General features: G+C 42.4%; 6 protein-coding genes and 1 long non-coding RNA gene across 19 annotated transcripts; 2 read left to right on the top strand and 5 right to left on the bottom strand.

The window, feature by feature from the left end:
• Positions 1 to 1,622: 1,622 nt before the first annotated feature.
• LOC141991930 (uncharacterized) lies at positions 1,623 to 30,262 on the bottom strand. Its single transcript, XR_012640496.1, has 5 exons — positions 29,834 to 30,262; positions 28,596 to 28,697; positions 9,133 to 9,215; positions 2,072 to 2,152; positions 1,623 to 1,911 (listed from the first exon to the last, which is right to left on the bottom strand). It is a non-coding gene; the product is annotated as an uncharacterized LOC141991930 (long non-coding RNA).
• On the top strand, positions 11,751 to 15,560 carry WNT8A (Wnt family member 8A). Its single transcript, XM_074960381.1, has 6 exons — positions 11,751 to 11,821; positions 11,914 to 11,947; positions 12,164 to 12,302; positions 13,316 to 13,441; positions 13,804 to 13,946; positions 15,000 to 15,560. Exons 1-6 carry the CDS (start codon positions 11,751 to 11,753, stop codon positions 15,558 to 15,560), a joined length of 1,074 nt encoding a protein of 357 aa, XP_074816482.1.
• Positions 30,263 to 38,258: 7,996 nt separating the features above from the next.
• Positions 38,259 to 60,863, bottom strand: NME5 (NME/NM23 family member 5). Of its 5 annotated transcripts, none has more exons than XM_074960385.1 (7): positions 60,699 to 60,862; positions 60,148 to 60,272; positions 57,523 to 57,689; positions 50,859 to 51,064; positions 50,505 to 50,605; positions 49,068 to 49,160; positions 38,259 to 38,308 (listed from the first exon to the last, which is right to left on the bottom strand). In XM_074960385.1, exons 3-7 carry the CDS (start codon positions 57,649 to 57,651, stop codon positions 38,274 to 38,276), a joined length of 564 nt encoding a protein of 187 aa, XP_074816486.1. In that variant the 5' UTR covers positions 57,652 to 57,689; positions 60,148 to 60,272; positions 60,699 to 60,862; the 3' UTR covers positions 38,259 to 38,273. The 5 variants fall into 5 exon arrangements, with proteins under 5 accessions (XP_074816486.1, XP_074816485.1, XP_074816484.1 ...); XM_074960383.1 differs by lacking the exon at positions 38,259 to 38,308 and adding an exon at positions 46,948 to 47,104 and having other exon boundaries at positions 49,042 to 49,160; positions 60,148 to 60,220; XM_074960382.1 differs by lacking the exon at positions 38,259 to 38,308 and adding an exon at positions 46,949 to 47,104 and having other exon boundaries at positions 49,042 to 49,160.
• A 16,026-nt stretch (positions 60,864 to 76,889) lies between these two features.
• Positions 76,890 to 83,287, top strand: HNRNPAB (heterogeneous nuclear ribonucleoprotein A/B). Of its 2 annotated transcripts, XM_074960379.1 has the most exons (8): positions 76,890 to 77,030; positions 77,136 to 77,366; positions 80,422 to 80,590; positions 80,682 to 80,840; positions 81,272 to 81,403; positions 82,244 to 82,346; positions 82,441 to 82,593; positions 82,671 to 83,287. In XM_074960379.1, exons 2-8 carry the CDS (start codon positions 77,170 to 77,172, stop codon positions 82,739 to 82,741), a joined length of 984 nt encoding a protein of 327 aa, XP_074816480.1. In that variant the 5' UTR covers positions 76,890 to 77,030; positions 77,136 to 77,169; the 3' UTR covers positions 82,742 to 83,287. The 2 variants fall into 2 exon arrangements, with proteins under 2 accessions (XP_074816480.1, XP_074816481.1); XM_074960380.1 differs by lacking the exon at positions 82,441 to 82,593 and having other exon boundaries at positions 82,671 to 83,284.
• PHYKPL (5-phosphohydroxy-L-lysine phospho-lyase) lies at positions 80,544 to 107,106 on the bottom strand. Its single transcript, XM_074960378.1, has 13 exons — positions 106,857 to 107,106; positions 101,415 to 101,533; positions 99,726 to 99,885; positions 94,719 to 94,793; positions 94,047 to 94,134; positions 93,828 to 93,944; positions 93,441 to 93,523; positions 92,862 to 93,087; positions 92,421 to 92,575; positions 91,728 to 91,817; positions 90,793 to 90,923; positions 90,194 to 90,267; positions 80,544 to 80,865 (listed from the first exon to the last, which is right to left on the bottom strand). The coding sequence occupies exons 1-12, from the start codon at positions 106,913 to 106,915 to the stop codon at positions 90,221 to 90,223; spliced, it is 1,350 nt and encodes a 449-aa protein (XP_074816479.1). The 5' UTR covers positions 106,916 to 107,106; the 3' UTR covers positions 80,544 to 80,865; positions 90,194 to 90,220.
• Positions 107,107 to 118,755: 11,649 nt separating this feature from the next.
• On the bottom strand, positions 118,756 to 459,548 carry COL23A1 (collagen type XXIII alpha 1 chain). Its single transcript, XM_074961985.1, has 27 exons — positions 459,261 to 459,548; positions 448,231 to 448,300; positions 208,311 to 208,355; positions 162,705 to 162,731; positions 159,059 to 159,084; positions 146,798 to 146,914; positions 145,803 to 145,838; positions 142,992 to 143,018; positions 142,522 to 142,548; positions 141,262 to 141,306; positions 140,268 to 140,330; positions 139,265 to 139,309; positions 138,614 to 138,691; positions 135,134 to 135,187; positions 134,056 to 134,100; positions 133,477 to 133,557; positions 131,730 to 131,792; positions 130,477 to 130,518; positions 129,400 to 129,426; positions 128,637 to 128,708; positions 128,469 to 128,522; positions 126,816 to 126,842; positions 126,247 to 126,300; positions 125,708 to 125,794; positions 123,617 to 123,694; positions 120,672 to 120,710; positions 118,756 to 118,776 (listed from the first exon to the last, which is right to left on the bottom strand). The coding sequence occupies exons 1-27, from the start codon at positions 459,546 to 459,548 to the stop codon at positions 118,774 to 118,776; spliced, it is 1,620 nt and encodes a 539-aa protein (XP_074818086.1). The 3' UTR covers positions 118,756 to 118,773.
• Positions 459,549 to 464,769: 5,221 nt separating this feature from the next.
• On the bottom strand, positions 464,770 to 491,187 carry CLK4 (CDC like kinase 4). Of its 8 annotated transcripts, XM_074960377.1 has the most exons (13): positions 491,065 to 491,151; positions 486,072 to 486,229; positions 484,724 to 484,949; positions 483,416 to 483,506; positions 482,959 to 483,025; positions 478,771 to 478,887; positions 478,502 to 478,668; positions 478,307 to 478,401; positions 475,285 to 475,414; positions 474,245 to 474,327; positions 468,108 to 468,187; positions 466,310 to 466,397; positions 464,770 to 466,190 (listed from the first exon to the last, which is right to left on the bottom strand). In XM_074960377.1, the coding sequence occupies exons 2-13, from the start codon at positions 486,227 to 486,229 to the stop codon at positions 466,050 to 466,052; spliced, it is 1,443 nt and encodes a 480-aa protein (XP_074816478.1). In that variant the 5' UTR covers positions 491,065 to 491,151; the 3' UTR covers positions 464,770 to 466,049. The 8 variants fall into 8 exon arrangements, with proteins under 8 accessions (XP_074816478.1, XP_074816473.1, XP_074816471.1 ...); XM_074960372.1 differs by lacking the exons at positions 464,770 to 466,190; positions 466,310 to 466,397; positions 468,108 to 468,187 and adding exons at positions 471,586 to 472,127; positions 472,713 to 473,115 and having other exon boundaries at positions 491,136 to 491,187; XM_074960370.1 differs by lacking the exons at positions 464,770 to 466,190; positions 466,310 to 466,397; positions 468,108 to 468,187 and adding exons at positions 471,586 to 472,127; positions 472,713 to 473,115.
• Between the last annotated feature and the right edge of the window lie 5,097 nt (positions 491,188 to 496,284).

Here is a 496,284-nt window from a genome sequence, read left to right as displayed (position 1 = left end):
TACAGTGTGATTATTAGCTCCATACTGTGCTGACCCAGCTTTAGTCATGTTATTTTACACCTGTATAGAAGGGGGAATACAGCCGTAACTTCCTCCAGTGCCTGGTTTGGTAAACTTAAGGTTTTAAAGCACTCAGCAAAGCAAGGCCCTGGAGGAAAGAAGTGTGTTTTAACCTCTAATAGCATGTTATACAATGCACTGATATCTATGAGATGGATCCTACATCCATATTAAAATACTAGTCCAGATTCTGATCTCCATAACATGAATGTAAATCCAGTGACTGATTACGGCGTGCAAGTGAGCTCAGAATCAACACACCAATCTTGATGTATATTGACGAGACAAGTTTTTACAAAAGAGAGCACTATACTAAATTCAAAGGAATGATTTCTTTCTTAGTTCAATAGGGACAGTATTAAAACAACTACTGCAGGTCTGCAAATCCAATGATACTCTCAGCCACATACAGCAGGAAAAACCCTGGCCCCATTGAAATCAATGGGAATTTTGCCACTGGTTTCCATGGGGCCAGGATGTCCCCCACTATCCTTGCTGTGCACCTGGAATTCCCACTGCCATCCATGCTGTTTCTGTGGCCTCTATGCTGTTTCTGTTTCTGTGGCCTCTATATAGTCTTTACCTTAAAGACATTCAGCTTGTATATGATAAATTGTTAGTACCCACAGAAGACTGAAATCTCGCTAACACAGTTAAGTGGCCCCATCATCATAATGCCTGGGCACCTTATTAGCGTCTCATGCCGTCAGCCTCCCCACAGGGCAGTGCTACTATCCTAATTGACCAGATGGAGTACTGAGGTACAGAGAGGCTAAGGGATTAACCCAAAGTCACACAGGAAGCACATGGCAGACCAGGGAATTGAACTGAGCACTCAGAGGTCCTAGACTACTGCCCTAACCATGGCCCAGCCCTCCTCTCTAAAGATTCATCTGCTGATTGAAGGGGAAAAGGGGTCTAGCATTTATAACACTGAACAGAGAGCAAGTACTCCTGGTTTTCCCAGTGACCCACTGTGTGACATAGGGCAAATCACTTGGGGCCTGATTTTCAGAGGTGCTAAACACCTAGAGCACCCATTGACTTCAGCTGGAATTGTGGGTGCTCAGTGCCTCTGAAAATCAGGCCCTTATCCTTTGTGCCTCAGTTTACCCATCTGTCAGATACATATAATACCACCAACCTCAAGGGGATGAGAGGCTTAGGGCCTGATCCTCCTTCTGCTGAAGTCAATGGCAAAACTTCCATTGGCTTCAGTGGTCCTGAGTCCAGCTTTAATAAATGGAAAAAGCACTGTAGGACCCTCGAAAGGTTTTATGCTACAGAACAGCCATGCATTCTCATGGCAGATATACCTTGGCCATTATTAGCTTTTGTTAAGGCACTTTAAAAACAAAAGGCAGAAATGTAAGCAACTTCTAAGTAGTTTGTATTCACTTATCTGTGAGGGGCAGTGTGGCCTACTAGCTAGCATACTGCCCTAGGAGTCCTGGCTTCTGTCCCCAACTTAGCCTGTTGGGTGACCTTAAGCACGTCAGTTTTCCCATATATAAAATTAGCATAATGATACTTCCTTTGTAAAGGGCTTTGAGATCTCCTGATGGAGAGTGCTACATAAGAGCTAGATATTATCATCACTGAACCCTGCTCTCAAAGAAGTTAATATCCAAACTCTTGTTAACTCCAGGGTGAACAAGCTCTGGTCCTTACTGATCACAATTCATATTAAACAAGCACATGAATCTGTCATCTGCTGGCCTCACAGAGTTTATATACAGACAAGCATAGTTTATCTTTAAAAGAAATCCTAAAATGCAGGTGCTTCTCCCTTCGAAGAATGCAGCCACGTCAACCATACAGCAACTGCATGTGCTTCACTGTTTAGGTAGCCTGAAAATATAGAGAGAGGAAAGTCAGAGAAACCAACAAGATAGCACACTTCAGAAAAGACTATGCAATCAGAGCAGAAGGATATTTTGGCAGGTTAGACCATAAAACAGCTTGTTTTATTTCTCCCTCTATTTTCAACTCCTGCAAAGTAACTCTGTACCTGGAATATTGTATTCTTCCTCTAGATGGTGCTTTGCTACCAAAAAAATATTACCAAGGAACCACATTCTCAAGTTCTTTCCTGGAACAGAGTAGGCAAATATATGAAGTCAATACAGTTCATCTTTGGGAGCAGAACATTGCCATTCGCTCTGATCAACAGCCAGCCTTATAATTAAAAAACAAAACAATCTAACTGGAAAGCATCTCTTTTCATAAAATCTCTGGGGGGTTCACAACATTTCTATCCTTTCTGAAAATTAACGCTCTTATAAAAAGTTGCATGCCGTGTTGGTGTAGTCGTGTTGGCACCAGGATATTAGAGAGACATATTAAATACAGACATCTAGAGATATTAGAGAGACTCACCCACCATATAAAAAGTTGTGATTTCACAGAACTATCAAGGGGAACAAGTAGCTCTTGCAGCTTCACGCAGAAGTGTCCCCTCCAAAACTGTTGCATTTTGGTCTCTAGAAGTTAAGGTTAACACTTGTGACCTCAGGGTCGGGAGTTGTTAACACAGGAAATTTACTTTAGAAGTCCCCCCTTGGAAGAAATCCAGCATGCAGGAAGTCCCAGGAATTTCCCGTTCAAAGAGGGTGCTGACAAGAGGTGAGCTGACATGCATCATCTAACCACAGTTTTCTTACCATTTTTAAAGCTAAAACACCAGATACAGAGAATTGGTCACCAGTGGCCATATCACCTGACTTCGAAGAGCTTACAAAAGGATCTCACAAAACTAGTGACTGGGCAACAAAATGGCAGATGAAATTCAATGTTGATAAATGCAAAATAACATACACTGGAAAACATAATCCCAACTATACATATAAAATCATGGGGTCTAAACTAGCTGTTACCACTGAAGAAAGAGATCTTGGTGTCATTGTGGATAGTTCTCTGAAAACATCCACTCAATGTGCAGCGGCAGTCAAAAAAGCGAACAAAATGTTGGGAATCATTAAGAAAGGGATGGATAATAAGACACAAAATATCATAATGCCTCTATATAAATCCGATTGAGGTCTATAAAATCATGACTGGGGTGGAGAAAGTAAATAAGGAAGTGTTATTTACTCCTTCTCATAACACAAGAACCAGGGGTCACCAAATGAAATTAATAGGCAGCAGGTTTAAAACAAACAAAAGGCAGTATTTCTTCACACAACACACAGTCAACCTGTGGAACTCGTAGCCAGAGGATGTTGTGAAGGCCAGGACTATCACGGGGTTCAAAAAAGACTTAATTAAATTAATGGAGGATAGGTCCATCAATGGCTATTAGCCAGGGATGGTTTCCCTAGCCTCTGTTTGCCAGAAGCTGGGAATGGGCAAGAGGGGATGGATCACTATTCTGTTCATTCCCTCTGGGGCACCTGGCATTGGCTACTGTCGGAAGACAGGATACTGGGCTAGATGGACTTTTGGTCTGACTCAGTATGGCCGTTCTTATGTTCTCAGATCTCACAGATATCACAGTCCTCAGAGTATTAAAGAGATACTGCACCAGGTTGATCCACAAACTGCTTAAATATATATTAAAGCGATCACACTTCATTGTTCCGGTTAGGAATGGAAACAGCATCAAACATCTGCAACTGAACAAAGGGCATAGGGAGGTAAGGAGGAGGAAGCTTTGTGATTATTGTTAGGGCAGGTGTCACCAAGTGCCATTGTTACACAAGTTCTTTTTCTTAGTGTGTGTGCAATGCCCAGTCCTTGGAGAATTGTGGTATTGTGGTTAGTTTTATGATGCACATTCTTTCACCGGGAGTTGAGTCCCTAACTGTCCTTTGTGCCTTTGAAAACCTCCTCCTATGTCTCCTGACCCATCTCTGCTTCTCTCTCCACTGGCCAGTTTGCCTCTACGCTACCATGAACTGTGCAATACAGTTACTGTCACTAAAACCCAACCACCTCTGGGGTGGGGAGCAAGACGCCTTTAAACAGCCAACAGCTACAACTTCACAAGCATTCTAGTCAGGGAGTGAGGAATTGCTCATTCCATTGACACTACCAGGGGAATTTTGGGAGGGAGAGTGTAATTACTCCCTCCCACCTCAGACAGGATGCTGGTGCCTCCGTGCTGCAGAACAACACACTAGAACTTTATCAAGGCATTTGAGGCTGCAAGCTAATCTGCTTATTGCTCCCTGGTCTGTTCCTCTGGGGAAGGGGCAGGGAACAAGGAGGGAGGGAAGCAGAAGCTTGGAAGAGGGGGTGGGGCAGGAACATCACCAGAGGAGAACTTCAGTTTTAAGAAGTGTCATGTATGGGGTTGGGGGGCGTCCTTTGTCTGGTCCCGTGTTCACATAGCCTTGGTCCTGCCATTAACAAGGTGCTGGCTAGGCTCCTGTGCGGCTGCCTCTCTGTCTAGGGCCTGTCGATAATGCCCATTAGAGGGTCTGGTATGATCAATGTTTAACGTAACTGAATTCTCACACTAGCTATATCTTATCACAGGCTGCAAATTCCTCCAGCTAGCATTTCCATAGAATGAGTTTTAGAAACATGTACCAGCCTGAGAGATAGCCAGAACAAACAGGGCCTGGCCCATATCATGGCCCGGCTAATCTCAGCATTTCACTGTACTGGAGGGCTAAAGAGGTGGCACTTAAAAAAAAAAATCTTTGGGAGAAAACGTACAGTTCATTGTGAATTGTTTCCCCCTGCCTTTGACTCTGACTGGAAACCAGTTCCCAGAGGTCCAGCAACCTGAGACTGGGGCTGGAAGGCTGGGAAACTGGGCTTTACTTCTGGCTCCACCAATGAGTTGCCATCAGTCTTGGGTAGTTGTAGAGAGACCATCACCTCAGCATCTAGGCTGTGTGACCTTGGGCCAGTCACTAAAGCTCAGCAAAGTGCTTGGCGACCTCTGGATTAAAAGCACTACCTGCCACAGGGCAGAGATGTGTATTTGTACAAGGCTCAGCGCAATGGGACTTGATCCTGATTGCAGCACTTGGATGTAAGACAAGGAGTAGCAATTATGGAGGGGCTGTCATGGGGGGCTGGGAACCTCTGTGCCTTCTGGGGACCTGCAGATGGCCTGCAAAAGCAATGAAGAATCACTCCTGATTAACACATAAGAATAGGGTTGCCAATCCTCGAGGATTGGCTTGGAATCTCCCCGAATTGGCATTGCTCTCCCGGTGACCACTGAAAGCAATCCAGGAGATTTTAATAGGCTATTTTAAGAAAATGACATTACATCATGTTGGGGAAAATAATCTCCTGGAATAGCTTCAGTAAGAGTTGGCAGCCCTACATAAGAAGCATCATAAGAACAGATCCTCAAAGGTATCTGGGTGCCTAGCTCCCTGCCTAAATACCTGAGGAGCTGGGCCATTGGGCCAAAGGCTGGTTTCCACTGCGTGGTACCAAGGGACTCAAATGTATTCTAATCACAATGTCAGTGAGGCGGGGCCAGCTGCAGAAGGGGTGGAGCCAGAGAGCAGCATGCTCCCTAGGGAAATCATGGATATTCACTTGGATTTTTCCTTGGACATTAACACTGTTCTCTGCAGCATTAACTTCCAGCCACAGCTTCTGCTCTCCCAGCTATGCTGCCTGGGGTAGAAGGAGTCTTAGGGCCTCATGAGAAGGGGCTAACGCTCTAAGCATATGTCCTGCAGGGGGCCATGGTGTTGGGGCTGGGATTCCTCAGGCTCACAGTTAGGAAAGTGCACTCTCTTCCCACTCAGGAGACAGTGCCTCAGGCTGTCAGCATGGTGAGCTGCGTGGACGTCTGGAAGGATCCCTCATGCCTCCAACGGGTTTGTGGCTCTGGAAGGGAATGATCTGGCTCACTAATTGGAACCAAAAGAATTCATGCCAAACAGTGAAACCCAGCTGCCTATTGTGGCCTGATTTTCAGAGGTGCTGAGCACCTGTAGCTCCCACTGACCTCAGAACCTCAGAACTTCAGGCCATTTCCAGGTAGGTGCCTAAATATGGAGTTAGGAGCCTCGGTCCAGGTAGATTTCAACACTGCAGCCTAAAAGTGCACATTTCAGTTCTGATGTGAATGTCCCAGTTCACCTTTAGTTAATTCACCCGTATTCCTTATCCAGGCAAAACTCCCACTGACTTCAAGCCCCGTAGCCTGCTCACCTGCCTGGGGAACGAGGCAATTTATGGGAAGCCAAGGCAATGGGAGATTTGGGACCTTTAGTTGGGAAGAGTAGAAAAATGCTCCTGTGTGAAACTGCATGTGCGGGAGGATTTCATCCGGGCCAGGGCTCTCAGCAAGGGACTGTTTTAAAACAACACAAAATGTGGCAGGGAAAGAGCCATCCATGCACCCTGCTTGGGAGAGTTTCTGTATACAAACAAGTATATGGCATTGCACGTAGGGACTCATGCTGGCTTCCCGTGGAGAACAAAGCAGGTGAACACAATAAAATGAAGCCTTCCAGGAAGGGAGGGAATCTTTCTAATCACCCAGGTGGATTTTTATTGTAACGGAGCCAGCAAGGCAGGATTTGACGCTGGGGGTCTGAATGTGTCACTTACTAAGAACAACACAGCCAATGCTGTTCTTATCGAGCTTTCCTACCACCCAGGTGCATGGGCTGGGTTGGTTTTTTGGATACATCGCTGGAAATGCTAGAGACCTGACCACACTAGTGCTTGTAGGCTGCACCCGTGCTGAAACAAAGATATTGGATTTTCTAGTCGGCCTGGAGACACAGCCAGCCAGATTGCTCTGAAGCCATGGTGGTGGTTCCAGGGCTGGCATTGCTTCTGCCACATGTTTCATGGGAGTTCCTCAGGGGCTAATGGCTCCAGTGATCTGGGTCTAGAGACCTGGATTCTACCCCCAGCTGTGTGACTTTCTCCCAGCCTATAGTTTGTCTTGTCTATTCAGTTTGTAAACTCTTCAGGGCAGGGACTGTGCGTCGTTAAGCAATTATCACAAAGGGACTCTTGTCTTGGCTGGGACCTCCACGTGCTACTGCAATATAAATATTAACAGAGCATTAGCCTTCTCCCAGTCTCTAGTGCTGGGTGAATTCTCCACACTGTCCACTATCTGACTAAAACACGTCCAGTTCACCCCACCCCAGAAATTACTGTGCCATCAGCCTCCAGTTAAAATACATGGTCAGCATAATTCAGGACCAACAAGTAGGCTTTTGGAAACATGAGTTAAAAATCCTAATATGAACAGAAACATCTTCATTAATATTTCAGAGAAACAGCCGTGTTAGTCTGTATTTGCAAAAAGAAAAGGAGTACTTGTGGCACCTTAGAGACTAACCAATTTATTTGAGCATAAGCTTTCGTGAGCTACAGCTCACTTCATCGGATGCATCCAATGTAGCTCACGAAAGCTTATGCTCAAATAAATTGGTTAGTATCTAAGGTGCCACAAGTACTCCTTTTCTTATTTCAGAGAAAAACACTATTGTTCCAGTCCATACAGCCCTTTCAGCTGAGCCTGAAGTTACGGTTATCTCCCTGCTAAGAATTATCCTCACTTAGAGATAGGTTCAAGTCACAGCATATGTAGATGGATCCAGATTTCCTACACACTAGAATCCAGAACAAGGCTGTTTTCTACAGCCCATTGTAAAGAGAGGAGCTATCTGCAAACGTCATTGGGATTCAGATTTTGAATACCTCTGATTGCAGGCGTGTTTGGGTCTTGATTTTGGTTCAGGCCCATCTCTTCAAAGACCTCCGCCACCTTCTCCTCCTCTCCCCCATCCCGCTGCACTCCCCTTCCACTCCCTCCATGCATTTTTCCACACTTAATATAGAGTTTGTAAAATTATTGCTCAAAGAGGAAACAAAATTGGGTTAATCTGACAGTTACACCATGCCAGATAATGGCTCCAATTCTCCTTTTTCTTGACTTAACCATAGGGCTCCAAATTCTGCTCTCACACATGTGAAAGCCCAAATGCTCAAGATGCTGATCCAGTACAAGATGCAGAGTTTACTTGCCAGCTGTGACTCAGCAGCTCTGAACCCAGATCCCAACCCAAACACCAGTGCGTCCTCAACAGAAGTGTGTCTATCTCAACGTGGGGACCTCATACAAACAACCCTTTCATGTTTGCACAGGATTCTGCCTATCAGATTTCTGAAATGTGGCCTTTAGTTTCCTGGTGAAAGACAAAAAATTGCAATGAAATGAAAGTTTACAAAATGCACCCATGAAGGAAGGCAGATCTGGGTGACAAAGCACACACTAAAGTCGATAGGGCACACAGGAGTAAGTACAGGCTGCATGTTTAATGAATGTCACAGCTGGAGGGAACGTGTCCATATACTTCATTACATTGATTACCTCCTGTGCCAAGGGCTGTGAAAAGCCCAGACCATGAGTGGATTAACAAACCAAAACAGTAAAAAAAAACCAGAAACACCATCTTAACATTTTATCAGTAACGTCAACAGAATTCAGCTGAAACTCGACAATATCTACCAAACCAGTGTTCTCTGGATCAATTGTTTCCAGTGATACCTGAAACCAACATGAAACTTACTTGGTTTCATTGCAAACTTGAAACTGAGACTCAAGACTGGTTCTCGGAGTCCTGCTGCCCAACATAATGGACGGACGTTTGCCAGTTTATCAACCCACAATCACCCAAACAACATTAGACACTGAACATTTGGCTGCACCCAATCGGTTGCTTGTTGCTGTATGCGCTGCTCAGACTGGGCATGTCAAAAGGTTCAGCCAACCTCTTCAAGTGAAAATGGGTTTTGATGTATAACAAGGGGAAAGTAACCGAGTTTTGCTTTGAGAGACAAAGTGGGTGAGGTAGTACCTTTTATTGGACCACCTTGTCTCTCTAATATCCTGGTACCAAGACAGCTACAACAATACTTCATTCGACTTTTGCTTTGAGATTTTAGGTTTATCTGAAGCGAAAACTCAAAGCAGATTTCTGGGTGATGCTAAAACCAGGCAGATCAAAATCCACGAAACAGTCCCTGCAAAGCAAAATGGTCAGTGTTCACACAGGTGTTAGTGAACTTCACCCATGCATGAGACCTTGGGATTTAGTGATTAGAGCACTAAGCTTAGTTTCAAAATACCTCTGTCCAGTGGAGCTATGCCACTGATTCATTGTGTGACCTTCTGCAAGTCATTCCACTGCTCCCTGCCTTGGTTTCCCCACCTGTAAAATGGAAATAATTCTAGTTACCCTCCTTTGCTTTAAGATCCATAGATGAAAAGCTTGAAAAGTGCAAAGTATTATTGTTACTATAAATATCTGGGGAAATCTCGCTTTACTTAACATGCCTGGCATGTGAATCGAGCTCTGTTCACTTTTACAATGGAGGTAGGGTGGGGGGAGAGTTCTACAAAAATGTGAATATTTCAGTTCTACCCATTTATGGCTTCATAGTCTTATTCTTGCCCTGAACGGCTTGTGATCACACACTGGGGCAGGTTCTGCTTTCAGCTATGCTGCTGTAAATGGAGAATAATTAATTGGCGCTGGCAGGCTTGTAAGAACATGTTCTCTTGTTTGTCAACAACCAGCACAGCTGATAAAAAGTTACAGGGAATTAAGATCCATGTGTTTTTAAGAGTAGATAGTATTATTAATATCCCAGGCAGGCAAGGAAATGTGTGGTTTGAATGCAGGATTTTTAACCTGACAAAGACCCTGCAAACAACACAATCTCCCCCAGAAGAGTGCCACACCCCTAAAAGCTATTTTTCTATCACATGGTTAGGAGGATCAAGTATGAACTGAGTTAACTGATGCTCCAAAATCTTTGAGTTGCACAATCTCTCAGATAATGAACACTAACATGCCTGCATAGATAGCTGCACTAAAACCAAGAAAAGGCAGCTGTATATAAAAATGCATCATATAATCCAAGCTATTATACCTGGGTTTAAATGACTGAGCTTCTCTAAATACACTGGCAACACTTTAGTCTTAATACATTGTCCTTTTGTAGCTCTGTACAAGGAAGATGTCATTTCAGAATGTTAATAGTTAAGATGCTGACTCAGGCCCAGTTTTGTCATCCCCACACACGTACACTAGGGCTGTGAACGCTCTGTGCTCATGAAGAGGTATTTTTATTTTGCATTCATTACGTTCTGACCAACCTACAGTTTTAATCCTCAAATTGCAAAATTGTTGTTTGCAGCTTTGCTACACTGGCTCCAGGTCTCCCTTACACATAATCTAGGGTGATAAGTTTCTTCTGTTGCTTGCTAATAAACCTGGCACCAAGCGGTAGAAATGAGCTTTTCCTTCTGCTTTCCAAAGGAGCAGAGAGCTGACCCATATGTGTATTTGTGGGTGCGTGACACTTACAGACACAGTGAGATGGAATTGGGTATATTTTTGCTAAGCGTTTCATAGATATAAGTCAGCCTAACTAATCCATTGCAATTCTATGGTACCTTTCTTTTGAAGACCACCAAGCACTTGGCACATATTTAGTTATTAACCCAACAAATGTCTGAGAGGTAGCTAATCATCATAATCTCCATTTTATACAGGAAGAGTGAGAGGCTAAATCACTTGCCCATAGATACACAGTAATTCAGTGACAGACCCAGGAATAGAACCCCAGAGTACCTATTAACATTATTATTAATAATATTGCCCATACCTATATCCAGGACCGGATCCTTGGGAGTGATTCTCCTCTCCCAAATATTGGTTGTATACTGGTGTAACTCCTTTAACGTCAGTGAATTACTCCCCACTTACACCCATGTATGTGAGAAGAAACTCACATGTGCTGATGGATACCTGTGAGGCTCACACATCTGAAGCCAGTACGTGATCATGCTTTTGCTGTGGTGAACCTTACTGTGCAGAACTTGCTTCCCCCTGAAAACTGTCCTCACTATTAAAAAGAAAAGTGTCTCGCATATGGGGATATAGGCAAGGAGCAAACCTCTTGCAGACTTTTTGCACAGGGCTCTCAGGCTACAGCAATGTAAATTAGTAAGATTTCCAAACATCCTGGAGGGATGAAATCCCATTTTTGCAGCATCTGGTTGCCCTTTGGAACACAAACTCTTTAATTGATGAAAGTGTGTGGAGGGTAGGGGGAGTCTGCCTTTAAATAAATCCCTTCAAATCCGGGAGATCCAGCCCCAACAGATCTTTATAAAACTGTCACTGAATACTTCAGGAAATTCTCATAACAAGGAGCACTAAGATAGTGGGGGAACTGTAGAAATGTGGCAGTTTGTTATTTGAGAGGAGACAGGGAAGTGAGCCTCTGTGCAGAGGCAAAGTATCATGAAGAAGGCAAGTGGACCTTAGCTAGAGAGAGACAGCGAGAAATGAATGCTGGTGTGCTTAATAGAATTAAAGGTTGCCCATTGTTAGGGAAGTTTACTCTCCTTGAGAATCATCACAGGCTCTGGGTGACAACTGCTCCTTGTCTTTTGAAGTGCAGCTTTAGGCGTTTCCTTTGCTATCTTGTCACCCATTGGATCAGAGGCTTCCTTACCACATAGGGTCATTGGGTAGCAAATGAATAGGGGGTATTGGCCATTCAGAACTTCACCTTATATATATCTGAGATTTGGATTCTTGTAACTTTCCTTGTCCTGAGTATCCCCCCTTTGGATGTGGAGAGAAGCAGAGCTGCCCTGCTCATTCAACCATCTCTGGTGTGGAGAGCTTTAGATCAGCTAGTGGAATAAAACTTCACCCTATCTGACAGCCATGAAGAGCCACACCTTTATCATCTTCACCAGCATTGGGATCTATTGTGCCACTTTCCACACGTCAGCATGGTAGGGTCTCAGCCCAGCTGAACGAGGACTTTTTGGTGATGCTTCTGAGTCTGTATTAAATTACCTCACTTATCCTGTTTTATTTGTTACAGGTCTGTGAACAACTTTCTGATGACGGGACCAAAGGTAATTTATACATGGATTATTATGAATTTAATTATAGATTTTTTCCTGTTAGCAAACCAAATGTTGCCTTTCTAAGGAACCACATTTACTGATCTGCATATGGGCACCAGCTCCCTCTGTGTAATGAGGGGAAACAGTTGAAACTCATTTGAATTTGCTTTCAAGTGGCCTTTTCAAAGGTTTGGGAGTTTAAGACCCATTCTTTTTCTATGCAAGGCGTATCTGACCTACTCCACCAGCGTGGCTGTGGGGGCCCACAGTGGGATTGAAGAATGTAAACATCAGTTCACCTGGGAGCGCTGGAACTGCCCAGAAAGTGCCCTGCAGCTCTCGACTCATAACAGACTGCGGAGTGGTAAGTGTGCATTTAGAGGCAGAGCGTGGATTTACCTAGAACGCCTTCTTTCCCTCCTGCCATCTCTGTGTACGGGATACAGCCAGTTTATATTTAGGTAGGGTCTAGACTATATAGATACATATATTAGAATGACGGCAAATTTTGGAGCGGGGCAGGAGGGAGACAGACAGGTAGACTGCAGACACAGCCTCACACTAAGGGCTTGCTTGTCTACATGAGAAAATTGCACCAGTTTAACCTCAGGAGCGACTTTAAACCCAAATGAGTTCAACCAATGAACACACACACTCACTCTTACTTCGGCTTAAGAGTGGCTTCTTGCAGTTTAGCTTATATGGTGGGAGCAGGTTTAAGCTGAAATAAAACCTCTTAAAGTGAAATTAAAAAGTGTGTCCAGAGAGGAGTTTGCATGAGTTTAAAAACTGATTTAAGTTAAACTGATGCAACTTTACTGTGTAGAGAAGACCAGGCTGGAGCCTGCCACCAAATCAGAAAATGACAGGGACAGAAAGCTGCTAGAGAGTAACCCTGATTGGGTATCAAGAGAAGTCAGTGATAATTGATCTTGGTGGGGTTAGGATCAGGCCTGTTATATTAAATCTCATTGTCCCCATGAAACTCTTTTCCGTACGTAGATACACACAAGGTGACACCTTGTCATGCCAGTAACTGTTGTTGAAACTGAAACAAAGCTGGCAGAAGACAGAATTCACAAGCACTTTGCCATGTTCTATGGAGGGTTTAATTCCTCTATCTTTTGTCCTAATTGCCTTATGCAAAGACTTCCTCCCCCCACCCCAGCCCATACACACACACTGAGCCATTGCTCTGTTGGAAGCTCCACGAGGGGGCCTTCTTACCAGTAAAATGGGACCCCCCCCACTAGCCCATACACACACACTCAGCGATTGCTCTGTTGGAAGCTCCACGAGGGGGCCTTCTTACCAGTAAAATGGGACTGAGGGTTTCTGTTCTTGAGGGTGACAGTGTCTTTTTTTGTCTCTTTCCAGCTACCAGAGAAACCTCTTTTGTTCATGCCATCAGCTCGGCTGGAGTAATGTACACGCTCACCAGAAACTGCAGCATGGGGGACTTCGACAACTGTGGCTGTGACGATTCCAGGAATGGCCGTGTAGGTGAGCTGTGATTTTACTGGTCTAGTACACTGGTCTGCTTTTGGGTCGATGGCATCACAATTTTCAGACTTGAAAACATGTAGGGCTACATTCAACTCTGTTCCAACTGTGCAGCCCCATTGACTTCCTTGTAACAGAGTGAGAAATTGGCTCAAAGGGCTGTTCCTGCATTTAACATTCATAAGAATTACACATTGAAATGATTCTGTGGTTCTTCTCATCCAGCTAACTCCCTGCCAATGCAGGATTGGCTCCTCCAACATGTTTCCTAGAGCTCTGGGTTTACACATTGTACTGAAATCGACCTACGCCCTGAGCTTCTGCACATAGTTATTATTTGTGAACGATGCGTCCTTTCCTAGGTGGCCGAGGATGGGTCTGGGGAGGCTGCAGTGATAATGTGGAATTTGGCGAGAGAATTTCCAAACTATTTGTGGATGCTTTGGAGACAGGACAAGATGCCAGAGCTTTAATGAATCTGCATAACAATGAAGCAGGGAGACTTGTAAGTAAAAAAAAAGAAAAAAAAAAAGGGGTTGTCTGTATCCAAAATATCTTCATAATCAGCACATCTACAAAGCTTTAAGGTCCCATTCTCCAACCCTGAGTTGTCCCATTGACTTCAGTAAGACTGCTTGCATGAATAAGTAATAGTGCACGTGCATACGGAGTAAGGCTTTTGGAATCAGGCCCCAAAACCTGGACATCAAAAAATGATTGCAATAGGCTTCACTTGCACTTTGGTTCAAAGCAAAGCAAACAGCCAGTATAGTAACATGCACCATTTCTCAAGAATTGCAAAACCTAGCCTTTGCAGTCCTGTAGCTAGTAACCACTTGATCAGACAGTAAAATAGAGCAAACCTTATTTTCATCTCCTGTAATATGCAGCTCAGGGCCTTCTTTAGGGGAGGAAATGTCTGTTGGTTAGAGCAGGGTAGCAGGAGCCAGGCGATTTAGATTCTAAAGTTGAGGATGGCAACATTTAGCATACCTATTTCACAGGATATATCAAAGCCTAACAATCTGACGTAGATACTACAGTGTTGGCCCCCTATAATTATCATAGAGAGGGATTGGTAGATGATATTGGTGACGTGCTTGGATTAAAGGTGCTGCATAAATACTTAGTATTGTCATTCTGTATCTAAGATTATTGCATATCGTCTGCGTGAACGGTGCTGGTTTAACAGCTCCGCACATGGAAGTTATCCACAGTCCTGGGACAGCCCAGGCAATAGCATTACCTTGCCAATGTGCTTCACAAGCAGCCTGGAGAGACTCCACCTGTGGGGGTAAAGTAGCTCATGCCCATCTCTGCCAGCTCCCAGTTAGCGATGGAACATATGTCCATCAGGAACTGAACTGAGAGCACCAGTTCATTTCACACGGGCCACTACACAGTAATGACTTTCAGCCCCAAACAGGGTGAGCTGGATTAGAACTGATGACTGAGAGATGAGCGAACCCTTATGCCACTATCTGAAGTTTTATTGCAACAGACCCTGTTTGTGCTGTGGTTTTCTGCTGCTCCTAACTGCTGTGCCTTTTCATCCCAGTCTGTGAAAGCAACAATGAAGAGGACGTGTAAGTGTCACGGGGTATCGGGCAGCTGCAGCATCCAGACCTGCTGGCTCCAGCTTGCTGAGTTTCGAGAAATTGGGAATTATCTGAAGATCAAATATGACCAGGCCCAGAAGCTGGAGATGGACAAGAGGAGGATGAGAGCTGGGAATAGTGCCGACAGCCGTGGGGCCACCGCAGAGACCTTCAGCACGGTGCTAGCCACAGAACTTGTCTTCCTGGAAGACTCTCCCGATTACTGTGTCAGGAATGCCAGCCTGGGCCTCCATGGCACCGAGGGGCGGGAATGCCTGCAGAGTGGCAAGAACTTGTCTCAGTGGGAGAGGAGGAGCTGCAGGAGGCTCTGCACGGAGTGCGGCCTGAAAGTGGAAGAGAAGAGGACTGAAGTTGTCACCAGCTGCAATTGTAAGTTCCACTGGTGCTGCGTGGTGAAATGCCAGCAGTGCAAGCAGGTGGTTACCAAGCATTACTGCTCCAGAAGAGACGGCTCTTCCCCCAGCACCCCCAGGCGCCGGAACCGGGGGCACAAGAGATAATCGGCAACTCGCTGCTGTTAAGAAGTGGACTCATGACAAAGAGTTGCCTTTCCAATTACCCGCGGTTGCCATCCTATCACCAAATTTGAGATTGGGAAGAAATTTCCCTTGGATCCTAAGGGACATGGTGCGGGGGGGGGGGGGGCTAATCTTCTTCTTGAAGCATTAAGTGGTGATTGTCCAGGCAGGGTCAGGTGGGTGTACTCCCCACAACCCATGTTGTGTGATTACATAGAGCAGGCCGTGGGCCCTGGTGGACCTAGGGCCTTCCTGCCTACTTTCCTGGTGTTTATATTTCCTTTTAACTCGCTTCTTCCTCATAGTCACTGTGTCTGTGTATCTGGGTGAAGAAGTAGTTTCATTTTTTGGTGATGTCAGATGATAGTCTGTGGGCCTGATTCAGATGTCATTTACACCACTGTCAATCTGGAGTAAATCCACTGAAGGACTAACTCCAGGCATCAGTGTAACAGAGATCAGAATCTGCTGTTCCAGGCTGAAATCTGGTCTCAGGTACCTAGGTGCTTCCCTGTTGATTTCAGTGATGCTGCACAAGCCTAAGAGCAGAATATGAACCAGTGGTGGTTGATGCACGTGTTGCTTGTAAATATTTTTAACGTAATACTTATGCACTTTCTGATGTAAAAAGGGTCTTCACAACATCATGGTTTATATTGGGACAACTGCAACGTTTTTCACCTCAAGTGCTTTCCTAGCTTTACAGACAATATGTACAGATTTCATGCTATCTATATATATATAAAAAAACCCAGACAGTTTTACATATCTGTATCGGATGAAATAACACAATTTATAGTGCACCAATTGAAAAAATAATCAGTAAAGAAGAATTTGGCATCTTCTCTGCATATTGATTATTAAGCAAGTTGTATTATTGCTTCGACTCAATTTGTTTGCTGTATATATTCTGATGGTATCCAAAAGGTTATGATGTTGGACTATATTTTGCAATAAACATTTGAATTAAATCAATGACTTTTTCCTCCTGGACTCATAAAAGTACAGTATGAATATATTTATAAAAGAGCCAACAAGTTTTAATTGCTAATCCAAAGCCTAGTGAAGTCAATGGGAGGCTTTTACACTTACTTCACTTTGCTTTAGCTTAGGCTCTAAATCTCTACAGAGGATTTTGTAGTACCTATCACTGTAGTATCTAACCCTCCCTGAGTACTAAGCATGCAAGCACTGGCTTGCTAAAGTAAATTTTGAAACTCCACATGTCTCTTTAATTTGTCTATGGCCTAATGTTCTACAAACAATGCAAACTCCATTGTACTTTGATGTGGTAAGTATCAGCACTTGTTGCAAAATTCTTTATTCTAAGGAACAAGATGAGCCCTTTGAACTAGCAGGCATGAGAGAAAACTTGGGGACAGTTGTGAATGTGTCTGCTAAGGTTCCCTGCTGATGCTGCTTATAAACAACCTGATGCCATGCATGCCTGGGAGAACAGGAGGAGACACTTGCTACTGCCGCTTATTTCTTAAGTGTGGATTCTGCCCTCCTCATTTGTGACACAGCCGTCATAATTTCGCCATTGCTCAACTTAATGGACTGATTCATCCTTCCACTGAGTCAACAGGCTTATGCTAGAGAAGCCTGAGCCACGTTTTCTAGGGTTTAATTTGCTACTAGTTTTGCCCAAGTCTGAGGTTGACATATGAGGTTTAATCAGGAAACAAAATATTTTATAAGTATTTATTTACCTGTTTTCAAATTGGCTGATTCCCTTGATATAAAATTAAAATAGCTAAGTTAATAAATACATTAATCAAGTGATCAACCAGTCCCCAGCAATAACCCCTTGCTCCTGGGGGAGCGACATTAAAATAAATACAGAGATATTGACCTTTAAAGATCAGGTCTGGGGTTTTTTTTAAATCACTGAACTGTGATAAGGTTTTTTAACAAAGGGCCAGAGCTGTCTGATGTGCCCTACACAGGAGCTATCCCTTAGAGGGCTTGTGTGGAAGCAGATTGACACAATAAACACTGGGGTCCCCAAAAAAGAGATGAGCCCAGGAAGCGCCTAGAGAAAGAAGTGCGCCATATGCACCCAATTGTGAGACTGAAGGCTTGTCTACACTACCACTTAAGTCGATGTACCTTACGGCGCTCAGGGGTGTGAAAAAAGCCACCCCGAGAGACGCAAGTTACATCGACCTAAATGCTGTCCACACCGTGCTATGTCGACAGGAGAGTCTCCAGCTGACATAGCTTCTCCCTCTCGCTGAGGTGGAATAATTATGCCAATGGGAGAACACTCTCCTTTCGACGTAGTGTGTCTTCGCCAGACACACCACAGCTGTGCATCGCGGTAGTGTAGACTTGCCCTAAGACCAAATGTTTTAACAGAAGCTTAGAGAAGGTTTTCTACCAGAAATCTCACAAAAGGGCTTTGTTTTTGCCAGGGAGAGGAGGGAGGATTTGAGGGTGTGTATGTGAGAGGATTGTTTTATGCAGACCACAAGACAGCTATTCACCAAGGCTAGGATTTTCAAAAGCATCTAAGGGAGCTAGGCTCTTCTGGGTTTGTAAATTCCTATAGACTTTGGCAACTTGCTCCCTTAGGCACCTTTGAAAATCCCAGTCTGTAAGATCTGAGCCCTTTTGCATGTTATTCTCCTTAGAGCAACTCTTTATTTAAGTCTAAGTTCCCACTCCTTGTTCCTCCAGAATCTATAGTCATGTTATTGGTCTAATTAGGGCCCTGATCCTGCAAACTCTTATGAAAGTGCTTATCTTCACACCCTGTAAATAGTCCCATTGACTTCAACAGGGCTACTTACAGATGGAGTTTTTCCCCCAGTCCTTTATTACAAGGGACATCCCTTATTTTTTCATCTCTGTACAACAAGATTGGGAGTTGCTGAGTGCTGCAAAAAGCAGCAAGAAATACCCCGGCGAATGTAGGTGAGTACTGCTTATTAATTATTAATTATTATTGTAGGTGATGATGGTAATATTGGGAGGATGGATGGGCAGGGGGTGCTAAGAAAACAGTCCTTTATTTTTGAAATACAATGTTGACAACCCTACTCACAGGCGAAAAGTAAAACTCATCTGTGTCTGCAGGAATAGGACCGTGGACTTTTAGCTGCTTGAGGCAGGGATCAATTGAAATTCCAGTCATTTGCACTGGTCCAGTTCCACCGATTTCAATGGGGTTTTACCTGAGGACACAATATGGCCCCATTATGTTTTCCTACTTATTTGTATAGAACCATGCAAACCAGTATTACTATATAAACAACGAATAAGCATGCACTGAATACTCATGCACTGAATAATCATGCACTTGCAATATGTTCCAACCAAAGGCATAAAGATACTTTAACTCTGGTGGAATTAATTATTATTTGAAGCAGTACAATTGATGTCTGTTTCTTAGTCATTAGGAAAGACCTTAGAACACAAATGATAAACACATTAAGTAAACCTACACCTTGAATAAAGCTCAGTGTAACAATCCTTCAGTATTCTTTCTCCATCCATCTTGTTGCTTAGATACAGTATTCAATCAATCCCTGCCAGATTTGGTAAGAAACAATAGAAATTTAAGATCATCTCAATCCATCAACGCACTGACAGAGAGCCATTACACCCCAGGGCACTGTTACTCACTTTCAACAATATTCACATTTGCAAATGTCATGTATACAAGTTGTCACATTCTAATAGTCCTTGAGGTTGCCCCTGAGACCCGGTCCAGCAGACAGATTTAATTCTTTGAAAGGCAATTTTACCTAAACCGCTGCCCCGTTCGCTACATTTTATCCAGCAAAATTTCATATAACATAGGACACCCAACCCCCCCCCTTTTTTTTCTTTTTTTAAGGTTACAATAAGGCCTGCAACTTCCTGTTCTCAAACCTTCCACCTCAGACGATGAAGTCACCACCTTTTTTAAAAGACATTATTACTGAAGTCAACTCAAACCTAGAGACCTGATTCTCAATGCCCCATAAGGTCATTTTATGTTCCTGGAGCAAAGGTGACAAAGTGACCTTAAAGCTGCCCTAAAGAGGCAGTTGAGTATTGCCATGGTGTAAGGAGTCCTTATAGGCAGCTTTACACTGCCTGCTTCCCCCACTCACCCCTGGGGAGCTTGTTGCAGCCAGAAGACACAGGAAAAGGATGTTCTTCTGAGATGGGAAGAACTTGAGGAGGCAGAATTGGAGCATGATATGTTTCACTGACCCTCACCCCGGGGATGATTCTTAGGGGAGTTGTTCTAGCCCAAGTAACTTAGAGCAGCCCTGGACATGGAGCCTTCAGAATCTGATAGTCTTTACAAGGAATTTTTTTCACGTGGAATACATTTGGTATGGGAAAAGTAATGTATTTTATAAGTGACTTCATGACTGGACTTTTGATTGGCCTAAAGCAGTGATTATATATCGCCAGCACGCACATATACACAGTGTTGTGGGTTTACTCCTCTTCAGTGTGCTGTCAGTGGCTTTTAGTGTGCAAAATCATTATTTTTTGTACTCCATATTTAGTGATAAACAGCAAGTTTTAAAAATAAACTGAGTAAAATTCATCAAGTCAGTGAGGTTGTACCAGGGATACATTTGGCCCACTACATTTAAGTCATACTGAACTATAGAATACATTGAAAAATCATTATTTGTTTTGTGACTGTCCACCATCAGGGCTGAAGGCCCCTTTGTCCTAGGTGCTGTACACAGGTATAATGATAAAAAGATCTCTGCCCCAAGAGTTGCCGTTTACATGGAGAGACAACGGGTGATGACAAAAGTAGGGTGGCATAAGCCATTGGCTGACGGTAGAGGAGATAAATGTCTGTGCATATGTTGGTTTCTTTTGTACAGTGAACAGGCTAAACCAAGAAGCTTTCTGGGTCTCTGGGCACTGCTAGTTTAAGGTCAAAACTCTCCTCTCAGCTCCGTGCAGTGGTTCATATTGGGCTCAATACGGTTTACACTGGTATGTGATCACAGTTGGGCCCACTGGGAATGAAAAATACCTCCACTGAAACAAAGAGTCACACCTGCATAAAACCATTGTAAGTGAGCTCAGTATCAGGCAGGTGGAATCAATAGGGGCTTTGCTACAAACTGCAAAGAGAATGGGATTGGGCCTGTTGCATATGACGGGTGCATGGGGGACATGAAGGGTGCGTCCTGAAACAGCTAGTGTGAAGTTTGCAAAGAAACTTGGAGGATGACTGCTCATTTGCACAGGAACACCATTCCCTCTGAATGCATATGAAGCCAGAAGCTAGGAGTGGACAACAGAGGATGGATCACCTGATAATTGCCCTGTTCATTCCCTCCGAAGCATCTGGCATTGGCCACTGCTGGAAGACAGGATACTGGGCTGGATGGACCTTTGGTCTGACCCAGTATGGCCATTCTTATGTTCAGTTTCTCTCCCACTATAATCCCAATACAGACAATTGCTGCCTTTATTAAGGCCAGCCCCACTTCAGTTGCTTGTGTCCTGCAGAGGACAGGCCTTGCTCTGTGTGCACTGTGTTGGCCTTTTGTCTGCTCTGCCAAGGCCCCGCTCTGGTTCTTTACTCTGTATTGGATGATTGTGCTGTATCCTCCCCTCTCATCATATTAAAGTGTCAGGAAAATATATTCTTTGGCCATCCATCTCCAGTGCTTCTGGCAATTGTATGACATGAATATTATGGCTCTCAGAGTAGAGAAACTCCATCACTCAAGCTGACAAGTGTAAGGATCTCCTCTCTTGAACATGGTGAGTGACCTTTTCATATGCAGCGAGACTCACTGGTCACGCTGCCTCTTGTTTAGTGAAACCAATGAGTCCCAGCAATTCCCTGAAGCCTTCAAACAAAAGTCATTGGCCCTTTTCGACTTGCAAAAACCTTCTTTAGCATGACAAAGTTAAAGGGTCTTAATCACCACTTGGATAGCCTCTGTCAGCTCCATACACATGAATGGGATGGAGGACAATGATGGTGTCTGCGAGATGCACTATGCAGGATTTGTTGGCTGGGATTTTTAAAGGATCTTACAGGAGTTAGGTACCAAAATCCTGTTGACATGCAAGAGAGTTAGGTGCCCATCTCCTATTAGATGCCTTTGAAAATCCCACCTGTAATTTTTAGCTAAAATTTTTACAAGTGTGTGTTTAAAAATTAGGCCCCTAAACCAAAGTGGCCTGATTTTCAAAGTTGTCAAGCATTTGCACTACCCAACAAATTTAACTCAGGAAGTGCAGTCTCCACACTTATTCCTGGGTTCTGGCAAGGTGGGGAGTGGGAGGTGCATGAGTGGCAATGATCCTTAGCCCTCTCCACTCTCCTGTTGTTTTTTTTCCTGTCTCTCTTTCTTTCCCTACATACACACCAGTGCTGCATTCAGGAACATTCTAGACTGAACGGCTCGAAGGAAGCTGAAATATATTGAAACTAGCCTGTAAGACTATCCATGTCAAAAACATCACTGAAAAAAACCCCTCTTTTTTAGCAACAAAGATTTGCTCAGACAATAAGATCTCATTAATGCAGATCTTTGGCTAAGCAAGTGTCTAGATTAACTGTGTCCATTTAGACAGTGGAACTACTTTTGTGTGAGTTTTGATATCCATTCACAATCAGCCTAATGTGTCATAGCCAGCACAATGCAGTGAAACCTTACAAAGTTCTTTTCAATTCAGTCTCATTAGAGTCCAGGTAATTAATGGTTTCAGCATTTACAAAATTGCTACCTTTTGCAAAACCCAAGAAAAGTGTTACAGGTATTGCCCAGATATTTTTTGAGAGGGGAGAGAATACCTGGTATTGAAGGTATTTAATTTGGACCTTGAATGACTGGAGAGGAAAGCTTCATAATTATTAAACATTTATATTCTAGTAGCATCCAGATGCCCTGTTCAGGATTGCACTAGAAGCTGTACAACCAGAGGTAGACACAGTCCCTGTCCTAAATAACATACCACCTAAGATGACGAGCAATATGATGAAAGGTAAAGGGAGCTAGCGACAACCAAATAGATATAACTTCCATATATATTTGCAATTTCCCCCCAGACCGCTAACGTGCCATCAGTAAACTCATTACTTCATGAATGAGTAAGGAGACAGTCCCCAGCTGCCTAAAACATCATTCTGAAACAGACAAGTCTGTTTAGACCCATGACAGGCCAGAAGACAGTTTTACATCGAGTGGGGACCCTCAGAAAGACCAGCACTGAAAGGCTTCATAGATGAAGAGCGCTTCCTGAAGAGATGGGCCTGATCTTTGGAGAAATTCAGATCTAGAGCCAGCTTTATGGCTTGGACCCATAACTATTTTTTTCCTCAAGAGGAAATTGAGAGGAAGGAGACTTGATGCCTGAGAAGTAGAAGGTAGCTCCCGAGAGTAGTGGGCAGTATAAGGACGACAAATGCAGCCAAGAGTGGGAGAAGACTTCCCAGAGAGCAGCTAGGAGGAAATGAGAGCAGATACGTAGTCAGGAGCAGAGTGGTGCAGAACCTAGGAGGTCAGGACAAGGAGCTGGAACCTGTTGTGGAAGGCGAGGAAGCCAATGAAGAGGTTCAGAGAAGAGGGTTACATGGTGGGAGGGAGGAATGAACTGAGCAATGGCCTTTTAGATTTCTTCTCATTTCTTTAAGAGTTCTTCCCTCTAGTCTCCTTTCAGTGCTTACTTGTGACTCCTGTTAACATTAATGGAAGCTATATATGGGCACATCCAGGAGAGAATAGTGCCATATGTGTGCAAAGCCTAGGCAGTATATGGCCCTTAATTTCCTCCTCAAATGGTTTCAGCAGCCCCTGGTATGCAATAAAAGATGACGATGATGATGGAATAAAGACTGTAAAAAACAGTGGGGAGAGAGACAAAGGGTTAATGCTTTAACCTTTCACCTCAGATTGGGCTCAAATACAGGCCATATGCAGCATAAGTTTGTTGGCTTCAGCCTCGTTTCTTTGGAGACAATTGGACTGCATCTCAAAACCTCTGCAAGAGTGGCTCTGCTGAGCAGGCTTTTCTCAACACAGAACTGGAGCATGCCTAGGACAGAAAAGAGGCGAGTTCTGAAATGCGGAGCAGCTCCCCTAGGACTTGGTCCTGTTGAAGTCAGTGGGACTCTTGGCATTGATTTCAATGGGTGTTTGCTCAGGCCTATAGTGCCTATCCACACCAGCTCTGGTTATCATTTGTGAGACCAACTTTTTCCCATGCATATTCTGAAGAGGGTATTTTTATGTGTTTTTGCTATCTATTAATGCAGAGCACCCCAAGCCGCACTACTCATTATTATTCACAATACCATTCAGCTGCATTGTTGAGGAGGCAAGGGGTTTCCCACCATCCCTACTCCACTCTGGACAGCAATAAAGCCCAGATATTCTAGTCAGACAGACTCAGGTGGTGGGTCTTGTTCCCCCAATTCCATAGTTCAGTCCAAATGCCAACACTGGTGGCATCTGCCCAAATCTCTCACAGGTGCCAGCACTGATCCTTCAGGAATACAACTCACAGCATAAAACATAGAATTGTAGGACTGAAAGGGACCTCGAGAGGTCATCTAGTCCAGTCCCCTGCACTCAGGACTAAGTATTATCTTCTAGACCAGTGGTTCTCAAAGCCGGACCACTGCTTGTTCCGGGAAAGCCCCTGGTGCGCCGGACCAGTTTGTTTACCTGCTGCATCCACAGGTTTGGCCGATCGCAGCTCCCACTGGCCGCGGTTCACCGCTCCAGGCCAATGGGGGCTGCAGGAAGCGCCGCAGGCCTGTTCTAGACCATCCCTGACAGGTGTTTGTCTAAACCTGCTCTTAAACATCTCCAATGATGGAGATTCCACAACCTCCCTAGGCAATTTATTCCACTGCTTAACCACCCTGACAGTTCTGAAGTTTTTCTTAATGTCCAAATTAAACTGCCCTTTGCTGCAATTTAAGTCCATTGCTTCTTGTCCTATCCTCAGAGATTAAGGAGAAGAATTTTTCTCCCTCCTCTTTGTAGCAACCTTTTATGTCCTTGACATGTACTTCACACAGACATGACAACTCCACTCTCAGCCCTCTCACACAATTCCTGAAGGTCACCCTGTTCTGGCCCAACTCCCCATTCCCACTTCAGCCCATCTCACGCCATCCTTCTTTTTCACCCTTGCCAATTTTCCGCAACAACTGTGTGGGCCTGGGATCACTTACAGGAAGTCCTGGTTTGACAGCATGGCAGGAAGCAGGAGGGGAACTGTCTGGCTCAACCCCATGAGATGCTGAGCACCTCTTGCAAAATTTGGAACAATCCCAGCCGTTGAAACAAGATGCAGCACTGCAGGCTGGGGACTGTGCTCTCTGCACACCAGGGGAGAAGTTAGTGGTGGCTCATGGGCACAACTGAGCCCACAGAAGCCCTGCAGCAGCAGCTCCTGTCCCACAGGGCTGGGCTCAGCTACCTACTTTGGCATTGTGACCTGGTGGCACCAACAACCCACAGCAGCTCCCTCCATCCCCCCTCATCACCCTCTACATTGGACCAGGATGAAAAGACCCCAGAGGGGGGCTGAAGAGCAAGCCCACCCCACACTCACCCAGCAGCAGCAGCTCCTGCCCTGCAGGGCTGGACCCAGCTCCCCGCTCTGGGCACTGAGACCCCATGTGCCATGCTGCAACACCACTCACTCAAATATGGCCCAAACCTGAATGATGCTATGACCCTGTGCACCAGATCACAATGACCAGAGCAGGGAGCCAAGCCCAGTTCTACCGGACAGGAGCTGCTGCTGCTGGGTGAGTGCGGGGCAGCCTCACTCTTCAGCTCCGTGCATCTGGGTCTGCTGCCTGCAGTGCCAGGGCAAAGGGTGCTTCTGTGGGTGGTCAATGCCCCTTCGGCAGGGCAAGGAGGCGACAGCAGCAGGGGAGGAGCACTCACACTGAATAGGGAGCTTACATCCGCCACTGCTGTGGATCATACCTCTGTGACAGAGTTCAAGTTTAGCCCGGGGGTTCTTAGCAAATGGCAAATGTAACCCTCCGTCAGGCACGTGAGGCAACAAACACCCTTTTCACAATACAGCATGACAGATGGAATTCCCATATGAAATGTTGGCGTGTCTGCAGAGACAGCAAGCATTATGCACGCTTCACTGGATCATGCATATCTAAAATTTCCATCTACTGCAGAAGGGCTCAGGCTGCAGGACTTGAAGCTAGATCTCAAACAGCCCACAGTTCGGGGTTGATCAGATTAGCTATGTTAGTTCAGGCCCATCTCTCAGATCTGCAACTATAAGGGTCTGAGACAACTCCTTTCCTGCATGATCAGGGGATAGGAAGAGTGCATGCATATATTGCAGCTTTATCTCATCAATCACCAGACGACTGTCACAAATCACAGTCCAATTCCTTTTAGGCAGTTGGAAGCACTAAATTGCTCCTCCAGTTTCCAGAGCTCCTCAAATACAGGCCAGGTACCTTCAGAGAGAGAACATAAAGGGGTGATGAAGATGGATGCTCAAGACTTCCTGTACTTTAACCCACAAAATGTCACATCAATAGGGAGCCTGCCTTAGGTCATCTCAAATTATTTCACTCTTTGAGGGATTGCCCTGAGTGAGGCATTTTCCACAGTTCAGGGCAATTTCCCTCTCTGTTACCTGTTGGGAGTGTCTCTCTCAAGCTTCACAAAAATACAACTGCTTATAACACAAAATGCTGTGATCATATTCAGCATGGATGTCATTCTAAAACAATATTTTATAGAGCATGGAATTTTGACAGAAAATATTGCTTTAAAGAGAACCAGTAATGGCAGAAGTTCCTACTGCTAGAAATTCCTGACTACTAGAAGTTTGGACTGGATGACAGAGGATGGATCACTCGATAAATTACCCTGTTCTGCTCACTCCATCTGAAGCATCTGGCACTGGCCACTATCGGAAGACAGGATACTGGGCTAGATGGACCATTGGTCTGACCCAATATGGCCATTCTTCTGTTCTTTTAAAGATGAACTCAGTTTTAAACTCTTTCATATCAGTGGGGCACTTCCATTTACTCTGTTCTAAAAAATGAGGGGGTGCTTTACAAAATCATAAAGGCAACACATTTAAAACAGATGACCAGAAAAGCCCAGTGTTATAGGATATTATTGGGGCAAATAGCTCACTAAATTCCTAAATAATTAAAGGTCAGGCATTGATAAGAATAGGAACAGCCTCTACACTACAATAGAATTACAGGGGTTATCAATCCTTATCACTTGGGACATGAACTGATCACCAGCTGGCACCAGGAAGAACCTTCCCCTCAAGATATGGTACTGCAAAGTTAGGTTCATTATAGGACTTTCTCACCTTTTGGTGAGACATCTGGCATTGTCCCCTATTGGAGGCAGGATGCTGGAAGATGGATCATGAGTCTGTTTCAAATCCCATAAATGTACAAGCTGTCACCATAACAGGGACTCTTGTCCTGCACCAGTTGAAATTGGAATGAATTTTGCTACAAAATCAAACCCTGTCCCTCCATTTTCCCCCCCAGGGCTTATCATTTGTATTTAGCCTGACAGTGATCTCTAAAATCTGCCTTAGTTACTTAGGTCAGAGAACTCATCTTGTGGATGTTTATAATTGCGAAATCATTTGTGTTGGCTTAAGTTCTGAAGCTAATTCTGCTCTTGATAAATCAGCAATGTTGATAATGGTGACAGCCAAGTTCTCCCTTACATGAGGCCAGCTCCCCCACAGGTGGATAATTGTGCATGGGCATCTGTAGGAAGAATGTCACCCAGAGGTGGGAGATTATAGAATCAGAAATGTAGGACTGGAAGTTAAAGGGACCTTAAGAGATGATCTAGTCCATCCCCCCAAAACTGAATTTTTCTTTCACTGGAATTCCCCATATGGTATGTCTCCATTCCACCAAGCACACAGATACTTTTGGTCTAAATGACTTATTAAGAGAATGACAAAACAAGAACAAGAGTAAAGTCGCCAAATAAGAGCACACAGCATATCTGGCTTCTGTAACAGTACTGACTTGAACACAAAATGGCTGCCAGCCCTCAGGTCTTACAGTGAGGTGATTCTGCACTCCTGCAACAACCCACAAGGCCCATCACATCAGGAAAACAATATAGGGCAAGCCTGAGGTTCTATGCCAGGCCCTCTTTAGCTCACCCCAGTGCTCCCCAAATAGGGAAGGCACCAGCCACTTCCCCTCTGGCATTGTACTAGCAAACCCCAGAGTCCTTAGAGATTTAAAGGTGTAGTACACAAAGCCACCATAATAAATACATAGATAAATAAGACACAACATATACTAATTTTTGTATGCAGAAGAAACCTGTTGACCCCATAACCTTTATGGATATATAAAGTCTTCTCTTAGGAGACATTCTGTAGTAGGTATTCACTCCGTATTGCCAGTAGTAAGGAGCTTTTAGTCATTTGTTTTGGTGCAGGGACAAAGTAACTGTTTTAGAAGATCTATTCTTTAATCGATATTTATTTAAGTGGGATCTGGTATATCATTAATCATAGTGCTAAGATATAAAATGCTAGTCTAGCCTGAAGAATTCTGCCTCATTCCTTTTTCCAGAGTAAGACATTTAGAAAGCTGCACTCTTATTTTTAAATGCACATCACTTCTTAATAAAGTAATGAAATGCCCCTCTTGCATGGTTAAATACGTACCACAGTGCTGTTTTAGCAGGGTTCTAGCACTGCATGGAAATGTACTGTACCGAATCATCTTGAAAGTAACCCATTTTCATGTCACTGTGATTACTACAGTATTTAATGTTTAGACGCTGTGCCTGATAATCAAGCTAACTGCTGACAAAAATCTTGATTTCTTTTCTTTGAAACTTGACTGCAAGCAGATGGTGGCTTCGCCCTTGGGGAATTATGTCCTCCCAGCTACTTTGTTATCTCCCTAGAGATCATATTTCCTAGCAATGGAAGTACAGTTATGTATCAGTAGGCTGCTAGGTATTGTTGGGCTACTAAAAGTACACATGAAAATACAACCATCCTTTCATCATAAGCACTTACTTGAGTTTAACTTGAAGGTTACAGTCCCGTTACATCATCCTGCAAATTTTGCCTCAGTTTCCTTGACAGGCCACTTCTGTATTAGAGATGGGATTCGAGCTCCTGAAAAGACATGAGCTACTTTAACATAGGATGTACTGACAACCATGGCAGAATTATCTTTCAGATATTATTCACTAGGACAAATGCCACCCTGGATTATGGTTTGAATTACTGCTTTTTAACCAGAGCAGCGTGCCCATTAGGAGCCCTTCTAGAATTGTCCAATACCTGTAAAACATTTCTCCAGTTATTTTTAAAGACAGCATCCCCACTGAGGAATCGTATTATTAACATTTGGCATCAGTTGAAAAGCCTTTCTTAGGAACTTATACAGCCCCCATTAACCTATTATTTGACAGCCCCGCAACCTTTAAAGTACTTTTATTCCTGTTTTACAGTTGGAGACACTGAAGTACAGAGATACTAAGATACTACAAACTTTTGCCAACACAAGTTACAACACAGTTAGTATATTGCTTGTGCATGTGTACGCTTGGCTTCTTGCATTGCCACTGCATATACTCCCCAGGAGTGAGTGTTTCAATGCACAGTGGGGTGCACCACGGTGTAAGGGACCGGGGTGTAGGCAGTTTTGCCTAGCAGTGACAGCTGGGCTGGTGTTCACACATGAAGGACAGCTACAAGACAGTAGTCATGGGTCAGAGGAATGGCCAGAGCCAGGTCAATAAGCAAGAGTCAGGCTAGGGTCAGATTTCAGAAGGCAAGGTACGATCAGGAGCCACAGCAGACCAAAAGCCTGTGCAGTTACCCAGACAACTTCCTGGGCCATCCTCCAGGATTAAATCATGAGTTTGGCCAATCACAGGGCCTCAGAGAACTGTCACTCTGGATCCTTTGGGTGGTACTTCCTGTGGCACCTAATCTCCAGCATGCTCCCTGGCTATAGCTCTGCATGCACTCCTAGTAGCAATGTGGGAATATGTGCTGGCCCAGGCACTGCAAGCCTGGGTTTTAGTCCATGGAGCCTTACACTTGGTATCCCAGTATGCAACTTGCCACCATCCAGCACACTGTCTTTTGGGAAGTTTTGGCTTTGCATGGTGGTGCAGAACCAAGTCACACAGAAGTGACTGGCACTTCAGGGTCAAGTTCCCATCATGCAACTTTTTCCACCTCCTAATGCCATCTCCTTTATCCCATAATTTTCTCACTTTATTTTGAAAAATGTCACAAACCTGCGTGGGACTTGTCACTGTCTGCCATCTCCGACAGAAGTATGGAGCCTGCCCAGCTCTCCACTATTGTCAGGAGTGTTGCAAGCACAGGACGCACAATCCGCCAGTATCTGTAGAGCCACAAGAAGAGTTGCAGGGAATATGATGATTTCCTGGAGATCAGACTGCTGTGGGACAGAGTGAGAACCAATTCAAGGTTGTTAGTGGCATTCACAGAGCAGCTGCAAACAGAAGGGCACCACTTCTGGGCCCAAGAAACAAGCACTGACTGGTGGGATCCCATCGTAATGCAGGTGTGGGATTATGAGCAGTGGTGGCTGCAGAATTTTTGGATCCATCAAGGCCCCATTGCTGGATCCATGTGCCAAGCTCACCCCAGCCTTCCAGCACAAGGACACCAGAATGAGAACAGCACAGACAGCGGAAAAGCAAGTGGCAATCGCACTGCGGAAACTTGCAATGCCAGATTGCTACCAGTCAGTGGGAAATCATTTTGGAGTTGGAAAATCCAATGTGGGGATTGCTGTCATGCAAGCGTGCCTGGCCACTAATCATGTCTTGCTACGTAGGACTGTGACTCTCAGCATTGTGCAAGACATACTGGATGGCTTTTCAGCAATGGGGTTCCCGAACTGCGGTGGAGTGACAGACGGCATGCTTATCCCTATTTTGGAACAAGACCACCTGGCCACAGAGTATATGAACAGAAAGGGCTATTTTAATACGGTTATGCAAGTGTTGGTGCATCACTGGGGGCACTTCACCAACATCAGTGTTGTCTGGTCAGGGAAGGTGCACGCTGCTTGCATCTTTAAGAACACAGCACTGTTCAGAAAGGTATGAGCAGGGAGTTTCTTTCCCAACCGGACAATTACCAGTGGCAATGTTAAAATGCCAATAGTGATCGTGGGGACCCACCCTACCCCTTATTCCCTTGGCGCATGAAGCCATACACCAATCACTATGACAGCATCAAGGAAAGTTCAACTACCAGCTCAGCAGGTGCTGAATGACAGCTGAATGTGCTTTTAGTAGACTGAAAGGGCCCTGGAGTTGTTTACTCACAAGACTGGATTTCAGTGAGAAAAATATGCCAATGGTTATAGCTGCCTGCTGTGTCCCGCATAATATCTGTGAGGCAAAGAAGAAAAATTTGCCACCAGGGTGGCGGTGGATTGGCTGTCTGGATAGATACAAGGGCTATCAAAAAAGCTCAGTGTGGAGCTATATGGCTCAAGGAGACTTTGAAAGAGCTCTTTAACAGTGGGCCACCGTAATGCGTTGTGGTGTACTGAGTTCTACTTGGCCCTGCAGTTTGGGGGCCTGTTATGAACTGCGTGGTGCTTGGTGCACATCTATGAATGTAATACTGACAATGCACCTACTAATTTTGTGGTACTTGCTGTACATTTATGATTATTCCTGTGTTTGTCAATGATCCTATGAGTTGTTTCAAGGTGTACAATGTCAAATAAGTGCTTGCCACCAGCCAGTCGGAAGTATATGTTGTCAACTAATAAAGATGAGTTATTTTCCAAGCAGAGTTTTACTGAGTAACAAAAACGCTTCCAAAAAATTTCAGCACAAGTTAAAAGCAAATCCATTAAAACCTTAACAAATTTATGGCACAGGGGAAGGAACATTAATGTCCATTTTAGCTATACAAACATCAACCATGGCTCTCATAGGTCAGTTTACATGAGGGTTGGTTGTCCTTAATGTCCCCCAGTATGGAGTGGGAAGGGTATGCCACATGGAATGTTGGGGGGGTGTTTGTAGGGAGGTGCTATAATGGAGTTCTCCATGGACTGCAAAGAGAGGGGAGTCTGGCATTGTTGAACCTGTAAGTCCACAAAAGTGTGCAGCATCTGTGTTTGCTGCCGGAGAAGCCCCATTATGTCTTGGTGCATCTCCCTCTCCTGCGCCTTTCTCCTGTCAAATCTTTTCTTCTCCATAGAGTCTGCAATATTCATGCTCCAAGCCCTCTGTTCATGGCTTGCAGGATCTCGCTGAACATGTCATCCTGAGTCCTCTTCTTTCTCCTCTTTATCTGGCTCAGGTGTTCTGTGGTGTGGAAGGGGAACCCCTCAAGGCCACAACAGCAGCAGCTACAACTAAAACACACAGAAGTACCATTGTTGGTATAGTCACAACAGAAACTTGCTCCCCTAAAGTTTTAAACAAGACTTGCTTATTGACACCTCTGTTTCAGAGTGCTTGTGCACAGCACCACTCACAGCTCCAGCCATGGTGCGTGTGGCCTGCCAGGTGGAGGAAAATGAGGAGGGAATTGCTTGGTTGCATGAAACTATGAATCCAAGGCAATAGCACTCAATACTGGCACCATTTTCCACAGGTGGTGTTGATTTTAGCTGATATCTCACTCTTGAGAGTAACAAAGGCACAGAGAGCACAGCAGCTGCTGGCATCCCGAAGCCACCCTGGCCTGTATGCTGCTAGCCTGTTTATGCAATGGTGCCAGCTGGCACCAGAGGTGCTGACCCTGTGTGTGCTCTGGGGCTGGAGAAAACATGGGGGAAAACGGGTGGGTGTTCTGCACCCACCAGCAGCCAGGCTCCTCATCCCGCCCCAGCTTACCTCCACCTCCTCCCCTGAGCATGCCGTCCCCGCTTCTCCTCCCAGCACTTGCTGTTTCGCGGTGTAACAATCTGTGGGAGGGAGGGGAGAGGAGCGGGATGCAGTGTGCTCAGGGAAGGAGGCGGGGAAGAGGCGGGACCAGGGAAGGGGATTTGGGGAAGGGGTTGGAATGGGGGCGGGGGAGGGGGAAGGAGGTGGGATGGGGCAGAGTCAGGGTGGGGCCAGGGCACCCACTGGCGCCAGGAGAAGTTGACGCCTATGACTGGAATGGGAAAGCGTCCTGCTGCAGAGAAATAAATAAGGCTGCCATCCCTAGAAACCTTTGGGAGAAGATTGCGGAGTATCTCCATGAAAGGTTTGTCAATATCTATCAGGAGAATTCAAGGGACATCCCTGTGTACATAAGCAAACTGCTCTGTGTGCCTCTTTCGCCCACCTGACTCTACAGGGGAATGAAAAGCAGATGCAAACAACTCCACCTCTCTTTGTTGTACCACTACCTCTTCTAGCACAAGTAAATTAATGAAAAGTCAATAGCTGTGTCCTGCTAAGTTGGCAGTACCATCACGATAATGGAAAATAAATTTACACATTTACCTGAGGTTCCTTTCCCCTGCATCGGGCTCCCCCACGCTCGACTGCCAGGACTGACTGGACTGTGGTGGAGTCTCAAACAGGTATTGGCTCGTGGCATGGCTGGTCCCCCCAGTCGCATGTCCCCCATCCTCCTTTTCTTCCACCTCCACGCTGTTCACACCAGAGGCCTGTGACATGGGCTCCTCTGAGGTATCCATGGTGGTCTGCAGAGCGTTGTGGGGTCTCCACCAAGTATGGCATGCAGCTCTTTGTGAAAGCGGCAGGTCTAGGGCTTGGCATTGGATCGACTCTTGGCCTCCGTGGCCTTCTGACAAGCCTGCTCCAGCCCCTTTGCGTTCACGTGCCATTGCTGCTGATCCCAGACATACCCTTTTCCCTGCATCCCCCATGGCAATCTGCTCGTAGCTTTCTACAACTGGTCCATAGCTATACTTGCACAGCCTTTTCTCATCACAGGCTCACGATATCCAATATCTCCTGTCTACTCCAAGCCAGAATATGTCTGGAGCGTGTATCCAGAGCAGTCAGCTGGGCCGTTGCGCACAATAATGGAGAGATGCTAGGTGTGCTCAGCAAGCTGGCCAATCAGGAAAAAGCATTTCAAAAATTCATGGGGCTCTAAGCAGGGAGGGGAGCGCACCTGTCGGTCTAAATCACCAGAGTGATCAGTGTTGGGCATGGTGGGACAGCTGCAGGAGGACTGTTAGGACCAACATAGGTAACGCAGTGCGTACATTCGTGCTGCATTGACCTCAACACATCAACCATAGCTCAGGGCCACTCAGGGAGGTGGTGTCACTATGTCAGCGTAATGGAGAGCTTACATACGCTGACATTACATTACCTTGGTGGGAGACAGGTTTCAGAGGGGTAGCCATGTTAGTCTGTATCAGCAAAAACAATGAGGAGTCCTTGTGGCACCTTAGAGATTAACAAATTTATTTGGGCATAAGCTTTCGTGGGCTAAATAAATTTGTTAGTCTCTAAGGTGCCTCAAGGACTCCTCGTTGTAACTGGTGGGAGACAAATTTAACTGTACATACATGCACAAGCAGGTCAATGCAAGGCAGCTTATGTTGACCTAACTTTGTAGTGTAGACCAGGTCTGAGTAACTTGCCGAAAGTCACACAGGAAATCCATGGAGGGGATTCAACCCAGGTCTCCCAATTCACAGGCTACTATCCTAGACAATGGACCATTCTTCCTCTCAGTCTGATGCTACCCCTTGCTGAGCACCTTCTGTAGGAACTCTAGCCAAGCACCTCCTACAACTAGATCACTGGCAGCCAAAGGTACCCAGCACCTTGCAGGATCAGACCTAGACAGTCTCTTCAACAAGGAGGATATAGAAGAGGGAAATTATTTCCCCAAATCTGAACCTTTCTGCGTTTCAAAACAGTTTGATTAACTTTTTAAAATTTGTTATTAATTTAGCACCGCACTGCACTTCTGGTTCAGAAAAGGCTGGAGGGGATGAAATGCTCCACTGAGATCCACTGCAGAATTTTCGGAAGAAATCACGATCACCAGATGATCTAGCAAATCACTGACCTTTGGTCCCCATCCCCCACCCCAAGATCATCAATTTCAGAGCACAGCAAACTTTCCCTGAATATCTTAATTCTCCTGATCCCTCTGCGATGTTTCCACTCATCTATAAACTTGCCGTTGTTAGTCTGCCACACCTATCGCCCTTTGATGTGTTCTTACGGAGCCCACAACTTGCTGGCCACCTCCTGAAGTGGTATTAAACATGATAAGCTAAGAATTACAAGGGCAACCTAATAGCATGAGTAAATATATCAGTGGTAATAGACAGAAGGGCAATAGATAGCACAGAATGACATTAATGGTGAAAAACTCACCTTCCCTTCTATTCCTGCTCAGTGCACCCTGCTCTTCCTCTAATGTGTGAGGGGTGATTTGGGGTGGACAAGAAGCCCAGATTCTATTGATTTGGCCTTGAGCTTCCATTAAGCAAAAATATCCCCAACACTGGTTTTGATATTATTTGACCATTTGCCTACTTCTCTGGAAGAGTGGACAACTTGTGTCCTTGACCCTGTCAGATTAGCTGGTGGCGAAAGTATAGGACAGAGTAATCTGTTTTCACAGTTGAATATGAATTTATCCGAGATTCCAGTTACCTTGTGGACTACAACCACAACATTTTTCTTCATAGTCACTGAATTTTTAAAATATATTGGCTTGGGCAGTCCCCTGCAGATGAATGGTACATTTCATAGCACCCACTGTGTTCTAATTATGTAAGAGTGACACACCCATACAATCCTATGCACTGGTATGTGCACTGTATAGTCATGTTCTAATAATGTTTTGTGTTTCAGGACCTTTTGGTGCTCACAATGGGCCATAATGTGAAGTCCTTACTCAGGTTCTAGTGAGTCCTTAATGAGACAAAACTGTCATTTAAGAAAAATTGAGGGAGGACCTCACGATATTGTCCAAATGTGCTTGCATGCCAGGGTTTGAAGAAAAAGTCCATCAAAGCCAGTTCTTGGTTGTCTTTGAAGCAGATCAAGATACGTCAACAGGGACATGTAAGAGAAGGATGTGTTCAGGGAAGGAGGGAATTTATGTCCCCTGCAGTGGAGATAGGCTTAGTGATTGGGTCTGAATGGATAACAGACAAAGGAAGAGCCTGGTCTTTAGCTTCCTGCAGGGCAGACCACTGGAACTAATAGGCCTAAGGCTGAAACACAACATATGGATGAGTGATGGCTCTATTTAACTTGTAAACCAAGTCTAACAATTTAACTATCTTGCCATCATATGTAAAGCCCCTACCTGTTCCTACCACTTAAATCAAAACTTGGCTTCTAGGTAGATTAGTGCATTGGAAAAGATATAGAAAAGAACCACCTCAAAAGCTGTTGGCAAGAGATTTTTTGCTGATCCTGTTCTTTATATTGGTCTTTCTACAAAATAATATTTCAATCTACTTCAGTCCAATTGTTCTCAGTAGGCCTCCAGCATATCACAGAACTTTTCAAAACTACTACCAGATTATTGGGTCCAATGCCATGAATAGTGGAACTGCATTAAGTATCCCTGTCCCCATTTTGCAGATAGGAAACCTGAGACACAGAGGAGTTAAATGATCTGCCCAAGGTCAAACAGGAAGTCTGTGGCTAAACTGGGGATGGAACCGAGAGTTCCCAATACCCAGACCTGAAATCAACTTTCTATGGGACGGCTGAGGCAAGAAATAAGAACATAATAAACTTTAAGGCAATTTTCATAGCTTTGCTCAGTGGGTTAAGCGTGTAAGTCTTGTAACTTCAGAACACACACCACTAACTGCACTGTACCCTGGTTATCCGGTTCATACAATATACCAGCTTTGTCCTTCAAAGAGTAGGACTGGATGTCCTTCCTGGAAGCTCTGCCTCAGTGCTTTCAGCAATTTTGTTACAGTGTCAGGTTTCCAAAACTGTAGGGCGACTGCAGAGGTGATTGCTTTCCAGAGGTGGGAATCCAAGAAAAGGCAACATGATGGCACTGTTAAGCAAGTAACAGATTACTCAGCCTATAGGCTTTGGAATACTCCAAATATCAAAGGTCTTTGAGTTTAATAAACCAGCTCAGCTTCTTTCTATCACGAGATTCTTCAGGAGTCTTTAGTCTTCCCTCAGCTCTGGGTCCCTTGCTAACTAATTTAGCTGAATGGGTTAATTCTTCCCTCTTTCCAAGAAGAGATGCAGAAAGTTATTGCATTCTCCCTATGAGTCTGCACCCCCTGCTGTGACCTGAACTTAAGACACCCGCAGAGTGGCAACATTAGTTGTATTGAACGTTTTAGTTTTTCCCTTGCAAAATAGAAGAAGTGTTAACATGTTTTGGTTACAGAAACCTGCTTCTGTAACCAATCTATGTATTTTATGAAAGACTGTCCATTTTATGTTGGAAATGAAATTGAAAACAATGAACCCCTGACTTAAGGTTTGCCTTACAAAATCACCAATGCCTAAAATATAAGCAAGTTTTTTTATAAGCCAGTTTTTATCCTTTTTCTTCAAAAACTGAAATTTCTCTTACCTTAAACAGACTTTCCTCTCTGGGCCAAGTGTTAAGATCCCAGCACACAATCTCTTGCATGTTGCATTTTTGGCACAAATGACAGATTTTACTTGTGCAAAACCCACTAGTCTTATTTCGCATGGACAAATGAGTTGCAGATGCAAATGATAGTGATTTTGATCTTTTTATGTTCAAACTTTGTTAGTTGTAACTAAGGAGCAGAGTCTGTAACAAAACAGCTAATTAATATAGTACAGAAATCTGAAAGGCAATTTCTCACTAGTAAGCTATATATTATGATGGATAAATATGGGCCCCGTTCTCTGCTGGTGTAAATTAATGCAGCTCCAGAAGCTTTACACCGCCAGGGAATTTGACTCTGTATCGAGACAGCTGGCCAGAAACCCAGCTGGTACAAATCAGTATAACTCCATTGACCTCAATGGAGCTAGACGAATTTACACAAGCTGAGGATCTAGCTCAATATTTTCTGTATGCATACAGTAAATCTATAAACTATAAAAGAGCACACCTCTGATATTATATTCTAAACATGGATTGCACAATACGCTTATCCCACACTGGTTCACCCATCCCTAGCGAATAGCCTTTCCATTCATGTCTCATGGTGAAGGAGGAGCTGTTTGTTTACTGTGTGTACCCAGACAACAGCAACTGGAGCACAATCAGCTGGGAAGTTCAGTTTCCCCCCAAGCCTGTTTGACATCTCCCAAGCTGCCCAGGTGAGAGCTGCGAACACTTAAACATGCAACTTTCGCAAGTATTCACACTGAGTTGGGCTAGTTGAATGTGGCTACTCAGGTACATAAGTGTTTTCAGGGTGGAGGCCTAGGTAAATGTTTGAGTTAAGTGGTTGGTGGGAACAGAGGAGGAGGCAGGCTAAAAGCCAAACTGAGGTGAAAGCAGAATATGGATATATTACTTACAGCCCATTTTGACCAGAATGGAAAAACATATTCCTTGATCTTCCCATTTTGCCTTCTCTCTACCTGTCCTTTTTACTTCATCACCCCATCAGAAGATCCACAGTGAAAGAGTCCCCAGCAGCAGGATTTGAATGGTTTTTGCTTATGTAGCTGTGGCAGGACACCTCTATTGGACTGAAGTGCGTTCTGAGCTTTTCAAGCGGAGAAAGAATCTGATAATTTCCAAGGGTTATTCATTTGTATTATGCTTTCACATTTAGATCCCTTCTTCTGAGTTCTTATTGGCTGCAACTAAAAGGAACAGAGAAAGGAAAACTAAGAGGTAGCTGGGGATGCAGCTAGTATATACAACATGTAGTTGATAGAATACAATGCAATGGCTGGAAGTTGAAGCTAGACAAATTGAGAGTGGAAATAAGGTGGACATTTTTAACTGTGAGAATAATTAACCATTGGAACAACTTATCACTGACAATTTTTAAATCAAGATTTGGATGTTTTTCTAAAAGTTCTACTCTAGGAATTATTTTGAGGAAGTCTGTGGCCTTTGTTATACAGGACATCAGACTAGATGGTCACAATGGCCCCTTCTGGCCTTGGAATCTATGAATCCTCAGCTGGTGTACATCAGCATTGCCCTACTGAACTCACTGGAGCTAGTTTATACCACTGACAAGTTGTTCTGTAAGCCTCATATTTTAACATGGACAGGAGACATCTGTAAGTGAGAAATACACTTAGCAGTATTTGTTTGCAGAAATGGAATCCCTGGTTGTGTATATCATGCTCACACACACACACTGGTACCATACAAATGCTTTTCTTATGACTTTTTTTACTTACTGTAGCAGTTTGTCACTCTCTGTCCACCTCAAAGATTAGATTTCTTCCTCTTTCAGTTGTTAAAGTAATGCATTGGGAAGAAGATAGTGATTGCAAAATAACATTCTATTCATTTACTTTCAGAACGGATTACAAAATCAAGCCAGATGTGCAATTTACTGACTCTATAAGCTTTCAGTTCCATAAACTTTACTGTTAAAAATAAGCCTTTGTTGGACTAAAGTAAACTGGCCAATATAACCTGGTTTTGTGGGCACTAATTTGGGATACCCAGCATGACTCACTAATACCTTTGTACTGGTGAGTAAAGAGTGATCCCAAGTTTACACTAAGAAAATCCTGATACCACTTCATATTCATGTATTCTCTATTTGGATGATGGCCATTATAGCAAAACATTTACAAACACCGATGACCAAATTATCAAGGCCTTGAGCAATTAGTAAACTATGCAAAATACAGGTGTGAAACTCAGCACTTCTGTACACAAGTAGGTACTTGCATGTGCAGATCAGGTTACTGCATATGCACTTCCCATTTCCCTCCACAATTACCCAAATTTCCACTCCAAAGTTTAGTACATGCAACAGGTGCCTGTGCATTAGACCCATCTCTTTGAAAACAGAACCATTTAGCCTTGCAATTCCATTGTTGCTTGGATGGGAAGTGGATAATTACTCATCTATGTTACAGATAGGGAAGTTGAGGCACTGGTCACACAGATTCAGTGGCAGAGGCAGAATTAAAATCTAGTAGCCTTGACATGCACTGTTCTGCTCTAGCAGTTAGGGATCAAATCCAGCTCAAAGAAAACAGAAAGATTCCCAATGAATTCAATAGAGGTTAAATTGGGCCAGGTCAAATATTTAGTGCTTATTGTCCTTTGATTACAAGCTGGTGCTTTTCACTGGAGGGATGTATTTTAAAAATACAATGTTTGCAAATAAGACGATTGATAGTTCAGAGGATCTGTTGTCATTTAAAAAAGATATTTTGCAGAAGTGAACTAGCAATTGAAACGGCAAAGAAGGGGATTCAGGTTGGCTTTGTAGTTCAGTGACATTCTTTGCTGTATGTAATGATGGGTTTGCAGCTTTTGTAGCACTCAGTTAACATTTATTCAATGCAGACGCACTCTGCTCAGGTGGGGCAATATGTTTTATTGCAGTTCATAAAAAAGCAATAAAAGACTTTAAAACCATCAGGCTGATCTTAAATGCATGAACCTAATAATCAGTATGATAAGCTATCATTTACATGAATAGGAAATTGAATGGGGATTTCATTTCCTAAGCCTTTGTTGCTCCTATTGAATTGAGTTGATGGTGCTATTCAGGCAAGCCAGCATGGTGTCTTGTTTACAAGAGAAGTTTGCAAAACAAAGAGAGTCATGGTCAAAACTCAATTCCATATATTTGCATGGGAGGCCCCTGGAGAAAAATGTATCCTGAAACGCCCTAATGGGATGGTTCACTTGGAAGTGATAAGTTGACAAAGAATGATTTCAGTGCTTACCAGACCTGTGGAGGGCAAGGAAAGAGGAAACTGGTCTTAAACTGAGTGGGCCTGATCAAACTTTCCTTGCAGGGGCAAAACTACCACTGACTGGGCTTAGTACTTCTATCAAAGTGCTGCTTGCCATAAGAAGGTGTTGTTGCACATTGGCCAAGATCAGCATTGGAGTAATCAGGCACAACTCGCATTGATTTCAGTGGGAATTGAAGGTTCTCTATACCTTCCCTACAGACAGACTATGCACTTCAGGTACACAATAAATCAGCTGAGCAGATCTCACAGCTGCACAGATTTTCATTTTTCCTTGTGAATGCAGACTATGGAGTCACTCTTCTGGATTTATACTAGTACAACTGAAAGCATAGTTGGGCTCAATGCTTTTAAAGCAGCCTTTGCCATGCCTAAGACTTTTCACAGCTCATTTGCTAAATTACAGATTATAAAAATAAGTAACTGCAATTGCGGGGCTGTGTTAATTTTAGAAGCTTAAACATCAGTCAGTAATGACTGCTTTCCATTGGCCTACGGCAAATGACTTTATGGTGCACGGAGGAGATTTATCCACATGCGTATGTTAAAAACTCCTGGGAATCTTCTCACATAGAAAGAAGAGAAGAGGCCTAACACAGAAACTAAATACATTCAAAACACTGCTGTCATTCATGCTGTAACAGAAATGCCACCCAGTAAGAAAAGGCTTTTACAACTCCTAAAGGAGATAAGAAACACCGGCCAGTATAGCAATAAGAAGCTGCTTTTGGAAGTGCAGAATTTCCCAACCTGACAATCAGTACAGGTTCTGGAAATGCCACAGAACATAACTGTCTCCTTACTAAGGAAATGACAGTTTAGGCATTGACTATAAATGTGATTGCAAAGAAGGATGGGTAGTTTGGAAAATCCTTTTCCAAAGTCAAAAGAATTTAAAGCTAAATTAGGCCTTAGCACACACAAATTCCACTTCAAGAGTTTGCCTCATGTGAGCAACTGCTCACCCATGAGAGTAAGGGGTTCACAATCTGAGCCCAAGTTTCCTCTGCAGAATGTTTATTTCTGATTATATGTAAGGAATTAAAAAAAAAATACAACTCCCACCTCAGGTTTCAAATGTGAGGTTGATTTTTGAAAAGAAGATAAACAGGAAAAAAACCCTTAAATCAAGCAAATCTGATATGGAGTCAGAGAGAGACAATAAAAGTCATACCCATTTTTACTGTCAGGTTTCAGAGTAGTGTCACACGGTAAGCTAAGGGTGAGCAAACCAGTTTTCTCCATCGCTAGCTATGGTTCGGGCACATTTTAAGATAATTTGAGGAGGGAAATAGAACACAGGACAAGACTATGTAAACATATCTTTCTAACAGGTCATGCAAACTATTTCATACAATAGCATCACCTCTCTTCATCTGTGAAACATGCCTGTGAAGTAAAACTGAAGAGAATTCTTGGTCCTTCAGTGTTATCATTAGAGTATCATTTGCCCATTTGTCTGTAACAATGCCTCACCTCTGGTTGGGAAGACCAACAAAAGGCTCTCCCCTGAGCTAAGAGCAGGAGGTAATAACACAAGAATTTGGCAGGCATCCTCTCTAGGAGACTCCGTATCAATCATGTTGCTGACACACCAAGCCCCCAGCGAAGGGATCTCAAGTTGAGAGCTTTCTGGGCTACCCGAGGCAATGGTGGGCCTTGCTGAAACAGAGAAGTGCACGAACCTTTACCTCGAATCAACTACCTATTTCCTGCTATGCTCCAGTCCTTACATATGACATTGCTACCTCAGTTTGAGAGCCAAGTGCATTTTATTAAAACACAACATAGCAAGTAATGGAAAATGGCATAGAAAGGAAAAATCTTTGTGGTTAATTTCCCCCTGCTCTGTATTGTCCTTGTCATTCAAGCCTTCACTTTAATAAGTTAGTAGACGAGATTGAGCTTCTGTTGCCAGAGTTGCCACTTACTGTGTAACCTTGGACATGTCACCTAAAAGTGAACTACAAAGGAAAAACAATAAAAATTGTTTGCTTCTGCTCTTAGGATGTGCCAAGAGTTTGTTTTTTTTCCCAAAAGAAAACATCCAACATGTTTTCTGCTCATGTTTTACAATAGAAAGCTCAGAGGAAGTGGAGATTCAAGGGCTTGGAATTTCCAGAGGACACTCGATTGCTGGGAATGGTCATGGAAAACTGCAGTTTATCCTCCAGAGTGAGATGACTTATCTTAACCTGACTGCTCTGGTTAAGCAAGTTCAATAAAGCCTCCTGTGTCTGCCTCTAGATAGGATCAGCTGTTCAAATGTAAGACGGAAAAGTAATTTGGTTTGCTTACTCTGCTCCTGTCATATCTGTCAGTTTAATCAGTTCATTAACAATGTGATGACCTGCTTAGGCCTCTAGTCCCTAGAGGGTATGCAAGATTAGTAGCTACTTTATTGGGGGGAAGAAGGTGCTACTAAATGGTCCTAAGAATTAAATTTCTCCTCTAGTCTTAGGTGAGAAATATGGGTTAGCAAATACCCATCTAATTCTCTCCTTTCCTCACAGATGCTGAAGTAAAGTCATAAGCTTTGAGTAATGACTCCATCTGTGGAACTTAGTTCACTCAGAAGGCTATGATCTCTGCCTCCTACACTGGTTGATATAAAAGCAAGTAGGGAAGAGGCTTTGCTTGAAGTTGTTGCCATCTTAGAGGGCATGTTCAAGGCTCACTGTAGTCTACATAGGCTATTCTTAAAGATAAGAAATCACTTATCAGCCAAGGTGGGCTGATGAGCAGCCATGCACTCCAATCTTGCTGGATCTGCAGTTCCAAGAATAGCCTTCATGCTATGTGGTAGGAAACAGATTGTATCATCCTCCTGCAAGAAATCCAGTTTAATTTTTGTTGAAAAATGTCTAAATGTAAGAGGTTAAACTCCTTGTTTTATAGATCTAGGCTTCCTGAGCTGTATTCCTGCATGTAGGTAGAGAAATAAATCTAAACAGGTAGTGTAACTATTTTGAGTTAATATAGAAAGATATATGTATCACCAGACTCTACATGGGGTATGTACGAGGATTAGTTCAGCTCTCCAATGTCAGGTTATAGTCATGCCTTAGCTTCCTCTCAACTTCGGGTAGCTGGGCTTCAGCGAGTTGGTGATTTGGTGCTTACCCCACCCACCAAACGAATAAGAATCTGGCGCAAATAAAAATCTAAGTCAAAATCCAAATGAAACTGCAAAGTCCTTCGAACCTTTCCCTTTTGCTGGGTCACAGTCCTCCTTTGAAGGTCTGTCCATCTTCTCACCTCTCCAAGGTGTAACAATATCTTACCTCCTAGGACTCCCAACTTCTTTTCCACATCCTGCCCCCTTGGTTGTAGAGATATTTGCACTACTAGGTGGCACTGTGGAGAGCTTTGGCCCTTCCATTACTCCAGGATCCAGCCTTGGAACTTGAAAACACTGGTCAGATGTCTGTCCTCAAACTCCAGACTGTACGGTTTCCCAGGGCCACATGCTAGGACACCTTGCTTTTAAGTCTCCTAGGCCTTCTCCCAGTCTTCTTCTTTGGGCCATCTTAGAGTTTGCCAGGTTCTCCCTACTCTTTCTGAGTTTCTCACTATTCTGAGCCAAAGGCAGCTTTTATATAGCTTGACATTTTCTCCAAGCCGGACTCGCTTCCAATCTGCAGTCACATGACCTTCCAAGGACTACAATTTCCAGAAAACCAGTCTTTAAGAGGCTGGTACTTGGAACCTGCATGTGCTAGACCCAGCCCTGCCCTTAAAGAGACAGCGCACAATGTGACAGTGAGCCATCCAGGAGTAGAAATTGGTAACTTCTGCTTTGTAGGTTACCATACATCTGAATTTTCCCAGACAAAGCCTCTATTTTGAGTTTCATTTCTGTTTGGGGAGGATTTTAAAAATAACAGGAAATGTCCTAGGTTTTTGTAGAGCATACAAGCTGCAGTTCAGAAAGAACCCTGATTGGTCCACTTCCTGATTGGTCGCTCCCCTACATCGGCAGCTGATTGGTTCATTCCCCTGCAAGCCACATCTCCTGGATCCCGCCCACCCAGGCTCCATCTCCCAGCCCTGGGGAGGGGGTTCCACAGGGAGTCGCTGACTTATGGCTGTCACTGCGTCCTGGGCTTGTGCCAGCTACCCTGCCACCGTGATGGGGAGCCACATTTCCCCCCCACCTCCATTGAGTACTCCCACTTCTGGTACCCCCTCCAGCACCCCAACTGGGCTCCCCCTCCTGCTTCTCTCCTCCCCGCCCCCAGCAGTGTTCTCTTTTTGGGAACCTGAAATATGGTAACCCTACCTTTCAGCAGCACTGAAGCAAGCTAAGAAAGAGCTGTTGCTCAGCAATGTCCAATCCAGTGAATAACCTATGGACTCTTGCCTCAGAACAAGTATCTAACCTCTATTGGTCTTTCCTTCCACAAACTCCCAAGGGATCAGTTATATCTTAGAAAAATGGGAGTGCATGCTAGTCATTACAGAAGGAGTTGGCACTAACATTTGCCATTATTGGACTGAAGAAGCATCTGAAAGCTCAGAAAAGAAAAACTGAAATGATATATCCATAATAAACAAATCCTTGAATGACTGAAGCATCTTATTTCTTGCTAGGGTTATAAAAAATTAGCACCATCAGCTGCTTCAAACCTTAAAGAGTAGGACTCCTATATAGAGCTGTGTGAATTACTGATTTTTCAGTTTCGTGGCTACACTAAGAAACCAGGGGGGAAAAAATCGACTTATTTATACTGGTATTGTTAACTCTCATGATATTTGGTTTTCTTCTTAAAGTCCCAGATCCTGGAGTCATAGGATTACGGGAGAAACTCAGCTTTCATTAAAAAAAAAAAAAAGTTAATTTCTAGATCCCCATGGTTGTAGAGAAAAGCTTGAAAATGTGACCCCCTAAAGACTCAAAAGACAAGTAAAAGGCACCCATTTTTAAAAAAATATTATCTATTTTTAAGCCCCTCTCATGATTTTTTGGGCCTGACTTGTGGTTTCTGAAAGCTTTTAGTTGGCATGACTGCAGTATTCTCCAGTGAAAGGTGGAGAGAAGAACAAGTGGCCTGTGTTAAATAGTCACACTGTTCTAGTATGTCCACAACATATCAAAGTTCAGATATTTGAAAATTAATCTTGCTACTCCAGTAGATAGAAGAAAATACCTAACAGGAGGGCATCTTATCTTGATGCAATATTCTGTGAACGTGGACAACTCATTTTTTATTCAAAAAAAGCCCCCTCCTGCCATGGGAGCACTAAAGCCGTATGTAACATTGCTCATCTGGCTGGTATGGATCAAGCATAGCAGAATTGCAAAAAAGTTTCAGAACTGTTATGTTCAATCCATGCCAGCCAGGCAAACTATGAACTGATGGAGTGCTTGTATAGAAAGCCTAAAGGAAAAGGTGCGACTACAATATTCTAAATCAGCTTCCTTCCTTGAGTAAAGGCAGTAGAGGAGGAGAATCGGCCTGTCACACTTTGAACTGTGTGGTTCATATCCCATTCTTGGTAAAACTCCCTAGCTGTAGAATAAATTAATTTTACTGTAAAAATATAGAGATAATATGGAAAAATCAGAACTCAAGGTATACCTTTAACATAACTAAGGTAAAGCAATTCAAGAACTTTCTCACTAAAGGTAAGATTAAATTTTAACGCTTCTTCCTACTAGAACATGCTGCAACAAAAACTGGAGATGGAATAAACTATGGATCTCTATCAGAAATACACCTACCTGTGGCTTTTAATTAGAAATCTTAGGATTTTCATTTGTAACGGCTGTGCCATTAGCTGCCAGTTACTGAAATCTGCCTTGAACTTCTTTCCTCCAAAGCATGATGACAGGTTTCAGAGTAGCAGCCGTGTTAGTCTGTATCCGCAAAAAGAAAAGGAGGACTTGTGGCACCTTAGAGACTAACAAATTTATTTGAGCACAAGCTTTCGTGAGCTACAGCTCACTTCATCCGATGAAATATGCTCAAATAAATTTGTTAGTCTCTAAGGTGCCACAAGTCCTCCTTTTCTTTTTCCTCCAAAGAGTATCTTGACTAGAAACCCAGACACAAATGAATCAGATTATTTCAAAATAATTTTGCCACTTGTCATTGCTGATCAAACCACTGTGCTGAAATTGCAGGCATGCATACATGGTTCTTGGAGTGCATCTAGTCACTTTACATTATGTTGAAGTATAAGCAGATGCTGTAAGCAAGACCTGATTTCACAAAGTACAGGTCAAAAGTGTCTTTTGGAAACAGCCACATAAGTAACTCATTAGAAACAACTGAATTACTTTGGATGTACAGCGGTGTAAATAAGAACTTGGTTCTCTATGGGTAGGTTAAACCAAGGCAGAGAGGGAAAATGTCACTAAAAGTATGATGTCATTTATCACCCAGCACAATAAGTTGCAGCATGTGATTCTATGTTTATTAATTTAATGGGAATAGATCCTAAAACAAATAATTACTAATAATTCAACTTATCCAATGATTACTAGTCAATTTGTAGTTGGTTATAACACTAACATTTATTTCACGTAATATTAATCACAAATACACTTAAAATGATACTAATAAGCATCTTAAGTTGATAGTGTTTAAAAAAATCTCCACTGGACTTTCATCCTTAAGGTTCTTCCACAGTCATCCACTGCTGTAGCCTAGGTTTATTGGGATTATGTTCTATCAACCAATCAGCAAACCAAATCTACAGGATGAAAAGAACATCTTCTATAACTATATAAAGAAAACATGAAAAACCATTTCACTCCCATAAAAACTAACCCTTTTTATTAAAGACACTATCTTGATACAGACACTACTAAAGACACCCTTTGTTTGAGACACTATTAAAGTATGCAAAACTGTACAGCCCTGTTTATAGTAAGCCATAAACTCTATTTACCAAGTTTGCCTTTTTAATCTATTCATACTACATATTGCTCTTCAGTCTTGAGCTGCTTAAAATGAATTTTAGACTTTTCATGTCAGGGACTTTCTCTATATAAGTGTTTGCACAGGGGCATTTTAGCCCTACCTCAGTACAAATAAAAAGTATGAGGATTCTATTTTGAAAATAGAATATGCACTCAAATGCTTACAGAAAAGTATTATTAAATTATGTCAGTTCTATCAACACTGCCAGCTACTTCAACACATTGAGCCCTTCATACAAAGTCAGTGTTACAACTTTCCACACCGCAATCATGTTTGAGTACCTTACAGTAACCCTTACAGGCAGGAAATGGACCCCTTGAGAAGTCAACAAATGTGATGTTCTGGTACTTTTTGAAAACCCAACACATTGTGTAAATTTTCTAGCAAACTGTAATGGTATCTAAGCACAGATGTGAAAGGCAGGAATGCCTGAGTTCTAATTCCATTTGCTAATGACTCACTCTGGCCTTAGGCAAATTACTTACCCTCTCTGCCTTGATTTCTCCATTTGTAAAATGGAGTTTATCACACATACTTGCATACTTCATAGGGCTGTTGAACACTAATTAGTGGATGTCAAGTGTTAAGTACTAGTAAACTGCTTACAGTACTGTGAAGGGAGAGGAGAACTGATAGAGTAGTAGAAGGGAAATGGAAGCAGGGATTAGTATCAGATATGAACACAATGCTTTGTCAAGGGTTACAGAGAGGTAGACTTTAAATAAAATAATCCTAGGAGGTTACAGGGAAGAATCTAAGGGACTAGGGCATTGAGCAGATCTGAACACTAAACACAAAACAGTTGAATTCATACACAGTGACAAAAAGTGGTGCAACTGGGAGGAAGAGGTTATAGGTTACTGCATTTTAGAGAAATGATTAAAACAATAAGAATATGTATTTCAGCAGAGAGTGAGTCAAGGCAAAGAGAACAGTGATAGCAAATGTACAGACAAGATGATGTAAGAGTAAAAAGTTAGCATAGTTAAGTGGCAAGGAAGACTTCTAAATTTTTCAGCTTCGGAGAAAATTAAAGTTTTTATGTCCTGCACCAACGTTCATACAGTCATATGGGAGTCTTTCTATTCACTTCAATGGGCTTTGGATAAGACGCTTATTTAAGGAGATTAATGATGACAGAAGGTCAAGAGGTTTAGTCAGTGACGTGGGCCTTTATACCGAATTCATTGCAGCAGTATAGATGACTGGAAAGGGGTCATAAGAAAACAGTTGGACACCTGTAGATGGTTTCACTGGAGAACTACTCAGGGGTCAAAGTTTATGTTAACTAGGGTGAACGTGATCACATGACCAAGAGAGTCCCAACCTAAGATAAGCAGTTAATTTGATATTACTAATCGTAGCACATATAGCAGAAGTTAAAATACAGAAATCTTTTTTGAGGGATCCTGCATGCATATATATATATATAATTTTTTTTTGTCTAAAAAGCTGCCAAAGCTTCACTGCATTAGCAAACTGTCACAAAGCATTTAATCTTACTCATGCCCACTGGTACCCAGTACTGGTTTCTCCCAGCTAAATTAGGTAGAGAGGCAGATATTTGACATCAGTGTACCTTAGCTGGCCCTTGATTTCTACAAAGGGAGGTAAAGCAGCTTTCCGTGAAATATTATCAGGAGCCATGAACATCACCATAAAGCAAACATAATACAAGGGAAGAATTTTGTACGACAGAGTACAAACCAATGGATCTGCTGGTTTCTGCTTACAAAGCTCGGTGAGCCCAGCTAGTAGTGTAGGATTGACATAGAGGTTCAGGTAATCCTTTGCAGCTTGTCCAACTGGAATTGGCTCAATAATCACTGGAAAGAATAGCCATGTGCGTTGAATTATTGCAAAGCAATTTGCTTATAATGTTAAAAAATTACTTTCCTTCAAATGTTTAATATACCGTGGTTATATTTTCCTTGTAACTGATAATACTTAACCCTTTGTATGGCTTCTCTGCAAGCCATACACCATGACACAGTGCTACTGAGGTGTGTTGCCCCCAAAGCAATTCTAAGATGGATGGAGCTCCTGGATATTGTATCTTGGTGATCATACACTGGCAGTGGTTGGTCCAGGGGAAAAAAAGCACCCTTATAGATGATTGGGGGAGAGGAAGAAATAAGACAAATTTAGGACCCACCCACTTCACTGGATATTTATTGGGCAAAGGAGAGCCCATTGGGGGCTACTTCTTCAGTGCCCCACTACCGCTGTGGAGCTGGCTTGTCACCCTGGAGGACCTATATCAGATATTGCATTTTTATTGTGGGGCAAGGGACAGAGATAGAATGGTTTACATGGGATTCTGAAGAGGGAAAATGCATGATCTCCAGGGGAAGAAAGACTAACATTCATACTAAAGAAAGACCTGCGACAGGATTTGAGACAGGTTTTCAAGTGGTTTGAATTCTGTTTAAACATAGTTCCAACTAAAATGGTTTTAAACTCAGGACCACATGCTACTCCTATTTGGTTTTCTGGTGTAGTGGATAGGAAACTCCATGAGTATCTAATCACAGATTTTGCTTAGAATCACTCCTTTGAGGATTGTATCATCCTTCCCCTTAACATATGGAACAAGCAAAGGGCTCTGTCCCACAGCTCACAGGTGCCTTTGTCCACGCCAATTGGAACTTGGCTCCTGAACTGTACTGCCATGTGACCCTCCACCAGTGGATGAGCATGAATCCCCTACCCCAGTCTCAGAAGAGGGAATTCAACCATTTCAGATCAACAGTAACTCCAGGGCAGATTTTCACTTGGAAAGCCGCTCTGCTCCCAGTGAAACATGCTGATATGAAGTAGCTCCACGGTTCCTCCCATTCCCTGAATTTGCCTGCCCCAATTCAAATGTCATAGAGGGGCATTTGCAGTATCTGTGGGGCAGAAGGGAAATTAATTCCCAACCACTGTGATTTGGGTAGCTCTTCAAATAGATTTTGCTATTTTCTGCTCCACATGGCATAGCAGCTCAGCCATAGTTTAGTTAGTCAATGAAAATGGGACCAAACTGTTCTAAAACATTTTTCAACCCTCCTTTACGAGCCTATGTTCTATACTGAATGTTTGGCTACAGACAGGTAGGAATAGGGCAGGAGCCATACACTCCTAAAGACGACTTGCAGTTTACAGGCAAATAAATGCTAACTCTGTACCTTCAGGAAACATGAACTGAATTTCTCTTTCTGCTGAGGAAAATCTGATACTGCCATGAACTGCATTCCTCAGATCATCTGTTCCATAGATTGCTCTTAAACTAAAAGCAACAGAGAAAAGTGTTCGGATGGCTTTCTCACTCAGATTGCAATAAATGAGGTCCAATTAACAAAATCTTTCCAGTTAACAAAATCTTTTGTTTCTTTTTTGTGCCATAATTTCAAAATGAAAAAGGTTGGCCCAAACCTTTATTAATTCTCTACAGTAAGGGTGAAATCCTCACCCTAGTGAAGTCAACCCTTCACTTCAACGAGGCTAGAATTTGACCCTAAATCTATTCTTCAGTAAGTTACCTGTCAGGGTGCGTTTCCTTAGCTCTTATGCTATTTGATGGTCCAATCAACTCTTTCCAGTATGCGATAGCATGATGTCTGGCAAGAACCATAGCAACTAAAGGCCCAGAACTCATATATGCTGTTAAGTTAGGAAAAAACATTTTGCCATATTGATCTGCATAAAAGTTGCTGCATTGCTCTGGGCTTAGTTGGAGCTTTCGCTTCTAAAAAACAAAGAAAAGGAAAAAGTAAGCTTCTATTTTAAGCATATATTGTATTATTCATGGATGAACACCACCAAGATTTACATAAAAATGCTATATTGCATAATTTATATTTTCCAGCACTTGTAATGAATTATAACTCTCCAATTTCCTACATTAAGCTATTTATCAGCAGCCATTATGTCTTCTTTAGAACGTGCTGAAATGAGACAAAATGGTATTGTGATCTCATGTTTGTGTCTTGGTAGCTTCCACATAAAATCTGAGCAACGTACAAGTAAAACATTTTTTCTGACCGCCAACCCTGCAAGCTCAACTGGGCTCTGAAAGACAAGTTATATTCTTTCTTTCTGTCTCAAGTAATAATAAATATTCCACAAATTGAAGTGTCAATTTCTGTTGATGATGTACAACTGGGAAAATAATCCAGCTCACTCTCCCACAGCTGTATTGGTTCTGCAGTGCTTACAGGAGTAAAGAGCAGTAAAAACTTAATTTACTGACAGAAAGTAAGCAGACACAAATCAGAATACACACAAGATGTCATTTTAGTCAATTTTCTAACCATAAACATGCTATAGCATTTTTTAAATTGATGTTTGACCTAATGCATTATTCTAATTAGACTGTATACAAGAAACTGAATGCATTATCAGTGGTCTGTGGTTTAGTTATTCAGCTCAGCAATACTATTTTGCACTTTTATGCAATCTTCTCTTCATCCTAGACCACTACCTATGGAACTGTTCGATCTTTCATTCAAAGTATATATATTTGTATATTCTCCAGAATAACTAACTAGCTTGCAAATAGCAAGGATTAAGGCAATTATCAGTGGCAGATTATTAGTGGGGACTGAGTAAGCATACAACATTCACTAAAGAAAGCAAGCAAAAGAAATTAAAGGAAAATTTGTGCTCTTTGAGCCCAACCCTCTGACACTGGAGCACCTTCAGTTACTATTGACTTTAATGTTGAGATCACTGGGTACCTCACAGGAAGCTCTAAGCACGCTATGTTACCAGGCCTCAGATTTTATCTTTGTGAATTTGATACATTACATGTAAAGCAAATAAAATGTTTTTTTGGGGGGGGAACTTTGCTGATGTACTAAAAATGATACAGAAAATTATGATTTTGAAAAAAAAATGAAGGTAAAGTTTTCTAGTCCTTACTCCATTAAAGCTTCATATACAATTCCATAGCAAATATACTATACTTGACACCTACTATTTTAGTAGCTGGAATTTAATGGGCTGAGAAGGAACATTTCAACTGAGATGAATACAAGGGTTTTACTTGTCTATCAAGCTGTTTCTGAGCAGCTCAACTTGCTCCACTTAGGTTTCTGAACTGCCACCTCTAAAAGACAAAATAATTCAACACAGCTGTACAATGGTGACATCTAGTGGCCAGTTCCTAAAATCCAATGAACAGTAATTACTTTAAGCCAGTGATACCCAACCTTTACAGCCTGAGAGCTGCACATATTAATTCAGAGGTCAAGGGACCACAAGCCATACTTTGGGGTACATCTTTGCTCCACTTTGCTTCTTCTGCAGTGAAAAAGGAGCAAATGCACCCTACAAGTCTGCTACTGTGAATTCCTGCTGGTATAGAAGTGGCACTGCCAACTCTTATAGCTCCCTCCCCACAGCTCCCGGAACATCCTTGCTAGACATTTCTCTAGGCTCAGCCACAGCCAGTTAATCTTCTTTCCAACTCCCACTGGGCCTCCAATGGCCTGGCAGGGAAGCAGGCAATGGAAGAGCCTGAGCTACTCTCTCCTCTCTCTCTTGAGGGGCCAGGTGTTTGGCAGCTGTGGCAGTAAAGAGATAAACACTGCTCAGAATGCTCCGGGTTCACATCAGAGCTGCTCCTGAGGCTGCAAGGGAAGGTGGTGCCTCCACTTCCATCTTGAAGTGACAGGGCTAATTCGCTTTTGTTCTATAATGAGAGAGAGTTTAAAAACTGCAGTGACTGGGAAACCAATTGCAAATCAATGACTTGCAATGAACTTAGCAAATGCACACAGCAGAAAAGACTTGGTGGGGTTCTGCTGTATTCTTAGAAAAGTGATTCAGTTTAAAATTTTAAATTGTTGCTTGACATTTGCATGTATCTGCTCCCTCTATGTTGTCAAAGTCCCGGGTACAGAGTTTATTGACAAAAATCAATGTTTTCCCTGCTGCCAGCAATGCAGAGTCAATGTTTCTATGGAAGCTGCATTCTGTTCCACCTCTTGCAGCAGCAGCAGAATTACCAGCTCATTTGTACGAATAGAATCTTTCCTTCTGGTGATGGTGGCTGTTGATATATAAAGTATCTGAAAATCAATTAGTATTCTATGTTTTATTTACAGTGCTGGCAGTTAGAAAAATCTTGTTCTGACTTGTAAACAGTGGTGCTGAAACTATGAGTGCTGGGGGTACTGCCGCACCCCTGGGCTTGAAGTAGTAATAAACACCAAATACATGGTTTCTATAGTTTTCATGATCAGCATAAAAATTGTTCCAGCATCCCCCCTTGTAAACTAAGCCATTTTATATGGAACTCCCAGATATAATAAATACGGAACCTCAGGATGCTATTGTCTATAGAACCCACTGAGACAATAACTATGGAACAGCAAGATGCTATTTTTGAAATCACTTTTCTTAGGCATGAGGCAATTCTCCAAAAAGGCCCATATTTTTTTAATTTAACGTACCCGCCCCTGCACATCATACCTCATTTGAAAGCTTATTTTATGTGTGTTTAGCTGAAGCATGATGTTGAGCTGTCAAGTGGTGTCATAAGCTTGTAGGAAAGCTTTCAGAGTAACAGCCGTGTTAGTCTGTATTCGCAAAAAGAAAAGGAGGACTTGTGGCACCTTAGAGACTAACCAATTTATTTGAGCATGAGCTTTCGTGCTCACGAAAGCTCATGCTCAAATAAATTGGTTAGTCTCTAAGGTGCCACAAGTCCTCCTTTTCTTTTTGTAGGAAAGCTGAAACTATAGTACTCAAAATGAGGAAGTGTCATTTTTTGCACAGTTCTAGAAATACAACAACATGACTATGACTATAGTTTTTACTGTTTCAGTTAATTTCAACACCTTAATGTGGTGTTTATAGGTCACAGCTACCAAATGACAATGCATTAAAAGATTTGTATTGGTTTTGCATGGGCAAATTTCCCCCCCAGAAATGATTAAGCTGTTTAGCATTTGGCAAAGACAGCGAATATCAACATTTTGCAATATATTAACATGAAATATTTTCACATTGCATATTCTTAATTGTCAAAGTGTCACAAGTGATTATAATAGTTTTCTATTTTTTCAGTTGAAATTGGCTGACCAGATCAGTCTAACACTGAAGGCTGTTCACCAGTAACACTAGATTACGTGCCCATAATTTGTGCTGCACAGTGAGTAGATATAAATATATGAATTCCTAAAGGGATGTTTCTTCATTTGTAAGCTTTTGTACATATAATATAGCATCTAGTCTGCCTCACAGAAAGTTTTAATTTATAATTGCCTATGCATGCAGTATTAGCCTTTGAAATATTCTAGAAACTAGCTTTTGAATTCAGTGACACTTATGCACAGATTAGTATTAGTGTTAGAGATGACAATACACAACTTATTATGAATATGCAAAAGCTAAGAGAGAAAGAAGTGGCCTAACAAGAAGTAGTGAAGACAAAGTCCACAAACAGTCCTTGCTTCTGTACTGAAGAGGGATGAGGAGCATGTGACAGATCTCACCAACCATGTCATCAACAATATGACAAAAACTCATTTGACCCTGAATCACATTCAGAGATGCTTATCAACATATCTACTAGATTGCATGTAACAGATGTACAAGATTCTCTACTGAAAATAGCAGATGTTGGTGGAGAACAAATGGAGAGATTTGCAAGAAGTGTACTTGAGACACATAGCCTCTTCAGCCCAGTCAAGAAATCTGGCGTCAAAACATTAGTTGAAATGCGTAGGTGCCGACTCCATGGGTGCTCCAGGACTGGAGCATCCACGGGGGAAAATTAGTGGGTGCCACTGGCAGCCAAGCTCCCCCCACCCCGTGCCCCATTCCTCCTCTGCCTCCTCCCCTGAGCGTGCCGTGTCGCCGATCCTCCACCTACCTCCCAGCGCTTGCTGCCTTGCCGCCGCCAAACAGCTGTTTGGCGGTGAACTTGGAGGGAGGGGGAGGAGCGGGAACATGGCACGCTCAGGGGAGGAGGCAGGAAAGAGGCAGGGCGGGGGATTTGGGGAAGGAGTTAGAATAGGGGCAGGGAGGGGGCAGAGTTGGGGCAGGGACTTTGGGGAAGGGGTTGGAATGGGGGCAGGGCAGGAGGGGGCAGGGCAGGGGTGGAGTCAGGGCAGGGTCGGAGTCAGGGCAGGGCCGGGGGCAGTGGGGAGATTGAACACCCACCGGCGGGAGCAGAAGTCAGCACCTATGCTGAAATGGCGTAGACCAAATGTAAGCCTGACAAGGGGGGGGGGGGGGGAGAGAGCGAGAGAATCACAGCAGCTATCAGTCCAGAATTTTTTTTCTGCACAGCCCTGTCCTTAGCAAGATGCAGAGATGATGTTTCAATGGCAAGTGTTCTTAGTATTCCAATAGGACCTAAGTCTATGTCCTTCTTCCATGCTCATGGAACTCTAAGAAGAACAGACTAAGCTTAATTAGGGCATCATCTGGAAACTCAAGCTGAAGAAATCCATGAGCTAAGAGCATGTAACAAAGAAATCAGTGTACATCAGAGATGACATGGTTTTCATACAAGGGATGGCTGGAGACAAATTCCACACATTCAGTGAATTGGCTGCTGAGTACCTGAGGCAGGTCCTAAAAGGATTTGACAAAGCTGATTCTGTAACTGAAGCCTTTGATATGGATATGACAACTGTAACTCTGCGAAAACTTCATAAAGAGAGAGCCAGGACAGGATCTAAGACTGGATGCAAGAAATACCAGGTGATTGGTGGATGGTGGAAAAAGTTTCAAAATGTGGCATACAAGCAATCACTTGTAAAATTCCTCTGTAAACATCTGGTTCAAAATGCACCTGAGAGTGTAGGAGCACCTCCAACTAAAACACTCCTTGCTGGAGGCTTTTCCAATGGCGAAGTAGCAAAGTCCGTGAAGAAGCTCAAGATTTGTACAGTACTGAAGAGAAAGTGGATACAAGGATGCTTCTGCATGATGTATGTACCAACATGGCTTTTGGATCTTTTGGCGTCAAAGAAACCATAGTAATTAGGTTACCTGATACAGATATTTTGGCCGTTGCTGGAACACAAAGATAACATGTAGATTGAAACAGGCACCATTACCAGCACACTGACAAGCACTGCTTCATACCTGTGCATGCAATTTGTGACGCACTCACTCCTGATTTCTGCAGCATCCTTCTTGCTGCACACACATTAGCAGGATATGACTCTGTCATCCCTATTTGGTATTGGCGAAAAAAATCTGTACCTAATACTGCCAAAACAAAGGGAGCTTACTGCTTCAGAGATCTTGTCAAACTGGCAGAAAGTGGTGGACAGCAAGGAAGCTGGTAGCACTGCTGTATGACCAGAGCAAGAAAGGAAAGGAGACCCCCAGAGACATGAGTTGTTTGTACCTCAATCTAGTCATCAAAAAGGACAAGTCACTGGCCAACTCCCACCAGGTGAGGACAGTTTTGAAGAACATGTCAAAAGAGCATCTTTGCAAACACAGATTTGGATGTCTTCACACATAGGTAAACCAGATATTGGATCACCATTGCAATATGGATGGAAATAGGTGGATGATGAACTGCTTCTTGCATTCTTCAAGGGCTCAATGGCATCTGAGCTTATACAAGATCTTATCTGTGCCAGTAAAAGAAGAGATCGCCGCATAATAATTGGCGTCTGTACTCAGAACAATCTTCCCTGCACAGAACGGTGTACTTGCTTATGTAACGAAGACTGTGATAATCCACGCCCTCTCGACAGAGATCACAATGATGAACAAGATGGATGATAATGATGTTGACTAGAAATGTCACCAGTGCTGTTACATTTCAATGATACCAGTACAAATGTATTAGATTTTGTTGAACCCTTTGGATTGTTGTCGTGATTCTTTGATGTCACAAAGAAATCCAATTTTAGGTCTTGAAATAATACATAGAGTCATTAGACTAACAGAAACGAATGCAAATATTTCATAGTGGCCATTTTAACAGGATGATGTTAATGTTATTGTTTATCCCCATTTCTATGGTAATGGTACCACGTGACAGCTCCACATCATACCTCATCTTAAAGTAGACATAAGCTTTCCAATGATATATGATGTGCATGTGTGTAGAAAGGGTACTTTAAGTCAACCAAATTGGTGGTGTTTGCATCTTGCTTATCAGTCATAAATAAACTTCAAATCAAAACCAACAGCGTGCAGAATCTTGTTTTATGTAAAGCATATTACCTGAACAATGGTGAATCCTGATCTGAGAATTATATCTTCTATTTCTTCTTCTTTGTCAATTACATCTGGTTTGATGAGGGCCAGAGTTCTTTCTACATAAATCTGAGGCTCAGGCATTAACGCTTGCATCTTTGCTTCAAGATTAAAATTTCAGTGCTTCTCCCTTACTGAAAACACAGTGTTTTATTATAATTACATTACTTTCTTGTTAGCTGAACATGCAATTGCATACCAGCATCTTTTGTTATATTACCTTTCTAAAATTTGACAGTTTACTCATATATAGGAGATAGAAAAGGAATCCCCCACACCCACAGAGGTTGCTCAGAAAGCAATACTATTACTGGGCCACCGCCTGCAAGACCTTTCTGCCAAAGAAGGCCTATGAGGAAGAGAGAAAGTCTGATACAGGTGTTATCTGATGCCCAAGTGTCTGCTCTGCATCTCTCAACAGTGGAAGCACTTGCTTGTTTGGCCCATGAAGTTGCTATAGATCAGTTGCTATATGGCTCTCAACTTCTTTATCATTGTGGGCTGCATATGTGGCCCACAATGTGTTACCTGGGCCGCAGAAGCTGGGTGGCAGGACAGCATCAGCCCTAGCCCTGACCCCGACCCAGGACCCTGTGTGGGGCCAGCTGGCTGCCCACCACGGTACCCCGTCATGCAAGGCTGGCCAGATGTTCTGGAGCCGAGCGGCAGCCCCAGACCCCAGAGCTTGCAGGGCTGCGTGGCTGCCCCGGACTCCTGACCCTGCAGGGCTGGGCAGCTGCCCCAGAGCTTGCAGGGCCGGGCAGCTGCCCCAAACCCTGAAGCTTGTGGGGCCACCGGGCAGCCCCAGACCCCTGACCCCAAGGGGCCGGGCAGCCCGGACCCCACTGCACCAGGCAGCCAGGAACCATGTGGGCTGGCCCTTCGGCACAGAGCTGAGCCGGGCCACAGCTAGTTGCTAATTGGGCTGCATGCAGCCTGCAGGTTGAGAATCGCTGCTATAGATCTTGTGGAGTGTGCCTTGATTCCTGCTGAGACTTCAGTAAGAGCATTCTTTGGTTCTTGCAGCTTGCAGAACCTAAGGTCAGGCTTGTTAATATGCTATCTGCATCAAGTTTTTCCCATTCCTCCCTGATCGATCCTCAAAAGAGAAATACAGGAGAATTGCTGCCTCGGGGGAAGATTTTGAGGAACAGTATTTGCTTTGAGGCTTATCCTTAGGATGGGTCTGGATTGTGATCACAACCTCTTTGCACATGGCCTCAAACTTCACAGGGGGAAAAAAAACCTTCCGGATTTTTTGTACTTTTTCTTTCCCTTTTTAGTTCTTTAGGGCTTTTCTCACTTTTTGGTCTACTTTAAGAGTATTACTGCCCGGCTGTAATCAGAGCACGATCTTTTGCAGCTTGCTTTGTGCACAGCCCAGAGCTCTCTAGAAACTTCTCCCTCTGAGTCCTTCCCTTCAGTGTCCCACTCCCCCAAGCTGCGGATGGGGTCTCATTGTCAAAGTTCCCTGGCTCTAATTGGGAGGGAAGGAGCTGGTTATGAGCCCTGCTTCTCTTCCTAAGGCGCTTAAGACCCATTTCAAGACTTGTGGAGGAGGACCAGTAGCCCTGCAAGGGTCTTAACTGTGTGACTCCAAGACTTACCTCCTCCTCTGGGTCATCTGGATAAAGTCCTCCTCCTCCTCCTCAGAGCCTCTCCCTGTTCTGCTCTGTGAGTTTTGCAGTGGAGTCATAGCTATTGGGGGGGGGGAAATAGGGGCCCCAACATGCCTGTCCAATTCAGAGTCCTGTGGGTTGGCTGGCTGGCAGCAAGCTGGACATAATATACCCTCTGCCAAGCCTGGAGAAGCTCCCTCACATACTGAGCACCTTTTGTGCTTTGCCCGGTACTTGCACAGCTGCTGTGCCATACATAAAAGAGGGCAGAGGACCTCAGCAGGGAAGTACTGCTGCAGAGGCTCCCCACAGCTGTGGCCTTGATGCTGCACAAACCCTAAACCACGCATAAGGTTTGGAACAAAGAAAAAAAGCTCGCTATTGCCTGAAAATGGTTAAAAAATAATAAAGACAAAAAAGATGAAGAGAAAACAAACTGCTCCTTGACTGCTGTGCCTCTGGTTAAGTGGGAGAAAAAGGAGTGGCCAGCAAACGCTATGCCGCAGCTTTGAACTGCCTTCGGAAACTGCAGCATGGAGGGGAGCACCCAGACGGAGCAGAATTGTGGGAGATGCAGGACTGCAGAAAGTGCTCAATCCTGCAACCCACAGCCACTCACATTGTCCCACTGAAGCCAAAGGCACTATTTACTTGAATGAGGGCTGGGACCCTTTTACTCTGATCTGGCCCAACTAAACTTCAACGTCTTTCTCACTTTGATTAGTAAATTATATTATCTTGAGCACTTAATTTAAACATAAGAGCATGGTACTGTACTATGTCAGGCCATTAATGAGCTCATAAGCTAAAAATATATGCAAGCACTTGTCCTAGGGTCCAATCCAGGACACCTGAAGTACTTGCCCTGGCTAACGTGTCATGGATGGGCACCACCAAACCACCAGAGAGAAATGAGAGGCTTATTCCCTGAAAATGGATTTTAACTGGTGAATACTTCATTCATGGGAGATACCTGAGCGGTATCCGTGTAGAAAAGAGCTGGTTCTCACTGTAAACCATTTCATTTCTTTAACGCCGGCATGTCACTGGAAGAGAAGTAAAACAAAAGGCCCGATCCTGCAGCTTCTAGCGCTCCACCTGCAGTCAGCAGGAATTGTGCGCGTGCAAGACACGCCGGATCGGACCCCCATCAGCATGGGAACCTACTGACACGGTGACATCCAGGCCTCAGGGCTGAGCTGGGGATCTGCCACGCGAGACCGACCCACGGACCCACCCCGCTCTCCTGCGGCTCTGAACCTGGGGGGAGGGGGACAGAATCTGCCCCGGGTGCCCCCAGGCAGTCGTGCAGCGCTGCCCACGGGCAAGGGCAGGGGATCGCTGGCTGGCCCCCGCAGCCAGCCCGCTCCCTAGGCTACCCCGGCCCTGCGAGCCCCTCTCCCCGCACGGAAGCCCGCAGACCCACGGTGGGTGAGCCCCCCCCCGCCATGGGGTCAGCGCCCCTGGGGAGCCCGGGGGTAGAGCGGGCCACGACCCCACACCCTGCCCTCGGCCCCCACACACCTTCCGCCCGGCCGCTCCTGCCCCGCCTACGGTTGCTAAGAGACCCGAGGCAGCCGCCGAAGGAGCCGCCCCCTACGGGGCCGGCCGAGGTCCGTGCCAAGCGCGCGTTCGGTGCCTCGGGGCCCGGCGCGCGGCGGGGGCCGACTGGGCGGAGAGCGTGGGCCGGCGTCTGGGGGACTGCGGCGCCCGCCGCTCCAGGCACGTCCTCGCTCGGGTTGTTCCCATAGCAACGCGTCAGGGCTGGTGGGGAGCGACTCCCTCCTTCCCCCCCCCCCCCTCCGCTTGCGCGTGGCTCTTCCTTCCTGCGCCTTTCTCTGGGTAAGAGCTCCCAGCCGCCCCGTGTGGACGTGCGGAATCCGGATTTGCCACAAACCCCTGCCGCCCTCTTACGAAAAGCACCGGGGGAGCTGCCGGAGTTCTGCTTAATTTATGCCAGGGCTGCGCCCCAGCACCTGCAGGCTTGGCTGTTTTCATAGCCCCGGCACCTCTTTCATTATAAATTAACCACCGCCTGGATGTCAAGCACTGACCAGCTGGCCATGTCCCCTGCTCAGTCAGACCCAGACACTCCGGAGGCTTTGTGGGTTTGAGGCGGTTTAGGTCTCTCTGTCTGGTGACAAAGGGTTTCGGTGTGTGTTTGTCATTGAGATTTAAGTTTTATGTCTCACTGTTTTGAAAGCTGGCTCATTTGAATTCTGCACTCGGGTCATACATACTATGAATTATTTATATACCACCTCTGAGCTGGAAGGATCCCCAAATGCTTTACTACTAACCATAAACCTGGTCCTGGAATTGCAGTTGAACGCAGACGGGCTAAAATCCATGAGAATTCCGCATGTGGAGCACTTCCTAGTTAATAACCTAAATATTTACAGCAGCTCTGCAATGCAGCCACCTCTGGGGAAAAGGATGGCAGTCAGGTGGCACACAACATAGAGGGTAGAGAAGGGAAATTTTGGCCAGTCTGAAGAATCCTATCCAGTGCACTTTTTGTAAGAGAAGAGGGCTTGCCACCCTTCTAACATCCTTTGCCATAATCTCCACCTTCCCTGGTACAGTCTGTGTACAATAAGATGGGTACAACCAGAAAAAAAATCATACACTGGCAGGGAGATAAGACTCGAAGACTGAAACTGTCTCTTCCATCTCTGATTTATAGGATATAGAAAACAACAAATGGTTCACTCCTGTTTAGTCTAAAAAACAGCAAATGAGAAGGTAAGCAGTGGAGTGAGCTAAAATATTAGTCTTCACTTTACAAAGAAGTTAATTCAATCTTGTTTTATCACAGGAAAATAAATTCAGTGGTTGTTCTTTTCTGGTCCTTTGTGCATATTTGTCCATATGATAAGGCACTAGTCAATATGGTGAGACATTCAGTATCCTCTAGAAATACCCGGAGACCGGATTATCAGGGGTGAAGCAGGACAGGACAAAACTGAGATAGTCACTATGCATACAGTTGAGCTTTATCTTTAGATACTGTAGCAGACAAAGAATGTAGTAAGCAGTTAGAAGAGGAAATGGGGGGATTGGTTCTAAGTGGCCACAAGATGTCACTATTGAGCCTCAGAAATCTGCCTCACTGTGTAGCGTGGAAAATATTCTAAAGTGGCAATTAAGGTGTCTGCAACATTTCCGCTAAAATGTAGAGTTCATCTCTACTACAATAATTTGTTTTTCGTTTTTGAGATGTTCTGCTTCACCCTTGATAATCCAGTCTCTGGGAATTTCTAGAAGATACTGAATGTCTCACCATACTAACTAGTGCCTTATCATGTGGACAAATGACTTTTCAGAACAGCAGTTTCTTGAAACTGGTCTCAGAAACCCATTCCACCACCCATTTCTAACACAAATATTATAAGATCCAGATTCTAATATCTTTGCTCCAGTTTAGCAGCACCTTACTCAATAAGACTACCTGTAGTGGGGTAAGGAGATTTACCAATGTGTATCAAAATCTAGCCCTTAAGGACAAGAAAGGCAAAGAAACCTTTCCACGGGCTTTGGTTTCTACCCTGAACTACTCACCAAAGAACAGTCATGTAAATACTCAACTTGTCTTATTTTTATAGAATGCATAATAAATTTTGCATTTCTGTACCTAGTTAACAACAAATACTATGGAGTTGGTGCACTTGCAGCATACAGTTCTGTGCTACACTGAATGTTTTGGGGCTGTATAAAATTGAGTTTAACATTAAAATAAGTACTGATTATAACATTCATCTTCATATGAAATTCAATATGATATCTTTTCAAAAAATTACTGGACTCCACTACAAAATTTCTAATCACCCTGCAATGGGTGGGGCTCACCACTATGGCACCTCCTGCTGACTGTCCGAGGGATTAGCTATGCTAGCCAGTGCACCCTCTGCAGGTGGTGTCTCACCGCTGTCACTTCTGCTCCAGGACCCACATCACTCCCAGGACCATGGCATCATTTTCATGACACAGCTCTCCAGCAGTGCCACACTCTGTGCTCTGCCCTTCCGGGGGTATGTACTGCAGTCCAATAGCCCAGCCATTTCCCCAGTGGTGAGGAGGAGACCCAGATCCACCCCACTACTCTGGGTACTGGGCCCAGGGACCCTGTAGATGGCAGCCATGTATTGCATCCCCTCCAACCACTCAGTTTCCCTGGGCCACTTCCCTACAGTCCTAGCACCTTCTTCATCCTTACTTCAGGGCCTCAGCATAGCAGTCTTAGCAGCCAACCAAGAACTTGCTCTCACTCCCCTATTCCTACCCAGCATTGCTCAGTCCAGGAGGCTAGCTTTCTTCCACCTGCAAGGCAGCCAGTCCTCTATCCTCAAACTCTAGGGAGAAACTGAACCAGCTCTGCCCTGAAGCTCTTCTTGTGTGGGCCTGACTGGCCCTCATTGGCTGCTCCTTGCAGCCCCTCTCCTACTGGCTGCTTTCTGCACAGCCTCTCTAGGGCTCCATTAACCCCTTACAAGCCAGTGTTGGGCAGATGCCCCATCACACTCCTGCACCAGAAGTAAGGGGGCTTTGCTTCAGAGTACTTATGAGTCCTGGCTCAAGAATCAGGGCCTTAGTTAAATATGTACACTACGTTTCTGTTCAAGATTTCTTTTAAAAGACTAAAAAGCTAAATATTTGAGACTCCCTGAGTTTCCACAGCAAGTAGCCACTTTCCCAAAGATATCCCACTACACAGAGGAAAGGCTGAATTTTGTATCTCCCAACTGTCTTCGAGCTCAGTTTAGTTATCTGCTTTCTCAGTTTTGGGGGAGGGAAAAACCAGGTATAAGTCAGAGCTGTACTCAACCTGTGACAATCTGTAATGTGATCTATATCTATAGCAGGCCAATATATGCATGACTGCACGCTTAAGGCCAGATTCTGCAGTCTTGTGAGCAGCTCTGTTAAAGTCAATGAGACATTTCACAGGAGTGCTTGTTTATCATTGTCAAGATTGTACAACTGGACCTCTATTTTGCATGTGTAATTACTATGATTGCATTGGGTTCTTATATGTACATGACAAGAATTGGCTATTTTCATATGCAAATGCACAAACTGTAAGTGCAATTGTATTTAAAAGTTAGGTATACATTTTGTCAATCGACAGCTTTCAAAAATCTGTCCCCATATCTACATCCTAGTATTAAATGGATTTCCATTTGAGAGGGTTCCAGTTCTGTTCTTCCCAATAATCTTTTTCTTGTTATGATCTGTGTACCCATGTTGGCATTTATGCTACTCCTCCTGCTGGCAGCTTCCAGAAGCACTTCTGGAAATGTGTATTTTTAGTTTCCAAGAGAATCCTGCATTGACAAATGAGATGGCAATTCCATCCAAAGGTTCAGCCAGTTATCTTGGGCTTTCTCATGCTGCACTTCACACGATGTCTTCGTAGCCTTGTCTTACTTACCAAAAGAAAGGAATAAATATTTCTCAGTTAACACGCAGGAAACTTTTTATAGTATTAGACTCTGACAGAATCCTGCTGCTTTAAAACTTCTGACCCTACAACTTACTGCATTAATATTATTAAATATCATCATGATGTTTGAAAAACCACCCAGGGTCTGATCCAACTCCCATTGATTTCAAAAGACTTTCGATCTGGCTCTTTGTTATGAATGAATAACAATAAACATGAGAGAGAAAGTGGGTGAGGTAATGTCTTTTATTGGACCAACTTCTGCTAGTGAGAGACAATCTTTTGAACTATACAGAGGTCTTCTCCAGGTCTTGGGACCAACACTGCTACAACAACACTGCAATAAACATTATGATTACAGCATAATGAATATCACTTACAGTTCTGAATATATCTCTGCACCTAGCTTTGCTGCTGTACTTTATCTGTTAAGAGGTTTAAGAAGCCTTAGTTGTCCTTACTTATTTTTAGCCAGCTTGAAATATAAAAAAACACTAAAGGGTTCTGGTTGCAGCTAAGTTTGCATTCTGGTAACAAAACACAAATATAACTTTTAACCCCCAATATTGTTTCAAAGCTTTGTATTCTCTGTACTGTCATAAAAATATGGAGAAATTAATTGGGTGTAGTTTGTTTTATAGAAGAGTATAACAGCAAATACTATTCTATATGCCAGAATAATAGGTTAAAGAAAGACTAAGGGAATGATGCTAGCTAGTACCATGAATAAAAAAATATCAGGCTATTTGTATTTGCACATAATCCAACATTACCTACTTTTTGATGTTATACACTGTAATAATTTCCATGTGTTAGTAATAATTCACTGGCTATATAGTGACCAAATGTAAAGCTTTCTGAGGAAAAATCTGAGGAACTGTCCCAGATTGACGTGTCATTAGAGGAGGTTTTGGAACAAATTGATAAACTAAACTGTAATAAGTCACCAGGACCAGATGACATTCACCTAAGAGTTCTGAAGGAACTCAAATGTGAAATTGCAGAACTACTAACTGTAGTCTGCAACCTATCATTTAAATCCACTTCTGTACCAAATGATTGGAGGATAGCTAATGTGATGCCAATTTTTAAAAAGGGCTTCAGAGGTGATCCCGGCAATTACAGGCTAGTAAGCTTGACTTCAGCACCGGGCAAACTGGTTAAAACTATAGTAAAGAACAAAACTGTCAGATACATAGATGAACATAATTTGTTGGGAAGAGTCAACATGGTTTTTGTAAAGGGAAATCATGCCTCATCAATCTACTAGCATTCTTTGACGGAGTCAACAAGCATGTGGACAAGGGGGATCCAGTGGATATAGTGTACTTCTATTTCAGAAAGCCTTTGACAAGGTCCCTCGCCAAAGGCTCTTAAGCAAAGTAAGCTGTCATGGGATAAGAGGAAAGGTCCTCTCATGGACTGGTAACTGGTTAAAAGATAGGAAACAAAGGGTAGGAATAAATGGTCAGTTTTCAAAATGGAGAGAGGTAAATAGTGGTGTCCCCCAGGGGTCTGTACTGGGCCCAGGCCTATTCAACATATTCATACACGATCTGGAAAAAAGGGTAAACAGTGAGGTAGCAAAATTTGCAGATGATACAAAACTACTTAAGAGAGTTCAGTCCCAGGCAGAATGCAAAGGGCTACAAAAGGATCTCTCAAAACTAGGTGACTGGGCAACAATATGGCAGATGAAATTCAATGCTGATAAATGCAAAGTAATGCACATTGAAAAACATAACCCAAATATACATTTAAAATGATGAGATCTAAATTAGCTGTTACCTCTTGGAGTCATTGTGGATAGTCCTCTGAAAACATCCACTCAATGTACAGCGGCAGTCAAAAAAGCAAACAGAATGTTGGGCATCATTAAGAAAGGGATAGATAATAAGACAGAAAAATATCATATTGCCTCTATATAAATCCATGGTACGCCCACATCTTGAATACTGCATGCAGATGTGGTCACCCCATCTCAAAAAAGATGTATTGAAATTGGAAAAGATTCACAAAAGGGCAACAAAAATTATTAGGGGTATGAACAGCTTCCGTATGAGGAGAGATTAATAAGACTGGGACTTTTCATCTTGGAAAAGAGACCACTAAGGGGGGATATGATTGAGGTCTATAAAATCATGACTGGGGTGGAGAAAGTAAATAAGGAAGTATTATTTACTCCTTTTCATAACACAAGAACTAGGGGTCACCAAATGAAATTAATAGGCGGCAGGTTTAAAACAAACAAAAGGCAGTATTTCTTCACATAACTCAGAGTCAACCTGTGGAACTCTTTGCCAGAGGATGTTGTGAAGGCCAAGCCTATAACAGGGTTCAAAAAAGAACTAGATAAATTCATGGAGGATAGGTCCACCATTGGCTATAAGCTAGGATGGGCAGGGATGGTGTCCCTAGCCTCTGTTTGACAGAAGCTGGGAATGAGCGACAGGGAATGGATCACTTGATGATACCTGTTCTGTTCATTCCCTCTGGGGCACCTGGCATTGGCCACTGTTGGAAGACAGGATATTGGCTAGATGGATCTTTGGTCTGACCCAGTATGGCTGTTTTTATGTTCTTATGTTTCTATATATGTATTTTACAAATTCTGAGCCATTACAGACCATCAGCTAAATATATAAGTAAAGAGTTTTCAAAAGTTCTGTTAAAGGGGCATATATAAATAAAAACTGAAATCAAAGACTTAAAAAAAAAACCTGTAAGGAAAATTAATATTTCAAGTTAAATGCACCACAACAAGATATTCAAAGTTAAGTGGCAGATTTTTAAAGGCATAATTTTATTATGTGCCCAACCATCTTTGAAAATTGCATGCATGGAAATTTGGTGTGGATCAATTTTTGCCTTTGGAAATCTATTCCTAAATATTTCTGGCATCACTCATACACTTTTTCAAATAAGAATAATCTTAGATAACATGGGAGGATTTCCAGGCTTTTGTAGAAGTCACATCCTCAGTTCTCCTTTACAACTGTTTTTTTTTTCCTGCAGCTGAAGACTGTGTATTGTATGAGGTGCAATTTTGCTACCCTTACTCACCTAGAGTAATACCATTGTCCACAAATACATAAAGTATTACTTATAAGAATGGCTGAATTGGGCCCAGAATCAAGAGGTCATACACATTGATTTCAATGATAAATCATCATCCTCATCAAAATCATCATTATTGCAGGATCAGGCACACTGTGTGTGAAAACAGGATGTTATTTTTCACAGCAAAAGGCATGTTATGTAAGGAGTAACACACAAGAGGGTGTGTGGTTATTGGGAAATAACCACACCCTTTAAATACGAGTGAAGCACAAGACCAGGAAGTCTAGTTACTCTAACACCCCGGAAGGATTGTCCAAAACAACTCCTAGATCCTTAGCTGTCACTGTGGAGCACTCTGTGAACAAGCAGTGCAGTGGGATACAAAATAGGTATACAAAAGGGATTTCTGCAGGCCCCATAATCCAAAAAGCCACTCTAATTTGCGTCAACTGCCAATGGTAGCCAGGGATTGCCAGGATACAGAGATACACCAGTCCCACGCTTTGCTGTTGGATTTGGGGAGTTTGGAGTATCAGAGGGAACAGTGCAGTTAGGAATGACATTTGGGACTGGCAGTTGAAATGGGGCAATTCGGAATGGCAGCTAGAAGTGGACAGTTGGGGGGTAGCCAGCTGGAATTGTCTAGATAGGCGCGAGAGTTGGAATTGGCCAGCTAGAAATGATGGCTGAAATTGGGCAGTTGGAGAAAGGAGACTTATAGCAACACTTTCCATTTGTAGAAGAGAAGGAAAGGGCATTCAAGTCAATGAGTCAATGTTAATCAGAAGCAGGATAATGCGTACGAGAAGAGCAATATGAGGGATGTGAAGGTGAGGCAAAGAAAAGAAAACTGATAGAGCAAAACAAAAAATCAAGAGAACTAGGGAAAAAGTGAGAGGAAAGAAAGGAAAGGAGAGGGAGAAATTCACCTGAAAAGAGAAGTGTGTAACTCCTGGTTAATAAGGGTGTGTGAAGCTAATGGCTTGTCTAAACGGGGACACTCAGCAAAATTAATCTGAATTAACTAATAATGTGAATTTAAAGTGGTTTAGTTAAACCACATTAAAATTATAGCAGACACTCTTATTCAGAATTAAAATGGTCTTAATTCAATTTAGTTTAATTCACTTCCTAAATGAATTAAAATGAATGGAATTAAACTCAGTTTAAATAAGAGCTTGGCTATATGGGGACACAGGAAAATTAATCTGAATTAACTAAAGGTGTGAACTGAAAGTGGATTAGTTAAGCTATATTAAACCTCTCTGTGAGGCTGTCATATAGAATTAAAGTGGCCTTACTTCAGTTTAATTTTAATTTACTCCTCGGGCTGGAAATTCATTTTGAGTGGTCACTGAATTTTAGATTGTTTTAATAATGTTGTGTTTGTAATCAATGAGAACGTGAAAATAAAAAGTAGGTTTACAAACACAAACAATATGGCTGAGAATTTAACCACACAAAAATGAAAAAAAAAATTGCTACAGTTTCACCAGCAGTTGTTAATCAAACATTGCACACATTCATGGGACTCAAAACAAAACTCCATCTTGGGCCTTTAAAATTCTGTTCATGACAAGTGCCATAGGCACCAAGACAACAGGGGCTGGGAAGTGGACTCAAAATGGTGAATTCTTCATTATGTTGAGAGGCACCAGATTTATCAAGTAAGCTCATAACTATGTAAGTTTGCTTATTTATTTAGAAATTCTCCATTAGGTCCTCACCCAATGACATCTTTTTACTGACTTCAAAAGGAACTGGATTAGGCCCTTACTCTAAAAATAGCATGTTATGGGATTGTGGTCATCCTGAGTACAACATTATTTTGCAATCATTCTTTGCTTGTTACAAAGACATGGAAAAAACCCACATTTCTCTGTTTTGATCTTAATTTGAAAATGGAGGAGGGGGGGCCTAAAAATGTTTTTAAATGATTTGTGTAAGGATGGCCTGGATCTTAGATTTGATTGTCAAGCAAGAAAATACACCATCACATTTTTATTTTTGTTCACCACAACCAGTCACCGGTGTTCCTCCTGAATTGCAGTAGAGCGTGCAATTACTTGAGTGGAGCCAGAAGAGAAATTTACCAGAGTAACAGAGTCAGTGGGCAGACAAGTAAATAATCATTTCTCTTTGCCAATTAGTAACATTTACAGAGAAATTTAGGTGGCAATTGTCACTTTCATCCTTAAATCAAATCAAGGCTTGAACAGGAAAAGTAAAAAAGGGTGGTACCCTCTGAAGTTCTGCCCAAAAGCCATGCTCCACTTTCATGAGATGCCAAAATGGGATACCAACAGACTGCAGATGTTGAAAAATATGACCACATGGGCTCTCCTGGACTTCTCAAGCTTGTTTTTTTGTCAGTGAGATTCAGCTGCACTCTTGGGATAGCCAGATTAAGGCATAGGCTCTAGCTCCCACGGTCACACGATAACATCAGAATCTAAGGTTCTGTTTAGAAAAAAAGTATCTAGCCCTCCTGATTGCAAAACCTGGAGGGCAAGAAACATAAATAATCGGGTTTAAACAGACATAAGACTATCCACACAGCATTTTTCACCAATTTAACTAAATCAATGCATGTAGACATACACTATAAAAGCCATGTCTACAATAAGAGTGCTTTACCAGTATAGGTACTATACTGGAAAAGCGCTCCTAGTGTGAACATAGCTTATATTGGCAAAACTACACTTTTACTGGTATAGTTAAAACCTCACAAGCAAAACCAGCTGTATCAATAAAAGCACAGTTTTGTGAGTATAACTGCATCTATATTAAGGACTTTTGCCAGCACAGTTATGTCAGCATTCACACACCTGACCTGCAAAGCTATGATGGGAGAAGTCTGAGATGTAGATATAACCTGAATCAATGGGACTACTCAGATATACTTACTTATGTAAATTGGTGCAAGGTTGGGCCTAAGTAATTAAAAGTCACTTGTCTCAAAGGGGTTTTGGTTGTACCAGGCTATATGGAATAACCCTTCCATAGTGGTATCATTTGTAGTATGTCAATGATGCTAATGAGCAATGAAAGATCATTACATTGTAATGTGAGATCACATTAACTACATTCAGGATTGTATGTCCTGCAAGCTGCAGCCATTGCAGAATGTGGGGCAGACTTTTGACTAGCCTGAAAAACTGAGGATGGATAACAACCCTAGCAGGTTTCATACAAGACCAAATGAGACTTTATAGTTTAAAATGCAGGCTGCTTGGGAACTATGAAATTTACAAATTAACACCTGCCCCCCCTGAAAAAAAAACCTAATTAACCTAATTTTCTTTCTAAAAATAAACAACATGCTGAAGACAATATATGTTTTCTTAAGTGATGGGACACTTTGAGGTATGTAGCAGTGTTATGAGATAATTACCGTTAGTTTTTTTGGCTCTGTTTTTCTTCAAAACTATAGAGAGGCATCTACGTTTATTTACACAGACAATATGAAGGCCTAGCTGACAGAGCACAGGACTGGGTTCTATTCCCAGCTCTGCCACCGGCCTGGGGTGAGGGGCAATCTTAGGCCTGGTCTACACTAGGAGTTGAGGTTGAATTTAGCAGCGTTATCTCGATTTAACCCTGCACCTGTCCACACGATGAAGCCCCTTTTTTTGACTTAAAGGGCTCTTAAAATCGATTTCTTTACTCCACCCCCGACGAGCAGATTAGCGCTGAAATCGGCCTTGCCGGGTCGAATTTGGGGTACTGTGGACGCAATTTGATGGTATTGGCCTCCGGGAGCTATCCCAGAGTGCTCAGTTGTGACCGCCTTGGACAGCACTCTCAACTCAGATGCACTGGCCAGGTATACAGGAAAAGGCCCGCGAACTTTTGAATTTCATTTCCTGTTTGGCCAGCGAGGCGAGCTCACCTGCACAGGTCACCATGCAGAGCTCATCATCACAGGAGACCATGCAGTCCCAGAGTCGCTGAAGAGCTCCAGCATGGACCGAACGGGAGGTACGGGATCTGATCGCTGTATGGGGAGAGGAATCCGAGCTGGCAGAACTCCGTTTGAAAAGATGAAATGCCAAAATATTTGAAAAAATCTCCAATGGCATGAAGGACAGAGGCTATAACAGGGATCCGCAGCAGTGCCGCGTGAAAATTAAGGAGCTCAGGCAAGCCTACCAAAAAAATAGAGAGGCAAATGGCCGCTCCGGTTCAGAGCCCCAGACATGCCGCTTCTATGATGAGCTGCATGCCATTCTAGGGGGTGCAGCCACCAGTACCCCAGCCCTGTGCTTTGACTCCGTCCAGGGAGTGGCAGGCAACACGGAAGTCCGTTTTGGAAGCGAGGAAGATGATGAGGAGGAGGAGGTTGTAGATAGCTCACAGCAAGGAAGTGGAGAAACCGGTTTCCCCAAACAGCCAGAATCTGTTTCTCACCTTGGCCCTGGAGCCAGTACCCCCCGAACCCACCCAAGGCGGGCTCGCGGATCTTGAAGGCGGAGAAGGGACCTCTGATGAGTGTACCTTTGTAAATATAATACATTGTTTAAAAGCAAACACGTTTAATGATTAATTTGCCCTGGCATTTGCGGGCAGTACAGCTATTGGAAAAGTCTGTTAACGTGTCTGGGGATGGAGCAGAAATCCTCCAGGGACAGCTCCATAAAGCTCTCCTGGAGGTACTCTCAAAGCCTTTGCAAGAGGTTTCTGGGGAGGACAGCCTTATTCCGTCCTCCATGGTAGGATACTTTACCATGCCAGGCCAGTAGCACGTAGTCGGGCATCATTGCAGAACAAAGCATTGCAGCATATGGTCCCGGTGTTTGCTGGCATTCAAACAACATCCATTCTTTATCTCTCTGTGTTACCCTCCGGAGAGTGATATCATTCATGGTCACCTGGTTGAAACAGGGTGGTTTTAGTAAGCGGACACCCAGAGGTGCCCGTTCCTGCTGGGCTGTTTGCCTGTGGCTGCACAGAAATCTTCCCTGGTGTTAGCCACGCGGTGGGGGAGGGGTGAAGCCATCATCCCAGAGAATTGGGTATGTGTGTGTGTGGGGGGTGGTTAGTTGGGTTTCTGCTGCACATGAACCCGGAAACCGCAGCCCCTCCTTTTAAACTGTCAGCCCATTTTTAATGGGCAACCAAACAGCTACTTCGTATGGGAAATGAGGGCGCTGCTGTTTGAAGCCATTCCCATATGTTATGAAGGTTAAAGAAGCCAAAAGACTGTGGCTTACCATGGCTGCCTGCAAGCCGAATTCTGCTGCCCGGCCCTGCGTGAGTGATCTCTCACACCAAACCGGCAAACCTTCAATAAGAGGCAAAATGCGACCTTGTAATGAAAACACATGTGCTATGTAATGTTAACAGCAAGGTTTACTGTGAAAGAGTGTACCCATTGTTCTATAAAATGTGTCTTTTTAACTACCACTCTCCCTTTTTTCCCCCTCCACCAGCTGGATATTTTCTCCTTCCCAGAGGCTAGCGAAGATATTAGAAGGCGAAAAAAAATGCATTCGTGATGAAATGTTCTCTGACCTCATGCTGTCCTCCCACACTGACAGAGCACAGCAAAATACGTGGAGGCAGACAATCTCAGCGTGCAGGAAAACACAATATGACTGCGAGGAGAGGTGGCAGGCTGAAGATGGTATGTGGCGTCAGCTTGCTGAAAGAAGGCAGGAGTCAATGCTCAGGCTGCTGGAGGATCAAACTCATATGCTCCAGCATATGGTTGAGTTGCAGGAAAGGCAGCAGGAGCACAGACCGCTGCTACAGCCCCTGTGTAACCAACCGCCCTCCTCCCCAAGTTCCATAGCCTCCTCATCCAGACGCCCAAGAACATGGTGGGGGGGCCTCTGGCCACCCAGCCACTCCATCACAGAGGATTGCCCAAGCAACAGAAGGCCGGCATTCAATCAGTTTTAAAGTGCTTGTCCTTCCTTCCTCCAGCACCCCACCCAGTGCTTCGCTCCTCCACCACCCCTCCTGGGCTACCTTGGCAGTTATCCCCCTATTTGTGTGATGAATAAATAAAGAATGCATGAATGTGAAGCAACGATGACTTTACTGCCTCTGCAAGTGGTGATCGAAGGAGGGAGGGGAGGGTGCTTAGCTTACAGGAGAGTAGAGTGAAACCAGGGGGCGGGGGTGTGTGCCATCAAGGAGAAACAAACTGAACTTTCACACTGTAGTCTGGCCATTCCTGAAACTGGTTTTCAAAGCTTCTCTGATGCGCACCGCGCCCTCCTGTACTCTTCTAACCGCCCTGGTGTCTGGCTGCGCGTAATCAGCAACCAGGCAATTTGCCTCAACCTCCCACCCCGCCATAAACATCTCCCCCTTACTCTCAAAGATATTGTGGAGCGCACAGAAAACAGTAATAGCAATGGGAATATTGGTTTCGCTGAGGTCTAACCGAGTCAGTAAACTGCGCCAGCGTGCTTTTAAATGCCCAAAAGCACATTCTACCACCATTCTGCACTTGCTCAGCTCCTGACTACTGTCCAGGGTGCCTGTGTATGGCTTCATGAGCCATGGCATTAAGCGGTAGGCTGGGTCCCCAAGGATAACTATAGGCATTTCAACATCCCCAACAGTAATTTTCTGGTCTGGAAAGTAAGTCCCTTGCTGCAGCTTTTGAAACAGACCAGAGTTCCTGAAGATGCGAGCGTCAAGTACCTTTCCCAGCCATCCCACGCTGATGTTGGTGAAACGTTCCTTGTGATCCACTAGTGTTTGCAGCACCATTGAAAAGTACCCGTTGCGGTTTATGTACTCGCTGCCTTGGTGCTCCGGTGCCAAGATAGGGATTTGGGTTCCATCTATTGCCCCACCACAGTTAGGGAATCCCACTAAAGCAAAGCCATCCACTATGACCTGCACATTTCCCAGAGTCACTACCATTGATATCAGCAGCTCAGTGATAGCATTGGCTACTTGCATCACAGCAGCCCCCACAGTAGATTTGCCCACTCCAAATTGATTCCCGACTTACCAGTAGCTATCTGGCGTTGCAAGCTTCCACAGGGCTATTGCCATTCGCGTCTCAACTGTGAGGGCTGCTCTCATTTTGGTATTCCTGCGCTTCAGGGCAGGGGAAAGCAAGTCACAAAGTTCCATGAAAGTGCCCTTACGCATGCGAAAGTTTCGCAGCCACTGGGAATCGTCCCAGACCTGCAACAGTATGTGGTCCCACCACTCTGTGCTTGTTTCCCGGGCCCAGAATTGGCGTTCGACGCCATGAACCTGCCCAATTGACACCATGATGCGCACAGTGTAGGGGCCCGTACTTTGTGAGAAGTCTATGTCCATGTCCTCATCACTCTCATCACCACGCTGCAGTTGCCTCCTCCTCGCCTGGTTTCGCTTTTCTTGCAGGTTATAGTCCTGCATATCCTGCTGGATAACGTGCGCGGTGTTTATAGTGCTCATAATTGCTGCGGTGATCTGAGTGGGCTCCATGTTCCCAGTGCTACGGCGTCTGCACTGAAAAAAAGATGCGAAACGATTGCCTGCCGTTGCTCTGATGGAGGGAGGGGTGACTGACAGGGATGGCTTACAGGGAATTAAAATCAACAAAGGGGATGGCTTTGCATCAAGGAGAAACAGAATGGCCCCCCTCAGGATAGAACTCAAAACCCTGGGTTTAGCAGGCCTTTGATTTCACGGAGGGAGGAAGGAGAAAATGAATCCAAAACAAATCTGGTCTATTTTTTGTTTTGATCCACTTCATCTATCTTTATACATCTTGCTGGCAGCAGACTGTGCAGTATGACGGCTGGCCATCGTCATCTCCTGGCTGCTCATTAAAAGATGGTGTAGTAGAACTTCCGGCAGGACTGAATTGCCACGAACGAAACTTAAAAGGATAATGACCTGGCTGAGTCACTCCCATGTTTGCCCAGGCACCCCTGACCTCACCGAGGTCGGTTAAAAGAGCATCCTGGAGTATGGCGACAATGGCTACTAGTCATACTGCACTATCTGCTGCCAAAAGGCAATAAACTGCTGGTGTGGAGCAATGCAGTACCGTGTCTGCCAGCACCCAGGAGACATACGGTGACGGTAAGTTGAGTGGGCTCCATGCTTGCCGTGGTAGGGCGTTTGCTCGGGTAACCCAGGAAAAAAGGCGCAAAATGATGGTCTGCCATTGCTTTCACGGAGGGAGGGAGGGAAGGGGGGCCTGACGATATGTACCCAGAACCACCTGCAACAATGTTTTTGCCCCATCAGGCACTGGGATTTCTACCCAGAATTCAAATGGGCAGCGGAGACTGCGGGAACTGTGGGATAGCCACCCACAGTGCAACGCTCCGGAAGTCGACGCTTGCCTCGGTACTGTGGATGCACTCCGCCGACTACATGCCGGATAAATGCACTAAGACCATTTGTGTGGGGGGGACACACAATCAATCGACGGTATAAAAAAGCGTTCTACAAAACCGACTTCTATAACTTCGACCTAATTTCATAGTGTAGACATAGCCTTAGATAAGTCACTTCACCTCTGTGCCTCAGGCTGGGTCTACACCTAAAATGTAGGCATAGCTACAGCCCTCAGGACTGTGAAAAATTTTGCACTCTGTGCAGAGTAGTTAGGTTGGCTTAACCCCTAGTGTAGACACAGCTAGCTACCACCTCTTGAGGAGGTGGATTATCTCCACATCGGTGGAAAAGCCCCTTCCACTGATGCAGGAAGCATCTACGCTACAGGGCGCGGCACCAGCTGTGCAGACAGGGCCTGTGCGTTTGATTGAGGGGGCGAAGCTTCAAACCAATTCTCACCGCCCCTCCCCCCCTTTAAATGGAGGCCAATGGGGGGATTAAGAAAACCCCCCCCGCCAAGAGATGGGCGGGCTGCTCAGGAACGGCCTCCCCCCTCAGCGCTCGGGCGGGGCGGACACACACTCCGGCTGGGGAAGCTTCATTCCACACCACCGCCCGGACACGAGGCCCAGGCCGGGGGAGGCAGCCCCGCTGCGCGCCCCCTCCCGTCCCTGCATCGCCGGCCGGCCTAACCCAAGCTCGACCCCGCGCTCCGCGCTGCTCGCTCCCAAACTCCCCAGGGCTGCCCGCCCCACTCTTGGTCTGCAGGGAGCCAATGAGAGAGGCAAACCCGCCTGAGTGACAAGCGACGACAGCCAATAAGCAGGCGCCTTGTTGCCGGGTGGCTCGAGCGCTCGCTCTATAAAGGCGGCCACGCGCGGAAGGCTGCGGTGCGGGCTGGAGAGTGCGTGTCTCTCGCGGGGGAGGGGGTGACGGCGGGGCCGGGCGACGAGCAGCAGCCGCCGAGCGAAGGGATCCCACGTCGAGCTCACGCGGGGATTTTAATCCGATTCCGGCCGGCCCGGATTTTATCGCGAGCGGGTTTTAAGGTGAGTCCGGGCGGGCCTGGACAGAGCCGGCGGGTTGGGCGGGCGGCGGCGGCGGCGGCGGCGGGACCGCGGCCTTTCTGACCGTGCGCTACGCTTGTGTCGCAGGCGGCTCTGTCTCCAGCCTCGGGAGAAGGGCAGGATGTCCGAAGTGGAGCAGCAGGTGGCGGATCCCGCCGACGCCACCCAGAACGGGCACGAAGCGACCGAAGGCGCCGGGGAGCAGCAGGCCGAGAGCGGCGGGGCGCCGGCAGCGGCGGCGGCGGCGGCAGCGCCTGCCAGCCAGAACGGAGCCGAGGGCGACCAGATCAACGCCAGCAAGAACGAGGAGGATGCGGGGTAGGTGTCACCCCTCTCCGCGGGCCCCTCTGGCGGGGGCGGAGGAGCGGGCCCCGCTCTTGGCCGCCATGTGCCGCGCTGTCGCGGATCAGTAGGCCGCGCGCGCGCTCCTGCCTGTCGCCGTAACGGAAATGGGGGGCGGAGAGGGTAGAAGGCCCGGCCGCTCAGACCGTCTCGGCCCCTTGGAGTAGGGCCGCCGAACGGCCCCGTCGCGGAGGGCAGGCTCGGCGCGGCGGCCAATGGGCAGGCCGGTCACTGCCGCGGCGGAGGCCTTTCCTTTGTTCTGGGGCTGCCTTTTGTTGGCGCCATGTGGAGGCTGGGGGGAGGGGCGGGGAATCGAGCCTGCTGGCTCCTCGCGCTCTGAAATGGCAGAGTTCGCCCCTCGCTCCGGCTGCGCCGCCCGGGGTTTCCGAGCAGGGAAGCTTGGCAGGGCCTTGCTTTTCCCGCTGTACGGGCTGGAGCGCTTCCCCTCTGCGCAGTGGGGGCCGGGTCCCCTCCACTGTTGATGCAAATCCCACTATCGGCCGGTTTTTGAATAAGGTCTCTGAAGATGCCTTCTCCCTGAAAATTGTTGAGGGGAATCTGGGGAAGAGATGGCAATCTAAGGGTAGAACGGGAGCACTTAACGTTACACGTCCTACACCACTTACTAGGGTCTATTTCTTGGTGTATTGTCAGCTAAGTGGGGGTTTGTCTACATTTGAAATGTTTCAGTGGCATAGTTGTAACGGCACCACTGTGGCACTTCAGTGTAGATGCAACTGCCTATGCTGCTAAGAGGTTTTGCCTGCTGGCATAGGTAAATTCACCTGCCTGAGAGGTGGAAATTTTTTTGTCAATCTAGTACTGTCCATGCTGGGGGTTAGGATGGTGTAATTATGCAGTTGAAGCGTGGATTTTTCACTCCTTGAGTGATGCAGTTAAGATGACTTAATTTTCATCTACATTGTACATTCTAGTGTACACAACACCTTGATCTCTTGTGACTTTGGGGGAGAGGGTGTAAGTTTTTCCAGTGCTGGCTCTCATCCAACTGTCTCTTGCAACTTACTATTACCACCCCCATATTGGTGCTTACTGGTGCACAATTATGCCTGGTTCCAAAATACAGCACATGTGTATCTTTCAGAGTTGTGGATTAAGCCACTCCTTTCTGTTCAAGCTTACCTTCTGTCCTTGGTTTGAAGCCTTCTGATTAAGGTCCAAATACTCACATGAGCCGCAGATCTTTGGATGCTTCACAATGGCATGGTTCTGCTCCTTATGACTGCCTGTCCAGCAGGCCTGAGGAGGAGTGTAGGAGCTAGGCCACTGGATAATTTACTGTGCAAATCGGATACTTCAAAAATTCTGCCCTATGCACTGAAGTGCAGTGCATGCCTATCGTTGCAGCAGAACGGGAGATGTGATAGTGCGACTCTACCCATTTCCTCACTGGGAGGGGGAGATTTTTGATCTGTTTTCCATGCAGGGTCCAGGATTTGGCCCAAAATCTAGGGCTGAAACTGTCTACAATGCTTATTGATTTGAAAGCATTACAGTATCCTGTAATACTAAACTGCATTGTATGGTGAGTTCTGGCAACTGTAAAGTGTACCTACAGAATTGTCTTGCCATTAAAGCAAAAGTGCTACTGTAGATTACTCAAACCTATTGTCAGTCAGTGCAGATTAAAGAAGCCTTGCAAAAATTCCATTTGCTCAGGGTGAGCAAGCATTTTGGTGAGGATAAAATCACAGATTTACATGATCTTCACACCTCATGGTAATGGGTGGGTGCCTGGTTTGGTAAATTCTCAACCCTTTTTGTAAAGGTGAGGTTAGTGTGACTGAGGATGAACTGGTCAAAAACACATTCTGACTTTCCAGTTGGACTAATGACATTGCAACGGCTTTAAAGAGTACACAACTAGAATCTTTCCACAAGGAAGTAGTAATCAGGAAATGGTCCTTTTACCTGATTACAGGTCTCTTTCTATTAAAATAGATGGCATAATATACATTTGTTAAGGCTTTATCCTTTTGTAGATAGCTGGGAACACTTAAATTATCAAATAGATTGAACTGGAAGCCAAAAAGTAATGTCCAATTATTCCAGTTACTTCAGTTCACTTAAAAGTAGCCAAACTGTGGAACTAAGCAGCTGGGCTGCCTTTAAGGTGTCAGGGCTCTGAATTCAGCCCTAGAGATGTGTGAAAGGCTAAGGTTAAATGTTACCTTGGAAATACCATGCTGTGAAGTATAGCCATCTTCCTGGGGTTTGCTGGAGTTCCTGTTGGATCTTGGATCTTTGTTTTCTGAGCTCTAATCTGGATAGATGAGCCCCTGGGGTAGCTGAATGTCCTTTAAGTTCTAAATGTCTTTATTTAAGTCTCTGGTGGCTCAGTTTTCACTTCCTACTCTTGATGTCAACTTTACAAATAATCCATTTTCTAAACTAGATGGTTTTGAATTTACAATGCAGGAGAAGGGAAACCTGGCTGCCTTTCATAAACTCTTAACTAAGCTTTCAGGGTTCTAGCTATGGAATTACAAGTTAGTTGTTCCCTGTGTTACAAAATGGTATAAATTTGTCATGTAAATGTGACACTAACCATGTAGGAACTGGGCCAAAATTCTTGAATACAAAAAAGCACATGCTTCAGCTTTATGGATGTTAACTCTTATCGCAAAAACTAAATTTTATTTTTTATGAGCTAGAAAGTTATAAGTGGCAGTGAAGTGCTGTTAACAGAATATTGAGGCTTAGAGGGAGAACCTCCGTTTCTAACAATAACTGTCTCTGTACTCGTATTCTTGCACCAAACTCTCAGGAAACACTGCATAAATTCTCTTAATTTGGATAAAGGTCTTTAAAATGAAATACAAAAGACTGCAGAGTCCCTTTAACAGCAATACCCTTGAAATGGCATATATTAACAGGCCATTGAATGCACTTCTTGCCTTTGGCCTTGTTCCTCACAATGCACAGGAGGCATATAGAAATTAATGTACAGCCTGCTGTCTGCTGCTGTAACAATTCCTAATGTAGTAATTTTACCCTTATGAAATTGCAGGAAAATGTTTGTTGGTGGCCTCAGCTGGGATACAAGCAAAAAAGACTTGAAAGACTACTTCACTAAATTTGGTGAAGTGGCTGATTGTACCATAAAGATGGACCCGAACACAGGAAGATCAAGAGGTTTTGGATTTATTTTGTTCAAAGAAGCTGGAAGTGTTGACAAGGTGAGTTTAAGATTATACCTCTGAGCTTTCTAAAGTCTAGTGAAAATCTCCTTTTGCATGAATTAATCTTGCCATACCAAATTATTTGCAGGTATTGGAACAGAAAGAACACAGGTTAGATGGGCGACTTATTGACCCCAAAAAGGCCATGGCGATGAAGAAAGATCCAGTGAAGAAAATTTTTGTTGGTGGACTTAACCCTGAAGCCACAGAAGAGAAAATCCGGGAATACTTTGGAGAGTTTGGGGAGGTATGTAACTTAATCCTGGTACGTGCTGAAACAGAACAGAATATGCTGTAATTACATTTTGTAAACTGAACATAGACTGGATCTTCAAGTTTACATCTGTTCCAAAATGCCTTGAACTATTAAACATTAAGCATTTTTATAGTAGTAATTTAAAATTAAGGGTTTGACTTCCAAAAAGTCATGTACATAAAAATGACCATCACTACAGCTCCATGCAGAAATTGCCAGATGTGCACTTGTTTGTCACCATATTTAAATCCTATTTTGCAAGGCTAGAGCTCTAAACTTGTGTGAATTGGCTTAAGGAAGTTAAAGCCGACAGAATAGCATAATCATGGTATTTGTATGTAACGTGTTCAGCATGAAATACAGAACAGTAACAATACAGTGAAAAGTAATTGGCCTGAAGTTGCAGTATTTCATGTTTTCAGATTGAAGCAATTGAACTTCCAATGGATCCAAAGACCAACAAACGGAGAGGCTTTGTGTTCATCACTTTCAAGGAAGAAGATCCAGTCAAGAAGATCTTGGAAAAAAAATTCCATAATGTTAGCGGAAGCAAGGTAGGAAATGATTCAAATTGAAGCAATTATTTCCCTGATTTTGGAAGTTGGTATCTAGTTTACAACACTATTTCAGAAAGTAGGAGATTCAGTTTAGTGACTATTTCTGGTCTTCAGGTACACAGATGCAATAAGGACCATTTCATTGGTTAAGTTGGACTATTATTTGAAGGGCTCTGGCATTACCGTTCTAGGATTTCTCAAAGAAACTTTTTTCTGCTGATACTGCAGCAAGTTGTGTAAAGGACTGTTAACCTCAGAAAAGGAGTTCAGCTGCTAGACTTGTACAAGTCCCCTTGCAGTTTTAAAATAACCCTAATATTTTAGGGTAGATAACTTCATTGTGAGACCTACACAAATTAGCTGAGGTGCTTGTTAATGCACAAATTTAAAACTGAGGACAAAATTTAAGCTTTAATTTAATAGCTTGTAGTGAATTTAACATGATTCTTTCAAACCTCTTTAGTTTGACTGTGCCCTTTTAATAGCACTCCCTGGTGACCTTGCAACAGTAAACAAGAGTGGAATATCCACAAGCACTGTTCATTTAAAACCTCAAATCTGCAAAAGAGTACCAACTTAAACTTTTGGTATTTGTGTTTGGATCCTCTTGACCAGTGGCACACTCAATGAGGAAATAAGCAATGTTTTGTAAGTAGTTTTTAGTGAGGTGAAACTTGAGGTACACAAGGCAAATTGGACTACTGAAAGGGGTACAGTAGTCTGGAAAGGTTGAGAGCCACTGTAGTAGACCAGTAAAATCACAGCTAACCTACTTTATTTTCCATTACAAAGGCAGAGTTGTACTTAAGCACATTGCTCTCCTTGCTTTTTTTTTAGTGTGAGATCAAGGTAGCACAGCCGAAGGAAGTATACCAGCAGCAACAATTCAGTAGTGGTGGAGGAAGAGGCAGCTATGGAGGAAGAGGCAGAGGTGGAAGAGGTAAGTGTTGCACACGCTACTTAAGTATGGACGCATTCAGAACTAAGATGCTTGTACTAAAATGGGATTTTGTGGATGGTTTTCCCTTCTGTAGCTCAAAGTCAAATTTGGAATCAAGGTTATGGCAATTACTGGACCCAGGGTTATGGGAATCAAGGATACGGCTATCAGCAAGGTTATGGTGGCTATGGAGGCTATGATTATTCAGGATGTGGGTATTATGAATATGGACCAGGCTATGATTACAGTAAGTAAAGAGAAATGTATTGGGTATAAGCGCACACAAGTAATAGCAGTTTAATGCATTTGATCTCTTGTTCATAGGTCAAGGCAGTGCAAATTATGGGAAAAGTCCAAGACGTGGTGGTCATCAGAATAATTACAAGCCATATTGATCAAATTTATTCAGGTATGCAGTGGCATGGTCTCTTTTAGAAAATGACTGCATAGGTTTTGTACTCAATGCTGTAGATGGATATTACAATTATGTACCAAATTTAACTTTACAATAAATTTCTATGGCCTGTTAAATGTGCATCTTACTCAAGAGCTCCCTGGAAATGTCTTACATGTTTAATATTTACAGATAACTAGTTGTCTAGACAGTGTGGTGTGTAAACTTCAGCCTTCCTGAAGATATTAATTAATGATTTTATTAATAGGTTAAACTGAAACTGATTTTGAGGGTCTGCTTAAAGCTGCAGCTCTGCAACTAGGGACTGCCTCTTGGAGTTTACTATGGACTCTGCATTACTCCAGTTGTACAGAATGAGATGTATCTTAGGGAACCAGTGTCACTTTCCACCTTTTTATTTTGTATTGTTTTTGTGTCATACATTTCCTGTAATGGAAGTGTTAATTTTACTGTACTTTTTGGTACCTTTTTGGAATCTAATGTATTGTAAGGTATTTTACATGTGTTCTGATTCACCATGACATGGATATTGAAGCTATCCTAGCTTTTGAAATAAAAAAGGTGTAATCTAGTGTCGTGTACCATTCTTCAGCTGTATCAGTACAACTCTAGTGTACTGCTTCCAGAACTGAAGTAAAATTAGTTGTTCATCACAATCTTGTCACAGTTTAAAGGTTGGACTCTAAAACTGGACTGTGTTGGTCAGTGGTGTGGTCACACTTGAAAATGAGCCATCAGCTCCCAACTCAAGTGTGATATTACAGAACAGAAAATTCAGTAGAAATCCCTCACTTAAATTGAGCTATCCAGGAGTGGTGGTGGCTTCTGAATATCTTGTCTTCCAGACAACCAACTCTCCTCTAAGCTTAATTGGGTACTAGTAGTTGGCTTTGCCTCTGGTTCCTAGAAAAGCCAAACTGTAAGCCAGTGGTTCTCAAGCTATTTACCATTTGTTTTATGTGGGCTGCATCCAATACTACCTGTATGGTCCTGAGGATGTCACAGACTGCAGCTCTGCTGAGTGGGCTGTAAATTGAGAATGTATATTGGTTGCAGGTGGTGTCATTGAAGGATCAGAACTGTGGGGTGAAGGGGAGACTAAGTTGGGAAGAATCCCTCTTTCCACCTGCTTTTAGCAGACATTGTTAAAAGGTGTCTTAAACAGTGACTAAAATCTGGCTCATTTGTGTGCAGGTCTCATTTCCTTGAACTTGTGACTAATCTTTTCCAGTTTTCCAGCCTTCCAGGAAAAGTGAGACAACTTTATATTTGACATTCAAGACAAGCTGAACTTTTCTGCCTTTATATAAATTAAAGCAGAAAGGAAACAACCTGTAAAGATAAAACTGGCATATTTTAAAATGCCAGTCCAAAATTGTGTGGGCTACACTTTCTCCAGGGCCACTAATATCAAAATTCCTCACTTTTTTTAATCTAACTATACTGCAGTGAGTAGAGGTTTACTGACTACTCCAAATACCAGGCCAGAGTACTCTCTTTAATGGCACCCACTGTTATGCTTTCTTGATGGAAGCTGAAGGAACCATTTCAAAGTCACATAGCTTTGATATTTCAGTGTAGCAGAGACAACTAAATTTGAAGCAGTTATGTAAACATAGTTTAAAAAAATTGAACTAAAATTTCAACCAACAGAGCAACTGTGAAGACTTCAAGATGACCCCTATCACACAATTAACTGACTCCTCCTCTTGATGGCTTATTCTGTTGTAACTTCTGTAGCATTTCCTTTCCCACTTTAATTACCTTCTGTACTATGGAATGCAAACTTAACTCTATTTGGAGTAAGTACCAAAAAGGCAATGGTGTTACTGGGGACTAATGCTCATGGACTTGGTGGAAACCATCTATTGTAGAAGTATTAGGTAAATTGTCAGGACTAGCAGCAGATGTAATTCTAGCACTCTTTACTACCTAAATATTTACAAATTAAGGCTCAAATTAAGGTTTTTTGGAAGTTCTTTTTTTCAGTAGAATGTATTTAGAGATGGGTTACTTTAAAGGGCATTGTGACCATGATTTAACAGGAAGCAGCTTTAGTATCTGAAACTTCTCATCTCCTTTTCTGGCTTTACAGCTGCAGCATTTCCCCAAATGCTTAATACAGCAGTTTCCAGAGGCAATTCAAAGCTGTAGCAAGGCCAGAGCTAATACATGTATGCACCCCCCACAAATCTGCTGCCTAGTCTCTGGCTGTGGTGGCAGCAGCAGTCAACTACCCCTTTGCTCCCACCTGTTCTTTAGCAGCTTAGCTTTTTTTTGCTGGCATAGAAAGCTACTCTTCTCCTGCATAATAAGCAGGGGATAGCCTTTGCCACCCTGAACCAGCAATTCAGTGCTTTGCTTCCAGACTCTAACATCCCCTCAGCCATGACAAAAGTTGTGGTGCTAACTCAGCTCTTAAAAGAGCTACTTTCTAAATCTCTGCCTGAGACAACAATAGTGCTGCAGCCATTTAAGGATGTGATCAAAGACAAACAGGCTATACCTTGATAAGGGTCACAGCATAAGCAGGCACAGCTATAGATATAAGTTGTAAGCCAAACAAAATGCTGTTATAAATTGATGCTGCAGTAATCATACTGAATCTCTCTCTCCTAAAGATCTACCTGCTAGAGGAGGTAAAAGGGACTCAAAGGCACAGTAGCTACCCTCAAAGTATCCTGTCCTTTGCAAGAGCCACAGTAGCTTTGTTATGAAGCCTTTGTAGCAGATCTCACTGGATACAATGAGACTTTGTGCAAGAGCCATGGCATTCACTTCAGCAACTACAGAGATCTACCCATGCCTAGACAAATTCCTCAAGATCCAGAACTTGATATGCATAGCATGGACCATAACTAAATATTGACACAGATGCTGGTCTTCCTGATTTCATGGACAAGGACCCATATACATTGCCTCTAGTACTTGCTCATAAAAGCATAGACCCATTCACAGGAATGCAGGCAGCATCAGGTGCTGGTTCTGAGGCCTGTGTTGAACACTCAACTAATGCATTATCCCACAGAACATTGACAAGAGTCTCCCTGTATGCATTCCAGACTCACAGGTACTTGTGCCTAGATGAAATGGGAAGTACATCTGGGGCACAGGACAGTGCCAGGCCTTCCTGGGGAAGGAGCATCAACCTGTGGAGCTCAAATGTGTAAACTAGTGTTAGGGAGATTCCAGAACTATATAGAGGGCTTCTGATTCAGTCAGACAAGACTCCCATTCAGGTGTATATTAACCTATAAGGAATGGGCAAAGAGGATTCTCCCTGCTAGAGGAGCAATATGTGTAAAAGGAGAGCTGAATCAGGAAGTCCATGCTGATTTTGCACAAGTTCAGCCTTCTGGTAGTCAACCTATTCACCAATCAAAAGAACAAACATTTGAAATACTCCATCAGATGAATCCCTAGGGACAGATGCTCTTTTGCACAGATAGCCCCAAGGCCTGCATATGCATTTCTACCCTTTCTACTTCCAGAAAAGATACAGAAGATAAGGAGAGAAGCAGCAAACCTGATAATGCTAGGTCTTCACTGGCCAAGGAGAGCATGGTTCTCCAATCTGATAGAACTGAACTTGGAGCCACTGTTGCAGCTACTTGTGAGATGAGACATCCTTTACCGTGGCCTATTCCTCTATCCACACCTAAATAATCTACAACTGATCACCTGGCTATTGAGATGGGAAGTATTAGCTGTGCTAGAGCTATCATCCTCTGTACTAGGTGAGCTTCAATACTAAAGGCCTGCTCCTCCATGTGGACTAGGTTTAGCTCATGGTGTTAACAGTACAACAAATATCAAGGATCCTGAACTTTATTCAGGAAGATGTAGACAAGAGACTTTTGCCCAGTACCATAATATACCATGTGTCTGCTTATAAGAAACATCCTATTTTCAGGATCCTCTGGTTCCTTGACATAGAACTGTCAGGTATTCAGACTTCTCAGAGCAGTCCAAGTGGTTCAGCCAATCTTTGCGGAAGCCTACCAAGGGCATTAAAAGCCCATGCCACACAACCTATTGAGCCACTGACCTGTATATCCATTCTGCCTATCCATGAAAAACAGTGTCTTCTACTTACTATATCTGCTCGGTGAGTTCCTGAAGTGTCACTTCTATACAATAATAGAACTCTATTATAACATGCTGCTAACAATCCCAGAATCAGCATTCCCTACCTCACAAGGAAATTATACTCCCTTCATTCTGTCCAAAGGCACAGCACCGAACAGATAACTGTAGCATACTTCAGATGTTTAAAGAGCACTAAAGATTATATCTGGTGCACTGAACTGACAAGAAAAACAGGCTTATTACTTGCTTTCAAATGAGGTGCTAAGGTGTCAGTGCTTCTGTTCCTGATAGCATCAAGGCTCACTCCACAAGATCTATGGTGACTTTGTGGTGGAAAGAGCTTGTGCTTTCATGATAGAGATATGCAAGGCAGCAACATGATCATTTATTTAAGACCTTTATTAGACTCTGTAAAAAGTGGGTTTTGTGTTCTCTGCAGCAGCTTCCATGGTCTAGTATAGTAGCACTGCCATTTTGTGCAGTTAACTTCTCTTTCATCCCTCCCTATTTCAGTTAACTCCTCACTACTTCTCATAAGCAATGGAAGTGTGAGAGATACTAAACTGCAGCACTGGAAACCTCTTACCTGACTATATCTTTCTGCTCTCCCTGGATGGCTTCCTAGCCAGGGAACAGTATTTAATTTCAGTAGTTCTGGATGTAGACCCTGGCCTACTGTTGGGAGTACACTTAACTAACCCTATTCTACAAATTTTTACACACATGTGGAATGAACTATCTGGCAGCAGGCTGGAAAAGGAGGCATAGCTAGCACAGGTGTATTACAGCTTTGAACTCCCTCTGGAATCTGCAATCAGGAGGGAAAGAGCTGCATGTCCCACTATTTGATAGGTAGAGGCTAGCAGAAAGTAAATAACCAGATACAAAATTTACCCCTCCATCTGACCTTATTCTTGGAAAGTACTTAAACCTCTAGACTGTATATAACTTCCTGTATCTTACTGTTGTACTATCCCACTGCCATTAGGAAACACCCTGTGAATCTGACTCTCTTGAAGTTGCTATAGAAGTGCTCTAGGTAGATCATGTGAGCTAAATGCTGTAGTTTGTTGCTGTTCTTCCCTCCCTGATCACTACCTTTTCATTTACCTCAAGATAGGGGAGCATGCAAAATAAAATGGAACACACGTAATCCTACATGCCATAATTTTTTTCTAAAATCAGTAAAGACACAGCTCAAAAATAATCAAGCTGAACTCTGAGAACTTAATTACATAACCATGGGGGTTTGGGGAGTGGGAAATAAGCAGATATTTTAACTAGTTCTAGAAACAGTTCAGCAGAGAAAACTCACACCATTATCCCTCATGAAGTGTACATTAGCCAGCAAGTGCATATAGAGCAGCTTGTGGGTTAAGGAGCAGGCTGTCACACTGAGACTTGTGGAGTTGGATCCTGGGTGCAGTGATTAGAGCCTGAAGCAAAAACTGAGGGTGCTTATACTCCAAAGCAGTTTACCATTCCTTTTTTGTTGTAGTTGAGATGTGTTCCATTGCTGTTGAAGAATACCTCAAGTTACCTTTGTACAAGCATGCTCTCACTGGGTATCTTCATTGCCCATACATACTCTGTCTGTCAAGGACACAGAATGCCATCTGTGGGCAGTTTAGATTGGACCTCCTCTTTCCTCACTAAACATGTCCTCGGAAGGCAATTCACAGGGAACTTAGGTACTGAGAGCCATCTGTTTGAAAACTATGGCTGAAAACCAGTCTAGCTGTTTAAACCTTATATTGGCACAAAATCAGGTGGTATAGCTGGTGAGACCCTGAAGTATGGCAAAATAAGGACCGATACATATGATTAGTGGGGTCTGCATGCTCTCTAGTTGGGTACTATGGGATGGTAGAATGTTTGGCCTAGCTGAGATGGTTATAGTCACTGGAATAGCTCAAACCAGAAAAATGAAATGCTGCAAAGTGTGGTACATAAGAGCTAGAATAGGAAAATAACTCCTAGGTACTCATTGTTTTCTGAAAGTGGCTGCTAATTAAGAGAATCCCACACCACCTTTGCTACAGCTGAAGCAAACAATTTTATGTCATAATGCCTATGTATTTTCTCTAAAGCTTTTCACTGCTAAAGAAGCGTTACTAAACATTGCAGCTTCAAACGTAATTGTTTAGCTTAAATGTGCACTAGTTATGGGGAAACATGATCGATTTAATGATCCTTTATAGTACATTGTCAAATTACTGTCTGGATGAAAGATAAGTATGTATCAGGTTTAATATTTTCTTTACATGGAGGAAATAAACTAAATCAGTACCTCTCCTCCTAAATTGTATTTAAAGCAAAGTTGCAGACTTTGCCATGTACTGTAGCAACTGTTTCTTGTATGATGTAGGAAATAAGCAACTAAAAAGGAGAACTGCCTTCATAAAGTTGTGTGATCAGTTACATTGTCAGCTTTCAGGTGTATGCATCCAGCCCCTACAGCAGTCAGTCTCTCTAATCTTAATGACAATTAAATTAGGCCCTAAGATTCCTCTGCCTGCTGTTTAATTTTACAAACCTAGACTAAATACTAGTTAAGGTATGCTGCTTATATGCTAGTGCAGAAGCAACTTTTTCATGCTTGAATAAAACAGGTAATGTTGGCATGACCTTTTGTAGCTGATAATACAGCATTTGCTTGAACTAAAGTTAACTTCCGATGCAATGCACAAGGATTTTAAGGTTTCTCTTTAGTTCACCACATTGTGTTTTTGCTTCTGGGCTTATTGCCACTCCCTTTACTGGCAAAATTCCAAATGGCATCAACTTAAATAGGGTAGGGCTCTGTCACATACTGTGCCTTATAGGAAGCAGAAAGAGTATTTGTTTTTTCTTCTTTGATTACTCAAGGAGAATAGAGTAGATTCCAGCATGGACCAAGTTGTGCTTGCCTTACTCAAGGGTTCAGTAGAACAGTCACATAAGCAGCAACCAACACAATGAAATACACTGAAAACCAAATACCCTCTCCATCACCATAAACAGACAGCACAGTAGGTGATATTCTTTTAATAGCAGCAGGTTCTAAAGGATCCAGCTACTATTGGAGTAGTCAAATTTTGAAGTGCTTTAAGGATAAAGATTTAATTATACCAAAAAACAGGCATTTGACTTGAGGGAGAATAGATCGTTGGGTGGGCTGAGAAGCCGAAGTGATCCTACATAAATCAAAATAGTGATTAGAATAGCAGAAGGGGTCATCTATTTTGCAAAAATACTACAGAAACATTTGATTGGTTAGTTCTTTACACCAAATGCACTGTCATTACTAGTTTAGTGATCTTAGCATTCTAATTAAACAAACTGCACAAGATAAAATGCTTACCTGGCCAGACAGAGCTGAGGCCTAAAGTTAATGGTGTTTTCCTACTGGCTCACATGTCTTTTCTCTTTCCATGTCTGAAATGCAAGCAAATTCATAATGTTCAGACAAGACATTAATGACCCTACTGAGCTAACTGTGCAAACGTAAAAAAAGTTAATAGTTTAGAGATACAAAGTATTATATAAATATTTGAACTAATTCTCAACATGTGCTTGGACAGTAGATAAATATAATGAATCTATGCAAGTGACCACCTTTACTAGGCATCTCTCTGTGCTAAGAGACTCATACAGTTATCCCCCATTAAGTACAATTGTGTTCACCTCTTAAATAGGTTCACTGGACAGGTTAAGGCCAAAATTTTCTAAAATGGCCTTTAATTTTGGGTGCTTTACTATAGGTAACAAAGGCCTAGCTTTCACAGGTGCAGAGCAGTTTTGAGAATTAGGCCCAACTGCCTCAAATTCGTCAAGTTAGAAACCATCTTGAAAAAGCTGCCCTAAATTGCTTCCCTTTAGTCGCACTATAGTAGTGACATAGCCAAGGTTCTTGCTCAGTTTGCTAACCAAAACTGCTGCAAATTAATCTGACAGTCTTACCTGTTAATATTTCATCCATTTTGTCCACAACTAATTTGGCATTGTCCATAGTAAAGCACAGTGGAGGCTTGAATTTAAGCACATTTCTTCCTGGACCATCTGTACTCAACAGAATATAGTCTCTCTTTAATCTAGAGATGGAAGAAGATTGGTCTAAAAATCTAAATACTTCTAATAATTTGACCTAAAATGTAATTTTTTTTTTTATTTTTAAAATATTAGTTACAGCAGTGTTGGCATGATGGAGACTTCAGAAAAATTCTCTGTCCTTTAAGTTTTGTGGTCCAGTCACCACAAATTGTGACAAGTTGTAGATCATCTAATATTCACGACATGTAAGAAGCTGAGATGAGGGGATTACTTTGTTTTAACAGAAATTCACATTAAGGACTGCATGCAACATACAATCCAAATTACATGCTTTGATGTTTTGACTGACATTTTATATACCAAGTGTCAGCACAGTGTAATTTGAAACTGTTGAAATCCTTAGTGCTTCTTTTTATAGTTTAAAGAAACACCAGCCCACTGGCATACACTAAAGCCAAGATTTCAAACACCAAAAACCCCAAACAAACCAGGCATTACTGGAGCCTCAGTACTTTTTGAAGAATTGGGTGTCTTTATTTAAAAGTTTGGTTACTACATAAGTCTTATTTTACCTATGAACTTCACACAAACTTCCCAATGATGTGAGTCTTTAAGGATTAGACATCACTTTGAGCTGTATGTGGAGATTGACAAGCTCAGGGTTAAAACCCATTTATCATCTTGGCATCAATATAATATTTTAGTCCCCAGTGGCTATGCACATAGTTATATATATGCTGTATAAATGTTGAACGATTAGTACTTGTCTCTCACAACATTAAGTTTCATTAAGTGCTACAATATTGTGAAATTACATGGATGTATGTACTTTTTAAAAAAAATACCTTGTTATTAAATACTCAGCTTCTTCAGTAGCTGGGATCCTTTTCTCTTGGTCTTTTATCAAATCCACTCCAATAAATAATCCAACACCCCTTTAAAAGAAAAACGGGTATTCAGTCTAAAATCAGCAAGAAGGAATTAGGAATAATTTACAAAGAAGTGGAGCAGCGACTGTCCTATGAGCATATACTGCTGTAATATTTTCATATTTCACTAATTCTATTACTAATGTGATTAGTTTGTTAAAGGGTACTACTTGTTGTCTTAACACAGAAGAGGTGCTGTCAATGTAATTAATACAGCAAAACAAGATTTTAATTTTTTCCTCCTGGTCACGCTAATTCCCTGATTGAGTTTATGTTGTGTGTGTGAATTTAGTGATGGCAGAATCAATGTATGTTTCCATTTCTGTGTTTTAATCTGGATCTGGCAGTGCATCATAAGGGTGTCAGTTTCTAGGCCAATTCAAGTCAGTCAATCTTTGTAATAGCTTGTATGGGGGCAGGGAGAGAGACCCAAAAAACATTTGTGATGCTGAATTAGTGAAGAACACAGGCTCACTGTAGTTCCACATTAGAATGTTAGCTGATGCTAGACATTGCCTGTTAACACAAGATTTAAAGACCTTGCCACCACCTGTGTTGCTCCAATTTGATAAATCAAACTATCTGAAAATGTGAATTGGTTGTTGATACCTGACATCACCAATGATAGGATGCTTGACCTTCTGCTGATTCAGTAATTCCATCAAGAAGTTGCCTACTTGTGTGGCATGGGCCTGAAGATGTTCCTTCTCAATCACATCTAAAACCGCTAAACCTATTGCACATGAAACAGGATTTCCTCCAAACTAAGCTCAAAGGAAAAAAAAAAAAAAAAAAAAAAAAAAAGTGTCAGGCACTTAGGGAGAAAGAAAAAAATATTAAAGGACAGTCTTTATGTATCAATAAATATTTCAACATTACAGCCAAAAACCTTCCTCCATTGTTTGTGGACTATAATCGCTCAATGTTGCTTTCAGTTAACATGTTACCTGTATCCTACAGTACTGTGACACTTAAACAGTGATGTCCTCTTTCACATTTAGTTGGTCATGTAACCAGAAAACAATGATTTGGTTAACTCTCTTTACTTACTGTATTAAAATACTCCACGCCAGTGTCTGCAAATGCTTCTGCAATTTCTTTTGTTGTTGCTACACAGGCGATGGGGTGCCCATTTCCCATTGGTTTGCCCATAGTGACAATATCAGGTACGAAATCCTCTCCCTGAAGCTGGAATGCCCAAAAACATTTGCCAACCCTGCCAAAGCCAACCTGAATTTCATCAGCAACAAAAACTCCTCCTGCCTTGTGTACGTGTCTGTAACATAATAGGGACACATTAGACTTTTGGCACTCAACTGCCATCTCTAAAATTTGTTGCAAAACTGTGATACTTAAACTGTGCTGTATAATTCAAGTATCAGCTGAACAGAATATCTAAACCAGGTAAATGAAAATCCAGTATGCTTGTTCTTCATTACATAATAATAATAATGTTGCTGCCCTGAAGAGTTTACAATTCAATAGGACTAGAGCATTTTATGGTTTTTATGTCAAAAAGCATATTAATCTAAGCTATTTGCATGTTGTGATAAAGACAGTGGTTTCATCTCAGTTTAGATAAATAAGAACACAAAACACGTATAAAGGGTTCTGAAAGCATCTACTTACTCTGCTATCATCTGGAAATAACCTTCTGGTGGAATGATCTGACCACCCACACTTGGCAAAGATTCAATGAAAAATGCAGCAATCTGGAAGAGTAACATGCAATATTTGAACTAAATAATAAAGGTTACTGAGGTAACATAGGCAAGTTGCAGACTCTACCTAGCTGGATGAATAGTTTTTAAACTATTACTTTGCTATATATAGTCAAATCTTCAGAAATTATATCTGATGGATGTAATATGAAAATATAATTGTCATTTATGCAATCTACATGCTTCTTAATTCCCTGACATGGATGGTCCTGAAATGTCTATTGCTGCTGATAAACTCTACTACTAATTCCCACTGCTAAAGAATCAGCAAATAGATTAGGAAAGATCTTTTCACCTTTCTGCCCCTTTTTTGTGCTTGCTCAATTATTTTTTTCACTTCATTGGCATAGGCTAGGACTGAATCTTTATGGTCTTCTCTGTATATTCCACGGTATGTGTCTGGGAGAGGAGCCTGAACAAGGGAACAATGCCTTATGATTAGTAATGCCACAGATGTGGTGGATAATAAATTAACTGAAATAGTCGAGGTATATAGGCTGCAATATGTACATACCACATGGACCCATTCCTTTTGTCCTTCTAGATTTCTGAATTTATATGGACTTATGTCAATCAAGGATGTCAGATGTCCATGGTAAGCACTTAAAACAAAAACAGTGTAGCAGCAGAACTAAACAGTAAGTTCCATAATATCACAGTTCTCTAGAATTAATCTAGTTTTGCACCCTTTGCTGTCAAACAATCCAGCAGACCAAGATCTGGTCACATGGCCCAAAATAGCTTTGCACAGGAATTTATCAACCAGGTCGACTGTATTTGGGATTTTGGCTCCTACTTTCCATCCTGTTTACTTGGTAGAAGAAATTGACATCAGTCCCCCACTTTGGCTTTTCAATGGCTTGTTTCTACCATCACAACTCTGTATCAGGAGAAGTATATTATCTGTTGGCCATGATCAGGAATCAAATTGGAATTAAGCCCCAAAACTCCAGATGCAGAATCTTTGCTGTTTCTTATGTCTGCTTTGCTAGCTACTGTGTTTTAACGGACTACTTTTTGTTATAGTCACTAGTACCATTGACACCTCTACAGGGCAAAAGTATGTCAAAGAAATTTGCAGATGGGGTAGTTGAATAAAATTGTGCCTTTTCTTTAGAAATGGAAATTAAAGTTATTAAACAAAAATAAAATACAGTAGATATTAAACATTATTTGATATACTTACTGGTCCAGAACAATAATATCCTCGTGTTTTGTATATTGTCGTGCCAATCTCAAGGCAAGATCATTGGCTTCTGATCTGCAATTGACAATTCAAAAGCTATTTCACTGCACACACATCAACACGATATGAAACCTTGGCCCTCCGTGCTGTGCTATTTTGCACCCACAAATTACATCAGTTGCACATGCAAATAATCACAGGTGCAAAACTGCAGCCCACGGGGCTGGATATGACTAGGATTATGATACTACAGTGCACTTGCTAGATACAGGCTTGGAAGGATTAGAGCAGTGGGTCTCAAACTTTTTTACTGGTAACCCCTTTCACATCGCAAGCCTCTGAGTGTGACCCCCCCAATAAATTAAACACACTTTTTAATATATTTAACACCATTATAAATGCTGGAGGCAAGCGGGGTTTGGGGTGGAGGTTGACAGCTTGCAACCCCCCATGTAATGACCTCGCGACCCCCTGAGGGGTCCCAACCCCCAGTTTGAGAACCCCTGGATTAGAGTGTTTAAATGTTCATTGTACACACAACCAAATGGAAAATATTTCCATCTACGATAATCAAAATAAGAAAAGTGATGCTTGAGAATGTAGAGTTTGAGTCAGGGATATTTACTTTGTATATTCTGATGTGATACTGACAATTTCCGCTTTAATGTTTTTCTTAATGTTTGTCATTAAATAATTGTCTTCTCCCCCCGTTTCACGTAACTGAAAATTTAAATGGATTAAAAGAAAATAAAAATTGAATTCTGCCAAACCTATTTATGGCACCTTTCAACAGAAGATCTGAAAACATTTTACAACAGTGGATAAGTACATAATATAAATTACCAGAGAAGCAGGCCAAAACAATCATAGCCCTGGTTAGTTTGAAAGAAAAATTATTATATCTGAAAACAGAAATGAATATCCTTATACAGAAATCTGACTACCTGAAAAGAACTATATTTTAGGGTAGGAATCCACAGAGAGGCTAACTAAGGATAACATTAGCTAGAATGCTTCTTTGACCATGGGATGCTCTTCCAGGAAGAAGATCTGCTGGTAAAAGATGGGGGTCCACCTGACCAAGAAAGGGGAGAGCATCTGCATGCAGTAACTTACCAACCTAGTGAGGAGAGCTTTAAACTAGGTTCAAAGAGAGTAGGTGACAAAAGTTAGCATAAAAAATGCAACTTGAACAGAGGACTAGGTGTTGGAGTAGACATGGAAAATTAAAATGTCATAGGAGCAACAAGAGGGAAATCAGTGGGAGAATCTGCTTAACAGCTTTGATGCCTATACACAAATGCAAGGCATATGAGAATAAATGGGAAGAACTGGAAGTATTAGTACATAAGCTAAAATAGGATTTGACTGACATCAGGGAGATTTGGTGGTATAGTGTTATGACTGGAATATAGGGGTATAGCTTGTTCAGGAAGGAGAAGCAGGATGAAAAGGGAGGAGGCGTTGCATTATATCACAAGAATATATACACTTGTTCTAAGTTTCAGAAGGTGGTGAGAGACAAACCAGTCGACGGTCTCTGATATGGGGGGGGAGGCGGGAGTGAGAAGAGGGATGATGTCATGGTATACTATATCAGGAAGAGGAGGTAGATGACACATTTTTAGAACAAACAGAAATGTCCAAGACCTGGTAGTCATGGGGGACTTGAACTACCCAGACAGCTGCTGGAAACAGAATATGACAAAAGATAAAATTTCCAGAAAGTTCTTGTAATGTATTTGGAGACAATTTTTTGTTTCAGAAAGTAGAAGTAACCAGGGCGATGGCCAACTTAGACTTGATTCTGACCAACAGTAATTAGGGTGAAAGTGATCATGTAATGATCCTTTTCTTAGAATCATGAAATCTAAGGAGAGAAAGAGAAAGAGAAGCAGCAGAATAAGGACAATGGACTTCCAAAAAGCAGACTTTAACAGACTCAGAGAACTGGTTGGTAAAGTCCCATAAGAAGAAAATCAAGGGAAAAAGGGGTTTAGGAGATCTGGCAGTTTCTCAAGGAGACAATATTAAAGGCAGAACTGCAAACTATCCCAGTATGGCTGCATCAAGAACTCTTCAATTATCTGAAAAATCAATAAGGAATCCTACAAAAAGTGGAAACATGGACAATTGCTAAGGAACAAGACAAAAGAACAGCACAAGCACATGGGGACAGAATCAGAAAGGCTAAGGCACAAAATGAGTTACACCTAACAGGAGACATAAAAGGAAGCAAGAAGAAGTTCTTTAAATGTATTAGGAGCAAGAGAAAGATGAAGTAAAGTGTAGATCCTCTAATTAGCAGGGAAGGAGAGCTAATAACTGATGACATCAAGAAGGTGGAGGTGTTTAATAGCTATTTGGCTTCAGTCTTCACTTAAAAAAAAAAAAAAAAAAAAAAAAGATGTGATCAGATACTCCCCACAATTAATATTAACAACCAGGGAGAAGGAGTGCAAACCAAATAGGTAAAGAAAGAATATTTAGATAAATTAGATATAGTCAGGTTGGCAGGGCCTGATAAAAATAACAATCCTAGAAGCAATCTTGGAACCCTCAGCAATTATCTTTCAGAACTCCTGGAGGACAGGGGGAGTCCCAGAGGACTGGAGAAGGGCAAACGTAGTAGCCATCTTTAAAAAGGGGAACAAAGAGGACCCAGGGAATTATAGTCTGGTTAGCTTAACTTCAACACATGGAAACATACTAGAATAAATTTGTATGCATCTAGAGGATAATAAGGAATAACCAGCATGGATTTGTCAAGAATAAATCATGTTAAACCAACCTAATTTCCTCCTTTGACAGGGTTACTGGCCTAGTGAATGAGGGGAGCAGTAAAAGTGATCTAGCTTGATTTTAGTAACGCTTTTGATACCATCTCACATGTCATTCTCATAAGCCAAACTAGGGAAATGTAGTCTATATGAAATTAATATAACGTAGGTGCACAACTGGTTGAAAGACCATACTCAAAGAGTAGTTATCAATGGTTAATTATCAAACTGGGAGGATGTACCTAGTGGGTGCCGCAAAGATCAGTCCTGGGTCTGATACTATTCAATATTTTCATTAATGACTTGAATAATGGAGTTGGAGAGAATGCTTATAAAAATCTGAGATGACATCAAGCTGGAAGGGAGTTGCAAGTACTTTTGAGGACAGGATTAAAATTCAAAGTGACCTTGACAATTTGAACAACGGGTCTGAATTCAACAAAATGAAATTCAATAAAGGCAATTGCAAAGTACTTCACTTAGGAAGGAAAAAATCAAATGCATAGCTACAAAATGGGGAATAACTAGCTAGGTGGTAGTAGTGTGGAAAAGGATTGGGGGTTATAGTGGATCACAAATTGATTATGAGTCAACAATGTGATACAGTTGTAAAAAAGGTGTATGTTGGGGTGTATTAATGGGATTGTCATATGTAAAACTGGGAGGTAGTTGTCCCACTTTACTCAGCACTGGGGCCTGGATTACTGTGTTCAGTTACAAGGGCCATACTTTAAAGAAGTGGACAAACTGGAGAGAGTCCCGAGGAGAGCAACAAACATTATAAAAAGATTTAGAAAACCTTACCTATGAGGAAAGGTTAAAAAAACGGGCCTTTTTGTCTTGAGAAAAGAAGACTGAGAGGGAAGATTGTCAAATATGTGAAGGGCTATTATAAAAAGAGGACAGGGATCAATTGTTCTCTGTATCCACTTAAGGTAGGAAAAGTAGTAATGGGCTTAAGATGCAGCAAGGAAGATTTTGGTTAGATATTAGGAAAAACTTCATAACTACCAGGATACTTAAGCTCAGGAATATGCTTCTAGAGATGCTGTGGAATCCCCATCACTGTACATTTTTAAGAACAGGTTGGACAAACACTTGTCAGGGATGGTCTAGATTTACTAGATTTTGACTCAGTGCTGGGGCTGAATTTGATGACCTCTCAAGGTCCTTTCCAGCCCTTCCTTTCTATAATTCTGTGATAAATCAGTTTAGATAAGAAGCTATAGAAGCTACTACTATGAAAATTAAATTTACGCTGACTGCTTTTATTGCAGTATAGATAGTACTGCCTTTAAAGACTGACAATTTTTTGAAAAAAAATTATTAACTGATAGAGCAGAGCCTTTGAAATAGAATAAAATGCTCTTCAAAACCAGAATACTCTTAATAGTTTTTTGTATCCAAAGTGTATTTTAGTTCATATCCTAATGTATAGTAGATTTTCTTGGCAAAAGTAGTCACCTGGAATTGTATGTGTTAGTTGACACAAACATTATGGAATTTAGTCTTGTTCTGTAATGCACTATTGAGATTATATAGTATACACTTCTGTTTGGTGCATGGGGAACATTAATAGAAACATTTAAATGCATAATTAAATGTAATAATAAAATTTCAAATGTCAGCATCCAGTACTTGAATATCCCCATACCTCAAAAATAATTTAAAACAATATTAGCAAGTGCACATAAGCCAGAGCAACCACAGACAGATCAAGAAAAGGAAAAAACCCTTAGTATGACAGAGTGAGAACACATCTAAATAATATGAACTGTTCATGTTTTCATAGAATCATAGAATATCAGGGTTGGAAGGGACCTTCAGGAGGTCATCTAGTCCAACCCCCTGCTCAAAGCAGGGCCAATCCCCAATTTTTGCCCCAGATCCCAAATGGCCCCCTCAAGGATTGAACTCACAACCCTAGGTTTAGCAGGTCAATGCTCAAACCACTGAGCTATCCCTTTTCTTCTATAAGCTAGCTGCTTTTTAAAAGCTTTTCAAAACCATTGTGTCTGTGTTTTCCTAATGATTTTGGTAATTTAAACCTTTAGCGCAGCAAAAGTTTAAAAAGGATAAACTCCAGCAGCTTTCTCAAAGTCTGAAATTATCTGAAAAACCAGACAATGCATGATCTACACCCATACTTACAAGATCCTGCAGCTAACTACTTATGATGCGGTGTATAGTCACTAAGAGTTTATCACTAGTAATACCTCATACTTACCCTGAATTCAAAAAATAGAATGTGCACAGCTTCTCAGGCAGTGTTTTAGAAAGTCTCTTTGCATAATCCACCAAATTATCATGGAGATAGCGAGAATTTGTATTTAGCAACTGATTCTGTTCATGTGCTGCTTTTACTACATCAGGATGGCAGTGCCCAACTGAAAAAAAAAAAAGGGGGAGTTTTAATGTTCTCTCCATTCATACAAGTTCTTTCTCTATGACATTTGTTGTTGACAAATAGATAAATATACACCAGTGGTTTCCAAACTGGGGTTCACAGAACATTACAGGGGGTTCACCAGAAAAATTTCACTAATAGCAGCCGGAGGACCCCGGGCATTGGAGGCAGCAGGTGGGACCCGGGTGCAGGGCAGACAGCCCGAGCCCCAGGGAGAGCGGGGCAGGGCAGCTGGGGCTGGCAGCCCGAGCCCTGCCCCCATCAGCGGCGGAGCCGGCTGCCCGAACCCCAGCACTCCGCGCGGGGCTGGCAGCCCGAGCCCCAGGAAGAGTGTGACCAGGCAGTTGGGGCTGGCAGCTCGAGCCCTGCCCCTGTCAATGGGGGGAGCCGGCAGCCCGAACCCCAGTGCTCCGTGTGGGGCTGGCAGCCCAAGCCCCAGGGAGAGCGGGGACGGGCAGTTGGGGCTCGCAGCCTGAGCCCCAACAGTCAGTGGGACCTGCAGCCTGAGCTCAGTTGACCGGAGTTGTCAATGGGGTTCAGCAGCAGGAGCCCCATGGAGTGCGGAGGAAATTTAAACTTAAATCCCTGGAAATATTCATTTTTAGGATGGAGGTTCATGAGATTCCACAATTTAGTGAAAGGGATTCATGGGCTGTTAAAGTTTGGGAACCACTGATATCCACTGACATGCTCACATATTTCTTAGGGTGCAGAAGTTGACATTGTTCCCTGTATTGCAGCAGTAGTGTATCAAAAGTATGGTCAGTGGGCAAAGACACAGTGCTGGTATGCTTGGAGAGTCTACTTTAGGGTGCATCATCTGGTTCACAAGTTCTGGTTGTATTTGTTAAAAAATTGCTTTAGTTCATATTCTTAACCAGATTTCCTGGATCCTGTGAATCAGGTTGCTAAATCTGGGGTAGTATCCAATTTTTAATCCACTGAACTGTGTGTGCACTCTGCCCTCTAAATCCTTCAAATGCATAGCTCTGCATAGGACTACAAGCCTTGACCACTTTGATAGATTCCAAATACATGCAAGAGGAAACATCTGGATTTTCCACTGAAGCAGCGGTCAAGGAGTAAGCAAAGAAACAGTCTTAGAGGAGAATATACACAAAAAAACCCACCTTACGGTAAAACGTACACAAATGGAACAGACTCTATAAAGTCACTCATTGCTTTCAGCTAAACAGTCGATCTACTTTTGGCTGCATAAGCAAGAGTCTTGTGAATTTCAGTTTACTGCATCTTTACAAAGATTGGGCAGAAAGCAAATGGGGAAAATTTCATGTATACACACCCAGAAATCAAGGTGTGTCAATAGTATTGCCCAAATTACAGACCCAAGAGATGTTTTCCAACCAAATGACATAAAATTTGGGCTTCTGCAATGCAACATAGTAGTGCCTTCTTCATTGTTTTTATTCTGTCTGGTTGAATTCTCCCAGAATACTGTTGCCTTCATTTAGAACAACCTGGTAATGAATAATAATATTTTAAGCTTACCATGAGACACATTGTTGATACAGTCAAGGTATTCTCTTCCATGTTCATCATATATATACTGGCCTTTTGCCCTAACAATCTTCACTGGATCTTCAGGAAAAAAGAGCTTGCAGGAAGAGCTGTACCAAACATCAAAACCACAAAACTTCTTGAACTATAAGATCCTGATAAAACATCTAAAAGTCACATAGTATTAACTATTGCCAATCTTTTTGTAATTTTAACCAAAGGCAAAAAGGAAGCAATATTTTCTCAAAATAAACTAAACATGAACTGCCTGCACTCTCCTTCAGTCCCCTCAAGCAAAGGTTGGAGAAGAGAGACAGGCATTGTACCATGCTCTTTAACAGTCAGCCAACTTTGGTGGACCAGCAGGGAAAACCAACTTCAAAATGAAGAGACCTTCACTGAGAATGTCTGACCACGAAACTCCAGTGTTTAAATATAGGGACTTCTATCTAGTGTCTTGTCTGATCTGAAATGCTGTGGTCCCCTCTTTATGTTGTTATTACATTAAAATTTCAGAGAGCTATGTCTCCACTCCCTTTGTCTCCTTCAAGAGGCACATACACTAAATTCTGTTAAGCTCTCCTCCCAAATCCGATCTTCTCAACTTTTCATAATTTTTTTTCACCTTCCTTGTATTCTCTATATGGTTCTGATCCTACAGATAGAACCACATGGATGGACCTGTGCCCACATGCAACCTTGATGACTTCTGTAAGTCTCTGCATGGTTGCTGCAGTCTGCCCACATGGTTTTCTTTGCAAGATTGGGGCCTAACTTGGGGGGGGCAAACTTTTTGGCCCGAGGGCCACATCGGGGTTCTGAAACTGTATGGAGGGCTGGGTAGGGAAGGCTCTGCCTCCCCAAACAACCTGGCCCCCGCCCCCTATCACTTCCCACCCCCTGACTGCCCCCCTCAGAACCTCTGACCCATCCAACCCCCCCCCCTTTGTCCCCTGACTGACCCCTCCTGGGAACCCCCCGGGACCCCACCCCCTATCCAACCCCCCTGCTCCCTGTCCCCTATCCACACCCCCACCCCCTGACAGGCCCCCTGGACTCCCATGCCTATCCAACCCCACACCTGTTCCCCATCCCCTGACTGCCCCCCTACCCCAGAACCTCCGTCCCATCCAACTGCCCCCTGCTTCCTGTCCCCTGATTGCCCCCCACGACCTCCTGCCCCCTTACCATGCTGCTCAGAGCAGCAGGACTGGCAGCTGCACCACCCGGCTGGAGCCAGTCCCATCGCCCAGAGTGCTGGTGGCACGGCGAGCTGAAGCTGCAGGGGAGAGGGGACAGCCTCCCGAGCTGGGAGCTCAAGGCCCGGGCAGGACAGTCCCGCGGGCCGTAGTTTGCCCACCTCTGGCCTAACTGATCAGTGTTCTTTTATAATGAGGTGCCCAAACAAGTAAAGCTCCTAAGTGCCTGCCCAAGGGAGCAGGAGAGAGAATTCCCACCTGATGAAAATATGTAGTTTCAAGTAGTTATTAAAGGAACACCATCAACTTGAAATTAGTCAGTGAAGGAGAATGTGTTATAGGAAAGCTAAGATTTTGTCATGGTTATTTTTAATAAAAGTCATGGACAGGTCATAGGCAATAAACAAAAATTCATGGAAGCCGTGACCTATCTGTGACTTTTGCTGCTGCAGCTCCATATAGTTTCTCCCACCACTGTGGTGGCTGGTAGCTCTGGGGTTCCCCCTCTGCTCATGGCAGCTGGGAGCTGCAGGGTGACCATATTTCCCAAAGAGAAAATGGGATACCCCAGCTTCTTGCCAGAGGCATCCCCCTCTGCCCACATGAGGCTGTCGCCCATCACTGGAACCCTGACGAGGGTCCCCTCAGGAGTCTGTCTGTGGGAACTCTAGCCAGGGCCCCATTGGCTGTCAGCTCCAGAGTCTTGCAGCCCCTGGGGCTGAAGCAGAGAATGTCACGGATGTCTCTGGAAGTCACGGATTCTGTGACTTCTATGACCTCTGTGACATAAACATAGCCTTAGTTATAGTACCTGTGCCAGTTTGTGTGGATTTAGAACCATATATTTCTATTGTCACAAAATCTATTTCTCGATTCTATTGCTGTCTGAAAGACCCACACAAACCACAGGGGACACTGACTGACCATGCACACAAAATGCTGTCAAATACACAAATAAAATGAAAAATAACTCAGAAAAATAACTAACTCAGTGACAGCAATCTTACTTGTAACAATAATATAACAACAGTAGGTAAAAAATACTCTGATTTTTAAGGTTTCAGAGTAGCAGCCGTGTTAGTCTGTATTCGCAAAAAGAACAGGAGTACTTGTGGCACCTTAGAGACTAACCAATTTATTTGAGCATAAATATTTTTGCTCAAATAAATTGGTTAGTCTCCAAGGTGCCACAAGTACTCTTTTTCTTTCTGATTTTTAAGTTTATAGTGTTCCTTTAGCAGATGAGAAGATAGCACTTATTAAGAAATCTGGCTTCCAATGTCGATGACTGTGGACACATCAATTAGGGGAAGATTACATTCTGAAAAGTTGTTCCTCAGGTTGTGTGTATGACTGAATCCATAACACATTTCTTTTAACACCAGAGCTCACTTTCAACCCATATCCTTCTTGTCATAAAACCTTTACAGATAAAGAAAAGCCAGTTGAGAGAAGTCTGTCCTTAGTCTTAATTTCAAAGGTCAACAGTCACATAAACAGATTCCTTGCTATTGTCTTTGTTGCATTCTACAGTTCTAGGAGCTTTTGTGGTCTTTTTGAAGTGCAAAGAAATTTCCAATAGTTCATTTTCTTCTGTTGCCAATTACTGAACTCTGCTGAGGAAATCTAGTACAATAAAGGTACTTCTGTTTGGTGTAATGTCTCAGCAACACTTCTGGTTTTGAGCTGTAGTATTAAAAAATGAAGCGGAATATGTGAAATTAAATATAAATGAGACATTTTGCAATATAAACAAACGTAGCCTAACAACATAAGAACAGCCATACTGGGTCAGACCAAAGGTCCATCTAGCCCAGTATCCTGCCTTCCAACAGTGGCCAATGCCAGGTGCCCCAGAGGGAATGAACAGAACAAGTAATCATCATCAAGTGATCCATCCCATCGCCCATTCCCAGCTTCTGGCATTAGGGCACTAGGGACACCATTGATGGACCTATCCTCTATGAATTTATCTAGTTCTTTTTGAACCCTGTTATAGTCTTGGCCTTCACAACTGTGACGTTACACTCCATATTCTTAGGTTGACTGCGCGGTGTGTGAAAAAATACTTCCTTTTGTTTGTTTTAAACCTGCTGCCTATTAATTTCATTTGGTGACCCCTAGTTCTTGTGTTATGAGAAGGAGTAAATAACACTTCCTTATTTACTTTCGCCACACCAGTCACCATTTTATAGACCTCTATCATATCCCCCCCTTAGTCGTCTCTTTTCCAAGCTGAAAAGACCCAGTCTTATTAATCTCTCCTCATATGGCAGCCGTTCCAAACCCCAAATAATTTTTGTTGCCCTTTTCTGAACCTTTTCCAATTCCAACATATCTTTTTTGAGATGGGGCGACCACATCTGCATGCAGTATTCAAGATGTGGGCGTAACATGGATTTATATAGAGGCAATATAATATTTTCTGTCTTATTATCTATCCCTTTCTTAATGGATTCCCAACATTCTGTTCACTTTGACTGCTGCTGCACAGTGAGTGGTTTTTTTTTTGTTTTGTTTTTTTAAAGAGAACTATCCACAATGACTCCAAGATTTCTTTCTTGAGTGGTAACAGCCAGTTTAGACCCCATCATTTTTTTATGTATAGTTGGGATTATGTTTTCCAATGTGCATTACTTTGCATTTATTAACATTGAATTTCATCTGCCATTTTGTTGCCTAGTCACCCAGTTTCAAGAGATCCTTTTGTACCTTTTCGCAGTCTGCCTGGGACTTAACTATCTTGAGCAATTTTGTGTCATCTGCAAATTTTGCCACTTCACTGTTTACCCCTTTTCCCAGATCATTTATGACTATATTGAATAGGACTGGTCCCAATACAGACCCCTGGGGGACACCACTATTTCTCTCTCTCCATTCTGAACACCATACATGTTTTTTTAAATATACTGAAAATATGAACTAAGCAAACAATGAAATATATTTATATTTTCAAAATATGGATGTATCTGTTTTCACTCCTTACAAAATACTAAGAGCCTGATCATCATCTCAACTCCACCAGCATAAATCCATATAAAGCACATTAACAGCGCTGGCATTACTCCTAAATTATTCTAGCGTTAATCCAAAATAACCATTCTGGATTTACAGTGGTGTAACTGAGGCTACCTCTTCACTTATGGAAGTGTGTAGACTACAGACACAGCACACTCAGCTAGCCCAGGTATGAGCAGCAGTATAGACTGTGAGACATGGCTTAGGCAGGGGTTCTGGAACAATTTATAGTGGGGGCTGATGATGATGGAAACCATGTATTTGGTGTTTGTTAATGCTATTTCAAGCCAGGGGGTGCATCAGCAACCCCGGTTCTAGCACCACCGGGCTTTGGTGAGTAGAGTGCCCCACGCACCTGAACCCACAAGTCATATACTCGACACACCCCTTTATATACCCAAGAAGTGCTGCTCTTGTTTAAACTGCTATTTTAGCAATGTAGTGTCTTCACTGCTTCCCTGCTGCCAGATCCTTTCCCCACTGCTGGAGCCTCTCCCTGCAGCGCTGTAGCTACACACCAGTGACAAGTGTGGATGCAGTCTGCCTTTCACTGCAGCGTGTAGTTACACATGTAATGGCTGTACTCCACACCCCGCCCTGAGCGTGGACACAGCCTGAGAGCATTATCAAGACAGTAGAAGTGATTAAACTACAGTACTTTAAAGAAGCGGATTCAAAATTATTTTCAGCTGTAACCTGTGTTAATCCAGAAATCCAAAGGAGGAGGGAACTCTGAAAACCCCCAAATCCTCAGATCAGTGAATTAGGGGAAAAAAAACTTAAATCTTTTGGGTGACAAAACAAAGACGATTTGGGCTGCGGGTTATTATTTCTATTCTGTGGAAAGCACCGCAACCGTAGACGTTAAAAGACAAGATCCCCCAAGAGCTCTGCTTACATTCTCCAGCTACCAGGCGGCGCAGCGGAGTTAACTTCGGCAGTTCCGTTTCAAACTAATGCAAACACTGAGAGAATTGCGCCAGGAAAGGGGCTGCCTGCCCTCGACCCGCGGACGCTGTTCAAGGGAGGGCCACGGGCACCTCGGCGGGTTCCTTAGGCTTGCAGCCCGCGGGCTCAGATGAGAACCCGGCGCCTTAAAGGCCCGAGCCGGACCCGAATGAACGAGGCGACCCGTTGATGCTCCAGCAGCGCCGCACCTGAGCCCACCCGGCCCCGCGGCGCTGCCTCGGGCGGCCGCTGCTCTCGCCGCACCTACCCGATGAGCCGCCTTCGCAGGGCTAGCGTCTCCCGCCGGGAACACGGCTGGGCCTGCATGGCTCTTCTCGCGGGCGGAGAGCGGTGGCCGGCACGGCAGCCCCACCCCGCCGAGCTGCCTTCTCTCCGGGCGGGCGGGCTCGGCTCCAACCTGCCAGCGCCGCGCTCCTGAGGGAAACTGCCAGCGTAGCAGGCCCGGGCCCGGGCCCGGCCTCGTTCGGGGAGCGCCAGGCCCAGTGCGCTTCCCGCCAAGTCACGCCCCCCCCCCGTCGGTCGCCCGCCCGCCCGCCCGCTGCTGAGGCCCAGCGCCGCAGCTGGGAGGCGAGAAGAGCAAGGGTAGGGTGGGGAGCGCTGGCTGGGAGGGGTGGGGTGGGGTTAGACTGGCACCCTCCGGAGTATTTCTGTCCCATGCCCGTCCCGCTGTCCTGAGCCTTATGGGCCCCCGCTGCCCCGAGCCTTATGGGCCCCCGCTGCCCCATGTCCGCCCTTCAGGGCTCTGCCAGCTGTGGTTGGCTGTATTCCTGGAAGTCTCTCCACCTGACAGTCTTTAATTAAAGAAAAGGAGGACTTGTGGCACCTTAGAGACTAACCAATTTATTTGAGCATGAGCTTTCGTGAGCTGCAGCTCACTTCATCGGATGCATACTGTGGAAATTGCAGAAGACATTATATACACAGAGACCATGAAACAATACCTCCTCCCACCCCACTCTCCTGCTGGTAATAGCTTATCTAAAGTGATCATCAAGTTGGGCCATTTCCAGCACAAATCCAGGTTTGTTGTGCAGGAAATGGCCCACCTTGATTATCATACACATTGTGAAGAGAGTGGTCACTTTGGATGGGCTATTACCAGCAGGAGAGTGAGTTTGTGTGTGGGGGGGCGGAGGGTGAGAAAACCTGGATTTCTGCTGGAAATGGCCCAACTTGATGATCACTTTAGATAAGCTGTTACCAGCAGGAGAGTGGGGTGGGAGGAGGTATTGTTTCACGGTCTCTGTGTGTATATAATGTCTTCTGCAGTTTCCACAGTATGCATCCGATGAAGTGAGCTGTAGCTCACGAAAGCTCATGCTCAAATAAATTGGTTAGTCTCTAAGGTGCCACAAGTACTCCTTTTCTTTTTGCGAATACAGACTAACACGGCTGTTACTCTGAAACCTTTAATTAAAGATTCATCTTTAGCTGCTGGAGACTGCAGGACAATCCTGGATGTTTGGCAACCCTTCACGGCCTCCCTGCTGCCAGCCTAGGCCCGCGACCTCACCCGACTTGTACCCACCCTACCTGCCTCACCCTACAGCCTCCCTATGCCTGCCACCCTGGCCCTGCTGCCTCCCCGCTGACCGGGGCCCACCTTGGCCCTGCAGCTTTCCCATGCCCTCCCCGCTGGCCTTGGCCCCACGCTCCCCCTAGACCAGTTCTCCTCCTGCCTCCCTCTCTTGATGCCGCAGAGAGGGGATGGGCACCCTGGAGTCTCCTAATTCTCAGGCCCAGCCCTGCTATTGCTTGTGCATGTAATAGCCAGTCTGTCTCGCTGTTATCCCAGGGTTGTCACTTCCAAGGGGCAGAAAACTCAGCCACGGGCCAGGCCCTCCACAAAGAAAAGGACCCTAGTGCTGACAGCAATAAAAACCAGCCAGATGGGAACCCTAGCAATTAAGCCAGGGATGGCCAACCTGAGTCTGAGAAGGAGCCAGACTTTACCAATGTATATTGCCAAAAAGCCACAGTAATGCATCAGCAGCCCCTCATCAGCTTCCTCCCCTGCTCCCAGGGCCTTCCACCCACTGGTAGCCTTGCTGATCAGTGCCTCCCCCTCCCTCCCCGCACCCCCAATCAGCTGTTTCCTGGCATGCAGGAGGCTCTGAGGGGAAGGAGCGAGGGCACGGCAGTCTCGGGAGGGGGCGGGAAGAGATGGAGTGGGGGCAGGGCCTGAGCAGTGAGCACCCCCCGGCCCATTGGAAAGTTGGTGCCTTTAGCTCCAGCCCCGAAGTCGGTGCCTGTACAAGGAGCCGCATATTAACCTCTGAAGAGCCACATGTGGCTCCGGAGCCATAGGTTGGCCACCCCTGAATTAAGCTGTGTCTACAGGAGCAAATTACACTGTTCCAGCCTACAGTATGAAGTGAAGCTCATGTTGTTAAAGAGGTGCAAAACCCCTTGGGAACACTTTAAGAGTGACTTATTCTGGTTTAGTTTAGGTCAGTTAGGAACAAGCGTAAGCTAACCCATAAGTCACTCAAACTGAAAGAAGTGTATCTACACAGTTTGCTCTAGTTTAACTATATTGGTTTAAAAATATGGTTATATTTATGTGACACTGATGCAGCTTTCTTGTGTAGACAAGGCCTTAGTAAAGTATAAAGTGCTTTGAACAGTGATAGATTAAATGCTGCAAATTATTAATTATTCAGAACTTTTGGCATTTAGCACAGACTATTCTAGTGATGGTATTATGTCAGCAGGAGCATCACTGCATTCATGTGCTTTCTGATCCCATTAAAAAACACCTTAACAAATACATAGTGTCTCCAATAGAAAAGAACTCACCAGAAAAGAGCAACAAAAATAATTAAAGGTCTAGAAAACATGACCTATGAGGGTAGAGTGAAAAAATTGGGTTTGTTTAGTTTGGAAAAGAGAAGAATGAGAGAGGACATGATAACAGTTTTCAAGTACATAAAAGGTTGTTACAAGGAGGAGGGAGAAGAATTGTTCTTCTTAACCTCTGAGGATAGGACAAGCAATGGGCTTAAATTGCAGAAAGGGAGGTTTAGGTTGGACATTAGGAAAGACTTCTTAACTGTCAGGGTGGTTAAGCACTGGAATAAATTGCCTAGGGAGGTTGTGGTATCTCCATCATTTGAGATTTTTAAGAGCAGGTTAGACAAACATCTGTCAGGGATGGTCTAGATCAGGGGTGGGCAAACTTTTTGGCTTGAGGGCCACATCGGGGATTTGAACTGTATGGAGGGCCAGGTACGGAAGGCTGTGCCTCTCCAAACAGCCTGGCCCCTACTCCCTATCCGCCCCTCTCACTTCCCACCCCCCACAGAACCCCTGACCCATCCAACCCCCCCTGCTCCTTGTCCCCTGACCACCCCGTCCCAGGACCCCCCCCCAATTGCCCCTCTGGGACCCCACCCCCCCTCAAACCTCCCCTGCTCCCTGTCCCCTGACTGCCCCAAGTCCTATCCACACCACCACTCCCTGAAAGGCCCCCCGGGACTCCCACGTGTATCCAACCACTCCCTGCTCCCTGACTGCCCCCTATCCAACCCCCCCGCTCTCTGCCCCCTTACCATGCTGCTCAGAGCACCAGGACTGGCAGCTGTAGGTAGTACACGGTAAGTAGCACATTCCTATGGGGAGCAATTTAATACACTAGACCAGCAGCTCTTGCAGCCGTGCTGCCCGGCAGAAGCTCGCAGCCCCGCCGCCCAGAGCGCTGGTGGCATGGCGAGCTGAGGCTGTGTGGGAGGGGCCAGGGGCTCAAGGGTCGGGCAGGACGGTCCTGTGGGCTGTAGTTTGCCCACCTCTGGTCTAGATAATACTTAGTCCTGCCATGAGTGCACGGGACTGGACTAGATGACCTCTCAAGGTCCCTTCCAGTCCTATGATTCTGTAATCACTTTGAGACTTCCTGTCTGGATTCTAATTTTCTGTGGAGATTATACCAGTGAAGTAGGTGACACTTTTTTAGAATTCACATGGGGTTAATAAAAATAATTTTATGTCACTGGCCTGGGCCCTTCCAAATCCTCATTATCTGTGTTGTACGGTTTTCTCTTTTGAATATTTGTATGTTAAGGTGGGTGTTTCTTTTTGTATCTAAAAATTAATTGCGGTGTGTGTTTTTGTGGGCTACCTTTCAGAACATTGTCTGATATCACAAACGTATTGGAAGCACGATATATACCCCATAGTCTTAAGCAAAGAAAAGTTTGTATTCCCACATTCCTGTGTTTGCTCAGTGAAAGAGCACCAGAGCTGACAATGCTGGAGAAAAATGGTTTACTCTCAGACTGGTAAAGAGGGTGCATGAATAACAGGGGAAATACTATCATTAGTTCAGATTGGTCACATTAACTTATTTGCACCAATTTGTTCACACCGAGGACAGTGGAAGAACTATTGAAAGCCTGAGGGGAATTCTCCCACCCATTGCTTAAAAAGTTTGCCCTGTTTTAAACATAAATGGTCTTACAAAACAATGCCTGCAACCACTAACGTTCTGGAGTAAGCAGTCTGCAGAGATTGCAGGCCTGAGCCCTTTGTGAGCTGTTTGAAACAGCCTGATAGATTTTGTTACTGATTAGAAAATAGGGTCATCTATAAATTGCATCTTTAGTTGCAGCTGTGGATAGATTTACTTGATAAATACAAGAGGAATTTAATTTCTGTGTAAATGTGGATGATTTGGAAACAATGATGTAACATGGACTCAAAACTATGTTGATTTTAAAGTCAAATTCATTTGTTTTATAACTAAACATACATTAAAGGGAACATTAATAAGGTTCAGAGGGGTAGCCATGTTAGTCTGGATCTGTAAAAGTGACAAAGAATTCTGTGGCACCTTATAGACTAACAGACATATTGGAGCATAAGCTTTCGTGGGTGAATGCCCACTTCGTCGGATGCAGCGGTATTTCGTCTGTATTCATCCACGAAAGCTTATGCTCCAATATGTCTGTTAGTCTTTAAGGTGCCACAGGACTCACCATTAATAAGGTTGTTAATCTTTATTTGAATTCTTGCCTCATTAAAAACATTTAGTAGTTATTTAAAATAACAAACATTTAGAATTTGGAAAGTTTATTCTTAGCTACAGATGCTGCAGTTTATGATATATATTCACACCATCATAAAAACAACTTGGAAAGGGAGGCAGTTTTATTTTTTTTAAAAGTCCAAATATTAATTTATTACAGATTAAAACACAATGAAGCAATGGTTTTGAAGGTTTCAAAATAATGCACTGTCCATTGCAGTTATAAAATAGAAATAAAATGATGGAGTACTAGTTAATACCATTTCAACATAATAAACAATGGATAAGAAACACTATTAATGCCTTTTTAAAAAACAAACAGTTGTTCCCCAAAAATATGACTAAGTAGAACACTGCTCTTGGCATGTACATTTTAACAGTTTATAAAAGGGTTTAAAAATAAAAGACTTGCTAAATACCTCCTTTGTATAAAGGTACCTATTTTTGTTTTAGAAAAGCAATACATTTTACTGAAACTTAGGAAAGCTTCGGATAAGATACTATGTAAATACATTCAAACAGAACTGTTCTTCACAAGAGGCCCAGCACGCAAACACTTACTCATGTGGGTAGATGAACAGACGCAACTGAAGTGAATGAGATTACCTACATGAATAAGGAATGCTTGCATAACAGTTTATAGGATCAGACCCCACTGACATAATGAAACCAGGTGAGCTAATACACTTATTTATATTCTTCTAAATACTGTATAAATAGGTCAGATTTTCATTTAGTGTAAAATACTAACAGTTGTAGCTTCTTCAACAGCAGATAATTGCACTTAGATTATAGAATGAGTTCAGTTTAAAAAGACTTGTATATCCACCCCAAATAATACTGTATGGGGCAACAGATAGCAGGTGGTTTTGTTTGCACTTTGATTATTTGGATTGTAAACTGTGATTGTAGCCTTAACTTCCTGCTCAGTGGCATTTCCAGCTGTATGTTTTATCATACTGAATATATCTTTTTTCCTGTGAAATGCAGAAAGTAAAACATCAAAGGTAAATGGAGAAAAAACAAACAGTGCAAGATAAAAATTATTGTATTCTGAGAATTTCTACAATATTGCACTCCACCACACTGAAGTTAGCAACCAGAATGCACCCAGTAAGAGGCTGATCCAGTTTTAATTTTAGCTAATGGGCCTGATCCTGAAACTCAGTGAGTAATGGGGTGCTAAGCACTTTGCAAAATCAGGTCCTAACTATATTTATGTTTAACTAAAGAAAACAAATCTGAAAATACAAACTCAATTTTACACTCACATAAAATAAACTGCAAAACCTAAGGTCTGTACATATCACTTTTTGATAGGTACAAATCAGTATTTATCATCAGAAAAAGCAGCAGGGTAGGTTTTAGTGAGTTACAGATTATGTATTTTAAATATATGCTTGAGATTACTCCATTTTTACTTCCCTCCTTTTAAGAACTCTCTGTTGTATAATGGAGCCTCATAAAAATAGTTAGCTGACTGTTCACATTACATGAAACTCAGCAACAATGAGGCAGCCTCTACCAGCCTGTAGTACACAGGGATTCATTGGTTTTACAGCAGATGAAAGGAGAACTGTAAACTGCCGATATACTGGTTCCCTACCTACAGTCAGTGGTTTTGATAACTGCCAGTTCTAATGCATTGAAAGCTGATGCCTCAATATCTTTTTCTGGCTCCCCCTAAACTCTCTAGAATACTGCATAGTCTCTGCCGTATATTCTCATGTGCCTTGTTCAGCTCAGTTTTAAATTATTGAAATGACAGGTTTTCACTGCTTACTGTGCTCATATTCCACAAAATAATGCTAGAATATTTTTGCTGATGATGATTAAATGGAATACAAATACACGCAAGAGTCACACAATTAAAACTATGTATTAAATCAAGAACCAACTATAAGCAAGGGAGACTGAGTGCAAATTAAGAAGAGTAATTGTACTCAGTGGTTTACTTTGATGTTCAGTAGACTACCAAAGGAAGTAGATGAAGCTACTAGTCACCAAAGTATTTAAAACTGGATTAGATTCATATCTGGGATTTATAACAATTTTGGGTACAGCTGCCAAAGACTGGTTGATCCTCTAATAAAATGCAGTGGGGATGGACTAAAGTGATCAGTTGTTCTTGCTTCCTAATTTTCTGCATTAGTAGAATAGTTATTCTTAGCATAACAGTGAAACAGTTCAAGAACAGTTCATCTCTGCATAAAGGTTGTCTTGTAAGGCTGCCAAGGTCAGTAACACCCAAGGCAATATGCCACATCTGTGCCAGCTGTGCAAATTAAAGTGACTTGGGCAGCTTGAAATCAGTGAAAATATTTCATTAAATACTTCAAAAACTTTATTGCTAACAGATAGGAAGCCCCATTTATTAAGTGCACCAGCAAATATTTACTTATAAATCTACTGTTTTTATCATTGTCAGGTAAAAAATGCTTATGAAGTAAAAACAATCACATGCATAAAATGAGGGAAAGCAACACCGAGGTTACAGTGCATCCTAATGGAAACAAGTACCATTAAAAAAAAAAAAAGACAGATGGCCAAATTCTACTCTTTGCTACATTTACTGGTGTAAATTCTGTTGAGCAGAATTGGGCCAAGAACATATAGTACTTGTCTAAGGATAATTTTTTTAAGAGCAGCTTTTATTGTTTACATTTTATAGTCAGATTTTTAATTTTCTTTATTTGTACATTTGGCTCATTGTTCAGATAAATCTGTTGACAATACGGAAAATATTTAAAAGTTTTCTCTCCTTTCAAAGAAGTTTGGCTGGCAATCTCAGGCAAATTTTTTTTGTCTATCTAAGAAGCACAGTGAATTAATTACTAGGACAACAATTGAATAAGAACAAATGAGAAGTTTATGGTGTTTCCCATTATGGTGACATGTCAGAAAATGTACAAACTGAAAAAAAAAATTGAAAATATGAAACTGTGTTTAAATAAATATTCTGTTGTTTTACAGAGATATTTCAACCATAAAAATACATAAAAGAGAGTTATCCATACTTCTCCCCCAAATGAACATCAGAAAAATCAGATTCCCTTCTCTCTGACATAAAGCTACTTATTTTGCTAGAAAACATATCCTCCAGGGGGCAGCATTAAACAACAGTTCAGTTGCCATGCAATCTACCAAAATCAACTATTTTGTACATCTAGTTTTGTTTATTGAATTTTCATACCAAAAGGATGCATAATTATATATTATGAAAGGTTATTTATGGCAGAGGCTGGCTGTTTGTCATGGCAATAAATCTGGAAGTGTCATGGCATAACAATACTTTAAGTTGTTTGCCATAGGAAGTGATGAGAATATTTAAATAAATACCATTTATTTTATAGTGAATTGCATAACACAATTTAGTGGTGTTTAGCTAATAGTTGAAAACTCAAACTCCACTACATGGTATGTAGAGAACACCAAAGTCCTGATCCTTAGTTGGATCTCTGTTGGTGGAAGGGTCTGCCTGCAGAGGTCTAACTGCAGGATTGGGGCCAAGATCCTTGCTCCATCGTGGACTGATGCCAGTTTTACACCATCTAAGAATTTGACCCTGTGACTAAATAAAACAAAAACACAAACAAACAACAACAAAAAAAGCAACCCTAAGAGCAGGGTTTCTGTCATGGAAGTCTTGGCCATAACAAACGTACAACCTTTTTATAGTAGATAACCATGGTAATATATCTGACAGGCTTAAAAATATGGAATATGCTTAATAGATATTTTTGACATGGGTAGATTCCATCCTTTTCAGTTTTAGCATTAACAGGAATGACCAGTTCAAAAAGCACATATCAATGATTTGTATAGTTAAAGACCATCAGACACCAAACATATGAAACTATAAAACTGAAAAACTGACTAAGAAACATTTTATCCTTTGGTTTTCTAGAAAACACATAAGAAATATTTCAGCTTTAGTATTAGGAGAAAACATTCATAGATAGAGATTTTAAATATACAGGAGAAATAAGTTCATCATCATTATATATACAGAAAATGTCAGCATCTATGAATGGATGAAAGAAAATAAAGTATTTGGCAACATCTTGATTTCTTGATCTAATTATCAAAAATAACTATCAAGGCTTGGAAAGAAATATTTTCAGTTTGGAGTCAGTTTGGGTTTTCTCCCAATCTCTTTCCTAACTAGGAGAAACATTCCTTGATTAACCTCCAAGTACATAATTGCATCAACTGCAAACTACAGTTCCCCCCACAAGGGCAGGCTTAATCATCAGGTTGTTTAAAATGCTGGCAGTGAGTCAACCTCAGGCTCCCAATGTCTATATGCTGGTGGCACTGAACTGGACCTTGCAATGATGGGAAATATTTGGAAAGTAGTCAAGGCCAGAGGGTATCTTCCCATTGGGAATTATAGCAAGATCTCCCACCACTACTATAGCACTGGTGCAATCACACTGTTGCTTGCACTGATTGTGCTACACGAATGCTAGACCAACAGCGGAAGATTTCCCTAAAATTCTGCCTAGACTAGGCCAGACAGGGCAACTGTACTGGAACTCTGTTAACAACAATTGGGCATTTAACATGACTGAAATGACAGGGTGCAGCATATGGCCAGGACTGTCCTGAACAACAGTGAATGAAATAAACCACTCTAGCTTTACGGCTTGTTTACATTGCCCTGGCAAAATGCATTAGAAGGGTGTGATTTGTAAAGCACTCTAGTGTGCTGTACTCTAAATGCCCCATGTAGATCCCGTTGGTGTACTCTAAAAGATATCTAAGTTCGTGTTAACATAATCAAGCAGGAGTATGTTAATGCGAACTAGGGAATTGGGTGCGTAACTGCCCTTTGTGCCTTTCAGAATCTCCCCTTAAAGTGATAGCTAACCTCATGAATTAGAAATAATTACAATGCATTTTTATTGCTGGTTAAATTATATAATTCCTGTTTCTTGACCTATTAGTTTATCTGAGTTTTAATCAATATAATTATAGAGAAAAGTAAAAAATACAACATACATCTTTATAGTCTTTAAACAAAAAAAGACGAGAAATACAAAACCAGAGTGGCTGACAAATATAAGAAATAAAGTTAACTGCATATTCCTGTGAATCTTTTATGTAGTCCACATCTATCATGATGAGCTGTATGTCCATTTCAAACATTAATCTGTGTACAGGAAATGCTCTCTGTTGTCTAGGAGGCTTTCCTAAACAAATCCAGTAAAAATAATGCACCAAGGCATTGATGATAATTCATAGGCATAATTCTGAACCTTTCTACTATCTGTTTGGAGACATTAATGGAGAGCAGCGTACAGTACCGAGCACATTATCCTTGTTCATTTTATTAGAGCTGGAATTAACTCTGCACTAGGTTAACTTGTACAGGCAAAGCTCATTAATTCTTGCCTTTATCCCAGTATCCTCACTTCATCACAAGCTTGCATGTGCCCAGTAGACTCAATGGAATAATGATCTAAACACAAGGTTTGTATCAACACAATAAGCACCATAGGCACAACGTTTTGAAGTTTCCTCTCTCTTTATTCTTTAGTTACATTATGCTACTAAAGAAGTGCATTGGGAGGAGCACAGAGATCAAAGGATTGCAATGCTTTGCCGTGCAACTTTTTCCTTTCAGAGCCAACTCTCCTCAGCCAGTTCTACAGCTCTGTCCAAGATGGGAACACCTTCCCCTCCCCCTGGGTGGCACGCTGCTACTCCACTCTGTACAGCTAGGCATGCAGCTGCAGCTCCTATCCAAGACGAGTGTACTTGATGGCTGTGCAATCACTCTAGGTTTCTCCAATCTGCCTGGTTACCTTACTACTCCTGTTCCCTCACCTACTAGTACATCAGCTACAAAATCAGCATGTCCTAAAAGCCTGGGTCTTGACCTTTTGATTAATTAGGCTTTACCTGATATAGGCTTTGATGACCTGTTTACCAGTACATCCAAGTTTTGTCTATCCACTTTTCAATGTCATTGGCATCTACTGCTAAGCCCTGTCCCCATCCAATAAAGAGAAACCATTAGGCTTTCTGGATGTTCTCATTTCTTCAAGAATGGAATGGAGCTGGTCAAGGTAACTTGCAGAATGGGATTACTGTGTCACAGATCACAGTTCACAGAGTATTTTTGAGTGGTTGTGTGGTATAGACTGAGCCTGAGTTCAAACTCATTTATAGCAAAGAGAGAGAAAGACAGGGAGAGGAAGGTGGAGGAAGAGTATGAGTATGCAGATCAAATTATACAGTGTTCACAAAACAAGCCCTACCAACCAAGGGAATTGAATACTGTATTTCATACTGTGACCTCTTCCAAGTTTTGGGATCCCCCCAGTGTAGCACTTTTAAGTGCTCTCTTGCTTTAGAAAAGACTTTAGCAGAGTTCTCACTATGCGCTGAGCCTAAGATAGCAATTTTTTAAAAAAGTGTGTTTGGCAGATGAGGTTTCCCAGGTTCTCTGGATTCTGCAGTAACAAAGACGGAATCCCCAGCAAGACTCTTGCAACTCTTCAGCCACACACCCCAGAAAGTTAAATGTAAATTTCTTCCCGAGATACAAGTTTTGTCATTAGTAGTTGAAGCATGCACAGATGGCCGAGTTCATCATACTGAGCCAAAACTTTACTATTTCCATCAGGGTGGGAGCATGTAGCAGCGAATGGGGTTGGCCTTGTTTTCTCTGCCCGCTGAAAGTCCTTTCACTCGGCCGGGTGACAAATGAGTTTCTTTCATTTCTAGGGCTGCATTCTTCTTTTCTTTTTTGCTTTCAGCCATGTTTTTTCACCCTTTTAGTGAGTGTGCAACAGAAATGCAGAGTTGAAAGCCAAATTTAGGAGAGGGATCTCTCTCCTCCATGCTCTAAGGCACACTAGGCAACAAACTGTCTCAGTACTGTTAGTCCACACAGTAGCATTAGCAGCAAATACGATTATTCCCATCCACTGCAGCTTGTTTGTACATAAACTCCCAATGTTGCCATGCATGTCCTATGGGCTTGGGAAACTTTATAACATTTTTAAAGTCCATAAATGACAGCATCCAGTATAAAAAAGTTCAATATATTACTGTTGATTTTTTCTTTACAAAAATTAAAAGATCAAAATATGTCACATTATTTACATACTTTATGCTTCATGATTAGAGATCACTGAAAAAAAACACACAGACAGACAATGTTTTAATCACAAAGACAGGAATGTTTCTTTACACTCATTTACCACAAAGTAGTTAATTATTGTTAATGCTGTAAGAATTGATCCCTTTTGGCTTTTTAATATTAAACAACTAAATGAATCAACATAGAATTAAATACTGTTCTTTTAAGGCCCTGCCTACATTCTTGAGTTTGTAACCAGCTAGTGATGTGGTCGGCTCTGAACTTGATTTATATCCCCATATCACATGGTTAAAATCTGATTGGTAGCTGAACACTTACTAATGTCCCAGCATTGCCAGAGTGTTAGTCTGCCACATGCTTCTCTGCCTGTAACTAGTTTACAGTACTGTCCTTTAGTGGTATGGAGAAAAGGCCCTAACCATACCCAGGCAATTGGTTTGGGCAGTCCTCCTTCCTAGCTGTCTGTGCACTAGGTATCCCAGGATGCACTGTTCTGTGTGCTGCTGCTCTTTTGTGTGCATGTCATTTAGGTGCTTTATCCCCACTACTGAGGCACTATGGAATAGCTGCCCAGATTTTCCTAGAATGCACTGGTACAAACACTTTCAGGCAATGTGGTAGGTGTGGACGCACTATCGTGATGGCAGAAAAACTCCTGTATCGGGGTGCTGGGGGTGCAGGAGCACCCCCTGCCTTGAAGTTGTAATAGCCAAATACAGGGTTTCTGTTTTCAGCACCACCCCTATAAAATTGTTCCAGCACCCGTCCTGTATGAAATCGAATGATTTGTAACTTAGTTAAAGAGACCAAAACTCTATCTGGTTTCTAAATCATGGCTAAAAGCTAGAGTATGGGGAGGGCTTAACAGAGCCCTCTGTAAAACTAGAATGAAAATTAAGTTAAACCCAGATTGCTGAGCCAACCACCTTCACTAATGAGGTGGCAGGGAACATTCAGCACAGGAACAAGCTTTTCACCTTTCCCGATTCATTAAAGCTATCCCTGACAGTAATTTCACAAGCACTATGGCATCCTTGAAAACCATGGCATCTGTGCTGTCATAAAATGATACACTCTTAAAAATTGCTATATTCTCAAATACTTTGTGGTTCGTTGATGGCATCAAGAGGATTTTACATTGGGAGAAAATAATTTTAATACATTTATTTGAAACTTATTGCTGAGGAAGCATTTGGCACAATCCCTATTCTGCATTGCCTGGTTAGAGTGGGGGACATTTATTTCAAAAATCTGGGCTTAACTTAGTTTTCATTTGTGCAGAACAACTTCAACATTTAAATTTTTTTTCATTTTATTATATTTCCTAAATGGACTATATATACATGCTGTACACATACCCCTACACTCTCTGGGGAAGATTAGCTGTTTGGCAGGTGCACATATTTGTCAGTGTAATTTAGGCAACTTGGATGCATAAACATCTAAGTGTGCCTACAAATCAGGTACAAAGAGCTCTAAGTGACCCAGGGCTCAAACCGACAAACGTTTGCACACTGAATAGCTTTCTTCACATGAATGATCCCATTCACCTAAATGTGAGCTACCCATATTAATCAGGTTACTAAACTGACTAACTATGCACATGACTGGGTCCCTAAACTGCAAGTGCAAAAATGGAGCCCTGGTAAAGCCAGGCCTGAAAAAAAACTGGCTCTTTATGGACCCGGTTTATGAGTAAGGTATTCAGCAATTGTCAGCTCTGGAGTTTCTTGCACTTCCTCTATAGCATCTGGTTCTACTATTGTAAGAGACAGGATACAGAAGTTCTGCTCTGATCTGGTATGGCAATTTCTAAGTAAGGTACGTTCTCCATTGCACAGTTTAAATGAAGCTCAGAAATACAAACAAAAACTCAAAATGCAATAAAATTCAAACCACTGACAAAGCAGGGAGTTTCACTCTACCTTGTGCCAACATCCTGGTACTGGCAGTCCATCTGGTCCCTGAAAAAATTAATTCACAGGTATCATTTCTATTGGAAGTTACCTGAGTTTCATGCTGAAAAAAAACTCAGGCCATTCATCATGATGATGTAAGATTCAGCAGAACAACCGACAAAGACTGACTCTAATTACCATGCAAAAACATATATTTGTATAAAAACAAAAATACATATGCAAGAGAAACAATTAGTTATCAGGAGCAATTAAAAAAACCTGGAATCACAGTGAATTCATTTCACAACCTGATTTAAAAGGCTGTGGGGTTTATGCGGTCAGAAGCATGTATGGAGGGAATTCTGCAGGAACACAGCTTTTGGTGGTTTTCTTGTTTTAGTTTTTTTTTTAAATGAAATCTCAGTTTCTCTTAGTCAGATCCTGCAACACTTAATCCCTTTGAGAAGTCCAGAGTCGTTCCACTGATTTCAATAAGATTTCACTTAGCTTGTAAACTCTCTGGGGCAGGGTCCATCCTTTTGTTGTGTTTTTGTACACCACCTCACACAGTGGAGTCTTGGTCCATGACCAGGTTGCCTAGGCATTACAGTAATACAAATAATAATGACTCATGGCGTAACAGACTACTCAGTGGGAGTATGGGTGTAAAGATTGGGCCTTTCATGCTTAGTTACTGACAGAGGTATCAGAGTCCTGTGAAGATCAGAATGGTGGTAAAGTTTGGCTATAGTGAGGGGAAAAAAATTAACCACGTGCATGTGACAAGCGAATTAATTAACCTATCCTTAGAAGGGAAAGGGGCTAGATGTGAATATGAACCAACTCTCCAGTTCAAAGCCACATTGGAAGAAATAGTAGATTAAGTCACCTATATATACTCTGGTTTTGGTGCTGGATTTTTAAAGAGCATGAGGTCCATCTCTGTGCATTTCTGCATATGTAATTACTGTGGGTGCGCATGTGAAAACTGGGTGTTCACACATAAGTCGGTAGAAAGGTAACTAATTAGCTATTGTGTGTGCAAATACCAGGTCTGTGTGCACAGTCATGGTAACTCTGGGTAAATATAAGTGAAAAATGCACATAGACTTTGGGCTGCTCCTTTTAAAAACCAGGCCGCTACTGCCCATCATTTCACAGCCTATTACTTATATTTTGCATTAACTTTCATAAGTTAAGATAACCTAACCTACATGAAGCCCAGTGTGACAGATGTGGCAGGGGAATGACACCCTCCCAACATTACGTATGTCATGGTACACAGGTCATGCTATAGTAACACATCTTTTATATCATTACAGAGTGATTATAACATGTTTGGTCTTTGTGCTGCTTCCACATAAAACTTTGAATTTCTGATGAAGTACCTTTGAAAGAGAGCACTTCGCCAAACCATTTGAACACTGTATTTGCTAGAGGTAAATTCCTGCCCTCTGCTGCAGGGGTTATAGTGGGATGGGAGGAGCTTGGAGGATTGGAGTAGGAATCCCGCTCTTACATTCAGACGTCCATCAGTCAAAGCCAACCCTGAGCCTACTCTGTCTTGTCCTGCACTTCCTGCTGGCAAGATGACTCAGCGTTCAAGTATGACCCATTCTCCTTCCTTGGCTTGTTAAGTACAGAAAAGTCAGCATCTTGCCCCAGACAGGAACTTTTCATTAAAAATATACAACCCGTATATTTATTTTGGCAATAATAAAATAATAATAATAATAATCACCTGCATTTATATTGCACCTTTCCCCCCAAAGGATCCCAAAGCACTTTACAGACATAAAAACTAGTTTGCAAACACTACACAGGGAGCATGCTATCTACTCCTGGACTGAAACCTGTTCAATAGCACACAGCAACATTATGCAGCAGGTCAGAAAGTGCAGGATGACAACTACTCAAACGAAGGGTCTTGAAACAATAAGGTATAAGTTAATCCACCAGTGCCGCCCAGAGGATTCAGGGGGCCTGGGGCAAAGCAATTTCAGGGGCCCCTTCCATAAAAAAAAGTTAGTTTTGCTGCCCCAAGCGACGAAGAGAAAAAAAAAAAGAGAAACTCAAGTCATGCTGCCGAAGAAAGAAGAGGACAGGAGGACCCGCCGCCAAATTGCTGCAGAAGACTGAAGCGGAGCAATTGAGCTGCCGCCGAAGTGCTGCCGATGAGGAAGAGAGGGACTGAAAGACCCGCCGCCGAATTGCCGCCACCCTGTCTGTGGGGCCTGGGGCAAATTGCTCCCCCCCTCTGGGCAGCCCTGTAATCCATATGCATAGTAGTTAGGAAATGGAAATACTGTATCAGCAAGTGTATATACTGTCTACGTGCAGAAGAAACCAGATTCCATCTATAGTGAATACCATTAAAATCTTGATATTTACCACACCTCGGTATTTACCTGTACTGAAGTATTCCCTGTAATTTGAATGGGAAATACTTTGGTAGATAAAACTACTCTGAGGGGCAAAGGTCAAAAGTTCACTGGGGTCCCCGTATATATTTGGTTTCCTTGATCCATGTAGGAACCTGTTTAACTTTGTGGAAGAATGCCTGTGTACAGCCCTTTGGTTGCTTGGAAGAAAAATATAGACCAGCTAAACATGCATATTTTTCTGTGTTTTTTACAGCAAACTCCTTCAGTTGGCCATGCAGAGTCACTTTCCACAGCACAGCCAAGCACACATATTTTCACATAATCTGCACTTTAATCTGTTGATTTGACAGCCAATATGTGCGGGCAACTGGATTCTGACACTGCAAATGCTCTTTCAATGCATGGCCTGTCAGTGTACTCCTATGACCACCATTCCATAGAAGTACAAACTGGCTCTGAATCTAATGTGTGTTTCCATCTCTCTTTAGGGGAAGGCACTCATATATCCATCATGAAAGGGCTTTGCAGCTGCAGAAACAATTAGACACAAGAGCCATGCAAGAAAGGAAAAGAGAGGAGATACTATACCAAAGGGCAGGGTATGCTCAACGCATTCAGGCCTGGTAAGCCTGGCTCCCCTTTATCGCCTTTAAGATTACGTTCTCCCTGTTTAAAAATGAACTGCTTGTTGAGATTGATGAAGGACACAGAAAAGTTACTTAAACAGACATAATTTAATCAGCAACAGAAAGAAAATGGGTTCAAATTACTGTAAATCTATTTTTGATGACAAGAATAGTAAATTCATCTAGACACTATCAACTCTGTCATCAGACAAGATTCTTATAACTTTGTAACAGCAAAGTTAAAACCATGGAAGTAAAATAATTTGACACACAAAGAAAGCTGATCTACAGAAGCCAAAATGAGTTACAAATGCTGGTATAGCTTATGCCAGTTTCCTGAACAAAGTAAGATATGCCGGCATATCTGCATCTACACCAGAGCTTTTGCCAGCACAGCTCTGTTGGTCAGAGATAGGGAGAAGGAAGAAAAAAAAAATCACATCTCTGACTGACAAGCTATGCTGGCAAAAGTTTTAAGCGTAGACCAGGCCTAACAAAGAATCATTTACTTTACCTTGTTTAAAGCAAGTACCTCACAGTAGATCACTATGGCTGGAGTAAATTATAACCACTGATTTGAACAATGTTCCTTTAATAAATAACAACAGTAACTTTCATCCATAATTCTCAAAGCATTTTACCAAGATGGATAAGCAACAACACACCCATTTTACAGGTACAAGGAAAACAGTAGTTTAGAGAAGGAGGACTATCTTGACCTGAAGAAGAGCTCTTTGTAGCTCGAGAGGTTGTCTCTTTCACCAACAGAAGTTGGTCCAATAAAAGATATTAACTCAATCACCTGTCTACCTTGACATAAAACAGAATCTAACTGTTCTATCTAGGCCAGTGGTGGGCAACCTGTGGCCCGTAGGCCACACGCGGCCAGTCAGGGCAATCCACTGACGGGCTGTGAGACAGTTTGTTTACACTGACCGTCCGCAGGCACAGCTGCCTGCAGCTCCCATTGGCCAGGGACGGCGAACCACAGCCACTGGGAGCTGTGAGCAGCTGTACCTGTGGACGCTCAGATAAAGAAAGCATCCTGTGGCCCGGCAGCGGATTACCCTCACGGGCCGCACCACTGATCTAGGCCCTATCAAATGAATGTGAAACTCTGGAAACATACACAGTAAGTTTGATTAATGTTGGTCTCGAAAAACCAGCTGTTTTGAGGAAGTGGAAGGAAGATTCTCTGATTCTCTCTCACTCTCAACTGGTCCCAATTGCTGTCTGAGGAGAGACAGCCCTTTGGTGCTAGTCGCTGTCCCACTCTGAGAAGCTGTCAGAGGGACCACTCAACAGCATGCCTTCTCGCCTGGACTCACTGACAGCTTGGGGAATTCACAATGAAAAGATGCCCCTTGTCCATGGTAGCACAATGTGCCAAGATTGCCAAACCAGCCCTAAAACATGGCCTTTGGACTAATGCATGAACTGTCCTTATTTCGCAGGAAAGGGTGTGTAATTTTAACCTGAGTTAATTTATAAATTGAGAAATTTGCACTGCAATCAACTATCAATTTCCGAAGGAAAAAACGGGCCAAATTTAACCCCAATGCAACCTCAAGTAATGTTTGGTGACTTGAGGAATGAATTTGACTCAATATCTAATCTTCTCACAGTACCACATTGTCCTCCAAATCCCCAAGATCTGAACAGAGATGTGCTGGGCTAAAATCACTCACCACTCTTTTAAAAGGGTGAACTATCTACTGCACATCTATCTTTGATTTTTAAATATAACGAGAAGGTCCTTAACACAAGATCCTTATCTCTATTACTGCAGCCAGTTCTTATCTGGCAAGTAAAGGATCATTACAGTGAGCCGATATGTCTTGAGCACTGATGCCTCAGCAGTGCAGATTGAAAGAAACACTGAAAAAAAAAAGTCAGAAAACAATAGCCGTCTGCTCTGATCTAGTGAAAATTAACTGAGCTGTCAAACAGAGCCCTCCAACAGACAGCAGAGTCAAGAGAAGAGTGTCATGGGTACTCTTGGTGACATGGAATGTAAGGAAAAGCTTTCACCCTGTGCAAAACAATGACATACCACTGGACAAGGCTGATCCAACCCAGGCGGGCCTGGTTCTCCTTTTTGCCCCTTGGCTCCTTTTCTGCCAGGTATTCCTCTTTCTCCCTGTTGACACAATAAAAAGGTTAAGCCACACTGGACACAGAAGGATGACAGTTCAATTTTAATGTGAGAAAGACTTCCAGGGTTACCATTTTCACGGAATGATTCACAATGGGGAATAGATACACTGAAGTAGTTACCCTGATACAAACCCCATAATTAGAACCAGTCGGAAATTTTCCAATGGGATGGGTTTCTGTTGGAAAATGCCGATTCATCAAAATCTAAATGTTCTGCTGGAATGTTGATTTTGATGAATTTCCATTGAAAAAGAGGCATATATGTATGTATGTACATATAGATACACACCAAAAAATGTATTTTCATGGATAAACTTTGGGCAAACAACTTCTTCTATTTACATTGTTTTAACCTTGTTGGCTTAAAAGGGTTGCCATGACTGTGTGGACAAAATCTGGCCCTTTGTGACCAGAAAAGATATAAAATATACTGACCTTCTCTCCCCTTTCACTTTTATCTCCTTTCTCACCTCGTAGTCCTGGGAAACCCTATCAAGAGAATTTTAAAAATGAGAAAGGTATTTGTAAGTTCAGTTCCAAACAACTCCATCAAATGCATGCTAGCTCACAAGGTCAATTAGAAAGAAATCACATATTTTACACACATCAGTGGCTGACTTCTTTGGGGGAAAGCTCATGGTTTAATATACCTTCATGGTATCATATCCCCTGGATGGGGATTTTAGTTATTCTGATACATTCTTAATGAAGTTGAAATTCCTCATCCAGCTATTAGGTAGCATTCAATCAAGCTGTGGCACAGTTACATTTGTGGGGCATGAAGTGGAGTGGTCTAATGGCTGTACTGCAATAAGTGTGTTACAGTAAGTCCACTTCTCATCCACCAGATCTCTCCTCTGGGCACAGCAGATTTAATTGAAAATGAGAGATAAAGTGCTGTATTTCCTATATGGAAAATAAGTATTTGTAAAATTAACACACCACCCATTTTAATGTTTGATGTTCCCAGATGCCACAATTAAAACAACATATCAAATACTTACATCTAATCCTGGTTCCCCTGGCTTGCCCTGGGGTTATAAAAAAAAATAAAGAAGAAAAGATGCCACGTTAAGTGTCTTTTATGTTGTATGTAAACTTAGAACTATTTGGCAAAATAACTATGTCAACTCTGTGTCTTGTAGTTTTGTTGGGACTCAATATAAATGTACATAACTAATATTTAAGCAAACGGCTGGAGAGAGTTAAAGGGAAAGTATTTTTTGCAGCTCTGATAGGCAAATGATTTTGTATTGTTGTTGATAATAATGCTCCTTAATGCAGGTGCATGTTACCTGGGAACATGGGGAATGTGGACAAGTTAAACAGGACCATTTAGAATCTTCTGTGTGTGACAAAAGTAGGTCAGAATTGTCCCTGGTGTAACTCTATTGACTTCCAATTGATAGGAAGTGATAGAGAAAGAAAGAGAGAGAGAATTATCGGGTGGCTTGGAACCGTGACCTAAAGCTAGCTAGATCCAGATAATAAGGGACAGCATCACAGAATGCAGTTGTACATGCGTATTAGATTTCTGGAAAGCAAATTTTGGGGAATTAAGAAATCTAGCGAGAAAGGTGTAATGGGAGAAAGCATTAATATCTATTCACATGGAAGGTGGTTGGAGAATTTTAAAGACACTAATTACAGCACAGCCGACTACAGACTCCTTTGAAAAAGAAGAAATCTAGTAAACTAACCTCTTTGGATTTATACCAGCGATGAATTTGGTTCAGTAAGTCTATGATTATCTTTATCTGTTTAAATACAGTAATGCCCTAGAGAACATAGCATCTGAGATTGTCATCATTTGTGTCATACACATCTACTAGGAGAATAACAAATGTGTGCACAAAAGGAAAACTGGAGGGAGGTAAAGGGCCTTATGCTGCATTCTGCTGCTCAAAACCACATTTGGCTTACCTTTCTGTCTTATGGATAAGCTCTGTAGATGGAGCCCTGCTCAGCCTATAAAGCTCTCTCATCAGATATCTATTCGCTAGTGATTTAAGTCCTCTCTGAATATATGTACTATGATATTTATTTAACAGGGCTAACAGGAACCCAGTGATTGCTGAGGACTCTATGGCTGACAGTCTACTTCTCAGCAAAAATTGGATTTTTTAATAATTAAAATGACAATATAGTCTATAATTAGGGTATATTTGGTTCAACTTGAGAGTTAGATCTTTAGGAATTCTCTTCACTCCATTAGCTAACTGGCTTAGGAGATGGATGCCAAAGCAGACTGCAGAGTAGATTTCAAATTAATTTAATATTTTTGTGTCAAAGTAAAAATGTCTCAAAGCAGGTGTATACCCCTTAAGGACTGATTTCATTTGATTATGAAGTACTCATAATCCAACAATTCCATGGGTACCTAGGACTTCCTTTGTGTCACCATGCTGTATGCTGTGGCCACTCTGAATGTCAAAGAAATAGCAGGAATAGAACTCAGATCCTGCTGCTCCCAAAACACAGGCCTCTGCTACTTGAGCTAAAGGAGCACCTGTTAGCGGTTAACAGTATAGTGCCTGTGACCCACAGTTTTGAAATTCTGATTATACCCAGTAGAGAGCAGGTTTGCATATACACTCTAGTCAGTTCATTATAATTACAATATATTTTCATCTTCCCTTTCCCTACTGAATTATTACCTTCTCCCCTTTGGTGCCTGGTAAGCCAATAAGTCCCGGGGGACCAGCAGGACCCTAAAAAGAAAAGTGATCTATCAGAAGGATTTGGAAAACTGATACTAAAAGTTTTTTTTGTAGCAAAAAGAATACAAGCTAGCAGATTTCCCACATACAAACCAAGCTACTCACAGGTGGCCCAGTGTCACCAGTTGCCCCTTTCTCACCATGGTCACCTTTTTCTCCCTTTACACCATCCAAGCCCTGCATGAAAAGATAGTGACAATTACCAAGGGGAGAGCATGTACATAATAGCATTGGACTGGGTAGGTTATAAATACCCTGGGCTCAATTCTTTTCTCATATGCTTTGGTGAAACTGCCATTGAAGGCCAGAGGAATTGTGCCAATGTGACTGAGGACAGGTCAGGACCAATGTAAAAGTGAACTGCATTATCTAGGATCAGGATTACAGTACTTGGACAAGGAAAAAGCCAGTTACTACATCAACTCCATTTCATGCAAAAGCAGTACAGTCGATACCTCTGATCTATCTGAAGTTTATCTCCCTGCCTCCCTGTAAACATATCATACTTTGCATTTATATATACAGTTGGACAGTAAGTTTTCTTGAATACATCACATGAGAAATATTTGGAACTAAAAGTTTAAATGTGTGGGTTAGGAAACAGTTTACATCACATGTTCTGCGCAAACAGAGTAACAAAGAGGATTCAAGTTCATAAGTCGATTTGGAGGAAATACTGTTGATACAATATGGGCCTAATTTTCAAAAATGTTGAGCACTCACAACTGCAACTGAAGGCAATGAATGCTTTTGGTGCTCAGCAATTCTAAAACCCAGCCCCTATGTTTGATCATAGCCCTTTTTGTTCTCAGTCATGCACCAGCAGCCTGGAAGTATTGTGTGACAAACACTTAATTTATTGACTCACCTTAGGACCTGGGATTCCTTGAGGACCCTGCAGGGAAGACAACGGTGTATTTGAAAAAACAGATTTTTAAGTCAATTAAATATAATCAAATGCAATTCCCCAATCATTTTGTGTGTTAGACCCACAGATCTGTCTTTGGCAGTGATATATTATAATTATTTAATCTCAAACATTTCTTCTCAAGGTGGATGGTAGTTTTTTGTCTCTCTCAGACCAACTCAATAGGAATGAAAAATCATTTCTTGCATAAACACACAAAATCCTTGGAAATTAACCTTGGATAAAGAAGGCTACAGAAGGCTTTCTGAAGAGGGAAAATTATAAAGCGTTCTGTTGCTTAACCTGTACCCCAACATTAATATCCTTTTGAATCCAAGTGAATTGGAAAAGACCTTCGGGATCCCTTCTCCTGAAGCTATAGGTGGTATCTTAATTAAACGGTCTTTCAGTGCCTCAGAATAGTTCCCAAGACATGCTGCCTCCTTCTCCCACCTACAAATGTGATCAGTACATTGACTAGTCTGTAATCTTCTGGCACATCTCAAGGCTCTGTTTTGTCCTATGTTTGCCACCTCCCAGACATCTTAGAGGTCTCTGTTGAAGAAGCTCAGGGGGTATCAATCCTATAATGGCAAAATTCCCTTGACTTCAGTAGGACCACAATCCACCCTAATTTGTACATGTGTATATGCTGATGACAGTTCTTGCCATTTCTATTCCTAAAATGCTGGGGCATGCGCTGATATCAACTGCAAATACAAGTCTTAAGCCCTATGATACTTAAGCATGTGCATTTGCATACAATTACACAAAAGTGCTGAAGTACATTCCTGAATCAGGGCCTGAAACACAGCATTCATACCTTTCTAGAGAAAAGTTTACAGAACACAAGAAATAGTGCTCAAGTTAGTTTGGGAACCACATTATGGCCCATTAGTCCCTAATTCTTCGGACTGCTCAATGAAGTCTAAAGTGCGTAGGATAGCAGACAATAAAGTGCTTCCTTTTTTAATAAATTTAATGTGTCAGTGAATTTTCAGACATTCTCTACTGTAGGTGCCGTTTGTCATAACTTACCATAGGGCCTGGCAATCCAGGGGGTCCTGGTTCCGGTATGATCTGAAAATAGGAATTTCATTATATATTAAAGTGGGTTGTTAGCATGTACTGTATTGTGCCATATTAACACATGAATAGTGTGGTCATTGATTATTGTTTAACTAGTTTTAGTTAACAACACCTGGATTCACAAAGGGGCTTGTCAAGGAGGAGAAGAATGACAATTGCTGGACCAATATGACAGCTGAACTACGGGATATTCTAAGATGGGTGCTTCTCAAATACTCCTATTGAAGTTCCACTTTAATTAAATATTGATTGGGCCAGAGAAAGCAAGAATGACTCTACAGGCTAGTGCATTCACTTGCAAGGTGGCATTTCTCTACTCTAACCTCTTCTCCTCATCAGGCAGAGGGGGAACTTGAACTAGTGGTCTACTACATCCCAGGTGAGTACCCTATCCACTGAGCTAAAGGAGATCAGGGATGTCCTCCCTCCCGCTCTCAGGATTTTGTGTAGTGCTAGCCTCTGAGCATACCTACCTGACGGGGCCCTACAGGCAAGTTAGGCGTAGAGTGCCTATCTTCCCCCTGTTCCTGGATCACGCTGGGGCCCAGAGGCAGGCACCAAGGGAACTTTTACTGTAAAAGTTTAGGTGCTGAGTGAGTTTAGGTGCTTACAAGGTGAGGCAGCAGCCAAGCTGGATCATAGTGGTGCCTAAAAACAGGACTTAGGCACCTAAGTACCTTTGTGGATCCGGCCCTAAACAACTGAAGAACCTATTCAAACTCAATCCATTTTCTAGTCACAAAATACAAGTGCCTGAAATGTGATTTCTCTAATTTTCTTAGGAATCTATCCCTTTTCATGCAGACCTGAGAAGAATGGCTTCCAATTTGACTAAAAGCAAATAATCTCAGTTCTGGTGTAATTAATAAAAAGCTTTAATTGAAACCAACTTTGCTCATTTTTAATTATTTTTTAAACAAAATATATGTGTATATACTGTAAAAGGCAATAAAGTCACAAGAATAGCACTTAATTACCACATCGCTGCTCAACACTTCAGTGATCAATGTACAATCCAAGGCTAAAAAGAACATTAACTTTGCATCTGTGACGAAGAATTGTGCATCAGTTCTAGTTGAAAATACAGTGTTTTGCTCATTACCATTACTGTACCTAAAGAACTAAAAATATAACTGCAGCCTATGCACACGCCGACTTCTTGTAATACTGAGAGTATCAACAACACTGTGCTAATGTCTTACATGATTGTTCTGCAAACACGGGGATCCGGTTTCTCCTCTCTCTCCTTTTGGCCCATCAGTTCCCTAAATGGTAAAAATATAATGCTGAGTTTACACATCCCAGGCTTCCAAAAAGGCTATATGAAGAGAGAAAAATATATTTTCTTCACCTTATCCTGAAGTCTTTACTCAAGCAAAATTCTCATTCACTACAGTGGGACTGTTACATGAGCGAAGGGCATTTTGCTGAAATAAGGTTTTTAACATGGCCTCCCTACTGGGAAAACTACTGTTTCCATTGTCTTGCTGAAGCTCAGGGATGACACAGACTTGTCAGGCTCTGATCCTGCATGTTGTGTTCTGCATGAGTAGACCCGATCCCCCCCGCCATCACCACAGAGCTGCATTGATTTTCACCCACATGGGGCAACTTGCACCATTGGATCCTTAATGTTTATGGCTCTGATTCAGCAAAGCAGTTAAGCACATACTTAACTCTAAGCCCTAAAAAGGCCTGGAAGGGACTTCAAGAAGTCATCAAGTCCAGGTCCCTGGGCTGAGGCAGGACCAAGTAAACGTAGACTATCCCTGACAGGTGTTTGTCTAACCTCTTCTTAAAATCCTCCAATGACAGGTATTTCACAAATTCCCTTGGAAGCTTCCAGAGTGTAACTACCTTTATAGCTAGAAAGTTTTTCCTAGTATCTAACCAAAATCTCACTTGCTGCAGATTAAGTCCATCACTTCTTGTCCTACCTTCAGTGGATACAGAGAACAATTGATCCCCATTTTCTTTACAACAGCCCTCAAAATATTTGAAGACTACCATGTCCCCCCTCAGACTTCTTTTCTCAAGACTCAACATGCCCAGTTTTTTTAACCTTTCCTCACAGGCCAGGTTTTTTAAACCTTTTATCATTTTTGTTGCTCTCTTCTGGACTCTCTCCAGTTTGTCCACATCTTTCCTAAAAAGTGTGGCACCCAGAACTATATCACTTAGGCACTGGCATGCCTAAGTCCCACTGACTTCAAATGGCAGTTAAGCACATAATTTTAAGTGCTTTGCATGGGTCTATGAGAACTATGTTCTTTGGGGAGCTGAAAATGAGTTTCTTCAACTTCCATCGAAAACCTCTTGAGACATCACACATTGCTCCTTATTAAATCAACACAATTCTGTCCCCTCAAGTGAGTTTGCTTCACATTTTCCAAGAGCTAGTGCATTTTTCAACTTACATTACAGTACTGATGGAAAACAGGTTGAAGAACAAGGTATCTTTCGTGGCTGCTACTCAAGATACAAAACACATAGATGGAGAAAGAAGAACATGGGGAGAATGCCTAGCATAAGTTTGTACAATAATAATCATATCTTACTGTACTGTACTGATTATAGTATTACTGCTGAAGAAACAACAGTGGTGGTGAATATGCAGCTCACTCCTTATGCCCCTCGCTAAAAATGTACCTCTTCTTATTCAGTTAATCACCTTTGTTTTCTGTCAGTGAATCATTTCATGTATTCTAAAAGTGATGTTAGCTAAGCAATGCCATTTGCAAATATTTCTTCAGCTCCTTGAGAGTTCTGACATATCACAGAATTAATATTACTATTAACAAGGAGAACTAAGCTTGTGAGTTAACAGCAATACTGGTTTGACAGGGATGTAATTTAAACTAACAAAGCATCTAGATATGTAACACATCTATGGAAGCAATATGCTGGAGGCAATAAGCCCAATGTATATATACCGACAGACAGACATACCGGTAGGCCAGACAAGCCCATTTCTCCGATCTCTCCTTTTTGTCCCATTATCCCAGGGGTTCCTGGGTCTCCTTTAGATCCCTGCAGGTCACAGAACAGAGCTTTATTAGGAGAAAGGTAGATCTATATCTATAGATACAGATCTATCTATCTAAATATAAAAGGGCAACAGATACCTCCCCCTTTCGCTCCCTCTTCTCCATATTACTACTTCTTCAGTACACATCAGTAAACATCCCTTAATATTAAACATTGTAAATACTGATTTTGCAGTGCAGTAGAATTTAATTTAGTGGCTGAAGAGAATGCTGAAATTTAAGATTTCCTAAAGAATTTGAGAGAGTGTCTCATGAGCTACACAAAACTAATTCAACTTGTGTGGGATCTGAACAGCATCCTGTAGACTGATAACTGACTGAAGGGGCCATAAGGAAAAGGCAATGAAGATTGCTGTCTTTGCATGCTCAGATTTAGTTTTGCAAACTGCACTTAGCATGGCTACGTAAGGAATTCTTTTAACTCAACTCCTACTGTCATACCACAACAGTCACAATTTTATAAACCACACACATCGAGTACCTTTTCCCCATCCACGCCAGGTGGACCAGGCAATCCAAGCTCCCCCTAAAGCAGTACAAACGGATAAAGGTATAACATCAAATGAAACCAGAAAATAATTTCACAAAAGAACTGGATGTAAAAGTAAATTCTCTTTTGTATGGAGTCTGACGGGCATCAGCTTATGAGCAGCGTGAGGTAGAAAATGGCAACTTTTTATTTCAAGTGAAGTACCAGGTTTCATTAGTCAAGTAGAATTTGGATTGAACTGATGGGCAGAGATGTACATTATTCTGAACCAATCTAAATATCATTTCCTAGTAAGATACTTTTGTGCATATTTGTTATAAGAAATTATAACTGATTGACTATTATTTCTTGCCTATTGATCTTGACCGTGAATGAGGGTGACCATTTCACAAAGAGTGGATGGTACTGGTGCTGGTACTGTAAGATACTAAATACGTGTATGCGAAACACTAAGACATGCTAGGTGTGAGAACATGGCTTCTGATAGGAGAAAACAAGATAAAACTTAGAACTTAGGATGATCAATAGCCAAGCACAGTGCATACTCACAAGCATTTTCTTTATCAATGGGCGTAATCCAGACTCCACTGAGTTCAATGGCAAAACTACCATTGACTTCAGTGAGGCCTGAATTTCACTCCAATATATACAGGAATGTGTATGGGCTCACTTCCAAATACAGTAAAACACATTCATTCAGACAAGGCCAGCAGAAGGGTGTTGGCTCAGCGATGCAGAGAAAAAAAACAAACAAATATACTTTTGCATCTAGGTAAAAGGCTTCTGTTGTTCAGAGAGGAGGAGAATTTAGAATGCTCTCTTTCCTGCAGACAGACTCATGAGTTAAAATACCCAGGTTCAGTCCTTTCCTGCCTTCCACCCTTTGTGATTTGAGAGACATTTCTCCAGTCTTGCTCTAAGATGTCATCACAAGGGGACACATCCCGCCATAGTTCCACATGGAGAACTCCCATTGATTTTGATAGGAGGTTTGCATGAGGATCGATGTCAGGATGTGGCGAGGGGGCACAGTATCTGCTGCATGCTGTATAACAGAGGTCAATCCAACCTTTGGTCCTGGAGCTCCTTGAGGCCCTGGTGGCCCCTGGGGACCTGGTGGGCCCTGAAAACACAGCAAAGAAAGATGGCATAAATATAACTGTCTAGAGTATCATTACTAATCCAGCACACGTTCACTTCACTCTGGGGATTAACCATGACCGCAGCTTCTCTTATAGGTTACGTCTACTCTTGGAGCCAGGGGTGTGATTCCCAGCTTGATCTCATCATGCTGGGATGCTGAAAATGGTAGCATACTTGAGGTAGCAGGGGCAGCAGCAAGCACTGGCACAGGCTAGTACCCAGAGTATACCACACAAGCTGGAAATCACCCCCCCACAACACTCCAAGTGTGGACGTAGCCATAGATTTATAGTAATTTTTGTCTAACTTATCATAGCACAAATGTCCATGACAAGATCAGCTAATATTAAACAGACAAGGCTGTTTCCCACATCACCGGAAATGTTAACTCAAAAAAGACTGTGTCCAATCTGGTGTAGAGGGCCATGCTAGCACTGAAATACACGTGCTTAAACGGCACACATTTCTAGATATAAGTAGATCTGGTCCAAAATCTGTCTTGTTGCCTGTGGGCAGGGCTGGCTCTACAGTTTTTGCCGCCCCAAGCAGTGAAAAAAACTGCCGCCGTGGCCGGCAAAAGGAAGAAGCTGCCGCCGATTTGCCGCTGCGGCCAGAGGAAGTGCCGCTCCTTTCTCAATGCCGCCCTAAGCACCCGCTTGGAAAGCTGGTGCCTGCAGCCGGCCCTGCCTGTGGGGATCTTACTTTTTCCATCCCCTCATTACTGGCCAATCCTATGCTGGAAACACATCCAAGAGGAATGGTGCCTACCAATTCAGATGGACAGTAGACTAGATGAGGGAATTTTGCCTATCTATGGCTCAACATGACCATGATGTTTGAAATCAACCAGCCAATTCAACTCAACTCTACTGGTAGTGAAACATGAGTTCCATTATGCCACATATGAAGTGATTAAAAAGTAGTGGAAACAGAAAAGTGTACATGAATAGTAAGAGCAGGAAAACCTTCTGCTAAAAGTTTGCAAGCTCATGTAAACTATTCTTCTTACTAGAGATCTTTGCAAAGCAGGAGTTTGAAAATCCTTTGATGGGGATGTATTTTGTCATTTATAAGGGATCCCTAAATGGCACCACATCAGACACCTACCCCTTCAGCTTGAAAACCAACCAGCAACGTGTTGCATTATTCTGAGCTCCTAGTCCCCATTGTTGTACTTCACAAGGTTATATTTAAACAAAACAGTTTTTAAGAGGCCTGTTCACTGAGAAGCAATGAATGGGTAAATAGGAGAAATGGCTGAGATCCCAGTGAATAAGCAGAAGAACGGTAAAGGCAAGGTCAGTGACATTTTAATAATATATCCCTGAGCATCTCAACATGCAGCACACATGAAACTCAACCGACTCAGAGACCATGGGTCATTTTGTTAGTAAACTGAAACTCCAAACTTTTGGTGGAAGCTTTCCAATGATCTCAGTCCACAAATTCCATTCACAAGGCCACATGCTGTGCTATTCTGTCCAAGCAACCCATGTAGACATCTGGCATACAGTAATTACCATCACTTTATGTTTCCCTGCAGCCTGTTATAAAACAATAAAATGGTTTTCAAATGTGTCTGTAATTAAATATTTATTCTACTCAGCTTCTTTAATCTTTGCTAAATGGCAGCATTAAACGTGGTCTCACTTCTTTTCTTGCATAGCAAATACAGGCTACACAACGGGGGCATCATTTTCCTTTACATGAACTTCAGGAAATTTTCCTTCTGGATACTTTGTCTTATTTTTTTCATTTTATATAACTGACAGAGACAAAGGGGCAAATGGTACCCTCCTTTACATGTACGATCTCACTATAGTCATGGGCACAGATCAGATTTGGCTCAAGTCACTTTTGTGTCATTTAGAGAACAAGTACTTCAGTCGTCTCTAGGGGGGTGCTATGCAAAATGTTTGCCGCAAATCCTGAGACTCACCTGATTCAAGGTTTTGTGGTGACTCTGAAACTTGATTTACATTTGCAGATTTTTCAGGGCTCCTGGGTCAAGTTTTGTCACTGCACTCAGTCCTTCCACTCCCAATCAGCACCAGGCTGACACAGTCCTGCTGGGGCCTGCAATCCCTCTGTACTCTTAGCTCCAGTATCTTCTGGGGCTGGATGACTACTACTCCTACAGTCTCTGCTTAGTTGGGAGTAAGAACACCTGATTGGCTTGCTTCCCTTAGTCCCCAAACAGGTCTTCTAGGGACAAACGTGTCAATTTCCCTCTGCATTTCCTCTCCACCCTGCAGCAGTTGAGCGGGAAAACCTCTTGTTCCTACTGTTGTGGCTGCTTTAGCCTGGAGCCTTAGCTAATACTTAGTCTAATTGGTCTAGATAATACTGAGTCCTGTCATGAGTGCAGGGGACTCTCGAGGTCCCTTCCAGTCCTACGATTTGATGATACCACAGGCTACACCTGCATGCTTAACAGGGAACAGAGTGGCATCTGACCTCAAACCCACTCACAGTGACTCAATATGTTCATGCACCTTAGCCCATACTGTAAACATTAGCAAATCAGGCTGAGGTAGTCTGTGCTGCTTCTATACATCCATCTAACCAAGCCCTCTCTAGTGCACACATCAGCGTGGTCTCCGAACACTGCAAACTCCTAGGAACGCACCTGATGCCCTCTGTCCTCTCACTCAGCCCTCCTGCCAGGCCACCCTTGTTCCTTAAATGGCCTCCTAGGTCAGGAGGAAGCATTGGCCTAATGGCTCCCCATTTCTTCCTAGAGACTGGGTGACCTTCACCATTTCCCCACATCTCTGGGGGCACTGTGTGGTAATTCCTACAAAGAAGTGCCTTGGGTGTGGCTATATGGTTTAGGCAACTATGTCCACTATGTCCCTGTTCCCCTCTTCTATCTTCTGCAGGGTGTGATGACTCCCCCACTCCCAGTAGAGCAAGGAAAACACTTCTGCTCCCACTACCAGACAGCACTATTCTGTTGGGACTCTAAGAAGCCTCAAAATCCTTAGCACAGGGATTCCCTAACAATACACACTAGCAGTTTTGGGGCATCTTGGCTTTTGGGTGTGTCTTTCCCAGCAGCCATGCTAATGATTATGGGGCTTCGCTCAGGCTCAGATCTACGGTGATCAGTGGGGAAGAAGTAGCTTGAGGAAAGAGAGGGTCCTGTGTGGACAATGTGAGGTTCAACCTTCCTAGCTATCTTGCAATTCTTGCTCATCAGTCTGCAAGGTCCTGATCACTGCATCAACCAAACTCTGCAGGGTAAACTAACTTCCCCAAGCTACTCTAGCATATGTCTCAAGATCAGTTCTCTCTCAGATTCACTGGATTTCAATTGGTGCAGTAATCTCAGCTGGTTAATTCAATTCCAGTTAAGAACAGGAGCACACAACAAATTATCATCATCATCTTATTGCAGAGGTACCTTGAGTGCATCCAGGATTCTGCCATCGTAGTCAATTATTACAGTATCTCCCTGTTCACCCTTCAGGCCAGGTGGACCCTGGAGACAAAGGCAAATTGCAAACTTTGTGGTAACAGCTGTGGTGTTACCCCCTGAAAAGTGGGCAGCATGAAAACAACAGCTAGAACAGGGTTAAGTACTATTTTGGCCCCTAGATACTTTGGTATTTGTCTCCATATAAATATTACACATGCAATCGATACCAAGAATGCAACTATACAGAGCAAAGTCTGAAAGGACCTGGAAGTATAAGTTGAGTGACAGACAGAATGTAATTACCTAAGCTGGAATTTGACTGGTACAGCCTCATTCTTATGAAAAAAAGTCATGGGATCTTTCAGTGACAGCAAGTGGTCAGCACCTCTCTGAGGTCAATAGTAAAACTGGATGCAACTTAATTGACTTCACAGGAGCTATCTGCATTAATTTGGCTCAATATCTGTATGGTGATTTATTTTAATATGCTCCATCTTCCATATTATTCTTATGCAGTACTGAACCCTTCAACTATATGGCAACAGATGACAGACAGAGTTGGATGAAGGAAACTGACCCATGTTAAGGAGAATACAAGAGTCTAAATTAGTGAGGCAAAAACAAACGATCATATACCTTTGGTCCAATGGGTCCATCTCCTCCTCTCTCACCAGGATCACCCTGAAAATGAACATCACATTTATTATTCAGAAATAATAAGGAAAGTCAGAAGTATTATGAAAAAAGTCATTTACTGCATGTCAAATACTTATTTTAGGTAAAAGTATAGTCTCAATAAGAAACTCCAATTGGTCAAGAACAAATGGATTTTAGATATTTAGAAGCATATGCCTTGCTAAAATAACCTTAAAATAATCTAGCTGGCAACAAAAGAACCCAGCCTGATCAGATATAAGACAGCAAAACCATTTATACAGATTTGACTTAATGTATTTCCGAGTCACAAAGTGATGCCATTTCAATAGCTAAGCATTTAAACCTGAAAGTAAGAGTTCCTAATAGAGTGATACCAGCTTGAAGCAGAAGTACCAGCAAGCACAAATCAGCACTGCTACTATGGATTTAGAAGTAGAATGGCTAAGGGTTGTCTCCAGCCCTTAGTTTTGAATAGTTTTATGCATGATGGGGAGTATGACTGCTCTGAGCAGAAACATACTTGGATGCAGATTCCATTAAAGCAAAAGCAGCTGTAGAGGAACAGCTGATCATGAAGGGCAGACATGTTATGTTGTCACTGCTCAATACAGCCTGGTCATGTTGGTGCATTTCTTTTCAGTTGTGAAGAAAAAGTAAAACTGTGAGACACACTAATGCTAACTATGTAAAATGGATATAGTATTAATCAAAACATGCAAAGCAGAGGACAGAATCTTCAGATTTCTTGCAAGACAATGCAGCCAAAAATGTCAGAAAGTGGTGATTTTGGAACTCTATTCTCTGTCTCAACCCACCATGAAAAGGTAAAATGTTAGTGAAAGTTTACAGGCAATGTTTTGGTTTTTGCCATTTTAATGCAATTTTTAGAAAACAAAAGTTTAAAACTCTTGTTAAACTGAAACCCACTGCCTCAATGCTGTTGTGACCAACTTCCAGCTTAATGAACATGTGTTTTATTTACCTTTGATCCTGGCAATCCATCTATTCCTTTCTCTCCTTTGGGACCTGTGCTTCCTTGCTCTCCCTGAAAATAAGATAATTCACACTGAACCTTACCAGATATGAACTTTGAAGCCAAAACATCTTAAGTCTAACTTGATAGGACAGAAAGCAATTTTCTTAAGGTTACAGTACTTTTGCCTTATCTTAAACTTCTACACAGATACTGGAATGATCAAAGCTTTGCTTTTATTCTAAAAGGTCTTCAAGTGCTGCCCATGCCCAAAAGGGAATTTGAAAAACTAAAATAAAGCTTTCAGACTTTCAAACGCAGTAGGGGAGGACACATTCACCAGCAAACCTAGTCCCTAGTAGGCAGCCACCACGAACATGTGAACAATGGGAAACTTCCACAGAACCGAGTCTGCTATACTCTTGAAGTGAAGTTATTATAAAGACCACATACATCCTGAATTCCCACGTCAAGGAAATTCCCACTGGCTTTGCTTGATTCAGTTCTGCAAGATCAGGTTCTAAATGACAACTTGTAGCGTATGTCTGCACCGCAATCACAACTGTGAATTCATTAATTTAATAATCTGAGTTATGACTTGCAGGGTTAGCCTGTGCTGAAGCTTGTGCTGCTGCAGCTTCACTGCTCAGGTACCCAAGCTAGCTAGATTAAAGTGCAGGCATGTCCCCAAAAGCTGCAAATATGCCCCCTTGATGGCAGTGTAGACAAACCCTGTGTTATCATTTAGTTAGTAACTGTCAGCACTTTCAAGTCAACAGATAACAAACGACAAGTGAAAATATTTTAATTGGCATTAATACGCTAGGTGTATAGATTACACGTCTATTGTTCCTTTTTTGTTCTTTTTAGTTTCAGATCAAAAGTGTCTGCTTATGACTCTCTGCTTTAGGAGCAATCTGCATTGACTGTGATATCTGGCCAGCAAGGGGTACCAGATGGTAAAAATAGCCACCAGGCAGACAGATACAGAGCTGAAATTTACCTTAGGCCCTTGAAGCCCTGGCTGTCCTGGGATCCCATCATCACCCTGGTGAAATAAAAATATACATAGTGTGTCTATTAAACCGTGAAAATACACAGGTGTCAATATGCCAGCCAATGTTACCACTGGGTAAGAGCTCAATTATACTTATCACCATAACTCTGATGCGCTCATGGGATAGAGCCAGATTTACAGGGTTTTTAGGTTTTTTGGGATTTTCATAAGAGCCTAAGCAGGTTAAGTGCCTAACTCTGATTGGAAGTCAACAGGCCTTTGCAAATCTGGCCCATAATATACGTGAAGATTCTACCTGCATTTTGGAAATTGAATGCATTATATTCACTAAAAATTCTAACTTGTCAAAAAGGAGATTCACAGGTTTAGCTAGTCACTTAGTCACTTGCTTTCATTGTTACGTTTAAATTAAAGATTGTTCATAACTAGAGAATGATAGAGTTTAACCCTTATATATTGAAGATTCGGAGGCAAATTCTGCCCAGAAACACACAAGTCCTTGATTGCCTTAAGGGAAGTAAGGAGGAAATAAGGCATGAGCCTTTTGGAGTTTTGGTTTCAATTCTCTGGGAGGCATTGATATAGAACAGCCTTGGGCACCAGTATAAAAACTGGATAGACAGGATTGCTCATGCAAGGCTCCCTGGTTTTCAGTGGGCTACTCAGAGCAACAGTTTGTCCTCCTCGATGAAAGGCCAGTATCCTGTAAAAGAGCAGACAGTGTGTGTGTAAGCTGCTCTCCTTCCTTGCCAGAGAGTATACTTTCTCCAAACACAGAGATTATGTCCAGTGGGCTCCGCTCCTCAGAGTACGGTGATGTCTTTGTTTGGTCAGTCCTACGAGAGATTCAGACTGACCAATGCTGGCCTGATGGAGAGAAGCATTCTCAAAAATTCACCCATTTTATTTTCAATTAATTCAGCAAAAGGGCTCACATCTACAACCTTGTGTGGCATTTTGGCTATTTTATTCTTTGTCGATGGGGCTAATGTAATTACTGCTTCTGGGCTGATCACCATAATGAAAAACTTGCTGATGGCACAACAATGTCTGTTTCAAGGTCACAGAATTGCTATTCTTTAATTGAACATGTGCTAGAAATCCTGAAGAATATAAAGTGTGAATCAGTGCAATCAACCATGACTAGGGCCTCGCTGAACCTTGTTTCTACAAATGGCTCACGAAGCATTTTGTGTGGTGGTGAACTTTTTTTTTTTAAAAAAGGAAGAAGAATCAATATCTTACCTTTCTCCCTGGAAAACCAGGCTCACCCTTCAAAAACGAAAAACAAAGGAAGGGAAATAAGAGAGAGATAACATGAAATAATCATATTCATTTTTAAAATTATCAGTTGAAGTGGAAATATTGTTCTGCTATTGATCTACATTATCTTCTCCTGAAATGCCAAAAAATCCAGTGTGCCTACAGTATGCTAAAATTAAAAAAGCAAATTCCCCCCTCCTCATTTGAAATTTCATTGTTTTACTTCTCTTAACAATCAGCATACTTTCTGTCCAGAAGATGCAATAAAAAATTAACTTTTCAGTTTCCAGGTTATGGCCAATTTGATTCCCTGGAATTCTTAGATGCAACTGATGAGGAGGAGATTACATCAAACTGAAAAAATGTGTGCAACCCTGCCCAGGCACATACAGGCATTTTGAAGATTCTTGCCTTGTTAAAATTAGAGGTATAATAAACTGTTTACCACCTACCTTTAGTCCTGAAGGTCCCCTTACACCCTGTTAAAAGTCAAATTTATCAGTATATTTATTTGGAAATAAAAGCATAACAGGATTTAAAAATATATGTCTACAAATGTTTACAGCTCTGTAGAAAATGGCGAGGATGCCTATGTCTGTTTTTGTTATTTATCAACATTACTACAGACAAACACTCTCAGTATCAATGCACTTTACACCACAAATAGTAAAGAAAATGCTCCCTAAAGATTTATATTTTATGTATGAAAAATGACCCATAAAGTGTTTTGGAACCTGACTCAGTACCATAACTCCATGCTAGACCTCTGCACAGAACAAATAATTGAAATGTTACAGGTGAACTTGTTGAGCTTGGTTATGTCGGCTATTTTATATTGCATAGTGGGACTCAAAAATATGGTCAACGGAGGATGTCCACATCATCAGTGCTTTCCAATAATCTGCTGGTGGGGAAGCAGGTGATTGGTCAGTAAAGCAGCATTAGAGTAGTTTGTAAATATAGCTGTTTATGAGATAATATAGATTAGATTCCAGGCGGTGGGACAAATTCATCCCTGACATAAACAGGCACAACTGCCATGATCTATTGTCACATTGTGAGTCAGCAACACTAGTTATTTAGAGTGGGTTTCAGGATCTTAACAGACAGGTTTCCAAGTGGCTATCCTATGCTAGGAAGGAGAAAACGGTCCAAAGGGCGTTACAACAACTGTACCTAGCTGGGAAGGAAATCCCTTCACTCCATGGTTTGAGGAGATGAATTTAGAGCTGTTTGAGTTGTTGTAACAGGTGGAAATGAACTACTGTTCAATTTAAAAGGTGATAGAGAGTAAACAGTCAGTTCATTACAGTGCTAGCGTCACCACAGAATCATAGAAATGTTGGGCTGGAAGGGACCTCAAGAGGTCATCAAGTCCAGCCCCCAGCTCTAAGGCAGGACCAAGTAAACCTAGATCATTCTTGACAGGTGTTTGTCTAACCTGTTCTTCAAAAACCCCAAAGATGGGGATTCCACAACGTCCCTTGGAAGCCTATTCCAGAGTTAAATTACCCCTACAGTTAGAAAGCTTTTCTGAATATCTAGACTAAATCTCCTTTGTTGCAGATTAAGCCAGTTACTTCTTGTCCTACCTTCAGTGGACATGGAGAACAATTGAGCCCCATCCTCTTTATAACAGCCCTTAACGTATTTGACAACTTATCAGGTCCCCCCTCAATATTCTTTTCTCAAGACTAAACATGCCCAATTTTGTTTTGTGTTTTAAGTTTCTTCAGGTTTTTTTTAAACCTTTTATTGATTTTGTTGTTCTCTGGACTATCTCCAATTTGACCACATCTTTCCCAAAGTGTGGTGCCCAGAATTGGACACAGTACTCCCACTGAGGTCTTACCAGTAGAGCAGGACAATTACTTCCCATGTCTTACATACAACACTCCTGTTAACACACTCCAGAATGATATCAGCCTTTTTCACAGCTGCATTCCATTTTTGACTCAATTTGTGATTCATAACTATAACCCCCCAGATCCTTTTCCACAGTACTACCACCTCACCAGTTATTCCCCATTTTGTGGTTGCACATGACCTTACCCACTCCACTGTGGGTGATACCTATGCTAAACCAAACACATCCAAGTAGATTCGGCAAAGTCCTTGCAGCACTTACTACCCCCTAGGGTGGTCCCCTGGGGCCGTTTTTTCCTGTATCTCCAGGGGGCCCTCTCTCTCTTCCAAACCTTCTTTTGTCTGTTGACAATAAATTCTTCACAGTCTTCGCTGTGATTTCTCTGCTTCTTCTTGCTTTTACTTGGGATATCCAGGATAATTTTTTTCTCTGGTTCTTTGACCAACTTTCAGATGCTGAGTGATCTTGCTTTTTGTTGCATATGACAAAGTAGGTAATACAGAGGTGTAAAAAACCCCCCAAGAACCAAAACCAAAACCTCATATTTTTTAATGCTGCAAAGGTGTAATACTTCATGGTCTTCTACACGGTTCAATGCTCAGAACTTTTTCTTCTCTCAACCTTCTTTTCTTGGTTTGAGGAAGGTGTAGGAAAACGAGTGAAAATAATTCACATTTACCAACAGTGTCCCTTAAGAATTAACCCTCCCCTGAAAAATATAAACTGTGTCCTAGGGGAAGTGGGTGGCACCAATGAATCATCATCATGTCAGCCAGATTCTGTTCCCAAATTTCACAATTAGATACTTGTGAAACTCATCTTGGCATTGTAGCTGTAGTGACGCTGGTAAGGAGCATTAACAACATTTTCACCAATTAAAAAAAAATCTCAGCGGAAATAAAAACTACCCCAAAATTCACAAAATGCAAAACTACTTCCTTGACTAATTAGAATCCAAATTTTGGAAGTGTACCTTTTCCTGTATCTCCAGGGGGGTCACAGAGGAGGCAGGGGTGGGGAAAGTGGGGGCAAAGGAGCTTTTTGGAAGAGCTAGAAGACAAGAGACTCACCTCTTTTCTTTATGGTGATGCAGGGTCTTATGGTGCATCTGAGAGGGCTGATGTATCAAGGCAGTATCTGACTGCTTCAGTTTCCTGTACAACTTTCTAAGCTCAACAATTGTCCATCTCTGGTAACGTGTAGCTTAGCATACTTTTTAATTAGCAAGCAATGGCACAAACAAAATAATTTGCTCTGTGTAGTTATGGAGGGGAGTAAATAGGACACCCAAGCCAAAAACTACATGCATGTCTGAGCTAGGCAAACATTCCACACTAATGAAGCATAATGAATCCATTTGTGCTGACACTAACATGGCAGGAATAATACTACTAACCATCACTCCAGCTTCCCCTGGCTCTCCTTTTAAGCCCTGGGGAAAGAGGTTAACCAAGTCAGTGAAACTAATTACGGATATTTGCACCAAAACCCTTCATCCTCCAAAAAGTTAAAAAATAATTACTGAGAAGTTCGTTGATTTTACATTCTGATTTTTTTTTTAAATGAATTACCAATGAGTTGGAGATTTGCAATGGGATGGGTGAAGGTTACTCATCAGGGAGGAAATAAACTTTGCTTTTTTATAGATTTAAAAAAATATTCTGACTTCTGATTTTCGGCTCAGAATACTACACAGCCTCCCTCCCCCCTCAGCTCCCATCTCTAGCCCACAACTTTTCCAGGATAATTAATTTCACCTATTGTGAAGCTACCATTTCTCTAATGACCAGACAGTTATAGAGAATTAAAGACACTTATTAGGTTACATCCAGAGGAATCATTAGAAGCAGCTCTGAGGCCACCTACGGTGACTATTCTCCTCCAGTTGTGATAGGGAAAGAGAAACTCAAACTTTGTGGGCTAAAAAAGCCTAGCAGTGGTGAGCACTGCTAGTAACCAGAGCCAGCATGCTGGCACCATGCAGGATGGGCCCTGTGGGCAGGCAGCCGTGCTGCAGGGTAGGGTACACACCTTTGCCCTCTTTAAAGGGAAGCACACATTCCCTGCTAGCAAGTTCTGGAGACCCTGGGGCCTGGTTAGACACCCCAGCTGCCAGACCTGGTCTCCTGGCAGCCATACTATATTCACCTATGTCATAGCTCCCTTTCCTAATGATCTCAAGTGCTAGGTGAGAATCCTAGCATATCCTGATGCAGCATCACAGGGCAGGAAAAGGCTCCTAATATCCCCTTCCCCTACTAGTACCTCCACATGGCCCAGAGAGGCATGGCCCTGTGCCAGGTGGCTCCCAGATGAAGTACATTGTGGGCATTCTTAGAGAGCACCCATTCTGTTTTACAATGTGAATACTCTGTATTTATCATTTCTTACAGGGAGGCCTTGTGGTCCCCTGGGGCCATCTTTTCCTGTATCTCCAGGGGGACCTCTTGCACCCGGTGGTCCTGGGGGACCCGGTGGGCCAGCAGCTCCATCTTGACCTTGATCACCCTGTAGGAAGTTCAGACAAACATTGTGATGTGAAAAAAAACCAACACAAATGCTAACGGCAAACTAACTACACTGAGTAGGAGAGAAACCAGCAGGGGGCATGGTAGGGGGACAGGTCCTTCTGATAGCACCGCCAGAATTGTTTGAATGGCTTGTCCCATAGTGATGGTTAAGATTTGAAGACAGCCAGTTATGGTGCATGTGCGTACATGTGGGTGAGGAGAGCTCTCCCACGTGGATCATGGATCACATCTCACCCTACCTTTAATGCATGGTGACAATAAGGCAAATTTGACTGGATGCTTTTTAAGGTGAATGCCTTGGATACAGCCTTATAGTAAAGGATTATAGCATCCTGGAAGAATGGCCCCAAACACTACATGGGGACACTGCATGGTTTGGGTGAAATTACTGTAGGCTACTGAAAGGTTTTGTTTGGTTAAATAAGAGACAGTAGAGAGAACCTGTGAAAAGACTCAGATTCCTCCAAAGTCTGCAAGAGCACCGTGGCATGCAGGGGTGTGTCTAATTAGAAGGCTACAACTGTAGGTCAAAATTCTCTGTTCAGATCTGCCAAGCAGATCTCATCTCTAATATATGCACAAAGCTGATGGTTTGTTCACATATCCAAGAGAAGTTTGCCCCTTAGAGTTTTATTGGCATGCAGGGAACCTGTTAGCTCTGTGGGTGATTTTCAAAGATTTTCAAAACTGGGTGTCTAAATTAGGCTCCACAGTCCATAGTTAGGCAATGCAATAACCTGATTTTCAGAAGCGTTGAGTACTCAGCACCTCCCTTTGATCTGACCCATATTTTTCCAAAGACTATCCCAACGGATTTTAACATTGAATGTCCCAACCACGCAATCCCTATTCAGACAAGACTCCCAATGGGCCATTAAGGTCTTTTTTTCAGTTTTTACTGATCCCTTATTCAGGATTTTGACCCACAGCTTCCAGCAGGAGTTTTGTCTGCGTAAGTTGTGCAGGACTGGGCCTCACAGCAAATACAAGCATAGAAAACACTTGTACTACCACCATTTAGTAGATAATAAAGGAATCAAAACATATTTAATGACATCCCTCTACTACAGTGGTTCTCAACCTGTTTACCATTGTGGGCCATATATGTGGCCTACAATGTGTTACGTGGGCTGCATCCATTACTACCTGTACGGCTCTGAGGATGTCACATGGGCTGCAGCTCTATGCTGAATGGGCCACAAGCGGCCACAGGTTGAGAACCACTGCTCTAATACAACTGAAATGTAATGATATTAAAATGCTCCACTTGCACCATACTTTGCCAGGAGATAAAGAAAAGATGAGCCTACGTCTCTACTTGAAATTTTAACACTAAAGAATTTAGTAGTATACACTTGTTTCAGTTAAACAGCCAGAAAAGCTTGTTCAGAAGCAGGAGCACTCCTGATCTCAGAATGAATTTCACTACTCAGATTACCAGCTACTGATCCCCTGGTGAACGCCAATAGCCCAGCCTTTAGGATCCGAGCTGATAGTTCTGACATGCGGAGTTAACAGTAGAAATCCCCATGAAAAGGTTAGATCATAACTCTTAACAACATCTGGACAGGATACCAATCTGAACAACACAGGAACAGAATTGTGTTTAATATGGTCCACCCACAAATCAGGGAGGGATTTTCAGAAGTGCCTATGTGAATTGGGAGCACAAATCCTATTGCCATTCAATGTGATTCATACTCCTAAATGACTCAGAGACTTGAAAATTCCACTGCAAATCCTGAAGACTCTACCCAATTTTGTCTCAGCCAGGAAATCTCCCATTGCATTTTGCCTAAGTAAAGAAATTCCAGTTAAGACTTGCGGATTTGGACTGATCTATTTTATTGTGTGATTACTACTATTATTCATATGGTGCAAGTATAGCATACAGAACTATCCTTAATCTCCCCTCTTCCCCACTCCCCCCCATGACTCACACAAAGAGCCAGACCCTCAAGGCCTTAGTTTTCACTCCTTCCTTACATAGGCAGAACTCTCACTATGTTCACATGGAATTTTGGTTGAGTTAAAAACTGAGCAGGCCTCTCAGGATTTGGCTCATTGTATTTATAACTTACAATGGCAATAAGGTGCTATTAGCTAATAAGGAAACATAATTCAGAAGGAAGCACAGCAAGCCAGAAGACGTAGATTCAACACATCTACCTTAAGGATTCGTCGGCTAAAGACATGCTGGTCATTAGAGAGAAATCCATGATTGAGGCGAGGAAAAACCATCTAGCCAGGTGAGTGAGACGTAGAGCGTGAAAGATCAAGAAGTCAAGTCAAAGGTTACAGCATGGGAGTGATTTTTAAAAGGTTCAGCTAATATTATCTTACAAAGTAACTTCGCCAAGGAATAAAGAAATGACACTGGAGGAAATAACCAAGAAAGAGAAATAGTGAGAGCTTTAAGGTCTTTGATTCAATTGGAGGCTTTGTAAGTAGCAAACACACACATGAGAGTGAAGTCTTTTCATTAGCTTAATGCAGAGGAGGGAATTCAGAGCTGGCAGGGTTCCCACATGTCAGAGTTTCACTATACAATAAATACATTATTCCAACAAGACACAATGGAAGATATAGCCCATTGGAAGATACCCCCCCGATCTCAAGATAGCAAATACATTATATTTCCTCAGTAGCCACAATGAATATTAATTGATTCCTCTGCCCCCAACCTACTAATAAATCTTACAAATTTACTGGATGAAAAACAATCTAATCAAGAAAATGTCACCATTCATTGCTGCTTTTTAAAAGCTGGATATGTATCTATCTATAGAGAAGTGCAAAAGACATTTAATTTCTGAAGAGACAAGGTGGGTGAGGTAATATCTTTTATTGGACTAACTTCTGTTGGTGAAAGAGGCAAGTTTTGATCTCCACAGAAGTTGGTCCAATAAAAGATATTACCTCACCCACCTTCTCTCTCATATCCTGGGCCAAACACAGCTAAAATAATGCTGCAAACACTTCATTTCTTAAGAGCTCTCTTCCCCCACCAGATTCATGTGCATGAAACTAAGTCAAAATATTGTGAGCTGAATGTAGCTGAATATGACAGATTTGTGTTCTAACTTTCTATCTGAAATTTGAGTTCGGTGAGTGCAGATCACCTAGTTTTCCTTTCTTGAGAGGATAGCAAGGGATACTTTTCCAACTTCCGTCTCAACTACAGACTCTGGGAACATTTTTGTCAGCTTAACCATGCAGCCTGTTGCTAGCCAGTGTCTGTTTCTATAATTTCCCAAGGTACCAGAGGGATATAACACACATTATCAATAACATCTTTCTTCCATGGGCACTGACAATGCTGAGGACAAGTGCTGAACACTTAACTGAAGGTGGAAGTGCTCGGATATTGGCAGCTGAGTGGGTATGAGACTGAGTTGCACAGTTCTTGACACCTTCATGACATGTCCAGATGATAACTCCTGTCTCCTAAACTGCTAAGCCAATATGACGTCAATTAAGCTATCATCAACCAGGCTGTTACCTTCAGATCGGGAAGTGGCTTCGTCATTTCTGGCAAAGCTTACAACTTTTCCTTTAACTTTGCCTTAACCTGACGTCCTCCAGTGACTCCCACTATAGTGTCTTTTGCCCTGCTGCTAAGAAGTCTACTACTTGGGCCAGTCAGTAACACATACACAAAAAGCATAACATTTTCTCCTTCCCAAGAACAAAGCATGTCACTGGCCACACGCAACAAATCTCTACTGGCCTAAACATTCCCAAGTCCATCACTCACTTGAGTGTAAGTCACTTGTCTACACATCTGTATTGTCAGAGAAAATGAGATCATATGATATGGGACAATCAATAAATCTAGAGTGGATAAAACAGGCGCTTGATTAGAGAGAATAACCATACCTTTGAGAAACAGAACTCCATATTTAAGTGGTGGGTAAAAAATTCCCTATGGTAATATCCTGTTCATCTCTCCCAGTATAATGCTGGGATCCAACATGAGATGAATATCTACTGTTCATCTCTCTCAGTAAATAAATGAAAGAAAAGGTCACAGCTAAAGTTATTGATCCTGAAAAGACTTATGCATATGAGTAGGCTACTAAGGATAGTTACTCACACGTGTAAGCGTTTGCACAATTGGCCACTCAGTTCTCAAAAATTAGCACATAGTACCTGTATAAGGTAACTATGTGAGCAAGAGTTACATCCATTTATGCAATTATCTGTTTTGGACACACATTTTACATAGGTGCAGGTTATAGAAAATTAAGCCCTAATAAAGTTTATTACACCCAAGGACAGAAATAGAGTGCATAGCAATGAATTTTAGTAGTTAATCTTTATTTGCATTGATCTCATTTTCATTGTTTTCTCGAGAATATTCATGACTATTTATTTTTTCTAGTCTTTCCATACTCAACATAGTGTGACAAAGTTCCTCCTCTGCCTTGGTGGGTCCTGTGCTTATTGGCGGATTTGCTCGCCTCAGACATTCACGGCAGCCCTCAGTTTGGCCACTTTCATGGCTCAAATCTGCCGTTCACTCAGTTAGCCTCATCACTGGCCAGCATGGGGAAAGGAAGAACAAACCCCGCAGTCTCTGTTGATCCACCTAGTGGATCGGGGAACAGGCCAGAGACCTTCCACTCTGGTGGAACCCACAGTCCAATTCAACTCCTCCGGTATCAAGTAGGGAGTTGGGGGGGATGGAGGGAACCCGGGCCCACCCTCTACTCCGGGTTCCAGCCCAGGGCCCTGTGGATTGCAGCTGTCTACAGTGGCTCCTGTAACAGCTATGTGACAGCTAAAACTTCCTGGGCTACTTCCCCATGGCCTCCTCCCAACACCTTCTTTATTCTCACCACAGAACCTTCCTCCTGATGTCTGATAATGCTTGTACTTCTCGGTCTTCCAGTAGTACGCCTTCTCACTCTCAGCTCCTCGCACGCACACCACAAACTGAAGTGAGCTCCTTTTTAAACTCAGGTGCCCTGATTAGCCTGCCTGTCTTAACTTATTCTGGCAGCTTCTTGATTGGCTGCAGGTGTTCTAATCAGCCTGTCTGTATTAATTGTTCCCAGAAAATTCCTGATTGTTCTGGAACCTTCCCTGTTACCTTACCCAGGGAAAAGGAACCTACTTAACCTGGGGCTAATATATCTGCCTTCTATCACTCTCCTGTAGCCATCTGGCCCAACCCTGTCACAATAGTGATACTATTTTTGTATTAAGCTTTGCATTAAATAGGCTCTTTTCCCCACCTGGCTATTTTACAGATCAGGTTCTTATTGGATACATTACCAGTTATTTATCCTTTTGGATTATTACCACCAATTATTTATTCTATCTGATTCTTTATTCTTTTTAATTATCATCACACAGAGTTGTGACACAGCTTCCTCTATCAGCTAGGAAACAACTTTAGGAAATAAAGCGACCACTGAGATGGTAGAGATAATACAGACTAAGTTATGGAAACAGAACTAGGCCAGATGGTATTGAAGGACACTATGTTTTAGGGACAGGAACAGAGATGCTGCGCAGTGAGTAAGTGCCTTAGAAACCCAGACACATCTGATTTATTTGTGAACCACAAATTTTTAGCTTCAGAATCTGATTGCTTAACTGTGCTGCCGAGGCCCCAGAGCCAGGGATTCCCCAGGGACACAACACATTGAGAAATTGGGGCACAAACATATTTCATAACATGGACACTTCTGAATGCACATGGTTTTTATGTAATTGAGAACATCTGTGAATTGCTTTCAGCCTAATTTTAGTTACATAAGACAACTGCTGCACAATCACTCAGGAGGTTTTGTATTTAACCCACCACCATGATACTCTAGAAAAAAGCAGAGCAGCTCATTGTAGAATCAGTCCTCGTCAATCATTAGACTTCCTTGTGTTTCTCTCTTGACAGACAGGATCTCATTTTTTGTTGTCTGTTTGTTTGTGTTTGGGCACTTTTTTAATCTAGCAGAAAAAAGGCATAATGAGATCCAATGATTAGAAGCTGAAGCTAGACAAATTCAGACTAGCCAGAAGGTGCAATTTTTAACACTGCAGGTGACTAACCACTGGAACAAGTTACCCAGGTTTGTAGTGGATTCTCCATCACTTGCAGACTTTAAGACAAGACTGGATATCTTTCTTCAATGTACACTATAGTGCAAAGAGAAGCTATGGGTTGGATGCCAACGTTACTAAGTAAGGTTCTCCAGCCTGTGTTCTATAGGTGGTCAGATAACGGTCATAGTAGTCCCTTCTGGCCTTAATAACAATCTCTTCTGTAGTTCACATAGGCCCTGATCTTGCATTGTGATCTATGCAGGCCATTATGGGTCTCTATTTGGACAGATTGGTGTTTCTGTTCAGAGCCACAAAGCGTTCTCAATCTGGAATCGGGGTCAAAGGGTAGAAACCACATCCAGCACAAGGCTCACACCCCTCTTAGATCATATTTTGAGGACTTGGATGGGAATTTAAATGGTGCCTAAGCCTGGTGCTGACCCTCTGCGCAGGGGATGGCAGGTTAAGCATTTCAAAAGGACCGAAGTAACCTAGGAGCCTAAATCTCCATTTAAAAGTCAATGAAACTTTGACTTGGGCACTTAGGATCCACTTTTGAAAAATAAGTCTTAACGTCCCAATTGCTTTAGGAGCCTGAATTGTCAGTTTACCTCAGTCACTGTGACACCAGGTATGTTTATAAAATGACATCCAACATTAGGAGCCTGATTCTGCTGAGCGCTGAGTGCCACAGCACCTTGTCAGAAGAAGCCCTAAATTTTTTAGCTCCAATTCAGAACTTTCAATAAACATTTAATAAGCAATTATCTCTGCATGATGTCACAAAGCATAATATTCCTCATGAGGATGAGAAAAAACACAAAGATCATTCCTACGTCTCTTTCCCATGAGACCAGTAAGTGAATTCCTGGTAACCTGGTCTCACCTTTGAGTTATACAGGAGGAGTTTATATAATTTTTAGGGCTGTCAAGCAATTAAAAATATTAATTGTGATTAACTGCACTGTTAAACAATAGTAGAATACCATTTATTTAAATATTTTTGGGTATTTTCTACATTTTCAAATATGTTGATTTCAATTACAACACAGAATACAAAGTGTACAATGCTCACTTTATATTTATTTTTGATTAGAAGTATTTGCACTGTAAAAACCAAAAGAAATAGTATTTTTCAATTCACCTAATACAAGTACTGTAGCGCAATCTCTTTATCATGAAAGTTGAATTTACCAATGTAGAATTATGTACCAAAAAACCTCCATTCAAAAATAAAACAAAGTCAAATTTGAGAGCCTGCAAGTCCACTCAGTCCTACTTCTCGTTCAGCCAACTGGTCAAACAAACAAATTTGTTTACATTTGCAGGAGATAATGCTGCATGCTTCTTGTTTATAATGTCACCTGAAAGTGAGAATAGGCATTCTCATGGCACTGTTGCAGCCGTGTTGCAAGATATTTACGTGCCAGATGCGTGAAAGATTCATATGTCCCTTTATGCTTCAACCACCATTCCAGGGGACATGCATCCATGCTAATGAAGGGTTCTGCTTGATAAGAATCCAAAGCAGTGAGGATCGACGCATATTCATTTTCATTATCTGAGTCAGATGTCACCAGCAGAAGGTTGATTTTCTTTTTTGATGGTTCGGGTTCTGTAGTTTCCGCATCAGGGTGTTGCTCTTTTAAGATATCTGAAACTGTGCTCCACACCTCATCCCTTTCAGATTTTGGAAGGCACTTCAGATTCTTAAACCTTGCTGTAGCTATCTTTAGAAATCTCACATTGATACCTTCTTTGCATTTTGTCAAATCTGCAGTGAAAATGTTCTTAAAATGAACATGTGCTGGGTCATCATCCAAGACTGCTGTAACATGAAATATATGGCAGAATGTGGGTAAAACAGAGCAGGAGACATATAATTCTCCCCCAAGGAGTTTAGTCACAAATTTAATTAACACATTATTTTTTTAATGAGTATCATCAGCATGGAAGCATGTCCTCTGGAATGGTGGCCGAAGCATGAAGGGGCATACAAATGTTTAGCATATCTGGCATGTAAATCCCTTGCAATGCCTGTTCTCACTTTCTGGTGACATTGTAAATAAGAAGAGGGTAGCATTATCTCCTGTAAATGTAATCAAACTTGTTTGTCTTAGCAATTGGCTAAACAAGAAATAGCATTGAGTTGTAGGCTCTGAAGTTTTACATTGTTTTGTTTTTGAGTGCAGTTATGTAAAAAAAAAAAAATCTATATTTGTAAATTGCACTTTCACAACAAAGGGATTGCCGTACAGTGTTTGTATGAGGTGAATTGAAAAATACTATTTCTTTTGTTTATCATTTTTACAGTGCAAATATTTGTAATAAAAAATAATATATACTGATTTCAGTTACAACACAGAATTTAATATATATGAAACTGTAGAAAAACAAAGAATCATAGAATATTAGGGTTGGAAGAGACCTCAGGAGGTCATCTAGTCCAATCCCTGGCTCAAAGCAGGACCAACACCAACTAAATCATTCCAGCCAGGGCTTCGTCAAGCCAGGACTTAAAAACCTCTAAGGATGGAGACCCAAAATATTTAATAAATTTTAAATTGGTATCCTATTTTTTAACAGTGTGATTAGAACTGTGATTAATCATGATTAATTTTTTTAATCACGATTAATTTTTCTGAGTTAATGGCGTGGGTTAAAGGTGATTGACAGCCTTAATAATTTTGTTTGTAAATAAAGAAAAAAGATAATTCTTCACCCCAAAGATGCTGAAAGACCCTATCACAAAATACCACAATCCACCACTGCGTGGTGACAAGACCCAACAAAGCTTTAAACCCTCTTCTTAAGGTGCACCCAGAATTAGACTTAATTCTAATAGTCTGCTGGCTCAGTTTAACAGGGGCTCTGTTCTCCCCGTCAGACACACACCCAAAACACTTCTCCTGCAGAACACAGTTCATTGCAGCAAGTTCCAAAGAATAAGCTTGTGAGGAAACAACAGGGAACTCTGCAGATCAACCATCAATTTCCCTAGAAACTGTTGTGCTAGACAGACAATGACAGCGTATCCTCACAATACACTTCCCACAGACAGTGCTGTGCAGTAACAGAGTAATTACCACACAAGTGTTCCTTTAATTGGGTAATATGGAAAAGCCACTTGGGCGGTATAAAGTTCCCTCCCCTTTTCAGGCTGAAGGTGTCCCAAGGGTCCCTTCACTTTATCCACTCTTCTCTCCTTCATGTCCCTGCATTGTGATTGCTGCTCGCTCCTCTGGGGGATGAAACCGCTCCCTCTGGATGCCTACTCCCAATACAGCACAGAGGTGTCGGTACAGACTCTACCCTTCCTGCTGAGCACACTGATCCCAGCAACTGCTAACCAAAGTTCACATCTGAATCTCAAAGGCCACCTAACACCATATGCTGCTGGGTATCTGGGCAGCCCTCGTTTTGTTGCAATTTTTTTCAAGGCCTGTGCATCTTTGATTGTGATCTGACGATTGGTGGGAATTTGTTTCCCGGCTCCCCATGCGCAGACTGTGACCAGCTCACATGCTGTCTAGCTAGCAGTAATTAATACTCTTCATTAAAATGACAATATTAACTATGTGGTACAATCAGAGCAGTGTGGGATATTCTGAGACTCCACAGATGGAGAGTCTGGAGGAAGCCTGGGGTCCTGGATCTTCTGAAAGTGACAGCACCGCTAACAACAACCTCTTCCAGCCTCAAAGGAAAGCCACCAGAATGTAAGAGACTCTCAGTCTGAACACAGCTGTGCAAAGGAGAACGTTGTATATTTAAGAATCAGGAAGGACCTATATGGGTTTCCTTCGCAAAGTGCCTACCCTGCATTTAAACACAAAAAGAAGATTCCAAGAAACCACACATCAAAGCAGCAGACGAGCCATCTTCCAACAGCCAACTCCTAGGTTACTCTCTCTGCGTCAGCCTCTAGGTTTAGAGATGTGCACGCTAATTTAACAACGTTGAGCATTCCCAGGCACCTCCAGCAGACATAAGAACTCCAGCTCATCCTGTGTTTTTACACTGCAGGCTAATTAAACCTTTACTCACCTGAGTAAAACATAGTACTGTGGAAAGCACGTGTCTGATGGCACCCACACCACATCATGTCTTATTTCTTGACATGTTGAGCCTTCACTTACCATACCTGTAACCAGCGGCTCTGTTCTAGCTAGAGGATTGATCCCATATTTTAAACGATTTACTTCACAGGTTAGAAACAATATGCGTTAGTGTCATTCCCACAACGGGTCATTAATTTCCATACATTATGGCAGAAACTGTTCTCTCTCCTCACTTGGGTTGGTTACCTTTATGCTCAATTAGAAGCAGCCCAGAGCAATTACGAGTGAGTGAGAATAGATCATGGAAAGAATACACAAGAATGGAAGAGACACTGAGAGGAGAGAAGATGAAACAAACTTATAACACCAATAACCCTACTGGTACCTCACACTCCCACATGTGTCTGTGGTATCTACTTGCTGTCTCTCATCATGTACTTGCATTGTAAAGTCTGTAGGGCAGGAACAGTGTGTCTTTTTCACTATTCATATGGGTACAGTGTCTAGCACAGAGCGGGCCCTGATCCCTGACTGACAACTCTAGGTATGACCACAATACAAAGAACAATAGTTGTCTCAAGTGAAACATGAAAGCTGCTGGTATTTCTTTGTTCTCCTTTCTCAAAGAAAAGAAGACCTAGTTTTGGGAAACCAATACAAAAGTGACCTGGGCTCATAGGACTGAAGGTTCTTAACTAAAGTTTTCACGTCTCCAGACCATAATTATCTGGGGAAGAAAAATGATGCCCAAGACTCAATAGTGATGGCAGAATATTTTCTAAACCTTCACTGCATTACAGTTTGCATTGACAAATATTACACATAGATTTGCTTTCCTTTACCATAGTGGGGTTTGGTTGTGTTTTAGAATCATAGAATATCAGGGTTGGAAGGGACCACAGGTGGTCATCTAGTCCAACCCCCTGCTCAAAGCAGGACCGATCCCCAATTAAATCATCCCAGCCAGGGCTTTGTCAAACCTGACCTTAAAAACTTCTAAGGAAGGAGATTCCACCAGCTCCCTAGGTAACGCATTCCAGTGCTTCACCACCCTCCTAGTGAAAAAGTTTTTCCTAATATCCAGCCTAGACCTCCCCCACTGCAACTTGAGACCATTACTCTTTGTTCTGTCATCTGCTACCACTGAGAACAGTCTAGAGCCATCCTCTTTGGAACCCCCTTTCAGGTAGTTGAAAGCAGCTATCAAATCCCCCCTCAAAAATAAATGAATGAGTGCTATTGGTACTTACCCTTGGGCCGATGTCCCCTTGTTCACCCTACATGTCACACAAAGCAGCAAGGTACAGCAATTAGAGCTCAAATCTCAGACATGCAAGACAGAGTGGGAGGCAGTAGACTGTGGAATCGTACCCCAGGGGAAATAGAAAGAGCCCCATAGCTTAATTCATTCAAAACCAGGTCGGATAAGGCCTTCAGACAATGTGACAGGGAACAATTCTGCATTGGCAGGAGATGAGCAGAAACTCCAGGTATTTTCCATTTCTAAGGCTCCCACAGCCACTGCCTGTAACCTACATGGAACAATGATGCCTGGGCTAAGATAGTTTATTGTAACAACTTTTCTAAATCTCAGTGGGAGAGATAGAGCATGACATAGAAATAGGAGAGCATAGCCACTAAGCTATCTGTGCTGCTGGAGAAAAGGATGGCACGTGGATGTCTCAAGTTATGTGGGGATCACCAGGAACCTTATCGCTTGGAAGAGTTAGCATCTGCTAATTCTTTCCCCCGCTGAAGAGAATGTGACACTATTTCTACCCTGTCATTTCAGAGCATTTCCTGCTTTAACTTTTTCCCTTCCATGGGAAGGTAAAGGGAGAATTTAGCCTTATGGCTCCATGCTCCACTATGAAACAATTAGAAGACAGGACTCTACCACATAAGGGTATTCTTAACTAAAAAAATCCCAGTGCCCAGGAAACAATAAGTATTTGCTAATGCAGTGTAGAGGGTTTTTAAAGATGCATTTTGATGAGTTTAGTCTTTACCTTTTCCCCTTTTGGTCCTGGAGGTCCCTGTAAATATAAGTGAGAGCAGAATAAAAAAGCTGCATATATAATCAGCACACACATCTTTGTTCCATGTCTTGACTAGAAAGAAGATTCTTTGTTTCACAATTTGATTCCCATTCAACTCTATTTCTCTTTCTTTTTTATTAAGCTACACGTTCTTTTACATAAAAGTTGTATGTCTAATGAAGCATCAATAAGATCACCCATTCTGTTTCCCTCTCATCAGCAGGAAACCCCCAGACTAAAAGAACAGAAAAAGCATTTTTAATCTGCATTTCAAGCACGCATGATATTGATATCTACTATAAACAAGACATTGCTTGAGCTATTAAATCATTTCTAGAAACACATGCTCAGTACGTCATTACAGGTGTGTTATTCCCAATTACACAACTGTTCGAAACATATAAGGAGGGCAGGCTGCTTTCTTTGGCCTATTTGCTGTTCCCTCAAAATAGCTCTGTCTGAGATAGACAGGAAGAGGGGGTTAGAGCCCCAAAGAGCCATGAAAAATGCTCTGATGTGTGTTTCACTCAAGGTTTAAGGCAAAAGAAGAATTTCATTTCCATTCAGCACAGTGAATGGCGTGAGCATTAGCTAAAGCAAGATCTCATGTGCCACAGGGTAGAGAGGAGACAGCAGGTCAAAAGGGAGGCGCAATGGCAGAAGCATTCGCCTACTTGCATTGCAGCCCATTCGCTGCAAGTCTGGCCTCAAGCAATAGTGTTGGCCCCTTACTTTCAAGGGCATTCCATGGACAAGCTCAGGAGCGGCCTGGTCTGAGTACAGCCATTTGATGTGCTAGGTTTGCTTTTTCTTTCAGTTTGGTTTTTGCCTCCCCAGAGGAGTCTCTTCCAGCCTTGGGGCTTGCATTGAACTTCCGACCATCAGCATCAACACACGCACAGAGAGGAGAATGGGCCCTGTAGTACATGTTGTATGTGTTTTTGGTTTCTGTTTCTTCTTTTAATTTATGGGTCTTCTTTTGCCTTAGGGTTTTGCTAATTTAAGGCCAGATCCCATTGGACAGTAGAATGCTCAGCATGTTGCACAACCCGGGCCCCCAGTTTCTTGGGTTTAGATTTTTTTTTTTTTAAACACCGCATTTGCCTTTTCTCTATTCCCATGTGTTCTCTGTAGGGATGGGCAAAAGCCAGAGGGGGTTGGCTTTGCAAAACTAATTCAAGCTATTCACATCCAGTAACCATTGTCACCCTTCTCACTGCCACCAAAGTGTGAGGTGGGTTTGGAGTATGTAAAATGATTCCAGTCTAAGTCTACTGCTGTGTTTTTTTGCGGGTTTTTATTTTTTACATTTTAAACATTTATTGAAATTAAAAGCATTAGTGATAGAGAAATTAACATGATTTGGAAAAAGAAAAATCAGATTCACTTGTTCTCCTTTCAGTCCAAGCAAACCCTGTAATTTTAATTTAATTTTTTAAAGAAAAAAATAAGCATCAAATGTTTCTCGTGGGGGAACAAACTGAGAACAACAAGTATGGGACATGAGCTCCAATTCTGCAGGAGAGTCCATGCTGATGGATGCAAAGAGCCACATTGCAGGGGATGTAGGGATCTGCCTCCGGAGCCTGTTGCAAGATTGGGGTTATAGCCTATATTTGCTCTACACATGGACATCCTGCTTACAGACATGCATAGATTTTAAGGCCAGAAGCAGCCATTACGATGATCTAGCCTGATATCCGGCCTCTCTATATGCCAGTGGATGTTTGCTATGTGGACCAAAGGAATTATTGGGCTGTACAAAAAGTAGATCACACTATAATACACGTGGGTTTCACACCCCTCTCCTCACTCAGAGTCCTATCCTGCAAACATTCAATTCCATGTGTATGCTGACAACAGAGGAGCCCAGGGAAATCTATTCAAAGTTCTTGGCTGAAATTTCCAAGGAGCCAAAGGAAGTTAGGCATTTAGGGCCAGATTTGTAAAGGTATTAAGGTGCCTAAATAGGTGCCGACTGGGATTTTCAAAAGCACCTAAATCCAATGGAAATCAATGGAAGTTAGGTGCCCAGATGCTTTTGACAATCCCACTAAGCACCTACCTGCAGCTTTTGGCACCTAACTACCTTTAAAATCTGGACCTTAGGTCTCTTCAGCCCCTTTGAAAATCCTATCCTTTGTGTCCTGAAAACAGGGCTGGAAAACACACGAGACCTGCCTCTTTCACGAAACTTCTACTCTTTTTTTTTCTTTCCAGGTAGGCCAAAAAATACTGAGAACAGCACAGAAAATGAATTTTGTGTGTCTATATATAAAAACATATACCAACTTTTTCAAACCTCAAAAAAAGTTCAGTTCCGGATTGGTTTGAATTGTGGACAAAGAGACTCTCGTACTGGTCTAATTGGTTGGTCCACCCCCAATTGTTTTCTACTAGTAGTCTTTTTGTTTTTTTTAAATGTAGCAACAGAAATAGAGCATATTTGCAGCTATAATGAAACATTCGCAAAGTGGCTAACAAAATATCTAGAACGACTTTGCATGAATGAAATTAGCCTCTACTAGCTTTCTCAATACAGTCACTTAATGATTTGTAGCCTAAAAAGATTTCAAATGCGGCCCTCTAGTGATAGTGGAAGGAAATGCAGTTTGAAAACAAAATACACATAAGTGACAGTTCTTAAATATCCTTTCTGAAAAAAATCATAACTGACCAACGTTCAATTAGCATGTTATCAAAAGGCTCTGATTTTGTAAAGACAATAAGGAGACATGTACCTGGATTTCCAATAGGCTTCCAAGCAAAAGAAAGAAGTCAAGAAAACATTGCGTAAAAATGGATTCCAGACTGTGTCCCATCCCAATAATTCACAACATGCTACTTCAATAATCATGCACCCTGAGACCAGCTCCAAACCACTCTGGAGAAATGTACACCCCTATTCAGCGGTGTGTGCATTCAGAGAGACTGCTCACTTTTGCAATTTAGATAATTTATTGGCATTTTTTACTCCCATTAGCACCCAGCTAAGAGAGTACACTTGATTTTGTTCCCTCTGATGCATCAGTGGAGTTGTTTTTTAAGTTCCTTACAATCTGTGCAAATGCATGGAAAACAATGGGGTTCATCAGATGTTACTGAGGGCATAATTTGTTTTACTAGAGGAAAGAATCCAACTTTGCTTCCCAACCAATCCCTAGTTGAGTTTATAGGGCTGGCACTTAGAAAGGTACATCTTTTTATTTGTAAACTCAGCACACTGTATATAAAAATTACAGAGAGTCAAAAACCACAGAACTCCAGAATGACAGCGTTACGTTACAGTCACCTTTCAGAGTAAAAGCTCACAGAGGCCCCGATTCTGTACAGACTTACAAAAGTGCTGAATTTTATACACTGTGATTGGTCCCACTGAAGTCACTGGGATTTCACCCAAGTGCTGCAATTTGCCCAGATGCAGGATCAGGGCCTAAACTGGTAAATCCTGAAGTCAGTCTGTGTTACAAAGCACAGAGTGACCTTGCTGTACTGCACCTTGTAATAATCATACCGCAGAGCGCCATTATTACAATATTTGGCTCTGTATGTGTGTGTCTCATGGAGTAACTAGAAATAAACAAATAGTACATTTGACACTTAACGCACTACTTACTGGCTTGCCATCCAAACCAAGGGGCCCCTGAAAAGGGAAGCAAAGATACCAGATTACAAAAGGAGATTAATTTGTGAATGCAGCTATTTCAATCATGCTCTAAAAGAGACTCTAGATTAGATCTAGTACATTGTTAAGGATATTAATAGATCTTATCACTTTTTCAAGATTCAATAATATTTCTCAAGAGAACAATAAAATAAGGGAGGTCAAGTAATATATAACAGAGAGTATGAAAGGGTGTGAAAAGAAACAAAGGCATGGTGGGAAGAATAAGATGATTCCCTTCAGGCATGGTGCTTAGATCTGTCAGGGATTTTTAAAGCACCTAGCAGAGCAGCACAGAATCCAGGATGGATCCCACATGTGATTCAACTTCAGAACTGGGCCTTTATTTTTCAAAACAGTAGGGACAAGAATTTATCATTTACCCAGATTCTATGGGCCACCTATTGCCCTGCATCATTTCCACTGACAGCAACAGGAGTTCCGCTGTGCACAGAGACAACATATAGCATGGTACTTTAGGCCCCGATACTGCACACACATACACAGATGCTCAGGTTCGTTCACCAGAGTAGTCGCATAAAGTCAGATGCATTAATAAGTGTTTGCAGGATTGGGGCCCTAGCAATCTTAACTATCCTTTAAATCTACCCTTCTAGGATTCCCAAAGGAAATGCACAGTAAGTAACCCGAGTAAAGGTTGATTTATAATTTACAATCACTTCATCCCTTACATGGCTTTTAAATGTCATTAAACATATTAGATCAAATTGTGTCTGTCCCTTGACTGAGTGTACATGAGAAGGGGAATCCTGAGCACCAGGATACCGCTGCGGTCTAGGAGAACCTGTGCAAAGACACTGACTTTAGTCCTACTACTCCTCAATCAGAGCAGTTGAATAGTTGCAGTAAATCTCTGGAAAGACAGTGCTGTTACCAGCTGGTCTCCTTGCCACCCAGATAACTTCATATCTTAGTCACCTACTAGAGGACAGGCCCAACAAAGAGAATAACAGAAAGCCACTAGCCGTCACCTTCAGCCCCCAATTAAAACCCCTCCAGCGCATCATCAAAGATCTACAACCTATCCTGAAAGATGATCCCTCACTCTCGCAGATCTTGGGAGACAGACCAGTCCTCGCTTACAGACAGCCCCCCAACCTGAAGCAAATACTCACCAGCAACCACACAACAAAAACACTAACCCAGGAACCTATCCTTGCAACAAAGCCCGATGCCAACTCTGTCCACATATTATTGCATCCAATGAAGTGAGCTGTAGCTCACGAAAGCTTATGCTCAAATAAATTGGTTAGTCTCTAAGGTGCCACAAGTCCTCCTTTTCTTTTTGCGGATACAGACTAACTAAGCTGCTACTCTGAAACATATCTATTCAAGTGACAGCATCATAGGACCTAATCACATTAGCCACACCATCAGGGGCTCGTTCACCTGCACATCTACCAATGTGATATATGCCATCATGTACCAGCAATGCCCCTCTGCCATGTACATTGGCCAAACCAGACAGTCTCTACGCAAAAGAATAAACGGACACAAATCTGACATTAGGAATCATAAAATTCAAAAACCAGTAGGAGAACACTTCAATCTCTCTAATCACTCAGCGACAGACTTAAAGGTGGCAATTTTGCAACAGAAAAGCTCCAAAAACAGACTCCAAGGAGAAGCTGCTGAACTTGAATTAATATGCAAACTAGATACCATTAACTTAGGTTTGAACAGAGACTGGAAATGGCTCAGTCATTACACTAATTGAATCTATTTCCCCATGTTAAGTATCCTCACACCTTGGTGTCAACTGACTGAAATGGGCCATCTTGATTATCACTTCCAAAGCTTTTTTTCCCCTGCTGATAATCGCTCCTCTTAATTAATTAGCCTCTTACAGTTGGTATGGGTACTTCCACCTTTTCATGTTCTCTGTTTGTATAAATATCTTCTTACTATCAGGTTTCAGAGTAGCAGCCGTGTTAGTCTGTATTCGCAAAAAGAAAAGGAGTACTTGTGGCACCTTAGAGACTAACCAATTTATTTGAGCATGCTCGGGGGTTGCATAACTAGTTCCATTCTATGCATCTGATGAAGTGGGCTGTAGCCCACGAAAGCTTATGCTCAAATAAATTTGTTAGTCTCTAAGGTGCCACAAGTACTCCTGTTCTTTTTGCTGATACAGACTAACACAGCTGCTACTCTGAAACTGTTCGTATCTTCTGTAATTTGATTTACAACAATCTCCTAAACAGATAAGGGACTGAGGTCCCGATTCACTTTGGCACCTGCTTAAGTCTCACAGACTTCAAAGGGGGTTAAATATAGGCCTACCTTTAAGCACATGCTTTAAGCACTTTGTTAGATAAGGATGGACTTAAGCATGTGTGACATACTTTGCTGAATCGGGGCCTTAATAGGTTAGTTTTAAACAACTGTGCTTTGGAGCACAGCGATTCTCCAGTGGCAAAGTCTAATCCAGCTCAGCAGCGTGGCTTGGAATTCTACAGTAATTTCAAATGCCATTTATGATTCAACTTCTGTTGGTATAATAAAAGATTAATATCACGCACCTGGTCTCTCTCATATCCCGGGACCAACATGGCTACAACAACACTGCAAACAACTTTATGGTTCAGCCTTTCCCTAGGCTGGTGAGCAACTGTCACTATGTCATGTGAGAAACCCAACTACAAGACTCCACACAAGAACCATGCGATCCACATACTCATACAGAAGCAAAGGAATTGCTCATTTGTGTCCCCAAACGTGCAATTTTGATTGCTATAACTGAATGTGATGTTGCTTTCATCACTTCATGGTAATATAAGGGCCATGGTCACTAAGTTATAGCTTGGAATCAGTACTCTCTTATATTTGCACATCACAGCTACAACTGTATGACATATGTCTGCCCCCCCCCCCCCCAAGCAACACCGGGCTGAATTCTGCTCTCACATGACAGGGATGTAAATTTGGAGTAACCCTTTTGAAGCAGAGTTTGGATCACTCCTGTACAACAATATATTGTCAAGAGTCTCCAGATTTCATAAAGCAAAAAATAGGGTAAAACAATTCAGTTCAGCTCAAAGTCTTGTGATACTATAGTTAATTTAAAAAAAAAAAAAGGACAAAAAATTGTGTAAGAGAATCCCAAGCAATACATTAAAAAAATCTCTCTCCGCCTACACACTTGTTAGTTTTGGAAGTAATCTTCAAAAAGTGTGATTCTGTTTTCCTTTATGTGCACACATTCTAAGGATTTTGTATGGTGTTTTAATCTTCTTAGAACAATGTTACCCAGTGAACTTTTTTCAGTTTTTTAACCAAATAAAAGGCAAACAGACATCAGAGAAGAATTCACATGGCATGCAGAACTGGTTACATTTTGGTAGAGCCTGATATAAAGTAGCTCTGGAACCTGGAGCAAATTCTAGTTTTCAGAAGCAAGTTATAAAAAAATAATCATCCAAGAATTTAAAGATGCAAACCATTTCATTTCAAATCCCAATCCAGTTGCTTTTAATTGCTATTTTGTACCAAACACACAAAACAGTATCCAAAAGGGATAGGAAGGGAGGTTCTCTTAAGGGAAAATATCCTGTTTGTGGGAAGGTGTTTAATGTGTGTTTGGTACAAAAGGCACACTAGACCAGATTTCCAAAGGGTCCTCACCCCAGCTATGACATCTGAGTGCTGCCAAACTGAAATTTGCATATGCATCTACTCCAAGCCTTGAATTTTCAAAAGCATCCTTTTACTGAGATCACTGGTCTACGCAATTTGAATTTTGGGCTATGTAATTTGAATTTGAGATGGAGTAGTCTTTCATTTAACTCATTTCTAATCTAAAAAGTAAAAACTATAGTTTCCTCTGTAAAATTCATCCCTATGCAGAAAATGACCTGGGGCCAAAGCACCATTTAAATTCAACTTAAGCCCTGTTTTAAGTACTTATACTAGCACTTTGTACAGGGGTGAATTTGACACCTCATCCACATAGTCTCCTCCACGTTTTATTTTAAGACACACTTCAGCTATCCTGGTCCACTCTAGCCATTGTTAAAAACTTAATAAAAATAGCTTTACTGTGTCTGGAATAAATGTAAAGCCCTGAGGCAAATTTCCATTTCTGATTGGTTCCAGAGAAATCCGATCCACCAACACTCTTCATGAGGGCATCCAGTGACAAGCAGGACATCATCAAAACACATTCCCATTGGCTGAACATGCTGTGAGGACAGGACGCTTTCCCCTGGTAATTGAACCCCATTCTGTGACTGGTACAGTACTGAACATTGCCTGTCTTGGGGCTCAGGCCAGTGTATCTTTGTGGGAAATAATCCACTTTTGGAGGGAAAGGAGGAACTATTTCTCAGTCAGTTTGATTTAAAAAACCCAACATCTGTTTGGAGCCACTCACAGGTTTCGAACATTAGAAGTGGTGTGGAAGGAGGGACTGTAGATGCAGACTGCAGGTGATGGGGTGATAGGTGCATGATAAGTGAATATATTCTCCTTGATTCTACGATCTAAATGGTACATATACACACATAAAGACTTCTTTCCAGACTAAAAATAAAACCCGGGGTCTATCTGTTTTGCCATGGAGTGTATGCAATGGTTTGTTTATAGTTTAATTTAAAACGTAGAAAGTAGTAAAATAAGATGTGGGGTTTGGGCTGGGCCATCACCATTTTCTCCATGTCAGCACTTGACATGCAGTGTTTCAACCTCAGAGTAAACCGGATTTATTCAGACACATTTTGAAACAAAAACAAATTGTGGCTGTTTTACAGTTCAAGCTGGGGAGGGGGAGAGTGGAATGCCGAAACGTCATTTCAGATTTATCTTTGAATTCTCAGTGGCTGAACTTCACGCCTGTGCAGAAAGCCAGCTCAAGGCCTGTGAAACATTTACACCTTTGGCCTGGTTTACTCCTAAGCTATGCTGCTCAAGTGTATGAAAAATCCACATACCCTGAGAGACATAGTTAAGCCAACCTAAGCCCTGGTGTAGAGACTGCTAGGGTGACAGAAGAATTCTTCCATCAACCTAGCTACTGCCTCTTTAGGAGGTGGATGTACTACACCAACAGAAAACTCCTTCTGTCACTGCAGCAAGTCTCTACACTACAGAGCCGTAGCTGCAGCACCACAGATGTGCCGCTGTAGTGCTTGTAGTGTAGACATACCCTTCAAAATCGGGCTTATGTGGGACTTGAAAGGTGCCTGAGTCTTCGATCTCTGGACAGGGATAATGTTACCGCCGGTGGGTGGGTGGACATGGATGTGTGGTCGCCAGTATAGCTATCCTGGCAAATCTCTTCTAGTGGAGATCTGGCCAATGAGCGGGCCTGCCACATGTGGGGGAAGCAGTGGGAGGAGTCAGCTTAGCAAAATGAGGCTGCTGCAGGCTGCTGAATGGAGGATTAGTTTGTGATTGCTGTTGGCAGTCACAGCCTTCTCGTCTGCTCAGTGTTTGCATGTGACTGAAGTGTGCTGGGAATAAGAGATGAATGGCCTTTCTTTTCTCCTCCCCACTTTTGCTTTATTCAATACTAAAATACCATTGACGGTACTGGGGAGGCGCTAACGGGGCTGTAGTTAATAGAACTTGCTCTCATCTCACTCTAGGTTATGTTTCATTGGTATGTGCGCATAACTGATAATCGCTTCAGTTCTGTACTTGAACTGTGGCGAGAATTTAATAAAACAAAGCACATAAGAAAAAGGGGAAGTTAAATTACTTTGCTCCTTTGAAATTTACAATGGGGGAGAAAAGGGGAAAGATCAGGAAATGAATGGCCAAATTTTAATAACCTAGGCAGCAGCGCTAGGCCGCTGGCACTAACTGAATAAGCCTAGTAACAGCAGACACAATTGTTGTCAAGTACCCTTTATAGTTTGACTAGCTCCAAGCCCTACACCAATACCAATTTACTTGGTACATCCTCCTCTAAAAGTTTATTGTGTCGTTTGGATTGACAGCCATTTTAAAAGCATGTTTCCTATTAGGTTTAACGTCACCATCCTGTAATAACTGTCAGTAATTTTAAATGGTAGCAGAAAGCATTCTCAGGCTTAAGAAGTGGGTTTTAGTTGCAAAATGAGTAAGATCTGGTCAGAAATGGGAAAAGGCCATGCCCACACTATGACTGAGACTTTGTTTAAATGTGATTATTGCTAGCACAGACTCCCCATCCGTTGCAGAGAGGGATTCCCCCCTCCGAGAATCCATATTATAAAATCATGCTGCTGATTGCTAGGGGGTTCAGCTGTAGCTTGATACTGGTCAAAAACATCCAAATCTTTATTGCTCAGGAAGAATCCTAAGACTTCTGCTTTTTTGGGGGAGGGGAGAATGAAAGAGGCTAATCTACTGTGCTTCCTGATTGTTACCAAACCGTTTTACTAGCCCTGGCAATTATATATACCATGGTGTGGTCCCATCTGCAGAGGTATAGTCAAACTCAGCTGTAAGCACAGCTGGGGTGCTACCTTTTAGAATCCAATCTCCCAACAACAAATTAGAATCCTGACATTGGTACAAAAGCAACAGTGTCAGCTGGCAGCTCCAAAGCCTGCACATCCCCACACTCCACCCCTGAGTGCCAGTCCTCATCCTATACTGCCCTGTTCTCATATGATGCTGTGGCAGGGGTTGGCAGACAGAGGGGTAGCACTTTCTCCCTGAATATAGTGAAGAACCTCAGCTGCTTACTTTAGGACTGTCCAGCAGGTATTGCTGGCCTGGCTGCAATGGAGTAGGCAGTTCCTCCAGCACATGCTGTAAGAGGGAGGTGTTCCAGGGAGTGCTACAATCCAGCTGCTGCGAGAAGCCAGAAAACTTGGGAGAAGCAAGAAAAAGCCCTTTGAGAGCCTCCAACCTTGGCAATACAAAGCCATCCTCTTTCTTTTACATTTAGAGACCCAGCGAAAGGAAGCCTGTTGAACACTTCAGGCCTGAGTCCCATCCCACTTACACTAACATAGCTCTGACTTCATTGTAGTTACTCTTCATTAACAGAAACATCAGCAGGGCCTGTCCCTTAGTTTACACACTTCACTGTGGGAATGTGATTTGTTTTGTTCTGCCCAGGCTTGGTGTTCATTAGTTAGCAAGACTGCAGACCCTGGGGATACTGGCTTGCCTGACCCATCATACATCCTCACTATACTAAGGAGAAAAGTCATGGCAGCTGCATATACAGTTATGAGCAGACTAATGCTGGTTTCTGCCACGTGAGCATGTTGCAAACTCCTGGCTGCGAGGGTGGAGCAAGGATGTTGCAAACATTCTGAGATGACTTTCACACCCATGGGTCAGCAATGAACAACTAAAGTAAAGTAGCAAGGTGATGTAACTTAAGTTTCATTTGATTTTGATGCAACTTCTGTGTATGTAAAAGGCTACATTAGTGTCTCCCACCATTATGAATTAAGTCTCTAAAATACTATGCGGCTCTGAAAATTTATAAGCAAGCTCTCCAACTGGAAAGGAATTTACCACATCTTCTCCACCCCCATTCCCCTGCTTTTGTAGAACTTATGATTAAACCCAAAAAGTTTGATATGCTATTTCTTAATGATTGTATAACTAAAAAAATACCTTCATTTACAAAAGAACCTGCATTTGTCATGTTTCATGTCAGTTTATTTGCATAAAAATACTTTTGCAAAGCAAATTATATTTTAAATGATTGAAACTAACCAGCGTGGCATTCCCAAAAGGAATACCTGTTCCCCTTCTTAATATTTTCTGTGTAATTCAATCAAATGTTTTTCTTGTTAAAATTACTACAAAGAGCATCATTCCAAAGCCAGTCTCGGCAAATTCCTTATTGCCAGATTTAACAGGCAAGCCATTTGAATTCTATGGGGTGCCTGATATGCATGCAGATGAAATTTAAATACATCACAGTTAAGCAAAGATAAATATTTACTCAACAGAGATGCCCCACAAGAAACACAACTGCCTTCTGAATAAAACTAAGCCACAGGATTTGCTTTATCATCATGATTACTGTAATGCTAGAGTGTGCAGGGCACTTTACAGACAGATAGAAGGCATGGGCTCTGGTCTTAAAGGCCCAATTCCACAACCTAGTCTCGCCCCGCACAGATACCAACTCCTACAATGGCGTCCCACTCAAGCCCATGGGACTTGGGATGTGGACCTTTTTTCCAAGATCAGGCTTAATGCAGAACCGAGCCGCCTAAGGGCTACTCTAACTTGTGCCAATTTATGCAAGAACCGAGCCGCCTAAGGGCTACTCTAACTTGTGCCAATTTGTAATAGCAGCCTAATGAACATTACAGCATTAAGGATCACTGGAGCACAGTGCATTCTGACGCTGCTTCTACCCCATCCAGTTTCCGAAATACCTGCTATACCATGGAGTGAGGGAGGACTTTGCACCAACTCAGGATTTCTCATATAAGGTCTCTTTGTGCCCCTTGAGCAATGCAAAATGACCATAGCATGGGCCAAAGAATTACCCGGCAGGACTTGCACAAAAAGTAGCAGCACAAAACTTACTTCATATAAAAAATGCACCCGTGTATGGCCGTCAGAGAAACAGCAGCGATACCATCAGAGTTATGTGAAGACCTTTGGCTCTTTAAGTAGGCAAGGGAGATATTTAGTTTGAAAAATAGCAGCAGGTGTGAGGGAAGAGAGAATTTTATCACAAAATGACAGAGGTTTTGAAGTTGGCTACAGTCCCAGCATAACATAAAACAAGACTCGGGTGGACAAATGGCCACACTCCAGCCAATGTACTGTTAGCATAATTCATTCCTCATTGCATGGACTCTCTGTCCTGATAGTAAATTAAGCAGAAAGATTTATGTCCCTAGAATTACTGAACCAGCGCTTAGAGAGAACAACACTTTGCATCTGCTGTACAGCTTTGAAAAGGCATTTAGTACTCTCTAACTGACGATTACAGGGAGGGATTAGGCCAAGGTGTTGTGTACACAGTATCAGCTTGGAGGTGTATGAATTTCTCCATTTGACAGGAAGGCAAGATATCATGGGAATAAGGGATAAGTAAGAAGTGGTTATTTATTTAAACAGCCACATTATTGGAACGAAAGCTACTTCATGTCTTTGTTCAGAGGTTGTCAGCCCCATCACCATGAAAACAGAAGGAGACAGTAATTACAATGAATAGAGACTGCTCTCTAGCATTTGGAAGTGATGCTTGATTTAAGGCCCCCATGGGAAGTATATGCATTTTACAGAGCCTGTGGCTTCTTAAGGAATTTGCACAGTATTCCACTTTACTTTATTCTTATGACAGCAACCTCCCTCCACACAGCCTAAAACAAGGAAGGGTGTTGAAAATGAGACATTTGCCTTCTATATGATCAGCAGGCCAACGTGTTATCCTAAATTCTGGGGACATTTCAGTGTTGCTTTTGTTTCGTGATTATACTTCTATTTTGAGCCACCCAGAATAAAGGAAATAGTTACCAGATGATTGATTGTTCTGACTAGGTGGCACAAATGTTTACTGATGAGTTGCTTTCTTGATAATCTTTCACCTCAAGCACATGGTCCTATTACGATCCCTTTTTGACACTGTTCCGGATAGAGTCACAGCCAGTCTCTCGCTGTTCAGTTGACATATTGTACATCATTTTAAAGTATAAGGGAATTATGGGTTCCATGAAATCCATCCCCCTGGAACTCTTGAAGTCCTGCACACAGTATCATATACGACCCCAAACAAACACTTTAAAAGCTTCATTTTTTGGTTCCAAAGGGATTATTTGAGCAATGTTGCAAAAGGAAGCCCTCCACACTAACAAGAGAATTTCTAAAGTATTCCCTGGGGACTGGGCTGCAACCACCATCTTGCATTTTCCCTGGGAAAGGCTAAATCCTTGTATGCCTTTTTAAAAAGACCACCTGCATTCACTCCACCCAGAGAAGACACTAAAGATGGCTTCTGCCAGATCTGGTTGGGACCCTGAAAGTCTCCAAATCCTCTCAAATTGCCTCATGGGATTACTACATTTTCCTGATGGTGCTGTGTTCCATACCAGAAGTAAGAAGCAACAAACTCTCTCCCCACAGAGGTATCAGATGACACGTAACAAAACAACCTCTGATAAGCCAGAGTTCTGCATTAAATGAAGGTTAAAATTCCTCACTCTGTTTCTAGGAAGATACGCATCCAGACTGCAGGACTCTGTGTATCAGGTCCTTGATGAAAAAAGAGCAGAAAGCAACAATAAGTTGCTAGCACCAATATCCATGATACAAAACAAACAGGAGAACTCTGCAACTAAACTCAGCCATTGCAGAGGTTATGTTATTTAATGGAGGGTGTATAATCAAATTGTTGTTAGAATCCAGTGTTGCAGCTTTTCATACTACTCTGGAGGAACCTTCACTCTGTTTTACCTAAGGAGCAGACACAACTGTCATAGAGCAGTGGTTTCAACTGCGGGTCGCGACACAGTACTGGGTCGTGGAATTTAAGGCACTGGGTTGCGGCGGCTCTGGTCAGCACCGCCGATTGGGCTGTTAAAAGTCCTGTCAGCGGTGCTGCCCAGCTAAGGCAAGCTAGTGCCTACCTGTTCTGACGCCACACTGTGCCCCGGAAGCGGCCAGTAGCAGGTCCAGCTCCTAGGTGGGGAGGGGCTATTGGGCTCCACGTGCTGTCCCCGCCCTGAGCACCGGCTCTGCAATTCTATGGGGGGGGGCGGTGCCTGTGGGCGAGAGCCGCACAGAACTGCTTGCGCACCTCCGACTAGGAGTCGGACCTGCTGCTGGCTGCTTCCGGGGTGCAGCGTAGTCTGCGGTGTCAGGACAGGCAGGAAGCCTGCCTTAGCATCCCAGCTGTGCTGCTGACCAGGAGCTGCCCGAGGTAAGCCCACACCCCAACCCCACGCCCCAATCCCCTACCCCAGCCCTGAGCCCCCCCAAACCTTCCTGCACCCCAAACCCCTCATCCCCAGCCCCAACCCAGAGCCTGCACCCCCAGCCTAGAACCCTGACCCCCTCCTGCACCCAACCCCCTGTTCCAGCCCAGAGCCCCCTCCCCCACCCTGAGCCCCTAATTCCCAGCTCCACCCTGCAGCCCTCACCCCTGCACCCCCAACCCTCTATCCCAGCCCTGAGCCCCTCCCACACCCCAAACTCCTCATCCCTAGCTCCGTTGGGTCGCGGGCATCAACAATTTTCAACTTGGTTGCCAGAAAGAAAAAAGTTTGAAAACCACTGTCATAGAGAACCAACAGACTTCACTAACACACTGAGGACATGATTCATATGTTCATTTTACTGAGAACATGTTCAGTCCTCTGGCCTATGACAACTCTTACCTGGATGCCCCAAGTCTACTCTCAGATGTCTGTCTTAATGAGATTGTGGAGGACATGATTGAGAGATTGGCACAGGACAATGATTTTTTGTTGTTGTTATTATTGCTTGGGTGGGTGTGCTCTCCAAAATATTAAGGAACACACCTGGAAGTGTAATGCTAAATATCAAAAAGGTAGTGACCTGAAAATGCAAAATTCTTGAAAGACAGAAGCTAAAAGGGGTTTCTGGGTTTGTGACTGAGACAGTGATCTTGAGTAGGCTTGGCACTAAGTTTTGATCTATCTCGGCAAAAAGAGTGAATAGTTCCAACAACAGAACGATTTATTTCTTCCACTCTGTCCAATGAAAATGGCAGAGTTTGAAGAGTAGTAGTAGCTTATAACTAGCCCACAAATCAAGTCACTGTAAGCTCTGAAAGGAGAGCCCCACCCCCCAACCCCACCAAGCTCTCAGACATGCCACATCTTCTTGGCTGCTGAGCTTCATTTCAAAAGCCACTGCTCACTCATCTGTGCATCACATTGCACCAATTTTCCTCCAGAACAACATAGTGCTTTTATGGGGGAACCAGTCCCAAGGCTCCCCTCAAATTTCTGAGATTTGAAATGACTTCCATATGTCCTGCAGGTTTTTTTTCAAGTGTTTAAACCTTGGTTGGAATTTCACCTAATGCTCAAACACAGGAGAGGACACAGATTCTGTGCGGTTTTAATGCAGGTAAGCCACCATTTTGGAGCAGTGTTTCATGTAGGCATTTTATCCAGGCACTTCATCTCTTGACTCCTTTATATATATATATTTTTTGTGCCAATCCTTCCCTGTTTTTCAATGCTGCTAGATTCCAGCTGGGTTTCCTCCACATTTGCTGCGTGGGAGTAAATCTTCAGCTTTTCTTGCGCAACAAGCAGAACCTCCAACACAATTTCCACGCACAAACACACTGGAAGCAGGAAAGCAGACAACAGTGTAGAAGAACTGGTTGGGTAGCAATGTTCCAATACATCAGCCATTCCTCACAAACACAAATAGGGAATATCCAAGACCGGTAGCATGAGCAGCTACCGGTCTTGGATAAGTACAATACTAGGTTGGAGGATACTAGGATAGAGGTAGACACCCAAAGCTTAGCTTGTGTATACATTTGTCTTTCGAGTATGTTGGATCCTGATGTAGTCAGTGCACTTTGTACTCGTGTGGAGGAGCAGGCTGGAGACAGGCTGTAAGTATCAGTGACCCCTGGCTGGAGACTATGGCAGTACCGTGGTCTAAAAAGGTAAAAGGAGAGATTTCATAGCAAGCTCAGATTTGAACACAAAATACCTCATTAGGAGTGGGGTTTATTTCAGAAGTTCTGGTTTAAGCAGGAAAACACACATTTGGCTGAGGACTCTGTATTCCTTCCATGCAGCATTACAGCAAGTAAACTCCAAAGCAAATGCACAAGCCAACAAAGAAAGCAGATCTAATGTTTCTCCAGAACTCCCTCCTTTGGTGTCTGGTCTGTAAAGCCACTTTATCCTCTTCCCATGGCCTGAAGCTAGCCACCCCCCCACGCTTTTAAGATGCTGAGCCGAACCAGGACCAGCTGCACCTAATTAGCTCCCAAGCTGAGAGCATCTCCGACTGTTTCCTCTGAGGGGCACCATCAAGATGGGGTGTGGGAGGGTTGAGGAGTCCCCCTGGAAGGATCACTTGAAGATGTGGGTATGATACCACAGGGGAAAGAGGGAACCAAGATTTGGCAGAGCACCACTGGCAAGCCTGAAGAGTGCCCAGCCAGACCACACTTAGCCTATGTTAGAACTTTGGACACATGGGCACCACATTTAGAAAGAGAATGGCAATTGATTGGGCCAAATTCATCCCTGGTGTAATTAAATGTACTTGAATGGAGTTACTCCTTTGGTCTGATGATATATGAAACATATACACCTTCAGAACCAGAGAAAGCGTTTATGCCTATGTCAAAACCCACCCCTGTCACCTGTACTGAACAGTGCTCATCACCATAGAACCCAAGTGCCTACTACAGTCATTGCTAAGACCCCCACTGCCTTGTTATGCCCACTGGAAAAAACCAGGGATCAGAAAGGCTAAATGAATGCAACTGCAATGTCCCGGTGGGGCGGGGGGCGGGGCGCTTTGTCTTCCCAATGGAAGAACCACCCCTAAATCCAAGCATAAACATCCTGCTTCCCCAGAGAACTGGTCTTACAAAATTAAAGTTGTCCCCACTTATATTATTGTTAAATGAATATGGCAGAGAAATTCACAAGTACGTTCGAGGGTAACTTTCTGCTTCAAGAGTTTTTCTAAAGTCACATGTTATTGGACCTGGTCACAAAGAAATAAAAGTTATACTAAAATTGTGGTGAAAGACAATAAAACTAATGGTATTCTATAGATTACCTCCATCCCCTTGTAAAAATGCATGTTTATGTCACTGTGTAGGTCAGGTTCTCATTGAGAAAGAGATCCTGAAAGCATGTGCATGGGTGACTTGACTCACAAAGGTAACCCCTCTGAAGTAAATGGAACTTGTGTGAGTAAAGTTACTCAAATGGGTGTTTACAGGAAAGGGCCCTAAATTACAGTGTTATAAACCATGGTGAAGCTACCTAGGAAAACTAAGTGTTTAACACAGCAGCCAAAGTCCTCATTTAAAGGATGGACACTGATTAAAGCACATAAAACACAAAGTATGTCTTAAAATACTGAAGAGTTAAACAGCTGCTTGGTATACTATATCTTGCACAGAACGGTCTGTGGTTATGCAGTAGCTGCAGCTCTGTTTCAGACAAACAGTTGCATCCTCGATATGCCTGGCTTAATACTCTAAGGGGATATCTTCAATTATTAGGACTAAGTGATTATCACACATGTTGACAATTCATCAAATTACCAGACTGTCAAGTTGTGAGTAATTTCTAATTTCTCCCTGTAAAAGCAGCCCTTTATGGCATGACTGCTGGCATTCAAGTATCCTTCTTTTCAAAAAGTCTAGCTAACCATGTGTCTTGGAGTGTGTGCTTTTCTGGTACACTACTAGAGTGCCCTTCATAAGGAATGGGGGTTTCTGAGGATTTATTCCTTGGCATATGTTATTCATTTCTTGTAGATCAGCCTGTCTACAGTCTTAACACATTTACTGGGTCTTACATAGGCTTTCCTGTGCTTAGTTATCTACACAAACTGAAATTCCTAATAGCTCAGGGGAAAAAAAAACTCGATTGGTTACGGCCAAGGTCTAAAGCTGCCCTCAGTTCCATTATTCTGCTGTTCTACAGAGCTTCTGCATTAGGAAACTTACAGGGATCAAGTTCCTTTTTTGCATTTACTCCTTTCCCTTCCAGACATAAGCTGCCCAACATTAGGCTTTAATTTTTGTCTTTAAAATTAAATTAAAAACTGAGTTTACCTCTCTTGCCTGTTGTGTTCCAGTTCTATTTCTACATACATATAACTGACTTCAGTGAGACAACCAGAGTTACAGCTGTGGCTCCCAAAGAAGATTTTAGCCCACTGTATGTATCTTTAAAAACTATTTCATTTATTTACTTATTTCTAAAAGAGTCTCAGCTGTTTAGTTACAGCACGTCATTACTGGGGCTGATCGTAACCTTACAAGTAATGTTCTTCCCAATGAAGAAGTACTTAGAAAATTCATCTCAAACAACTCATTCTTCATTGGGCAGCTGTTCAGAGAATGGAAGAAATGGCCCTATGGCACAGAAGCACTGCAGTGTAGTCTCTTTTGTTCTGTCTGTACAGCATCTAGCACAACGGCACCCTAGTCCACGACTAGAGCTCCTAGGTGCTACTGCAGTACAAATAATAAATACTAATCCACTTTCTCTCTTTTCTATTTTATTTTATTGAACAGTTTTGGGCAGGATCAACCATCAGCTGATTCTATTAGCACCAGTGGCCGTCGTAAGAAAAGGAAGTTGTTACTGCAGAGATTGAGGCTATTGTATTAGTTTGGGGAAGGTCTCCACATTTCACCCATGCCTGCCTTCGGATTCCTAGCATTTCTTAAAATTCAGCCAAAAGCAGCAAAAGTTCCAACTGGCCAGAGGTCAGAATTTAATTCCGGTTTTCCTTTTCCTGCTCTGGTCATTCCCCACGAGCTCTCATCACAGTAAGAAACAAGTTAGGTGCACATGCAGCACTCACGACAACTACAGTTTATAAAACTCTCTCATAATCAAAATTACAAACTGAAGGAGACAAATTAACAATTAACACCCCTCGTGTCACTAGCGCTGCAAGGAAAATTTAGAAAAATAGGAGACAACTCTTTATTACACGACACATTTTCTGTAATTTGCTCCCCCTGTGCTTTCTATTAATAAGGCCATTTGCAAAAAGACAGACTCTTGGTTCTTGAATTCATCTGATCCTGGTGCTTCTTTCCCAACTCTAAGACATAATCCTCTAATCTGCAACATCTCCATTTGTTCCTGTGAGATCATTATAATGTTACAGAAGGATCATGACATCAGGCGGTGAATAAGGAGCAGAGGTACATGAAACTCCTGCAGAAAAAAAGGCTTCAAAGGTCTCCTGAAATGAGAAAGGGAAGAAAAACGCAGTCCAGAAATATAAGATCTACTGTGTCAAGAGAATCATTCCTTAACAGTAGTGATGGGTCTGAATCAAACCTCGAGACCCAGACTTGACCATGAGCCTCTCTCTAACATGCGGAATGTGAACACATTGTACCTTCCTAAAGTTCACATCCAGATCTCAACCCCCTCTATTTGGATCCCACGTATTGGTTCCGTTCTTTATAGAAACGGGAAGTTCAGCTCTAGAACCAGGATTTTGGATCAAAGCCAAAAGCTATTCAGTAGAAACAGGCTTTTTGTTGTTGCTGTTGAAGTTTTCCACGTAGCATGAGTGAGTCTTTAGTAAACCAATCATCATCCTGGCTGCTGGCACCACAGTGCAACCACCTGCCTGGAATTGCCTGAAGCCAGGCCTCCTGCAGGACTGAGCCCTGAAGTTCAGACATGCTGTTAAAATGCCAGAGTGTGTTTCCAGAATGGTGATGGGGCTGAGTAGTGATGGTTCGAAGGTACCTTCTCTAGTAGCTGGAAGCATATTAACCTCCTCTACTATTGAGGCACTGTAGTGGGACTACAGGAGCCATGCTGCATAGCATGATGTTGGCAATTAGCTGATCTGTACGGAGACAGCAGCCTTGAAGATGGGAACCATTCACATGGCAACTTCTGTCTCTGGGAACTTAGGGATGCCTTCTTCCTTGTGAAGCCCCACTGCTTCTAAACACTCCCCCACAAATGTCTAGGGAATGATGCCCCAGAAATTCCACAAGATTCACCTGACTGAGCTGTCCTACCCCTCTTGCATATGCCTGTGGGTTTCTCAGCTGGAGGGCAAATGGGGTGGCCAAAGTTTGCACATTTTGCCCCGATCTGTTCCCAAGTCCCAGAGCACCGTGTAGTAAGGCACTAGTGTGAACAGCTAAAGGAATCAGGCCGCTTAGAAACGAGAGTGATGAGCATGCATAAGAACCTTTATAAAACAGAATAGTTCTTATTTCTTCCCTATGTGACTTGAATTCATTAATTGGCTCCATAATGAGAAGATCTCACTGCATTTAAGTGTTAGCGGGAAAGGTCTATGGTATTCTTCTTGCATCTGGTCTTCATTTTCTCTTTACTCCCTGAAAATTCAGCTGTCTACACTGCTAACATAAGCAGTAGAAGGCATCCCTTTCTTTGCTTCCTATAAAGCCAATCTGTATACTGCTGTTTTAGTTTATGAAGGTAAATGCCCACCAACAAGCCAACTGACAGCCTATCAAATAGACAGTAACTGTTCCAGCCCACATACGAGGACCTGTCTAAGCCATTAAATCAAGGATAAAGAGCTGAGCCGAGAGCTGGAAACATTCTAGGCCAGATTTTGCTACCCTTCATCCCATGCAGTAGTACCTTACTCCATGAATGGCGTCCTTGGTTTCAATGGGATTACTCGCAGAGCGAGGTCCTACTCAATGTGAATCTTTACAGAATCCAGCCTTGTGCCAACATTTTGGTGAATCATAGAATATCAGGGTTGGAAGGGACCTCAGGAGGTCATCTAGTCCAACCCCCTGCTCAAAGCAGGACCAATCCCCAATTTTTGCCCCAGATCCCAAATGGCCCCCTCAAGGATTGAACTCACAACCCTGGGTTTAGCAGGCCAATGCTCAAACCACTGAGCTATCCCTCCCCCCAATCCATTTTCTTTCCCTGTGTCCTTTTTGCATTGACTTTTCCCCGAGCCAAAAATGGACTTCAGGACTGAAGCTGAAAATCAGTTTTGTGACTCAGCGGAATTTGTTTCGGTGGAAGTGGAAGCAGCAGGTTTCCTAATTTTCCTGCCCTTGTCTGTCTCCTTCTGGTGGACCCACTGCTTCCTCAACTCTCAGTCACTGTGTACACAATGACTACCAGTTGCAGAATCCATATTTACCAGAACAATGCGTGAGGGAGACAAGCTTGTTGGAATGTTCCAAAGCCCCCTCACGATGAGGTTCTGTTCACATCTTCTCCCCCTAGGACCGTGCACTGACATATGCACCTCAGTTATGTGTCAGAAACTGTGGTGAATGGTGATGGAAAACTAGAAAGCTGTAACCGCAGAAAAATTTACTTTATTATATATGAAATGTCGTACGTTGCACACTTCCTAACAACACAGTGCCATGGGACCTGTGCTACTCCCCAGATCTCTGGCCAGAGCCCTGACGTGAAGGCTCCAGTGGGGAAGAGGGGAAGATATGGGGATCCAAACACACTTTTTGAAATAGGACTGTGCATGCACAGCCATGGTGCAATCCACAATGATCATTATCTGTACTGGAGTAGTGCCTAGGAGGCCCAGTCACAGACCAGGCCACCATTGTGCTAGGCGTTGAACAACTGCTCTGGATGGCTGGAGATGCCATAGCTGGGTGAAGTGTAACATCAAGCTCCCGACCACTCCTGGTTATTAAAATCCCGTGGGACTTTTTACAAGAATTGGCTCGTTATTTCCAATGAGAGGAGAATGGGGCGTTTACTGAATTCGGCCGGGAGAAAGTTTTTTCTTCACTTTCTGATCTGAATGGTTCGTTGGATAGCTTTGCTCTCAGCTGCTCCACGACAAAGCAGTTGCATTCCCATGGTGGATCAAACGACCCCTGGACGTGCAATTGGTAACTGTTTTGTAGAATGTGTTGGGATCTTTGGATAAGGCCCCATTATACTGTGACTATCAGTTATTAACAGATGTTGCATTTCCACACAGAGCAGCCATCCATTATCCCGATCTAGGCACGGTTAACTCAACAGGCAGCGCAAACACTGGATGAAAATATGTAAAGAAAAAATATTTACCACGTGTGCAAAGCTGGTCTTTGAATCTCTCGTTTTCTTTTGAGCTTAAGTCATTTTAGCTTTCTTACCAATGCACAATTCTCAAATACTGTTCAGTATTTACAGTGAATATATTACACCTGACAAAAAAAGGTGGCAAAAAACCCTTCTGAAGCAATAGAAGCCATGCAAGCATTCTGTGCTTTCTTCTCTCTCTAAACAACTCTGTTGTTCCTGTTTGCCTACAGTGCCAGCCCATCCTTCCTTTCCCTTAGGCACTTGCATGCTGGTGCCAGGAAGACTTAGCAGAACCAGCCATGTGGTGGTCAGCTATGAAGCCCCTTGATAGTTTTCCCAGTTGGTCCCTTGCCAATGATAATCATTTTTTCCAGTTCACTCAATGGTCTCTGTGACTTGTGTCCTCTCCATCTGCATTTCATCTTCTCTGTGGATTAACTGCTTAACATCCATTTGCCAGATCTTGTGCTCTCTGGACACATATTAGCACTGAGAATTTAGAAGTAGCTTAATCCACAGGGAATTGTTCACAGTGAGCACTGATCTGAGACAAGGAACACAGCAGAAACAGCTTGCTGTCACTCAGCGGTCTGCGAAGCACAAGAGGGCACTTTTAATCTTTAAAAAATGAAAACAACTAAAAGAAAGCAAAGCAAGTCAGTTTTGAGCCTCTTAGCAAGGCAGTTCTGCTCTTCCACACGCTTAAGTGTCACCCATTCCTGGAAAGATAAATGTGAAAAATAAAGACTCTAGTGATGACAACAGATTTTTTTCATATATAACTGTCATATTCCTCCAGTAAAGAGCAGAGGGTCATCATCTGCTTAAAAGAAAAACTCCAGTATTTTCCTAGGAACATAGTTTTGATTCAACCTCTATATTTTATCTTACTGCCAGAAGGGATTCAGAAGACGATAGTCGCATCCATGACGACTGGTATGACTCTGATCTGTCCCCCTTCCCTGCCTCTTCAACACCCCGCTCACAGATGAGACTACTCCCCCAGAGAGTACATGTGGGGTCTTATGCTGAAGGCAGGCAGGGCTAGATTGCAAGGTGGTTCTGAGAAGTGATGAGAACTCTGAGTAGTGGGCTGAAGAAACTGCGAAGTGGAATGGAAATTGGCACTAGCGTTTCTTATGTGGAAAAGGTACAACGTACTAATCATCATGTGAAATTCCTGAACAGCAGGAACACAAAGGAAGGACTGTAAGTTCAATCTAAACAAAACCACTGATACCCAAAAAGGTTTTTTTAAAAAAAGTTGGAAAAAAAAAAGCAAAATCAAGTTTAAAATTCAATGCTTTTTGCAATGATTTTAATGCAAAATTTGTCTCTTTTGCCTCAATCTCTCACTTTATCTCCCTTAGTAGGAACATGGCTGCTGTCTTTAATATAAAAGTAGAGGCAAAGGGGGACTTTTGCCATTGACATCAGTGGCAGCAGGATTAGTCCCCTAACGTACTCTGAAATATATATAAACATGAACTTACTGTATCTGCAGCTCAGCTCTGCAACTCTTTCTTCAATCCTGGAAGTCCAGGTGGTGCTGAAATATACACTGTGGCCAAACTTGTCCCCGAGAGATACATATGCTTAAGCACTTTGCTGAATCAGGGGGTTTAACTGTAAGCATGTAAGTATTCCAAAGTACCTAAACATGTATTTAAGCCCCAATGATGCTTATATTGACCCAAAATATGGACTGGTTGACTACAAGCTCTTTGTGGCTCAAGCACTTTTAGTTCTGTGTTTGTGGGTCCTGCTCTGTGATTAGGGTTCTGAGGTGCTACAACAGTACAAATAATCATAATATGGACAGTAGCTGATTTTCCAATATAGGGACAGATTTTAACACCCTTAGCTATGCTGAGTAGTATCTTACCACTTGAATTGTTCAGTTCAAATCAATCGGTCTACTTATAGAGTAAAGATATCAGAATCTGGCCCAAAAGGATTTCTTCGTCAAAAATATTTGTAAAAAAATGCAACGACTGGTTTGCCCCTTTCATGGTTCACTTAAAGAATTTCTGGTTTTTTTAAACAAAAGAAATAGTGCGAGCAACACAGTGCCACAAGGCATAAACTGCTGTACCTCAGCACTTGGTTATTTCCATACAGTCTAGCTAGCATATTTAATTTTTAACAGTGACCAGAAGGACACCATTTTTATACCAAGTTTCATCTCAGTGTAATGGCTCAAGTCTTTCCACTTGAAAATTGTAACTGCAGGAGGCTGATCCTGCATTTTCTAGTATATTCAATATTGACACTGAAGCCAATGGGAATTTAGGGACAGGCTCTATATTGTTAATATTGACCCAACTTGAATGGCAGCATATACAGCTCAGAAATTTGATTAGAACTAAGGACTCAGTCTATGTTAGGTATTTTATGGGCCATCACCATCGTATCTGAGTGCCTCATGGTCTTTATCCTCAACACCCTTGTGACGCAAGGAGAATTTTTTACTCCCATTTTACAGGTAGGGCACTGAGAGAATAAATGACTTGCCCAAGGTCACAAAGAAAGTCTGTCAAAGCAGGAAATTGAACCCAGGTCTCCCAGGTCCCAGAATATTGACCCAACCACTGGACAATCCTTTGTCTCTTCTAATCCTTCAAACACTCATTACAGAGCACAGTACTTACTACTTGAAAAAGTGCCATTGATGCACAGGTGCTGGAACTAGGGGAATTGAGGGTGCTTCCGCACCCCCTGGCTTGAAGTGGTTTCCACTATATACAAGGTTTACAGTTTGGTTCAATGGCTCTCAGCACCCCCACTATACACACTGCTCCAGCACCCCTCCACTAAGGCCAACAGGATCACTCATGGTTGTAAGCATTATTCATAGACTTTAAAACCAGAAGGGACTATTATGAGAGTCATAATTCCAGCCAGAGAATGTCACCCGGAGACTCCTGCATTCAGCTAATACACTGTGGTTGAACTAGAGTGAATCTTTTAGAAATGTTCAGTAGTGAGTGTCTGCAGGATCAGGCTTCAAACAAGGACTCTGGGCATGCTGTCAGTTTATGAGTGGAAAAGAGTATTTTCTCCATTCAGATGAAGCCTCTTATTATGGAGATGACTCTGTGCTGTAGTTTAATTGGGTAGGGAAGGAATGAGATAAGTTTTCATGACCTTGCTATTACATTTTCCAGGAAAGACATACGTTTTACAACTTGCTAATTCTAGCTAAAGGGCTCAATGGAAATTATTTAGGATTTAGATAGTGATGGGTTTGCTTCCTAGCCAGGGTTTAATCTCAATCTTGCTATATAGCTAAAGTGGCTGTTAATATATGAAACAACATATTAAATGTATACACAGTATATCATTTTCATTACACAGGCCTCGTCTACACAGTACACAAGTATAACTAGGTCCGTTGGAAATATGATTTTATTTTCCTTTCACTGAAATAGTTACACTATTTGTGTAGTGTGGACACAGTTATATCAGTATAAAGGGGTCTTACACCAGTATTGTTTATTCCCTTTCTTATAAGGGAATACTGTACATACACACACCATCTGCATACAAACAAGTGACAGACTGTCCAGGTGCAGGAACATAAGAACAGCAATACTGGGTCAGACCAAAGGTCCATCCAGCTCAGTATCCTGCCCTCTGACAGTGGCCAGTGCCAGATGCCCCAGAGGGAATGAACAGAACATGTATCACCAAGTGATCCATCCCCTGTCACCCATTCCCAGCTTCTGTCAAACAGAGGCGAGGGACACCATCCCTGCCCATTCTGGCTAATAGCCATTGATGGACCTATCCTCCATGAACTTATCTAGTTCCTTTTTGAACCCTATTATATTCTAGGCCTTCACAAAATCATCAGGCAAAGAGTTCCACAAGTTGACTGTGTATTGTGTGAAGAAATACTTCCTTTTGTTTGTTTTAAACCTGCTGCCTATTAATTTCATTTGGTGACCCCTAGTTCATGTGTTATGAGGAGTAAATAACACTTCCTTATTTACTTTCTCCACACCAGTCGCCATTTTATAGACCTCTATCATATCCCCCCTTAGTCGTCTCTTTTCCAAGCTGAAAAGATCCATTCTTATTAATCTCTCCTCATATGGCAGCCATTCCAAACCCCGAATAATTTTTGTTGCCCTTTTCTGAACCTTTTCCAATTCCAATATATCTTTTTTGAGATGGGGCGACCACATCTGCACGCAGTATTCAAGATGTGGGCGTAACATGGACTTATATAGAGGCAATAAGAGTTTCTGTCTTATTATCTATCCCTTTCTTAATGGATTCCCAACATTCTGTTCACTTTTTTGACTGCTGCTGCACAGTGAGTGGTTTTTTTTAAAAGAGAACTATCCACAATGACTCCAAGATCTCTTTCTTGAGTGGTAACAGCCAATTTAGACCCCATCATTTTTTTATGTATAGTTGGGATTATGTTTTCCAGTGTGCATTATTTTGCATTTATCAACATTGAATTTCATCTGCCATTTTGTTGCCCAGTCACCCAGTTTTGTGAGAACCTTTTGTAGCTCTTTCCAGTCCAATGGATTGGGCACTGGATTGGAAATCAAGTAATCTGAATTCTATTTTCAGCTGTGCCACTGACCTGCTGTGTGACCACAGACCAATCACTTCTCTGTGTCTCTTTCCATTCCCATTGTTTGTCTGTCTTATTTAGTTAGACAGCCCTGTGGGGTGGGGACCATTTCCTGTGATGTGTTTGTATGGTGCCTAGCACAATGGGCCCTGATCTCATTTGGAACATGTTGGCTCCTTTGTCATACACTGCTTTAGAAAAAGGAGACAGCTAGCCAAAATGATCAGAGTTATTTTTACTGAATGGATTGGAACATTGCATGGCTCATTAGTATCTCTGGAGGATGTCAAACAAAGCCACTAAAGTTTGACATTTTTAAATCAGCAGGTCCAGATAATTTGAATCCAAGTGTTTTAAAAGAACTGGCTGTGGAGCTCACTGGACAGCTATTGTTGATTTTCCAACACTGGAGAAGTTCCAGAAGGCAGAAAAGAAAGCTAATATCGTGCCAATTATTCATATGGGTAAATGGAATGACCTGAATAACTATAGGCATGTCAGCCTGGCATCAGTCTAGGGCAAGATAACGGAGCGGCTGACTGGGGACTCGATTAACAAAGAATTAAAGGAGTGTAATGTAATTAATGCAAATCAACATGGCTTTATGGAAAATAGATCCTCTCAAACTAACTTGATATCGTTTTTTTTAAATGAGATTACTAGTTAGGTTGATAAAGGTAATAATGTTGACGTAATATACTTGAACTTCTGTAAGGAATTTGAGTTGGTAGCACAGATTTTGATTAAAAACTAGAATGATATAAAATTAACATGGCACACATTAAATGGATTAAAAACTGGCTACCTGATAGGTCTCAAAATGTAACTGTAAATGGAGAATCATCATCATGCAGGTGTTTCTCCAATGGGGTCCCCCCAGGGATCAGTTCTTGGCCCTATGTTATTTAACATTTTTATCAATGACCTGGAAGAAAACATAAAATCATCACTGATAAAAGTTTGCAGATGACATAAAAATTGGGGGAGTGGTAAATAATGAAGGGGACAGTTCACTGATTTAGAGCAATCTAGATCACTTGGTAGACTGGGTAAAAGCAACCAATATGCATTTTAACATAGCTAAATGTAAATCTGTACATCTAGGAACAAAGAACGTAGGCCATGCTTACAGGATGGGAAACTCTATCCTGGAAACCCGTGACTCTGAAAAAGTTTTGGGATCATGGTAGATAATCAGCTGAACAGGAGCTCCCAGTGTGATGCTATGGTCAAAACAGCTGGGAGGCACAAACAGGGGAATCTCGAGTAGGAGTAGGGAGGTTATTTTACCTCTATATTTGGCACTGGTGTGAGCGCTGTTGGAATCCTGTGTTAATTTCTGCTGCCCACAATTCAAGATGGATGGTTATAAATTGGAGAGGGTTCAGAAAAGAGCCACGAGAATGATTAAAGGATTAGAAAACATGCCTTACAGTGACAAACTCAAGGAGTGCAATATATTTAGCTTAACAAAGAGAAGTTGAAGGAGTGACTTGATTACAGTCTTTAAGTACCTACATGGGGAACAACTATTTAATAATGGATTCTTCAGTCTGGCAGAGAAAGGTATAACATGATCCAATAGCTGGAAATTGAAGATAGACAAATTCAGAGTGGAACAACAATGAGAATAATTAACCATTGGAACAATTTACCAAGGGTCACAATGGGGTCTCCATCATCGACAATTTTTATGTCAAGACTGGATATTTATCTAAAAGATCTGCTCTAGGACAGACATGATCATAATGGTCCCTTCTGGCCTTAGAACCTGTGAATCTATGAATCATGGAGAGAAAGAGAGCACAAAATACAAATCATTTGTGGAGGCAATATATCCGATTTGTCTTGTTTATCCTGATTCTGGCATTCTCCTTTTAGTCCCAGCCACACTACTGGATATTTTAAGAGCTATGATAATCAAACTCTGCTCTCAGTGGCCTAGTAGTCTATACCAGGGTTTCATAACATTTCAGAAAATAAAAGGAACTACAGCTACATTGATAGCAAGAAAATTTACTATGGCCCTGATCCTACTAAACTTACGCATGTGCTTAACTTTACACACTTCAATGGGACCTCTTGCTGCATGTCAAGTCTTTGTAGGATCAGGGCCTAAACTGTACTAGTTAAACATGTCAGATGTTAACATGGTTCCACCCATTGTATGGACAGACTTAACAGTAGATTAAATATAAAAAGTCAAAGTTTTATAGTATTTGAATGAAGAGTTTTTCTAGGCAAAACTTTGACGTGGACTTGCTCCAGGTTTAATCTGATAGACTTTTAGAAACTGGGACTTCACCCTCACCCTCTGGTTTTCAGGCTATGTATGGGAGAAAATGGTACATTAAAACTCAAATTGTTTTAGATCCCCAAGCAATGGGGAGAAGGAACAGTACCCCAAGGAGGTCACTACGCATCTACCCAGTCATTATAATCAGACTATTGGATTGAGTCAAACTGCTTCACAATAATAACAGTGCATCTCTAGAGGATTCAATGACACGAGGCATAATGAAAACACTTTCCTCCTCTCCTCCAAGCAGTTATGAGAACGTTAAGAGACAATAACAGTTGATCACTTTGGCAATGGGTAGGATAGTTTAATAATCTGTGTGATAAAATTGTTTCCATAAAAAAAGCTACAAAAAGAAGGGCTGTTTTCTGCTGTGTTCTCTGCCAAGAATGCTACAAAGTTTATTCCTTTCCAATTTTGAACCAAATATATAAAAGCTAAAGTTAGTCTTCTGGCAATTTACTAACTTTATTGTTTTGCCAGCTGAAGTCTGCATTTAGAATAACTCAGAAGCTATAATTAGTGATTACATCCTAGCCTAAACCTACCTAAGAATTTTTGGGATTTTTTTGTTTTTAATTGCAATCTACATAGCTAGGATGAGCACAATAAAATATTTTTAGTTGTTTTAGAGTTAAAATGAAACATTTTACTCCTTCACTTCTCCTTAGTCTTAGATCTTGATCCAATGAAGACTGTGCAAAAAGCTATGCATGTGCTTATGTCATTACAGTATCTGGGCCTTATTTTATACATAGGCTTGGCAGAATTTGCTTTTTATTTTTTATAATTTCAATAGATAATATCAATGTTTATTTTTAAGCATTATTTTTTCAATTTTTATCAATTTAGATTTTCACAGTTGCAAGAAATTACAGGGGATGAGACAGTTATTTAATGACAATAGATGCTGAGTTTCAAAGAGTTAAAGCTTTACAAACCATTAAAACAGAAATCATCATCATCATCCATCAAAATATACAAATTAAATATCCTTAAACCAACAAATCATACCCGTTTTTACTACTCATTTGCTAGTCCATTTGCAACAAACTTTACTGGAAAGTCTAAATCACTGGATATTTACTGTATTACATTCTTAATTTGCCTATCTGTAAATTTCAGTTATCGTTGATGGAAATATTTTGTTGTTGGCTTGTGTGTGTATGGTGAAGTTGACATTTATCGACATTTACTAATAAAAATCTAATCCTCCCAAGCCTATTTATATAGTGTCTTTAAAAGTGGTTTTCAGGATGCTTTAAAGCAGTGGTTTTCAACCTGTGGTCCATGGAATTTAATATAATATTCAACCATCTGATAGAATTTCATATAGTATTACACCTCTGCTATAGAATTTTACAGTATGGTGCAATAAGCTTCCTGAAAGAAGATACTTCACTATTAAATTCTATATTTTTTCTTATAACCCTATTACATTTCTATAGAACTCTAATTGGTTTCATTCCTTTCAAATTCTACAATAGTTATTTTATCTTCTTATAGAAATAACTTTATCAACTCAAGATTAAAATAGCCACATATGTAACAAAACACTCCAGTACATCTGCTGGATTCTACTGAGGTCCCAGAAATTTAAGTGTCATGTGCATTTATGACACTGGATGAAGACTTAGACTTTGACTTAGACTTGTTATTTCCTAATATGCCAGAGGTTACATGTATTTATTTCATTGGATAAGGGATATATAGATTAAAAGGAATTGCTTTCAACTTTTGTTAAAATACACTGTTCTTGGAAATTTAGAAGAAGGTAGAAAGAGCATCCCTCTATCTGCTCAGAAGACTACATCAAGTTCTGCCCTACGTTACAGCCATGCAATCCTATTGCCTCATACAATTGTAACTGAGGGTAGAATATGACCCAAAAATGTAAGCTGCATCAATTGTCAAAAAGCCATGTGTGGAATAGACAGCAGACATCCCATCCATGCATCACAACAGATGGAGGACTTTTTATCCTCCTTTAAACTCACACAACAGACACAAAGCCAAAATTTCTTTCTACCACAACGATGCCTGTTATTGAAAATATCAGGGAAGTTTTTGTTTCTTCTTTTACTGTCAAAACATCAGGTAGTGTAAATAACATTCTCCCCCGCCCCGCCTGAAATGTCCTGCAATGAACAGAGCTGCACTTAACTTGAAGGCAAGTAGCTGAACTGACCTCACTGCCAAGTGTTTCCCATCTGTATATCATAAATTCACAAAAGGGCATCCTGACACAGTGATGATCACTAAAGAGACTGCACATGAATTCAGGTTCCCATATGCAGTATGAGACAACTAGAGGACAGAAAGCAAGCCCGCTAGCTAGCTAATCTCTTTTTTATAAACCACAAACGAGTAACAGAGTTAACCACAGCAGCATGTGTAGCACAGACCACCTCCCAAACATCTACCTGTTCAGGAGTGACTAAATCATTAGACCAGTTTGATCAAGCAATTGGATGTGATGGAGGCCAGCATGTGCTGCTACCGAATCTGAGATACAAGTGCCTGCTTTTATTTAATCTAACCCCTTTCCTCTCCAAAGGGCATTGGACTCTTCAGAAAAGAGAGATACGTTTGCCTCCTTCTTAGATAAAGCTACTTATTGTGCTTAAAGCTCTGTGGAAGCAGCAGCCTGGGGTTCGGATGAGTTTTGGCAAGCCTCACTGGCAGGTTTGGCTCACTCTGTTTTGCAACTATTTTGACCAGGATCTTAAAGCGAAACTGCATGAGTTACCTTGAGTATAGGGCCCAGTGGGGTAGGAGGGAAACAGCAGCCACAGTGGGGCAGCAACAGGTTCCTGCCCTCTTGCAGACAGAAAGGCAGGGGTGAGGAATAGGTGGAGCTTTGACTCTGTTTCCCTCCAATACTCTGACCAGCCGAGCTGTGGTGATGGGGGCACCAGGAAGGGGATTGTGACCAGTGTGCTCCCTCAGGGCAGATTGTAAGGTTGTATCCTAGCCCTGTAAACTGAATTATTTATTTCCTTCCATCATTTCCGGTTTTCAGGAGCCCGCGACTAAAACTGCATTTGGCAGTGCCAAAAATATCATTGGGATAAAAACAAAAAAAACCCAAACCTAACAAAACAATATTTCCCAAGGGCAGCACTAATTTATAAATGGTTAGTCAGCATCCTGTTGAAGAAGAAAGTCATTCTAAAATTGCTATTGAATGGTCCAATTAGAGCAAAACCTTCATGCTTAATCTTTAATAAATTAAATTCTTAACCTCTGATAAGCCACTTAAGCATTTCTATAAACTGCTGTTCAGTCGTGTTTGCTGTTCTTCAGAGGGATTTCTACTGGTTGTTCCCTGGCACTTCGCAGTTAGCAAAAAGTTGTCCGTGTTGCTATGAATGTTCATTCTGGGGTTGGCATTTCCCCCTGGTCACGACGACTGGGTCCTTTTGAGGGGAGAGGGATGATGTGTAGGTACCTGAGGCCTTGCCAGCAGTGCTACTCTGGGCAGAAAGTGCAAGGAGCTTGAGAGATCTCACCACACTGTCGCTGGAGTGTTCCTAGAAACCTTTTCCACAGCTATAAGAGGTTAACTCCCAAGCTGCTGCCAACTGCAAAGTGTTACCATGACCTTGGAGCCACTGGCAATCAGGATGGGTTCAGGTAGTAATCCTGCCTCCAAACATCCTCTCAAGTCTTTAACCCTGAGTTCACACAGCCCAAGGAAGCTACTCTATACAGTGGTGTGTGGGGCAGTCAAGCACCTCAGGAAAAGTGCATGGTACTATGTGGGGGAGGGAGCAGGGGTTGATATGGTCAGAGCAGGACCTGCAGAGGCAGAACAGGTTTTAAAAGGGATACACAGTGGTCACCATTAAAAGACCAAAACCCCCAGGAATTGCTACACTCTGTCAGATACTACATTAGAAAACACTGACCATTTAAACAGAGATACCCCCCAAAGACCACACCCTTGCATTGACCACCAGCAGGGAGCACTGAACCTGGGAATCTTACAGCATGTGCCTCTACCTGCCTGAGCTAATAGACTTATGTCTATTAACCAAGGTTGTAGCAGGCTCATCAACCACTATATGCAACCAGTCACCACTAGAGGGGGACAGGGTACCACTCTGAGTGGGTGTAGGTTACATGAATGGTAGTTGTAATTTCCTCTGGAAATAAGCAGTCCGATTGACTATAAATTATTACAAAGAATCTTGCAGGTCTCCTACTGTTCCTTTCAGAATGGGTTTTTATACTGAGTTTAAGTTATTAAAACCAACTAGAAGGGCAACTACATACTTTCCTGCTATTGATGTAATGAAACAAAAGGCTTGTCCTAGAAATTAATTTACTATTACATTGCCCAAACTGGGAGGCCAGCAACCCTGAGGAAATCTTTTCCCAGGGCAGCTCAAAAACAAGTTCCAGGGAAATGAAAAGTGAAAAGTTTTTCTTTTTTCCCTTAGTCATTTTCACTTCAGCTATCCATCCATCCATCCATCACACACTGCAAGTTTCTGCTGTTTGCATGGTTTCAGAGTAGCAGCCGTGTTAGTCTGTATCCGCAAAAACAAAACAAGTACTTGTGGCACCTTAGAGACTAACAAATGTATTAGAGCATAAGCTTTCGCGAGCTACAGCTCACTTCGTCGGATGCATCTGATGAAGTGGGCTGTAGCTCACGAAAGTTTATGCTCAAATAAATTGGTTAGTCTCTAAGGTGCCACAAGTACTCCTTTTCTTTTTGCTGTTTGCATGAGTCCAAAATGGAATTAAGCTAGAGCACAAGGAGGAGGAAAACAAGAAAGTGCATTTTCCCAACAGCTTCTTTTAAAAAGATGTCTGTCATAGCAAGGAGAAGCCTAAATCATCTCCTGTCCCTTAGAAGGGGAACAGCAGGAACATCAAGAAGCCCTGACAGAGATTCAAGCAACACAGTGTGAACTGTACATTATTCACAAAAACAGCTGCAAAACTGCAGTGCACTGTAACACTAATGGACGTACATTGTGATTTCACTGACTGATTGCACACACAGCATACGGAGCAATCACTTTGCTCACGACTGAAGTGCAGGCACTTGCTCCATTCTGGAGTGGAGCATGGCAGATGTTTAAAAATACACAGTAGCTACACAATGGGGTGGTGGGGCACATGTAAATCCACAATTTGGGATTTGGCCAGAATCAGGTTAATACTCCTACTCTTGCAGTAAGTGTCACAAAGTCATAACAAAAAAAATAGCCAGGACCTTGGTTTAGTCTCTCCTCAGAAAGAAGACACCCTCTGGCTGAGCAGCATCCTTTAGAACCGGTGCAAATGGGAACAGCACCACATACTGAATTACCTATACTGCTTCATACCACTCCTGGGTCTTCCCCGAGTTGTCTAACCCCCAGCAGGGCTGTCCCTAGTGGGGCAGGGGGCCTGGGGTGGACGTTACAAATCCATCACTTCCGGGACCAAACCGTCACTTCCGGGACTGACTGCACCAGCCAATTGCACTGGCCCGTGGGGCCCCACAAAGTGCGGGCCCCGGAGCGGTTGCCCCGATTTGCTGTACCCAAGGGACGGCTCTGACACCCAGGGACTGAGGTCAGCATTGCTTAGCTGTGAGATCACAGTTGGAGGTGGTAGGGTGCCCCATTCTGTAACACACTTTAGAAAAGAACAATTGGGATATTTTTAGATATGGATACATCAAGGCTCATTTTCAGCTATCTGTGCATTTCCTTCAGCAAGTCAACACCCAAACGAGGCCCCTCTACTGCTGAGCATTAACATGGAGACAAATCCCAAGGTCCTCACTCAGTTTATACTCCGGCAAGCTCTCAGTGGTTTGCTTGAGCAAGGCCTCCCTACAAATATGAAGGGAGTCAGGATTTAGCCAATAATCATTAGTATAAAATGCACAATCTGATCTAGAGCTGTAGGATTAAATCCCTTAAATACCGTATCCACTAAAGGGAGAGAAAAGGAAGAAGAAAATCTTAGACAGGCAAAGAGAGCGATGGCTGATGGAAAAAGAGTGAAATGCGAGGCGTAGCTTAGAAGAGAGTAAAATATAAATGGCATGGCAGAGTTACCGGGTAGCCATCTCGTCCTGACTGCCCCTGTGCAGAGTGAATAAGCGAGACAACAAGAAAAAGTCAGTCACAGTTCTACTCTCAGCAGCCTGACAACACACTGCAATATGTAAAACTCAGAGCCTGACCCACCCGGAGCGCTTAGTCCCTTCTGCATCCTTGGCAGCCAGTGGGAGGCGCAAGAACTCAGCAACGTTTAAAGTGCAGGCTATCACAAGAGGAACTTTTCCAACTGGAGGGGAAACTGGTACAAGTGTGAATCAAATACAAATCTCTTCACCTGTCAACTGTTTTTGACTTTTTGTATACATTTGCTACTTAGCAAGGGCTTTGCTCCCACGCACCCATCCCCTCCTCTCATGCAATCCTACAGTGGAGTCAGGGACATATTGCCAGGCGCCACTGCAGGCCAGCAGGCAGAGTTCCCCACAGAAGTAATGAGGAACATTACTCTGCTTTAAGCAAACTGATGGCAAGATATAGATGCGCTTTGGCATAGTGCCCCCTCTGGGTTGAGGACCCTTTCTTGAGAAAAGCAATGGGGAGAAGCAGAAGGAACCCTGTGACTGTCTCCGTTTGTGTCTATGGCTTTGTCTCCCCCTGTCTGAAGACCTCCGGGGTATCTACAGGATTAGGAGCCCAACCTGTGACCTGGGGCAGTTCAGCAGTGTGTGAGGACAAACCCCAAGCCCTGCCCTCTCTTGATGGAGGGATTTGGGTGAACCACTTCTGTGAGGATTTCCCCTCTCCATATCCCCCTTCCATTGGTTTTTCCATGGGAGGAGGCGATTTCCCAACCCCGCTCAAGGTTTTGCACCTGTTTAGGGTGAAGTTAAAATAGAAGTTGGGCTCTACACAGAAAAGATCTTATTTAATGATCCAGATATGCAACATCAGAAAAGGGACACAAAACACAGCTGGCCAAGGACATTTCTCATTTTCTAGTCTCCTTGTTTTCCAAAGGGATGTTTGCAGCTAGATATATGGTTAAACATGTAGTTAGCTGCCCATCTGGATATACAAACGAGTGTACAAGTCATACAGATTCCAAGTACAGAGCTGTTAAATTTCAGGGTTGTATCTAGTACAGCAATGTCATGTGATACTGTACATACGTGGACTTTATTGGTGTGGTGTTATTATACAATGGTAGGTGCATTCATACATTTCTTATTGTGTCAACTTTCTATATTTTCTCCTCAAGTTTCCTCCAATCTAAATACAGTAGCATCCACGTCTAGTAAAGAGACACTGCAGTATTTAACACACACTCTACAGAGATGTAGGTTCTTCCAGGAACAAGACATTAATTACAACAACTCATTTAACAAATTACAGACTTCAGATAAAATATACAGTGTAATTTTTATGAAGGTTTATGGTACCGGACAACTGAAGCATAAAATATATAAGTAGGAAACACTGTGTAAATCATAACCCTCATTTATTGGTAAGTTTCCATGGTCTGTACCTTAATACATAAAGTGTTTGTTAATATCTGTTACAGTAAATGTTAAATTATAGTATAGGGTAAATCTATCCTTCAGATTGTAGAAACTTCCTTCTCAGCATGTGATTTTAATATCCTCTGTAACTGAGTCTTTATAGAGTATTTGACTAGCACACTCCTTCTTCTACAGACAGAATGATCCATCATCTAACAGACCTAAATACTGTACCACAGATTCTAATACTTCATACATGCAACTAATTTATGACAGCCAAAAATAAAACACCAGAACAACCACTACTAGTGGCCAACATAATTGAGAATGCATTTTAGCATAATGTGACGCTATATGTATAGAATGTAATCAGTTCCTTATGGCCAAAAATCAAGAAACATAAGAAAGTAATAGACTTAACTGCAATGCTGCTGACATAAAATAACATTGTGTTTCTGTGGGTTTTAGGACTTTTTTTTTTTTTTTTTTAAAGAGTTTAAAGAGTCTTTGTCAAGAGTTGTAGTTTAAGCCACAGATTTAGGGCTTATTAAGAAAAGTTTTACAAAACGTTAAAAAAAATTTCTAAAAGAGTGCAGGGGGAAAAGAGTCTTGTTTGTGAGTAAAATGTTCGTAGTGGTATAGCTGCAGGAGTGCCCCCTAGTCGACCTTCCCAGCTGCCTGTCATGGCTGTGGATCTCCCCAAGAGGAGGAAGTCTCTGTCTCCAGTGTCCACGGAAGTGGGTTCCGGCCCACCAGACAATTGTTCTGTCAGTCTTAACCCCTTCGGGGGCTACTGGAGGGGCTCAGCCTTGAAACATTTTGATGTAAAATAGGAAAATCAAATCAGTACTGGACCACCCCCAATTTTCCCCTGCGGTGTTCCCTGCCCTTTCCTTTGGGCTTGGTTCCTAAGCAGTCTCTTAGTAGAGTGTTGCTCTCTCCTGGGAGAGAATTGCTACTCCGCAGGGGCTGCTCCAGCTAACCTCTCCACCAGCAAAAGTCCATTTGTGCAAAGAGACAGAGCTCAAGCCTTCTTCCTGGCCAGTCAGCCCTGGACTGGACCAGGTTCTTTCCTTTTATTCCCCCTTTAGGTATGGCAGGCAGGGCTAGCTGGATCCAAAGGATCTCATTAGCCCCTTCTCTGCTGACGTGAAGCCTCTCTGCTTCACCACAGTCTCCCCTACGCAGTGTCTGCAATTCAACAGCGCGTGATAACCAGCAAAATCAAAGTAACTGGAGACCAAAAGGAAATAGTTTCTAAATATGTTGTTCAAGCTAAATCAGATTAATAGAAGTGAACGGACAGCACATACAGTGACATTTCAGGCCTCAATCCTACAATTGACAGGATGAAGGCAGACTGCACACACCTTGTGGTATCAACTGCAGGAGTGGAGCCTAAATTGTTAAAATATTCACTTTTAGTAATTTAAGGGGTGGTAAGCAACAAATGCAAAGAAATGTGTCTTTTAAAATATATAGGGAGTTGGAAGCAGATCATCTTTTTAAAGTTTACCTACAAATAAAATAAATAATAAATAATAATAATAATAATAAAAGACTTTTCTGAATTCCAATCAAATTCAAATAATTTAATACATTGCAGAACACAAATTTAATTAATAGGTAGGGTGACCATATATCCCGTTTTGGCCAGGACAGTCCCTTTTTGAAGCTCTGTCTTGGCCGTCCCAACTTTTTTGGCAAAAGTGGGCATTTGTCCCCTTTGCTCTTGCCAACTTGATCAGCTGACAAAAGCATATGGGACAAATGCCCACTTTTGTCAAAAACGTGGGGTGCAGAGGAACGCGCAGGGAAATGAGCGGCGATGCCAGCCCTGTGCGGGGCGGGAGGCAGGGCTTGCACAGGAGGCAGACAGGGCTCGGGCGAGCAGTGACCCCAGTCCCGTGTGGAGGGCAGGCAGGGCTTGGGTGAGCAGCGACGCCAGCCCCAGCCTCATGTGTGGGGACAGGCAGGGCTCAAGCAAGCGGCGATGCCAGCCCCATGTGGGGAATGGGGGAGGACTCGGGCTAGCCCCAAGCACTGTCCCATTTTCCCTTCGGGAAATATAGTCACTCTATCCATAGGGTACCTTAGTCGGGGGAAACTGCCCAAAATATACCATGCAAAGCTCTGTGTGGTTGAATTGTGCTGGTGTAAATCCAGAGTAGAATGTCTCGAAGACGGAGCCTTAAGGCTTAGCTCTAGAAGGTCAGGGTGTATAATGATTTTGCTGAAGAAGCAAAAACATGCTCTGGATTTTGTGCATAACAAGGAAGCTCAGGAGCCAATACCCAGCTCACCTCAGTGCCAAGTAATCTGGAATCACTTGCTTCTAAATTGTTTTTCCCCCAATAAATGTTCCCTTGCTAATATTCCGGAGACCCATATACTCATTGTACTATGTGGACAAACAGACTGTTGAACTTTTTATTTAGAAAATATTTACAGAAAAATGATTTCACTGACAGACTAAACTCCTAAATACCAGCGAGCTCGGACAAATTCATTTAGCTAGGCTTCTGCAGACAGATACCACCACCAACTGATTGCTAATATCGTGCACAACTTTTATAACAGAATGTGTCCCTGGGTAGAGTTTCAGACAAGCCCCATTTCCCTCCCCTCAGGGAGGTTATCGGTCAAAATCCTTAACTGCACATTCTTCTATGGTTCCCACTGAAAACCAAGCCAACATAGCAGCTTTGCGCACATTTCTCCAAGTTTTCAGATTCAAAAATGAACCTGAAAGAAAAATGAAACCTCAAGGGACATAAACGCACATTAACTGAAAGTATAAACACAAAATGTTGTTCAAACCCACACGAACCAACACTGCTGAGTTTTACCACCCTAACATTTTACTTGTGTTTCATCATCAGTTCAAGGATTTAAATGAAATATATAGACTTGGAGATTAACTAGATCAAAAGATGGTTTATCAATGAATTGCAGAGATTACTGGAGTAACTCCCTCCCAGTCTCATTGGCCCTTAGCAGGAAGGGAATGGTATTTGAAGAAACTGAGACTGACATTACATTGCTTATCAAGAAAAGCACGGCAGGTTTGAAATATAAAGAGCAGGACTTTCAAAAGCTGTTAAAGGTTTTAGATCCCTTTCATTCACTTTCAGGAAGTCAATGGAAGGTGGCGGGTGCCTAATTCCCTTAGGTTCAATTGAAAACCCCATCCATGACAGCATTTAACTGGTGCCAGTAAGGCTAACTTCTCACCCCAAGAGCACTGGGAAAGTAACAGATTTGGGGATTTCATTGGAGGGGATAAAGAGGGATGTGTCTGAAAGTTTTCTTAGGAGGAGGGATTAGCACATAGTCAACTACCATCCCTTCAAACAATGCATTCACCATAAAGGTTCTGGCCATGCTGCAAGGGATGTTTATGACTCGCCAAGCAGCCCTGAAGAGAGAAGAAAGCTATACATTTTTTTGGCTGAATCACAGTGGTGCGGGGCTATCAACATCACTAATGATAGGCAGTAACCAACTGAGACACAACAGGTGGGAGAAGTGAGATGGACAGTTTTCAAATTTAAAACATCAAAACATTAAAATATTAATACAGTGTGCACATTTTTTGAGCATGGAAACTGACCAAAGAACTCTTTAAAAAAAGAGAACAATGTGTTTTACAGAATATTTGCTGGGTTTTAAATTGCCACAGGCTCCTTAGGGCAGAGAGTTAAGCATTTTTGAAGCTTTCTTTTTTTAAACTAGCTGTCTACAATCAAGGGGGGGGGGGGAGGGAAGCAGCATCTGGTACCAATTTTCCTTCCATACACACCTCTACCAAAAAAGGCTGTTCTTGTGAAATGATACAGAAAGGAAAAAAAATTGCCTTAACTTTGTTGACCCAAGAGTAAAATCCACGGTACTTACTGCAGGTCCTGAAAAACAAAAGCAAAACCCCAAACACTTATTAACCACAAGAAAGCAAAGTATCATGGAATACAACACAGTACGTAGCAGGGATATTTCTACTTTACATCAAGTTTGACAGCATTCCACATGTAGATAAAACACAGCATCTACGACCCGGTTTTGGAGCGAGCGTTACGCAGCTGTACATGAATGCTCCCACACTAGGATAAAACTGAATCTTTATCTCTAGCGTGTGAGCCTTGGAGAAGGCCTGGAGCTGGCAGCAGCAAGTGGCAGTGCAATATAGCTAAAAGTCTGTGAACCGTGCAGCTGCCATGGTGGAGTTCTCTGCTCCCATTTCTGGGGTCTGTAGGAGGAGGCCAGGTCTATACTACAGCCTTCCGCTGGCATAGCTATGTCAACTCACGGGAGTGAGGAGCTGTGTGGGACCTCTGACCAACACAGCTGTGCCAGCAAAAGCTCCTAGCGTAGATGCAGTTATGCTGGCACAGCTGCGCTTCTGATGGTATAGCTTATTTCACTTGGGGGTAAGGCTGCACTGGTTTTGCTGGCATAAGCTGCGTCCCCACTAGGAGTGCGCTGTTGCTATAGTACGTCAGTATACCTATACCAGCCAAGCATTCCTAGAGGAGACCTGGCCGACGGAAGGGAGCTACTGATGCATAGCAACTTATGAGGCACAAATTCCACCACCACCGAGCACACGTGCAGCACAGTTCATCTACTGGGCTCCATGCTTCACTGAACATTCTCCTGACTTCCACTCCTGCACCTAACCATTGGGTCACGCTGCTGCTACTCACTTATGTTGCCACAAGAGGGGAACATGCTGTGCGCCAAGCACAGGGCAAGGTAACTGAAAACAAAAGAAAGATAGACTCCTCTTGACTTCAGTGGGCTTTAGATCAGACCCACAGAACTCAGGTCTCAAGTGGTGATGGTGGCAGTGGGAAACATGGCATCTCCTGCTGCGTAACCACCTCCACCATGCAGGTGCCTACTCCCGACCAATTTCTACAGCATTCCCACACTCCCATCCCTTCAGCACTGTGCAGCAGGGGTGAACATTTGGGCTGTGGACCAATGACATCCATGTTCCATGCTTGTTTGAGAGGCTTTTTACACTGTGTGTTTTTGGGCCTCTTCATGCTCCATTTCCTACATGATCAAAACCAGAAATGGATTCAATGCAAAAAAATGTGGGAGAAATTAAAATAGAAAAAAAAAGCAGCTTACTGGAAACTCAATTTTAAATGAGAAGCATATTTCTGTTTCTTTTTATGAGTCTCTTCAAGCTTTCAATTTTTTTAAAAAAACTTAGTTTAAAACATCTAAGTGTTTAAAAATGAAACAATAAAAACCAAATAATTGTGCAGAATTAGGATCCAAACCAACTATTTATTATGGCACGGGGTACATACTGCCAGGAACTGGCCAGTTAGCATCAATAGGCCAGCTCAATGTATTCAGCACAAGACCTGATAGCATCTGGGCCTGAACATGGTGAGTTCATTGTGAGTTGTGAATGCTGCAGGTTATATATTAGAAGGGCATACATCCAAAGTTTAATTTGTTACGGGGGCAACTTGGCCCATCTTCGGATCAGGACCATTATCTTTACCTTAGGCTATGACATGGCTGTTATTGTACTTTCACAGATTTAAATTCTTATGACCAGATCCTAAGCTGTTGTAAATTGGCATAGCTCCATTGAACTTAGTGGACCTAAGCCAATTTACCAGCAGAGAATCTGGCTCTTAACATAAACCTGATTTAGTCACTAATTTCTATCAATTTACCCACGCAAGGCCCCTTTTCATCTTAATGAACACCAAATTAAGTGACGTAGTCAGGACATTTTAATATGGGATTGTAATGGTGTACCTAATTTCCTTAGACTTTGTCTTTTTGCCTAAATTCAGATACAGTGTTCCTCAAATATAGGCAAGCAACTATGATATCTGATCTGCCACGTGCTCGTATAAAATGCCTCAGCCTTGGTCATGAGGCTCAATTGAATTGCGTGGATCGCTGTAGATCATCTTTTGCAACATGCAGCTCAGGGCAGTAGTACCTTGATATCCTGATTGATATCAGTTATGCTAAACTTTTACTGACAAAGGGCAGAATTGGCTAGAAATTTTCATTAATTCTAAAAGTTATAGGAGTCCTTCAAGGGATTTATGAATGAACCAAATTTGATTTTTTTTTTAAATATTGTCCAAGAACTACATCGTTTCTGACTTGCTCAATGTTTTTCACAGGCCAGTCATGAGACACTTGTCTGCTACAGAAGAAAGTCTTTTTTTTTTTTTTTTTTTTTTTTTACAAGGCAATAAGCAAAGAGGTTAGCCATGTGCCAAGGGGCTCGCTCTCCTTCCCTTAAATGTAGGTACACTGCATGAGGCACTCTCCCTTTCTGAGAAATTTGTCAAAATTATGAATAAAAAGTTGATCAGATTATTTTCAACGTTCTACAGACAGAATGAAACCAGTTGGAAATTATTATTATTATAACAAGTAAAAATTGGAAACAGCCTTCGTAAATTTGGGATTCCATAACAAATTACTTCAGAGGCATATTTCAGAAAGGAAAATGGGAAGACAAAATAATCTACGGAACAAAGTCTGAGCCGTTTCTGACAGATACCCCATTAACAAACATAGCGTTGGCAGGATGCCATTCTTATCTATAACCTGCAGCATTTATTACTGCTAGATTTAAACAACTCCTATAATTATGACTTTATGTTAAATAGCCAGAACTCTAAATGCATATAAAAGTATTTGAAAATGCTCACAGGCACACAAAGGTAGATGTGTTGGAGGAAAAAGAAGTCAAATTAGTTAGTTAACAATCCAGCCCATGAAAGCTTATGCTCAAATAAATTTGTTAATCTTGAAGGTGCCACAAGTACTCCTGTTCTTTTAATCCAGCTTTAGTTATTTATTATTAATATATATTTAGACTGTGGTAGTGCCCAAAGGCCTACCAGGATGGGCTTTGTGGTGCCAGGCACTATACAAACACATACAAACATATGGTAAGCGACAGCCCAGGCCCAAAGAACTTAGAATCTTTTGCTTTCATTATTTTTGGCATATAGCTCATTCCAAACATGCTGTGCTTCTCCTGCCGACAGAGCTTCTGCCATTTGCAGAGGTCGGAACAGAGCGTCTGCACCAGATGCGCTGCATCGGTAAAACTTCCCTGCGGCAGCGCTGTACGTATAGACGTGGCCTTAATCAGTTAGACCTTATTGACACTGGGAAAATGTTTAATGTTTGAGAACATATTAACACAATGTGAACAAGATTTTGCCCTTAGCGTGGAAAAGGACAGTTATATTTAACGAATATATTAGCTGGCAGTAGAGGATAACCATGAACAAGCTAACATTTTTAAATATCACTTTTCCCTGTCTATACCAGGGTGCCAAGCTGTGTTAGTTAAAACATGTCAGCTAACACATTTTCTAACAAGATGCGTTTTCCCTCTGTAGAAATTTGCTTTGATGGCAACACCTTGGATGAGTTCTTTAGCTTAGATACTACTTAACAGGTGGTATCTACAATGGTTTCTTCCCAGTGCAGATGAGAAGCCACCTGTGTTGCATATGAATCCGTTGAGTCAGCCTCCTGCAATGCCTCGTATATAGAAAATTATCCTAAAGCCCCCTAGTCCCAGCAAGAGTGCTGAGCACTATAGGATAAATGCTTCAGGTATCCCAGAAAGCACTGGGACAGCCATGGATCTGTAGTATGCTCTGCAGCAGGGGTTCTCAAACTGGGGGTTGGGACCCCTCAGGCAGTTGCGAGGATATTACTCGGGGGGCCATGAGCTCTCAACCTCTACCCCAAACCCTGCTTTGCCGCCAGCCTTTATAATGATGTTAAATATATTTTAAAAGTGTTTTTAATTTATAAGGTGCGGGTCGCACTCAGAGGCTTGCTATGTGAAAGGGGTCACCAGTACAAAACTTTGAGAACCACTGCTCTACAGAAATGTACCGTAGCAGTTCTGTCCAAAACAGTTCTGGCTGCCTGAACACGTCAAACAGTTGCAAAGATAAGTGAGACCCACAAGCCAATTGATGCACTCAGTGTTCACGTAGTGAGTTTCTTGCTTTCTGTAGACACACCTGAAAGGTGAGAGCAGGATGGTGCTTCCCAAGTGAGACCGATTAGTTGTTTAACGTATCTTGGTCCCATAGTTGTAACATTTCACTGATTTTTTACCCTGACTTTTTTTAAAAAGCAGCCTCTTCCAGGAAGCTGTAATCTGAATGCCCTTTACAAAGGTGATTCCTTCTTTGCTTATAGCTTTGAGACATATGTGAAATCCATGGTACTGGCTGCTCCTCTGTCAGAGACATGGAAACAATTAAATAAGAGCCAGATGACTGCAGGAGTAAATAAAATGGGTCAGATAGAGTCAATGACTCAATAAATCTGTGGACTGTTTAACTGTACTGACACTGACACAAATGCTTTCCAAATCTATGCATTGTTCCTGTTTAAACATGGAAGTCGGTGAAGACCATTAGAAGAAACCTGGGCTGTAGCCAGGGGTGTAATGGACAAGAAGGGTTTGGGGGACTCAAGAAATCCCCAAATTCACATTTGCTTTACGTGTTCCATAGAGATTTTCACAACACTCAGGCCGTGTCCAAATGTGCCTCTGCATTTACTTTTGAAGTGTACAGTCCTGGCTCCTAACACACTTATGTCCTGGCTCCTAACACACTTATGTCCTGACCAGGCCAAAGGACAAGAGCAGGAATATGCAGTGGAACTCACAGGGAGAGCGTTTCAAACTGCCCCAGTGCAGGGCTTTGGCTGGGTTCATGGGGAAGTTTCTTTCCACTAAAGGCTGCCTCTGCACTGAAAATTTACAGCACTTATCCCACAGATAGCCTAACACTGGTACAGTACTGGCCGGCAGACAGGCCTATCTATGTATGTGGGGAGGGGACAGCTCTGGAAGGCCATATCACTTCCAGAAGTGAGCAGCTGCAGCAAGACCATCCCCTCTTTATTATCTCAAAAAGCAGCTGCAGCAAGACCAGGAGCCAGGAATTCCCCTCCTATTCCTCCTTTCATGGGGTAGAAACAATTTATCTTTTTGTCCCCAATCAGTAAGAGCAGAGGAGGAGGGAAAGGTGATAATCCCTTTGGAATGTAATATTTAGCACCTATATTGTTTGGTAATAATTGCTGAATTCCGAGCAGATTAGTAGAGTGAACCCATTTATGTTTGGCTGCACTAGCACTGTTACCCAGTGTTTGTCTAGCACTAGTGCAATTTCACCATGAGTGGCAATAGTGGAAGTGCTAGCATGGCCAGAATATCAGCAGTTTTACCACCTAACTTCGGTTTGCATTTGGCCCAATGGCTCCACAGTTCAGACATGTCCTTTAAGTACTTTAGTTTTACTAAAGAAATTTTAAATTAATTTTGAAATAGTATTTTATCCACCCATAAACAATGCCCATCATCAGTCGTCTTCAGTGTGCTTCAAGAGTGATGAACTCTTTGTAAATTCCTATACATTTATAGCTGTCTGGTTAATTTTTATACTGTCCAAATCTAAACAGAAAAGAAATGGTTCAGTCGTGTTTTAAATCAAGAAGTGGGTGTGTTTGGAGAAACCAGGCTGATCTCTCCAACATCACTGTGGAAAGCTGCTTGATTTTAAAACAAATTTATTGAATGCCTCATATGTATTAGAAAGCTTTAACATTATAATTTTAACAGCTGCCAGAGAAAGACCTCCTCCAGGGCAAGCCTGAACCAGTGCTGAGCCTTCTGGCACTAAGATATTATTGGTCTGGAGGCTGTGAAGTTGTAACCACATAGAGTCTCCAGGGAGGGATGCTATCATGCTAGGCAAACAAATTTTTATTCCCATTTATCAGCTGTGGTGAAAGAACAAGGACCTGGTTTATGTGTGGTAAGATTATGAAACAAATATATAAATATATGTTCAAGCTATCTATGAAAACAAACTTTTGGCAGCTATGCCAAAACCAATACGCAGAGGGAAGTCTGCTCTTTGCCTTTCTTTATATCTGTAATACAGCATGACAATTCTCATGGGCTTCATTACATAGGCTGTGTTTAACTACTTTGCTGTATCTAGTGTACTGTGTTGTGTGCTTTTGTTCCATCTCAGAGTAAGGCATAGTTTAACCATCTACCACAAGTGTGTGCCCTATGAGCCTCCCTGCCAAAAATAACTACAGTTTCCCTTGGTTTCCCTCCCCAATTACAGAAAAATCTAAAGAGACATACTTGAGTCTCATTAATTCTTTATAATTCCTCTGCTGGTTGTCATCTGATCCCAGGGCAATTTTCTGTTCCTTAAGAGGAAGGCTATTCTTATGGTTAACGCACTGAACTGGAACTCAGGAGACCTCAGTTCAAGTCCCTGCTCTGCTACAGACTTCCTGTATCACCGGCGGCAAGTCACTTAGTCTCTCTGTGCCTCTGTTCCCCATCTGTAAATTAGAGATAATAGCACTTTCTTTCTCTCACTCTTGGTGCTGTATATGTAAAATGTAAGCAGCTTTTTGGGGCAGGGTTAGTCTCTTACCATATCAGTACAGTGCCTAGCACAACAAGGTCCCAATCTCACATTCGGACCCTAGATGCTATTTTAATACGATTGCTACTACAATTTCGCAACCCCGATGTGGCCCTCAGGCCAAAAAGTTTGCCCACCCCTGATTTAAAATGTTTGACGACTGAATAGATGGACAATGTCTTAAGAGAAAATTCAATAAACTGATGTATTTAAACACTATTCACTGTTTGAACGTTGCAGTTAGCACTTGGTTGAATCTTATAGTCAACCAATAACTTTATGGAGCAGAGTGCAACATTAAGAAATCAAAACCACATGACAGGATACTCCACCTCGACAGCTGGACTTAGTCAAGCAGAACAGGATTCATTGTAGCAGATCGGATCGCTGTCCCATGAAGTCCAATATTCTTTTGCTGGTTGCAACAATCTCTGATGTTTACCTGGCCCAATATGTGATGTCCTCTAGTGAGGAAGCGAAGGAAATTATTTCCTGACCTCTATGGCAATCAGTTCTGTGGCCTGAAGTGCATGATTACCTCGCTCCACCTTCTCCTAACTGCAAATACTGATGGTCAAAAAATTATTCAGCCCTTTCTGAAAATTCAGTGAAAGTATTTGATTATAGGTTCTCCTGCAGCACTGAGTTCCACAGGCTGACACCATGCTACACTTTTATTGATACGAAATTTACCTACCCTTAATTCCATCGTGTGTGTTCTAGAAGTTCATAGCTGAGTGTTTATATCAGTTTGGGATATGACCAGCTTGGGCTTACAGCCCCAGATGTTGCACCACCTGAGAATATTTTTGGCTTGCCCTTGAAATGAAACTATATCCAAGGCACAGAAACCCTGTTGCTAATTAAAAATACATATTTACAGTGCCACGTTTGCTTAGACCAAATTAAAAGGGCACTGTCAAAGTTGGGAGGCCAAAAATTTCATCCACCATGTTTTAATTTGTATAACTGTTCACAAACTCCATGTAGTTCTTTAGATATGTTTTTACCTCCCAAATCCAACTACGTTCCCCTCTACTTCTGTAGTACCTTCTAGCTTCAAAGCATAGAGCAAATACCCTTTTGAAGCTGATATAGAAGCAGCATTAGCCCCATTTCACAAGAGAGGCAGAAAAACAGTCTTCACAAGGAAGACAGGTGTGTTCTTATCTCGAGTTAGCTAAAACATGGTGACTAACAAAAGGGGAAATCCTTGCGAAGGACGAGGAAGTTTATAGTTTTTATATGAGTTAGCTAGCTGAGGTAAAGGCGATGGGTGAACGTGAATCTCAAGAATTTGTGCCCAAGACCAACACAAGTTAGGCTTAGAATTTACTCATTCCTGACTCCCAGTCTGTGAACATTTTAATAGACCACACCAGGTGTATAATGTATAAGTAATCCTAAAATAATAAGCTGGTGTATGGTTCCCGAGACACTGTATATGTGCCTTTTATATTTCTCTCTGTATTATTACCTGCTATGACTGTTCACATGCCCATCTCCCTTCTCCCTGTCCTGTCTTTCTTTGAAAAAGAATGGTTTCAGAGTAACAGCCATGTTAGTCTGTATTCGCAAAAAGAAAAGGAGTACTTGTGGCACCTTAGATACTATAATAAATTGGCTAGTCTCTAAGGTGCCACAAGTACTCCTTTTCTTTTTGAAAAAGAACAGAGCACACATGGCTAAAGGAAAAAACAGCAGACTAATAAATTACACACGGACAGACACACACCTGCATAATCAATGTGATAGTGCCCCTTTAAGTCACTGTGGCTAGGTACCAATAGAGCTGAAGGGTTTAAATTAATAGATAACCTATTGTTCATGGGAGATGGGACTTCTTCATTTCACAGGTCAATTAGATAAAGGTGGCTAGTATCTTTATCAAGCAGTTCAAGTACTTTTATGTACTATTCCAATCATCATCTGGGTGCACCACACTCCACAGAAGGAAACATGAGGCTTACCAGGTTCTCCTCGTCGTCCCGGCTTTCCCCGCCTTCCTGGAGGGCCTGTGGAAATGAGAGAAAAGAGCTATTTATTACATGGAAATCACTGTCAGAGGAAATAAACCTCACAGGCAACAGGACCAGGAGAGAATATGCAACAAGCCATTCCTTTCACATTCAAAAGCTTCCTCACATCTGCGCCATCCTCCCCTATGAATCATCTGAAAAACAGTAGGTGCTTAAGATACATTTTAGTATGTCCACTATAGCAAAAAACTGTTTTGGAGAAAATGCCTCTCTTTGCTGATGCATTGCTAAACCACATGAAGGGAATGCTCTCCCCTTTACCACTCCATTTGGAGGGGAGTTCTCTGTGATGTTACACCCCATATTCTTCATAGAAATATGGTTATGATATGAACATGGTACAGCAGATATACTTTATGCAAGATGGGTCTTGTAAGATATCATTGGAAAGGCTATAATTTACTGAATGTTTTTATCCAATTTGCATGCATGTATCATTTTTGTATCTGAAGCGGGGAATATTAACCATGTCTCTGTATTCCAAATGTGCTACTTTAGATGTGGCCAAACAATGTTAGTGGCTTATTGAAGAAATGCACACATGCATAAGGATGACCCCAGGAACTGTGTGCAACAGAAACCTCTCAGAGATCGCTCTATACAATGGGAACTTTGACCCAGGTCACAGCAAAAATGCTTTCCACCAAGTGGTGGTGGTGGTGGTGTGGGGGGGAGAGATATAAAAGAGGAATCCTCACTCTCCCTACAACAATACACCTGAAAACACCTGAAGAACAAAGACTGAACTGTGGGAAGTGATGGTCCCAGGCTGGAAGGATTTTTAGCCTCTGTATGAAAACCTGGGAAAGCCAAGGCCACTTGTATCTTAAGAATCTGCCAGTCTGTTTATCACTCAGGGTGAGAATCTGCTAATTTCTATTCAACCTATCTGGTGTCAAGCTCAGTTAGTGGCTTTTGTTTATTTACTAAGGAAATCTGCTTTGTTCTGTTTGCTATCCCTGGAACCACTTAAACCCTGCCTTTAATAGTTAATAAAATTTGTTTTGTTTATTATTAAACCCAGTTTATGCAATTTCTAACTGGGGAAGGAGGCAAGAAGTCTTCACACTGAGGAAGAGGGTGAATTTTCTGACCTTGCACTGTACAGGTAGTTCTATACAGTGCAAGACTATATTATTTTGGGTTTGTCTCCCAAAAGGGGTGGGCACGTGAGTGCTGGGGGAGCCCTCTCACAGAGAGCTGACTTCAGTCTGTGTCTGCAGCGGGGTGTGGCCCTGCCTTTATGTGTGCTGCAAGAGGCCAGAGAGCCTAATCCCACAAAGCAGGGAGACGGAACCCAGGCTGGTTGAGCAGGAGAGGCTTAGTTTAACCCCAGCACATCAGGTGGCAACTCGGACGGAGAGGTGGGGTGTCCAACCTGTCGCATTCTCATTATATAATATTTTCAATCGCCCTGTTGGAATAAGGCAACCATTTTTCCGAGCTGACAATTCCCATGACCCTGGAGACATGTGAATTGCATGATGAGGCCAAAAGAAAACACGTGATTGCAGTTGGTGGTCTACCCTTAGCTGGCTGGTTCTGGAGGAGTTCTCACCATCTGACACAGACGATAATGAAAAATAAAAAGCAAGAAACAGCACTGCTCATTTTCATCATGAAAACCCCAGTGTTTCCCAATTATGCAGCTATTCTATTTCCAGCCCTGCCTATTATTGTTTGATGGGGAACAGAATCATTTAATATTCCTGCCCCTTTTACAAAGAACTCACAATTTGCATGAACGATTCCTTTTCTTAATAAATAATGGAGTCCCTAGCCAAGCTCTGGAGTCCCTAGCCCTTCTTAGGGCTAATACACTTTTAGGCATAGTCTCCGATTATTTTATTTGCAAGCCTCCCATTCACACAAACACACATTTCAGAGGCAAACTGAAAGGAGGATATTACTCTTCAGTGTTGTTTAGTATCAAGAAATACAATTCCATTTGCAAATAAAGGATTTTTAATTTCTACCCATCATTCCTGTGATCTGCAAAGCTTTTTGTTTTAGGTTCCAGAGGTTTGCTAGCCAAAAAAAAAAAAAAGAAAAAAAGAAAAAACCCAACAACCCAGCATTTGCTAGATGGTCATAGTTTTAATTCACTGCAGTATGTGGTTCCATAGTTTTTACTCCAAAAGATGACAAATTTCAAAATTTTCTAACATATTCTGGGGGGAAATTTTGCTGAACTTATACCCAAATACTCTCATTCCAAAAGGGTGTGGGGGGTACAAGACAGTGGAGAACTTTAGACCTTTTTCTGTACCTAAAAGAATCTGTCTCTGACACTGATCTAAAAGGAACTTCCTTAGTAAACAGAAAACATTGCCCAGGTTTTCAGAAACGTTTCACAGCACCTAGTCCAAATTTGAAGTGAACCTAGGCAGGGTCTTGGCTTCATTTGGAAACCATGGATGGATTGTCGGTTCTGCATGGTTTCAACCCATAGCTGGCCTTTAGTTGTGTTTTGCTTTGAGTCTTTGGGTCTGATTAACTCCAAACCCAAGAAGGTTCACACAAAATGTTGTGACCCAAAACTGCTCAGTTTTGCAGAGCTGTGGTCTCAAAAACTCTGTTGTATAACTTGAATAGCCAATGGATATCAGCTGAGCAAGCATCACAGACCCCTTCTACCCTGACTTCTGCCCATGAACCATGAACTTTTCCCCAAGGAATGAGAAGGTAAACTGGTCTTTATGCTGGAACAGATTGCAAAAACTGCACTGCAGTTTCCTTATGCCGATTGCTGGACAGTGGACTTGTGTTGCAAAATTCTCCTTCCTTCTAAGTGAAGCCATATGAAACAATCCACTTTACTTGGCGTGCTGAACCAATCAGTTGGTTCAGGCTATCCTCTGAGATGACTCATTTTAACTTAAAAAGGACTGATTGATAAAGACAACTTGAAGAATGGCTAGAGACCCTGGGATGGCGGGCGGGGAGGGGGAATAAAAGGATTTAACCAGTTCAAGCTAAAAGATGAACAGAAGAGAATGGAAGGTCATAAATCATATCTCTAGGTGGAACTGGCATAGTGATATAAAATCTATTTCCAAAGTAAAATACAAGCTATGTAAGCGCATCTGCAAAAGAAACAGGATCCAAGGCAAGTTCGCTAACTATACAATTATGATTATTTATTAAGTCGTAACGTAAGCCACACACCTTCTGGGTGTGGTGTTCTGTCCCATCTAGTGGCACCGAGACCACTTAGAGAGCAATTAATGAATCTGCTCTACAGCCTTAGCTAACAGCCAGTTGGCTTTTAGCTCATGTGATAGAGGCTCATGCACTAAGCTCCAGAGGTCTCCGGTTTGCTCCTGCCTGCTGATGCCCAGGGTCTGTTGGTGTTACAGTAACCCATAGGCTCAGCACTTCGTGGGCACACACCCTGGAGAAGCCCCACACTAAGGGTCTGTCGAGTTGCCCCTAACTGCTCCCCACTCCTGTCCAGTGGTACTTTCAACCCAAGCTAGCTGGCCTGGCTGAGGGTGTGGGTTAGATCCTGGGTGCTGCTGCCACTTGGGCTGGTAACCCCCCACTTTGTAGCGTGGATGCAGTCTAAATGACTTGAATGCTGATAGTCTTCCAGTGCCTTCCCACAATTCCCTCCGGGTGACCAGGAGGACAGACAACCACTGGGCTACTGGCTATTCTGGAGTGGGTCTCCCTGTTGAAGCTATTCCAATTTATATAAATAAATAGTAATTGGATCAAGGAACTTGCAGCTGGGTCTCTCACATCCCAGGGGAATGCCCTAACCAGAGGGCTAGAGGGCATAAGGTAGGCGCACTTCTTTTCCCCCCATGGTTTTGTGAATCTAGCCACTTGCTTTTGTGGGGGGAAAAAAAATGGTTACAATGGCCTGGGAACTAACGTTTCAGTTTTGGTTTGAACAAAATGTTTGTTTATTTAAACAACTTTTTCTATTCACAAAAAAATCTGAAAATTTTCATTTGCAGCATAACCTGACCCAGTTTTATTTTTATGTTTTGGAAATTCCAGTGAACTGAAAAAAATCAGCTATTTGCCCAACTCTATTCACAGAATAATGAATAATGAATGTGCTTCAAGTGCAGGTCATTTCCTGGAATACGATTTTTGTGTGTGGAAGACAGACAAAATTAGTGCCTCTCCATCTAACTGTGCCCTATTCATTTTGAACCATACAGCTGAAAAATTAGACTAATGATTGAGGGCCCCAGGGCTGAAAGTTCTCCCACAACTAAGACTACCATTCATTTCAAATGGGAGTTTTGCCTGCATATGACTGCACAATCACAGACTGGTCATGTAGTGATATATCCTGTTCACCTTACTTTTGCAGAACTCCAATTTACGCTCACCCCCCACCCGTTTTGTTTTGTTTTTTACAAGGGTAAGGTGGACAGGAGTTTACCCATAAAATTTCAGTGACAAGTGCCAATTATACCTTATCACAAGAACAGGAATGCGCACAGGAGACAAAGGTCAAGGAACCAGATTTGATTTGATTACAAGGGGGAAAGAGTCAACCACATGGGGCACAATGGGACCTGCTTTCCTGGAATGGAGAGAATTATGGCAGTTCATTGAGCGGGTCTGGCACCACATTGCCCTATTTGCAAACTCCCTTGGGCAGACTAGCTCAACTAGCCATAATTTACTGAACTGCTGGAAAATGTAAGGTTTTAAACTTTCCCAATATTTTACAGTTCATTATGAGTTTTAAAACAGTGTTGATTTTCATGTTTCACTTATTAGCCCAATGTTAGACAATATAAATGACCACTACACAATTTAACAAACTAGTCTGTTCTACGCTGCAGTGTGAACTTTTTACCTTGTTACTGAATGGCAACTATTTCATTGTGCATATCACCTATTCCTTGTAATGTTTCCAGACAGCAATATTTTTCATGGTCTTTTCTTGTATTCCACGTTACTAAACTTGTAGTCTTACTAGAAAGCTACTAATGCTTTGATATTGTCAGTGCTCACATCTCATGCGCTGGAATAAGACTGTTTAGTTTGAATGTGACAAGATGTTTAGAAATAGACTGCTTTATGCTTTGTATTTATTCTCCTCTCCAAAAATATCTCGCATAAAAATGTAAATAAAGAACTCTTAGCACTGATATGGGATAGCTGATGAGGTTAGAAAAAAAAGGCATAGCTATTACCCAAGTGAAAGTAATGCAACATAAATCTTAATTATATTGAACCAGCATCAAACAACATGAGGTTAAATAATTTATAATCCTTAACAATTATCTTCAAATGAATTATAAAACCGCAATTTTCCTTGTGTTCTTCTAACAGAACTTAAGTAGGATAACTAGGAAAAAAACACTACACAGGAGCTGAAACTAAGCCTGGCTTTTTAAGTCTTTTCTACACTAGGGAGATTTTTTTTTTAAATATTTCTTGCCATTGCTAGCATTCAGCTGAACTGGAGATAACAACAGTGGGACATCAGCTGTAGAGACAGCCCACTATGAGCTAGTGCCTAGGATAGCACCACATCATTCTAACCTTGCATGCGAGAAAGTCTAATTGAAATGATGCTGACAATCTCATCAGCAGCCCACAGCCCATGTACACCAGATAGCTGATGTTGGCAACATTGGTTCTTCTGATCACTTCTATCAACAGTGGGAAGTTTTTCAAAAATGTCTCTAGTTAGCAAAGAATTAAAAGAAAGATAAGTTATTCCCAACTTCTGAGTATTGTGTGTGTTTTTAAATCGATAACAAGGTTGCCTACTAAATTTGTAACTTCGGAGGACCATGGTATATCTTATGGTAAGGTTACACTATCCTGTATTTTATAAGTGCTAGTGGGGTCAGGAATTCTGCTGTCTTTGGGTTCGGTCTTCAACGACTCCACTGGGCCCACTAAGTGAATGTGCTCCCTGATTGGTCAGAAGAGCCAACTGATCAGTGTTTAAACCCTGGAGCAATACAATGGGTGCTCAATGTGTTCTACTCCTGCAGCAGTGCCAGACCTACTTCCTGCTTCCTGTCTGGCCCTTGCTCCAACCCCTTCTGCTCCACTCCTGCCCTCGTCTCTGCCTACCTCTGTACTCCTTATTCCTGACCCCTGGCTTGTCTCCTGACCACAACTGCAACTCTGCCCCTGGGTTCTGTTCTGGCTCCTGCTTCCTGGCTTTAACTATTGGTTTGTCTCTTGACCACATCCGTGGTTCTGCCCTCTGAGTCTGCTCTGACCACTAGGCTAGACTCCTGCTCTGACCACTAGGTTGCACTGCTTACACCTCCGTGTGTGACTGTGGGATTTCTTTTTCTTCAGTTTGGCCATACATCAGTAATAATGGGATCATCAATAACTTGAAAATATTGACTAAAGTTGTCTTGACCCTTTAATCGGTATCAAAAACCCCTCTCCTTTGAGTGCATCATCCATATGGAAACGAAAGGCATATGACTGCTGTGACATGGTCGGGCCAGATGGCTACAGGAAAGTGATAGAAGGCAGATATATTAGCCCCAGGTTAAGTAGGTCCCTTTTCCCTGGGTAAGGTAACAGGGAAGGTTCCAGAACAATCAGGAACTTTCTGGAAACAATTAAGGCAGACAGGCCGATTAGAACACCTGCAGCCAATCAAGAAGCTGCTAGAATCAATTAAGGCAGGCTAATCAGGGCACCTGGGTTTTAAAAAGGAGCTCACTTCAGTTTGAGGTGCGTGTGCTGGGAGCAAGAAGCGCAAGAAGCCGAGAGTGAGAAGGCGTACTACTGGAAGACCAAGAAGTACAAGCATTATCGGACACCAGGAGGAAGGTCCTGTGGTGAGAATAAAGAAGGTGTTGGGAGGAGGCCATGGGGAAGTAGCCCAGGGAGGTGTAGCTGTCACGCAGCTATTATAGGAGCCATTGTAGACAGCTGCAATCTACAGGGCCCTGGGCTGGAACCCAGAGTAGACGGCGGGCCATCCCCCCAATTTGATACTGGAGGAGTTGAACTGGACTGTGGGTTCCACCAGAGGGGAAGGTCTCTGGCCTGTTCCCCGATCCACTAGGTGGATCAACAGAGACTGTGGGGATTGTTCTTCTTCTTTTCCCCATGCTGGCCCATGATGAGGCTAACTGAGTGAACGGCAGATTTGAGCCATGAAAGTGGCCAAACTGAGGGCTGCTGTGAACCTCTGAGGGGAGAAAATACACCAATAAGCACAGGACCCACCAAGGCAGAGGAGGAACTTTGTCACACTGCTTATGACAACTGCCAAAAAAAGTATTCAATACTTCAAAAATCCAACTTTGCACCATGTAACCTTAGATAAAGCCACTGATTAAAACAAATGAAATACACATTTTCCTTCATTCTGTTTGTTTCATGTCTCCCACAAGAGCACTGTACTTGCAATTTCATGTGTTACAAACATCCTGTAGCCTTTGCTGGAGTGTTAACAAAAGAAAAACTGCATTAGCTGAAGGTTGACATATTTTAAAAGATGCATCAGTTATTTTAATTGCAGGTTATCAAAATTCTTCCCCCTCACCCATAGGCTAAATATTATGGAATCCCCTTCCAATAAAGTAGTATTTCACATAAAAAACTCTGGCATCCCTGGTTTCACTCACAGGTCTCTGAGCAGAATTGAGATACAGCAGCATAAAAATCTTCAGTACAGGGAAATACATTTCCATCTACCTAGTCACAGAACAAGTCACATGGGTTTTCCTGACCAAATTTCTAAAAAAAATTGACTTGAGGATAAATGCGATCAGCACCATTAAACGAACACATTGCACTTACTACCTTTAGGTCAAGATTTTCTGAAGTGACTCCTGATGTGGGGTTCCCAACTTGAGACACCTGAAGCAGATGTGGTTTGCAGAAATTTTTGAGCACTCACCTTTTGAAAATTAGGCGTCCCTAAAGCATCTCACACAGGGCTCCCAAAAACATAGACACCCAAGATCACTAATCACTTTTGAAAAACTTGACCTTAGCTTCCAAAAGCTGCACTAGCAAACTTCATGAGAAACTTTTCGTTTTCTAATTACTACTAGCAAAGGGGCTGAACCAAGATGACACCACTACGTTAAGCGCATCCAACAGGATTCAATCAAAAGACACCAAAGGATTAAATGAATGGGGATGTCTAAAATGAACCTTCCCACATCATTACAGAGTGGTTTGTGCACATCAAAGTAGAAGCACATTTAGGAACCACTCTCCTCTCCCTTTACCCACAGGTCAGAATGTATCTATTAAGAAGGTTTATGTAAGCGCCAAGGCAGACAATAGATTAGTTTTAATTGTTCAACATTGTCAGGCCTGGAAAAAAACTGGTAAATTATAATCCCAGTTTCCCCTTCAAAACCCATTTATTCTCAGCCCTAGAGAATAAGCCTTCACTCCCATACGTTGCACTGCACAACTACTAGTCACTGGTTACGAGTCTGATTTAATCATGCTGGAAATGCACATTTGAAATTTATTTTGATTTTTCCCTCCAAACGTAACAGAATATTGAAGAAAGGAAACAAGAAAATCCTCTCTCATTCACGGTCTCAGTTCCATTGATTTCAATGGGGTAGCACGGAGGTCGGGGTGGACAAAACGTGTCCCGATGATCAGGAGAGACCCCACGTTCTATGTTTCAGTATCTTGTGAACACTGAGTGGCAAGGCGTCAGTCTATTCACATAGCCTGACACTCACTTCTGTGCAGAGGACCAGCACAAAGAGAGGGTCATGTGGTGCATAGGCCAGGTGCTATCTCCTTGCCTAGGGAGTGAATTTCACCCGTTAAGGAAAACCAAACAACAGTAAATTGACTACATTGAATGTTCACCGAGACTGAGGAGAGCGGTGCACTTTAGTTAAAGACATTACAGCTCATCTAGAAGGCCAGAGGCATCTTTGGAGTTATATTGTGGGATTTCTTAAGTCTGGTTAACTCCTATTCCTCTTACCTTAAGCAAACTCTTTTTGCAATGAACAAAACATCCCAGATCATTTGAAGAGCTAACTGAAGTGGAATCTTAGCATTTTACCACATGTTTAAACTACTGAAAAGCCCAACCCTGTTCCCTTTGGAAGTAATGGAGATTATGCCATTGGTTTTAATGGGAGCAAGTCTGAGCCCTAAAACTGCAGAATTGAATGCTGTAATATATATTTTAGGAAATTGGTTCTCTTTTCTACCCACACCAGACAGCTTCTTCAGACTGTCAGTGGATTCAGCTCTTTTGTTTATTCATTAGCATCCAAGATAAAAATGAATTTTTATTTAAGATATACGTTAAGAAGTAACTGGAATAAAGCCACAATTGCACTTAGGTTGATTTTTTTCCCTTCTTTTGTTATGACTGCTCTCTCTCTTGCTATTTTCAGATAACACCCTGGCATGGCTGCAGCACAAAACACATATGGTGGAGGGCAGAAATGGAATTATGGAATACACTTTTTTTTTTTTTTTTAATAAAGACAAGAGGACGCTTATATTTTGGCAGCTGTGCATCCTGCCATATGCAGGTTGTACCGCTTAAGTGACAGATTTCTATTTTCCACATTTCCTTCTAGACAGCTGCTTCGGTACAAATCCTGGACGAGGCTGATCCCTTTGAAAACCTTTGATAAACTATCAGAGGGGTAGCCGTGTCAGTCTGGATCTGTAAAAGCGGCAAAGAGTCCTGTGGCACCACCGAAAGCTTATGCTCCAATACATCTGTTAGTCTATACGGTGCCACATGACTCTTTGCCACTTTTGATAAACTAAACGAACACTCACAGCTTCATGTTTCTTTGTCAGCACAATGGCGCTCCCCATTCATCTGACCCAGTGTATGCAATGACAGATTAATTCACTGTATTCCTAAAGGAAATTTACTTTCCATAGTTACAGATGTCATTATTTAATTATTTAGAATTAAATAATAGTAAAGAAGAAATCTATACAAAAGTTCTTTGTGTCCTGATGCTTAACTGATGTTTTAATGTCACCATGGCACCCTGCAGCATTAAAAAGCAACCAAACTGAAACAATTAACTCACTTTAACAAGCAAATCAGCTACAAGAAACCACCTTTCCAACCCTCATTGTTCTCCAGGAACATACCAATAGCTCTCTCCAAAAACCGTGTCCAAAACCAGCTTTTGCTGTGTGTCCTCAAGGTCTAAGGCCCTCAAATTCTACTTTTATCAGACCAAAACAAGGAGCAAGTTTTAGATTCCTAGATCTAGATTCCTCTCAGTTTGTAACTGAATTCAGTAATTTAACACTACTAAATGTAAACTATTGTCAGTAGCTTCCAATGCAACTGATTTCCATGGCAGTAACATGTTTAGAATTCAGTACCATTTGTTCCCTTATGCAGAAGAAATGCACTAATTAACATTGCACTTGGGCAAGTGACAAGTTGGATAATAAAATTAATCCAGCATTTCAGTCAAAGAATGGGAAAGCCTCAAATTGTTAAAATAAACACTGAAAAGTTTAGATCTTCCTGCAAACTATCAAATCCTTGCTAGGTCTGCAAAATTGGCCTGGAAAATTTTACAAGAACAGAGTCCCACTTACCACTGTAGCGGGAAATGAGAAATAGAAACATTCATCTGGGCATTTCAAAGCCTCTAAAAAGATTTGGATCAAAATTAAACAGATTGAAAACTCTTTTTGGCAGAGACCATTCTTCTGTTATGTGGATACAGAACCTAGCCCAACTGGGGTCCCTGTGTCTTGACTAGGCCTCCTAGGTTCTACTGCTGTAGGAAAAAATAAATAATAAATATAAGGTCTTCTCGTTTTATCCCAAAAGGTCTATTACTATCTATAACTTGCCTAAACCCCAAAGTAGAGCTATCCTTATATAAAAGCTCCTTATGATTTCAGATTGGTTATAGTAGAAACACCGGGCTGGTCTACACTACCGCGGTAAATTGATCTAATTTACGCAACTTCAGTTAAGTGAATAACGTAACTGAAGTCGACATAGTTAGATCCACTTACCATGGTGGCTACACTGTGCTGTGTTGACTGGAGAGCATCTCCCGTCGACTTCCTTTACACTTCTAGGGGAGGTGAAGTACACATATTGATAGGAGAGTGCTCTCCCATTGATTTAGTGTGTCTTCACCAGACCCGCTAAATCAGTACTCACTGCATCGATTGCAGCAGTGCCAATCTACCCTTAAGTATAGACATGCCCACAGTAAACAGATACCACAAAATAAACTTCAGCATGCACTAAGGAATGCCATTCTGTCCAATAATAGATTTATAGTCCTGAGTTACATTTGTTAGGAGCCCATTGTATTGTGGAAATAGTGGGTTGCAGATGTTTGGAACAAAAGCAAATCACCACAGGACTCAACATGTGCCCGGGAAGGTTCTGCCAATATAAGTCAGTTACCACCACCAGTTGGCAAACTCCTGTTATTTGAGAGCACAATATGAATCTTATGATATTATTCCATTGTCTCATGTGGCACTGTACCGTGTTTCAAGGGTGGAGCAAATCAAACATAATAGCATCATCATCTTGAGTCTGGAATGAAAGAGACTTGCATTTTCTGCCATACATCAAAAGGAAATGGTTTAACACTCATCAACAATGACAAAAGCGAACAACCAGAAATCCTATAATGTACATAAGAGGGAGTTTGCTCTCCTTGCTTTGATAAGAATCAATCATCCACACAGTGCCATCAACACTATGTCACTTGTAGTGCCAAGGACACTGTGTGGGTGACTGATTCTCACAATAACTTGAAACACCACCACATGGTCAACCAGAAGCAAGGTCAAATTGATATATTTGGTCAACACACACAAATAGCATTTGTGGGTAGAGAATAGAATTTTAGTGGCAAAAACAACACAAGACCACACACTGCAAAGTCATTCTGGTTTGACGGACTTATTTAAGTATACAAAGCAAAGGATTGCTCTAGTTGAGTAAGCAAATTTGCACATACCAACTATGAGCTTGTTTACAAACAGCCAACAGGTGTATATGCATGTGGAGAACACTCCGTCTAGCTAGCGTGTTTCTAGTAAGTGGCAACAATGTAATTCTTTTTCCTGATCGCTCCAAGAACTGCAAGACATTTCCATAACATCTGTAAGATAATACAATTTGTTTATCAGTTTACGGTATTAAGTCAGTTTAGTTATATTTTTAAACTCTAATGGGGCACTTACAACTGACACAAAGTTAGACTCATCTTTGGTAAGAGATGCATTTTCAGACCATTTAAATAATTAAGGAAATGTATACCATGTGCATTAGCCTCATGTAATCTCACACCAAGAAAAAATATTCTTGTTCAATCTCCAGTATTATTCAATGTGACAGAACGTCAATCAGTGAGAAATTGACAACAGATTATGACAACAGATGGACTGTGCAATTGTTCACATATCCCCGGAATGATCCCCATAACTACACAGACAAGTGCGTATATGATAAAGGCTTAAACCAAAAAAACATGTCCTTTGTATTTAAAAACACTGTTCCATATAGGGTGAACACATTCAAGGACACAATCAATGGGCAATACAGAATTTTGACAAGATTTGCTATACTCTTTGTCTCTACGCTCCCTAAAGAAAAACCTGGCAAATGCAAACCATAAAGAGCTTGGGGAAAACAGCCAGATTTATCCTAAATATAAGTCCATGATGGTTCCATGGGCAATACTTGCAGCTATCATTCATGTTACAAATGATGTTTAACAAAATTAGCTTTCCTGTTTCAAAATTCATCCAGTCTTGCACTATTTCATAGCACAGTTTCAACATCTTTTAAAAATTTGTGAAAAACTTCACATTTCCTTTCTGTTCCAAAATCCCTTCATAATGCCTTCAGCATGCAGAGTATATTTATTTTAACCTTTAAAGGATCAACATGTTTTGCGTGTGTTACCTCACAAAAGCATCACTAGTAAGAACCTTAACTCCTTTCAAATAAAGGATCAAGAGTAATGCATGTTTCATGCAAAAATGTTTTAGACAGCTTCTGGAAATGCTAATTATTTTTATAAATATACCTTCCGGAAGAAAAAATCCTTCCATGTTTGTAACACATGGAATGGAAGCACTATAGTTAGTAAGTTTATTCCATATGTAGATTTAGCAATACCACATGATGGTGCCAGGTTATGCTACCGCACCTATAAGTCAAGGGAAATTTGAGAATACTAGTCAGAGAGAAATTTTGCTCTAAAGTGACATGCTGTGATTCTACTAATACAGCCCTTTGACATTTCCATGCCCCCAATCCGCAAGGTCAACGCAAACAGTAACAATTCATCTTGAAGATTAATAATGTCAGTTTAGATTTCTGTAGGGGACTGGGAACTCTCTCTAATCAAGCCAAGAGATGAGCAGCAAGCAATTTTTGATGAGGCTTATGAAATTTAAGTAGAAGATTAACTTAATCTGTTATGATTTAGTTTATCAATTTATTAATGAACACAGAAAGATAGTACAAATAAACCTAAGATCTTGCTCTGGTTAAAATACGAGTAATGAAGGCTGTTTCTAAGTATGCTTACCCTGTATAAAGTGTATAGTGAACCATACAATGAAGTTACAGCACTATCTACTGAAGAATCCAACATCTTTCATCACTTAGTGGAGAACTGGACACAGATGATAGATATTTAGGAGAAAAAGTGATAGCTATTTGGGATTAAAGAACACCAGACAAGAGATTCTGATGTGTGAAGCTACATAAGATAAATCTAATTTGAAGAGTTTACTAAACAAATGTGCAATATTGGCAGTACTAGTCAAGGGAGAGCTCTTAAAACAAGTTTCAATTTCACAAACAAATGATTTAAAAACAAAAATTCAGATATTCATGACATAGTAAACAGCTCATTTATAGCAGGGATGCCCAGACTCTGAGACACTGCACCTTGCCAATTGCTTGGCAGCCGCACCAAATTTGCATGCACAAACTTACATACAGTTTTAAAATGAACATGAACACAGACACACCCAATATTTGCTTGTATTTGCGTGTGTGGGTGTTTTAAAGGGAATGTGGAATAAGAACTCAATTGTATTTTAAATTACAGAACACACACCAATTTCTGCCCTGCCTTCACATACAATGTTCACATAAAGTTGCTGATGTTCTGGTACAGGCTTCCATTACCAGAGAACCAAGTGAAGTCTGGGGAAAGAAAACCGTAGGTTCCAGAAGCATTATTACCATATTGGCAATGAGAAAGGTGTTCCCCTCAGAGCGGATCACAAATGGGGAGGAATACATCAGACCTATGGCAATCCCAAACCTTTCCCTCAAAGCTGGATAGCTGTTGTATTGGTAGATACGTTTTCAAACACCATTACTTGATGGTTACTATCTCCAAACTCTGATTTTGTAATTGCTTTCTACTTCCAGGGATCAACTGACTTCTCTATGCAATACAGGAAATTTCACAAACTTACTCTCATTCCAACCCCTCCCACCTCCTTCAATATAGGGAGGAAATTCTGGGTACGAAAGGGCACTTTGACATAGCAAAGAAAGCCATAAAAACAGATGGCTGGAAGCTGAAACCAGACAAATTCAAATTAGAAATAAGGCATGATTTTTCAACTGGGAGAGGGTGATTAACCATTGGAATAAGCTACTAAGGAAGTGGTAGATTCTCCATGTCTTGAAGTCTTCAAATCAAGACTGGAGGCCTTTCTGGAAGATCTGCTTTAGTCTACCACAAGTTATTGGGCTCATTACAGGAGTCACGATGGCATTTTGTGGCCTGTGTGATATAGGAGGTCAGACGAGATGATCTAGTGGTTGCTTCTGGCCCTAAAATCTATGAATTTACACTAAAAGTAGTAGACTATTCCATAGATTTGAAAAGCCAGAAGGCACCAGTAGAGCACGACAGTGCAGAACTATGACACTGGAAATTTTGCATATTAAGGGAAAGAAAATATAGTGACAGATGCCCTGTCCAGGAAAGAGGACTCTGACCTTGCTGCTGTATTGTAAGAGGGGAGGTGTGAGCCTGGGAACCCCTCAATGCCAACTGGCAGAGGGCCCACAACACTAACTCATATCAGACCTGGCATACTCGTTACCCCCAACACATTGTTGTCATAATATGTATGTAAAAGGTATCACATATCGTACGTAAACTGATGACATGCTGGTCCTGAAAAATCACTGAGTGATGTATGTACGGGTTGTGTACAAAGAGTTAGACATATGTGCTGGAAATAGGTTATTAAAATGTGTTTGAGATGCAGCACATGAACCCAGCCTGCCCCAGGCAAAGGAATGCGTATTTACCTGTCTGACTGGCTTCATTTTGGTTAGAGGACAGTGAAAGCACATTTACACACACAGTGAACAAAGCTATCAAGCTGGGGCTTAGTGAGCACACCAGGGGGAAGAATCTGCACCTCAGAAATCCTTCTTGGCTTTGGAGACAGAGACAAGAGACTTTGGGTAATTTTCAGGGAGCCCAAAGGCATTTTAGTTATCCATAAGTTAGGGCAGGGGCGGGCAAACTTTTTGGCTTGAGGGCCACATCAGGTTTCCGAAATTGTATGGAGGGCCAGTTAGGGGAGGCTGTGCCTCCTCAAACAGCCAGGTGTGGCCCGGACCCTGCCCCTTATCCGACCCCCCCCTGCTTCTTGCCCCCTGAAGGCCCCCCCTCGGGACTCCTGCCCCATCCAACCCCCCCTGTTCCCTGTCCCCTGGTAGCCCCCCCAGGATCCTGCCCCATCCACCCCTCCCTGTCCCCGACTGCCCCTGGACCCCCTGCTCCTGACTGCCCCCCGCCTCCCCATCCAACCCTCCCTCTCCTTCCTGACTGCCCCCCGGAACTCCTGCCCCCATTAAACCCCCTTGTTCCCCGCCCTCTGACCGCCCCAACCCCTATCCCCACCCCCTGACCACCCCCCTGCTCCCTGCCCCCTTACTGCGCTGCCTGGAGCACCAGTGGCTGACAGCAAGAGCACCAGGACAGGCAGCCCAGCTGCAGCCAGCCACACCACCGCACAGAGCACCGGGTCAGGCTGCGGCTCTGCAGCTGTGCTGCCTGGCAGGAGCTCGTAGCCCCACCGCCCAGAGCATTGCACTGGCGGCGCAGTGAGCTGAGGCTATGGGCAAGGGGCCTGGGGCTAGCCTCCAGGGCCAGGAGCTCAGGGGCCAGCCAGGAGGGTCCCACGGGCCATCGTTTGCCCACCTCCGAGTTAGGGAATAAAGGGAACAGCACCCTTTGGTTCGGTGAATGTTGGGTCCCTTGGCAACTTGATGCAAGAAAGAAAACTGCTTAGGCACAGATTGTAATTTGCTAAATTTAACTTAGTCACTGAAAATCATGTTTTATTTGTAACCATATCCTGTCTCCTTTTCTCTTGCTTAGTATCACTGAAATCTCTGTTCTTTGTTAATAAACCTGTTCTTGTTTTATTACAAAACCCGCTCAGTGCTCTGTATTAAAGTGAAGTGAGAGTCTTCAGCTAACCTGACAGGCTGGCGTGTGCTCTGTCTCTTTGCAAGCAGCAAGAGGGACTGGGCACTGCAGAAAGATACCTCTGGGGGAACTCGCTTTCACTGACTGTTACCTACAAGGCAAGGTTTAGACTGGCAGATTCCTGAAGAGCAGTCAGGCTGATGTGTCAGGGAGCTGACAGGCACCTTGGCAGCAGCAGAGCTCTCACTTGCTGAGGAAGCGGGGGGTGACACAGTGGCTCACAGTTCTGAGTGCCTTGAGCAAGATATCACAATCATTTAGTTTGACCTGCTGTTTGACCCCTGATTGCACTCCAAGAGCAGTGCCTGAACTAGAGCATATCTTGATTTTAAAATATCCTGTCATGGAAACTCCACCACAACCCTTGGTAAATTGTTCCAGCGGCAAATTACCCTCACTGTTAAAATAATGCATGATTCAATGCAAATTTATGTCTGCAATTACAATGGTAACAGAGCTACGTTAAGTATTTTTAGCAAATATTTGGTAACGAAACTCAATTGCTGCGAACTATGCCAGGAGAGTACACCTTCCTTCTGTTAACAATAACTTATTAAACCAAGGTGCAGATTTTGGCCACAATTTAAATCCCCCCCCCACCTTTTGCTACTTCATTTGTAATAAATCTTGCAGAAACTAAAAATATAGCTGTATTCCAGCTACACATTTCGTCTCAATGTGTACGCAATAATTTATTTTTAGATTCTTTGGAAATCGAAACCTTTTGTGCAAGGCAAGTATCAGTGTATTTTGCAGATACACAGTACAGGTGAGTCGTATCACACGTGCATTTAACTTACACGAATTCAACTATATGCGCTCGGCAAAAAAAAAAGAACAAGATACCTGTAAATAGTGCTGGCGATTCTGCCCACCATTCCACTCAGTGAGCATATGCCCCAGAGTGAGCGTGAGACATGAATCTGCTGTTCCGTCAGTCAGTCTCAGTTCCCTTGTGCCTCTCATAGTGTGAGCATCTTGCCGCGCTGAGTGTGATTCTAGTGTTTAAAGATACTGTACATATTTTTCATACAACATTGCCCCTAAACGCAAGCCAACTACTTCATCTGGTGCTCAACCTAAGAAACAGCGATCTGTTCCAACGCTGGATGAAAAACTGGCTGTGTTGGACTTATTGAGAGATGGTATATCGGTCTCCAACATGGCACGTAAATATGGCCGCAACGAATCCAGCATCCGGCCTTCAAGATTCAGGAGACAGAAATTCGTCAAGCCGTGGCATCAAGTGCTCCAATAAGTGCTAAGGTGATGAGCCAGGTGCGTGATAAGACTTTAGTGAAGACTGAAAAGGCATTAAAACTTATGGCTGGAAGACATGAACCGCAAATGTGTGCCTATCAATGGCAACATGTTGCGAGAAAAGGCTCTTAGCCTCTACGCGCTGTTCAAACCTCCCGCCGAAGAGGGACACCCTTCTGATGAGAAGGAATTCAAAGCCAGCCAAGGTTGGCTTAACAGTTTTAGGAACCGCTTCAACCTCAAAAACGTGCAGACTACTGGTGAAGCTGCATTTGCCAATGAAGAGGCAGCAAAAGTCTACCCTGAACAATTAAAGAAAATCATAGAAGAAAAGGGCTATCTTCCAGAACAAGTTTTTAATGCTGACGAGACTGGGCTCTTCTGGAAAAAAATGCCCAACAGCACTTACACTTTGAAGTCAGAAAGACAAGCCCCTGGCTTCAAAGCAGCTAAAGACCGTGTGACTGTGTTGTTTTGTGGCAATGCGGCTGGGCATTTAATAAAGCCAGGCTTGCTCTACAGGGCTGCAAATCCCCGTGATCTAAAAGGCAAGAACAAAAATCTCCTGCCTGTGTTCTGGCAATCAAATAAAAAGGCTTGGGTGACGGCAGCATTATTTCTGGATTGGTTCCACAAGTGTTTCATTCCGGAGCTCAAGCGTTACCTCGAAGAGAAAGGACTTGACTTTAAAGTGTTGCTGATCGTAGACAATGCTCCTGGCCACCCTGCGGCACTCTGGTTTGCGTATAATGACATTGAAGTCGTCCTTCTCCCCCCCAATACCACCTCCATCCTCCAACCTCTCGACCGAGGTGTGATTCGCTGTTTCAAGGCCACGTACACGAGGTTTATGTTCTCACGGATATGTAGCGCTATGGATACTGATCCCAATCTTAATGTGTTGGAAGTCCTTCAACATTACCGATTGCATCACTTATATTAAACAGGCAATGGATGCAATCAAGCCTGAAATAGTCAATGCATTTGGCGAAACCTATGGAAAGAATGTATGAATGATTTTAAGGGTTTCCCGACCATTGACAAAGAAGTGAAATGCATTGTTCAGGTAGTCAGGTAAGTGGGTGGTGATGGCTTCATCGACATCCTTGAGGAAGAAATTGAAGAATTAATTGAGGGCCATAGAGAAACATTGACTAACGAAGAGTTAGAGGAACTGATAAAATTGTCTACAGAAGACGAAGATGATGACGACAAACAGGAAGAGCCAGCAAGTTGGAATCTTCATAAATTTGCTGAAGTGTTCCAAGCAGTGAAACACTTGAATGATTTAATTTTTGAATACGATTCCTCTATGGAACGAAGCCTCAAAATCACAAGTAGTATTACAGATGATTTAAGACCGTATCAAGAAATGTTTGAGCAGCTCAAGAGACAACAGAGACAGTTGCCGATCACCATGTTTTTCAACCAGTAGCAGATGAGCCCATGCAATCAACTTCTCGAGCTGAACCAGAGCCAACCACTTCGTCTACCACTCGCTCTCTGTCACCTCTGTCTCCTGGATTGACATCAAGCCCTGATGGCCCCCTGTAATTACTCCCTGTAATTACAAATACAGTACTGTAAAATTATATTTTGCATATGTACTCTATTATATACTGTACATTACTGTATACATTATACATATTACTGTACAGGGTTGTATACACAAAACCATGTACAGTATACTGTACTTTATGGGCGATTTAAGGGATTTTCAAGGGTAATTTGGACTATAGGCGCTTTTCACCTTACACGCTGACTTTAGAACCTAACCCCCTGTGTAAGATGCGACTCCACTGTCTGTGGCTGTGAAGGTTCATGGGGATAGGTTCATGGGGACCAGAGAGAGACTCGCTTCTTGGCAGTGTGACATTATTACATTCTTAAATGAGCTACCACAGGTCTAAGTTCATTTTCTGAGACAAACTGTTGAGCCAGAACACTTTATTTTTGTAATCTTCAAAAATAATGTTGTAACTGGAATAAAGGAATTCATCTACATGGAAAAATTATTGCAAGGCCTTCTACCGCAGATATATCAACTCCTGGCTTTCTACTGTATGCAATAATTCTCACCAAAGCACCTTTACAAAACCCATTTGCCAATATTAACATGGCTGCATTGTTCCAAATTAAGCTCTTTCCTGAAGACTGTGGTGTCTCTAGGGCCAAGTGGCTTTGCAAGTTAATGTACTAACAAACCTTTCAGTGCTAGAGACCTGGTTGCAAATTTGATTTATGGTCTCATTCAAGTTCCTCATGGAAAAATCTTCACGCAATAAAAATCAGACATAATTTGTTACAATGCCGTGCAATTGGCAGTCTGTGCTGAGAAAACAGTCCCAGCGCTGCAGCATGAGAGCAACTAAGATGGACTGGCAGACCTACAATGACAAGCTCTCACATAACCTGCCAGCATTGCATCTGGCTCAGATGCCTAAACCTTGCTTATCAGAACTAAAATTCACTCACCAAAGGCTAGGAAAGTAAAAGGGCAGTCTGAGGAAAGGCTGAAGAGAGAGACAGATAAGAGGGAAGAAAACTGAAGAAGAGCAAGGATAGAAAAAAGTTGGGAAAAGAGAATAACTAAGTAGAGAGAAAGTGAAAGTCAAGTAAAACAATGGCTAAGATGGGATTTTTTTTCATAGCATTTTGAAGAGGAAAGACGTGTATATGCAGACACAGAATTTTGGGTGTGTGGGAAGGGTCTGCAAAGGTTTTATTCTCCTACCAATACTCAGGACATATTTGCTTGGGGAAAAAGTCTCTGAACAGTTTTGGGTTCTCCAATTAAAGTTTAAATTACGTGAAAAATCAAACAAAAAGGTTTCACTTCCAGATCTGCAACAACAACACACTTTGTTCTGACAAATTGGGACCAGGAGATTGGCACAGAGACTCTGGCACAGAAATCGTTTAGCTTCACATTTGAGATCAGGGCAATAGCATTAGATCACTTCGTCAAACCCAAGTTGTGAGCAGCTGTTTGGCTTTCATTTCAGACAAAAGTTTATCCCGTAAAAGAAATTCTGGCCCAAACCCAAGGGCTATATTTGTTCGCAAGCAGTGTTTTATATTTTAGTCCTGATAATGGAATGAAATCAGTGATGAAAAATTTTAACAGGAAAGACTAAAAAAAACTGATGAGGTTCTTCGCTTAGCTTTGATTCTGTTGTGTTGAAATATATTAGTTCTTGAATTTCCAACATATTAAATAGGATTTTAGCCACATGAACTTTACCTGAAAACATAATTAAAGTTACAGTGAGCCGCCCCGCCACGAGGATGAATAAACACCAATTTTCACTCTGTTTCTAACCAGTTTGACCAGCAGGGAGACATGCTTTTAATAAAAATTAAAAAAAAAATCTGGAAATGAAGTATAGGTTTTATGGGAAATACAGTATTCATTATATAGAGAAACAAGGTGGGTGAGGTAATATCTTGAATTGGATCAACTTCAGTTGGTCAGAGAGAGAGGTTTTTGGGCTTACCGGACCTGAAGAAGAGCTCTGTGTAAGCTTGAAAGCTTGTCTGTCTCACCAACTGAAGTAAAAGATATTACCTCACTCACCACGTCTCTCTAATATCCTGGGACAACATGGCTACACCACCACAACATATTCAAGACATAGTTATCTACACTTGGAAATAGATTTAGTCCTCTGAAGCATTAAGCAAGTATGAATGATCAGAACAATACAGTAATTATTTCCAGTGCAGTGTGTTTGAACTGCATTGTACAACTTTCATCAGAAACATAAGAGGAGGTCTCAGTTGAAGATGTCAGCTGAAGTATAGTGCAGCCCTAGGTAGGGAAGAGAAAAGTATGGTTGACATGATGGATCAAGAAAAAGTGTTTCAGTATATTAAGTTTTTTTGGTTTGTTGGCTAGGAATTCCCGATACAGTACTACGATCAAGTTCAAATCTGAACCAATCATGCAACAGAGGGATGACCGCTAATGCAGAGGATTTATTTAAAAAAGCAAAATGAAGGAAGAAAAGCATAATCATTTGCATTTAGAAGACATGCACCAACTGCACAAGCATCTGGGCATCTTTACAATTAACAAAAATGATAAGCAGCAAGCAGACCCTCACCAGATTAACCCCAAATATCATAATAATGCAAGGGAATTAAGAGATGCTGCAACCAGTCATATAGATACAAGGTACCTCAAATCTTTTGTTATGCATAGGCTTGAGTAAACAGGCCCTGAAGGTAAACAGATCCCAACTTGCTGGACAAGGAGTATGTGTTCCAGAATCAAGGACCCAGTTGCTGAGCATACAGTTTGCAATGGATGTAAATGAGAAGAAGGCCTGGAGAAATGAAAGGCACCTCAGCATGTATAAAAACATAGCAGAGGCACCAAAAGGTATGCTGAAGGCTTTCTGGCAGGCAGCATGCACAATAGGTGCTTGGGACTAGGTGGCAAATAGGAGAAATTAATGAAGTGCCATGGCCCAGTATTTCCAAAAAGCAGTCACTGAGACTGTAACTGTTACTACATTCAGTGGCTCTCACTTTCTGGGCTCTCTGGTGACACAGAATTTGGAGTTGTGTTACTTTTTTTTAATTCTCGTGTGAAGAGGAGATTATGTGTTGTTTGCAAGCAGGGACGTGGGCAACGATACAACAATTACTGTAGTTTAGACAGAAGACTTCTTAGGAGTCATCATACTGCACAAAATGAGAGAATTGTGTGATACTGGAGCTGCACAGTTCCCCGGGCCTAAGAGATTCTCTGTGGAGCTTTGCAAGCTTATATTCAATTTGTGAATTAATAAATTACCACTGTGATTTGTTTAACCACGTTTGTTGTGCTTCCTCACTACATCTTATTTGATTAACAGTTTGTTTTATTTGGCTGCTTTATGTCAACTACTCTCGAAAACAGCTTTGAATGTTATAAGAAAGCTATTATGAAGTGAGTAGCATTGCTTGACTGCTTCTTCCAGATGAATAATTTATTATCTACAACTGAAAACATCTTTCTGTGTGATACACTGGCCATTTCAGCTCCAAAGCTTCAGTCCTCTGTTGAGCAAAGGGGCTATAAATCCTTCTTTTATGGCAACCAAACACTTTCACCCTTAAATATTTCACAATAAAAGACAGAAGACCAGGATTGATACAACAACAGAGGAGATATACATTACTTTTTTGTGGAGGAAAACATCCCAAAGATCTCAAAGGAAAATTAAATGATTTATGACAATATTTGCAGGTAAAAAAATTGCACTTTCAGTACTTTACCTCACAACATCTGTACAGTTTACAGATCAACAGAATGAATGATAGATTGCTGGTTTGACTTAACATCCAGGAAAGGCTCACAGTTTTAGTCGAGATGAAGTACTGCTGTTCTTTAAATTTTGAGAGCACAATGAAAAGCAATATGGGCAAGAATTCTGAGTGAAGCTATACAAGATGTTACTAAATTTGTACATCACTGTCATTTTCCACTTGCACTTGAAGTGTCAGAATTGGAGAAAAATGGTACAAAATACTGTGGAAACATGAAACACAGCCAGAAAAATAAAGACAGGAAAACATTCGTAATAGCCAATCTTTTCCACTTTAGTGATGGAAACTGAATGGTAGAAGCTTGTGGATGAAAGTAGTTTGAATGGGGAAAGAAGGGTCATGTAACACAGACAAGAATTACAAAGTACAGAATCAATGAATTCAGCACAATTTTGGGATTCACTTCCAGTTATACTAATTTTGGGCTGCTACTTCGCTTAATTAACTAATTTATCACTTTATGGACAGCTTCTGATTTTGGACTGGCAACATTTCATATGAACATGCTCTATGCAAGGTTTTTGCTAAACATCTGTGTTACTGTGATATCATCTTTCAAGAACAAAGCCAACAATACTCCTTTCCACTAGGGAAGTGGGCTGGGACAGTGGGGATGGCCTTAATTTTTTTAAATTGATTATTGTATGTGACCCATCTCCACGTCTTGCCAATAAAGTCAAATTAGTTTTAAAGGTTAATTTGGCAATACAATGGGCAGAATTCTGATTCCAGTTAAATCCACACTGATGACACATGGACTGCAAATGACCCAATTTTAGGCTTGCGTATGAAGGTGAGCTGTTTCAGCCAATAACAAATCCAGTCACAAGATCGTAGACTTCATTACTATTATTAGCTAAATCCAGACTGTTTGGACACGTTCTGTCCACAGTAAACTTCACTTTCTGGTTCTCAGGGCAGATTTATATAGCGTAGTTTATTTCATCTGAGGATCTCAGAGTGCTTCTCAACATTAATGAACCCTTAAAGCCCTGTGCGATGTTAGGAAGTGCTGTCAATTCATGGTAAGATGGATAAATGGAGGAACAAAGAGGGCGAGTTACTAAAGATATGTAACATTACTGGTGGAAATGAGAATAGAATCTAGGAAGATCCCGGGTTCCAGTTTCCTGCTCTGGACAATGCTTCTTTCCTGAGATAATAATTTGCTAGCATAACATGTTTAATTCAGTTGTCCCAAGTGTGGATACATGCTGCTTGATTATTAACTGTCAATTATCCTTTAAATTTTTATCACATTCAGATTATAATATACAACACAATCAATTTGGGTGTTATGAGATGGGATTTATGTTCTTTTAATGGGTTAAAAGATTATTCTGCAGCAACAGAAACCAAATCTGAATTTAAAAAAAAGTTTTTCTACTCACAAAAATGTTCTGTGAAACCCTTATATAGAAAAAAGGTCCACAGAGCTGAATAGATATGAAATCATCAGGTTTCTACAGAAATTAAATGAGTTTCTAAAGAAGTTACTCTAAAAACAACGCAATATCATTCTCTATTAAATAGTCCTACAGAACTTAGCAGAGAATTATAACCCTGCATTAGAATTCTATACGTTAATTAAAAAATTTTATAGAAAGGTTGTCAGATTTTACCATAAGGGAATACACAATCTCAACTCACCCAAATTACTAGGCAGTCTCCCTTTAATTATATTACATGTACGTAATCTGAGTGGTTACTGTTCAACCAAATAAGCATATATACTGCAATATTTATTTTTGACAGCTGCTTCTATTTTGGATCCAATACAGTATGCTATATAATTAATAGCAGGTATCTCATCTGACTCATACATCTCTCTGATGTGTGAAACCAAAGCCAAGCCAATTTGACATGGAGTAATCCATTTTACTATATTCGGGAATGAAAAACAACATCTCTTTCATAAAACAAGTCTTCAGAATGACTATCTGCTAGATTGTTAGGAATAAAACTGACAAGAAGGATTATCCCAGGAGAACCCTGATCCACCAATAATTATCTCCACCTGTGAAGGGAATACATTTAAGTGTCTTTTTACTGGATTATGTGAACAGAACAAATTCCCTTTCACTTTGGTGACCGCTATCATCCTTTTTTGGGATACTTACTGCTGGCATGTTAGTACCCAAGTTACCCCCTAAAACTGACTTTGTGCTATGAACACTTGACAATATAATTTTACTCATGCTCCTCATCTTCATAATTCACTTCATTCTTGGAACCATCATCAGTGATTTCAACTATTCTTTTGAGGCACAGCTGCCTTTACAACGGTAGTTGCATGTAAATACTTGTAATTTATACTCTGCAATTGTTGCTCTACTTCCACCTAGCACTCTTTAAAATAGATTGAGGACATGTTTTGAGCTCCAGGTGCCACGTCTAACAAACAACAGACATGCACTTGTTGCACCCACAAACCATTTAATTGCACGCACACTAGTTAATCGTGAGATTCTCCAATCCAGGTTTGGTTCATACAAATTTTGCTTTGGATCCTGTTGCAACCATTGCTGAAGATTTGGTCTTATGAACCTTTTGTTGAACAAGGGATATTTTGAGCTGCTAGGTTCACAAAGACACAGGTGCGGTGATGCTCAGCATCACCACACCTAACTTTTAGGCACCTAGAAAAATCTCCGGGATTCACAAAGCCTGGGTTAGGTGCCTAGGCTCCCTATACAACGAATGGGGACAGCTAGATGCCTCGGAATGGGTTTCACAAAAGGCAGCATGCCAGGAGGCACCTCACCTAAAATAGCCAATGGGAGATGCCAAGCCAAGGGTTGTGTGCTAAGCCTCACTCCCTCTCTTAGAGATAGGCACCTAAGTCTGGGCATCACTGGATCAAAGCGAACGGGCCTGAGAATGACTCTGTCATCTGCTGGTTAGAGCACCCCAACCTGTGAGGTGAGACACTCAGAGTCCAGTGCCCCTGCTCCAGTGAATTTCTTATTTAGTTATCCACAGTGGAACCAGTTCAACAGAAGACAGGGAGGCCCCACCTCAGAATGTTCCATAGCCTAAAGACTAGGGCGCTCACCTGAGAGGTGGCAGATCCCTTTCAAATCCCTTCTCCCTGTCAGGTGGAAGGGGGGACTTGAAGTGGGGGTCCCAAGTGAGTACCCTAACTACTGGGCTGAAAGTTATGAAGAAGGTTCTCCTCCTCCACCTCCTGCCTCTCCTGGCCATTTTGTGTATAGGGCCCTGATCTGGAAGTTATGTTCTTCGGAGGACCACCTACCTTCTGGTTTGGGCATCGCTCTGGGGCTCAGGCATCTGGTAGAGGCAGAAACACAGGTGCCCAGAGAACTTTTAGTACAAAAATGTAGGTGCCTACAGGCAGCGGCTGAGCCAGGGTTTTGAGAGTCCCAGTTGGGCCTGATTCTGGGTGGCAGTAAGGTGAAGTTCCTTTTGTGAATCTAGCCCTTCATTATCAAAACGCTGATTGGTTGAGTATATGTCACACTGAGTAACACACAGTGATGTAATAAATGGAAAGAATATTATTCAGTTTGTACAGAATGTAATTCTGAAACTTCTCTCTTACATCCAGCCAGGAACTCAACCATATCTATTTATTTAACCCTTCTGCTTGCATTTGAAGATAAAATGAGTTCCATTTTAGCGGACTGGGCTGCAAATAGGCTAACAAGGTCACACCACAGGCTGCATTTAATAGTCAGCACCATGGTGTCTGAGACATTCCAGTATTTCCCTATACTTAGCAGATGAAATTACAGGGCATCTTAGATAGCATGATGCGGTAGATGTTGGTCACTCTTTGTTCTGTCATGGAATCATAGAAATGTAGGACTGGAAGGGACCTCGATAGGTCATCTAATCCAGTCCCCTGCACTCATGGCAGGACTAAGTATTATCTAGACCAGTGCCTCTCAAGCTATCTGATGTGGGGGACTGGCATTTTTTTTTTCCAATGTGCGTGCAGACCAGAAGCCGATGGCATGCCGGTCTGCAGACCACCACTTTGAGTAGCACTGATCTAAACCATACTTGACATGTATTTGTCAAACCTGTTCTTAAAAACTATCAATGACAGAGATTCCACAACCTCCCTAGGAAATTTGTTCCAGTGCTTAACCACCCTGACAGTTAGGAAGCTTTTCCTAGTGTCTAACCTAAATCTTTCTCGCTGCAATTTAAACCCATTACTTCTTGTCCTGTCCTTGGTGGTTAATGAGAATAATTTATCACCATCCCCTTTATAACAACCCTTTATGTACTTGAAGACTTATGTCCTCCCTCAGTCTTCTCTTCTCCAGACTAAACAAACCAATTTTTTTCAATCTTTCCTCGTAGATCATGTTTTCTAGACCTTTAATCATTTTAGTTGCCCTCTTTTGGACGTTCTCCAATTTGTCCACATCTTTCCCAAAGTGCAGTGCTCAGAACTGGACATGAGATTCCAGCGGAGGCCTTATCAGTACTGAGCAGAGTGGAAGAATTACTTCTCATGTCTTTCTAGCTCCTGCTATTAGGTCCCAGAATGATGTTTGCTGTTTTTGAAGTAATAACCACCACAGAACTTCTGTATCAGTGATGAAGCTGGTAAATAAAGCTCAGTTATATTAATTTCCCCTTAAAAAGTTCAGATTTCACAAGCTTCAGCTATTTTGTTCACTTGCAGCAGTGAGGCAAATACAGATGGCAGCTCAACCTGCTTGCCTCCTTTCCATGGTTCTCTTTTTAATCTACTAAACTTCTTGCTGAAAATGCCTGGATTCTATGCTCATTTTTTCCTTGCTATAGTGAGTTATACATGTTTACATTTTGCTGTAACAGTTTAAGGAGAGTAAATCTTACAAACACTTCTGCTGAAGCCATATAATGATAAATCAGACGCTAAAAAAAAAAAAAAGGAATCCAGACTTCAGATGGAATAAAGACGAGATGGGGAGTTTTTAAAAAACACACTCTTCAAATGTTAACTTCTCTCCTTCCACCAACTTTTCAGAGGTAAGTTGACATTTGCCTTGACTGACACCTCTGCAATAAATATTCTATAACAAATGTGATGATGCTGACGGACAAGTCAGTTTCCTTCAGTTATCAGATTTTGCTTGGTAAACCATGTAAAAGGAGATGAACAAACACTATATTCCAGCAGTTTGCAGTGAAACTCCTGCCAATTCTATTCCCTTTGGAGAAGCTGATGACCTTATTTATAGGAGTTGGGGAACAAACTGCTGAACTTCCTTTCCATAATCATTTCATCATTGTCCTCACACTGAAAACTGGCTTTTACAAAGTAAGTAGTATCTAGTTATCAGTCTCATTTTCCAGCAAGAGACAAATTAATTTTACAAGTTTAGGAAGCCTATTAGAGTGCAAGCCAGAAGGCTGTATCTAATGTCCATTAGAATTCCTGTTCTTTAGGGTTTAAAATTTGGTCTAGTGCTTTTATGTCTATTTCTCAGTTGGGGATAACATTTCTTGGAAAATGTGCTAAAGTGCCATTTTACTGTAAAAACGGCGTACATAAAAGTGAATTTCCAAATCAGGCTTCCGAAAGAAATGCAGGAATTCAATGACTCACCAGAGTTTGGCATGCTAAGAACAAAGAATTGTTTAGGGAGAAGAGTATCTTCACATTGAAAAAGGCAAAGGATAATGAAGTCCCAGCCACCTATATTCAGTATTGGTCAAATTTTCTGCAGTATTTATTATTTTTATAGCACCCAAAAGTATTCTAGGCACTTTGCAGAAGAAAGATAAGGACCCTATCTCAAAGAGATTCCAGTCTAATTTGATACATGACACAAAGTGAGGCTAGCAAGCAATAGAAGAAGGAGGTAAAGAAGAGCAAAGGTACAATAACACCACCCCATGGTTACTCAATTCCCGCCGGAGTGCCTCTCAATGGTCGCAATACATCTAGATAGAATTTTCTTTTTAATGAGGAGGAACTAACTCACTCTTTGTAGATGACATGGCTTTGCTTTTTAAGTCCTCAAACTAGGAAAAACTCCCTTTGAAGTCAAGGGGAGAGTTGAGTTTTGCCTGAGCAAGCGCTGTGGGATGCTTACATGAAGCAATTCTCTGGAGAACCATTATTTGGAAAAATATTGACTGAAACAGGAAATTGCATAAAACAAAAATAAATTGGACACTTGACAGAATATATAAAATATTTAGGCTAAAATAACTACCACTGCACAAAGCAAACAAACAGTTGCCGGAAACACAAATTAAGTTGCTGGAATCAGAGAAATAAACAGAAGAATAGTAGATGGAATCAGTAACAAAATCCTCAGTGTGCATACAACTGATATGTCTGCCTATTGCCGCTGAAAGAGCTGGCTTGGATGAATCTGCTCTGCTCCTGACTGGACAGTCTCCCTTCCTATTGAGTGCCAGATGCATGTCATAGAAGACTTGACATTGCACATATTTTAAGGTTTGATTTAAAAAAAAAAAAACCTCAAAAGTCTAAAGAAATAATTCATTCTTCCTACCCGGTGCTCCAACTAATTACAATGGGACCCATTATTTGAAAGATACAACTCCTGCATGAGACATTGGAAAATTCATTCAATTAAGCAGCATGACTGGATTTATATCTGCCTCAAAATAGCACAAAACTCTCAACAAGCAGACCACAACAACAACAGCTGCTGGAATTGAAGCAAAGCTATTGTGTGGCTAACACAAGGATTCTTCTTAGCCACTATACCTTCCCTCAGCTTCTGATGAATGCTGATTCTGAAGTTTATCTTGGAACTGTGAGTGTGGTTAGTGTCACTGGATTCAGAGTCCTTACAGCCAAAAAAAGGATTGGGGGACTTTTTTTCCCCCTGTATAATAGACTCTTTGGAGACATATTTTGAGTTCATGACTAACCTTCAAACATGATGCTCAGTGTCCTTCATCCCCAAAACCCCTTCTCTTGTCACCAGGAGTGGGTAGTGCACTAAGACCAGATTAGAAATACTTGTGTGACAGTAGGAGTAAGATAGTCATGCCACCATGCTTCAGCGCCCAAAGCCACACAACAAAAATCATAGAATCATAGACTTTAAGGTCAGAAGGGACCATTATGATAGTCTAGTCCGACCTCCTGCACAACGCAGGCCACAGAATCTCACCCACCTACTCCTGTAACAAACCTCTAACCTATGTCTGAGCTATTGAAGTTCTCAAATCATGGTTTAAAGACTTTGAGGTGCAGAGAATCCTGCAGCAAGTGACCTGTGCCCCACGCTGCAGAGGAAGGCAACCACCCGGCCGGGCCTCTACTAATCTGCCTTGGAGGAAAATTCCTTCCCGACCCCAAATATGGCGATCAGCTAAACCCTGAGCATGTGGGCAAGACTCACCAGCCAGACACCCAGGAAAGAATTCTCTGTAGTAACTCAGATCCCACCCCATCTAACATCCCATCACAGGCCATTAGGCATATCTACTGCTAATAGTTGAAGATCAATTAATTGCCAAAATTAGGCTATCCCATCATATCATCCCTTCCATAAACTTATTAAGCTTAGTCTTCAAGCCAGACATGTCTTTTGCCCCCACTGCTTCCCTTGGAAGGCTGTTCCAGAACTTCACTCCTCTGATGGTTAGAAACCTTCATCTAATTTCAAATCTAAACTTCCTGATGGCCAGTTTATATCCATTTGTTCTTGTGTCCACATTAGTACTGAGCTTAAATAATTCTTCTCCCTCTGTGGTATTTATCCCTCTGATATATTTATAGGGAGCAATCATATCTCCCCTCAGTCTTCTTTTGGTTAGGCTAAACAAGCCAAGCTCTTTGAGTCTCCTTTCATAGGACAGGTTTTCCATTCCTCAGATCATCCTAGTAGCCCTTCTCTGTACCTGTTCCAGTTTGAATTCATCTTTCTTAAACATGGGAGACCAGAACTGCACACAATATTCCAGATGAGGTCTCACCAGTGCCTTGTATAACAGTACTAACACCTCCTTATCTCTACTGGAAATACCTCGCCTGATGCATCCCAAGACCGCATTAGCTTTTTTCACGGCCATATCACATTGGCGGCTCATAGTCATCCTGTGATCAACCAATACGCCGAGATCCTTCTCCTCCTTTGTTACTTCCAAGTGATGCGTCCCCAGTTTATAACAAAAATTCTTGTTATTAATTCCTAAATGCATGACCTTGCACTTTTCACTATTAAATTTCATCCTATTACTATTACTCCAGTTTACAGGGTCATCCAGATCTTCCTGTATGATATCCCAGTCCTTCTCTGTATTGGCAAGACCTCCCAGCTTTGTGTCAATGCTGAAACACAGAATTATTTGGAATCATGTAAGACTGAACAACAAACAGGAATTTACTTCAATGGACATTTGACTGGAACAATTATGAGGGCTAGATGGCTGAATGGGAAGAAAGCAGTTTTCTACAAGCAGCACTATGGCTGTGGCTGGACATCAGTTAAGGCAGCTAACTACTGTGCATAATATAACGCTGGCTAGTTGGCTGCAGTTCTCTTTCTTAATCACTAGCTGACACTGCTACAGATGAGTTCCAAGCTACAGATTAGGATGTGGAGCCAAAATTCAGGGGTGTGTTTGGATCCTGTGTTTTGGTTTGAGCCCATCTCTTGTTAGAAAGTAATCACATGTAATAAGGGTCTGGCCCAATGAGTTTTCATTTCAGACTTCAGGCTGCTGTTTTTCCCCCTGCTCTGACATATTTTATGGCTACAGCACATGAAGAAGAATTCAAATATTCAGCTAAGACCAATTTTGTCTCACCCACACTACTTTCACACAACAGCTTCTGGACAAGTTAACTTCTAATTCTTGCTATGTCACAAACTGTAGTTCACTGTATTTTTCTGTGTTGCCCAGTGAAAAAGTGAAATGTCCTTTCACCAAGCCAGTCAGATACCGCAGTGATGAGCGTAACATAAGAACTTACCTAGGAGAGGTTAGACAAGAACACATTGGGGGAACAAGGGATATTACAATTGTTCAGAGAGGTATTAATCCCTTTCCCAAATATCAATCAATTTGATATTTGCTTACACATACCAGTACGCATGCAAAAGTTCCCTCCCTGAACAAATAGTTTTTTGACCATTTTCTCTGATTGTTAAGGGATCTGTAATTCACATCAAATATCAGCTTTAAAATCTTTACTACAATGGTGGCTGTTGGTTTACTGCTGGTTTTCCAATACATTATTTTACAACAAAACAAACTCCACTATATATGGATTAAGGACAGGGTTCATGGCTGATTTCAAGATGCACAAGCTAGCAGTTTTCCAAATAGAAATGGGCCACAAAGCCCATTTTTCATCACAGCCAATTTAAGAGCTCTGTCCATTTGTTTCTCCTTCACATCCATCTCCACCCCAATCCCAGGTGAAAATGTGTATCAGAAATCTGCTAATTATGCATTTACCTGCTGCCTCCCTCTATACACAAATGATAGGATCCCAAAAATACCATGTTTGATTATGGGATTTCTAGGGTGCATCATTTTTTATTTTGATAGCCAGCCTAGTGGTGCTACAGATGACTGTCTCCACACTTTTGTTATAATCCCCTATTTCAATATCAACATCTGGCTCTGCCAATTACCCCAACCCTGACCCAGAGAGTGGTGAGACTTAATCCTCTCCCTGAAAAATTTCCAAGCTATCCTGTGACTGCCAAAAAAAGTCCACATTCCTCATTTTCTATCACCCTCAGCTATATGGCTTGTCAGCTTGAATTGTCTAATCATAAATACAAACATTTTTGAATACATCCCTGGAGGGAACTTGTATTGCTTTACAGTGTGGTCCACAGTGATCACAAACACTAATAAATGAGACTTGCATATTAATTTCACTGAACCAGACACCTCCTACATAGGGTTTCCAGTTGTGGCTGGATGTATTCCTGGAGGTTTCATCACATGACATAATCTTTAGTTAAAGATTAATCTTTAATTCCTGGAGACTCCAGGACAATCCTGGAGGAGTGACAACCCTACTTCTACATGTGCCTGGCACACAGAGGCTTGACTTTCCTCACCAATGTATTTGGATAAATAAGAAGAGACTCCAAAATTAGTCCATCCCTCATTTCAAGAATGAACTAAACTTCTGTGGAGGTTCAAAAATGTTTGTGTAGGAGTGAAAAAATCAGCTACTCTGGTATTTCTGGCCTAATCAAACTAGGGAAAAACCAGGAATCTCAAGAGAAAGCTCAGTTCTCACAAGAGTTCCAGCCCAATTTTGCTGATGAAAGAGGTCCGGACAGTTTAGAAAATCATCTTGAAGTTTGGGGTGTTTACCCAAAATGAACCTTTTCCGTAACATGAAGTTCACCCATTACTCGCTTTTGACCACACTCCTCTGTCCCTGTGTAACCATACACCTCCTGGGTGTGGTGTTCTGCCCCATCTAGTGGCACTGACACCACTCAGAGAGAGAGTTAAATAAGTCTGCTCTACAGCCTTAACTAACAGCCAGTCGGCTTTTACCACATGCAGCAGAGGCTCTTGCACTAATCTCCAGAAGTTCCTGGGTTCGATCTCGCCTGCTGACGACCAGGGTCTGTTGGTGTTACACTTGCCCCTTGAATCTTTCTGGAGAAAGAGCCTGTTTTGCTGAAGGATAACCCAGAGTCCGCCCATGAGACCTGACAAACACGCAGAGTTCCCAAGGGAAACTTAGCATATAGCACCTGGGAAACTGGGCTTACCTCAGGCGGCTCCCGGTCAGTGACACAGTGGGGCTAAGGCAGGCTGCCTGCCTGCCCTGACACCATACTGTGCGCACCCTGGAAACAGGCAGCAGATCTGGAGCGGGGATGAGGGGGGGAAGGTAGGAGGTTCCAGGCTCTGCTCTCGACCGTGGGCACTGCCCCCCAGCTCCCACTGGCTGGAAACTGGCCAATGGGAGTGCGGAGCTGGTGCTCAGGGCAGGGGCAGCACACAGAGCCCTGTGGCCCTCCCAGCTAGGAGCCGGACCTGCTGGCTGCTTCCGGGGCGCAGTGTGTTGCCAGGACAGGAAGGGACTAGACTGCCTTAGCCCCACAGCACCGCCAACCGGACTTTTAACAGCCCAGGCGGTAATACTGACTGGAGCCGTCAGGGTCCATTTTCGACCAGGTGTTCGGGTTGAAAACCGGACACCTGTCACCCTACTTCTCACTCCAGCATTCTCATACCCAAACATCATGGCCTGGCTTTAATCCATTTATGGAGTTTCTTATTATTTTCCTCTTATAAAAAAAAACTGTAAAAAAATAAAAGTTTGTTTCTTGTCCTTGGGTGAATGCAAGAGGTAAAATACAATTCAGGGGACAACTGGACTGTTTGTATTTGATGTTTTAATTTTAATTGATTCATTTTGGTTAATTTAGAAGGGATAAGACATCAAAGGACAATTAATTATGGTAACCCCCTAGCAAAACCAGCTCTGTTAATTTCAACTTCTGCATGTGGTGATCGGTTTGCTGTATTACGAATTTTTCTGAGGGGTCTGTCCCAAGGCTGAGCACTAGAGCCTTACCCAGCAAAGTTCTTGAGCGCATGCTTAACTTTAACATCGTTGCTGTCTCCCATGATTTTACCATGAGACATGCGACATTTGGTATTCTTTGAAAAGCCCCAGTTCTTGGAGTCAGGTGACTGCATGAGAATCATATGGTTATAGAGTTTAAGGCCAGAGGAGACCATTAGATCATCTAGTCTGACCTCCTGTATGTCACAGACCACCAGCACCACTCAGCACCTCACATTAAACCCCAACAATGGAAATGAGACCAAAGTAAATGAGACCCACAGGAGGCCAGATTGTTTTGTGCTACAGGCAGCAGATAGGACGGGAGGTACCAGCAGATAGGATGGGATGGCACTGCAATGGCAGGGAATTGATTAGATGAGACAGACCCAGATAATCCTGACAAGGGATCCACTCCAAAATGCTGCAGAAGAAGGCAAAAAATCGCAACGTCACCACCAATCTGACCTAGGGGAAAATTCCTTCCTGATCCCACAGAATCTCAGCTTTTACTTAAAAATAAAAAAAGGTAAAATTCAAGCCCTCCTGGTTGCAAAGAGAAGCTTGAAAACATGAGGCCTAAAAGAACCCACAATTATTATTTTTTAAATTTCATGATTTTTCAGCTAAATTTCACTTATTTGGGGGCCTGATTCACAATTTGTAAACACCTGGTGTTAGCAATACTGCTTTAAGTATAATCATAATTCCGCTAACTTTAAGGGTACCATGTACGTTGTTTAAAGTGTCAGCTAGATCAGGGCCAGAACACTCAGCATCTTGCAGGATTCAGCCCCAGAATTACTTCCCCTAAAGGCCCCACCTGGTGTGAAGAGGATTTATACAGGAAGTTTCTACCTAGACCAGGGCCTGGCATCTGCCATGCTCCCTTCAGCATTACTCCATGCATGCAGCTATTACTAAGTTGAAATCCTTCTCAAAATGCTGGCAGACTTCCAGTCTGTTTCCACGTCTCTTTGTGAACTGACTACAAAGATTTTTCCCCTGTACAGAACTGATGGTTTCTCTGAGTTCACAATTTTTGGCCTAAGTTGTAGCTACTTCAAAGGCAGTAGATATCATGGGGCAGGCAGAAAGCAAGTTGTAAAAAAAAAAAATTAAAAAATTAAATAAAAAAAAATGCTGGCACTTCAGCAAATAGTGGTCCACTTAAGGGGATCTTCAGGACTTTAAAAATTAATTTGAAATTCATTTTATCATGCATCCATGTTATCTGTTGTAAATCTCAGGACATGATGATTCTAGTTTTGATCCTAAACTCCTGGAGAGAAGTAAAAATCAGGAAAATCCACCTGCATTTCTCATTCACTTGCTGCCCTAACTACGATCTCCCTTCCCACCCTACCCTTCAGATTAAGATGCAGACGTAGGCCAGGTCTACACTACAGACCTATATTGGTATAACTATGTCACTCGGGGGAGTGAAAAATCCACACCGCTGAGTGACGTAGTTATACTGACCTAACCCCCAGTGTAGACAGTGCCATGTTGATGCGATGGGAGCACTCCGTCGACATAGCTACTGCCTCTCAGGGAGATGGATTAACTACACCTACAGGAGAAATTCTCCCAGCAGCGCAGGTACATCTTCACTTAGTGCTACAATGGCGCAGCTCTGCTGACGCAGCATTTTAAGTATAGACCGGCCCTCATAAGATCATTGAATGTTTTACTTGACTCTCAGATATCCAGCAAGGTTCCTTAGGATATAAATGTACCTCTACAATATAGTTGAAATGTTTGCCATATGTAGAGTCATCAGCTAGAGTTATTGTTTTTCTGGATGAAGTTCTAATTTGCATTTTAAAATTTTTATTTATAATGGCTATGAACTATGATTACAATCATCCTCCAAGCCAAAGAGTTACTGCCACCTATTGCCCAATTAATTCGCCAATTCAGAGGGGAGTGGTCAGAAAACATTTGTGAAGAATGTTCAATTTCTATTGCTTTACTCATTTCTTTACTGAGTGTTACAAAAGGGTCTCGGGTACACCATCAAGTAATCGATTTTTTTTTTTTTTTTTTTTGCAATGAGAGTTGTGATCTCCGCACATCCATCAGTGAAGTTATTTTGGGAAGAGTCTTTGTGTTTCAGTGTAGCAGCACAAACGTAAAACTAACAGCAGAAGACTCCTCGCCAAGCTGGGATTGCTCCTCTCCTGCATGGAAGGAAGGGCTCAGCTACTTCCACTGCAGACATTGTTGAGTATACTTGGTGGAACTAGCATCAGTGGCAGGATGGAATTGGAGAGGCTTCATGCGAATCCATGGGGTTAAAACCTGGGTCTGCTGGTCCCTGGACAACTGCCGCATCTATGCAGTCACCTGACACTCTTAAGCTTGGAGAGGACACCAGGAAGTTGTTTGTGCAACCAGGCAGATTCCCCAACAGGCTGCTTCTGGCTCCTGGTCTGTGACTCCAGCTTTGGCTCTGCTTCCTGGCCTCTGACTCTGGCTCCGACTCCGGCTACTGACTTCTGACTCTGGCTCCGGCTACTGACCCTTGGCCCCTGACGCCAGCTCCACCCATGCCCCAGCCATGACAGGCTGCAGGACGAATGGGTAAGCCCAGGGACCCTGCTGGCAAGATAAAGATTTCCTGGAAAAGTTAGCATAGCCTGGGGCTGTGTTATTTTTCCACTTAGACTCTTCTGTGGTGGGGAACCTTCTTCTATAGAGGTTCCTCGGGCAGCCGTGGTCAGCAAAGACACTGGTAATGCACAATTGAAGGTATGCTGCCAAAAGCTGCTGGGGACAAACAGATGGTGCAGAACCACAGGCTTCCAAAAGGCCAATGCTGCCTGACACCACCACTTGGGTGGTGCACCTCCTTCCCACTCCCCAGCAGAGTGCTGCCTCATACAAGGCACAATTTAGCCCTAATTGTACAAGATGCATTTCTGAAATACAAGGTCAGGGGTGTAATTAAATGGAGCTGCTAGTTTAATGACACTCTTCGGAAAAGACAATTAATAGCTAAAAGGCATACCCTGTTCTGGAGCAGCAGAGTCTGTACTGCGTTACAACCCAGCTTGCAGCAACAAGGACAAATGGGTCGCAGCATACAATGAATGCATGTGTGGCCCAGATGACACACCCCATGTGCCAGTCATTCAAAGCGCACTTCATTCTCAAGGCTTGTCTACACAGTGTGTTAGTGCTCATAGGAGTGGTGCAAATTGTAGTGTGATCCAGCGTGTTATGCACTAACTGGCCCACGTGGACGCTGCTGGCGCACACTAAAAATTCCCTAGTGTGCCCGTTAACATAGTGCATGTTAGCGAGTAGTAGGAAACTTTTGGTGTGTACCAGTGGGGTCCACAGAGGCCAGTTAATGTGTGACACACTGGTGCACACTAGAATTTATACCCCAGCTGATGTAAATAGCTAATATAGTTTTTAAAACTTAGGTAACACTTTTTATTTGAGATCTTCAAAACACTTTACACAGAACAATACGTATCATTATCCACTTTTTATGGATCAAGAAACCGAAGCACAGAATAGTTAAGTGACTTGCTTAAGGTCACTGAAGAAGCCAGTGAGAGTTGGGAACAGAAGCCAACAGAAGGTCTCTTGGCTTCCAGTCCAGAGGGCCAAACTGCTTCTTTGTGTTAGCCAAACCATCTGCGCTACAACCTTCTGCCTTACTTACAGTCTCTCTTTCTTTAATCAATTGCAAGGACAGTTCAGGTTCTTCCTACACTGCAGTAACTTTCAGATACCACCACACTCCAAAGAGAGCCAGTAACTCAAGGTAGAATTTCTGTAATTATGCTCACATGCAGGTTGATGTGTTCTAATTTAAATGCATTGAGTACTATTTGGAGCAGCAGTTTGTAGAAAACAGCTCCACCTTTTACATTTAATTCCACCCTGGAATAATGACCATACTTCTCAGAACCAGCCAATAGACATGTCTGCAGGATTCACGCTGGTGAAGCCTCACAAAGTCTACATCAATCAGAAAGGAACAGGGGAGGTCAAGGTCACGCTTCCCAAGCAGCTGAAGGATGAGAAGAAGAACCTCCAGGTTTAAAATACTGAGGTCTAGCCAGCTCGTTGGAGCTGGTAGGAAAATAGATATTCCCCACCCACCTACCCCCCACTGAAATTTTTGAAAACAAACAAAATTATAATTTTCATTGAAATTTTCAGAAGGATTTTAACTTTTACTCAAAAAACTGAAAACACAAAAACTGAAATCTTTGGGTTTTGGCCAAAATTTTTGTTCTCTAACTAAAAAAAATAAAATAAAAAAATAAAAATCCTTTTTTTTAGGAGAGCACTTCCAGTGAAAAAACCTGTTTTGTTGAAAACTCAATTTTCTGCTTTACAAAAAAAAGAAAATTTATTTTGCCACCCCTCCTGCTCAAGTCCACTTACCTGGCTGTACGTGGCTGTCGTGGACACAAGAAATGCTAGCAGTACAATAACAAGGAGATGTACAAGACTAAGGATCGTAGATCAATTGTCTATCAAAAGAGATGTAGAATCAAATGAGTAGTAATGCCCAATGTGCATCACATCAGAGATTACAATTACCTAATTCCAGTAACACAAGTACCCTCTCTCCCAGCCACTCTAAATTACTTCATTGAAAGTGGTAGTTTTCCTATTCCCACTCAATGCCTTTGGAAAAGCAGCCTTCAAAGACAACAGAGAAAGCCTTTGTGTTCCATGTTATATTACTGCTTACTAAGGAATCCTTTTCAAATAAAAACAGCTCACTGACTGTGTAAAACAGTCTAACAAGACCACCACATTGAAGTAACATCTAAAGTCAAGGCCTCGAGCTGTTTTGAGAAGCAACATGCTTCTATGTCTTTGACCATAGTAACAAAGATAGACAGTGACAAGCAGCAACTCTATATTAGGTGCATGTTTAAAAACATTTGGAGTTAATTGAGGCTTGTCTTCATACCAGCGCAGAATGATGCATTGAATTTTGAATAGGATTCAGTATTATGAAAATTTTTTTTAAACCTTAAAATTGGTTATGGACTCTCTCCCTCCCTTCCCCCTTTCAAATACAAGCTTGAGGCCACAGGTCTCTCTCCCCATCCGCTTATCTGTTGCTTTCAACTTCTGTCAGCTCCTGATTTTACTCAAAGAAGAGAAAATCTTGTATGTTCCAGTTGAGGTCTTTTCTGTACTATAATATAGCTACATAAGGGCTTGCCATTTTCTGGTATCTCAAATGGATAAATTACAGAGTTCATTAGGAGGACAGTTTCTTGGAAATGGAATCATTTGTCACTGTGTCTATAAGAACCTACTCTGTTAATCTTGTAGATGATTCCAGAACCAGGAGCTTTGCCTTCGATATGAAGTCCCAGCTCCTGCCATCAGCTCTACAGGTTGTATAATTGGGGAAGGCGGGCAAATCAAGCAACCAAAGGCATGAAATCAGACTGTGTTCTGGTGTCCTCCAAAGTGGGTGGCCCTTCAATCTCACATTACCGCTGTCTGTTTTCTCAGACACCCCAAAGAGGGGTTTAGTTTGGGTTTTTTAACCCAAAGTAGGCAGTGTTAGTAAAACATGGAAGTTTATAATGTTACCTTCTTTACCAAGCGCATTTGGATTCTATTTCAGAAAATTAAGTTGTAATTGACTTTTTATAGATACACACATTCTGGAGCTACCTCAGATGTTCAGCCAATAAGCAGTTGTCTGTGTTTTTATAGCAACGTGTCTTTTGACAGTTTTTTAACCTTTTCCTCCAAAAACGTGCAAGTTTGCAGAAGGGATTTTGTTGTGTAACAGTGTCTAGTGCAGGGATTGGCAACCTTTGGCATGCGGCCCGTCAGGGAAATCTGCTGGCGGGCTGGGATGGTTTGTTTACCTGCAGCATCTGCAGGTTCAGCTGATCGCTGTTCCCACTGGCTGCAGTTTGCCATTCCAGGCCAATAGGGGCTGCGGGAAGCAGCATGGGCCGAGGGATGTTATCCTTTAGGTGCTTACAAATTGGTTGTTTAATAATTTATTCCAGTATTTTTCCAGGTATCAACATTAGGCTGATTGGTCTATAATTCCCCAAGTCCTCCTAGCTCCCCTTTTATAAAGATAGGTGTTACGTTTGCCCTTCTCAAGTCCACTGGGACCTCACCCATCCTCCAGGAGTTCTCAAAAGAGAATTGCGAACTGTTCTGAGATTGCTTCAACTAGTTCCTTCAGCACTTTACGATTAATTTCATCAGGCCCTGCTGACTTGAATACATTAAAATGTCCTTTAACCTGTTCTTTCCCTATTTTGGCTTGCATTCCATCCCCCTTGTTGTTAATATTAATTGTGTTGAGTGTGTGGTCACCATTAACCTTTCTTAGTGAAAACTGAAGCAAACTAGGCATTCAGCAACTGTCAATGTCAGCAACTGTCAAGTAGAGGACCCATACTTCCTTCATCTTTCTCTTGCTTCTAATGTATTTAAAGAACCTCTTCTTATTGCCTTTTCTGTCTCTTGTGAGGAGTAACTCATGTTGTGCCTTAGCCTTTCTGAAGTCCCTGGCTGCTTATGCTAGTCTTTTGTATTCCTCCTTCATTTGTGAGAGTTCTGGTCTATAAAGCACTATTTGCATAATTCTGTTGACTTTAAGAACCCGCTTGAAAATGGACCTGACAGAGAGGAAGGATGGTTCAGTGGTTAGGACACTAGCCTAGGATGTGGGAGATCTTCTCAGTAGAGACTTCCGGGAAAGTGGGGATACAATGGGGTTTAAACAGCCTACCAGTCAGTGAGGATAAATTCATTAAATAGTGTGGAGTGCCCAGGTACTATGGTAATAGCATCATGTAAGTACCCAAGATGGACAGTGTCTTCTATTGTTTGACGTCACAGTTGGCCAAATGCTGAACTCCTGATCTTTCCTTCCAAATCTTCTCCACTCCCCACATTCCCTTTCACTGCTGACACCATCCTTCCTATCACTCAGTTCAATAACCATTGGGTCATCAGACTCCTCCCTCTCCCTGCACGTTTAAATGGAGATGGTTCAGGGCGGATGGGATGGTCTTGTTTTATATGACCTGATTCATTCACCCACTCTCGGCCATAAACAAGTGTGAAATGAAATGGATACATTTAGTTTCTACTGACACACTTTAAGAACTGCAAGCATAATTGTATTAATACCAGAAGTGGGTCTGAGCAGCACAGTTGAGATGTAAATCCAACCTGCCCCAAACGTAGGGAGAGTGTTTGGATCTGGGATGCTGGGTCAGGTCCAGTTCTCATTATTACTGTTAATTACCATTTTGGACATTAGGAGTAAGCAGAACAGCTAGTATTTGGACAGCGCCTACCAATTTTCCTTTTAGAGCTACCATTTATCCTGATCTCTGTCTCTCAGTTATATGCCGTTGGGAGTGGGAGAGAAGACATCATCAATGCTACAAAAGCACCAGCTATTATTCTGCTTGTTTCAAGTTTCAGTTTTTCCTCAAGTCTGCATGTGCTAATTCTTGCTTTCATGAGAGGACACAAAACAACCACATGATGGAAAAGCAGAATGGTGAGAAACAAGCCTGCTCTCACATCACAGTGCACATTCCGATCTCACTATGGAACACAACACAACAACACAAACCTTGCCTTACTATCAGCAATCAACAACCCTTTTCAGAGACATGAAACGGGAACCCTATGAGTACAATAAAGAGAAGCAGCAGCAAAACAACAAGGTCCTTCTACATGTTTGTTCAATGGAACCCGTGCAACATTTGCCAGAAGTGACTTCAAAGAGAAATTTTGGTCCCTGCCTGTGTGCTGTGCTAATCAATCAGCATGTCTGATGAGTCAGAAAACCCACAGGGTGACATGTAGAACATTTTAAATTCTGCCAGGGTGTCTTGCCAATCAATCACATTCTGCACGCTATGGGTCATAAAATCCAATGAGTAACATGAACCGAACTCCAGATTCTGCCCAGTGTGCTATGCCAATCACTCAGAATGTGCATGACCAATCATCACATGTTCACTGGGCAACATGTGGAAGCATTCTTGGATTCTTCTATGGCCCCTCCTCCCCCAATAGTTACTGCAGGGAGAGGGGAGTTTATTGCTCTCGCCACAAACTGAAATTAATTCTACTCTTGTTTATAATCCTATGTGATAGGTGCTCTTTATGAAAAGATCTCATAGAGGACTTGTGTGGGCTAACCAGATTACCCACTATCCTCAACACATTTACAGGCCACTACTCTGGTGAGTGGACTGCACAGTTTTCCTACACACTTCAGAACCCAATTTTGCAAAGCCTTTCTTACACAAGTGTGACACACAGAGATGCCAATTTCCTGCACAAACCCTATTGAATTAAATAAAAATCCTACTGAATTAAATTCAAGTATCTTTGACAAAGTGTATGTAGTATTTTGGGATTGTACATAACTCTCTCAAAGGGAGCCTTGGGAAGTGTTATGAGCATTAACTGACTACTTTAAAACTGTGTGCCAGATAAACAAAGTGGGTGCCTAGGAAATGGGGGGAGGGCGGGAAGGTAAACACAAATTAGCACCTCCAGTTATGCAAAGATCTGGCACCTTTTGAAGCTTCGCCCTGAGGAGGGGACCATTGTCTGGCCAGTTACCTGTTCACGGTCTCTGCAGATCAAAGACCCAAACTGTCTGAAACCTGTCTAAAGGAGTGACTTTCAGATTCACAGGGGTGCTTGTTCTTACCTAACAGCTGTTATCAATTTGTGATTAAAAAAAATAGCCCTTGCTGGAGTTCAAGTGATCTCTGGTAAATCTATTGGTGTGGGCTGTTGTTTTAAATGTGATCACCTGAAGAATAAATGTGTGATAATTTATACCTATGGTCAATTACATTGTTAATAGCTTCTGAGGAGAAGGCAGAGCAGGCCTGCTTAGATAGTCTGACTTGCTGGGGAATTGACAGTATAGGCAGGAAACTAGGTAGCTTTAAAATACCCCCGTCTGGAGGGAGAGAGTCCCAGGTCTTTGCCCAAGAGAGGAAACTGCTGAGGAGCCCAGAGCTTACAGTGGGTGGCCTTGGTGGACTACAAGGGGAATATACATGCACAAACTTCCCTGAACTGTGACAGCAAGTATCCACAGAGACTTACTCTCGAAAGTAAGGTTTGATATGTGACAGCCATACTGGCTTCTTTCAGGCTCTTGTCCAAGGGCACTGGCAGTCTAGACTCTGCACTTTTGGCCCTGTAAATTTTGAAATGCAGTCTGAGCACCTGCATCATTTTTAATCCCATGTTTTAATCATCAATCTACAGGAAGAGAATTCAATATATCCCTTCAAATTGGGCATCACTTTCCTTTGAAACGATATTGAAACAATAAAACATTTCAATAACCATACAGCTGCAAAACAGCAGTGCTAGAAACACATGCTGAGTTAAAGCCCTCAGCAGATTTTTATGACTCAGTTACAAAAGAAAACAAAAAGCCTTCTGTGGTTCGAAACAGGGGCAGCGAGTTATATGGGCCTGTGGTGCCCGGGCTCCAGCATATTCAGGGCCCGGGAGCCTGGCTCCACCAATGTTCGGGGCCAGGTCTCTCCCCATCCCCGCCTGCCGCACCTGCGCGCCTCCCCCAGAGTGTGTCCGGGCCCCGCCTGCTGCCCCCATGCACCTCCCCCGAGTATCCCTGCCTGCCCCGGGCAGCAGGCAACTGCCCCCTGCAGTTCTGCCCTCCGCTCCCTCACCAGCCACTGCCAGCTACAAGCGAGCGGTGCCGGGGGCAGGCTGAGGCGGTTGTTGCACCCGCAGAGGGAGGAGGGGAGAAGGTGCATGGCAGCCCCACCCCCTCCCCGGCAGACAACTCAGAGTTGTCTCCAAGGGTGGGGAAGGGCTTATTCTGGCTGGACCTCCTGAGTAGCAGCCTGGGGGGAACTTGCGTGAGTGTCAGGCTAGGGAGGGAGGCCCTCCTACTCCTCTGGAGCGCACTGCTGCTGGCAGGGAGAGGGCGGGGCGGGAGGGGAGAGTCCTCCTCTCTGCCCTCCCGCCCCAGACCCAGGGCAACCTACCTGTTGCACCCCAAACTCTTGATCCCTGGCCCAGCCCCACGCCCCCTCCTGCACCATCTGTCCCAGCCCAGAGCTCGCACCCAGCACCCAACCCCACCCCATCCCATCCAGCACCCCAAGCCCCCTTCTGCACCCCCTCATACACCCCAACCCCATCCCATCCCAGAACCTGCACCCAAACTCCCTCCCAGAGCCCGCACCCCAAACTCGCTCCCAGAGCCCACACCCCCTCCTGCACCCCAATCCCCTACCCCAGGCCAGAGCCTGCACCAAGCACCCAAACTCCATCCCAGAGCCTGTACCCTTCCTGCACCCAAACTTCCTTCCAGAACCTGCACCCCAAACCTCCTCCTGCACCCAAACTCCCTCCCAGAGCCTTAGGCAGGTGTGTGTGTGGGGGGGTGGGGGGAGCGGGACTTGGACTTGTTCTGGGCACCACCAAAAATTATACAAACCTGCTGCCCCTGATTCCAAACCCACAGATGGACACACTGGGCAATCACCAAATAATTGTTCTATAAAGAGCCAGTTAAAAAAAAAACATAAAAAAACCCCACACTGGTAGAAAAAATACCCAGTGCATTATAAATAGCCCAACTGTGCATCCTTCCCACTGCAATTTACTTAATGCTTTAAAGCACTGCACTGAGCCCAGGGGCAGTGGGCCTGTACTATTGGAGTACCCGTCATTAGTTCAGTCTGAGAAGGTGCTTGGAACTGCAAGGCCTATCAGTTATGGCCAAACACACAAAGCCAAATCCTCATTGCCTACATAGCACGGGGGAATGAGCTGTTCAAAGGGCGGGGGGAAAAGGGCGATGCGGGACAGAGGGAGCAAACTGACCACCACCCTCCTGTGATGCTTTTTTGGGGCATCCAGAACTATACACCACCTTGTTATATCTCTGCCTCAGTGAAAGAGATTTCCAGCTGCTAAACTGCGTGTCATCTCTCTGACATTTCAGCCTGTTAGCCAGCCCAGCAAAGGATGCCCGTCCTTGCCTTGCCTGTAAACTCTTGGCATACTTCAGTTCACAAACTCTCCAAAAGTGTCTTCCTCCAGCCCGTCACTGGATGCCTACAGAAATACCAAGTCCACTGACTCCAAAGGGACAGAATAAACACCAGCCTGCAGGCTCAACTGAGGTTGCTCACCTCCTGTAACGTAACAGCACTGAGATAGATTTATACTAAAACAAGAATAAATTTATTAAGAAAGAATAGAGCTTAACTGCTGCTAAACAGAGATAACAGTACAGAAAATGCCTACAAGTAAAACAGAAATATAATATATGCTTCAAGACACTGAATATAACCTTAGCAGGCTCCTCGTTTGTCTAAGTTCTCTCACTTCCAGTTACTTTTGTCCCTGCCCCCCACAGTTGGGGATCCACCATTCATGGATGCAAAGATCACTGACCTCTTTGGTCCCTCAGTGTCAGATAACAAGATGCCCTATTGCTTCTCCTTATACTCTCCAAAGTGCATTGTCTTTTCTTCAAGAGTCAGATGATCCCCTTGTGTTCAGACTGCGGGGGGTGTTTGCTGGTGTGCAAACCAGCTGTTTCCTCATCCTCCTGCGACATGCTGTTTACCTCAAATGCAAATGAACTGCCCATTGTCTCTGGCATCCTTGTGATTCCAGACACAGGCAAACCAACCTTCCTTTGCCTAGGACAAATGTGTTTACCAAGTCTGCCCCCAAAACATATTTCAGGAACATATTTCCAGCACACATACATAACTCTTTATACATCATCCGTCCATACATCACCCAGTGGTATTAATGACCAGCAAGTCACCAGCTTTTATTTGATATGTCACATGATGCTCTTTACATATAAATATGATGACAGCAATGTGTTAGGTGTAGAGAGTATGTCAGGCCTCAGAGGAGTCACAGAAGAGTGGGAGCCCTCCGCCAGTTGGCACTGAGAGGCCCTTAGGTCACACCTCCGCCCTCATAGCCAAAGACTACAGAGTATCTCAACCTGCCAAGGGACAAGAGTGGGACAAAAAACCCTGGGGTGGGGGGAGGGAGAGAGAAAAATCATTCATGTCAGAAGCTTCAAAATGCTCTGGGATTCCTTCCTTTATGACTCTTTCTATAGACCCAATATGGTGTTTTTTTATTTCTAAAGGAATTCATTTTCAACAATAAAAGCCACTGGGCATTTGTCTGGCACAGCGGTAACTTTCGGTAGAAGAGGAGGAATGCCGTCCCGCAGACTGTGGTGCAATTGTGCAGTGCAGTTGCTCCTGGCTAAGACTGCAGCAGCTTCTAAAGCTGCTGTGCCTCCCTTAGGCCGTGAGAGTTTGGCTAGTGGATCTGAGGAGTTACAGATTCTCATTGCATTAATCCCAAAACGTGATAATTCTAAACCAAGGGGAAAAGGGCTGTCTCACCAAACTCCTCAGCAGGAATTAACTGTAGTAGGGAAATCTCCTATTTCCCAGGCTTTTAAAGTCTAACAACAGGACATTTGCGAGCGTGCTATGAATTATGATCAGAATAATTAAAACTGAACACTTGGAGGGAGCGCATGCACGCCAAGTGCTGAGGTTTGCTCTGTTTAAGGCAGAGAAGCCTCTGCCCGCGCACAGAAATGCGCACGCTGCTGAGCAAGAGGGAAAAGGTTATGCCTACAATTAAATCAATGCTAGTGAGCAGGGGCTACTCCTGCTGCCATCCTGGAGAACTGCTTTTCCCACTTGTACAGAAAGTGTGCCTTTAGGAGAAAGTGTCTCACAACATGTTCTGGGCTCACCAGCCTGCCTGCCTCACCCAGTCTGGTTACTTCATCTGACAGAAGTAGCCACAGGTGTATTTAAAGAATAATATGACTCTGTTTCTCTCTGCATTTGCACAAGTTTCTTCTCACATGCACTGTTTTCATGTTAGAAACACCAGTGCATCTTTTGTATTAATTTTGGGCAGCTGAAACAGAGGAAAGAGGGCTGCAAAGGGTTGTGTGTGCTGGAAAAAGGAAGGAAATGAAAGGGAATGAGAAAATATAAGGCTGGCTTTTATCAAAAATATTCTTTTTTGCAAAATATTCTTGTCCCTCACATTTCACTCTAATCTCTAGCTCACTATTGAAACTTTTAGCCTCTCCATCCTCACTTCTGACTCTGGTTAGAGAGCATGGACCAGAAAAACAACTAAACCACCAACAAACTGGTGGTCTGAAAGTTTTCATTCAACTCACTATTCATATAGTAACTGACAAGGAGCACTGATACCCTCTCCTAGGCCTAGATGAAACCAGAATTTCACACAAGCACCAATGAAGTTCTTTAGGAGTTAATGATATAGGCCTCTATTCTGCAAATGCTGACACACGTGAGTAGCTGTACACACATCTAAGTGAACTTAATGGAACTACTCACATAGCTAAGAGTTTATAGCATAGGGGCCACAGCTTACATCCCCAGGGCTATGTGTGGTCATAACTATGCCCCCTTTGGTCAAACTAATTCTTCATCCTATAAACAACAGTGGGTAACTTATGAGCCCCTGCTACTCCTTTCAGAGTAGCACCCGTGTTAGTTTGTATCCGCAAAAAGAAAAGGAGGACTTGTGGCACCTTAGAGACTAACACATTTATTTGAGCATAAGCTTTTGTGAGCTACAGCTCACTTCATCGGATGCATTCAGTGGAAAATACAGTGGGGAGATTTATATACATAGAGAACATGAAACAATGGGTGTTACCATACACACTGTAATGAGAGTGATCAGGTCAGGGGAGCTATTACCAGCAGGAGAGCGGGGGGAGGGCGGAGGGGGGGGCAGGGAGAGAACCTTTTGTAGTGATAATCAAGGTGGGCCACTTCCAGCAGTTGACAAGAACGTCTGAGGAACAGTTTGGGGGGGAATAAACATGGGGAAATAGTTTTACTTTGTGTAATGACCCATCCACTCCCAGTCTCTATTCAAGGCTAAGTTAATTGTATCCAGTTTGCAAATTAATTCCCATTCAGCAGTCTCTCGTTGGAGTCTGTTTCTGAAGTTTTTTTGTTGAAGAATTGCCACTTTTAGGTCTGTAATCAAGTGACCAAAGAGATTGAAATGTTCTCCGACTGGTTTCTGAATGTTATAATTCTTGACATCTGATTTGTGTCCATTTATTCTTTTACGTAGAGACTGTCCAGTTTGACCAATGTACATAGCAAAGGGGCATTGCTGGCACATGATGGCATATATCACATTGGTAGATGTGCAGGTGAACGAGCCTCTGATACTGTGGCTGATGTGATTAGGCCCTATGATGGTGTCCCCTGAATAGATATGTGGACACAGTTGGCAACGGGCTTTGTTGCAAGGACAGGTTCCTGGGTTAGTGGTTCTGTTTTGTGGTGTGTGGTTGCTGGTGAGTATTTGCTTCAGGCTGGGGTGCTGTCTGTAAGCAAGGAGTGGCCTGTCTCCCAAGATCTGTGAGAGTGATGGGTCGTCCTTCAGGATAGGTTGTAGATCCTTGATGATGCGTTGGAGAGGTTTTAGTTGAAAGCTGAAGGTGATGGCTAGTGGCGTTCTGTTATTTTCTTTGTTGGGCCTGTCCTGTAGTAGGGTGACTTCTGGGTACTCTTCTGGCTCTGTCAATCTGTTTCTTCACTTCAGCAGGTGGGTATTGTAGTTGTAAGAACGCTTGATAGAGATCTTATAGGTGTTTGTCTCTGTCTGAGGGGTTGGAGCAAATGCGATTGTATCGTAGAACTTGGCTGTAGACAATGGATCGTGTTGTGTGGTCTGGATGAAAGCTGGAGGCATGTAGGTAAGCATAGTGGTCAGTAGGTTTCTGGTAAAGGGTGGTGTTTATGTGACCGTTGCTTATTAGCACCGTAGTGTCCAGGAAGTGGATCTCTTGTGTGGACTGGTCCAGGCTGAGGTTGATGGTGGGATAGCACAAGTAGCAGAGCATGACCAGATGTGATACATACGCATAGGGATTAGAAAAGGGACCAAGACAGAGTCTGGATTTGAATCTGAACCTCTCAAAATCTGAGGGAGAGGGGAAGTGGATCTAAGTTTTCCAGCTTGGGCCCATCTTTGGAATGGACAATGTTATAACCACTTAAACCTTTTCAGAAACGCTCCAGCCATTGCTTCCAGGATGAAACCGAGGTACAACAAAGTCACTTCCTGACACAATTTTGTGGGCAAATAATGGCACTCCCTTATGCCCAGTTTTATTGAATAGAGAGTGTTTAAATGCAATAGAAACAAATGTAAACCAAAAACATTCACAGGTCAGGAAAAAAGGGGCTAATTTCCATGTCTTTATTAGCACTGAGGCTATTTGTCTGCTTTGGCAGCAATATGTATTTATAAAAAAACCCAAAGCTTTACAGCCCCAAGGAACATGAAAGTTAAATCTGTAAGAATTTTGCATACAATATCAAAGAGCAAGACAACGCAGTGGAACTTTTCAAATAGCTCATTTTTCTCTTAGCAAACCAAATTTTCCTACTGTAAAAAAAGTGCACAGAGTCTCAGATGTACTCTTGCAAAACGCAGTGTGAGCCGCACGTAAGACCGACCACATGTTCAAAGAGCCAATCTATCTCCTCCCATTTTGCAAGTCAGATACTGGAGTCCTAAACACACTACTTTGAAAGTCTGAAAAAAGACAGATAGACTGGTCATTTTCACCACCTTTCCTCGGTGAGGAGGAGGAGTGAGGGGATTGAATTTTATATTAAAGTAATGTGTGCTCTAAAGTGACTCTTTGAAACCAAAGACATTCTCTAATTTGATTAAATAAAATGAAAGAAAACCTTTCCTGGAATTCAACATCTCTGAAACACTATTGCTTGGAGCTATGGTGGGCAACCTGTGGCCCGTCAGGGTAATCCGCTGGTGGGCCATGAGACAGTTTGTTTACATTGGCCGTCCGCAGGCACGGCCACCCGCAGCTTCCAGTGGCCGCAGTTCGCTATTCCTGGCCAATGGGAACTGTGGGAAGCTGCAGGGACGTACTGGCCGCCACTTTCCGCAGCTGGCCAGGAACAATGAACCGCGGCCACTGGGAGCTGCAGGCAGCTGTGCTTGTGGATGGTCAATGTAAACACTGTCTCATGGCCCACCAGCGGATTACCCTGATGGGCTGCATGCAGCCCATGGGCCACAGGTTGCCCACCACTGGTTTGGAGTATTTTAATCTCTCTACTAAAGAGGTTGTTATATTTCACAACCCCCGGCACTCCTGCTCCCCTTTTCTTCTTTGGGATCTTTCATATTCCCATTGCATTTCCATCACTGTCAGATTTCTCCTTATACTAGTGGCCTGGAATTTATGTACAATCATTTCTTTCAGATTTTTGTCTCAGTAAGCCATTAAGTAATTTTTAAAGCACTTTTAGAGCTAGCTCTTTATAAAGTCATCATCATTCTCTTCTCCCACTGTGCCCCCAATCTATTTCAATTTCCAATGTCAATCAACTATTTCTAATACTTTTCAGCTGGTATATAAATGTTCCATCCATTTTAGTGTAATGGCTGTAAGAGACTTACATGTAACAAGCGCAGTTCTGTTTTATATTAGTTAGCATTATGAAATATATCAACACATATTTGACCCCCTCTCTCCTCCACTGACTTTTTCTAAATGAATTTATTGCTCATGAAAGGTGCAGTATGACAATCCAACCCACAGGACAGGTGAAACATGCACAACGGCAGTGAATGCTCTCTGTGTCCCAGTGTGTCTCAACTGGCGTTGGTTGAAATTTTTTGTGTGTGTGTGAAATATGCACTCACTTCAACCTGAAACATTTGGTGAATTTATGCCAATTTTGCTGAATTGTTTTGATTGGGGGGAAAAAAACAAGCCTAAAAATACTCTGAAAAAACCTCAAAACATTGTTTCAACGTTTTCAAAATGAAACATTTTGATTTTTGAAGAAAAGTTTCCTTTAATTTAATTAATTTGTTTTAATAAAAAAAAAACATTACAGAGAGCTCAGTAGTGAAACAATTTGTTTGACCCAAAACAATTTTTTTCAATTTTTTTGATTGGCCAAACATTTCGGAAAATTTCATTTTCGGTTTGACCAGAAATGAAATGATTTTTTCTGATTTTTCAGACTTGCCAGCGAACCAATAAATCCATTATTTGCACAACTCTAGCCGCAATCTCAACATGAAGGGATCAGCTCTAGGCATGCAAAGTCCAGTCTCAACACCCAACCAGTCCTTGCCCTGCACACTGAGACTGCCATGAGGGAGCAAATGGTGATGGTGCTGCCAGAGACTTTGACATCTGTCCACTCTGAGGTGAACCAAGACTTGCACATCTTCTGGTATTTAAGTGGAGGCCTATTGGAGAAAGGCCCAACACATCCTACTGCCAACCCTGTGAGCCATTTTATAATGCCACTCATGACCATTATCATGCTCCTTCACAGGCCAGATCCTGGCTCCTTGGAAGTAAATGTATTTTAGCACTGCTTTCGAGGGGACTAAGATTCGAGCCTAAGAGAACAAGTGCCCTTGGCCCTTCTTCGTTCAAAAGCCTATTTAAACACACGAGTGTGTGCTCTGAACAGCTCTGAATGCCCACAGCCTCCATTTCCAAACTGGTGCTGTTTTGTGGCCCCCTGAATGCTGTGGCTCTCCGACATCGGATATTGGTCACTTTCAACTTCTCCCAGAAACCATCAGCTCAACCTGCAATCTCACTGAATGTTTCTACCTTAAAAGCTTGAGCCTCCCATGCTTCTCCCAGTGCGTAGGAGAAGTCTGTGGATGGAAAAAAACATCTCTGCCATTGTGAAAGATGTACTGTTCTGAGAACGCCAGAACTCGGCTGGTTTTGACAGTGCCGAGCAAAGTTTTGACTATTTATTTTACAGCTTTAGTCCCTAAGGGCCTCATCCAGTTAAAGATATTACCAGTTTTTGCAATGCAGAAGACATTAAAAAAAATCTAATTTCCTATATTATCCTTTATACAGCAGTTTTGGGGAATATAAGAAACAGACCTAGTACATATATATTATAGCATCTGGAGAACAGAATCTTGGGCAAAATCAGTCAACTACAAGCACATGGCTCACTTTATTATAGCCTTTGAATAGGCTTTTGGGCACTGACTACACATCAGCTGCCCAGGAGTAAACTAAAGCATATCTGGAATGGATGATCCCTTGCACTTGACTTGAGTGTTAGATCACTCTCATGGTATCTAGCTTTCCAGCACTCTCCCCAAATGTAGCAGAAAAGCCTTCCCAAGTTTCCCAGCAGTTTTTTTTTTTTTAAGAATACAATTTTATAACAGACAGTTATAACTATGTTGCACAAGTACAATTCCAGCAACCCTGTATAACTATGTGTTTCAGCTATTCTGTACAAGCAAAGTTCCAACAGCCCTTTCTTGGAGCTGATTTCCACACGGGGTTAATCGTGTTTTAGTCTCAGCAATGCCATCTGTTGGAGATCATGCTACAGTAGACCTCACTTCAGATGAGAAAAAGGTTGTGTTTTTTTAAAAAGGCCACCAATAAGTAAACTGTACCTAGCTATCAAGTAACATGATTTATTACAGAAAAAGCCAGTTCTATAAGACAACAGGCTTTTGTTTTGAGGGTCCCCCCCAAAAAATTCTTTTATTCAGAAAATGATACAGTTTACTTCCTATTGTTCGATGTTAATAGGGAAGTGAACATGTGTTCCAAAAGCAGCACTTACATTGGTGTCTGACAAAGAAATCTCCTAGAGACCTCAAAGTATTAATCTGGTAGGAGAATTTGATCCCTTTGGAGTAGAAGACCCTATCCACCCAGGCCATGAACATTTAGAAATTATTTATCCTTCAGAGATATCCTTTGAAGAAGTTGCCATGCTCTATCACTGTCCCAACTGGTTCTTCAGTTGCCGCTGGAAAGAGACATAAAGAGAGCTGGGAAGTCACCTTGAGGGGACAAAAACCAATTCATGCTCTCCTGGGAAAAACGAAAGTTTCTGGTGTGAGACACTGTCCCTGGCATGTCACGTGACTAATACATAAGACTTTTCAGCTCTGTTTCAAAGGGTTTTTTCCTTTAGAACATTCATAGAATCATAGAATCATAGAATATCAGGGTTGGAAGGGACCCCAGAAGGTCATCTAGTCCAACCCCCTGCTTGAAGCAGGACCAATTCCCCGTTAAATCATCCCAGCCACGGCTTTGTCAAGCCTGACCTTAAAAACCTCTAAGGAAGGAGATTCTACCACCTCCCTAGGTAACGCATTCCAGTGTTTCACCACCCTCTTAGTGAAAAAGTTTTTCCTAATATCCAATCTAAACCTCCCCCATTGCAACTTGAGACCATTACTCCTCGTTCTGTCATCTGCTACCATTGAGAACAGTCTAGAGCCATCCTCTTTGGAACCCCCTTTCAGGTAGTTGAAAGCAGCTATCAAATCCCCCCTCATTCTTCTCTTCTGCAGACTAAACAATCCCAGCTCCCTCAGCCTCTCTTCATAAGTCATGTGCTCTAGACCCCTAATCATTTTTGTTGCCCTTCGCTGGACTCTCTCCAATTTATCCACATCCTTCTTGTAGTGTGGGGCCCAAAACTGGACACAGTACTCCAGATGAGGTCTCACCAGTGTCGAATAGAGGGGAACGATCACGTCCCTCGATCTGCTCGCTATGCCCCTACTTATACATCCCAAAATGCCATTGGCCTTCTTGGCAACAAGGGCACACTGTTGACTCATATCCAGCTTCTCGTCCACTGTCACCCCTAGGTCCTTTTCCGCAGAACTGCTGCCTAGCCATTCGGTCCCTAGTCTGTAGCGGTGCATTGGATTCTTCCATCCTAAGTGCAGGACCCTGCACTTATCCTTATTGAACCTCATCAGATTTCTTTTGGCCCAATCCTCCAATTTGTCTAGGTCCTTCTGTATCCTATCCCTCCCCTCCAGCGTATCTACCACTCCTCCCAGTTTAGTATCATCTGCAAATTTGCTGAGAGTGCAATCCACACCATCCTCCAGATCATTTATGAAGATATTGAACAAAACCGGCCCCAGGACCGACCCCTGGGGCACTCCACATGACACCGGCTGCCAACTAGACATGGAGCCATTGATCACTACCCGTTGAGCCCGACAATCTAGCCAGCTTTCTACCCACCTTATAGTGCATTCATCCAGCCCATACTTCCTTAACTTGCTGACAAGAATACTGTGGGAGACCGTGTCAAAAGCTTTGCTAAAGTCAAGAAACAATACATCCACTGCTTTCCCTTCATCCACAGAACCAGTAATCTCATCATAAAAGGCGATTAGATTAGTCAGGCATGACCTTCCCTTGGTGAATCCATGCTGACTGTTCCTCATCACTTTCCTCTCATGTAAGTGCTTCAGGATTGATTCTTTGAGGACCTGCTCCATGATTTTTCCAGGGACTGAGGTGAGGCTGACTGGCCTGTAGTTCCCAGGATCCTCCTTCTTCCCTTTTTTAAAGATTGGCACTACATTAGCCTTTTTCCAGTCATCCGGGACTTCCCCCGTTCGCCACGAGTTTTCAAAGATAATGGCCAAGGGCTCTGCAATCACAGCCGCCAATTCCTTCAGCACTCTCGGATGTAACTCGTCCGGCCCCATGGACTTGTGCACGTCCAGCTTTTCTAAATAGTCCCTAACCACCTCTATCTCCACAGAGGGCTCCACTTGTCAGTAGAAGGAGGATACTGTGAGAAAGGAGGCTGGATTTTAGCTAACTACATCAACTGTAATCAGATTATACAGTAGTGACTTCAGAAATCAGAAGCATCTTTATTATCAAGCACTAACCAGATTGACATTACCTTGGCCTAGCTAAAATAAAATGGTCTTTGAGCCATTTTTTGATCCAGATTAGTTACATACTAGGTACCATACACATAGTGAAGTGACCACATTTGTTACAGTCTATTTGTAAGCAACACTTGCAAAAATTTAAATGAACAATAGTCAGCGCTTTGTGTTCCTGAGAATCTCTCTACACCCCAAGCAAATCAGTTTAGAAAGAGAAAAAGAGCAGAAAAATGGTTCATTAATCATAAGCACAGTTTGCTAAGTAAGAATATAAATGCACACTTGTTGAGTCCTCTAAATTAGAATCAAAAGTAGTAAGCTAATAGGCCCTTAACTATACCCAACACCGAAATAATACCAAGCACAGTACTGATTTTTTGGTTTTCAGCCAAAAACTTTGTCAGTTGTTAGTTTTTTCTGATGAAAAGTCAAAATTTTCCACAGAAACCTTTTGGACCCCCCCTTTTTTTGGGGGGGGGCCACAAAAATGTAATTGAAAGCTCAATTTTCCATCAACTAACAGTTCTAATGGAAAATTTTCAACCAGCTCTAGTTAGTTCCACCTTTTAGCTTACTTGCCAGACCTGCTGCTTAGACCAGAGATTCTTCTCTGAGTCTCATCTGTAGTAATGTACATGGTGTACAAATCCTGTCTCAGACACAAGCCTTATGGCTAGTCTGCTCTAGTGTCTGGCTGACACATGCACTAATAGAAAGGGAAGAAAATGGAAAATATGGATTCTACAAATTCCAGATGAGATTTTTCTTGCACGTTTCCTACCAGCCTGGCCAGAGGAGATTTCCTTTTGGTTCATCTGAGAGAGCTGCCTACAAGACCACAGGCATCCTAGGCTGAGTTCTGAAAAAGTTAATATTCAGGATACCCACCCAGTGCATCCCAGCTCCTAGTTAGAGACTCAGCCAGATGGTTAAGCCCATTCTAACGTCTGGTCATCATTCAACAGACCAGGTTGCCATCATTTTAGCAAATTGCTACCATACTGCATCAGCTGCAGATTTTTCTCTTATGAACTTGTCGTTATTCTGCCTTATTAAATCTGCCAGTTACATATTTTTTTTATCACCACCACCACTACTAGTTTGATAATGAGTTTACAAAGTATGTTACATAGAACATTGTGGGGAGGGACCACATGTCTACCCTGTGGGATATGCTAAGGACAGATTTCGGCCCCAGTCCTGTTGGAGAGTGAACTCTGATATGCCAGCCAAATTCCAGTTGTGTACTTTCACTCGGTTCAACTAACAATTCCCCCTACAGTTTCAGCAGAACACACTTTTCACATTAAATTTCCTATGCTATGTTAATGTAGACTGTTAAACAGCTGTTACGTTTGTTCTCCTCAACCCATATTCCAAACTGCATTTCAGCAATGGGCGAGTGATCTTTACATTGCATGTATGAAGTTTGTAAAATGCTTTAGGATGAAAGGCAGTTTATAAATGTAATATATTATCAACTCTAGTATTTCCAAGCCTTTCTCAATTCCACCAGCTGTGTCTGACTGATCATCTTCTTATGTCCTAGTTTGGACAGGGATTTAATGACAGGTACTTATGTCACCACTGAATCAGACAATGTTTTAACGTCATGTAGTACATTGTTATGCCAACATTCCCCCTTCACAACCTCTTGATCTGGAGGTGAAAATGAAAATGCACTGAAGAAAATACAGACTTTAAAATCTTCGTTTGTTATAGGAACTTTTTGCAAACTCAAAGATTTTCTTCAACAAAAGAACTCCTGAACCATCAGGTTATAGAAGAAATCTAATATGCAGAGCGCACACATCTAGCACAGTGCATTTTTCAGTTTATCATATCTGTTACTGATATTACATTTACAAGACTTTTGTTTGTAAGATTCCAGATTTAACAAAGCAACTGGATTTGTAGGTAAAATATAGAACATGTATTTGGCTTCAATCTTTCTACAATTATTTCTATAGTTAGTTCAGAAGTGCAAACTGATTTAGGATATTACAGATTAAGAAGATGGATGGATTCATCAATTCCTTTGTTGTTCTTTAGTGAAAAGAGTATCATTCCGTCATTAAGGTGGGGGTTTTCAATGGAGTCTAAGTGAGTTAAGCACCTAAAATCTCACTGAAGTTCTATGGGAACTGGGCACCTATGTCCCTGATGCTTATTTGGAAATCCCAGCCTAATATAGGTTTCAGAGTGGTAGCTGTGTTAGTCTGTATCAGCAAAAAAAACAAGGAGTACTTGTGGCAATTTAGAGACTAACAAATTTATTTGGGCATAAGCTTTCATGGGCTAAAACCCACTTCATCAGATATATGCAGTGGAAAATATAGTAGGAAGATATATATACACAGAGAACATGAAAAAATGAGTGTTGCCATACCGACTGTAACGCAACTAATCAATTAAGGTTGGCTATTATCAGCAAGAGAAAAACAAACTTTTGTAGTGATGGTCAGGATGGCCCATTTCAAACAGTTGACAAGAAGGTGTGAGTAACAGTAGGGGAAAAATTAGCATTGGGAAATAGCTTCTACTTTGTGTAATGACCCATCCACTCCCAGTCTTTATTCAAACCTAGTATAATGGTGTCCAGTTTGCAAATTAATTCCAATTCTGCAGTTTCTCATTGGAGTCTGTTTTTGAAGTTTTTTTTGTTGGAGAATTGCAACTTTTGGGTCTGAAATTGAGTGACCAGGGAGGCTGAAGTGTTCTCCGACTGGTTTTTGAATGTTATAATTCTTGATGTCTGATTTGTGTCTATTTATTCTTTTGCGTAGAGATTGTCTGGTTTGGCCAATGTACATGGCAGAGGGGCATTGCTGGCACATATCACATTGATAGATGTGCAGGTGAACGAAGCTCTTATGGTGTGGCTGATGTGATTAGGTCCTACAATGGTGTCCCTTGAATAAATATGTGGATAGAGTTGGCAATGGCCTTTGTTGCAAGGATAGGTTCCTGGGTTAGTGTTTTTGTTGTATGGTTGCTGGTGAGTATTTGCTTCAGGTTTGGAGGCTGTCTGTAAGTGAGGACTGGCCTGTCTCCCAAGATCTGTGAGAGTGAGGGATCTTCCTTCGGGATAGGTTGTAGATCCTCCAACAAAAAAAACTTCAAAAAACAGACTCCAACGAGAAACTGCAGAATTGGAATTAATTTGCAAACTGGACACCATTAAATTAGGCTTGAATAAAGACTGGGAGTGGATGGGTCATTACACAAAGTTAAAATTATTTCCCCATGCTAATTTTTCCCCTACTGTTACTCATACCTTCTTGTCAACTGTTTGAAATGGGCCATCCTGATTATCACTACAGAAGTTTTTTTTCTCCTGCTGATAATAGCCCACCTTAATTGATTAGTCTCGTTACAGCTGGTATGGCAACACCCATTTTTTCATTTTGTGTGTGTGTGTGTGTATATCTTCCTACTGTATTTTCCACTGCATGCATCCGATGAAGTGGGTTTTAGCCCACAAAAGCTTATGCCCAAATAAATTTGTTAGTCTCTCAAGTCCTCGTTTTTTTTTTCAGCCTAATATATTAAGTCAAAAAGCAAAGTACACAGTAAATATGGTATACTGATAAATAGAGTTACAATAGTATTGCTTCAGCAGTCAGCAATCACAAGAGGACACTGAAAAAGTAAAGAAAGCAAAGAAGATTCTTGGATAAATACTGGAATTCACTATAAAGTAAAGGAGATGGTGCCACAATACAAGACCCATGTCAGGCCTAGTCAGATATTGTGTACCAAACTGGGCATCAAGCTTAATGGCATTCAGATGTTAGAAACAGGATGCAAGTGAACAATAAGGCTAATCTGTGGCACAGAGGGAATGAAATATGTTCAGTCCTGAAAAAAAAAATTCAAGTACGGCTGACATGCGATTGACTACAAGGTCCTGGCCAGGAATCTGTTACCACTACGTTACTAACCTAGACTTAATAAATAAATCTTTGGCTCCAATGTTAGGCAGGACTTTTTTTAATCCTGCAGATTAGTACATATGAATAAGAATAGCCAATCCAGATCATTGGCTCGTGTAAAAAAAGACAAATGTTATCAGTCCTCATGCTTCAGGGCATAAACTGATCACCAGCTGGGGCTTAAGCAGCAGTTTCCCCCATAATGAGCAATTGTTCTAGTATAGTATGGAGTGTCCTCACACCTTCTCCAGAAGCATCAAATATATACTGCTGTAGAGGCAGGATACTGGGGCTATGTAAACAATTAGTTTATTCTGACACAGCAATGACTACATTTCTGAAGCATATTTCTTTATATACTTTGTTTTCTTTGTCCATTTCTCTGATAACCAAAGTTGATAAATACTTAATGACTCAACGACACATCCAAAACCACTCGCTCATAAAGAAATAATAGCCCTCACTGCAAAATAGGAAAACAAAGTTTAGAGATTCCCTCCCTTCAGGCTTATGTTTGTGTATATAAAACCATACTTGTCTTTAATATCTTACAATTTATTTCAGCAGTTTTAAAATAAGTACCTATACACTTAGTGCAAAAGAGACAAGTCAGCTTAAAATAAATTTTGTACTCAGAAGGTTTGAGTGGAGGATCCTGTTATCTTTGAAGTTGACAGCAAAATTCCCACATTTATCAATAAGAGTAGGATTGAGGCCACAGGGGGTACAGATAGTCTCATGCTATTGGATTTTTCACAGTTCAAATGACCGTATACTGGACAGTGGAATATTTTTCCCAAAGGAAGCAGCATAAGCCTTATGACTGGGGATATTTAAACCAGACTGAACAAAGCACACACAAAAAATCTGTCAGAGGGAACAATCACTGTTCAGGAAATGGGGAGGACAGGGGGACTTTTCCATCTCTAAGCTTGGCAATTCTGTTATTTTGCTCAGGGTAGGTATCTCAGTAAAAATGTGTTCAGTCTCTACCAGCTACAGCAGTGTCAATGAAGTTAGGAGCCTGTGTGAAATGTCACTTGGACCTAGCCATGAAAGATTTGGGAGCGAAGCAGCATTTGCCCAGACTGTTGAGTTCTGGTCATTGTGTGTGAAATATGGTTCTCTGGTGAGGAATACAGAGAATTGAGGCTTCTTATGTTCAACTCCCTTCTTTTAGCTTTATATCTTGACCGATGCAATAGTGATTCCTCTACAAAAGGCTGCAGAGAGAACTCATTTACTAACAAGAAGTGAACAATCTGCTATAACAAAGGGGGAAAAGAATAATAATCAGAATACAAAAATGCATTTAAATGTTTACACAGCTGGTTTCAAGACAGCATTTCTAAGGACAGCTGTTTGCACAGTTCAATAAATAATTCTACCACACAACCAGCGGTTTAGCTATAGGGACAGAAAAATGCACTGTACCCATGCTTCATTTGTAGGACACTTCTTTGGTCCCATTTCAAATCCAGGTGCATCTTCAGCATGGAATAAAGATATCCTCAATCTATCAACGTTTCTTAAAAGTATACCAGCTTCCTAGGATAACCCTGGTGATTCATAAATTTTTGTTTCTTTGCCCTTTTAAAAAAAAAAATAAAGAACCCAAATGATTCCAAAAAATAACTCTTAAAACCAACCTCTCTCCCTTTTGAAAAAATCCTAGTTGGATTTGCTAAGGTTGAGGGTGGTATTTTAAAAATATGTTTAAATGATTAAATTACTTAACTGCAAGTCAATGCTGTTTACGAATAACGTCAAAGTAATACAACTGCATCTGACTTTGCTTTCATTCTCTTAGACTTGATTCCAGCACAATCACTGCCTTAGAACTAGGAAATAAAACAACAGCATGAGATTTTCACCAAAGTCTGTGCATCATCTATATACATGCACTCACACTTTGTTTTAAAAGAAAGCTCTTTTGATCCATACCAGAGTACTGACACTTACCCACCCCCAGCCCGCATCTCTCACATATTTTTTAAATTGCCATCAGGAAATAGAGTAGAACTTTAAATAAATCAAACTCGGAAGAGATCCTTCGTTCATTGTTGCATTCTGAAGATGGCATTTAGTGGAACTATTTAGTGACAGAATTTAATTGCTTTGGTTTTAAACACACTTATGAAATGGAGCTGATTATTAAGCCCAAGTCAGCAGTTCATTCCTATACTGCAAAGCACTTAAGCATGTGCTTAAGTCTCATTGTCTTCAAAGGGACTTAAACATGTGCATAAATGCTTTGATGAATTGAAGCCGAAGAACAGAATCCTGCAAGATGCTGAGTACCTCCTAAAAAGGTGCTGAGTGCCCTCAACTCCCCCAGAAGTCAGTCCTTAGCAGTGCTTCATTTCCTCATGGGACATGGTGGATTCTTTACTGTGATGACCTTTTCTCCCCTGAGTCACTAATTAATATTAATCTGTATTTTCTACACGCTCCAAGGACTCTACATCAGACATTGTGTCTCTTTGCATAGAGGTTTTCTTTCCCTTAAGCATAACTTATGAGGGAGGATAAGTGCTTTGGCTGCATGGTATTCAGCTGAAATGCCACACAAAACCCCAGCTCTAGGTTTAAAGGGGTAAGTATATTGTTCTGTATGGGTTTCTAATACAGGAATAGTAACTCCTCTTTCTAATTGACCAAGACTGGTCTTGGTCCTAAGAAACAAATCTGCAGTCACACTCATAAGAGGCTTGATACTGCACAAAACACAGACAAAGTAGATGGTTCAGGATCAGGACAGTCCGCTCATGCCAATATCCCAGATGTTGCCACTTCTGATGTTCTAAAAGCTTTTGCCTTCAAATCCAAGTCCAGAGGACTGAGACCCTAACAGCTGGTGATCAGCAAACCTCAAAATGGATCAGAGGCTGAGTTCAGAGTTCCTTCTCATGCACTACCAGCACTAGAAGCCATTCTGACATGCTAGCATAGTTAAAATGCCATGGTGTTTAATGTGGGTATATTCTAATTCAATTAATCGGGGGCTACTCGCATAAATATCTGTCACAAGAAGGTAACTTCATGGTCAAGAGCAGTTTGCAAGTTACTAGAATGAGCCGTGAAGTTACATTTTAAACAAAGGCTTTTGTTGTTCAAGTGTATTTTGTCTTTTGAAACGTTTGTTGCTTTTTAACTACCTCATCTTTTATACAGGAAAGTACACTGATTAAAACTGCGGGGTTTATTAATGCTATTTTATATTTATACTGAAGTAGCAACCTCAAGATTGGGGCCCCATTACACCAAACACTGTACAAATTTATGGGAGAACAAGCAGGTCACTGCCACAAAAATGTCACAGTCTAACTTTTCCCTTCCACATTCACCCCCACTTATGGAAAAACTTGGTCTTACCAGCAAGGGTTTTAAAATGTCTTTGTGGGCAGGCTAGACTCACAACAAGCCTCACAAGAACTCAGAATAGAAGGAGGCAAACATGTGACACACGCATGCAAGATGCTTGGGACAGAGACCACCTCTTATAAATGTGTGCCAAGCACACAGACAACCATATTAGTAAATCATATTAATCAATAGCCAATAAATATTAATAAGAAAGGTTTGATGCACTGTCTGAGGCTTGCAGTGGGATACAAATCCTCCTTAAATGCCTTCTTTATACTTTGAGTCCATTGGTCTTCTGGCCTACTTTTCCCCCCATTTTAGGTGATTTGAAACTTATCCAAATGAAATGTAGTTTTGTAAGTTGAACAAAAAGCTGCCTGCAGGTAGTATGTTAGAACACACTCCATAAAATTACTCTCCAATCACCAAGCTTGACTTGCAATAAAAAAACCTGAGTCTTCTTGGTAATTATATCTCACTTGTGTGATTGTTTCAACATAGGACCTGGTTGTCTGATCCACACAGAATATCTCATGAATATTACTTTAAATACTGTAGTTACCACAATCTATTCATTTCTCTCTTCCAAACATCAATTGCATCAGATTGCTAAAGGTAAATAGAACACATCAATTTGAAACAGTATGCTGATGACGTATCTTCAGAACAGGAGACAATACAGCCAGAAGTTGCTAGGAAAGAGGAAGTTATTACTTAATATATATTTTCTCGTTAGCCAATACATATTGATCAGTAATTTCTCTATTACATATGAAATTAGCCAGGTTTTTTGCACCCTCAGTCCAAGTACTAATTCGGGGTTTCTTAATGCTCAGTGCCCTCTCTGGGATTGTTTTTTGACGACAAAGATGAATACTGACTGTCATTTTTTTGTAAAAAGTACATCAAAATATCAGGGGGGGGGAGAGAGAGAGAGAAAAATCAGTCACACAGTATTACAGTGGTGTGAAAAGAATGTCTTGAAACCAAACAGTGATCAAAAAAGTATATGAAACATCATACAATAGGATGACAACATTTTTTACTACTAAAACATTCTGCAATAGAGGTACCACTGTAAATGGATAACGCCATGCTGGAAAAAACACTTGAATAATTCTTATCTGTTTTAATAATGAAATCTAAACATGGTGAAGTTGATTTATACTATTTCTTTACTTATTGCCATTTATATTACTTTGGCATTTTGCTCATCTAGGATCATGAAACGAAAATGTTCTTTTTTCAGAGTAGCAGCCGTGTTAGTCTGTATCTGCAAAAAGAAAAGGAGTACTTTGGCACCTTAGAGACTAACAAATTTATTTGAGCATAAGCTTTCGTGAGCTACAGCTCACTTCATCGGATGCATGCAGTGGAAAATACAGTGGGGAGATTTTATTTTCACAGAGAACATGAAACAATGAGTGTTGCCATACACACTGTAACGAGAGTGATCAGGTAAGGTGAGCTATTACCAGCAGGAGAGAAAAAAAAAACCTTTTGTAGTGATAATCAAAAAAATGTTCCGCGTTTCTAGTCAGTTTCGCATACTTTATACCTCTTCCTAATAGACATGGAATTTAGGTTGCAAACATGGCACAATTGTTTTGAAAAATACCCTCTCTGATATTAAAAAAATAATTAAAATATTAGTTTGTAATATATTTAATTTTTTTAAACAGAACCAAAATTTGGAGCCAGACGCTCTGGCAGTGACTATTTAAACAATATAAGGGGCAGCATAGATGAATGGATATTTTATTATATGCAGATACAGTACATCATTAATGTAAGATGAATATATTTTTAATGGAGAGTGTAATGTGATCATTTGTTAGTAGTTTAAAACCTGTTGAAAGGTTTATCAAAGCAGCTATGAAAAGTTCAAGTCCACACAAATGGAAGGAAGAGTTTAAGATACTGTATCAGAGCTTTAATAAGTCTTTCCACTAAAATGCTGATAAAGGCAGATAATTATTTCACAGTTGAAAATTTTCACTTTTGTATAGAAACTCTGATGCTGCAACAAGGATAGAATGGAAAGTCTGGAAGAAAGACTAGGTCATTTTATTTGGTCCCTTTGAAGAGATTTAACTTAGCTTCCCCAGAACAAAACTGGAAAACAGACAGACTTCAGTAGCTTTCTTGAATTCCCCAAGTTTAGTTCAAAATCATATTTTTCTTCTGGGGAATGAAGAGGGAGATTTTACTTCTGGCTTGAGGTATTTCTTGTGTTTGACTATCCTTCTCTTGCAACCAGATTATGCCCAACATTATCCCATGATGCCACAGGGTATGAGGCTGCAAGCATTTACACACATGAAAAACTTTATGCATGTGAATAGTCCCAGTGAAGTCAGTGAAAATACTTGCATGCGGAAAGTTACTCATGTGTAACATTCAAAAACCAGTCGGAGAACACTTCAATCTCTTTGGTCACTCGATTACAGACCTAAAAGTGGCAATTCTTCAACAAAAAAACTTCAAAAACAGACTCCAGCGAGAGACTGCTGAATTGGAATTAATTTGCAAACGGGATACAATTAATTTAGGCTTGAATAAAGACTGGGAGTGGATGGGTCATTACACAAAGCAAAACTATTTCCCCATGTTTATTCCCCCCCCCCCCACCCGCCCCACTGTTCCTCAGACGTTCTTGTCAACTGCTGGAAATGGCCCACCTTGATTATCACTACAAAAGGTCCCATCCCCCCAGCTCTCCTGATGGTAATAGCTCACCTTACCTGATCACTCTCGTTACAGTGTGTATGGCAACACTCATTGTTTCATGTTCTCTGTGAAAATAAAATCTCCCCACTGTATTTTCCACTGCATGCATCCGAGGAAGTGAGCTGTAGCTCACGAAAGCTTATGCTCAAATAAATTTGTTAGTCTCTAAGGTGCCACAAGTCCTCCTTTTCTTTTTTCATGTGTAAGTGTCTGCTGAACTGGATCCATAGTTAGTAATTTGGGAAACAACAGTTTAGGCAGAGGAATGCAAAGGATATTGATTACAGCTTGTGGGAGACCTAAGAAACCAAAACCTTACATCTTATAGACTTTAACTGTTAAATGCTTTGACTGTATGGGTACAGTTAACTATACAGTTATGGTTAAAGCTATGTAACCCATCACCCTCCACGTGGATGCAATTATACAAGCACAGCTTATATCCATACCTTTCTATCGTATAACTGTGTCCATTACTGCGGGTTGTGCCAGTAAAAATATACTGTTAAAAATCACTCCAATCAACATAATTTTACCAATATATGAACTGTGTGTAGACCAGGCCTTAGTTTACTAGCTGAAGTCAATGGAGCTATGCTGATCTAAACCAATGAAGGATCTGGTTAGTCATGTCAGGTTACCCAAAGAGCTATTCTCATAGTCTGTAAAATGAAGAGAAGAAAGGAAAATGAACTAGTCTTCTGATCTCAAGAAGCACATGTGGGTCCTGGGAAGTAGGCGCATGACCGCACCAGTATGGCAAACACCAAAGATGGGAAGGAGAGTCCAAACAGACCTGCTCCCCAAGCATTGACCAGAACATATATAAACCTAATAATGTCTCCATCCTAATTTTCATTCTCCCATGGAAATACCCTTTTATTATTTTTCAGGAGTTCAAGCTTGAACTCTTCACACTCATGTCAAAGGAAAATGTTACTCCTCCACTTCTGGCTTCCAGTGCAATTGAACAGTGTGGAACATGAGGAAAGAGCTGTTTCTCTGCATTTGTTTTCTTAAATATGTTTTAGAACACACAGTATGGTTAATTAGTTGGGCTGCATCCAAGTTTTACAAGCCAAGCAGCATACTGAGAACAGACACCCTCATCTAGGGCAAGAGTGACTATGTAAATCATCTCCGAATGACACGGTCATCCGCAGATGAGGGCTGCTTTGATTTGGAATGTGCCAAATGCTGCTTTTTGCCCTGGTCTGCCATCATCTATGCACCAGACAGCTATACCCTGGGGAATCATCATTCTTGCCATGGACAAATGCATAGCAGATGCTAAAATCTTCATAGAGATAGCAGAGCAGCCATTGCTCAGGTCACGGGCATAGCTGTAAACAGTCCTGAGCATCTATAATACATCCAGCTACCAACACCTAGGGTTGATACAAGGCAAATTGGCTGAAGGAAGAAAAAAATCAATGAACGAACCAAAGCCTTAAGCGTTCAAAGCTCAACTGTCCTAAAATTCTAGAGATGTATAAAATAGTCCTAGATTTTAAAGATCTACTAAATCCTCTCATCCGTTTCCTGGATATTACATTGTACGCTCAGCCGCTTTGCCTACTCTAGGATTAAAGGCAGTGGCAGCTCTAAATCAAAACGTCAGGTGCTTTGGCTCTGTGCGTACTAATTAAGGCCACTTTTGCAAATGCCTCAGCAATCTGCTGTGGTACCAAATTGTTCACTGAAGTTCTCTTATTGCTTGGTAGTCCATGACAAGGGTGCACACAACAGAGCCTAGGACTTGGAAATGCAATCCCACAAGGATCCTTCATATGCCAATTTTAACAGCTCTGAGTAGTACACAGAACTGGGCTCATGGGAAATTTATTTCCCTTTGTCCGAGGGGAAAAGTGCCTTAGGGTGTGCCAATAGGAGAAGTGTATTGACAGGATAAAATGATTTAAGGACTCCCAAACAGTGGTGCTTCCACCTTCTTCCTTGACAAACCATCCTTCTAACAGACCTCACCATTAAGAAAAAGTCATATTGATATGTAATCTGGGGATATACTCTCTCCAATCAGACTGAGAACATGAATCCTTTCCATTGAAGGTCTCATCACTACACTGAGATGAATGCTGCTGCTGCTCTCAGTTACACTAGTGTCAACCAATAGTGATTCTGCTGAGGTCAGGGAACTTTCATCTGGATTGACCTCAGTGCAACAGGCATAGAATTTGGCCATTCAGTGTATGATGTTGCGTAATTTGTAAGACTTTTAGAAACGTTCTCCCTCTTCTCAAACTGCTACACATAGTAGATGAAGTGATTATAAGAGGAAGAGCTATTTGCTTTGTCAATGCACCCGCTCAGTCATTATAGAAAATTCTACAACCATTTAAACCAGCCAATCTCCCTCTATCAGAAGAGAAACCACACAGCACATCAAAATGCCTTGAACTACAGTAATTTAAGTTGCTCTATATTTATCAGATTTCAAAAATAAACTTAATTGTGAATTAGCATGGCCTGGGACGGTGGGGGAGAAACAGGAAACAGTTAATATCTCTGCGCAAATCCATATTTCATAAAAACACCTGTACCTATGCAGTGAGAGATATAGTGAAAGGCTAACACGCCACTCTAATGCATGCAACTGGCTGCCAGTAACTGGCATAATATGCAGATCTTTAAAATAGGTGACTGACATGGTGGACCACAAAGTCCTCCTCACTCCTTCCAGGACATTAGGGTTATGGTAGGCACTGATCTCCTGCATACCTTGCACAAGACTGTGACTAACCTCTGGGAATAGGCATGTGAAGGAAATACCTTGTGTCCTTCCCCATCCTGGCCTTGTGTGCAGCTAGCCACAATCTGATCTACTATATGTCAGTTATCCTGGCCAACATGGGATCACTGCATGGAAAATTTGCTGCTGAAGATGAGCTTACAGAGGAGTGACTTTACCATGACAAAACCATAGTCATTAGCTTAGGAAACTTTACTCATACTGACAGGTTTCAGAGTAGCAGCCGTGTTAGTCTGTATTCGCAAAAAGAAAAGGAGTACTTGTGGCACCTTAGAGACTAACCAATTTATTTGAGCATAAGCTTTCGTGAGCTACAGCTCACTTCATCAGATGCATGCAGTGGAGAATACAGTGGGGAGATTTATATACATAGAGAACATGAAACAATGGGTGTTACCATACACACTGTAACCAGAGTGATCACTTAAGAGGAGCTATTACCAGCAGGAGAGCGGGGGGAGGGGGAGAAAACCTTTTGTAGTGATAATCAAGGTGGGCCATTTCCAGCAGTTGACAAGAACGTCTGAGGAACAGTGGGGGGAATGGGGGAATAAACACGGGGAAATAGTTTTACTTTGTGTAATGACCCATCCACTCCCAGTCTCTATTCAAGGCTAAGTTAATTGTATCCCGTTTGCAAATTAATTCCAATTCAGCAGTCTCTCATTGGAGTCTGTTTCTGAAGTTTTTTTGTTGAAGAATTGCCACTTTTAGGTCTGTGATCGAGTGACCAGAGAAATTGAAGTGTTCTCCGACTGGTTTTTGAATGTTATAATTCTTGACGTCTGATTTATGTCTATTTATTCTTTTATGTAGAGACCGTCCAGTTTGACCAATGTACATGGCAGAGGGGCATTGCTGGCACATGATGGCATATATCACATTGGTAGATGTGCAGGTGAACGAGCCTCTGATAGTGTGACTGATGTGATTAGGCCCTATGATGGTGTCCCCTGAATAGATATGTGGACACAGTTGGCAACGGGCTTTGTTGCAAGGATAGGTTCCTGGGTTAATGCTTCTGTTGTGTGGTGTGTGATTATCACTACAAAAGGTTTTCTCCCCCCGACCCTGCTCTCCTGCTGGTAATAGCTCACCTTAAGTGATCACTCTCCTTACAGTGTGTATGGTAACACCCATTGTTTCATGTTCTCTATATAAGTATATAAAGTATATAAATCTCCCCACTGTATTTTCCACTGAATGCATCCGATGAAGTGAGCTGTAGCTCACGAAAGCTTATACTCAAATAAATGTGTTAGTCTCTAAGGTGCCGCACGTACTCCTTTTCTTTTTACTCATACGGTGAATCACCAGAATGAACAGCTGGCTTCTAAAAGCTCCTGCAGTGCTGTCAAACTATCCTCTGGGGCTGGTTTTCATAAATTGTCACTGTTAGCACCTAACACACAAATTTCAAGCTTGCCAGGAGAAGCAGCGCTGCCACATTACTGACCAAAGCAGAATGGGTGGTGCAGAATGCTACCGTAGGGGAACCAGTTTCTCACATGCTAACTTGAATGGCAGTTCTGTAACAGGGCTGGGGAAGGATGGCATTTTAGTAAAGCAGAAAGAGACCTCCCCAGCCCCGCTGCACACTTTTGCACAAGCAAACTTAAATAATTAGATGGGAACATCAGAAGTTAAAGATGAGCGTGTGACGGGTTGGGTCAAGAAACCCCCTTGGGACTGCCGCCTGATGTGCTGAGACTACCTCTGAGCCCGTTTTCCCTGGCAGACTGGGACTTCAGTACCCTGTCTTGTTGAACCAGACATGCTAGCCAGCTGCAAACACAGACCCAGGTCTGATCCACATCCCCCACAAGCTGCAGACTTAACTGAAAACAGCTTAAGAAATGCTCCTGTCTCTAGCACCCAGACACCCAGTTCCCAATAGGATCCAAACCCCAAATAAATCCGTTTTACTCTGTATAAAGCTTATACAGGGTAAACTCAAATTGTTCACCCTCTATAACACTGATAGAGAGATATGCACAGCTGTTTGCTCCCCCAGGTCTTAATTACTTGCTCTGGGTTAATAAATAAGTAAAAAGTGATTTTATTAAATATAAAAAGTAGGATTTAAGTGGTTCCAAGTAATAACAGAACAAAGTAAATTACCATGTAAAATAAAACAAAAACACACAAGTCTAAGCCTAATATAGTAGGGAACTAAATGCAGGTAAATCTCACCCTCAGAGATGTTCCAATAAGCTTTTTTCACAGACTAGACTCCTTTCTAGTCTGGGCCCAATCCTTTCCCCTGGTACAGTCCTTGTTCCAGCTCAGGCAGTAGCTAGGGGATTTCTTGTGACTGCAGCCCCTTTGTTCTGTTCAACCCCCTTATATAGCTTTGGCACAAGGCGGGGATCTTTTGTCTCTCTGGGTCCCCACCCCTCCTCCTAAATGGAAAAGCCCCAGGTTTAAGATGGATTCCAGTACCAGGTGACATAGTCACATGTCCTGTGAGACCCCAAGCCTTCATTCTTCCTGGCCTGACTCACAGGAAAGCTTGCAAGTAAACAGAGCCATCTACAGTCAATTGTCCTGGTTAATGGGAGCCATCAAGATTCCAAACCACCATTAATGGTCCACACTTTGCATAATTACAATAGGACCTCAGAGTTATATTTCATATTTCTGGTTTCAGATACAAGAATGATACATTCATACAAATAGGATGACCACACTCAGTAGATTATTAGCTTTGTAATACAACCTTACAAGAGACCTTTTGCATGAAGCATATTCCAGTTATATTATATTCACACATTAGCATATTTTCATAAAATTGTATTGAGTGCAATGTCACAGGGCGCAAATAACTGTAGGCCTTCTCCTAACGTAATGTAATGTAAGCTTATCAAGAGTTCCTATAGCTCCTGCTTTCTAAGTATAATGCATGTTTCTCATTAGAGATGGCTTGAAACCAAAGTGCCCAGCCTGCCTGGGGTGTTGTCATAATGCCCCCAGTTAATCTGGCCCTTAGAACATTGCTAGTTGCATATCCAGTACCCCAAAGAAACCATCTGGGCATAACTGCCTGGGCTTAGACCACCTCCCATCTGATCAGCATAGTAATAATAATGAACAAAAATAAGATTAGCTCAAAAGCAATAGAGGATCTCAGATATACAAGCAAGTCATGGACAAGTTGATTATGGCAAACTGTCAGCTGGTCCCATGAAGCTAAGTAAGAGATGCATGAAATATATTTCTTTGTGCTTAGAGGCCACTAAGTTAGAGAACAATGTCTACAAGGGATTTCAAAGAGGAAAGGAGGAAAAGGATATCTAAGAACTCAGAAGACACATTTTATTGCTCTCTCTTTGGCATTTGTTTTCTTCAACAAACAAGTTCGACAAATCATTCAGCAATGCTCCACCACTGGCCTGCAATGGCATACAAGTGAGTTAGAACAGAGCTTCCGAACTGTGATGGACTCTTACTCTTTTTCAACTGACTCTCCTTTCCTCCCCAGGTTAAACTGAAGGAAAACTGCAATTTATGGATTCGATTTTGGAATTGCTCCATCTAATTAAATAGAAGAGTAGATAATTCGTTTCCTTAGCTTAAAAAAATATTAATTAAAGGAGGAAGCTGCCATTTTACCAGTTAGACTAAGAACCATGTCAACTTCAGTTCACACTCAACTCCTGTTTGCATCAATGGTCCATCCACACAAGAAACAAGAGCAAGATTAAGCCCATAGATTACAATGTATATATGTTGCTAGACATATGAAGGAGTTAGAAAAGCTAGAGCAGTGGTTCTCAACCAGGGGTACATCAACTCATCTAGATCAATGTTTCTCCACCTGGAGGTCGTGATTCCAGGGGGCTCACAGGACAGGCTTAGGGGGTTTGCATGTGCAGAGCTGGTGTTTGGGGGTGGCAAGCAGGGCAACTGCCCAGAGCCCTTTGCCACAGGGGCACCATGAAGCTAAATTACATGCTTCAGCCCCAGACAGCAGGGCTCTGCTTCAGGGGTACAGTAGTCTGAAAGAGAACCACTGGGCTAGCGACTTCCACGGTTGTTTTAAAGTAAGCTACACTGATCCAAGGACTGACAATGTTGCACTCAGTGTTACAATTGCACTCTGCGTTGAGCAACTGGGTTAGCATGGGCTCACTACACAGAAAATCTGCTGCTGCCAATGAGCTTTCTGACTGAGGAGTTCTTAAGTTTTGCTATTTCATGAGCCACCCAGGCAAGGAACATCTAATGCCACTGGACTTGGGGGGGGGTGGGGTGGGGGGGTGGGAGTGGGGGGGGGGAGGTTATGGTAGAGAGGGTTTAAAAATAGGACTAATACAGATATCCCAAACTCATGCCCACAGAACCCCTTATACTATCTCACACCATCCTGTGGGTCAAACCCTGAAATCCTTTACTCATAAAACAGCACCCAGGGCCTTCAGTATCTCCTTCCCCCTCAGATATTTGGTTTTAGTTAATATTCCTTTAATGGTATAAGGCATTGGAACGAATCACTGAAGGTTTCCCTGAAGTAACTGTAACTGGCATGTATTCTGTTCTGCAGCTGGAGTCGTAGTGGCACTCGTACAAATGTATTTTTCTGGCATATAGATGAATCAGTTTGTATTTGAAAGCTGGCTACCCAGAAACCGAGCAGGGGGAAAGGTGGTGAGTGCAGATTGGGGTAAGGAAGAAATCACCCACAGATGTTTCACAGAAAGACCAAAAGAGCATTCCACTCTCTGAAAAAATGCAGCTGCCAACAAAGCCTCTCTGATTGGCTACATCATTCAAGGTGCAAACGTTTGCAGCAGATGTATAATCTGAGAAGATTTCCCAGTTCCTCCTGAAAGAGTGAGGTGCTTGGTACAGCTGAATGACAGGGAGAAAACAACATTTGCCGTAGCCGTTCGGAGAATTTAAAACAAAGTAAAGTAACAATTCCATTAACACTAGCAAGTGCAACCTCAAAACCTGTTAGTGTTATCATGCTTATTTGGATGGTTATAGTAATTGCTAGTTTGGGTCTTGTCTCATCAACCAACCTGAGTAGGGCTATGCAGGCAAAATGATTCCCTGCCACTCACTGGGAAAATTTTCCTGGTGAGGGTCTATAGTTGTCATAAAAGATCCTTTCAGTATATTCTGGGCCGAGATTCACTGGAGGACACTCCAGTGTGTGCTTCATTAGTGAGTCAACTTTGGGACCCCATAAATGGCAATCTCAGCTTTCATTCAGGGAAAAAGCCCTTTTCCCTGTGGAGAGTCTTGAAGACGTAAATTGATATAAGCATATTATTAGAGCAAAAAGGAACCAGGAGCTCACTTTCTCTTAGGGACATAGGCGTTGCCATGCCTCAGGAGACCAGTGGTCAATCTAACCCAGTATCCGGTCTCTGACAATGGCCAGTATCAGTTGCAGGACGTTGGGAAAGACCTCAAGATCCATACCCTCTCCTCAGCCCTCACCACATATACATGCTAACCTTTCAAATGAAAATTGGCTCACTGAGTTTCATAGGAAACTTCTCTCCAGCCCATCTCAAAATCCGTAGGCCTGCCCTGTGCACACTGGTGGGATCATGGAGGACAAGAATTTGTAGGTTCTGGGGTAGCAAGGGCAGCAAAATACAGTTTCACAGCCCCCCGTTTCCTCCCCCCAGTAACGCTAAGGCATGTTAAAATTTTCAGCCCTCTGAGGTTGGGACTGAGCCATTGCTGCTTGCTCAGTCAGGAAGCTCCTATAAGCAACCTCATAGCTCAAACATCTCTACTGGTGGCTTTCCAATCTAATATGACCTATATAAGCCCCTGTATGAACCACATCCTGAAGTCCTTACTCAGCCCCAGGGGAATTATCCTGGAGGGAGAAACAAGTAAAGGTTTACAACACTTGGTCGTCTCATTATTATTAGTGAGCCTACATACTTGCACCCAGCAGCTGTGCTTCCAGACTTGATATTTTTATAAGCCAACATGCAGTGATGCTGTCCTAAATATTGGCATGGCTCTTGCTAGACACTCAAAGCTCAGTGGGGGTATGAGTCAATTTACAAACCAATAAAAATCTCATTATTGTTGATTATAATTATTTTGTTTATACCGCATGTAAAAAGCAAACCAACTGCTTATGTGACTCACCGTAGGAGCCTGATTTACCAGCAATCTGGTAGTGATTTCTACCACACTAATATGATTTAAAAGGGTATCCTTAATAAGATGAAACAGAACCCACAAAGCATTCCTCCAAATTGTTAGCAAATAAGGAAAAGACAACTGAATTAAATTTCTTACTCATGTGACTGTCGAAATGGTGCTTGGTCTGCAATGGTACTTGAGTTTAAAAAAACAACAAAAAACCAAGCCTAGTTAGTGCCCATTAGAGGATATGTTTCATAATCAAGTCTAAGAGTCAGACAAAAACAGACAAGTTTCCAATATCTTTTCCTAATTGATTAAAATCAGCTGGAAGGTGTCTATGCAGAGATTGTTTAAAAATAGAAACAAAAACAACATACTTATGTACCAATGGAAAGGAAAAGGATTTGGGAAAATCCTAAGAAAAACAGAATATAATTAAGTTCCAGCTTGAAGACAGCAATAAGTGGCAGGATTTTCTCTCTGAGTGCATGGCACTGAACTAAACTCTGGCCACACATGGCATCAGTTTTCTGGTCTTCAATAGACCTGTCTAGTTCAGCAATTCCTGCTGGAAAAGAGGTCTGATTTAAACACAGTGTGGTGTGTTTGACAATGATCGCTCACAGGACTAAATACTTAAAGCCGAAAGCAGCCTTTTTGTCTACTTTTTGACTCTTTTAATCACCTTTTTGCCAGGATGCCTATAAAAAAAATTGAGACAGCTTAGGCTGCCGATGCACTGCTGTGACCGCCAATCGTGTTAACTAATTCTGTCTCGTTGTGTCCTTTTCTCCCCTGTTCAGACAGTCTGTATCCACTTATGGTCTCTTGTAAACTCTCTGGGGCAGGAACCATCTTTTTTTGTTCTGTGTTTGCACAATGCCTAGCACAATGGAATCCTGGTACATTACTAGGGCTCCCAGGACCTATGGTGACAAAAATAAATAATAGCATCAACTAAGGCCTACAATTATTAGCAGAACCATTTCAAAGAGTCTTAAAAATCTTCTGATTTGTTTCTTCACCTATTTTTATGCCCCACCCATTGCCATGGGATTCAGGTGCCATAACCAAATTGAAAACATACAAGCAAAAACGGAAAGTAAAAAAAAAAGTGCCCACAAAAACCCTAAAGGAAGCCAGCCAAGGCAGTGGGGTATCATGGCTAAAATGTCTGAGACTGAGTCAGGGAATGGTTGAGAATAGTCAAAACAAATATAAATCTGCCATTTCAGTCATGAGTAGTCCATGCTGTTCCACACACATAGATACTTGCCACTTCTCTACCGGACACAGCTTCTTCAGACCTGTCTTTTCCTGTCGTAGGAGGAGGTGGCACAAGTGATCCCTGTCAGGAAAGAGCTACTGCTGAAGGGACACAGAAGAGACAGAGGCCCCCATCAATATTCTGTGATGGGGAGGCACATACTTTCCCCTTCCCCTTAGCTTGTCTTCCATTACTGCCCTTCTGTATGGATGTTCAAGGCTCTAGCCCCTGGAGCAGCTCAGAAGAAAAGAGCAACAGGCCAGTCGTTCCTTTAACCAGAGTGGCAGCCCTGGAAGCACAGCTCTAGATTTGTGAGCCCAGTTTGTCCCTTCGAGACAGTTTGTTTGCTGAAGGTCCAGGTGCTTCAGGAAGCACTGGTATTCCTAGTAAGAAATGATTTGGTATTATTTGCAGTTAGGTTGGGTACTTCAAATAGCCCATTGCTGGTCACGCTACAGTGGATAACAGAGTAATTAAATACATATTCTGTCTGAGCAGTAACTGTGCCTGCAAGAGGTGACAGATGGGATTGTGCCCAGCCCCAAATGCTCAAAGCGCAAAGGGTGGAAGATGGTGCTTGAAGACGATGATGATGCCAGTACACACAGAGGCAGGTAGCCTCCTCATGGAGGGCAGAAGGGGTCAGCCTGTGACCCCCTCCCAGCAGTCTGTTGGATCTCCAGAACATCAGAACCAACATCACAAAGAGTGGTGCCGCACTCACTCCCCCCTCCCCACCCACCCCCACTTGTGTCTGCCTGGTGCAGGTCTCCCATAGCTCTTGCTGGGGCTGTGGATATGTGCACTTGCCCCTATGTAGGGCCTGCCTTAAAAAGCCCAATATAGACCCAAGTTAGTGGAATAATAGATGGGAACATCTTTAACTAAATGTTATGATCTCTCAAGTATGCAGCTTGACAGAGGAAGATGGACAAGATGGAAAACACTACCTGCTGACCAGCAAATGATACCACTTAGTTTAGTCACAAATGGGCAACGTAATGAGCTAAGAAAAATTAATTATATAAATTTAATGGTAACTTGAGAATATTGTAATGAGGCATGATACTGAAAAAACAAACACATCCAGCATTATCTCTTTATGTAAGAGCAAGGACCTGCCAGGTATTACTGGGGACCAGAGGATGGATGGAGATTTATTTTATATATATATATATATATATATATATATATATATATATATATATATATATATATATATATATAAACCCTCCAAAACCTCCCTCTCCCCAACAGATTTCTAAAGTAAAAAATGACACAGTGTGTATTTGCAAAAAGAAAAGGAGTACTTCTGGCACCTTAGAGACTAACAAATTTATTTGAGCACAAGCCTTCGTGAGCTACAGCTCACTTCATCGGATGCAGTGTGTATTAAAATCCATCGACTAGGTCATTAATTTTTAAATCCTGGATTTCTCTAAACACTTTTCTGGCAAACTTTAAGTCTCCTACAGGAAGTGACCCAATGGCCTGAACACCCAGTTGTCTGTGCTTTGAAGTTGTGGAGACTTCTTAAAAATGTCTATATGACACCTACTCTAATGTCCTTCCTCTGAACACCAGATTTTGACCTTTCAGCCTTGTAAAGACTTTTTGACTCTTGCCCTGTCTTACAAAAGAATGCCTTTTCTGTGCATTTATAAAATAGTTCCAATTTCTACAGCTTCAAAAGGCCAAGGAAGCACTAATCCATATGCATGTTACCAGCCTGATTGTGTTACTACAAGTTGATATCCGGTTGTATTTAAACTGAAAATAGGCCATGCTAGGTCAGACATTACATATCTGGGAGCCCTGGTGGGAATAATTCACAGTGGAAGTCTGTTTTCCTGTAGGGTTTTAACTGCCAGTTTTGCAAATTCTTTTAGCCCAAAAGGAAAATATATTTCTAAAGTTCAAATGATGCCATAAAGACAAACTGCTTTTACAAGATACTTTATTTAACCTGGTAACTAACCCTTGATTGCTGTTTCCCAAAGTAAAGAAACAAAGTGTGAGGATTTCAACTGTTTCTACATAAATGCAAGTGAGGAATTTGGTCATTCAATTATCCTAACATTTTGAAACTGCCTAAATAATCAAGAGATAAAACATTCAGCTTTATCCAAGATAATGTCCATTCTTAAAGGAATAGGCTCATTAGTGATTAGTATTGCTTGCAACCTAGCTGGAAAGGCCTGAGAAAGAAGGCCCATATATAATCTGTATGTTACTAAACAGTAACAGTGTATGTGTGTGTGCTAGGCACCTTGTAAACACATGGAAAAACAGACTCTGTACCCTAGAGTTTACAAATCCAATTAGACAATTTGCAGAAGGGACGGGAGAAAATGGTCAAGATTTTTTAAATATCTAATCGTTTTATATGTTGCACCTAATTCACAGTTTTTATCATTACTTGACCACATACCTAACTGCCCCTGCCTTGATCTGTAATTGATTTTGTTATTAATCTTAGTCTATTGTCCCATATTGGCTTATTTTCTATTTTAGGCCTTAGTGGAATTACACTATGCTACAAAACAAGGCAAACAAAGAGTGCTACTCACTAGCAACAACAGCAGGTAACAGAGCTGTGGAACTGGAGCAAGCTCCAACACACTTGTGAAAAGTGGTGAATTTAAGAATTAATTAGTAATATTCCCATATGTAATATAACTCAGAACTTTAACCCAGGTCTTCAATAGTTGAAAGGCTTACAGCTTGGCACTTATGCTTTTATCATCAGCGGAACCTGAAGCACTTTGTAGATGTGGGAAGGTATTATGATCCATATTTTACAAGTGAGGTAACTGACATGCCCAAGATCACACAGCAAGTCAATAGCAGAGCTGGGACTGGGTGCCAGGTCACCTCACTTCAAGGTCAATGTCTTAACCACTAGACCATGCCACCTCCCTCTAGCTCACTGCACAATCAAGCTCTCAATCTATCTTAGACAAATATACACCTTCCCAAACTGATTTCCGAAGGAATGAGAGTTTGGCTAATTGCTGCTAAGGGGAAACCTAAGATGTTTGATTATATCAATGGGAGATAAATTGTGCCTAAAATGTCTGTCAAAACTAGGGTGCATGTCCACGAGTGACCTGTATGACTCTTCAAGCCAGACTATAATTGAATCTTTGTCCAAAGCAGAGAGCATTCAGAATCAACAAGTTACCAGAAATGAAGCCCTTATCAGTACATCTAATACAATCCGTTCTCCTTCAGAAATTCCTATCATCTCCCACTCAGGGGTTCAAGAAACACAGTTTCCAAACCAGACAAAATTGCACAACAAGGGATGGTAAAAGAATGAGTTTTATAAGAACAACAATAATTTGGAGGTTGTAACAGTTCTTGGTTTACTTTAAAAACTGCATACAAGTGATAATAAAAGCCAGATAAAAAGTAATATGAAAGGAAAAATTCTACTTTCAGTCAGCACAACACTTCCACATCATGATAAACTCCTGCCGTGCAGACCGGGAGTTGCTGCAGTCTGACTTTTAGTGACTAATGTTTTGAAAGCAATGTGGAATTATACTTCATATTGTCCTTGTAGCCAGAGCTCTTTTAAATATATCACTTTAATATTTAGCACAGAGACACAGAATCATACACTTTGCTTTCCAGAGCCCTGCACAGTATTTCAGCAGAGGATGCCACTTCCGTAGTTTCAACAACACTGAACCGTCCATAGTTGCGACATGAATCCATAGATGCCATTTAAAGTATATCTGTCATTTCACAAATCAATGTCTGAATTAAGGTTTTGTTGAAGTTTCCATATTTTGGCAGTGACCAGAGCTCTGAGGCCAACAGGAAACATTTGCAGAGATACAAGGTTAACCATACTTCTTAGTGAATCAGTATTCCTCCTCTCTTTTCCTCCAATGTTTAGTTCATTTCCCCTTTTTCCAGCACCAGCAGAATTTCTCCATGTTCAAAGTTAAGAGAGATGAAAGCTTCCAAGGGCACAGAACTTAAGGCAGATAAAGCACAGTTCACTCATTGGCTGGATGTCAAACGGGAAGCTCCCAGCAAAAGATATTGGTCCCACTCCACATTTAAAAAAAAAAAATCTAGCTCATTAGAGAGCTGCTGTTAGTGAAATCACAAAGGATGAGCTTCCTTTCCACAGATTCTGGGGATCTCACAAGAGACACAGGGGCAAGTCTGTAATGAGAGTTTTACAATGACCATTGACAAACTATATGGTGGATGGTGATATGCAGAAAATGATGGTCTAAGTGGTCAGTTTGGTTAAGAAATTTTGACTGGTGAATCAGTCCCATGCAGGAGAGTCCTAAGGTAGAAGATGTGAGAAGTATGTTGAAGACACAGAATAAAGCCAAAGAGAAGGAAAAGAAAGAGGACTGGTCCAAAGTCAAAGGGAAAAGAAAGGACGACTCTGAAGCAAAAGGAAAGAAAAAGAACAAATCTAAAGTCAGAGGTGAAAGGATTCCGATAGGAAGTCAGCTGAGTACGAGGCAGAAAGACCTGTCAGCAAGTTCTGGTACACAATCCTATCCTCCAGTTAAAGTTAGACGTTAGGCCTCATTGGGCTTTTCATTAGCAATAAGTGTTTCTGAAGCAGAGTGACGGGGTGTGCTGGAAGAACGTGAGAATTTAAGACTCTAGTCTTACTACACTCAGAATAGTGGCTGATCCAAAGCCCAATGAAGTCAATAAGAGCCTTTCCGTTGACTTTAACAAGCTTTGGATCAGGCCCTCTCTCTCTGATCTTGTGGCAGCCATGGGTGCATTTCTGGGCCCCTTGCTTCTTCCTATCCCACCACATGACAAACACCCATCACTGCTGCCTTTTGACAAAATGGAGGAAAAGGTAAACATGATGGAGAGAAAAGAGAAGGCAATAGCGGAGTAGTGGCCCTCCCCCTGCCCCAAATCAAAGCAAGGATAAAAACATTGGAGAGCAGTACAGATGGTCAAACAGACCAAACAAACAAATATCTCAATTATAAGGAAATGTGTTATCTGGGAGATACCATGGGAGAGGTATGCAAAAGTAAAGTGAAAGTTACATGCCCAACTTCCATCAAAAGTTCATGGAAGTTGGGCACCTCGCTGCCCATTTGTGTCTTTGGAAAACTGCCTCTTCCATTTCCTCCAGGTTAAGCTCCTCTTGTATTTTGGTTGCCCATCTTTCAAGGGTTACTATTTCCAGCAAATCAATGTTCTTGCCCTTGATTCTCGGCATATAAGCTGACTTGCACTTTTGAAGGAACAGTCACTCAGCTGAGAGAAATCACCACTTCAGATGTTTATTAAGGCTTCTTTTCAAACTGGAAAGGCCCAAAATAAATATTTCTGGTTCTGAGATTTGTCCTCAAGCTCACGTCCCTCCAAAAAGTAATTACTTTAGGACAGTTCCATAATGCATGGATCAACAACCCTATGACTCTTCCAATACCTCCATCAGTTCTCTGGGCCTTTGATCCCTGCTTTTAAAATCTAGGAGGGAGTCCAGTGCATCTGAAATAATCTTTGCTGTATCAGGCACAAGTAAGGATCTAGAGAAGATGTCCTCATATAACGCTCAAAGGGCAGTTTTAATGTGCTTTTGGCTCAAACACCTTGCAATAGGCAGTAGGAAGTGAGATAATGAATAAATAAGTTTTGAATATTTGCACTGTAGAAGATTCACTCAAGCATTGAATCTACAGCTCAGAAAATCCTAGAACATGTATATGCTCCTTTTAAAAAATGCTGAACTTTCAACTATGTATGACTCTGTTTTCTTAAGAGACTGGTTTTATTTAAGATGAATTATCTATAAACGGCTAATAGTCACATTTTGAAATGAATGCATTATTCTTGGACCTAGAATAATTCAGCAATTGGCTGGGAAGGGCCACTTTATAAATGATTATCTTTCTACTTAGTATTTAATGCATTTCAAATGCTTTGTCTTTATGTCTTTGCATTTTTGCAAACGTTCTCCAAAAAACCTCTAACTCCTCCCTCCCTTTCTTGAAGCTTCTAAATGGGTATCAACACACCACAGTGGAGTGAACAAATATGGAAAAGGCTAAATTACTGACAGCATGACAATCTATGGTTTCAGAGCAAAGACCTAAAATATGGAATTTATTAATGTGTTTGTTTAGTGAATACAATACCACAGTGTCATCTTCAAAGAAGACTGGTTTTATTACTTGGAAGGAACAGTCATATTAACAACAACAGTACTTTAAAACTGTGTTTTAAATCCCTTGTTTTTCTTTTCAGAGTTCAAGCCACAGATGAGGTGAGCTTCTTTGGTTTAAGTGAGTAGACATTTTAATTCTCCTCTAGTGACAAGTACAGAGGCTTAAAACGTGTGGTGGAAATTCAGCTGCAACACATGCAGCCCCTGCCACAAATCTGTTACTTCAGTGGAGCAAATCCCTCCAGCCATTCCAGTGCTTTGTTCCTTTATGCTGAAAGTACCTGGCGGAAAGCTGACTGTGTTGGCTGGCTTTCTTGTCGACTATTTAGATTTAGGGAAGGGTGTTTCATTTTTTAAAGCTGACATGAGTTGGAGCAGTGTTGTTCAGCCTGCACACAAAACTTGAACCAAAACGTTTTGTTGAAGTTTGGAAAAGTCTGGCTTTTCATGCTATCTTTCCATTTTCAGGCACCTCTAACAATTCCTGGTTTTGGCCTAGACTTGATGCTATGTTCATGTGGAAGGCCATTCCAGCCCAATATTGTAAACCCAGGGAGGGATGGTTTGAATAAGTTTGCTTAGCGAAAAATCACCTTTGAATCCTATGAGGCTCATCCAATGCTTAAAGCTACTGTGGGAAGTACAGGCTCAAAGGGTTACTACTGATCCCAGTGTCTGTCCTGTCTCAGAGCTTTATACCTAGGCCATGGTCCAGATGCTCCAAACCCAGCCAATTAATTTACAGCATAAACATCAGACAGTTTAACAAACACAAACGAAAGCAGTAAATTTGTCAAGGAAAAAGTACTAGACTTGCGTCTCCACAGCACCCACCACTGTCACAAGATGTCCCTTGCCCACCACTGTGTTCCTCCACCAAATAAATGACTCCGTGTTTGCCTTAGACAAGATTAACTTATTTAGATTCAACGGAGCAGCTGTCATAAATCAAAATGAAAGAAAAATATCTTAAACCTAATCTCTGTTTATCTAACTGTTTCTGGCAGTGTCTCTAATTTCTTATTAACTCCACACTGGAGCCTTCTCATGGTTTCCCAGAGGCTGCCACAACTCTGTCTCATTAGACAGTTCGATCGACAGAGGGAATACTACCCACTAGTGGTCTGAGTGAGCGGGCTTTTCATCAGACTCACCTCAGAAATCCGCTGAGTACATTTCAACTGCCTTTTGCTGTATGTTAGCACATCATTGACAGGCAACATGAATTCACCCAAAAGCGCTAGACTACACACACACACACACACCAGTTCTTGTACAAACCCTACAAACCCATCACATTTTTAATCAAGAAATCTAACCTAATCCTCATGAAAAGATTGGCTGATGAAGTGTATTGGCAACTGCAAGATTTCTGTGGGTTGTTAAACTATTTAATTCTGCATAGTTGTGCTTCCCATAGCATAAAAGCAGTGCCAGCTTTAAGTCTCATTGGTGATTGTGTAGGCAAATAGAACAGTTGTACTTAGCAAAAACTCGCATATAACTTTGGACCTCAGAACCCTTTTTTTTTTTTTTTTTTTTTAAACCCAGAGGAAAGACTACAGGGCCCTGGGGTTATCCTATACTTCTTCTGAACATACCATGGGATCTTTAGTTTCTATCTGGACAGCCACCAGATACGGGTTTAAGAGACCTCTCAATATTTCATCTGAATGATGGCAAATCTCACAGTGCAACTTTCTCCTAGCACTTGAGCGTGAACATTGTGTACAAGCCTGAGTCCCAGAGTAGGTTATGAACTCACTGCCTTTGGGCTAAGAGTTCACAAAGCTACTAAAAGAGCTACAGGGAAGCATGCATCATGTCTGCTATGCTTCACACTTTCACATCTAGTTTGCTTGTGAACATTATGCATTCCTCTCACTTGAATTTTTAGGAGGGGTTTTAACATTCTCTGAAGCACAGTTTCTGGAGCCTGAAATGACTGTTCTCTGCAAGTTATAGTTTACACCATTCAACTACTTCTGAATGATGATGTGATGACATTTCTATGTATATCAAATCAGGGGATATTCAGAGGTGTAGCAAATTAAGTCTATTTTCAACCCCTATTACATATCAGTGGTTTGGCTTTTCAAAAACATATTTCTGAAATCAAACATAGGCAAACATTTAAGCATACTATTTGTTGTAGCATGGTTTTATTTTGCAGCACTGAAGCATTAATACAGTCACATCACCAAGGAGGACAGAGGAGGAGAAAACATACAGAATTTCTTCAAGATTTACTTTACTTTAAACATCTTCACTTAATACTGCCTAGCAAATGAAAGGTCCAGGCCTGTAATGCTTTACTGACATGAGTAGCCTTACTGACTTCACATGAGTATGAGTTTGCAAGAGCAAGTTCTAACTTAGCATATGTTTTCACTCTGAAAGCCTTGCCCTGCTTGGCAATCTGTCTTATAGTTCTTACTGTGGGCTCCTGAGCTGGTTTTAGAACCCCCAGGCAAGGTCAACGGATCCCACAGGTTAATTGGCAGGGTAACAAAGCCCACTTGCTTGGCCCCCTGCTGGCCCTGGATGAATTCCTATAGCAGAAGCAGCAATAGCATCAGCCTGGAGGAGAATGCAGTTAGCCCAGAAGGTTTTTCCCCTAAACTCTGAAGAGCCAGTACAAGGATAGAGGAAGGCCATAAATGAACCCCATCACTGTTGCATCTGGGTGTCCCACAATCATCAATGATTACCCAAACACAACCCTTATGAGGTAGTGAAGCATGATTGATATATGGGGAACTGAGGCCCAGGGCAGACTAAGGGTATGCAAGCACTGCTGCTGGGACCAACCTCCCAGCCTCGGTAGACAGGCTTGTGCTAGTGGGTCTCAAGGCAGGAGTATGGACGTTGCAGTTCGGGCTCTTGAGCCTAGGGGATTGGGTGAGCTTGAGAGCCCAAGCCACATTGTCCACGCTGCTATTTTTAGCAAGCTAGCTTGAGCTCTGCTAGTTCGAGTCTGTCTACCCAGGTTGGAGGCTCGCTCCTGGCTGCAGTGTAGACATACCTTAAGTGACTTGCCCAAGATCATATGGGGAATCTGTGGTTGAACTGGAAATTGAACCCAGGTGTCCAAAGTCTTGGGACAGTGTCCTACTTAACGGTACCCTCCCTCCTCCTCTGGATAAGTGTGCTTCACCATGCAGTCACATGTGTTTATATTTAAGGTAGGTGTCAGCATCAGAACATTATCAGAAATAGCTAAGTTAAAGGGGTTACTGCAATACAGTGAGTGCTGAAAGGAGAATACTAAATATGGCGATCGAAAGGGGAACATGCAACAGTGAGATCTGGCTACAGAAACCACGAATCACAATCTTTGGCAGTTCCTGGGGAGGCCCCACTGGAAAATGAAAACACAACCTCTAATCTTATTTTGTGTTTCAGGGTGTATTTATTGCATGTTTGTTTAATTTATTTATTTAACATACGCACATCCTCTAGGATTTTCCCAAGTATATGAAGCAAATAATTGTTTTCAAAGCTTAGGAACCTTTGTTCTCCTGCAAACAGTTCTGCTTTTTTAATTCATGTGTGCGCGCAATAAGAACCAGACCCATCCTGGGTGGTACTGAGACAGAACCTCCTCAAGTCCTGCACTCTTGTACCATGCGAGACACTGTTTTATTTGATGCCAAAGAGGAAAGGGGGGTAAGAGGAGGGAGGGTGTGTAGCATATTCTCTCCTTCCCTTCCTTGCCCTGGTGCAGTCATTTTCCTTAAGCCCATCAGTGCAGCTGTTTCCATCCAAAGGGCACTCACATAGCCCCTTGGACACATGTTCTATATCTCAACAAAACATCACCAGAAACAATTTAAAACAAATGCAACAATCTGTTCTCCTGAGATTACTATCAGGAACTTTGAGTGGATCACTGCAGACTATGTGGCTCTGGGAAGAAGGATAAAGGAGTTTGAGGCGTAAGTGGGGTTCTCGTCCATCCTCCCTGTGGAAGGAAAAGGCCCGGGTAGAGCCCACCAAATCGTGGAAGTCAACGAATGGCTATGCAAGTGGTGTCGAAGAGAAGGCTTTGGATTCTTTGACCCTGGGATGGTGTTCCAAGAAGGAGGAGTGCTAGGCAGAGACGGGCTCCACCTAACGAAGAGAGGGAAGAGCATCTTCGCAAGCAGGCTGGCTAACCTAGTGAGGAGGGCTTTAAACTAGGTTCACTGGGGGAAGGAGACCGCCCTGAGGTAAGTGGGGAAGTGGGAAACCGGGAGGAAGCACGAGCAGGAGAGTGCAAGAGGGGAGGGCTCTGGCCTCATACTGAGAAAGAGGGACGATCAGAGAGTTATCTCAAGTGCCTATACACAAATGCAAGAAGCCTGGGAAACAAGCAGGGAGAACTGGAAGTCCTGGCACAGTCAAGGAATTATGATGTGATTGGAATAACAGAGGCTTGGTGGGATAACTCACATGACTGGAGTACTGTCATGGATGGATATAAACTGTTCAGGAAGGACAGGCAGGGCAGAAAAGGTGGGAGAGTTGCATTGTATGTAAGAGAGCAGTATGACTGCTCAGAGCTCCGGTATGAAACTGCAGAAAAACCGGAGAGTCTCTGGATTAAGTTTAGAAGTGTGAGCAACAAGGGTGATGTCGTGGTGGGAGTCTGCTATAGACCACCAGACCAGGGGGATGAGGTGGACGAGGCTTTCTTCCGGCAACTATCGGAAGTTACAAGATCGCAGGCCCTGGGAGACTTCAATCACCTTGATATCTCCTGGGAGAGCAATACAGCGGTGCACAGACAATCCAAGAAGTTTTTGGAAAGTGTAGGGGACAATTTCCTGGTGCAAATGCTGGAGGAACCAACTAGGGGCAGAGCTCTTCTTGACCTGCTGCTCAGAAACCGGGAAGAATTAGGAGGGGAAGCAAAAGTGGATGGGAACCTGGGAGGCAGTGACCATGAGATGGTAGAGTTAAGGATCCTGACAAAAGGAAGAAAGGAGAGCAGCAGAATACAGACCCTGGACTTCAGAAAAGCAGACTTTGACTCCCTCGGGAACTGATGGGCAGGACCCCCTGGGAGAATAACGTGAGGGGGAAAGGAGTCCAGGAAAGCTGGCTGTATTTTAAAGAATCCTTATTTAGGTTACAGGAACAAACCATCCTGATGTGTAGAAAGAATAGTAAATATGGCAGGCGACCAACTTCGCTTAACAGTGAAATCCTTGCTGATCTTAAACACAAAAAAGAAGCTTACAAGAAGTGGAAGATTGGACAAATAACCAGGGAGGAGTACAAAAGTATTGCTCAGGCATGCAGGAGTGAAATCAGGAAGGCCAAAAGAAAAGGAGTACTTGTGGCACCTTAGAGACTAACAAATTTATTTGAGCACAAGCTTTTGTGAGCTACAGCTCACTTCATCAGATGCACCAAATCACAGTTGGAGTTGCAACTAGCAAGAGATGTTAAGAGTAACAAGAAGGGTTTCTTCAGGTGTGTTAGGAACAAGAAGAAAGTCAAGGAAAGTGTCGGCCCCTTACTGAATGAGGGAGGCAACCTAGTGACAGAGCTAATATACTCAATGCTTTTTTCGCTTCTATCTTCACAAACAAAGTCAGCTCCCAGACTACTGCACTGGGAAGCACAGCATGGGGAGGAGGTGACCAGCCCTCTGTGGAGAAAGAAGTGGTTCGGGACTATTTAGAAAAGCTGGACAAGCACAAGTTCATGGGCCAGATGCGCTGCATCTGAGAGTGCTAATGGAGTTGGCAGATGTGATTGCAGAGACATTGGCCATTATCTTTGAAAGCTCATGGTGATCGCGGGAGGTCCCGGATGACAGGAAAAAGGCTAATGTAGTGCCCATCAGTAATCTTGCCAGCAAGTTAAAGTAGTATGGGCTGGATGAATGGACTATAAGGTGGATAGAAAGCTGGCTAGATCATCAGGCTCAATAGGTAGTGATCAATGGCTCCATGTCTAGTTGGCAGCCGGTATCAAGCAGAGTGCCCCAAGGGTCGGTCCTGGGGCCGGTTTTGTTCAATATCTTCATTAATGATGTGGAGGATGGCATGGACTGCACCCTCAGCAAGTTTGCAGATGACACTAAACTGGGAGGAGTGGTAGATATGCTGGAGGGTAGGGATAGGATCCAGAGGGAGCTAGACAAATTAGAGGATTGGGCCAAAAGAAATCTGATGAGGTTCAACAAGGACAAGTGCAGAGTTCTACACCTAGGACGGAAGAATCCCACGCACCGCTACAGACTAGGGACCGAATGGCTCGGCAGCAGTTCTGCAGAAAAGGACCTAGGGGTTACAGTGGACGAGAAGCTGGATATGAGTCAACACTGCCCTTATTGCCAAGAAGGTGAACGATATTTGGGCTGTATATGTAGGGGTATTGCCAGCAAATCAAGGGACGTGATCATTCCCCTCTATTCGACATTGGTGAGGCCTCATCTGGAGTACTGTGTCCAGTTTTGGGCCCCACACTACAAGAAGGATGTGGAAAAATTGGAAAGCATCCAGCGGAGGGCAACAAAAATGATTAGGGGACTGGAACACATGACTTATGAGGAGAGGCTGAGGGAACTGGGATTGTTTAGTCTGCGGAAGAGAAGAATGAGGGGGGATTTGATAGCTGCTTTCAACTACCTGAAAGGGGGTTCCAAAGAGGATGGCTCTAGACTGTTCTCAGAGGTAGCAGATGACAGAACAAGGAGTAATGGTCTCAAGTCGCAGTGGGGGAGGTCTAGGCTGGATATTAGGAAAAACTTTTTCACTAGGAGGGTGGTGAAGCACTGGAATGCGTTACCTAGGGAGGTGGTGGAATCTCCTTCCTTTGAGGTTTTTAAGGTCAGGCTTGAGAAAGCCCTAGCTGGAATGATTTAGTTGGGGATTGGTCCTGCTTTGAGCACGGGGGTGGACTAGATGACTTCCTGAGGTCCCTTCCAACCCTGATATTCTATGATTCTATGAACTGCATCAAATAGGTTAAGAGCAGTTGTTACAGTTCTTATGAAACCTTTCCCCTGTACTTTATTTGTTTTTTTAAAAAAATCTGTATAAAAATTATGTATACAACCTAAATGAAACAGTTACATTCACGTTCAGGAACTAAATTATTGAAGCCAATGGGTAGTAAAATGGGCAGTTTTGCTCACTGCGTGCTTTCATTTTACTATAATTTAAGGCCATTTAGTTGACATTGAACTCAACAACACATCATTAATGCGATTTTAGTTCAATTTTCAATCAGATGTTTTCCCTGTTTCAATTCTCTCCTTATAAATCTCAAATTAGGTTTCATCCAAGGCAATTTATCATTTAAAATATATGCATAGCTGATGCTTTCACTGATATAACTATAACAAATCTTCAGCCACAGAATGCAGGCACAATGCTCTGTACCATACACTGTATTTTTTGTTGGAAAAGGCAGTTTTCACTCTTTTTCAGTGTGAATGAGATGCTGAAATAATGCTGAGAAAGAATGGGAGAAATAATGCTGAATGAGACCTAGTTCGTGAGAGTGGAAAGCAAATTAGACAGGAGTTTGCAATTCAACATAGTTGCCAAGAAGAAAAAAAATCCAATATAATTTTAGACCGCATACACAAAAGGTATTCTGTCAGAGAATAGGGAAATAACAGTCTAACAGTCCCACACACTTCAGCTCTGGCATTAATTAAATATTGCTTTTGATTCTATGCACCTAAAATGTATTAACACCTGGAGTTCAGAGAAAAACAAAAGTGATCACATGGCTGAAGGCAAAATTAACAAGGACTAAACAGCAACTGATTAAGCAGCACTTAAATGAGGTATAAACTGACAGGAAAGGAATTACCTAGTGTGCGTTAGAAATCATCATCAAAAGGGACTAAGTAAAAGGTGCTAAAATTTAGGCTGACAATCAGGAGAAATATCCCATCAATGAGATCTATTATACTGTGGAATAATTTCCCAAGAGAAGAAGTGGTGGAAGTCCCGTCTCTTGGTACTTTAAATACACCAGAGACGTGCTGGAGGAAACAATCCTGCATTGGTGGAATGGGGGTGAAGGAGGACTAAAGGATCTAATAGGTTTATCCTATCTCTAATTTCCAAGATATGCTATTGGCACATTTGTTGATGTTCTCAGCAGAGAGTACATTGACTAAATGGACACGGAGGCTGAATTATCTCTGATCTCTTCCAAACCAAGATTGTGGCATGTTTCCTGGGCAGTACAGGGGTGTTTATACAGACACAGCCTTGACAGACTGGTTCCATGCAGAACAACTGCTGCAGAGAACTGGTTCAGAGTCCTGGATAGAATCCTTACATATCATTAGGGTTTCAAATCAGAATGTATCTTAACATGCAAGGATGGTGAGAGAACAGTAAGGGGGAAATGAACAGCTCAGGGGACTGACAATGAGGTTTCGAGTCTCATCTCCAGGTGACCAGTTCAGTTCCAACCCAGAATGGAAATGACTACTAGTTTTTACTACCCAACAGGGGTCTAAGAACCTAGGTTAAATGGGTCTGTGGTCCCACTCCAGTTGCCTGGGAAGAACTTTCTATCAGTACATCAGTAACAGCATTGCCATCTCTCACATTTTTATCTGAAGTCTTGTGACACTGGTGGTTCTCATTAAGTTTATGGATTCACGTGATTATGTGACAAACTGCTTTCATAGAAAAGTATGTTTCTCGCCCTCCCGGTTGCAGAGAAAAGCTTGACAACATGAGCTGAGCAACCCCTAAAGGGTCAAAAGCCAGAAATAAAAAAATAAAAATAATATATATATATATATATTCAAATCTCATTATTTCTAAGCCAATTTCTTTATTTTTGAGGGGTAGGGGATGACTCATGATCTCTCAAAGCTTGGGGTTGGCAACAGAGTGTATATATAATTTATTAAAACCAAATACCCACCAAACCAAAAGCACTCCATTGCACGCACCATTCCCCCCTTCCCACCCCAGGGAGAGAACAGGAGAAAAGAATGAACCACAAGTGACCCATGTTAGTCACGTCACTTAATGCATTGTTGAAAGGCGCTCAGATACTACAGTGATGAGGTTACTACAAGAACCAATTAGGAAAAACATCAAGTCGAACTTGTATCTTCTTAGCAGTCACAGAGAAGCCAAGGACTGAATAAAATGGAGAATAAACTGGCTTTCCACAGGGAGGTGGACTTTCCAGGATAAGGCTGAAGCATGTGGGTGAGACAGGGGAAGCTTCCGTTGCACTGTCTATGCCTTACCTGTTCAGAGGAGATTGCAGTCTGCAGAACTTAATCTATTCTTTAAAGGGAGCAAAAGTAGCTAGGAGAGCAATAGGAAGAAAATCGTATTAAAAGCATCAAGACTAACATCACAGTACGGTAGGTATAGCCGCAAAGTAACTGCCTTTCCTTTCCCTACTCATTGCATAGATCTCGCCAGACCCACCATCTTTTTAAAAAAACAAAAACAAAAACAAAAAAACTCTTAATTGCAAACAAATGACAAACAAACTTTGAGTCTCACATGACTAATTTTGGCTCTGAATTTACTCCTCTTCTCCCCCCCTCCTTTAAAAAAATAGCTGCTAAGATTTAATGAAAGCAACATGTGAATGCAAAGAGCCAACTGCAGAGCAACCTAAACATCCGCATTTAGCTGATCTGCATTATGTAAGGTTCGCTGAGATTTACAGCAAGGCTCTGCTTTGGCTCTGGGGTGGATGGAGTCAAATAAGCAACACTGCTTGAACTCAGGCACAAACACAACTGAAAGTGCAGAGCATGGAATTTGGCTGGTCCTGCAGGAGACACACAAGATTAAATTCTATGCAAAAATATAGACATTTGTGGCTGTGTTTTTCCTTTTTTAACATCCAAGATTAAACAGCAGCAGGAGGCTTGTTTTCAGTACAAGATTTCACTCAACGACGTGACTAACTGTTCAGCTTCCACTGTTAAACACCGTGGGGCTGATTCTTTTCAGGTTAAGTGGTACTCTTCTCCCAAGTAGTTGAAATCAACAGAACTGCAAAATAATACTCCTAGGGTGAAATTCTCCCCTGCACAGAGGCCAGTTCAAGACCAGTGCGCCTACTGAAATCCCACTCAAACCCTATTTTGATGTAAATGGTGCATAGTCCTCTGCTGCCCTCCACACAGGGGTGAATTTCATCCCTAATGAGTAAGAAAGTGGCAGAATTGGGCCATGAATCTAGGGACTAACCTAGCAGTCTAATGGCAGCTCAACACATCGCCATGAGGGAGATGCAAGTTCAGTTTCCTCTACGAGATCCATCTCTCCTGGAGTAAACAGAGACTTGGGAGTGCTGTAGACACAGCACACTGAGCTCCAGCATAGGAAGAATGACTGTATTTGACCAACAGAGGAAGAGATGACAGACTCAGGGTTGAATTCTTGCCAGTTCTCCTCACCAGAGGATAGGCCAGTTGATATGTTGCAGGACCTATAGCAGGGGGTCTCAAACTGGGGATCAAGACCCCCTGAGTGGGTTGCCAGGGGGCCACATGGGGGTCATGAGCGGTCAGCCCCAAGCCTGGCTGTCCGCTGGGGCTGTCAGCCCCAAGCCCCGGTTAAATTAAAATAAAATAAAAAAACCACAATTTTTATTTGTAAGGGTGGGTTGCACTCAGAGGCTTGCTGTGGGAAAGGGTTCGCCAATACAAAAAGTTGGAGAACCACTGGCCTGTAGGATAGGGAGAGCATAGAAAGCATAAGAGTTGGGAGAAGGGTATTGTGAGTGGCAGCCTTACAAGAATATGCATTTAGAAAAACAATATAAAAAGTTGCATCATAAAAATCTTACTGTTTACACATTTGCAACTTAAATAGCAATGGGCCTGACTAAGCTCCCACTGAAGACAATGAGGGTAAATGCAGGACAGAACCAGAATAGACTCTTCTATCTAGCAGACATAGGTATAGTGCAACCTAATGGCTGGAAGTTGAAGCTAGACAAGTTCAGACTGGAAATAAGGTATACATTTTTTTTTAAGAGTGAGAGTAATTACCCACTGGAACAGGTTTACCAAGGGTCATGGTGGGTTCTCCACCACTGACCATTTTTAAAATCAAGATTTGGATGTTTTTGTAGAAGTTCTGCTCTAGGGGTTATTTTGGGAAGTTCTTCGGCCTGTGCAATACAAGAGGTCAGACTAGATGATCACAATGGTCCTTTCTGGCCTTGGAATCTCTGACTCTATAGCCTCATTGCCTACCCATCCCCACTTTGCAGAGCCACATGCCCCAGGAATTAGGGAAGGAGTGGCTCCTGTGGTCTCAAATACAGGGACTGGTACATTACTTGGCCTTTGCACACACTGTGCAAGGGATGGGGATTCCCTTCTAACAATCCCCTTCCGCTCCCACCCTGGGCACCAGGCAGTATCTGGCCCCAAATTACCCATCCAGTTAGTAAAAATAACTATTACCATTTCAAGTAATTAAGCCACTATATATTTAATTTCTTATTTTTTATCCTTTCCCTTTATTTTACAGAGTTCCTGAACTTTCTCACAGCCCCATGCAGTTATCAAAGCAATTAACTTCCCACTTTAGATTATGGACAGACGGCAGTTTTTCTCTGCATTAAAAAAACTGTGTTAGCCCTTTGGGTTATTTCAGACAGGACTAGAAGGCTGGAGTCTAGACAAATCTCCTTCCTTCACCCCATTCGAGCTGATGATAGGCAGATGTCTCAGCATGAAAATGGCCTCAAACAAAAGCAAAGGTGCTGTGCTCGCTTTGCTGAGCTTTCTTCAGATGCTGACCAAATGACACTATCTCCAGAGCTGAGATGACATCATCCAAGGAGGCTGATGCATAAAGATGCTTTTGTATGACATGGTTCTCTAGAAGCAGAAAAGGCTGTTAAACAAAACCAGGCACGTCAATGTCATCTGCCTTCAAACGACATGGAAATATTTGCCAAATGCGAAAGGGCAAAAATCAGTAGTTCTTCACAGAAGGATCCTATGGCAACAGAACAAATTAGTGGAGTTTTATGCTACAAAAAGGTGGCTTAATATCGTCCAAGTCTCTAGGCAATACATACCTGCTCCTCTACAGTCAATTAAGTGTTCTAATAGGAAATCTGAATTAAAGCTCACTCTAAATAGAATAAAGAACAGTATTTCTATTTATTTAGTCTTCCTAATTTAGATATTTTAAATATATCAAATACAGACATTCAATTTGGGGGAAGGGGTTATTTTTCAAATTTAATTATAATTGACACACTCCAACCACCGTTTAAAATTTCAGTAGGATTCATCTCCATATATTTCCAGAAGATTAAGGTATTGCCTTACCATTATGTTTTAAAGATCGGAATAAACAAAGCCATGTAATTTTAGTAATTACTACTAAAGACTAGGAGCTATGAGAGGTGTTTTTTTTTTAAATCTAAAATAAGCCATTGATTCACTGGGTGACCCAGGGCAAGGACACCATAGACTTCCTTATGCCTTAGTCAACCCAGCTGGAAATATGGGTAAAAAAGGCAGGACCTTGCTGAAAACCAGATGCTACATCTCAGCTTATATTTCCTGGGTAAACAAACTACAAAAAAAAACCAAACCACACCTCATGCACTTTGGAGTGACTCAGTGGAACTGCAAAATCCAGAACACCCTATGTTCATGAATAAGGCTACCACATTATATAGGCAAGATGACTAGTGTAAGGGTCCAAACCAACAAGCCCTGTGCACACAGAACTTCCATCACCTTTAGTGGAACTTGTGAGCAGAGGGACAGCGGGAGCAGGCCCCAAGTGTGCACTGAAATGGATTCTGCTGACAATTTTCCTAGAAAATTATGCTGAATGTCATCTGATTGCTAAATTACTTTATGTGGCTAGTGAGCCAAATCCTGCTCTCCGATACACCTGCATAATCTGAAGTAACTCCTGACTCACAGCCATGTAATCAAGAGCAGACTTGGGCCCAGCCTCTCAAGTTACAAATCTTATCATAGAGCTAGGGATATTTTCTAAGCTTTTTCACTTAAATCTCAGAGTCTATTTGCCAAACCACAGACCAATACAAGCCACTGCTTGGTCATGGTATTTTGTGGCAGGATATAGAACAAGGAAAGAAGTTTGGAATGATCTCTTGGTAAAGTATGCATATGAACTTATTTCAAAGCCACATAACTTCATTATGTCATAAATCAAAATGGTTTCAGAGCTTATGCAGGACAACATTCTACGGGAGAATTTTTAAAAAACGTTTGTCATTAGAGCTGTCTAAAACAGTAACATGGGCCTTGATCAAGCAAGTTGATCTACAAGCATGGACCCTATGCTCAAGAGGAGCATCAGTGGCTGCTGGGGGGCTCTGGATGGGTGTAAGGGTCCATTCACATGAATCAACTTGCAACACTGGAGCTTTGGTTTGTATTCCACCATGTGCTATTGTTGTCTATCTTTCTCAGTTGTATAAAACCAACCAGCAACACTACAAGTATAGAGCAGGTAAAGTACATGCATTCAATTCCAGCAAAGATGGTGACATTTATTATTAAATGTGTATTTTCTTTACATGTCCTTTTAAAAAAATGCTGGAAAATCATTTCCCAGTTATAATGAAAGTGCACTTGAAATCTGTATTCAACTTTTGGTTGAATAATCAAGACAGTTGCTAAAATCAGCAGTTCATCCATTAGTCCAATGTGAAAGAAGTAAATATGGCAGGCGACCAGCTTGGCTTCACAGTGAAATCCTTGCTGACCTTAAACACAAAAAAGAAGCTTACAAGAAGTGGAAGATTGGACAAACGACCAGGGAAGAGTATAAAAATATTGCTCGGGCATGCAGGAGTGAAATCAGGAAGGCCAAATCGCACTTGGAGTTGCAGCTAGCAAGAGATGTTAAGAGTAACAAGAAGGGTTTCTTCAGGTATGTTAGCAACAAGAAGAAAGTCAAGGAAAGTGTGGGCCCCCTACTGAATGAGGGAGGCAACATAGTGACAGAGGATGTGGAAAAAGCTTATGTACTCGATGCTTTTTTTGCCTCTGTCTTCACGAACAAGGTCAGCTCCCAGACTACTGCACTGGGCAGCACAGCATGGGGAGGAGGTGACCAGCCCTCTGTGGAGAAAGAAGTGGTTCGGGAGTATTTAGAAAAGCTGGACAAGCACAAGTCCATGGGGTCAGATGCGCTGCATCCGAGAGTGCTAAAGGAGTCGGCGGATGTGATTGCAGAGCCATTGGCCATTATCTTTGAAAACTCATGGCGATCGGGGGAAGTCCCGGATGACTGGGAAAAGGCTAATGTAGTGCCCATCTTTAAAAAAGGGAAGAAGGAGGATCCTGGGAACTACAGGCTAGTCAGCCTCACCTCGGTCCCTGGAAAAATCATGGAGCGGGTCCTCAAGGAATCTATTCTGAAGCACTTAGAGGAGAGGAAAGTGATCAGGAACAGTCAGCATGGATTCACCAAGGGCAAGTCATGCCTGACTAATCTAATTGCCTTCTATGACGAAATAACTGGCTCTGTGCATGAGGGGAAAGCGGTGGACATGTTGTTCCTTGACTTTAGCAAAGCTTTTGACACGGTCTCCCACAGTATTCTTGCCAGCAAGTTAAAGAAGTATGGGCTGGATGAATGGAATACAAAGTGGATAGAAAGTTGGCTAGATTGTCGGGTTCAGTGGGTAGTGATCAATGGCTCCCCATGTCTAGTTGGCAGCCGGTATCAAGTGGAGTGCCCGAAGGGTCGGTCCTGGGGCTGGTTTTGTTCAATATCTTCATAAATGATCTGGAGGATGGTGTGGATTGCACCCTCAGCAAGTTTGCAGATGACACTAAACTGGGAGGAGAGGTAGATACGCTGGAGGGTAGGGATAGGATCCAGAGGGAGCTAGACAAATTAGAGGATTGGGCCAAAAGAAATCTGATGAGGTTCAACAAGGACAAGTGCAGAGTCCTGCACTTAGGACGGAAGAATCCCATGCACTGCTACAGACTAGGGACCGAATGGCTCGGCAGCAATTCTGCAGAAAAGGACCTAGGGGTTACAGCTGGATATGAGTCAACACTGTGCCCTTGTTGCCAAGAAGGCCAATGGCATTTTGGGATGTATATGTAGGGGCATTGCCAGCAGATCGAGGGATGTGATCGTTCCCCTCTATTCGACATTGGTGAGGCCTCATCTGGAGTACTGTGTCCAGTTTTGGGCCCCACACTACAAGAAGGATGTGGAAAAATTGGAACGCGTCCAGCGGAGGGCAACAAAAATGATTAGGGGACTGGAACACATGACTTATGAGGACAGGCTGAGGGAACTGGGATTGTTTAGTCTGCGGAAGAGAAGAATGAGGAGGGATTTGATAGCTGCTTTCAACTACCTGAAAGGGGGTTCCAAAGAGGATGGCTCTAGACTGTTCTCAGTGGTAGCAGATGACAGAACAAAGAGTAATGGTCTCAAGTTGCAGTGGGGGAGGTCTAGGCTGGATATTAGGAGAAACTTTTTCACTAGGAGGGTGGTGAAGCACAGGAATGCGTTCCCTAGGGAGGTGGTGGAATCTCCTTCCTTAGATGTTTTTAAGGTCAGGCTTGAGAAAGCCCTAGCTGGAATGATTTAGTTGGGGATTGGTCCTGCTTTGAGCAGGGGGTTGGACTAGATGACCTCCTGAGGTCCCTTCCAACCCTGATAGTCTATGACAGCAAGGGGCCATAATATGCCCTCCTCTTTGTGGCAGAGATGAGATAAAAGGAGAGGATATTCATCTCTTATGTCCCTCAAAATGACAGTGAGCAGAGGACCTCATTGCTAGCAGACCTTAGAAGATCTTGCAGGTAATCTCTAGTTGTGTGGCTGGCCGCAGCTGCTCTACACATCCCCCCTGTAAGTTTATGGGAAAGTTCCTATGGGAGTTAATGTTGACAGTCAGGATTAAATTGCACAGCATTCTGCACTATGTAGCCATCAACTGCAAGGCTTAAACATTCAGCAACCGAGAGAACAACATGAAGATACTAGTCCTCCATGCACATGCCCACAGGTCTTGGGACATCCTTCTGTTGGGTGGCCAAATCCATTGGCTCTTCTGCTTCTTTTCTGACTATAAGGGTCACCTCACAGAATTTCCCATGTGGTTTTGTGCCCTGGAGTTTTATTTCAGTGGGAGGATATAGTCTAAGGATGGATGATGGTTGAAGACAACTTTGTTAGTTAAGTTTCAGAGTAACAGCCGTGTTAGTCTGTATTCGTAAAAAGAAAAAAGAAAAGGAGTACTTGTGGCACCTTAGAGACTAACCAGTTTATTTGAGCATGAGCTTTCGTGAGCTACAGCTCACTTCATCGGATGCATAGCATATTGTGGAAACTGCAGAAGACATTATATACACACAGAGACCATGAAACAAAACTTCCTCTAGATAAGCTGTTACGAGCAGGACAGTGGGGTGGGAGGAAGTTTTGTTTCATGGTCTCTGTGTGTATATAATGTCTTCTGCAGTTTCCACAATATGCTATGCATCCGATGAAGTGAGCTGTAGCTCACGAAAGCTCATGCTCAAATAAACTGGTTAGTCTCTAAGGTGCCACAAGTACTCCTTTTCTTTTTTCTTTTTGTTAGTTAATATTTTAACCTTACCATTAACATATTCCCCTTTTAATTCAGAATATTTTATTGGAGCTGTTGATAGTGTTACAAAAATCAATTTCTAGCACAGCTAAGGAATCTCTCAGCGCTACCATGTTTGTTGTTACTACTTCTCTTAGAGGAAGTGCCAAATATTTTCATGGAGTTCTGCCTCCTCAGCCCACACAAGCTGCTATCTTGAACGAACAGGTGCACAGACACAATTATCAAAGTTCAAAACAAAACAGCGAGATTAATGTGCTAAAATGGCCAGGATTTAAGATTCAAAACCTTGTTCATATCCAGCCTTGCTGGGTCATTTAAATCCTGACCTTGGTCTATTGAGACTCCTTAAAAGAAACAGGACCTTCAGAACCAATTCAGAATTATTCATTGGAATTCTGACAGAAACAACAGGATCACCAACTTCCATCTATTGACACAGTTTCTAACAACCCCATAATTTCTCAAAACTGTACATTCTCCAAAGATAAAAAGGAAAACAAAGTAGTAAACCAACACCCTTTCCTGAAGATGTCCTCCCTGGAAACCGATTATGTTTGGAATTGAGCCACGCAAATTCATCAGAGACAAGGAACTGTTTATTTGTACACCAACTACATCTTATTGTTTCTGGAAGTAGTGTATGTAAATTGTCAAAGTACAAATTTATTTTTCCACTGGCTTCAGCTTTTTGTGCTCTATGCAGACTATATTCCACTATGCCTATGTACACGCAGTGTATGTTTAAACCCCCAAATTTTAGCATGTTGTGTGTCCTCATCAACACTTCCCTTGCAAAAAGTCATGCTGGATTCAGGATATGATGTGTTGTCAATGACACACACAGCCTCATCTTCCGGTGTGCTGAGCTCACGCACCTCCTACTGGCTTTGACTGGAGTTGTGCATGTTCAGTGCTTCTTAAAATCAGGCCCCTGATGTGGAAGACAAACTGTTACTGGCAATCTGGCTTTACACGCTGGTCAAAAACATTACTTAGCAGTTTCTGCAAATATTTTGTGAACTTTACCACTCCAAAATTTGTAATAACCAGTTGCTGCAAAATCAATAGTGTACTAATGAGAAATCTTTGCTGATACAAAGCAACTGAAGAAGGCTCATTCAGATGAAACTCCAAAGATATGATTATAAAGCAAAATGAAGGAGCTGTTCACTAGGGCTATTAAGAAAGCTAGCATTAAAGACATAGGTAGATCTCTCTGCTCCCAAAGTGAGGGGTGAATTCTGTGGCATCTTTAGACAGGAGAGCCACAAACTGGGTTGAAAGGCAGAGGCGGCAACAGTGAAGTGATGCAGAAGAAACCAAATGGGTTATTTAGCAGTAGAGGTGGTGTGCTGGGAAAACATAAGAAAGGTGGAGTTGAAGGGAATGTCTACACTGAGTCACATCAGGGCTGGAATGAGATAGGGGAAAACATGGGGAATACCTGGATGAGTTGGCATGAACAAGCCAGGATCAGAGCAGGGTATGAGACATGAAATGTACCATGGTCCTCTGGGTAGGACACTGACCTGAGTCAGAAGTCTTGGGTTCTACTCCTTGCTCTGCCCACTGCTGAATTCTTGGGCAAGTTACTTCTCTGCTTCCCCTCCCACACTTTGCCTTGTCTATTGAGGTCATAAGATCTTCAGGCTATGGACCATCTTACTATAGCTTTGTAGTGCCTAGCGCATTGGGGTCTAGGTGGTACCGAACTACAACAACCACAAGAAGGCAAAGGGATAAGTATGGATGGAGTTAATTGATGGTCTTTTGGAAGTTTTTTGTAGCTACACAAAGACTTGGATTTATACATAATGGAGAAAGCCAACTTTTATGTGCTCCAGTTTCTTTTGCAAGTTTCCATGGATTACTATAAAAACCAGTGAGTAATTATTTTAAAAAATTATAGAAAAGTCTCAGGGTCCTTGATGTGGTTTCTCATGTTCTCACAGTAGGGAGAACACTGAAGAGCTTTATGACAATATTGTTGTTTAATATAGAAAGCAGATGAAAACAGTAAATGCACTAGAAGTGGTGCTTTGGATTGGAACCTGTTTATCATGTAAAGCCCACGTGGCATTTAGCACCACTGGCTACGAAAGCTAGCACCAAAGCTGGACTACTCATTGGCATTTAAGTTTAGCGTGACCAAGTGTTACAAACCTGTCTGAAGGAGTTTGACCCCATTACTTTGGACATGGTAGCAGTGTCTCCCTCTCAGAATCGTAATTTTAGTTTTCTTCCTAGTAGGAAAACATTCATTGCAAATAATAATAAACTCAAAGGTAAATGCCAAAAATAATCAAGAACACAAGTGTGTTCTTTGTTTTTTTTTAAAAAGGATATTATTAAAGAACCTCAAAAGAAATGCTATAGAGCTAACATTCCTCAATTCTCCTTTTTTGGCAATAAATAATAAAAAGAAACCCTCACAAAACTTGACCTTATGGTCTGAAAGGTGATCTTTCCTCTGATGGACTCCAACTTCCCTGCTCATTGTGAGTCCTAGATCTCTCTGAAATCTAGTGCGATTGACAGAATAAGTAGTAACTAAACAATTTATGAGCCTGATGGGGACTGAGCAGATTCTTATTTCAGTGCAGGTTTTAGACTTATTTAAAACTGCAGACCATCAGATAAACATTGCTGCTTTCAGCAGTCATCTATCACTTCACAACCTTACCACGGTTGTCTGTAGGCTTCTCTGACATACTTAATTGTGTAAAAAAATCTTGGGTGTTTGTAGGCAAAATATTTTCCCAGGAAAAATATATGTTAGCAAAGAACAGACATACCATTTGACAGGACATTCACAGACATGCCTAAATTCTAGTAGTGAGATGAACATTTTAGTCCTTGATGAGCTTATCTGATAAAGACCACTGTATGTTTTGGCACAGCTAATATTCTCTAGCCTGGTGAAACCCAGCACTGGTAATTTACAGGCTGAAGTGTCCTTTTTGTAACCAGGGTCCTTGAGCCAAGCATTTTATATATTATAAAGTTATGAAGTGTGACTATAGTACAACTCAGCTGATATCTAACCTAAAGGAGAGAAAGTACCTCTACTATCTGAGGAAGAGCAAACATCGTTTCCAGGCTTTCTCCATGTGTACCACTGAAAGCATGATGTAAGCCATGGATTTGTAGATCCCAAGGCAAGAACGGACCATTGTGATCTGATCATCTAGTCTGATCTCCTGTATAACATTGGCCTCCCCAAAATTATTTGTAGAGCATATCTTTTTAGAAAACCATTCAATCTTGATTTTAAATTTGTCAGCGATTGTGTGCAGACAGATAACTATCATATTTAAAATACAGGATAAACAACTCAGTCCATCCGAAAAAGTAAATTGACAACAGCTGAGCCAAGGTGAAGATGAATTCTTGGTTATTTCAGTATGACTGACACCATTTGTTAAGAAAATTGTTGTAGTGGCAAGATTTCCCACAAAAATTATAAATTTCCATCTTGTTACGACTCCAATTCTACATGTACCAGATTTTGTGGTGTTTTCTGGAACTGAAGTGATACATTATGGTTTGGCAGTAGTGTGAGTAGTTCCTTCTCATTTTCTGTTGTTCATTAAACTTGTTGGAAATAGGACTTTAGTTGTTGATTTCTGTATTGCAGCATAACTTAGAGTAAATGGATATCAGAAGGGAGGGAAGCCAAAAGGAAATAAAAATAAATAAAAAACCCAGACACACAAGAACAAAAATCAAGTCAGAAAAGTTATGAAGAACTAAATCAAGAGATGTGTCAGGTATACAAAAACAGGAGGCTAGAGTCTGTTCCTGGTAACATAGTGCTCCTCTTTACACTCTTGCAAGCCCGACTGCTTGTCCTAAAGAGACAAAGAAGCAGATATGGTGCTAATTCTTGGGGAGTCCTTGTCAACACCATCTGTGTTCACGTCAAGCTCTTGGATATCAAGATAAATCAAATTCCCTCACAAGAGGCAGTTTGTAAAAGCTAGAAGGCAAAGCAAGGAACAGGGCTGAGAGTTAGCCTTAGGGTTGCTTTGATTGTCTCAGTTACAAAACAACAACAACCCACTTATTTCATTGAAAGCTCATTCTTGTCGTCTCACAGTGCTGCAACAGACTAAACACAGCACTCTGGGCTACCAGTACCATGATCTAGTTTTGCCTAAATTAAAAATAAGACCACAGTGCCATAGAATGAACTTATCTCGTAAGCAACCCTGTACTATTTGCATTCAACTAGATATTCTATATGGAAGTTCCTACCACTTTCATACAACATTGGTAGCAAATCCATGTCTTGGCTCCAAATCACAGGTTGGTGAGGTGATCACAACTCATTATAGATAGGTACAAAAATGATCACCACATTGCTTCCATGCAATCATACAACTGAGAGGAGGGATGGTCCAATGGTTAGGGAAAGAGTCTGGGACTTGGGAGACCCAGGTCCAGTTCCCTGCTCAAACCACAGACTTCCTGTGGCCTTGGGCAAGGCACTTAGTCTCTGTCTCATCTGTAAAATGGGAATAAGAGCACATCTCTAGCTCACAAGAGTGTTATGGAGATAAATACATTAAAGATGGTCACGTGCTCAGATACTACAGTGATGCCAGCGATAGATAGATAGATAGATCGATAGATAGATCATATGCAGAGCTAGTTTTTTGGACACGTCTTAAAATCCTTGTCTATTTCATCACTTTGTTTAGCACCGTAATGATGTTCCTGGCTCAAAATACTGCTTATTTGTTGTTGGCTTGTATGTATCTTCATCCTTTAAAATTTAAACCAAAGTCTACAGAGATGAGTACATAACGAGTGGTTAACTTGTCATTTACCTCTAAAACATGAAAAGGTAATATATTCATCCGCATGACTGGAGCATGCCACTCTTGCTAGCCTACAGACCCCTAAAATGAGGTTGGTTACAAAATTTAAAAGTAGACCATGTAGCCAGTCACAGGACTGATGCCCAGATTTTCAAGGTAAAACAATAAGATAGATCCCATTCTAAATAATTATAGAATTTGTATCTACTAAATCTTGCCTAAATCAACTACCTCTGACCCTGTAGACTGTTAAATCAATTGTTCAAGCAAGCAATTCCAATCAAGACTGGGCTACAGACTACAGTACCTCTAAAAACAGGTCCAATAAAAACAATAATAATTCTATCTTATTGTTTTACCTTGCCTAAATTCAATAACCAAGTTATTGAATTTAGGCAAGATTGTTGTCTAAAGACCAAGCAGTACAATATGAAAAGAAGACATACGTATATTCCTTCAGAGAAGTAAATTCTTGTAGGATGTTCACCTTACACAGAAGGTGTGCTTCAAAGATATGCATTTCAGCTAGTAATATTTATACTATGATATAACGAGTTACAAAACTCTTTACAAGTTACTAAAATCCAACCTACCAGTTTGTAATAGTTCCTTAACTTGTTGTTTTGTTCTGTACTTTTCTTATCTCTGTTTTGGATACTACAGTCCAAACCAGTTGGGCATGGACAAGGAGTAATGGTCTCAAGTTGCAGTGGGGGAGATTTAGGTTGGATATTAGGAAAAACTTTTTCACTAGGAGGGTGGTGAAACACTGGAATGCATTACCTAGGGAGGTGGTGGAATCTCCTTCCTTAGAAGTTTTTAAGGTCAGGCTTGACAAAGCCCTGGCTGGGATGATTTAGTTGGTGTTGGTCCTGCTTTGAGCAGGGGGTTGGACTAGATGACTTCCTGAGGTCCCTTCCAACCCTGATATTCTATGATTCTATGAAGGTATATCTCAACTGGTGCTTGGACACACCATTCACATATGTTGCTTTTGACAGACTTCTTATTTTCTAATGCCAAAGCTGACTTCTGCTTTGCAAAGTGTTATTACTTGACATGGGTGAATAGAATTGTGAGGCGAACACAATACATTCAGTTTACATAACTTTCCAACACTTTTTATACATGCATATGTGTGTGCACACCACACAAAACCATGTGCATAATGCCCACTGGTGTGGTGTATACTGTGCCCAACATACATGTATTGGCTAACATATGAATCAACAGATGTGTGGGTGTGGGGGGGGGCGTTACATAGCAATTGCTAAATGGGAAATAGACTCACCCACCTACTCCAAAGGAAGGAGGAAAATGTCTTTAATGTGAAAGGTCAATTGGGCAATACTGCACCCTGGAAAAAATTTTTCTTTGTCAAAGCAGTAACTAAAATAAATAGATCATTCTATCCACTGGTCACTTAAAAGTGCAACAGTCCAACATCTGTATGTGAGTGAATTTTAAAACAGGGAGTTAGCCTTTAGAAAAGGAACTCCAGCTCCTCAATTAATAAGTTATTTTCCATTTATTAGGATAATAGGATAAGGAGAGTCAGGACAAAAAGCAAGCACCATAAAGCTAATTAAAAGAGACTCATAAAATCCCAAAGAAAGAGCAATGACAACAAACCATCATTAAAATAGACATTTTCTGCTTTAACCTTTTTCCTATTTAAATATATGTCAGCCAGCTATAAGATTTCTCTGCTTAGCAACTGTGAGCCATAACCTATTCAGGAATATAAGGGAAAACTTCCACAGTAAAACAAAATTAGGCCAAAGTGCATATCCAAGTCGCTTGTTACATTTTACAGCGCTGGACAGGGATTCAAATGCTTGAGCCAAATGTTATTGGGTGAACAACAGTGAATCTGCTTGAAATTTATGAATATATTTCAATTTGTTCATAAGCGAACACATTGCTGAATGTCACTAAGAAAGTTACATTAGAATAGGTTTATTATTAATGCAATCTGAGAAGAAATACACTAATGGAATTAATATTTAGCCACACAGAGCTACATTGTTCTTTCCAGAGGTAGTTTTGGTAGCATGAACACAATCTCCAAACTACTCTGAGCTTTAAATGTAAGTTCACAAGAAGCAGTCATTTTTGCATTTATCTCCAGCATCAAAGCCCTAATACATTTCTTGTACCCATATTTTCAAAGCCATCACGCTCAGCACTGTCTTGAAGCACCAGAAACCTTGTTCCATTTTAGGGGAGATGGAAGAAAACCCACAGATACATCCTAGGTGTAAATGAACTGTAGCATGATCTCTTCAACCCAGTAATAAGCACCCCATCAACGGATTCCTTTAGCCCATAGGAGAGGAATCATAGAATATCAGGGTTGGAAGGGACCTCAGGAGGTCATCTAGTCCATCCAGGAGTTAAGTGGATTCAACCTATACCATCCTGAGAAGCCGGAAAGTCAGATTTAGCAAATTAGTAGGTAAAAGAAAGCAACAGGAGGAATTCTTTCAACACCATTCACTGAAAGGCACACTGGTTGTTTGTTTGTTTTTTATTTATCATTTTACCAAGCTGCCAACAAATGTTTTAGCAAAACAAATACTCTTAGAAGCACATCACAGTTCTGAGGCTGAGGGGCCAGGAGTTGCTGAGAAGTGTCTGGCGTTTTCCGTCACTCTTGTTTCCTGCTGAGGCTTCTATGAAATCTTTCCACTTCTACAGAAATAGAATAGACTATTTCTATGGATCTTTGCTACTTCAACTAATACAGAAGAAATGTAGCAGAGGACTTACTACTGGATTTTGTCATTTCCCCTTCTCTGAGAGTCATCCTCTTTTAGAAATCTTAATTGTTAATGTTAGAGGTTTCAATAAACGCATTAGTGCAATAAATATGACAGTTTTAATTTTTTTTTAAATAACCATTTATTGAGCTAACACTACTGGGCAGAGTTTTCTAACTTTGCTTCCCTAAAGTTTGGTATATAAAATCCATATTTAAACACCTAAATAAGTGGTCTGATTTTCAGAGGTGACTTCAAATGACAGTTGCAAGTATTCAGACCCTTTGAAAGTCTGAACACTTGGAGCAGACTTTCAGAAAATTAGGCCTTCACTAAATTTAGGTTTGTAAATAAAAGCTCTAGAGGCAAAATTTTCTCAAGTGCCTAAGTGATTTAGGAGTTTAAAGTCTCATTTTCAAAAAGAATTAAGCACTTAGGAGCCTATTAGGCACTTGAGAAAATCTTGGCTAAAGTTAGGCACTATGGGTAAATACATTTGAAAATTGTGCTCTTATGTGCACTTAAAGACATATGGGGTGTGCAACTCAGTACGCAAATTTTATCATGCAAGTTCTAAGAGAAAATACACATGGATCCACTTGGTTTATTGTGAAGTCAGGTATGTGATTATAGATACACATCTTCCCTTACACGCACTGGAAACTTCTATGACTGCTGAAATCACCCAAATTAGTATTTTCAAAGGAGACAAAGGAAATGGGGCATCCAAATCCCTCAGGGCTCCTTTGTAAATCCCAGTGTAAAAGACTCCCACACAATACCCTGATTGCTTAAAAGGGAAAAGCAGTTTAATTTGTTCCTCCTATTCACCATTTCATTTTAACAAATGAATAATTCTGAATATTTACATGGCATCACCAAGAATCCCCCCCGCCCCGCTTTTGTCCCTTGAGAATCAGCTTTGATAGCTTCAGAGAACACTTTTTTAAAAACAAACTCCTCGTTTGGCATCCAGTGTCCGAAACTGAAAATAGAGCTCAGGAGTGTGTGAACAGAAACAAAACGAAGAGAGGGCTTACGTTAGTCCCCTTCATTCTGAAACAGGAGAATGTCTCGCAGCTCTGATCTCCTAGCCCTTTCCGCTTAATTAACTGATTAAACAAATACACTGTGTTAAATATGTCAGTTCCAGGCAGTTAGAGAAATTCTAAAACTCTGCTTGCCCTGAGTCCACACCATTAAAATCAATGGGAGTGCTACCATTGCCATTAATGGGAGCAGGATCCAACCATTGCAAGTCTTCTAAAAATCATCCTCATAGATGGACCTCTGCCTTAAAGCTAACCATGCACTGTATACTCTCAAACGTGCACTGGTTTAGCGAAAGTTCTGTTTGAAAATTCACTTAGCCACATCAATACAAGTTTGTGTGTAGACATTCTTATTCCAGTTTAAAGAGTAGCTTTTTTCTGTTAAGCTTTATAAAATAGATTAAACTCAACAGAAGTCACTCAAACCAGAATAAAAGTGTATCTACACACAAACATACACTGATTTAACTAAAATTGTTTAAAACCATACATTTAGTTAAATTGGTGCAAATTTGTGTGTAGACAAACCCCCACTTTTCCCACAAGTATTACCAGCACCTTGACACCCTGCTGAAAAATACAGGATACCAAACTTTGATAGATTTCTCTTCTCTCTGTAAACAAAGAGGTATAGTAGCTGTTCATCAAATCTGCCAGTTCGTTATTCAACATCTCCAGTTCCTTTTCCCCTTTTTTCTTGTGTCTTTTGAGAACAGATTTGAAAAGCCCTTTAGAGACTATTTTTCTAACAGTACTAATTTCTCTATGCTTCTCTTATTAAACTTTTAACTTACTTCTGGTTATTTTTATAGCTCTCCTGATGCTCCTCTTCTCTGGATTGTTTATATTTTTAGAGTAGAGTAGTCTTGCTTATGCTAATCTTTATAGCCTTGCTTAACCACATTGGCCTCTCTTGCTTTTTATCTTGTTTAGATTAAATGGGGATAAGTTACAATTACAGCTATTCCAACTATTTCTTAAATATTTTTCACTTTCTCCAGGAGAATTCCCAGACATTAATGAATTCCCATCAAAATTCCTTGGGGCATTTCACATCCCCTCAACGTTGGCTTTTCTATAGTCAAAACCTTCTGCTGCTTCCTCTTACACTTGCCATGAATATTTTAAATGGAAAAATACTGTAACTGTTAGATCCTAGCTGTTCCCCTACTTCAACCTTATTTATCATACTTGGCTCACTTACTAAAATTAGGTCCAAACTACCTCTGACCCTGTAGACTGTTAAATCAATTGTTCAAGCAAGCAATTCCAATCAAGACTGGGCTACAGACTACAGTACCTCTAAAAACAGGTCCTTAGTTTTGCACACTTGTTATCCCACTTAATACCCAAAATTAAAAACTCTACTCAATCAAAATTTGGACCATTTTACACTTCTCAGATGTTAAAAGAAACGTCCTAACGGCCTGGAGGTCTACAGTAATGGCCAAGAATGACACAGTAGCTATCTTTATTGTCTTTAGCTTCTGTCCAAATGGTCTATTCTGTCAGCCAAAATGCTTAGATCACATCTCTCTGCACATTCAGTGTTGACATCTTCCGATTTATTTTTGCCTATGTCTTCTATAATCTCTGACACTGAAAAGCCAGTAATTTTTCTTGGTTTGCTGTTAGAATAACACCATAAAAAGAACAGGAGTACTTGTGGCACCTTACAGACTAACAAATTTATTAGAGCATAAGCTTTTGTGGGCTACAGCATAGAATGGAACATATAGATGAACAGAATGGAACATATAGTAAGATACACACACACACACACACACAGATAAGTTGGAAGTTACCATACAAACTGTGAGAGGCTAATTAGTTAAGATGAACTAACACCATATTTATTCTTGACAGTTGCAACCTTCTCTCTCCTAGGTTTACCTACCCATTACATCCTACAGTTTAGCCAGATCACCTACGACCCACAGGCAGGTGCCCTCCGTATTCTTTACTTGCCTCACATTAATATACCACTCCTGTTTCCCTCTCCAAATCAGGGTGACCAGATGTCCTGATTTTATAGGGACAGTCCTGATATTCAGGATTTTTTCTTATATAGGTCCCAATTTTTCACACTTCCTATCTGGTCGCCCTGCCCCCTATAGATCTTAGTAAAATAAGAATCCACTGGAACATCACACTTCAAGGGCAAAATTAGGCCCAAAGCATCTCATTTTGTTTAAGCACCAACTATATCCTCAGCACCATTTTGACACAAAAGAAGACAGTCCTAGCCCCAAAAAATTCAGCTCACAAAAGAAAAAATGTATCCAATATACTATCTGATTGAGAGTCAGGTTGCTTCCTGCTCTCCACAGGCCTTGTCTTCATTAGGAAGAATTTAAGTGTGTTCTTCTCTCAAGGTAGCTAACACATGATAACTATCTGGGGGAAAATCCTATTGAAGACGAGGCAATTTGAGATTTTACCATGAATTAGGATGTCAAGGTAAACCCGAAGCTCCCACATAGTCTTTACCTTGACCTGCCAACTTGAATTAAAAACTGTAGACTGCCTTGTCCTCACTAGGATTTTTCCTCCTCATAATTGTCACACATTAGCTAACATGAGATAAGCGAAGATTCCTAGTGAAGATGCATCCACAAAGACTTTGCCTTCCCTGACACAGACGTGGAGTTTTTGTACAGCAAGATAATAAACCTGCAATAGTTATTTCGCTGTAAAACCCTAAGTGGAGACAAGACACTTGTAATGTTTATTATAAGCTAGCTAGGTGAGGTCAGCATCATGTTCCCCGGCCTGTGTTTGACCTCATCTAGTTTACCTCACAGTAAAGCTAAAGTGACTGGTCTCTACTATGTTTCTTCCAGTGGGATAAGTAACATGCATTGGTTATCTCATGGTTAAAACATACCTTTTTTCATCAGTGAAGACAGCCAAAGATTATCATGAATTTCAACGAGAGGAGTGCTGGCCTATGGCACCCTCAAATTTGGAAAATGGAGGAGCAGCCACCTGGAAAACCCTGATGGAGTAACTTGGCTCACGCAGGACTGTGAGACAGGTCACTGGATCCCAGGAGGCATCTAAGAATGGGGACGTTGAGGGTGTGAGTGACTAGGGAAGGACTTGGGGTAACAGAATGTGTTTCCCCCAGAGCCCAAACCTCCATGTGAGCCAGCAAGAGTTGTCCCAGTGCTAGCCCCTTCAGGATCTGATTCACCTAGCCCAAAGTCGACTGAATACCATGGGATTCATTTACCACTAGTTCCAAGGCCATTTGGATTAGCATCAAATGGAAAGTAAGGGGAGCAAACTTTGTTGAAAGGATCAGAGACTGATGGATTTTGGATGAGAACTCAAAACGTAGACGTGTTAACATACGGAATGAGCAGCAACACAATGGTGCTGGCAGTTGAAAAAAGGCCTGTGGCTACCGCAGGATGTGATTCAGAGATTTGCACAACCTGAATGGTCATAGCCACTTTTATGCTTTGAAGAGTCTTACTGTAAGTGGTCTCTGTTGAAATATGCATCTCTCATCCATAATGAAGCATTTAAAAAGCTTACCCACTCAAAGGAACAAGTTGAAAATGGAAGCCACAAGCTAATACAGTGGGATACTACATCTCCCTCAATGCAGGGACTTGTGGGATTATTACACTTAAAGTGGCAGCCCTGTAGCAATCAACACAATTTTAAAACAGGAGCTAGCTAAGCCCATGAAAGAACAGTATTTTGGGTTTAGATAAATAAATAAAATAAATAAATAAATACCCATTTATATTCTATTGTAGCACTGTTTAATTTCAAAACAATTTACAAACTCTCTCACAACAGCATTGTGGAGGCAGGACTGGAAGTATCACAATGTTAAAATGGGGAAACTGAGGCAGATATGCTGAATGACTAACCCTGGCTAAAACACAGTCTTGTGAAACCTTGGCCAAAAGAACCCAGGAGTCCTCGATTATGATTATTATTCTAGGAGTACTATCTAATAAGTTCCTCTCTGAGACAGAACCTGCATGAGAAGAATGTACAAGTTTAGTTCGTATTCTCTCAACTGGCTTATAAACTGAGAAATAACATGATTTTTCAAGAAATTTGGATACCTTGTTTAAATACAATGGCATAAGATAGCAGATGCCTTTCACTGCACTCTGTATGCCCCTGACCCTACAATCTGACTCAGGCAGGCAGACCCCAGTGGGAGTTCATATGGACAGAGAGTATCTGTCCACTCAGGTAGATCAGAATGTAGGATCAGGTTCTATGTTTGCAAAATTGAAGTCCTGATACATGCAACAGGAATTGCCTCAAAATTCCTTGGATTCTGTTTTTAAAAACAAACAAAACCTCAGTTCTCAAGTGAGACTCATGTTCCAACAACTAGACTAGTAGTTCTCAAACTTTTGTACTGGTGACCCCTTTCACATAGCAAGCTTCTGAGTGCAACTCCCCTTAAATATATAAAAAAGTATTTTCAATTTACAACACCATTATAAATGCTGGATGCAAAGCAGGGTTTGGGGTGGAGGCTGACAGCTCACGACCCCACATGTAATAACCTTACAACCTGAGGGGTCCCGACCCCCAGTTTGAGAAACTTTGAACTAGACCTTGCATCTCCCTGCTGGCTACAACTGCTAATCCAGATAAAGGGATAGATACACTGATAGAGTTAACATCTTTATGCCAGTCTACAGTTTCCTTATTTTCTAGACAACGCAGGGTCAAGTTTTTTGGTTCACATTCATCTACTGCACAGCAAACAACGATCACTGCTTTCTGAATTAGTAAATTCTCTCGATTGTAAACCTGGACACCTGCTGGTTTATAGATGGAACTTTAAGTTGTTGGTATTAACCTATGAAGCCCTCAATGGCTTGGAACCTTGATGCCTGAGGTTACACCAATACAGCAGAAAAAGCCATGGCATTGACTTGAGCCTGGTCAACTCACTCAGGCTCACGGAACTTGGGGGGCTCAAAATAGCAGTGTAGATGCCTGTGCTCTGAAACCATCCCCACTAACTGGGTTTCAGAGCCAGGATCCAGCCCAAGTGGAAACATCTACACTGCTACTTTTAGACCCATAGAGTGAGCCCAAGTCAGTTGATCCAGACTATGACACTCACTGCCGTGAGATTTTTTTTTGGCAGCGTAGACTTATCTTGAGAGACCACCTCCCTCCCTGTATGATATCGCTATAGCTATGATGACTGAAGGTGCTTAAGCTAACAGTCTCTTTGGTTCAGAGAGACCATGCTGCAAAAAGGCACTCTCCATGAAGGACCACAGGATCTCGAATTCCATTTTTCTTCTGCACAGAGCCAGAATTTGCTAACCTTCAGAGCTTATTGTAGGTCAAACTTATCTAAATTTGTGAAGGAAAGGGCTGATGGGTACTATTAATTTGTACAGCAATTTGGTGGGAAGAACTTGTGTGCATTTCTGTTTTAAGTTTTTGTAAACAGCACAATTGCTATTAAATTAAATAGAAATAGGAATACATATATAAATCAAACAGCTCTAATCCATTCTCGGATTTGAAATACGTTCTAGGTTTTGGTTTTTGCTACTGGAAAAAACAAGATGCTCACAAGCATACACAGGATGGTCACAAGCAGAGGTGAAAGTAAGCTGGTACGGTCCGATACGGCGTACCGGCAAGAGCCAGTACGCCATGCCAGACCAGACCAGCTTCCCTGGCGGTGATTTAAAGGGCCTGGGGCTCCAGCCACTGAAGGGAGCCCCGGGCCCTTTAAATCACCACTGGAGCCTGGTTGCCGGAGACCCAGGGTAGTGGCGGCTGGGCTCCCACAGTGATTTAAAGGGCCCGGAGCTCCACAGCAGCCGGAGCCCTGGGCCCTTTAATTCGCCCCTGAGCTCTCAGCCGCCTCTGCAGATGGTAACTCCAGTGTGATTTAAAGGCCCTGGGGCTCTCAGCCACAGCTGGAGCCCCAGGGCCTTTAAATCTTGATTTAAAGGCCACGCCCCCCTCAGGACTCCGGTGCATGGGTAAATCCTTTAAATTACTTTCACCCCTGCTCACAAGCAACATACATTCCGTATGTTAATAAGGCAACAATCTGACTCAGGCAGGCAGTGGGGTTCCATATGGACAAAGGGGATCTGTCCATCCGGGTAGATCAGAATGCAGGATCAGGTTCTATGTTTGCAAAATTGAAGTCCTGATATGTGCAGCAGGAATTGCCTCAAAATTCCTTGGATTCTGTTTTTAAAAACAAACAATGCTGCCTTATTCCCATCAACCAGTTGGATCCCATTAGCTCTAGCTCAAGATTTTTGAGAGACTATCCTCAATTTATCTGCTACATGAGCAGCATCTTGTGTTACAGTCTTTTACCAAAAAGACAAGTTAGCAAGACTTAATCCCAGCTGTTAAGAGTAGAATTCATACATTATCTTCAGCCATTACCATCTACTAGAAAGAAACTTGTTTTTAAATGTAGGTTACAAAAATCTGAAAAAGGTGCGCTAATCATGGGCTCTATATTCCTCTTAAATGTGGAAGACACAATGCATTACTGACCAGGGAGCAGAATTTGGGACTAATGCTCCACCTCCCCTCTCTCTCATTGACTGGTGCTGAAAATTGTAAGCACTGAATAAATAAGGCACTTCTTGCTCCTGAGAGTAAGGAAAGGCCTCCGGTCACTATCTTGCCACCCATCCAGTTGACACAGTAGCAATTTATGAGTAACAGTTTATGGACTCCAGAGAGCCACAACCAGAACTCCTCATCTTAAGGAAAGTGAAACCAATATGCAGTTGAAGGAAAGGTGAGAAAAGGGGAGACAACAGCAGATGTGTAAGGCTCCAAGGCCTAGAAGACAATCCAGGGTGACAAACATGGCAGCAGCTATATTTTGCCTCCTAAAAGAAAGTTGTACTTTATCTTTGGCCAAAGCAGCATGAAAGCAGCTACTTCTCTAAGCACTGAATGGACGCACCAGGAAAGAGTTACAGAAGGGCAAAACTTCCCCTTCCCTTTCAAAGACACATGAACTGAGCAGTATATCACTTCTGGGATTCATTCAGCATGCACTGGCTTTGGGCCCATGAATATAAATTCTGGATTGAGTTTGTTTCAGTCTTTCCACTGGATGCACTCCAAAATGCTGTCCATCCTTACATCAAGCTCTTCATGTACTGGTACCTCTGTCCTTCACATGGTTCAGACGCAAAGTGTGCTGCAAACCTATTCATGTTGTTTGTGGAAATATATATCTTGCCACAAATGGTTAGTCAATCTTACAAGGTGTCTTCAAGAAAGGCCATGTCAGGTTCAGAAGACCCAGAATGCTCCCACGTCTGTGGTATCTTTTCAAGTGAGTTGCTGGTAAAAAGGAAAACTCATTAGCACTTCAGACCATCTCTCACAGTCAACAGCATGGCTGAAAAAAGGATTTCTTGTGGGAATGTGGAGGGCAACCTGGAGGCTGAACTTGTATTTGTGGAGGCAAGCGCAACGGATCCTCCCTGCCCCCCACATCCCTTTTTCCAGCTTTCTTGAGTTTCTTATTATAAGAGAAAATAGAAGCAAGACTACGGAGGATCAAAAGACAAAGTGTCAATGTCATGATTCATGACTGCCTGGTTCCTGTTCATTTCAAGAGTGACAAAGTAAAATAAATGAAAGCCAGCTGACTAAAACAAGCCAAGCTAATTCATGGATGAACCTGGGAGAATCAAAAGCGTATGACAACATTAGCAAGAAAGGCTGCTTCTGCATGCAAACAACCCTCACTGTGTAAATGGCCAATTAATTTATGGGAGCCAGATGTTCTTGTTTACTGGGGTTGTTTACCTTGCTGCTCCACTCTTTGATGGATTGATAGATGTCACCATTTTTCAGCAGTGGGTGACCAGGAGGCCTGGTGCCTCTTAAACTGAAATCCCCCCACCACTTCCAAGCTTTACAATCTTCTTCTCCCCATGCTTTGCCTTCTATTTCCAGATTGAAGGGTCTGTAGGAAAACAACTTCTCTTAGTAACCAAAACAAAGATGTTTCTTCTCCCATTAAACAAATCCTTGTACAGGGCCAGAGCCAGTTCATGTTGAAATAGGCAAAGAGACAGATGGGGTTTCTACAATGCACACGGTGAAACTACACTGCTGAAAATACACTTTGTATTAAATCAAAGCTGATTTAAATGCAATAGCTTACTCACTTTCTTTTAAACAAGACAATAAATATTGTAACAGAAAAGAACATCAGAAATAGCCACCTACAGCAATGACAGATCAATAGAAAGAGCAACAATTTTTTGAAGACTTCCAAATGGTTTTGCAAAATAAAAAGCCAACAATATATATATACTACACATTAAAAACAGGATGTTAGGCAAATTTTAAGCAGGTTGGCAATGTTACTTTAGCCATCTCATTGTGCTTGCCTGGAATGGCTACCTCCACAGAAAACAAAGAAAAATACAGGAAAGAATAAAAGCAGTTTATCGTGAGAAAACAACAAAATCCAATCAAGGTAGAAAGTAGAATGAACAGATAAATGAATAAATAAGAATTGCAATATTTACTGAATCCATGTCTAAGCAATTACTAACCAAGCAATTTAATATAGTATATATTCTATCACTTAACACAAACAGTGTGTGTGAAAAGTTACCACAAATCAATATTAATCATGCTTGTAATCTATGTATAATTGAAATTAACCCACATTTCCCTGTATGTAGAAAATGTGCCATTCATTCTGTGTATCATCTCTACAGGAGAGGTAATGTTGGGCATCAACAAAAAAAGCAATACTTCAAAGTGAATGGAAAATGCATCATCACCGATGAATCAAAACAGGTTTAACACATGCTGATGTTGCTATCCATTTTTTCCTAAAAAGTCACATTTTGCATAACACTGAACTACTTCAGCATGAGGTGCTAAAATGACATGGAGTTGGGGGAGGAATACTCAGTGGTTTGAGCATTGGCCTGCTAAACCCAGGGTTGTGAGTTCAATCCTTGAGCGGGCCATTTAGGGATCTGGGGGAAAAAAAATTGGGGATTGGTCCTGCTTTGAGCAGGGGATTGGACTAGATGACCTCCTGAGGTCCCTTCCAACCCTGATATTCTATGATTCTAGGACATTAGTGCTAACAAGCAGGCTTTTTTTTATTATTTGAATGACAATTATAACATATACTTATGTGGACAAGACCAATAAATATGCCCAATATCACATTTAATACCTTTGCATCTACAACTTTTAATCCACAACATTTTAGTCTAGCTGGTGACCCATTTACAATGCAAATAATGAGTTTGAATTTAGCCTCTGTGGCCTAATCATGAAGCGAATGTTGGCATTTGAATCATCATCATCGGACATCATTCTTCCCAGAAATTAACAGGGCAGTTCACACCTCTCAGAACTATTGTTCAAGGCTCTGCACTGACTCAGGAAGATATCTCTGCACGGGTTACAATCAGTGCACGTTTCGGAGGTTGTATTTACAATTGTAACAGCGAGCAACTTGGAAAAAAAAATAACGAAAGCAGAGTTTGTGCTGTGCTGCCGCATACCAGCAGAATCAGAGACTTGCCTTGTAGCTAAGAAAGAGTCCACAATATTGTCGTTTGGAAACAGACAGTTTGAAGTATGCCTACAGCTACCAAGAGTGTCTGGCTTTGAGGTTCTCTCTTGCTCGGGGTACAAAACCTAGATGTCCACTGTCCCTTCTAATTCTTATTGTAGTCCTCAAGCCCCTTGCAATTGTTGGTAACACTGAAACAGAGATATTGAAGTAGAACATGAGGAGCAAGAGACAGCCATAACAAATGTGTCAACAACGTGCACTGCACTTGGCAGCTCATTTGCGCACACACAGAACCAGGGAAAGAATGTAGCGTCTTTAGAACATAGGCGTATGAACAATAATTTCTTTTAACTTTATCCTTTGTACACCAAACCCGAGCCGTAGTCACACACAGTTAAGCAGTACTTATTCCTATCCCGCAGAAGGCAGGGCTACATACACACTATAAACCAAGTCATTACAGAACAATTCATCCAGATGGCATTTTGCTATCATTTGACAATTTGGATGCAACACTAGAAACTTAATTACAACTCTAGAGCAGTTTGCATGTACCCAGCTGGGAAGGTGAACTGGAATAAGAGTTTCAGAGTAGCAGCCGTGTTAGTCTGTATCCGCAAAAAGAAAAGGAGTACTTGTGGCACCTTAGAGAGTGTGAAATTTTGCCTTTATATAGGGTTCATCCTAACATGGCCTTGAGTGGGTAGCAATTTCTCCACTCCCCCTAAAATATCAAATGGTCAGGGAGCATTAAACAAGAACTTGAGATTAATTTCACTCCTGTGCAGACAGCTACAGGAAAGTCTGAGTGCTTCTTAAACCCCATTTAAGTCCTATTTTGAGGACTTGGGCACAGGATGGAGAACAACGTTGGAGTAATATAATGTAAATCCAAATTTTACTCAGATAAGTAAATCTAATGGCCCAGGGTAAATTAAAACAACCCCAATACTTAAAATGACTTATTAAAATGACATTAGCTCCTCTCCTTAATTAACAAGCTTCCTCTAGTGTTTCCCAAGAAGTTCTTCAAAAACATAAGTCATCAGACAATGAAGAAATACAGCTTATTCTATCACCACCCACAGCACCATTACACATGGGTGAATTACAGTTTCCAAATATTGTTATTTGGCACATAGCATGACATGTCGGTGCTGGTAAAATTAAATCCTGCAGTGAAACGATGGACGGTGCCCGAGGCAACCAGGGTCCATCCACATCCTATACTATCATTAGTAATCCGGAAAAAAACAGCCCTATAGTAATCCAGTATGAAAATATATAAAGTTGTTTGGGCCAGATGTCTTCATATTAGTAACACACATTTCTTTCCCATCTCTACTGGAGCATAATCTACACGTGGCTATGAGTGGAGAGCAAAGCTAGGTTTTTGAAATGGTAATACTGTTATGGCTATTGCTGCAATAAAAAGCCATTAACTATTTCTGGGTAAGTGGCATTGATTGAATTCTGCTCTTGGTCACAGTGTGTATCCAGGGTAACGCTGCTTAGCTTAATTTAGTTACACTGGGTTTACATCAGCATCACAGAGCAGAATTTGGCCCACTGTGTGTATACTGAAGTAATTGCAATAATAATGTGGAGAAAGTTATGGTATACACAGGTAAGTAGTCACAATCAGAAAATACCTGCTCCATCTTAACTCTGTTCCTTTGTGCTGATGTGTTGCGATACAGGGGAAGATTCTCAGCTGTACTCAGTAAAAAGTTAGCACAGCTGAGAAGAAGGGGTTGCCTGGGAGTCAGATGATCCCAAGACAAGTTCTACACTGGTCCTACACATAGGGGCTGCTCTAATCTACATTGGCAGGCTATGCTCCTAAGGGGACATGCAGGACCTTGCTTTGCTGCCTATGCCCACAATACAACACCTATGCCAAGGGCTCTAGTCAGATACTGGCATAGAAGCCAACTGCGCAGATTCAGTTGCTGTCCAGACACTATGTGCCACCTGAGCAAAGAATCTGGTCCAGTGTCTTTAATTATATCAATAATATACAAGTCTCACATTACTAGAAACTGATCTGCCCAGCAAACCTGCATGGGTTCCCATCCACTCCACGTCCCTTCAACAAACCTTTGTGCAAGTATACAATATTTTAGGAAGAGTAGGAAATCTTATATGCAGCTGTCAGCGTTGAAGGGGTTAAATCTTTTTCTGCCAAGATATAAGCATCTAAGAAAACGTTAGATTTGGTATAACTATGTACAACTTTAGGGCCTGATCCAAAGCACACTGAAGTCAAGAGGAGCGTCTCAATGTATAGAAGTATTTTATATGGAATAATTCAATCTAGACCAGGGGTCTCAAACTCAAATGACCATGAAGGCCACATAAGGAATAGTACATTGGCCAGAGGGCCGCACCACTGACCACCCCACCCCACTGCTGCCCCGGCCCCGCCCCCACTCCACCCCTTCCATAAGGCCCCGCTCCTGCCCCGCCTCGTCCCACCCCTTCCCTGCCCCCATTCCAACCTCTTCCCTGAAATCCCCACCCCAACTCCGCCCCCTCCCTGCCCCACACGGGGTGCAGGGTGCATCGGAGGCTCAGGGCAGGGGGTCGGGTGCAGGGTGTGGCAGGCAGCTCAGGACAGGGGGTCGGGGTGCAGGAGGTGTGTGAGGTGCAGCAGGGGGCTTAGGGCAGAGGGTCAGAGCGCAGGATGGGGTTGGGGTGCAGCAGGGGGCTCAGGGCAGGGGGTTCAGCTGCAGGAGGCGTTCGGGGGGGCGGGTCCAGCCCGGTGCGCATGGGGGGCAGGGCAGGCTCCCCACCTACCTACCTGCCCTGCCCCAGCACCGCTCCGGGAAGCAGCCGGGACCTTGCGGGGGGGGGGGGGGGGGGCGGGGCGCGTCACAGGGGTCTGTGTGTTGCCCTGGCCGTGCCTCCAGGTACCTCCCCCGAAGCTCCCATTGGACGGGAATGGGGAACCACAGCCAATGGGAGCTTCGGGGGCGGTGCCTGGAGGCGCAGCCAGGGCAACGCACAGACCCCTGTGTCCCCCCAGCCCGGTCTCGGCTGCTTCCCTGAGCTGCACGAGGGCAGGGCAGGCAGGCGGGGAGCCTGCCCTGCCCCCGGTGCATGCTGAGCCGGAGCCACTCTAGGTAAACGCTGATGGGGGCAGGGGGTCCGCGGGGAGCTGGAGGGCTGCAGAAAATAACTCCGCGGGCCGCGTGTTTGAGACCCCTGATCTAGACAGTGGATATGGTTGAGTTCTTGAGTTTAATTGGAAAGACACTTAAGTTATTTTATAAGAAGTTAATATCTAGTGGAATAGCTACCACGAAACAATGATCTTCATAATGTCCACTGAGAAGAAGATTCTGCTATTAAATCACAGCTGCTACCCTGCAGTCCAGCTGCATGCACTGCTGACTCACCACTCAGACTGTTCATACGTTTTAGCTATGTGCATGTAGCTATTCAGCAATTGCCATGCAGACTGTAGCACGAAGGTGAACGTTACATTTTTTCAGTTATCCGCACTAGTGAACTTTAATTACAAGCAATTTTTGTTCTAGAATGTGTGGTCAAATTGTAGGTTTCAGAGTAGCAGCCGTATTAGTCTGTATTCACAAAAAGAAAAGGAGTACTTGTGGCACCTTAGAGACTAACCAATTTATTTGAGCATAAGCTTTCGTGAGCTACAGCATCCGATGAAGTGAGCTGTAGCTCACGAAAGCTTATGCTCAAATAAATTGGTTAGTCTCTAAGGTGCCACAAGTATTCCTTTTCTTTTTGGTCAAATTGTAGTATTTCCAGCCAGCAGTTCTGGTGACAGTGCAGTAGAGATTAAATGGGAGATTCTCAATAAGCCCGACTCTCTATTTGAAACAACAACTCAAGGGTCCCTTTCTTGAGCACAGGCTGCTGGCTTTGCTGACCTGTGAAGCAGGCACAAGAAGCCAGATTTACCAAGGTATTTGGGCTATTTACAGAAGTTCATAGGGTAGTTAGGGCCTAACTCCTATTGAAGTCAGTGAGTGCTAGGCACCTAAGAAGGTCATTTTAAGACAGTGACTGAGACCAATCTCTCTGATTCCAGTTTTCCCCATGGCAGGACAGGATTAGCTGCTATGGAGGCCAATGGGAGTTACTCTGATCCTATGGTTGTGAGAATCAAGCATCTGATCTCGAGAGACAAAGGTTTCCAGCTGTGCCGCTCAGAGCACAGCAATTCTTAGGGAAGAGAGGACTTTGTCTTTCTTGCTTAACTGTTTACAGTTTTGTACAGAGCGCTGATGACATGGGCAAGGAGCTAAATCACCACATGCCCACAACAGTTGCAATTCCTGATTTATTCAAAAAGCTTAAGGCTGTCTGTAAATTAGAAGATTTTATCATCCTCAATTTAGAAAAACTACAATATTCTTTAGAACATGTGTTGGGCTTTGACCTGGAGGAAAGATCTCACTGGTGAGTTTTCAGCAGAGGCTTCCCCAGGCTTGTCCTGCTGTCGTGGAAACAAAACAGCATAGCACAGGTTTTCACTCAGATGACTGCTTTACCCTCAGAAGTCTGGAGTCAGGAAGGAGGTCATACACTGAGTCTTGGGCTCTGAAGACGGGGCTCAACTGAATGGCTCTGCAGACAGCAGATTTAGTTGAATCAGTCTTGTCAAGAACAGAACTTTAAATACACATTAGCCCCTCCTCCTTGCCCCCCAAAAAAGTGCAAAGAAAATAGGATTCCTCAGAGGTGCTGTCAGAGCTCTCTGTTCCACAATCAAAGTTACCACCCTGCTGCATATTCATAATACAGACCTTTCGTTTTGCTTGTGGAACATTTCACCGTAGTAATAAGAATTCATGTATTTCAGATTGGTCAGAAATGAAGAGACAATTACCAAAAAGAAAAAAAATCTATGCTGGTAGTCCCCCAACTTTTCAGTGTCATGCCCCACCTGTCTGCGCTCCCTCCCCAAGCCAGGGCCATGGCTCAGGGTCGGGGGGGAGGTAAGGGGGAGACATGGGTAAGAGGGTCGAGGTTGGGGCCACAGCTGGGGGCAGGTCTGGGTCCCAGAGTGGAGGCCCGGCTGGAGGCTGAGACTGAGGGCGGGGCTGGGAGCAGAGCGACGGCCAGGAGCAGAGCTGGGGGCAAAGTGGGGCTAGATGACACTTGCTCCCTGGGGAGCTTGACCGAGGCCCTGCAGCTCACCTCCCAACGTTCCTTCCTGCCCCCCTTTGGGGGCACACCCCACAGTTTGGCGACCTCTGATCTATGCACTGTTCTCTCTTCCCTATTCCCTGTTCTCTTCCATGCAAAAATTGTACTGAAATGTGATCAATTGCATTCACTCTGCCTCACCTGCATGCTGGCTAGAATCCATGCCCAGTGGGATCATTTCTAATCATTACAAATTCTGAGGAGCTTCTGAGTCTTTTTTCTAACTGCTAGAGGAATGCTTCCATCTTCCCCCGCAAATGAGAACTTTTCCATACCCCGTCACATAATTACACTGGCCTGGCCACAGTAAGAGGTTTGAAAGGTCAGTATCTTATGATCTATCAGGGCTCAACATGAGAAATGGGAGATTCCCAGCTTTCAAATGGGGCTCATAGCCCTTGCTTCTACACCTGGAAGTGCCAGACCCAGCACTTTTAAAACCAAGACATTTCTATGTGTCAAAAAAAACAAACAAAAATCACCCCATAGCTTAGGTGGTTTTGGAAAGATTTCAAATTGTACAGTAGAATTAAGCTACCCAATCTGGATATATGGTACTAAGGGACTCTGGAGACTCAAAACTCAGAAAAATATAATCCAAACAAATTTTGGAAATTCGCTAAAAAACTTTTCTAAAATAGCTTCTACTACACATGCCGCATTCAGCGTGACTAAAAATGATGTGGTCTGAAGGTTTCACTAATTCTCACTGGGGAAACATAACTCATGCATAGCTTCACCTCTCAAAAAAATCAGCATTAGTCTGCAATGGCTGCATTAAAGGGCCTACTAAAGGGTAGTTTCACTGACTTCCGTTATATGTATATGTATTCCATGAGACTAATCTTTGAGAAAGGGCAGACCCAAAATCTTTGTGCTACACCAGGGGTCTCAAACACACGGCCCGCAGGGTTATTTTCTGCAGCCCGCCAGCTCCCCGCGGGCCCCCCCAGCATTAACCTAGAGCGGCTCTGGCCCAGCACGCACCGGGGGCAGGGCAGGCTCCCTGACTGCCCGCCCTGCCCCCGTGCCACGGTTCTCCGTTCCCGGCCAATGTGAGCTTTGGAGGAGGTACCTGGAGGCTCGGCCAGGGCAACACACAGACCCCTGTGCCCGCCTCCCAGGTCCTGGCCGCTTCTCGGAGCAGCGCGGGGGGTGGGGCAGGGCAGGCAGGTAGGCGGGGAGCCTGCCTTGCCCCCAGTGCGTGCCAGGCCAGACCTGCCCCCCGAACCCTTCCTGCAGCCAAACCCCCTGCCCTGAGCCCCCTGCTGCACCCGAACCCCCTCCTGCACCCCGACCCCCTGCCCTAAGCCCCCTGCTGCCCCCCTCCTGCACCCCAACCCCTGCCCTGAGCCCCCTGCTGCACCCCGCACCCCTCCTGCATCCCAAGCCCCTGCCCTGAGCCCCCTGACACACCCCAACCCCCTCCTGCACTCCCTGGGGGTAGGGAGGGCATGGAGTTGGGGTGGAGATTTCAGGGAAGGGGTTGGAATGGGGGCAGGGAAGGGGTGGGAAGAGGCGAGGCAGGGGCGGGACCTCACAGAAGGGGTGGAGTGAGGGCGGGGCAGAGGTGGGGAGGGTGGTCAGTGGTGCAGCCCTCGGGCCAATGTACTAGTCCTCATGTGGCTCTCGTGGTCATTTGAGTTTGAAAGCCCTGTGCTACACTATCAAATACTCTCTCTCTTATACAAAGATGTATAAATGCATTGGTAACTATGTAGTACATTTTTTTCCTACCCCCCCCCCCCCCGCCCCCCAGACGTTCTTGTTAAACCCTGGATTTGTGCTGGAAATGGCCCACCTTGATTATCATACACATTGTAAGGAGAGTGATCACTTTAGATAAGCTATTACCAACAGGAGAGTGGGTTTGTGTGGGGAGGAGGGGTGTGAGAAAACCTGGATTTGTGCTGGAAATGGCCCACCTTGATTATCATACACACTGTAAGGAGAGCGATCACTTTACATAAGCTATTACCAGTAGGAGAGTGGGGTGGGGGGAGAGAAAACCTTTTGTAGTGATAAATACCCATTTTTTCATGATTTTTGTGTATAAAAACAAACATCTTCTGTATTTTCCACAGTATGCATCCGATGAAGTGAGCTGTAGCTCACGAAAGCTTATGCTCTAATAAATGTGTTAGTCTCTAAGGTGCCACAAGTCCTCCTTTTCTTTTTCCGAATACAGACTAACACGGCTGTTACTCTTAAACAATATATACCAAATCTTACCTGGAAGTAGTGATTTCATTTAAATGAGGGACCAAGAAGAGTCCAAGCAATCGAAGTGAGTAAACAAACATGCAAGGAAAAGAAAAAAAAAGGGAACACACATTAATAGTGCTTCCCTTTTTGCACACTCAGACCCTCCCTCAGAGACTAAAGCCTGGTAAAACTCCACATTAACATTGCTCATGAAATACTAGTAGAGAGAGAACAGGACAGTACAGTACACATTTATATAAAATTTTTATTGTGCTATGTTTGGGACAGCCCAGTTGAGTTAGGAAGACCTTCTGAAACAAGAGGCAATAAAATCTTTACAGCATCTCGATCACACAGCATGTTTGTTTTTGTGCTCTTTAAAGTCTCTCTTTGGTTTATCCCCTTTGAAGTGCATTAGGCTGGAAACGTGTTAGCATTTTGCAATGCTATACGTGCCAATGAACTTTTGTTTATACGTAACCGTGAACTTTGTTGCCCATTTTTAAAAATAGGCTCATTAAAAAAGTGCAGTTCACTCAGTGTTAAATCCTCAGAATGACCATTTGACAAGAGCCATTTGTTTAATAGCTCCCTGGTTTGGGTTTGTTGTTTAAGGGTTTGCTACACAGGGAAATTGATTGGCATAGCTACTGCAGAGGAATTATGCCATAAAGTAGCTTATTCCAGAAGAGAGGTCCATAGAGGGGAGTTATACCGACACAGCTATAGCAATGTAATTATTCCACTATAGCTATACTATTTTCCCATGTAGACAAACCCTTACATGATCATCAAAGAAGCCCAACAGCTGACCTTAAGTTAAGTTCCAGCCTACACGAACGTACAATGCAAGAGACTTAGAGCCCCAAATCTTATGTGACCACCTGTTTCTCAGACAGACACTTCCTGAGTGGCTGTCATGCCACAGCACTCGCACTGAGATACTGTTACACTGTTGTGCACACTATGCCATAAATCATGAGTGCAGCCTTTTGGTTATCTGCATTAATATTAGGTGTTATGTTTACTTCTGTAAACAGTGCTGCATGCGAGATCTCTACCTTAACGGGGCTCCCGGTGGACAGCAAATTATTAACAAGGGAAGTAAAGAAGACAGCCAAGTGACGATTCCAAAGTGATGATTCCTCCTATATGCATCCTTTTTGATCTACCATTTGTATCTAAAGTGATCTTGGGTTGGGAAGATGTCACGTCAAGATGCTGGAGAATGACAGCTGCAAAGTTGGAACTCTCTCTAACTAGCAGTCTCTTTGCTGCATTCTGCCCTTGCGTAGAGTCAAAGAGCCATTGAAAGGAAAATATTTAAAATCTAAATGAAAATATTTTCATATTCAGATCTTAAAAATAATCCTCCCAACTGCTTCAGTCTCTAAATTTGTAGTGGACTTCTCTCTCAATCACAGGCACTCTTGTGTGCTAGCCAAGGGCCAATGCACAGCAAGGACCATATTAGAAGGTATTGTACATGGCCTTAAAGCAAAATATTTTCTTCACTTAGTTTTTGAAGACAATATAGGAACTCTGATGTCAACCATAAGGAGGTCAGCTAAATACAAGGATGTCTCATTGTATTTAGACAAGACAAGTAATGACATGAGCGAAATCTCCTCCCTTTCTATTCTTTGGGCTCATGTGCAAGTGGTATCAAACCAATATCCAGTGTATGGGGGGGCCACATAAAACAACCACTATAAAAACCAGTGCTAATTGGCTCAATTATTATTACTACTTGTATTACAGTTGGTAATCTCAGCAGAAAGGCTAAGGACTGAAAAGACCACAGAGGCAAAATTAGACTCTGACTCCTAGAAATGGATCTACCATCTCACATCACTGGTTGGGAAACAGATGGAAATTTATACTGCCCACGATGGATCTGTTTTGTGGCTAAACAGAAGGCTTCAGTCTCCTGGGAGCTGGCAATTTTTACCATGGGGGTATAGGATTGATCTTGACTTTGAAGTAACAACTGCTTGGGTCTTGTCTTCACTGGGATTTTACATTGAAATAGCTATCTCACTTGAGCTACCTCGATGGGAAATAAGAAACAAAACAAAAACGCCTCTTCTGCAATGAAGACAAAGCCAAAAGTGCTGAGCACCATCCGCTGCCCCACTGTGAATGGGCTGGCTATTCTTGGTACTGACAGGTGTACATAGTTATAAAGGTAGGATGCTGTGCCAAAGCCTTTGATAACCAGTTAGATTGGTTAAGTGACTGGTAATTTTATTGCATAGTAACACTTCTGTTATTTGTCCCATTTTCCCTGCACCCAAAATGCGGATGGGAAATTAAATTCCTTGGGCATGGGAGGGCTTTTTTGCCGATTTTTGCTTTCTGCTAGGTGGAGCCAGCGATCTTCCTAAGCAAGGGATTTCCTGTTTCAGGTAGAGGAAGGGAAGAAGCCTGACAAGATCAAAAAAAGGGTCCAGTACCAACAAAAGGGAACGTGACATAAGATACTAATCTGTGGGAAGTGACCTGAGATCATATGAAAGGAAAGAAAGCCACCAGGAGACTAAAAACTTGTTAGCTTTTCCTACGAGATACACTACGGATGTGATTGTTATTTGTGTTATTAAACGGCCACTGTTTTCTCGTTCGCAACTGATCTGTGGCCTACAACAACTGTTTACATTTACTGCCAATCTTAAGACGCAGACAAACGCATAATACACAATAACAGGTCAACGTATTTGTGAGCCATTGTGTTTATAAGCAACAAACCCTCCAGATCAGTAGTAGCTAGGTTAAAAAACAAATATCAAAGACTCTCAAAAGTCAGGTTTCAGAGTAGCAGCCGTGTTAGGCTGTATCCGCAATAAGAAAGAACAGGAGTACTTGTGGCACCTTAGAGACTAACAAATTTATTAGAGCATAAGCTTTTGTGGGCTACAGCCCATTTCATCAGATGCATAGAATGGAACGTATAGTAAGAAGATTTTATATATATACACATACATACACACACACACACACACACACACAGAAGGTGGAAGTAGCCATACCAACTGTAAGAGGCTAATTAATTAAGATGAGCTATTATCAAAAGTCAGGAGAGTTTGGTATATTAGGAGAATATTGTCAAAGGCACAATGCATCTAACGCCCACTAAAAATCAATGGGCGTTAGGTGCCCACATGCCATTTGTGCCTCTGAAAATCTTCGCCTTTGGGTATTCTACTCTGCAGTTAAAAACCCACAGTTGGCCATGCGAGATGACTCAGGCTTGTAGGGCTTAGGCTAACAAGCTGTTTAACAGCAACGTAGATATATTCCCCTCCAACCTCACAGGGTCCTAGAGCCTGGGCTCCAGACTGAGCTTCAGTGTCTACACTGCAATTAAACAGCCCCTTAGCCCAAGTTGGGCTGGCACAGGCCAGCCCTGGGTTTTTAACCGCAGGGTAAACATACTCTTAGAGAGAAAGAGTCTTGAGATCTGATGGAATGGCCAAGTTGTTCCTAGTAATTTTGACACTGATGCTTTACAAATGTGTGCTTAACGTTTCAGCACTCTTCTATTTAGACTAGGGTCGTAACCAGGGTGGAGCGAGTGAGGCAGCTGCTAAGGGAACAAAGCTGTGTGGGTGGAGAAATGATGGGGACCCAACAGCAGGGGACACAAGTATGCTTGCTCTCCCCAGGCGCTGAAGAGCCTAGTTACAGCTCCAATTTAGACAAATGCTCTGAGCATATGCACTGTCTTTTTAAAAACACACAGTATGAAGCAATGAAAGGAAAGGAAGAAAAGAACAAATGTTCTTTTAACAAAAGAGTTTGAGAAATTTCAGGAGAAAAATACATTCATTCAACCAAAGTGATTACTTCAAACCACCACAGAGAAACAGGCAGCAAACATATGTTCAATTTCTCATGCATGAAGCAGCAAGAGTATCAAAAAGATTTTCCAGTAAAAAGCCACAAAAATATTTTCCTCCTGTTAAGAACTTATTTTAAATAAAAAAAGTCTCCATGAAGTTGGTTTCAACATGGGGCTCTTCTCTCCAGGAAGCCGTTTTGACAGTGAGTAATAAGAGTTTGTACTCCACTTGGGGTCAGGCAAGATAATGAACCATATGGTAATGTAGTTTTTCATCACTTAGAGAAAACACCCTTGCAAAGAGAAAACACTCCAGGGGCCTGAGTCTACTAGCTTTACCTATGATAAATAGAGCTCACCAAGAAAGAAACTGCTCTCCATGGGTCAAACTCCATGGCACATTAAAAAAAAAAAAAAAAAAAAAACAACCACCACCACAGCAGCTCAAGACTAGTGGACACTAGCTATCCTCTGCAAACTGAACCCCAAACAATCAATTAGAGCATGTGAACAAGCCAATCCACATCTGTGTTATGAAGCAAGTCTGTTCTTCCCGGTCCAAAATTACAATGAACTTAGCTAGCCGTCTGGCATCTGCCTAACACCCAATTATAAAAACTTTTCTTCTGGGAGCTTCATCAAGCATGTTATATGATATGCCTGGATATTTCAGCTGTGATTGCACAGTGATACCAATTCATGCTGACAGTGCAGAGGCAGCCAGCAACCCAGGCCACCAGGTTGAGCTGTAAATATCATGCTCCTAATTAGTTTAAGGCTTTTAAAAGCTACAGGCTCTTTCCCCTCCATGGGCTCACTTCACATTTTGTACACACCATCACCGTATCAATTGTGGCAAGGCACAACATTCACAGTAGTTTCACCTGCTCATCCACACGTAAGTAGGTATTTGTTAACACATCCACTTCACATTGGGTTAGGGTGGCCAGCAGAAAAGACATGATCCCGCCCCAGAATATCTTGGTGTGCCATTAGACCACAGCTTTACATATCACCAGCACCTAAAAAAGACTCACAATGAAATAAAGATGCATGCAAATCTAATCCAGAAACTGGCAGAACAACCTGGGGAGCCGATGCAACAACTCTATGAACATCTTAATTGGACCTTGTCTACTCTAGTGCAGAATACTGCTCACCCAGCTGGACACAGCTTCCACATACCACTTGTCAATTCTCAGCTTAACACCACTATGCAGAATATTATGGGCACACAAAAAAAATCAATGCTACAACCATGGCTTCCCACACTGGCGCATATCCAGCCAACCCAAATTCATCCCGCAACATGAGAATTCTTCAGGAGTCCCATCATATTCGAGCGAACAAGGATCTTCCATACACCTGAAGATCTAAATACCACAATTCCAACTCAAATCGAGAAAACTCTTTTGGCTTGCAAACACAAGAGCTCGAAGATTCAGAGGTTTTCCCTGAAGATCAATAGCAAGCAAAGTGGAAGGACACCAACATCCCAAACAAACACCTCATCAACGATCCAACCAAAGAACTCAGTGGCTTTTCACTCCCCACGGAAAATATAGTCCACTATGAATCGCATCTGCACATCACATAGCAGATGATGCTAACTTCACCATAAATGGGGACTGAGACACAATCCTATTTGTTAATGGGGAAACAGACTCAGAAGTATGGAATACCTCATCAATCAATGCCCCAAATGATCTTATCTTGGTGATATCTTCCACTCTGCATCACATGAAGCAATCAACTGAATAACCACCCTAGACGAAGACATCCAACACTGATATTTTTAAGTCATGTGGAAGAAGACGACAACAACAACTCACATCACATGAAAGATACAATAGAGCGTTCCACTTATGAGCAAACCCTGTCTCCTCCTCCCACTCCAGGGATGCAGAGGGTTCCAAAGGCAGATGAATCAGTAAGGGGAATAGGGCGACCAGACAGCATGTGTGAAAAATCGGGACGGGGGTGGGGAGTAATAGGAGCCTGTGACAGTGCCCCCCATAAGGCTTTATGGAAACATGCTTATGAATATATATGACATAACTGAAATATGTTCTATGCTACATACGCCATGTAACATATCTATGTAAAGGTTATGATCTACTGAATCTATTAATCCTATTTGTATGCATGTATCATTTTTGTATTCGAAGTTATGAATATTGGCTGTGTACTGGCTTGATTTCTAAATAATCTTAGTAGAGGATTTGGTCAGTTTTTGGAGAAAGGAATTCACAAAGTTAAGTGCCCAATCAAGAAGCACTTAAGGAACAATGCATCTTGGAATGCTCCAATCCACATAAGAAGTCTTTCTGAAGACATTCAAGATACCATGTGGGCAAGGGCTTCTGCCTGTAAAAACTGTGAGTCATGCATGGACTTTGTTTCCTCTAGGAACTGGTTCATTAAGCAACTTGAAAAATTTCACATGTTCTGTCTCTGCTCTATTCTGAAGATCCACACACAAACACTAACATCCTTGAAAGATTAAAACGATCAGCATGGAGGCAACGATTATCAAAGCTCATCTTAGATGGACATTATCAGAATGAGCAAAGACAGTCAGACTCCTCAAAAAAGGTTTCTGTAGCAAGGTGCCACACAGAACTCATAGGAGGGATGGTCAACAAAAACTCTTCAGAGACATCCTTTATGTTGCATAATGGAAGATCCTGCATAATATTGATAACTTCGAAGTCAAGGACAGACCTGGGTGGAGAAACAACTTTCAAAACATTTTGGAGGAAGACAGTCACAAAAAATGGACTGAAAAAAGCCCAAGCATCTTACCAAGTCTTCAGTGGGAGCCTGCACATTCCCATGTGACATCCTTTGCTTTTCATGGATCGGACTAAACAGCCACATGAAAAACACACAGGATGCCATGACAACATCATTGGTGGCTCATGCATTTTGCACTAAACATTCCTGCTGTCAACCCAAAAGGAGTTGTTTACAGATGCAGGGGCTGCACAAACATGCATACTCTGTAACTCAAGTCTGCAGAAGCTGCCCACCTCAGAGGTGGTAGATTCCAATCTGCAGATCCACCAAATACGGCCCATTTCAGAGGCAAGGTGGAATAGTGGCAGCTGAGCAGACTTGCTGCTACCCAACAGACTATGATGGAGGTTTCCTACCTCCTGCTCTATGCAGAATCCCATGGCCAAGCCCAGCTACCTGGAAGGGAGAAAGAAGATTTACACTTCATTCACCTAGAACCCAAATAACTTATTATTTGGAGAGTTGATCTTGCCCTGTATGACTCTGCACAGCATCTCATTCCAGTCTAGCCTTAATTTAAAATAAGGCTGAAACAGAGAAATGCCTCACAAGTTTCAGTGAAAAGCTTCTTTAGAGCATTTCCTCATGAACGGTGAATCTTTCGGAAAGCTGCTTACAAACTCCATCAAGTGCTGCTGTGGACCTAGTTTGTTAACTAACTCTTTCCCCTTACCAGTCTGATAGAAACAATTCCGGGGAAATTTATGGTAACAGATCAGTGCTATAGATAAGCCAGAACAGGGCTTCTGCCCAGTTTTAGACTCTGTTTCTGGTAGTTCTCTTGCATTTTTTACCAATGCAAATGGACTGAATGTTTATGGCACTGACAGGGACATACAGCTATAAAAGGTAAACCTTATGCCCCCAACTTTGATTATTGGTTGTTAAAGCATCTTTTCCTCTCCATCTTGTTCCCCATTGCTACCCTAAATATACACAGTTATTGCATTTTGACCTATGACACAGTGAACATTAAATGGTCTTCTCTCCAGGGAGACCTGCCTTTATTTATTTATTTATTACTTTTCGGCCTGGACAGCAGCAAAACTCTCCATTTGTGGGACAGCCGAGAAGACTGCAGTGTGTTTTTCAGCAGGCTATCCTTAGCGCTCTCCATATGCTCCTGACCTTTCAACCCTGCTTCATTTCCTGCCCTGATCTTAAAGATAGCTGGCTGGGAGAATGGGGGGGGGGGGGGGAATATTTCCCAAGCAGAGGCTCCTCAGGCAGGGAGGGGAGACGGGCAGCGAACTCCTTGAAGTCCCCTAGTGAGCTTACCATGCAGATTTATATTTCTGGGAAGTGCTTGGATGCGACAGTGATGGGTCATACAGGAAACCCTTAAGTTAGGTTAGATCAGATAAAAACACTATGCATCTATGCATCGAAGTGCAACAATAAGTTATTCAGAAAAGGAGTTGGATACAGGACAATCCCCCATCTCCCCTTCAGGTCTCCTGCATTAGAGTTGAACTGGCAAACCCAACAGGCATTGCAGAGGTGAAATAAGCAATCACTGGTGGCAGCAGGTCAATTGACACCCTGGCAACACAATAAGTGGGTCTGGCAATTGGTTCAATTTATGAAGAAGGCAGTTCACTTGTCGGCATCTCTGCAAGAAGAGCACCAGGCAACAGCCGTAATGAAAGAGGGCGGGGAGCGGAAGAGCTATGCTAACCCATCCAAAAATCAGCTTGGAACAGATTTGCCAAGGTTTTGGGGTTTTTTTGTTTGTTTGTTTTTTTAAGATTATGAGACAGGTCCTTAAATCTCTACCCTCTTCACTAAAATTATACCATTGCAAATGTAAATATCAACATGAGAGCCATCTTTACAAGACTGAACAAATACAGAATCCCATGTGGACTAATATATACACACACACACACACACACACAAACTGCCCTCAACAATTCTGATTATTCTACACAGTGAAGGGCAAGGCACGTTAGTGAGCACTAAGTAAGTGAGAGGTGGTGTCTCTTATCTCTTAGTTTCAATAATATACACCTATGGCCCAGAGGTATCGAGCGCTCAGAACTTTCAATAGCCACCCCATGTACCCAGCACTTCTGAAATTACACTGCAACTGGGGTTTGTTTTCATGTACATGGAGTTCAATCGCGGGCAGTGCCAAGTGAGCAAACCAAAGCCTTGTGCCCATTTTTTTTTTTAAACCAACAGGGTGGGAGGTGAGTAAGAGAAAGATGACACACTCTCTGCACCGGCCAATCCATACTGAAGAGCTGCCAGGGCAGCTCATCAGAACGAAAGTGTTATTACAATGTTGCCTACTCTGGCAATTTTACTAAGAGTCTCATAAAAACTGTGTTAGTCTGTATCAGCAAAAAAAACGAGGAGTCCTTGTGGCACCTCAGAGACTAACAAATTTATTTGGGCATAAGCTTTCGTGGGCTAAAAGCCACTTCATCGTATATATCTTCCTACTGTATTTTCCACTGCATGCATCCGATGAAGTGGGTTTTAGCCCACGAAAGCTTATGCCCAAATAAATTTGTTAGTCTCTAAGGTACCAAAAGCACTCCTCATTTTTTTGTTTTTGTTTTTCATAAAAACTGGTGCTCTTCTTCAAGCTTCAGCTTCCAGAGCCATGGGATTACATGAGAAAGCTCAGCTTCCACTGGGGGAACAGAAGGTGGGAGGAAGGAGTGGATTCTCACTCTCATGATTGTGTAACAAGTGTAACTTAATGGCTCAGAAGCCAGAAGGCATAGCAGATCCTGCTACTATAAATGAATGCCAATAGCTGGCTAACTGAAAACTACACAAGCATGTGATTAGTAACTTAATGTGTAATAAATTCTAATTTTCCCTTACAACACTTGTGTATCATGTTACTACATACATGCACCCAAGCAACAACAGCTGGAGCATGTATCTACACAACTGCTTTCCTACATGTCATGAGCAAGTTGAAACAACAAAATTCTTATTAACAGCTGACATGAACTGAATCAAGAACAGCACTGAACTGGAAATGCACAACTCAAGGACACGGCGCACAGCTTGAAAAAAAGTCCGTACATTCTGATTTGAGGCTAACACCACAGTTCACAGCATGACTGTTCACAGATGTGACACAGACTTTAGCCAGAGCTGGTCTTAAGAGTGTTTGTGGTTTGGAGTGGAACATTTCAGGCAGCTCTACCCAGGTGATGGTGCTTTGGCTACAGTGATCACTGTGAATATGGTTTGTAGAAACTTAGGGAGTTTTCAGAGGTTCTGAATATCCACAGCTGCCATTGACTTGATATAGAGTTGTAAGACCCTTATGTTTTCTAATAGAATTTTTTAAAAAAGGAGGGATATACTACTATTTCTGTCATTAACCTTTGACCTAAAAATCTAAAGCATGGAAGCAGGGTGGGGGGTGGGAAGAGGTAAAATTACACCAGTTTACAGCAACAACAACAGAGACAAGTAAGTTTCAAACCACAGTGAAGAAAATGCAGCGAGCATTATTTATACAGGACAGATATAGGGAGAAAATAATATACAGTAGTCATTATTACACAGCTGAAATCTCAGCATTTGTGGCTGATATCCCTTTTCCTTCTGTAAAATATGATTTGCCACATCACTCACTGAACAGCATAACAGAGTGGCTCACAGCAGTATTCTAACAATGGAATGCTCTAGGGTTGGATATTTATCTTTCGGGACTTGTTGTGTAAGATGGGAAAACTGACACCATTTTTTCAATTTATTTTTAGAACTGAAACAGGGAAGCACACGATTTCATCACAATCTGATTTAATAGCTGAAGCGTTGAATGAAAAACTCCTTGGTCTGCACATATTAAATTCAATTAAGTTGCACTGCATTTCAGCAATAACAATACTTACATTGCATGTTAAGCAAGGAAACGTTCCTTTAAGAATGACATAGCCACCCTTCTCCATCCCCCCCGCCCACCATCACCACACATACTTTCTTGCACGGCTTTATAACATGAAAGTTTATTTAACAAAATACACCAGAATCTTGCCAATCTGTGCTAGTAAAATGCCACCCCAAGAACAGATTTGCCTGTTGACAGTATACTGAAGCACAGGGTATTGCATTTCAGCTGATCGGTGTAGATGCCAGTACAGATGTCAGAGGCCAATAACAGAGTACCACTTTACCCAGTGGTCCTGCCCCCAGTACATACATATGCCATCAAACACTCATTACTCTCCTTTACTGCATCTCCTCCACACATTAGTGCCAGTACAGGTTAGTGCAGATAAACTAGGTTCTGTTCTGTATAGGTTTTATGACGGGCTCATCACTGTAGCATCTGAGCTCCTTCCAGTAGTGCATTAAGCAACATAACTAACATCTGTCATGTATTTGTTCTCTCATCCTCTCCCCAAGCGGAGAAGCATGTTGGTAGAGTTTGTTTGGTTTAAAGATACACATTGCTATCTATTTATGTTGGAGAGGGTAGGTCAAAGATATGCACCTTGTACTTGGAGCAGATGATGATGAGGTTTGGGTGGTTCTTTGCTCCAGAGGGAGTTCATTTGAGTGTAACGGAACAGCCCCCAACAAATTCTACATCCTGCGCAGACAAGCTTTACCCTTACTGCAGAGAGTTCCATATTGTACCAGAGGAGCAGAGCTGTCAACCACAGTCTTCATTCTGGAGCTTTAGATGAAGTGAGCTGTAGCTCAGGAAAGCTTATGCTCAAATAAATTGGTTAGTCTCTAAGGTGCCACTAGTACTTCTTTTCTTTTTGAAAAACAAGAACCAAGACCTAGATCTATACAGTAAGTTCTGGTTAACCAGGAGGCCCCAGGAAGTTATTAGCTGATAAGGAGGAACCTGCCTATTATTTAACTGAAAACACACAATACTTTTTTCAATAATGGGTTTGGGTTGTTTTTTGTTGTTGTTGTTTTTGGTAAACAATTTAAAATAATTGCTTTTTTTTTTGTTAAACTCTGTGCTTTGGGAAAAGACACATGTCTTTGCTTAGCATTTCAATACAATAAAATAAGATACAGGGTTTCTTGAACATGTGCAACTTCAGGTAAATGTTAAGAGAAAGAAAAAATCAGGACAGACAGTAATTTCTGTCTGGAGTTCAATACACATTACAAATCAAGCTGAGCGGTTTAGCTGTAAAGATGTCACAATCCACTGACTTGTACAAAATCAAGACAGCAAGTCACCACAAAGAACTATCTATGAATTCCTATCACACTGTCAGCCTGTTTTTAGAGGGGATTGTGACGGGTTCCCTGTGGGCTGCCACCTGGAACTGGTGTATTTTGCACTTAGTCCCCCTGGCCCACCAGCCTGGGCTCCCTCTCACACTGTGGTGCTGTGACAAGTTGCCAAGTTTGGTCTTTCACCGGCATACACACAGGTAGGGACACACCCACTGCAGAACTTAGAGGCTGCTGTGATCAGCTCTGCATGGGGAGGCTACAGCTAAGGAACCGCCCAGCTGCTCAAGAGCACACCCCCTTCTGGAGTGTAAACCCAAAGTTATACCGCCTTGTGCTGCACAGAGATCAGCGTAAACTCATGAAATTCGCCCCCTCCTTCAATGTGGAGAGAGAGAATATACAACAGCTTTTTGCCCCAAGTTATAACTCCCCACACACTGGTTTGTGATAAAGCAAAAACAAATTTATTAACTACAAAAAGAGATTTTCAGTGATTATAAGAGCTAGCGAACAGATCAAAGCAGATTACCTAGCAAGTACACAAAAAGCAATCTAAGCTTAATATACTAAAGAGATTGGATACAAGTAGCAAATTTTCACCCTAAAATGATGATTTAAGCCGGCTGCAGGCTCTTAAGGGCAAGCTGAACTTGCTTGCAGCTTAAAACCCCAGGTATTCCTTTCACAGGATAGGTTTCAGAGTAGCAGCCGTGTTAGTCTGTATTCGCAAAAAGAAAAGGAGTACTTGTGGCACCTTAGAGACTAACCAATTTATTTGAGCATGAGCTTTCGTGAGCTACAGCTCACTTCATCGGATGCATACGATGAAGTGAGCTGTAGCTCACGAAAGCTCATGCTCAAATAAATTGGTTAGTCTCTAAGGTGCCACAAGTACTCCTTTCCTTTCACAGGATAGAAATCCCTCTAGCCTGGGTCCAGCACTTCCCCCCAGTTTAGTCCTTGCTCCTCATGTTTTTTCAAGAGTCTCCTTTGGACGGGGAGTCAGTGAAGAACCACTCCCCTGCTTTAAAAAGCTTTTGCATATGGCAGGAACCCTTTCTCTCCAAGCTTGATTCACCTGCCCGGTCAGTGGAAAAACATTGGTATTCCAAGATGGAGTCTAGTACCAGGTGACTTGGTCACATGTCCCTGTAGAGTCACAGCAGCCATGATTCTGAAGCTGTTTGTAGCATCCTTAGGAAGGCTCCCCAGTGGGAGATTAGCTTCTTCTAATACCTATTGTTCTCCCTAATGGTCCATTGACTTGAATGGGCTGTTTCCAGCCCGTCATCTAGACTAGTGGATATTCCCCAGGTGTAAACGCATTTGTAATAGATACATAGACAATATTCCTAACTTCAGATACCAAAATGATACATGCATACAAATTGGATAATCATATTCAGTAAATCATAACCTTTTCAATGATATCTCACATGACCTCTCTTGTACATACACAATACATCATAGTTATGCAATAATCGTATCACAATAATATTACTATGAAGAATATGGGGCATAGTGACACAGGGGCATATTAAAATCATAGAACAGAATTCTCCCTATCTTTTGACCCAATACACAACTGAGGTGGAAAACATTTCCCACCCTCAACCCAAATTGGGAAGAGCAGATGGGAAAGAAAGTTAACCTGCCTGAAAAAACTAATTTGTTTATTAACTTACTGAGTTTACAAACCAGAAAAAAACAAAAACAGAAAGGGTTAAATGTGCTGCGTCAAGGGAAAGATCTAAATTTCGCTGTCTGAACATTTTTTTTAAACCTCAACTGTAGGCAGGGGGCACGATCCTTATACCTTACAGTTCACTGAGCAATTTAAAAACACTTGCATTTTTAAAGATACTTGTGCGGCATCAAGCAAAATCATTGAATGCTACAAATGGCTTTGCTGCTGCATGGGCTGCAGTGATTAAGGAGTACTGGTTTATCATGGGCTGCGGCATGGCAGCTGCTTTCAGTTTTGTGACACATCACATAATTTATCATCATGTCTAATCCTTTCCAAATTGGAGTATTTGTTTTACCTTGCAATTGATTTCTTGATTAACCAATTACAAAAACCAGGGTCAACAAAGAACAGTTGACAAATCCGACAGAGCTGATAGCATGCTAAAATCATTACATTGCATCTGGCAGGACCACAGATTATTTTCCTTGAGTTCCCAACTGGTTGCCCTGCTGCTTACATCAATGAAATGTCAACAAGAATGTAAGTGATCAGACCATAGATGGCAACACTATCTTTTAATTATTCAACTGTAAATACAGGTTCTACACAGAATCATCACATGCTGTGCTTAGTTCAACCCCCTTCTGTGACAAATTACAACCCACCTTCACTCTAATTTTAAATCAACATTATATACTTTCAGGAACAGAAAGAAAAGGAGTACTAGTGGCACCTTAGAGACTAACCAATTTACTTGAGCATAAGCTTTTGTGAGCTACAGCTCACTTCATCGGGTGCATTCGATGAAGTGAGCTGTAGCTCATGAAAGCTTATGCTCAAATAAATTGGTTAGTCTCTAAGGTGCCACTAGTACTCCTTTTCTTTTTGAGAATACAGACTAACACGGCTGCTACTCTGAAACCTTTTAGGAACAGGTTATTTGTAGTTGCAGGACCCTGTATTCTACTTTCGTTTCCCGTAGTAAAAAACCTGATTTTTTTTTCAGACTACAGTGGAGCAATTAATTTACTTGATCAGTGTAGCCTCTTTCTGCTTGTGGAATGTCTGGGAGCAGAGAAAAAAACGTCTTTAAAAAAATTATCCACTGTTGTGATGTTTGTTTTTAACTGAAGTCCCCACCCCTGCAATGAACTCTCCATGGGCAGACCATTTCTACCACTGAGCGCAGCAGTCTGTCCATGCATGGCTGATTGCAAGATCAGGGCCTATATCACTAACCATTCCTTCAAAATTTGATCTATATTACTGAGCTCTGATTGGTCACATGAGTCTCCTGGTATTATTTCTGTTCCCTGATTAGAGAAGCACTATTAACAACATCATAAGGATAGCTTGAAGATGACATTGGGGCTTTGACTCTCTAGAGATGGGAGACAGTTTAAGGAAAGATCACAAATATTCCAGATTAGGGGATTTAAATTGTACATCTTTTCATAGCAAATATGCCAGTGAGTGAATCAAAGTAAGCAAAAATGACAAAAGAAATTACTTTTAGACACAACAAAGACCAACAAAATCCTAAATATTCTCTTAAGGAGTATGAGGTTTTAATTTTACACAAAAGTAAAGTAACAATAATGAGATTTAAACTCATTCCATATAGTAGAAAGTCAGAGATGTCACTTAAAGGAGTTTCATGGAAACATGAACAACAAAAGAAAACTTAGCCCAAATTTAGCTCATAGCGATTGAAATACTTTCAAAGAAAAGTCCTTTTGTGAACCACATAACGGAAAAGATTTCTGCTTCACTAAGCCCCTTTCCCTTGCCTTTCACTATTCAGAAAGCACCTCATTAACAGTTAACATCTACATAATTGGTCACATTTTACCACCACATGATTTTAAGTTCACCCAGTCAACCTTGTCAGGAGAAATTGTAACTTAGACCACAATACTAATTATATAACCGCCCATCAGTTATCTCCACTTTGCTTTCATCTTTCAAATCCAATTCAAGACCAGTTGCCGGGAGGGAGGACAGTAACAGTCCCACTTAGCACTGGTTAAAGTTTTTCCCAGTCCTTGCCTTACAATTGGATACATTTCCAAGCCCATATAGAAACATATTCTTTAGGTTAAAAACTGCAGATGACTCCTGTATATACTTTGATAATAAACCAATCATCATTTGTAACACAATATCTAGTACAGCCTTTTCCTCCTGGAACTGCTCCTGTCTCTATGGAGACTAAAGTCTCTAAGGTGTCACAGGTACTCCTTTTCTTTTTGCGAATAGAGACTAACACAGCTGCTACTCTGAAACCTGTCTCTATGGGTGGATCCTCTGAACATGCCCCAGAGAAAAGAAAATTTGAAGTACTATTTGCTGATTTTGTGTTTCTTTTCTTAACTTGATTCCTCCTCTTTCTCCCCTGTAGGTAAAGTGACAGGCCGTTATGTCACTGCAGTTTCTCACTTTCCCTAAGAGAGATCAAAAGCAGCTGCTAACTCACTAACTCAGGAGCACAAAAACACTCAATTCAAGTATAAACGACTCCGATTTCTTCCCTATAAATCCCCTCTCTCTTGTGGGAGGGAACCAAGTGATGAAAAAACATCCAAAACCAAAAAACCAAAGCCCATGTGCCTCTAGCATGTCCAAAGAGAATGGAAATTAACTCATAACAGATTCTCTATGGTTTTCACCTACATTTTGTTTATTGCTAAACTTAACAGTCTAATGTTAGTACTGGGGAGAGAGGAACTAGTTCTAATGAAAGTCACAAAAGCACCCTTGAACTATGGCTTAGAACAGAAGTGGGCAAACTACAGCCTGGCCCTTGAGCTCCCGGCTGGGGAGGCTAGCTCTCGGCCCCTCCCCTGCTGTCCCCTGTCTCCTGCAGCTTCAGCTCGCCATGTTGCCAGTGCTCTGGGCAGTGGGGCTGCGAGCTCCTGCCAGGCAGCACGGCAGTCTGGCTGACTCCGGCTGGGCAGTGCAGCTACGAGGTCCTGCTGCTCTAAGCGGCATGGTAAGGGGGCGGGGGGAGATTAGATAAGGCGCAGGGGGTCCCTGGGGGCAGCCAGGGGACGGTTGGATGGGGCTGAGGTTCTGGGGGGGGGGGCGGTCAGGGGATGGGGAACAGGGAGGGTTGAATAGGCGTCGGAGTCCCGGAGGGCCTGTGAGGGGGCAGGGGTGTGGATAGGGGGCGGGGCACTCAGGGGACAGGGAGTAGGGGGCGTTGGATGGGTCGGAGGTTCTGAGGGGGGCAGTCAGGGCGTGGGAAGTGGGAGGGTACGGATAGGGGGTGGGGATCAGGCTGTTTGGGGAGGCACAGCCTTCCCTACCCGGCCCTCCATACAGTTTTGGAACCCCGATGCGGCCCTCAGGCCAAAAAGTTTCCCCACCCCTGGCTTAGAACAGCAGCTCTTCATCTGAACCTTTACATTTTTGAAAGCTTAGGTACATGGGTTCTTTCAATTCCAGTTTCTGTTTGGCACTGGAACCAAAAGTGTTTAAATACAGCAAGAATGGCTGATATTGTATTATTTGCACCCACAAATGGCTGCAGAAGTGCAAGGAAAATCACGTCAAAGCCTGTTCCTGTTAGTTTTCCATCCCAGTTTTGCAGACTCCAAAGGTCTGAACAGTTCAGATAAACTTTGAGTACAAATGCAAAACCCTGGGTGCTAATCTGAACCTAAATTTTAAGCCTTTGCCACTTACCCCTAACTATTTAATATAATCAGTGATGGATGAACCGGGAGATATGTCAGACAGTTACGATCAGAGCCAGGATTAGAACTCAAGAGCTCCTCACTTCCAGTACTGTATGAGACCTTGGTAAGATTTATTTATCCAGTTGAAACAACAAGAGGAATTTAAGCAGATTAATACTTACTGGCTTCTTGCTCTACAGGTGTCCACTGCAGGCCAGAGTGTGTTTACAGCACTTTTCATCTTCAAGAACCATGCAAATATTAACTAATTAGTCACAATGACCCTTAGCCTTGGGCTCAGTTTGCCTTCAAAAGGTGTCTGGGAGGAAAACTGCATGAATCCCCAGACTGCCTTCCATCCTCCATGCCATTTTCTCTATTGAATTACTCTCTCTCTCACACACACACACACTCTCTCTCTCTCTCTCTCGGCCTCCTGGCTTGAGTACAGGACTGGAACCAGGAAATCCTAAATTCTAACCCTCTTTCAGAGACAGACTCTTCCTATGGCCCTGGGTAAGCCACTTGCCACACAGCATCACTCTCCACCATCATTTCTCCACCCATCTCTTACAGGTGTTTGTCAGAATGAGTTTGCAAGCCACTTTGAAAATGACACACCCCCTTTTTAGTGCTAGGTATTAATATTAATTTCTCCCTTTCTCCCTCTCAAACACCAGCGTGTATGTTGCTGGCTCAAAATAGCTGCATTTTAGAGGTGGATGAATGATGCCTATGCACAGAGACTGTTAAAAGAGCGTGCAAGTGACTGCTAGAATCAGAAGGTTCTAACAGCAGGAGGCTATTATTGCTTGCTGCGAAGAAGCTGTTTGTTAGTCTCAAGGTTGTACCACTAGCTGGGTAGAAGCCTCTCCTATCTCACCATTGTACAGATGGAAAATCCAGGCGATCTTCAAAGTTATGAAACATTCTGGGATAATCGCCAAGTATCGTGCAGTAGTTTTTCTGTGTTCTCCAGGTATCATTCAAACCAACAGAGCACTTCCTACCAAAACTGTATGATGCACTGCGATACATCTGTCAGTTTGGATACATTGACCGTGCCTCACACACAGCCCTGGTAGAGCTCCCCAGTGTGACACCATCCCCTCCTGAATCCCACCTGTCACCTGGCTGTGTTGAGTTTTTACTATAGTGATTTTTGTCCCTCTGCAGTCAGCCCTGTACCATGATACTGACTGTTCACTTGATATGCTTATCCTGAGTGACTGTGGGGTTGAGTTGTATCTCAGTGTCTTTAGCGAGGCTTCGCTGTTATGTTATAGCTCATTGGCCAAAATTTTCTGATGGGGGGAAAAAAAATTTCCATCAGCAAATGTGTTTTTTTCAAAACTGGAAATGTCAATTTTGACAAAGTCTTTTGATTTTCTGAAGCAACATCGAAATACCGATTTGAAACTAAAAACTTTTGAAACTAAAGCTGTGAATTGACATTTTGTCATGCTACGTCAAAATGGCAATTCAATATAAAAGGTTCACTTCAAATCAATGTCACAAGTCAAAATCTTGAAATGGTTCATTTTCAACAGAAATAAAGTTTTTCTTTTCAACAGTTCCAAATCAAACTTTTGTCACTTTTCATGCCATGACAGGTTTCATTTTTCTAAAACGTTTCCTCCTAACTCAAAACAAAAACAAAGAAATACCAGCTTTTCCCAAAGCATGGAAATTCCATTTTCCAATCAGCTCTGGGTACCCTAAATACCTGATCATCAGATAGACATCACAAGAAACAGAACATCAGCTTCACTGGGATTTACACAAATTATTTATTTTTTTCTGGATAGCCAAGTTTTCTAGTGGGAATGAAATGAAACAAATCATGAAGTTCATGGTGTGTGCAGTGCTGAATAAATATGAAGGGTATGTTAACATTCTGTCTGACCATTTTTCCACTAAAATTTCCCAAAATTCCCAGTGACCCAAGAAGGAAGGTATAATACCATCAAAAATGTATCCAGTTCTGCCAAAAGGCCTTTCTCCTTGGGCTACAAAGACACAACTGTGGTCAGCAGGGGTGCTGACAGTCGATCTCCATAGTGATACAAGAGAGGGGGGTGGCTGGCAAGGTGGTCTCAGGGCTCCGAACTTGCTCCTCCCCCTTGAGCCAAAATAGCCCAAATTTGGTGACTGTCCAGGCATGCCATGTAAGACGTCCGTTTGAGTGTTTTGGAGAAAGCTGAGCGTATGGTTCCTAGATGATGAAAGAAACAGGATGGCTGGCTGCGTTCCTGTGGAACTAATGATTTTAATGCTGCTGACATGTAATTGTATTTATATAATGTATTTATATAATGTACTTAATTTAATTCATTACGTCAGGATGTCTAGAGCCTTAGACAGGAGTCTTAATTATTTTAAACCTAAATAAATAAAATATTGCATAAAGGAAGAAGAAAGGCAAAGCAGGAGAAGGATTGTAACCATTAAAAGGACTTTCTAGGTTGAACTGTTTTGCCTCACATTAGAGTGGGGAAAAAAACATCACAGGCAGCAAGCGTAAACAATGTCAACCAAAGCAATCTATTAGCTCAGAGGCAAGGTCCAGTGCAAGCCACCATAGCATAAACATAGTTGATATCCTTCTTCTTGACTGACTGAGGGGGACACACGCATCCACACACACACACAATACATTCATCATGTTTGCTCAGTTCTCTAGTTTTGTGGACAGGGTGCTCTAGAGACTGAATTCTGGGCAATGTATTCAGGGACATGGACTGATGAGAACTAGAGAAACATCTGAAGTGACCACCAAACTTAGGGTCATTAGATAAAGTAGTTCAACTTCTGTGCTCAGCAAGGTGATAGGGGTATGAAATGAACAGCCTCACTCATTTCACTCCTCTCTTATTAGCTCAGGTGTCAAAATGACATAAAAACACCCTGACTCGGGGTGCTAAAACAGTTTGTATAGCCGGGGGGGGGGGGGCGAGGAGGGAGGGTGCTCAGAGCCACTGAACTAAACTGTAAGTCCTGTATATAATGGAAACCACTTCAAGCCAGCACCTATGCCCGGACCTGAAGAAGAGCTCCCGGTAAGCTCAAAAACTTGTCTCTCTCACCAACAGAAGTTCGACCAACAAAAGGTATTGCCTCACCCAACTTGTCTCTAGTATCCTGGGACTACTGATAAGGCTACAACAAATTAAAAAACACCCATCAAGACTCAACAATATTAACAGATATCTTGATTTCTCAAGGTCTTGAGAGCCTAGAGCTCCAATTGACTTCAGTGGGAGCGGATGCTGCTCAATGTCCAGGAGGGCGGGGAGGAGGAGAATCACATCAAGTGACTTTTTTTTTTTTAAATGAGCAACAAACATGGGATTCTCTCCTGAGAGCTGTATGACAATCTCTCTGTCATAAAGGACACAAGCAGTACACAGCAAGTCTTCTAAAGATGGACCTTCGATTTATTTCCCACTCATCTACTGAGATTCTCCCTAGTCCCCTTTGAGAGTAGCAAGACTGTGGGAGAAGACAGATTTTACATTTTACTGAGTTTAACAAAGCAGGGGAAATCACCTGCAGTTTGACCATGACAGTACGTGCCAACTCCATTTAAAGTCACAATATAATCTTGGCTACATTTAATCACTGAGCACAAGCTCCCAAGGGCTCCGCTAGATTTGAAGGCAAAGCATGGAGATGCACTGCTTATGCACATGAGTCACTTTGAGAATTTGCTCAAACAATGCCACCGTGGAAGCAGTGTTTTCATAGGCAAGACAGGTCTAAACAGGGTATTACTTTCCCACTTATATCCAACTCTAATTTAACACGTCATGCAAATGGCACAAGAGGGAAAATGAGATGGAAAAATCCCCTCCATACCCCAAAACTAACAGACCATCTGCCGTTTCAAAAGAAATTCTAGAGAACACAGACAGCATCTGCACCCAATTAGAATTTAATTTGAAACAATTGTTATTTGCTATCGCTCTTGTATTTCTGGGGACAGCTGCTTTGATGTATGCCAATTGACAAAATATGTAAGAAATATGTATTTAAAAAAACCCTGCTGATGGAAGATAGAGGGGTGGACCTCCACTGGCTTACCAACAGGTAAACAAGGCTAAACAAACAGAAAACAATAGCTCCAACTTCTCCCGTGCCCTCCTTCTAATTTACAGGTATGAGGACAGGACTGGCCAGATGGCTAACTTCTTCTTTATTCAGCACTGTGCTCACTAATCAGAATTCTCTGATCAAAGGGTGCTCATCTCACAGCAGCAAATTCTGGAGAAGAGGAGTCACTATTGCTGTAGGATAGGGCCTTGCCAAGTCAGAGCAAGTTATATAGTTTCTCAGTAGCATGCCAGCTCTCTTCTACATCCGTCTCCCTTCTCCTCCTCTCTCCCCCTCCCCATATTATATATAGAATGTATATATGGATGGCGAACATTCTATGCTTGGAGTATTTACATACCGCATACTACACGTGCACATTGCTTGCTCAGTCACGTATATTGGTGAAGATCACAAATTTCTTCCCAATCTCTAAGTGCCTATCATAATATGAAATTTTATTATTAAAAACAGCATTTATGCAGAATTAGTCAGTCAGAAGACAGCAAAGCAACTAAGCAGCATTAATGCATTCTCACAGCATTCCCAGAAGGTAGTCTCATTACCCATTTTACAAATGCATAAACTGAGGCCAAAGAGGTTAACTTGGCTTGCTTAAATCAAGGTGGGACAGAGGGGGTATGTGAAGGAATCCTATTCCCATAGGATATACATTTTGAACTTCATTTTTTGTTCTCCATACAAATGTCAAAGCCAACAAGTTGAGTATTACCTCAAATATCACATTACCAGATTATAAACGGTGTATGAAGAGTTAATTAAATCTGTGTAAAGAAATGAATCAAGACAAACCATTAATTTTGAACTTGGTACAACAGATGTCCTGGTATTTATGGGTACAACTTTCCATCTCTCTACTCCACAGCAGACCACAAAGGTATCATAAAAACATGTTTGCTTCTAAATAAGCCGTGCATCTAAAAGGTGATGTCCCCTCATGTGTTTACTCCTACTACGTGACTTGTTGTACTGTTTTCCTTATAATGAAATTCTTGTCCATTGAAAAAAACTTCTCTACTTACGTAGGTACTACCCATCAGCTGAAAGCTTGTGAGAATGTCAAAGGAGGAATGTCAAAGGAGAATGTCAAAGGAGAATGTCAAAGGAGGCTTTGGTTTTTCAGTGCAATCAGCTGGTGCCCAAATGGCACAAGCAACATTTAATGGAGATTTTTTTTGAGGGAAGTAATTACTTTGCACAACTTCCTTAGCAAAGCTGGAGATGGAGCAAATGGGAGATTCCCATTTAGTCCATCATCTTCTGATGAAAACAGAAGGAACTTCGTTCTTTTGCAATTGCTAAGAACGTGGAATAACACTTCAACCAGCACTAACATGGCTGAATGTTACAACAAACTAGCCACCTGGGGAATAAAATGCAATTAAATACATTGAACCTCAACTTGCACTTTTTACTAAATGTATTATTGTATGATGGGCCCTCCCGTAGCATGGTATTTAGAAAAAAAAACAACCACCCTTCACTTTCTGCCCTTGTCCTCAATACCAGGATTGTTCTTTCACATCTCTGTCTGCAACTGCGGAGGGTCATTTCAGACCCTGATTTACACCCTTCTAGGTGGCCAGAATGTGCTCCATAGAGCATGCTAAAATGTGGCTTGTGGTCCAAGCGTGCAGTGCTCCACTAGTCTCTGTGGGCTGCATCTCCACATTAAAGGTGGTGATGGCAGCTGCGAGTTAGGGGCAGAACTTTAGATCCCAGTAAGCCACGGGGTAGTCCTCAGTCGGGCAAAGTTTGGGTGAGGGTAGGAGCATGGATGCAAGTGCATTGCCCTGTTGATAGATGCATACAGCTTCCCATTAGAATTATTCACTCTCACCTGACACTACAGAGCCCTATTTTTCCACAGACCAAATCAGTAATATATTAAGGGCAGATCATCTGAGCTCAGAGAAGTGCTGGGATTATTTCTTCTGTGTGGACGTTACCCCAAAGGAGAGAAAGACCCAAGCCTTTCCCTCGCGCACAAGGTTGCTCAGGAAAAGACCATGGCCTGGGATGCCCCCACTCAGAGCAATGCTGATAAACAGTCTACTCTACTGCCAAGCATGGAGCAACACAAAGGAAATAACCACAGTTAATGAGTGATTCAGAAAGTGTTCCATGTCCTGTGCACGGCCATGACTGGCCTGGAATGGTCTCAAAATTAATTCAAAGGAGCACTTCTTACTGGAGCAATGGCAGCTTTAAAAAAAAAAAAAAAGGATGGAACTTAGTACAAGCCTGATCCAAAGCCCGCCAGATTCAGTGGATTCGTTTAATTGATTTCCATCACCGGTGGATCAGGCCCTATGTATACATTATTTGCCAGTATTCTGCTATTATCATGTCACCCTCTTGTAGTACAAGCTGCTGGGAAATAGCAACTTGGTACACACACACACACACACAAACTTGGGAAAAAAAGTCTTGGCTACATCCTATCTTAGTCAGAGATTCAGAAGGTTTCAAGTTGCACATTGTGCTGGTAAACAAGTTTTCCCAAGCCCTAGGTTATAAATATTTACAAGATATGCAGTAACAATTGGTGCAGAAAAATTATAACCTACAACACACCAAGAACAACACTGAGAACCAGCTACAAATGCTTAGAGTGACAGTATTTTTGGATTTTTCTTTCCGATATATTTGATGATACATACATACAAAGGGTTTCTATTGTGTTTATCACCGTGGCGTTATATTTTAGATAGAAACAGACATGCATGCACAAAAGTGAAGGTGAAAGATTGCCCGTGTTTGGCGGGGGGAGGGGGGGAGTGATGGGCTTAAAGTACATTTACAATAACCCTTCTGCTCTTTGTGTTCATGGGGCACAGGGTGGATAAAAATCTATGATTTTTTAAAAAAAATAAAAATTGAATTTTTTTATTTAAATTGGATTTTTTTGATAAAATGCTTTTTGAGGAAAAAACTGATCTAAACATAGTTTTAATTAAGATACATTATAGCTCAAAGATATCTCATGGAATAGGGATTATAAATTCTAATTCTATAGTATGAGACAATATATTCATGGAATGTTTAAGAAAAGTTTTGTAAATGAGTTCCAATAGTTTATGGGTTAGGGAATCTAATCTTATGGGCTCCAGGAGCTTCTGCTTAGATTATTTAGGTTAATCTTTCTATCTGCCCAATGAGACTCAGTGCTCAGTCTAGAAGATACCATCAGAAATGCTTAGTTTTGCAGTTCTCAAACTGTGGATTTGTGTCTCCAAAGGTAACATACTTGTTAACAGCAAAAATGTATTTAAATAAATAAATATATAGAGGTGAGAAACAACAGACCTCAACTCTATTGTCCCTCTACAAATTTGTGTACACAGAGTCAATCCCTTACCTCTCTCTAAAAGTGCAAAGTTTCAAAAAGTTCAACGAATAGAAGATGGTTGCGGGTGGAATAGATCTGGACAAAGAGAAGACGTCTGGAGATAAATGTGAGAAGCAAGGGACACATGCTTGTTTTGTTAAAATATTATATGTTTGCTGTTGAAGAAAAAAATCCAGAATATGTAACGTTGTTGTTTGTTTTAGTTAAATAAAACAATTTTAAATGTCTGTTTGGTGATGTTCTCCTCCCAATACAGTATGGCAAGAAAATCCTCCAAAAATTAATGATTAACCTGTTGAATTGGCGATATTTATGAAGTTATTGGGAGGTGAACTATCTGCTTCAATTACCTTTGGTAGATGAAATAATCAACCAACCATTCATTCATTTGCTGATATAGCTGTAAAACTAATCTGAAAAGTTTTCAAAATAAATCACTGTTTAAAAATGTATAGCTTGTACCTTCTAAAAATGAAACCTTACATCTATCTCTGAGTTGTGAAGAATATGTATTAAGGTTACACCAATGAATAAGAATGCACTTTTATGTAGAAAAACATGATTAAATTGAGTCTTCCTGACTAGTGATTTAAATCAAATCCACCCTGATGGGGCATTTCACATCCCTTCCAATCCTACCTTGTCTCTACATACTCCTGACATTCCATAGTAAGCAAGGAGATCTCTAGGGACTGGATCTACATTAGGGGTTGTAGCTTGATGTAGCTAAGGCAGTACAAAACCCTATGATAGATATACTGCCAATAATGTAGGCTAGGACTTACACAAATGCAACTTACCCTAGCCTGAAACCAGTGCAAGGCAACTCCACTGGAAGTATACACTGGTATAGACACATCAGAAATCACATCAGTGCAAAACTCCAATGTAGACAAGTCCCAGGGCTCCCAACCCACCTGCTACATCCTTGGCTTGAGGAAAAAGTAGGTTCAAATGCTTGGGGGGTGAAGTGGGGGGAGGGAGAAGCCAACTCTATGGTGTAGTCTGGCATCTCCAAATTGTCCTATCTTGAGCTCCTGGAAATTTCCTGTAAAACTGGGGTCTCAAGATGAAAATATTTAAAATTTGTACAAATAAAAGCTGAAATTGACTGGATCCACTTCTGAAATCCCCCTATAAACTAAAACAACTCAGGAAACATTTCAATAGCAGGAATTTGTTAAAGCAATGCTCACACACAGACATACTACTAGACCATGGGAAAATGGCAGCAGCAGCTGCACAGTAGAAAAATTGAGACTACATCTGCAGATAAAAATTAAATTAAAAGCTGGGGGTTGGGTGGTCTTGAAACCCTGAGTACCAATGTGGACACAAGAACAAATGGATATAAACTGGTCATTGGGGAGTTTAGACTTGAAATTAGACGAAGGTTTCTAACCATCAGAGGAATGAAGTTTTGGAATAGCCTTCCAAGGGAAGCAGTGGGGGCAAAAGATCTATCTGGCTTTAAGATTAAACTCGATAAGTTTATGGAGGAGCTGGTATGATGGGATAACATGATTTTGGTGAATAATTGATCTTTAAATATTCATGGTAAATAGGCCTAATGGCCTGTGATGGGATGTTAGATGGGGTGGGATCTGAGTTACTACAGAAAATTCTTTCCTGGGTATCTGGCTGGTGAATCTTGCCCATATGCTCAGGGTTTAGCTGATCGCCATATCTGGGGTCGGGAAAGAATTTTCCTCCAGGGCAGACTGGAAGAGGCCCTGGAGGTTTTTCGCCTTCCTCTGTAGCATGGGGCACGGGTCACTTGCTGGAGGATTCTCTTCTCCTTGAAGTCTTTAAACCACGATTTGAGGACTTCAATAGCTCAGACATAAGTGAGAGGTTTTTCGCAGGAGTGGGTGGGTGAGATTCTGTGGCCTGCGTTGTGCAGGAGGTCGGACTACATGATCATAATGGTCCCTTCTGACCTTAGTATCTATGAATCACAACTGTTTTTAGCTAACACTAGTCTGTCCACGTGGCTGGAGGGTTGCTCCCAGTTACAGTGTTGGCATAACCCTAGTGAGCTTTTCAAAGAACAATGACATCAATGGGTACTTTCGAAAATATCCCACTAATCACTAATCTCTAATCTCTAGACACCCATATGCCTTGGAAAATATGGGCTTAAATCCATGGACTAAATTCCTAAAGTCTGAAGAAATACTCCTATTTCTTCATGGTATATAAAGCAAAACACATTCACCTAGTCACCAGTTTCCTCTTCCATGGGTCACCTGTAACTTGATTCAACATCTGCAGTGATAGATTCTTATACTGTCCTCATCGCTGTAGCATCCAAACACCTTCCAGTCATGCAGTAAGCGATGTGACTACCATCTGTCACATGTGTCTGTCCCCTCTATCAACAACTTTGTGCGCAGTGTGATGTTTTGATTTGGTATGGTTTCGTCTATAAAATGCACATGCCACCATGTATTTATGGCAGAGAGTGGAAGCTGAAGAAGTGCACCATACACTTGGAGTGGAAGGTGGCGACGTTTGCAATGGTCTTTAGTTCCTACGGGAGTTTGTACCACACTTTCAGACCAGCCCGAGAAAGCCCCATCTCCTGCACAGATAAGCTTGACGCTTATGGTAGAGTGTTCCACTGTGCCTGAGGAGCAGAGTTGTCAATCGCAGTCTTCATCCTGGAACTTCAGGCAATCATTTCGATATCCTGAGCCCAGGCAATTGAGCACCTTGAAGATAAGGACCGAGACCTTGAACTTGACTCTATATTCTATAGGAAGCCAATGTAGAGAGCAGAGGAAAGGTGCGATATGCTCATGGTAGCTAACATTACTAAGGAGACGTGGTAGCATTCTGAAGTTTCCCCAAGGGCTGATGGCTTCTTGCCTAGGTATACTGTACTCCAGACAGGAGGTGATGAAGGCATGTATAAAATTGAGGCCAGGTCTTAAACTATCAGGCTGGAAAAGAGTCTCCTAGCTAAGCAGTCATGACAGATGCTTGCAGATGCTGCTATATGAGTCCAGGAGCACTCCTAAGCTATGGACTCAATTGACCAATCAAAGGCATGGGCCTTAAACCGAAGGAGACCACACTGTGGCTGCAAAAAGTGCCTCCCTCTGCCCACCAGCATGATCTCTGCCTTGCTCAGATTCAGCTTCATCCAGCTGTTCTTTAACCACAAGCAGATCTTGCCAAGCACTGGACCAACTTGCTGGTAGCGGTGTGGTTGTAAGTGGTGAAGTATAGGGATAGCTGTGAGTCACCTGCATATGGCTGGCACTTGAGTCTATGTAATTTTACCAGTTCACCTAGTGGCTTCATGTAGATGTTGAACAGGACCAGGGAGAGAGAGATCAGTTCCTCATGGGACTCCACAAGTGAGGGTGTCTAGTGGTAGAAGTGCCATGTTTGGGTCTGTGAAGGGCTTCTCCAGGTAAAGTCATCCTCCTTTGCGGTGAGAAACGGAAATTATTCCCCAGTGCTTTCACGGGCCTCAATGCATAAACGTGTGCTCTTTTGGAGAGCACTTACGAAAGGTACAACGCGTTACTGCTACGCATCTTTTATTAAAACAATCGCTATGGAGACTTTTCCAAGAGATGTCTGAATTGTGCCCAACGACACTGCAGGGAGTTGAGAATTCATAGAGAAAAGGACGTATTTTCTGCCACGTTTTTGGCGTGGAATGTTGACATATGTTTTATGAACAAAAAGGCCCTTATCTGGGTGCAACCAATGTTAGATAAAGAATCTCTTTATGCCCAAGCCCGATCTAAAATTACTACCCCTTCTGGGTGAATGCACAATCTGAATTCTGTAGGGCCCATTCTGGGGGATTAATAGTGGTCCCCAAGGAGAGGGAATTTCAGGTCCTGGAGTTGCTGTCTTCAGGCACAATTTGGGACGTTCTGGAGAAAGGGGAAATTAGGGGTATTAAAAGAGCATCTGCTGAGGTTCAAACTCTTGCAGTCCTGAACTGATTTAAATAGAACCTGAACGCATCCTACAAAATGGGAATAATAATATGTATTCCTCTTAGTAGAGTCCTTTGAAATTATTGGATGACAGGTACTATTCACATAAAGGGCAGAGCATTGTTATTATGTCCTCCGTTCTCTGTAGCATTTGGAACTGAAACACCCTGATGGCTTTCCTGCATCAGTCAGGCTGTCTCTCACACATTCCCAGCCTGGTGACGGATTCAACATACCATACAGCTCTTGATTTTGAAACCCTACTAACTTAGATGGTTCTAATTATCTGTTCTGAACAGCAACAAAGCAGCTGAATATGATCATATAGTTAGGAATATAACAGTCGTGCCTGCACAGAAACGGTGTAGTGGATGTAGCCAAGCTGCTAGCTGGAGTGATTTGTTTCCAAGGTCCTAAAAATATGAACACTATAATGGAAACATTAACAAAACCTTAATTACAGCACTGCAAGTGCGCCATATTAGTATGAAGTTTAAAGCAAGAGCTAAACTTTATAGAAGACTACATTACATTCATTGGGTACATTGCACACCGTGGAAATCATTCCACTTTTTATTTCTTGTAAGAGTTACTAACTTAGGCTTTGTGTACACTAAGCAGCTTTTAGCGACAAGGCTGTGTCAACACAGCCTTGTCGCTAAAAGTCAGTGTGTGTGAACGCTCTGTCAGTATTTTGTCGTCACTTTTGCCGACAAAATACTTCCAGCACCGTGAGCGCCATTAGCTTTGTCAGCAGGAGCTGTGTTCACACTGCTGCTTGCATCGGCAAAACTTTTGTCTTTCGCAGGGGGCAGAGGCTTTTTTAAGTATCCGTGAAAGACAAAACTTTTGTCGACAACATCACAGTGTAGACAAGCCTTTAGACTGACAATTCCCCATTTGTATCTTTCCTGAAATAGACACACTTTCACATGTTCTATTGTCCTAAACCTCAGTCCCTGCGAGAAAGTTGGGAACAGCATGAAGACTGCACTACTGGGGGTGACCAAGTGTTTCATATTTCCCAGATGTGGTCCATCTCCTAGCCACCTGTATCCCATAATTAGGGCCAAATGCCCCTCTGTCTGACTCTCCTTGTCCTCAGGCCTGAAACGTGATGCCAGCTATGGGCAGAGTCTTCCTCGGACCTTTTAAGCAGCGGCTGACTCAATTTTAAGTTTTAAATCACTGCAGTTTATAACAAACACGTAACCACTTGTTCTTTCCTTCTCCTTCTCTCTGACCACATCTCCCAGCTTCTTGAATCTCTGCACTGCTTCTCATTTTCATTAGTATTTCTTCCATCCTACACCCCAACCAATTTTCCTCTATACTCCCTTAGTCTTCTATGCAGACTCCTGTCTTTGTACTTTCTTCTGTTTATTCATCTAGCTTCCCAAGCAGACACACACACCCAGCTCTACCAGTCTGTTCAAAGCTTTTAAGAATCCATCAGCTCAGAGACGCATCCCAGCTATTGCCATACAGCATTTTATTCCCTGCTAGTCGTATTCTATATACTCATTACTTTATATAGTAACTTCAAGACAAGCATTCTATTCTTTATCTTTTATTATACCTACTATAAAAATCACAGTATTTTATAACAACTTCCCCCTCCAAACACACACTTCCTTCCCTTCCCTTCAAGTGGCTGTTTGCCACACTTCCGCCTCATCAGCAGGGAAATCCCACTTATCTGTGCTGCATTCCATGATGATAGCTACACATATGCTTAAGCTATTTCCATCACCAAAAATGCAGTGGTATTAATGGTTTAATGCTTATTTATTAGCCCTACTCCAAAATGTTCCAATACCCCCCCACTGTCATAACTTGCAGACTTGCATTTTCGTAGTGGTTTGCGTATTTCATCTGGTGCTTTAACAAGCTAAGTGATTCAGCTACTATGATGTAACACAGATCCACAGCATTGTACAAAAGCACTAAACTCTGAAGTACAGTACTATACTGCACACTCCATACCAAATACTGTCAAACGAACATTAAAGTTGCAAAGTGAAGCTTAAACATCAGGATATGCAAACTATAAAATTGACCGTGGAACCTTAAACTCACATAATGCATTAATCGATGAAAACTTTAATTAACAATACCACATCCTATTAATTTCACAAGACCCGTGTCTTATTCCATATCCATGAGTCCTTCCAGGAAATTCCACTCAACTTATGCACATGTGGCATGTCAACAAACTTTTTGAAAATCATTTATTTAAAATAAAACATTATTAGTGTTACAGTTACAGGGCTCACTGCATGTTTGTCCCCTTCCTGGTCTCTCAGAGTGCACACCCTCAAGCCTGGTCTACACTAGAGGGGAGGGTCGATCTAAGTTACGCAACTTCAGCTATGTGAATAGCACAGCTGAAGTCGACGTCCTTAGATCTACTTTCTGCGGTGTCTTCACTGCGGTAGGTCGACTGCTGACGCTCCCCCATCGACTCCGCCTATGCTTCTCACTCTGGTGGAGTACTGGAGTCGACGGGAGAGCGCTTAGCGGTCGATTTATCGCATCTTCACTAGACGCGATAAATCTACCCCTGCTGGATTGATTGCTCTGGATGCAAGTTTAGACAGGCCCTCAGATGTCAGGGCTCCTGCCTTTACCTATCCTGGAGAGGATTTTTGCAGTTCTCCCACTTTTAGACCAGGCCCTGGCCTACACCATTCTGTTAATCCACTATGATTACCTAGCAGGTCTGGTTCCTCACCTGCAGTTCTTTCCTTTGGGAGTCTTTTGCCAGTGGTGAATACAGAGATGAGAAAGCCTTCTTCCACCAAAGTACTGTTTAATTTTAAATAGGTGGAATAAACTCTTTAGAAGAAAAGGCCTGGCTTCTCCAGTCACCCTAGATTGACACGGGTTTCCTTCAAGAGTTCCTCCCAACAACTACCTTCTCCCGTGAGAGAGAAAGTCCTCTATAATCCAGATGGAGTTCCTTTGTTCCTGTCAGTTCAGGGTTTTTGTCCTACTTGTCCAAACCAATTTGGTAGGCTCAGCACAGTGGTTCTCCCATTGTCTCATAACAACCCCCAAGTGTTTACCTTGGAGTGGCTTATCTTGAGCCATTGTTTCCTTCGTGCTTCTTTTTCTTACAGCATCCAATTATACGCACCGGTGTAGGCATACAAGTAAACATCCCGATAATAAGGTCACCACACAGTATTCATGCATTATTACAGAATAGCTCAAAATATGACATAGTTTAAGAAAAAATAGCCCTTATAATTTTGCAGTCATAGAATATCAGGGTTGGAAGGGACCTCAGGAGGTCATCTAATCCAACCCCCTGCTCAAAGCAGGACCAATACCAACTAAATCATCCCAGCTAGGGCTTTGTCAAGCCTGACCTTAAAAACCTCAAAGGAAGGAGATTCCACCACCTCCCTAGGTAACGCATTCCAGTGTTTCACCACCCTCCTAGTGAAAAAGTTTTTCCTAATATCCAACCTAAATCTCCCCCACTGCAACTTGAGACCATTACTCCTTGTTTTTGTCATCTGCTACCACTGAGAACAGTCTAGAGCCATCCTCTTTGGAACCCCCTTTCAGGTAGTTGAAAGCAGCTATCAAATCCCCCCTCATTCTTCTCTTCCGCAGACTAAACAATCCCAGTTCCCTCAGCCTCTCCTCATAAGTCATGTGTTCCAGTCCCCTAATCATTTTTGTTGCCCTCTGCTGTAGTCCTTCCAATTTTTCCACATCCTTCTTGTAGTGTGGGGCCCAAAACTGGACACAGTATTCCAGATGAGGCCTCACCAGTGTCGAATAGAGGGGAACGATCATGCCCCTACATATACAGCCCAAAATATCGTTCGCCTTCTTGGCAATAAGGACACACTGTTGACTCATATCCAGCTTCTCGTCCACTGTAACCCCTAGGTCCTTTTCTGCAGAACTGCTGCCGAGCCATTCGGTCCCTAGTCTGTAGCGGTGCATGGGATTCTTCCGTCCTAAGTGCAGGACTCTGCACTTGTCCTTGTTGAACCTCATCGGATTTCTTTTGGCCCAATCCTCTAATTTGTCTAGGTCCCTCTGGATCCTATCCCTACCCTCCAGCGTATCTACCTCTCCTCCCAGTTTAGTGTCATCTGCAAACTTGCTGAGGGTGCAATCCACACCATCCTCCAGATCATTTATGAAGATATTGAACAAAACCGGCCCCAGGACCGACCCTTGGGGCTCTCCACTTGATACCGGCTGCCAACTAGACATGGAGCCATTGATCACTACCTGTTGAGCCCGACAATCTAGCCAGCTTTCTATCCACCTTATACTCCATTCATCCAGCCCATACTGCTTTAACTTGCTGGCAAAAAGAATGTTCAGTTTACCACAAAAAGCTCCATGCAGTAACGGGCCACACTTGTCAGAGGTGGAAGCCTGAACAAACAGGTGTCCTTCAGTCCAGGCATAGCCTCAAAAACATTGACACCAAGAAATGCTCTCTCATGATTACAAGGCATAACAGCTAATATTTGTGTCAAACCACACCACCACCACATGCTTATAATTAAAAAAAAAAGGGGGGGCGGGAATAGGATTGCAACATTAAATTTATTCTAGATTAGTTAAAGCTATTAAAAGTTGGATGGAAAGAATGACGAATACTAAAAATAGAATCAACTGTTGGGAAATTTGAGATTGGCATAAGTAAACTGTCAAGGAATAAAATGATTTCAAGCTCATTATCTGCACAAGTGGCTGCCGTGGACCACACAGGAGTTTTTAAATCTCTACGCTGGTACATTTCATTCCAGTTAAACATTTGCCTCCACCAAAATATTCTCCCAGATTCTGGACAAGAGCAGAAAAACTACCTAGGTTTAGCAATTCTCTGAAACGGATGTTAACTTCAGGAGCCTACAAAACTCCTCCATGGGAGCACTTATCGATGTCATAATAATAAATAAATAAATAATAATAATAATACCACCACTACCTAGCTATTACATAGCTCTTTTCATCAGTAGATCTCAAAGTGGTTTACAAGGGAGGCCAGTATCATGATCCCTGTTTTACAGGGAAGGAAACTGAGCCAGAGGCGCTCACAGAAAGAGCTCACTAGCTAGCCAGATCCTTATGTACAAATTAAACTGCTCTAGCTTTCATTTCTCTCTATCGTGTGTGTGTGTGTACACACACAGAAATGTAGATATTAATATGAAATTTAGATTACTCTACTACTACTGCATATGATTCACCAGTTAGTTTAGACATTATCAGCCACGCTCAAGTTAATACATTTCAAATTGTCCACCGATAAGATGTTGATAATGCAGAACACTGTCATTTTAGTCAACATAATTCTAGATTGATCTACTATCCAATTTTAGGGCATGGGGTGGGGAAGAGGGGAATCTAAGCTATTTCTGAATCAATTTGAAAATGATTTCAAGTCCAAATTTCAGTGCGGTCATTCAGCGGGACTGAAATAAGAACTTTACTGTATTTGACACTTCCAAAACTATGGGCCTAATTCTGATCTCACATATGCCAGTGTGAAATGAGTTTCAGGTCCCTATATTGGAACCTTTTATGATCTTCAGCACACAGAGAGGTTTCTGGAAGTTCTGTTAACAGTGCCTAATGCACTCACTTATAAATAAACGTAGGAAAGAGAAAATCTGAATACAGCAGTTTGGTCATCCTCTAGTCCTTTTACATCCACTGAAAGCTAACAATCAGTCTGGTAACTAATGACGGCTAAGAGGTTAACCTAGGATAGAACAGCCTTGCCCTGTTATCCTGAAATTGCGCAGCTCTGTCTTTGGAATCTGCAGTAACTTTTCATTAGAATAAAGCGTGTAGAGATTTTATTTGTTTGCATGAAATTTTATGGTCAGTTCTCTCAAAAACATCTAGTAAATATGGGTTATAAAATATTCCACAACAACCCAAGATAAGTACTTTTGAAAATCTTAAGTGACTTAGGAACAAGTCTCAATTTAATGTGCTCCTAAATTACTTAGACGCTTTTGATCATATTCTTATCAGGTGAGATTTTCAAGTTTTAAACGGTTTTTCTGAAATGTAAGAAGTTTACTCGTTTCTCCTTATTTTCTGGCTATCTGTTCCCTCCATTATGTTCAAGAGAAAATAATAAGATGAGGGATACCACCTATCATGTGTGCTGCCATACCTGGGCAGAATGAAGTTAGTTAACATGCATCACTTTCAACCAAGAGTCCGTTTAATTCAGAAGTGGCAATGAGCTAGACATTACAGATTCATCCTTTAAGATGCCTCTATGTCCAATATTATTCTAATAAAATGCAGGGGCAGAGTATTTAAATGCACATCTTTTGTGATTCAGATGAATGCAATTGCTTGGGCATTGAGTGTGCCTCAATGCTATATAACCGGATGATTGATATCTTATGGCTGAAATGTCATGTTCAGGCAACGTTAAGTTTGAACTCAATGGCATTTAATCTGCAATGTGTTACGGGATCTAACTTAAAAAAAGACAACCGTATATTCATTTCCAGCTTGAGAAGCAAAGAAAATTTAACAAAAACATACTGATTACAGGGAATTAAGAAGCCTTCTCTATTTTCTTCCCTCCACTTGGCTAGGAAATTTCATCAAACAAGTAACTTCATCCCATCTGACTCCCCAAATGGAACGAATGTATAAGTCACTATGGGAATTTATTACATAACAGCAACAAACAAAGAGCAACATTTTCCTCTCTGAGGCACACCGCAGATCTGGATTCTGATATTCGGCTCCCCCTACGTGCTCAGAACTCCCAGGGAGAGCAGACTATCTGAGTCGAGATCAGCCAAGTGGCTCTCCGAAGGCAAATTCTGCCTTCAGTCATTAAAATGAGCTCACCAGTGATCATGCTCCTCCACACACTGGAGGAAGTTCGTTTTCATCTCCACCTTAGTATATTGAAGTCAGAAGAGTGCTGCCTTACGGTGAATTTCTAGGACAGGTTTTATTCCACCGTGTACATAGTATCACAGTATGCAGGCTTTCCTTTGAGGGGAACTATAAAAAAAAACAAAAACAACTTTTCTTAGTTTATCCTACAGGCTGAAAACCAGAGGGGTTAAATTACATGGCCAATGTTCCCACTGACTTCAACTAGTGTTTGAAAACTAGTTTCAGAGTAACAGCCGTGTTAGTCTGTATTCGCAAAAAGAAAAGGAGTACTTGTGGCACCTTAGAGACTAACCAATTTATTTGAGCATGAGTTTTATTTTTATTTTCCTTTTATTATTCCTTTTATTACCTGAGAAGCTAGAGTTCCAAATTCCAAGTCTCCCTTATTTCACAGAATCACAGAAATGTAGGGCAGGAGTGTACCTCCAGATGCCATGTAGGCTACCCCTCTGTGCTGAAGCAAGATTAAGTGTACCTAGCCCACCCCTGACAGGGGTTTGTCTAATACATTTGCCTGATTTGTTGAGGCCAACCCAAAACACAAAATACAATGAAAAGGCAAGGAAGCAATATTCCATTGGGTAATAAGCATCTCTTCTCTCTCCCTACCCACATCCCTGTAATCTCTGCTCCACAGCCCACTTCCCCTTTAGCAGTGCAGCATAATAGGAAACCTCTTACCTGTTCAATCTGTTCAAACCAGATAGTTTATTACAATGATCATAAACTAATATCTATTTTGCAGTAGTTTACAACTAACTTTAAATAAACAGGAAGAGGAGGTCAACAAGCAATCTGAGGCTAGGCAACAGTATGTGATAGGGACACATGATCCAAGATACACCTAGATGGCTTTGAGACATTTTAGAAGTGGTTTTAGAGTAAGCTGGGCTCTTTTCTTCTGATGTACTGTCATCAGCAACAAAAGTTCTGTAGGCCAAGTTAAGCCCTCAGTGACACCTACAGCCACACAGATTTCAAATGACGGCCTCAGTGACTTCTGTGAAACTCCAAGGTCTTCAATAGGTTTGTACAGGTCACCACACCTCCGTAGAACTCAGCAAACCGGTCTGTCCCCAATGCACAAGGCGAAATACAATCCTGTTCATCAGTAGCACTTCAGCTATGAGAGAACAATATAATTTTATCCACTGAAGTGAGATGATCTGACTCTTGGTACACACAGAAGGCTGACCTGCTGAGCACAGCACAGGCCCTTAGGGTATGTCTACACCGCGCCGGGGGGGGGCGGGGTTGGGGAAAAAAGAGCAAAACTAAACTAAACCAGCGAGTCTCAGAGCCTGGGTCAACAAGTCTGGGCTCTGAAACCTGGCAAGGGGAAGAGGGGGGTCTCAAAGCCCAGGGCCAGCCCGAGCAGGAATCTCTGCACTGCTATTTTTAGCCCCATAGCACGAGACTTGTGAGTCCAAGTCAGTTTACCGGGTTCACTGCTGTGATGTTTCGAGGTCTGTCCGTTTCCCACTCCCCCAGTGTAGACATAACCATAAGGGCCATGAGAGTCCAAGCCAGGGGTGGGCAAACTATGGCCCGCGGGCCGTTTTTATCCGGCCTGCGAGCTCCCGCTGGGGAACAGAGCCGGGGGCTTGCTGCGCTCCCGCCGGAGGAGCAGGGCCGTGGCTTGCCACACTCTGACCGGCACTCCTCAGTGATGAGCAGTCATTTTCAGCACCATCTTCAGGGAAGATTCTGCACGCAAAACGCCACATTCCTCAGGTATGACCTCACCACCCCTACGCAGCAGTGTGTCAAATACCCTCCCTGTTTCCTATGGCCCCAACCTCGAGAGCCTCAAGTGGAGGGAAACCACCCAGGGCCGCAGCTGCTCCCGTCTGCACGTGGCACAGCTGCCTTGGTGTCACACTGCCAGCAGAGCCTGTAGGAGTCCCTGGTACCACTCTGTGAAGCCCCCCGTGCGCCACCCCTCATGAGTCCTCTTGCCACACCGCGGTAAAATCCCTTATTATATACAAACTTTTAATGAATACAACCATGCAAACAGAAGTCAAAGTACAACAGTAAGAACGTTTTTGGGGGGAGGCTGGTGCATAAAGTTACAGGTGAGTTTACACCTGCCTCTTCTTGTCCACATATATTCTGGAATAGAGCGCCATGGCTCAAAATTGTCAGGGGCACTGATGCCCGACCAATCCAGTCTAGAGAGAAGGCCCAGTTTTTTCACAGTGCATGCATCTTGTAAAACAGCAGTTTGAAATAAGGGCAGCAGTTAGGATTTTCTTTTCCCTTTCAAAAATGAGTGCTGCCAAAAAAAAAAAAAAAGAAAGAAAGAAAGGTGGACAATGAGTGTTAGGTTTTCAACAAAGAATGGAATACAAAATATTTTTCACAAACGTGAACTCAAAGGCTGTATGCCTGAATTGTCAGGAGAGCATCGCGGTGTTCAAGCAGTACAACTTGAATCGCCATTTTTCAACAAAAAATCCTAATTACGGCAGCAATTTAACAACTGAGGAAAGGGCAAGAAAAGCTGAGCAACTCGCCACAAACTTAAAAACTCAGCAAAATATTTACGTGTGACAGTCTACAATTCAGGAAGCCGCTAGAAAGGCAAGTTCTGGTGTTTAAAATTGCTGAACAAAATAAGTCTTTTGCTGAAGGGGAGTTTTTTAAAGAATGCATGGTTGATGTTTCTGGCATGCTGTGCCTGGAATACCAAAACAAATTTGAGAACATTAGTTTGTCACAAAGAACAGTTACTCGCCATGTAGAAGTGATTGATGAACATTTGGCTTCTGAGTTGAACAAGAAAGCATAGGGCTTTACATTGTTTTCATTAGCTCTTGATGACAGCACTGACATTAAGGACACAGCACAGTTACTGATTTTTGTCAGAGGAATTGACGACAAATTTGAAATCACAGAGGAATTTTTAATCAATGGAATCAATGAAAGGCACAACTAAGGGATCGGATTTATACGAGAGGGTATCTGGGTGCCTTGAACATCTGAAGCTCCCCTGGAGTAAACTGGCAAACGTAACCACAGATGGATCACCAAATTTAACAGGGAAAAACGTAGGACTTTAAAAAGAACTTAGGACAAAGTAAAAGAAGATGACCCTGATAAAGAGGTGGTTTTTCTGCATTGTATTATACATCAGGAGGCCCTCTGTAAAAATGTCCTGGACATTGATCATGTTGTTCGCACAGTAGTGAAAATAATGAACGACATAAGAGCGAGTGGACTTAATCATTGGCAATTCATTTCCCTTCTTGAAGACACTGACACCAAACACCAGTACGTACTTCATCATACAAATGTCCGCTGGCTTAGCCTAGGAAAGGTATTGCAGTGAGTGTGGGAGCTCAGAGATGAAATTCACAGTTTTCTGGAGATGCATGGGAAAGAAAATGATTTGCCTGAATGAGAGAATTCAAACTGGGTGTGCGACCTCGCTGTTGGTGTGGATATCTTGGCACATTTAAATGAACTTAATGTAAAAATGCAAGGAAAGAATGTGTTTGTACACAAATTGTATTCTAGTGTGACAGCTTTCAAAGCCAAGTTAGCCTGGTTTTCAAAACAAATTAAGGACAAAGTGTTCACTCACTTTCCAACACTGAAATACTTGGAACAGTCACCAGACCAGAGAGAAAAGTACAGGAAAATTTTGAGTGACGTGCACGGGGAATTTTCTCATCGATTCTGACTTTGAGAAGATAGACAAGACACTGGAGTTGGTGTCATGCCCACTGTCATTTGACTACAAGAAAGCCCCACAAGAATTACAACTGGAGCTCATTGATCTCCAGTGCGATTCCACCTTGAAGGAAAAGTACAATTCAGAAAAACTGGATGAGTTTTATGCCCCCTTGAGTGAAACAAAGTTCCCAAATATCCGCAAGGTGGCACAGAAAATCCTTTTTTTGTTTGGCTCCACCTACATGTGCGAACAAACATTTTCCCTGCTGAATTACAACAAATCTCACTACAGATCCCAATTAACTGATCAGCATCTCACCTCAGTATTGCAGATTTCCACAACAAGAATGACACTGGACTTTGATGCCATTGTAAAAAAGGGTAACCAGCTGCATTGTTCACATTAATCAAAGAGGGTGTGGAAAGGGGTTAAGTTTGGTTTAATTATTGTAATACATTATGATGGTATATTTATAATAAGTAGTAAGGTTTTATGTTTATTTCCACTAAAATGTATCTTTATTAAATAGACTTTATTTGAATAGCTCTGAGTTGTTAATTTCGTGAGCGTTCATGGCCCGCCATGAGGTGGTCAGGGGGCGGGAAGTGGGAGGGGGCAGGGGCCAGGCTGTTTGGGAGGCACAGCCTTCCCTACCCGGCCCTCCATACAGTTTCGCAACGCGGATGTGGCCCTCGGACCAAAAAGTTTGCCCTCCCCTGGTCTAGGCTGTAGTAATGACACCTACACAGAGCAAATCCAGCCACTGGATGGGGGATTCTGGTCTAGCCCACTAGCTGGCCATGAACTGCAGCCACAACACTCCCATGTTATTCAATACAGAGCATTCGCTCTCAGATATATATCTGTCAGTCATCATTCTGACCAACGAATTACAGACCTATTGTACAAACAATAATTAGAGACCCAATTAGGGAGGTGATTATTTTAAAACCTGATTCCACTTAAAACAAAACATATACCAGCCTTCTCCTTGGGTTTCCAATTTAAAATCATACAAAGCATTTTAATTTCATGCTTTGAATTTTGCAAGTGCCAAATAATAGAAGAGATTGGGGAAAAGTAATTGTCCATCAGCTTATTTAACTTGTTAACTGAAAATATTTGAGCAGGAATTTCATGCTGGGATAAGCCACCCAGAACAGCAAGAGGTTATGGTAAAGATATAAGCTATTATATGTGTGCGGGAATATGTTACTGAGAATGTTACTGTTAGGATTGAGATGGTATTTCCAAATTAACTCCTCTTTTCCAGCTGCAAATAACTTTCACAAACAACTTCTTTTAGGGGCTAAAGTTTTCTATCTTTGGTCTCAGCCCAAAGGCGAATCTGTTTGTAAGAGCCTGAGCAAAATAAGTTATGTTTGAGTTATGTGAGCAAGAAAACTAGAACAAGAATATCAAATTGTTTTTTTCCCTGTGGGACTTAAAGGTTGCAGAAGTTGGAAACTTCAGACTTATTTTGTTTTAAAGACCTTACTGGTGGAAAGAAAAATCAAACAAAAAGAATTGTTTCAGAATTTTTCACATTAAAAAGTCAAATACCTTTTTTTTTTTTTTTTTTTTTTTAAAGCACACACATACATATCCTCTTATAACCCACCCAGCTGCCTTCCCCCAAGCCCCACTTTTTCCCTCCCAAAACGGCCAGAACACCCATTAAAAGTCCAGTCAACGGTGCTAAGGCAGACTAGTCCCTACCTGTCCTGGGGCACCATGCGACGCTCCGGAAACGGCTAGCAGGTCTGGCTCCTAGGCGGAGGGGCCACAGAGCTCTGCGCTGCCCCTACCCCGAGCACCAGCTACCTATATGGGGGGCAGTGCCTGTGGGCATGAGGGAGGCAGTGTGTGGAGCCTCCTCGCCGCCCCAGCCTAGGATCTAGACCTGCTGGCTGTTTCCAGGGCATGCACAGCCCGGTGCCAGGACAGGCAGGCAGCCTACCTTAGCCTCCCGGCTGCGCCGCTGACCGGGAGCCGCCTGAGGTAAGCCCACACCCCAGCCCTGAGCTCGAACCCCCCCAGCTCCAGCCCTGAGCACCCCTAAGTTTGCAGCCCTGTCCTGCACCCCAAAACTCTCATCCTCAGCCCAGAGCCTGCAGCCCAAGCCCAGAGCCCTGATCCCCTCCCGCACCCCAACCCCCTGCTCCAGCCCAGAGCCCCCTCCTACACCCTGAACCCCTCATCCCTGGCCCCAACCCAGAGTCAGCACCCCCAGCCCAGAGTCCTCACCCCCTCCCACAACCCAACCCCCTGCCTCAACCCGCAGCCCCCTCCCACACTCCGAATCCCTCGGTCCCAACCCCCAGCCTGGAGCCCCCTCCTGCCCCTAAGCCCCTCATCCCCAGTGCCACCCCAGAGTCCGCACCCCCAGCAGGAGCCCTCATCCCCTCCTCCACCCCAAATACCCGCAGCCTGGAGCCCCCTCCTGCACCCTGAACACCTTCATTTCTCTCCGCACCCCAGAGCCCACACCCCCAGTTAAAGCCCTCACCCCCTCCCATACCTCAACCTCCTGCCCTGTGAAAGCGAGTGAGGATAGGAGAGACCAAACCACCGAGGGAGGGGGAATGTAGTGAGCGGAGGGGGCAGGCCCTCAGGGAAGGGGCAGGGCAGGGGCGGGCCTCGGGTGTTCAGTTTTGTGCAACTAGAAAGTTGGCAACCTTACCCATGACTGGAGGAGCGTTAACTTGAAAGGTCCCTTGGAATGTGTTAACTACTTGTGCTAAACAATCTGTTCTACCTTGTATTTAGCTGTGGCACTCTGTGAGTACGTTTCCCAGACATGAAGAAAAGGGCTGTGTAGCTCGAAAGTTTGTCCCTCTCACCAGAAGTTGGTCCAATAAAAGATATCACCTCACACACTTTGTCTCTCATTTTAGCACATAGGCTTTTGTGAGTATTGACAACTGATGGCAAATATAGGGACTGCATTAGTAAATAGAGGAAACGCTGAGTTTGGAACAGAAGCTTATCTACTTTATTAGAAGTGGGGGAAGAGTGTCATGGTACAAAACTACTCCTTAAAGCATATTCGACTGCCTTTTTTTTTTTTTTTTTTTTTTACTTTACTTCCCCTCCCAAATGAAACAAAGTTGTCTACACCCCCTGCATTAGACTTTCCCAATCAGGAACTGGGACCCCTCCATGCTAGGCACTCTGCAAACATGATGACAAGATGGTCTCTGCCTTCAAGGGCTTACAATCTAAGGCCTTGATCCTGCACTTCATTAATTTCAAATGGAACTCAGCACAGGCACAGCAGTGAATTGCCACATTGGCGCCTAAGTATATTAGATGGATACTTTAAAACAGGAGGGAGGAAGCAAAAAGTAACAGTGAGATGATTATGATCACACAATAAACAGTGGTCAAACCCGGTTTTTTCCTCGTAGAAGATCTCCAAACAGGTCAGAAATAGTAGTCAAAAAGTTAGCATGAACCCAAATTTTGGGTTGAATTTCCTTGCTTGTATGAACTTTAAAGCCCAGACCAAGATGATTTTCTAGAGCAAATAAATAGCACCACATTAGTCACATCGATTAACAGTGCATGAAAAATCATCAACTCTGAGCATAGTTCAGAAATCCTCATCAGAGAAGGCCAAGCACCGTCAGTACAAAGTCCCATTGTCTTAGAAAGTTCGTTTCCTTCTACCATTACTAGATTAATTTCTTATAAAAATATAATTTTTACTTTAGTAATGGGGGTTGCACATTTGCCTATTGAAAGGAAAAAACAAAATAAAAAACAAAAAAACTCTTTTAATGATCTAATGAGAAAATGCTCTGGGAAGAGTTTCTAAGAAAAGCAAACCCAATGCTTTCACATGCACGTCTCAGTTATTCCTTTGCTCCCAACATTACAATGTAATTTCCTCTCAGAGGTATTCTTTATCACTGGAGAGTAAGGACACATTCTGGTGGTGTTTGATTTGGCCTCTGCTCAGATAAACAAGTAAACTGCAGGAACGCAGAAGTCAACAATCAAGAGCGGTTGAACTGACAGCACCCAGATAAAAATAAGCAGGTCAGAGTCTGCTTTACTTCATTTCCTTACACATCCTGGTGCAGTGCTACAAAGACTTTCAGAAGAACTATTACTCATTTAAGCAGAGCTACTTTATTCAAAACTAGTACACCTATTTAAGAGATTTCCCACAGTTAAATACATCATCCACACAGCACTATTTTCATATACTTTACTTTCTTGACTGAGTGGATTTCTCTAACCAAAAACAGAACCAATGCTTTCCTCCCAAACTCCCTTAAAAAGACCTACCAAATGATACAATATCTTTTATCCCCTAGAATGTCCAAAACTAGGGATATATGAGGTCATCTAGTCCCAGAGTTGTCCTTAGCGTCTTTGAATGGTCCTGCAAAACAGTTATTCACTTCTTCCTCCCAATGTTACTGACTCCCATCCACCAAGAGCACATTACTATCTAGACAGCCAGCCTTAAGATTAGCACAAGGGTCAGCAAAAGAATCTTTGTGCCACCCCCAAACTTAAGACTCATCTTCCATAATGGTGGGGGAGGATTTGTAGGTCAACACCAGGACCAGACTCTTAAGAGTATTCGCAAAAAGAAAAGGAGAACTTGTGGCACCTTAGAGACTAACAAATTTATTTGAGCATAAGCTTTTGTGAGCTACAGCTCACTTGCATCCGATGAAGTGAGCTGTAGCTCACAAAAGCTTATGCTCAAATAAATTTGTTAGTCTCTAAGGTGACACAAGTACTCCTTTTCTTTTTGCGAATACAGGCTAACACGGCTGCTACTCTGAAACCTTAGAGTATTAGGTTTATAAAGGAAAGGAAAAGAAAACCGGACGTGCTTAAAAGAGGGGACACTATGAGAGTTACTAGTCAGGGGTCAGAAGATTGTTTTATTTCCATGTGCCTATTGTTAGTTGCCTCATAGTCAAATTTCAGATTTTACATAGAGCTGTTTACTACTAACAAGATTCACACTTTGAAATGTTCACTTCTGCTGAAAAAGACAAGACCAGGGATTCATTAACATTCTCACCATGAAAAGAACACAAACCCACACACAAAATTGATAAGCAACAGCCTGTACTTCATTTACAACCACTACCACCTTCCGGTATACAGTATTTAACTTCCCCATGTTAATTAAGAAAGTTGAAATGCTTAGAGCAGGCTGTACTCCCTCAGGTACTGTATTTTGAAGTCAGTGGCACTTATGCTCTTAAATCACATAAGTGTTTTTAGGCACCTCATCTGAGGGAGGAATTTTTGCAGACGTGAAAATGTTGGTCTGTGTGTATAAAACGGTCACAACAACATTGTTAATGTATTGACAGCCTGAGTAATTTTTTATTGCTAATACTGCAGCTTTAAGTAACAGATTTCATATCAATAAGAGAAAAGTTTTTAATAACACAACTTGAAATACTGATGCTGCAAACACTTGTACCCACGGCTAACTTTAAGCACATGAGCAGTCTTATGGAAGTCAATGAGTACTCTACAAAGAAAAAACCTCGGCACCAAGTCTCAAAGCCAGGGTCAACGGACTTGCAGGGCCATCCCTAGCTATTTTGGTGCCCTACGCAGCCCCCAGGCCTCCGCGGACGGGAGCGGGGGGGTGGTTCCCCTCTCACCCCAAGCCTGGGAGCCGGGGAGCGGAGCAGGCTGGGGCCGGGTCACTCCGCTTCCCGCAGGAAGTGGCCAGCCCCTGTCCCCCGCGGAGGCCTGGGGGAAGGGGGAAACCGCCCCCCAGCACTCGCCGGTGGTGCAGCTGGGAACCAGGGGAGCAGAGCAGGTTAGGGCCAGGTCACTCCACTTACCACATTGTGAGTGCAGGGTCAGGCCTGGTTGCAATCTTCAGGGGAGTGGGGGTGGGGCTGGGGGGAGAGCAGGGGCAGGGGTCTGGGGAAGAGCCAGTGCAGGGGCTGGAGCAGCACTCAGCTGCGCAGGGCACCAGGAAATTTGGTCCTGGTGCCCCAAAATTTCCTGGTGCCCTATGCAGCTGCGTGCTTTGCGTATGGGTAAGGACGGCCCTGCTGACTTGGGCTAAAAATAGGGGTGCAGACATTCCCACCGGGGCTCCGAGATCCTCCCTTCTCCCAGAGATTAGATCCTAGGCTTCAGCCAAAGCAGAAACATCTACACTGCTATTTTCAGTCCCACAGCATAAATCCAATGAGCCCAAATTGATTGACCTGGACTCAGACTCACTGTCATGGATTTTTCTTTGCAGTGTAGACATACCCACTGGGACTACTGGTGTGACTCACTAAAATTATGTACTTGATTAAGTGCTTGCAGGATCAAGGTCTTAATTCTTGATGTTCTGGAAAATTCAGATAAGACACCAGAGTGTTACGTAAAGAAAAAAAAACATTTACAGTTAGAGTCATTATAAATTGTAATTCTAAAGTTGCAATACCACAGGTTTTCAAAATTAGTTTTACAAAACCCTAACTTTTTTTTTTTAAAAAAAAATCAAGCTATTTAAAATCGCCACCTAGTTTAAAAAAAATTGAAATATTTTATTGTGCTCTGGTAACTTAAAATGGGTTAGATTTCAAATTTATAAACTTCCTCGGTGTGAAAAGTTGTCAGTGGAGTACACTGATGTGTTTAAAGACATTTATTTCATAAACGTTATAAGTGCTCACAGGTTTATTAGTGAGCCTAATTTATGTCCAAGGCAGACTTCTGGACAGAGGAATGAATCCAGGGCACATTTTACATTCATACATCTTCCGTAAGCAGTTTAATCTATGTGCCCGTATTATAGTGCTGCACCAAATTCTTTGTACCAGCTACACAAAGTTGTAAGACCAATATAACTTTTAGGTAGGTTGTATCTTTAAGTGTAGGAAATAACTGTCTGTCTACTATGCAAAGAGTTGGGATAGATGGGACCACCAGTGAATGGCACTACATTTTTCTGCATATGTTGCATCTCCCTTTCCTAGGCAGCAGTAAGATGAAATGGTGGTCATTTTAACTCAGCTATTTACCAAGAAACCTATAATTCTCCAAATGTTTCACACTGTGCAAAACGTTGTCAGCTGCAGGGGGTTAAACTTTCAGTGATGGCTGAAAACTATTATGGCAGTTTGCCCACTCACTATAGCCATTTACCAAAGGTGTTCCAAGGACATATTTCTTAACAACACTGTTAAGGGTTTAATTTATTTCTTCTTTCTATGTCTGAATGATTACTATAATTTTAGGGGGCTGCTGATGAAGAGGTTCATTCACTGACAGGAGTATAATGCTGCCAGATCTCAGAAGCTCCCTTCCAGGCGAACCAGAGTAAGGTCCCCAGAGAGTACAGTGATAGATGCTCTTAAGGTAGTTCAGCAGAGATAGATGGCTATTCAGTGCTAAGTCGTGTCTGGGCCTATCCCTCATTAGGGTCCTGATTCAACCACACACATAGGCATGTGTTTAAGTGCTTGGCTGAACCAAAATCATTAAACATCCCAAATGATGTCTCATAACATGGGCAATGTGTTGCACTCTTAGGTCATTCCTATGCTGCACTCTGTTGTGTTTGAAATTGGGTGTCAAACAGCAGCCACTGCAGTTTGTGGGAAGGCAGTGGGGGCTCCTACATTGACAGCCGATATTAAACAGCAGTTCCCCAGGTATAAACACAGACTTACATAAGAGCACAGGATCACAAGCAGGTCCATGGAGCATTAAGGTCAGTCATGGTTTGATGACTGCTCTCTTCATCCAGTACTAACTTTTCTTTCCTACTTCTCATGGGAACTATGCAGAAATCAAGACCTCTCAGCGTCAGAATGGAAACGTGCTATGTTCTCACCCCATCGCTTGAGAAAAAATGTTTGATGTAGCAAGTAAGGAAAATAGTCAGAGGCTCCAGACTTTGCACACTGCAGCGGGTATGTCTGCCATGCATCCTTTTCCCAACAGTTAGTAGATTTGTATTTTTGTTCGCACAATTACCTAAGTTGCCTGTGTAAGGTGACACTTCAAAATAAAAATCCACCAAAATTTTGTGGCAACATTTTTTCAGGTCACTAAACACTCATGCACAACGTCAGAATACACCTTTTTGTTTTAAATGCGTGTGGATGTTTTCTGGATTCTTAGGGAACCTACCACAAATCCCTCACTTATGACATCATATCACATGCATAAGATTAGGACTTCAAGTCAGGAATAAATAAGCAGAAAGAAGAGATTATATTTTAAGGAACAAAGATTCTGTCTCTTGTGAAAACGTCCTCTACTAATGAAACAGGCCAAAAGAAACAGATGTGCGATATGGAAGCAGATTTCTTTGAGAACAGAATTATTTGATAATGCAGAGTCATCTGGTCTGTGTACACTGTTCGAAAAGGTGCTTCTGCTATTGGTTGAATATAAACTTAAATGCTCCCTTTTGATTTGATAAAAATTCAAGTACATTTTAACCAAAGGTTGGGCCATGTTACATTTTAGCTAATTTATTAATTGCCTGCTACTGACAATTAGAGTCCATACACTGTCCGGGGGTTCATCCATACGAAATGATCATCCACCATGTGCCATCTGGCTGTAGCATAAATACTATCTAAATTTCAGCTAATGATAAAAATGAAGCATAGACTTATGTTTTAGAAGGAATCCAATGGGTAATCTAATATACAAATGCAAAAAGACCCCCCTTCTCCCCATGATTCTCAGTTCTGCTTTCTTTAATATGAAAAGTTGCTGGACCAGAGTTTTCATTCTATCCTCAAAGGAACTACACGCATACAAGAATACCATGATTAACTGATAGCCAGCAGACTGCAGTAAATATGAGGCTTCCAACCAGAGAGTTAATCTGCTATTGAACTCTGAACAGCAGAGGACACTTCCAACACAAATATGAACAATACCATTTTATAGGCTTTCCAGCATAAGGGTTCGTTTAATCAATTAACATTTTAAATCTATAAATCCACAGGCTAAAAGCACACTATATTAACAGCAGTATTATACCAGCATAACAGCAGCTTATCCCTTTTCAAAATTATTTTCCTACATAAAGCAGCACATAGTGCGTCAGGACAAGAATGCTTCAGCCACAAGGCTTTAAGGTGCCGTAGTGAAGATCACAGCAGCTTTTCAGGTTATTCTCATCACGTATTTTGCAAGGAAAGAAGATGAAGAAACATGTCTCTCATTTCTAGAGCAGCTGCCCTCTTTCTGTGATTCTGTTCTCTTCCTCCCCAACACCATGACTTCATGCGGTTGATTGAAACAAATCTTTCCATAGCCTGTGGCATATTTTAAGGAGAAATAAAATGAAGTCTAAATTTCATCTGTAAACTGCTTTAAAATCTGTGGATGGAAAGTGCTATACAGAGCAAAGCATTATAGTCCCAGCTTGCATCACAGAGCTCAATATGTACAAAAATAACATTTCCAAACAAGATGACCAGAAACATTCTAGGGAGCCTAGTACATACATGAAATACTACAGATTAGCAAACACAGAATAGGCTACTAGAATATGTGTAATTATTAGTGTGAACAATATTTTCAAACAAAGTTACTCCATCAGCCCCTAAACGGAAAGGGCTATACCATGTCTTTTGGATCTGGTAATATGCACTAAAACCCAAATCCCACCAGCCTCACCGCTGTCAGCCTAGGAACATGCGTTAAGATGATATCCGATACTTCAGGTTAACAGCTTTGTAAGCAGCTCACTGACAGCCACTCTGTGGGAGGCCTATTCTTAACACAGACGCTATATTCAGTTCTGATTCACTTGATTCTACAGTCCATTCACTTCAAGAGTCAGGGTGGGAACAAGGAGAGTTCAGGTTGCAAGTCACTGGCACAAAGATGGCTGTTGAAGCTGTGTGACTGGATGAGATCATCCAAAGAACAGAGGGGCGGAGGGGGGGGAACCAAGATCAGAGCCCTGGGAGAATTCTTTCTTCCCTCATCTGACTCTGGAGAGTGAAAAAGGGGAGGAGAACCATGGTCTAAAAAAGTTGTTCTAAAGGAAAAGACAGAAGTGGGAGAACCCACAGAGGACAGCCTGACAGAAGCCATTTGAGAAACAGAGCATAATCCACACTGTGAAAACTAGCAGGGGGGTTGGAAGGATGAGGATGGAGCAGAGGGCCTGAGAGCTGGCCACCAGGTGAGAGTAGTGTCAGTGGAGCAGAGAGGACAGAAGCAAGACTGGATCAGATCCAGAAGAGAACAAATAGTGTTAATAAGAGTTTGAGGGAAAGGTAGGTGGAGATTAGGGAGGTGCTCATCCAACCCATTAGCAAGGTTCCAGTTTGTCTGGAAATCAAGGCTGGGGATTACGCTAGGTCAGGTTCTTTTTGGGTATGTCCACCCGGGATAAAAAAACAAACACACGTTTGTTCTTAACTCTGATTAGCGAATCTTCATTAGCAAACTCAGGTTAAAATAGCAGTGAAGACACAGAAGTTCTGCTTTTAACTAAGGTTAGCAGCTCCAGTTAAAACTTTTAAGGGAGGCTAGGGTTGAAATTGAGCTGCTAACCCAAGTTAAAAGCAGAGTTACCATGTCTTCATTTAGGTTTAGAGTAGCAGCCGTGTTAGTCTGTATCCGCAAAAAGAACAGGAGTACTTGTGGCACCTTAGAGACTTAAAAATTTATTAGAGCATAAGCTTTCATGGGTTTCATTGCTATTTGAACCCAAATTAGTTAATGCGGGTTAGCTAACCCAAGTTAAGAACATACCTTTCTTTCAGCATACACACAGCCTTTGGATGACCTTGCCCAGCAGTTGCGTAGCAAACCCAGATCTGCAGGAGTTTATAATTCAGCCACAAACATTCACTGCATGTTAAAATCTTAGCATGGGCAGTTTTAGCATAAAACCACATTTCATTGCACAAACTAAAAACAAAAATGTTTTGTGTTATATTATTTTTAGAGCTAGAATACAATAAAGTGAAAAAATGCACAAGCAGTTTGAGATGCTCATTTCTTTCTTATAGCTCCAAAGGAATGTAGTTTAAGATGTGAAGTTTGGCAGTTCATCATATCATCCATTAGCCTTCAATATTTTCAGAGAGGAAACAAAAATGGCCAAGATGTTTAACATTGAGAAGTGCCTACTGCATAAACACAGGAACTATAATACATAAGATATCTGTTAAACATGCTAAGCTAAACTCATCCCTGGTGCAACTTCATTGATGGAACTGGAATTTAACCAGCAATCAATTTAGTCCACATGTCAGAGTACCTCTGCCAAAATACATATTTACACCAGCAGATCACAAAACTCCAAATGGCCAGTTACAATCTAGACTGAATCTACTGGAAGGTTTTTAAAATTCTAAATATTTATTTACTGCAAGTGATAGATAGGGCCATTATAACTGCCTGTCAAATAATACATGCTTAAATAAAAAAATCACTTGATATATTTACATGAAAACAAGGAGATCTATAGATCAGTCATTAATCTCGATCAGGTAAATACTGTCAAATATTTTTTTCTTAATTGTCTAAACATATTAATTACTATGACACTGAATAGTTTGCATGGATGTTTTTTCAAGTGTGTAGAAAGTCCAGTGAGATGTCAGCAGTCACACACTTGTCCACGCTGCAACATTAATTGTACACATTAATCCCATTATTTGTTTTGACTATGCCACTCTTATTATTATTATTTGTATTGTGGTGGTGGTTAGGGAGCCTTATGGAGCAGGACCCCATGGTGCTAGGCACTGTATAAACATAATAAGGTAGTCCCTCTGCCAAGGAGTTTATAATTTAAGTACAAAACAAAAAAGACATACAGGTATCCATAGACAGATGGGAAAGCACAAGGAAGCAATGAGACACTATTAGTCAGCATAGATCACGATAGGCAGTGGGCTCAGCACTCCAGCTGCCAGGACATGAGTCCTATTTTGTGAGGGAACAATACTAGCCAAATCTTTCTTCATAGATTGGAAGGCCAGAAGGGACCATCTAAGTCTGATGTCCTATATAACACAGGCCACAGAACTTCCACGAAATAATTCCTGTTTCAACTAAAGCAGATCTTTTAGAAAAACATCCAGTCTTGATTTTAAAATTGCCAGAGATGGAAAATCCACCACGATACCTGATAAATTGTTCCAACAATTAGTTACCCTCACTGTCAAAAATGGACACATTATTTTCATCCTGGATTAGTCTAGCCTCCACTTCCAGCCATCAGCTCTTGTTATATCGCTTATTCTACCCATTGAGTAGCCTCTTTCAACCAATGGGATTATTTGCACAAGTAAGGCAGTGGGGATTGGGCCCTATTTGTACAACATTTAAATAGTCTATCATCCCTCCAAAGAAATGATCTCTACTTCTATCAGCTGCATCCCAGGCTGCTTCATTTTTAAAGCCATCACGCAAACGGTCTAGACAACAAAGGCTCTGATTGTGTAACAGAACTGTAATCTCTCAAACAAAAGCACATTTTAAAGATAGACCATCGTTTTATTAGGCTAACAATTTGTTCTTTTTAGTACCAAGAGCCACCTCAAATGTGTTGGGGGTCATTGGGTGGGGGCAGTCATGCTTTGTAACTCAAATGACCAACTCTTAAGTGCCACCCTGCAGCCATCCTTGATTTCAGGAGAGCTGCAGCTGCTGAGCAAGTCTGGGATCTGGATTCATATTATGATTATCAGGAGCAAAACTGCTACCCGTTCAGAACAAATTTAGCGTTGAGTGAGGATGCTTTGTAGGCCTATGCCTCTTCTCCCATCACCAGTGAGTCCAATCCCCAGCTATAATTTAAAAAAAAAAAAAGAAAGCCAACCTCACCCTCCCGTTTATATGCTGCTGCTCACTGCCAAGTGGATGCAGGAAAGGAATGCCAAATTTCTGCCCTACGACTCTCCCTCATTGTGAACATGGCCCGATTCACATTCTCTGGGATCTCACACTCTAAAATGTAAGCAGCACAGATATTCTTACGCTCTGTTCAACGTAAACAATTTCCGATAGTATTTGACAATGTGACTGCAGCCTGCTGGCAGACACAATGGAGTCATACCCCCTTACTGAACTCGTTTGACCCCTAAGAGACGCTATGGGGATATTCCATTGCTGTGAAAGCTCAACCAAATTTCCTCTGTTTCACAGTGAAATCTAACAGGACAGCTATGATAAACACTCGTGTGAAAAAAAAAAAGGATTGAAAAAGGTTCTCATAAACCCTTTAATCACCAGATGCATTGCATCTCACATTTCAGCTCCCCAAGCCACATGATAATGATGAACATAAATTTGAGCCCTTGTTCAGCAAGGTACTTATGCACATGCCTAATTTTAAACATGAGTTCTTTCACTGAAGTCAAAGGACCAGATTTTTAAAAAGGAACTGAGGGTGCACAGAATGATTTTCAGAAGTGTCACTTTTGAAAGTCCCAGTAGGTCAGCGGTTCTCAACTGTGGTCCACCATTTGTTCAGGGAAAGCCCCTGGCGTGCCAAGCCGGTTTGTTTACCTGCCATGTCCACAGGTTCGGCCAATCGCTGCTCCCACTGGCCGCAGTTCGCTGCTCCAGGCCAATGGGGGCTGCAGGAAGGGCGGCCAGCACATCCCTCGGCCTGCTCTATTTCCTGCACTGGCCTGGAGCGGCGAACTACGGCCAGTGGGAGCCGCGATCGGCCGAACCTGCGGATGCGGCAGGTAAACAAACCGGCCCGGCGCACCAGGGGCTTTCCCTGAACAAACGGTGGACCACAGTTGAGAACCACTGCAATAGGTGCCTAAAGTACCTTTAAAAATCTGGCCCAAAGAGACTACTCACATGCTGAAACTCAGGTACATGCTTAAGTATTGTCCTGAAAGAGTAAGGTGCTCTCACAAGAACTAAAATATAATAAAATAAAATTGAGGCCAGTGCTATGCTGACAGCAGAGTTTTTCCCACTGACATAGTTAGTAGCTCTCAGGGAAGCAGATTACACTGACAGGAGAAGCTCTCCATCGTCGTAGAAGCATCTTCTCTAACGCGCTACAGCATTTTCAGTATAGACCCCACCTAGATGTTTTCTGTGTGCATGTCTGTGGAATTTGTAAACCGATAATTACATTCTAATTCTTCTGGCGCAACATGACTGTGCTTCCAATTCATGGATCACACCCCACAGATAGATTTCAATCGCAAAACCATCTTCCAGTTGGGTGAAAAGTGTTATGTTCCCACAGCACAATCAATACTGTGCATGATCATCAGTAACACAGCTCGGAGACTGCTACACCCAATGAAAGAATACTGGGAAACTTTTAGAAAAAAAAATAAAAATAAGAATTTGGTCATAAAAGAAACTCCAGGTTCCAAACTTCTCTTGAGCTTCTTCTGCAACTTGCCAAGTATCCCATTCCCAGCCATTCCAGGGACTCCTGCCAGTTAAGCTCCCCCATCCCACCCACTAAATCCCATATGCTTCCTATTCAGTGCGAATAACCATCCTGTTTTCTTGACATCTGCAGTATTGCCAACCCCGAGCATTCATAAATCATAAGTGAGGCTCCTAAAATCATGAGATTGGCTTAAAGTTCATAAGATTATTTTAAATGATAGTGCATTCTGAGATCTCTTCATTTCCCTTTTGAGCCTTTAGGGTGTGTGTTTTCAAGCTTTCTTCTACAACTATGAGAGAAAAAATTACCTTTTTTTTTTTAAATGAAAGCTGAGATTCTCACAAATCACATGACTCTGGAAGCTGGGTATTTTAAAATATCACCAGATATCACATGCTTTGTGATAAAAATCACAAGAGTTGGCAGCAGTGCCATCTGTTTGAGATGAATTTTTTAAAAAGTTTAAAAATGAAACAGGGGCCCTTTTCATAGTGAACTAATCAATACAGGGAAGGATCAAAAAAGCATAAATGAAAAATCACGGGCCAAATTCCACCCTGATGTAACCTCCCATCCAGCCTGTGTAAAGGGACTTGTTAAGTGCCTCCTGGAACAATAGGATTTATGCATGCTAGTGCACATGCAGGATCAGGCCCTATGTGATGGTTACCTATAGCCCCATTTTTCAAGCATTATGAATGTCCATGGTTTTAAAACTCTTGCATAGTTTGCAAAAAATGTTTTTCCTCAAGTCATTTACTTTACATGTCCATCTATGAATCTCCAGACAAATTATATAGCAGTCAGAGTTACAGTGTTAAGGCACACACCTTCTAAAATGGCACAGAGGGCTTGCAGGATGGTATCACCTTAGGGATGAGAACTATTTGTATATTTTTAAAAACACAGCAGCACAGTTGAGTGTTAAATGGCTTTCTAATGTGATCAGAAGTGTTCTGGAAGCATTTAAATAATTGCATTATAATTTGCCTCATTCGTGTTTGTGGTCCCTTGCTTACTGTTCAGTGCGCAAATCAGGCACTTTGTAAAATTCAATTACAAGTAAACCCAGCAATCTTGTAATCTCATATTAGGTTTCATAAACAACTCCTGCTGTTAGTAGAAACTCTCCACATTTGGCAAGGGGGTGAAAGCCCTATGTGAAATCTAACAGACAATTATTTATTGCTTCTTAACTAAGATATAATTAAAAAACAACTTGCAGGAAAATTATACTAGATATTATGGGCCAAAATCCTCATATACTGTAAATAAGCATTTAAGTGAATGGAACTGCACTGACTTTTGGCAGCTGAGGATCTGTCCCCAGGATTAATTTCGGTTTCATCGTGAGAAATATCTGGGTTTCTGAACTGCAATCCAAAATGCAAAGCCTGAGCATTTCCACCTGGAGACTCTTGCTCTCAGACAGAACAGAAAAGAAAAGATTCCTTAGCAGGATCTTTAGGAACTGGAAAAGCTACTCCATAACAATGTGTCTTACAACTCTTCCCTAAACAGAAAGAAAAATCTCATGTTTTATGGTAGAACAGTTCCCTTCACCACACAGATAGTGTTTGGCTTAGGGCTACAAGATCCTTGAACAAGAAACCCAGCTATTACTGTTTCAGATTTACCATAACTAATGGCCAAACATCAGTTTGCAGAAAAAAAATCCCTAGAATTCAATTAACTCCCACGATGGTCCCATTACAAGTAAGCGTTGTCCAACAATACCACATGGAAAGCATTCAGCAATATTTCCACACTAACAGGGAATATTCAGTTTTTCACCAAAGTCTGTTTCTATATGCAACAAATCTGAGATTACAGGTAAAGCTGTCAAAAAAAAAATTCTAAATGAGGTTTGTTGAAAAGAGGCTTTTTAAAAAATGAAACTGAAAAATTATCAAGTTCTTGCACATTTCTTGCTAAAATGTTCCATGATATTTACTGATAATTATGAAATTGATTTAAAATTCTTACTGAAAGCTGGGTGTTTGGAAAACAAAAACTGTCGGTGAAAAAATTTCAATAAAAATGGACAATGTGTCCATTTCAAACCCTGATATACAGAAACAATTTGGAAATGTCATCTTTTTTTCCAAAACCATTTTCCTGTTTTTCAAATAGCAACAGCTATAAAGATATTGCACCAAATTAGTCTGTCAGTTACACCAGTGTAAATCCACAGTAATTCCATAAACTTCAGAGGAGTTACTCTGGATTTGCCCTACTATCCATCAGAGCTGTATCTGGTCTGTTTTAAAACGACTGACACGATGGACCAAATACTCAGGTGTGGATATGCAAGTCACTAGGACTGTCAGAAGTCAATTATAATGTACATGACAGTCACATATGCATAAACACATTTGTGTGGGTTTTCAAAATAAAAGGTGTCACAGTGACAGGACTAGCTGCTCTTCGGTCCCCTTCCTGATCTCAGAGGCTATGTTTGCACTGCATGGTTAGTAGAACCTATTCTGCTAACCATTTTAATAGAACTCAAGTTAGCAGACCCTGGGTTTGTCTACACGCATTTGTAACCCCGGGTCCCAACCTGGAGCTACAGCATCTACACTGCATTATGCAGCATGAGTCCAACCACCCATATCCCAGACTTTCTAGCACCCTCCCAAAATGTGTCTACTCCAGCCCTTTGGTGGTTTTGCAGCGTGGGAAAACTTGACCATCCACCAAACTTTGTCCAGAGGACAAAGAAAATCAGCTCATGGGACCGTGGGATACTTTTGGTGGACTCCCAGAGCACAAGTCCAGTGGAGCTGCGTTTACACTGCAAAGCAATAGGGCTTGAACCCGGGGTCCCAGCTTGACTCAGACTTGGATCCTCTACCCCCCCGTGGAGTACTTGGACCCTGGGTCCAAGTCCTGGCGAAGCACAATTTGTGTGTAGATGGTAGAGGTTGAGGCTTGACCCTGGGTTCGAACCCTGGGCTTACATTGCAGTGCAGACTTACCCAGAAAGCCTCTTGCCTTCATCTATCCTGAAAGTGGATTTCTGCAATTTTCCCTCTCTTCCACAGGGCACTGACCCGGTCTATTCACTGTGCTTACCCTGCACACCTGACGGAGTTCAGGGCCTGCAATTGTTCCCTTTGGGAGTCTATGACAAGAATAAATAAATAAAGAGCAACTAAACAGCCTTCTTAAGCCAAAGTATTGTATACTTAACAGTAGGACTAAAGCCTTTCGGAAAAAAACAAAAAACTTTAAAATAAACTGCACACACCCATCTTACTTGAAGTCCTTACATTCCCTGATGGCAAGCTAGGCTGCCGTAGCTTCTTCAGATTCCCCAGTGGTGCTGTGTCACAACATGGTTCCCCTGAACAGCTACCCTCCCCCCTCAGTTTTGAGAGTATCAGTCCCTCTTTAAACGGCACTATAATTCTTTTGATCTCATGTTCTTGGGAAGCTTCCGGTCCTGATATTGTCTCTTAACAACCATCACTTATTTGCAGAGAAGTAGTTTTCTTGAGCCAGTCCTTCCTCTCCAACTTGATCCCCTCAACAGACCCCTATTAAACTAAAAAAAATATATTCATACAGTAAACATCCCAATAACCAGCATTCATACATTATTACCGAGCAGCTCCAAATCCGTCATACATGGCACACTGAATTGTTTGCATGGCTACGCGGCCACGCATACACACAATTGAAAAATATCTAAATAAATGAAGAGATGGATAGATGGATCCAAACTAAAAACTTGGATGCAAACATACCAAATTTGTGAGCATCAGAAACTAGAATCCACTTACAAATCTGAATTTAGGAAGAACAGTTGGTGTTTGAAATCCAGATTTTTGCGGCTGTATTTTATCTTTTTAATTTTGGGTTTTTCACACAAATTTCATAGGGTGGTGTGTAGAGTTTTTAGGAAGTTCAGTCCAACACTGACAGTAACGGGGGAACCTCGGGTGCTACCTGAACTGGACCCTTGAACTTCTTGAGGCTCGTTCATCACTACTAAAAACGTCAAACCAAATTTTCCACATTCAGGAAAAAAAAAGTTCTCCTCCCTTCTTATACATCATCTGCTATGTGTAGAGAGAGGGAGAGCGATTGTCTATAGTTTCAACACATGATAACCATACTCAGACCACAACAAACAGTTGTAAATGCTCTTCAGCCGAAACACACTTAAGCAGCAATTCTAGTAACAGAATTAAAATTCCATGGCTTATCACACTGTAAGACACAGTAGCTCTGAGCATTTAATGGAGCAGCAACAGATTTCACAATGTGAAAGAAAATACAGATCTCAAGCACTTAGCTGGGACACTTGAGTAGAGGCACCAAGCAAGAGTGCACTGTACAAGTTCACCCTTCATTGTTATTTTTTTCCTAACATTTGAGGCTGTCCAAATGTAGAGAATGGATTTTACAACACAGACAGTTGTTAAATGTCATCTCCTCCCTTAGCCAGGCTATGCATTAGAAACCAATAACATGAAGCGGGCACTGGGCCTCGGGGAATCTCAAGTTTTCATTCCTTGAAGGGTGTGTGTTATTCAGTGGACCAAAGTGTTTCACTGTGGAGAGAACTACAGAAACTCTGAAGCTGGGGCTTTGCTAAGACTTTCAGAAGGGACTAGTGATTTTGCAGATCTCTGGGCAAGTCTACACCCCAAAATTAAGTCGGCCTAAGTTATATAGACATACAGCCACCACAGTAACTGAATCACTCTTGCACGTCCACACTATGCTCCTTGTGTCGGCAGCACACGTCCTGTCAGCGTGAGGGCACTGTGGGACAGTTTCCGAAAGGCAGCAACAGTCGATGCAAGCAACACAGTGTCTGCACTGATACTGTGTCGACCTAACTACATCAACCTAAGTACTATGCCTCTCACGGAGATGGAGTTATTAAGTTGGTAGTGGGCTAGTCACATCAGTGGGAGCTACATTTCAGTATAGACACTTACAGTGTTAGGCACTTACGTCGACCTAACTCTGTAGTTAGATCAGGCCTCTGTTCCTAGTTGCCCAACGTAGCATGACTTACAGGATCCTGATTTCCAGAAAGTGCTGAATACCTACTCTGAAAAACTAGGCCCCCTTAAAGAGCATTTGGGCACTCAAAAAATGGAAGTGTATCATAGAATCATAGAAGATTAGGGTTGGAAGAGACCTCAGGAGGTCATCTAGTCCAACCATCTGCACAAAGCAGAACCATCCTCAACTAAATCATCCCAGCCAGGGCTTTGTCAAGCCAGGCCTCAAAAACCTCCAAGGATGGAGTTTCCACCATCTCCCTAGGTAACCCATTCCAGTGCTTCACCACCCTCCTAGTGAAATAGTTTTTCCTAATAGCCAACCTCGACCTCCCCCACTGCAACTTGAGACCATTGCTCCTTGTTCTATCATCTGCCACTGACAACAGCAGAGCTCCATCCTCTTTGGAACCCCCCCTTCAGGTAGTTGAAGGCTGCTATGAAATCCCCCCTCACTCTTCTTTTCTGCAGACTAAATAAGCCCAGTTCCCTCAGCCTCTCCTCCTAAGTCATGTGCCCCAGCCCCCTTAATCATTTTCGTTGCCCTCCGCTGGACTCTCTCCAATTTGTCCACATCCTTTCTATAGTGTGGGGCCCAAAACTGGACAAAATAATCCAGATGTGGCCTCACCAGTGCCAGATAGAGGGGAATAACACACACCCAACACCACAACAGTGCTGCTAACTTTTAATGATTGTTTTACCATTATTGCAACTGAAATCCAAAACATTGTTAAACTCACCCCCATGCCTGACTTTGGAAGGTAAAAATATTAGATTCCTTATAGCATTTACACCAGTTTTATGCTGCTGTAATCCCACAGTTGATCCCCATTTTGCAAGACTTTTGTCCCATTTTTGTGGTCATGTGGGAGACAATTATGACTATTATTAATAGAAAATTCTTCTCCGGTATTCCTTGATACCAGAAGTGCAAATGAAAAGCAACTCTATAAAGATGTCATCCTAGTAGTTGACGCAATGATTCCTTTGTCAAAAGTGACCAGTCTGCAAATAAAAACGTTTCTCTAATTATCAGACCTGAAAATTCATACAGGGATCTGAAAGTCAAGCTGGGTGCCTTTCATGATCACCACCAGGAAAAGCTCTACAAATGAAACTAAGTCAGTAATTCTGATGATGGTACATTAACTAGAATAAAAATCTAGCTCCCTCTCCCACAGCCGGGCAGGTTCTGCAGTGCTATGTACAATCTTACCAAGCAACATCTGCTAAAAACGAAGGTGCCGTTTTTACATAGTAAGTTTCACATAGCCCTTTGTTGTAATATTTGTGGCACACTTACAGCCATGAATCATGCGTTGAGAACTCCAAACTAATATATGATTCATAGTACAGAGAGAAGGGAATATATGTTACATTAAAAAAAACCCTAACATTAAGTAAAGTAGCAAACAAGTGAAACTGCAAGTACATCCAACTTAAAACCATTACACTAACCGGGTAACTTCCCTGCTCCAGTTAGAGGTGGGTTTGAATGACAAATAGCATAATTCCCAGACATGAGCCATATGACTCTGTTCTACTTTTTGTTTCAAGCCGTGTTCCATGTCAGCACCACATTAAGGAAGACTGGCACATGTTGCCAGTTGATCCTGTGGAACAATATCCACTTTGTCAGTGCATCCAGGGGTTCAGACTAAACAATAAGCAAGAACGAAACACGCATTGGTATTGATACCAATAGGTTTTTATTAAATTATATTTATTTTTCCATTACACTATATTATATATAGAAAAAGCATATGGCAAGAAACCATATGGCAATAAGTTTTCACCTGCACAAGGATTTGAATTAAAAGCAGTTAGCAGAAGAGCCATGGAAAAAAGAAGGAGTGGTAAGAGAATTATCAGTTGTAAATGTAGCATTAGCATAAAAGAAATATTTGCAAAAGGGAAACGTATTGTTGCCTTTCTGAGCACTGCAGCTGCATGTGTACAACAGTATCCAAGAGACAGAACCCTTTTTCTTTGTACTTAGACATTCGATAGTATCCTCACAGACCAAAGACCAGGAGAATTTCTTTACACAATCTAAGTAAATTGATGTTGAGTATTACTCTTAAGTGCAGCCAAGATTCTGTTTTTAAGAATAAAGCCCAATTAAGGTTCAAGGACACAGACACCTCAGGAGACCTCTTGGCATAACACTTCAGAGTCTACAGGAAGGAAGATGCAGCAGGCTCACTAATCTGGTTTAATAATTAAAATACATGCATCCAATATTTTTTTTTAAACCACCTGGAATTAGAGCAGCCATGGTACAGAATCTCTCTAAGGACCGCAATCCGTCATTAGCTTGCAATGAAAACATCTCATGAGCAGTACAGACAGATTTCTGAAAGCTAATATATATTCCAGGAGCCAATCGCCAAACCTCCATAGGATTGACCCAGCCTACCCAAAAGAGACTGCATGGTGTTGCCACCTCTCTTGATTTTTAAATTAGGAGTCTCAGTTATTTGGCATCTTTCTTGAAGCCCCAGCTCGTGGAGTCAAGTGATTATAGGAGAATCTCAGCTTTCGTTCTGAAAACACAGCTATGGAGAAGAGATAAAAAAACGTGACCTGAGTGCACCAGAAAGACTCAGCAACCAGAAGACAATGAATCTCATGATTGCTTTAGTGACTTGAGGATAGCAAGATTGCAATGACCTCCAATAGGTTTGCCATCTGGTTGGTTTTCAACAAGCGTTTAACCAGCCTGGCCAATCTTTGTATCGCCTTGGGACAGAGTGTACTATAATTCACTTCCCCAGAGTCTGGACTGCAACACTGTGTTACTAATAAGGTAAGAAAAGTAACTGTTTTTATTTGTGTAAATTGTTCTCTAAAACATTTTTGGTAATAATTAGCTAGAGTCAGTCCTGGGCCCCTTTTTGTTGTTGGTGGGATGGGGCAGCCAGTGGCCAGCTTTGATGCGTCTCAGAGATGGCAACCCTAATCTTCCATAACAGTCTACCAGTTTCAGAGTAGCAGCCGTGTTAGTCTGTATTCACAAAAAGAAAAGGAGTACTAGTGGCACCTTAGGGACTAACCAATTTATTTGAGCATAAGCTTTCGTGAGCTACATCCGATGTAGTGAGCTATAGCTCACGAAAGCTTATGCTCAAATAAATTGGTTAGTCCCTAAGGTGCCACTAGTACTCCTTTTCTTTTTGCATAACAGTCTAGGCTCCACCAGGGATGCTAGCCCATGTCTCATGAACACAGGAAACAGAACTTTCTCTACAGCTGACCCACCACTGTGGAACTCAAGTCTGGGATAGAATGAGTGGGCCATGGCTCTTTAGAGCCCTAGTTTTCCCACAGTAAAACAATCCCCACTGTACAGGGGTTGGACACAGCTTTGTGTGCTCACTTCGAAATGTGCATGGCACTTGGATACCACAGTGATGTAAAAAGCATAAACACAGAGACAGATGCAGGCATTGCAACCAGCATTTTGTCCATTGTAGGGATACTTAACCCAAGAAGTAACAGTTCAAGCCACAATGTCTTTGGCTCTAAGTGAATAATCAAAATCTTCTCTCTCTCTCTTCCAAACAAAGGCTATGCCTTCCCCGGTTTCCCTGTGGCTTCAGGAAGAAGGATCAAGAAACTGAAGCGATACAGAGATGCTTGTCATCCTACCACTCCCCTGACGTATTTGATATTAACCCCCAGTGACCACTGAGTTTATTACGGATGTCAGGGAGTTGGGTGAGCTAGAAACTGCCTTTAACTGATGAATCATGTCATTCACATGGGCAAAGTTATCTGAATGGTTGTCAGCCCGCATCTTAAAATAAACCAGAGGAACGTGTGTGAAACTGTCTTATGTCAGTGCCTTCAAAAAGGAAATTAGAGTCAAGTGTCAAAATAGTACCTTGTTCTTGCACAGTGCTTTTCATCAGCATATCTCAAATCACTTTACAGAGGAGATCAGTATCATTATCCCCATTTTACATATGGGGAAACAGAGCAGGGATGTGATATGCCCAACGTCATCTAGCAGGCCAGTGGCAGAGGTGGGAACAGAACTCAGGTTTCCCAAGAGCCAATATGGTGCTCTCACCACCAGATCACACTGGTGATTGTATTTGCTTCATAACCGTGTCAGTACAATTGAGACACTAAAAAAAGAACAACCCTCACACAGGTTGCAATAGTGGTCCCCTGGATGCACATACCTTCAATTAGTCAGTGATCAAGCATTTTCCATTTGACACAGCATCACTGACAGTCCATTTGAAAGGGGGCGGGCGTTGTGAGAGTAGTTGCTGTGGGTGAGACAGGGATGTTAAGGGGAGTGGTATCGAGGTACAGTCTCTCGGGTATAAGTCAGTGATTCAGATTAAGGCCTGGTCAGTAATGGACTTAACAGTCATGGATGGCTGTCTGGCGACACCTATAAAAAGCAGTTTGTAATCTCAGCCAGTTCCTTTATGGGCACCATGGTTAGCACAGAGAACAATAACTGAATAGGCATGGCGACCGAGCCACCTTGTTACCTATGACCGAGGTACTGCCAGAACAGAGCCAAGTCATATTTGTTTGGCATGAAGGAGAAGTGTTTGGAACGTAGCACTGTCACCACCTTTAGAAGTCAGCTTAGAAAATGTACTGATTGGTGAAAAAGGAGATTCCTCCCTGCCCAAAATCAGGGATGCCCATGGACAATGATTTTATGGGGCCCATATGCGGCATCTGGTCAAAACACCAGACACCCTAGACATTGCTTTATGTCAATAAATGAATTAAAAATGACAAAGCCAAATGGAAAGTGTGCTGTGCCAGTGACTGTAAAGGAGCAGAGGTTCTTGATGTCTGATCCCTTCTTGTCTGCTGTCAAAGTCTGGAAACAAAATGCACGGGCTATGAAGCCTGCAGTAGTCAAGGAAGAACTGGCTGCCACTACAAAGTACTGGGGTGCTGTTATCAGGCACATGGCAAGAGAAAAGGGGCTGGTGTTAGGGGTTCAGCCTTTTGATTACCCAACTAAGCTTTTAAACAAAAGCAGCTGATACATTAACACGAACTGGAATGGAGAGCAAGCACTCTGCTATAATTTACAATAAACATTCATTTATTTCAGCTTTGTAGCTTTAAAAAAGGGGATGTGTGGCTATTTAATTAATTTCAGTCATTCAACTTTTTTTTTTTTTATTAAAGGCAGAAGAGTACTCAGGTCTCCATTATAGCATGTAAACTGGCTGACATTTAATAGATTTATAAGTATATGTTATGCAAAAATACCCATAACCCTCTTTATGGTTTCAAATGAAAACAGAAATGAAGCATCCCCTATAAAACATCTGAGCTTTACAGATGCATTTTTCATTCAATCCCCTCTGAGACACCGCTGTTCCAGACAGCCTAAATGTGAGCTTTTAACTTTGATTGCTGCGTCATAAAGTTGCAATGTATATCTGGTTTCAGAGTAACAGCCGTGTTAGTCTGTATTCGCAAAAAGAAAAGGAGTACTTGTGGCACCTTAGAGACTAACCAATTTATTTGAGCATGAGCTTTCGTGAGCTACAGCTCACTTCATCGGAGTCTCTAAGGTGCCACAAGTCCTCCTTTTCTTTTAATGTATATCTGGAGTCAAAGCAAATGAAAAAGCAAGGAAACCAAAAGATCATAATCCCTAAAACAGTAGAAATTAACATACAGCTAACATTCATTTGAGAGGACAAGGGAAGAACAGCATAGAGCTTCCAAACGAGAGCCAGATGGACTTGCTCTGGTCATTGCTGCTTTACCTAGCCTGAAGAGCAATGGTCGAGGCCAGTCTTTTATTGTGAGTGTGCAATTGGGCGCGGAAATAAATTATGCCCTAAAGTGCCATTTACAAACCGGGGAAAACCAGAAATGAGACTTTTGTGTGTCGCCAATGGAGGAGGAGTTAGTTATTTCCTTGACCAGTGACTCATTATAAATCAAACTCCATATGTCAAAGTACTTGCTATACTGCATATTCACGACCAGATACTGAAATTAATGGGCAAGCTACATTTCTGGTTCAAGTCTTTAGCCTGTCTTCATTACCCCTATCCCAACTCTAATAATAATTATTTAGGCTGCAGGCTTCTTGGGGTAGGGACAGTCTCTTTGTTCTACACTCACACAGCGCTTAGCCTAACGGCGGCCTGGTCCATGACTGAGGCTCCGAGATGCTACCCCAATATAAGTTGTAATAACAATATTATGAGCAAAACTGTTCCTAAAAGGGAACACTGATGTATTATACAAATCTCCAGACTGAACTTTACAACATTTTAGTTCAATTGATTTCATGGGTTTACGCCAGTGATTAATGTGGCTCATTGAATTGTTTTTTTAATCCAGTACAACAAAGTCTTTTTGTTTCTGGGTGTTACTGTTTATGAAATTCATATTTATACAGTTACATGAACAGCTGATGCCAGTCAAGCAAATATTTTCAGAAATTTCAGAAAACCTTATCTTAAAAAGATGTTTTTCCTCCATATGAGATTTAAAAATCTGTGTGACACTGGGATAACACCTTGATCTTTTTTACTTTGTGGAGGAGATGTCTGATCCCATGAAGTGTTCCCACGTTAACATATCAAACAGCAGAGAGATAAGACATCTGGCACTTTTCCCTCAGGTATAGACGCTCTTAGTATATGTGATCCAGTTGTATCCTTTCATCAATACCAGTCTTCATCCTAAACCTGGGTCATTCCTTTTGCTTTTTCATTCTCATTTTATGGTCCATCTGGATATTTTCCTCAAAGGAAAGGAAAATGCAGAATGAGACACGCCTTCCTCAGTCGGAAATTCGGAGTGATTTTTATCAGGCAATATATTCCATTATAGGTAGGAGAGCAGAGATCAGTGGCAAGCGACTCCTTTCTGTAATAAAGATTTATTTACCCTAATAGTAAATGTTATTTTAAAGAGCGCACATTATGGAACAATATTTGAAATCCGATGAAGTGAGCTGTAGCTCACGAAAGCTTATGCTCAAATAAATTGGTTAGTCTCTAAGGTGCCACAAGTACTCCTTTTCTTTTTTGAAATCGTATAGTTTGTCAAGGAAACTTGCTGTCACTGTTTTGACACTGAAAACTAATAGAAGGAGGGAACAGCTGGCGCCGAGGAATTATAATGAAACCTGGAGCCTTTCATGCCTAACTCTGTAGTCTGAAACAAGCCTAGGTGGGTAGCAACCAAGAGTCACTACATTTGGATGGATGTTCAATGACCTCTGAGGGAGGACTGTCATTCATATTGCAGTTGCACCTAGAGGCCCCAGACAAAGATCAGGGCTCCTTGGGGCTAGGCACCGTACACAACTATAACAAAAAGAGATAGTCCACATCCCAAAAAGTTACTGGAGTTGGTTGCCTCAGCCCAATCCCTAGAAAGTAAGCTCTTGTCTATTCTACAAATGCTTATACAGCTACACTGGATAAGCAGAACTCCCTAATGTAGATGCACTTTATGCTGACAGAAGGAGTTTTTCCTCCCAGTGTAACACGACCACCTCCCCAAACGACGTCAGCTATTAGAAGTGCTCTTCTATCAGCAGAGCTTGTCTACACCCCAGTTTGCTGGCATAAGTTTGTTGGCTAGGGGGATGTGGTTTTTTCCACAACCCTGACTGACATAGCTATGCCGAGAAAACTTGGTAGTGTAGGCCTGGCCTATGCCACCTAACAAGTGAGAATCAGCAGAGAAGCCAGAGACAATTTACTCCCCCAGGTTGACTATCCAGATTGAGGCAAGTTTTGCAGGGCAGTTTAGGGAAACTGGCATTGCTGCTGCTCATGCTAGATTTTTGTTTGGGGTAAAGAGGACCTCATTTTCCAGAGCTGTCAAGCTGGCATAATTTTTCAAGAGCACTACATTAAATAAGCTCAAGTCAAACATTTGACAAGGAACTTTATTTTTTTTTAATCTGAAGGACTATTTGATCTGTGTATTCATATCACAGACTACCAGCTGAGCTGCCAGAAAAAAGCTATATAAATCCACATATTAATATAGGATCACCTGTCTGAAGCAAAATTGATCCAGAAATAAAGTCTTCACAGGTGGATTTGCTGAACGGCTATCAGCTGGGAAAGTGACCAGTACACAGGATAACATCTAGTGTATTCTTTCTATACCCAGCCTAGTGGAAGAGAAGTTGATTTCATATTGCATTAGCTCTTTGAATATAAATGTGTTAAAACATGGTACAAGAGTGCCTGCAATAGACAGCAAGTGTCTGATATGTAAATACCACATAGATAAATTGTAAGCTGTTTTGGGGGCAGAGGCCTGACATCACGTTTGCTCTATGAACACAACACAAAACGGCAGCAGTGTAATCGGGTAATAAGAAATTTAAAATGCATTTTGTTTACCTAAAAAGGTACCAAGAAGAAGAGTCAACCTAGCATGGAAACACATACTGTATACACACTATTACAAAGATGACTTTGAAAAACACCTGTTGCTGATTGGACCTGAAAAATCCCTAACTAGTTACTATAAACAGTTATGTAAAACGATCCTTTTTCCTAGTAAAAATCCTTAGGAAGAGTAGTCAGTTCTCATGCACAAAGTCTATTTCTCAAAGATAAAGAAACTTGCAACCATTAGGATTTAGGAGAAAAGAGACACAAAAACAAGCCTGGGAAGCCCCTCAGTGGGTGTTAATGGTCATAGGGTATGTCTACACTACGAAATTAGGTCGAATTTATAGAAGTCGGTTTTTTAGAAATCGGTTTTATATATTCGAGTGTGTGTCCCCCCACAGAAAATGCTCTAAGTGCATTAACTCGGCGGAGTGCTTCCACAGTACCGAGGCAAGCGTCGACTTCCGGAGTGTTGCACTGTGGGTAGCTATCCCACAGTTCCCGCAGTCTCCGCCGCCCATTGGAATTCTGGGTTGAGATCCCAATGCCTGATGGGGCTAAAACATTGTCGCGGGTGGTTCTGGGTACATTTCATCAGGCCCCCCTTCCCTCCCTCCCTCCGTGAAAGAAAGGGCAGACAATCATTTTGCGCCTTTTTTCCTGGGTTACCCATGCAGACGCCATACCACGGCAAGCATGGAGCCCGCTCAGCTCACCGTCACCGTATGTCTCCTGGGTGCTGGCAGACGTGGTACTGCATTGCTACACAGCAGCAGCAACCCATTGCCTTATGGGAGCAGACGGTACAGTAGGACTGGTAGCCGTCATTGTCATGTCCGAGGTGCTCCTGGTCGCCTCTGTGAGGTCGATCAGGAGCGCCTGGGCAGACATGGGCGCAGGGACTAAATTTGGAGTGACTTGATCAGGTCATTCTCTTTAGTCCTGCAGTCAGTCCTATTGAACCATCTTACGGTGAGCAGGCAGGCGATATGGATTGCTAGCAGTCCTCTTGTACCATCTTCTGCCGAGCAGCCATGAGATGTGGATGGCATGCAGTCCTTCTGCACCGTCTGCTGCCAGCCAAAGATGTAAAAGATAGATGGAGTGTATCAAAACAAGAAATAGACCAGATCTGTTTTGTACTCATTTGCAACCCCCCCTCCGCCCCCCCCCTGTCTAGGGGACTCATTCCTCTAGGTCACACTGCAGTCACTCACAGAGAAGGTGCAGCGAGGTAAATCTAGCCATGTATCAATCAGAGGCCAGACCAACCTGCTTGTTCCAATAAGAACAATAACTTAGGTGCACCATTTCTTATTGGAACCCTCCGTGAAGTCCTGCCTGAAATACTCCTTGATGTAAAGCCACCCCCTTTGTTGATTTTAACTCCCTGTAAGCCATGTCATCAGGCACTCCTCCCTGCGTCAGAGCAACAGCAGACAATTGTGCATCTGAGTTGAGAGTGCTGTCCAGAGCAGTCACAATGGAGCACTCTGGGATAGCTCCCGGAGGCCAATACCGTCGAATTGTGTCCACAGTACCCCAAATTCGACCCGGCAAGGCCGATTTAAGCGCTAACCCACTTATCGGGGTGGAGTAAGAAAATCGATTTTAAGAGCCCTTTAAGTCGAAATAAAGGGCTTCATCGTGTGGACGGGTGCAGGTTTACATTGATTTAACGCTGCTAAATTCGACCTAAAGTCCTAGTGTAGACCAGGGCATAGTGCCATTGGTTTCAATAGAGCTATGTCAACATACTCCATCTGAGGACCGTCCCTTAGGCACTAGTTAAACTGCATTGTTTGAACTGATGCAAATTTTTGAGCTATAACAAAATCTCTTTTTTTCTTTCTAACTCACTACATTTGTTTCTTCCCTGGAAATCTTCCTCTCAGGCTGAAACCATATTTGCCAGACTTTGATCTCTGAAATTTTGCAGTCTAATTATAAACCCTTGAAAAGTTAGACATATATTGGAAACACAGAGGCAAACTAACCTGTAACAGATGCAAGGGGCAACTTTAGAGTAAGAGTCTCTAAAACACAAGAGTAAGTTAAGATCGGTTGCTTTTAAACATTTTCCTGCATCCTTCTACCCCAGCATGAGACCCACAACTAGTTCTACACATAGGTCAAGAGCCTTCAATTAGAAGGTTTTAAATCATTCCGTATATAGCTATAGATAACCTCAATGACACCCACCAACCTACTTTGCTAAAGGATCTTGAGGCTTATGCTTACATCTGGGCTAGCATTTGCTGCTTCTGGAAAACCTATCAAGATTCACTCAGCAAGGAAAGTAGTTTAGAAGTTACCTCCCTCACTTTGAGAGTCACCATCTGCTTGGTAAATCCAAGAGGAATCAGAAAGGTACGGTTAGAGACTATACCATCTTCTCTACTTTGCAGAAAATCAAGTGCAATGCAGTGCTCAATAAAGAAAAGATAACAGGATGAAGCGTGAGACAGAAATAGTGAGTTGTCCCCAGATTCTGTGGATGATGCTTATCTTCATCAAAACATGAAGGCTCTTTCCGCTTTTACACACTAGGCTAAGTATATTCAGTCTAGAATGCCGAGGCTCACACGCTTTAACCTAATGGCTCACTGGCAACATTAGAAACTGTCATTATCTATATCAGGGTAGCTTCAAGAGCCTCCAATCAGGATGGGGCAAATTGTGCCGTACAAACACATAAGTAGACATGGTCCCTCTCTAAAGCACTGTCTTTTGAGCCAAGCACTCCAGTGTCCAACCCATAGTAATATTTCATGTGTACAAAAGAGCCAAACTAGAAAGAGCAGTTCAGCCACGCCAAGATGGCGTAGCTCGGGCTTCCCCACAAGCTTGAGTCTGAACAGAAGGTAATGCTAGCTAGCACCCTTCTACTGCAGTAGGCATTGTGTCACTTCCATGCAGCTCAGATCTTAGTGAGCACCCCTTCCTGGCCACCCACTGGGAGTGCTGTGAGGGGAATTCAAGCCTGTGGATCCCTTGGGTGTGTCAGATTCTTGGAGCCTAAACGAAGTCCAGCCACTGTCCCAATCTTCAGGTTCGTTGGTGCACACTCAGGGCACAGACCTTGTATCTTGCAAACCACTCCAAATGCTGGGACCTGCTGTCCTGCTGCCTAGCCCCTCAGGGGGCACTGCTGTCCTTTCAGACTCCAAGAACCCCACCCCAAAGGTGTGAAGCTTCTGGCTTACAGTTTAACCCTCGCAGGGACATGCAGTAGTTGTGAAGCATACACACATATGTACACTTTGTTCAGTTCAACATTTTTATGCTCTTTAATCCTTAATCATGTAAAGCACCGGAGAGTACAGATCATACAAAGTAATCAATCATCCAAAACGTGATGTCCCTCACTAGCTCACACTTCCCTTGGGAAATCATCTATGTTACAGCAAGCAGGGTCCTCCGCCCCTAGCCTACCCCTGCAGCAGCCTCCCTTATCTTAATCTGGTACAAAAATTATGTCTCTCTTCCTCAGCTCCCCCTCCCAAATACATTTATATATGCCTGCTAGGGGCATCTGCTTGTTTTGTTACTCCTGGAAACTTTCCATTACACCAATGCACACCCTTCCCCCCATCCCTTCAGACAAGAGGAGGAAGTGTGCTTCTCACAGCTAGAGCAAAACCCATCATTTCAAGGTGTTTTACTTTCAATAGACCACATTTGAATGCTGACCACTCACCATTGTCTCTGGCCTGGCAAAGACATGACATAACCCTGCTAACTCACGGTGGAGCCGTATATGTAGGCTTCCCAGGAGACAGAGAGACCAGGTGGGTGAGGTAATATCTTTTATTGGATCAACTTCCATTGGTGAAAAAGACAAGCTTTTGAGCTACACAGAGCTCTCCTTCAGGTCTGGGAAACGTATTCAGTGTCACAGTTAAATAATTTAATGATCATTTCATAAAATGATCCACAATTCAGAACTGGTACAGATGAGAACCTCAAATTATCACACATGGCAACTCCAAGGATGCCCATGTCACAGTTTTCATGTCAGGGTGCTGCACTGAAGTCTTTAGAAGGCAAAGGTTGAGAGTCTGTGCTGAATTTTAGAACTTACTGTAAAAACTGACTTGGCAAAGCCATTACAATTAAGATGAGTCCTAAATATACCATAGACAAACTGCTACTTCTTGTTTTTTTAACAAATTAGATGACATCGTCCTAGCTGGAATACCAGAAAGAACAAGGTCTTCAACCAACTTTTAAAGAGCCTTAAATCTGTCAGTGGGGATCAGGACACCAGTTGTTCCAGTAATGAACTGAAAACAGAGACTAGGGAGAAGAGAGGAAGGGAATTTCCGGAGAGAGTTCCTCTCACAGTCATCACTCCAGGAATAGAAATATTCTCATACTGCAGCCTTTAATAGCTCTACAGAGATCCTCATGTAGGGTTAGGTTGAGACTTACACTTTGCGAGACATAAGGGGCAGTGCATAGCTGCATCACCCCAGGAGAAGTCTAGGGAGGAAACTGAGATGCTATCATGATTCCTTCCCCGGCTCCCCCTTGCTCTGTGGGGGAAATAGGGCTGTATCTGCCCTCTGCAGGGTGCAGCTTACTTCCCTCTTAAGCCAGCTCACTGTGATGGTCGATGTGTTGCGGAGTGGAGATAAGCCTATGCTTTGTCCCTACCCACTTGCACATGGAAAGCATGTGTAAATTGCTTTATAGGGTGTCTGTCTGTCTCTCTGCCATGTTCAGAATGGCAATACCAAGACGCTTACACCTCTTACTCCCCTGTGCAATGACACAGGGACACACCACTATTTTTCTTTTCCTCAAAATACTTTGAGGATTTTTTCCTTCAATATTAATGGGATTTTAAAATGTATTAAAGTCGCTTATTACATCAACTTTGCAATATTTCACTGTGACACTTCGTATCTTGGGGGAACACCTTGCACCCCCATGTTCATCCTTATAATATGATTGTGTGGCATCCAATGCCAAGTTTGTCATGTTGGGTGTCTTCGGAAGGCTCATGATGCACTGAGCGTTGTTGTTACAGTAATGTTATAGGTTGTAATTTCATGTGTATAGTTATGAGGTTGAGTGTTCTCATTACTTAAAACAAGCCCGGGCAAAACTCTCCAGGAACAGAGGGGCAGTTCACACCTCATCAGGGCATGTATGGGACAAACCCAGCCTCACAGGAACAAAGGACACCTCCTAGGCAGCAACAAAGGATCTGTTGGACTCTCGAGTGAGTCACCCTGCCTTCCCTCGGTCAGTTAGGGACTATGATGAGGTAATGTTCACCTGACCCTGAAGAGGGGGCGCAAAGCCAAAATAACAAGCCTGGTACATATCAATTTCTTTGTTAAATTGACAAACTCACATAATCTTGCAGCATCCAGCAGGCATAACTGGACGCTGCAAGACAGAGGTTCCTAGGGTTGTATCTGGGACTGGAGATATTGGCTAGTGTCATTTGGTTGCACAATCCAAGCAGCTTATATGCCAGAGGCTGTGCGTGAACAGCCTTGGAGTGGGGGTTCTCACAGCCGAGCAGGGTAAGGCTAACTCCCAGAATCGAGGATTGGAATGACCTAGCAGATCACCGGTCCAGATAACACCAGGGGAATGTCACACTCACTTTGGTCACTATAAAGCTTGCACTGCAGCAAGTATTCTTCTTTAAACTCCATCGTTTCAAAGGAGTTTCCACTGGCCTAAACCTGCTCTGAACTGCTAGCTACAAAGGGTGCACAATGGAAAAACAAACAAAGGGCTAGTATGATTTTTAGAGAGAGGACAGTACTAGCTCTTAAGTTATTTGAAGCTACTCAGGTGCAATTATATCAGCTTGCAAAAATACTAGTAAACCCCAAACACAATCTGTATAGAAGAGCAGAAAGTCAGGGCTATGTTTTGTATTGAGGAGATTTCAGACTGAGAGGGAACGCATCTGGATATTTGCCCATCACATTTATAAAGGACTGCATTTCCTCTTGAATTTTGCATTCACTTTGAAAGCTGGGAAGGGGTGAATAAGAGATACGTGTTAATATAAACATACATGTTTTCAGTTTAAAACTATTCGAGCCATTTAGAGCTTTTCAAACAAACAGTAAATTTTCTTTCAAGTGCATTTTCCTCATGGATTAAGCAACACGTACGTTGATTAAAATATTTGTCTAGCTGAGAAGTCAGAACTGGTCAAAGACCTACTGAAACCCAGTGGGAAAAGCAGGTAAACATTCTATTTAGAAAAAACATCAAGGAGTCCTTGTGACACCCTACAGACAACCAATTTATTTGGGCATAAGCTTTTGAGGGTTTTGCCCAAATAAATTTGTTAGTCTCTAAGGTGCCACGGGACTCCTCATTATTTTTGCTGATACAGACTAACATGGCTACCACTCTGAATTCTATTTAGAGACCGTTCTGTTTACCCAGTATATTGCTTGTTGCCTGGTTTTAGCGGAGTCACTTGCCTGTAAAACCATATCTATTTAAGGCTTAGTCTCCTGTATGACAAAAGTCACTGGACACCATTAACTTAGGCTTGAATAAAGACTGTGAGTGGATGTGTCATTACACAAAGTAAAACTGTTTCTCCATGTTTATTTCCCCTCCCCCACCCACTACTGTTCTTCACAGGTTCTTGTCAACTGCTGGAAATGGCCCACCTTGATTATCATTACAAAAGGTTTTTTTCTCTCTCTTCCTGGTAATAGCTCACCTTACCTGAAAAAGGAAAAGGAGTACTTGTGGCACCTTAGAGACTAACCAATTTATTTGAGCATAAGCTTTCGTGAGCTACAGCTCACTTCATCGGATGCATGACCACTCTCGTTACAGTGTATATGGTAACACCCATTGTTTCATGTTCTCTGTGTACATAAAATCTCCCCACTGTATTTTCCACTGCATGCATCCGATGAAGTGAGCTGTAGCTCACGAAAGCTTATGCTCAAATAAATTTGTTAGTCTCTAAGGTGCCACAAGTACTCCTGTTCTTTTTGCGGATACAGACTAACACGGCTGCTACTCGGAAATCTATGCACAAAGACTTTCAGGAACGTTTCTCAAGAGAATTCAGGACTGAAGCTTTTTGTTTAGCCTCACTGCTCCAACAAATATTGCAAGGTGCATGTAAAACCCCATCCAGTAAACCCTTTGTGTTCACATTTACAAACCCACAGTCCACTCTGCAAGTAGAAGGTGTGCTGAATCAAGCCCACTATCTATAGCCAAGTTCCTGCAGACACTTAAGCATATGCTTAATTTTACTCAAACCAGTAGTCCCATCGATTACAATGAGGCTGGTGTGAGTGAATTTAAGCACATACTTCAGTGTCTGTAGGATCAAGGCCCAAATCTAGACACACTCTGAGATTTGTAATAGGTGCTATCTAGTTCAATTAACAGTTAACTGGGAAGGAGTCATTATCTAGGTGTTTCACATCAGTATGATAAAAAGCGACCCACAAGATCAACTCATTTATGAGATGACAGTGAGACAACATCCTTGTGTAGCGTATATGTGTCACCATGTTAGGAAACATGGTGAAATAGCATCTTACCAACCAGTCATTTATGGGATGGTGAAACGCATCTGCAAGATATAGGGCTGCCCCCACTTAAGCTGGAATTAAACCCATACAATGCTGGATAGTCGGCAACATCCCCAGCTGTGCCTCTTCACTGCCAAGCGATAGGATGGGAGGGATTGTGGTGAAGGCACTGCACTGGAACACAGGGGATGTACCATCAGACAACTTCCTACGTGATGTTGGCTAAGTCACTTAATCTCTGACACTGGCAAATAGGATATAATAATATTTCCTCTCTCTTGCCCTTTGTCTTGTTTGTTTAGATTGCAAACATTACAGATAAGGATCTGACTTTCTATGTGTTTGCACAGCACATAGCACAATGCAGCTCCAATCTCATTTGGGGACCTCTAAGTGCTACTGCAATATGAAAAATTAATTATAATAATGTGTGTGTGCATGGAGGGCTGCCACAGAAGGTATAACAGCCCCTCCCCCAACCTTTTTGGAAATAATATTTGTACATAACACCATTGGGGTATATGGTGCTTTACAAAGAGCATCTTGTCCCAGAATTTCTCCCATTGTTAAACGAACAAAATGTGACTTTAGCAATAACAGAATTTGGTAATGAAAATTCTTCCATCAACAACAACAAAAAGACCATCTCAAAAGGTTCCTGCATTAAATAAATATATAAAATCTCGGACTGCAAGTAAACCAGCCACACTCTGTGTTCAAAAGCCAATGACCTCAGTGTCTCTACTAAGTAGCTGCAGTAACAGAGAAGGTAATTTACTGCAGAAATACTTACGATAAATAATACAGGCATCAACGGTGAACTCTATCTGGTACAATTAATTTATGGTTAACTGCTCAATAAACATTTAACTATTTTGTTTTTTAAAAAAGTTTAGGTATGTGAAACCACATGAATAAGCCTGTGAGACGAGTTCTAGGAACAGCCATAAACATTGTGGACACCATAAACAAATCTAAATTAGTTCACTAAACAAACAGGTCATTGATATACCCATTCAGGGAATGTTTAGACTTGCAAATCATCAGGTTTGAGTCATGCATCCTAAATTAACAAACAAAAAGACACTTTCGCATGTAAAGCTACATATTTTCCTCTTTAAAACTAGGACTTTCTTGAATTGCTGCGTAGTTTGTTCCTTATGATTTAGTAAAAACAATGATCTCTTGTCCAAACAATAGTTACGATGTAGAGAAAGACGCCTGAGCTCAGAACAGGTTCTGGATGCAAGCTCACTGCTCTGAACCCCATGAATCGGCTTGGAAGAATTCGATGGCTTGTTTTTTATATAATATCAACGGACAACATGGGTGTTATTTTCAAGCATTTTTTCAGATTTTTGTCTATTTAAATGTTCACACTTGCAGGAAATTATGGAGGTGGGGGGTTAGAAAACTATTTAATGACAGTAGATTTTGAGATTCAAAAAGTTAAAACTTTAGAACCATTAAAAACAAACTGTCAGTATCACATGCCACAATATACTGAGTAAATATCATTAAATCAATTTCTAATAAGTTCTCAGGCAAGGCAAGAAAAATACTACTGATCTGTACATTTCAGTCATCATTGATGGAATGACTTTTTGGTCAGTTTGTCCATGTACAATGAAATCAACATTTACCAATAAAAAACTAACCCTTCCAGAATTACCTATGAGTTGAATCTGACAACTGCAATTTATCCCAGGGAAGTGTGGGCAAATTCTTATTTTGATTCCCCCTCCTCAATTCAGTAGTGCTTCAGATCTAAGCTTTCATAGAATATCAGGGTTGAAAGGGACCTCAGGATGTCATCTAGTACAACCCCCTGCTCAAAGCGGGACCAATCCCCAACTAAATCATCCCAGCCAGGGCTTTGTCAAGCCTGATCTTAAAAACCTCAAAGGAAGGAGATTCCACCACCTCCCTAGGTAACCCATTCCAGTGCTTCACCACCCTCCTAGTGAAAAAGTTTTTCCTGATGTCCAACCTAAACCTCCCCCACTGCCACTTGAGACCATTACTCCTCATTCTGCAATCTGGTACCACTGAGAACAGTCTAGATCCATCCTCTTTGGAATCCCCTTTCAGGTAGTTGAAAGCAGCTATCAAATCCCCCCTCATTTTTCTCTTCTGCAGACTAAATCCCAGTTCCCTCAGTCTCTCCTCATAAGTCATGTGCTCCAGCCCCCTAATCATTTTTGTTGCCCGTCACTGGACTCTCCAATTTTTCCACATCCTTCTTGTAGTGTGGGGCCCAAAACTGGACACAGTACTCCATATGAGACCTCACCAATGCCAAATAGAGGGGAATTATCACGTCCCTCGATCTGCTGTCAATGCTCCTACTTATACAGCCCAAAATGCTGTTAGCCTTCTTGGCAAGAAGGGCACGCTATTGACCTATATCCAGCTTCTCGTCCACTGTAACCCTTAGACCCTTTTCAGCAGAACTGCTGCCTAGCCACTTGGTCCCTAGTCTGTACCAGTGCATGGGATTCTTCCATCCTAAGTGCAGGATTCTGCACTTGTCCTTGTTGAACCTCATCAGATTTCTTTTGGTCCAAACCTCTAATTTGTCTAGGTCCCTCTGTATCCTATCCCTATTTTCCAGCGTATCTACCACTCCTCCCAGTTTAGTGTTAGCTGAAAACTTGCTGAGGGTGCAATCCACGCCATCCTCCAGATCTTTAATGCTCTTTGGGCTCCATCTGTCTGTTACGGGGAAGTAGGCCCTGATTCTTCCCTGCCTTCTAGGTTATTTTTAAAGAAGGTGGAAAAAAATCTCAGTAAAAATACCATGAATATTAAATAGTAATATTGATTATTTGTACTATACTAGCACCACAGAGCCCCAGCCACAGACCACGACCCCACTGTGCTAGGCACTGTACGGACAGAATTAAAAGATACTCCATGACCCAAAGAGTTTACAATCTAACAAATACTTCCTCATCTGGCAAGTGTATGTAGCCTACCTAGTATTAGAATGAGGGGAAGGATGGTACCACAAACTCAAAATGCCAGAAATATAATCAGGAAAAAATTACAACAGTTATAAGACACTTGTTCTTTAAAGTAAAAAAAAAAAAAAAAAAAAAAAAGCCATCGTGTTTTGAAGTTTTAAAACAGTCACTGCTATTTTTGCAAGTAGGAGACGACAGATCTGCATCAGTTTTCCTTAGTGGATTATAAGAAGGTTTTTTTTGCAATAAACTGGTTGGTGTGTTCATGCATTACTGCCCTTCTCCCCAGAGCAGCTCAACTGTTTTCCATATACCCTGTACAGCTAACAGAGATTCTCCTTTAATCAAAGCAATGGAGAGGGGAGCTGTCTGCCCAAGAGGAACCTGTGGATTCTAGCCCTAGAGCTACCTTGAAAGTTCTCAATTATAAGAGTATGTGGCACCAGTGATGACTGTAAAATATTAAAAGGCCATGGATTTGATACAGTCTCCGTTATCAGAAGTGTTTAAGGTTCGTCGTTTCTCTCCCCCCCCCCCGACAGATTCTGTCTGGTTAGTCAGCTATTGCAGAGGGCTCATATCTGGGGGAATCGTAGCCTGATATCTTTCAAGCCTTGCAACGCTGAAGTGATGTGCTAAGGGCTGATTGCCAGACCTTACTGTATAAAAACCATCAAGCTTTGCTATTTTGACTTGCCCTCTTCAGCAGCCTAACCCAAGGCACCACTGCCCTAACGGAAGACAAACAAAATCACCATCTATCATATTTCAACAAAAGAGACACTTGTGTATTAGCAAGAAGGCTTTGCTCCACCCATTTCCATTGAATTTTCAGTCCTAATAATAAAAGTAGAGACTTTGAGGGGAAAAAATGCTGCTGGTGCATTCCATCAAAGTGTCTTCTCTGAAGTCAAATGTTGGAATCACAGAAACCGTTTGAATGAAACCAAAACCCAGCGACTGAAGCCACGTGTCAGTGCCAATATAAAATCTATTTCGTTTGCAAATTCCAGAATGGAGTTTTATTAGGTATAAAAACTGCCTGTGTGAAACGTAACCACCACCACTTTAGGAAACAGAATTTAATTCTCTTTTCCCATCCAGTGGAATAGTTTGTGTTTTCTTTGGCATTCTGGTCTGTTTCTAATACACCTACTGGGAAAACCACATCTGGGCAGAGGTGAAAAGGTGCACTTCAATGTAGATACTATTTGGTATATGTAGCAAGTATGAAATTAATTTCAGCAATGCAAATATCCCAGGCACTGTGCCAGCTCTCGAGAAATTAAATGGCATATATAGCAACTTGCTTTCCCCCAAGATAATGTAATCTTGCCCCCCCCCCAAGGATATTTCTTTAAAATTATACACGTGTGCAACTTGACACTTTATGTTGAAGTGAAATTATTAATGTAAAATCATTTTTTCTGTAACACTGTACACCAGGCCATCTGGTTGAAGCAGTATAAAATCTGAGAGGTAAGGTATGCTGAAAATACTCTTAGCCCACATATTTGTGTAATGGTTTGTAGTGCTTAGCTCTAAGAGCAAGACACATCATAGGGTACAAGTGTCTTCTGTTGCTTCATCAAGGAAACTAAATGCAGAACAAAGCAGATCGCTTGCTCTCTAACTACAGAAAATTGTGAACCGTGTAATAGCTGACTGGGCAGGATAGAAGTGACAGGTTCAAAACAAGGGCTTTTCAATCAGTTTGGGCAGGGAGTAGGGTTACCTGGCCGGTATTTGACCGGCCTGGCTGGTTTTTTTATGGATTTGCCAGTTGCCAGAAAAATAATTTAATCTGCCAGGGGTTTTTTAAATGGGTCTAAAGATTTGCATTACCACCACAATACACTGGGATATCCAACATTAAAAGTTTCTGTGCCCAGCTAAAGATGCTGCAGTGTTCCTACTTTCACAGTTTAAGCAATAACAGATCAAAACTGTTGAAACATACAGCAGTTGTCCACCCACCACCATGCAAACAGCACGCATGTGTCTGAGAGAGGGTTTGAGTCACCCGAGAGTGAGGAAACTGCGGTGTTACCCATCTTATCTGTGTGTTCTCTCTCTAGATACTATGAGTGGCTGTTGAAGAGGGCTAGGGGGAGGGTTGCGGAGTTGCTTTGTGGTTGGGATTGCAATGAGTTTGCCTTGTGGGGGTGGGTGAGTGCCAGGTTTTTTTGCATGTCAAAGGTGGTAACCCTACCACTGATCCAAATCTACAGTCATCCGAACCAGCCTGCGGACGCTAGCTCAAACTCCGCAAGTCCAAGGTGGGCAGACATGAACTCACAACAGTGTGATGACGGACACGAGAGGTAGTTTGTGTCACCTGTCATCATGCACAGTGCCAGCACAGGAAAGCCAGGGCTCTGGAAGCTCATTCTCCGAGCACAGGTGACGAGAGGGCCTGCTGCTTCCTCAGGCACTTGGCCCCGCTTTCTCCTACTCCTTCCACAAGCTCCTGAAGCAGAGGTATCCCAATGTGATCACCTCCCCGCAACACAGGTTGGGCTCAGGTTCAAACTTTGTGGCTATAACCTGCACCCAACCTCACTGCATGCAAACAGCTGACGTTAGTGCAACATCTACATTTGAGAATCTGAGCTCTCAAAAGCCAGAGTTAAGGCTGAAAGTTGAACCTGGGTTCTATTCCCATGTGCTCGTGCTTTAAAACAGGGACTCTTCACTTCACTGGGAATGGTTTGTCAATTTATAAATATTTTTTTAAAAACCCACCAAAAAAACCCAACATCACGCACGCACAAGACCAAAGTGCCTCTGAGGTAAGTCATTTAAAAAGTTTATTGTCTGCACTGCTACATGAACCTCATTGCGTAAGGCCGTGGAGAAGTCCAGCTGCCACTCAGTTATTTCCCTGGCCTCGCACAGCACATTAAAGGCAATTTCTGAATACTGGACACGCACCATGTGGTGTCCAGCTGGGATCTGCTGCTTCACAACCAAGCTCCTGCTCTCTGGTCCAGACTCTCTCCTCCAAAGCGGACCTAGTTGGTGCCCTCGCACACTGGACCCGAGTCCCTGTTATACTAAAGGCCCTTGCCACCATACCAGCATGTAAAAAGAGGCCTGGGTGAAAACAGCCCCCTGGTGCAGGGAGCCTTCCCAGCTGGTACAAAGGCTGTACACCAGCCCTACTCCAAACCACCCTGTGTAGGAGGTGCAGATCTGCGGCAGGTCACGAGCATGGCTAGAGCGCACTGGGCTACAGCTATTCTCTGCTGCCCAGGACCCATAGGAGGCTATGGGTAGCAGAGTGTAAATTAGAGCAGCCACACCAGAGGCCAGGCAAGGCCTCGCACAACCCCAAAATACAGGATGTTCAAAGGTGACTTAAAGCTAACTCCCTGCTGCTCCACCACTGTCCTTTTCTCAAGTGCAGGAACAGAGTAGCTAAGAATCTGGCCCACAGCATCAGTGGCCTGACAGCTGGTTCACACTCTGGTTGCAAGATGAGTTGCAAATGCCAGTTCCATTGACAGGCACCTCACGTGCTGTCCAACGCTACATCTCCCGACACATTTTCCACTCGTGTTTGCTAGTGCAAATTCTGCCTTTGGACTTGTGCCTGTAGCTCCCACTTACTTCAAAGGGGGCCCTGAAAGCTCAGCTGCTACAGTGCTGCAAATCCAGGAAACAGAAACCATGCCTCATTTTGCTCAGCCACAAATTATGTTTCAGAATTTTTATTTTTTTATACTTGAAATTATTCCCCCCAGGAGTCACATCTTTGGAGTTTCCGAAGCACTGGTTCTCAAGGAAAACTGGCCTTGTTTTCCTTTTACAAACATGAAAAGCACAGCATCTGTCACAGATTAAAATACCGTATTTATGTCTCTAGCTATGCCTGCACCTACGGCAGCGTGTAGAGAACAGGCACTCCATATGTAGCTACATGCTGCAGCAAAAGGCTCCAGCAGGAGGGAGGCAGCGAGACACTATACTACTAAACATAGCAGCGTAGACATGGGAGGCCCTACCTGGGGGCAGGGAGAGCCATGAAGGATATATACCCTGAGGGTTCAGGTGTGTAGGGCACTCTACTCTACCCACCGAAGCTGTTCCTCCCCATCTACACTCCTACTTATATCGGTGCTAGCTGGGTGTGTAGTGTCTGTTCTCTACACGCTTCCATAAGTGTAGATGTACTCTCAGTGTAACCTGCCAGTTGGCTTTTGGAGTCCTACAGGAAGGATCACAAACCCCCATGATGCCCCTGAGTGAAGGATTTTGCATTTGGAGATCTGATTTGACTGAGAGATAAGCTGCCAAACAGCTCCCTCTTGACTACACATCAGAAGAGGATAAAGAATGCATGTTATTCCAGCTAAGGTCAGCTTTAATTTACAATCAAACAATTCCCTCTAAGTCTCCCTGTTTTAGAACATATCGTGCAAGGGTGCTCCCCTTTTCCACATCACATATTTCAGTCCACAATGCACCCCCAACAGAAACATGGGAGACAAGAAGAACTGAAGCACTCCCCTGTAGGATGCTTATCAGCACACCAACTAATGAAGAAATGAGTAAGTTAATACTGAACTGGAGATTCAAAGTGAATTTTGCACTAAGGGTTTCACTATTTATTTCTAAAATCTTCATCACCACATAAGCTCTAAAACGCTCTGAGAATGTCAGTGAGACATTCCAACCAGAACTAAGGAACATTGCTTCGGTCAATAAAGAGCGAGCATCAAACACACACTCAGAAGAGTGGTGTTCAACTCCCAGCTTCGCCTTATATTTCCTGTGTGACTCTGGACAAGTCATTTACTCTCTCTGTGCCCCATCTGTAAAATGTGGATACTACTAGTAACTTCCTCCAGCCCTTTGGTTCTCTTGCGTATTGAAATTGTAAACTCTCTGGGATAGGGATGGTCACTTATCTGCACGGAGGGCTGCTACCATAATGGGCCCCTGCTCATGGTCGACTTAGTTCATTAAACTGGCAGGCCCAACAAATTATTATTTTTTTTTTTGATGTTGTGGAATTCTGACTAGCTGATTGTAGGGAATGGAACAAGTGGTGCCACAGACATAGGCAGGGAGTTATATGGGCCCGTGGTGCCTGCACTCCACCAATATCCAGGAACATCGCTGCTGCTAGCACCAGGCCCCCCACTAATCCCCCAGACTGCCCTGGACTATGTGTCCCCCTGGAGCACGGGGCCCACTAAAGCGCAGGGCCATCCTATGGATGGGACAGCTCTGCTTGGACCCGTTTTGGTCACTACCAAAAAAATTATACAAACCTGGACCCATGGCCACAGAGCAACTTGCTGCCTCTGTGAAAAAATTAGTACACTAGAAACCTATTCTCTCTCATACACATGTATTAAAACATATATATTTCACAGCAAAAAGGAAAAGGGCTTTAATGTACTTCTATTTATAGCCCCTTCTCTAGTGCCTCTGACCATGGTTTCTAGGCACTCCACATAAAAGCGTAGGATCTGTCCAGAAAGAAAAAGCAAGTTTCCCTCTTCCTCTTAAGTTTAGATAGTGTGTGTTATTACTCTTGTGTTTGTGTGTCTTGGTTTGGCGCATGGAAAGTTTCTGCTTTTAAACAGATTAATTCCTTTAACACAGATTGTATTAATTAGGCTTTGCTGTGGAACAGTTCTCAATATTAGAAAAACACCACTTATTGAATTTTAATCATGATTGTTGCATTTTCTTGTTTAATAAGCTTTGAAAGTGTCATGTCACAATCTATTTAATCTTAAATCTTATTTTCTCGCTAGGAACACTTCCATCCACCCCAAAGAAAAGCCAACCCTCTCCTGTGTGTGTCCTCAGGAGGACTGAATCTTTCCAGTCATTTTGTGCGGACAGCTCTAAAACACACCACCATTTGCAGAAAGCCATAAATTTTCTTGTAGGCAAGAAACATCTTTCATACGACAGCAGCAATGCCATGCTAATGGAAATGCAAGATGTTAGCAGAGCTCTGCAGACTCCTCAGGTCAACTGCAGACTTGAAATCAATGCACTGGAGATAGAACTTATTGAATGCCCAACAATCCACAAACAATGGGGGTCATTTTTAAGCATATACATTTGTCTTGATCAAGATCTAGTGGCACCAATGAAGAAGAAAAGCAGATTTTAGCAGGCACAAAAGCAGAAATATTCAGACTAAACTTCTTTATTAACATAAAGAAAAGGAGTACTTGTGGCACCTTGGAGACTAACCAATTTATTTGAGCATAATCTTTCGTGAGCTACAGCTCACTTCATCGGATGCATACTGTGGAAAATACAGAAGATGTTTGTTTTTATACACACAAATCATGAAAAAATGGATGCTTATCACTACAAAAGGTTCTCTCCCCCACCCCACTCTCCTGCTGGTAATAGCTTATGTAAAGTGATCACTCTCCTTACAATGTGTATGAATCAAGGTGGGCCATTTCCAGCACAAATCCACAAATTAACATAGGAATGAAGCTTGATAAGATCCCCTCATTCCCATTATCCCCCTAACAAGGGGATATGGCCAACTCTCGGGTCCTGTCCAAGCATGTCAAGGCCATAGTGGCTGGGGCACTCAATAAGCCAGGCAAATGATAAAGCATGTAGAGGGCCTAGCTCAATGGGCTCCTGGTCCATGACTCCCTGTGCTCCAGTGATACAAATAAATAATTACAAATACTATCACTAGGGAGTCGCACACTTTGTTGCCCCCCGATTCCTCCCTCCCTCATACTAGGGTCCCCTATTCTCCATCCCCATAAGGCCAGGGTCTGCGTGTGCCCTCCTCTTTCCCCTTACAATTATTGTTTCTTTTTTTTAAGCTGGCAGTTCAGGTACTTAGGGTTTCAACAATTTAAACTGTACTGTAGCAAAAGGCAGATCTAAGATGAGGTGTTGTACTAGGAGGAGTTAAAGGTTGCTATCAACTGGTTCTTCAATCTATAGACATTAATTATCCACTACTAACCAGATGCCTTGTTTCTTCCCTCACATTCCTCTTCCATTTTTCCAATTTTCCACCAAAATCAATAGGATTCTGCCCAGTGATGCCTAGAACATTCCCTGAAATTTTGGAATTGATCAGAAGCAGTATTCAAAATTATCGTGTTACTGACAGAAGGACACCAAATTGAGGAAAGGCGTCGCTTTGCTCGGCCATATAAAAGTGGCCTGGCCATATGTCATACTGAGAGATGAGGCTGCCCTACCCCAGACTTCAGACCAGTCCTTAATGCTCAGCTTATTTCTAGTTCATGTCACAAGTGATCCCCTTTCCTCCCAGTTATATAAAGGCCTGTTCCAGCTCCCACTCAAGGCAATAGGCGGTTTTCCATTGACTCCAATGGGAGGTAGAGCAGGTCCTAAAATTGGAAACTCTTTCTCACCTAGACTGACTGACCTGTTTCAAGGGCTACCAGCTACAGAGAGTGCACCTAAAATGGTGAGAACTGGGCAAATAATGGATTTTTTTTGGTTCGCTGACAATTTGAAAGCTCCAAAAAAAATTAATTTTTGGCACAAACAAAACATTTTGTTTCAGCTGAAATCAAATGGCTTTATTTCAACTGCACATTTTTTAATTAAAAATAAAATTGCAAGAAATGGCTAAACAAAAAGTTTTAGAACAGAAAAATATCAAAGCGTTTCATTTTGAAGATGTCAAACCAAAATGTTTTGACTTTTCAGGAGGGGATTTGTTCTGCAAAATCAACACAAATTCCCAAAACATTCCAGCATTGCTGAGTCTGCATTTTTCGCTGAAGAAAATTTTAGCGGAATAATTTCCCCCTGCTCTACTGTGAACTCACACAGGTAGGTTAAGCATGAACTACACTAATTATACAAAAGCATAGCCATCCAACCATGGAGCAGCAGCCATCTGCTGAACTCAAAACCTTTAACACAGGCAGGAAGCCATGTTCCCTCTAATTTTTGACAGGCCATGTACACAAAAAATTTCTTCTGTGCAAATTGTTGTGTTTCTGTGCAAATTGTGCGCGTGGTGTTTTGCCATGTGCGTGGGGTTTAGGATCTGTGTGCGTGCGCACACGCGCACAGCTTAGAGGGAACAGTGGCAGGAAGGTGTTCTATGGCCTGTCTTATACTAGTCATCAGATCAGATGATCACAGTGGTCCCTTCTGGCCTTGGAATCTATGAATCAACCAAGTACGGCACAAGCAGGGGACTGAGGGCCAGGCCCCTTCCCTGGACTAGCTCTTATGCCCACTAAGAAGACTGGGCAGCTGTTAGGGCATAAAGCTGAAAGTAACAGACCCAGCTACTAGATAAGTCAGTACACATTTGGGGAGATGGGTTTAGAACACTGCTTTCAGCTTTACAGGCCTCTACTGCTTGAGGAGGGATTTACTGCTAGCTAGGGAACTCACCTTTAACTCCTCTCTGGACAAGCAACGAGAGGGCATCATTACCCACATGACAGTTGGGGGAAAGACATATTTGGCCTTTCCGCCAACTGTCAGCAATCAGGGAGCGAGCACTTCTTGAGCCCTGCCTCCCTCCCTACAAGGAGCCAGTGGGGCAGCAGCAAGGGAACTGCTTCGTTCCCATCACACCCCAAATAAACACAAGGTGGCTAGAGGGCTAGGCTGACTCAGCTCAGGCATCTAGTCATTAAGAGCAGACACAGGGCTGGTCTACACTGGGAACTTACATCGGCACAGCTATGTGTCTCAGGGGCATGAAAAATACACCCACCCACCCACCCAGACACTGCTATAGTGACCTAACCCCCAGTTTTCAGAGTAACAGCCGTGTTAGTCTGTATTCGCAAAAAGAAAAGGAGTACTTGTGGCACCTTAGAGACTAACCAATTTACTTGAGCATAAGCTTTCGTGAGCTACATCCGATGAAGTGAGCTGTAGCTCACGAAAGCTTATGCTCAAATAAATTGGTTAGTCTCTAAGGTGCCACAAGTACTCCTTTTCTTTTTGCTAACCCCCGGTGTAGACAGTGTTAGGTCGACTGAAGAAGTCTTCCATTGACCTAGCTACAGTCTCTTGGGGAGGTGGATTACCTACAGTGATGGGACTTGGGAGAAACCTTCCCGTTGGTGTAGGTAGCGTCTACACTGAATCTCTGTAGTGGCGCAGCTGTACCATGTTAAGTGTAGCCATACCAGACTTTGGAAATCTTGAAACAGCTACATAATATGCATATCCCATAAATTTTATGCATATTTCCTATCTTTTCTGGCAGGAGAATGGCTCCCCAACTGGAAAAAAAATACAATACTGCTTGCCGAATAGGCGGATGGAAAAGCGACTTTTCTACAACATAAGGTACAAATGAATAATATTCAAACCAGCAGTTCTAAAACTATAATACCTATGTCCCTTTCAGTTGTTGGTTACTGGGCTCCAGTGTTTTTTAAAGGAGCAATAGTATTATAATATTTATTTAGCTTTCACAATGTTGGAAAAGTTTTCATCAAACTCAAACATACATCTAAACAGATGCCCCTACAGTATTAGTCCTTGCCACAATAAAGACACAACATTCTGTTTATAGCCTCCTATAAGCCCAGGCTCTTTAAACAGACTCATGGGGATGGGAGGGAAAAAGAGTTTATTAGTGGCACACACACAAAAACCCAAGTCTTCCCCATTTGAAACAGTGTTTTGGGATTTCTGCCAGGGCCCGGTGGAAAGTTTTCACATCTGTGCTTTACCATTAAAATGTCAGAGTCACAGCTCAGACAGTACATTAGAGATGAACCTACAAAGCAATACAGATTTTTTAAAAAGTCGTATTCTTCAGTGAGTTATGCCAAGATCTCCCAATTCAACGTGAACCAAGATTTCATTTGCTGACTTCCAAAAAAACATCACAGGACCCAGCCACTTTTAAACTGGGGGATCGGGGGGGAGGGGAAGAAGAAAGTTTTTTTTTCTTTTTTCCCTTTTCAGAGCATACCAATTCCCCCATTTAAAGAGACTTAAATCATCATAACACTGCTATTGTGAGCATCCCCCACCATGACAACTACATTGGCACACATACTATGGCTAACATAACGCGTTTGGTCTATTATATTAGTGATCAAGGTTCAGTATGATACAGCTGAAAAATCTAATTTAAAATGGTCAGACATCACGGAACAAAATACTTCTGTATAGTACAATCATACAGATGTATGGAGCCAGAGAATTATGTTTCTATCTGGATAACAAATGCAAACCCTGAATATTAACATGCAGGAGAAACAAATAAGACCCCCCTCAACACAAAAGAAAACAGATTTCAACTAGTATCTCTCACTGCATCGATGCCACAAAACAGATACAGACTTTATTAATATACACAACTAAGAAGTGAAGTTTGAAAACCACCCCCACCCCGATTATGCCCATAACAAGGGGACATGTCTGACTCTGGGGTCCTGCCCAAGCATGCCAGAGCCACATATTACAGCTATTTTAATGGATACTTGACAGAATTCTACTAAGGTCAATGGTGCCCGAATTTAGAGTTGGAGGATCTGCACACTGTGTGCAGTCCTAAAGACGTTCAAATAAGGATACAAGCTTGATGAGGAATTCAAACAAGAATCCAGCAACTCTCAGGGTGTCTGTCTACACCCTTTGATGATGCGTGGATCCAGTTCTGCAGATTCAAGCCCCTCTTCTTCACCCAAAGTGATAAGAGACAGGAAGGCAACCCAGGGATTCAAGGAGGGAATGTGAGCAGAGCAGAAGAGGGTTCTAGCATACGAACATAAGAAAGGCCATACTGGGTCAGACCAAAGGTCCATCCAGCCCAGTATCCTGTCTACCAACAGTGGCCAATGCTAGGTGCCCCAGAGGGAGGGAACCTAACAGGTAATGATCTAATGATCTCTCTCCTACCATCTATCTCCACCCTCTGACAAACAGAGGCTAGGGACACCATTCCTTACCCATCCTGGCGCCATTAATGGACTTAACCTCCATGACACCCTAGCAGCTGCACGGTGGACAAATATGCACACAACTGTGCATGTTTTGGAGAGGTAAGAGGAAAGTTAAAAATATGAAGATCAGCCCTGGTGAATATGCAAACACACAAGCAAATCACTTCATTCGCTAGTGAAAGGCAAACTCCCCAGGTGGAAAACTGGCAGACGGTGATCATTTAAACGTTTCTTACAGTAGTGTCTAGGGGCCAGGACCCCATTGTGCTAGATGCTAAACAAACATATAAAGACAACCTAGTCCCTGTCCCAAAGAGCTTACAATGTATCCCCTAACATGTGCGCAACAGGACTGGAAATTAACAATACTGAGTGCAGAATACTAAATACAGGAAATTCCCCGACTGGAATCTACACCCTCACTCTTGCAAAGGATGCCAGGGGGCCTTCTACGATCCCAAGGTGCCAGGACCAAACCTCAGTTTTATCTCACTCCACAAGAGTGCACTAGCAGCAGGATGCCCCCGAAGGCACTACAAGACGACTGGATCAATAAGGGTATATGTCTGCAGTGTAAGCCCGGGCTCAGACTCTGATTCAAGCCCAAACCCCCATTCCGTCCACACAGAAATCTGTTTGACTTGAGTCAGTAAGCCCTCAGGACCCACACCCTATGGGTAGCTGGAGCGAGGGGGGCAAGCCCAAGTCCCACTGGGACTCTGGTTCATACTAACATTTTGCAGTGTGGATGCAGTTTAAATGACTCACTGTGTTATCATTAGCTGACTCACCATCCTGATTGCTGGACTTTGTGGAACTGCACTCTTTAACGGACATGCCTTGCTCATAATGGGAGTTCTTGACCTAATCACAGCTCAGTGGCGTTGCCTGCAGGGCCAGTCCTTTTTTACAACTGGATAAGCACTATGGTACACTAACTTGTGACATTTTTGCTGCCTCTACCCACTAAATCATCGAAAATACTTCTCAAATGTTTCTTTTCTTAGTTTGCTAGTTTGGCTCCAGCTTTCTGATTATGAATTATATCAGCATTCTCTAGCTTACAAATGACAGAAGGTGAAGAAGATACTATTTTAATTATTTCAAACACTTGAGATAAAAATATTGACTCTCTTTTTTTCCTTTATTTTTAGTTACTAGGGTAATTATCCAAAGTATTTTTCTGTGCAATACAGACCAGCAAAAAATGTAATGGTTCTCTAGGGAAGGTGATTTGAGCTACAAGGTCTTCTCCAACCACAAATCCCCATGAACGAACCACCACAGAGTGGTATTGACCTGTTAAAACTGGTTATTTGTAATTGAGAATTCTCAAGAAAAAAAAAGACCAGACATTAATGTTACCCATTTAAATCTTTTAGGAAGCAGTGGTATGACTGAAATGCTCTAAGTATGCCTAATTAGATTGAGTCATCTCACTGGGCATTCATCCCCCAAATATATTTTACAGAATGAACTGAAAGTACAAGATTTGGACACAGCTCTCCAACCCAGCACCAATGTTAGGCAAACATGTTCTGGTTTTTGTCTTTTATACGGTTCAATCTAGCTAGTCAGGCTGTGCTGCTACAACAAGAGAGGAACAGCAGCAAAAGCAAAGGGAAGATTTGGAAAAAGTAAACCCAGATTTATTTTTTTTTTGCCGGGGGAGGGGTGGCGGGGGGGAAGGGGTTGCAGAAGTCCTCTTGTTAAGAGAGTAAAGGATTCCTTGATCTCCATTCCCTGCATTAATCACATAGGTACTCTAAACAGGGACCTTTCTTTTCCTATAAACATGACATCCCTGATTACGGTTTGGCTGCATAAAGCTGGTAAAGCAAAACAAAAACATTTCATGGCCCACAACATTCCTGGCTCCCCCTCAAGGTATTGGCAGCCCTTCCATTCTAGGGCTGTTTCTTTAAGCGCCTCTGTCTGTTCATCTGTTTTCTCTCAGCTTTTACACTTACACAAGTCAAACTAGTCAAGTACAAATTGCCTTTCATGTTAATTATTTAAAATAACTTCAGGTGATAGTGGCTGGTATCATCTAAAGATCAGGTCAGTTCATCATAACAAACCTGAGTGGGATCCGCCTGGATACATGGCCTAGATCAGAGGGCTTTCTGAGCAATTTGCAGCTGAAAGCCCTCTCTCAGATGGACTCATTCATTAGGCTGCTTGTTAGTCTTTTGCATTGTACAATTCCTAAATATAAGAGGGGTCCAACATACTAAACAATGTGCACAGTGTGATGTTCACAGCAGACAGCGATGTTAGACAAAAACATAAAATCCTATTTCTGCAAGGGTGCGACACAACACTACTTCCTCACTTCAAATCCAGAAGCTTAACCAGAAGTGCAACTAGAATTTGCCTAAGGAGAGGGCCCAGACAAACTCTCCCTCCCCTGGCCTACACCCGGCCCCATGTACTCCCCTCGTTCTCCCACACCCAGCCCTGAGCTCCCTCCCCCTGCTACTCCCTCATACCCAGTCCTGAGTTCTCTCATGCTGCCCCATGCCCAGTCCCACATTCTTCCCCACATATTGCCCTCCATCCTGCACTCAGACTCACAGTCTCAATGCCCCACACCCAGTCCTGTGTTCTTCCCCGACACACATTGCCCTGTACCTGCTTTGAGCTCTGCCCCCCACATCCAGCCCTGTGGTCTGCCCACCCCACACCGGTTTAAGGGTAAGATTCTTAGGCACCTGATATGAGCAGCTCTTTGCAAACTCATTAAAAGCAAAACCCACAAAATTGGTATTTCCCCTCTGGGTTCCCCCTCTCCTTTTTTACATACACACAGGCTCAGTGACACAAGTTAATGAGCTGTAGCTCACGAAAGCTCATGCTCAAATAAATTGGTTAGTCTCTAAGGTGCCACAAGTACTCCTTTTCTTTTTGCGAATACAGACTAACACAGCTGTTACTCTGAAACAAGTTAATTAATAAGACCTAAACTACTTTATTTGCAAAACAAATATCTTTAAGTTCAGCAACTTACTGTTACAGTACCTTTAAGAGATTTAGACTAAAACAAGTTCATTGAAAAAATTTAAATAGCCTACAAGTGTGGTGTTTTTACACTTCAAAGATATGATCCACACCAGTCTATCACACACAATGGAACATATCTCTCCATTATCTTTATAATAGGGATGTGTATGGCTCTTTATCAGTACAGATTAGCACAAGTTTCCTGACCAAAGGAGCTTGTAATCTAATTTGTAAAGATAATACAAGAAATCAAGACTGAAGTGAAGGGAGGGTTAGTGCAGGTGACAAGAGCTGAGGGAGAAGAGGGGCTTGTAGAGGCATATTAGATTTAATTTAGAGGTCTCATGCAGGAAATTTGTGTTGTACTTATCTATCACGTGCCCCACTCACAGCTCTGACCATATGTGCAACACATGCAAAATACCCAACACATGCAAAATACAAATTCAACCAATGTACATAATTAAAACCCTCCCTAGCTCAACAAAACAGATGCTGTCATCAGCCACTCAGTGCCCCCATCCAGCACAGGTCTGGGAAAATAGATAAGCTTTGTAAGTAGACCCCAACAGGAGCTCTGGGAAACCAAGAGGGGAAGCAACTCCCTGAGTTGAGGTCCCTTCACTGAAATTGCCCTGCAGACTCCAAGGATGCGTCTTGTGTTCTCTGCATATGGGCTGTTAAATTCTGCACTTTCCAAAGCTCCTAACCATTCTTCCTCCAGCAGAGCTCTACCAGGGAGAGGCTCCCATCTGCGATACATGTGGATTTGTGAGGGTTCCTAAGACAACATGTATAGAGTGTGTTCTTCAACCAGACAAAAATCATCTGCTCTTTCCTTCCCATCTCAAGAGATTTCTCTCAGCCAAGCAGAACTGCTCATTGGAAGAGATGCACTCACAGTACAGTAAATCTAGCGAGGTGCAGCATCGTGATCTGAGACCTGTCTTGAGGCAAAGAAAATAGAATTAGGAACATCCAAGTATATCAGGTTTCAGAGTAACAGCCGTGTTAGTCTGTATTCGCAAAAAGAAAAGGAGTACTTGTGGCACCTTAGAGACTAACCAATTTATTTGAGCATAAGCTTTCGTGAGTTACAGCTCACTTCATCGGATGGTACCAACGGGGGGGAGGGGGGCGGAGGAAGAAAACCTGGATTTGTGCTGGAAATGGCCCACCTTGATTATCATACACATTGTAAGGAGAGTGATCACTTTAGATAAGCTATTACCAGCAGGAGAGTGGGGTGGGGAGAGAGAAAACCTTTTGTAGTGATAAACACCCATTTTTTCATGGTTTGTGTGCATAAAAACATCTGTATTTTCCACAGTATGCATCCGATGAAGTGAGCTGTACCTCATGAAAGCTTATGCTCAAATAAATTGGTTAGTCTCTCAGGTGCCACAAGTACTCCTTTTCTTTTTCCAAGTATATCAGGAAGTCTCAAAAACTCCTTCTGCTGAGTCACCACCTTTCTAGAGGAGATTGTATAACTGGATTCAAAAAGAGATAAATTGACCCTGATCCTGGAACCCTCATTGGCCTAAGCCATCTCACTGAAATCGATGGGATTAGAATCACAAATAGGGACTCTCACATAAGGATCAGAAGATCAGTCTGTCTGGAAGCAGAAAGGGGTCTTGTGAAAAAATATTTTCACGTTTTGTCTCAGAGACCATTTGTGGTTTCTTGGTTCATGGTGTTAAATTTCTGATGTTACCCAGAACCCAGCTCTGGAATCCCCTTGTAAGCAAACACCCTGGTATTATGAGTGAGATAAGAAAGAGAGAAATCAGCTTTGTGATTGCTGTTAAAGAGACAAGGTTCTTCTCTCTCACACACATGACAGCTCAATGGGCCAAGTGTCAACAAGAGAAAGCTGCAGAGGACTAACTGCGTAATTTCCAGCAGAATGCATGTCATACAGAGTGCTCGCATCAAAGAATGTGTAAGAGAAGAAAAATTATATGTAGTGTATATATTAAAATCATGGGTAAAATGTGTTACTTGGAAGCCACGGCTTTAAGGAACCAAATTAAGTTTTAAACTGAGTATTTAAGTACTCTCACATGTGTGTTATTTATCTATCTGTATTTTACACATGCAAAAACTGTTCAGAGAACATTATTTCACTTGCAAAGTTAAGGATTCAAAAGTTCGGAAACGGCAGAATTAAGTTTTCCTGTGCAGCCTTAATTCGGCCCCCTCGTGCACATGCATTAATTACCAGCCAGCCCCACAACGGAGAAGAGGGTGTAACATACTCTTGGAGCTGCTGCCCCCCCACCCCCTCCCTCTGCGAGGAGGAGGAGAAGAACCCCAGGAGCTGCAAAAAGAGCAGAGGTGGGGCTGGGGGCAGAACTGATGTGGAGGTAGGCAGAGCATAATTAATTGCTGGGCTGGGGGGGAAGGTGGATGTTCTGGACTATCAGACAGCCAGGAGACCTCAATAAATTTGGGAGCGTCTGCAACACTAATTGTCCCCCTTCCCCACCAAATACACAGAGTGGGCAGGGACAGTTAAAAGTAAAATATAAAGACGAAACCATAAAGGCACAAAAATAATTGGAGAGAAAAAAAAAAAGTGTCATGATTTTTTGCGTTCTGATATAATTTTTGAGCTTTTAGGGTTGCCAAGACTTGTCACTGTTTAATAATGACCAACGGTCTTTAAATCACTAGACAATGCTTCCTTCCATACCATGCACTTCAAACAGCAAACAATGCTCAGCAGGTCCAGATATCATATTAAAAAGAGTGCCCCTGTGCCCCAATTCAGATGTACAGCTCTTCTTGTAATTCAAGTCTCCATAGGTTTAACTTTTTTCTCAGTAGACAATTCCCAACCGTGCTCAACTGCCCTCATTATTTCATAATAATTTTTTTTTGTGAATTATAAAACTAACCCAAGAAATCTTATTTCGCTGGTTTCTCGAACTGTAGACAACTATTTTTCAGTCAGTTTGTCTTAAGTGCACCCAATTTAAGACCTTAACAACTACTTTTCAGACTAAGTCTTATTTTGGCCAAGATCGTAAATCCCTAATGAAAATGCTGACAGACCTTATAATTAAAGGTGCAACTCACTCACATCAGAGACCAATGACCTGTTGGATATGAGCACAGTATTTGAAGAGAATGAAATAGTCATGTGTATGAAATTGCTACATTATGATGCTGTAATAGACTCTAAATGTCCTGGCTTCAAGAGTACGCTATATATAACCAGCTTTACTGTTTCAGCAGTGTTGCCTTAAAGTGACACTGCTGACGTCCCTATAAAAATTAGCAAATTATTAGAACAAGTGGGAGCCCATGATGTTAGTGAGATGGCAGCGTGGGGAAGCTGACTGAATGAATTTTAGTTGAAAAACTCAATGTTATATACACACGGGTCAGTGCAGTCTGCGGAGACGATAACGTCAATGTTGTGACGATGAGGTAAAACTATTGTAATATGGCAAAGCGTATGGGCAGGTGGGGGAGTGGGGGTAACATATTGCAGGAAGATGTGCAACATCCTAAACAGATACTTGGACTTTGCTATATTTATGCATCAAATCAACTATAATGCAGAGCAGGGAACTGGACAGCTTTGGCTGGAAACACGCAACTTGTTTTATTGTTGAACAGCTTGAACCAAGAGAAGAGTTTGGAATTGTTTAGTTACATATAATATTATAAAATATCATCCCTATAATGTAATCGTATATATGTCTAAAAGATGGTTAATGTAACTGAATCCTTCTGGGGGGAAAAGAACGGAAACTAAAAACAAATAAGCTACAAAACAAACCAAGAGCCAGTGTCCTTGCAATGCACACAGTTATGAGCTGCTGAGCCCCAAAATGGTGGCTTCCAGAACACAAAATAGTCCATCCAAAAATCCACTGAGAGGATAAAAGGAAACTGTCAACAATAATTGGACTAAATCAAAGCCCAGAATAAGACCCAATAAAAAAAAAAGCCATGAAAACGTATTCAGCGAGGTAAAAGAATTTGGTTCTCTCTCTCTCTCTCTCTCTGTAGCTTTGTTTTCATTTCATTTTCCTTCACTCATTTTACTCTAATAAGCCCTAATGAGTTCCTCTGTCCAGAGTTTCTGCATTGCTATGGAAAGCTTTGAACTTCCCTCACAAGTAGAGAGAAGCTGCCCTTAAAATGTGCTCTGTGGTCCTCAAGGATGCTATTTGCAAAGCAATGAGCAGACAACAGACCACTTCAAACCCATTAGAAACTTGAGAATCACAGCCCACCGGGAGATAGAGTTAACTGCGTTTAGCTTCAGTTCATGTCCTGCTGGTCTTGTCAAAGGGAACCTCTTGCTGACTGTTATAGCAAGGGCTATTACCAGAGAAAGACAGCTAACTGTTTGCATGGAAGGGCACTAAAAATACTCAAGCTAAATGCAATCCACACTTTATCAAGCAAACCAGATTTGTCCTTGGGGAAGAGCCAAACAAAGGAGTGATTTTTAAAAAGCAGTGTTTGAGAGAGAATATTCAAATCACAGGATTAAATCATCCAGTTATCACTGTAATAATAATATTGCTCTGAACAGGGAGAAAGTTGCTCATTGAGGCTTATGTAGGGGCTGAAAGTTCTCAAAAGCTAAAAGAACGAGGAGTACTTGTGGCACCTTAGAGACTAAAATTTATTTGAGCATCAGCTTTCGTGGGCTAAAACCCACTTCATCGGATACATGCAGTGGAAAATACAGTAGGAAGATTACACACACACACAATGAAAAAATGGGTGTTGCCATACCCACTATAATGAGAGTGATCAGTTAAGGCGAGCTATTATCAGCAGGAGAAAAAAAACCCAAACACCTTTTGTAGTGATAATCGGGATGGCTGGAAAGGCAGTTTCTCAAACCACACATCTTAGAACAGGGTGAGAAGGGGCAGGAGGAGGGGAAAACTGATCACCTTCTGTACAGGTGCTCTGCACTATTCACCACACCACTCTTTCCAAAAGCACACCCAGCACCTAGTTCCACCTGATGAGGCAACTCATCTGATCGCCATTTTCGTACAAGCTGACAGTAACTGCCATTAGCCAACAGGACAGACTTCAGTGTCTTAAGAAAAGGGATGTTCAATTCCCATTCATTACATCTCCTCATCAAGGCCCACATGCTAATCTTTAAGAGTGTGTTTTGCTCCACTGACTTCAGTGGATCTGGCACTATGCAGGTGCTAAGATTAAACACGTATGTAAGTGTCTGCAGGATAGAGACCCAAGAGTGTCCCTGTGTGCAGCACAGATACTATACAACCAATTTAAGATGAGTAGGATGCAAAGCATATAGAAGTCACCATACCAATTATTCAGAGAGAGAGTGTCTGAATCCAGGAGAATATATTCAACATCTCCATGGACAGCAAACTCACCCAGGCTCTTCAATCATTCTTATCAGCCAAGACACACAAACCGGCTAGATCCTTCCCTACACAGCATGTGGGCAATCCATCTCGACCGCCCTGGAGTACTGCTAGGGAGCACTTGTAGTCACTGTGCACAAACAGGACAGTACAGAGAGAAAAATACACACGCAAATAAAGTTTGTCTGGAAATAAACATTTCCCGAAGTATATGCTTTGCTGGTAGACATGTTCTAGTGTTTTTTTAAAAGCCTGCCTACAGATATACAGATGGTTGGGAATTCTTTATGATAATTATTATAGTATAATTATTATTCATTTTTAAAAAATGATTGACTGAGGCATATTTTAGAAATGAAGTAGCCTGAGAGGGTGGGAAAGGATGCTATTTTATGGCAGTTAGGAGAAGTGATGCTCTGAACTGGAGAACTCCCCACCTCCCATTATCTGTGGGGCACGCTTGGGCCTCTTCATTAAATAGCTGAAAACAAAACAAACTGGTGATAAAAAACAAAAACCACCATACAGATTGCAATCCCAAAGGGACTATTTCCAATTATGCTGTGCCTATAGTTTGAAACAACGGAAAGGTGTCTGCCAACCTGATGCGATCAGTTCGAAGTCAGGCTCACGTGTATACTTTAGATTCCCCACCCCATCCCCTCTCAAGAGCTCATGTCTGGGTAGTTATGCATCAGATGGGCCAGACCCCACATTTGTTGTGCATCCTGAAATCCCAATGAAGTAAGTGGGAGTTTGGGGTGTGAAAGGAACACAGTATCAGTCCCTACAGGCATCTCTAGCTGTTGTTTCTTAATTAGCATGGAAAATGTGTTATTTTGTTTTCAAATATTCCTTTACTGAAATGTATCTACCAAGGAATAGCACACAGATTTCCCCTACATTTAGCAGAGCTTCTACCTGACAAACATGGGCAGATAAACTTTACTCCCTGCAGTTTCAGTGACTCAAGAAAGATACCTATGTGAGTAAGAACTACAGAACTGGGAGCAAAGGAAGAACAATGAAAGGAGAAGCCTATATTATTCAATTGCATCTAGCCAATGATTTGGCTTGTAGGGTTTGGGGGTTTTTTTTAATCCATGTCACTATTTCAGTCTCTTTTTCTAATATTTTAACATAAGAGCCAGCTGCTGCTCAGCAAAAGCCAAGTTTTTTTTAGTGTCTTCAAAATAATTTTTTAAAAATATTGTGTACAAAAGGGAAGCACATGAATATTAGCAAAGCATTTAAAAAAACAACCACCACCACCCGACCCACAAGATTTACCCAAAATCTAGCATGGCCAATGTGCCTTGGGAAGCCTCCAGAAAAAGATTTTATTCCGCCAATTAACCGCTATGTCTACAACTCTGCCACTTGTATCAAGAGGATGATGATTGACTTTTTTAAACAGCAACATACCCCCACTGCCTCTGAGAAACAATCCCACAACTTCATTCCCTCATCCTGCAGAAAGAAAACCACCACCGAACATAAATATCAGAGCAAGAACCAAAAATTTGTGCTACTATTTCCGGAAACTTTTGGCTTAATATTTAGACAAAAAAAATTCTTGACAGCAAGATATACGAGACTGAGGAACAGGATCCCCCAAAGGACGGGAGGGAGGGAGCAGCAGGTCCATTAATTGAGACTTCGAAAACTACATTGGACAGGACAATACAGCAGTGTAGCATGGAGGATAAACCCTCCACTACCAGGGAAATGGTCTGGATGATTTACTGCTGTGTGTATTACTTGTATAAAACCAACAGCATGTTTGGTGTGCTCTCCTCAGTTCTTTACATCTGTCTTCCAAGGGTTTGATCCGGCAAGATGCTGAGTCCTCTGGCCCTGATCCAGCAAAGCATTTAAGCATCCAAGTAATCTCATTGACTTCAATGGGACTATACTCAAGTGCTTAAAGTAAAATCCATGCTTTGCTGGAACGGGGCTGGGGCATTTGGCAGGGTCTCGCCCTAAGCATCTAGATGGCAATGAACATTTGTGATCAACAGGCAAATAGGAGCCCACTATCTCCAGGAATTAAGCTTCTGAAGAAAACTTTAATTCTGAAAGGGATTCTGTCATCTTCAAACCAAAAACAAACAAACAGTTGTGCCTGAAAATGTTTTCCCTCTTAATATTTATTGTTTGAGGTAGTATCTAGAGGGGCCAAAAAAGGATCAAGGCCCCACTGTGCTATGCAGTAGGCACACACATAATAAGACAGCACCTTCCTACAAGGGCTTACAATCTAATTAGTTGGTACAAGTAACTCCTAAAAATGATTGCAACTGTAAGTGACCAGGAGATAATATTTATTTCCCTCTCTCCCTGGCCCCCGTTTTTCAGTTTGATTAGTCTGTGCATATGACAGCAGATTGAGCCAGGTTTTGCACTGTGCTCTGACCACTTTCCACCATGCCATGATGCAAAGAAGCCCTAACGTTGGCACTGTGGGTCCTGGGAATCCTCCAGTTGTGTAAAGCCACTGTAGTGGCACTTATGGTACCTCTTTCCGTGCTGCCAGCATAGGGAGCCTGGCCTGGGTAAAGGGGTTGTGGCCAGGGTCTCTGCATATGTCACTGATCCCTGACTGACCCATTGTTCCCTTACCTGATGCACAGCTGGCCCAAGATCAAGAGCAATGGTGACTTAATACTACTTTTTACCCCTTCTTCTGGCTTGTGCTGTACACTCTTTGGCCACAATCCAGGTTGCAAGCCAATATGGTCAGTTTCAACAGTCACTTTCCCCTTTTTTCATGTGGGTTTTCACAAAGGAACAGTGAAGAGGAAAAGATTTAAAGGTAGAAAAATAAAACCACATGTGATAGGGCAATTCAACACTTATCAGTCCTTCAACTCATTTTTCAAAATTGATGAGACTTCAAATCGATAGTTAGCCTTGAATTTCCAAGAGCCCATTTAACAGTTCATATACACAGGGACTTCTGGAGCTAAACTCATCTACTGCAGGGATGAAATTAAAGAAGCACATTGTATTTCTGTATGCTGCCAAATGCTAATGCTGAGGGATACCATGGCACCAGCATAGCTTCTATCTCATGCAGGGAAAAAAGACTGACTATGACAAACATATAAGAACAGGTGGAGGTTTAATTAGGTCATTGAAACCATTTGATTGTAACTTGCAAGGATGTAGTAATGCGAGTTATTGTGCTCCCTGAGTTCCTCCACACTGGAGTGGATGGCAGATATAAATAGGTTATAGCGACATACATGAGACATGCCGCTGGTTGAAACGTTCTGTGATTTTTTTGTAGACACATTTAGCGGGGGTGGGAAGATTACTGCATCTTGAGGGAAAACCGTGAGAGTTTTTAGAAAATAATTCTGATGTGTCCACATCTCATTTGTCATACTAGGTCTGATCCAATTTTTTAAAAACCCTCCATAGTTAAGCCCTGGAACAGGTTAGCAAGAGAGGGTATGGAATTCCCAAACACTTGTCAAGGATGCTCTAGTTTACTTGGCCCTGCTTCAGGGCCATGGTGGCGGGGGGGGGGGGGAGGGGATGGGACTGGACCACATGACCTCTCAAGGTCCCCTCCAGCCCTACATTTCTATCATTCTATGATCTTCATGACAGCTCTATAGGTTGGTAGAGACAGCAGCAGCAATTCACCTACTTTCTGAGCCAGTAGATTGTTGCTACATTTTAGCCCCTCCTGAACAGTTAGCAACTAGAGAGTCACCAAAATATTTAGTTAGGACAACAGCGATCAAAGGAGTGAGGGATCCATCCTCTTTTCCTACTTTCCCATGCACTGTATCACCAGCAGGACCTGTCACTCAAAGAAGAGCTTACCTTAACGTACCTTAACGTACACACATGGAAAGGTCACTTCAATTGTTTGCCATCTCAGGGTACCACATGAGACCCAGCACATAGCCTACAACAGGCTCCTTTTCCACTGCCAGCTTGAAATACCAGGCTTCTCTGCAGCCATTTCTGGCATCTTGGTGCCAGGCAGAGAGCCTCGGAGGACGGGGGGTACAATACTGCTGAACTTGCCTCTCCGAACACTTCAAAATCATTAACTGACAACGCCTCCAGATAACCCTCAAAGGAGCAGGGTTTCCAGACAGGCTATAAAGATTCTCAGCGTAAACTGAGCAATTATGGTTTCAGCTCAGATCATTTAAGCCTTTGGTAAAGGAGACTCTTGCATCATGGCTTTTAGGGATAAGTTCTGATCACCCAGGTAAACTTCTCCAACTCCCTGAATGAATTCAACTGCCCGCTTTTGTGGATCTTCCACTAGTTTTGCTCATAAAACAAAAACCAGGGCAGTCACAAACAAATGAAAGTTGGCTGTTTTGTTTGATTGAATGCAGCATACATGTAAGCCTCCGGCCTAAAAAGTACAGACCCCCACAGAGCTTGGTCTCCAATGCTCAGGAGATACTAGGGGCCTCACTTTTCACACCACAAGAAGCTGGGAAAAGAATGTTTCAGTGGAAAACTTCCATCAAAAAGTAAGTGGCACAGGAACATTTTTCTGCTCGTTGCCAAATAGTATAAGCTGTAGAGAGAGCATAATGAAGTGGACTAAGCATGAGACCAAAAGCCAGGAACTCCCAGTCTCCATCTCTGCTACAGACTCTCTCTAGGATTCTGGGCAAATCATCTAACCACTGTGCGGCTCCATCTATGCTGAGAATTTAACTACAAACTAGCTGAGCTGCTTTAAAGCTCCAAGAACAAGTCTGGCAGATCTATCTATGCTTGATTTGGCTGGCCAGCTAGGGGTGGTGAAACAATGTGATAAATCCATATTTGAGCCATTTCATGTTTCTAAAATGGTTTATCACAGCACATCCCCATCCACACTAGTCAGCCAAACACCACCTAACCCAGAACCGAAGAATATCTCTGTGTAAGGTTGAAAGCTTCTCCACTCCACCAACAGAAGTTGGTCCAATAAGGGATATTACTTCACCCACCTTGTTTCTCAAACGAACACTTACGTCCTTTTACCTGGAATCACCACCAGTTGCTTAACTCAGTTAAAATCCTATTATGGCCACAGTTTATCCCCAACAGTGAGTCTTCGACTATGTTGACACTACAGACCTTACAGTGGCACAGCTGTACTGCTGCAGCTGTGACACTGTAAGGTCTCCTGTGTAGCTCCTCTATGCCGACAGGAGACAGCTCTCCTACTGGCATAATTAAACCACCCCCAACAAATGGCAGTAGCTATGTCAGCGGGAGAGCATCCCCTGCCAACATAGCACTGTCCACACCAGTGCTTTTGTCAGTGCAACTTATGTTGACCAGGGGTGTGGTTTTTTTCACACCCCTGACTGACAAAAGTTTTGCTGACAAAAGTGCTAGTTTAGACAAACCCACACTGTCAGAATTACTCCCAAAAGTGAAATGGTGATTGTAATATTTATGGTGATTAGCAAGTTAGAGGTCTGAAGATGTAAAGTATGATATTAGGTGCTAAGTGTTTATATTCCTAGACCTTAGAAGGATCTTTTCCTTTACAGAAAATCCTCAGGAGCAAGAACCAACTCTGGTTCTCTAGCACAAAACTGTTCTGGAAAACAAAGCAACAGAAAACCCAGCATCTACCTGGCACTGTTGTACCTGTAGCTCTGGTAAGATCAAAGCTTAATTCTTCAGGACAACACTGCTATGTCTTTGATAAGTGCAATGAAGATATTTCTGGATTCTTTAAAGCTTAGACTGCCCTAAACCCACTAACCTTACAGTCCTTACAAGAAAGAGATATGCCCTTGTGTTGTATCAACCAGGCAAGGTACTAACAAGCTTCAACAGGACTTTATTTTCAAAGTGGAAACCTCTTTACCAAGCTGCTGCTGCACCCTCTGTAGCTTTCTCCCAGCCTCTCAACTCCTCCCCACTCCTTCCTGTTTCCTGTCCTTTCAGACTCCCAACAGCTAGTGCTCCCAATTCTAATAATTGCAAGCAACATCTAAACAGCACATTCCCTCCTCTCAAGAAACTCCCAATTAAAATAAACATTATTGTTCTAACCACAGGAACAAATATGAAACAAGACACTATACTGTTGGCAGAAATATTACACTGAAAACACTGTAGATACTACATAACAGTCTCTAGTCCAGACAGGTGGTCGTCTGGGTCTGACAGGCCGTCTCTCAAGCCCCGGTTCCAGTGCAGTGTCTTGTTCTGTTGGTACTACGGCGAAGTCATCCAATGCAGACTGGGTGTTGGCATAATCTCCTCTTGGTGCACAGGCAGGTGCAAGATAAAAAGCATTCCATACCCGCCCATCAGAAAGTCGATAGGTGTAAGGTCCCTTCTTCTCTATGATTTTAAGAGGAGCTGTGAATTTTTGGTCCCCTGTGTGTAAAATTCCAGGTTTTCGTATTCTAGCGAAGGAACCACACACAAACTTTGGTTCCTTAGCACCCTGCTGCTTGTTTGTGAAAGCCTTAGACTCTGCTTGGTTCTATTCAGCTGTTTTTCTCACATCATCCTCGTTTGGAGCATCAGGTTGTGCCTTTAACAATCCAGCAACGTTCAGTTTAGTATTCATCTGTTTCCCGTGCAGTAACTCTGCAGGTGATCTTTGCGTTGTGGCATGTAGTGTAGCCTGGTATGCTTGCAAGAAATCAGCAGTGAAGGGTATCCATAATCGCCCTTCTAGTTTAGCCGTTTGCAAACTCTCTTCTGAGTTTGCAAATGGCTAAACCATTTAACTTCTGTTAAACCATTCGATTTCCCCATTGGCTTGAGGGTAATAGTTAATGTGACTTAGCCCTGGTCTACACTAGGAGTTGACGTCAAATTTAGCAGCTTTAAATCGATTTAACCCTGCACCCGTCCACACGACAAAGCCCTTTTTTTTGACTTAAACGCCTCTTAAAATCGATTTCCTTACTCCACCCCCAACAAGGGGATTAGCGCTGAAATCGGCCTTGCCGGGTCAAATTTGGGGTACTGTGGACGCAATTAGATGGTATTGGTCTCCGGGAGCTATCCCAGAGTGCTCCATTGTGACCACTCTGGACACGACTCTCAACTCAGATGCACTGGCCAGGTAGACAGGAAAAGGCCCACAAACTTTTGAATTTCAGTTTCCTATTTGGCCAGCGTGGCAAGCTGCAGGTGACCATGCAGAGCTCATCAGCAGAGGTGACCATGATGGAGTCCCAGAATCACAAAAGAGCTCCAGCATGGACCGAACTGGAGGTACAGGATCTGATCGCTGTATGGGGAGAGGAATCCGTGCTATCAGAACTCCGTTCCATTTTTCGAAATGCCAAAACCTCCCAGGGCATGAAGGACAGAGGCCATAACAGGGACCCGAAGCAGTGCTGCGTGAAACTGAAGGAGCTGAGGCAAGCCTACCAGAAAACCAAAGAGGCGAACGGCCGCTCCGGGTCCGAGCCCCAAACATGCCGCTTCTATGATGAGCTGCATGCCATTTTAGGGGGTTCAGCCACCACTACCCCAGCCGTGTTGTTTGACTCCTTCAATGGAGATGGAGGCAATACGGAAGATGATGATGATGATGATGACGAGGTTGTAGATAGCTCGCAGCAAGCAAGCGGAGAAACCGGTTTTCCCGACAGCCAGGAACTGTTTCTCACCCTGGACCTGGAGCCAGTACCCCCCGAACCCACCCAAGGCTGCCTCCCGGACCCGCCAGGCGGAGAAGGGACCTCTGGTGAGCATACCTTTTAAAATACTATACATGGTTTAAAAGCAAGCATGTTTAATGATTAATTTGCCCTGGCATTCGTGGCTCTCCTGGATATACTCCCAAAGCCTTTGCAAAAGGTTTCTGGGGAGGGCAGCCTGATTCCATCCACCATGGTAGGACACTTTACCACTGCAGGCCAGTAGCACGTACTCGGGAATCATTGTACAACAAAGCATTGCAGTGTATGTTTGCTGGTGTTCAGACAACATCCGTTCTTTATCTCTCTGTGTTATCCTCAGGAGAGTGATATCATTCATGGTAACCTGGTTGAAATAGGGTGCTTTTCTTAAGGGGACACTCAGAGGTGCCTGTTCCTGCTGGGCTGTTTGCCTGTGGTTGAACAGAAATGTTCCTCGCTGTTAGCCACGCGCTGGGGGGAGGCAAAATGCGACCTTGTAACGAAAGCACATGTGCTATGTATGTAATGTTAACAGCAAGGTTTACCATGAAAGAGTGTAGCCATTGTTCTATAAAATGTGTCTTTTTAAATACCACTGTCCCTTTTTTTCCCCTCCACCAGCTGCATGTGTTTCAAGGATCACAGGATCTTCTCCTTCCCAGAGGCTAGCGAAGATTAGAAGGCGAAAAAAAACGCACTCATGATGAAATGTTCTCTGAGCTCATGCTGTCCTCCCCCACTGACAGAGCACAGATGAATGCATGGAGGCAGACACTGGCAGAGTGCAGGAAAGCACAAAATGACCGGGAGGAGAGGTGGCGGGCTGAAGAGAGTAAGTGGTGGGCTGAAGAGAGGGCTGAAGCTGAAAGGTGGCGGAAGCATGATGAGAGGAGACAGGATTCAATGCTGAGGCTGCTGGAGGATCAAACCAATATGCTCCAGCGTATGGTTGAGTTGCAGGAAAGGCAGCAGGAACACAGACCGCCGCTACAGCCGCTGTGTAACCAACCACCCTCCTCCCCAAGTTCCATAGCCTCCTCACCCAGACGCCCAAGAACGCGGTGTGGGGGGGGGCCTCCAGCCACCCAGTCACTCCACCCCAGAGGATTGCCCAAGCAACAGAAGGCTGGCCTTCAATAAGTTTTAAACTTTTAAAGTGCTGTTTGACCTTGTCCTTCCCTCCTCCACCACCCCTCCTGGTGCTACCTTGGTAGTTATCCCCCTATTTGTGTGATGAATGAATAAAGAATGCATGAATATGAAGCAACAATGACTTTATTGCCTCTGCAAGTGGTGATCGAAGGGAGGTGGGAAGGGTGGTTAGTTTACAGGGAAGTAGAGTGAACCAAGGGGTGGGGGGGTTTCATCAAGGAGAAACAAACAGAACTTTCACATCGTAGCCTGGCCAGTCATGAAACTGGTTTTCAAAGCTTCTCTGATGCGCACCGCTCCCTCCTGTGCTCTTCTAACCGCCCTGGTGTCTGGCTGTGCGTAACCAGCAGCCAGGCAATTTGTCTCAACCTCCCACCCCACCATAAATGTCTCCCCCTTACTCTCACAGATATTGTGGAGCGCACAGCAAGCAGTAATAACAGTGGGAATATTGGTTAGACCTCACCGAAACTGAGTCAGTAAACTGCACCAGCGCGCTTTTAAACATCCACATGCACATTCTACCACCATTCTGCACTTGCTCAGCCTGTAGTTGAACAGCTCCTGACTACTGTCCAGGCTGCCTGTGTATGGCTTCATGAGCCATGGCATTAAGGGGTAGGCTGGGTCCCCAAGGATAACTATAGGCATTTCAACATCCCCAAAGGTTATTTTCTGGTCTGGGAATAAAGTCCCTTCCTGTAGCTTTTGAAACAGACCAGAGTTCCTGAAGATGCGAGCATCATATACCTTTCCCGGCCATCCCATGTTGATGTTGGTGAAACGTCCCTTGTGATCCACCAGTACTTGCAGCACTATTGAAAAGGACCCCTTGCGATTTATGTACTTGGCGGCTTGGTGCTCCGGTGCTAAGATAGGCATATGGGTTCCGTCTATGGCCCCACCACAGTTAGGGAATCCCATTGCGGCAAAGCCATCCACTATGACCTGCACACTTCCCAGGGTCACTACCCTTGATATCACCAGATCTTTGATTGCGTGAGCTACTTGCATCACAGCAGCCCCCACAGTAGATTTGCCCACTCCAAATTGATTCCCGACTGACCGGTAGCTGCCTGGCTTTGCAAGCTTCCACAGGGCTATTGCCACTCGCTTCTCAACTGTGAGGGCTGCTCTCATCTTGGTATTCTTGTGCCTCAGGGCAGGGGAAAGCAAGTCACAAAGTTCCATGAAAGTGCCCTTACGCATGTGAAAGTTTCGCAACCACTGGGAATCGTCCCAGACCTGCAACGCTACGCGGTCCCACCAATCTGTGCTTGTTTCCCGAGCCCAGAATCGGCGTTCCACTGCATGAACCTGCCCCATTAGCACCATGATGCCCACACTGCCAGGACCCGTGCTTTGAGAGAAGTCTGTGTCCATGTCATAGAATCATAGAATATCAAGGTTAGAAGGGACTTCAGGAGGTCATCTAGTCCAACCCCCTGCTCAAAGCAGGACCAATCCCCAATTTTTGCCCCAGATCCCTAAATGGCCCCCTCAAGGATTGAACTCACAACCCTGGGTTTAGCAGGCCAATGCTCAAACCACTGAGCTATCCCTCCCCCCCATTCCTCATCACTCACATCACCGCGCTGACGTGACCTACTTGCCCGGTATCGCTTTGCCAAGTTCTGGGGCTGCATATACTGCTGGATAATGCGCGTGGTGTTTAATGTGCTCCTAATTGCTAAAGTGATCTGAGCAGGCTCCATGCTTGCCGTGGTATGGCGTCTGCACAGAAAAAAGGCACTGAACGATTGTCTGCCGTTGCCCTGACGCAGGGAGGGGCGACTGACGACATGGCTTACAGGGTTGGCTTACAGGGAATTAAAATCAACAAAGGGGATGGCTTTGTGAGAAACTGAATGGCCCCCTCAAGGATAGAACTCAAAACTGGGTTTAGCAGGCCGTTGATTTCACGGAGGGAGGGAGGGAGGAAGGAGAAAATGAATACAAAACAAATCTGGTCTATTTCTTGTTTTGAGCCACTTCATCTATCATTATACATCTTGCTGGCAGCAGACTGTGCAGTACGACTGCTAGCCATCGTCAACACCTGGGTGCTCGGCAGAAGACGGTGCAGTATAACTACTGGCCATCATCTTCTGCTAGCTGCAGATTAAAAGACAGTGCGGGACTGAATCGCCACGAGACGAAACAAGGGAAATGACCTAGCTGAGTCACTCCCATGTTTGCCCAGGCACCTGGTTAGAAGAGCACCCAGGACTACGTCGATGATGGCTACCAGTCATACTGCACTGTCTGCTGCAAAAAGGCAATAAACTGCTGCTGTGTAGCAATGCAGTACCACACCTGCCAGCACCCAGGAGACATACGGTGATGGTTAGCTGAGCGGGCTCCATGCTTGCTGTGGTATGGTGTCTGCACAGGTAACTCAAGAAAAAAGGCACAAAACAATTGTCTGCCCTTGATTTCACGGAGGAAGGGAGGGAACGGGGGCCTGACGATATGTACCCAGAACCACCCACGACAATGTTTTAGCCACATCAGGTACTGGGATTTCTACCCAGAATCCAAATGGGCGGCGGAGACTGCGGGATAGCCACCCACAGTGCAACGCTCTGGAAGTCGACGGTTGCCTCTGTACTGTGGACACACTCCGCCGACTACATGCACTTAGAGCATTTGTGTGGGGACACACACAATCAACTGTATAAAAACGCTTTCTACAAAACCAACTTCTATAAATTCGACCTAATTTCGTATGATTTGCCTAATGCTCCAGTGGGCAAAGGAGGAATGGGAAGATGAACCTTGCTGAAATGAAGGGTGGGGTGCAGGGAGATGTCAAGACATGGATGAAATTACTGTAGAGAGGAATAATACAAAAAAGTGGAGTTTTAAAAACAAGATTTATTGGGGGATAATCTGTGTGTTTTTTTCTAACTGGGGAATTAATAAAAACAAATATTGTGTTTTGCTAGGGATCATTACTCTGCTCCAGAGAAATCCATCTCACAGAATGGAAAAAAAATCTGAGACATTCAAGTTTACTAGTACACAAAGACAAAAGGAGCATAGGACCCCATGAATTTTAAGGGAAAATGAAAGATTCATTATTTTTACTATGTCCATTTAAGCGATCAAAAATTAGGATTCTGAAACCCACACAAGGATATATCTTTCATATACACAGTCCAGGAAAGATATTAGAAGCCTGGTGTTGCAGAACATAGATAAACAGAGACCCTGCTAGTTAAAATTCAATTCAATCTGCAAACTCAGCAGTAAACATCTTGCCCCCTGTTGGGTAAAGTCTGTCAGTGGTCAACACTAAAAAATTGAGATGAGCCCCATTACCTTTGAACTCTGCTAATTAGGGAAGTTCCATTTCAATATTTACGTGGGGAAGACAACCTAGGGGGCTCAGATAGCAAGAGATGTTTGAGGACCCCACTCAACAAAAATGATGATTTTACTGGCCACGTACTTCAATGAGCTGGGAGCCATAGGATCTACTAGTACACTTAACTGTTCTACAACCTGATATAAGTTCTGTACAGCCAAAATCCTAGACCTTAAGGCAGTGGTCCCCAACCTTTCTTGTGGGAAGCGAGAAGTGGCAGCAGCAATAACTGCCGCCGCCGAAATGCCGGCGAGAAACGGCAATGCTTCTCGGCGGCATTTCGGCAGCGGGATGTCCTGTAGGCGCACAAAAATGCCCTGCGGGCACCACGTTGGGGACCCCTGCCTTAAGGGTATATCAACACTGCAAGAGAAGACCCACGGCTGGCCCATGTCAGCAGACTCAGGCTGTGGGGCTATAAAACTGCAGTGTAGACATTCAGGATGGAGCCTGAATGCCTATACTGCAATTTTATAGCCCTGCAGCCCAAGCCCCATTAGCCCAAGTCTGCTGATATGAGCCAGCTGTGGGTCTTCTATTGCAGTGCTGACACACCCTAACAGGCTTAGGCATGATAGCTGGGATTTCTGAAGTTGCCTGCGAGAACTAGGCACCCAAATCCCACTGAATTCAGTGAGAGTTAAGTGCCAGGCTTCCTTTGGCTCCTAGAAAAATCCCAGAAATGTTTGAAGGGAAAGCACAGGCTATTAAGTTGCTCTGCAACAGGGGAAAACAGTATGGGGCCACTCAGCCTGCAGAGGTGTATTAAAATTCACCTAATCTTCTTTCCCAGGCACACACGGTTCCATTTCTAGACAATTAAAACCATCTGCTCTCCTGCAGGTACGAAGCACCATTCCACAATTTTTGTGGCCAAGACATTATTAGGAAATACTTGTCATGTATTAATTTGATGTTCCAATCAATTACACTGAACATTTTATGCAGCTTGTTATACACACACAAAAATTCAACATTAATTCAAGGTGAAGACTAGAAAATTTTATCATACGGAAATCGAGAAATTGTGAGTTAAGGTTTTTTCTCTGTACTTCTGCCTGTTTGACTGTATCGATGACAGAACTGTTGTGTGACTGAATGAATCAAAACAAAGTTGATACATACCAGACAGTCTCCAAAACTCATCATTGTTTGATGGCTGTTGGGCATGAGTTGGAGATCTCAATCCAGTGTCTAATAGAGCAGCATCAACTCCAAAAGAAACCAGTGAAACAGACACCTTCATCTCAGAGGTCAAAGAATGATTGAGGTGGTGGGGACAACTCTCTTACTCCTACGGCTGCCCATTCACAACAGATTGGAGCATGCCCTGACCTTCAATGGATGTCAGAGGATCTGCCAGATTTGAGAGCAGACTTAGTATATGGAAGGCACCCTCCTCCCAGTAGCAGTCAGAGGGGAACTCTTTGAGGGGGACGTGTGCAGGAATTTCCTCCATCACGCCCAACTTTCATTTCTTTTACTGACAGTAACCGGAAACATATTATAGATGTCTGCCTTATACTTCTGCCAGCAAAGCAGCTGTCATTTTCTACACCTGCAGCACTCAAGGCCCTGTCTAAACTACATACGAGGTGACCATTCAGGTTTTTTTTAAATCTACACATTTAAAAGGAAGTACTTGCTTGGTTCTAAGACGATCTAACATCTCAAGCTCTTAGGGCTCCTTTGCCACCGATTGGAAGAGTTCATGTATTATTGGTACTGCAGAAAAACTGCTCATAAGGCAAATATTAGATTTATAAGGGGTCTTTCAGGCAAAATATTTCAAACCACTGTGGATGAAAATACAATTTTTTTTTTTTATTAGCCACAGGTTTCACAACCGTTAGTGAACAAAGCAGAGGGTTTTCATTTTGCTTTTATAATCTGTCTCCAAGGACGCATCAGCTGAAAAGCTATTAGGAGCTCCACCACCTGAGTGCCTTTTAAGCAAGTGTTCTTGCACCTGCCCAATTTTATCTAATAGAGGCCACATGAGGAGCAAGCCAGAAAAAGAAAAACTGGCACACAGGAGTTAAAGGCCTCTGCAAATTATAACAGGCATGAGTCAGAGAATGCCAGTAAATCTTCCAACTGAGGTGGTGCTTCACATGGAGTTGACGTAAGGAGGTTGTTACTAGTTCTGGTCTGAATACAAACAGCTGTATCCAAAGCCAGAGGAGTTGGAGACACTGAAAAATGAAAGGTCATAGTTGTGACACAAAGCCAAGATAGAAAACAAGCACTACCATTACTATTCACACAGCCCTGAACTTGGCCAGTGAGGGGTACTGCCCCGAGGGTACCAAACACTAGAACTTGTGCAACAACCTTCTCACACTAAGGTTATGGAGCTGAACAAGTTATGGAGAAATTTCTAGCCACACATTTAGGCAATTTTTTTTGTTGTTGTTGAAGAAATAAAAACAAAATGTAAATTAAGTTGGATTTTCATGAAGTTCTGCAAACTCGCAGACCTTGCAGGTAGCTAGGAATTCACCTCATTTTAGCATCATAGACTTGAGCCAAGGTTTTTCATGAGCTACTCTTCCTTGTCATTCTCATTTTGTTTCTATGGTATTCATGAAATAATATGGGCTCCCTCTGGTGGCCAATGATACCTCTATGGACAATAACAAAAGTGTCTCTCAGTGGATCAACTGTCTACTTTCTATTTCAGAACAGAGCCAACTGAAAGCCTGCTGGGGTTCTACTTATTAAGAATTCTATTTTCTCTCTCACACACACACACACACACACACACACACACTCAAATTAGAGTCACTCATTCTTACCATTTTTAAAAGTTTTTTTAAATCAGTACTGAGAGCTGATCATGTAAAACAAGCCAAGTTATTAAAAAAACAAAAACAATTAAGCCATATGAAAATATCTAGAAAATTATTAGCCGTTTGGTCAAAGCACAATCAGTGCTTAACTGATGTCCTGTCCCACCATTCAACCCTGATTTAGGGCTCCTGCATGTGATTTTATGATATCTAGGACAAGGGTCACATTAGCTCTGAGTCTCATTTAACTTGATGGTTTATCATGGTTAACCCCTAGGAAGTGTTTTCAATCAAGCAACAGTGTCCCAGCCTGATAATGAAAGCAGGGAAGACAGCAAGAAAAGTTCTCTTTGTATAGAAGATGCGAAGGAGGAGAGTTACATGAAACACAAACGTATACCAAACATAGCAAATAAAGTTACAATAGCTAGCATAAGTATTGCTTTAAAACCAAATACGGCTCCAAATAAAATGAAGGATCACCTTACATTAGCCTATGTTCTGGAAAGGGTGCAATTAAGTCTATGAACTTGATTCTCTCCTGTGACTGGAGTTCCACTCAGTTCTGGCTTGTTAGCCCCAGCAAGAGTTGGAGCAGTTTCCAAGCAGCTCTAACTTGCACCACTGACCAAGGGTCCTTAATTGACCCTGTAGAAGGGGAGGATTGCCCTGCTTTGGTCCCCCAACTCCAATCACCTAGACCGGGGTAGGCAACCGGTGGCACGCGTGCCAAAGGTGGCACGCGAGCTGATTTTCAGTGGCACTCACACTGCCCGGGTCCCAGCCACTGGTCCTGTGGGCTCTGCCGCCGCCGACCTGGGGTACCATCCGCCGGCCCCCCCCAGCTGGAATTCCGTCTGCCGGCCCCGCTCAGACCACTGCTGGCCCCAGGTCCTGGCCACTGGTCCGGGGGCCTCTACTGCTGGCGTAGGGTCCCGGCCGCTGGCCCGGGTGTCTGCAGCTGCCCCCAGCTGTGGCCCACTAGCCCCAGCCTGGGGCAGTGAGGAGTGCAGACAGAGGCAAGAGGGGGCACAGCTCAGCACCCCCACCTTAAAAATTGTTCCAGCGCCACTTTAAAGTCCTGATTTGCTGCTTACATCTCTATCACGCCACGTGGAACAGTGCACTGCGTTTGAAGTTGAGATTAGAATTTACATGCAAGAACTGGAATCAGAATTTTCTGACAGATTTCAAGATTTCCAGCAATTTGGCCCAATGCTTTCTTTTCTAATTAAACCTGAAAAGTTCAATGAAAGCGACTTGGATTTATCTGTATTTCAGTGGATGGGTGTTGAAGATTTCAAAATGCAGCTCATTCAGTTAAAAAGCTCAGAGTTGTGGGCATCAAAGTTTGGAGATCTGCGAAGCTACCGAGAGAGATCATGGGGCCTCTAGTCTGACCTGCTGGATGTCCCTGCCAGTGAAATTTAACTGTTTGAAGAAAACTGCAATTGTAATGCTTTCAGCATTTGGATCCACATACCTGTGTGAACAGATATTTTCACACATGAAATCTTCCCTCTGTCCCTCTCGGAGCCAGTGAACAACTAATCACTCAGAAGCCTGTGTGCATCTTGAAGTATCCAAAGAGGTGCCAGACATTGGAAAACACAGCAAGGAAAAGGAAGGGCAAGGATCACACTAAACTGATAAGGTCTTCATTTTAGTTTAATTTTAAATGAAGCTTCTTAAACATTTTAAAAACCTTATTTACTTTATAACTATACTATTGTATGTATATTATGGACTTATAGAAAAAGACCTTCTAAAAACGTTAAAATGTATTACTGGCACGCAAAACCTTAAATCAGAGTGAATAAATGAAGAGTCGGCACACCACTTTTGAAAGGTTGCCAATCCCTGACCTAGACCCAGCACACCCGCACCAGCCAGCAACTCTCCTCCTACAGGGGAATCCTCTACTGGCCAGTGGCAGCCAGTTTCTGGCCCCTTTGCACCCCCTGACTGGTGCAGAAAGGCCAGATCTGAGAACAGATTCTGGCCGTAGCTTTCTAAAGATGTGACATATCCCTGCAGTTCCAGATGACTTCAATGACAGTTGCGGGTGATCAGCACTGTTGGGGATCAGAGTATTTAACTAGGGGTCAGAGAGGAATTTAATATTCCTCAGCAAAGAATATTGGAGGAAAGGCTGCTACGACAAATAAAAATGGCTGTCAGCTGAACTTCAGACAAACTGAAAAATCTTCAGTTTTATATAAGGGGAAGCGTGGTCACCACCACCAACTTAACGAAGCACTCATCTCTTTGAAGGAAGAGTACTACACAGGTACAAACATTATTATTGGTTGATGGGAGTCAGGATTGGTAGCAGGTTCACAGTAACTGTGTATCACCAGTCGCTTCACAAAAGCTTTTCTTCTTTCTTTTTCCTTACAAATTGCTCTACTACAATTGCAACAAGTATTTCACCAGCATATAGAATACTTATTTTGAATATCTTCCCCCCACTCATTCAAACAAATCCATCGGCCCTTTAACAGAGTGGTGGCTCACCTATGCAACAAAAGAGACTCTTGGATCTCAGTTGCCTTTTGTACTTAAAGGGATTTTTCAGTGCTTAACACTTAACTCAGCAGGCATCAGTACCTTCCTGATTACAAGTACTCTGGTTAACAAATTTTGCAGCTCAAGACCTCGATCCTGCAGTGAGCTGTGTGCACCCAGAGCCCCACTGACTTTGCCAGCTCTGGTCCCAAGGCGATAATTTGCCTTGTCAGCAGAAGGAAAGCAAAGAACAGAGATGAAGAGCATCAGGTCAGCTATTGTCAGTTGGGAACACCAAGGGAATAAAGTAAATTTTCCCTCCTCTGAGCCAAAATGTGCATGAGAAAAAGAAAAGGCCTTTCTTCCAGACCTTCCCTGACATTCAGATATGGGCTGAAATAACCCTGATTTGTTTCTCAACTAATCTAGTCTGGTTGCAAGACAGTCAGCCCAGACATGGAGCATAAAGACCATTCACGTTAGCTAACCACAAGCAAATAAATTAAATAAAATTACTACAATTGCATTAATGCATTTAAAAGAGCCATGAGTCAAATATTTTATAGGCTATTATGTATAATTTTAAGACTTAACAGCAAAAGGAAAAACACACCACCATTTTTGTCTCATGAGTAAGGAATAATGCTGGGAGCCAGACTGTGATAGTTTTCATGTCCAGTGTGTTGGGAAAATCCCAGAATACATTTTTTATCTATTGGGTTTTCAAATGCTAGAACTTTCAGCTTTTTATACAAAAGTAATTTCATCTTAATCAGTGCTGTTTAGGTAAACTTTGATTTCTGTACAAGACTAAAATACACTCATATGGAAGCTTTTGACCTCAAATGTTAAAATTATCCCTCCGTGCACAATGTACAGACAGCTCTACATACCGTAAGCTTTCCATGTTGTTCTAAAGAGATTACAGTCAATGTTGAGTCAATAATGATTGAATAAATGTTTTAAAGAAAATTTAGCACTTCCGTGCATTTTCCATCATCAAACATTGTGCAATCTAGCTCATCTTCACAACACATCTGTGCAAAAAAAATTAGAAATGCTCCATAAGGCGAATCACAAACGATTTACTACAACAGCTGAATATTTCAAGTGCATTTGTGTAAATGTGATTCCCGCAGACTAATTGAAGATGTTTGTTGTTTCTAAAGAGGGTGCTCTTTCAAAACAAAACAGGAAGATCTTGATTGTCGAGGAAGTTCATTAGACTGTGTGAGGGAATTTAAACAGTCAATGAGAGTTTTCATATGCAGAGCAATGCTGGAGAAGCTACTCTCGCATCTTAAAAGGAGGTGGTGATACAGCTTTTAATTATCACACTGATGTTTAAACTGCAGAGGTTTTGGTAGGTCTTTTTCTGAATGTCTTTCAGTGGACTGTGTAGGGCACACAGGTCAGTACATCTGTTAGAGTAAAACAGTTATTTAATAGTGCACATGGCTCCCCCATTCAAGCCCCAAACACCATAGTCATGTAAACACACAAATGCAAGCCAAGGAAAGTTAATTCAGTTGATCAGAAGAGGGCACTTCATCTTTGGAGGTATTTAAACTCGTTAGCATATTCCACTTAATACAAAGGGGCAGCTAAAAGAAAGAAGAGGAATGTGGGCAGTATTAACCCAGTAAGACTGTCAACAATTTACCAACAGTCAAACTTTGGTGGTAATGGTATAAAGATGTCACTGTTCCACATACCTGGTGGGCAGACACATTCAGATGGAGCCTCTCGCACTGTCCGCAGCTTGGCTAATCCTTCACCCAGTTTCTGTCCAGAGGGAGGGGGGGGAGAAAAAAAAAAAGATATTTAGAGAATAAATATATACTCACTGCATGCGTACAAAGGGCCAAATTACAAAACAAATCCTCTTCATGCTATGGACAAATAACTCCACCTCTATTTTTGTCAGTCCAGTTTAACAATAGCTTCTTCTAAAATAACACACAAGACATTTAAAATTGGTCAGTCTGCCACCCTTACTCATGGAGAGTAAAACCTTTCCCCTTGGAAAGCAAAGACGTTACTTGCCAAATAAGATACTACTTAAGCATGGCAGAATCTGGCCCAGAGATATTACAAGTACTTTATATAAGACACCTCCCCCACCCACTCCCCGCCAGCATATCCAATGCAGGATGATAACAGTGCAGTGAGGTTTAAGTTGTAAAGGTGATGCTCTCAGCCTCCAAAGGGAGTCTACTGTGCTACTCAATCTCTAACACCTCTTGTAGGATGACTGGAAGAGTGACTTATGTGCCCCAAGAGGGGCACCTTTGCAAGGCAAGCACAAAACCACTTCAAGGGATCGGATTACATAGGAGTTAAGGGCCAAGAATGCCACACGGAATTATCCCCACACCTTTTTGTATGCCTAAAAAAAATAAAAGGAGGAACAATATATCATAGAATAATAGAAATGTAAGGATGGAAGGGACCTCAAGAAGTCATCAAGTCCAGTCTCCTACACTGTGGCAGGACAAGGAAACCTAGGCCATGCCTTACAGACATTTGTCCAACTTGTTTTTAGACGCTACCAACGATGGGAACTCCATGATCTCCCCTGGAAGCTTATTCCAGAGCTTAACTACCCTTATAGTTAGAAAGCATTTCCTAATATCTAACCTAAATCTCCCTTGCTACAGAGTAACCCCATTACTTCTTGTCCTACCTTCAGTGGACATGGAAAACAATCCATCGCCATCCTCTTTATAAGAGCCCTTGCAGGGGTGTGCACAGGAATTTAAATTTGACCGCTTTTAGAGGACACGTTCTGTGCCCCCACTGTGGCCCTGGAGGAGTTATGCCCCCGCCAACCGTGCCCCTGCCTGCCCCCCCTGTGCACACCCCGAGCCCTTAACATATTAGGAGACTGTTATCAGGTCTCCCGAGTCTTCTTCTCTCTCGACTAAACAAGCCCAGTGTTTTCAACCTTTCCATATAGGTCAGGTTTTACAAACATTTAATCATTTTTGTTTCTCTCCTCTGAACTCTTTCCAATTCGTCCACTTCCTTCCTAAACTGTGATGCCCAGAACTGGATATACTACTCCAGCTGGGGCCTCACCAGTGCCGTGTAGAGTGGAAAAATGACCACCTGTGTCTTACATGCAAGAGTCCCGTTAATATACCCCAGAATCACATAAGCCTTTTTTCCAGCTTTTTGAATTTTAAACCTGTACTCCAAAATGCTTAGAACCCCTCCCAGCTTGGTGTTATCTGCAAATTTTATAAGCATACTCTCTACTTCATTATCCAAGTCATTAATGAAAATATTGACTAGTTCTGGATCCAGGACTGACCCCTGCAGGACACCACTAAACACACCCTCCCAGTTTGACAGCAAACCATTGAGAACTACTCTGAGTATGGTCTTTCAACCCACTGTGCACCCACCTTTTAGTAATTTCATCTAGATGACATTTCCCAAGTTCACTTATAGGCTACATTGCTTTCTACAAGCTTATGGGACACTGAAAACATTAGGCACTATTTATTCTCCTCCATCAGCAGACATCAACACAATACTGATACTTATTCTTTCACTGGGAATATTTGAACCAAAAGTTTTCCTCCAGCTTGTCACAAACTGCAGGAAACAACCTATTCACAGAGATGTAAAAATGTCCCCTAGAAGTCACCATAATAAATCCATGGTGGTAGCACTGATGGTATATTATGTGACTGCATATTTTTAAGCCCATGTTATCTGCATATATGTAGATATTTCTGTTGGTTTCGGGCACACAGTAGAACAATTCCAACTACAGGGTGCTGTACTGATGGAAGGGTGAAAACTGCTTGAGTTTTAAAATTGGTTTCTCCAAACACCCTCATATATATCATCATACATTATAAGCCTTTTTTTTCCTTTTTTGGGCACAGAGCATGGATGCTGCTGCCTCATTTTCAAATATTCTGTACTACAACAAGAGCATTACAACATCCATTAGAGAAAACAAGGGCACACTTGCAGTACACCTATCACAACAGTAGGTTTGTAAATATTATCCAGTAGGAGCCCAATCCAAAGTCCCTTAAAGTAAATAGAGAGGTTCCCACTGATCTGAATGGGTTTTGAATCAGACCCCCAACATGGCTGTCACTGATTCTGGTGGGGAGCAGGGAGAGAGGAACATATCTATTAAAATGTTTTGTTCAAGTTAAGGGTTATCTGTCATCTGAAAATGCCCCAAAAAACTGTGTTTAAAACTTTCGTCAATCTTAACTGGCTAGGAAAAATCCCCTTGTCCAGAATCCTGGGATAGCCACATAACTCAGTCCAGACACAGGACACCTAACTATTCACTGCTCTCAAGACAAGCTGCTGACTTGCACTTAAGACTGACAAGCCAGTACTCCTGACCCAAGGCTGAAAGTGTCCCTGGTGTCCTATGGGTGAAAAAGTCTTTTTATTGACACAGTGCAGTTCTTGCAATTGTACATACATTTGTATTGGTTTGGATTGCAGAGCTTTATAGCCACATATTATAAAACTGCACAAATTCCTAAAAGAATACAGAGTTCAGTCAACTGTTAGTTTAGACCATTCTTGTTCCCAAATCCATCACGCATTTCTCTGACAACCACATATTGCAGTTTGAGCATTACAGGTGAGTCATTTATGACTTTTACAGTCATCCCAATTATAAAACTGATGAAACTGCCCAGAGCAAGAATGTACATTATCCCATTTTTAATCCATTCATTAGATTTAGATATCTTGGGGAATAAGGAAAATATTTGCATCTCTTTAATTCTGAAATGAGTGTTGCGTTCTTCTATTGAATTTTCCTAAGCATTAAACTGATTAATCTGAACACTATATGGCTAATAAGGAACAATAAATCCATTGTGAACTAAATTGTCCAGCTCTGATTACAACTAAATATTTCTTTAATCCTCGCATTAAAATTTTTATGCATGAGAACTATGCCTTTTGAATTCAAGCTTTTGTTAAGGAGTAAGCGGAGATATTACTATACCTGCACCATGTGGCTAAATACATATTGTGTTAGAGCACTGGCTCTCAATCTTTCAGATTACTGTACCCCCTTCAGGAGTCTGATTTGTCTTGCGTACTCCCAAGTTTCACCTCACTTAAAAATGACTTGCTTACAAAATCAGACATAAAAATACAAAAGTGTCACAGCAAACTATTACTGAAAAATTGCTTACTTTCTCATTTTTACCATATAATTAAAAAATAAATTGATTGGAATACAAATATTGGATTTAAATATCAGTGTATAGTATATAGAGCAGTATAAACAAGTAATTGCCTGTATGAAATAGCTTGTACTGACTTTACTAGTGCTTTGTATGTAGCCTGTTATAAAACTAGGCAAATATGTAGATGATCTGATGTACCCCCTGAAAGACCCCTGTGTACCCCCACAGGTAAATGTACCCCTAGTTGAGAACCACTGAGTACACTGTACTATGAATCTATAGAATGTTTTCATTAAAGAGCAATATAAACTCTCAGTGAGGTTTTATGTAAATAAGACTTCAGAGAACACTAGCGTAGGTCTGTGTATTTATTTATTGGGTCAAATTTACAAAAGCATGCATGAAATCCCTGAGGGTTTACTTGGGTCTACAACTAAAAGGGTGCATAAACCCCAATTTGGGCACCAAGATATTTGTTTTGCACATAAACTTCATGAGGTTGAGTTTTTTATTTACCCATTGTTTGAATCTCCATTCAGAAAAGCAGGGGGTAGGGGAAGAAATCCTGTCAACACGCCCCAACTAAGATCAGGGCCCCATTGTGCTAGACCCTACACAAACACATAGTATGAGACAGCCCTTGCCTCAAAGAAAGCCTTACAATCTAGATAGACAAGACAGATAAAAGGCAGGAGAAAGAGATACGATACACAAGCAGAAGATAGGGAACTGAAGCACAGAGAGAATAAGCAACTTGCCTAAGCTTAGGCCTTGTATACACTGGCAAGTTTCTGCACAGTAAAGCAGCTTTCTGCGTTGAAACTCCCAAGGTGTACACTCTGTCAAGCCACTTAGTGTGCAGAAACTAGACAGTTGCAACGCTGTAAAAAAAAAAAAAAAAAACCCCGATGAGAGGCGTATAGCTTTCTGTGACAAGGCTACAGCGCCATGGTGCCAGTGACCCTGGTCGATTACAGCGCTGCGATTGGCCTCTGGGAGGTGTCCCACAATGCCTGTTCTCACCTTTCTGGTCATCAGTTTGAATTCTACTGCCCTGCCCTCAGGTGACCAACTGTGAGCCCTACCCCTTAAATTCCTTGGGAATTTTGAAAGTCCCCTTCCTGTTTGCTCATTGACGCGTGCAGTGGTCTCAGCGTATCTTTCCAGGTGACCATGCCTGCTCCATGCACCAGACGACCCCCTGCTTGGAGCAATGCCGAGCTGCTGGACCTCCTCAGCATTTGGGGAGAGGAGGCTGTCCAGTCCCAGCTGCGCTCCAGCCATAGGAATTTTGATACCTACGGACAGATTTCACGATGCATGACAGAAAGGGGCTATGACCAGGACACACTGAAGTGCAGGGTCAAAGTGAAGGAGCTACGGAACGCCTACCACAAAGCGCGGGAGGCAAACCAGCACTCCAGTGCTGCGCCCACGAGCTGCCAGTTCTACAAAGAGCTGGATGTGATACTCGGTGGTGACCCCACCTCCACTGTGAAGGCCACTGTGGATACTTGGGTGGCTCACATGCCACTTGAGAGTGGACCGAGCCAGGAGGAGGAAATCTTGGATGAGGATGTGGAGGGGGACCCAGAGGCAGAGGACGACTTGGAGGTCAGAGAGGCATGCAGCCAGCAGCTCTTCTCTTTGATTTTGGGAATCGCTGAAGCAAGTTGTTGGGGGCAGGAGGGTTGCAGAAAGCAGGCTTGTGTCTGTATGATGCACGTACCACCACATGCCTAGTCTAAGCGGCAGAACAGGGTGTTGATTGACTCCCTCACTTCACAGGAATCTGCCTCAGAGATCTCCATAAGGGCCAGGGTGGAAGCCACAGTCTTGGAGAAGACCCTCCCTTGATTCCCTGCTCACCCTCAAGAGTGAGGTATCTTCCATAATGAATACAGCCTGTGGAAAATGTGGGGACAGTAATGATTATAAGGTCCCCCCTACAGTGCTGGCTCTCCCCAAGAGCCATGTGTCCAGTGTACAGTATGGTCCTGGAACACGGATTTCCCCTGCCCCTGCAGTTACTCACCATTCTGGGGGTCTTATGGCTCATGTGTGCTTGCTGGGGTAAGCCAGTTAGTGATAGGTATGTGAAAAGTGGCTCTTTCAAATCACTGAATCAGTGGTGTGTGTGTTGCAAACAATACTGCTTCTGTAAAATGTTGCATATTGGCTTCACAGATATGAGCTTGGGAGCCTAGTCTCCCTCTTTCTTATCGCCGGCTGAACGGCTGTGCAGAATTAGAAAGCGGCCACAAAGAACTAAAGAGGACTTTCTGCGTGACGTTATGATGCACTCCGCAGCTGAAAAACAAGAATTGAAAGAGTGGCGGGACAGCGAGAAGAGGAACTGAAAGGAGAATGCAGCATGCCAGAACAAATCTACGAAGCAGCTCTTAAATGTTATGGAGCACTAAACAGACATGCTCCAGGCACTACTAGCACTGCAAACCAAGCAGCTCCGTGCCCACCCTCTCCTACAGCCGCTGTCACAAAATTCTTTCCTATGCGCCCCCCCAGACATAGCCAACACACTCTTATTAACCTCGTGGCTCCAATCTGTACCTGCTGCATTCTACTCTTCCCCTGTCACAGTCCAGCACCGTGGACTCCCAGTACCCACTGCACTCAACACTCATCCTTCTGCAGTTTAGCCCTGCTGAAGTACAGTACCTGCTGCACTGTACTCCAAAGGAGAAGGTTGAATATGATACCTGGACATACACAAATCTTTAACCATCCTGGGACCCCACCTCCTCCTAAGACCCTCTCCCTTCCCACATCCCCCTCAGTGCTGATGTGGTTTTGTGTTTGTCTCTCTCCTCCAGTTGTTGCTTTTTAATAAAAGAATTGTTTTGGTTTGAAAGCAATCTTTTATTTCATTAATTGAAAGTAAACAGATCCCTGCAAAGCAACTGGCAATTTTCTTAAACCTTCGTAGTACATCGTCTGCACCAATCACAATCACCTCCTAGCATTACAAGCACTGCAATCCTGAGCATAGCAACAAATATTAGTGGCTTTCAGATTCAAATTGCTGCCTCAAGGCATCCCTGATCCTTATGGCCCTGCGCTGTCCCCCTCTAATAGCCCTGGTCTCTGCCTGTTCAAATTCAGCCTCCAGGCACTGAGCCTCTGCAGTCCAGCCCTGAGTGAAGCTTTCACCCTTCCCTTCACAAATATTATGGCGCATACAGCACACGGCTATAAGCATAGGAATATTGTCATCAGCCAGAGCATATAGGCAGCGCCAGCAAGCCTTTAAACAGCCAAAAGCACACTCAACAGTCATTCTGCTCAGCATGTTGTTGAACCGCTCCTTGCTGCTGTCAAGGTGCCCCGTGTATGGCTTCATAAGCCATGGCATTAAGGGGTACGCACACTCTCCAAGGATCACAGTGGGATTTTCAACTTCCCCTATGGTGATCTTCTGGTCTGGGAAGAAAGTCCCTGCTTGCAGCTTCCTGAACAGGCCAACGTTCTGAAAGATGTGTGCATCATGCACCTTTCCGGACCAGCCTATGTTAATGTTTGTGAAACGCCCACAGTGATCCACAAGTGCCTGGAGAACCATTGAGATATACCCCTTCCGATAAATGTACTTGGTGGCTAGGTGGTCTGGTGCCAGAATTGGAATATGCGTGCCAGCTATCGCCTCTCTGCAGCTAGGGAAGCCCATTTGCACAAAGCCATCCACAGTGTCAGGCACGTTGCCCAGAGTCACGGTCTTTCGGAGCAGGATGCAATTAATGGCCCTGCACCCTTCCATCAACACGAGTCTAACAGTCAATTTTCCCACTCCAAACCGGTTAGCTACCGAACGGCAGCAGTCTGGAGTAGCCAGCTTCCACAATGCAATCGCCACGCGCTTCTCCAAGGGCAGGGCAGCTCTCGTTCTCGTGTCCTTGAGCCGCAGGGTTGGGGTGAGCTCATCACACAGTCCCATGAATGTGGCTTTCCTCATCCGAAAGTTATGCAGCCACTGCTCATCATCCCAAACGTTCATGACGATGTGATCCCACCACTCAGTGCTTATTTCCCAAGCCCAAAGGTGCAGTGGTCACCACGTTCGTGAATGCCACAAGCAATCTTGTGTCGTAGCTGGTAAGTATGGTGAGATCAATGTTGCACTCCTCTTGCCTTTGTAGTTTAAGGAATAACTCCACTGCCACTCATGACGTGATAGTGAGAGCAAGCAGCATATTGGTCAACAGTGTGGGATCCATTCCTGCAGCCCAAAGAGGCAGAGCAGAGCGTGCAGTACACAACCCGTTGAAAGATGGCGCCAAATGCAGATGGAAGCATGGGGATTGCTGGGATGCAAAGCAATGCATCACGGGGCATTGGGACAGGAACCAGGATATCCCACGACCCCCTCTGCCTTCCCACAACTCTTAGCGGCAGAAGAGGAAGAGATGCTCTGCACGGGCAGCTGACAGTGTGAACACACAACAATGGTTTCCCTTCAGCGTTCTCTGAGCAGCGCTGTAACTGCCGGCACTGTAACTCTGCCAGTGTAGACATACCATTAGAGGGGATGTCTCTGTCGCAAAGGCAGGAATTGAAACCTAGTCACCTGAATTCCAATCCAGTGCCTTAACCACAAGACCATCCTTCTTCTCTACTCTACCGACTTCCTATCCTGTTCTACTTGTCAAACATTCCCGCCCCGTATTTTTATGGAACGCATCCCAGCACGGCTGTATTGTATTTATGCCCTTGTATGTGCCTCACCTTCAAAGGTTATGTCAGCAGAGCCCTAGTAGCAGGGTACATTAATGCTCTGCAGTAACAGAGGACACAATATTATATCTAGTTTTAGTTTTGTTTCTTCTGTGATTTGGTGGTAGAATTTGAAAGGAAAAAAAACCCTGTAAATATCAGTTTATGGTCATGAAATAGACTGGTAAAACAGTCTTACCTATAGTGAAGTTCTCAAGCACAAAGGAAAGTTACTTTGCTAGTCATGTTTTATATAATTAACAAGAAGTTACTCAAAGACCATTTTTGTTATTTAAAATGAACATAAATGAACAGATGTAGTTTAGCAGGACTGATGCCTACTGCACATATTAAAAAGATAGCAGAATGACTAATTAGCATTCATTCCTTGAATCTGTTACTCATTTAAAAATTTGTGCTCTCATTATTGACAGACGTTTGGTCACACTAAATGTTTCAACATATTTATTCTTGCATTAGGAACTCAATTATGTGGTTTCACTTTAGTTTCCCTCTACAATTCCCATCTGAGTATTCACAATACAAAGCAAGCTTTCCACACTTTACTAAATCTCAGTGAGAAACTGTTTCTGTGGCATTGCCTGAGAGCAAGTATAATTCCCCACGTACGAACATATTTACTGACTGAAATAACAGATAGAAACAGAACTGCTGTCATGATTGACATGCGAATTCTAAGCCAGAGCACACAAATAAACTAGAGTTGTTCAATCAGCTTCCATCAAGAAGTGAAATCTAAACACATTTGAAAGTGTCTCGTTTGCAAGCACCCTCTCTGCACTGATACTCTGTATTATCCCTTAAATCATACCTAGATGACTGATCGATAGGTGAGAAGGCATATGGCCCCCCCACCTGTATTAACACTACCCTCTGTGCCTGGAATAGTCTCCATCTTTCTGAATACCAGGCAACGATGAGTTCTTCCTTCACATCTCTCAGCTTTCTATTAACTTCACACCATAGACCTCCATGTGGTTTCACCTATTCCCTTCTTTGACACCTACCCATAATTTAAAATGTAAGCAAGCAAGCAACATATACATTCTGCTTTCCTTGCTAAATCAGTGCTCTCTCAACAGTCCCTTCCCACTGTTTACTCTTGTCTCCTTTCCCTTTCCACCCTCAAGTACATGTGTAACTTTACTTCCATGGAACTACTCAAGAGGGTAAAGTTATATTTAAGCTTTCTGCAGCATTGAGGCTTTCAGACTGCAAACTTCTTGGGGCAGAGACAATCTCTTATATACCAGTGGTGCAATACAAGAATAAAAAGCCAACCCAGTATTCCATTGTGTAGCCACTTCCACAGATGTCAAGCTTACATTACCCACTAATAGCCTGTTGGAATCTCACTGTAACCTGCTTCAGTTTTATGAATAATTAAGGTTATATTCTAAACTAGCAAATCAGTAATAGTATCCCAAAACTCTTTACTACTGGACAAAAGTCACTCAAACAAAATCCACCTGAACCAAGTACTACAGTTGGCACCAAAAAGCGTAACAATCTCCTGAGTAGTGTTAGTTTTTGTATTAGAAGATAGAAACAAACATAGAAACTCACTCTGGAAGCGGAACAATTCATTCAGCACAAGAAACTATGGGATCATAGCAAAAGACTCAGTAAATATAAGAACAGTAGCTGTTGGTGTTCCTATCATCCATAAATCAACTCAGCACCATTGTACTATATGATGCTTTATGATGCTCTGTAAGATAATGGGGGACCATGTTAATGTACATGTAACATAAAAATAGTTGTCCATTACAGCTGAAGATAAATGTTTTTTTAAATATAGGGATTCTCTTTTCCCACAGGAATAAAATTTGCTGTATTCACGGATTTTTTCCCCCTTATAAATTGCTAATGAAGGGCAAAATTCTTCCACATCTTACTCCACAAATTAGCCACTTTGAAATAAACCAGGCTACTCACAAAGTAAGGTATTCAGTGTGAATAAAGGTGCCAGAATCTGACCCACAGTATTTACACTTTTCTTTTCATTTATATCAACAGTATTCTTCTCGGAGTCCAGAGGTGCTTATACTGTTTAATGGATTACTTTAGCTGCAAGGTAAGTAATCAATAATCCCATCTTTCATGGCCTGCTGCTCAAACTTGTAATCAACAGCTACTGCACTTTAGGGAGTTTATTGTGCACCCTGCCACCAGGTAGCACATCACCTTAAGCAGCTCATTTAACCATCTCTGTGCCCGAGTTTTAGTCTGCACCCTGCCACCAGTTAGCAGGTAACATTGACTGCACACATGTAACCTCGGGCCGTCATGGAACCTCTCCTGTCTCCCTTTGGGATAATGATACTCGCCCACCTCACAGTCACAGCTGGGCCCGATCCTGCCTAGTACTAGTATCTTCGGCTCCCGCTCACTTCACTGGGAACTGAACCCCCGGCATAGCCAGAACCCAAGCCGGGGAGGCTTAATGTTACGGGGAGGGGCTTGGGCATCCTTTAGGCTCTACAGGGGTCAGGTACTGATCGGAACGCAAAGGCCACTCTGGCCCCAGCCCCCTGGCACAGCGGGAGCTGGGGCTCGTCTTGGACCCCCCCCCTCCCCGCAAGGCCCCCATTTCTGCGCCGTATGCCAGGCAGCCTCCAAGCCAGAGCTGTGCCATACACCCCCCGAGACTTGCAAAGCCCCCAGGCTGCAGTGCTCCCTCCGACACACGCAGGGGTTCGGGGCTCAGCCCCATCCCTGGCGGTTCAAGTTGGGGCCGGAGCCCAGCGCCGGGGGCAAAATCCGCTGCGGGGAGCCCGCAGCCCATGCCCGGCCCCCGCAATACTCACCTCCCGGAAGAGCTGCTCCATGTGGGGCTGCAGCAGGGCGAGCAGCGGTCCGGGGCTCAGGGGGGCTCCCGGTGCCCAGCCGGCGCTGCCCCGCTCCTCCAGCGCCGCTACCCTGCCCTGCAGCTCGCACGTCTTGGCGCTCAGCAGCAGGCAGGCGGCCAGCGAGGTGAGCGAGAGAAGCAGGCAGAGGGCTGCGGAGCCGCCGCCGCCCCCCACCCACCGGGCGCCGGCTGCGGGCAGCCCGGCGGCAGCCGCCGCCCCTCGCAGCCTCCTGTCGCCCTGGCTCATGGTCCCGCAGCAGAGAGAGCGGGTCTGCGGCGGCCCCGATCCGCCCTCGGGCTGCAGCGAGCGGCTCCTGCCCGGGGCGCGCAGCAGCAGCAGCGCTTGGGAGCCGGCTGCAGGAGAAGTGGGGCGGGAAGCGGCGGAGGAGCCGCTTTTCTCCTTCAGTGTGTCTTAAACTGGGGAGGGGGAGATCCTCTGTAATCCCCCCGGGGATGCAAATAGCCCCGGCCAGAAAAGGAGATGGGCGCCTCCTGCGCGCCCCAGGGGTGGAGCAGGCTGGCGGGACAGACGGGCGGGGGCACAGACACTCCTCCGCCGCCTTTCGCGCGCGCGGGGGACCCCGTCACACCCACCCCCAGGCTTCCCACAGCGGGGTCCAGGGCCTAGCCCCCACCCCGAGGAAGGGGAGAGCCCCGGTGCCTGAGGAGCGATGGAAGACGAGCGACCCCCTGGTCAAACCCAGCCACGCCCCTTTATATTCCTCACCTGTGGGGTGGGCGCACCCCCGAAGCTTGGGGGTTCCCAGCTAACCCCCCCTCCCCCGCCAGGTCAGGCGTTGGGATTTCCAGGGGTTCTCCCTGGGCTTGGCTGTGGAGGTGGTCTCCCCTCACCCGCCTTGGGCTGGGGTCTCTTGTCAGCAGCCGTTGCCCTCTCTCCTCCGCCCCTCCCCCCACCTGATTGCCCCCACCGGGCGCGCGCGTGGGGGGGGGGGGGAGCGGGAGCCTGGCTGCCGGCCGCACCTCCTGCGGTCAGCATCCCCTGCCGGGAGACTCCAGCCCCAGGGCAATTTCATCGCCCGGCCGTTCAGGGGGCTGACAAAAATCCGCTGCCCCAGGGGTGGCCTTCAGGGCGCTGGGGATGCGCTTTGCGCTGGGCTCTAGCCAGGCCGTTGCATAGTAAGAGTCGGTATCCAATCCGCTCCCCCAGCTCCAGGTATTGACATTTGTCCCTGCGTAGGCCAACACCCGGGGGCAAACTGATCTAACGCCAACCTGGGTACAGGGCGATGCGCCACGTAACGGCAGACAAGCAGCAATCCAACTTTACCTTGCCTCGCCTGCCTCGCACACCTTGTATCCCACAGTCCCCGACAAGAGTTAAATACAGCGTGGGAGAGGAGAAAACCTAAAACGTGTAAGGCAAAGGAAGACAGGAGACTGAACTGAGGCATTCTGTTGTGTCTCATCAGAGAAGTGGGGCTCTTGGACGCGGGGACATCTAACCCTTCAGTTCTGTTCAGGAAAGCTTCCTCAACCAACTTTGCAATAGATTTTAGTTTAGGCTCTTACCTCCGCGTTGCACTGTCGCTGTTTTGCCCGTAGAGTTTAGCGGCCTCCAGCGGCAGAAGATTGGCCAGACCAATCATACTGAATTTCCCTGGTTACCTCAAGGAAAAGAAAATTGAAAAGAGACGTCAGGCATTCTTATCATGCGGATTGAGTGACAAGATAGCTATAAGAAAAGAATCGTGTTATCTTCTTCCAACTATCTTTCATGCTGAGCGATATCTACAAGATAAAATATTTGCCTTCTACAAAAGTTAAAGTTTAGATTGTAAACAACAACAAAGACTGCCTGCCAAACACCATGCACTTTTGTGGTGGCACTAAAGTAATAATGCTGATGCCATGCACGTGTAATAGTTTAATCAGGTTAAAGTGCCTCATCTTGTTTGCAAATGTTTGTTTGCAGGAAACTGGTATTGGACAAAGTCATTACATAAACTCATATTATGATGATCAAAAACACTTCCTGCAGTTTGTTTATACCAAACTGGCTCCCTTTTATTATTTGCATTGTAATGTATCATGCAAACTATTAATTTAGGAGCATCATAGTCCCCTAACCTAGAAAAAGTAATGCTCAGATGATTTTATGTTTTCCTAGCCTCTGATACATATGCTATAAAATGTAACTTGTAATTCCTCTTTGGGGAACAGAGTCTGCCAGCCTTACTCACAGTGAATTAGTCCCATAGACCCACGTAAGGGTGGCAGAATGTGCATTTCTAAGAGATGTTGGCATAATTTTAGGGATAAAGTTTTGTAGGAGCAACCGCATGAGTGGGGAAAGAAAAGAGAAGGCAGAAAATATGAATAAATCCCTGGCCTCTGTTATGATATACACAAATCAACTCCTAACACACCACATACGAACAGGTATACATTTAAATAATACTTTCCTCTTCTGTAAACCACCTCATCCCACTTGTTCATTCTGTTGCCATGGAAATTAATATAATTTGCAGATAAGCACCAGAGCAGAGGATTTTTTGGAATTCCAACAATTGAAAAACAGATGCTAAGAAGGAAACCCCAAGTAAATTGTTTTGAGCAAGCCTGCACTTTGCTGAACTTTCTTTTAATCTCTAGGGGGGTGGGATCCACCAAGGGATTTAAGGATCACAACAGTGATATCATGGCACCTAACTTTTAGGCACCTAGAATATCAGAGGAACAATGCTGTGATCCACAAAGCTGAATTAGGCACCTAGGTTCCCTATACAGTGAATGGGGAAAGCTAGATGACTGCAAATGAAATCCGCCTAAACTAGCCCATGGGAGATGCCCACAGGCTGGGGAATGTGTTAGGCCTCAACCCTTTCTCCTAGTCACTTAAATGCAAGCTCCAGGGAGGCATGGGAACCCACTGCCTGCAGTCAGGTGGCTTAGGTGCCTAAGTACTTTTTGAGAGAATGAGGTTTAGTTGATGGTGAGAAAAATGGAATTGCAATGTTGGCATAAGCAGCTTTATGCACAAAGGAGCAGTGCAGTAAAGTACGTAGGCTCGTGAAAGTGGTTTATAAATGACTCAGCAAGCTGGACGACTTTGAGAAAATACAGACTAGATCACTATGGAGAACAACAATAATGTTTGAATGCTGAGGACGCATCAATGGCTTCTTGCACATCTGTACCATCACCATTATGGCATGGACTGTTCTCCCACTTCTTTCCAGATAAGCCTTTTCTTCCCAGCTTGCTGTGAATCTTCATTCTTTCTCTGGGTCAGACCATGGTTTCAGCCTTTTGGGATGGGAGACATGCCTTGCTCCATATCTGTGATGACTATGTGGCTGTCTCTTGCACCTGGTGCTTACATGTCAACCTTGATGTGGATCCCACCTCTTCCCTTCCCTTTCCATCAGTTCCTTTCCCTTCTTGTCTTTATTTTTTTCCATACAGATTTTGCTTTATTTTTGTTCCTATTTTTCTCTCCATCTCAGTTACCTCAGTTTTCTCCTTTCCTCTGAACTTTCTTCCAGTTCACTCCCTATTTATCTCTTCTTCCTATTCTTAATTCCCTTTCCATCTTTCCTAACCCTTATTTTCCCCATCCTCTTTTCCAGTTTGCTTCCCCCCACCCACCCCTTAACCTGAGAGCTTCCATGTTGTTCCTACCACTATTCACCAGAGGGCTGCATCCTGGAAGGAAAGGGAAGCTATTGGTGGCTGCACATGGAAACAAAACCACACAGGTACTTCAGTACTAGAAAAAAGGGTGGGTTTATTGCCGCATTAGCCAACATGCAATAAAATTCTAGTGCAGACAGGGCAGTTCTAGCTTACATATAGGCTAGCAGGTTGAGATGAACACATAGGGGGAGCCTACAAACTGCCTTGTCCACATTTCAAGATGTGTTAGCTAACAATGGTTAAACCTCCCTCCCTAACCCCCTTGATTTTTTCCAAGTGAAGATAATACCACTGTGGGAAGTCAAGGGAGAAAGCAAGACAAGTTGGGCAGACATCTTAGAAGAAGCTTCTGGCAGTTTTCTGGGCCCCAGCTGCATCCACAGCTCCATAGTACTTCTATAATGTGTGGAACCTCTTGCACTCTGCCAGGAAAGGTCTTATTCCACACTTACAGCACCAGCATCACCATTTGGGACCCCCAGCAGAGCTGCTATGTGTATCTTGATTTTACTTTTTGTGTGTGTTAAAGTTGAAAAAAATTATTGCATTTCCATCTCAGAGTAAACAAGCTAGTGCTTGTGGCTGTGCAGTTTCCTTTTCAAATCTATCACGGTAGGAGCTTATGTAGCATCTTCTAGTAGCTGTGTTATTGAAAGCTACAATACTCACTTTTGAGCTAAGCAGGACAGAGCAGAGAGAGAGATCTTCTCCCTCTCTAATTTCTACACTGTTGTGGGCCTGGTACAACCCTGGAGGTTGATGGGATAACTATAACAATGCATTTATTTAGATTAAGTAGTCATTGGATGGACTGCTACCTCGGCAGAAGCACAACAGCTGCCTCTGATTTGCCAGTGTGAGCCTACTTTCTCCCACTTTGCCTCAGGGATAGCTGTGGTAAATAAATTTCAGAGGAGGACTGATAAATTAAGAACAAAGGGAAATTACCCATTTGGAAGAGGCCTGTATTTCACAGCAGTAGGTGTTGCAGATAGAGAAGAGTGCATCACCTCTCTCTCCTTCTATTGGGTCAGCTAGGTAAGGTGGGAAAAAAAGTACGAGAGAGGTGGAGCTTGCAAGGGAGAGGAGGGGGAAGACTATACTAAAGGGGTGAGTGTTATGAAAGAGAATCATGCATGGTGAGTTGGTATGTCTACAGAGAAGAATGGGCTGTGGAAGATCTTCCCCAGCACAATTCTACTGTTTCAAAAGAGAGGTAAGGAGAGCAGATGAGACAGAACCAGACCCCTACCCAAAAACAGTTTAATGGAACGTGACCACTAATCTGAATCTTATTCTGATTTATGGATCACTTAAAGGAACAGACTCGGAGCCTGGTGTTGAGGTTGCAATCAGCCTTCTGAAAAGCTAAACGAACCCTTTTTCTGTTTTTTGCTTTTAAGGAAGACTGGGTTGAACAACACTTCAGCTGTAAAGAATTCTAAAGGGTGCATTTCCTGTTTTAACTTGGCTTTACTTAATTTTCATACCTTGCTGCAGTGCAGTCCTACAGAATATGTAGTAAAGACCTGGATAAACAGATATATCTTGCACACCGCCAAACCCAGACTTTTATGGGAACCACCAGATGAACGATATTCCAGAAGCATAGACCCTCCCACCCAACAAGCCAATCATCCTGTGTCAAGTGAGTTAAGTAGCACTGAGTAATACAACAAAACCATGAAGCAGGTGATGCAGCTAGGAGATGGGCTGGCAATCAGTGCCAATTTTTTCTTGAAAATATGTCTGAAAATGACTTGGTTTCCACACTAAGCAATTATGACTAAGAATCCATCTTCTCTTCCCCCCTCCTTTGCACTGTTGAAAAGGCCTGCCAATCTTATGTTTATTTGCAAGAGTTACGAGTTTCTGAGGCTAAAGCAGAACTATTAGTTCTTAAGTAAATACAGACCTACTCCATGAGAATATTTAAGTCATGAAGATTTAATACTTGGAGATCATGTAAGTGTCTGATCCATTAATGAGGATGATTTTGCTACTAGGAGAGAAAAGTCACATTGCAATTCATAGAAAAAAGCATGACTTCTTTTACAGCCATATTCCTGCTGTATTTATCCACAGCTGGCCAACAGAACTACAAATTTGTAAAGAGTCCCTCTTCTGGTAGTCAGAAGTTTAGTGATGCAGATTCCCTCACCCTGAAATTCATGGGTAGGCAATACTTCCTCTACCCTCTTTTTCATTAGGAGTAAAGGGACGGGTTTTATGTTTGGGAGTCATCAGCAGGAGAGTCCCACAAAAATGCTACCGTGAGGCACTTTACTAAGGAAACTGTTGGTGTTTAGAGAGTCAAACAAAGTGAAAACGTCAGTGATACTCTTAGCAGACTCATCTTAACCAAGGAGTACTTGCCAGTATAGGCACCAGGGCCAACAGAAGTTTCCAGGAATTCGGACTAGTCAAGATTATATTTATGCATATATGCATCATGCCAAATATTTGGTAAAAAATGACCCATGCAAATGTACGCTCCCCTCTCTTTAGATTTGCAGTTGTGTCATTAACTGTAGTTCAGAAGATTACTGCTGAGTAGGTAAAAATAGCCAGGTTACAGTAAGACCTACTGAATTTGAAAAACAAAAAACAATTAAGGGCTTTTAAAATTAAACTGCATGTAAAATATTTCAATATTTAAAAGGATACTAGTTTATAATGTTACATGTCTCCATACAGAAATGTATGGGTACATATCTAATGTTAGGTATATAAGCAACATTTTTTCAAGCATTGTTTAAACTTTAATGATTAAACACATGGACTTGTGTTTCAGACTAAAGAAAAAGGTGGTATTTGTTAGACCTCTCTATGAAAGAGTATTAGTGTGCCAACAAGTTTAAAAAACTGCAACTGGTTTCAAAATAGTTGTTACTTTTCATTTTTACATTTTGGTATCCATGATTAAAACCATGACTGACCAACAAGATAAACATGGCAGTGATACAAAACATATGGACATATTTAAACTTAACTGTACAAAATAAATTAAAGTTTACAAAAATCTCATGCTAGCTCTGTTAACTGACACAGTCTATGTAGTCTCCTCGGAGAAATATATAAGATTTCTGATTTATTTATTTTTTAATAAGTCAAAGAAAGGATGCTGCAAGGCTTCATCAAGAGTAATTCTTTTGGCTGGATCATATTCCAACATTCTGCGAACAAGGTCAAATAGATTCTGATGATCTGAGTCATGACAATGCATTAATTCCTGAAAGAAAGAAAGAAAAAAACTCATTTACATAGATCCTTCACAAATATGAATCCAGCTGAGAAAGAAATTAATGGCTTTGGGGGTGTTTTTTTTTTTTTTTTTTTTTTTTTTTTTACCTTTAATGGTTTACAGCGTCTCCTAACATATCGACCTGCAGAACTATGTTCATCCCAGTCCAAATGATCATGCTGAAAATAGCATTTTCTGCAAAGAAACAGTTTTATTAAGCAATATTTTCTAAGTTTGATCTTGGAAACATCTACATTTTTCTAAGTAATTCTGAAACAGCATAAAAATGATGTATACTTCATATCCTTCTATACCTGGATTCAAAAACAGATTTTCCAGCTAACATACATACATGAGAAAACCTGTTCTCTATTGCTATAGCAGAATACTGACAATGCAGGTTAATTACTCTCTTTTCCTTGGCATTCAAACCACTAAAACAAACATTTAAACTATATTTACATGACTGACAAGTTAGAGAACCAGAAGCTTCAAAGAAGAGAATGATTTGTCCTCAGCTTAGACTGGTACATGTAAAGGAGAGGATGTCAGCCTTAATTATTTTTATAACTTTTATTAGTCTCGTATCATAATTTTGGTTTCTTACATTTAATCTTTTTAGTTTTTGAAAAAAGTTGTCAAAGTGAAATTCTTAGTACAACTGGATATTCTCAAAGTCTTCAGAGACTGTACTCCCAAAACACCTAAAAGCTACTGGGTTCAAATAAAAGCTTGACAAATACACTTGTCAACAGCAAGTAGGATGATGTATTTTTGGGGAGGCGGAGGGGAGGACTCAGGAGTCTTATCCAGTTTCTGCCAAATGTAAGCATTCATTCCGAAAAATAACTTTTGAAACTTATTTGTAAAAGTAACCAACAAGCAAGCAATTAATGTAACTAACAGCGCTATCTTCCTGAATCTACAGAGACAGCCTTAAAGAAGAAAAGAGTGAGCTATCTAAAGCTTAAATCCAGGCACAACCTGGAGCCCAACCATCCAAGCCTGTCTTCTAGAGGTGCCTGTTATGTTGTGGGGAAGAAATCCTTCCTTCCCAGACCAGACCACTCCACAGTATAGAAATTACTCCACGTCTGCTTCTTTAGTCTCAAAAATGGAGTAACTTTTGTGCTATTTGCTCTCACTCCACCCCTCACTCCCAACGTGCTTGGAATGGATTGGCACAGCAGAAAATCCACTAGCTTCTCTCCAGCTCCATCACCCAAAACCCACTGTGCACAGAGATGCAGGGAGTTTATAAAGAACTAGGCTCTGAAGTCCAGTCTATGCACTGTCTCCCCACATCCTAGACCCACTACACTGCAGACCCACACCAGTTCCTCACCAGTTACAACAGTGTCCTCAGACCCAGATAACTTGCCCCAATAGAATTATGAACAGACATCTTTCATCTCAAAGACTTAACTGTGAAGTCTCTTTCTCTAAATCCATCCATCTTTATTTGTATTCTCAACACTGCTATGTGTTGGAAATTTTTGGAATGTTACAGCTATCTCCCTCCCATTCCTGCTACCCAAATTTTGCATGCACTTTAAACACTGTTGGAAAGTACAATAAATCTTCTGACTGGTGAGTTACTGATGGACTTAGGAATTGGTCTTATGGATAATCACTTGCACAATTTAGATTTTCAGGGGCTGTTTTTTGGATGCTCCAGAATTTCTCAGCACAAATTATAGCTCTTTAAACAAACATCTCGCTGCTTAAGCACAATTTATAATTTATATCACTTCTCTGGCTCTAGGACTTTCTCCCTGCTGAATTTCAAAGTACTGCAGCAACCAAGAGAAACATTACAGTTTCTCTAAAAAGGTCACAAGAATCAAAAGTGTCACACAACCTAAATATAGGGGTTGCTATTAGCTCCCTCTATACCATATTTACCTCGATTTCTTAATCATGTGAGTTGGTAGAGGTCCTAACATTCTCTCCATCATTGCCAAGTGTTCTTTACTATCATGTGTCTGTAGGAAAAAAAAAAAGTCATTACAATTTATACACTATTTCTTCCCTTCCACTTAAGTATACTTAATCTACACATCAAATGTTATCCATTGCTTTAATCGCAGAATCATTACACATTACTAACAAAAAAAAAAATCAGTTATGCAGTGCTGTAAAAAGAAAAGGAGTACTTGTGGCACCTTAGAGACTAACAAATTTATTTGAGCATAAGCTTTTGTGAGCTACAGCTCACTTCATCGGATGCAATGCTGTAAGTATACACTATGCTTTCCAGACAGAGTAAAGTGTTCCCTGAACAAAAGTTTATTATCTAAATAAGATTATACATACACATTTAATTATTCCAATCTTATCAGCTTCTTTATATTATAGACTGTGTTTAGGAAACTAATATGTACCCACTTTAGCAGCAAAATTTTTTTAAAGATATTGTAGACAACAGAATTTTCTGAGTAGATCTATATTATAAGAATTTGAATTTAGAGTGACTTTCATCCGAGGAGCTCAAGTTCCTTTGAATATTAAGCTTAAATACCTATTCTTATTAGAACCATTTTACTGACGTATAGTCTGAGGGACAGATAGAATGAGTGATGTGCCTGAGATCACTCACTAAGGGTATGTCTACACTACGGAATAAGGTCGAATTTATAGAAGTCGGTTTTTTAGAAATCGGTTTTATATATTCGAGTGTGTGTGTGTCCCCACAGAAGTGCATTAACTCGGCGGAGTGCTTCCACAGTACCGAGGCTAGAGTCCACTTCCGGAGCGTTGCACTGTGGGTAGCTATCCCACAGTTCCTGCAGTCTCCGCTGCCCATTGGAATTCTGGGTTGAGATCCCAATGCCTGATGGGGCTGAAACATTGTCGCGGGTGGTTCTGGGTACATATCGTCAGTCCCCCCTTCCCTCCCTCCCTACCTCCCTCCGTGAAAGCAAGGGCAGACAATCGTTTCGCGCCTTTTTTCCTGAGTTACCTGTGCGGACGCCATACCACCGCAAGCATGGAGCCCGCTCAGGTAACAGTCACCGTATGTCTCCTGGGTGCTGGCAGACGCGGTACGGCATTGCTACACAGTAGAAGCAACCCATTGCCTTCTGGCAGCAGACGGTGCAGTATGACTGATAGCCGTCCTCATCATGTCCGAGGTGCTCCTGGCCACGTCGGCTGGGAGCGCCTGGGCAGACATGGGCGCAGGGACTAAATTTTTGGTGACTTGACCAGGTCATTCTCTTTAGTCCTGCAGTCAGTCCTATTGAACCGTCTAATGGTGATCAGGCAGGCAATACGGATTGCTAGCAGTCGTATTGCACCATCTTCTGCCGGGCAGGCAAGAGATGACGATGGCTAGCAGTCATATTGTACCATCTTCTGCCGGGCAGGCAAGAGATGACGATGGCTAGCAGTCGTACTGTACCATCTTCTGCCGAGCAGCCATGAGATGTGGATGGCTTGCAGTCCTTCTGCTCCGTCTGCTGCCAGCCAAAGATGTAAAAGATAGATGGAGTGGATCAAAACAAGAAATAGACCAGATTTGTTTTGTACTCATTTGCCTCCTCCCCTGTCTAGGGGACTCATTCCTCTAGGTCACACTGCAGTCACTCACAGAGAAGGTGCAGCGAGGTAAATCTAGCCATGTATCAATCAGAGGCCAGGCTAACCTCCTTGTTCCAATAAGAACAATAACTTAGGTGCACCATTTCTTATTGGAACCCTCCGTGAAGTCCTGCCTGAACTACTCCTTGATGTAAAGCTACCCCCCTTGTGGATTTTAGCCCCCTGAAGCCAACCCTGTAAGCCGTGTCGTCAGTCGCCCCTCCCTCCGTCAGAGCAACGGCAGACAATCATTCCGCGCCTTTTTTCTGTGCGGACGCCATACCAGGGCAAGCATGGAGTCCGCTCAGCTCACTTTGGCAATTAGGAGCACATTAAACACCACACGCATTATCCAGCAGTATATGCAGCACCAGAACCTGGCAAAGCGCTACCAGGCGAGGAGGCGACGTCAGCGTGGTCACGTGAGTGATCAGGACATGGACACAGATTTCTCTGAAAGCATGGGCCCTGCCAATGCATGCATCATGGTGCTAATGGGGCAGGTTCATACTGTGGAACGCCGATTCTGGGCTCGGGAAACAAGCACAGACTGGTGGGACCGCATAGTGTTGCAGGTCTGGGACGATTCCCAGTGGCTGCGAAACTTTCGCATGCGTAAGGGCACTTTCATGGAACTTTGTGACTTCCTTTCCCCTGCCCTGAAGCGCATGAATACCAAGATGAGAGCAGCCCTCACAGTTGAGAAGCGAGTGGCGATAGCCCTGTGGAAGCTTGCAACGCCAGACAGCTACCGGTCAGTTGGGAATCAATTTGGAGTGGGCAAATCTACTGTGGGGGCTGCTGTGATGCAAGTAGCTCACGCAATCAAAGATCTGCTGATATCAAGGGTAGTGACCCTGGGAAATGTGCAGGTCATAGTGGATGGCTTTGCTGCAATGGGATTCCCTAACTGTGGTGGGGCCATAGACGGAACCCATATCCCTATCTTGGCACCGGAGCACCAAGCCGGCGAGTACATAAACCGCAAGGGGTACTTTTCAATAGTGCTGCAAGCTCTGGTGGATCATAAGGGACGTTTCACCAACATCAACGTGGGATGGCCGGGAAAGGTACATGACGCTCGCATCTTCAGGAACTCTGGTCTGTTTCAAAAGCTTCAAGAAGGGACTTTATTCCCAGACCAGAAAATAACTGTTGGTGATGTTGAAATGCCTATAGTTATCCTTGGGGACCCAGCCTACCCCTTAATGCCATGGCTCATGAAGCCGTACACAGGCAGCCTGGACAGTAGTCAGGAGCTGTTCAACTACAGGCTGAGCAAGTGCATAATGGTGGTAGAATGTGCATTTGGACGTTTAAAGGCGCGCTGGCGCAGTTTACTGACTCGCTTAGACCTCAGCGAAACCAATATTCCCACTGTTATTACTGCTTGCTGTGTGCTCCACAATATCTGTGAGAGTAAGGGGGAGACGTTTATGGCGGGGTGGGAGGTTGAGGCAAATCGCCTGGCTGCTGGTTACGCGCAGCCAGACACCAGGGCGGTTAGAAGAGCACAGGAGGGCGCGGTACGCATCAGAGAGGCTTTGAAAACCAGTTTCATGACTGGCCAGGCTACGGTGTGAAAGTTCTGTTTGTTTCTCCTTGATGAAACCCCCCGCCCCTTGGTTCACTCTACTTCCCTGTAAGCTAACCACCCTCTCCTCCTCCCTTCGATCACCGCTTGCAGAGGCAATAAAGTCATTGTTGCTTCACATTCATGCATTCTTTATTCATTCATCACACAAATAGGGGGATGACTACCAAGGTAGCCCAGGAGGGGTGGTGGAGGAGGGAAGGAAAATGCCACACAGCACTTTAAAAGTTTACAACTTTAAAATTTATTGAATGACAGCCTTCTTTTTTTTGGGCAATCCTCTGTGGTGGAGTGGCTGGTTGGCCGGAGGCCCCCCCACCGTGTTCTTGGGCGGCTGGGTGAGGAGGCTATGGAACTTGGGGAGGAGGGCGGTTGGTTACACAGGGGCTGTAGTGGCAGTCTGTGCTCCAGCTGCCTTTGCTGCAGCTCAACCATACACTGGAGTATACTGGTTTGGTCCTCCAGCAGCCTCAGCATTGAATCCTGCCTCCTCTCATCACGCTGCCGCCACATTCGAGCTTCAGCCCTCCACTTACTCTCTTCAGCCCGCCACCTCTCCTCCCGGTCATTTTGTGCTTTCCTGCAGTCTGACATTATTTGCCTCCACGCATTCGTCTGTGCTCTGTCAGTGTGGGAGGACAGCATGAGCTCGGAGAACATTTCATCTCGAGTGCGTTTTTTTTTTTTCTTTCTAATCTTCACTAGCCTCTGCGAAGGAGAAGATCCTGTGATCATTGAAACACATGCAGCTGGTGGAGAAAAAAAAAAGGGACAGCGGTATTTAAAAAGACACATTTTATAAAAAACACTGGCTACACTCTTTCAGGGTAAACCTTGCTGTTAACATTACATACATAGCACATGTGCTTTCGTCACAAGGTCGCATTTTGCCTCCCCCCACTGCGTGGCTACCCCCTCAACCCTCCCTGTGGCTAACAGCGGGGAACATTTCTGTTCAGCCGCAGGCAAACAGCCCAGCAGGAATGGGCTCCTCTGAGTGTCCCCTGAAGAAAAGCACCCTATTTCAACCAGGTGACCATGGATTATATCTCACTCTCCTGAGGATAACACAGAGAGATAAAGAACGGATGTTGCTTGAACGCCAGCAAACATACACTGCAATGCTTTGTTGTACAATGATTCCCGAATACGTGTTACTGGCCTGGAGTGGTAAAGTGTCCTACCATGAAGGACGCAATAAGGCTGCCCTCCCCAGAAACCTTTTGCAAAGGCTTTGGGAGTATATCCAGGAGAGCCACGAATGCCAGGGCAAAGTAATCCTTTCACATGCTTGCTTTTAAACCATGTATAGTATTTTAAAAAGGTACACTCACCAGAGGTCCCTTCTCCGCCTGCTGGGTCCAGGAGGCAGCCTTGGGTGGGTTCGGGGGGTACTGGCTCCAGGTCCAGGGTGAGAAACAGTTCCTGGCTGTCGGGAAAACCGGTTTCTCCGCTTGCTTGCTGCGAGCTATCTACAACCTCGTCATCATCATCATCATCATCATCATCATCTTCCGTATTGCCTCCATCTCCATTGAAGGAGTCAAACAACACGGCTGGGGTAGTGGTGGCTGAACCCCCTAAAATGGCATGCAGCTCATCATAGAAGCGGCATGTTTGGGGCTCGGACCCGGAGCGGCCGTTCGCCTCTTTGGTTTTCTGGTAGGCTTGCCTCAGCTCCTTCAGTTTCACGCGGCACTGCTTCGGGTCCCTGTTATGGCCTCTGTCCTTCATGCCCTGGGAGATTTTGACAAAGGTTTTGGCATTTCGAAAACTGGAACGGAGTTCTGATAGCACAGATTCCTCTCCCCATACAGCGATCAGATCCCGTACCTCCCGTTCGGTCCATGCTGGAGCTCTTTTGTGATTCTGAGACTCCATCATGGTCACCTCTGCCGATGAGCTCTGCATGGTCACCTGCAGCTTGCCACGCTGGCCAAACAGGAAATGAGATTCAAAAGTTCGCGGTTCTTTTCCTGTCTACCTGGCCAGTGCATCTGAGTTGAGAGTGCTGTCCAGACCAGTCAAAATGGAGCACTCTGGGATAGCTCCCAGAGGCCAATACCGTCGAATTCTGTCCACAGTACCCCAAATTCGACCCGGCAAGGCCGATTTAAGCGCTAATCCACTTGTCAGGGGTGGAGTAAGGAAATCGATTTTAAGAGCCCTTTAAGTCGAAATAAAGGGCTTCATCGTGTGGACGGGTGCAGGTTTACATCGATTTAATGCTGCTAAATTCGACCTAAAGTCCTAGTGTAGACCAGGGCTAAGTCAGAGACAGAGTTTTGAGTAGAACCTAGAGGTACTGACTCCATCCATGCTCTAACCCATTAAGACTGTAACTACCACGTCAAAGGTTCTTGAAAGCATAGGAAGCCTTTCAACATCATATCTCCTCCTACTCAGCTATATAACTGCCCCTATACTCTCCTGATCATATACAGTATAAGATCACCACAAAGCCTATGGACTTGTGGCATACCTAGCAATTCACCATGTTCATCTGAATTAATTTTCTGAAACTTTAACATCAACCAAAAGACTACTGGAACCTAGTTCTATCTACTTAATTCCTCCCTGTAAATCACCATATCTACAAATAAATTATGTAACTTTTGGTGTTTTGCTTAAGTTATAAAAGCTAAGAGGATTTTAAAAAAGAATGGCTACTTTATATTTTGTAAGACATTGCATGTAACATGTTATCTTTATATAAAATATATCGCTATTTACACTTCTATTATAATACTTAAATTTGCAAACATATTTTATGCCTCTTATATTTACATTCTTTTAAGTAGATGGCATTAGAAAATCAAGTCAAGAGCCCATAATAAAATGGTACATAACTGCTTAACATACATACCTGAAATACCGTAAGACCAAGGTAATATTCAATTAGAATGCAACCTATACTCCAAACATCACAGGGCTGTGACCACCCCAGCGCTACAAAAGACAAACAAAAATTCCAAAGCATGTTTAATTTTTAGCTTAGGCTGAAACTGTATAAGTCACCAATCAACCTCCACCTATTGTTTGCCTAATTCCTAACCCATTTGTCCTTACCATTTTTCTCTCCCTGAAATCATTTTGGCAGTACAGAAGACAGAATTTGGCTTGGAAAAAAATGAGAACTCAGTTTTTTTAATGTGCAGCATTGTTGTAGCCATGCTGGTCCCAGGATAGTAGAGAGACAAGTTGGGTGAGGTAATATCCTTTATTGGACCAACTTCTGTTGGCAAGAGAAACAAGCTTTCAAGCCATATAGAGCTCTTCTTCAGGTCTGGGAAATGTACTCCGTGGGTAGGTCTACACTGCAACTAAATACCTGTGGGCTGGCCTACGTCAGGTGACTCAGGCTTGCAGGGCTTGGGCTGCGGGCCTACAAAACTGAGGTGTGGATGTACGGACTTGGGCTGGAGCCCAAGCTCTGGGACCACACCCCACCACAGGGACCCAGAGCTGAAGCTCCAGCCTGAGCCTGAACATCTACACTACAATTTTACAGCATCACAGCCTGAGCCAGCTGACACGGGCCTTTAATTACAGTGTAGTCATACCCAGAGTGTCACAGCCAAATATAAGGCAGAACAGATGGTTTAGCAGAAGTAGTTAACCTATATTTCAAGGGGGCGTTCAAGGTGAAATGACCTGTTAACACCTCTCTGGTCATAAGTGGGGAAAGGAAGAGTTAAGAATAAGGAAGTGGCTTTTTGTTGACCTATTAATAGGGTAAGCCATCATTACCTACTAAATGGTAATAGCAGAAAGGACCATGTATTAAATAATTAGGATTGTCAACAACTAGTTAGAGTAGTTTATGGAAAATTACGAAGCTCTGGAGTGAATAGTAGTTAAGAAACAAGGTCCAATACATGAGAAGGTCTGAAAGTCTCTACTGACCTAAAATAACTTCAGGAGCTCTGTAATGTCTTGTAGACACTAAAGTGCTGTGATGTTCATTATCAAAAGTTGCGCTTCCAAAATCTACAACTTTGATGTCTGTATTTTTTAGTGTGCGTTCATCCCGCTTCTGTAACAATCAAAATGCACATTTGTTACATTTTCTTAATAGACATGCTTATTTAAAGCTCTAGGTTCATACACATATAATTTTAAAATACCTACAGGTTTCCAACTGACCTAATGACATGATAAACTTCCAGCCCGGCCCTACAAAACAGCACTTCCTCCCTACATTCACTCCCATTCAGCCCAACTCTAAAAACACAAAACAAAAAATCCCACAATAGACAAAGCAAAAGGAACAACCTGTGCAACTTGTCCTGAAACTTGTCAGAGCAAATATGGGCTGTGTTCAGGGTGGATCTGATTTAAATCATGATTTAAATTATTAGTCAGGAAGACTCGATTTAATCATGGTTTTCTACATAAAAGTGCATTCTTGTTGGTTGTTATAACCTTAATGCATATTCTTCACAACTCAGAGATAGATGTAAGGTTTCATTTTTAGAAGGTACACACTATACATTTTTAAACAGTGATTTATTTTGAAAACTTCAGATTAGTTTTACAGTTAGAAAATGAATGATTGTTTCGTTATTTCATTTACCAAAGGTAATTGAAGCAGGTATTTATGAAGTCATTGGGAGGTGAACTATCTCCAACTCAACAGGTTAATCATTAATATTTGGAGGATTTTCTTGCCACGCTGTATTAGGAGGAGATCATCATCAAACATACATTTAAACTGTTTTATTTAGCTAAAACAATGTTAAGTACCCTGGATTTTTTCTTCAACAACACCAAAACATATAATATTTTAACAAAACAAGCATATGTCCCTCGCTTCTCACATTTATCTCCAGATTTCTTCTCCTTGTCCAGATCTATTCCACCCCCAACAATCTTCTATTCATTGAACTTTTTGAAACTTTGCACTTTTAGAGAGAGGTAAGGGATTGACTCTGTGTACACAAATTTGAAGAGGGACAATAGGGTTGAGGTCTGTTATTTCTCACCTCTGTATATTTAAAAACAACATTTTTGCTGTTAACAAGCATGTTACCTCTGGAGACACAAATCCACAGTTTGAGAACTGAAAAACTAAGCATCTCTGATGGTATCTTCTATACTGAGCACTGAGTCCCATTGGGTAGATAGAAAGATTAACCTAAATCTATACAGAAGCCTGTGGAACCCCATAAGATTGGGTCCCTAATTCATGAACTATTGGAACTCATTTACAAAACTTTTTCTTAAACGTTACATGAATATATTGTCTCATACTACAGAATTACAATTTATAATCCCTATTACATTATAGCGCAAAGATATCTCATCATGGATCTTAATTAAAACTATCTTTCAGTGGATATTTTTTGATAAAATGCTTTTTGAGGAAAAACAACTGTTTTTGATTAAAAAAAACATTGATTTTTAATCCACCCTGGTTCTGTTGCTCAGTGCATGTGCACATATGCACTAATGAAAAATTCCAAAAATCAACATCCACTGCTGAAAATTCTGTGCCTCCGCTAAAATCTTAATATTTTATGTTAGAATGTCCCTATTACACTCAACCAACCAATGAGACATAAGCATAAAGTGGTTTCTAAAGAATGCATGACCCAAACCACAGAGGGTTTTAGATCAACAACTTGAGATGAACTCTAACTTAACTGGAAGCCAGTGCAATCTTTGAATCACAGACATCATGCTTTCTGGGCAAAGCTCTGCTGACGAAGTGGGCAGCCACATTCTGTACCAGCATCTCCAGGTATAGTGCATAACAGCAAGTCAATCTGAATATGACGCAAGGCATGGATAGCTATGGCAAAATCTACATCCAAAATACAATTACAAACCCTTCTTGCTAAAACGCAAGTAAAAAAGCCCTCTTACTCATATTATCTGACCATTCAAATATAGAAGATCCAAAATTGCAAACCTTAGTGACAAAATGCAAACTCCACAGAAAAGGCACATATTACCTCTGCCCTTTCATCTGTTTGTTATCCTTAACATTACACCTCTCTTATCCAGGACGATCCTTTTCCATGCTCTAAATCTTTGGTGCATGCTGATAGAGACAGTAACTTACACCACTGTAGAACTAAAGAAACTGAAACAGAACTGGATCTCATCCACAAACCGAGGGCAGCAAAGTCCACATTACCTCACTATTTCCATAAGCAGCTTGTGCACATTAAAAAAGGAGGAGCAACATAACAGAACACTATGTTATTGTTACCTTACATGGCAAACCTATTAGGCAGACAAGCAGTTACCCTAACACTATGCTCTGGGTCTCTCTCAGAGAAGAATGGAAAGCAACCCTCTCCATCCCTGGTCAGGCCCCACTGGCATACCACCACCTGACAGACACAGAAAAAACAGCATGGACACATGTCCTTGTCAACTGCCAGAACACTGACCAACACCACCAAACTGTTCTCCATACCACAACCAAATTGACAGAGGTCAAGTAAATCTGAGGCATCACCACTACTGTCTCTACAACCTTCCAAAAAGATTTCCTGAAAATGGGAGTAGATTCAGGACAAAACTGGCACAATTCTCAACATCTAGAGAGTTTCTTGAGCAAGGACCTAACACCATATCTCCATACTGGACTTTTGCAGCCAGGAAAAACATAAGTTCAACACTCAGTTCTTAGCTCAAAAGTTTTCTATGAACCCCCAGAACCTCAACAAACAACACTGGCCATGTGAGAACTATCAGGTGATATTCTGCTACTTTACAGAGATCGTTTGTTGAAATCAGACCAATCTTGTCAGTTAAGAGGAAAGACAGCACATCTCAATGAACATATGGAAGCTAGGAAAGAACCTTATTTATCACTATAACTTTTACACATGGCAAGTTAATTTTTAAAAGACCAAAGTAAAAGGTAATGGTAAGGACAGTCCAATGGGAATTGGAATAAAAGATGTAAATTTACCATTTTAGAGTTGTACTTTACTATGTAGTCAGACTCCACAAACAAAATATTTTCAGGCTTCAGATCTGTATGAGTCAACTTATTATGATGCAAAACTACAAGAGAAGGAGAAAATGGAAATCAATATTACATACATACGCACTATATATTTCCTAAACTTTTTAGACATGCATGCAGACATTAAAGTTTACTTACAATTTACAGACTGGCAAATCTGATATGCCATCTGTCTAATGTCATTAATATGAAATGGCAAAAAGCTGTTTTCTTTAATAAAGTCATAGGTACTAAGTCCCAGCAGCTCAAACACAATGCAAACATGACCATGATGATCAAACCATTCCAGCATCTGGACACAGCGGCTTTAAAAAAAAAGAAAAGAAAGTGAAGTGAATACTCAACTCATATGTGGCTCATTTTGCAAATCCTTAACTCTTTGGCTTATATTCGATGTTTATACTTACAACATGCTGCTGGGATCCATGGTGTTTAAATACTCCAATACCTGTATTTCTGAACGGGCTGCCTCACGGTATCTACTAACATTTTTCACAATTTTAACTGCTACATGCATTCCTCTCCTTTGAAATAAAGATTAACTGCATTAATTCTCAAACAAACATGCAAAATTCTAATACACCCTGACCACCAAGGACACTGGAAGATTGTGGGCAACGGAGAATTGCAGATTAGTTTTTGGGCATTTAATTTTAGCATTTGAAGGCAGGACAAGCGTTATATGGTTTTTAACAGAAGCTCTGGTTAATTAGAAGGAAGCTAGGTTTTACACTAGCCTCCATTTCCAGATAGCTTCAAGATTTCACCTCAAGCAGAACGTGTTACAGTAGTCTAGTCTCAAGGTGACAAAAATATGGAACAAGGGTCTTCATTTCCAAAGAGGGGAGAGTACTGCAAAAAGTTACTCTGCAATATACACCACATTGTTCTTGATGTTTTCTAATGTCCGTGCTGGCAGCAGTGAAAATTAACTTTGATAAAGGAATAAGAATTAGCTTGCTTTGAGACTGAAGGCATGTTTCCCACTATTGTAATTTGATAAATCTGCATGTTTTTCATTTTATAATGTTAACACTATAATTAGGGCTGACAAGCGATTAAAAAAATTTATCGTGATTAATTGCACTATTAAATGATAATTGAATATCCTTTATTTAAATATTTTTGGGTGTTTTCTACCTTTTAAAATATATTCATTTCAATTACAACACAGAACAAAGTGTACAATGCTCACTTTATATTTATTTTTTATCACAAATATTTGTGCTGTAAAAAACAAAAGAAACAGTATATTTCAATTCACCTCATTCAAGTACTGTAATGCAGTCTCTATCATGAAAGTTTTCAGAGTAACAGCCGTGTTAGTCTGTATTCGTAAAAAGAAAAAAGAAAAGGAGTACTTGTGGCACCTTAGAGACTAACCAGTTTATTTGAGCATGAGCTTTCGTGAGCTACAGCTCACTTCATCGGATGCATAGCATATTGTGGAAACTGCAGAAGACATTATATACACACAGAGACCATGAAACAAAACTTCCTCCCACCCCACTGTCCTGCTCGTAACAGCTTATCTAAAGTGATCATCAAGGAAGGCCATTTCCAGCACAAATCCAGGTTTTCTCACCCTTCCCCCCCCCCCCCCCACAGACACACATACAAACTCACTCTCCTGCTGGTAATAGCCCATCCCTCTTTGAAACCTCTCTTTATAATGCGCATGATAATCAAGGTGGGTCATTTCCAGCACTAATCCAGGTTTTCTCACCACCCCCCCCACACACACACACCCCCCTCCAAAAACCACACACACAAACTCACTCTCCTGCTGGCAAAAGCTCATCTTACAATGTGTGTGTGTGTGGGGGGGGGTGGTGGTGGTGAGAAAACCTGGATTAGTGCTGGAAATGACCCACCTTGATTATCATGCGCATTATAAAGAGAGGTTTCAAAGAGGGATGGGCTATTACCAGCAGGAGAGTGAGTTTGTATGTGTGTCTGTGGGGGGGGGGGGGGGAAGGGTGAGAAAACCTGGATTTGTGCTGGAAATGGCCTTCCTTGATGATCACTTTAGATAAGCTGTTACGAGCAGGACAGTGGGGTGGGAGGAAGTTTTGTTTCATGGTCTCTGTGTGTATATAATGTCTTCTGCAGTTTCCACAATATGCTATGCATCCGATGAAGTGAGCTGTAGCTCACGAAAGCTCATGCTCAAATAAACTGGTTAGTCTCTAAGGTGCCACAAGTACTCCTTTTCTTTTTTCTTTTTATCATGAAAGTGCAACTTACAAATGTAGATTTTTTTTTTTGTTACATAACAACATTCAGAAATAAAACACTGTAAAACTTTAGAGCCCATAAGCCCACTCAGTCCTACTTCAGCCAACAGCTCAGACAAACAAGTTTGTTTACATTTGCAAGAGATAATGCTGCCCGCTTGTTGTTTACAATGTCACTTGAAAGTGAGAACAGGTGCCCGCATGGCACTGTTGTAGCCAGTGTTGTATTTACGTGTTGGGAATTAATTGAAGTGGCCTTGTTAGTACTGACCCCCCCCCCCCCACCACTTGGTAAGGCAACTCCCATCTTTGTGTGTGCTGTATATTTATACCTGCTTACTGTATTTTCCACTCCATGCATCTGATGAAGTAGGTTATATCCCACGAAAGCTTATGCCCAAATAAACTGGTTAGTCTCTAAGATGCCACAAGGACTCCTCATTGTTTTTATTCTCCCCCAAGGAGTTCAGTCAAAATTTAATTAACGCATAAAATTTATTTATTTATTTTTTTTAAAAAAACAAGCATCATCAGCATGGAAACGTACTCTGGAGTGGTGGCTGAAGCATGAAGGGGCATATGGATATTTAGCATATGTGGCATGTAAATACCTTGCAATGCCAGCTACAAAAATGCCATGCTAATGCCTGTTCTCACTTTCAGGTGACATTATAAATAAGAAGAGGGCAGCATTATTTCCCATAAACATAAACAAACTTGTTTGTCTTAGCGATTGGTCGAATAAGAAGTACGACTGAGTGGACTTGTAGGCGCTAAAGTTTTACATTGTTTTTGTGTTTAAGTGTAGTTATGTAACAACAAAAATCTATATTTGTAAGTTGTACTTTCATGATAAAGAGATTGCATTACAGTACTTGTATGAGGTGAATTGAAAAATACTATTTCTTTTGTTTATCATTTTTACAGTGCAAATATTTGTAATAAAAATATAAAGTGAGCACTGTATTTGTATTCTGTGTTGTAATTTAAATCAATGTATTTGACAATGTAGAAAAACATCCAAAAATATTTAATATGCTTCAATTGGTATTCTATTGTTTACCATTGCAATTAAAACTGTGATTAATAGCAATTATTTTTTTAATCGCAATTAATCGCGTGAGTTAACTGCAATTAATGGACAGCCCTAATTGTAATGTCTTGCTTAAAGCTGAGCACAGATCCAAGCAATTCATCCTCTCTCGCTCATTCAGATGTTGTCTCTCCAATTGATTAGCTGAATGGTAATGATTTAAAAATCATTCAGGATGTGACACCAAAATCCTGAAAAGGACCAGTCAAATGACAGCATGAACTAACCATCAAAAGGAGATGAAGAAATCAACTATAACCATGATAGGGGAACAGGAGATATGAAACATGGTTAATTTCTTTAATCTGCAGCTTGAAGTACATTTTTGAAATGATCCAATACACACAGAGGAAGGAGGGGAATGTTTTGATAAAAAAAATGCCAGTTCCTTGATAAACAATCATAATATTCTATGAGGAAGAACGACATTGTCTTACTGTGTGTTCATAAGAGGTTTGATGAATACGTTAAAAAAACACTTATCTAGTGGACTGAATAAATTGTTATGAGCTAGAAACTCCAGTCTCAAACTCTTGAACAGTAACTTCAACAACAATAATGCTGGTTCACTCACTGTGTGGCCTTATCAAGAGCAATTTCAGCTTCCCTATCTGTGATGTAGAGTTACTACTACTTATCCGCCCGGCAATTAATGAGGAGTTGCTGTTTAGTTGATGTTTGTACTGTAGTTTTTTAAAAGCAGTGTTAAATATTATAAACTGGCCTATTTCTGAAGGAAACACTGTGCTAGCAGACATTTCCCAAGGGAAATGTGATCACAGAACAAGCTTATGCTGTCTGAGAAACAGAAAAACAAGAAATATTCCATAACCAGGAATATTTTTTCATATATTTTTCAGTTTGCTTACTTAGTGTGCTGGCCAGCATTTTGTGTATAACCACAGTTTCACTGTTTCCCAAATGTTGTAAGTGTTGTGTGTCTTTTGCATAGCAACAGGATAGAGAAAACAGTTAAAGATAGTAAAATATAATTGAAGAACCACACAAAAATTGATGGGCAAACTCAGCAGCAGGTGCAATAGTATCTGAAACTACATTTATTTTTAAAGTGTGACTAGATTTCAGGTTTGTGATGTCCCTTCAATACTGATAAGCACAAAGACTCTCTCAGAATATATGACGTTACATTTTATCTGAATCTGCATTTTGTGTCAAAGCAATATAACATTTGGACTATCATTTCTGATCCCAGCCAAGGGGTTTTGTTGAGACAGTGCCCTTAAGAAGATAACTAACATACTTACATATTGTGATCAATGCATTCCACTACTTTTCCAAATGCTCCTTCCCCTAACGTGGCAATAATTTCATCTAAAAAGAACAAACACAAGTTAGAACAATTACTGACCTACTCAACCAATGATGAATGCTATTAATCTAAGATTTTAAAATGTGCCATTATAAAAGCGTAATTAAACTTAAATCTCAGCATCTGCATATGTTACGTTATTGGACAAGTGTCATGGAAACAATTAACAACTATCTCTTGTTCTAATCTCAAGCTTCAGTTACTACTTTGGAACTTTCTGAATAATAGTATTTAAATTATACAGAAAAGATATGCAAAAGAACAAAAAAGCACAAAAGAACAAAACAAAGAACAATGAAGATTTCTTTAGCCTCCCTCCTCTGACATACTATTCTAAACAGAGTTTCTGCTGAAAAGCTTTTTTAAAACAAGTGTTGAAAAATGTTCTATACATCTTGCTCTTAGTACGTCTCCACTTTCACAGACCAGATGACCCTCCTCATCATCCTCTACACTCCTGAATTCTTTCCTTCGGTGACTCTTCTGGAAACGGCACCAAGATCGTCCAGCCAATCAATATATGACAGTGAATTCAGGGCAGAATACGCAATTCATTCAGCAGGGAGATATTCAGGCATTCAGTTACGCACCAGGGCACGAACAGTTGGCAGGAGCAATTTCAAATTCAGTCCCCAGAAATTCACAGGGCACAGTTTATGTTACAGAAGAAAAACATGGCAAGGAACAGATTTTCAGATAAATACTTCAAGTGATAAAGCAACAGAAAACAAAACACAATTGTCTCTCAAACACTGGTTTAATTGAAGACTAAAAGATTAAGACTGCAATGTCATTATTTAGTAATAGTTTGCTATTAAACTGGAAAAAATAATCTTTATTGTATTGTGTATATATACAGTCTTTTAACCAGGGGAGAGTTCCTTGACTGACCAGTAAAAGGTTTTAAAACAATGGTTTTAGAAATTAAAATTTTTATCAATATTACTTTTTTCATATTCAGAGAAACAAAAGAGAAAAATTTACTCAAAAAGCCCTTGAACTGCCGTGTATAATCTAACACATCTTTTTGCTTCTACTGAAGAGTTGGGAAGTATGAATAATTAGAATCATAAAACTTAGAGCTGAAGATATTCATGCTATCTGGATTTTTTTACTGTGCCTATTTGCTTATCCAATCTTCAATAAAACATTCAACGGCCATCAGTCAGACACATGAATGATCAAAATTATGCGAGGAGCAAGATATGGAAGTGAAAGGTCTCTCAACACATTACAGGCATCAGTTACATGTCATGTTTATCCATTAAATTTAAATACAAGGACACATTATTTCAATTCTTTTTAGTACTGGAATTCAGCAGTGTCTCAAACTGGCTGTAAAATAGCTGTTTGACCACACTGTGACAGTTGCATTGTGAAGCAGGAAAGGTCCCTGCATTTGTTTCCAGAACAGAATTTAGAGGATGTCAGTAACCTAACTATTGGCCAAAGGATATTTCCAATGGAACCAAGTCTTGGATAGAACAGTACTATTGATAAAATTTTTCCTAGTACTATCTGTTTACTATGTACCAAAATTCTCATCTAATAAGTATATATACACACACTTTATATACACACAGGAAGAGATTCAGCTATGAACCCTTTATATATAAAATATCTGTCCAAGGTACTTGTGGCTTAGGAATTGAAGTTTTAATCACTAATCTATTAATAATAAAGTTAAAAATTACTCATACCGAATGTGAATGGTGACTGGAGCAATGTCGTCTCTTATGCTTCCGTTTATGACTACTTTTCCTGCCCCGACCAGAGGATTTGCTATAGTGGTGATGGTGACTCTTTTCATAGCCTCTGTGATAATGCCTGTGGTCATATACTTCACAGAAGTCATTTCTGTATTCCTCAACATATCTCCGGTCGTGATGATCTCTCTCATTTATGGATCTATCGTCCAAATAATGACTGAAAATACATTTAAAGTGAATTTTCTCCACTTTAAAAATACTTATGTTCCGACAAGAAAAATTACTTGAGTTGCTAATGCTTAACTGAATATTTATGGCATTTTTTTTTACAGCACGAATTCTGCTTTATATCATCTCCCCCTCCAGCAAACAGCTAGAGATTGTCAGGCTAACTTATATGAGGAAGCTGGTTAAGTCATCTGTCTAACATATATTACCTTACTTTGGAACTGGATAAGCAGAATAACCTGTACAAGTAACAAGAAATCCAGATCCGAATAGGAAATATTTGTCTCAACAGCTGGCATAATTCCACTCCAATAACTCTGAATGTCTCTTTAAAACATACAAAAATCAAAGATAAAGTGCAAACCCACCCTTTCTTTGGTATACACCAATGATCCTCTTCCATGTCCTTAAAACACACAAGCATAAAAGACAAACTTAAAACCAATTTGCCATCCTGAAAAATCTAAAAGGGAGCTACTCTTGTTATTAGTACTCTCCATTAACATGCTAAGAACCAGAGAGATTTTTGGGTTTAAAACTCTCCCCTCAGAAAGCAGGGGCCATGAAAGCTGCAGAGCAAGGAAAAGAGCACCTCATGTTGCCGCACATCCACTCCTACCATTTTAGAAGCAAACTGATGAGCTCTTTAAAATGTGGTCTTCCGCTCTCAAAGGAAGGACACAGAACACTATATCCCCTCTTAAAGGAAAAAGAGAGAGAAAAGCAAGACACCTGAACAATGAATTAAAGCAATCTAACCCATACTTACCCTCTTATGAAATGTTCTAAGAGAGCTAACCTTCACCTCCTTCCCCTATCCTCATACATGAGAAACATTTTATTTGAAATTTAATACTACATATTGTATTTCAATATAAATCCTTGCTATGTGGGTATTCACAGAAACAGATTACATGTTAATATTTTGTATCAGAGAATCACAATTAAATAATTTAGATCATTGTATCAGCAAAACAAATTCTCTCAAATCTGGCAAATAATGAGCCAAATCCTAAAGGAACTACCTGTCTTGTCTGCTCAAAACATTTTTTTGATTTAATTTTATTTACAATTAGAGATATCAGTATTGGTAATCCAAGAAGTCTTTTACCTGTCTGAAACTTCAAGATGATGTGATTTATAGGGTTTGCTTTCTTGTACACTGCTGTGGGACCTCTTTTTGCGTTTATGGGGAGCACTGTGCTTTCCTTGATCCCAGCCTTTTCTATCATCCCACTCAGAGCAATGACTTCGTTTTGAATGCCGCATCTATCATGGAAACATTTAAAGGGAAAGAAGGGTTATATTTTAGTATACACTGAAATGATACAGTCTACTAATCCAGATTCAACAGGCTGGTTCATACAGAAATCACAGTTTACCACCGCTCGTTGGGGGTGGCTTAATTATATCAGTGGAAGAGCTCTCTTCTGCCGGCATAGAGCAGCTACATAGAAGACCTTACAGCAGTGCAGCTGTAAGATCCATAGTGCAGATATAGCCTAAGAGTTGTATATAGTTAGGACTCTGTGTTGTCAAGATACAAAAATGGCTACAGATTAAGTCCTCATCCTACACTAAGGGCTTGTCTTCATGTACAGCACTGCAACTGTGCTGCTATATTGCTTTAGTGAAGGTGCTACTACGCCGATGGGAGAGCTTCTCCTGTTGGAAGTTAATTCACCTCTCTGTGAGGTGGTAGCTCTGGTGACAGGAAAAGCTCTCCCATCGACACAGCACTGTCTACACAGGGGGTTAGATTGGTATAACTATGTGGCTCAGGGGTGTGCATTCTTCACACCCCTGAGCCACAGTTATACCGATATAGGTCTGTAGTATAGACCTGTCCTGAGATTTTCCAGAGTAGACTTCTGCTCAGATAGAGAGCCCCCACTGATTTTAGAAACTCCACACAGGTGCACGGGTCTTACAATAGTGAACCTCTATGCAAACTTGGAGCAAAGTGCTTACATACCAAAGTTGGCAGAAACATTTTTAAAAAGCTGACCTATTTCCATTCAACTATATATTGCTCAGGATCTGAAAATTATTCTCTCTTTCTCTGCAGATGGAATCCCGCAAAACTCCCAGGGTAGAATTTTTATCCTTGAAATGATCAAGATATCCACCACTCTCTAGACAAAATTTCCTGATATACGTCAGTAACAGCTTTCCCCTTCCAACATAAATTAGCTCCATTAAACAAATTCCATTATTTTGTACCCCTTCAAGTCCCTCCCCCGGCTAGCTTACCTCTTTTTATCCTGTTACACATTATTCAGCTGCCCTCTACCTCCCTCCCAACTGTACTCCGAACTACATACTATATGAAATGTACAACTTAATAGATCTTACTGTTATTAGAGCAAATTATTAAAAGACATTTTGGAATATTAGTTCACTTCAAAAACTCAAAGAATGTTTTTCATCACTATGAAAATTAAGGAAGATCTATGGAATGCAAACCACTATGGACTTTTAAAATGTGTTATTTACAAAATTACAGATAGCATCAAACTGTTAAGGGAACACTGAGTAAATCAGAGGTGTGCTGCTAGTTGTGACACAAAGAAATCCTACATTATATGGGGGGGGGCGCCTCGCTTGGAGGATGTTTGATTAAGCATAACAATTTCAAGTTAATTTAGTATCTAGTCTTTTTTTGAAGTCAGGATGTGGATGAATGAAGATTTAAAAACCTATCAGTCACAGCACAGTAACCCACAAGGACAAGTCTGATATTCCGTTGGGGTTTAAACTTCCGAAGAGAAAATAGTCAGTGACTAAACAGAAAAAAAAAAAATGTCTTTGCCGATAATTCAAGAGGTTGTGATGGGATTTTATTTTGGTGTATTAGAATCTAGAGAGAATAATTCTTGGAAGGCAGCACAAAATTCAAGTGTTCATTGCTTTTTCAAGACAGAAAGAATACTTTCCTAAACGTAAAATAAGGAAAGGGGTGGTAAAGGCTGGAAAAAACAGGTTATCCTAAAACACTCAGGGTTGAGAAAATGTGGAAGAAGTGAGTAAATGTTTCCACAAATAACTTACTTGTTTTACATAAATGCTTTGTGTTTTCTTTTTTATTTTTCCTGACTTCTTAAGACTTGGATGTTTACATAAATCTTTTTTCGCCCTAAACTTGCTACATTTAGTTACAAGGAAAAATACAACAGGGATAAGTTGTCTAACTTATCTTCCCTCAGTATCTTACATTTTATGAATACACTGACATTTGCCTTAAGTGACGACTTAAGTGACTGAAAAAAATAATTTACTTAATAAATGAGGTCTTCAAATAAAGATGGAACAAAACTGCCCAGATTTATCCCTCATGCCTCCATAAAAGTCAACAGCAATACACCTCCTTCCCTCCTCTCCTACAGGTTTCTTATGCAATATGATTTCCTGGTCATTGGCCAGTAGGGGCTCACAGGAGCACCGTAGGTGGAGATGGTAGCTTCAGGCCTCACATCCATATCAGTATGCTTTGCGGAGAGGAGGAAAAGAAAACCACCTCCTCACTTGAAAAAATAAAGTGAAAGAATCAATTTTTCACTGTTCCTGGCTCCAATTCACTAACACAAGGAAAGTGAGAGAACCCTTAAGTCAATCCTTTTGAGGAGAGCGAGGAATGAACAAGAATGAGAATAGGCAATGGTATGGTGATCAGGAAAAGACTGTGAGATAACGTACATTTTCTTAAAAATATTTATTCATACAGAACTGAAGTTTATAGAAGTTATGTTTATTTTCAAACTTTATGCCATAAACCAGTGTATGCTTGTAACTGTTTTTTGTGTTGTATATTAACTTGGGTACTCAAAAGTAAACAGTCTTCAAACATTTTTTCCAATAAAATCCACATTATAACAAAGTTTATACAATTAGCTCTTTGTGTTATTTTATATGTAACTAATATATAAACCAGTGACTGTATATGTATTAATTCAGAATATAAGTTTTAAGATATTGCACAGATTTATTTCGCCAGTCTTACTGTAACACGGAGCCAGATTTTATAATTATCTATAGAATCATATTCTCAACCTAGTGCCTACGTAAATATGCAGCACTGCAATACTATAATCCATACCAACCACAGTTCTTAAACTCCATTAGCACAGAACTATGCAGGCGTTTTTCAAGTTGGCTGCTCTGCCAGAAAGAAGTGCAGGAGCAGATACAGAGTTTCTGCTGTCAAGTGTTCTATGTAGTGACCGCTGAGACAGGCACATGGCCTTACTGACAAGCAGAAAAAAAAATTAGGGAAGAGCTATACAATCAGGAAACCAAAGTCCATTTGTACATCCAAAGGGGTGTTCTGAATACATATTTTAAAATGTGGAACAAACATATACATACACACACACACACACATATATAGCGTGCTAGTAACTCATACCACATATTAAGACAAATTCTAAAATTAAAGTATAAAACTACAATCATCATACTTGAATAAGACTGCAATGAGAAGGCAAGTGAATGACCACTCATTTCAGGTACTGATCACTGACAATTATATCAGCAATTCTGACTTGTCTCTCCACACCTGGAAGCATTTCTTAACTCTGAAGTTTATACAAAGAATATTACGAAGTAACAGCATCAAAATGTTGTTAATTTGATCCAATTCGCTTTTTTTTTTACTTCTGACAATGGTAAGAAATACTTCCTACCAATTTTCTTTCAAACAGATTTTTAAAAAATCACTTCTATCATCAGTTTTTAAAAGAAGAGAAAGCACAGTGTTACAAGAGAGGATGAATCAAAAGGTATAAAAATGATCTACTAGATCCTGCAAACATGGTTAACTTTACTACTGTGAGTAGTCCCAGTGAAATCAATGAAGTTACTCAGGGTAGTAAAGTTAAGCACATGCATAAGCGTTTGCAGAATCAGAGCCTACCTGACTAAATTTTCAGCGAGAAGCCATTCCCTCATATACCCCTCCACTCCTCACCTTTTGTCTCCACGCCCTACTCCAAAACCATTCCTCTTTATATCCATGCCTCTTAATTGAGGACTTCAATTTCTCTCTTTTTGGGATGAGGAAGTTTCCTCTTCCCTTCACTCAGCTGCAAATTAATGAGGATTCCAGTTTTTATCATCACACCTTAACTAATTCAGTCTTACAAGAGTGAGGCAGCTGTTAGGCCCGGAGTGCACCAGAAAATTAAGTCAGCCTAACTACTTCACTCAGGGGTGTGAAAAATCCACATCCGTGAGTTGAGTAGTTAAACTGACCTAAATCCCCATGTAGACAGCACTAAATCAACAGAAGAACTTGCTACTGCCTCTTAGGGAAATGGATTACCTACAGCCAAGAAAAGACCCTCCCATTGGCTTAGGCAGCATCTACACTAAAGCGCTGTAACGGTTCAGCTGTGTCACTGTATCATATCGAGTATATGTAAATTAAATGTAAAAAAGGGACCCAGAGAGTACTAACCAGGGACCAATCGGGCAAGGAAAGGGAAGACCCAATTCCCCTAAACTGCCTGTACCCCAGGTTCATCACAGGCCATCTTCCTCCCCATGAGCTATCATGGGAGCCAAGGAGCACTGGGACGCTCCTGCAATGGGCCCCCGGATGGAAGAGCTGTGGGGGCCGATGGCCCAGCATGGGTAGGGAAGGCTCCTCTAGTGACACCTGCTTCCTTTGCCAACCGCGATCTACAATCAGGGTCCAAGGCCCAAGTCTCCCTGGCATTTCCGCGGTGGGGGTGTGTGTGTGTGTGTGGTGGGGGGCGGTTTAACCAGAAGGGTTCTCACCGCGGGGGTTATCTGCAAACTGGGCAGGTGCTAGGGCCACCCCTGTGAGGGCCCAACGAAGCCTGTCCAGAAATGAATCACACCCACGAGCCCTCACCTTCCCCCTCCCCCCCCAGGCCCTTCACCCCCCAAAATTACCCCCCTCAGGCCCTTTCCCGCTACAATTACCCACCCCTCGGACAACGCCCTACCCCTCCCGAAGCCCCGCGCCACAGCGCCCTAGTGACCAGCTTCGAGCTCAGCCGCCTCGAGTCCACCACGACGTCAGCCTCCCCCGGCCCCTGACATGGGACTGGGATGCGGGAGAGGTCACCATCGTCACTTACGGCAGGCGAGGAGCTGAGCAAAACCCTCCACAAACACAAACAAAATGGCGGCCGCGCCCAGCCCTAGGTACCTGCAGTTCACTTCCCGCCCGCCCCCGGTGCGGGATGGCGTCACACGCACCTAGCAAGGGATGGGATAAGAAAGGAAGAACGAGACTCCGCCCCTTAGCGGGAGCGGCGGCAGGGAAACATTGAGGCTCCGAGACTCCGCCCCCTGTTGGGGGGAAAGGGAGACACAGACTCCACAGACCTGGTGGGGGGACGAAGGAGGAGCAGAGGTTTATCCCCTATTTGTGGGGCTCTGTAAAGCGAGGCAGAAGGATTCTGCCCTGCTGGAGGGGGGAGTTAAAGGGAGGCTGTGCAATGGGAGCTGTGGAAAGCACTCAGCTGCCCACAGGCCCTTGCGTGCTGTGGGCCAGAACCTCAAAGATATTTTACATACCTAACTCCCATTGAAATCAGTGGCGTTTGGGCACCCAAATAACTCTGAGGATCTGGCCTTGGGGGCCTAACCCACCCTACTGGACTCATTCAGTTACTCACGGACCTGCACCACCAGTGGCTCTCCTTGCCCCTTGGCAGCCAGGCCCATGGGGGAGTCCGATTTCTGGTGGAAAACAAATCCCCCAGAAAGGATGTGAGAGAATTAATACTGTGATAGCTGCACCCAGGGCAGCTGCTGTTAACCACACCGGTGAATAATGCAGTAACATGTCCTTATTGCTCCTGACCCAGGATTTCCTGAGCTCCTATGCCCTTGGCTGTGCAGGAGATGAAGATGTTTAGTATCTCCACCATCTCTCTCAGCCGATCTACCTGCATAGCACGCAGCCCGCTCAGTCTAGGCTGCTTTCCTCTGGGGACTCATTTTTGCACTTCCCTCTGGGAGGAAACAGCTTTTCCTATTTTGCAGAGAATTTTGCTCAGGCTCCATACTGAGCTGTCCGTATCTGTGACAGCAGAGCAGGACCCTGAGCGGATGGCCGCTAGGTCAATGCTAGAACCTGTGCTGATGCTGATCCGTTACGTTCTTGGAAGAACTCTATTCCACAACCCATGCTTTGGACTCATGCTCCGCCTGGCTGGTGAAGGCTAGTGGGGAAACACTTAGTCCTTTTCTGATGGAGAATGTCATGAACTCCTTTAAGGAAAGACATCCTGATCTTCCATTTCTGGCTAGGATTGTGGAGCAGGTTACATAGATGCCTCTGAGCTTCTCAATCCTTGTCAGTCTGGCTTCAGAACAGGTTATGGCACCTGAAACTGCACTGGTCAATGATTTTCTGGCAATAGCTAAAGATCAGCTGGCCATACTGATATTACTCGATCTATCACACATTGATCATGGACTGCTGCCAGCTCACTTGGGGACCCAGCTGCTGTGGTGGCTTCTTTCTCTCCATATAAGAGATTCCAGAGAGTAGTTTTAGGTAATTATTTTTCTCTCCTGAGGGTACCACACAGGGCCCTGTCATATCCCTCCTCTTCAGTAAAGGTGGAGGAAATAGGGAGGAAATCTCATATTTTCTATATGCTGATAATACTTAGCTCCATCTATCCATTTTGCCTGACCCAGAGAGTGTGGTTTAGTTTCATTCTCAATATATGAGCATGGATGAGAGTGAGCTAGCTGAGAAGACTGTGATGATGGTAAGCAAAGGGAAGCAACCAGAAGATAAGGTAAAGATTATATCAGCCCCGCTAACTGAGGTTGTGTGACTCTTAGAGCATACCAGTGTCAGAGGGCAAGGGCTCACTGGTATCAGGTAATAGGTTTCAGCTGTCCTGACCAACTCACTATGGTTATAATCTGTACCTAAAAGGTATCATGTAATATGTCATTGGAAAACGAATAACTCGCTGATCAGTAATGCTCTTGCATGATGTATGCATGAGTTATGGATATATGCTGGAATGATGACTAAACTGTGTTTAAACCAGGCATATCAGGGGAAATTGTTAAACAGGTATGCCCTAGATAAAGGAAAGCATATTTGCTTCTCTGACCAGTCTGGTTGTCAGGAAGAGACAGTGAAGGTCCATTTACATATTAGGTAAACAAAAGGCTATCTTGCTAACAATTCAGGGTGGAGACAGCTTCTATCAGGAAAGAGAAACTTTATCTGGGCTATAAAGACAAGGGGTCTGAACATCAAGTGATAAAAAATGGAATCAACTGATTGCTTACAATATTACTGTATTATAAAAGTTTATCGAATGAGGTGTTTTATAAAAGCTTATGACACACTGGTGATTAATGTCATTGTAAAATGTATGTACTAGCACTATATAAAGAGTTACAGATACTCACTGATCTTAGGCTTTACAATCTATGTCCAAACAAAGGGAGAAACAAAGTGGGGGTTGAAGTCTCCAGAAACTGAATATAGGTGAGAAACCTGCTTAGGCAAAGATCTTTTGCCTAGGAAGACAAGGGTGACTAGCTCCTTGTGCTTCTGTGGCAGGTCCTGACTGAGAAAAATTAGCCATGGCTGGGAAAAGGGAAAATTGGTGAAAGAACTGATCTTGAACAAAGCCTGGCCTGTATCTTGTCAGATTAAATTTTAGACTTCTAGATGTATGTTTTCACTTTTATTTGCTTTAACCCTTTCTGACTTTGTTCCGTTTACTTCGCATCACTTAACCTATGTCCTATTGTTAATACATTTGTTTTATTGTTACTATAAACCAACTCAGTGCTATGTTTGAAGGGAAGGGTGTGTTTACCCCAGTTAAGTTAATAAGCTGCAGTGTGCTTTTCTCTTTTTACAGGAGCAACAAACCTTATTATTTCTCTCAGTGGTCCAGGAGAGGGCTGGGGATTGCAGGACACATGGTTTTGGGGAAATTCAGGACTGGGAATATGTTGGGGTACCCTTGCTGCTTGTAACCAAAGTTTTTTAGCTCAGAACCAACACCTTAAACTATACCCAGAAAGCAACAGGCAGCCAGTGCAGATCTCAAAGCACTGGTGCCATGCCGATGGTGAGATACATGCTTAACAAACAGTATCTCATGCGCTGCATCAGCTTTAGATTCTGAAATGATCCCTTTTTAAAGGCTAAAAGGGACTGTACATCTCTACCTCTTTATCCCTCACCTAGCATCAGTGGCCAATTTATTACTGTCTTTGTCAGGCTTTATAATGAATTGTACAGTCTAAAAATTGTTTATCTCCATTTATGAATACAGCCTCAATTCCTCATAACAAATTGACCAAAATTACATTCTCTCACTTTGTTCGCTAGGTGATTCATATTCTCTGTGAGAGCCAGAGAAAGTTTTCTCCTGTTTCTAAATTCTTCTGTGGCAATTTGGTGTCTAGGTTGATTAATTATATTATCATGGACAGACTTAAACAAATGGCTAACAGATTGTCCTCAGGGTTTCTCTCCTACATAACACCAGAAAGCCTTGCAGTAATACAATTGATTTCCTATCTAAGCCAGAAAGCTACAACCACTCATCCTCCATGCCATTATTAGCCATTGGAGAATTGATTGGAACTCTAAATAGAGAGAATATCACTCAGCAACAGTGAATCAATGAGACCCTCTACTTCTTATTCCTGATGGGGCCCAAAATTGGTGGATCCAGTTGATTGATTTCAGTGGAACTACTTTCAAAATCAGAGAGGAAGGGTGGCAGATTCTGGTTCCATCTAACTTGTTATAGATCAATATTGACCAATAGGCACTTGATATCTGTGGGAACATGGAATTTTCGATAATGAATAACGTTTGGTATCCTGCTTCCAGCACTGATGCTGGAGAGCTAAGCAAACCCTTGGTGTTGTGCACCTGACCCCATGTACAGTTCTGTACAGTGGAAAATTTTCTTCCTGACTCCTGTGGCACTCAGCACACACACGGAGCCGTGTGATTTGATGAATCCCAACCAACCCAGTTTTTATTAAAGGAACACTGCACACAGTTGAAAGAAGGCACGTCCAAATGATGGGAAACTGGACCTGAACTATTGTTCAAACACATCAGTACTCAGACTCATTTATTTACAAAAAGAAAAGGAGCACTTGTGGCACCTTAGAGACTAACCAATTTATTTGAGCATAAGCTTTCGTGAGCTATAAATTGGTTAGTCTCTAAGGTGCCACAAGTACTCCTTTTCTTTTTGCGAATACAGACTAACATGGCTGCTACTTTGAAATCTGTCATTTATTTACAGTAGCCTTTCTGAGGGGAAATTTAAGTCTCTGAAGATAAAGTGGATATATTTAGGATTTCCTTCCTAGTGACTTGTCCACAGAGCACTCTGTGGAGATGTCATCCTTGGCATAGCAGGGCTGGAGAGACTGAAGCATACTCTGGGATTTGTTTCCCCAGAGCAACACCTTCCCAAACTAGTACTGAACAGCTAAGGTGTAGCATGGCTTTTACTGTAACTGACTGTATACCTAAAGTGAAACATGACTTTAGTGTAGATGCACAATTTCACTTTCACTCCTGCCAGGTACTAGAGAATAGTCATGCACCTACTGTGGACAAGCATGGCATTTTAGCTTTGTGCAAACTGTTTAATTAAGATTAAGATTTCCTTGGAGGAAGATTTCTTGGAGGTAAGGCTTTAAACACGGATTCCATCACACTGAAAATCTCATTTCTCCTCTTGTTCTTCAATATGAAGAGGAACTAACATCTAGGGGGTTGGAGGATTAATTATTAGTATTTATTACCATTACAATGACATCTACAATATTCTAAGAGCTTTCCAAACATATGATGACAGTCCCTGCCCCCAGGAGCTCACAATCTCAGAAAACAAGCACTAGAAGGAGAAGGGCGAGGAAAAAAGATAAAGCACAATAACTTTTATTTTGGTTGCCATTGGCCTGCTACCTAACCAATGCCAGTGACAATTTCTCATGAACATCTTTTTTAAGTGGGTCTCGAGGACCCTCGAGCTTGGGAAGAGGAGAAGGTAGTGGCATTACGGACTAGTTCACATGTATGGGTGCTGCAGAAGAAAATGGACAGGTACCTGCATTCTCTTCCTGCCTCTGCCAGTGCCTCTCCTGCAGCTCACTTTACTAGGCTCTCTTGTGCTGCCTGGTGAGTGGGTTTCTCTACATATAATTGTTAACAAAAATGTAGCCATTCATTTAATTGGATAAAGCAACATATTTGAGAGCAGCACTTCAAACATCGCACCTGTGTGTGTGGTGTGCAGAACAAAATGCTTGCACACAAACTGTTACATCAG

Source organism: Natator depressus, chromosome 8, assembly GCF_965152275.1.
Source record: "Natator depressus isolate rNatDep1 chromosome 8, rNatDep2.hap1, whole genome shotgun sequence".
Lineage (NCBI taxonomy): Eukaryota > Metazoa > Chordata > Testudines > Cheloniidae > Natator > Natator depressus.
This window is presented reverse-complemented; position numbering and strand designations above follow the sequence as displayed.

What these genes read in the sequence shown, in the direction of transcription:
- CLK4 (XM_074960372.1), bottom strand. Translation starts at nt 486,229, where the DNA reads ATGCGGCATTCAAAACGAAGTCATTGCTCTGAGTGGGATGATAGAAAA. An exon ending in GAATGCATTGATCACAATAT is followed by an intron (nt 478,888 to 482,958) that starts GTAAGTATGTTA and finishes TTTATTTCAAAG; the next exon opens with GAGAGGAATGCATGTAGCAG. An exon ending in TAAAGTACAACTCTAAAATG is followed by an intron (nt 475,415 to 478,306) that starts GTAAATTTACAT and finishes TGATTGTTACAG; the next exon opens with AAGCGGGATGAACGCACACT.
- PHYKPL (XM_074960378.1), bottom strand. Translation starts at nt 106,915, where the DNA reads ATGCAGGCCCAGCCGTGTTCCCGGCGGGAGACGCTAGCCCTGCGAAGG. An exon ending in TATCAACAATGTGTCTCATG is followed by an intron (nt 99,886 to 101,414) that starts GTAAGCTTAAAA and finishes TTTTTTTTTCAG; the next exon opens with TTGGGCACTGCCATCCTGAT. An exon ending in GCTGAGTATTTAATAACAAG is followed by an intron (nt 90,924 to 91,727) that starts GTATTTTTTTTA and finishes TTCCATCTCTAG; the next exon opens with ATTAAAGAGAGACTATATTC.
- WNT8A (XM_074960381.1), top strand. Translation starts at nt 11,751, where the DNA reads ATGAAGAGCCACACCTTTATCATCTTCACCAGCATTGGGATCTATTGT. An exon ending in ACTTTCCACACGTCAGCATG is followed by an intron (nt 11,822 to 11,913) that starts GTAGGGTCTCAG and finishes TATTTGTTACAG; the next exon opens with GTCTGTGAACAACTTTCTGA. An exon ending in TTCCAGGAATGGCCGTGTAG is followed by an intron (nt 13,442 to 13,803) that starts GTGAGCTGTGAT and finishes GTCCTTTCCTAG; the next exon opens with GTGGCCGAGGATGGGTCTGG.
- HNRNPAB (XM_074960379.1), top strand. Translation starts at nt 77,170, where the DNA reads ATGTCCGAAGTGGAGCAGCAGGTGGCGGATCCCGCCGACGCCACCCAG. An exon ending in ATAATGTTAGCGGAAGCAAG is followed by an intron (nt 81,404 to 82,243) that starts GTAGGAAATGAT and finishes CTTTTTTTTTAG; the next exon opens with TGTGAGATCAAGGTAGCACA. An exon ending in AAGAGGCAGAGGTGGAAGAG is followed by an intron (nt 82,347 to 82,440) that starts GTAAGTGTTGCA and finishes TCCCTTCTGTAG; the next exon opens with CTCAAAGTCAAATTTGGAAT.
- NME5 (XM_074960384.1), bottom strand. Translation starts at nt 57,651, where the DNA reads ATGCAAGCGTTAATGCCTGAGCCTCAGATTTATGTAGAAAGAACTCTG. An exon ending in CAGGATTCACCATTGTTCAG is followed by an intron (nt 51,065 to 57,522) that starts GTAATATGCTTT and finishes TTTGTTTTTTAG; the next exon opens with AAGCGAAAGCTCCAACTAAG. An exon ending in TCAGTTCATGTTTCCTGAAG is followed by an intron (nt 49,161 to 50,504) that starts GTACAGAGTTAG and finishes TATTCTTTCCAG; the next exon opens with TGATTATTGAGCCAATTCCA.
- COL23A1 (XM_074961985.1), bottom strand. Translation starts at nt 459,548, where the DNA reads ATGAGCCAGGGCGACAGGAGGCTGCGAGGGGCGGCGGCTGCCGCCGGG. An exon ending in CAGGGGAAGCTGGAGTGATG is followed by an intron (nt 143,019 to 145,802) that starts GTTAGTAGTATT and finishes GACTTTTAACAG; the next exon opens with GGTGTAAGGGGACCTTCAGG. An exon ending in AAGGAGCTCCAGGACCAAAG is followed by an intron (nt 134,101 to 135,133) that starts GTTGGATTGACC and finishes GTACTGCTTTAG; the next exon opens with GGGGAGCTTGGATTGCCTGG.